General features: G+C 37.6%; 6 protein-coding genes, 1 long non-coding RNA gene and 1 pseudogene across 11 annotated transcripts; 4 read left to right on the forward strand and 4 right to left on the reverse strand.

Moving 5' to 3' along the window:
- Nucleotides 1-29,750: 29,750 nt before the first annotated feature.
- Nucleotides 29,751-49,163, reverse strand: SLC40A1 (solute carrier family 40 member 1). The gene is made up of 8 exons (XM_036747977.1): nt 48,788-49,163; nt 47,940-48,007; nt 42,088-42,247; nt 39,851-39,966; nt 38,750-38,876; nt 34,789-35,034; nt 33,062-33,715; nt 29,751-31,420 (listed from the first exon to the last, which is right to left on the reverse strand). Exons 1-8 carry the CDS (start codon nt 48,828-48,830, stop codon nt 31,107-31,109), a joined length of 1,728 nt encoding a protein of 575 aa, XP_036603872.1. The 5' UTR covers nt 48,831-49,163; the 3' UTR covers nt 29,751-31,106.
- Nucleotides 49,164-162,707: 113,544 nt separating this feature from the next.
- Nucleotides 162,708-172,893, forward strand: ASNSD1 (asparagine synthetase domain containing 1). Of its 4 annotated transcripts, none has more exons than XM_036747615.1 (6): nt 162,708-163,014; nt 165,999-166,052; nt 167,976-168,051; nt 168,469-170,022; nt 170,588-170,769; nt 172,536-172,893. In XM_036747615.1, the coding sequence occupies exons 4-6, from the start codon at nt 168,559-168,561 to the stop codon at nt 172,789-172,791; spliced, it is 1,902 nt and encodes a 633-aa protein (XP_036603510.1). In that variant the 5' UTR covers nt 162,708-163,014; nt 165,999-166,052; nt 167,976-168,051; nt 168,469-168,558; the 3' UTR covers nt 172,792-172,893. The 4 variants fall into 4 exon arrangements, with proteins under 4 accessions (XP_036603510.1, XP_036603513.1, XP_036603512.1 ...); XM_036747618.1 differs by having other exon boundaries at nt 162,738-163,014; nt 172,601-172,728; XM_036747616.1 differs by lacking the exon at nt 162,708-163,014 and adding an exon at nt 163,082-163,256 and having other exon boundaries at nt 172,536-172,870.
- Nucleotides 172,894-183,146: 10,253 nt separating this feature from the next.
- On the forward strand, nt 183,147-279,048 carry ANKAR (ankyrin and armadillo repeat containing). The gene is made up of 22 exons (XM_036742439.1): nt 183,147-183,744; nt 192,060-192,497; nt 194,498-194,661; nt 199,103-199,203; nt 200,618-200,798; nt 205,181-205,400; nt 215,758-215,959; nt 231,185-231,393; nt 234,089-234,193; nt 246,862-247,106; nt 248,050-248,218; nt 250,831-251,072; nt 251,440-251,593; nt 253,039-253,200; nt 260,273-260,379; nt 264,301-264,423; nt 270,474-270,632; nt 271,413-271,530; nt 272,235-272,344; nt 273,330-273,526; nt 275,735-275,781; nt 278,131-279,048. The coding sequence occupies exons 1-22, from the start codon at nt 183,147-183,149 to the stop codon at nt 278,394-278,396; spliced, it is 4,317 nt and encodes a 1,438-aa protein (XP_036598334.1). The 3' UTR covers nt 278,397-279,048.
- Nucleotides 197,972-198,279, reverse strand: LOC118835244 (annotated as a pseudogene).
- Nucleotides 279,049-279,455: 407 nt separating the features above from the next.
- OSGEPL1 (O-sialoglycoprotein endopeptidase like 1) lies at nt 279,456-300,106 on the reverse strand. 2 transcript variants are annotated; one of them, XM_036742797.1, is made up of 8 exons: nt 300,025-300,106; nt 290,180-290,419; nt 287,824-288,206; nt 283,853-284,057; nt 283,622-283,770; nt 282,945-283,075; nt 281,565-281,636; nt 279,456-279,665 (listed from the first exon to the last, which is right to left on the reverse strand). In XM_036742797.1, the coding sequence occupies exons 3-8, from the start codon at nt 287,989-287,991 to the stop codon at nt 279,593-279,595; spliced, it is 798 nt and encodes a 265-aa protein (XP_036598692.1). In that variant the 5' UTR covers nt 287,992-288,206; nt 290,180-290,419; nt 300,025-300,106; the 3' UTR covers nt 279,456-279,592. The 2 variants fall into 2 exon arrangements, with proteins under 2 accessions (XP_036598692.1, XP_036598691.1); XM_036742796.1 differs by having other exon boundaries at nt 287,824-288,211; nt 299,970-300,097.
- Nucleotides 300,107-300,177: 71 nt separating this feature from the next.
- Nucleotides 300,178-302,910, forward strand: LOC118838309. Its single transcript, XR_005009593.1, has 3 exons — nt 300,178-300,228; nt 300,327-300,426; nt 302,281-302,910. It is a non-coding gene; the product is annotated as an uncharacterized LOC118838309 (long non-coding RNA).
- Nucleotides 302,911-307,167: 4,257 nt separating this feature from the next.
- Nucleotides 307,168-319,340, reverse strand: ORMDL1 (ORMDL sphingolipid biosynthesis regulator 1). Its single transcript, XM_036746601.1, is given in 6 exon segments — nt 307,168-308,839; nt 314,673-314,824; nt 317,526-317,548; nt 317,551-317,620; nt 317,622-317,706; nt 319,193-319,340. Coding segments are annotated over 5 exon segments (459 nt in total). The 5' UTR covers nt 317,700-317,706; nt 319,193-319,340; the 3' UTR covers nt 307,168-308,703.
- An 87-nt stretch (nt 319,341-319,427) lies between these two features.
- Nucleotides 319,428-464,865, forward strand: PMS1 (PMS1 homolog 1, mismatch repair system component). Its single transcript, XM_036747585.1, has 13 exons — nt 319,428-319,626; nt 324,700-324,848; nt 331,229-331,411; nt 344,188-344,290; nt 370,545-370,708; nt 413,330-413,446; nt 441,731-441,853; nt 442,219-442,362; nt 443,157-444,055; nt 456,217-456,708; nt 458,833-458,963; nt 463,042-463,202; nt 464,510-464,865. Exons 2-13 carry the CDS (start codon nt 324,717-324,719, stop codon nt 464,672-464,674), a joined length of 2,814 nt encoding a protein of 937 aa, XP_036603480.1. The 5' UTR covers nt 319,428-319,626; nt 324,700-324,716; the 3' UTR covers nt 464,675-464,865.
- The last annotated feature ends 111,851 nt before the right edge of the window (nt 464,866-576,716 follow it).

A 576,716-nucleotide genomic window follows, 5' to 3' on the forward strand; every position in this document is an offset into this window, starting at 1 on the left:
CATTTCTAAACCTAATGATTTTACAGCTAATCAGACCAAGGCTCAGAGAGATTAAGCAACTTTCTCCTGGTTGTATGGCTAGGAAGTGATGAGAGTTGAGGCTCAGACCTAGGTATTACAGGACTTGGTACCTTTCTCCTATACCACTGTGCTACTCCAAAGTTAGCCTGAAACAGAAATTCCATTAAACAGGATGTGCCTCTGAATGCAAATTAAATCATACTTTTAAATTTTCTTTATTTTTCTCCTTTTTCTCTTTTTCTTTTGCAACATAGTTAATATGGAAACATATTTTGCATGACTTCACATGTATAAGCAATGTCAAATTGTTTGCCTTCTCAAGAAGGGGGGGGAGAATTTGCAATGCAAAAATTTTTTAAATGAATGTTTAAAAAAAGTTTTGCATATAATTAGGAAATATTTACCAAAATAAAGATATATTAAAAAGAAAAAAAATGAAATGTTCCCTTATTCAAGTGTTTTGGTTTTACTTGTCATGTCAAAAAGAAATGCTGATCCAGTAAATTGTTTATGAGCTCCAGCCACAAGGATATAGGTTTTTATTTTCTTTCTCCATATGCCTGCGAAAATGTCTCTTTTCAAAGGGAAACCCTGTAGCTTAATCCAGATTTAAAGAAAGAAGCTCTTCAACTAATGCCCTTGGCAGAACTGGCATCTGTGGTTGGATAAAAATACACAGTGCTTGCCAATAAAGAGAGGGAGGCAACAAGTTGAACTTTGCCTTACATTTCAGTCTAGGAATTTGCAAGACTTCTAAGGTTTTGATGTTATATATTTTCATTCCTTCTGACCCACAAAAGGCACCAAGTTTATGGAGGCCTGAGAGAGTAAGTTTCCTCACTGAATAGTCTTATTGCCTGGAGAAAAACAAGTATTATTGTGTGGCTACAAAGAGACTTTGCTTCTTTTGGTTCCCCTATTTAAAAATCAATTCCTTTATTATAAATGAATAATATTCTCCAACAGCCATCTAGCACTTTATGGCTTACAAAGGGCTTTCACTTCCATTCTCTCATGTGATCCTCACAATTACCCTGTGAGATGGGAACTATTATTATTCTAATTTTTTGTTGCTGTTGTTTCTTATTTTATCTTTTTCTCAATTACATTTAAAATTTTTTTTAACATTTTTTTAAAAATTTTGAGTTCCAAATTCTCTCCCTCCTTCTCCTCCCCCATTCTTGAGAAAGCAAGGAATTTGATATGGATTATACACACGAAATAATGCAAAACATATTTCCATTTTAGCCATATTGCCAAAGAAAACATAGATAGGAAAGAAAGAGAGAGAGGAAGGCAGGAAGGAAAGAAGGAAGGAAGGAAGAAAGAAAGAAAGAAAGAAAGAAAGAAAGAAAGAAAGAAAGAAAGAAAGAAAGAAAGAAAGAAAGAAAGGAAGGAAGGAAGGAAGAAAGAAAGAAAGAAAGGGAGGAAGAAAGAAAGAAAGGGAGGGAGGGAGGAAGGAAGAAAAACAAATAAAAATTTAAAGTATGCTTCAATCTGCACTGATGAACATAATACAGATTGAAACATACTTCTTTTACTTTCTTTGTTTTTATTTTTTGTCTCTGTTTTCTTTTGCAACAGGGCTAATACGGAAATATGTTTTGCATGATTTCACATGTATAATCAATAGCCAATTGCTTGCCTTCTCAAGGAGAGGGGAGGGAGAGATTTTGGAACTCATTTTTTAAAATCAATGTATCAGAGATGGGGGTGAGGAGAGAGAACATTCCAGGCATGAGAGCATAGATGCTGGCTTCTAGGGATCTGATGTTTAATATGCATGGTTAAGGCATAAAATATTTCTCTATACTGGTCATTTCTGAACTCATTCAGTATGCCCTAGAACAGAAAAAAATGGTAATTAGATAACATGTACAAGTTGAACCCTTAACCTGAACTCTTAGTATACTCCTGACTTCTAAAAGGCATGAGATTAGTTAGACACATCCAGACTCCTAAACATTTTGTCCTATCTCTCTCTGACTTCACCACTGTCCTAGAAAAACTATTCATATGATTGCAGTGATATCTTACAGACACACTAAAAGTGCTGAGTCACAATGATATGATGTTGTCATGCAATGCTCTCCTTAGGGAATGAAGGAATTGGCTATGATGAAAGCTAAGAGACGCTTAACTAAGTAATGACCAATAATAGAACTTGATAACAGTCTACTAATGGTGAATGGCTATTCCACCCAACACTCGATTTGGGCTCTACTGGCTTACCTCAGCTTCCAGTGTGACATACTAGAAATCTATTCATTAAACATCTCTCTCTCTCTCTCTCTCTCACTCTCTCTCTCTCTGTCTCTCTCTCTCTCTCTCTCTTGTTGGCTGAGGATACGGTTCAAATCCAATCCAAAAAGCATTTACTATATGCAAGGTACGGTACTAAAGATACTTTGACAAAATGAAAAAATAGTTCCTTTTTATGTAAAATAGTTCTTATTTCTATGTAAAATAGTGCTAAATTCCCCAGAGAACTTATATTCTATTTGAGAAGATACACTATATAAAAAAGATAATAATTTGAGGAGTATTGTCTAACAACTAGGGAGACCATGAAGAAAGCAGGGGGTTCTAAAAATGAAGAGAGAAGAGGGGATGCGTACTCCAACTGGAACCATGCTGTCTCCAAAACAGTATAGGCTCACCTCCCACAAACCAATAGTATTCACCTTTTCAGCTACCTGAAGAAGTCCTCTGAATAATGGTACTGGAATAACTAATAACTCCTCCTAGGAGATTTTTTAAACTGAAAACAGCCATTGACTATTTCTTATTTTACATAGGAAGCCTAATTATAACATACTATATATCTGGAAATTTTCTTTTCAAATAAGATTTGAGAGAATTGTTCAGGTTCATAGGATCCTACTGTAATGAAGTAGGACAAAAACTACTGTGAGCTGCCTACCTTCACCTGATACCATCTGTCTGTGAACACATGGAACCTCATTTTCTTTTGTCTCTTTTTTTTTCATTTTTTCTTATTATAGGTGGATGACTAGCCTGAGATTTTAGTGCCCAGGTGACTGGTGAGAGAGGAAGTATACACCAAAGTCATCCAAGGTCACACTGACAATTGGAGCCCTGGAGGTAGTGGTAGCAGTACCTGGTAAGAAACTAGCCCTTAAATGTGACCTGTTTGACCCAGCCCAGAAAAGAGCCAGCCCATCTCAGTAAGAGAGCAAATTGTCCATCAGCTAGACCATATCCTGAAGCGAACTTCAGGAGGAAGAAAAGGACTCATAGGGTTTAGAAGGACCACCCAGCTTTGCAGGGGAGAATGTTTCAAACAAACTACTTAAGTTGGAGCTCACTCTTCCCAAGCACTGAATGGGTAAAAAGGGGTAAATGTGCCTCCCTCTTTGGGGGGATATTTTTGTATGTCCTAATTTTTGTTCTATTTTCTCAAATCTAATTAAAATCAACTGGTTAGTCAGTATTAGGGAAGTCAACTGGATGGGGGCATGTAAGCGGTACTTTTAGAAACTCCAATTAACCAGCAACACTGGGGTATGAAGCAGTCAGCCCCGACTGTGTGGACACAAGCAGCCCATGCCAATGACAGTCAGAGGGTAGTCCTGGAGGGGATATGACACTAGTAAAGAGAGTTGGGAAGGGCCTCAGATGTAGCCTAATCCAACCTCTTTATTTTATAGGTATGGAAACTGAGACCCAGAGACAGTTAAGTAACCTGCCTCAGGTCACTCAGGTATTCAGCAGAAGAGGCAGGTGTTCTGTTTCCATAGCCCAAGCTTCCTCTTCTACACCAGAGGGGTCAAACTCACAGAACCAGATGAAAATATAATTGAGAAATGTCTATCAAAATAAATGAAAATGCAGTACAACCTAGATAATGTTAATTCATGGTTTTCTAAGGCAATATGCTGCCTGCAGGGATTCATTTTTATTTTAGTTTGATACCACTGCAATACACACATGATACTGCTTCTACAGTTGTAGAGCTCTATCTAATAACTCATTTATGTGAGCAAGAAATAATGTTTCTTCATAAGAGATCATTCTTTGGAAAAACAAGGGGGGAAGTAAAGCCAACTTCTTTTTTTTTTTCCAGAGGGGGGAAGGCAGGGCAATTGGCGTTAAGTGACTTGCCTAAAGTCACACAGCTAGTAAGTGTGCCAAGTGTCTGAGGCCAGATTTGAACTCAGGTCTTCCTGCCTCTAGGGCTGGTGCTCCACTCACTGTGCCACCTAGCTGCCCTGGTAAAGTCAGCTTCTTAATAGTGAGATACAGCTCTCCAGTACATCAGAATTTTTTTTAAATGGAAAATAGTGATGCACCATTGTTTAGAACCAGTTGTTGACTGGAAGTATTTCAGTTAGATGCTTCAGTTGGAAGGCAAAAAGAAGTGACAGGTGAAAATTAGTCAGAGAGAAAAGCAATGCATGGAAAAGAATATAGAAAAAGAGTTTGAGAATGGAGATAAAGAAACAATGCATTTCAGAAATAAAAATGAGGAATGAGAGATAAGTAGCACACAAAAGAACAAGTTTATTTAACTCAATTCAACAAACATTTATTAAACAGCTACCATATGCAAAGCACTGTGCTAGGTGCTAGAGTATAAAGGTGAAAAAGTCAAGGAAGGGGTGCAGTTGAAATCATTCAAAAAATAAAGTAGGAGAGATCACTTTCCACTGAGATAATTGGGAAAGGCTTCAAGGAGAAGCCTTGGTGATTGAGCTGGACCTTAAAGGAAAAGAAGGACATCATGGGGCAATAGGATCATATAGCTGTAGAGCTGGAAGGAATTGCAGAGGTCACTGAGTCCAATCCCCTCATTCAATAGATGAGAAAGATGAGACACAGAAAGGTGAAATGACGGGTCCAAGGTCACATAACTAGAAGCAGAAGAGCCAGGATCTTGGAATCACAGCTTTACGGCTAGAAGGGACCACAGCGATCATCTAGTCCAAGCCCCTCCATTTTACAGATGAGGAAATTGAAACCAGACAGGTAAATTAATTTGTTCAAGATCATACGGCAGAACTTGGATTCAAACTCAGGTCCACTGACTTTAATTTCCAGGCTGAGATTGGGAGGACAGCTATCTTAGGCATGCGTCTGTATAAAGATCCAGGGACTGAGACTGGTAGCATTAGTGGTCCAGGGGTGTCATGTAAAATAAAGGTGGAAAGGTAGGTTAGAGCCAGATTATATAGGGTGCTAGGAATGACTATAAAAGAAAGATAAGATTTCTTTCTCCCACTTTTCTATTTCCATTCATAACCATTCCTACTCTTCCCCCTCCCCTACCTCAGGGGGCTGGGTGGTTATGCCACAGGAAGTTTTCTTACAAAGCAGTAGTGGCTTTTTAGTAGGACACAGCTGGATCAGGAAGCAGCAGCAGCAGCAGTCAGGAAGTGCACTATGCCTTCTTTTGGGTCAGTACTTCCTGTCCTGCTGATATCTGGGGGCAGGAAAGTAGTACATAGAAATGAGAGAAGGGGAGCTGTTTTCCCAATATGTCTGGTGGGATCCCTTTTTAGTATCCCTAAAATTCCTATGGCTTCCCTGGGTAGGGGCAAGAGCCAGGTACAGCCATACCTGAGAAATTTCCTCTGTTATGGGGCCATGTCTACATTTAAAATATCTGAAACTACACTGAGTCAAAACATATTAGAAATATGGTATTATGGCATACTTAGTCTCCTATTTCTAATTTGAAATATCATCTTAATGAGCCCTTAAGACAGCATTTCATGACCTTAATCTGCCTTAGAGTCACAAATTACAAGTTATTCCCATTTACTCTTCCCAACTGCATTCCTGCCTGGCCAGGGTTCTTAGTAGACAATTCTAAAAGAAAGACATTTCCTTCCAGCCCTTTCATCTAATATCCCTTGTTTAGAATCGTTGTGTTTAGATTTCTTAAAGGTAGCTGTTTGACACTGGGATCTAACCCAGGCTATGTGACCTTGTGTTCTCAGTAACTACTGTCCAGTGTTTGCCCTTTATAAAATGAGGGTGTGAATATAAATATTATTCAGAGGACTGCTTTGAAATAACAGCTATATTCCTTCTATTAATGTCCTTGGTAGGCTGAGACCTAAGACCCACTTGTTTCTTGATTTGATACTTGAATAAATTCAACAAATTTCCCTTTCAGAACAGAGCAAAATTAATTTGCAAGCAGGAAATCTGGTAGGTAGGTTGGCTTTAACTGGGCTTCCATCTCTTGAAGATGGCTGTTTCTTTTCCAAGATTGTTTTAGAATAGTCGGTCTTAGTATGTTGTAATAGCAGTAATCACATTTCATCTTGACATTCCCAGGAGGGAGAAATTTACATGTTCAAGATACATCCTCTTCAACAGTTCAAACTGAATGGGCAGCAGGACAGTACACATTCTGTGTTTCCAGGCTCCTCCAACCCACCATATTTCCAGTTCAAAATCTTGATAGATCTCTTAATTTTGTTTGAGAATCGAGAAAAACATGAGACAGACATATTTCGAGCTAAGTAGACTCCATTCTCCCTACCCCTCCCTCTGCTTGGTTTAAATAGGGGAACTAAAATTTCAGAGACATGAAACTGCCAGTATGGGGGAAGACCCAAAAACAGGGTAGTCATCAAGAATAAATGGGAATAAAGGGTTACCATCTTCTGATTATTCAGAGTTCAGAATGTTAACAAAGAAAATTGGATGAAGACTTTCTCTCCCTCTTACACATACACACAAACACAAACACACGCACACAACCCAAGTCAGTCCACATTTATTAAGCACCTACTATGTGCCAGGCACTGTACTAAGTACTAGGAATACAAATGAAAAGGAATACATATGAAAAAGAAAGGTAGTCCCTGACTTCAAGGAGCTTACAGTCTAATGAAGGAAAACAACACGCAAAAGGAAGCTGAAAGGGAGGCACGGAAGCTTTGAAGGTACAAGCTTCTAGGAATGACCAAGAAGTCCAAAGGGAGCAGCTACGTGGGAAGTGAAGAGATGGCTAGCTGGGTGCCTAGCCCAAATGAAAGCTATGGGAGGAGCTCTCCACCCTCTAATCAGAGGAGCCCCCAAGATCAGAAGCTCCTGCTGAGAGGTGAGTTCCAAGACTGACATAATCTTGCACATCAAAAGGGACCCTCGAGGTCACTGAGTCTAACCCTCTCATTTTCCAGATAAAGTTGTTGAGTTTTAGAGTGATTAAGTTTACCCAAGTTCAAGTCCTCTAACTCCAGATCCCCTGTGCATTCTACTTCCCCATATTTTCATAGTTGCAAACCATATAATATAGCCCTAATTTCTAATGGGACTAGAAGAGGCCCTCAGAGAAATTGCCAGAAGTAGAAGCCACCACCACAACTATTTAAGCAACTTCTGTGACCCCTGCTCAGGCAATTAATCTAGAGAGACTAGAAAATCTGGTAAGGGGGTAACATTCTGCATTCCAATCTCTCTAGATTTCATATCCCAAGCTGTCCTGGTAAATCCTGAACAAGCGTCATAGGACTTTTCAATAGTTCAAAGGTCAATGGTGTGATTGTTGGACCCAGTGGAACCTTCAGTAAATGAGGACAGACCATGTGATATAATTGAGGTGAGCGGCACAGTGGTGACTAGAGGAACAATGAATGCAACAGAGGGCAAGAGGGCTAAAACTGGGAGCAGGAGGAGGCAGAAAAGGCTTTGCCAACTGATGAGTCATCTTCTTGAGCACAAGGAAAACTGTGCTTTATTTTTCAGCCTGCCATAATGAGCTTTCTGTGTAATCATTAACAGCTGCATCCTGAACATTATTTTAAGCCAATTCCAAAACAGAGAGGAGAGAGACAGAGATAGAGATAGATAGAGAGAGACACAGAGAGAGGGGAAGACAGAGAGGGAGGGGGAGACAGAGAGAGAGAAAGAGAGAGAGATAGAGAGAGAGAGAGAGAGAGAGAGAGAGAGAGAGAGAGAGAGAGAGGAAGAGAGGGAGAGGGAGAGAGGGGGAAGAGGGAGAGAGAGAGAGAAAGACAGACAGAGAGAGAAAGAGACAGAGAGACATAGAAACAGAGGGAGTCAGACAGAGAGACAGAGACAGAGGGAAACAGAGAAAGGGAGAGACAGACAGAAACAGAGGGACAAAGACAGAAACAGAGAGAGTGTGTGTGACCGAATATATTCTTCAATTTCATAACCTCTAAGGAAGAGAGATTTCTTGATATAACTAGGAAACCTTCCGCGTAATCTTCACATGCTTGTGTATACTCTCCTTTCTTAACGGAAATAGGGTCTTGAGAACTGTTTCATTGTAACTTCTACTCCCAAAATCTAATTACTGAGGCATATACATTCAATGATCCACTTACTTTCTCCTGAAATACTGAGATAGGAGCAGAAGGCAGAAGAGGAATCAAGACTATTTTTATCAATAACTTCCTCCAAAATCTTGAAGTTTGCAAAACTTTCAGTCTGGTATGTTACCGAAGTCTTACCATCTCTTTATCCTGTGATATCAGAGTCTATATTCCTTCTGCTCCCTCTTATCACTAAACTAGGAAGATGTATTTTCCTGCAGCAAAGCAAAAGTAGGGAGTCCATCAGAATCATCCTCATAATCTCCATCATCATCATCCTCCTCCCATCTTTAAATACTGTTTTGCACTTGCCAGGTGTTGTATATACTTTATCTCATTTGAGGATCTCAACAATCCCTGAACATGGGTAATATTGGTATTACATCCATATTTTTCAGATGTAGAAGTTGAGGCTCAATAAAGTCAAATGATTTTGCCAAAGTCCCACAGTTAGTAAATAGTACAACAGGACTTACTTGAGCTCAGGTATTCTGACTCAAATCCTTTGTTTTTTCTGCCAGATCATCCTGTTTTTGATCTTATATGCCACTAAGTGAATTATTGGATGCTTACTATGTGCCAAACACTGTGTTAAGTACTGAAGATATAAATAGGAAAGAGAGAGTCCCTGCTCTTAAGGAGCTCACATTCTCTTTAGGGGAGACAACACATATGTGAAGGTCCAATTGCAGGGTGGATGGAAAGGCCAATAAATCCTGCAAGTTGTGGGCATATGGCAAGGCTCAGGCATCCCTAGGTACATTAACATAGGAGATGGCAGTGCCCAGGGGTCTGGATGGTGCAGGGGCAGTATAGATGGCGAGGTCTGAAGGACCTTAGTATTCTATGGGAGGAAAGATGGCAAGGCCTAATAGTCCTCCATCTTGCTGAAAGGATTGCAGTCTGTACCTCCCAGCTCAGGTAAGCAAGCAGGTGGGAGGAGTCACATCTACACTGAAGGGGGTGACCCATCTACCACCACTGGGAAATAAGGAGAGGTCCCAAGGAAGTGGGTAGAATGAGAATTCTGGGTTTCTTTTCACAGAGGTGGGAATGGGGAGTTCACTGTGCAGCTAAGAATGGAAAACAAGATATTTTTAGGAGAGCTGAGGGAGGAGGGCTGTTACCAGCATCTGTTCCCACCTGGTGCCCTGGGTCAAGAAAGGAGAAAGAAGCAGCAATAGGGGAAGGAAAAAAGTGATAACCCTTAAATGGCACTGTTCCCCACCTGTGCTCCCAAATGGGGCCTGGCTGACCTGAGTCAAGGAAGCTAGGAGGGTGGTAGAGACATTTAATTCCATGAGAATGAGGAATCTTTGAGAGCTGGAACAGTATTTTTTCCCCTCATTGACTAATTGGCATTATTTAAGTAATATCTGAAGACAGAATTTCTCACCATTGAGTGGTGGCAACAGGTGTAGCTTAAGGAATAAATTGTAGTAAATAAACTTGTAGGATAAACTGAATCAGACTGTCATTTAGGAACAAATGAGGCCCTTATTGCAACTTATTCACTAGTCTAAGCTATTGGGATACCATTTGTAGACCAAGGGAAAAATTTAGGGACCTGGGCACCTTCACAAATACTTAACCAGCCACCCAGGAGTGGTACAAAACCATAGCATCACAGAATCTCCGAAATGTAAGGGATCTCAGTGGCAATTTGGTCGAACCTGTACCTGAGCAAGACTCCCCTGTAGCATATACCCATATGAGCATCCAGCTTTTGCTTGAAAACCTCCACTGAGGAGCATCCTACTTCCTCCCAAAGCTACCCATTCGATGTTTAGATGGCCCTTACTGCTTTTACTTAACTCAAGATGAAACAAATCTTTGTAGCTTCTATCTGTCTGTCCTAGTTCTGTTCTCTGGGGTTAAATGGGACAATTTCAACTTCCATGTGAAAGCACTTCCAGTCCTAGAAGAGAGCTTCCAGTCCTATTCTTCTCACTTGCACTTCCCACACACCCTCCAAAAATCCAGGTGTTCTCTTCTCCAGGCTAAATATCCCAGTTCTTTCAATGGATCTGGGGATGCACTCCTCTGGAAGCATTTTGCTTTTTAAAAATCTGACATAAAATTTGACTCCCAGAACTGATGTAGAATAACATGAAAGCAGCCTGGAAAGTTGGCTTCAGTTTGTAAAGGGCCTTAAATGCCAAGTTAGGGAGTCTGAATGTTTTCCTGGACAACAAGGAACCACTGGAGATTTTTGAGCAGAGATTTATACCTTAGGAAGATTATTTTGGGCTTTTCATATAGTCCATACTTATTAGGACTATAAGAATTTTGAAAATTGGTATTGGCTCTTCAGGATGGCTGCCTCTCCCTATGATCAATGAGTTACCTTAGTTCCCTTTCAAAGATATGAGGGCTGCCTAAATCAGTATCTTAAACTTTGATTTTTAAAAAGGTAATGATACTAGATTATATAATGACTTATAGATATAAATCATTTTTACACACTTTATCTTACTGAATCTTTACATTATCACCACCACCACTACCACTACCACTACCACCTTTCGATAATTTAGCTACCTTACAGACAGCTAGGTGGCACAATGAAGAGAGCATTGGGCTTGAAGTCAGGAAACACAAGTTCAAAGCTAGCCTCAGACATCTAATAGCAGTGCGACTGTGATCACAACACTTTAACCACTGTCTGCCTCAGTTTCCTCAACTGTAAAATGGGATTAAAAACAGCACCTATCTCCCATGGTTATTTTGAGGATTAAATGAGATAATATTTATAAAGCATAATGTCTGGCACATAGTAGGTGCCTAATAAATGCTTGTTTCCTTCTTTTTCCCCCTTCCTACAATGCAAGTAAGGCAAGAACCATTATTCCCATTTTAAAGATAAGGAAACTAAAACTCAAGAAACACTTGCCCAAGGTCACCCAGTAAGTAGAATAATTGAGATTCTAATCCAGGTCTGTTAATGGTCCCCCGAAAGATTATTTTTAAAGTCTTCATTTTTTCATATGTAGGTACAGTGTCAGGTATCAGGAAGACTCTGGTTTGTTTGAGAGATTTTGTTTTCTCCTTCAAGTCTGTGATTTCATAAGTTTAGGGAGGTTCTTAGTGGGGAAATTCCCTCCATGAATGAAGATCGCAACTTCTCCTTGGGTGGTTTGTTTTTTTAAAAAGGAGAAATGCCTGAGGGTTCTAAGAGGTCAATGACTTCCCTGAATCACACAGACAGTACTCGCTAAGGCAGAACTTACAACTAGGTCTTGTTCCTTATGCCGGCTCTCTATCCACGATCCCACATTACCTTTCACGTCAAGAGGAGAGCTATCTCTATAATTCCTACTTTTATGAATATTAGCAAATATAATCAAGTAAGCAGAGCTCCCTCCAAAACCACAGAGAGCTGAATTGAAATGGACATTTATTACCAAACCATTGTCTGTCTGTGTACTTACCAGGGTGTCCAAGTGCCTTAGGCACCCAAGACAATGAGGCACCTCTTGACTTGCCAGGACATTTCCTAGGGCTTGAACTCTGAATTCAATAAAACATTGATAGGAAAAATGCAGGGACCACGTGAGAAAATACAAGTTTTGCTACTTTCTGATTTCTCCCAGTGCTGTAGGCCAACTTAGGAAAGCTGGCTAGATTCAAATGATGGGAACCAAAAGCATTATTTTGGACACACAGCACCCAAATGATCTGCACACGCACTTTGCCAATAATGGAAGGTACAAACTTATCTCTAACCTTGTGTCCGGCACCTGTTCTCAAAAAACCATTCATTTTATCCCCACCTTTAATTTCAGGCAAGAGTAGATATTCCAATGTTTACCAAGAGATCAGAACCGGAAAATCCATTTCTAATGATTTTGTGCCTAGTCAGATGATCGATGGAAGAGTAAAAAGGTCTTTAAGGAATCTTTGTTCTTAATCTTGCGTAGAAATGGTTTTTAAAGGCTGTTAGTTATAATTTTTTTGCTGCTATTAGTAAAAGGAATTTTAGAAGACAAATATTAGGCTCTAACCAATTTCTTTCCCAATTACAGGATGGGTTCCTGCATTTGAATATATAAATAGCTTATTTTTAGAGTAGTGCTTTATAGATACGGTGTGCTTCACGGGCATCTTTTTCTTTATCCTCACAAGAATTCTAGTGTGGTAGGTAGTACAGGTATTACTATCTCCATTTTACTCAAAGAGGAAACGGAGTTTCAGAGAACTTGTTTGTACCACATCCCATAGTTACACTGTCACTCTCTTCTCTTTGATACTGTCTTCTCTCTAGGTTTCTTTGACCCTTCTCTACTACTCCTATCTTGATTCTCTTCTTACATGTCTGACCACGCATTTTAATCTCCTTTGCAGAATGGTTCCAGGTCACCCTTGCTAACAGCAGGTATCCTCCAGGGTTTTGCCCTGGGCTCTCTTCTCTTCTCCCTCTATACTATTTCACTTGGTGATTTCATCAGCTGTATTATCCTATCTATGCTGATAATTCTCAGATCTATCTATCATGCCCTGACCTCTCTGCTGACCTTCTGATGCACTTCTCCACCTGTCCATTTGACCTCTCAACTAGATGGCCCATCTAAACATCTTAAACTCCATATGTCCAAAAGAGAATGCATTATCTTTCTCCCAAAATACTTCCCCCATCCAAAGCTCCTTATTACTGTAGAGGACATCAAGTTCCTCCCTGTCACTCAGGAAAACAACCTAGGTCCTCAACTCCTCCCTCTCTCTCCCAATGACCCCATTTCCAATCTGTTGCCAAGTCCTGTCAATTCCACCTTTATAATATCTCTAGTATATACTCCTTTCTCTCCTGTGACACTGCCACCACCCTGGTGCAGGTCCTCAGCACCTTGTGTATAGCCTGCTGATTCTTCCTGCCACAAGTCTTTCCCCACTCCAATTTATTATCTATCCAGCTTTCAAACTAATCTTCCTAAAACATAGATTTAAGCACGTCACTGCTCTCCCTCTCCCAATTCAATAAATTCCAGTGACTCCCAATCATTTCCAGAATTAACTGTAAAATCCTCTGCGTGGCATTAAAGATCTTTACAACCTAGACACTTCCTACCTTTCCAGTTTTCCTTCAGCTTAATTCCCTTTGATGTAATCTCTTATCTGATGACCCTGGTCACCTTGCTGTTCCTCAAACAAAACATCTCCAGATTCTAAGCATTTTTACTTGCTGTTCCTAATACCTGGAATTCTCTCTCCTTCCACATTTCTACCTCCTGGCTTCTTGCAAGTCCCATCTAAAATCTGACTTTCCATGAGAAAACTTTCTTGATCTTCCGCCATTAATTATTTCCAATTTATCCTGTATGTAGCTTGTTCATACATAACTTCTGCATGATATCTCCCCCATGAGACTATAAGCTCCTTGAAAATAGAGACTTTTTGCCTTTTTAAAAAAATATCCTCAGTCTGGTATATAGTAGGTGCTTAATAAATGTTTGTTGACTGTTAAGTGCCAGAGACCAGATGACTCAAACCAAGATCTCATGACCTCAAGTTTAATATGCTATCCAAAGATCTTTTGTTGTGCTTCAGTTGGGAGGAGGAAGCAATGGGGGAAATTTATATTTTGGGTGTGACTTTAATTAGCAATATAGAGCTGTTTGCTGAAGTAGAAATGACAGGAATCCTAGAAGGAAATGCCCATTACTCATTTCAATTGGTGATAGGTACTCTGATAGTTCAAAACACTTTGCTGATCTTCATGATTTTATCAATGAGGGCATTCCTTTTTTAGGGGCAGATCAAAATCCATCCATGACTTCTCACTTTTTGTGGTTTTTGTCCATGCTCTTCAGTAGATCCTCCACAAGGGATTCATCCAACTTTCTGAAGCCTTTCCAAAGTCCTTTGACATTTCAGAGAAAACTGGACAAAGTCTAAGGAGCACCCTAGATTTGGGGAGGGACAATTTCAACATTCAGATAAAGGATAGTTAGGATATCATGCTCTAAAATTCTACATGCGAAGCTGATCCAGGGGAAGGCAAGCTTTCAGGAATCAGCCCCAAACAATTCCAAGCAAGAAGACAGAAAGGACCTACCTAAAGAGACTCAGGTGGGATTTTCAGAGAACTTAATGACCAACTTAAATTTTAAAAAGATGGAAACAAGGACAAATAACTGAGCATTTCACATTCTGAAAAAAATGCTATGTGAAATAGCAACATGGTCCTGTAAGAATTGAGGTTCGAAGGTCAAAAATGAGCTAATGCTGGAGGTGAATGCTAATGATTGAAAAAGGAGGCCTTTTAGCCATGTAGAGGGGTGGAAAGAACAAAGACCACCACTACTTGGGATATGTAGTTAAATACTAGGTGCAATGGATTACTATTCAACCCAGATTCTGCTTCTGTTTCTCTATTAAGAAAACCAATCTCTGGTGTTTAGTAGGATAGAACAAGAATCATTAACAGCACATTTAAACCAAAGATAAGAGCAAAGATGGGAAGATCACACCCCTGGCTGCCCTCAGTACATGTAAATCACTATATCTAAAAAACTACATCTCAGGGCACCAAAGGAGCTAGCAGTTGTGATTGCTGAGCTACTGTTGCTGAACTCTGAAAAATCATGGCAGATAGGAGAGTTGCGCCAGGAGTGAAGAGTGGCAAATATTTTCCCAGTTAAAAAAAAATAAAAGGAAAAAGTTATTCTTTAGACTATAGATGACAAATTTGTTTTGGATTCATGGCAAAAAATCTAGAAAGAATTGTCGAAAGGATAGCATGTGAACATTTATTTAGAAATAAAAACGCTGCTCAGTAAGTGCCAGTATGGCTTCATCAAAAACAAGTAATACCAGACTAACCCCATTGTTTTTGCCAGGGTTTACTAGACTGATAGATCAGGGAAATGTCAGGCAAAATACGCCTGAGTTTCAGCAAAGTTTGTTCTTTTTTTGGTTTGTTCTGCAAATTCTCCCAAGTAGCTAGTTCTCATCTATATGATAGACGATTGAATCTGGGAGGAGAAGTGAAGGGAGGATTTATTTTTTTTCTGAGTAGCCAAGAAAGGACATGCTAACTACTTCCAGATCACCATGGAGGATGGAATCAAATGGAATGAAAATGAAGGCTTGGGTTTTTTCACCTAATAATCACAGGATTCTTAATTATTTCTTTTATGAAATTAATGTAGAGTTCATGAACTGAAGAAAATATGGGTTAGCTGTGACAGAGTCACTGTAAAACTCAAGTCAAATTAAAATGGAATAGGTCTGAGTTCTACTTCAAACAAAAGGTATGTTTTGTCAACTTTATGGGATGATTAATGTGTCAGGTTGAATTTTGATTTTTTTTTGGAGATGATAAGACTGTATCTGTTTTGTTTTCCATGAATTTGCCTTAGGAGAAGGAAGAGGGAAGTTAGCTAAATCTTACGAAGTAATATGGGTAGGGAACCACAAGATCATCATGTTATCCAGAGACTTCATGAATGGCCTAGCCTGCTATTTGAAAATAGACCAATTATTTTGATCCAGACAGCCTACATGAACAAATTCCAAAATTGGCTTGGAAATGTTGTAGAGATATCATTCCTATCTAGGAAGGCAGTGTGTTCTGGTGGTAAGAACAGTGATTCTTATATTCAAATCCTTTCAGGCTTACTAGTTGTATGACTTTGGCCAAGTCATTTAACCATTATGTGTCTCAGTTTCCTCCTCTGTAAAATGAAGGCTTTGGATTAAAAGGCCTCTCTCTGAGGTCTGTTCCAGCTATGAGACCAGGAGAGGAACTGATTCTGTGGTCTTCTCCCAAAATAGATAAGGTCATAATATTTGGAATTAGAAGGGTTCTTTGAGATGATCTTATTTAATATGAGTAATTTATATAAATATTATAATACTCATTTATACCAATATCAATTTATGTGAGTAATTAAGTGTCAGAAATGTGAAAGAATTTGCTCAAATTCACATAGATAAGTGGCAGAGCTATGATCTAAATTTAGGTTCAAAAAATTCAGAGCTGGAAGGAATCTCAGAAATCATCAAAACCCATTATTTTAGAGATGAGGAAATTAAAAATAGAGAAGATAAATGACTTGCCCAAGGTCATAGAGATGGTAGGTAGCAGAGCAGAGATCTGAATTTCAAATACATTGTTTTGCCACCTACTTTATGATGTCCCATTTCTAAACCAAAGTTGCTAAGCTAGGATAAGAACCTAGAAAAGTCAAGCAGATGTTGGCCTCTAACTAGAATTTAGGGACCAAGGAAGTTTAGGGAGGAGGGAGAGATGAAAGTCTGGAAGGCAGGAGTTAGGGCCCAATAAAAGCTGATTTAGGGTCACTAGGTCCTAAGGAACATGAGTAGATCCTTCATTCTTCACACTGCCAACTCAGACCAAATTCATGTCCCAACAGTACAATATTTACTTAAGTTTCATCAGCTTTGTAATTAGTTTGGCTGAGTTGTATGATCTTTTTGTCCATCATAATTAGATAAATCTGGAAGTAAATATTTAGACTTGCTTTCAACAAACTTTTATTTCAACCAAAAATAAACTAGAGTATATGACCATAACAATATTGCTCAGTGGAAGACCCTGATCCTTCCTTCAAAATATTCCATCCAAATATTTCTGATTGATTCATTGTGTTTTAGCCCAAGGATATTTAATTGGAGGTGATTAAGGGTAGCCCTCCTCCCCATACTATGCTACCCTTTGTGCCCATGGATATTTGACCCATCAATGTTGAATCATTGATCCTTAATCTGAAGTAGTCTGAAGCACCTCCTCTGGTTTCAAGAAAGGCTGTTAAAGATAAGAAAGGGTGGTAATTGCCATAGTTCTGTATTTAATCAGTACAAATTTAAGAGGTTTATTACTTTGCGAGGTATTCATTGCAATGCAGGAATATGAAATGCTACCATGTAGTTAGAAATACCTGTTTGAGGCTTTGTTCAAGTTGAAATTTCCCAGGAATGAAACTCCCCAAATCCTTCAAAGTTTATCCAAATCCTTTGAAAACCCAAACCACCCAATATATCTAATCTCTTTTTGACTAGGCCAACATATCGCCAAATGAGGAAAGTAAGCCTCACAGAGGTTAATCAAGTTGTGCTATATCACCTACGCGGCTCAGTTCTAATCCTTTATACAACAGGTAACAGCTAGTTTGTGGCACATGGGAGCAGCTATATATTATGAGGTGAGGAAAGATGCATAGGAAAAAGGCTGAACACTAAACTGACTAGCAGAAAAAAATAAAGCAGCAGACATAGCATGAATGCAAAGGTTCAAATTGGGCCATGAACATTTCAGTTACTGATTTTAAGGAAGTGACATAGACCACACGCATGCACTGCCACCAATTTATCTGCATCAAAACTTACTTAATATCAAAAGGATATTGCCAAAAAATATGTGCCTGTCAGCTCCTCCCCGCACCTCGCGCCCCACCCCCAGTCTCAATTTCATCCTGGTCTTGGAACATATCACAGCACACAACTCTGGGCATTAACTAGTTCTGTCCAGAATTGAAATCAGGTTTCCAGTGAATTAGTAACAAAGGCGATGGCACTGTTTTCAGAAGTAGACAAAAGATGCTGCTACCCATTCCAAATGCACCATTCTGAGCTAAGGAAATCTCAAGCGCATAAGAGTTTACCAACCAAAGGCAAGTCAGAGAATTAGGAACACCTGGTCAAATGTCTTTGGTACCTGATGTCTACACTTTACCTGGCATCTTAAGCTATTCTGCTATGAAGTAAAAGGAAAGGCTCAACCTGACTAGCTTGGATTTCAGTTTCCTCTTTTTTTAAAAATGGGGGAGAGGGATTAGATGTTCTCTGAGTTCCTCTCCAGTTCTAGACCTAGGATCCTATTATCCATGTCCTGAAATTAATCCACTCCTTAAATGGTGACATTCATAGGTGGAATCATTAAGGCTCCCCTTGAATTTGTATATGACTAGAACACAGTACAACAGAGGGACAGCCTGAGGGTTGCACTGGTATTCACAAATTCTTAAAGGACTCAGAGGTACATATGAAACACATTGGGTAGATCTCTTATGGATAATTTATAGGAGGGTATGGAATGACGATTACATAGGATGAGAATGTATGAATAGATTATATTATGCAGAAGAGGGACCCACAATGATGAGAACTATTGAAGTGTCAAAGTATAACTTAATGTTAAAAATGCTTTTGGAAGCATCCAATGCAAATAGTCAGTGGAATTGATTATGATTTCCTTCCAATAAAATAGTGCTCAAAGAGGGTGACAACTACTTCAATTTTTTAATATATTTTATATGTAACTACTTAGCTACATGGCTGTGTACATGCACATAAAGATATCTCTATGCATATGTGCATCAACAAGGACAGCCTGTGTACATTTAATACCTGTGAAAAAGTAGTGGAAAGTAGCGTGTTTGCCAGCAGACAAGAAAAGACCAGTCAGGCTAGTTTACTCATCTGCTCACAGAATGAGCTTCAACATTGGCCAGAACAGATCATAATAAATGGAGGTTCAATGATGGTGCCCATTCTGCCTTTGCCAGTTCCACTAGAGATGCCAACAAAGCTGAACAAGAAACTGGTGGCCAACTAGTTTTTGGAACAACTAATGTCACAAATGCTGAGCCAGATTTTCCCAGTATCTATCCTGCTGTTTAGGAGAAAGGTGGGCACCTTTTAAAGCTCTATTTATAGCAGTTTATAAAATATTAAATGCAACATAGGGATGCTGCCACAAAATAATTGTTTATCATGTCTTCATTAAAAAAGAGGAAGTGGTAAGTGAAAAAACTTAGTTTGGCTGGCTATTTGGGAGAAAGGAAAAGCTAGTAGCTGCGTACTATCAACTTGGTTACACTAGGATCTAGATCTTATTAAAAGGAACCTAGAAATGAGCAGATAGAAGTTTTTTTCATTTTAACAAATATTTTTTGAGTGAGTCCCTAATCTGTGTGAGACATTGTGCTTATTAGATATGGAAAGAAGCATTGGAGGGAGGGGAGAAGGAAGTCGTTTTCTTTTTAAAGGGAGAGAATAAAATTGGAAGGAGCCACAGTAAGAAGCCAAAATCCCCTTTCAAATAATAGCTACTTTATCTTAATCTATCAAATTAAACCAGTAGCAGGGTAATTAAAAGTAATAAATAGGAGCTAAGAGTGAACTGAAATATTCTATCTGGAGGTAAAGTTAAAGTCGAGTGCCAGTTGAAAACAGTTGTAGCTAGTAATGTACTAATGGGTGAAGGGAGGACAGAGAAAGAGAGAGAGAGAGAGAACCATATACTGAATTACATCTTTGTAATAATTGTCTGATGATCTTGTTATGCTGTCCTGTAAAAGTCATGTTCTAAGTGAAATGGGTGACTGTCATTCCACTAAGAATCTATGATTTTCTTCCTATCAGGAAGGATAAATAAGATACAACTACAGTGTGATCTGTTGCAATTGGTGGCTTCTAAAATGCTTTGTAAATAATAATGCATACTTCTGAATGCATTTGAAAGCTGCCCAAAATAAAGCACTTGGGCCATGGAGTACCTTGACTACCAAAAAAAATATTTCTATTCAGCAGTCCTCTTGCCAAATATGATCCCACCGTAAGTGTTTAACTTCCAATGTTGGATTTTTTAAAGGTTATTTTATAATCTTTCAGTTTATATTTTTTACCAGCAGCAGTAAAGACTAAAGGCAGTACCAAAGCTTACTGTCCAGTCATAATATCTCCTGTTCAAAGCACCCATTCAGTTGCTGGTGGACAACTCCACCTGACTTTATTTTTATAACATCTTAAGTAGTGTGTCTGCCTGGCAGGGCCAGCAAAGGGGCCAATTCGGTTAATAGATCACCAGAGAAAGGAAAGCAATGGCTAACAGTGGTGAAGGTTTCTTCTCTAGAGTCCGTAGTTCCTTTCCAATGTAAACTCTGCAGTCAAAGAACTGCTGTCTCTGTGGAATGAAGTCAATCTGGAAACTGAAACGACTTCTAACCACAAATGCCAACAAATCCCTGGAAGAGGCCAAAAACTCTCCCTGTGTTTTGTGAAATATGTGCATAACATATTTCATCTAAATTTACAATCACCTTGGAAAAATATACATTATTTTGCTCCTTTTGTTCTGACCAAAGCCATATTTTCTACCAGTGGTTCATCTTCTAAAACAAAACAAATTAAAAAACAGCCTAAGGGAACAAAAGAGAAGTTTTTGTGGCTTCCTTTTTTTTTCTCTTTCTTCCCCTTACTATTATGCAATGTTTATACCATTCAGTCTGCCCTCAATTGGAGAGATGACCCCTACAGCTATGTGCTGTAGACCTTCTCCTGAAAAGCTAAAAGTTATAAGGAAACATGTGATCAACTTTCAGACTCTGTAGTTCTGTTTAGCCTGGCCCCTGATCTTCCAAGGCTTGAAGTCAAAATGGTCAAGTCGGGCTTTTATCTGCAGAGCTCTTATCCCCAAATGATGGCCCTTCAACTGAAGCATTAGAAGTTATTTTTCAGGCTAGAGATGACCTTTAGAGGCAGACTGTTTTCCAGATGGCTGCTCAAACTAGCTTTGGAAAATTACTTGGAAAAGTAAAGAAATTTATCTCCCTAAGTCTGGAAGAACATATTTAGATTTTCCCTTATCCTTACACTCTTAACTGCTAGTCTAACTTTCAGTGAATCACAAGAATACCTATTCATTCTCTTCATCTTTACCTACTCAATATTATTCTCAGCTGGCAGCAAAGGGATCAGAAGTGGAAGGAAGAGCAGCTGTGAAACAGGGTGAACAGGAATTGCTCCACTTGTATCCACTTCTTTTATGATAGTGGAGGGGAGGGTAGGTTTGGAGATGTTCTTTTCTTCTACAAGAGCAAATGACATAAAAAGAGAAATATTACATGAAATAAGAATGAAATTCATTTTCCCATTATTATTACATCTCCCACCTCCATGTCTTTGAAGGAACTATACTCTATGCCCAAAAGTGTTACCCACTTACCACTACCTCACAGAATCCCTAGCTTCCTTGAGGACTCGGCTTAAGAGCCACCTCCTTCAAGAGGCCATTCCTGATACCCCTGGTTGTTAGTATCTCCACTCTGAATTTATTTTCTATTTACTTAGTATGTCTATTTACTTTACATAGACTTTTTATATTTTACTTTTGACACATATCTATGCATATGCTCATTCCCCACGGAATAAATTCTGCTTTGGAACAAAAAGTGCTTTGCACATAGTAGTAGCCCCATAAATAAATACTTGTTGAATTGGACTGAATTATTAATTCTGCAAATCTAGTCTAATAAACAACTATAAATAACTATCTGGTTAATGCACTTTCCAGAGTTTTTAAGTCCTTTAAGGTTGTCTTTTGCAGCATGGCAATTATTGTATATCTTTTTCTGCTTGCTTCATTCCTCATCTGTTCATACAATTCTTTCCAGGTTTTTCTAAATTCATCCTTTCCATCATTTGTAATGGTGGATTGGACCATCATAATCACACATGGAGAGTTCACCCTTCCCTAACTGTTCTGAAGGATACCGATATCTTCCTTTTAAAAAGTTCTATTGCTGTCAAAATCTGCTCCTCAGTATTCTCTGTTTTAATATGGATAAGTCAGATTTCCCTAAGTAGATGGTACCAGAATTGAGAGCATAAGCTACGTATGAAATGTCTGTCATTTTCCATCTTAATCTTCTTTTGGTCAAGCACTGGATCCTATGCATAATTATCATATAATAAAAGAATTGAATTGAAATGAACTGCTTTATAGATCATGATGAAGCCTCCCCTTTGTCTCTGGACAGGCAGAGATAGACAGCTTTAATATAAGTTGATGGTTAAGTCTAGGACTATTAGTCCATGGGGATATTACTCCTTTTTACTTCTCTCTATTATGAGGTTCATTCCTTTAGAACAAATACTCAGAACACAGTAACCATCAGTTTACCTTTATTTAGAGACAAACCCTCTTGTAAAAGTATAAGGGCAAAGTTTAAGAGAGCATGCCAATTCTCCAGCAAGTGATGAGACAGAGATGGGGAGGAAGTAAAGAAGAGATGAATTCATCAAGTCTCAGTAGCACCAATAGTCAAGGAAGATGCAAAATTCTGCCCAGACAGATTGCTCCCTAAGTGAGTCAGTGAGCCAAACAGGATTTTAGGTGTTCGTGATTATATTCAGGTTGGAGTTGTGCTCTTCACTTACAATACGCTGGCTACTGCTACTGGTGCTTGTCTGCCCTTTTCTCACTCTCATCTTTCCTCAGGGGGCTTCTCCCGTCCATCATGACTTCTGCCTCCCATTATCCTTTGTTCTCTTGTTCTTGCTGGGAAATCTGTATTTTTCATCAGTCCCTTTCCTTATACATTCAACCCTTGCAGGGGAAGACCTGTGTCTTTTTTTTCCATCTCTCACAATTAAACTAGCACATTGGTGGGCCTATACCAGGTGCTCAAACAATATTGTAGATTTGGTTTAACCTATGCCTTCATTACCTCTACTTTGAAGCGTTGTGGCAAAGCATTTCTAACAGGGTCCACAGAAGTCAAGATGGCTGGTGGAGTTATAAGAGAAAAATTGAAAAGGAAGGCAGAAAGATGTTTTGGTATTCTTCTCCCAGAATTAAAGGGGAGCAGACCTACACTTTATCTCAAAAAGCAGTAAAGTGGTTTAGTAGATAGAATATGGGGATTAGAGTTAGCAACATTGATTGTATACAAATTGTTTATACCTGATTCTATCAATTTATCACTCTCTATCAGGAGATGGATGGTATATCATCATTAGACCCTTGGAAATATGGATGGTCAGTGTACAATATTGTTTGAGCACCTGGCATAGGCCCACCAATGTGCTAATTGTCACAGCTTTCAAAGGCACTTGTCGTTACAGTGTTATTATTATTTAATTATTCTGGTTATGTTCAAGTTATTCTTCATCAGTTTGTAAAAGTCTTCAAATTGTTCATTTTTGTAATACTGATGTTATAGTAAGAATTATCCTTTTGGTTCTGCTTACTTCACCCTTCATCAGTTGATACGTCTTTCCATATCTTTTTTGAAATAATCTATTTCCTCATTTCTTACAGCCCAACTCCATTATATTCACATACTACAATTTGTTTATCTGTTTCCTGGAAGGAGGGCACTCTCCCTGCCCCTACCTTAGTTTTTAATTTTTAGCTACCATAGGAGTTGATTGATTTGGTGGGTGGGAGGGGTAATAGGCTGAGCAGTGGTATAACTAAGTCAAAGGGTATGCACAGCTGAGTGACTTTGGGTGCACAATTCCAAATAGCTTTTCAGATGGCTAGATTAAATCACATCTCCACCAATGCTGCACTAGGGAATGTTTTTCTGCAGTCCCTCCAACAATTGTCATTTTCCTCTCTTGTCATCTTTGCCAGTCTTTATGGGCATGAACTTCAGAGTTACTTTAATTTGCATTTCTCTAATTATTAGCTATGTGGAGCATATTTTCACACGGCTAATGATAGTTTAGATTTCTTCTCCTGAATACATTTTGGGAAATGGCTCTTAGTCTTATAAATTTGAATAAGTTCTTTATATTAGATACAAAATTGTTGTCAGAGAAACTTGTTGTATTGATTTTTTTCCAGTTACTTGTTTCCCTTCCAATTTTTACTATATTAAATATTTTGTACAAAAACTTTTAAAATTTTATATAATCAAAATTGTCCATTTTATCTTGTGTGAGCTTCCCTTTTCAGATATCTTGCTCATCTAATTTGTTTATTATTTGACCTTTTCTATCCAGGCCACACATCTATTTGGAGTTTATCTTGGTATATGATATGAGGTGTTGGTCTAAATCTAATTTTCCCCAGACTTCTGTAGAGCTTTCCTGGCAGTTTTTGTCAGTGTGTCCTTCCCCTAGTAACTAAGGTCTTTGAATTTCTCTTTCAGTCTTTGGTTTTTCAGCTACTGTGTTTGTTTCTTTCTCCATGTACTGTACCTAATCTGTTATGCTGATTGACCTCTCTTTTTTAAACCAGCATCAAGTCATTTTAAGGATCACCGCTTTGTGATAAAGTTTGAGAGCTTGTACTGATAGACACCGTTTCTTCCCATTTCTTTCATTATTATCCTTGAGATTCTTGGCCATTTGTTCTTCCATATGGATTTTGTTATTTTTTTCTAGCTCTATGAAATATTCCTTTGGTAATTTGATTAATAAAGCCTTGGTTAAATAAATTAATTTAGGTGTTATTATCACTTATGTTGGCTTGACCTACCCGACAGTAATTAATGTTTCACCGATGGTTTAGGTGTCTGTTTTTACGTAGTGTTTTGTAGTCGGATTCATACAGTTACTGGGTGTATTTTCATAGATATATTCCTAAATATTGTATAGCTTCTGTAGTTTTCAATGAAATTTATCTTTTTAGCTATTCTTGCTTTGGTTTTTGTAAAACACAAGAATGCTAATCATATATGTGAATTTATTTTATATCGAGTTTTTTAAATTCATTTTAGTTGATTCTAAGGTTCTCTAAATATACCATCCTATGATAATAATAATTATTATAATTATAACAATAATAATCATAGCTAGAATTTACATAGTACTTTAAGGTTTACAAAGCACTTTTAAAAGCATTTATTTTTAATATCTTTCTAAAATTTTGAGTTTCAAATTCTCTTCATCCCTCCCATGCCTCCCTCACCCACTGAGAAAGCAAGCAAAAGTATATCAATTATACATGAGAAAGCATGTAAAATACATTTCCATGTTAGCTATATCACAAAAAAGCAAGAACTAGAAAGTGAGAAAATCATTCTTTAATTTGCATTCGGAATTCATCAGTTCTTTCTTTAGAGGTTGTTTCATTCATTTAACAAGGTGGATAGCATTTTTCATCATGAGTCCTTTAGAATTTTCTTGGACCATTTGAGTAGCTAAGTCTATCACAGTTGATCATCATTACGATATTTTTGTAACTATGTACAATGTTCTCCTGGTTCTGTTCACTTCACTTTGTATCAGTTCATATAGGTCTTCCCATGTCTTTTTCTGAAACCACTCCCCTTGTCATTTCTTATAGCACAATAGTACTCTATCACAGTCATATCCCACAAGTTTTTCAGCTAGTCCCTGATTGACAGACATCCCCTCAATGTCCAATTCCTTGCCACAACAAAAAGTTGCTATTAACATTTTTTTACATATAGGCCATTTACCTTTTCCTTTGATCTATTTGGGGTACAGACCTAGTAGTGTTACTGCTGGGTCAAAAGGTATGCACAATTTTATCATCCTTTGGGCATAGTTTCAAATTGTTCTCCAGAATGGTTGAACCTGTTCACAACTCCACCAACAATTCATTAGAGTATTTTCCCTCAAACCTTCCAGCATTTGTCATTTCTGATAGGTATGAGGTGGTACCTCAGAGTTGTTTTAATTTGTTTTTCTCCAATCAATAGTGATTTAGAGCTATGTGACTATTGATAGCTTTGATTTCTTCTTACAGCACTTTTCAAATATATCTTATTTTATCCTCATAATAACTCTGAGTGGTAGGTACCATTATTATTCCCACTTTATAGACAAGGAAACTAGAGGTTACTGGAGCTTAAGTGATTTGCTTAGTATCACATAGTATCTGAGGCAGGATCAGCACTCTATCCACTGCCTTCTAGCTGCCTGCAAACAGTGATATTTCTGTTTCCTCTTTGCCTTTTCTTATACCTTCAACTTCTTTTCCTTGTAATTGCTATAGTTAGTGTTTCTAGCACTATGAAATATAGTAGTGGTGATGATGGGAATTCTTCCTTTACTCCAGATCTCATCTTGTTTTCATTAAGCTCTATCCTGGATCCTATTAGTAGGTATAACCTGGATGAAGATTCAGCCAAGGAGAGTGAAGAGTAGTCAGATAAAGAGGAGAACTAAGAAAGAGTAGTGCCATAAAACCTAGAAATCTAAGAGTATCAAATGCCAAAGGCTTCCGAGAGGTGAAGAAGGACAAGAACTGAGAAAAGGCCATCAGATTTGGCAATTAAGAGATAGTAACTTTCTGTTCAGAAGCCAGACTCCAGAGAGTTAAGAAAAGAGTGAAAGGAAAGGAAGTAGAGACACCTATTATAGCCTACTCAAGCAATTTAGCCTCAAAGGAGAGGAGAGATATAGGTCTATTGGTAGTAGGGCTCAATGGATCAAGGAGGGATTTTATTGAGGATGAGAAAGACATGGGCAAGTTTGTAGGCAGTAGGGAAGCAGCCAGTAGACAAAGAGAGATTGAAGAGAAGTGAGAGAGGAGAGATAATAGAAGGGGCAATATGCTGGAGAAGATGAAATAGAATGGGATCCCTTGTGCCTGTGGAGAGGTCATCTTTGCAAGGAGTTAGACCACTTCCTTACGTGATACAGGAGAAAATAGTAGCAGAAGATATCTGATTGATGTGAAATGAGGTGAGAGGAGATACCTCTTGATGAGTGGTCTCATTTTTTTTTCAATAAAATATGAGGCAAAGTTTTAAGCTAAGAGAGTGGGAGGAGGGGAAGCCATGGGAAGTTTGAGATGGGATAAAAAGAATTGAAGAACCACTGTGGTAAGTGGGACAGTAAGTTAATTAGGGAGGTGTAAAAAGATTGCCTTGCCATAATGAGAGCCTAGTTGAGATTATGAAACATAAATTGCAGGAGATCCAGCATGATTTTGAGACTTTCCCCAGCTTTGTTCAGCATGTGTGTGAGAGAGAAGGCAGCAGAATGTTGAAATGAGCCAAGATTGTTACTTTGCAGGTCAAATTTGCTGATATGAGAAGGGGGTAAGGGATTTAAAAGAAGACCCTACAGAGTTAAACTGGTTCACCAACATGTCAAGATGGGGAAGGGAGGAGAGTAAAGCTAGTACAGGGGTGATGGCCTGGCAACCTTACCTAACTACCTGAAGTTTAACAAACCTGGACTTATTTTGTCTAGCTGAACACCACAGACACTTTCGAATTGTGGTGCTGGTGGAGACTTTTGAGAGTCCCTTGATCAGCAAGGAGGTCAAATCAGTCAATACTTAAAGAAATTAATTCAGGCTATTCACTTCAAAATCAAATACTGAAGCTGAAGCTTAAACACTTTGGCCACATAATGAGAATATGGTACTCACTGGAAAAGATCTTGATGTTGGGAAAGATGGAAGGCCAAAAGAAAAGAGATGGCAGAAGATGAGATGGATAGATAGTGTCATGGAAACAATGAATATGAACTTGGAGAGACTTTGAAAGATAGTGAAGGATGGAAGGGTGTGCTACGGTACATGAGGTCACAGAGTCAGATGCAACTGAATGACTGAACGACAACATACTTACACATTGCTTCTCCAGACTGAATGCAAGCTCTTTGAAAGAGCTTTTCACTTCAACAGAGAGCGACAGAGATTACAACCTTGGTTAAAAGCTTTTTTATAAGTAAATGTATAGAAATCCATTAAATGAAAATAGGCTGACCAAAAAAAAAACACTACTGACTTTAAAAGAAATTTGAAACTAAATTAACATTTTTTCCTAGACTGGCTTGTATGTGTATGTGGATATATAAACAAGTGACTAATTTAAGCAATTAACTAGGTAATTCAAACCAGCAAAATTGTCTCACCTACAGCATATGAATATAACAGATGAAATAACTTAGGATGAAAATGGATAATTTACTCACTTCTACTGTGTGTTTAAAAAAAAAACCTCAGAGAATTTTGCTGGTTTGAAGTACCTAGTTTTCTTTAAAACATGCATAAGATTTCCCCTTGTTCTTGCAACTTTATTTTATGTGCATTGTCCTCCTAAATTATAATTTAATGCCAAAGTAAAAACTATCTCCCAATATCCCAAACCTACTTCCCCCACATCAGCCCCTGTCCAATCTACATAAAAGACAGAATAGCAAGGATTTTCTGGGTGCACAGTGGTTTTCCTCCACTTCTATCCTCCTTCCTTGTTTGTAGACTAGGAAGAAGTTCCACATGTGATAAAATATGGACAGGACACCAGATTTGGAGTCAGGAAGACCTGGATGTCAATCCCACTTCTGACATTCAGCAACTCCACTACTTGTTTATAGTTGTGAGTTTCCAAAAAGATAATAAACCTCAAATTATTATATAGCTATCAACTTTTCTCACTATGCCCACCACTCTCCTACCTCCCTAATTTAGATCAGGATGTCCAGTTCTGGAAAGAACCTTAAAGGTCTAATCCCGTCATTTTAAAGATTATCTCTGAGTTTCAGTTATCTGCCCATGCAAGTATCATTGCTGGGATTCAAATCCATGCCTTCTAAGCTTGTACTCGATTACATTATATTGCTACTATTTCCAAGGACAAAACCCACTAAAATATGAACTAGGTTCATAATAATTACTTGCAAAACTACCCTAATGTAACTTTCTCAATTTCATGGGACCAAGCAAGTGTCTGCCAGGTGTAATTTACTTCCAGCAAATTTAACTAGCAAATTTAACAAGGCATTGTAAAGCATACTAGGTTGAGAGAACATAGAAATCAAGTCCTTTTAGGAGGAGGACCAGGAGTGTCATGGAAATCTAGACAGAAAAGGGGTGTCCCAAAAGAGAAGAGGGTGATACAGTGTCAAAAGCTGCAAGAAAGGTCAAGATGGATGAGGACTGAGAAAAAGCCTTTAGACTTGGCAATTAAGAAATAAGTTTCAGTTGAAGAGGTTGTAAGCCAGACTACAGTTAAGAAGAAAGTAAGAAGGAACTGGAGGCACCAACTGTTGACATTCTCCCCAAAGGAGTTTAGCCACAAAAGGGAAAAGCTATGAGACCGGGGAGGTAGCAAGGATGGATGAGTCAAGAGAGGGTTTTTATTGTTTTGTTTTTTAAGATGGGGCAGACATGGGCATATTTTTTAGGCAGAGGGGAAGTAGCCAATGGAGAGAAATTGAAGATTAGTGACAGTAGGGATGATAGAGGGAACAATCTGCTGGAGAAGTTGAGATGGAATTGGATCGCTTGTGTATGTAGAGGTTTGCCTTGGTGAGAAAGGCCACTTCTTCATGAAGAAGGGTGAAGGAGATAGTGGCAGAAGGCATCCGAGTGACACAAGGAGGAAGTAACAGGAGGAAGTTCTTGGCAAATGGTCTCAAATTCTTTAGTGAAATGAGGCAAAGTTCTTATAAGTCACTTGCTAAGGGATAATGACAAAAGATCATACCCTCTGAGTTTTATCACACTAGCCTGGACAATCAACCATTTCCTCACCACCGAGGCTCCATCTAAGTTTGTCTGAGTGACCTCTGTGTGTCCATGTATGTGAACATAAAGAGGGTGAAAAAAGAACTATCCCACTAAAGTTAAGTCTTATTATAAAATTGTAGCTTTAAAAGTTCCTTCTGTGAAAAATCTGTTGAAACAAAGCTATAGCAAACAACCCATCAAAGTGCTTAAGGAAAAGCATTCTGGAAACATTTTTATATAGAAATATTTATTACAAAGATTTTTTTTACAACAAAGTAAATCACATGGTCATATTGTAGGAAAAATGAAAAAGGAAGAAGGAAAAGATTAAACATTAAAACACACAAAAAAAGAAGAAAGTGCTCATAGCAACATATTGTGGTCTCCATGAAAGTGCATCAATGGCTAATGCCAAAGTACCAACTTGGTGGTGGCATACTCAATAAGGACCGGTAAACCTTAGAAATCAAAACGCAAAAGTTCTTTATTTTTTTCTAAAGACATTTAGATGGAACACATTTATGAACCTATTCTGACTATACAACTATTTAAAAATAGTTTCTGGCTACAAAAGGGTACAGATACAATTACTTTACCAAACGTCTGCTTAAAAGCAAGTCAGATGGTTTATAAAACAAAAACTTTGCCAGTTGACTCTTCATATACTACATTGAACTCACCAAGTTTAAGACTCTCATAATCCAAGATTACCAAGCTGATTTAATTCAGGAGCAGGAGTAAAATTCAGGTATGTCCCTCTCATGTTCTTTTCTAGCTCCTAGGTTACATTATTGCCATATGAGGACTACTTTCAGCAAGTCTTGCGTCTTTGTGTAAAGATGGTTATAATGCTATGTTATAACTACATCTGCGGCTTATATGCTAGTTTGTTATATGAAGTGCTACATATGTGTAATATATTTTGCTCTATTCTATACCATGTGGTTATATAAAAATAAATGTGCTCTCCCAAATTCAACCAAAATATTCATGGCAAGAAAGTACTAGATGAGTATCAAAACTTTCCACATATTTCTCAAACCCTCACCATCAATAGGATAATACTGAGACCAGGTTAACAAACTCCAATTTTCATGGTTGGAAGAGAAATTATTTTAATAACTATATTTAAATGATGGGGATAAGATATAAGGAACATGAGGCCAGTCTTACTCAAAACAAATGAGTACAACTACCATTTTAGGGGGCAAGCAATGCATCTGAATTCTAGAGCACATAGATGGATAGACAATGAACATCTATCAAAGAGCAACCATATTAAAGCATAAACATCACTTTTCTGTTCTACGTTGTCTTTACCCCAGGGCAAAAGGGGAAGATCAGCATTACCAATATGTTCCCCATATTTCAGTTAATGGGGTATTTTTCCTAGTCCTTTAATCCCTAGATATGAAGGGGACTCCTTAACTCATATTTACATATTTTTAGTTTCTCTGAAGCTTGCCCCTTAAGGCATAACTGTAATAAACTCAAAAGAAACATCTTGACCATTTATGGGTGCCCTAAAGTAAGGACTGGTGCTACAATTCAGTAACAGGGATAGCAACAATTAACTAACCGTGTTACACAACAGACACATTACTTTCTGCTTCACTGGAGACTGTTTTTGTATTAGGACAACAAACAAAGAGCTGATTTCCAAGAGTTTTCTGGGCATATCGGAAATACATCATGTGACCCATTACCACAAAAGAGACTGAAATCAACACAAGTAAACCAAAAGCTTCAGGATTGGGCGCCAAAATGACCATGATGAAATGCACAAGATCTAGAAGATAGTTCATAGAGTTCTGTACACCATTTATAATGCCTCGTTCCGACTCTATTACATTTTCTTGTAGTAACTGCGTCACAGTCAAATCAAAGGCCCAAAGACCTGTAATGATAGTAACAAAAAAAAATACAAAATGCTTTCATTTTTCCATGTTTGATGCATGATCACATTTTCAGATTTCTAATATAACACCCTACTATATTTGTAAAATAAAGATTTAAAGATCTGACACTATTGCCTTCAGTTTATTATATGTAAAAGATGGAAATAAGAATGCTTTCACCACTTATCTCACAGGATTTCTTATAAGGAAAAACTTTCAAAGTTTTTAAATGTTATATAAATTAAGTACTTCTTAGAGGATCATGGATTTAGAGCCAAAACAGAGGTCAAAGGACATTGGAGACCCCTTCATTGTTGGTAAGAACGGAAGTCCATAAAGGTTTCCAGAGATGTTCAGTGACTTGCTCAAGATTACACAGGTTGCAGAGTTAGGGTACATGCTTAGATTCTTTGATCTGATACCAATTGTCTCATATGGTGTAGTAGGAAGAACAATGAATTTGTTTTCAGATGACCCATGTTAAAATCTCAGATCTGCTATTTACCACCAGTGTAATCTTGGGTGAGTCAAAAAGTCTCTGGGCCAATTTCCTTATCTATAAAGTGTGGGTGTAGGATTAAAAGATCTATGCTCCTCTCCAATTCCCAATCCAATGTTACTATTTCCCAGAAAGGCCTACCATGGTATTTGCTAATGACTTAATTCCTTAAGTTATTCAAAACAACTCCAATAATGAGTTAAAGAAGAACCAAGTGCCATCATAACTTTATTCTGCTGCTTATTTATCAAGCATAACACGCAACATGGAAGGAAGCCTTTGAAATCCAATCTGTGACATCATATGTAAAGAAGACTAGAAATAATATTTTTAAATAATGAACTAAATGGCACTTATATATTCATGATAAAGGGCTTAAGTTCCCTTTTACAACATAATTAGCAAACTGTCTACCTCTATGCTTGATTCTTTACAATCAATCTGTCTTGGCTGAATACTGATATGTTTGATAAATCAGTGCACTCATTGCAAGCTACAAGATGAATGCAATTTCATTTCAAGGAGGAAGTCCAGAAGTAACGTGCTAGCATTCTATTAATTTTTACCTAAATTTGCTCTGTAAGTAATTCTTACATTGTGAACCAATATTTCCTTTTAGAGCTACCAAAACTAAACTAAAACAAACAACAAAAAAAGATAGCTATTCTCATCTATTGTTTTTCTGTATAACCTCCAAAACACTGCCTTATTCTCATGGAACTATGCTGTGACACATACGTAAATAAAAAAAAATCTGTGACTCCTGTGGTACAGCTACGAAAGTTGTGAATTATCAAATAAAAGTGTAATGAAGCAGTCAACAGCCTACTCCTCTTTCCCAATCATTAAGCTCTCTTAAGGAATTAATTCCAGTGGAACAATATAAGGAATGCTAGAGGTGAGGAAAGGACTTGTAAATATTAGTTTGATTATAAATTTGTTGCTACCTGAATTAAGGTATCAGAATTAAGAATATTTAGAAATATCCTTAAACCTTAAGCATCTAGTTATGCTTAGTGAGAATTAAGCTCTACTTAAATTCTACTTCAAAAAGTATTCAAAGGAGCAAATATCTTTATTCTTCTACCTCTGAATTGTCTTTCTTAAGTGACTGATAGATTAAAAAAAAAAACTTTCTTACCAATTCTAGCAGCAATGACCCCTGCAAACAGCAGACTGACAGAGATTAAAGGTACAGGCTTTGGACTCATCTCTGCATATCCCTTAGTAGGATAAGACTCATTTAGTAAATTGTACATTCCAGTTGTGAAGGAAATTTCAGGTCCTTTGGTAGGTACTAGTGGGGACAATTCCTTACTTTGAATAAATCTTGAACGGATGTCTTCAAAGGGAGAAACTGATAAGTCCAAAGGACTTCCAGGCATGAAAACTGAGATCACACAGAGGATCAAACAGGCTATCTGTGCTATTCCAGAGATCAGACCTGTTCGAACCAGTCCACACTTTTCTCGTAGTCTGGTAAAAGCCACTGTTCCCATAATACCAGTGATAGCTGAGGCTGCCATGAGAAGACTGAGCACTGAGCCACTCAGACCCTGAGTGTAGGCATAGCCAGTAGTGATACAGTCAAACCCCAGGACAGTCATATAGAGGAAAGAAAGACCCATGCCAGCAAGAAACACTGGTTGGTTGTAATACGAGATCCATCCGTCACGGAAAGTACGGAAAGGCTCCGCTATCTGGGAAGCACAGCCAGGCTCTGGTTCATTCTCATACTCATACTTCATAGAATTTTCACCCATCAGATGGGATCCTTCCTGGGCTTTCTCAATATCTGTTAATTTTAAAAAAAAAGCATTGATCCTTAAGCATTTGAATTATGAGAACACCACAAGCCATTCAGCAGTTAGTTACCTTATCACTATACTTAAAAACCTTATAGTTTTTTTTCTACTTCCCCAAATGCAATGCGGTATTATTTTATTAGAATAATCTATTATCTATGTTCTTTTATTATTTTATTTGAATAATTTGCTTCAATAATAATTTGAGTATTCTGGTCAAAAAGCAACCCACATAATGTGAACTTCTAGAGAATTTTCTTTAAAAAAAAAGCTGCCACACCCACATTTTAATGACATCCTTTATACAATGATCACACTTGTTCCTTCTTTCCTTTTTCTTTTTGCATGTTGTCACCCTCATTAGAATGTAATATCTTTGAGGGTAGGCACTATCTTTTGTCTTTCTCTGCAACCTCGGTATTTAGCATAGTACCTCCCACATAGTAGGTGCTTGACAGCTGACTAATTTCATGAAATTGCTCTTTTATCATGCCTTCATTTTATTCTGTCTGTTCTTATGTCAACTTCCCTATAACTCCTCCTTAATATGTCTCAATAATCATACCCTATTCTATTTCCCATACCTCATGTGTTTCCCAATGGGTCATCTCCATCAAGCCTCCTTTCCTTAGCAGCCCCATGTTTATAGCACCAGGTAACTAAGCCAGACAAGATCCACATAGATTAAAGAAAGCCTAGGGCTTTCCTCACTAATTAGGGCTGGGGCTTTGATGGGGGATAAAGATAGGGACAGGATGACTTCATTAGCATAGAGAATTCCTGAGCAAGGAAACTCCCTCTACTAAAGCAGGTCTGCACCTTCTCTTACAATCTTACAAAGCTTCCTGGAAGGTTGATATGTTAAATGATTTGCCCTGAGGTCACTAGGCCACCAGGGATCAGATGTGGGGCTTGGATCCAGGATTTCCTGTTTTTGTCAGCTCTCTACCTACAACAAACTACCTCTTTGGAGGCCTTGAATACTTATGAAATTCTGATTATGTTCAAAGTCATTTGGTTTGACTATCAGGACACAAGGTCTGATCATCTTTTTTGAGAATACCTTTCTGTAAATTCAGTTGTTTCAGTTCTGTTTCATTTGCTTTTGGACAAGCTTTCAAAGCCAGAGCTGGGGTTTTCTGGTAAACTTTCCAGAGTAAGAAGTACTCTACACACATGGACACCAAATTCCATCCAGAAATGAACCCACAGCCAATCACTGGAGAGCCAAATGTCATTATCTGACCAACAGCCATGGGGGCCAGAATATTAGTTAACTGGTCAATTCTTCGTATTGTTGCATTCATATCTGTGGAAAAATCAATGAATAATAGACATTTGTTTAAAAAAAATCTCTAAGAGAAATAGAAAAAAATCATACAAATGATATCAAGACATAGACCTAATCTCCAAAAGCTTTTTTAAAAAAAAGTGCATATTGCTTTGGCAGAAATATTTATTGTTTTTATCAAGTTATAATGAAAGTCTGTCAAATTTTTCATATATTTGGAAATTGTTACATTTCAAAACTGAAAGATTTTGTTTCATAAAAAAGTCCTTCTATAAGAAAGAAATCTTAGGCCTGAAGCCTATCTTGTCATTTCCTACATTGCAGAGAATTAACAAGATCCTGTGTGTTTTTTAAAGCACCTTGAGAGAAAGGTGACTACTAAGCATGTGGTTAGAAAAAACTGCCTTTAATAATTTTTCTAATTCCTTCTGGTAATTACTTACCTTCTAGTTGGTCCCATTAGACTGATGAATATACAATGCCTATTGATAACAGAAGAACTTTGACATGTTTCCTAGTTTCTCTAGAGAAGCAAGGGTAATATTGATTTTTAAATGAGGCTATTTTTGCAGTGACTTAATTGCCTGAAACATAGTAGTCACTTCTCAAATTAATATTGAATTGAGATTCCGGCTCCTATACTTTTTTTGTGCAGATACAACACACATAGCCAGGAAAGAAGTGCCAAATTAAAACAAATAACTGGATAATTTGGGTCAAAAAATGCTTTCATCTGAAAGATCAAGAGAAATGGGACTAATTTTAATTCAACAGATAAGGTCATATAAACTCTTTGCCCCTTTTTGTAGCTATAAATAATTTTCAGTTTCATTACTATTGTGTGCTGATTGTTTCCTGCACAACTATTAACTACCAAATTCGTATTTTCTATCAAATAGAAAAAAAGGTTGTATCAATTAACATCCAAATTTCATTTTTCGAGGTTTGTATTATATATTTGTAATAGCTAATTGATGAAACTAAGTAACTGACGACAATTAAAGAGAAAGACAAGTAAAATGAGAATTTTAAACAGCAAGGATTAACTGAATAAGTAGCACATAGTACAAACTACTATTTGAATGTAAAATCATTTTTAACTAATGATAGTGGACAAATCAAACTAGGTATTAGACTGATTTCTAGAACAAGCAGGATAGGCAAGGAAAAAACCCTTTAAAATTATGCTTTGGAAAAGTAGGAAAAAATAAAATATGCCAAGATTTTAGCTAACAACTCAATTCACATGAAAGCAAATGGTTTTAAAAGGTTTTTTTTCTTTGACATATTTACAGATGCTTTTATTAAGAGACATGGAAAATGCACACACACACACATATATATATGTGTATATACACACACACACACACACACACACACACACACATATAGACCCCCCCCCCCCAAAAAAAAGATGCACTGATGATCAGCTATTCTAAGTTGGGCATGCAATAAAGAATCATTTGAGCATTTTTAAAATTATTCACTGCCTAAAAGGAACTAGCCTACCAAAAATACACACACACACACACACACACACAGCAGGAGAGACAGACAGAGACTGAGAGACAGAGAGAAATAAGTATGATGGGGACTTTAGGAGAAAAAAAGCTCAAAATGAGTCATACCTATTAGATGCCTGCATTCCAGAAGGGACAGGCCTTATCTTAGAGTTCAATACGTAAAATAGATATGATATGCTAAGTATTAACATCTGGTCACAGGAAGAAAGGTTAATGAGAAAATTAGAATCATTACTTTAGCTCCAGGTGGTACACAGGTAAAAGTCTTCTGAACTGCATTCTCCTGCACTAAATTGTTAATAGGTTTACACAGGTTGTTAAAGGCACTGTGGCAATACCATTCAAATTATTATACTGCCACTACAAAACACTCCCTTCCTCAAGAAACTGCAATGGCTCCCTACTACACCAAATCCAAACTCTTCTTTTAGCCTTTAAGGTCTTCCACTAACTTTGGTCCAACTTTCACAGTCTCATCCATTGTTATGAACTAACATGAATTTACTGTGTGTATTCTGGAGAAGTGTTGTTCAGCACATCCCATGCCAACAACTTGCGTGGTCCAACTTATGTACCCTTGAATTTTCCAGACCTACCTATTTCCTCCTACAAAACCCTAGTCAAAACTAAAATCTTCCAGAAAGCTTTTCCTGAGTAAAGGAAAGATCTAAGTAGAATGGATGACTTTAAGCCTCATTAATACGGATGTTTAACAGCCTCACTTTTCCCTACAATGATTTTTTTTAACTCTTCTTTAAGTCTTGATCTACATTGCTCTGAATACATGGAACACTCCTAAAGGGAGGGACCTTTGAAAGGAAAAAGAAAACACTACATAGTATGTTTTATGCTAAAATAGAACATGGATTACAGGACACTCAGTTTGGGGAGGGTGGCATTGAGGAATACATTGTATATAGCAACAAATATTATTTTTCATATCTACAATTAGTAATTCAAGCTTCTGCAGGCAGAGATTATATAGTGTCTATTTAGTATTTAGTATCTCAAATGTCTGCTAATATTACTGTCTACATATAGTGGGTTCCCAGTAAAAAGCTGTTTTTTTACCTTAATACCACAGTAAAAGTTTTCTGGTGTTAAGTAGAAATATCTTTTTTTTTTCTTCAGTCTTTGAGGAAAATGTGATATCCTTGATAATGACTAGTAAATATTATTCATCTCTTTTTCAAGCTTTTACTATTTTAAGTCAACTGGTGTGTAAATGCCTTCCACACACAAATGGCAACCAATCTATAACAGCAGATTAATCTCAGGCAGTTAGTTTGCCTAAAGCTCAAAAAGGTATGAAGTCAGGGTCCAACAACTAATAAGAGTGAAAGATGGGCTTTGAACTCAGGTCCTCCTGATTCTAAGTCCAGCACGCTAGCCTGGACTAGTGTGCAACCCTGCCTCTCATATTCTAAAGATTAGAAATCTAGAGATTTCTAGACCTATGTGATTTTATTGGGACAGGGAACAACCACCTGAGGAACTCCATCTACCAATGCACGTTGGCACCTTCCTTCCAATTTACTGTAATCCTAAAGAGTTGTTTAGAGTAGAGGGGTCAAACATCCAGATGGGATACACGCTACCCACAATACCCCTGTACCGCCAGAAACAGATTAAAGTGTAATGGGGGAACAATTACCAACATAAATAAGAATAGAAAATAGAAAAAATGAACAGAGATAATGTTAATATGTGGTTTTCCAGTCAACGTGCAGCCTGCAGGGATAGTGACCCAATTTCTATTTCAGTTTGACACCACTGATGTAGAGCTATGAAAGGTCAAAGGGCTTTCCCAGGGTCACAACAGCCAGGAGGGGTCAGATGGTAGACTTAAAGCCAGGTTCTCAGTAATGAGAAAAAAACAACCACCCAATTAACAGACTCAAGAGAGCAAAAAAGAGATGTCCCTCTCGTCTCTTTTTAAATATAATATTAAGAATTATTTGTAAACTTATCATTATAACACAAACCAATTTTGTTATTGTTGTCTGGGTTTGGGTCCTGATATTAGGCATATGACTACAAAAGTACTGTGCTTTCCAACTATTAATGTTAGAGAGTTTTTCTAAACATAAAAAAAAAAGCTTCCTTGTCAACACTGACTTAAGCATTTTTCCTTAAATAACCAAGTCAGTTAAAAGAGGAGAGGAGGAAGGGGCGTGGGGGGAAAGCAAACAAAGGCTACTGAATCTTACCTGCTAATTTGCTTCTGTCATCCCCTGCAACAACAACAATCCAGTCTCTCTGAATTGTGATCCCAGTTGCAGTGCTGGCCAAATTTGCAATATTTGCAATAGTGATGATCAGGATATAACAGGAAGTCTAAGGAATCACAAAGTGGGAAATCAAGTTTAAAATTCTAATCCTAAAGAATTTCCTTCACAACTTTCCATGTTATTCTTTGGTAACATAATTAAGTGATTCAAATTTTAACCTTCATGTGTAAGGAACAATTTTATTTTCAATATACATTAGTAAAATGTGTTAGAGGTCCCCTAAGGTTAAAAAGAACTTTTATGTATTTTCTTCATCTTAGGTCATTTGTTTTACAGAAACTAAGTAAATGTTGAAATGTTCATAAAGACGATTTAAGGCAAAATGGCTGAAAATATGTTTGTGGGGTATGCCCTCCCTAGACGTAGTTGAGGCAACAAGACCATTAAGTGGGTAGAGCCCTGGACCTAGAATCTGGAAGACCCGAGTTCAAATTTGGCTTCAGATACTTAGAAGCTCTGTGATCCTGGGCAAGTCATTTAAACTGTCTGCCTCCGTTTTGTCAAATATAAAATGGGGATAATAAAAGCACCTGTTTGACAGGGTTGAAAGGATCAAGTCAAGTAATTTTTGCAAAACTGCTTAGCCTAATGCCTAGCGAGATATCAATACTTATTCTCTTCCCCAACTCTTCCCTCAGACACATCTGCCCACAGAAACATATAGAATATCTGTTCTTTCCTCATAGCCCAATTTCATTAAGTGACACTAAGCCCTTTGTTTTTCATAATGCTCTATTTCTCTTTTCTTGATGGAGCCACCACCACTGAATCACAGTATTAAAGACTGTTAAGAAGTCATTTAAGTCAGTCTCCAAATCATCATAGCATGTGTATCTAAGGGCTATAGTACTGGTTAATCTCAGTATCATTGTAGTTCCTCACAAACAATAGACAAGTCTCAAGCTAATAACAATGTGCAGAAACCTTACGAACGGAATTAAAAGAAGAAACCATGCTTAAATCTTTTACAACTAGCACCTGTTAATATCTTCTCATTAAAGTATTTAATTGAGAACTTACAAGAACCCATCCATCGTACATGGTCAGAAGAGCAACTTTATGCAAGAAGACCACCATTAGGATGATACCACACACGATGACTGAAACATTCTGTACGATCAAAGAAGTCTGGGCCACTATAGCAAGGAAGGAAAAAACAATTGCTTATAATACACAAAAGTACTGGGTGAGCCAATACTCGCTTTCACTTCAGTGTTAGAACTGCTTGAAGATATAAGTGCAGTAAGTAGCATACACCTACATACACACACAAAATAACTTTCCTGATTCACTGAATTAAATCGTCTCTCAGCTATTCCCTTACACCTCCCCCAATCACACTCCAAATCAAACAAGAATAACTGAAACACAAAATAAGGTGTACCCAACACAAGTGACTATATTCACTCATGAGCAATTCCTAAAGTATCATGTAAAAATTGTTTATTTCATTTTTGGTTTGGGTTGTTTTTTTCTTTTAAACTACTCTGATTCAAGGAGGAATCAAATCCTCACTGGTACTATTACAAAGAAACGACACAGCTCTTAATTTCTGCTTAAGATTCATAGATAAGATATGAAAACTGTCTATACTACAGCTAGAATTAGTAATCTACTACATGGTCAATTGTAACCTACAAGACAAAGTAGTACATAAGAGAAGTTTGCCGAGAATACGGAAACAGTTTATACTTTTATCACCATAAAATATATTGTTGCCACCAAATCATTAGTTACCTTCTCCTCAATTTTAGCATTCCTACAGTAAAGAGGAGAGCAGGTGATGGTGGAAAGAATTAGAAATCTAGAATTAGCTTAGACTTAGAGAATCTTAGAAGTCTACAATTAGAGTCAGAAAACCTGGGTTCAAGTCAATCAATAAACATTTCAATCAATAAATAAACATTTATTAAGTGCCTACTATGGCCAAACACTGTGCTAAGTGCTGGAGATATAAAAGGAGGTAAAAGACAGTCCTTGGCCTCCAGAAGCTTACAAGCTAGTGGAAGTTCCAAATTTTCCCCTGGCTTCTTATGTGACCTTTGGCCACTCCCTTAATCTTTCTGTGCCTCAGGATTCTGGTCTGAAGAATGGAGAGAATGCCTGCCCTGCACACCTCACAGGGCTATTGTGAAGGAGTAATGTTCTATCATCTCTGAAAACATTCAGAAAGTAATATATTGTTATATAAGTAAAAAATGATTTTTAAAAACCTCTTTTATCCTACTCCTCAATTTTTAATCACTACAAAAAGACTAAAGTTCACCAGTGTTAAAATTATGAGTTAACCAAAAAATCAGCATGCCTTCCCTACCTTGTAACATTCAAAAGAACTAGGGGAAAAAAGAGAACACAGAACTGTCCTTCAGGGAATTGGTTTGGAGACCAGAGAAGTTAAATAACTTTGCATTTCCCCAGGACCTCTAAGAATCTTGTCAGGCCTTCTTGGTTACAATTAAGTGGGTAATTCAGGAAATTTTTGCCTGAATTATCTGCTTTGGCCATCTATATTGCCCTAAGTCAGTAGACAACTGAAACTGTTCAATCTTTTGACTAAATTTCTTGGCTGTGTGGAACTGGCTTCTCCAATTGTGCTGTTTAGAGAAAAGTATGAAAGAAGCAACAATATCTAATGAAAATAACATTCCAACATAATATGGCCAACATAAAAGTCCCGTTTTGGCACTTTTGGATTTCAAATTCTCTAAAACACCACTATGTGAAAGCCCCATTTAAATATTTTCTAGCAGTAGTCTTATAAAGGGATTCCATTGGATTTCCAAGACAAATCAAGCCAGAGTTAAGCCAGCTTTTAATGCTTAACATGGTCCTCAGAAAAGTGTCACTTGATGTTAATTATTAACATTTGGACTTTATCAGGAGCTACAGGTATTTTTAAAAGTCCTTTATTTATTCCCTCAGCACAAATGTGACCGGTATTCCTACATGGTCCAGGATCTAGATCCTCCACCCCCAATAGAAAATGGGACATCGAGGTAGGTATTTAATAAATATTTGGTGGGCTGAAGCGCTTCTTCATCTATTCATTATTAATTTGATCATAGCTACCATTGCAGGAGGAACAGTTCAAGGCTTTGCAGAAGGAAAGCATAGCTCTTTTCCTAACACAATATTTCTCATCATTAATTAGGAAATTCACTGACTGTTTCTTTTTTCTTCCCCTATACCCTTTTAAATATAGATCAGACAAATGTCCTTCCCCTTGAATTGAAGAGGGTTAGTTCAAAGAATACCACCTTTAAGCCTTGGATTCTTATCTACCCAATCTCCAATGATGGCTCCCAGGATCAGAACAGAGCCTGCCACCACCAGCCCGTAGACAGCAGTTAAGAGCAGGCTGTTTCCATAGAGCTCAACCAGAAACAGAGATACTGCAAAATGCCACATCCGATCTCCCTTGAATAAAAAAAAATGGAAGAAATGAAAGAGTTCATTAGTATTTTTACTTTATAGACAATTATACACAGAAAGCTACTTTCTTATTGGAAGAGCCCCTCCAGCTAAGGATCCCAAGTGAGACATTAGCTGCTTACATATCAGTGTCAGAGTAGCTAGAACCAGATACAAAGAAAGATAGATAGTCCCTGCTCTCAAGGAGCTTACAGTCTAATGGGAGAGACAATATTCAACAACTATGTACAAACAAGCTATATGTAGGATAAATAGGAAATAAGGAAATAATTAAAAGAGAGAAGGCACTAGAATTAAGGGGGACTGGGAAAGGCTTCCTTGTAAAGGGTGGCATTTTAGTGGATACTGGAAAGAAGTCAGAAGGCAGAAATGAGGAAGGAGGAGTACTATGTATTTAATATAAATGAGAGGTAATCTTAGTGGGAAGACACTTGGGAGTGGGGGCAGGAGTGGGTGGGTCGAGAACTGGGAAAGGACTCACTAAAACAAAAACAAAAAACAAAAAACCCAACTCTTCAGATACACATTCTAGTCTCCCAAAATCAACAGCCACTTGATAGTACAACCATCGGAAGTTAAAAGTGGCAACCCTGGTAGGACACAGAAGGCATTTTAACCCCAGTAGCTGAGTTCACAATGAAATACTTGGACACAGAAGGAAAAAAAAAACACACTCACTCATCAGTCTAAAGAAAAGGATAGACTTAATGAGCAACTCTTTTCCCCTCATTCCATCCTTTATTTCTACTGGGCAACTTAAGTCAGTGGCCTCATACTTTTGGATTCACCAAAACTGATTGAAGTAGAACTACAGCAACCTTGGATAAAATCAGACACACCTTTGGTCAAATAGTTACCATGCTGAAGAGGTATAGTTAAATTGGAAGAAAGAACAGTGTTTTATTGAAACTGAGCACACATCCCCCAGTGTATGATCCACAGTGATTTGCACATAGTAGGCATTTTGATATAAGTGAAGTTATTTTTTTTAAGGGTTCAATGAAAAAACATCAGTCAGGAAAAGGCCAGTTTCCTCATATGTAAGATTAAAGGGTTGTGCTTGGTGATGTTAAGGTCCTTCCCAACTCTGAAATCCTATGATATGATTTGTTCCCTGTGGTAATTTTACAAAAGAAAAAAAAATATTTAACAGGAAAAGCAGCTCGATGCAGAAAGATAAGGTTAACAAGCGCCAATTCTGACATTAAATAGACAGAGTTAGTAAAGGGCTTAAGTTTATACACAAACATATATTTCATGCATGCGAGCTTTTAAAACACAAACTATTTTAGTAATAAAAGCTTGTTGAAGAATAAGTGATTAAAACATTCAAGGGATGAGAATTTTACTTTTTTAAAGCACTGATCCCTACAACTGAGTAGATAAAATGCTCATAGACTTCAAATGTATTTGTAAACTGAAAATAGATTCTAAAAAAGAATTTAGATAAATTCATAGATGATTCATCCAGGAATGGGTTATTCAAGGGAACAAGGATCTTCTGAGATATCTTTGATATTAAGCTCAGAGGGTAGGAAAGACAACCATGGTCTTTCACCACATATACCTTGTCAGAGATGGAATACTGGATGAATCAATCACAGGTCTTACCCACTCTGAAGACATGTTAGCATGCTCCTAATACACTGATAAAAATACTTAACTTTCTTAGAACATCAAGAATTAAAATTAAAATAAAACCAAAGTAATAAATGACAGGATTCATTGAAATTACGATCTGCTGTGTTAGAAATCCTTTGTGATAAACTTCTATCTGTATCACAATGCTTATTTAGGCACCCCCTCCCAAAAAAAATAACATATACCCAGGTCTGAGCAGGGGGAGATCTCAACCTATGACACTTTTTCATTACGGCAAAAAAAATCATACTAATTGAACCTTAGTTGTGAAACTGGTAAGGACAGGTTATAGAGCAATTAGCAAAGGTGAACAAAACAAGAACAATGATTTATCAACTTATTCTATCAGGCTGTAATGGATTTATATTCTGAATTTAACAGAACTTTGAAGAGAAGTAATCATAGTACTGAATTATTTGATCGTGAAAATGTGTAAAGTTTTTTGGAAACCAGATTTATAAAGCAAAATATACAGGGTGCAGGGCGGTGAGTTTCAACTGAGAAATAAGAAATAGGAAGTTTATTTTGCTTAAAAATTAACCAAGAATTGACTATGCTAAAAAATTACCACATGCTACAATTAAAACAGGAAGCTTTCAAAATCAATGAAAGTATATAATGTAAACAAACTACATTTCAGTAATGTGTGTTTTTTATAGTTAACATTATGTACAAACAAAAATATATGCATATATATGCAAAAATTCCATTGATTGAGGGTAGAATTACGTTTGGATAGAGAACAGAGAGGGGAAGATTTTCCTGTAGCCATCTGTAGTTCTCTCTACAAAAGTCAGTATAAGTGCAAACATTATGAAGTTGCATCAGCAAATGAAATTCTTTCTGCCTAACCTGAAGATTAGGAAATACAATTTTAATTTTTTGGTTTTTTTTCCTTATACTTCTTCCAAAAAACTTGGTTTTGGAATCATCTTAAGGAGGTACACCAGTGGGAAGCCCGCTTTATTAAATTTGCTTTCCTTCTTACTCTTTCCTCCCCTCCCTTCCTTGTCACATCCCCAACCCCTCCTCCATACCACTGCTGTAGCCATGATGGGGAAGGAAGGCAATTGTTCCAGTTACCTGAACTTCCAACAGAACTAGAAAGTCAGTCTTATAAGGCATTTCAGATTCTACTCTATTTAAATAAAAGTCCAAGAATGGGACAGCAGTGATGGCAAAGTAGCATGAAAGGTAGTTCCTGATGCCCTGATGTCAGGTTTTTAGGAAGATATTCCAAAAAGAAGCCTCGGTTTCCATATTGTCGCAGAGAATAATGATATATATTTGTATACCAGACAGTGTGGTCTTGATACAAGAAAAAAAACAACCCTGGACTGGAGTCAGAGTATGGGGGTTTGAGACCCACTTCTGCTACTTTGCTATCTGTGACTCTGGCAAGGCGCATTCACCCTCAGTGTCTTCATTTCTTAAATGGGGGTAGGGGAGAGATGCTCAACAAAATTACTTAAGTTCTTTCGCTTTAAACATCCTATAAAAATGAAACCACCAACCTGAATGTTACTAAGGTGGCAGCCAACAAAGTTGTTTTTTCTAGAAATAGGGACTGATTTTGTCAACTCTTTTACACAGTCTGCCCCTTGTTAACTATAACATCTCTTTGCCTTTGTTCAAAGGGGCAAGTTTCCCTACAACTGAAATGTCTTCTCTTTTCCTCCTTCCATTAACCTCCAATCTCAAGTAGTGGAAATCCTCCTCATACTTTATAACCTAGCTCAAATACCTTTTCCACAAAGCCTCCCCAGATCGTCCCAGTCAGCATTCTTCCTCTTGACTCAGACCTCACACAACCCACATTTTACATAATGGCACCATTCTCCATTATATTTATCTATATATGTATCCCATGTTCCTTCTAGATTGTGAACTTCAGGGGGACAGGGACCATAGACTGTCTATACGTTCCTCAGGAGGAGTTCAACAATGAGAAGTTGAAGGCAGGAGCACCAATTTCTGATGAACTGGACAAACGACCAGTTTAGATATAAAAAGTGGAGACTTACTAAAGGTGACTAGATGTCCTTACTTTTAAAATTTTCTCCCCTTTGTCCCAAGGAGACTTTTAAAATGATGAATTTGTTCCTTCATCTTTTTACCGTGTATTTGTCCATTATCTTTTCATAGATATCAAGTCTAAGAGAATTAAATGACTGGAGAACACAGGCCTCTTTGCATCACTCACAGTAATTAGCACAGGAAAGATGCTCTCAGTAATTATTTTTTGATTGGCCCTCACTATCAAATAAAAAGGCATTCATTCCTAACCTCTAGGGTTTGTCCAAGCAAACACATGTGAAGACAATCTTTCCACCCTGAGTTCTCACAAATGGTAGGAAGAAATCTTTTATGGAAAATGTTTTTTCTAGAATTTAAAACTAGGAAGAAAACTACAGAATCTTTTAATATTCTTTGCTTCAAAATGAGAGGGGGAGAAGCTAAATTTAGGAGTATTTTCAGTTTAATTTTCCCTTTGCCTGGGTTGCTTTGGGATTATATTAACTGGTCATCACTTTGTGGGAGGAGGGGTGATTTTTCAAGTGATTCTGAAAAATCCTGGAGTAGCAGTTTGTCTCCCTTTTAGACAATCTAACCCATCCCCCCCCAAACCGATTAACCAAAGCTCAAAGAAATAAACCCTAAACTTGGCAAATATTTGGAAATGAAGCACCTTCTGACTGCATGGACTAAGTCCTGTGAATAAACCAAGAATGACAAATACTGTGTTTCTACTGCCATTTATTGATCTGCTGGGCTTATGTTTGATTATAAAAAAACAAGTTTCAGGCTTAACTTTACCAAGGGCAATTTCCCAAGAGAAACAGAGAGGAAGACAGAGAATGCAAGAAGACGGGCAGAGAATCTGCTGTATGGACAGTAACCAACTAACATTAACCACACTTTGTTTACAATTTATTTGCAGAGTCACTCTCATCTGCCCAACCTGATTTATGAGACGTGTGCCTGCCTTTTTAAAACAGCTACCAATAAACTGCTGTTAGATGTTAGAGAGATTAAAGAAACTATTAAACTATATTACATAAAAACACAGGGCATAGGTTTTTCCCATTTCATTAATGGGTCAAAAGTGATCATATAAAACTTTAGAATTTTTAAAAATCCTAAAATCATTCTTGGTTTCTTTCTCAAAATTCTCATATCATTTTTAATATAACATGATGCATGAGTGCAATGCACTCTGCTTATTTTTTAAAGGAGGAAGCGTTTATTAATGAAGAGATTTTTAAACCAATAATTAAGGACTGACCTATCTCACCTGTGAAGTTGGCCAGTATAACTATTCTCATTTTGCTGATGACAGAACCAAGGCATATAATTTTAATGTAGCATACATGGCAAATCGGTGGCATAATTTCTACAAAGTTTTTGATGTTCAAGCATGTTAGTTCATTGAACCACAAAATAGTTTGCTTCATAAATAGCTAACAGCTAATAACATATAAGACCAGCCTTTTCAACCACCTAAATATTCATTCTCATTGATTCTATTACTTGCACATATAACTGTTAATTCTGGCAACCATTGAATGCCTTCTGCACAGTCCCTAGGAGTCCATACTGGAAGCAAACTTCCTCCCCCCAAAAATGATCTTTTTCAAATAGTTTGAGAGAAACGTTACATGCAGTCCTCACTTCTTTTTAAAGGTAAAACCACCATTACTCTTTATGCCAATCTAGTAATGAGACACACAACATATTAAATGACTCAAAGATTTTTGTCATTTTGGCTTTGCATTTTGGACACCCCTATCCTATTTTAATGTAATTCTATATAAAGATGATATCACAGACATCAAATGGAAAATGTGAAGGTAAGAATGTGAATGATAAGAAAATGTGTTTTAAGAATGCTAGTAAAAACATAAATGCTTATTAAGTGATTCAGCACTCTGATAGCACCACAAGTCAACTGGAAGTCGAGTCAATGGTCACATGTCAGAAAGAAAGGTAAATTGTATAACTTATGTAGCAAATGCTACAGTACATTTTTACTTACCCAAGTGGATAGAGCATGACCAATGTAGAGAAGAAATTTTGCGGAGGTAACATAGTCTTTAAAGGATTCTGCAATGGAGACAAAGGCAGAAAAGGGTGCATTCAGTCTTTGTGAAAAAGATATTCTTTTTAATTGTACTACCAAATCTCTCTAGTCTTCATCAATTTCTTTCTTTTAAAACTGATTTTGATTAAGTCACTTCATGAAGTAAGTCCTATGACTCTCACGAGGTCCCTGAAATAAAAGAGACATCTTGTTTTCTTGACTATGAAGCCATTTAATTTGAGTACATCTAGCACATAAAATAAAGATAGATATCCCTTCAGTCTACTTCCCTTCGCCTTTTACCCAGGGCCACACCCACTCTTCTCCACTCTACCCCTATCCCATACTTCATTATCTATACATGGGTATAGGAAATAGGTTTATGATTCCATGGCTATAAGGAACTCTTAGGTGAGGAAAGTCCCTCTACAACTCAGGCAACTCTCTGCAACTTTTTTTTTTTTTTTGCAGACCACCAGAGCACCGAGAGCTTAAGTGACTTGCCTAGGGTCACACAGCAGGTTTGTGTCAGAGGAAGGCAGTGATTGGGATCCTCCTGGCATCCAGAGCATTGCCCAAGCGCTGCCTCTCTGGCACGGTTATACAGTACACAAATGATCCCTCTTAGCTCACTTTTAAACTACGGAATCCATAAATTCCTCTGCTCCTCATTTTTCACCAAAATACAAGATTGCTATCAAAAATCCTGGCAGCTAATGGTTGCATCTTTACCCAACCTGCTTACCACATATACCTATTAGGTTAACTCACAAAAGAACAGAGCTGCTCATGGCCCCACTCACCACAGCATCCTCCACGAGGGTTTTGGTCATTTTCACGGGTCATGACAACAGGCGCTCCTTGTTGACTTTTCTTTGTCCTCTGCTGTTGCTGCTGCTACTGATGTTTTTATGTTTTTGTCATTCACCGGAGTGCAAATAACTGCAGACAGCACCACCAAAAATCAAGGAAACAAAAACAACACGCTAGAAAACTTTTAAAAATTTTTAAAAAATAAAAGGCAACCCGGGATATCTCTTTGTTTTCTTTCCAAACTTAGCTATCACTGTAGCTGAAGTTGGAAAGCGATAGCCTTATGGCTAGGGGAGAAGGGCAAACAGGCTTCGGAGGGCTGTTGGGGGGCCTCAACAGAGGCTCCCAGCTGCCGAGGCTGTCACCAAGGCCCTGGCCTCCACCCGAACTCTTATACCGGGCCTGGGGGTGGAGCTCGGGCGGGCACCTGGCCAGCGCCCGCCCCACGTGAGCTCACCCCGCGAGTGCGGGGCGCTGACCGGCGATCTGCGGTGCATCCCTCCACGCCCTCTGCAAGAGTCGCCTCCGTAGAGGCAGAACCTTCGCTCTGAGCAATAAAAAGCTGCCCCGAGACTCCAGGACTTGCACCTCCGCGCACGGGACGTGGGAAGCCTGGGAGCATTTTCATGCGTGGGAATTCCAGTTGTCCGGGTTTTCTTCTGTGCTGAGGAGGAAGGCGAAGAGAAGAACCTGTGGGGGAGAGGTGGGAGGCGAGCCTGGAAAGAAGGGGGCGGAGATGTGGGAGGGAGGGAGGGGATATGCTCAGCCTTGACCGCCGGAGGGGCTCTGGTGAGAACTTGTTTGCGCATACTCGTTCCTGGCACTAGAGGGTGGGGGGAGAGCAGGTAGTATAGCAGTTTGCGAAAATCTCTAGCCATCAACGTGGGTTTTTCCAGTGAAAGAGAATCTCTTGAGGAGTCCATTACACGAAAATAACCTCACTGGGCATTCCCTGTCCTTCAGCTTTCTGAGGGCCTTGATGCATACATTGCGTTTAGCGAATACTGTGATTGTAAGGGGAAAGGACTAGGTTCAAGTCCCAAGCTCTGCTACTATGTAGCCTTGGACAAGTTGCGGTTCCTTAGCTTAGTTACCCAAACAGGAGGCCTGTATTTGTCTTTTCTCCTCTTCTTCCTTCCTTCTTTTCCCTTCCTCTTCTGTGTCTTTGTTTTTGTCTCTTTCTTCCTCCCCCTCCACGTTCACAAACTTTCTATCTCTGACATCCATTACTTCAAGTACCACTCTTCTACATTAAGCCTTTTCTTATCCCCCTAGTACCTTCACTCTCTTACTACCTTGCATTTATATTATATTTATTCTGTATGTGTTTATAGAAGTAAATGTTGTCTCCCCTGGTAACGTGAGCTGCTTGAGTTTCATTTTTTTTTATCTTTTTATCTCCAGAGCTGTTTATTTACAAACAGTAAGCTATATAGTAGGGCTAGGGAATGTGATTTCGTTGGTATAGATGATGGGGTATAGGCTCTGAGAACCTCCTTGAGCTCTCCCTGAATCTTCCCACTTGATCTGTTACCCTTAACCTAGCCTAGCCCTCCATTATCTGTTATCCCCAGGTAGCCTTCAGCTACTTCCCATTCTTAATTCCATTCTCTTGGTTCCTGGAGTCTGATCTCACCCCAGTGCCCCCAGTACCACCAAGATCCTCCCTAAACTCCTCTCATCACCCCAGACTACTTGAACACCTCTAGATCCCTCCCAGTCTTTTTGTATATACCAGCCATCTTGCCTCCCTGAAGGTGCTTCAGATTCAAGCTACCTCAGATTCAATCTGGCTCCCTTGTCAATACAAGCATCACAAAAGCTCAGATTCCTTTAGAATCTAGCCAGTTGTGAGATTTCTTAAGAGTCTATCCACTACAACAAATCTTTAATAAACTTTGTTTTTGTTTGGTTGAAAGAAGGCTTAGTTGGAATTCATTTGGGCAGGACCTGATGTGTCAGAATTTCAGAGTCTTGAGCACCCCTAAACCTCAACATAGGGAACCCGTATATGAATGCATTCCATCTTCCAAAGCAAGTCAACACCTGCTCTGCAACATAAGTGGCCTAAAAAGTCAGAGTTGTGTAGAAAACTGAGAGGTTAAGTGATGTGCCTAGGATCATGCAGCCAATATGTGTTAGGGGCAGAGCTGACTTCCAAGACCTTGGTATCTAAGTGTCAGAGTAGGTGCTTCATAAAAGTGTCTTGATTGATTGCTGGCCAAATGAGAGGAATGGACTAGAACAGTGGTGACAAACTACCTCTTTCTATAGGAAACCTTCGGAACTCCTCTTAATTCCAGTGCCTTCCCTCTGTTGATTTCCTATTTGTCTTGTATATAGCTTGTTTTGTATATATTTGTTTACACTTTGTCTGCCCAATTAAATTATAAGCTCCTAAATTCGTTGAGGGCAGGGAATGCCATCTGTTTCTTTTTATATCCCCAGAGTTTAGCACTGTGCCTGACATTTTGTTGTCATTTATTGATTTTTTTCAATCCAACTATTTATGACCCCATTTGGGGTTTTCTTAGCAAACACACAAGTGGTTTGCCATTTCCTTCTCCAGCTCATTTTACAGATAAGGAAACTGAGACCCACAGAGTTAAGTGACTTGCCCAGGATGTCTAAGGTCAGATTTGAACTCAGGAAGGTGAATCTTCCTGACTGTAGACCTGACATTCTATCCACTTTGCCACCTGGCACCTGTGCCACCTAGCTGCCTGGCACTTAGTAGATGCTTAATAAATGTTGACTGATTGACTGAAATGGAAATGAGGGCCATTACTTGGCACAGAAGAATCCCTGAGGGCCACCTACAGACTTAGTTTTAAAAAGTAATATTACCTAGATTTCATCCTATTTTATTTCTTTTTAAAATATTTCCCAGTTACTTTTCAGTCTGTTGTGAGGAAGGGGGTTGTGAGCTGCATGTGGCAGCCTGTTTGACACCTCTAAACTGCAAGACCTCTCAGGTCCTTTCTAGCTCTTAGGTCTTATTCTAGAGGGGGCACTCTGATGGTTGTCTCAAATCATCTTGGAATACCTTTTGAGAGGAGGGGAAAAAGGGGACATAAGCACTTTTCTCATCATCCTACTCTTCACAAGCTCTTCCCTCTGCCCTTTTCAGTCCCCAGCTTTCCCTGCATCTCCTTGTCCCTTGTGTCAGTCTGCAGTCCTCATTTTTACAGATTCTTTCCCTAAGACCAAAACCCTTCAGCCCGTGGAGGAAGTCCTGTCCATCTTTTTTTTTCCTACTCGGTCACAATAAAACCTGGAAAATGGATTCTTCATATTGGCCCTTGGAACGGAAGTGAACTGAATAGCTAGTTAATTGTGGAGGGGAGGACTAGGAAGAACTTATGTAGTAGAGTAGCAGTCTCACTGAGCTAGATGTGTACTGCTACAGGGTATAAGGGTGGGGCACAGTTGGATTCAGTTAGGATGTGGTCTGCAGGGTAGAGATAGGAGATTTACAGTTTAGTTACTTTTTTACTTAACTGCTGTTTTCCTTTCCAAGCCCCCTTTCTCCTTTCTTTATTCCCAAGACTGTCCTGTCTTCTCACTCCAAAAGAGATTTCCTTCTTTGACTCCTGAAGGTGTAGAATTATAGTGATTTTGCTTTAAGGTTTTCATAGCTAACTTGACAGATATATTTTATACTCAGTCAATAGGCATTTTATTGCTAAGCCTATTGGTGCTAAGCCTAGAGGACAGTAAGGCAAAAACCAATCCATACCCTCAAGGAACTCATGCTCTAATGAAGAAAACAAACATAAAAAATAACTAAGTGCCTACAACATATATGCAGAATAGATGGAAGGTACTCTCAATGGGGAAGGCACTAGTTGATAGGGGACTGGGACAGGGATTTCTGGAAAAGTTGGGATTAGATTTGAGCAGAGTCTTCAAGAGAACCAGGGAACTAGAAGGAAGAGGGAAGAGCATTCCCAAAGTGGTCGGGATAGCCAGTGCAAAGACATGGGAAGGCAAATGGAGTGTCCTGCATCTCACTCATATGATTTCATTTGAGAACAGGTTATTGTTTCATTATCTCTTTAAAGAAACAGAAAACATGCTCACTTGCCTGGGGAAACTACTCAAAGGAGGACAACTAAGGTCCTTCCGTGATTAAAAAAGATAGACCATTATTGCAGTAGGACTCAGAGCAAAGAGCATAATAATACTTTGTTGGTGACAGCGTCTTTCTATTTCAAGAACCTCAAAGGATTTCATAAACATTAATTAATTCTTGCCATTATTATACTTCTCAGGAAATAGTTTACTCGCGTAGTACTGTACTCAACTTATAGGTGGTTGTGTTGAAGTTAAATGCCTTACATCAGGTGATCACAGTGAGAAAAGTTAGAAGTAGTTCCCCTCAAAGGGTGAACTCAGAGGTAGGGGAGTGAATCCCTTGTTTTATTTTCATTGCAATAGGGTCTTCGGGAGCAAAACTTGAGGGAGGTAAAGCAGGGAGCAGAGCATAAGACTAGAGTTTATGCTGCAGTTAGGTGGGAAAAAATATTCTGGAAAAAAAGGAACCAGAGCTATAAGGTCAAATCCTGGGGAGTTGAAGCTTCACAATAGAAAAGTGGGTATCCTAGGTATAAATAAGTGGGGGGAGGGGGAATCACACCCCAATTGTGGTGCATAAAGAGGAAGGGTCATGGAGATAAAAATTATAAGTGAGTTCCCTAAATTTGGTTAGATTACAAATGGCAGAAAACTCTAGATAGAACTAGGAGTTCTAGACTCCAAGATCTTGCTTTAATCCTCAAGACCAAGCTATGTCTCTCACAAATAGATGATGTGAATAGTTGAAAAATAGAACTTCTGTTTTCATTTTTTAAAAAAGCAGGTCTTTAAAATTAAGGAAATGGATTTGATAATCAATAAGATCGCTTCTAGTTGTAAAATTCTATGATTTTCTGATTATTTACATTTTATCCAGAAAGCAAGGAATACTATTTTTTTTTCTGTATTTGTTGATTACTACTTCAACTTACTACTGGAATGAAAATTAGACAGCCAAAAGAACTTTTTTTCATTTAATTTTCTAGATTTAAAAAAAGTTTGCAAATAGATTAACTTCTTTTAAATCCTAGGAAGACACTAAAATATGTAATCTAATTTAAAAATCTTAACAAATACAACCCCATTTGGGAAAGAAAAGAGGTTTGGTTTTTTTTTTTTTACTTACCCCCCAAAGTAACTCTGAGTTTCCTCTGCTACATCCAGTGGTCTCACTAGCACGGAAAGTAGTGCAAAGAATGCTCCTCAGCACATTGCTTTGAAGAGAAATAATATAGTTGTCATCATTTATTACAGGAAAAACTCAGATTCTAGAACTGTGATCTTTTCGGATGAAAAGGCTTTCAACCTACCTTTGAATTTTAAAGCCATGTTATAGGCCTATCCTCTCCATGTTACAGGCATATTTCAAGCATCACTTGACATTTTCTATAATCTATGGATTTTGAATTGTCCTCTTGTGAAATGTTAAGTAGCAAGCACTAATTTTCTAGAAAGATGTATAGATGTATATACCCTTTCTCCACTAATCATGTTCTCTGACCTCCAAACATACCCCGTGCTGAAAGGCGTCTGCATGTATCTAGATAGACACATACACATAAGCACATACAGACTTTATAGATAAGCTACTGTTTCCTGTTTGAAACTAAAAAAAGAGCTGTATCCAGAAACTTCCAAGAGTCTAGGATGCATCACGTGGCATTTTTCAGTAGTTATGTTTGTTGGGCCAAGGGCTGCTCCAATAATGGATTCATAAGGGCTAGAAGATAACTAAAGGTTATCTAGTCCATCCGTATTCTGCTTGACATGAAAACATCCAAGGAAATAGTCTCATTTTCTTTTAATATTTTCAAAAAGGAAATGCACACAATCACCTTAAATAATTTATCCCTGTTTCTCAGAACTCTAAAATCAGAAAGTGTTGCTTGTTTTGTTGTATCTAACCTAGCTCTCTCATGCTGCAGTTAAAACCTATTTATTACCTTTTCATCTGCCTCCACCGAGGCAGGAGGACGTTGCTTATAATGTGAGTCAATCTGCCTTCTTCTCAAATCTCCAGTAGGCCTTCTCTTCCTCACGACACATAAACACAGTGGCTTTAGACTGTCATCACTCACTGGTCTATTCCCAAGTATTCAATCATTTTTATTGCTCTTTTCTGAATACTTCCCAACTTCATAGTTCTCCTACAAGGCCCCAAATGAATATGATACTTCAGAAAAACCCAAGTAATGAGGTACAATTACCTTGGTACAGCCATATTTGTTCTGCCTCTCACTTGCTTTTTCAGCAGTACTCTATTGATAACATTGTCAGCTTTCAGTTGGTCCATTTTATGGTATATATTTACCTTTTTGGACCCTCCTCTGAGGAAACATTTCAGAAATAGTTTCACATTGTTTTTTAATTAGAATATCTACATTCCAGTAGTGAGGGGCTTCATGTTTTTGAGGCATTCTCCTCACCTCAAATGCAAAGAATGTTTGGATAATATGGTCAATATGACCAAGGACTTGTGATTTCCTTAGTATGGGAACTCCTTCCATCAACACATAAATATAATACAAAATATAATTTGTAGTCTTACAGAATTACCTAACCCCCAGAAAGATTCATAGGACCATAGATCTAGAGCTTCAGTGAGCTGTCTAACTGAAGTTTCTCCCCCCACCCCAATGCCAAACCCATGTTATAAATGAAGGAATAAAGGCCCAGGGAGGTTATGACTTGCCCAAGATCACAAAGGTAATAAATATGAGAGATAAGATTAGAACTCAGAACCTCTGACTCCAGAGTCCATGGTCTTTCCACTGTACCATCTGGAGTGATTTATCCATGGAAAGAGGCAGAACATGATCTCAAGTCTTCCTGACTCTTAAGTCTAACACATACCACTACACAAAACTGCTTTGGGTAATATGGTATTCATACATTACTGTGGCCTTGTAGGCACTTAATGTTTCTTTCCTTCCTACCCCTGGCTGGTCTCCTTCCCCACTCCAATCCATCCTCCACACAACTAACTTTTATTAAACATATAAATGACTATGTGAACCTCCCCCTGCCCCCCAGAAGCCTATTCAGACTTCAGTGGCTCCCTGTTATCTGTAGTATCAAATAAAAGTTTCTCTTTTAATGCATTAAAATCCCCCACAAAATGGTCCAAGATACCTTTCTTACTAGTTACACATTATTCATCTTTACATACAGTATGATCCAACCAAACTGACTTTCTCATTCTTCCCGACACAGAGATGCTTCTTTTCTTGTCTCGGTGCTTTTGCATTGACTGCCCCCCCACACCTCACCTCCACCTCATAAAATCCTTGGGTTCTTTCAAGGCTCAGCTCAAGAGCCATGCTTTCATGTACACCTTTCCTGATTCCTCTAGTCTAAATCCCCCAAACTATTCTGTATCAGTTCTGTATATGCAGGAAGTTAAGCCTCAACATCTTAAAACTACAATAAGATTTTTAAGACACTATTATGTGTACAGCTATACATGTATATTATCTTCCCTGTCTGTATTTTTAGACTCATCAAGGGCAGGAGCTATCTTTGTATCCCTTTTGTCTAGGATGGTGCCTGGCATATAGTAGGTGCTTAATAACTGCTTACTGATTGAAGTAGACACAATTATATATAAAGTTAATACAAAGTAATCTGGGGGGTGGGGTGGGATAGCAAAGCAATGGGAAAGGAAATCATTAGCAGCTAGGAAGATCGGGAAAGGCCTCCTGGAGGAAGTAGTGTTTGAGCTGAGCCTTGAAGGAACCAAAGAATTACATAAGGGGTACAGAAGAGAAGATGGAATGCATTCCAGCATGGGGAACAGCATGTAGTCCACTTTGGCTTAACCAGAAAGTAAAGGAAGAGAAGTAGCATGTCACATCTGAAAAAATAAGCTATAGCCAGAGCAAGGAGGGCTTTAAATATTAAACCAACCAAGTTTATATTTGATCCTAGCAGGAATCTGTAGCCAATGGAGATTCTTTAGCAGGGAAGTAACATAGTCAGTCCTTTGCCTTAGAATTATCACATAAATGACTGTGTGAAGTATGGATTAGAGATGGAAGAGTCTGGAGGCAGTGAAACCCAAGTAGGAGGCTATTGTTATAGCCCAGGAACCAGATGATAGCAAGAGCCTGAAACAAGGGTGGTGGCCATATGAATGGAGAGAATGGGACATATATGAGATAATTTGTGGAGGTAGAAGTGACAAGACTTGGAAATCAATTTTGTTCTTGGATTTATTATTACATGCATTGAATAAGAAGTCAGTGTTATTGGAAAGGACCTTCAAACAAATCCTGGAATAGCCCTAACCCAATGATGAAATGAAAAAGGCATTAACTAGAATTAGTCATCACAAAAAACAAAACAAATACATCTGACCTTTTGATAAAATCAAGAATACAGTTTTAGAAGTCCCCTCCCAAGGATAGATGACCCCCAAAATGGTTTTTTTTTAATTGCAGTATCACAATGAGTCATCAAACCAATAAGTACTCCCCATAGCTGGGAAACAACAAAACATAGCTAGGATATTGCTTATGTTTAGTTTGTGCCCTTAAACCTGCAAGTGGCTCTCAGAGGCTGTCCTAATATTGGGCACAGCATAAGCCATGGGAATCTGCCATGAGCTGGGGTGGTACCCCAAAGCCCAACAATACCCATAGGAATCAGTGATTTGAGCACAACATCTAAGAGGCCCTCTGTATTTTTGGGATGAGGCAACTGCCATAGGTTTAGGGGCCTTGTTATACCCTGGAGGGGGCTGGACAGTGCTAGAAATAATGGGATGACATGTTATATGGGCTATTGAGAGGTTAAATTTTGCTGTTTAAAGTGTATCAAGATGTGTGTGACAGAAGGAGACAGGGGTAAAGTGTTTTGGAAATTTTCATTTTATTTCCTTTGGGCCACATACAGGTGAATTATCTGAAATATTTTGCAATTAGTATATTTAATGGAGTTTAAGACTTTTTTTGAGCCTCAAAAATGTCCAAATTAATTTCTTCTATATAATCCCATAATTTCTTGCCTTATATGACAGTATAGAAAGAGATAAGATGAAGGTAGTGGTTAGAAGTAATGTCATTTCAAAGAGTTAGCATGTCATAGCAGATATAAAGCTAAATTTGGATTCTGGAAGACATGGGTTCAAATACCAGCTCTGATACAGACTAGCTGTGTGATCCTGGGCAAGTCATCTAACCTTAGGTTACTCTAAAACTCTGAATTGCCAAGCAGCTGCCAGTATGCACTGGTACACTGAATTTCCTCCTCTGAAGTTCCCTAGACCAATGAAATCACAAAGTCTGGTTAAAAAATTCTACCTTCTACAAGGTTTGTAAGAAAATGAAAATTTTCTGGTCTGATGCCTAAAATAATTACATGTAATGCTGAATTAGATACAAATTGAGGATTATAAACTGTAAAGCAAATGCCAATCTGCATTGGTAGGGTTTTCTCATCAGAAGTTTCCTTTACTACCAGTGAAATCAGAGGTCTAACAAAAAAAATTGCCCTAGACACCTCAGAATACTGTTTTTAAATTAATAAACTGATACGTGTGTACACACACACACACACACACACACACATATATATACACATACATATATGTAATTTAAGCAAAAAGATGGAAGATGTTTCCACAGTCAGATTTTTGTTTACATTTGATTACGTTATTTCACTCCTGGAAAAAAATGAAATGTTTGTTTTTGCAACATATGCTCTCTATTTGCTTTCAGAGTGCTTTATCTGTTTCCTGCCTACAAACTTATACAACCTGGAAAAACATCGACAAGTAACTTAGGTTGGGGCATTTGGCTTATTAATTACTCTGATGCTTCCGCACTTGAATTAATTGTTTTTTTAATGATGAAGGGCTTTTATTCCAGCTATTATCACAGTTGCAGTAGTGAATATTTGAAGTTTCGCTTCCTGAAGACCTTTTCACTTACGTAGGAAGAATTGATTTTCACTGTGTTCCTTTAAGCATTACCAAAGATAATCACATCCAAGTTTGCAACTATAAATTGGTCAGGGAAAAAATGGGTTATGGTTACCTATCCCCAACACTGTTTTCTCCAGCTTTAGGGATGCAACCAGTTGGGTAAGTCCAATGTTCCAGGATGCCGTTCTTTCTCTATCTGCAAATAATATTTTATAGTATAAAACTGAACTTTATTTTGAAGTTAAGCACACATCCCATCTCTGTCATTAACCAGCTCTGTGACCTGAGCAAATAACTTCACCTGTCTGGGTCTCAGTTTCCCATTAAGTTATTTCTAAATTTCCTTCTGGCTGTAATGGCTATATAATTCTCCCTTCATCCCTACCCCTAGTTTTCCCATTTTCATTTGTTGCCAGTTAGCAAGGTATATCTTCAGAAAGAGGTGAATCAACTAGATTATTAGCAGGATCAGTGGTTTGCTGTGCTGTGGCAAATACAGGAACACATAATTTTTTGTGGTCACAAGGTGTTTGTTTTTTTTTCCTTTTCATCAGCACATGCAAGTTTTCCTTTGCATTAGAAGGGTTTAGGCCTTTAAAAAAATAATAACGCAGTAGTGGGCATTGGCATTAGAAAACATTAATGTGTTGACTAATTTTAAATTGCAATTGAAAAACACGTGGTCTACAATTACCATTTTTATGAGCATGTAAGGTGTCATTAAATGAGTTTAATAGTATCTTCTTGGTGTCAATTAACTTGGAGACATACCTGATTTGTCTCTCACTGAATATGTGCAATATATTGTCTTTTAAATTAAATGTCTGATGTTCATAATTAATTTCTTCCTACCCTTCCATGGGGAAGACCCTCAAAGCTGTAGCTAATGTCAAAGAAAGACTGCTTTAGGAAATAGCTTATAACTTTTTACAATAGTTAGTTCTCAAATGTTTTTTTAATTGTCCTTTTTATAAGCATTTGACCTGCAAAAACAAGCTCATGATGATAAATTTTAAATAAATTCCATTGGTCAAGCTATTGTAAGAGTAAACTGAGCTAATGATTAGATATTCACAAGATAATTTCTCAATGAAGTAGCATGAATTTATTAACCTGCCATCACTGCAGCTATACGTGATGGTGCAACCTGTCACATAGGAAACACAGATTTTCTCATTTCAAACTAATTACAGAAGAACAGCTTCTAGAAAAGTATACTTCTCATGACTTTTGGCTTGCTCATATATTTTGACTTGTACATGTCACTCGTTCCCAAACTGCTTTGCAAGCCACATTGGGCAGTATCAGCAAGCACTGTGGCCTGAACATCCCAGAAGTACTCCAACTATAGCTTTTTGCCAAATGAATTGTCTGTTATGTAACCCTTGCAAAAGGGGTATTAAGACTTCATTTGTCTTTAGCTGTCTCACTGGAAATCTCTTCCCTGGACAGGGCTGTTAAGCCTGGCTTCAACTCCCTACTTGCCAACATGTTGGCAATATTATATCAGAGGAGGATTTTATTAAAAGAAACATCAATATACAGTATACATACATATATCTATGTTGTACATATATACATACATACAGCATATATAACATACACATATATACATACATATATACACACATATAGATACTCAGCATTAGATATTATGACCAGCCCAAGTCCCAAAGATCCTACATGAGAATTTTTCAGTGTTACTTACAGTCCAGCACCAAGAGCCTTCTCATACTGCCAAGGTTTACCGACTCTCTGCTGGTGTTTATCACTTGGTCACTGCTTAGTTTTCTTACCTTGTTACCACACCCAGGGCGTAGAAGGTCACAGGAAGCAGGATGGTACTCCTCAAAAGGATTTTGTCCATTTATGAAGGGCCTCTTGACCTTTTCCTTTCTAGATTTGTCTCTTGTCAACCTCTGAATAAGGAATCACAGACACCAACCCTATTTTGTTAGGGTAACCTGATGTCTTACCCCACCACTATGATCCTTCTCATTCTAGTCTAATGAAGCTGACATTCTATTCTCCAAAGAACTACAATTTGGTTTTCTAAGGACTGCTCCTTGATCTTATTTAGTGCTCAGTTTGCACCCATGATATACTAGAGTACATTATAGAACCCCTAACAAAAACCATGGGGTTTTATATTTATGTGGAGGAGTGGTCAGAATAATTGATACTTCCAGATCTTTAACAAGGATACCATTGTGTAAATTGACTATGACAGATCTGTTCAACTGAAAATTAAAGTCTAAAGCAAGTATAAATAGGGACAAGTCTATGTGTAAGAGAGGTAGCCACCAACACAGGATGAGTTAAAGGACAATAAAAGCCCCCTCAACCAAAAATAACTTACTGGACTACTTACCATGTGTATTTCTCTTACTAAAATAACACCTTTGAGATGATCTGAAGAAACGTACAAATAATTGGTTTAAATTTCTCTGGACAACTTGTTCACATGATACAGTACATTCAAAAGATTTATGATGAGCATAGAAGGTGGGCCAATCATGTAGCAAGAATGAGTGATAACACATGGGTGACTACCAAAGATAATGCCTCAGTAGGAAGGACTGAAGTTAGCTGAAAGTATAATGCCTCAGGTGATAGTGTAACACCTTAGTCATCGGAGTTATTCAGGCAGAGGCTGGATGATCACACATAAAGGATGTTCTAGAGGTATTGGTCCAGGGGGTAGAAATGGATAGTTTTTAAGGTCTCTTCAAACTCCAAGATTCCACTTTCTATAGTAACCTAAGTGGTACATTGGCACCTTGAGATACTAAAAGAGAAAGATATCCATTGCATTGAGTAAGAGCTGAGTAGTTTTCAGAGTAACTAGCTAACAAATTACTGTGAATCAGTTTTAATGAGCAAGATCAAAGAAGGGAAAATGTCCTGATTTTTTAAGAAAGGAAAAGAAAAAAGCTTTGTGAACTTATAAGCCAGATAATTTGACTTCTATTCCCAGCAAAATCCTAGAACAGATCATTAAAGAGAGAATTGATGGACATCTAGAAAGGAGAACAATAGTTACAAAGAGCCAACACAGATTCATGAAAAATGGGTCATACCATAGTAACCTTATTTCCTTTTATGACAGACTTTCTAAACGGGTAGATCAAAGTAATGCTTTAGATATACTTTACCTAAATTTTAGCTAAGTATTTATAAAGTATCTTATGTAATTCTTTTGAAGACAATAGAGAGATGCAGAATATGCAATAATGCAATAGATTCAGAATTGGTTGGATCACTGAAAAAAATAATAATAACTAGCATTTAGATAACACTTGAAGATTCACAAAGGGCCTTATATATCATCTTATTCATTTCCTCACAATCCTGTGAGGTAGGTGCTACAATTATCCTTAGTCTATGAAGAAAATACAGCTGAAAGAGATTGAGTGACTTCCCCAAGATCACAAAGCTCAGACATAAGGCAGGATTTGGACTCAGGTTTTCCTGACTCTAAGTCCAGTGCTATGTGCACTGATGATTCAATGTCAAAGTGACAGGAGATCTCCAACAGAACTCCCCTGTATCTATTCTTGTGATAAGGGCTTCATATTTTGTTTTTGTTTTTTAATCAGTAATTAAGAGCAACAAATTCATTGCCATTCTAGTGAAAACCCTCATCACCTCACACCTCCAACAGCCAGGGCTGCCTGCCTCAAGTCTCTCCCCACTCCAATCCACCTATTATTCAGCCACTAAAGTGATTTTCCTAAAATTCAGGTCTGATTATGTCATACACATATACTCTTCTGCCCTACCACCCCACCCCACTCAATGAACTCCAGCAGCTCCCTGTTACCTCCAGGAGCAAATACAAAATGCACTGTTTGGCATTCAAAGCCCTTCATAACCTAGCCCTCTCCTACCTTTCCAGCCTTCCTTCACCTTACTTCTTAACACATACTCTTCCATCCAGTGACACTGGCCTCCTGGCTGTACCATGAACAAGACACTCCATCTCTTGGCTCCAGCCTTTTGCTCTGGCTGTCCCCCATGCCTGGAATGCTCTCGCTCCTCTGCTTAGACTGGTGACCTCCCTGGCTTATTTTAAGTGCCAATTAAAATCCCTCCTTCTACAAGAAGCTTAATTCCCAGTGCTTCCCTCTGTTAATTATTTCCCATTTATCTGGTATATAACTTGTTTTGTATATTTTTATTTGTATCTTGTCTGCCTCCATTTGATTTTAAGCTCCTTGAGGGCAGGGTTTGTCTTTTGGCTCTTTTTTGTATCCCCAAAACTTAGTACAGTGCCTGGCACATAGTAGGTACTTACTAAATATTGATTGGTTGACTGATTGAGAGGACATGAAGCTGGGAGGCATAATTAACACTAGATGATAGTGTCAGGACCCAAAAAGATCTTGGCAGGTTAGGGCATTGGTTGGAATATAATAAGCTTCAATATAATGGAGATAAATGTAGAGCATTGTTTTTGGAGTTAAAAAGTGACTTCATAAACACAAGCAAGGTTAGACAGTATTTCATCTGAAAAAAAGATTTGAGTGTTTTACTGGGCTGAAAATTCCCCATGAGTGAACAGCAGAACATGGCAACCAAAAAAGCTGATGTGATCTTGGGCTGCATTAAGAGAGACATGGCTTCCAGGAGTAAGGAGATGACAGTCCCTCTGTTCTCCGCCATTATTAGGCCTCATCCGAAGTATCATGTTTGGTTCTGGGTGCCATGATATAAGAAGTACACTGACAGACTGGAGAATATCCACAGGAAGCAATGAAGATGGTGAACAGCCTTACATTTTTTGTCAAATGAGTATGGATTGAAGGAACTGAGGGTGATTAGCCCGGAGAAGAAGAAACTAAGAGAAGAACATGATAGCTGTCTTCATGTATTTGAAAGGCTGCCATGTGGAAGAAAGGGTAGATCTGTTGTTTGGCCCTGGAGGATTAGACCAAGAATAACGAGTAGAAGCTGTAAAAAGGCAAATCTTAGGCTTGATGTCAGGAAAAACTTCCTAAAAATTAGAGTTTTTCAAAAGTGGAATGGGCTGCCTCAGAAGGTCTTCTAATGGAGATTAGATGAACCTTTGTCAGCTAAATTATAATTGGGATTCCTTTCAGGAATAACAGCTGCTGAAGTCCCTTCCAAGTCTATACTTTTATGAGTTAACCCAATGACCACCCATTATCAGTGAGCAGAGAACAGGTCTCAGAGCACAGTGGAACATAGAACAGGTAAATTGTGCTTGATGCAGTGAGGTAAAGAAGCTGGAGAATACCTATGCCTAGTAACATGGAGCATTGAATTTGAGAGCACAGGAAGGCTTCTGTGGAAGAAATTCATCTACTTCACAATTTTGCTTCAGGCTGGTTTCTGTGGGGGGGAAAAGATCTACAGTCTTATTTTGTTTGTTTTTTTTTAATTTCCATATTAGTCACGTAGTAGGGGGAAAAAAGACCCACAAAAATAAAAGAAAAGAAAAATAAAGAATGTTTTAAAAAGAACACATTATGCTTTAATCTGCATTCGGATTCCATCATTTCTTTTTCTGGAGGTGAATAGGATTTTTCATCATAAGTCCTTCAGTATTGTCTTGGATCTTTGTATTGCTGAGAATAGCTAAGTCATTCACAGTTGATCATTGTACAATATTGCTGTTACTGTGTACAATATTCTCTGGTTCTGCTCATTTCACTTTGCATCAGTTCACATATATGTCTTTCCAGGTTTTTCAGAAAGCATTCTGCTCATCATTGCTTATAGCACAATAGTATTACATCAAAATCATATACCACAACTTGTTCCAACATTTCCCAATTGATGGGCATCTCCTCAATGTCCAATTCTTTACCACTACAAAGAGAGCTAATGTAAATATTGTTGTACACATAGGTCTTACTTTTTTAAAAAAATCTTTTTGGGGTACAAACCTAGTAGTGATATTGTTGGGTCAAAGGGTATGCATAGTTTTACAGCCCTTTGGGCATACTTCCAAATTGCTCTCTGAAATGGTTAGATCAGTTCACAATTCCACCAACGCTGCATCAGAGTCCCAATTTTCCCACATCTTCTCCAACATTTGTCATTTTCCTTTTCTGTCATATTAGCCAATCTGATGGGTATGGAGTGGTCCCTCAGAGTTGTTTTAATTTGTATTTCTCTAATCAGTAGTTATTTAGAGCATTTTTCATATGACTATAGATAGATTTGGTTTCTTCATCTGAAAACTACCTGTCATATCCTTTGTCTATTTATCAACTGGGCAATGAATGAAATTCTTATAAATTTGACTAAATTCTCTAAATATTTGAGAGATGATGCCTTTATCAGTGAAACTTGGTATAAAAAATTTTCTCTAATTTTCTGCTCTCTTTCTAATCTTAACTATATTGGTTTTGTTTGTGCAAACCCTTTTTAATGTAATATAATCAAAGTTACCTATTTTATGTCCCACATTTCTTGTTTGGTAATAATTTCTTCCCTTATACATAGATCTGACCAGTAAACTTATTCTACACTCCCCTAATTTGCTTATGTATCATCCTTAATGTCTAAAGCATGTACCCATTTTAACCTTATTTTGCTATAGAGTGTGTGGTGTTGGTTTCTGCCAAACTACTTCGCAAATAGTGAGTTTTTGTCCCCAAAGTTTGGATCTTTGTGTTTATCAAATGTACAAGACTACTGTGTCTTGTGTACCTAATCTGCTCCACTGATCCACCATCCTATTTCTTAGCCAGTACCAGATTGTTTTGATGATTGCCACTTCATAATACGTCTTGAGATCTGGTACAGGTAGGTCGCCTTTCTTCCTTGATATTCTTGACTTTTTGTTCTTCCATATGAATTTTGTTATTATTTTTTCTAGCTCTATAAAATAATTTTTGGTAGTTTGATTGGTATGGCGCTGAATAAGTAGATTGATTTAGGTAGAATTGTCATTTTTATTATATTGGTTCAGCCTACCCATGAGCAGTTAATATTCTTCCGGTTGTTTAGATCTGCCTTTATTTGTGTGAAGAGTGTTTTGTAATTGTGTTTTTATAATTCCTGGGTTTGTCTTGGCAGGTAGATTCCCAAGTATTTTACATTGTCTATAGTAATTTTAAATGGAATTTCTCTTTCTGTCATTTGGTGCTGGACGATGTTATATAGAAATGCTGATGGTTTATGTGGATTTATTTAGTTTTATTGTAAGATCAATATAGCTTATGTCTGCCATATTTTAGGAGTATGGGAAAGGATAGCTAATGACTTTTCCATGATCTCTTCTGGGTCTAAAATTATGTAATTTTATTTACCACTTCTATGACCTTGGGCAAATCACTTTATATCATTGCAGATCACCTTTCCTACCTATAAAATGAAGGCATTAGACTAGATAGATGAAATCCAAGGTCTCTTCCTGCTCTGCAGACTCTTAATCCTATTACTAACTTCCCCTATTTAAGAAAAAATAATTCTAGTCAGACTTGTTTATGTGTGAAAGCCCCAATTTCAAGACACTGTTTAGGGCTAGAGAATGTGAGCTTGTAAGAGATTAGCCAATGCTTTAACAACAACTTTAATAAAGCCTTCATAGTTACCATTCAGAACTATTCCTAATGTGACGTACCTTCAAGTCTTAAAGTTGACCTTAGCATTTACATATATTTTAGACAAGCAGTTTAAATGATTGGCAGTTGAATTCTAAAATGACATTAAATTTTACTTATATCCTTAAGAAAAATTTTGAGTGTTGATTCCTCCAATGAAAGCACCTAGTTCATCCATCTATGCCAATATTAAATAAATGGTTAAATATAGATATGGTGAATATGGATGTGAAACCAAAAATATTTCCTCTCTCCTAAATACAGATGAGAACATGTCAAAAATGCCTTTTTGATTGCTAGGTCCCCAACATGTTGAGTACTTTTATAGAGGATTTGTGGGAATACATGGAGAATAGGATGAGAAGGCTTGGAAGGGCCAGGATCTGCTTGGGTAGAAGGAATATCCACACTGATGAAATTGTGGATTTAGTAAGGCCAAAGTACCAGAATATAGAAGTTCTAGAGTACCTTTGTATTGACATCTTTTGGACAATAATAAAATGAATTCTTTAAGCAAAACACTGACTCAGTTTTTTATGCTAGGTACCGTATACTATGATGAAAGGTCATTTGCCTTTAACATTGACATGTTGTAAGAGATTCAATCTAATAGTCATTCACTGCTGGGTCTTCTTTGGGGCAAGAGGCTCTCACTGTTTTTCAGTTTATCTGCTAAGTAAGCCTGAGTTGATGATGTTAAAACCTTAATCACACTTCAAGTTCTTTTAGTGCTCCTAATTTAAAACAAAATTAAATACATTTTTAGATATGAAAACATTACTTACAGGATGTGAGATTTTTCCTGGTTAAATTGGAACAGTTTCACAGAACTCAGGATGGGTGGCAACCCTATCACTTCCTAAAAGGGAGATTATATACAATCTGTCTTTCTTTTCCGTGTTCTTGCTCTCTTCTTTCTTTTTTAAAACTTGTTTTTTGGCAATATAACCCATGGAGTGACAGAATTTTCAGTTTGTGTGTGACCTTTTTTAATCAAAATTATAATTCTATTGGGCAAACTAATTGGCATTATTAAGTATCCTCAATCAATTCACCTTCTATTAGAAATCCTATTCTAAGACTAATAATAAATATGCCAGATAAAATGAGAATGGTGATAGCAACCTGCTTAAAATCAATTCAATTTTTATTTTTACCCTCAAATATGCTTAATGCCATATTAAGCTTTTTCCTCTACCTGATATCAGAAAGGAAAAAAAATATGACCTCTTAAATGATAAGGAAAAAGTCAAGCCATATAAGCTTTAAAAAGTGGAGCTTTTGAGTACTTTTTTATCAATAACAATAGACAAAATAGGTGAAATCAAGAAGCTGCTAAAATCTGAAGAGAAAAAAGTTGAAGACCTTGAGATCATTAAAAATCTTCATTTGATACCTAATAATGAACAGACAAAAACAGCACCAATGTCTCAAATTATTTTTAAAAGGCAAAGAGCATACTTAGACTGGAATTTTAAATATCCTCTTTTCAGTTTGATAGCATGAATCCAGTTAAGTAGATTAAGTATACCAAGAGTTTTAAAAAGCTGGTATGTTATGACTGTCATTAATTTTTTCCCACGATATTTGAAAGAAAGTAGGCAATCATTTCAGGACCTGCACACAGGAGGATGTGTGGCAGCTGTGGCTATAATAAGAATCCATAGATTCTTAGGTGGAACTATCGAGGAAGACTATCCCTAAGGACAGGAATGAGAGACCACCAGAGCAAAAGCTACTTGAAGATCTGTGCATACACCAATATCTGACTTGTTCACATAGTAGAAAAATTGAATACCATATCTATATCCCAGTGAAAGGCAATTACAACAACCAAAAATAGGTAGAAAGAAAAACAAAGCATATCGGAATTTCTAGATTCCCTTAATCAACAACTAAAAGCAAATATCAAAAATATTAAAGCAATACAGCAGCACAAAGAGCACCATAAATCAATAATAAAAATTAATTAAAAACTTCATTATAGAGGCTTGAGAAGTAAAGAAATCAAGAGTGAGAGAGAACTCCCCCCAAAAGATAAGGAAAATTCCTATTATCTGCGTGTTTGCAAGAAATCCAATACATCAAAAATACAAATGTGATCAAATGAGAAACAGAAAGCCTGTATACAGTTAATATAATGAAAGATAACAGTTACATAAAGGGAAGTGACTGCAACTCTGGCTTCTATGAAAAAAAATGGAAAGAAGAGCCAGAGAAGATGAAAAATCTCCAACACTTCACAATGGCACATGAATTACTAATGACTCAATGAAAAATCATTTATTAAGCATTTACTATGTGCAAAGCACTGTACTAAGTGCTAGGGATACAAATAGGAATGTAACACCATCCCTACTCATGTTCCAATAGAGGAGATGACACACAGGGGAGCTATCAGCTGTAAGTCAGATGAAAAGGTCCCATTGTCTTTGTGGTACGGGGGCAAAGCAGAAGGTAACACATCTTATTTAAGGTCATTTCTATTGATAAAATAATATCTTTGATTTTTATTCCATTTGACAGTGCTAGACTTTGGTGGTAAGAACTTTGTTTTCTGAGCCTTTATAGCTATGGCTGCTGAGGATGAAGGGGCTATAGATGCCAGGTAATATATCCATGGGCATTACTTCCAGGGTTGATGATTATGGGGGCCATTTATGGAAACCAAGAGGTCCCAGAGAGCAACTTAATATGGGTTCAGTAACACTGAACCAAAAGCCCAAATGTGCCACAACATTTATATTGCCTTCGTTGATTATCTCAAAGCCTTTGACTCAATTCCACACTCATGGCTTGCTGATGTATTGTAAATGTGTAAAATAGACCAAATTGTGTTGAATATATTGGAGTACATCATATGAAAAACCATTCTCTATTTAAAAATAAACCAACTCAGTCATACAAAGAAAATTCATATAAAATGGGACATTTTTTAGGGAGACTTTTAAAGGCATTATGATTCTGCCTAACATTAAATCCATTATAATCACTTCTTAGTAGAACTAAGTATAGTTTCCAAATATAAAGAGAATCAAACCAAGACATCTTATTAATCTCTTGATACACATGGATGATATTAAGTTATTATATATGGCTCCACCAAGAATATTGAAAACATCTTAAGGGATATTTCTCCATTGATACCAAAACATCATCTGGACTATGTGGTCAAGTTATTACTGTACACCAAAGAAAAATAGAAACTGAAAGCTTCAAGCTTGAATTTGGAGGTTGCATTGAATCAATGGGTGAAGATGACACCTATAGATACCTAATCTCCTAAATGAAGACACACTGAACATGAAGGTACCATAAAAAGAGAAAGCTGTGGCTGATATAACAGACTTACAGTCATCCTAAAATCAAAGTTATATGGAAGAACATGTTTAAGGCAATTAACAGCTACACATTACCATTGAGTGTACACTTCTGGAACTATAAAGTGGACCATAAGAAACTTGAAAAGTATCCAACAAAAACCTATACAATATTAACAAAGCACAGGGCCAGTCAACCTAAGATAACTGCAGAAAGGTGAACACTTCCTTATTAGAGAAGAGGAAGAGAATTGATAGACATTTTTAGGGTAAATGTTGAGCAGGTCAAAAACCTTTTTATAAAAAGCTTACACAAGGTTACTTAGGTTCAAGGTCATCAAGGTCCAAAATCACCCAACTAAAATGAACGTGTCAGAGCTAGGATTCAAACCCATGTATCCTATTTACAGAAGAAATTTTGTTTATACTACATTAATTTTCGGATGTGGAAAGGAAAAGTTCTTACTTCCATTGAGATGCACAAACATAATTTACTTTTAATGAGGAAGGAGGGATGAAGAAATACATATTCGTTTAATTTAAAATACCTAAGCTGGCTATACTTTCCCCTTTCACATAAATTCAAGGAAGGCATCCTGTGGAAACATAACAGACTGTTTTCTTCAACACAGACTGGGGGATCAGACAAAAAGTAGAATAAGGTGCAGGTGGTCAACTGAAAGAAAGAAACAAAGATTTATTAAGTACCTACTATGTGCCAGGCATTGTGCTAAGCACTTTCCAGATGTTATTTCATTTGATCATCCTAACAACCCTGTGATATAAGTACTATTATTATCATCCCCTTTTTTCATTTGAGAAAAGTAAGGTAGACAGAGGTTAAATGCATTGCCCAGGATTACACAGCTAATAAGTATCTGAAATCGAAGACTCGGTTTTTTCTTAGGTGCTATGGAATGGGTGGGCACTTTGACCCAGTCTCCTGTACTGCCATGTCAATAACTCAAGTCTTCTTTATTGAAGTCCCCATGTTCTATCTACTGTGCCACCTAGCTGCCTAGGACATAGGCTGTACCTGACTCCAAGCTAGAAAAATGACAAGACCTTGGGGTCAGGAAGTGACTACTCTAACTAAAGCTAACAAGAATCATGGATAGGATTGGACTCTGAAGTTGTTTATCAGAAAACTTCCCAGAAGGAACACAAACTTGCTTTGGAGATAATTTCCTTGATTAGATTAAGGTGCCTCCCTACATGTCACCAGTAAATAGTGCACCCTAACATTTAGAAAAAATTGCAGATACAGATTTTAATGTATGTTGAAGTGATGACATAGAATTTCATAATAACCAAAGGCAAACAAAAGGATAAGGGTGGTTTTCATGGAGTCTTAATAAAAGAGAGTCTTTAAAACAGCTTACATTTAATTAAGTTTTGCATGCATTTATTAAGCACCTACCATGTGTATGGTACTCTGCTAGGTGTTCAGGATTCAAAAACCAAATATTCTTGGCCCTCCAGAGGTTTAGAGGGAGGTGTAGTGTCAAGGGAGATAGGGAATACATGTACAAACAAGTTAAGTAAATACATGGTAATTTGAGAGGGGAGAAAGCACTAACAGCTGTGGGAATTGGTAAAGGCTTCAAAGAGGAGGAAGCATTTGAATTGAGCCTTAGAAGAGAAGGATTCAAAGAAGCAGATATAAGGAGGCTACAGGCATGGGGTTGGATAATATGAATTCTTGGAGATTGGAGATAGCATGTTGAGTTTGGTAAATGGCTAGCCATACAGGTGGCCAGCACACAGAGTATGTGAATGGGGGGGTAATATGAAATGAAACTGGAAAAGTAGATATTGGATAGATAGTTGAGGGCCTTAAGATCTAGAATGAACAGTTTGTTTGTTTTATCCTAGAGGTAGTAGGGAGCTATTGAAGGTTTTTGGATAAGGGGGGAAACATGGTCATATTTGTTCCTTAAACAGATTTATTTTGGCAATTATGTGGAGGACGGTGACTTGGAGAAGGATGATACTAGGTATAGGGAGCCCCAGTAGGCTATTAAAACATTATAGGCAAGGGCCTGGTGAAGAGTGATGATGTTTGTGTGGATGGAGGAACAAGGTATAGATGCAAGGGATCTTGTGGAGACAGAATTAAGACTTGGCAATTGACTGAATATGGGGAGAGGGGGTGGGAGAGAAGGAAATAAAAGATGATTTTGAGGCAATAAATATGAATGATTGGGAGGATAGTGGAGCTCTCAACAAAAATAGAGAAGTTTGGTGGAGGGAACAATTTAAGGATATGTTTGGACATGTTGATTTTGAAATGCTAATGGGCTATCCAGGTGGAGATGTCCAATAGGCTGCTGGTGATGTGGGACCAGAGATCAAAATGGAGATTAGGGCTAAATAGATGGTAGAGATGATAATCCTGCCTATAGGAATAGATGAAATCACCAAGAGAGCCTGAAAGGAGAAGAGTGAAGAGGATTCATTTATAAAGCACTATACAGACATTATTTCATTTGATCCTTACTTTGAGTGTAAGTATTACTATCTCCATTTTATAGAAGAGAAAACTGAGACTCAAGAGAAATTAATCAAGCTCTGCTATACCTTTGGTACAGACATGGCTCCTGAGTGGAAGGACCAGAAAACAAATGACATGCTTCTAACTCCATATGTGGGCCTTTCCTCACTATATCACGGTATTTCCCTGTGAGACTTTGTTAGTGTTTATCTAGCAGGCAAAGTATTTCACTTACCTAGGAAAGTTGTTACAGTTGAGTAAGAAGAGCTTGTTATATTAAATGTATGTTAGATACGCTAGGTATTTCTTAGATGTTTCTAGGTTATCAGTTTGCTTGGACAAAAGAAGGCAGTGTAGTATATTGGGGAGCGGGGAAGGAATTGGATTTAGCATCAGAGGACCTGGGCTCAGATACCTGTATGATCTGTGAGATTCAGTTTCCAAACATGTAAAATGATGAGATTTGACTAGACGACCTCTTTGCTCTCTCCCTTTCCAGCTCTAAATCTATGAGCCTATAAAGAATGCCTTGAGACTATCCCTTTGTTTCCTTTCCATGTTCTCCAATCAATTTTCTGGTTCTTAATTTGTTCTCCAGGTGACTTAACACTGGAAAATGAGTACCTTGGATAAGAGGCTGCTAGGAGGGTATAGACGCCACTGCAAATTTAAAAAGAATTTTTTAAAAAATTTGTTAATTTCAACAAACATTTATTATCTCTCCTCACTTCCTCTATTGAACAATTTAAAAAATAAAATAAAATCCTCATTACATATATGAGTAGTCCAGCAAAGTAAATTCTATATCGGTCATGTTCACATCTGCTTTTAAGCCCATCACCTCTATGGCAGGAGGTAGGTAGTATATTAGTACCATCATAAATTCATGAATTGGGTTTTTGTCAGGTTTGAAGCAAACTATCTTTTTACATTCTATAAGCATATAACACAATATATAGTTCAGTGGTAAACATCTGGAAGAAGTAAAATGTGAAGGGAATTCAAGATGGAATCTCCTGAATCTTTTTAAACAACTATTTATGCAACCACGGATGCAATATGTTGCAAGATGTCCTTACCAGTTCTCCAGAAACCTTCCAGTCTTGTAAAATATTACTGCTGTGACTGGTTTGGTTGGCCATAGCACATATGCATTATTGCATTACCATTTGCATGAATGCATTAATCCATTATTAGTGGACATATTAAAAGTTGGAAGGACCCTTAGAGACCATCTGGTTCAACACCTTAACTTTAAGGATATGAAAACTGAAGACAAGAAGAGTGAGGCTATCTGTCTAAGGTCACAAAAATAGGAAGTAGCAAAGCTGAAATGTGAACCCCACTCCTCTGCCTTCAATCCAGCATTCTTTCCATTTACATTAAGAACTAAATTCTAAGGAGCAAATTTTTCTTTTTTAATATTTTCTTTTTTTGTTAATGAAGCATTTGATCTTTAGGCTAACAATAAGTATAAAGGAGCATTTCATAATAAAGCAAGCCCTTTGAACTTCTGAAAATACCATCCAATAGACTGGCAACTTTGAAGCACAATCCTCTCTTCTTTAATTTTCCAAATATGAAAAAATGGTATTCACCTTATGATAGTTTCCTAAGACTAACTTTTGTCCTAGATCAACAAATCTTCTTATTCTTTAACATTAGGTCTTCTATACAAATTATGGTTATTTTCTTTTTAAAGATATTCACCAATGGAAATGTAGAAAAGCTCAACCTTTAATGCTATATTTTATATTATAAACAACATTAAAGAAATAGACACATCACTTAAAACAGAAAGTAAAGAATATGAAAGGAAATCAAAAATAAAGAACAGGATGTTTTCGGGTCAGGACTAGCCAATCCTTTTACAAGGAGAAACTACTCTTTTTTTCTTTCCTTAAGAACATTAGAGGGAGTGGGACAAAGGTGAAAAGATAATAGGTGTGGTGTTGACAGTGGAATCCACACAGAAAAGGTGTGGATAATGGAAAGGCAGAAAGGAAGTTTTAAATAAGTACCTAAACAAGGCAGGAAAGGGGGGCACTGATTGATGGTGATAATGATAATGATAGGACCATATGCTCTCAGGAACAAAGAGAACTTAAAGTTTTCTGAGTGAAATAAAGGGAGTTGTATCCTGCCTCCTCCCTCTCCCCATCCCCCATGAAAAGAATGCTCAGTTTTGTATCAGAAGACTGGGGTTCAACTCTTAAATCTGTTATTTACTGCCTCTGGAAGTTGCTTAAAAAATCTGCATGCCTCAGTTTCCTCATCTGTATTATGAGGAAGTCAGCCTAAAAAAAATGATCTCTGTGGTACCCACGTGCTGTAAATCTGTGATCCTGTGGCCCTGTAATCTGTAAAAGAGTTTAGGTAACAAAACACCTAATTCCAATGAAAAAATACGAATCATTGAAGGAAAAAAAATGTTTTGGATTGTTCAGTCTTTTCAGTCATATCCAACTCTTTATGATCCCATTTTGGGGTTTTTGTGCCAAAGATACTGGAGTGGTTTGCCATTTCTTTCTTCAGCTGGGGCAAACAGGGTTAAGTGACTTGGCCAAGGTCACATAGCTAGTTATCATCTGAGACCAAATTGGAACTCACAAAGATGAATCTTCCTGACTCCAGACCCAGCATTCTATCCACTGTGCCACCTAGCTGCCCCTTTGGATGATTATTAGCTTTATCATCAATCATTAAGAATAATTCTATAGTGATTTATCTATGTTGCTTTTATATAGCAAATTTTCCTTGTGATATCAACTCTTCTGCTTAATTCCTTTACAAACATTATCACCTTCTCTATTTACTGTTTCTTCAGAAACTAGAAATATATTTTATTACAATTAAGTGTAAAGCACTTCATTACCTTCTCATTGTCAAGGAAAGCATGAACCAATAGCAATCAAACTTAGAAAGAACAGCTCTGCTTAGACTGTTCATTCAAAACATGTCATGAAGGCTAAGGAGGACGAGATGTGGAAAATGGACCATTTTCTGGCTTCTTCTGAGTCAAAACTCTATAGGATACTTTCATTATTTTACTTGGTGTGTTTTTAAATTCTTAGCATATTACACACTCTTATTAAAATGTAAATTAAAATATATTCCAACTCCACATATTAATATCCAACCATACCTCAGTTATGAGGGAAAACAGTTGCAAAAATAACCCAAAATATAATGTAATTTTAAAAATCTAACCTTTGTTATGTAGTGTAAAATTAACAGGTAATAATTACTGCTAAATAGAGAAAGGCTTGATGCCAACTAACCTGATTCTTTATAGCTGCCTGAGACATCTCCATAGATTCCTAAATCAGCAGGAGAGAGATGAGGTACAGTAGAATGACAATTAGCTATGGAATCAAAGGACCTGCATCCACATCTTGCCTCTGACACTTGATATGTGTGACCTTGAAGAAGTGCCCAACTTTTCAGTCTCAGTTTCCTCTTCTATAAAATGAGTGGGTTAGATTAGATGGTCTCTGAAGTCCCTTGCAGACCTAGATCTGTGATCCCATCATCATCCCATCCTCTAGGGAATTAGATTTATTAAGCACTTACTATGAGCAAAGCTCTGGATTAAAGTATTGAAGCTTAAAAAACAAAAAAGGCAACCAACACAGTCAGAGCTTTATAAAATTTTGTAACATAAGGACTGGGAAGCAATAAAGATAATAGGACAAATAACATTTGTTGCCCATTTTTCTTCCAAAGGGAAGTGTTTTTAAATACTTTAGCTAAAAACCATCAAAGTCAGAAAGGAGACAGCAAAATGTTAACTCTCAAATACATTCTTGCTAAGAAGCCAAACTTCAGAGTACACTGGGTAGTAGGAATATTCCAGGCACTAGCTGTACAGTGGAGGATCACCTAATGTTCTATTGAAGACAGAAGAGTAATAAAAGGGAAAAAATGTGTTCACATTTTATTTTCAACCATTCATTCAATAGTTTTATTGATCCTGAAATATGTAAGAAGTAGTGGACCAGGTACTGTAATTTATCTCAAGTAACTTACAAGTTACTCTTTTCTCAATAAAAGAATATGTGCGAACTTTAAGACCATCACTTCAGCAAATGAACATCAAAGTAGTAATATTCCTATTTACAACTTTTACACCAGAGATTCCCAAACTTATTTGACCTACTGCCCCCTTTAAAGAAAATTACTCAGTGCCCCCTGGAAATATTTCTTTAATTTTTTTTAAATTTGCGTCATTTCAAAAAAATAAAATTTTTTAAAATGACACCTCAAATTTAATAATTTATTATAAATTTGTGGGGTTTTTCCTGCATTTAAATTTTGATGACATAATATTGCATCATGTAACTATATAATATCATATTGTAAACAAGTCATTATAAGCACATATTACTGCCGATGCATGCTGGACTCCCCAAAAATGCGCCGACATGCTTGTGTGCCAACACTTGCTTATTAAGACCTGTTGGTGGATTTAACCACTGATAGGTTATAACTTGCATTTTGTGTGTTTATTTGGAAAATAACGTAATCGCTATGACTTTAGCTTTGTTACACAACAGAAGAAGCATGTACAAACGGTTTTTCAAAATTTCCTTCTCTTCTTTCCTTATGCATCCACTACCCACTTATTTTTATTCAATAACCCCTAATTTCACCCGAAGTGACTACCAATACCTCCCCTCCTCCTCCCATTCTCCTCCCATCATTCCAGTTCTCCCCAGAAGGAAGTATTACCCACTGTGGGAACCTCTGTAACATATCTGGGAATATTAAGAACCTTAAACCGGAAGGACAAATCATCTACCTTTGCCACAAAGAAAGGCATTTAAATTCCCTAATAACACAGAGTGTGATTGTAAAGAAATGCTGATATAATTGGTCTTTGCAAATTCCCCAGTTAAAGCCAGGGCATAACCATGTGAGCCTCAGCCATTTCCTAGTAACCAATTGAGTGACAGAAAGAAACCTGGTTAGTACTGCCCAGAGGCATCAACATTAACGTCTGTGCTGAGAACAAGAGGCTAGATTCAGATTCCAATTCTGCTATTGACTTGTTTGTGACCTTGTAAAAAGCCATTTTCCATTTGTTTGGTCATCTGTAAAACAGGGATATTATTATACACATTTTATAAACATTTATTCACATATTATAAACATTTACCTTATATGAGTTTCCGTGATACTTTAATGAGTACGTTTCTAATGTTCTTTGAGATCCTCACATAAAACTGCCAAATTATAATTGTCATTACCTGAAAAATTCACTGTGCAGCCATTAATAATAATAATAACTATTTGTCTTTACCCAGGTGTCTTTCATCTCAAGAGCTAGAAGAGCTTGCTATTTTGGCTAATTGTTAGCCAGTGTCTACACACCTGAAAAAAATTTTAATGGGAGAGAATAACTAATTCCAAGTACTATTAGTAGCTATGGATTTTTTCAAATCATTCTTGCCCTCTCACCTTTTTTTAGGTGAGTAAAGTTGACTTACTTTAGTAAACTTGACCTCATAATAACTAACATTTGTTGGAGGAGAGGGCCATGAAATTTTAGACCTTGCTGTACCCCTAACAGTACTATAAGGATTGGACAGCACCAAACAAAAAATGAAATGTCAGGCAAGTTAGTCCAATAGTCCTTCATTTCACTTCATGTCCAAAGTCAATCCCATTGTTTGCTTCATATTCTAAGAGATAAGGTCCAGCCTTCAAGAAATGCAAAAAAAAAAAAAATAAAAATGACCAGTATAGGTCATGGACCTCTGTCGAAAACAAGAAGTTATTAAGCTTGGAAATGGTTTTCTGATGTGGATTGATTTTCCCATTAATTCACCAAATGTCATTAGACCTGAATCAATTACATTTAAAACATTAATGCAAGATTGTTGTGGGGATCGAATGAGATAATATTTGTAAAGTGTCTAGCACATAGTTGGCATTTATATGTGCACTGTTCCTTTCCTAATACCAATGGTATAAGGAATTTCACTTGAAAAGATACAGTTTTACGTGAAAATTAGAATGATACTGGAGTTGCCATTTCCTTCTCCAGCTCATTTTACAGATGAGGAAACTGAGTTAAGTGACTTGCCCAGGGTCACCCAGCTAGTAAGTGTCTGAGGCTATATTTGAACTCAGGAAGAAGGGTCTCCCTGACTCCAGGCCCAGCACTCTATCTACTGTGCCACCTAGCTGCCCTCAAACATAGTATCACCCTCTAGAGTACTCCTATTTTACAAATAAAATCACTAATAGTGGCCAAAGATCCATTATAGTATGAACTTAAACATTACTCATATATTTAAAACAAACAAAAACACACCTAATGCTATAAAAAGGCAACTTGTCACTACACTGTCGATTGTTATAACTACAGTGCTGTACAAGTATGCATGTGGCCAAAGGATTAAATGGTGCTCTTATCCAGAGCAAAATATCTGACCAGGACAGAGCATGTCTTGGGCTGGGGGGGGAGGTTTAGGGGGGGAAATCCTACTCAGTGCAGGGGAATGTATAAGACCTATTCCTTATTAAACTAAAATATCTTTGCTTAGCAAAGACAGGTCTAGAAAAAGATACTAGTGAAAAATCATATTCAATTCTGAATATGGGAGTTCTCCCAGTATCGTCAAAGGGTAGAGACAACCAGCTTTGTTATTTCACTAGATGACTTATCTTAAAGAGTATTTGTAGTAGCTCTTCCCCTTTACATTGCAGAATTTCTTTATTTTCTCTGAAGCCAGCCCTAAATGGATAGTTTAGTACATTTAAGGGTCTTTCAATAGTATATCTAGGTCTATGATTATAAGAATCATTTCTGCTTTAGACCAGGAACCCAAATAAAAAGACAAATATGTTTTGCCTTGAATTTTTCAAAACAAATTGGGCATTGCTATGAGTTATTAGAGGATAATAATATATTCCACCTTGTATCTGCTGCCCTGCCTGATTTCACCTTCCTGGAACAAGATGCCCTTCCCAGGATGAGTTTATCACTTCTAAACTCACCACCATGCTGCTGACTCAAGCCTTGATTGATACCACCCTCTTAGCCTTCTTCCCCCCCTGACTGGAGGGAGGAGTACCAAACTCCTTCCATTGCTTTCCTTTATAGAGGGCAGAAACTGGATTCAGCTCACTCCCCTTTGCATCTGCTGCCCTGCTTGATTTCAACTTCACAGAACAGGATGCCCCATGCCAGGCACCCCATGGTGTCCTGTTCACTCCCCCCTTTCCTGCCTTTCCTGTGTGGTCTCCTCCTTTAGATTGTAAACTCCTTGAGGGCAGGGACTGCCTTTCTTTTTATTAATTGTATCCCCAGCACTTAACATAGTACCTGGTACATAGTAGACACACTTAATAAATTTTTATTGGATTGGATAATGTTAAATTATGTATATACCAAAACTAAACTCATTATCTTACCTTCTGAAACTACTCCTGTTCCCAACCTCCTTCAGAGACTGGAGGCTAGGGTGAGGGGGACCCTTGCCTATGCCTCTTTTCCCCCCCAGCTATTGTACTGGCTTTTCTCTCCTCAGAGGCAGGGTTAGACATAGACTAGATGTTTTCTCTAATCCTTACGGCCTATCAAAACTGCCTTGTCCATAATAAGAATTATATGCAAAGAATTAATTACAGCTATTTCCTTGGCCTAAGACATCTAGAACCTGATGAGCCAACAAGAGAGAAGGCTAAAGCTTAATCCCTAACTCATTCACTTAGTAAGTGTTGTCCTTCCTCCACCAGGCCCGTACTCTAATAAGGTTGTACAACAAGACCCATAGATGTGCTCTTGGATCCCCTCAGCAATTCTTTTGCTGCTGCTGAAGATTCTGTCAGCACAACCCCTGTCTCTGCCCTCATTCCACAATTTTGAGGCAAGAACTCAACTCTGCTCCCCTAGGGAATCTTGGCTTTGATTCTGAAAGCTGGAGAGGCCATATGTAGCATTCATACTCATATGCAGAATGAAATTGGCACATTGAGAGTTGTATAAATATTCAAAGGGACAGATAAAAAAGACCCATACTGAAATGTGACCATGTATGTCCATGTGAAGTGGTTAAATGTGGACTCAATTTATAGCATAATAATTTCAATTGCAATCATTTCTGGGACTGATTTCAGATGATACAGTTATCCCTTCCACATCATGACTTTCCCCATCGTGGTTTCAATATATCACAGATCAGCATAATAAATTAAATGGAAATTTTAAGAGAGTTTTGTGGAAGCTGCAGAGGATATGCAAAGGCCAGCAGATGACAGAAAAAGTTTAGAAACTCAGAAATGCATAAAATATACATATAGTATTATATAATATAAACCCGAATTTTACAATAAAGTACTGTAAACACTCCATAAAAGAAAAAGAAAAAATTCAGACTTCTTCTCTGGTACAAAGGGAAGGCCAAAAAATTTTATGCAGATTTTCCAAATCGAAGAGGCGCCATGTCCCTAAACCCTGCAATGTGGAAAGGATTAACTGTATTAACCAGGCTGACTGTATGATCTCTAGGTAAGCTCCTAGTCTCTGACTTATACTGCATATATCATTTGCCTGTTCTTCTTTCCTTGTGTCTATGCCATCCATTTCAGATTTACAAAGTGAATGGCACATATTTTCATTTGTGCCCACTGTGAGGGAGGTTCTACAAGTATCTCCATTTTACAGATGAAGTAACTAAGGCTCAGTTAAATAAATTGCTGGGTCTTAATGGTACCAAGACCAGGACTCTGTCTACTACAGCCTATAGTGATGTCATTTTGGTCCTCTTTGAGCACGAAGGACAACATCCAATCTACTGTGGCCTACCAACCCTGATGTAGACCAAGCAAGGGAAAGAACCCAAGCAAAGGACATAGGACATAGGAGTAGCAATCTGGCCATCAGCCAAGAAACTTTTTTAGGACTAGAAGGATTTGTTTACATTTACATAAATGGATAGTTTTCATTAAAATTTCTCCATATAGTCACACAATTTATTAAACCTTTCAAAAATTTAATTTGCCATGTAAGGAAATAGAGAAGCTCTCCAAGGATCCTTCCAGCTCTAATCTTATGTTCCTATAAGCTTTGACTTCCACAACTGAGATTAACTAGTCACTAGTCCTGTCCATCCAGTCTCTTACAATGAGGATAGAAATGATAACAAATATAGAAATGGTAACAAACTCCCACTTGTTTTGCAATGCAGTACAATTAAAGTCTTTTGTTTTTGTCCTTGGGCTGTTCTAGGATCATGTCTTTACTAATGAGTACTGAGTCTTTTTTCATTTTCCATTGCACAGTCACAGCATATTGCTAATTCCTTTCCAGGATTCTGCTGTTAGACTAGTATCGTCATCTCCACCATCTCCCCCTCCACCAGCCATTATCCAAAATGGTGACCCAACAATGGTTGTCAGGAAGGGCCCCTGCAAAGATAAGCATAGATACCCCTAGCCTACATATGTGTTAAAGTGAGAAGAGATATGGAAGGCAGGAAAACAATTTTGAATCAGTTTGGGGTAGCAGAGAGAGCACAATCAGAACTACTGATTCTGCCTCATATTAACAGTGTGAGCAAGTTATGTTATTCCTCTGAGCCCTGTTTCCTTGCCCTAGAAGTTTGGTAAAGAGGGAGATTGGTGGTGTTTGTACAGAGTCTGGCTGATAGCAGGCATTTAGTAAGTGTTTATTGACTGACTAACCGGTATTAACTGAGCTCATCTCTAAAATCCTTTCCATCTCTAGATCTAATGATCCTATACATGAGGTTCCGTCAGTGTTCCATGCAATGTGCTGGCACAAAGCCCTGTCTGAGGAACTCCTAAAAGACCCAAGATAAATATCCCTCTGCAAAAATTCTCTAAAGAGTATTCATTAAAAAAAAGAGGGTTCATTAGCTCCTCCATACCACTGTACCTTAAAACAATAACAACAATATCTCATCATAAGAATAGATCTATCTGATTGCTTGTTCAATTGCTGCCACGATGGTTCTCCAAATTTGGTGACTCAGAGCCCTTGTACAGGCATAAAAATTACTGAGGACCCCAAAGAACTTTTATTTATTTTCTCTATCGGCTTTCCACCTCTTCCTCTACCTTCCCATAACAAATCCTATTAACCCTTACACTACAACCTCTAATCCCTTGACCCCTCAGTTCTCTTCTGGATTATCACCACTGCACTAGCCACTCTCAGTTCCTTTCCCCATCTTGACCTTTTGGTGAACCTGTTCAATTCTACACTGTCCACTTGATTCCCTTACCCCCTCGTCCCCTCGTCACATCACCAATTGTGCACTGCCATCCTTCAGCCATCCTTCCCACTGCTGATTGGTCTGCCTGCTTCAGGTCTCTCCACTCCAATGAATCCTTCATTCAGCTAGCAAAGAGATTTTTTTTAAAGCACTGGTCTGACCATGTCACACTCACACTTAATAAAATCTAGTGATTCCCTATCACCTCCAGGATCAAATTTCCAAAAATCCTCCATTTGGCATTCAAAGTCCTTCATAACCTACCCTTGGCAACACCACCACCACTTCCTTTCCAGTCTTCTTATACCATATATTACCACCACCCACATACTCCTTGATCCAGCGACACTGGCCTCCTTGCTATTCCGTGAACAAGATACTCCATCTTTCAGCTCCAGGCTCTCTCTCATGTCAAGAATGTTTCTCCTTCTCGTTTCTGCCTCCTAGCTTCCCTGTCTTCCTTCAAGTCCCAGCTAAAATATCACCTTTTATGGGAAGCCTTTTCCAATCCCTTTTAATTCTGGTACCTTTCTTCTGTTAATTATTTTGTATTTTTGGAAATAGCTTATTTGCACGTTTGTTTGTTTCCCCCATTAGATTGTGAGCTCCTTGAGGGCAAGGATTATCTTTTGCCCTTCTTTGTATCCCCAGTGCTTAGCACGATGGATGCCTGATGCATAGAAGATGCTTAACAAATGCTTACTGACTATGTTATATCTAGTAGTGTGCTGGTAAATGTCTAACAACTGGCTTTCCAGTAGAAAAAATATATATATTCACAACACATTTTTAAGTTTATCTGCTTTTCTAATGTTTTCTCCATCACTTTCTTATATCTAGACAATTAAAAAAAACCCAATAAATCAAACCAAGATTTGTAGCTTTCCTTATTTCCAAGGTGTAAATGCTCACACTGAAAATTTAACAATTGGCTCTCAAGATATATTGAGATGGTTCCAAAGCACCCTGATATGCCTATCGATATTTACCATATTAGAAATTAAAACAGATAATTTTAAATTTTATTTATCAATTTAAAATATTAATGATAAATCCATTACATTTTAACATAAATATTTTTATGAAAAAAAATGACTTTTCCAAAAAAATTCATGAGAAGAGTATCATTGTTTTACATATTTTTGCAAATCTCTTTAATCTCTAATTTAATAGAAGACTAAATTCTCTTACCTGCTTCTGCATTCATTCTATCATATATTCTTTTGATTGAAGTATGTGAAGAAAATCCAGCCTTACACAAGTACGTAACTGAAAAAAAGAGCAATATTTTAATAGGTAAATAACATTATAGTAGTATTATGAAAATAGTTTTGACCTGGCAAATCCCCTGAAAGGTCTCAGGGACCTCCAAAACTACTGCTCTAATGCATTTGGAGAACATAAGATGAGAACAAGAAAATGCTTTTCTTCTCTACATTTTAAGGGTGTTTAACTAGCACCTTCCAGGATATAAAAAGGAGGAACCCATCATTTGACAGACTGTGGGTTTACAGACTAAAGAGAAAGCACTCGGGTTAACAGGAATTAAAAAAAATACTTAACTTATCCATGAGGCAGTTGAGAAGCAGCATCATGGAAAGAACATGGGACTGGGCCTCAGGAGACCCAAGTTTTAGTCACTGGCAAGTCATTTCACTGTGAACCTCAGTTTCTCTGTATAAAATAAGGGAGTTGGAGCAGAGCAGAAGCTCTTAACCTGTTCTGTGCTTATGGATGCCTTCTCAGAATAATGTTTGGCGCCAATATTCGTAATTGAAGAAAATACCATGTTTCACTTAAAGGTAGTAAAAATCAAGATATAATTTTTTCCCATCCAATTTCATAGACACCTGAAACAGGTCCATGGACACTGGGTTAAGAATTCCTAGACTAGACTCTTTAATATTCCTTTGAGTTCTGTCTATGGCTCTATTACTGAAATAGCTGGATTATGTATTACCACTTTTCAGGCTTATGTAGAATTTTATTTAGAATTTGTACATTACTTGTTTCATTTGTCTTTTCTTTTGGTAAACCCTATGGTTTACAGTGGATAGGGTAGGATAGGTACCATTAGCCCTATTTTATAGATGAGAAAACTAACACTCAAATAAACTAAGTGGCTTTCCAAGGTCATTTTTAGGAGGCAGAAGCACTGAGAATAGAAACAAGATCTCTTGACTCCCAGTACAAAACTTTTTCCCCACTGTACCACACATAGAAATGCACATGTGAATTCAGAGTGGAATTGCTGACATGACAATTCTGACCATTAGGATGCACCACCACCAATGTATCACATGTCCTTCTCATTAGAAACTCAATAGTACAATCATTCTCATTTCTATTGAGCAATTGTTATAGGAGGCTCTGCATGAAGAAAGTAGAACCCTGTAATTGGGCGCGTATGGATGAGAGGCAAGTGTCCCTTTGCCACATTAATCTTGGCATTTGTCCATATAAAGGGGGCAAAAAAAAGACTGTGATGGGCATTCTTCCACAGTCATCTAGATCCCAAATCTCCAATAAAAGGCTGGAAAATTATAGTGCTGAAGTGATCTTACAGGTAATTCACTTCGGGTCACCTAGTAGACAAGGAAATCATAGGATTTAGACCTAGAGAAGACCTTAGAGAAGGTAAAGGAAGACAAATGATCTTTTGAATTTATCAGGTAATTAATGGAATAGGAGGAGATTTAGAGTTAAGGTTATAGAAATTAATTGGCAGATGTTTTTCTCAACCTTTCAATTTCAAAGTCATTGTTCCTCTTCTAGGTGATAAGAAGAAGTTTGTCACAGCAAAAAAAAAAAGTATTAACTTTTGAGTCAGAAGACAAGAGAATAAATCCTGAGTCTTGCATTTATTAGCTGGATGAACTTGGACAAGTTATTTGACCTTTCTAAGCCTCATTTAATATGTCTGTAAAATGGAGATAATCCTTATATTACTTTAAAAATGTGAGCTATTATTATAGGAGGTTCTTCTAGGAATCCAAATCATCATTTGGCAAATTACTTAATCCAGCTCACTGAAAAGCTTCTTGAGAACTTTAATTCATCAATCAATAAACAAACATTTATTAAGGGCCTACTATGTACCAATCATGGTACTAAGTTCTAGAGATATAAAATGAAAAATGAGACTGTCCCTGCCCTCAAAGGGCCTACATTCTACCCGAGATACAACAGATTCACAGATGAGTAAATACAGAACATATACAAAACAAATGCAAAGGTCCTGGCAAAGCGGAATAATACTTTGGTGAATCAGGAAAAGCCTCTTAAAGGAGATTTCATGCTATTTGAGTCTTGAATGAAGCTAGAGTTTCCAAGGGGGAGCTGTGAGGAGGGAGAGCATTCCAGACATTGGGTAACAACCTCTGCAAAATCATGGAGGTACAAGCTAGAATGTCCAGTATGGAGAACAGCAAGCAGACCAGTTTTTCCTAGATCATAGAGTTTGTGAGGAGTACTTTACTCTGAGTAAAGTTTGAGTTTTACTCAAAGGCTACATGGCAGATCCTGCTTGATCTTAATAATTGGCTCCATCTGCAAAAGCAATCCAGGCAAAACAGCAGGCATTTTGATCTGCAGAAGTAATGTTATAAACAGTGGGATCTGGCTATAATGTATTAACGAAGCTCTTAGTAAGCAGATTTACTTATATCTTAAACTTGGAACTTTCATATCTTCAGACTCTCATTCAACTAAAAATATCTCAGATTTTGAGGAGGAACCTGCTATTAAAGGGCTGGGTTGGAAACCCTGATGATTCCAGAACATTCAATTGGATTATATTCTGGTTTCCTTAACGTGGGCTTTGTCATGTTAGATCTAGAAAATTCAAAATAATTTCATGGTGACCTTGGAATCATCTTTGTCTCTTCCTTCTCTCAGCCCACCCCACATTCAACCAGTTGCCAAATCCTGTCAGTTCCACTTTCACAATATCGCTGGTATCTGTAACTTTCTCTCTATTCACAGTGCCACTACCCTGGCCTGGTTCCTCATCCCTGCTCACCTAGATTTGCCTAATAGCCTCTGGCTTTGTCTCTCTGGCCTAACCTTCTCTCCAATCTATCCTCCATACAACTGCCAAGATAATCATCCACAGGTCCAACTACGTCACTTTCCATTTCCAAAACCTTTATAATTTATTTTTGTGCTTGAATAGGATAGAGAGAGAGAGAGAAAGGGGGGGGAGAGAGAGAGAGAGAGAGAGAGAGAGAGAGAGAGAGAGAGAGAGAGAGAGAGAGAGAGAAACTTATTAAGCACTTACTATCTGCCAGTTGGTAAGTTAAATCCTTGGGCTACAAATAAGAAAAAAAAAGTTCCTATTCTCAAAGAGTTTATTTTGTAATGGGAGGAAACACTTTAAGGGGAGCTAAAAAGGGGAAAGGAGGTACAGGAATAGTGTGGTATGGCCTGGAGAGGTTTTTTGGAAGCCTTGGCCCAAGGGTGTGCTGGTGCCACCTCTAATGGCAGAGTTGATTGTTAAATCAATGGAGAGTTAATTGTTAAATTTCAATGTGAGCATTTACAGCTTGGAAATCAGCAAACACTTATAAGCATGTCCTGGGTATAATTTTTCCCCAGGTAATATTGTTAAATATTTACCAGCATACTACTCTCTGAGTCCCTGCAAGAAAAGGCAAAAGGTCACTTATTAGAACCCTAGAACCTAAGGACAGTGTTCAGGTTGCCTTTGGGGAGGAGGTAAATGTAAGGTCAGTAGAAAAGGCATGGTGTATTGGTGAAATGGCATTCTCTATGTTGCAAAGATAAAGACCCTTGGATTAAATATGAACTCTTTAACCTGGCATTTAAGCCACACACATACCACCCCCCCAACCCCTCACCCCTCCCACACACACAATTCAGCTTCAGTCTATTGAATTGCAAAAAGGGTGGGATTTAATGTTAGAGCATATGGGTTCAAATTCTATATTCTGCTGCTTACTACTTATGTGATCTTTAGTGTCTCTGGGCCTCAGCTACTTTATCTGTAAAATGAAGAGAGTAGACAGAAATCAGCATGTAATTTCTAAAGTCTCTTTGAGCTCAATCTTACGACTTTTGTCTCTACCTCTCTGCTCCTCCATATGGTGACCACTTGCCTTGGACCATCACATCATGAAATGCTAAGGTTTTTCTCCCAGCTCCACTACTGATTTTGAGTTTTTCTACCTTGACCCCTACTGAACTCCTTTTAAAATATAACTCCTTGGGGGTAAGGACTGTCATTTTTTTCTGGTACTTAGCATAGTGCCTGGCACATAGTAAACACTTAATAAATGTGTCAGTCTATCTATCTATCTATCTCTCTATCTCTCTATCTATCTATCTGTCTATCTGTCTGTCTATCTATCTATCTATCTATCTATCTATCTATCTATCTATCTATCTATCTACCTGTCTATCTAAATGTTCCAGCCTGGATTCCATACTGCTGCACTTCATACACTCTATGTTCTAGCCAAACTGGACTTCTAGCTATTCCTGGACCAAATCCTGTACTCTCCTGACTCAAGTTCACTTCTTCCTCCTGTAGAAAACCTCTTCCTTCCTGGTCCAACTCAGTTGCCATCTTCTCCATAAAACTTTCCTTCATCCCAGGATTTAGACTTTGCAGGTCACTCCCCACTTTCCACCTGTATCTCTCCCCCAATAGATTGTAAGTGCCTTTTTTCTTTTTTTGTATCTCAAACACTTAGCATAGTGCCTAGCACATAGCAGGTACTTAATAACTGTTTATTAAATTGAATTGAATTAGTGACTGAAAAGATTAATGGAGTGAGGAGAGATTTGAGGCAGACAGAACCACCAGCAGGCTATTTTAATATAAGTTTAAGCATGAGATAATGAGATCCTGCCCCAGAGTGGTGGGCAGTGTCAGAGGAGAGAAAAAATCATATGTGAGAGATGTAGAAGAGAAATAGGGAGGCCTTGGCAACAGATTGGATGGGGAGGGGGGCACTCGGGGTGAGAGATTAGTGAGGAGTAAAAGATAAGTCCTATATTGCAAACGTGGTGTTGTCCTTTACAGTGATAGGGAAAGTAGATAGGAGGGAGCATTTGGGGGAAAGATAATGAGCTATGTTTTGGACATGTTTAGTTCAAGATATATACTACACATTCATTTTGAGATGTCTGAAAGGCAGTTGGAGATGCAAGAGTGGCTGGAGCAGGATAGGTAGATTTGAGAATCATCAACATACAGATGGTAATTAAATCCACAGGAACTGCTGAAATCACCAAGTGAAGTAGTACAGAGGAAGAATAGAAGAGGGCACAGGACAGAACCTTAAAGCACACTTACAATTATAGGGCATGATCTGGATGAGGATCAATCAAACAAGGAGACTAAGAAGGAACAGTCATATAGATAGGAGCAGAACCAGGAGAGGTTAATGTCCTGAAAACCTAGAGAAAAGAGCATTGAAGAGGAGGGATCGACAATGTCAAAGGCTACAGAAAGGTCAAGGAGAATGAGGACCGAGAAAAGTCCATTGGATTTTATAACTAAGAGATCATTGGTAACTTTGGAGAGTGCGGGTTCGGTGAAATGATAAGGTCAAAGCCAGATTCTAAAGGATTAAGAAGAGAGTGAGAGGAGAGAAAGTGCAGGCAGCTACCCGTTGCAGACTGCCTTTTCAAGGAATTTATCCACAAAGGGCAGAAGAGATATAGAATAATAGTTAGCAGGAATGGAAGGAATCAAGTGAGGGGTTTTTTTCTGGATAGGGGAGACCTCAATATGTTTGTAGGAAGTAGGGAATGAGCCACTAGACAGGAGGAGATTGAAAAAATAAGTGAGTGTGGAGGACAGAAGAAGCAATCTGTTGAAGGAGATGGGATGGAATGAGACCACTTGAACAGGTAGAGAGGTTATCTTTAGTAAGGAGTAAGACCACTTCCTGATGAGACAGGGATGAAGGTGGAGATAGTGGCAGAAGGCATCTAAGTGACAGGAAATAAGGAAGAGGGGAGAAGAGGAAGCTGTCAGCAAATGGCCTCAATTTCTTATATAAAATATGAGACAAGGATCTCAGCTGAGAGGGTGGAGGGAAGAGGAGCCATGGAAGACTTAAGAAGGGATGAAAAAGTTTGGAAGAGTTACTATGGAGAGTGGGATAGTGAATTGATAAGGGATATATAGAAGGATTGCCTAGCAACAGTAAGAACCCAGTTAACATAAATTTGTAGCCAACCTAGTTAGAACAGTTGCATGATTTTTTCTACCTTCGTTCAATAACATCTCTCTCCTTATTCCTTCCTCTCCCTTACTTGACCCCCGATGTTTTATATAGCTGAAATAAAGGTAAAATACACAGCTAGGGCCGGTGAGAAATTGTGTGGAGGAAGAGAAAAAGTCCCATTTTTTTGCCTTGGGAACAATGTGAACTTCTGTTTCTATAACTGAGTCCCAGGTGGGGGACTTTAGCAGTAGCTAGTAGAATTATTTGCTTCTTCCATAGTTGCTGCCTCATTAAATCACTGGACAAGACAGCTAGGTAATAAAATGGAGTGAGCTTGGGGCCAGGAAGACATGAGTTTAAATCCTGCCTCAGTCATTTATTTCTGGTGTGACTCTGGTAAAAATCACGTAGCCTTCTCGGCTTTGGTTTCTTTATCTCTAAAATGAGGTAGGATGGAGGGAGGTTAGACTCAGCTTCTAGGAGCTTTTTGAGCTTTGACTCTATGATCCTATAATAACTTTATCAGCAAAGCTCTTTCTTTGCCCACCAAAGCAGAGGACCCTGGTCACCACTGATTATACTTTAGATATGGTTAAAAATTTTCTGCATAAACTCCAATTCTTCCTTTAATTAAATTAAAATTCAGGCAAAAGTAGATATTTTAAAACTTAGATTGCCTTAATATCCATAAAAGTATCTGGATAATTGTGGTTATGTAGAGCTGACTTTAGCATAGAAGAGCCATTATCTATGAATTACTTGCATTGTTTGTCCCAAGAAAAAAAATTGCTGTTTACAGCTTTATCAAATCCCATAAAATTCTAAAAGTATTTTTATTGAATGGTGTACATAATAAATATGTTAGTTTAGCAGAATTTCATGTTATCTGCAAGCCTTATGCATCATCATTTTCATTTCTAATACTTCAAGCAGGGAAATAAGATATAAATATTCATTTAAAATACAGATCCTTCCATATGTACAATTAATTCTACCTAAGTACATCAACCATTGTAACTATAGGAAAATGGGCTATGTTTTAGAAGAATACCAAAGTATAAACCCTGGTGATGAATATTTCACCTCTCTTGATGTCTGGAGGTGCATGGCTTATTTTCAAGTATGAGGAAGAACAACTTGCAGGAAGCTTATCTGAGAAACTGTTATAACTGTCTTCTAAAGTCTAATCAGAGATGAAGTCACAGGAGGATGCCAGCTCTCAGGTCTATATGATAGGGTGAGTTGGGTTTTTGTTTGTTTTTAAAGCTTGGCATATTTTTGTTGTGGCTTTAAAAGCAGGTGTATCAGGAGCTCTCAAAGTACTGAAAAACAATATTAACTTATTAGTACTTCATAATTCTGGTGCTGCCTTTCACCAAATTCAACTGAATAATTGATCTAACATTTATTAATTGTCTAATATAGAATACTAGATTATGATAAGACATGACGCCAACTTTGATAAGATACATGGATATAGATTTGGTAGAGATAGACAGTGATTCATGAATGTTTACATACACACATGCATATATATGTCATGTATAAATGTCAAGTATTATGAATTATTATTTTAGTGAGATATGTTAGTATAATAGAGGGATGACCAAAGCAGAATGATCTGGATTCAAATCCTGCCTCAGGCTCATACTGGTTGTGTGACCATGGGCAAGTCATTTAACTAGGCCCTCCCTCAGGACCCTAGTTAATTCTCTAAGAATGTAAGTTAAAGAATATTTACTAATTTGAAATGGTAGAGAGAATTCTGTCTACCAATGAAATCACAGATTAGGAAAAAAAATTACAGTCTAGTGTGGGAAAAAAGAAACATGCAGGCAATCATAATTCATATAGGCATTTTAAGACTTACAAGATGCTTTTTCCTACAACATTTCTTTGAGGTAAGTAGATATAATACAAACATGTTCATTTATATTTAAATAATGCTTTACAATAATGTGTAAATGCATGAGAGAAATGCAAAGCATCAAAAAATTAATAGCCCTGTATTGATAGGATTCAGAAACTTTTTTTTAAATTAGACTTTCAGAACCTTGGACTGGGGATCAAAAGTCTCAGTTCAACTTCCAGTTGCCTAGCTTAACAGCTATATGATGTCAAGTAAACCACTCAGTCACCTAGTTTCTGTAAAAAAAAACTAGTTTCTTAGTAAAATGGGAATAATGACACTTTCCCTGCTTACTTCGGAAGAGTCAAATAAGATGTCTTTTCTCATGCTGAACACTCATGGATTTACATTTAAGCAGTAATAATTAGAATTCCCAGATAAAATTATTCCTGTTCCCACAGCTGCAAATAAAATTGTATCAAATAAATCAGAGCACAAATCAGTTCCTACTAAACTTTGGAGCAATGAAACTTTGCCCTGATTTTCTCTGGTCCAAACCCCCTCTTCCCTCACCCCACCCAATAAAGAGGCAGTCAGTTCCCCACTCTGTCATCTCAACTCCAGGAAGTTTGTTGGGTTTGAGTACTAGCCCAGCAAGAGTTTCATCTTCCTAGACACACTTTGGAGCTGAGGAAGCTCTACATATCATTTCTTCATCCTCTGATGTCTTGAGGAGGGTAGAGTTGGGCTGAGAGGCTCTCTCCCTCTGGCCTCTTCTCCTTCAACCTGTAGTCTGTTGGTTCCATTTAGGTCCATGGTAGGGGTTGAGATCCCCATTGTCTATTCATTTATTTCCAGTTCCCTCAGAGAGCTTCACCTACTAATTTGGCATAAGGGAATGACTGACCACCAAAGCTAACATCACACATGCCAAAAATAACACTGAAATACAAACCTCCTCCTAGTTATTGTTTTGTTACCTTCAAATATTCAGAAGTCTAATTCCAAAAGTGAAATACTATCAATTTATTAGACATCTATTTTGATATTGTGACTTTAGTCATATTTGTCTGCTCCCAAAGACATACCATAAAATAAAATACATAATGCTTGCCTCTCCAAAACAAACAAAAAGACAACCAGCAATAATATTCAACAGAATAAAAAAATATACCACAAAAAATTCCTTGATTTTAAATTTAGGGACTTAAATAATTGATTCCTTAATACCTACTTTCTACCGGTTACTGTCCTACAGAGCCCTAAACCAACAAATGATTAATAGTATTTGTATGTAGCAATCTTTACATGTGAAATGAAATAGTAGGTTATACTAAAACTAATTGGAGTATTTTAATCACTTTTATAATTAGACTTACTTGGATCCAATTTAAGTATGTGAAAATACATATATAAGACTAGAATAGAATAGCTCTAGAGAGGACCTTAGACATCAAACAAAAAAAATCTCATTTTACAGGTTTGGAAACTGAAGCCTAGAAAGTGGAAGTGACATGCCCAAAGTGACTCAATTTATTAATGGAGTGGGGAGAGAGAATAAGTATTTATACGGTGCCTACTATGTGCCAAGAACTATGCTAAATGCTTTACAAATATTCTCTTCCTCCAACGGTGGGGTGGGACACAGTAGCACCAAGATGGCTGGGGGAGGAAGAAGGCAGTGACTCACCTGAGCTCTCCTCTAAACCCCTCTGAACACCTTTAATTAATACCATAAAACAATTCCTGGATCAACAGAACCTAAAAAAAGGATGGAGTGAAATAATTTTCCAGCAAAAGACAACTTAGAAAGTCAGCAGAAAAGGTCTGAGTAAGAGTGGAGCACACTCCACCACAGGCCGCACCATCACAGACTGGGTCCCAGCAAAGCAGGAGAAGCAATGGCTGCTTCCAGAACTCTCAACCTACAGACAGTAAGGAAGTCAAACAACTGGTCAGAAGGAGATTACAGGGCTAGCACTGAGGCAGACGCCTGTAGTTTTGCCTATACTTAGATACAGGTAGCAGTCCTGGGTGGCAGTCCTAGGATGAGGAGGAGCACTAGCACACCAGAGCTTGTAGCTGCAGTGGAGTGGGGATGCTCTTCACAGTTTTAGGGTAGAAAAGCATGCTTTTGGTCACTGATCACAGACCAGAGCAGAGGCCAGGAGAGTAGTAAACACACCTCTCCTTAGACCATACCACCTTGGAAAAACTGAAAACTTATAGGTCTTTAAAAGTATTTCTGAAAAGAGGTGCACAAAACCTCTGAAGCTCAGGACAGTGTGCCCTCTGCCTGGAAGCAGAGCCCTACTTTAACAAAGAGTTAAAAGTCAAGAAACAGACTGGGGAAATGAGCAAACAACAGGAAAAAAATCTGACCATAGAAAGTGACTATGGCAACAAGGAAGATTAAAACACACACTTAGAAGGAGATGACAAAGTCAAAGCCCCTACACCCTAAGCCTCCAAGAAAAATATGAATTGGTCTCAGGCCCTGGAAGAGCTCAAAAAAGATTTTGAAAACCAAGTAAAAGAGGTAGAGGAAAAGAAATCAGAGTAAAGCTAGAAAATCATGAAAAATAAGTTAACAGCTTGGTAAAGGAGACGCAAAAAAATACTGAAGAAAATAACACCTCAAAAAAAGAGACTAGGCCAAATGGTAGAAAAGGTACAAAAAAACCAATGAGGACAAGAATGCTTTAAAAAGCAGAATTGTCCAAATGGAAAAAGAGGTACAAAAATTCACTGAAGGAAAAAACTCCTTAAAAAATAGAATTGGCCAAATGGAAAAGGAGGTACAAAAGCTCTTGAAGAAAATAATTTCTTAAAAATTAGAATTGAGCAAATGAAAGCTAATGACTTTATGAGAAATCAAGAAACAATAAAACAAAGCCAAAAGAATGAAAAAATAGAAGACAATGTGAAATATCTCACCAGAAAAGCAACTGACTTATAAAATAAATCCAGGAGAGATAATTTAAAAATTATTGGAATACCTGAAAGCCATGATCAAAAGAGCCTAGACAATTAGTGAGGAAAATTGCCCTGATATTCTAGAAGCAGAAGGTAAAATAGAAATGGAAAGAATCCATCTATCTCCTCTTGAAAGATACCCCAAAAGGAAAACTCCCAGGAATATCATAGCCAAATTCCAGTGCTCTCAGGTCAAGAAGAAAATATTGCAAACAGCCAGAAAGGAACGATTTAAGCATCATAGAGCCACAGTCAGCATAACATAAGATTTAGCAGCTTCTGCATTACAAGATTGGACAGCTTGGAATATGATATTCTTGAGGGGAAAGGAGATAGGATTACAGCCAAGGATCATCTACCTAGCAAAACTTATATGGTCCTTTGGGAAGAAAATGGACATTCAATAAAATAGAGGACTTTCAAGCACTCTTCATGAAAAGGCCAGAGCTGAATAGAAAATTTGACCTTCAAATACAAAACTCAAGAGAAGCATAAAAAGGTAAACAGGAAAGGGAAATCATAAGGGATTTAATAAAGTTAAACTGTTTACATTCCTACCTGGCAAGATTATTCTTGTAACTCATAAGAACTTTCTCATTATTAGGACAGTTCAAAGACAGAAGGCATGGGTGTGAGTCGAGTATAAAGGGATAATATCTGAAAAAATAAAATTAAGGGGTCTGAGAGGAATGTAATGGGAGAAAGGGAATGGGAGAGGTAGAATGGGGTACATTATCTCACATAAAAGAGGCAAGAAAAACTTTTACAGTGGAGGGGAAGGGGACAGAGGTGAGGGGGAATGAGTGAATCCTACTCTCATCAGAATTGGCTCAAAGAGGGAATAACATACACATTCAATTGGGTATAGAAATCTGTCTTACCCTACAGGAAAGTAGGGAAAGAAGGGGATAAAAGGGGGGAAGGTGTAACAGAAAGGAGGGCAGGTTGGAGGAGGGGGAGTCAGAAGCAAAATACTTTTCAGGAGGGACAGGGTGAAAGGAGAGAGAAAATAGGATGGAGAGAAATATAGTTATCAATAGTAACTGGCAAAAAATTTCAAAGCAAATTTCTCTGATAAATGCCTCATTTCTTAAACATATAGAGAACTGAGTCAAATTTATAAAAATGAAAGTCATTTGCTAATTGATAAATGATCAAAAGATATGAATGGGTTTCTTATGAAGTGATCAAAGCTAGATAGCCATATGAAAAAATGCTCTAATTCACTGTTGATTGGAGAAATGCAAGTTAAAACAATTCTGAGGTACTACCTCATACCTATTAGATTGGCTAATAGGGCAGAAATGGAAAATGACAAATGGTAGAGGGGATATGGGAAAAATGAGACATTAATGTACTGTTGGTGGAGTTGTGAACTGATTCAACCACTCTGTAGAGCAGTTTGGAACTGTGCCCAAAGGACTGTAAAACCATTCATATGCTTTGACCTAGCAACACCACTACTAGGTCTGTATCCAAAAAGAGACAGAAAAGGAAATGTAAACAGGCCTATGTGTACAAAAAATATTTATAGCAGCTCTTTTCTGGTGGTAAAGAATTGGAAATTGAGGGGATACCCATCAATTGAGAAATGGCTGAACAAATTGTGGTATGTGATTGTGATGGAATACTATTGTGCTATAAGAAATTATAAGCAGGATGCTCTCAAAAAAAACCTGGAAAGACTTATATGAGCTGAGGCAAAGTGAAATGTGCTGTGTTCAAAGTAACAGCAATATTGTAAGATGATTGACTGTGAATGAGTTAGCTATTCCTAGCAATACAATGATCCAAGACAACTCTGAGGGATATGATGAAAAATGCTGTCCATCCCTAGACAAAAAATTGATGGTGTCTGAATACAGATTAAAGCACACTATTTTTACTTTTTTTTTTTAAGTTTTGCTTTGGGCCTATTTTTCTCATAACATGACTAATATGGAAATATTTTGCATGGCTACACATGTATAACCTCTATAAAATTGCTTACCTTCTCAATGATGGGGATGGGGAGGGAGGAAGGAAGAGAGTTTGGAACTCAAAGTTTTCAAAATGAATGTTAAAAATTGTTTTTTACATGTAACTGGGGGAAAATAAAATACTAAATAAATTTCAAACAAAAATCCAAATATTCTCTTCCTAGTTCCAGGTCCAGTGTTCTATCCACTGCACCATCACCTGGCTATCTATAGTGCCTGGACTAGAAGCCAGGTTTTTTTTTTTTTCATTTCAGCATAAGCAGTTTTTAATCTTCAAATTTATGAAAAAAAATTTTAGTATAATGAATTGGTTTAGTTACTTGGATAAAGGGCAGCTAGGTGGCACATTGGATAGAAAGCCAGCCCTAGAGTCAGGAAGACCTGTGTTCAAATCCAGCCTTAGACATTTACTAACTGTGTTAGCAATCCTGGCCAAGTTACTTAGCCCTGTTTGCCTCAGCTCCTTATTTGTAAAATGAGAAAAAGGAAGGAGAAGAGAAGGAAATGGCAAATCACTCCAGTATCTTTGCCAAGAAAACCCCAAATGGGGTCATGAAGAGTCAGACACTACAGAACAACAACAATGAATATTTATTCTTTCTCCTTATGTGAGGTCTAAATGTCAGTTTCATGTTTCTCAATACCTCAGGCATTAAGAAATTGCTTAAACTACTGGTTTTTAATAGTGAGAAAAATATGTTCTAACTCATTTAAAGACTTTTAAATTGTCCATTTATTAAAATCCATACCTCTAATTTCCAGCTGACATGCATTATATGATAGGGGAGTTGTTGACAAGCTTCCCACAATTGGCTCAACCTCAGAATAACTAGGTCAGAACACCCTCCTGCTTTGAGAAGCCATTTGTGAACTTAGTTCCTTCAGTATAAATCTTCTGTCTTCCTTAAGAATGCTCAACCGGTTTGAACCAGTATTAGTCAATGACAGGCAGGTTCATCAAGCTCTTCTGCCCCTCCCTTCTACATGCCTGTATCATTCAAGACAGAATTGAAAGAAACCAGTTATAATTGGCTCAACATATATCTTTCCTTTCACAAGCAGCCTTAAAGGTCAAGGGTTTAGAGCGTACTATAGAAACCAAGATCACTACCCAGTAAGATTTTGGCTAGACTACCCATAGGACTCATCTATTCACCAGAATTTCACTCATTTCTGAAATTATCTTCCCCTTCATGAAACTAATCAATCAACAAATCTTTATTAAGGACTTTCTATGTGCCAGGCACTGGTTAGTTACTAAGAATACAAAAACTAAAAACAGACTGTGCATTAAAAGAATTTACAGTCTAGCTGGGGGAAACAAAATGTACTTTGATAGGTAAACAAAAATAGATACAAGGAGATGGAGTGAGGGGAGTAAAGGGCACTAGCAGCTGGGGGATCTGGAAAGGTTTCATGTAGAGGGTTTTCTGGATGAAGGATGAATTTGATGAAAATTAAGGATTCTGAGAGAGGGGGAGTAAAGAGAAAGTGCATTCCAGGCAAAATGCAAAAGCACAGATACCCGAGTCTCTTAGACACCTGTGGAACAAAAATACATGTAGTACTACTACTCAAGTTGCCCAACTTTCACCCTTACCTTTGCCTTTGTGAAAAGCCCTTTTAATCAGCCCATCTTCTTTTCCTATCATGCATTTTTCTAACTATATTTCCCACATGATGTATATGTTGTCCAGATTATGACATGAATGTGAATGGATAACCAGTGGAGCTTATCTATCAGTGTGTATGTACACATATGCACATGTGTGTTTATGTATACATGTATATGCACATATATACATATGTATTTTATGAATATGCATAAGAAGACAATAGCACTTATAGATAAGTTGATTCCAGATTAACTGGAGGAGAAAGGGATAGATGGTTTTTGTGACTATAGGCAAGTATTTGATCTTCATGAACTGTTTCTTCATCTGTAAAATGAGGGAATTGGACTAGTGGGCCCCTAAAGTCCTTCCTCCTTCTAAATCTATGATCCTATAATGATCCCACATTCCTTCTAGAAACAAAGACCCCATAGTTTTAATACCAATTTCTTCCAGGGTTGCTTAGGATTGAGAAATACAACAATCTCAGAAGAACTGAAAATATACAAAAGGAAATGTACAGGCACATGGTGAGAGGTGTTGGGAAGGAGATGTGAGCAGACTGCAATGTATAACCAAAGAGGAATTTTGAAGAATAAGAGTAAGAAGATTTAGCCAAGTGAAAGAGGGAAAGGTATGTATGACTTAGAAAACACAAATTTTTTCCAGAAAAATATATGTAGCTAATATTTGTGAAATATGCTCTTTATTGATTATAGAAAATAAACAAAATTCCATTATATTTAAGTATCTGATACTTTGAGAGGATATTTGAGGTTGATTAGTCTACATAAGTTTAGTTTTGCCAATATTTTCTAGCAATTCAGAATAGACTGCTATGGAGCGAAAAGCGCTGTATTTAAGACCTGGGTTAAAGAGTTATCTCTGACACTTATTAGCAAGATGCTTACCCTCTTTCATTTATAAAAGGAAGGTAATAATACTTATGCCAGCAACCTCACAGAGTTGTTGTAAGGAACATACATTGTCAACTTAAAAGTGTTAAAGAAATATAAGCTATAGAAGCTTTCTTCCAGTCCCAGCATATATACCTGCCTGGTGTGTAGTTCACACCAGTCTTGTAGGTAGTTCCTTCCAATGATGAGCAAAGGTATGTGATCACAGGGGATTCACACTCTCTCCTTGTACCACAGAAGCATCAAAATGGGAAAGGTTTTGCATTGGTCCTTGGATAATCATGGAATCTTGAGTATTTTGAGATGAAAGAGACCTTGAAATTATCTAGTTCTTCCCAGGCAGAATAGTGATTTACCCAAGATCATACAACGAATTACTTCCAAAATCACTATGAAACCTTCTAATTATAACACCAATGCTCTTTCCACTCTTCCACAGCCTCTACAAATGAGAATGAGAAAGATAATTAAAAGGCATTGCAGAAAGAGAATGCTTTTCTGAGAGAAAAGAGTGGACCTTAAGACAGAAATGGGCTTTATAAGCAAAATCTGTGCCTTAGAAAAATATGTTTTTAATTATATTTTCTGCATGAGTGAAGGGATAAACCCAGTGGTTTAAGAAGACTTATCCATCTTTAGTGTCTATAAATACTACCTAAAAAATAGTGTCAGCAAAAAATAAAAAGTAAACTATATTTTTCCCTCTGCACTAATAACAGCTGAGTCAGCTGTTCCAACGTGTATGCTTATATTGAAAGTAGAGACAAGTGTGTGGGAGGGAAGGTGTGGCATCAAGATGATTTTCCATGCCTTTAGTCTCTGCCATCCTGGGCTTCCTGTAAATGAATACATATTACTGATTAATTAAATTTAGTTTTTCCATTCAGTTTCAGTTCAACAAGCATTTATTAAGTATCTGCTATATCTGTGGCTCCCATCTTATCCAAATGGTGTGATCAAATCATGTCAGTTTCCAGTGGTTGATGGGATCTGGATGGCCCAATGGTCAAGAGAAGGGACCCCTTATGGTAGGTTTAATGTTAAAAAATAGCTTCCTGGCCCAGAAATAAGGCCATTTGTGATATAGGAAACTTTCCAACTCTATATACCCAAACAAAATCTCAAATTTGGTCAATTTCTCAACTTTCCAACAGCAAGTATCTGCTATATCTTCAGTCCCATGCTACTTTTAAAGAATAGCATTATCCTTTTAAAATGTTTAGTTTTATTCTAATGACCAAGCTTGGCCCAAGAGAATGAACCTTCCTCTGTTCTTGGTAAAAGTAGGAAGTAGTAGCAAAGCAAATGATAAGGCATGGTATTCCTCCATCTCACCAGAAGAATTAGAGTTGGTGGCTCCCATCTTATCCAAGTGGTGTGATCAAGTCATGTCAGTTTTCCTACCCAGTGGCTGATGGGATCTGGATGGCCAGATGGTCAAGAGAGGGGACCCCTTATGGCAGGTTTAATGTTAAAAAGTAGTTTCCTGGACTAGAAATAAGGCCATTTGCTGTATAGAAAACTTGCCAACTCCATGTACCCAAACAAAATCTCAAATTTGATCAATTTCTCAACTTCCCGACAGCAAAGATAGACCCACCTAGATAAAAGATGTAGCTTACTGTCCAACAAGAAGAGAAATAATAACCAGAGCTAGACCTAGTCATAATTATAAAGCAGGAAATGCTTATTTTTCAATCTTCTGGCCTCCCATTTCTGTACTTTCCATCCCTCCCAGGGGCCCCATCTCCTTAACCTGTCCACTTTAGTCTTTAGTGTTCACCTGCTTTCTTCCATTCTCCACCCCTCCCTTTCCACTCCATCCTTCCTCACCATTGAACCCAATCATCAGAAAAGATTCTGCTGTCAATCAAAATCACATCTTAGTATGAATTTGTCAATAATATTACCTCTTTTAGAAGTATTTACTTTTTAGATCTGATTTCTAGTTACATAATAAAAGGCCTTGTCCATTTGTCTAGTTGAAGAAATTTGAGTCCTTAGTAAGACAATCCATGAAGTTCTGTGTGAGGGTTGGTTTTTGTTGTTGTTGTTGTTGTTGTTGGGGGGGTACCCTGGAAACCATACAGTTTAATCAATTGACTTTAATACCTATGCACAAAGCCAGCTCTGACAATAACTGTGACCCATGTGCTCTTAATAATTCTGAGTGCAATTAATTAAAATCTTACCCTTTTGATAGGATATTACATGGTTTTATGGGGCTTGGCTTTTGCTTCCCAAGACCTACTTTATGGTAAGGAGATAATAGCTATGCAATCCTTTTATGGGTGATGATAGGCAAGTGGGAATGTAGAAAATGGAATTGTTAGCAGTCAACTCCTAGAGACTGATAATAGGGAAATGCCCCTAAGACTCTGGGATGCAATTACCTGGCAAGAAGAAAACAAAGACACAAGCATTGGGCAAAAGTCACACCCACCAGAGATAACAGCCTCTTGGCTAATACTGAGATCACAATTCCTCTCCCACTTCCCCAACCCATCCCTTCAGCACAGAGGGATCCTAATAAACATACCCTCAGTTAATCTGTTGAGAGTGTTTATCAGAAGCTGTCACTTTAGCAGTCTGACGAGCTTAGGTCAGTTGTCAATCTGGCCATTATCCATAGATAAATACAGAATAATGGAGTGTCTTTTAAGGGTATTTAAGAAAGGATCTTTACCATCCTGGGAAAACAAGGACGTAACAGGATTCCTTCTGCCAGTCCTAAGTGAGCTGATGCAGAAGACAGACTTACACAACAAGTTTGTTGAAGGAAAGATCAACAACACTGAAACGGGAATTTTCAGGTTCATATGATTCTTTATGAAATTATAAGTAGTAAAATTACATGGTCATCCTGCCCTGCAATAACTCATCTCAGAAAAGCTGAAAAGGGTGGTCAGTTAGATCAGGAGAGTCAGTCTTCTCAAACTCTGGTTCCTATCAGTTTAGGGAAGCTATTTCCTCTGGTGACAGCATATTATAAAAGCACATCCACTTGTGCCACCATGTTGATATTACCCTGATACACCCCTGCACTTCCAAGTTCCCTCGTCTCTTCACAGCGAGGAGTGCTGATGTTGCCTGAAATTGCATGATGGGTCTAGTTTTCCTGGAGTACACTTAAGTTTGTTCATTTTCTCCTGGGCATCTCCATCCTGGATACTCAAATGGTGTTCCAGGTGCCAAGATTGAGTTGATCACAAAAATAATTACAGTAACTATCACTGCTCTTTCCAGTGTAATTTATCTTTTGACTTTGGGGTTAAGCCTAAGTGTAAAATGAGAAGCATACAGAATGTTAATTAAGTTGAACATTCATCTAACTTTCCTTACCTTTGTTATAAATGTTAGCAATAATTACAAAATACCTCTTGGGTCTTCCCAATACTTTAAAATAGATATTGGTACAAATCAATTCAAAGACACAGAAACTCAGAGTTAGATGAGATCTCTGCAGAAGCCTTCTAATTAAACCCATAACAGAACAAGAATGGTCTCTTCAGTTTTCCCACCAAGGCGTCATATAGTCTTTGCTCAAAGACCTCCAAAGGGTAGGTACCTACTACCTCTAGAGGCAGCCCCTTTCACTTCTAGGCAGCTCCAATTGGCAAAGTGATATGCATTTATTAAGCACTCGCTATGTAATAGGCATTGTGCTAAACACTGGGGATACAGATACAAGTACAAAGAAAGAGAGTGATGAGCTTGATGAGCTTAAAATCTAACACAGGAAGACAACACACAAAAGGAAGCTGTAAGGAGGATGGATTGGTCGTGGCAGTATGTTGGAGTATGCTACTGAAGTCAGAAACACAGATAAGAGGAGAATTGAGGTCAGTAAGTCTGGCTCCCTTTTCAAAATTAAGCCCCCCCCCCCCGTCCCCACCAAGATGAACTCAGCAGTAAGAAAGGGAGCCAATTTAGCAGAGGGAAGTTACAGGGTGAGAAGATCACTGGAACTGATGGACGTTCCAGTGTGAGACTTCAGATGAGGCATGATGTTGAAGCATGGAGAGTTATAAGCATGATGTGAGGGGAGTGACTTGTCTGGGACCCTTCTCCAAACAGAGACCCCAGGAGGAACTCACCAATGGGAGAAGAGAGCTGGCATTAGCAAAGGAATAAAAAGTCCACAGGGAATGATCCTGACTATATAAGGGGATCAAGGAGATGGAGATTAGACAGAAGGCCTTAATGAAGCCCGGAACCAGTATGATCTGTCTGGGGCCTACCAGGACTACAGCAAAGTCAAATCCAGTTGGTGACTATGCAAGGAGAAGATGTCAGAGATTGGACCAAGGAATTCTCCTACACTTAGCCATCCCAAGAGAGAAACAGAAGCCAAGGGTTGAGGAAGAGGATAGCCAGCTCTTATCTATGGACCCAGTTCCCTGAAAATTAAAAAAATAAAAACTCAGAAGTTCTATATATTTGTCCCTTCTTCTGTCCTCTGGGGTCAAGAAGAATAAATCTGATATCTCTTCTGGAGGATACCTTTCAAATACTTAAAGAAAAACTTCTTTGGAGGCATTTTTTTTAAATCAAGATGAAGCATCACTTGTACCTTCAATAATCCACATAAGATATGAACTTAAGGCCCTTCGCTATCCTGAATGATCCTCTTATGAATAGTCTCTGGCTTATCAATGTCGTTCCTAAATGTGATGACCAGTAATGAACACAATATTCCTGCTGAGGACTGCATTGTACAAAGTTCGAGAGGACACCAGTCTTAGGAGGCACGTAATTGCCAGAATTATTTGGTAGAAGGGAAACTTCAGATATTTGGTATAATGATGATAGCTTGAATAGATGTATATATAAATATGTACATAATACATACATGTATATATATGCTCATATACATTGTACATATATGTGTGTGTGTGTGTATATATATATATATATATATATATATATATATATATATATATATAAATATTTAAAATCAATAGGTATGATGTCATGAGTCACATTCAGGATTTCCAATTCCTCTTTCAAGATAACTAGGTAGTATAGTGCCGGGCCTTGGGTCAGGAAGACTTGAGTTCAAACTTGACTTCAGACATTTACTAACTGTGTGATCCTGAGCAAGTCACTTGATCTATCTCATTTTCTTCTACTCTAAAATGGAGATCGATCATAATAGTGCCTAATTTCCAGGGTTGTCATGAGGATCAAATGAGATAATTGTAAAATGCTTAGCATGATGCCTGGCAAATGGTAAGTACCATATAAATATTATTGAATTTATTAGCTATTGTTATTAGTATTTGACTAAGGAAATTGTCTAAATTTAAAATGTAATTCTTGAATTTTTAGGTTGCATAGGTACCTCTGTGTATTTCAAAACAACACTGTAATTATTGAAATTGGAGAGAAATGAAACCAGCGAAACTAGTTCTTCTCACAAGAGGATGAAAACCCCCAAAAGGTTTTAAGAGCAACCAGGCCCTATGGCTGTGCTTTCCTAAAGAACACTCAGGCCAAATCACCCAGATCTAGAAATGCTGGCAATTCTATAACACAGCTGATGTTATTGTTGCTGACCACAGACTTGTTCATTCACTAAGGCTAAAAACTAAAAATAGTTTACTTTTTTTTTCTCTTAGCTAGGATTATTTTCTGGAAAATAACCTTGAGATAAGTGAGGGGAGTAGTAACTAGCTAAGGAAATGAGGGGAAAACAAATGTTTTCAAACAATAGTCACTTTGGGGAAGTGGGAAAGTTGGAGTAAAGAGAATGCAAACTTCTGCATGGCTTAAGTCTTAGCCTTGCTGACTTTGGGTGCTGTAGTTATATCCTTAATAGTTTAAGAAATATAGATTACAAGGGTATAGCCTGAAAAGATAAATGCTTCCTTTCTCTGAAGTTCAAGTATGAGACTGGAATCTAATAGAATCACTATGTTATGGCACCTTGGTTTCAGAAAAACAAAAACCATTATAATCATATAAATTTCGAGCTGAAAGGGATTCCAGAGGTTATTTAGTCCGAAGTATAAATCTCCTTTACCCCTTACAGGTATGTAGCACCATCTCCAGGGCTAACTCCTAACTCGTATTTCCAGGTTGAATGCCCAAGGTGGTTAAGCGTGTTCAAATTCAAAGTACTTTATGGGTCTGAATTACTAAAAACAGCTTATAAGCCCCAAATTAGAAATTGAGGGAGAGGGATGACTGTTTATTGGGAAATGGCTAAACAAATTGTGATATGTGAATATAAGGAAATGTTATTGCATCATAAGAAATGACTAAATGGACAATTTCAGGAAAAAATTGGACGACTTCTGTGGAATGAAGTGAAAAGAATGATAACAATTTGTATAATGACAATATCATTAATGAGAAATGTAGCTTTGAAAGACTGGGGAACAAAATTGACTAAAATACCCACACCTTTAATCTAAAGATCCCACAACTGGGCATAGACCAGAAGGAAGCCAAAGATGGAAAGAAAGTCCTCACATGCCTCCAAAATTTTTATAGCAGCACTTTTTTTGTAGTAGCAAAGAACTGGAAACAAAGTAGGTGCTCATCAGTTGGGTAATGGCTGAACAAATTATGGCACATTAGTGGAATATAACTGAGATATAAGAAACATTGACTATGAAGAATACATAGAAGCATTAGAAGACTATATTAACTGATACAAAGTGAAATAAGAAGAACTGAAATAACATATGTATATATGGTGTTATATATGTTACAATATATAATATTCCATGTTTTATATGTGTGTGTGTAATAACTATAATAATTTAATGGGAACAACAAACAAAAAGAATATATGTAATTATAATAACCAAAATTAACCTGAAAGAAGAGATGAAATAATGTTACCTCCATAACTTCTCTGCAAAACTGAGGCACTATCGGTGTGAAACACTGTATACACTGTCAATCTTAGTTGATGTATATTGGTTAATTTTGCTGAACAATTTTTTCTTTTTTATTCTTTGTCATATGAGATGGCATTTTGGGTAGTGTAGGGTCAGAGATATGTGGAAGTAAAGATGATATAAAAACAAAATATATAAATAAAAATAAATAAAAGATCCCAGCATCACTTCTACACTATGATGAGGCATATAATAGGATGTTGTAAAGGAAGAGAAAGGGACAAAGAAAGTCAGAAGAATGTTGAAAATAATCTTTAACAACCTTCACTGTTTTGCCTGGGACTGGCTCTGGTCAAGTAAAAATTTTGCTACTTTCTAGAAAATGACTGAAGATTTTAGCGTGGCATACTGAAAAATGTATATATTTTCATGTATCAGTCCTTTGGAGAAATTTTCTTGGGCTGTAGCAACTCTCCTGAGAACCCCAGATAATTCAATAAGAGCTCCTTTTTCCCCTAAAGAACTCCCATTCTCTTCATCTCAAAACCTTGTGACATAATTTGTCACTCTTCCTTTCTTTCCCTAAATCTATGATGAGTCTTTGACCTCTCCCTATCTACTGGTTCCTTTTCTACTGTCTTCAATTATACCCAAATCTCCTTCATCCTTAAAAATTTTCATTAGGCCATACTATTCCCTCAAGTAATTGACTTCTATCTCTTTTTTCCTTTAGCCACGAAAGTCCTTGAAAAAGCTGAATATCCTGTCTCAACTAAATCTCCTCTTATTTATTAATCATTCTCAATCTGGTTTCTGATCTTATTAATCAACTGTAACTGTTCTCTCTAAAGTTACCGAAGATCTCATCATTTCCAAATCTGATGGCCTTTTTTCAATCTTCATCCTTCTACACCTAGCTGCTGCATTTGACACACATTGACAACCTTCTGCTTTCTGGGTTTTTGTGACATTACACTTTCTTGATTATCCTTCTAGCTGTCTAATGGCTTCTCATCTCCATTTTCTGGTTTATCCTCCCCACAAGATTCTATCCTAGGCCTTCTTCTCTTCTCCCTCTATATTTTCTTGGTAACCTCATCAGCTCCCATGGGTTTAAATATCATCTCTACATTGGACTCACAAATCATACATCCAGCCCAAGGGTCTGAACTTCACTCCTTGATAACCAACTGCCACTTTGACATTTCAAATTAAATATCAAAGAGCCATCTCAAACCCAACATGTTCAAAAGTGACCTCATTATTATCCCCTAAAATCCCTACCCCCTTAAAAAATTACCTGTTTCTGTTGAAGGCACCAACAATACTTTTAATATCACAGATTCTTAACCTGAGAATTGTCCTCAACTCCTCACTCTCCATCACCCCACACACCAAATCAATCACCAAATCTTACCATTTCTACATCTACAATATCTTTCATATGCAACCCTTTCTCTCCATTCATTGCCTTAGTTCTGGACCTCATCACCTCTTCCTTAAATTATTGCAGAGCCCCTCCCCCCATTAGTCTCTCTGCCTTGAGTCCCTTTCCACTCCAATCCATCGTATATACTGCTGCCAAAGTAAGTTTCCTTAAATGCAAATCTAACCCTGTGACTTTGTTAGACAATTAATTTCAATGGGTTCCTATTGCCCCTAGGATAAAATATAAACCCCTCCATTTAACTCCCTTCACAGCTGGACCCCAATCCATCTATCCAGTCTCATTTTATGTTATTCTCTTTCCTCACTCCCTCTGCAGTCCAGCCAAACTGGTCTTCTGCCAGTTCTCACCCAAAATACTCCATCTGCCATATCAGACCTTTTTTCACTGGCCATCCCATGAGACTGGCTTGCACTCCTTCCTTACTTCCAACTCATAGTCCCTCTCTCTCTTTTTTTTTTGGATGCAAGCTTAAGCACCATTTTCTGCATGAAACCTGTCCTAATGCCCCCAACTAGTTGTGTTGTCCCTCCCACACACTACCTGATATTTATTTTGTATCTATTTGTATTTATTCACTTTGTATTCTTGCTGTACATACTCATACATGTACTTATCATGTTCTCCATTACAATGTAAACTCTTCGAAAGTTGTCATTGTTTCATTCTTAGTACTTGTATCCCAGTGCCAACAATGGTGCCTGGAACATTGTAGGTGCTTAAAGAACATTTGCTAACTAACTTATTTAGTGGACACAAATCACTGTCACAGTGGCTGACTGCCTAACACATTCAAGCAATAAATATGTATTAAGCCTTTACTCTGCACCAGGCACTGTGATAAGTGTGGCGGATACAAAAAGAGGCAAAAGACTGTCCCTGCCCTTATTAAGGAGCTTACAATCTAATAATCCTTCTCAAATCTTTCCCCTATGAGAAAAAAGGTGAACTGAGTGACAAAGTTGAAGGTGTTTATGAATGACTGGAATATTTGGCTTTATCTTTTGCTGATGATGAATATTGTTATGGTTTTTTGTTTGTTTTTCCCAGCAAGGAGGATAGCATATATGGGAGCATAACTCCATCTTGCTAACACATTGAACCTCATATTCACATTCAATAAGAGGATTTGGGGTGCACGATAAGTTGAGAGCATTGCAATAGAATGAATCAGGGAAATACATTCCAATTAGACAGCAGTCTAGTCTCCTTACAGAAACTTGATTACTATTTAAGGCTTCCAAAACAAACATGGGGTCTTTGGAATCTATTAATTGGGAAAGGATCAATTTTAATTTTGGAGAATGAGCCATGTTATGCCTTACTGGCTTTAAAATTTTTTTTCTGAAAAGGAACTTGAAAAGGATCCAAAAATTTTAACATGCTTAACATGCTGGAATACATGCAGCAAAACAGCAGCAAGGGTAAAAGGTCACAGAGGAAGCGAAAGGGGAGGAGGAGGAGAGAACAGTACAAGCAAACTGGAAGAAACAATATTGTGAAACACATTCCCAAAGAAATTCCTCTAAAGAGTCAACAGGGACATTTGGCAAATACGTTGACTTTAAGAAAAGCAAAAAAAGAAAATATAAAAATACAAATATGATGTTTCTTAAGGATTTTTTCCTAATGTTTATGGTGATTTCACAGGTAACCAAAACACACTCACATACCTATAAGATATAAAAGTCAGGAAAGAAATTGGCTAATAAGCATCATTTGTCTATAAATTCCTTTCTATACCTTTTCTAGTATGTGATTATCTTTTATGAAATACAAAACTGACTGAAATCTTCCAGGTTATTTGGAAAGAGGAGGTTATCTCCAAGAAGATCAAGAATGCCTCCATTGTTCATCTCTATGAAGGAAAAGAAAATAGATTGCTCTGTGACAATCACTGGGGGAGAGGAGGAAATCTCTTTCTTAGTCATCGCCAGCAAGATTCCTGCCAGAGTCCTCCTCAATTGGCTGATCCTTCACCTGAAATACAGTCATCCACCCAAGAGCCAGTGTGGCTTCAGAAAGAGCCCACAACAGTCAACATGGTATTTGTTGCCCAACAACTCCAGGAGAAACAGCAGGAGTAAGCAGAACAGTGGTCTGGACACAATGTTCATTTATCTGACCAAGGCCTTTGATATTGTCAGTCATGGGGGCTTGTGGATGATCATGGCAAAATTTGGTTGCCTGAAGAAGTTCATCAGTATTGTATGCTAGTTTCACAACAGCATGCTTGCACAGGTTCTAGATAATGGACAATGCTCTCATGCTTTCTCAGTCACTAAAGGAGTGAACCAAGGCTGTGTGCCTGCTCCCATGCTTTTTAGCATGATGTTTTCAGCAGTGATATCAGATGCCTTCAATGAGGACAAAAATGGCATCAAAGTCAATTACCACATTGATGAAAAATTATTTAACTTAAAAAGACTACAAGCCAAGCAGTGCTGGGATTCAAATAAATTCACAACCGGTTCTCCACAGAACCGAACCAAGGCCCTGCCCCTGCTAACAACCGGATTGCCAAACTCAGCCTAAAATTAGGTACCGCTTCTATCAAACCTGTGCGAACAGGCTGAATCCCACCACTGAAGCCAAGACTAAAGTGGAAGGAGAGTTGGTGCATGCCTTTTTATTCATAGATGATTGTGCAGTCAATGCAGCCTCTAAGGCTGAGAGACCACGAAGAACGGATCAATTCTCTGCCACTTGTGCTAATTTTGGCCTGACAATTGACACCTAAAAGCAGAAGCTCTCCATAAGCCAGCACCATACCATCCATACATGTAACCATTGGTGACAGCAAATGGAGACATTTTGAAAGCTATGGATCAGTTCGCTTGCCTAGGCAGTATAGTTTCTAGGGATAGCCACATAGATGATGAAGTTGATGCACTCATTGCCAGAGCTAGCTTAGTGTTTAGGAGGCACTGAAAGAAAGCATGAGAAAGAAGAGGTATTAGGCCGCCTACCAAAATGAAGGTTTACAGAGCTATTGTGCTGACCTCATTGTGCTAAGACTGTGAAACCTAGACAGTCTACCAGCATCATGCCAGAAAATTGAACCCTTTTCATTTGAACTATCTTGGGAAGATTCTGAAGATCACCTGGCAAGAGAAAGTATTGGACAGAGGTCCTTTCTCAAGCTGAACTGCCAAGCATTCAAACTCTCCTGCAGAGAGTATGACTCCAATGGGCTAGCCATGTTGTTCAAATGCCGAACATATGTTTGCCTAAAACACAAATTATGAACTCACACAAGGCAAGCATTCACATGGAGGTCAGAAGAAGCAATACAAGGACTCACTCAAGGTGTCTCTGAACAACTCTGGTATTAATTGTAAAACATGGGAGACACTGCAGGACTGACCATCATGGTATGACGACATCAAAGAAGGCACTGTGCTCTATAAGCAAAGCAGAATTGCAGTAGCTCAAAAAAAATGAGATTCACAAATTGAAGGACATTGCCATTCTAAATGTTTATATGGAGTATTTGTGCCTGACCTGTGATAGAGCCTTCTGAGCTCATATTGGTCTGATTAGCCACAGTCGAACACACTGCACATGGACCCCGACTTCATGATGTCATTTTGGTCCTCTTTGAGTACAAAGGACAACAATTACAGCAACAATGAGTCCTGTATTACCAATTGCCTTTTGATAATCTCAAACCAGGATACCCCACAGGCATCTCAAATTCACCACGTCTGAAAGAGAATTCATTATCTCTCCCTGAAAACTTTCCCTTTTTTGAACTTACTGTCAAAAGTACCATCATCCTCCCAATCACCTAGACTCACAACCTCAGGATCATCCACCAGCCATTCTCAAGGCCTTTCCCCTCGTCTCATAGGCTACTGTGCAACAGTGACAGTGAGGACTGAAGTAGTGTCTTATTTACAGTGGACAGCAGATCCCAAGTGAACATTCAACTGCAGTATTTTGTGAGGAAAACTTAAAGCCAACTTAATACCACTACAATCTATGCAAGGGATGGGTTTCTATGGTCTGCGGTATTGCCAAAATTTGGGCTGTGTGGTAGTGGGTTTAGATACTCAGAAAAGTCAAAGGTGCCAATGGGAGGGTAGGTAGGCATCACGGCATTGATAAGCTGTATGTCATACATAGCAGGGCATCCAAGTTGATAAAGACTCATCACTTCATGTCCTATAAATATCAGTTGAAGGAATTGAGGACCTTCTACCAGTATAAGAAAGGACTTAGCAAGGGAAATAACTCTTGTCAAGTATTTAAAGGGCTATTACTTTAGAAAGGGATTACACTGGTGGTTCTTGTCCCCAGAGGACAGAAATAGAAGCACTGCTAGAAGCTGGAAAATGGCAAATTTCAACTTGATGTAAGAAAAATATTTCTACCAGTTAGAGCTGTCCAAAAATGGAATGGACTGTCTCGGAAGACAGAAGATTCTGCTGATTATAGGTGATCAGATAAAAACTGGATGACTACCTGTTGGGTGCAATGAACCAAGGGATTCTTGTTTACATATAGGTTGGAATCAGGAGCATCTGAGATCCTTTCAATCTCTGAAATCCTGTGATTTTATGGCAAGTTGGAGATGAGACCATTAACATAATAAAGCATAGGTGAGAGTTTGGGACTTCTTCCAGAGACAATGCCAATAGAGGTAGTAAATGTAACAGCTTTGAACTGGTTCTCCTCCTATCCGGAATTACCATGAATCAATGCCAGAGGGAGAGGAGAAATCCTCAAAGAGGCAAAAGCAACAGTACTATAATCAAGTTCACTGTTGGGAATTCCAACTATTGTGCAGGCTCCTGTCATGAAGTCTTGTCCTGCAAAACCTGAGATGATGTTCTAGTGGAGAGCCATCCTATATCAAATAATGGGAAGAAGAGGTAATCTACCAGTCTACTGAATAATGCTAAAGAATAGTTGGTGTCCCATCACAGTCATTAGTTAGAGGCCCAAGCAAATAAGAGGGACAGAGAGAGGAAGAGTCAAAGAATCAAGCCCCAAGAATGGTCTATCCACTCTGAAATATAGGTTACTTAGGTGGGGAGGGCTTATGCAGAAAACTTGGTGGTAGATGTTTTTTCTTTTGGTGGAGGCAGGAGGTTATTACCTCCCATCTAGAGAGAGTAGTCCATATGGGCAGGATATAGGTCAAAATCTGGATTAGGAAGATATGCCAATACTGTCCTAATTCAAAAAAAAGGCTCTCCCAGTTCAAGAAATGCCAAAGGTTCTGCATTTCTGCCTAATACTCTGACTGTTGGAGCTCCAGTTAAATAGAGATGATTTGCAAGATGCAATGAGGGGTTAGAACCATACCATACACTCTGGGAATTTTTTAGCTTAGAACTAGGATTGTGTCAATTAATCAATAAGCATTTATTAAGCACCTACAATGTACCAGGAACTATTCTAGAGACTAGGTGTTGCAAATACAACAAATGGAATGATCTCCACTCACAAGCACTTTACACTCCAATGTCAGAGATAACAAATGCATATATTAAGTATATATGGAATAAGTATAAGAAAACCCCAAAACAAATAAGTACCAAAAAAGTTATCTATAATTAACTTAGATCAGGAAAGGCTTTGTGTTAAGCCAGTGGGCCTGAGAATACCAGCTTGCCTGGTGAGGAGGAGGATAGAAATGTGACCATGAGTAATTGGAAAAGTACCCTAAATATGTCGCCTGTGCCAAAGTTAGCACATGATGTCCTTGGTGAGTAATGGTCAAGAATGCTACTCACATAGACTGGTGCTCTGTGCTAGCCCAAGACCATGAGCTACCTTCTGGGCAGTATGATAACTTGGATAATCAAGAATATGTAAGTGTATGGTATGAAACCCTAATATGTGATATCATATAGCATGTACCTTATGTGATGTTATATAGTATGTACCTACATGTGAAGTTATTTAATTTGTACCTGCAAGGGAACTATATGTTTGGTCTCTCCATATTCTGAAAGCTCACCCTACCCCTGCACTTCACATACTGGAAGCGCCCTCCTCCTCTGTGCCTCTCCCTCTGATTCACTGGTTCCTACTAGAATCTCCATTTTAGGGAATACGTCCAGGCCAAACGCGTCTTCATTCCTCACCAGGATGTACTCCTGACTCTCTAGATTTTCTCTATCATTCCCCATCACCACCCCCTACTTACCTCTACTTCCTTTTCACCTTCCTTTTATGCGTTGTCTTCCCCAACTAGAACATAAGATCCTTGAAGGCAGGGACTGTCTTTCTGACACATAGTAAGCACTTAATAAATCCTTGAGTTTGATTTTTTGGGGGTTTGCCTAATCCAAATCTACTATATGTATACTGTGTATATCTACAGATAGCACATATGCAATTTATATAACTTATAATAACTTAAAATTTGTTAAAAGCACAAATTTCTCCTCAGGCCAGGAGTATGTAGGCATTGATTAAAAGTGAGTGGAGGCTTCAGGGAAGAAAAGAAGAAAAGGAAGAAGGGATAGAAGAACCACAAGGAAAAGGAGTTAAAAGGGGACTTCTATACAATGAAATCATCCTGGAAGATACAAAGGCCACACTGAGGTTGGGGCTATGGAGCTATATAAATACAGGGAGTAGCAGCAACAACAGTAGTAGCAGCAGATGGAAGCTATGGAGAAAGTGCTCAAGTCCAGGAACCACTGAAAGAGATGATGGGAGTTAAAGTGGCAGTGAATAGGTGGACCATCTGGCAGAAATGGATGTAGAATCTATTCTTGGGAAAAGATATAGCAAACACATTCACTCGGGCTGTTGGGACTTCTCTACGTACAGGATCAACTTTCCTATATGCCAAATGGTCTACCTGTTAACTGCTGTTGCCATTTTGGCTGCCACCCACCCATCTCTTTCAATGGCTCCTGGACTCCCTACGAGTGGCATTTGTCTTTGCGACTAGAATCATCTGAGTTTCATGTATATCTTTATGTTTTTGTAATGTTTATGTTTACGTAAAAGGAAATGCTTATTGTCCTTCTTGCTACCAGACGAAGTAATTCAAAAGTCCCAGAAGTTTGCCAAATATTGATGGCCCCAAGAAAAACCCTGAATGGGAACAAATACAAGCCAAGTTCTGATTACAAGACAACTAGGTGGCACAATGGATAGAATAATAGACTTGGAGTGAGGAAGACTTCAGCTCGAATTCTCTCTTAGACATTTATTAGTTGTATAACCCTAAGCAGGTCACTTAACCTTTGTCAAGCACGGTTCCTACATCTGTTAAGTAGGGATAATAATAGCACCTACCTCAGTGAGATAACATTTGTAAAGCATCTTGAAAATATTACAATGCTATATACATGCAAGCTATTGTTATTATTAATATTATTATTCTATGATTATTACTTGCTCCTCGAACCCAAATTGGAGATACAAGCTAGAAAGACATGTTATAATGAATAGACCTTCAAGATTGAACTCATTGGTGAGTGCTGGCACATCATTTTTCATCTCTATAAAATCTTTATGACAGTAAGAACATATGGAACTAGGATACATTTGAAAATAATTTTGAGGAAAAAAATTGGAAAAGAAAAGGAAGGTTTTTGTAGAAAATTTTCTATAGTACATCACATTTTCACAATTTCACAGTTGACTAAAAGGTGCAGAAAATACAAGATACCACTGTATTTTTTTGTTTGTTAATTCTAAAAAGGCATCTAATGAAGCCCACCAAATTGTAACCCTAAATGCTCTCTTTCCATATGGGGTCTCCAATGTATATGTGAAGATTATACAAGATTCCTTAATAAATTCAACAGGAAAATGAACTTTGCTCAGGAGTCCTCTGATTATCACTCTAAAACAAAGCATAAAAAAGGAGATATATGCTCACCAAAGGAACTTGTCACTATCATGAAGAATGCTCAGTTCAGATTCCAAGAGGACAAGGGATCCCCTGCAAATGATGTTACCTAGATGCTTCTTTTTGCAGGAGACATTCTACTGGCTGCATCAAGCTCTAGAACACCACAGACCCTCCTTAATGAGATCACAGAAACACTCAAAAGAATTTGGCCTAACAATTCACATGGGAAAAAACAAGTGGTCAAAGGATGCAAGTCATCCGGACTATGACGTATATAATTGGATGGAAGTCACACTGAACTGGTTCATCAGCATATCTTGGGTAGATGTTATAGCTAGACAATAAGCTGGAATCAAACAAGAGCAAGAAATCAAACTCAATTTTAGTTGGGAAGTTACAATATTGTTTTGATGATCCCTGAAACAAAAGTCCATGGTTTGGTTTTTAGATTTTTTTTTTCACAGCAGTATCCTTCTGATGATAACATAGGGCTACAAATCATAGAACAGCACAATCTCCAAAAAATCTATATTGTGTGAGCCACAGGAAAATGTAGAGATGTATAGTAGATTTAAACTGGATGCAAGATATTACCTACATTTCTAATGCACACTGTAGTGTAAACTATATTATCCATTCCATGTATGATTAGAAAAGGATGCATCTCACAGCAAGGAATAACAGATGAACAAGGGAAATTTGCATTGATGTCCATCTACTGTTAAAAGACTGAGGGAAAGGTATCCAGTATTTGGGGCAGATCCTTTATGGAAAACTTAAAGGAAGACATAACCAAGAGTCACACAGGAAAAAAAAAGGCATCGAAGGGTTGTGTTCTGTGCCCTTGAAGCAAGTATCTACATCAATGAGGTAACAGATGCATTTATTTTTTCCTAAGAAGGGATCTTCATTAAGTCATTTTATCTCTTGGGATACTGGTTTTCTTAACCATCAAGGAAGGACACTGAACTAGTAGATCTCTAAGAATCTTTCTAGCCTAATGACAGGATTTTATTCTATGATATATGACAGGAAAAGGTAGGAAGATCAGGTAGTGACAGATTGTGAAGGGCCTTCAATCTAAGACAAAAGGTCTTAAACTTTATTTGGTAGGTAATAATGACCCACTAAAGAGTTCTGAGAAAAGGGATGATATGCCCAGATAAATGAGGAGACTGGACTACATGAGTTATAAGGTAGATTCAAACTCTAAATTTATAATCCTATACTCTTGTACTCTATGCATCATGCAATAGCTTGAAAGAAAGATTGGAGTGGGAAAAGGCTGAAGGTGGGAAGACCCTCTAGGTTCCTATCTGAATAATGTAGTTAGTTTGTTTCTCCAAACGAATTATGTTATTATTTTTTTCTAATTCAGTAAAATGTTTTTTGGTAATTTAATTGAGATTATGTTGACTATATAAATTAGCTTAGGGTAAAATTGTTATTTTTATTATATTGGCCCTGTCTATCCATGAACAATTAATATTTCTCCAACTATTTAAATCTGATTTTATTTGTATAAAAAGATGTTTATAATTTTGTTTATATAAAGGAACTAATAAAAAAAATTAAGGAAAGAGGTTTAGAAGCACCAGATCATAAACTATATTACAAGATGGTAATTATCAAAACTATTTGGTACTGGCTAAGAAATAGAAAGGTAGATCAATGGAACAGAGTAGATATACAATATATAGCAGCAAATAAATATAACAACCTTGTATTTGACAAGTGTAAAGACTTAGGATTATGATAAGAATTTATTATTTGGTAAAAAAATAAATTATTGGAAAAACCAGAAAGCAGTATGGCAGAAACTGAGCATAACCCAATATCCTACACCATTTACCAAGATAAAGTCAAAATGGATACACAACCTAGATATAGAGATATTAGAGAGAAAAATTAGAGGAATATGGGACATATTTATACGACTTATGGATAGGTGAGCAATTCGTGAATAAATAAGAGATAGAGAGCAAAATTAGGTATAAAATGAATAATTTCCATTACATTAAATTAAAAAGATTTTGTACAAATAAAACAAATGTGGCTAAGATCGGAAGGAAAGCAGAAAATTGGTGGGAGTGTGGGGGTGGCAGGGTAAGATTTTACAGACAGTTTCTCAGATAAAGATCTCATATCTCAAATATGTAAAAACTTTGTCAAATCCATAAGGATATGAATCATTCTCCAATTGATAAATGGTAAAAGGATATGAACATTCAGTTTTTCAATGAGGAAATCAAAACAATTTATAGTCATATTAAAAAATACTCTAAATCATTATTGATTAGAGAAATGCAAATTAAAACAACCTTAAGATATCGTTTTACACTTACCAGATTGGCTAAAATGATTAAACAGAGAAACGACAAATGTTGGAGGAAATGTGGAAAAATTGGGACACTAATTCATTGTTGCTGGAATTGTGAACTGATTCAGTCATTTTGGAGAACAATCTGGAATTATACCGAAACAGTTACTAAACTAGCCATACCCTTTGACCCAGAAATGCCACTACTAGATCTGTCTCCAAAGATGATGTTTTAATAATGTTTATAGCAGGTCTCTTTATAGCTCCAGTTATAGCAACTGGAAATTGCAGGGATGCCCATCAATTGGGGAATGGCTGAACAAGTTGTGGTGCATGATTGTGATAGAATACTACTGTGCTGTAAGAAATAATTAGTTTGATGATCATAGAAAGACATGGGTAGACATGCACAAAAAAAGAAGAGTGAAATGAGCAGAACCAAGAAAATGTTGTATGCAGTAACAGCAATATCATTTTAAGAACAACTGTGAGTTAATAAGTCATTTTGACTGTTATAAATGCCCAAATTAACTACAAAGGACCTACGAAGGAAGACGCTATCAGCATTCAGGGAGAGAAGTGATAAATAGAAGTATGTATAGAATGGTTTTACATATATAGACATATTTGTATCTAATGGTAGCCATTTCTAGGGTGGTGGGGGGAGATGGAAGGGGAAAAAAGAGAAAAGAAGAAAAAATAAATTTACATGTTAACTTTATTATATATTCAAAAGGAATAGCAATAGATTTACAGTTTCATGTGCAGTCAGATTTTTTAATTATACTATGCTATGGGAATGCTTATTTTATTCCATAAATTAAAAATAAAATAAAATTTTTAAAAAATCTAAGCAGGTGAAAATTAGGGCTTGTACTAGGGTGATGACAGGGGGAATGGAGAAGAGGGGACACATATGAAAGAAATATTTCAGAGATAGAAATGAGAGGACCTGATAACTGGCTAGATGTGAGAGATGAAGAAAAGTGAAGAGTCATAGTTAATGCCAAGGTTTTCAAACATGGGAGATTGGGTGAATGATGGTACTATGGAAAACAATGAAGTCAGACAAAGAAGTAGGGTTAGGGGAAAAGATAACGAACTCACTTTTAAACAATTTGAGTTTGAGTTTCCAGTGAGACATTTGAGAGGAAGTGTACTGTGGGCAGTTTGGGAAGTAGGGAACTTAGAAGAAAAGACAAATCAAGATATTTGAATTTGAGAATCATCTGCATAGTAAAGGTAGTTGAAGTCATGAAATACTGACAAGGGCCATCTATAAGAACACTACTGTTATACCTTTCACATTGTGACTTTGCCCGTCATGGTTTTGATATATTGTGGGTTGGCATAAGATATTAAAAGAGAATTTGGAGGGAGTTTGTGTAAACTGAAGACAACACAGAAAAAGTTTAGAAATTCAAAAATGTATTATATATATATATATACATATATCAACATATTTTACCTTTTAATACCATAATAGACTTCTTTTTGGCATGAAGGGAGGGCCAAAAAATTTTATGCCGATTTTCCCAATTATGGAGGTGCCATGCCCCTAACCCCTAGAAGAGATAACTGTATTTGGAAATGCTCTTTGAAAAATATTGTGTAACTGTCATGTTTCTTTGGCCTAGAACTCTGGTGACTTTCCTACAACAAATGAGCCCCGTGCTGCTGATTCTTTATTATCAAGTCTTTTTACTCCCATACTCTGGGGCTCTTTTCATACTCTTTTCTCATTGTTGTTTATCCTTTAATTTCAAAGAGGATCAATGACATCATGGGTGATCACTTGACTTGAGCGTTAATTGGATTTAAATGAGGCAGAACTGCGCAAAGTCATCAGCCTCACTCTCTCTTCCTGAATCATCAAAGTCCAGTGGCAGGACAAAAGTCATGGTAATGGCCTGGGATACAGTGGATAACCTTAGCATCTTTAATATCTGAGCAAGCTCTAAGCACACTACAGTGCCTGCGTCAGCCACCTTCATGGCCATCAGAACACACCGTTCTCACCCACCCATTCTTCTGGGAAAAATCTTCACTTCTGGAGTGGACATCCCCCTAATTCACCAACAGTTTTGAAGCCTGTTGGCTACCCTCAACCTCATTTTTAGTCTGTCTGCCGAGATGGTTTTACCGGGGTGTGGCTGCTGTGCATGCTATAGCTTCTTGAAATCACAGGTAAGAATTGAGTGAGTCAGGTGTACACCAAAGGTAGATAAGCAGCCCTGAAAAGGGTTTAGCAAGCCCTCCCAGCAGAGGTGCTAGTCCTCTTGAACACCCCCCACACTCCACTCTTCTCATAAATTTTACTTGAATTTATTTTACATCATTTTTTCTGTCTCCTCCACTATATGCTTTTAATTTTCATTTCCTTGAGTTTACTGATGATCCCTACAACAGAAATAAAGAATTTTGAAGGAAGGGTAAGTTTAGGGGGCAAAATGAAAAGTTCCCTATTAGACATGTTGAGTATGAGATGTCTATGGAACATTCAATTAGAGATGTCCAGCAGTCAATCAGTGATGTAAGACTCTACTTCAGGAGAGAGGCTGGGCCTAGAGTTATTTGCATAGAGATGATGAAATTATTACAAGAGACAGAATAAAGTAAGGAGAGAAAAGAGTCCAGAACAAAACCTAGTGGGACACTCGGTTATAATATCAATGACATCTTTTGTTTTTTAAACTGAAATAAGAACACTAGGGGAAAAGAATGGAAAAGAAATGAGAACTATGGAAGAAATAATTGAAAATTAATTAACACCTTGGCACAAGAGGTACAAAATCTTGGAGAAGCAGCAAACTCCTTGAAAATTACAGTAGAGAAAATAGAAGCTAATGACTCCATTATACAATAAGAAATATTAAAACAAAATTAACAGACTGAAAAAAATAAAAGTATAAGTAAGGTATCTCATGGCAAAAGCAATTGAACAATGGAAAAGAGATCAAGGAGAAAAAAATTAAGAGCCCTGAAATCATATTTCAAGAAATCTTAAAATAAAACATAATAAATCTCTTAGAACCAGAGAAGAAAGTGGAAATAGAAAAAAAACCCACTGGTCACCTAATGAAAGAAATTCCCATATGACAGCTCCTAGGTACATGATAGCCAAAATGAAGAACTTTCAGGTCAAAGAAAAAATGCTATAAGCAATCAGAAAGAACTCAAATACCAAGTAGCCACAGTCCAGATCATGATTTAGCAGCCACCACTATAAAGGATACACACACACACACACACACACACACACACACACACACACACGCACGCACTTTATTAAAGGTTCGTTTCCCCCCCCCCCCCCCATAGGATTATACTCAGTTTTGCTGGGTAAGTTATTCTTGGCTATTAACCTATATCCTTTGCCATCTGGAATATTGCACACATCATCTTGGGTCACAGAGGGAGTCTAATTAGACAGAAGGCCTGGAAGTGGTCCTGTTATGTCTTGATGATCTTGAAAAAAGAATGGAAAGGTGGGGATGAATGGGAGAAGATGTTTAGAGCAAAATTATCTCATATCATCAGAATATACCAGTCAATAAGAAAAAGGAGGAAAGAGTGAGGGGAGTGGCTGGTATTTGAGCCCTACTCTCATCTGAATTGGTCAAAGGAGGAAGGAATACACCCACACATACACATACACACAGTTAGGTACAAAAATGTATCTCACTAAACAGGGAAATATAAGGGAGAGAGGAGAAGGAAGAATTAGAGGGAGTGTAGATTAAGGGAGGTGTTGTGTTTATTCTTCAGTCATTCAGTCATGTCTGAAGGGAAGTATTAGTTCTAAGCAAAACAAACTCTTAAGGATGTACAAAAATGTTCATGGTTCTTTAAAAATTTTTTTCCATGTGGGGCAGCTAGGTGGCGCAGTGAGTAGAGCACCAACCCTGGAGTCAGGAGGACCTGAGTTCAAATCTGATCTCAGACACTTGACTAGCTATGTGACCTTGGGCTAGTCACTTAACCCCAATTGCCCCCCCCCCTCAAAAAAACCCCAAATTTTTTTCCTAAATTTATTTATCTAAGTATACATTATGTAGATATGCATGTGTAGCTATAAATGTAAAAAGGATTGATGAGCTCTATAGGTGTCCCATCAAACTGTGCATCATAATTTGGACGAAAGACATTCTGTATCCACTTGGTTTTTCTGGGGTATGAATGGTTATGGATCTCTTCCAGAAGGCTTTGCACTTTATGCTCTTGATGCAATCAGTGCTTTGTCATTTGCAAATAGGTACATCTGTAGGATCTCATCATTCATAGGAAATCCTCCTTCAACTTGGATTTTGTGGTGGAGTCATGGTTCTTTTTGGAGCGGCAAAGAATTGGAAGCTGAAGGTGTTCACTTCAATTAAGGAATGGCTGAGCAATTATAGTATATAAATGAGATGGAATGCTACTGTGCTATATAAGCAATGAGAAAGGGGATGATTTCTGAGAAACCTGGGAAGACTTGTAAGAACTGACGCAGAGTGAAGTGAGCAGAACCAGGAGAACAATTTATGGAATGATAATAATTTTGTAAAGGCAAACAATGACTGGCTAACTTAAGAACTCTGATCAAGGTAATGACCAACCATGATTCCAGAGTATGTATGATAAAACATGCTACCTATTTCCTCATAGAGAAGTGAAGGCCACAGAGTGCAGGATAAGACATTTTTGTGGGGAGCGGACATGAACAATTCAGAAATTTCTTTTGCTTGACTATACATGTTTGTAACAAGAGTTTTATTTTTCTTCCTTTTTTCAAGTGGGGTAGAGGAAGGCAAATGGAAAGCAATTTAAAAAATTAATTTAGAAAAATTTTTAACTTAAAAAAAATCTAGTGTAAAATCTAGTACAATCCTTAATTTTACACTTGGGAAAACTAAGGCCCAGAAAAGTTAAATGACTTGCCCAATGTGACAGCTAATTAACAAGTTCTAGACTGAAACCTAGGTCACCTACCTCCTTGTCCAGTGCTCTTCTTACTGCATTATAGTAATAATAGCTCCTATTTTTATAGCAATCTTGTGAGGTAAGTAGCACAAGTGTTATTATCTTAATTTTTTAGATGTGAAAATTGAGGCTTATGAACATTAAATGACTTGTCCGAGGTCATATAGCTATTTAGTGTGAGTCAAGATTTGAACCTGGGACAAAGTTAAAAAGTGCACAGCAGAGGACAAAAGAAAACACAAGGAAGCAAAGATGGACCATTCTCAACACAAGGTATATTATTTATCACACAGGCTTTCTTGAAGTGAAAATTTATTGTTACATATTTTGAACTGTCTCTTATGTTCTGCTATGCATGATGTGCTTTTTTTTCTTTCTTACTTTGTATTTAAGTTTATGATATGTTTTTGTTTCTTTTCTCTATTCTGTATTTGTATTCTGGTAAAACAAATTTAAAAAAAAAAGAAAAAGGAAAAAAAAAGATTTGAACCTGGGTCTCTCCTGACTCCATGTCTAGTGTCTATTCTAATAGATGATGTCATTACTCTCTCTACCTCTCTCCTGATATGTATTGTACAATACTAAATAGAATAATAAAACTAACTAGGGACTTCTCTCCACTGAATTCTAGTATTCTGCACTATAATTAATTGGCTAGAATGCTCAGTTTCATGAGGCATTACAGATTAAAATTTGTTTTAAAAATATAGGAAATTATCCAAGTGAATGTTAACTGGGATAAGACTTTTACTTAAGGAAACTTTGCTTTTATAAACTATTCAGTCAAAAGACATTACCTCCTTTTGAGCAGAGCCAAGCGATTCACTAGATTTAGCTATTTGGAATATGCAACTTCTAAAAAGGATTTGCAATGTACTGTACTCTGACCTAAAGGAAATAGCCACATCTAAAGGGGAAAAGGATTAGATTTTCTAGTTCATTGGTTAATCACTGGAAATTTGAACTCTTATCAAAACAATTTTATGACCAATACCATTCTCATTCACCAAAACATTTTCAGTGAGCTATTAACAAGTACTAATTATATTATAGTTCTTGTTGGAAAAGAATAATCTCTTTGGAATCCATTACTCGACTCCTGAGCTAGGAAAATGTCAACCTTTGTAACTTTTCTAAAAATATATAAATGACTAAAGTGATTTGAAAGTCAAGAAATAATTACATGAAACTTCAAAGTGAAATTAGAAGATTAGAAAGCTCATTAAATAATTGTGCCAAGGTTTTGACAGTAATTGAGGCTCCAGGATTAAGTTAAGAAGATGACGTGCAACAAGATGCAGTAGTCAGTGACTATAGTAATCTACTCTTTGATAAACCCAGAGAGTCCAGCTTCTGGGATAAGAACTCACTATTTCACAAAAACTGCTGGAACAACTGGAAAATAGTATGGCAGAAACTGGGCATAGACCAATATCTTACACTGTATACCAAAATAAAGTCAAAATGGGTTCACTATTTAGACATAAAGGCTGATACCATAAGCAATTTGGGAGAGCAAGGAAGAGTTTACCTGTCAGATTTATGGAGAAGGGAAGAGTTTCTGACCAAACAAGAGATAGAGAACATTATGAAATGCAAAGTGGATAATTTTAATTATGTTAAATTGAAAAGTTTTTGTGCAAAGCCAATGCAACAAAGATTAGGAGGAAAGCAGAAAATTGAGAAAGAATTTTTATAACCAGGGTCTCTGATAAAGACCTCATCTCTAAAATATACAGGGGACTGAGCCAAATTTATAGGAATACAAATCATTCCCCAACTGATAAATGGTCAAAGGATATAAAAAGGCAGTTTTCGGAGGAAGAAATTAAAGATATCTATAGACATTGGAAAAAATGCTCTAAATCACTATTGATTAGAGAAATGCAAATGAAACAACTCTTAAGTACCACATCTCTCCTGTCAGATTGGCTAACATGACCAAACAGGAAAATCATAAATGCTGGAGGAGATGTGGGAAAATAGGAACACTGTTACATTTTTGGTGGCGTTGTGAACTGATCCAACCATTCTGGAGAGCAATTTGGAACTATGCCCAAAAGGTTATAAAAATGTGCATACCCTTTGACCCAGCAATACCACTTCTATGGCTATATTCCAAAGAGATCATACAATTGGGAAAAGGACCTGTATGTACAAAAAATATTTATAGCACCACTTTTTGTGGTGGCAAAGAATTGGAAATCAAGGGGATGCCCATCAATTGGGGAATGGCTAAACAAGTTGTGGTATATGAATGTAATGGAATACTATTGTGCTATAAGAAATGAGAAGCAGACAGACTTCATTATAACTTGGAAAGACTAATATGAATTGATGCTGAGTGAGGGGAGCAGAACCAAGAGAACATTATACGTGATTAGAAACACACAGTTATCTGTGAGGACTAACTTTGATAGACTTGGCTCTTCTCAACAATACAAGGTTCTAAGATAGCTCCAAAAGATTCATGATGGAAAAAACTATCTACATCCAGAAAAAGAACTATGGAGTCTGAATACAGATTGAGGCAAACTATTTGCTCTCCTTTTTTCTTCCTTTTTGGTTTTATTTCTTCTTTCTCATGGTTCATTCCATTGGTTATAATTCCTCTTTACAACTTGACTATTGTGTAAAGTTTAATGTGAAGGTATATGTAGAACCTATACTGGATTACATGCCATCTTGGTGGCAGGGGGGAGGAGAGGAAGGGGGAGAAAATTTGGAACTCAAAAACTTGTGGAACTGAGTGTTGTAAACTAAACATAAAAAATAAATTTTTTAAAAAGATACTAATGACCCCTAACTTTGAATTACATTTACAAACTATTAATGCACTGAGAAAATTTAAACCTCCATCTCTGAGTATTCTTTCTTTTTCTGTAATCTCATTTTTCTAACTGCCAATAGAATTTCTCTCTTTGTATGTCCCTTTAATACACTCATTTAAGCTTATCATCTAACCCTCCGATACTGATGATTCTTTCCACCACCCTCATATACCACTTTAGGAGATCTCCTAGGTTCCAAAATGATGTCACTTTTTACTTTTATCTCTCCGTCAATTTCAACTGCCTATTCACCCTATCCAATATCTTTTGGATTTGTTCCTTCCTTCTTCATTTCATAAATACATAGAATTTGAAAGCTGGAAGGGACCTTAGAAACTGTCTAGGCCAAATCCGTGACTTTATAGATGAGGAAAATAAAGTCTAAGGATATTAAATGACTAAAGTTACAGAGCTAGTTAGTGACAGAGCCAGGATTAAAACCTAGGTTGTCTAATTCATTTAGTTGGTCTTTCCCTCTGTATTCCTACTCCTTGTTCTCCATTTTCGCCACCATTACTTTAATCCTCACCCTAATCATTCTATGTCCAGACTATAATAACAATACAATAATAAGATATTCTTCCTGTCTGTAATCTCTTGCTGCTCCAATCTCATCTATACACAACTCAGAAGAAGAATCAAATAGATTTTCATCATATTTCCCTACTGAAGTAGTTTCCTTTTGTCTGTAGTCTCAAATCCAAACTCTTCCATCTAACACACAAAATTCTTCATTTATCTCCTTTATCAATGGCCTCTTCACCTCCTCATACCACCCCACCTCCCCACATACCCTTTCAAATTCATTTCTCTTTGTTCTCCGAAACTGACCTGCTTTTTTCCAACCAGACTAATAAGGCTAGCTAATCCCTAGAATTTGTGAGATCCTATTCTTTGACTCATATCTTTTCCCTCATCTGCAATACTCCAGTCTGTGTTCTTCAAGACCCAAGTCAAAATTCACATACTCCAAGAACCCTCTTCCAGTTAATCTGTTCTCCCAGTCTGAACACTCCCTTGAACCACATCATCATATCATCTAAGTATTTAGTCCTTAACACTGTTGTTGTTGTTCAGTTTTTTTTAGTCATGTCTGACTCTTTATGACCCTTTTTGAGGGTGTTTTATTGGCAAAGATATTAGAGTGGTTTGCCGTTTCCTTCTCCAGTTCATTTTGTAGACGAGGAAACTGAGGTAAATAGGGTTGAGTAACTTGCCCAGAAACTTTTGTCAAAAATATTGTGTCCAAGGACAGAATTGAACTCAGGTCTTTCTGATTCCAGGCCTGGCACTATATCTACCGCACCACCTGGCTACCGCTTAACATACTAATAAGTAAATGTTGATAAGTTTCTTTGCAATTGATATCAGGTTGCATCACATCAGAATAAGAATGTGACAGACCACAGAGGAAAGAGCATTGGCTTTATAGTCAGAGGCTACATGTTCAAATCCTACCTCTGTCAATTGCTACTTCTATGACCTTGGGCAAATTACTTGAATTCTCTTAATTTCTTCATCTACAAAATAAGGAGATTGCTTTAGATGGCCTCTGAAATCCCTTCTAGCTCTAAACTGATGATGCAATTACCTTATGAAACTTCCTTTATCTACTATTCCTAATTCAATGGAAAGAACAATACACAGAATCTTCTTGCATGGTCACATGACAAGTGAACAGCTAACTCTGTAGAAGGTGAGAATGGACATATCATGCAAGAATGATGGAGCATCTAACTATAGAACAGGTCCCAGGAGATATAAAATTCAGTGTGTAGTGGCCTCAAGAATAATAGGAAAGTTTAGAGTAGGGTTGGGTTTGGGGGAAAAGACAATATAATGAAATGTATATCTCTCCATGTTTGCATATCTTGGGAGACTCACTCTGTCCCATCCAAACCAAAATGAAAAGGTGCTAGGCAAGGCTATTACCCTGAGGTCACTGTACTAGAACATCCATCGTCCAAGAGGTGCCTGCCACAATCACGAAGAGTTCTGGGGGTCAGAGGAAGATAGATACACTGAGAGGCTGAAAGGTGGAATTTTCCCAATGGATGCTTGGGTATGACTTGGATTATAATTACCCTAAAGGGGTAAGGCCTTGTTCAGAAAGAAGAGGTTTGGAATTTGCACAGTAGAGGAAGAAGACAGAATTAAGGAGTGCTTAAGGGTAATGGTAGGTGTGGTGGCATTAGAGACAAGGCCCACAATTGACTATCAGAGGGAAGGTGGAATACAACCCATCTTCCCACCCTCCATTGGTTGATATATGCCCCTTGGGGTCAGGCCATGGCTTCCATGAAACTTTAAGACCCTCTGTAATTTGGCCCCACATTGCCTGCATAACCATAATTCCTACTACTCCTCACCATATTTCCTCATAGACTCATGGAATTTTAGAGCCAGAAGGAACTTCTTTAGGGGTCACCTAAGTCCACCTCCCCATGTTAAGTTCTGTCTCCATGATTTTATTCATGTTGTTCCCTTTGCCTGAAATGTCCTCCTTTTGCTTTCTCCTATCCAATACTACCCATTCTTTAGGATTTAGCACAGGCTTAAGTTCTCTTAAACCTAAACCCTCTAAAACTTTTCAAACCACTTTTACTACCAACTTGTCATTACATCATATAGATTTTGTATCATTTGCAGTTTTTTCATGTGTATTAGTTTTATCCTATCCTATCCTATATGTTTGCTGAGGCACAAAGGCCATGTAGTAAAGTGTAAAAGTTCCTTGCTGGGAGGTTCTAGTCTTGAACCTGTCACTGATTTTGTGGAAGATCTTGCATAAGTCACACTCTCTCTGAGCCTCTGTTTCCTCAGGTATCGGATGATGGGGTTGAATCAGATTATTTTTGCTATACTTTTCAGCTGTAACATTATACTTCCATGTGCCATGTTTTATGATATGTATGTATGTAAGTATGTATGACACTGACATAGAAATACATCCCCAAGAAGGTAACCAGGATGGAGAGAGGCTGATGGAACTGAAATAGAAAGAGAAAATAGGGGTCCATACTAGTAATCTTCCAATACTTAGAATGTGACATGGAAAAAAAGATTAAACTTGCTCTTCCTGGGCCCAGAGAGAAAAACTAGGTGTATGGGAAGTATAGTATAGAGTATAAGGTATAGGATATGGGGTTAAAAGATATATGTGCAAATCCTCCTTCTCCTGCTTGCTACTTTGTGTCCAACTCTTCATGACCCTATTTGGAATTTTTGTGGCAAAGATACAGGAGTGGTTTGCCATTTCCTTCTCCAGCTCATTTTACAGATGAGGAAACTGAGGCAAACAGGGTTAAGTGACTGCCCAGGGGCTCATAGTTAGCATCTGAGGTTGAATTTGAACTCAGGTCTTCCTGACTCCAGGCCTGGTGCTCTATCCACTTTGATAGCTGCCCAGGCAATTGATTACCTCTCACTAAAAGTTTACAAGTGAAGTCTGGATGATGATTTTTCAACTAAGTTATAAAAGAGGTTCCTTTTAAAGCACAAGTTAAACTAGATGACCTTTAAAGTTTCTTCCAACTCTGGAATCCTGTGATAATGTGATTCTGGCAATGCTAAGAACAGTATTTCTCTTTCAATAAATAGTTGTTCTTTGACTGATTCATTGATTCTTTGGTGGAATATAATTGAAAAAGAAACCCATCCCCAGAACACACATGAGCACATAGCACAATGGATTAATTCATGACAGTGAACCACCTTTTGCTTTGCCATATGGCTAATATTCTACCAAATGCTAAAAGGCAGCATGTGGAGTTTATGACACCTACTTGTTACCAAGTTGTCCCTTGTGGTAGGTACTGATAAGCTGTTTGATTTATGGTCAGGCTTTCTATTGTCTGTTTCTTATTAGAATCTCTTGATTTCCTGTGACATTAGGATCTCAGCCACTGACCTTTTTTTCCCTTTGGAATATACCTGAGCTCCTTCTCTGAAGTTGGTCCTTTGCATTTTATTTTCTCATATTGAATATTGGTACTTCTCTGTATAGTGCCAGAAATGTACATCATCAAATCACCCCAGTTCCATAGTTATGTTTTACTAACTGATCTAACAGAGAGTAGCAATAACCCACAAGATTGTCTTTGTCTAACTTTCTAGAAGTAGCCAGCCCATGAAAGGAAATTTTTGATTAATAATAGTGGTAGCCAGTATTTGTGCAGTTACCCCTCTAGGTTCACTTTCTCAACTCCCTCTTCATTGGTAGGTTGGCTCCCTAGAGGCAATGACTACTATTTCCCTCAGAGTTCTAACAGTAACCCAGAAGGATCAGAGTTTCTAGTACTATCATTCACAAATCCTCCCCCAATGTGTTCTCCATTATCAACAAACCAATAGAACTCTATTAGCTTTTATAGTTACATACTTTATTATATGCTTTAAATCCATTTATAAGCTTTACAAATATTATGACTATTGGTTCCTCACAACAATCCTTTGAAGTATATGGTACAAGTATTAATATTCCAATTTTATAAATAATCTGTAGCTCAGAGAGGTTAAGTGATTTATTCAAGGTCACATAGCTTATAAATGGTTGAATCAGCACTCAAATCTAATTCTTAGCTTCAGTTTTTATACCCACTCCAGGTAACACAGCAGTCTTATTTATATTACTGTTCTATGATTCCCATTTTTCCAAATACTATAAATCTGGACCCATCCCTCAGAGACCATTAACACTAAGCTTATGAGGCAGTACAATTTACTGAATGCAACATTAGAATAGGAAAAAAATTTTTAAAGCTCTTTCATTTTTTCTTTTGCAAACTGTGTGCCACAATTACCTTCATCAGTAAGTCAAGGACCTATGACTTTATTGGAATGGAGATTCATTTAAATGATGCAGATTACAACCCTCCTACCCCTTTGTAGATTATTTCTGTAAGTCGTTATAGTTAAAAGATACATCATCTGGTTACCCATCAACCCTGTAGTGATAAGTTTCTCCATATACACTTGAATCCAAATAGCCAACTCATTGCCAATGATGTTTCTACCACTACGCTATCCCTTAGATCCTACCCCTTCTTGCTCCCCACATAGCCACTACCCTTTAGTTTCTCCTGAAACCTAGCCTACTACAGTGGCTTCCTAAGTGGTTTCCTTGCCTCAGGTCTCTTCCTGTTCCAATTCATCTTCCACGTAGCAACCAAAGTGATTTCCTTGAGTGTAGATTTGATCATTTCACCCTCTATTCAATAAATTGCAGCTGCTCCATGCTGTTTTTAGGATCAAATAAAAATTCCTGTTTGATTTTCAAATCCCTTCACTACTTAGCCCCAATCTGTCTTTTCAACCTCATTATGTTACTCCCCTTTATGCACTTTATAGTCCAGTCAAAGAATTTCTTTCCATTCCTCAGTCACAGGACTCCATCTCCTGTCTCTTTGTGTTGGCATTGGCCATCCATCCACCTTACATGGAATGACCTCCCTCATCACTGCTGCCTCACAGAATCTTTCATTCCCTTCAAGATGCAGCTCAAACACTACCTTCTCCATGAAATCTTTCCTGACCCTCCCAATTATTAGTGCCTTCTCTCTCTAACTACGTTGTATTTATTTTATCTATCTATCTATCTATCTCTTTATTCTGTGTATATTTGTATATGTTCATGTTGTTTCTGTAGAAGAATCTAAGCTCCATGAGAGCAAAGATTGTTCCTTTTTTTGGTCTTCATATACCCTATACCCAGCACAGTGCCTAGTATATGGTAGGCATTTAGTAAATGTAGATTAATTGATTGATTGGCTAATCTGACCCTCAGGTGACAGATTCCATAAGCACATACTCCATGCATTTCCAGTTTGGAAGGATCTACTTACTCTTTATTGATGTAGCCTTTGAAAATCTAGTGTCATCTCCATTATCTCCATAGCACAATGTAAGACCAGGGTACACCTTTACTGGCAGGGACCTTGGATTGGTTTCACCATCTGTGAAATGAGCATTTACATTTTGATCCTACATGTTGTAAGCCTTTACAATTGACATCTTTGTGAAGCATTTGAAATCCATGCATCAAAAAGGCTAAATAAGTACAAACTATTAATACAGAAAATTATTATTACAATGCAGAAATGTAAATTGAATAAAACATCAAAGAATAGACATGAGGATGTATACAGTAACAGTCCAGCTACAGAATAAATTATATGTAGAGTGTATCTGCATTGTAAATATCTATCTGCCTGATACAATATGGTTCTTAGCAGGAAGCCCAACGTGGCCATGTTTAGCTAAAAGCTGAACTTAATTTAATTTGCCATGTATACAATCTTTGAAAACTTATGTTACCTGTCACACTGAATATAGAACATTAACATTTTCCCTCTTTAACATTGATCCTCCTAATTCATCTCACAATGAAGAACTCATTATGTTTCCAGAAGATAAATTTTATCAGAGACCATTTTGACCAATTTATGTTGAAGTTGTCTTGAAAACTATGTGACATACTTTTTAAGCTTTAAAAAGTAATTTAAAATATGAAACATATTTGCATCAGTGTATTAGTCCCTTTAAAGTATTATATTGGGAGAGTCTAAGAATGAGCAATATAAGCATTATACTGGGTAATTTTCATAGTGGTTTGAACTTTAAAATGTACAGGGTTATGATCACGTAGAACAAGGTTTATAAGTTCTGTGACACATGTAAATAAGTCCACAGTCTAATAGATTCTTACTACATTGTTCCATTTTTACAATGTACTTTGTAGTTAAGAGAGCACTATACTCACCTGTTGAGTTCAGTGTTTAAAAGTTCACAGGGTGAGAAGCACTTGGTACTATGAATACCATTGGTAAGCTTAGTGGAGAATTACATTTCTGATATAGGAGCTTTCTTCCATTATTCACTAAATCTTTATTGTTATGAGACATAGAATGTTAGAGTTGGAAGGTTCTCATTTTACAGAGAGGACCCATATTTACTCAATGTGGTATAAGTTAGTGGTGAATAAGTGCTAGAACCCAAGACTTTTGAATTACTGGTTCTTATAGTATGAGAGGTGAAGCAATAAAATTATACTCTGGTTTTTAAATTACTGAAAAAAGTTGCAAATGTATATGTATTATATATATATGTGTGTGTATACATATACATATATATAATACATAATATATATAATATACATATAATAAATAAAGCATTTAACCTAAAAATTTCAGATTTAACCTATGACACCTCAAATAGGATTTTGATAGGCATCACATCAATTTGAAGACTGATTTATTCTTTCTTTGGTTTTCAGTCATATTTTGGTAACTACAGAAAAGCTATGGGCAGCAACAGTACTTCAATGAATCTATGATTTCCCTGATGTGGGTACTCTGACTAATAGAGCAAGTAGCAACCCATCCACCCCTTTTCATTCTTGCTCATGTCCTTGTAAATATTGTACAGCAGTGGTGTCAAACTCAAATAGAAACAGGGCCACATACATAAGGATCCCTGTAGGCTGCATATTGATTTAGAAAAGCCACATATTAACAATATATTTGTTTAATTGTATTTTTATTCATTTTACTAAATATTTCTCAATTACATTTCAATCTGTTTCCTGTGAATTTAAGGCAGTTCCAACACCTATACCCTACAGAATAGCAACTTAATAAGACGGAGGCCTTACTAGTGTTATTCTTTTTTTTTAACCAATTTATGGGTACCCATGTAGCAATCAGGTCCTCCATAAGCTTTTCTTAACTGTTGCTACATGATTGGCTACTTCCCTTTTTTTTAACCATTTCCTGGATGATATAACTTATTCCACTTTTGTACACAAATTATCACTGGTAATATTCTGCATCCTATTATTTAGCCCTTCGGCTTACCTAAAGTTTTGAAGCTTTAAAGATTGTCCCAAGAACATTTGTAGAGGAAATTTGAAAGAGGATAACAAAAAGCATGAAATAAAATGGGTTTGCCAGGATTTCCATAGTCTTTAGTGATCTCATTTCAACTTCATTGATGGCAAAGCAACCACATTTGGACTCTAATACCTGTGCTACATAGGAAGTAGAAATAGCACTTAAGAAGAGGAAAAGAGAAATTTAATCCAAAAAAAATTAATGCTGCAGACAACACAATCTTTAAAGCATTGAGAGATCATTTTTCAGGACATCTCAGAGGGAAATGATTTGAACCCATCTCTTACTTTTGCATTGCTAAAAATGTCTTTGAAAAATTGGTCAAGGTTATATTTGATGAAATTATGAAAAGAGAAAAGGCTGCCTTTCATAGAAGATTTTCTATAATAAGCTATATATTTCTAAATAGGCTATACATGTATAAGTTTATATATGTATACATATATATGTATCAATATAATATATATACATATGTATATATGTATAAATAAATAATAACCTGAAAAAACAGAAAAAAACAAATTCCCACTACGTTTATTTTTTGTTGGTTATTTTTTAAATGCTTTCCTCCTATATACTATGTATCCCATAAACTAAGGCAATCTTTTAAATAGTTCAGGAAAAACCAATGGAAGAGTTTGTATTCTTAATAAAAGAAATGTACTAGAAACCAAAGGAGGACTAAAATTTGTCATTGATGTCTCAAGCTGACATCACAGTTTTTCCCCCAATTAGAATTTTTTTTCAAAACCATTGCTACCTTAATAGTAACTTTTCCAAAGGACAGTAATATCTTCTAACTATTAACCAACAGGTCATGCTGCTAACCACTGACTTAATCTTTTTCAACAGGATTAGGATGTGGAAAGTCTGATATACACCGCAGTAGTCACTCACTCCACCTTGTGGAGCAGGCATATTGGGGAAGTGTTAAGCAATGAGTTGATAGCCTTTTGTTCCTCGTCTCTTCCTTCCCCTGGGCAGCTGCTGCTGTCCTGTCCAAGAGAGAGGGTGTGCCTAATGTGGAGTCACCTAATCCGGTAAACTCTGAGCCACCCCCTACTACTGACCTTGCCTTGCTTTTTTCCTCATCTTGTTATATTTCACTAACTTCTAGTAATGGGATCCTGTCACATACTTCAGTCACCTCCCTCCAGGAACAGACAGACCTTCACTCTATATAATATAATATTCTTTGCAGAGAATAAAAACAAAAAACAACAAAACAATATATAATGTAGTATATAAAATACATAACACATGGCCATGTACCCATAGCATGTTCTGGATCCAGGCATCCCCCAGAGAGTACACAGCCTGCTATACTAGCAACATAGTTTGGTTTGCTTTATTATTTTCCATTGATGCTCTTTCTATAAGCAGAATATATAGAGTATAGGACTTGAAATCAGAAACACAATCTCCCTTTGCCTAGACAGCTTGGTGGTACAGTGGATAGAGCACTGAGTTTCAAGTTATGAAGATTTGAGTTCAAATTTTGCTTCAGATACCTGTTGGCTATATGATTGTGGGGAAGTCACTTAACATCTCAGCCTCAATTTCCTCATCTGTAAAGTGGAAATATTAATAGCATATTAATAAATAATTTTACATATTTAAACTAATTTAAATGAACTTTAACTATAATTAGATTTAAATAATTAATAATTAATGAATGCATTAAATGCCAATAGATAATGGGAATAATAATAATACCTCATGAGGTCGTTGGGAGGACAAAATGAGATAACAAATCTAAAGAGCTTTCCAAATCTTAAACTGCTATACAAATGCTAGTTATTATTAACTATTACAGGGAAAGGAGTATAGGAAAAACAATACAGATCCCAACCAAGGTGCAATTCATATTTCCAGTAGGGCCAGTATTTAGATGAAAATTCAAGAACTCTGGATGTCTCAGGTTCTCCTCACAGAGTGATTTGATCCTGACACTTAAAACTGTTTCCTCACGACCAGTGATTTTCCATTCAATGCCCTTTGTTGGCAAATGATCTCTAACTCCTTCTTGTGCCTAGCAAGGTAAATTGTAGAATAAAGAAAGGGTCTCAATAGCAGGGAAATCTGCCATAATTATTCTGCATAGCCTCTGACCTTGATCCCTTGGGTTCATGTTTCTATTGGCCAAGGTATGTCACATTCCTCTCTCTCTAAACCCTAGAAAATCTTAGACCTGCCAATCTACTCTGGTTTGGTAGACTTCACTTGATGCTCAGTATAACCTAGTAAATATTAATAGGCAGTAGATCGTTCAATTCAAAAATTGTGTTCAGAAATATTAATAGATAACTTAGGAAGTAAGTTTACTCTTTATTTCCAACTATTTGGCATAGCAAAGCTAAAATATGAAAAGTACATGACATTAAGGGATTTAGAGCTAGAAGGAACCTTCAAGATTCAATTCTTCTTTACAGATAAGGAAATTGAGGCCCAGGAAAATATCTTGCCCAAGGGTACTTCAGCAGTAGAGCTAGGATTTGAATGAATCCATGTCTCCTGACTTCAGATCAATTGCTGCAGACTATTTGAAAAACATTGCATATATTTTTTCGAGGAAAAACAACTCACACATGGCTTTGGAATTTTCGATTTTATTTTGGAGTCATTGTTGAAAAATCTAGGGAAAAAATATTTTCTTGAATTCTAAATGAGAGAATAAAATTGCAATATAACAAAATCACATTTTTCCAAATTAACATATATTATCACACACAAATGCCATAATTTTTTCTATTTTCAAGTTTAGAATTTCTGTACTGAATAGTTGGCTAATGCAGCAATTAGAAAGTCTTGAAATATAACTGCATGTTAATAATGGAAAACATTGCTTCAATTCTTCCAGGATCTGCATTTTCATCATTTTGAATACTTGCTTCACCACTAGAAATAATGATCCCTCAAAGGTTTAATGGGTGGTCTTGGGGGAATTGCTGAGGCAGAAAAATTCCTCAGCCTGTGGTCAACCTGTAAAAAATCTCCAAATAACTTAGGCAGGTCCTTGGATGACAGACATATAATTTATCATCGGGTAGATATTTGAAGCTTCTCCTCCCTGGTATGATGAGACTCAAGTTGTGCTTTGTTAATATTGTTTTAAGGAACCCAAAATCACATTCATGCCACACTGGAAAATAATAATATTAATAATAAAGAATAATAAGGCAAATAATGAAGATATAGCATGGTATAGTGCATGAACCCTTGATTTGGAATCAGAGAACTTTCACTCAAATCCTGCCTTTGTTACGCACTGATTTATGACAGTAGAAAAATAATTTAATCTCATTTAATCTTACTTTTCTCACCTGTAAAATGAGGTTAGAGAAAATAATTTTCAAAGTCCCTCCTACCAAAAAAATTAGTTTAGGCTTTTGAAAGTACAAAGTAAAACACATGACATTTTTCCTAGCTAGGTTCTTGCTGTCCTTGATTAAAATAATTTGTTAATAATTTGGAACTGAAATTTGTTTTCTCTCTAGACACTGAGTCAGATTCAGAAATCCATTACTGTCATATTGTCACATGACATGTAAGTGTGGGTCCATTTGCTTGCTACTGAGCATCACCTTTTTTGTTTCCTACTATGGATAAGTCCTCACGATTATCCATAGAAGAATTACATGAATTGCAATTTGTCAACGACAATTTTTTGAAGTTTATTGAAATTACCTCCTTAGTTACTTACTTAGTTGCTGATATTCTTTCTTGTTTTAATTTGGTAGATTATTGCAATGTTTACCCTCAAAATTACAAAAAGTAGAGGCAAGTTGTTTTTAAACTTTATTTTGATGGAATCTGGTTAATGGAATCTGGTTAATTTCTTTGTTTCTTAACAACATGGCTCTCAGTGTTCTACATGCAACTTGAAGAAAGCTACAGGAAAATGAAGCCCTTAACCACCTTCTCTGTCCCAGGGAAGATCTGAGAAAAGATAGTGTTACCAGTCTAGGAGTTCAAGCTGCCTTATTCAGAAAACAGTATAGACTGGGTTTCTAGTAGTTGAGTAGAGGAACTCAATTTTTTAAATTTCAGGTTGGATCTTTACAGAGTTGGGTTTATTGGGGTTTTTTTAGGTAAGTTCCTGGGACATAGAATTTACCCATATTCAAATGTAAGTATAAAATCACATTCTAAATCTTTAACACATTCCAAATCTTTAATGCTCTAAATGAATTATTCAATTTAAGGCCTTTCCTCTTTTCTGTTGCAGTTAATAGAAAATTGTACTTATTAAGTGTTATATCTTGGTGACTAAGAGAAAATTATCACTAAAAATATTATTTCCCAATGGCTCCATTTGGAAACAACAATAGATTATAACAAACCACAGGTATAAATAAAATTTACTACATATTTTTCCTACTTCAATTGCCACCTTTCCATTTGTTGCACCACTTAATTGTAAGTTAAGAAACCAATAATTATGAAGAATAATAAAAACAGCTGACAGTACTATAGGAGCTTACCTCCTCTGAATTAAGAAAAGCCCTTGAAAGCTAAGCACAGAGGATTCTTGATGGTGTAGTACAGATGACCCAATGGCTTTCTACAATCCCAACTATAATCCAGAAACAGAAACTACAAATGTGTTTTGATAACAAAACCGAAGAACAAATTCCTTAGTCATGCTTCATTCCTTCCACTTCCAATTTTACTTGAATAAGATAACTATATCAGCATTCAGTGTCTATAAAAAATAGTCAAGTTATAATTATGTTTTGCTAGAAGCCCTTCCATAGAGGGAATTCCTGCTTCAGTTCAACAAAATAATGTGGGCTTCAGATTTTTTTTTTAATCTATAAAATGAGGTTTGGTGATTCCATTTATTGTTATTGGTTAAGTGATTAATAATGCATCCTACTAGCCTTCCTTCAATGGCTTACTTCAAGATTGGAAAATTAGATACACGCATACTATATACACACATATATAGGATGAAATGTGTATTCATTTAGCTATCCATTCATCTATTTATTTACTTATTTAATTATATTTCTCTCTTCCTTCTGAACCTCCTCCCTTCCACTTTGCATTGTTCCAGCATTACGTATTTTCTGTGAGATAAAGAAATACAAAAGAAATGGCTTAGAAGGTCTCACAACAGCCAGAGCTGGGAACAGAGCCACCATTCAAAAAAAAACAAAAACCAAAAGGCTTGTCAACAGCATCCCACACTTCTCAGCTGTAGTCACACCTGCAGATCACCTGTTACTCTTGCCCAAACACCAAGGCAGCCACTACCTTGGCACAATTAACTGTGAATGTTTCCTTCCTATCTTTGTTGGGAAGTTGTTGCTGAGTATCTGAGTAGATTGAGAGTTTCATCTCTGCATGGATGATACCAGAGAGCTTGTTCAGGGACTGTGTGCCCAAGGAATTGCACATTTGCCATGCCTATGGGACCAAGAGTAGTGGCCAAGGGTATGCTACCTTGGTGCCCAGTTCCATCCCCTAGTCTCTTTCACCTCACTTTTGCTCCCCCTTCTCTGGCTTCGGTTTCTTTATTTGTAAGAAGGGGGATTATAAGACTTGCACTATCCACCTCACAGGATCAAATGAAGATCAAATGAAATAATAGATATAAATCTCATTGTAAGCCATAAAGCACTATAGAGATGTTGTTTATTGCTGTTGATGTCATTTTTGTGTGTGTGATGATTAACCCAACAACACTCTTGTGTTGTGAATTGTGTTTATTTCCCTCTGCGCTAGGGGAATCACAGGAACTTTCTTGGACTTGAACTTCAGATATTTGGGTTTGGTTCTCAATTCTGATAAACTGTCATCTGGGGCAAATTATTTAACCTGACTAACCCATGGGTGCTGATGAGATCATTAAGTGAGAGATTATGAAAAGAAGAGAACCCAGGACAGTCTTGAGGGACATCCACAGTCAACATGAAATGGATGAAGATCTAGCAAAAAAAGACTAAGATGGAGTAGTTAGGCAGGTGGAGGAGGGGTGTGAAGAGAGACACAGACAGAGAGATGAGGGGAAGAGGAGAGGGGAAAAATAACATTTGTATTGTGCTTAATGATTTACAAAATAGTTTATTTTCAACAAAGCTGTGACATGGGTAATTCATTTATATCCCTCCATTTTACAAATGAGGAAATTAAGGTTAGTCACTATCATTCATTCAACTAAGAGCAGGAGTACACACAGGAATGAGCTTTGGTCTGACCTAGTGTCCATAGTAGTAATGCTTAAAAGACTGCTATTCAGGTAAAAGGAGAAGTACAGCTGCTGGGGAGACTGGGATCTACCAATAGGCTGGGAAATTAGAAACCCAAAGCATGGAAAGCTAAGAGGGTTACAGAGACAGCTCAAATTGGCTTGGGAGAGTTGATAGATAAATTTTCACTGTGATCTTTTACACATTGGAAATCAGCAATCACTACAAATCAGGACTTTATTGTTTTATTGATTTCTAGACTTAATAAAATGATAGATAAAATGTTAATAATACAGACTTAAATTAAAATTGTGTCATACTTTTTTTTCAGAGAGCTAGTTGTTAAATATTTACCAGGACACCCTTAGTCTCAACCCTTCCTAGAGGAACATCATTTTCCTAAAGAGAGATGAGGTAGAAGTGGAGTGTTTTCAAGCCTTCATTCAGCTATCTTTTCTAAATAATCTATCTCTTGTTATTCCTACTCTTCACCTTGCTCTTCATTCTCGTTATATATTTTCAAATCTTCCTTTGTTCACCTAATACAACTATGAGTATCTTGACCCTAAACTCTTTATCCCTTTTATTGATGATTTGATGCCTAGGTCACAATTCTTCTATACTCATCACGAGACATGTCTTCCAGTACTGAAGCTTCTCAAATTTTCTTATCCATTTCCCAAGAGCTCTTCTTCCCTCATCTTATATCACTCCTATATCAGATGAAGAAGTGGCCTTTCTCCCTGCCAAGACCAAGCCTTCTATATATACTTGACCCCATCCTTTCTAGTCTTCTCTAGTATCTTACTCTCTTTGATTTTAAATTTGTCTTTACCTACTACCTCCTTCCTTGCTGCTTATAAGTAGTACCATAAACCTCACTTGATCCAACTATTTCCATTAGCTCTCATCTTATATCTCTTCTTTTTCCTCTCGTCAACTCCCTGAAAAGTCCCCTCCCTTCTCTCCTTTCACTCTCTTTTTAATTCTCTGCAAACTCTTTAATATCATCATTGAACTGAAACTGCCATCTCTAATCTTCCTAGTGGCATCTTATTGCTGAATCCAATAACCTCCTCTCAGTTGTCATCCTTCTTGATCTGGTTGAAGCATTTGACATTGCTCACATCTTTCAAAGCATCCTGGATACTCTCACCTCTAGGAATTTTCATGACACTGCTTTACCCTGGATGTCTTGTTCACTGTCTCATCCCTCCTAAGACTCCTTTGCTAAATCTTCATTCATGTCACACCTACTAACTTGGGGTATTACCCAAGATTCTGTCTCAGGTCCTTTATCTTCTCCCTTTATACTCTCATGATTAATATTCTCACCATAGGTTCAATTATCATCTCTATTTAGATGATTCCTAGATCTATATATCCAGTCAATTTTTAAGGACCCACCCCAAAGGGCTTTTGTTTATGTGGATTATATCTATCAATATTTAGCATATTAGAAATTAAAATGTATTATTTCATTTTACCCTTATAATAACCCTGGGAGGGAGGTTCTGTTATTATTACCACTTTATGGTTGTGGGAACTGAGGCACACAGGGTTAAGTGAATTGTCTAGTGTCACAAACCTAGATAACATTACCTTCCTCATTGTTTTCCTTTGTGGTATCATATAATTCTGAGGAACATGGAAAATCCTGAGGGAAAAAGATGGCAAGAAAGGTTAGGAGTAGAACATGAACCTGCCACTTAGAAGGCCACAGTTCTGAACCTTGACCTTCACTATTAAAAAAAAAGATTGAGAAAGATTTGGCTGAGCCAGATGTTTGCCTTTAATGTCAGCGACTCTTGCTTGTTCCTGCCTACACAAAGGGTTGATTTAATGCATTTTTTTCTTTACCAAAGAACAGAGGAAGAACTTACTATGAATGAACCTATGAAAGTAATGATGCAATTGCACATGAACCATAAAAGCGTACTGTTGTACTCCCCATTCCCTACCTTCCTGCTGAACTAAATTTGTCCTGAGTGCCAGAATTCCAAGTCACAACTCTGATAATCAATTACTAGTCTGGGATGGCAACCTGGCAGTCATGCCTTGTTTTAAATGTACACAGAACCTACAACACAAACACAAACATTATTACTGAAATAACATCCTGTTACCTGAATAGAGTTCTACTAAGACAACAAGTTCCTCCTCAGTAATGTGCACAAGAAAGATTATTTCCTCTCTTCCTTTTCCTTCCCTTTTCCTAGATTCCTATAGAATTCATTAAAGAGTAAGGATTCATTCATATATGGCTAGAATTTGAGGGTTTCTTTCCTAGACTATCAGTCCTTAGCCTCTGTATTTATTAGTTATCATAACTATATCATATCACTTTTGCATCATATCTAAATTTCTAGTCTCATTAAATTCATAAAATATTTTTTCCTCTAAGATAACAAATGTAATTACAAAAAAACTACTCATGAAATAAATAGGAAAAATTACTTGGGGCATACAAAAACTGAAATTTCCACTGCTATGCATTCCTGATAAACATGTAGTAAATGAAAAATTTGTATTAAAAACCAAATGTTAAAGTATTTACATGAAATTAGCTATGCAAAAAAGTACTCAGAAGATTAGAAACAGCTGGTATCATGAATACATATGTGGTAGACACAATACAAAATAGAACTATTATTTTTCTATGCCTAAGTACCTTTGCTTAATATTGCTACCTTCTCACTAAAAGCAAAAAAAAAAAAAAAAGGAAACAAAAAACACCATTACCTGAGTAAAATCATAATTGCTAATTATTAGTTTCAATGATATAAATTCAATGTCTAGGTATTCAGTAAAAATTTGCAAAAAAATCATCCCACTTAAGGCCACTATATTTCTACTTCTACCGCCCCGTGTGTTCTGGAAAGTTTGCTGCCTCCTTTTGTAGACCCTCAGCCCAATTTGCACAAGTTGCTTAAGTGGCAGCTACACCTCTGATGACTGAATGTGAGCCTTTACTCACACAGAGCTTAATTCTCATCCTCCCACATCCAACTTCCTCCCTCTTAAATCATTGGGAGATGCATGTACTCATCTATGATCATGATGTTTTTAATAGAGATAATATCATAACCACAGCATAGCAAAACCTGTAAAAATAAAACAATAACAAAACCCACTAGCAAACAACTGTGCCCTGAACTGACCTACTTGTCTGTACTCTGATGTTATGGATGGTCTTTTTCAGGCTCTTGCTTCATAAAGCCAGAAAAATTAGTACGACATAAGTATATATAGTATAAACAATATACATTACTTCCCTAGAGGGGAAATGAAATGAACGTCTTAAAACTGCACTATTGATAACAAGTTAGAATGGACATAATTAGGGGAAAAAAGAGTATTATGTTATATTTCAAAGCTTCTTGAGAAAAAGAAACATTATACAAATATGCAAATATTTGTTCTGGCATGCAGTGTTTGTGTCTTATTGATCCTTGATGGTTTACTCAGGGAGAAATATTTTATTTAAATCTAATTTGGTTGGTGAGTTCCCTGTCCATATATATTGACTTTTTCAAATAGCTCCTGTTTCTTTTCTCATCACTAGAAATTTTATTCTTTGTGTCTTCAGAATTTTATTCCTGAGAGGTTCCCATCCTTCCTGAGCTGACTTCTCTGGTAGAACATTAGTCCATGTGATACTATCTAATCTTCCTTTGAATCCTTTGAAATCTACTTTCTCAAAATGTAAAGTATATGTCGGATTATGACTAGTTTTTTTTTTCCATAACAGACTTTAGGAGGGAGTGGTTACTTTCTTCCTTTTATTTTTTCATCTGCCACCCTCTCTCCTCTTATGGCTATCAATTTTCCATCTTTTCTTTCCTACTCCATGTATTAAGAAATCATCTGCCATAAGGCACAAAATTATCCCCAACCCTCTCCATCTCCTGTTCTCTCGTCCTCATTCTCCTCAACTCTGCCCTAACCACGATCCACTCCAACCCTACCCATCCCTTCCACTGTTCCCTCCAAAATGCATGTTCCATAGTGAACTAAATTCCCTTCATCTTGGAATTCTTGATCTTACAAACTTTCCAACTATTAGCCCTCACTGAGACTCAGCTTCCCACTGATAACACTATATGCTTAGCCATCCTCAGGACTAGACTAGTTCACCCACCATGACAAACTGTTCTTGGAGGGGAACTCATAATACCTTTTGTTCCTCACTTTCTCTTTCAGGCTCTCCCCTTACCACCATCACTCAGTAACTTCTACCCCTTTGAAGTTTACAGTATCAAAATTTTCCACCCAATCAAGATTATGGTGGTCATTTTTCCTTCTTTCTCAAGGAGTTCAATACCTTGTTCACCATTTTCCTCTCCTTTGCAACCCCTGCCCTTGTGCTAGTGGATTTTAGCTCCCACAACTCTTTATCCTCCTAACTACTCAATAAAACCACTTGAATAATATGACCCATTCTTTACCTCAGCCACACATAGGGATGGTCACACATTCTATCTCATCATTATCTATGTATTCCACTTACCCAATTAAAAACTCTGATATGCCTCTAACAAAACCCTTCTACCATTCATTCCAACTCTCCCTGTGTCTCCTATGTGTTAACAATGGGTATCTGATATCTTTCCTTAAAAAAAATATTGGCTATAGTTTAGTAGTTAATTCAAAGTTCTCTGAAGTCTGGAATTTCTGGGGTGTCTGTTTCAATCAACCTTAGTATCAGTGTGGCATCTTTTTATTAATTTTTTTTAAAAAATAAGTTCTATTAAAATCAATTTCTTATTTTAAAAAGCCACATTATTCATCATTAAGACCTCCAGTCATTGACCCCTCAGTACTTCATCAACCCCTTGACATCACCCCCCCTTCTCTTCCTTTCTCCCAGTCTGTCAAAATGAGATGGCCTTTCTCCTTTCCAAGGCCAACCCCTCTACATGTTCCCTTTATCCCACTTTCTCCTATCTTTTTTTGCTGAACTCAACTTCAACTATATTGCTTTCTCTAATATCCAGCCTCTCCTCTCTACTGGTTCCTCTCTACGGTGTTCAAACATCCTTAAGTAACCCTTCTATACTTAAAAAAATTCATTAATCCTACCATCCCCTCAAGTTATTGTCCTATATTTCTCCTACCTTTCTCCACAAAATCCTAGAAAGGCTTGTTTCTTTCCACTGCCTCTACTTCCTTACCTCTCACTCACTCCTTAACCCTATGCAATCTGGCTTCTGACCATAGCCCTCAAATGAGTATTGTCCAAAGTCACCAGTGATCTCTTAATTGCCAAATTTAATGATCTTTTCTCAGTCATCTTTTATGACCATCAGCTGGATTTAAAACTGCTGCCCACCCTCTCCTAGTTATTCTTTTGTCTCTGGTCTTTAACGACACTGCCCTCTTGCTTCTTCTACCTGTGTAGCTCTATCTCAGTCTCTTTTGCTGTTTCATTATCCATTTCACCCCCTAACTCTTGCTGTTCCCCAAGAATTTATCCTAGGCTCCCTATTTTTTCTCTTTACACTCTCTCTTGGTGACCTCATTAGTTTCTTGTATTCAATTATCTATGAGCTATCACTCTTTGCAGATGATATACTTAGAGAGTATATCTTAGTAATGATATACTTAGAGAGTCCTAGAGAATCAAGTAAAAAACTACTTGAAATAATTAATAACTAGCAAAGTTGCAGGATATAAAATAAACCCACATAAGTCCTCAGCATTTCTATATATTACAAACAAAGCCCAACAGAGATAGAAAGAGAAATTCCATTTAAAGTTACTATAGACATTATAAAATATTTGGGAGTCTACCTGCCAAAACAAATCAAGGAACTATATGAACACAATTACAAACACTTTTCAAACAAATAAAGTCAGATCTAAATAATTGGAAAAACATCGGTTGCCCATGCCGAGCTAATATAATAAAAACGACAATTCTACCTAAATTAATTTACTTATTCAGTGCCATTCCAATGAAACTACCAAAAATTATTTTATAGAGCTAGAAAAAATAATAACAAAATTCATCTGGAAGAACAAAAGGTCCAGAATATCAAGGGAATTAATGAAAAGAAATGCTAGGGAAGGTGGCCTAGCTACACCAGATCTTAAATTGCATTATAAAGCAGCAATCATCAAAACTACTTGGTACTGGCTAAGGAATAGAGTGTGGATTCCTGGAATAGATTAGGTACACAAGACATAGTAGTCAATGACTATAGTAATCTACTGTTTGATAAACCCAAAGATAACTTAAAAACTGCTGGGAAAACTGGAAAATAGTATGGCAGAAACTGGACATAGACCAGTATCTTACACCATATACCAAAATAAAGTCCAAATGGGTACACAATTTAAATATAAAGTCTGAGACTACAATTATCTATGCATCTGGCTCATATACCCAGCTCCAGTCTCTCCTGAGTTTTAATCCTTACATACCAGTTAGCTATTGGACATGTCAAACTGGGTGTCCTAAAGAAATCTGATACTTAACATATCCAAAGGAGAATTCATTAACTTCCATCCACCCAAACCACCTCCCTTCCAAACTTCTCTTTCTATCAAAAGAGGATTCTTTACCATTCTTACAATCTCCCAGGTTCATAAACTTGGCATTACCCTTGACTCCTCATTCTCCTTCATCCCACATATCTAATCAGTTGCCACCATATCTCTCACATCTGACCTCTTCTTTACACGAATACTACCTTAGTTCTGTCTCTTATCTTTCACCTAGATTACTGCAACAACCTTCTAATTGTTATCCCTATTTCAAGTCTCTCCCCATTCCAATTCATCTGATACACTACTGCCAAAGTGATTTTCTTTAAACACAGGTATGACCACATCATTACTCAGTAAAACTTCAGTGGCTCTAGCATAAAATATATACTCTTCTGTTTAGCTTTTAAAGCTAAACCTGGCTTGTGGTACATGACTCCACCTCTACCATTCTGCAATCCAGCCAAACTAGCCTTCTCTCCATTCTTCCCACGTAGCACTACATCTCTTATTTCTGTGTTTTAACAATGGCTGTCCCCATGTTTGGAATACACTTCCTTTTTCCCTGTGCCTCAAAGAATCCCCAGTCTTCCTTCAAGATACAATTCAAGCACTAACTATTTAAAAAAGCCTTTCCTGATACCTTCCATGGCTGATGCTCTCTGTCTGAAACTACTTTGTATTTATTCTTTTTATACTTATTCTGTATATGCTTATGTGTGTTATGTGTAACTTGTTCTCTCCCCCATTAGAATGTAAGCTCCTTCCAAATAGTTATTGTTTCATTCATGGTATTTGTATCCCTAGTGGATGGTGCTTGATGCATCCTTCAGTCATGTTTAAGTCTGTGACCCGATTATGGAGTTTTCTTGGCAAAGATTCTGGATTGCCATTTCCTTCTCCAAGGTGACACATAGTAATTGCTTAATAAATATTTGTCAAGTGAACAATTCATAAGTGTTCCTGTCATATATTTGTCGGTTCTTCCCTGTGTAGAATTTCTCCTTATTATTTTCTCTACTTTTTGAAGGATGAACTTTCATTAAAGCAAGTCAATGCATTACTAGTGACTCTACCTTTGGATATAGCAAATGTCCAGATAATTAAAGTCTCTTATATTACTATATAGGCTCTGGGCCAGGCTTCTCAGGTTTCCTAAACACCTCATCTGTTTCTTATTTCTTTCCCAGTGGTCAGTGATACACTTTGATGAAAAAACGGCTTCTGTTTCTCCCTCCACCAATCTCCATCCAAATACTCTTCACCATATCCCTCCTTCTTATTTCTTAATTTCTTCACATTAGTATGCCTTCTTGGTATACAATGCTGTATGACTTGTATACTTGGTATACAATGCTACCTGACTCCCAATCCCATTCCCTTTAAACTATCTTGTTTCTTGTGAATAAGGTAAATCCATGTGAACCATATCCCAATCATCAGTTTCATCCCTCCAAGTCTCACTGATACCTTTGTGGTCAAACCTGTCTTCTTGAATTAAGATTTTAAATTTTGCTTATTTGTTCCCTCAACTTTGGGTATTTCTGCATAAACATTTGAAGCTATTGGTTTTACTACTAGATTGTTTCTTCGAATGTTTCCTTTGAACTTCGAAGTATCTCAACTTCATTCATCATTGCTATTTTTCGGAGTATCTACTTTGATGGATGCACAATTCCTACTCTCTCATACTATTTAGGTTAAAGCTTTTTGATTAAGAGATCCTAGGATCAAAAGGCCAGATAGTCCAACTAAGAAATATGAGGCCCAGTAGGTAAAGTGACTTCAAGCTCATATGGGTAGATTATATTTACCAGAAATCTTGAAAAAACATTCTTAGCACCCTTTGTTAAATGAGAACTTCATCCCTGCCTAGGAGTCTGTCATTCCTTTATTTTAAGCCATGATTTAGACATCTAAATTCCATTCTCAGATACCATCTTCTTAGCTAGCTAGTCACTTCTAGAATCAGTTTTTCTTTTCTGTATCTATTGTCTTTACTGCTGCCCTCTGGACTCCTTACTTCCTCAAGTAGTCAGGATACCTTGACCTTATCACACTATATAGGACAATAAAGTTCCCCTATAAGTGGCATTATCAGTGGTGGCATAGAATAACATTCACACTACCCTCAGCATGACACTAATTTGTATTTCTTTATAACCCCTGTGTCAGAGATAACCATGATACAGAGTCCAGGTGACCTTCCAAATGTATTGCTCTTCACTTGAGCTCTTCCTAAATCTAGGAAGCATGCTCACACACAGGACTTTTTTGGACATCCTTGTATAGATTGCTGCCAATTCTCCCATTTGCAAGCATTCATCGGCATGCCAATAAAGAAACAAACAAAGATAATAAACAAACAGGCAAAATTGCAATAGTTCAAAGTCCCACAATGTCCTACAGAATAATCCAGTTCAAGGGGTCAGCCATACGTAATGGATCCCTTTAAGTTTCCCACTCCCATATGACTGCAAGCTAGTGCCAAAGATCTCCCATATGGTCCATTAGAAGCAGGACGGTAACATCTGGGCATACTTTTTGGAAGAGGTTAGGGGTAGCACTATACATACAGCCTTTAGCTATGAACCAGTGTGGCTGTGCCATTCAAAAGTACCTCCTGCTATAACCAGAACCTATACTAATAGATCTGCTTCAATAATGTCTATAACACGTTATTTACTGTCTATTTACCATCTTTGGTACAATATGTCTAGTCCTAAATCTCTCCATGGGTTATTGCTTAGTCTACACCTACTTGAAACATATAACTATAGACACTTAATGTCCATCTCCTGGCCCAGTGAAATCTCTTATTTCTGTGCCCACAGCTTTACATAGGAACTACTTAGCATTTATAGGAAGGTTTAGCATAGCTCTACAAAATTTCAACTTTTATTCTGTGACAGGAAAAGAGGATTTTCTTACTCTTAAGGGAAAGAGTATCGAACTTGAGGGTCAGAAGGCTTAGGTTCAACTGATAGGACTTCTATTTACATTTATGACCATGGACAAATCATTTAATGTCTCTATGCCTCAATTTCCTCATTTGTAAAATGTGGAGATTGGACCACTAGATGATCTCTAAGGTTCATTCCAATTCAAAATATTATGATCCTTTGTCATACCTGACTGTAGATCCATTATCTCAGTATATATGGCTCACACCCAAAGCTCAAAAGCCTTAGGAACAATTTCGCTGTGATTTAGGAGCATAAATTTCAGATCTCAATGGTGAAGGGCCTTGAGTCCATGCTATATCAGTATTGATTAAAGGAACATGGAGCACTTAGCTTGTTGAACAGAAGACTCAAGGAGAAATGATAGATAGCTTCAAGGATCTAAAGGTCCATCATACAGAAAAGGGATAAGACTTGTTTTGTTAGGCCAAAGAGTAAAAAACTAGGAACAATGGGTAGAAGGTACAAAGAAGTGAATTTAAGTTTGACATTAGGAAAAACTTCTTAATGTTTAGATCTGTCCCAAAATGGAATGGACTGCCATGAGAGGTAGTGGGTTCCTCATCTTTCAAGAATTTCAAACAGGGCTAGAATTCAAGAGGAACCTTCTACCTCATTTTGGAGTTCTTTGGTGGGAATTCCATTCCAGTTCACTATCTTTTGGGTGTGGCAAGCTCCTTGAAACTATAGATACCACCAGTCACTTCGATAATTTCTTTAGCCACATTCCCCTAGCACTGCATGTCATTCAATAGTAGAAGACCTAATTAGAATATATGCTCATCATAGTTCTTAATATAAATGAAACTGCCCACACTTAAAATCCTATGAATATGTTTTGCCTGGTTAAAACTCTTGAATTTTGTACCCCGTTGACTTTTTAATTGATTTTATCTCAGCTATAAAGTGTTCTTAAACATTTTTTAAAGATTTATTTGGTCATTTCAGGTTTTAGTGTATTTTATATCTCAAATTCCCTATCCTTCTCAATTTGAGGCAGAAGCTAGAAGACTAGAAGATCTCTACATGTTAAACGAACTGCCTGGTTTCAATTATTTTAACAACATATTATGCAAAGTGCATTCAAGAGTCTCTATAGCTCATTTCTTGGTCTCAGATAAGCTTTCTAACAAAGGCTGATTACTATTATTATAGTACGTTGAGTTATATATCATATATAGAAACTGTAACTATTGAATCACACAATATTAGAGCTTAAAAGGGTCTTAGGGGCTCAGTTACCATCACTGGGGTATCTAGTCCAATCCCCTCATTTTACAGGTGAGAAAACTGAAGTCCAAACCATTCTAAGGAGTCACAGGAAATCATAGAATTTTAGAGTTGGAAGGAATCTCAGTGACAAGCAAGTCCAACCTAGAACTGAAAAAGAAGGCCCATCACAATTGATCTGACAAGTGGTCATCTAGCCTTTGCTTAAGGCCCTCCACTCAGGGAGAGTTCCGCTACCTTCTGAGGTAACCCATTCCCACTTTTATGAAGCTTTGTAAGGAAGCCTTTGTGGATAACAAGCCTTAATTTGCATCATTGTAACTTCTTCCTATTGTACCTGGTTATGCCATTGGAGTCCAAACAGAAAGAGACTAAGTAAATACTGTGAAGTCCTTTTTGGCTCTAAAACTAGTATCATATGCTCCAATGACCCTAAATGTATTCCCTCTTCCACATGATAGTGCTTCAAATACTTAGTGACTACTATCATGTACCCCCATTCATTTTCCATTTTTGAAAATCAGAACATTCATCCTTTTCCAGTCTTGAGTATCTCTCTTGTTTTCCATAATTGTTCAGATGTCACAGTCACTTGGCAATCATATTTGTCTTTTAGGATCTGAGTATTTACTTTATCTGAACCAGGTGATTTGAATTCATCAAAGGCAACTAGTTGCTTTCCTACTCTTTCTTTCCTCATCTTCTATGCAACCATTGTTGTCCTGTCATTCCCAGTGTAAAAGGTCACTCTCCTTGAGCTTTACAAGGGGGGATAAAGAAGAATAATAGAGCAGTTTTTTTTATTTCTGTTCACCATTATCATCATCCTTCCTACTCCAAGAAATGGTCCCATACCTTTTTGGTCTTCCTCTTTCCTTTACTATAACCAACAAACACAAACAAAGCCCTTTTTGTGGTCCTTAGGTGTCCTCTCCAAGCACAACTCATTCTGAATTTTAGAATTCCTAATACTATTTTATAAGACAAGATGTACTCTTAAATTTTCTCTTTTAGCTGCCCCAGCTTTCTCACTTCTGTATATTTTTTAAAATAATAAATAGGCTATTGAGTTCTTTGTGCATGCACATCAGCCTTTATTTTTTCTCATGAATTCATTAGATTTGTCCTTTTTTGGTTTTTATTTTCTTAAGCTAGTTATTTGTATTTGGAAAAATAATCATGTTGAAATAGCAACTTATCTTATTTGTCTTATTTCAAGTGCAATAACCTGGTCAAATTATTTTATTTGTTGTGGACTTGCGGGTCATATTTGCTTACTTTACAAACAGAAAGATAAATCAAAATGCCTCACAAAATGGCCAAGATTAAAATAACAAATCTCTTTGTGAAATGGTTAGAATGATTTTTAAATGGCTATTTCACCCATATTCTATCTTATTTTATTACATTATTACAACATGCCTGGTGATAGCTTCCAAATCTAAAGTCCGTCTTTTAAAACTTGGTGGTTGGTAATCACGGAAAAGTTTGAAACAAGCATTTTTCATTTGTATATATGGATGGTGGTGAGACACAAAATGGAAATGGTAACCTGAAGCTACATTTGTTATGCCAAAAAACAAACCATGGGAATGTGCTGGTTTCTCTAATTATTACCATGGATTTCCCATGGATCTTTATGGTCTCAAGTGTATTGATTAAATTGAATCTGTTGTGACTTTGCTGCTCAGCATGTTTTCATTTTCCCATCTTTCTGTCTTTCATAGTAAATTCCAAAGGAGTTGATGGATTTGGATAAAATTTGATACGCTACAAAAGATAACAAGATACAACATAAGTTTGGTATGCAGTACAACTTGAAAAAAAGTAGTGCTTGATAACTGTTTACATTGTCCTTTTAAAGCTTTTGATTAAATCTGGCACATCAGGAAAAGTCACAGAACCATGCAGTTACAATGAGTAAAGTCGATGGTTCACAACCACAAGTTATCCTTTTCTCACTGTTTACTTTTCCCAACCAGGTTACTGTATTTGAAAAAATAAACCTGGACCGATATATGAATTTGCTATGTATTCTTGGGTCATATTTACTGGCTTTACTAATAAAAATAAGTTTAGCTATTAATATACTGCATATGCATGGAAGAGTTAGATTGTATCCTATTGCATGTTCCATATTGTGAGCACAGTTGCCAATAAAGTTACAAATATAGATGAGATACTCCAAAATTCCAGGAGAGAAAATAGACAATTTTGTTTTACAAAATTGAAAGAGTTTTGCACAAACAAAATCAATGCAGTTAAAATGAGAAGGAAAACAGTTAAGTGGGAAAAGTCTTTGAAAAGATATTCTCTAGTAAAGGTTTGATATCCCAGACATGTAAGAAATTAAGTCAACTCTACGGAAATAGGAGCTATTCTCCAATAGATAAATGATCAACAGATATTAACAAATAGTTCTCAAAAGAACTGAAACAACAACACAGAAAATGTTCCCAAAAAACGAATAAGAAGAATTCAAAATAAAACAACTCAGATTCTATCCCACATCTATCAGATTAGAAAATATGGCAACAAAAGAAAATTATGATTGTTGTAGGTATTTTGAGAGAACAATAAGACTAATGAACTGTTGTTGGAGCCATGAATTAGTGCAATCATTCTGGAAAACAAATTGGAATTGTTTCCCAAAAAGGCACTAAAACTCTGTATCTTTTTGGCCCAATAATACATTTATGATGCCTATCTGCCGAAGAGATCAAAGAAAGACGAAAAGGACATGTATGTATTAGAAAAATTATAATAGCACTTTTTGTCATACCAAAGAACTGGAAACAAAGAAGAGCCTCATCAATAAGAAAACAGATATGTAGTCAAATTATGGCATGTAGATGTAATTAAACATTATTGTTCCCTAAAAAATAACAAATATTCGGTGAAGCCTGGAAAGATTTATATGAATTGATAAAAGACTGAAGTAAGCAGAATCGTGAAAATAATTTATACAATGCCTACATTGCAAAATAAAACAACTTTATAAGACTCAAAAGCTATGATCAATTTAATGATCAACCACAACTCCAGAAGACTGGTGATAGAGAAATTATATTTCTCACTTCTCGACAGAGAGATGGTGTACTAAAGATATAGAATGAGATATTCATCTTTATACACACACAATGTGTGAATCTGTTTTGATTGATGATACTAAAGGGAGTAGATGGAGTACTGATAAGGAAGCGAAGCAAAGAACATCAATGAAACATTTATTAAATACACAAAAGAGAACAGAAGAGAGTACAAAAAGAGAAATTATCAAGACAGTATTGGAACCATGGTTACATATTTATTATATACATATCAGGAAAAGTGCTGCACATAACAGAGATTCACACAGGCAGAGAGGCGGCAGAGAGGTTGGAATACTGGGCCTGAAGTCAGCAAATCGTGAGTTCAAATCTGAGCTCAGACACATAGTAGTTATATGACCCTAAGCAAGACACTTAACCTCTGTTTGCCTCAGTTTCCTCAACTGCAAAATGAAGATAATAATAGCACCTTACCCCCAGGATTATAGTGAGGATCAAATGAGATATTTGTAAAGCTAATAGCACAGCATCTAATGCCTAGTAGGTGGTATATAAATACTAGCTATTATTATTTCATACACGATTCTTTCTTCCTATTCTTTATATATGGAAATGATCTTGTTTCTTGATGTTTTGCAAGTTCACAATAATATTTTTAAAAGAACAGATCATATACTAATCCTGTTTCCTTTTTGGAGAGGATTATTTGCAGATAAGGGGAATATTTTAGATATAGTTTACTTAAGCATCAGTATCACACTTAAAGTACCTCATGCTAGTTATATGGACAAGTTGGAACAACATGGGATAGATGACATTTCTGTTAGATGGATCTCTGATTGGATGATACAATCCAAAAAGTAGTTACATTAATGAGTTTATGCTGGCTTAGAAGGACCTATCAAAGGGAATGCCACTGGAATATGTCATTTTTCTCAATGGCATGGAAGAGTTCCATAAAAGGCATGTTTGCCAAATTTGCTAATGATACAAAGCTAGAAAGGGTATCTAATATGTTAAATAGCAGTAGAGAGCCAAAAAGATCTCAAGAGCTTAGGAAAATTGAGCAAGTCAAATAGTAAATTAGAGAAAATTTAAAATTTGAGTTTTAAAAAATCAATTTCATATATAGAGAATGTAAGAGGAGTGGTTAGCCAATAATTCCTGTAGGAAAAACTAGAAATTTTACCTGACTACGAGGTCAATATGAGTCCACAGTATGACATGACAGTCAACAAAAAATTAATGCTATCGTCTGCACTAAAAGAGGCATACCGTATAGAAAAAGGGAAGTGATGTAGTATACTCTACCCTGATCAGACTACATCTGGAGCACAGTGGCCAAGTCTGGGAATAAAATTTTCAGAAGGACCTAAGTAGGAACATGTCCTAATAAGGCAAGCAGGCTAGCAAGGACTGAAGACCATAGCATGTAAACTAGGGATGTTTAGCCTGAAGAAAGGGAAATTTAAAAAGGTCATAATAGCTGTCTACAAATATTTGAAGGTCAGTTGTATGAAAAAGGAGTTAGACTTGTTCTGCTTGCCCTGAGGGGGAAACATTAGAAGCAACGAATATAGTTGCAAAGTGATGAGTTTAGGCTTGACATAGAGAAAAATTTGCTAAGAATTAGAGATCCAAAAGGAAAGGATAGGGACTTGAAGAGAACCCATGCTTCACATTGCTAAATGTCCTCTGTCTTGGAAGTTTGGTGGAAACATGGGTGTTTCAGGAGGTTGTTGAAGGTTGTCATTGGGGAAAGAACCTAAAGATAAAACAGCAGGAATACTCTGAAAAGTGGGGAAACCACTACAGATTTTTTTTTTGTAGGACAGGGATCTTTCTACAACATTATGGCCTCAACCTTGAGGGTCAATACTGACTTCCCATTTGGGGTAGCATTAGTCTCAGGAACTCATATTATTACAGATTTCAAGCTATACGGGACCAAAAAGATCACCTAGTCTGGTCTTACAATTTCACAGATGAGGAAATTGAGGCCCAGAGAGGTTAAGTGATTTGCCCAAGATCATATAAGTGTCAGAGCCAGGTTTCGAACACAGGCCTTTGAGTTAAAATTTATTCTGCTGGACTCTTTCTCAAATTGGTGCTTTTCCAAATTACAAAATATCTTATATTAATACGGGAGCTGGAGAATGACTCAGACCAGTGTAATGTGCTAGATGGAGTCCTAGACCAAGATGAAAATAAAATCAAGACAAACTCTCCTTCCCATGAACTATTCAAAAGGTCTTAAAATACTGACTGTTGAAAAATTGTGGGTCATTGTACAACTCAAACGGTATAATGTATTATTCATACAGACAATAAGTCTAAAAAGCCATCTTCTGTTCCTTGCTCTTTTGAATCTGAATTAGAGTGTATGTTCCCCAGAAGTCTAAGTTCATAAATGTGGCCAACTGGTCCATCAGTTTGGGTATCAACAGTAGTAGATAACCTATTATCTCCTAGAGCTGGAGAGTAGGGGCTGCTTGTGGCTTTCCAGTTATGGTAGAGTCTCAGCTCCCCATTCTTCTGGAACATGTTTCTGGGATAAAAAGAGGCAAGTCAGTATACCTTATATAGGATAATTCTTACTAAATGGCTAAGATGAAACCTTCCAGAAACTGATCTGCTAGAATCCATGCCAAGTTCTGACTCAGGGTACAGAAGTAGCTGGTATTGTGATCCTTTTTCCCCTTTCGGTATCTGCAGATTTGCCTAGTTTGCCAGATCAGCCTTTTGGCGGGGAGGGGGACACGGGGGCAATCACAGTATAGAGGTCCCCTCAGGAATCCTCTCTACACCATCCATTGGGGGAGCTATTACCCTTGAGTTAGGTAATGTCCAGTGGGCAGCCTGCCCTGCTAGGAATGCCTTAAAGGTCACCTTTAGCAAGCTATCAGGAATCTCTGGGAGATTCAGGAGCTACATAAACAGCTTCGGTAGGGTCAGAGACACGGTCCCTGCATAGCAAAAAACAAACAAACAAATAAATAAATAAATGTGGGGAACTTTATGTGCCATCGGTGGCCCAGGCCACTGCTTCAGTCTGGAATTCGCATTTTTCAGTCTCTCAAATTCTCCCCCTAGGGTTTTGTTTTGTTTCAGTGTAAAGTCTGGGTTAACAATTGTTTACAGGTCCGTGGTCTCTGCAGCCCCCTGCTGGGAAAAAAGCAAAACAGCAGGTGATTCCACCATTGCTGCTGTAATCAGTCTCCAGGGTGGGAAGGAAGGGAAAAAGGAGAAGGAAGGAAAGAAGGAATAGAAGGGGAGGAAGGGAAAAAGTGAGGGTGGGAGGAAAAGGAGGGAGAGAGGAAGGAAATGAGCATTTATTAAATACTATGTGCAATGCACTAAGCACTTGGGATATAAATATACACTTGGGATCCCAAGTATACACTCCCATACGACACATCAATTGCATTTCCAGATCATATAAAAATTATTGATAGAAAGATAGGCTGTCTTACCAAGCGCAGACACGACTGGCTGGCTCCTGGGAAGTACTTCCAGGCTTTCGGCCCCAGGGGCCCAGGGCCATTATCAGTGAGGCCCTCACAGTGGCTGATGCCCTTTCTCCCTCCCTCCTCTCATCAGGTGGGAGAAAGTGAATTGCAGGTGGGGGTGGGGGAAGGGTGAAACTTTCTTTTCCTAATCTGATCTGGGATGAGAGGAGTTAATAGAAAAACTCCAGGGCTGTATGCAGTTGTATTGCGGTACCCTCTTGACTCAAGGGAAGGGAGTGACCCGGGTTGTCTGGAAGGGTTTCAGAACTTCAAGATCAATCGAAAATCTATTAAAGTGTTTTTTAGCCATTCTATCTTTTCACTTCTATGCCCATGCCTTAAAAATCTCCTGTGGGACATCGAACCTTTCAGACCGACATTCAAGAGGCTAGCGCCCTTTCTTAGCATACCTGAAGCATGAACCAATGACTGTTTCTCTGAAAGCACCTATTTAAGGCTGATGTAAGTACACAACAAACCTAAGATTGAAACTGAGAAAATTCACAGTAGTTTTAAATATAATTGTTATCAATATAGTAGGCCTTTAAAATCACACAAAAAGATTTTGCAAAACATTTCTTTGTAAAAAAGTATTTCCCCTTCAAAAAAAAAAAAAAGCTTACAATTTACCCTGATGTTAAAAGGAATAATTACTTAAACTTTCATAAAATAAATTAGCTGGAAACCTTAAAGATTGGGATTTATCAAAACCAAGTTGGTGTAAAGTGTCTTTTAAGTATCACAAATCCCCAAAGTACCATAAAACCAAAATTTTGAATAATCACAAATCCCTAAGTACCAAAAGGAAAAAAACCTTGGGGAGGAAGTTCAGGTTTTTTCCTAAATCAAGAACATACCCAATTAAACTAGCCTTATCACAATAACAAAGTTTACCAGGCCTTTAAAAACTTACTCAGTAGGAATTCCACTACACAGAAAACTTTACACAGGGTTGATAAGAATTTATGATTAGATGGTTCCAAAAATTCTTGTTTTAGTTAACAACCTCAATTTTTAATCAAGTACAATTCTTAATCCAACAACATCTAGATTATAAGAGGAATTGCTTTTCTAACAACATAGGTAAAATACAATGTTAGCAAAATTGCATAATATAAGAAAATTTAGAAATATAACCACACCACAAGCAATTATCATGTATTTAAAACTTGAAACAAGACCAATTAATTACCAATCAGGTGATTGTAACTTAGTTGGATGAGCAAATCAAATCTGGATGCATAATCACTAACGGTAACATGTTAATTTCTAAGGCCCAATACTCTTATCACTTTAAAAGATTATTATACATAAAATCACATTTTTTGAAGACATGTGGTGACAATTCCAAGTTCTAAATAACCTTTTACTTTCTTGGGCTGGGGTTCCCTATCCCCTCACTTAGCAGATAAAGAACATGCAGCTCTCCATTCCCATCCTCCCAGGAATTTGGAGCTGCATGTACTAGAAAATGCATTATAGAGACCTAGAAACCAGGGTGCAGGGACTCCCAAAGAAAACCAGGCGCAGAGGCCCACCTCCCTCCTCCCCACCAATGTCCCATGGGGGAAGGGAAGGAACAAAACAAGGTAAACCAGGGTGCAAGGGGAACAAGACAGGGTTAAAAAGTCTGCTCAAGCAGAGCAAGGTGCCTTTTCTTTACGTTTGGGAGACCAAATTTCTTACTAAGCTTGTTTTTTTTAGAAATCCCCTTCACAAATCACTTTTCCAGATTATATTGAGGTCAGGCTGTGTTACAATGGAACACTTAGGCATTTTTCTTTAAAGATCTCCTTCCCGAATTTCCCTCCTAGTAGTCTCCTAGCAGCCTCTCACCATTTGTCCCAGCGTCCTGGGACACAGGGGAGAAAGAAAATGACCGACCCAAGGCAAGAGCCTCCCTTTACACCAGTTATACCAGGGTCCACAGTCCCACTGACCACCCAGAAGTTAGTGGAGCTTCAGATGCCGCTGGCAGTGTCTGGGCACTCCAGAGGTCTCACTGCTAGGGAGACAGCGGGAGCAGAAAAGTCTGGGGAAGAGAACCAAGAAAAGGGTGCTTGCCTGTTATCCCAGTGGCTAGGAGAAGATCATTGGAGTCCAATTAATATTGGACTCCCGGTTTCAGTACCAAAATAATGATGAGGTTAGAGTCGGGAGAGCTGGTTCATCAAATGTGAAAGAATTCAATTAGACCTTCTCTGTAGCCATTGGGAGCTTTATTGATGCAAAAGCAGCAGGCCTAAGATTTAGCAAGGAGCTAAACAAAGGCACTGATGTAGGGAAGGGACCAGACTTGTATGCCTGTAGGATGATTTTAGGGTTTCTTATGGGGGTTGGAGATTTAGGGATAAGTCTTACAAGAGTCTTACACAGGTAGAAGACAACAAATGACACAAGATAAGGGAGAACGGAAATTTTAAGACCCAGGGTGGGGCAGGAGACAAGGAATTCCATGGTCCAGGATAAAGGGGAAGTTATGTGGTAACTCAAGATGAGGGGAGATACTCTAGGATCCCCTCAGGCTCAGGAGGGGCCTCACAAGGTACTGAAAAAGCAACTCTTAATATTATTTTTAATCCTTAAGGATCCACATCAGTAACACTCAAGCTGCTTCCCAAAAATTAAGTTTTTTTTAATCCAGAAGGATGGAAGACCTATCATGGCTGACACTGATATCCCTACACAGTCCAAAGTGAGTGCCAGAACCTCCTGAACAAAACCTTAGAGTGATGTTAGTTATTATCACTATTTAACTCATTATTAATTAATCTAGGCCCTCATCACATCATTCCTACATGTATTCAGTCATTCAACAGAAATAGACTATGTGCCTATTCTGAACAAGGTAGTGGGTTAGATGCTGGGGATAACTGGCATTTATGATTTATGTAGTGCTTTAAAGCTCACAAGGCATTTTAAATCCATTACCAGGTTTGAACCTCACAACAACCCTGTAGAGTACGTACTAAAAATAGTATTATCCTCATTTTATAGATAAAGAAAAACAGGCCAAGAGTTAAGCAACTCCCTCATCCATTATCATATACCTAGTAAGTTATCATAAGTGGTTTTCAGATCTAGGTCTTCCTAAATTCAAGCCCAGTATTCTAACCACTCTAGCATACTGATATAGAACTATGGTATTATACCTATGGATTTGATTTTTTTAAAATATTCTGAAATTATTTAGAGTCAAATCTGGTGAATAAGGTAGGTCACTAAGCTAGATGATGTTATTCTCAGTTTTATAAAACTAGATGTGACTATAAGAAAAGTTGAGAATGATTTGTGTGGTACAATAAAAGTCGTGATTCTCATTACTTTTTAGTTATACTTCAAGTATGGTATTCAATCAAAACTATTTTATAGCAGAGCAGTCAGTGGCCCCAGCCTCAATTCTGAGAGGCAACCAGCTGGGCTTCTTTTCATTTGATGGGTAGAAGTGAAAAGAGAGAGCAAGGCAGAAAAAAAGTATCTTATTACCCTAAAGAAAAGGGAGATTAGGAGTGAAAATGATTTGTGAATACGATTGAGTACGTATGGCTAGACATTTGACCAAAGATTTCAGCGGATGACAGAGGCCAGGGTACATTATATCAAGTCCCCACTTAGCAACCTGAGTAACTGGTAAGTAAGAGGTACTAATCTAGCAGGCTGGCAACATTTTCTCGTTTGCAAGCATATGTTGTTGTTGTTTAGTCATTTCAGTCTAACTCTTTGTGACCCCATTTGGGTTTTTTGTTTTGTTTTGGCAAAGATACTAGAATGGTTTGCCATTTCCTTCTCTAGATCATTTTACAGATAAGGAAACTGAGTCAAACAGGGTTAAGTGACTTGCAAAGAGTCACACAGCTAATAAATGTCTGAGGTCATATTTGAACTCAAGTCATCTTGAATCCAGGCCCAGCACTCTACCCACTTCACCACCTAGCAGCCCTTTGTAAGCATACAGGACAGGATATATATACTCCAAGGAGCTTTGTTTTTGTTTTTTAACAGATTTCGAACCTCTGTGGTATCTTTTTTTGTCACATTAATACATATTTATGGAGTAAAACAAGCATTTCCATAATACAGAATAATAAAAAGATGATCGTACATCACCAAACTGCAAATCTACCATTTAACCTTGCTATTCCTTTCAAATATACAACAAAATTATCATGTAAATTTTTTTCTCCTTTATTTTCTCCACTTCCCCCACCCTGCCCTAGATGTCTACCATCAGACACAAATAGAGGTGTGTGTGTGTATATACATATACACACACACATACATGTATATATACACACATACATGTATCCATATATGTATATATATATTATTCTATACATACTTCTATTTATCAGTTCTTTCTCTGGATGCAGATAGCATCATTCTTCACATGTCCTTTATAGTTATTTTGGGCATTTATAATAGTCAAAACAACTTATTCACTCAAAGTTGCTCTTAAAACAATATTGCTGTTGCTATTACTGTATACAGTGTTCTCTTGGTTCTGCTCATTTCACTCTTCATTATTTCATATATGCCTTTCCATGTTTTTCTAAGATCATTAGCTTATCCTTTCTTATAGTACTCCATCACCATCATATACCACAACTTGTTCAGCCATTCTCCAATTGATGGGCATCCCTGAAACTTCCAGTTCTTTGCCATCACAAAGAGAGCGGCTATAAACATTTTAGAACATATGGGTTCTTTTCCTTTTCCCCTAATCATCTTTGGAAATAGACCTAGTAGTGGTATTGTTGGTTCAAAGGGTAGAACTCTTCGGGCATAATTCCAAATTGCTCTCCAAAATGGCTGAATCAGTTCACCACTCTACCAATGATGAATTAGTGTCCCAATTAGAGCTTTGTTAACAATTAGTTGAGGTTGAAGCTTGTAAATAAGCAGTTTTCAAAAGGCAGAAATCCATTCTGTCAACAACTACACATACAAAAAGTACCCCAACCATCGGAACAGGTAAAATGACAAAAATGATGATTGTTTGAAGGACTGCAGCAAAACAAGCACACTGATTCACTGGAACTAAGAATTGGTCTAGCTATTCTAGAAATTGGAAACTATGCTCCAAGTCACTAAACTGTGCTTACTCTTTGATCCAGTGTGATACCATCAGGCCTATACCCAAAGGGACTGAAGAGGAAAAGTACAAAATGTACAAAGAATATCTAAAGAGCTCGTTGTGTAGTAGCAAAAAATTAGAATTAAGTGTGACTATCTTCTGGGATTAGCTATGGTACATAAATACAGTAGAATGTTATCGCTGTACAAGAAACAAGGAAATGGATAGTTTCAGAGAAAACTGGGAAGATCTGTATGAACTGATTGAGAGTGCAATGAGCAAAACCAGAACAGTTACACAATTTGTACATAATTAAAAAGACCGCTTTGAAAGACTTGAGAACTGATCAATGCAATGACAAACCACGACAGAGATGGATATGCAAAAAGAAATATGCATTTTTGGAGGATATGGCCAATGAGGGGATTTACTTTGCTTGGCTACGCATATTTTTTACAAGGTTTTCTTTTTCATCGGTGGACGGAAGAAATGGAGAGAAAAAAATAAAAGCTTGCTAATTAAAAAAATTAATTAAAATTTAGTTATAACTATAAATAATATAGGAGATTTACAGGAAGTGTGCTGTAATGGATAGATCTGGTCTCAAGCCCAGATAGGTAGGTTGAAGTCCCGGCTGACACCTAGTGGCTGTGTGATCTTGGGTAAATCACTTAACCTTTTAGTGCTCTAGGCAACTCTTCAAGATTATAAATTACAGGAAAAGGTACCGAACCGCCCCCTTCCCCATTTCCTAGTTTATTTGTGTCTCCAAGCCGGTGAAATCTCTAGGCAAAGGACCCTTCAAGAGCAAAGGAGGACGAAAACCCGAGGATTGTTTGTACTTGTATCCCCAGCGCTTCGGCCGATGCCGGGCACGAGGTAAGAGCTTAATAAATGCTTAATTCCAAATAACCATAAACTTAAAAGGTCTGCATTTTTTCAACAGAGAAAGGCAACGTACTATAAATAGAAGGCTGCGGGGGTGGGGAGGAAAGAGAGGCAGAGACAAGCATTAATCCTAGCGTACAGCCCGATACTTTTGAGAACCCGGAGCCGGGGTTAGGAGCCTGCGCACGCGCAGACTCGGGGGGAAGTAGCGGCTGCGCACGCGCGGAGACGCCGGAACCGCTAGGGGCCCCGATCACTGCCCAGAGCGAACGAAATTGGTTACGCGCTCGAACTCCTTCTGGAGGGGAAAGAAAAAGAGCAAGAAGGGAGGGGGAAGTGCGCCGAAGTTCTGAGGCGGTGCTTGCGAGCAGCCACTTCAGGTTGAGTCGCCCCCGTCCCGTGCATCTTCTCACTGTGGCATTGGGGCAAGGATGCCAGGCAGGGGAACGCGCCGGGAGGATAGAACCGAGCCCACCACTTCCGCTAAACTGCCCCTAAACAAGGAGGAACTCAACTCGAAGGTAAGATTGGGAACATCACAGTGGAGGTGCCCCCTGCGTTCCTTTCCCAGGATCCCCTGCGCCTCCCGCGCGGAAGGAAGCTGTCTCCGGGGTGCCGGAAGTGCCTCGTGCGCCTCCTAAGATGCCAGTAGTTAGTGCAGGCGACACGCTTACCCCGAGGCTTCTTCCCCACTGTTGCCTCACCGAACTTGACCGTGTGTGGAGAAGCAGCAGCAGTCCACGAGAATACTACTCCGCTACCCGTGAGGGACTGCGGGTTATTTCTCTTTTCCCTCCCCTCCCCCCGCCGGTCCTTTTCAAACTCTAGTAAATCCTTTTGGGTCCAGGTGCCTGGGGAGTTGTGGGCAAGAGCCGGAGTGACTGGTAAGGGGCACGAGGTGGCGATTTGAACTAGGCGTCACGATGTATGCCACGATTCTAGTTCTGGGTCGTGGACTTGCCCTGAATGTGTCGTGCGTAGTGAGGGAGATTACAATCCGCCACCGTTAGTAGAGACAAGGCCGCCTCCTGGGGCCTGGGGACTGGGGACCAGAGTGGAGAGAAACTAAGGTGTTACTGTCAGGGTCACCTTACGCAGGTTCCTTAGGCCCGCAGTGACACCTTCTCCCCCTCTGAACTACAAGGGTCACATCGTTTCAAGCTAAAAAAGTGTATGGAAAAGAATTCTGTGCCTTAGGAAATGTTTAAGGAAAAGAGCACAGATTTTCTATCCTAGTTGGGTTCTTAGTATTTACAGCTATAAAGTGCCTCGAAGATCAACTTGTCCAGTACCCTTATTTTCTAGGGCAACTGGGTGGTTCAGTGGATAGAACGCTGGACCTGGAGTTAGGAAGATCCGAGTACAAATCCAGCTTCGGACACTTAATGGCTTAACAGTATGACCTTGAGCAAGTCACTCAATCTGTTTCCCTTAGTTTCCTCATATTTAAAAATAGGGATAATAATAACACCCACTTCCCAGGATTGTTGTGAGGATCAAATGTAATACAGTTGTAAAGTGCTTTGCACAGTGCCTAGCACGTAGTAAGTGCTATATAGATGGTGTTGTTATTAGATCTGAGGAATTTGAAGCCCAGCCTGTTAAAGTGATTTGGCCATGATCGCAGAATTGGAATTTAGACATCTGGCCCCTGACTCTAAATAACACTCTGACAGGTTCATCTAGGTCTGAATTTTGGATCTGAAAGCAGTTTCATAGGGGTATTGCTGGACTTAGATTGTGTGTGTGTTCTTCGTTCTGGAAGACGACCATGACATCAGGGAAATGATGACATGACTTGCAGTTGACTTTGATTTGTGTGAGGGAGGGCTGGGCAAGGTCACCAGCCTCACTTTCTCCTCCAGAGCCACCTGGGTCCAGTGGCCTGATGATATTCACCAGGATGACTGGAGATGGCCCAAGATGCATTGGGAGACCCTGGCCCTTTCAGGCTAAGGTCTTTAGCCATTAATCAGTAAATAGAAAATACTTACTATGTACCAGGCCCCATGTTAAACTCTGGGGATGCAAAAAGAGGCAAAAGATACTCCCTGTCATTAAGGAGCTTACAATCAATGGACTTAGACAAAGACCAGGATTTGAATTCCTGACTCAGAAATTCTTTGACCCTGGGCAAATCACTTAATTTCTGAACTGAACATAACTCATCTATGATAAAGAAGGAATAATAGTATCCATCCCATGAGGTTATTGGAAAGATCAAATTTAATACCATATACAAAGTGTTCACAAATCTTTTTAAAGTATTTTATCATGTTAGCTATCATTATCCTGGGCAATTTGATTCCCTGCTGGTGGCTATTACCACACCCCGGTCTCCACTACTGATGAGAGTCTGCTGGCCAGCTTGTAGGGATTCACATACAGTCATAACTACACATCCACTGTACCACCTCCACACTTCATTAAGGTGTTCAGCTCTCCCCATTCTGTCCAACATCAAGAGGCAAGAAATTAGAACCTTAAGTTACTACCTTTTTTATCTGTGTTTAAGAAAGTTTATATTTGGGGCAGCTAGGTGGCGCAGTCAGTAGAGCACCGGCCCTGGAGTCAGGAGGACCTGAGTTCAAATCCAGCCTCAGACACTTGACACAAGTACTAGCTGTGTGACCTTGGGCAAGTCACTTAACCCCAATTGCCCTGCCAAAAAGCAAAAAAAAAAAAAGTTTATATTAAAAACTAATTTTATATGTGCAAGTCTCTTCTGAGCTACTTATTGTGGTGGGGGAGGTGATCCTGGGCTGTGCCAGCAGAATGCAAGCTCTGGTAATCCTGTCAAGCTAAAAGTTTTTCAGAATGGGTCCAGTGATCTCTAAGTCCGTCCTCATACCAAACTGGAGAAACATGTCTTTGGGTTGGCTGCAAGGTGATGAAATTTTCAGCCACAAGAACTTTCAAGGACCATCTAGTATTACATTCTCCACTGATGGAGAAAGGTGGTCCTCTGGTGGACAACATCACAAATCCATGAACTATTGAAACATATACAATACCAATTTATACTATTATACCTTCTGATTCTTATAAGTTTACATTTACATATGTATGCAGCACTCTGTTCTGCTTTTTTCATTCTCCACTATTTTTTATATTTATGTGCATCCTTTGTTTTATTTGTTATCATCATTATTTATGGTGGTATAATATGCTCTGCTGCATTGATGTGCCAGTCTATTTAGGCATGTGTTTTTCTTTTGTGTAGTTTAGTGATAAGCATCATTTACAAATGCTTCTTTTTAATTATTTCCTTGGTATATATTTATAGTAGCAAATGACTGAGTCAAAGGACCTTATTGAGTATTTTCAGCTTGTTTTCCAGAAAAGTTACATGAGTTCTTAGCATACTACTTTTTAGATATTATCAACCTCTGTTACAGACATTTTCATGTGTTCCTAATGTTAAGATGAAGTCATCCACCTTGTCACATAGAAAATCCCGTCAAAAGACACTTGAGAACATCTGTTTCAATCTTATTTTTAATAGATTAAAGAACAAAAAGTTGTCGTGGATGAGCTTTCCAACTTGAAGAAAAACAGAGTAAGTAATTACCAAATTAATTTTGCACAGTAGGGCATATGATAATAATTGACATAATACTTTTGACATTTGAAGAGCAATCTTCTGCATCTCTTTTAAGCTTTACAACCTTATGGAGTAGGTGCAGGTATTATTCCCATTTTACATATGAGGAAACTGAGACTCGAGTTAAATGAATGACCTATTGTCACAACTGTTAAATGGCAAAGACAGAATTCAGACCCAGATTTTCCTGACTTCAAGTCTACTATGCCACAAAATTTCATTATATGTTTATAATTGAAGAACTAAGTAATTCAGAACCTAGATACTTTCTTTAAAAGTTTCCTAGAATTTTAATTACCTACTTCAGTAAATGATTTACCAGCACCATGGTTCTTTGTATATTTTTGCCACCTGTCCGCTTCTCACACCTATTGGGATTACAGGAAAGGAGAATGATTAGGACTTTTAGTGATGGGCTTCCACTCTAGAAATTATCCTAGAGGATGGTAACAAGTTGTTAGTCTTCTTCAGTGATGATAAAGTAGTGGGAAGTGAACTTAAACTAAGCGCAAAAGAGTTTTAGGTTAAGATAATTTGACCATGAGTTTTAAAGTGATGAAGTGTGCTACTAAACAAGGTTGTGGAAATTCTTCACATGGAATAGAATCTAATCCATCCTCCTACAAACAAACCTTAACCCCATCTCTTTGGGCATGATAGTATTTATTTAATAAACCTGTCAGGTAAGTGATCCAGATAACCTTTAGCAGATGCATCTAGCCCTCTGATTCACTGTGTAAAACCAGTAGCCATTTTCTTCCAAATGCCTCTTTTAGTGCTCCAGCCTTGACCCGGTGGGTCCACTGTGGAAGTGTAAAGATCTTAAAGACATTGCTCTAGTCCCATAAGGCAAACATTGCCATGTTATCATAATAGAACCTGGCTTGGATCTGAGAAGTACAAGGTTTCTATTCCTTTTTAGTTCATATATTACCAAAACCACAGCTATATCTATGATACACAAAAGTCATTATTGCGGCCTTTTAATTATTTTTGTAGTTTTTAGTGCCTTTCCATTGATCAGTTCTACTTTCTTATCTTTTATATTCTTAAGTAATAAGTTCCTGTTTTATATCTGAGTAATTTAGGATCATTGATTTATAGTTGAAAAGGACTCCAGAGACCATATAATCCACCCCCTTATTTTAAGGTTGAGGAAATTGAGACCTTGGAAGGAAAAATGACCAAGGTCATATAGTTATATGCATCAGAGGAAGAATTTGAAGCTAGATCCTCTGACTTAAGAGCCCATACCTTTTCTTCTTAATCATATTGTCTTTAGTATCTTTCTTCAAAAGTACAGTATGACTTCATTTTAAATTAGATTGAGAACAGATAGAAATACTTATTTAAGTGAAATGGGTATGGTTGGTGAATAAAAAAAGGATAAATTGCATGACACAAAACAGTCCTTATAAATCTTTCACAAGCTTCATTTATCCATTTGGTGCAGTCAGTAAACTTGTTAATAGTTTTGGCAAAATAATACATTTGAATATTTTAAAAACCATGCAAGTCAGTGTTGCATAGTGGATAGAGAGCTAGTCTCTGAGTTAGAAAGGCCTGAATTCAAATCCTGACCAACACATACTGGCTGTATTGCACTAAGCAAGGCACTTATATAAATTTCCCAAGCAACTTTCTAAGACTTAAATTGCTGAGCAGGAGCTTCCTACACCAATGAAATAATAGATTCAGACAAAACAGAAACATTTTAAAGATTATTAATTGCTGGTAGTTGAGAACTGCCAATACAACCTTGTATGGTTAGTTTGTAAATAGATATTAGAAGTTGAGTCAGTCAGTGATTGTAAATTTTTTCAAAGATTTGTTACATAACGAATCAAAACTTAATATAAACCTAAAATTTTTTTGCAGAAAGTTTATAAACAGCAACCAAACAGCAACATATTCTTCCTTGCAGACAGAACAGAGATGCTCTCTGAAAGTAAAAGTGAGTTTTTTTCTGTTACATATTTATTGTCCATATTTGTGTAGAGTTCCATGAAAAAAGAGGATAGTTGATTTTTTTTGCTAACATGTTAAAAAAAGTCATATTAGATATGCTGCTGACAAACTATGTATTAGTAAAGAATTAGTCATTTACATTTCAGTTAAATGAGGTTGTTTAATCTTTGAATTAAACCTTCAGAAATATGGAAGACCACAAAATTAATACTAGCCTGCCTTCTACCCAGGAAGTCTATCCTGTACTTTAAACATAATAAAACAAATAAAATGATTTGTATCCTTCTGTACTAACAGGGTATATCTCATTCTGTAGAACTGGTTCAGTTGGATTACCTGTATTATAAATTAATAGGTCTCTAAAAGATTTACTTAATTTAATATTTCCTATTTCTTTCCACAGACACATTAGATGAGTTGAAAAAAATCCACCAGGAAATAGAAAATACAGAAAAAAATAAAATCAAGAAATAAGTTTGCAGAATTGCACATAATGTGTGGCATTTGTTGTTCAGTCACTTTCTCCATTGGACATGGGGGGTATGATTTTTTGCACAGGAACCTACTCCATAATCTTAAACGACGGGGACCCGACAGTAGTCAACAGGTGTTAAAGAATGATAATGATTATCACTGTTTGTTTTCTGGTCATGTCCTTCACTTAAGAGGCCTTTTGACTCCCCAGCCTATTGAAGATGAAAAAGGCAATGTATTCCTTTGGAACGGAGAAATCTTTAGTGGAATATATGTAGGAACTGAAGAGAATGATACTCAAATTATGTTTAATCATCTTTCTTCATATAATAATGAATCTGAAATCATGTCACTTTTTTCAAGCATCCGTGGTCCATGGGCTTTTATTTATTACCAGGCCTCTAGTCATTGTGTGTGGTTTGGTAGGGATTATTTTGGTCGTCGCAGCTTACTTTGGCATTTTAGTAATACTGGGAAGGGTTTCTGCCTTGCCTCAGTGGGTACTGAAGCTGCTGGAATAGTAAACCAGTGGCAGGAAGTTCCAGCATGTGGAATTTTCAGAATTGATCTTAAATCCTCTGCCATTTCCAAACACATAATTTTAAAATTGTATCCTTGGAAATATATTTCTGAAGAGAATACAGTAGAGGAAGTTGACAAGAGTCTTAATCAGATTTTAGATGATTTGCCAAAATTTGTATCCGTTGAGATAAATGAAGGCAGACTTTGTCTTAAGACACCTGTTGCTCCATTAAATACAGAGTTGCCACAAGGTTCATTTGAATCTGATCATAGTTCCCATATCCCAGCTACTATAGAAAATCTTCAAGTTTTTCTGAAACATGAGCACATGAAGAAAGCAGTTCATCGGTTAATTGATGTCTTAAGTGAAGCAGTAAAGAAACGAGTTTTATGTTTATCTAGGACTGAAAGTCTATTCCTAAATGATGACCTTTCTAAAGCCTCTGCTAAGGAGGCAAATATTGCAATACTTTTTTCTGGTGGCATTGATTCCATGGTTATTGCAAGCCTTGCTGATCGACATGTTCCTTTTGATGAACCAATTGATCTTCTTAATGTTGCTTTCATGACTAAAGAACGGACTGGGCATACTACTTTCACCAAAAAAAGTGGTAAACTGAAAAAAAGTCTTGAAACATCTTCTGAGGAAAGCAGTAAAGGACTTGCTACCACAGCTGATAATATTCAGGACCAGAATTTTAATGTGCCAGACCGACTCACTGGCAGAGCAGGACTAAAGGAATTGAAAGCTATAAATCCTTTAAGAATTTGGAATTTTGTTGAAATTAATGTTTCCCTGGAAGAACTACAGAGAATGAGACAACACCGGATAAGCCAATTAGTTCAACCGTTGAATACAGTTTTGGATGACAGCATTGGTGGTGCAGTCTGGTTTGCATCTAGAGGAGCTGGCTGTGCTATGAAAGAAGATGAAATGAAACCATACCAAAGTTCTGCAAAGGTATGGTATGGTTTTCTTAAATCATAATAATTTATTAATCTTACTACACCTAACAGGTTAGTAAATGGTGAGCAGATTATTATCAAATTGTTAGAGAAATAACTTATATAAATCTTTGGCTGACATATTTAGTGCCAGTGAATGATAGCCAATTTGTGTAATGGAGAAGCTCTGATACTCTGCTCCGTAAAACACATATTTCCTCTAAAAGTTTTATAAAGGGGGAACTTTATTTCTAAATCATTAATATTGTCAAGGCTAGAAATGTATATATAGGACATACAAGAAATGCTTATTGAAGATTCAATTCACTTACTAGCTTATTTTGGAACAGCTTTTTCCCTAATATTTTAACAAGAAATAAAAACAGTAGTATACTCAAATTGTAGATCAGCATAATACATAAGTCTTATTTAATATATCCAAGTTTTTTATACCTTTGTGTTTTATGAATTGTTTTATTTAGGAATGTTTTCCTTTCTGCCATAGTTTTATTTTGGCTTTCCTTTATAGTCTTATTTTACTTATTTAAAAAAACTCATTAAATTTATTCAAACTTCTACAGGTAGTTCTTACTGGGATTGGTGCTGATGAACAGCTTGCAGGATATTCTCGTCATCGTGTTCGCTTCAAGACACATGGTCTAGAGGGATTAAATAAAGAACTGGAAATGGAACTGGGTCGAATTTCTTCTAGAAATCTTGGCCGTGATGACAGGGTTATTGGCGATCATGGAAAAGAAGCAAGGTAATCCAAATGATATGGTTTTGGTGAGGAAAAGGTTAGAAAAGGAGTCTCAATTATAAACTGTGAAAGATAATATAATCTACTTTTCTCTTATAGATGAACAAAGCCTAGAGAAGTAATGGCTTAAGTTCACACAGCAAGTTAGTAAGAGTATGTGGTTTACCAAGTTCCAGTCCAGAGCACTTTACACTAATCTAAGCTGGGCCTTTTGGGGGGGCGGGGAGCAGCGCAAGGCAATTGGGGTTAAGTGACTTGCTCAGGGTCACACAGCTAGTAACTGTCAAGTGTGTGAGGCCGGATTTGAACTCAGGTCCTCCAGACTCCAGGGCCGGTGCTCTAGTCACTGTGCCACCTAGCTGCCCCCAAGGTTCCTTCTTTTTTTTTTTAAGTGTGATAACTTAAATAGAAACATCAATGATACTACCTTGGACTTACATTACAAATAACCTCCAAAGAGCACAAAATGTTTTTAAATCTATAATTTTAAACCTGCTGTAAGGTTCTTTTATGTATAACTATTTCTGGAGGCATCATGTGAAGGTACAGACAATGAAATAGTCTCTAAAATAGTTAAATGTGCATATTATATCGCTCATCTTGGCCTGTTATTTTGACCAGTTATTTATTACATATATTTAAAATTTACAAAGTAAAATTTCAAAGCCTGTATTATTAACAACTTTTCTTTTTCATTGAGATTCTATGAATTTATATCCTAAACGTTCCTGTTTAGGGAGAGGGAAATTATTTCCTTTAGTTTAAAAAAAATTTTAAATACCTGAATTATTATATATAAAAACATTATTTTACCTCAGAAAAAATACATTAGGAAAGTTCCTAGGAATTATACTATTTTTTCATTATACAGATCTTAATCCTGTTAATAAATGCTGTTACATGTTAATTAATATAAGTTAAGAGGCTAGTTTACTATATGTCTTGGTAATTGAACCGCAGTAAAAGTGTTTTACGGATATTTACATTTCTTCAAATAAAAAAATGCTGTGTTATATCTTTTTTTGCCAGCTTTTGTTAATGAGGAATCACTCTATAATATATGACAGAAACATTATTTGGCATTTATCATTTGTGTTGTAGTAATATTTGTTTTTGAGGGGTGATAAGGATTGGTCAGTAGTACTTTTATGTAGTACAGAGGCTAACAGTTATTGGTAAATAAAAGATTACCATTGCCAGAAAAGGAAGAAGTGAAAACAGTGGAGTCAAGTCTGAAGTCAGAGATTATTGTTAATGTTATTAATAACTTAATACTTGACCCTCAAAATAATATTTGACTTATCGTACTATCTCAGTGACTCTTAAAATTTGAATATAATTAAATATGATGACTTTTCAAGTTAACCCTATACTTTGAAACATAAAGGATTTGCCACCTTGATACTTTATTTTTCATGCCCCATAACTTTTATTTCTGTGATTTAGAAATGATGGAAAAGACAAAAATATTTGTAATGTTCATATTTCTTCAAGTAAATCCTAGAGATGTTTATTTGACCATCTGAAGCTATTCCTTATTTGGCAAATATTGAGAAATACCTCTTTTTTGCCTTGATTAACTTCTGTTTTGTATTAATTCATTTATTCCATAACTAGAGGAGTTTTCATAATTATGTTGCTAGAAGTAGTACCTTCAAAGTTCAATTTTCAACTAAAATTATGTGTGTTAAATTGTATTAAAACAGTAACGAACACAGATGAGCTTTGTTTTTCAACCTCTTTTCATAAAAATTTTATTTTCAATTTAGGTTTCCTTTCCTTGATGAAAATGTCGTCTCCTTTCTAAATTCTCTCTCTATTTTGGAAAAAGCAGACTTGACTTTGCCCCGTGGAGTTGGTGAGAAATTGATTCTGCGCCTTGCAGCACTAGAACTTGGTCTTACAGCTTCCACTGTTCTGCCAAAAAGAGCCATGCAGTTTGGATCTAAAATTGCAAAAATGGAAAATAATAATGAAAAGGCCTCTGATAAATGTAATCGACTCCAAGTGTTATCCTCAGAGTAACACCTTGTTGAATAGGCTTTTCAGTGTTAACGAGTGTACATGTTGCAACATTTATTGGATTATTACATAAAATAAAATATTTTTCTATTGTGTATTGTACTTAATAAATTTAAAACTCATTAGACTAATTTTTCCTTAACTTACAAACAATTGCCTAATACCAACAGAAATTGCTACCTTTTTTTAATGCATTTAAAACTACAACTTTAATATTTTAAACTGATAGCGATATTAACTTCTTTTGAACCCATATTTGCTGCATCGATTGAAACATAGGATGACATAATGTGCATCTTGAAACACTTAAGTGCATCCTAAAAACCTCACTTGTGATTTAAGGTATTTAAATTGATACCTTAGGCATTTGCTTAAAAATCAGAGTTGTAACTAAGAATTTTGTGCCTGGATTGAGTTGTGCACAAAATACTGTCAGAGATTTGGGGAGGAATATGTCATCTGGTAGCTTCCTGTTTCTAACTAGGTGCCAAGCTAAGTTCAGGCTGTTGACTGACTGAAAGTGTTCACAGATTTTTAATGCCCCAGGAACAAAACCCCAGTTACTTTGAGGAAGTTATATCTCTGATTAAGGTTAAATTCTAGGTCTCTTAAAAAGTGTAAGGAGCATTTCAGAAAACAGTATATAAACTGGGTTTAAATCCTGCCTTGCCACATAGTGGCTACTCAATCTCAGGTGAGACACCTAACTTCTCAGTGTTCCGCGAAATCACAGGACCAGTCTGTAGGTAGTAGGAGCTTAATAAAGATTTGGCTTGAGTAAATACTACCCTCTTTCAGTACAAGGTCTACTCACAAACTGTTTGGGTAAAAGCAAAGGACTAAGCTGGTTCAAGTTCTCACATTGCCTGGTTGCCTTTAATCTCTAAAATAATTAATCTTCAGCAGCCAGTGCTTAATTTGGTTTCAAGAGTCTAGGTTCTCTGGACAAGTTAAGTGGAGGTGTTAGTGACTCTACCAAATATGGTGAAAGAATCTCAAAACGATTCCAAATTTGCAAAAAGTTTTCAGGCCCGTGAGTTTCCGTAAGGCAGGGCATATACTTGTTCAGGCATTTCTGACTCTTTGTGACCCCATTTGGGGTTTTCTTGGAAAAGACACCGAAGTGGTTTGTCATTTTCTTCTCCAGCTCCTTTTACAGATGAGGAAACTGAGGCAAATAGGGTTAAATGATTTGCTCGGTCACACAACTGGTGTCTGAGGTCGGATTTGAACTCAGGTATTGCTGACACCAGGCCCTGAATTCTATCCACTGTGCCACCTAGTTGCCTTTCCCTAAAACAAGGCATTTACGTGTAGTAGTAATTACTATACCTTAGTTAGACCACTTTGTTTGAATTGCCCTTCCATTGTGTATGTATGGAAGGTGAGGCAAAATCTTTTGACTGGGCAACTCATAAAAACAAGGAATCCCTTCTAACATTTTTAATTTGGCAATTGGAATTAATCTTTTTTAGTTAGTAAAAATGGAGGATGATGTGATTTAAGCTTAGGACATGTAATATTACCTCTCTTCCATTGTTCTCCACAGTTTTAAAACTAATTGCGTCTATAGGGGATAGGAGAGGAGTCACTATGTTGCCTAGGTCCATTATGGGTCACCCTTAAAAACAACTCAAGGTGTCTTGGCAGTTAAAAAAGTTCAAGAGATGTAGTTTCTGGGTAATTTAATTATTTTATTAATAAGGCCAGTATGTTATTAATTGAAGGATGGTCATTTGGCCATCTCTCTTAGACCAAAAGACTATCATGGTGGTGGGCTCACAGTTTACATATGCTTCAAAGAGCAGAGAGTGACATCATGTTACCCTTGGGATACCCAGACCACTCCCAGCCTTGGGCAGTCTATTCAAAGAATGAATACCCTATCCAAGCCTGAGCAGTGCACAATGACTACTACACTTTGGTGGGGTCTGAAACTAGAAAATTAGTCCAGTCTCATCAGCAATGCCCTTCAAGACACTGAAGTTTTTAAAATCAGGATTTTATAAAAAAGGGGAGAACTCTGGATATCCCCAAATCTGGTTAATAATTTCACTGTGCTTCTGAGAAATATGACACCTACAATTCTAAGATCTGAGGAACTTACCCACATTTTACAGTCAGCCTTAAACTGAGCCATCAGATACGTTTACACGCAAGTTCTAGGTAGCACAATGAATAGAGGGCCAGGCCTAAAGTCAGGAAGACATCTTCCTGAGTTCAAATCTAGCCTCATGCATTAGTTGTGTGACCCTGGGCAAGTCACCTAACCCTGTTTGCCTCAGCTTATCATCTGTAAAATGAGCTGGAGAAGAAAATGGCAAATCATTGCAGCATCTTTGCCAAGAAAATGCCAAATGAGGTCACGAACAGTCAGACATGCCTGAACAACAAAATTCAACAAATTGTCGTATTTTACTTTGTAAACAAGGTCTTGACTGTTTTTTTTTAAATTTCCACTTTCCTATCTCATTCTCTACAATCATGTCTACCTCATTTTTCTTTTGTTCTGCTTTTTTCCATTGCTTTCTTTCCTCTTCTCATTATCTTAGTGAAGTCTGTAATACACGTTTCCAAGAAAAACCAAAATCTATAGACCTTCCCCACAATCCCCCTTCCACACATCAATTTCAATTTTGTTCCTGTAGGGATTCCCTCAGTCTACAGGCTAAATGGGAAACTTAGACATCTATATTGCAATGAAATAAGTTATGAAACACAGGCTGATCAGTATAGGGAGGCTATTTTATGATCTTTAGTAACTATAACATGGCAGATTGTTTTTAGGGAAAAGTTATGATTCTAATATTAGCACAAGTTATTACAGCAAAATTCCTTTGGGATATATTGGAAGTACTGGATAACAAGAATGGCAAGGTATCTGATTCAACACCTTTGAATGAATGTGTAGGAATTTGCATCATCTTTGTAATGTATCTAAAGGAGTTTCTTCTAAATACCACAAAGATGATGTTAGAACAAACTTTGATCTCTTCTATCCATGCCAAAGTATTATCTTTGGAATGCAGCTGTCTACTTTATAGCCACTTTAATCTCTTTGAAATTGTGGTGTTCCAAGATTGCCAACAATATTGGTGTTGAATAATTGATGTTGAAAAGATGGGCCTTTGTACTAGGAAGTACTTTGGGATACTTAAGAATGCTATGCAGTTTCTCAAAGGAAATCTACCTTGTTCTCTATCTTGCCTATAATATGAAATATCTGTCCCACATGGTGTGTAGTAATGTACTAACAGTAGACTTAATCATCCAGCTATATCATAATCTGGACAATGGGCATTTTTCATCCATTTAATTTTTCCTTTGAATTTATTGGCAAATCACAAATCTCTTGAATAATCTTAATTTTCTGGAACTCAGTGCTAATGTCTGCAAATGAGCGTGTGTAGGAATAGTAGGAAATCTTCCATTCAGACCTTAAAAGACTTCTGCCATTAGAATGGCAAATACCTTTGGCTCCTGTTTTGTGCTTTGCTTCACAGATGACAGGATCAATGAACAGAGTTCTTTGAGTGCCTTTGTTAAGAAATCTTAGATGATTTTGACATTCAAAAGAGATTCCTTGTTGGAGGAGAGCCTTTAATCACACATGATAATGCATTTTTTCAGTTCTATGACCAAGAAAAATCCTAATGTAGAGACTCATCTTTGAGTCTCTTTGAAAACCTACCTTTCTCTTCTGTTTTCATTGGAGACCCCCTCAATATACATGTAAATTATTCTCAAGTGGTTTTTTAAAAGATTAGAAAGTAGTTTTGGGGAATTCGTGGTCACCAATGTTCTCTCAGTAGCTGTTTTTAGTTATTATCCATGATTTTTTCCCAGGTATCTTTCCCTTCCCAAAGACCACTTATAAAGTGGTTCCTCATTTCCCTTCAGCTATCTAGACAGAATGCTAAGAATATGAACTCTTAATTTTACTAAATTATGAAATATTTAAAATGAAGATTCCCTGGGGTGCAAACTAAGAAATTATTACTGTTTTATGAAATTGATGAAATTCAGGAATCTACCACCCATATCATATCAGCAAGCTGTTTCAATTCTTCATAATGTTTCTTGTAGCTTTCTTTATTACTACAAGTACCTACTTCACAAGATAGTTGGGAGGAAAGCACATGGTTAAACTGTAAGGTATCTTATCTACTTGTGAACTATTACTAATGCCTTGCTCAGGCCCTATTCACTGTATATTGATGGCTGCATTAGTTTCCTACCTAGGCTCATTGCCTTCAATTTCTTGATTGTAGTCCATGCTGACCAGTACTCTTAATCTTTCCCCTCCCAAAATTCATCACTACTCCCCTAACTCAACAATCGTTGAGTAGGTCTCCTGCCTAATGTTACTTGTGAGAATTTACAATTTTATTGGTGTGGTTCCTTCTACTGAGAGAGAGTAATGCAGTCATCATGTATTCATGTCTGTGTCTTGTTTTTTCAGGATCTTGGGGGTTTTCCACTAAAGCTCTTGGTAGGGAGTACCTCATTCTGTTGATCTATATTTTTCATGCTTTTAATTCCACTTCTAATGCCCATCATTGGTCGTTTACTACAGCTTTCTTAAGCCCACCATACATGTTTCTGTTTGCTCTTAATGTTTTTTGCAGTTTTCCCATTCATGGCCAAAAAGAATCACCAGGAGAATTCTTGGTAAGTACTTGAGGTCACAAGTAGTTTGAGATGATTCAAAGCATTACACAAATTACAAAATGTTCTCCAGCCCACAGGAAAAAGTACCAAATATGATAATATATTTGTTAATTGCCTTTACCTCCTAATACCTTAGCATTCAAGACAATATAATTTAGCATATACCTACCTTCAATCTAATTCAACCATCATTGCTGCTATTAATGGTTCCTATCAAGTAATTATGTACTATCAATCATTGCTACTACTACATGCAATTCATTTTGCTTAGTGCCCAGAATACAAAGAAAAAAATTAGAGGAGTCCTTGCCCTTAAAGACCTTTTATTTTATCCAGATAATATGACAGGCATGTAGATCAGTGTGATACATGGAAGGGACTTAAGAGAACAGAAGTAAAATAATAGAGCTCTGGGAATATTTGAGAAGTGAAAATGCATTGGCTGGAGTATTTTTCAAACTATCCCCCACTCTTCCCCTATGAACTATGCTCCAGCCAAAGCAGTCTAACAACAGTCCCTGCAAAGTTTCTTGTATTCCCTCACTTTGGTCCTCTCTCTCCTATCCAATTCATACCCATCCTTCAAGGCCCAAATCAAGTCTCAATTCAGAACACCTGTGGTACATACAATCTATAGCATTCATGTGGCGTTGGCAGTATACTGCTTTGCACTGTATTTGTTGTATAGCTACATGTGTATGTGTATTATGTGTTTTTATATATACATACATGTAGATAGGTCTTTAAAATTTGCAAATTTCTCACTACACAGTTTTGTGTTTGTATATATTTACCTATATACATCATTCCCCCTACTCATTTGTTAAACAGAACAAGGATTGTACCTTACAGTTCTATTTGTAATCCACACCTCCACTGAGCCTTGCACATGATATTCTTCGAATATTAGTCACTAAGTGATCCATTTTTTTTTTCCAAACCAGACCTTTGATTTCAATAGTATAGGGAGTCCCAGTGAGGAAATTCCCTTCACCAATGAAGTTTCAAAACCATAGCAAAACTGGGCCCTGTGCCCTTTGGGACCACCCGGGGAACTCAGAGATGACTAGATCGTTGCCTCCCTCCGCCCCTCCCCCACAAGAGTCCCCGAACGGCTTCGAACTCCCCGCCCGCCCTTCGTCCCGGCGAGCCTGGGTTGAGGCCCAGATCCACCAGCCCCGGGAACCTGGGAAGCGCAAGTCCTCCCTCCACCCCCTTTCCCGGCCACAGACGTAGCTGAAGCCAACAAGGAAAAGCTGATGTGGGAAGGAGTGGGCTGGCCCTGACCAGGTCCATCTCCGGGTTCTCTTTAGACTCGATCCGCCCCGCCCTTCGCACTTGGGGATCCTTTAGCCTGGCTTCTTCCCCGATCTACGCACACCGGGATCTCTTAGACTGGCTCCCCCCAACCTGCGCACCCGGGAATCCCTTACACTGTCCCCTGCAACCTACGCTCCCGGGGATCCCTTACACTGACTCTCCACGCCCACCTACGCAGCCAGGGATCCCCTACACCGGCTCCCCCCCCCGCCCCCGCACCCGGGGATCCCTTACACTGCCCGCTCCCACGCACCCGGGGAATCCCTTACGCTGGGTCCTCCCCCACGTAGTGAAGTATATATTTACCTTTGTTAGGTGCTTAAGCTGGCAGCCGCTCCAGGGGATCCAAGAGCCAGCAGCCAGCGCAGAGGGCTGGAAGACCTGGATTCAAGCGCTGCTTTAATACACACTGGATGCCTGTGGGCAAGTGTCTTAACCTGTCAGTGGCACTGGCGAAGAAGAAAAAGAATTTATATAGCCCTTCAAGGTTTGCAAAAGTACTTTACTGATATTATCTCAGAACAACCCAGTGAAGTAGGTGCTAATATTATCCCCCTTTTGACAGAAAGGAAAATGAAGCCGAGCCAGGTTAAGTCACTTGTCTAGGGTCACACAGCTGACTAGATTACGAAAGAGCTGCTGGATTTGTTTCTGTGAAGGGAATTTCATGGGAAGTTTCCTACACATGATACAGGGCAGGATCAAAAAAAAAAATTAGGTGACACAAAGTTTAAATAGTTGTTCAGACGTTTCTCAGTGGCGTCCGACTCTTCGTGACCCCATTTGGAGTTTTCTGGCCAAAGATACTGAAGTGGTTTGTGCACATGAAGTACAGGGAAGTATCCTGAAACAAGGCTGAAAAGACAGTCTAAAACTAGACTGTTAACGTCAGGCCAAGTAGCTGCAATTCACCAATTTAGTTAACCGAACAACAAGCGTTTATTTGTTGTTATTCAGTTGTGTCCAGACTCTTTGTGACCCCTTGGACCATAGCAAGCCAGACCCTCCTCCACTACAGTCTGTCCTTGTTTCCATACTATCTATCCACCTCATCCTCTCCTGTCTCCTTTTCCTTTTGCTTTTAATCCCGACATCGGGGTGTTTTCCACGAGTCCCATCTTCTCACTATGTTCCAAAGTATTTAAGCTTCAGCTTCAGTATTTGATCTTCAAGTGAATAGGTCTGAATTAATTTCTTTTGATTTCCTTCCTGTCCCAGGGACTCTCAAGGCCTCTCCAGCACAACAATTAGAGAGGAGAGTCTTTGAAACAAAGCTAGATTGAATAGATAGAGGATAGAGAGGGGGAAATAATCAATGGAATAAGGCCTCAAAGAAGTCCTTTATGAAGGCTTTGTGCTAGGTGCCTAAGAGGACACAAAGAAATACATGACTTAGGAGGAGTCAAGAAGCTTGTAATCTAGTTGGAAAGTTAAAATTTATTCCTTGGCCCAGAAATGCTACTATCAATTGATAAACATTTACTAAAACCCTACTTTGTGCCAGACGCTATACTAAACACTGGGGATACAAAAAGAAACAAAAGAAAGTCCCTGCCTTCAAAGAGCCTACAATCTAATGGAGGAGACAACTTGCAAAGAATATATACAAAGCAAGTACAAATATATACAGGATAAATAGGAAGTAATAAACAGAAGGAAGGCACTAGAATTAAGAGGGGTTGCAGCAGGTATCCAGTAAAAGATGGAATTTTAGTTGGGACTGAAAGGAAGCCAGGGGAGGTCAGCAGCAGAGCAAGGAGGGAGAGTGTCCCTGGAAGCTGAGAGAGGGAAGGTCTGGTTCATGAAACATCCAGAAGACCAGTGTCATTGAATCAAAGAATTTGTGTCAGGGAGTAAAGTGTTAAGAGTACTGGGGGTGGGGGGAAGGGTGCTAAGTTATGAAGGGCTTTCCATCACAAACAGAGCATTTCGCATTTGTTACTGGAGACAACAGGGAGCCACTGGAGTTGGGGGTGGGAGGGGCAGGAGTTGTGGTGGGGAGGTTTGACGTGATCAGACCAACACTTTAGGAAAATCACTTTAGTTGCTAAATGTATCTTAGGAGGATGTATTGGAGTGGGGAGAGACTTGAGGCAGGCAGATCCACCAGCAGGCTTTTGCAGTAATCCAGGTGTGAGGTGATAAGGGTCTGCACTAGAGGGTGGCTAGTATCAGAGGAGAGAAGAGAACTTATTGGAGAGCTGTTGCAAAGGGAAATCAAGAAATCAACAGGCCTTGACAAGAGACTGAGTAAGGTGGTTGGGGGGTGAGAAATGGTGAGGAATCCAGGATGACTCCTAGGTTTTGAGCTTGAGGGACTGAGAGAATTGTGTTGCCTTCTATGTAAAAGGGAAGGTTCGTAAGTCCTTCCTAGTTGCTCTCCAAAATGGGTGGATCAGTTCATAATTCCACCAACAGTGTATCAGTGTCCCAATTTTTCCACATTATCTCCAGGATTTGCCATTTTCTCCTATCATTTTAGCCAATCTGATAGATTTGAGATGTAGTTTTTAAAATAGTTTTATTGTAACCATCCCAGACACATACTACTCCAAGAATGGAGATGCTTCCTGTTACCTTTGTTGTACAGAAGTTGAAAACTGAGCTTGAGTTTTCCAACTGAAATGCAAAAATAAAAATAAACTAAATATATGATGGTGCAACAAGGCATATCATATAGAAGAATAGCCAAAGGATGCATTTCATTTCTAATTTTTTTTTCCAGCTTGGAATGTATGTTTTTACATTTATAGAAAGCATAAAGCAATTACAGCTAAGGATATTTAAAGGATAAAGAATCTTCCTTTCTATTGATGTAGGCATTTTTTTTCACACATTAAGCATTTTAGTCTGAAAGTGATGAAGTCACAAAAATAGATACAGTAGAATGGAATATTTAGAATAGAAAAACTTTTTGTGCTGGCCAGCCTCAAATACTTTCACTGTAAAGTTATCATAAATAGATATTCAGTCAGCATGGCCCTGTACCTTACAACTGAACTATATTCACCCTTCCCACCTAATGGAAATGCACATCACAATTTATGAGCATAAATAGGGACTGGTGTCCAGTCAGTTGATATCAATTTTACAAACTATTTATACACCCCAGGAAACAAGTGTTACAGTACATCCAAAACAATCCTCACATTTATAAAAGAGAAGAGAAAGATTTCATCATGAAGAAATGGCGAAAGAGATGCTAATTGTATGTTCAAAATGATGATCTCTTGCATAGAGAAGCCTCTTTTCAAAGACTATGTTAAAAGTGCACCTGAAAGGTGTCACCTTCAATATAAAGGATCCTAGTTATCTACATGGACACTGCTATCAAAGACACATCTGTATTGCCTGACAGTCTGCAGTACAAACTACTAAGGAGAATAAACATTGTAGAGTTAGCAAGTGGGCATTCAAATATTTCATCTAAACCACTAAAGTATTAATTAAGGCACTTAGAAGTTATTGCTTTGAGTGGAAGAATCTAAGTGGGTCGTGTTTTGAAATGATGTGGTTTGTTGTTAGGCATCTACACTGAAGAATATCAGCATGGTAGCCTACAAATAAGTTCACCTCTCCTGCTTAAAATAGTGGGGTTGTAAATCTTTATATATTTAAATTATCCAAGTCATTGTTTTGAATTAGGGTGCCCTCTCTGTTCTGAGAAATTATTTTAATGATAGCTATCCTCTGTGATTTTGATTCACTTTTTTTCCTTCGTTGGGGTCCTATGATGTTGAATCCATCCCATAAAAACATAATGCTCATTTCCTTCCAAGAGAAGAAAACCCAGATAAACTAATTGTTATTCACAACTAGATTCTAATTATCAAAGTCAGTTGTTTCTTCACACTTGGCATTCAAAAAGTCTGATGGGGAAGGGAAATGGAGAAAATAGAAGTGGACTGGTATCCCATATAGCAAACATACTTTTGGAGAAGGGAGGGAAAAAGTACTTAAAACCACCATCTCCCTCTCCCCATCAATCATCTCTGAAACTTACAGTCTTAGAGGGTTGCCTAGAGCCTCAGGAGGTTAATGTTGCTCGCCTAAGAAGGCACGTGTTGAAGACAGTACTTGAACCCAAGCTTTCCTGGTTTCAAGTCCTGGATCTTGTTTTGCTTTGCCAACTATTAACTACCATATTTGATTAATCCCTTATTTTTGTTGCACTGAAATTTTGACATTTGATAATTCATTATTTAAAAGTAACTTTTAAAAAATTGAATGAGTACTTGCATGATAGATTTCATATTTGTTTCTTATGAAATCCAGATTTATAACAATGCTGAACTTTGTCACCTTTGTGGTGGTGGCTGGTTGTTTGTTTCTAATTCTAGGAACTTCAAAAAGAAACTTTTCAGAAAATGTTAAGGTATCCAAAAAAAGGATTAGTTAGATTTGACCAAGTAGATGAAAACACCTATCTGTCTAATTTGGCGGTGAAGAGAAATGCCAGTGCCTTTTTTGAAAAATATGACCGAAGTGAGGTTCAAGACTTACTTACTACTGCGATTGTCAGTTGGCTCTCTGGAAAAGACGATGTACACAGCCACATAGAACTCCCTGATGGACTTATGAGTCAACTGAAAAATGTAGGCTTCTCCACTGCAATCCTGCTAGCACCAGTGGATCCAAATGCAAACCTGGATTATAGAGAAGTCCATCAGATCATAAGAGAGTTGTCTGTTGGAATTTATTGTTTGAATCAGATTCCTTCCATCAGTTTAGAAACTAATTATGATCAAAGCTCATCCTGCCAGCTGCCTCCTGCTTATTTTGACACTCGAATTGGACAAATTCTGATTAATGTTGACTACATGATAAAATCACTCTGGCATGGAATATATATGCCAAAAGAAAAAAGGGTGAGGTTCTCTGAAATGTGGCGTTCTCTTATGGATGTTGATGTTGAAGGGAAGCCTCAAACAGATAAAGATATCTTTGCAGAGTTTAGTGCAGCAGGTAAGCATATACTCTTTTCAAATCATATTTTTCACAGTTGTGTTTGAAATCATCTCTTCCCCCATACACAAAGAGTGCTTCCAAAAGTTAATAAGTAAATGCTTTGAGGTTTTTAAGGCTGATTCTATACATAGTCATTATAAAAATAATGATCAGTTTATATGCGTAACTATTCATGAATTTGCAGCCCAGTTTTGTGTTGTATCCTACACTGTAACATGCCTGTATTTTTTTTTTTATCATGGCTTTTTGGTCAAAGATTTTTACTGTGAGCCAGAACTTGTAACTAGGAATTTATGCATGTGGGGGCAAATACTATGAAACACTTCCAGGGCAAGTGACACTAAAGACATCTTCAGTTGGAAGTGGGGAGGGAGCAGCTAGGTGGTGCAGTGAGTAGAGCATCCGCCCTAGAGTCAGGAGGACCTGAGTTCAAATCTGGCCTCTTGACACACTTTCTAGCTGTGTGACCTTGGGGAAGTCACTTAACCCCAATTGCCCTGCCTTCCCCCCTCAAAAAAAAGTAAGTGGGGAGACAGCAGTGGGGTGGATACTACTCTGTGGAGAGAGAGAGACAGAGACAGAGAAACAGAGACAGAGACCACTCCAGGAATTCAGGCCATTTGGTAGTTTCCCATTTAAACTAATTGTTATTCATAACTAGTTTCTAATTATCAAGGTCAGTTGTTTCTTCACACTTGGCATTCAAAAAGTCTGATGGGGAAGAGGAATGGAGAAAATAAAAGTGGACTGGTATCCCATATAGCAAACATACTTTTGGAGAAGGGAGGGAAAGAGGACTTAAAACCATCATTTCCCCCTCCCCATCAAACTGTAACAAAACAAAACAAATATCTTGTTAGAATTGAAAGGAAACTCAAGCATCACCTGTTAAATAGTGTTCAGTTCCTTGATTTTTATAGAGAAGGCATTAAAAGGAAAATTCTTCATTTGGGCTTTTCACACTGAATAACAAGGCGAAATTTAGGACAAAGAGAATTAAAATTATAAGTACATCAATGTAGCAACATATAGACAAGCTGATCACTGAAGATCCATGATGGCTTCAAGATGGGGCCAGTGTTTATAGGTAACTTAAGACAATTCAGAGATGTCCACTTAAGCAGAAGAGGTTGGGTCCTTGCATCTCACTTCTTCCCCAAGGTAGCAAGAATGTGACAATTTGCAGGTAAGGGTACAAAGGTCACAGGTAGGGAATGACTTGGCTAGGTGACCAATATCAGGGGACTAGGTGATCAATATCGGGTGACTGGTGACACCTCCCTCCACCACTGATTGACAAGCAGGACTGGAATCATGGGATACTGAGTCAACATAATTTTCACTAGAGGAAGGTGAGCCTCCTCCCCCACTCTCAAGCAGTGAAGTGACTTACCCAAGTGGGGTCACAGAGAAAGGTTAGTCAAACTCTAACTGAAAATGAGGCAGAACTGAGGTGGAATCAAATGTCCAAATATTATAAATTATCTGACTGATAGATCTGGAAAGGATCTTAAAGACCATCTTGTCCAACTACCTCAATTACAGGAGAAGAAACAGACCAGGGACTAGAACACAGCTTTCTAATTTACAATCTAGTGAGTTCAGGCAGGTCATTGAAATTTGGCTTGTTTTAGGGGAACAACAGTGGACCATCCCTTCCGGAGAAGCAGTCCTTGTCTTACAACATAGGACAAGTAGCTATGCAGTCCTTCTCTTCAGCCCTTCTATGCCATCTTGGTACCCTTTTCTTTCTCTGGGAAAGTTTAAGCAACCAAAGGAAACTTTCTTTCCTTTGAAAGAAATATCGAAAGATCGGGAGCCTTGAGGGGCTGGCTATCCCCCAACTGAATTGCTCTCTCCATCCTGTCTATTTCTCTGTCTGTCTCTGTCCTTTTGTCATAGTATCTGTCTCTGTGTTTCTTTCTCTCTCCCTGAATAACTTCTCCCCCCCGCCCCACAGGGTTGTGAGAAACAGAGGAAGGAGTTCTGTTTCCACAGAAGTGACATGTACACACACTCCCAGCCTCAGGTCGTAAGTCAGAAGTAACTAGTTCAAACCAGAGCTGTGGCTTGGTAGAACCAGGCTTCTGATGGGGTAAGAGGTCAGAAGCTTATAGGCATGCTTAATGAGCTGTTTAATTATAACCAACGCAGCCCCCAGGGTGGAGCAAGCTAATTTGAATGCACTTTCAATGCATGACAAGGGAGGGGGAACACATCTAGGAGAAAAACATGGAATAGGCAGTTCAGGAAGTTGTATCCAAGGGGAACAGGGGAGGGACTTTGAGGTTAAGAATGGGAATTAAAAGTTGGCTTTGGCCAGCACTTGGGCCAACCTATGCATAGGATGCCTACTCTTGCAAGAGTGTAATAAACTTCTTCCCTGGCTTCATCACTTAAGGCCTTATTCCTTTGGGAGCCTGTTTCTCACAGGGTCCAGGATCTCTGCAGAACCTTCCCCTTTTTCTTCATGTGGTGGCTAGCTCCACTTTCAGGTTGGCTCCGGTGATCAACCTTGGCTACAGGCCTCCCAAGTCCTAGAGAATCCTGCAAGGATGTGGGTGGCTCCACCTCACCCTCCCCAACCCCCAGGCAGAAGCTGCTCAGCCTCTACTCTATCTAGTCATAGGCCCTGCCTGGTGACAGCTCTACTACCTACCCACTTCAGGTTCTGCACCATCCTTCCCTAGAAGCAGCCTGTTGTCTTTTAAATCATCAGCCCTGAGGCAAATTACCCAACCTGTAGCATTAGGGACCATCCTGCAGGGGGCTGGGGGGGCGGGGCGAGGGGTGTGGGTAGACAGGATATGTGATTCAAACATGCCTTGTAGCTGCTTTTTTACTTGGCTTCCTGAGTAACCATACAGATGTATTTAGGAATTAGGGTTCAAATCCTGCCTCTGGCACTTACTAGCTATGTGACCTCAGTCCAGTTACAACCTTTCTGAGCCTCAGTTTCCTCATTTGTAAAATAGGGATAATAATCCCTACAGCATGTACCTGAGAAGACCCTAATCAGAAAGCGTTTTATAAACTTTAAAGTACTACACCAATTCAGTTATCTTTATCTTTTGATAGGAAGCCATTTTAAAATGACTGTAATGGGTACCATTAATCCATTTACTATTCCTTTGTCTCTACTAACATTACTGAAAATTAAGGTTATTTATTACCTTGTGAAGCCTAGTGAAAAAAAAAAACAGTTGTCACTGGAGTTATCTGTGTAATTGTGTGTATTGGGGATCCTTGAAGAGTTTGGCTTTTGTTTCCTTTGATTAATTCAGTGTATTTCATTGAGTCTTACTAGGTGCTAAGCCCCAGGCCAAACCCCTATTAGGTGCTAAACCTATGTGGGTGTGAATTGGTAACTGAGGTGGGGCTAACTAAGGGAGGCCTGATTAGATCTTTGCCCCTAAGTTTGCCCCAAACCCCTAATTACTAGGTGCTAAGCCTATGTGGGTGTGAAGCTCCCAGGGTACTAAGGGGAGGTGCTAACTCAAGAGCCAATCATAGGAGCCTAAATTCTGGTCTCTCAGATGATGTCTGAAACTGTATAAAAAAGGGAAGACAGAGCCATTTGCTCAGGGCTCTCACTCTTGGTGGTGTGCTGATGCAAAGACTCCCAGGCAGCTGTAGCTAAGAGCCCTCCAGCTCATAAACCTGGATGCTGGGACTTTGTTAAACTCTGGTAACCATGTATTGGGATTTGAATCAGACAAGGTCCATCTGTCGATGCTTATACTTTGTTTGTATTTGCTCTCAAGTTCAGGGTGCTAGCTTTTTCCCCTGAACTAAGTGAATGATGTATGTATGCTGGATTAAAGTAAACTTGTCAACCCCTTAATGTTGCTTTCCTTAGTAAAGCAGATCAAAAGAGCCTATGCTGGCTGCATTCTTGTTGTTGGGCTTGTGTTGGTTTTTCATCCGCACAGCAGCTGCTAGCCAGATTGTTGAAACACAGTGGAAAATGGACTTTTAAAACTCATGTAATCTAGCATTTTCTTTTTTCCTTCATTTTTGGCCTCTAAAAATCAATAGAGATTGTTAGAGGATTTGGATTATAATATCAGGTTTATTATTGATTTGTTCTGTGACCTTGGGCCTTGGTTTTGTTATCTGTAACATGAATTGGTAGGAATAGATGATCTCTAAGGGTTTTTGCAACTGTAACATTGAGTGATTTCCAGTTCTGTGTTGCTTAGATATTACTTCATAGGCCAAGAATGAGCAGGCCTTCACAGGATAGCCCTTTTGTTACTACAAAACCACGGGGGTTAAAACACTCTGCCCAAGAAGTCCTTGTACCATACATGAACTTGAAGAGAACAAAATACTTCATAAGGACTCAAATCGGTAAAACTCTTAATGTTGCACCAACACACATAAAACTCCTCCTTAGCTAATAATCTTTTAAGCATGCAGGGCATATACCTTTTGTGTGAGGCTTTCTCTGTGCTATTTTAGTGAGTGCCCACTTGAACAACTACTGTATAGTGTGACCAGAGAGTAATTATTGCTTCCTTCACTTTGTGGTTCTTGTGAATCTCTGAGAGGTATAGCTAAAAATCCGTTGTCAGAGGTCTCAAAATAAGATGCTTTAAATGTTTTATCACGGTGAAGTCACCACGAGATAAATGCTCTTGAAGGTGAACAACATGGCCACCCTACTCAATCATCCGTTTTCCTTCTCGTACCATACAGGCCTAAAGTCAGTTATAACAGCAGAAACCCACTGTGGCCCAGTTCTAGTTTCTAGCAAACACAGAGGAAGAAAAGGAAAGACCTACTCTTGGCCTTCTTGCCCTTAAGGAGCCTAGAGACAGATAGAATCTCTGCATTAGGACTACAGACGTTCTCAGGATGAAGACAGGCTCTTCACAAGCTTTGGCAGTGCCTTGACTATTGAACTAGGGACCATTCTACCATAGGATACTGTAGGAGAAATGGAAGAAGTGGTCACCATACAGCTGAGTGATGCTGATTATGACAGGATAGGTAATGTGTGGTGTGTCTTGTGCGTAACTGATACACATTATTATGTGTTACCTATAATTTATGCGTTTGACATATATTGCTGTGTTAAGCGTCATTGGTTGTTGTGCTTTTCACAATGTGTTGCACATGCCACAGCAGCAGTGCAAAGTTGCATGTTTCTGCATGTGATCTATTTGGTCACCTAATGCAACTGTCATGTAATACTATATGTTTTGCACTGCTTTGAGACTTGTGTCCTTTGTTTAGTAAATGCTATTTTGTCACGTAAACTTTTGATTATATAGTGTGTGTTATGCTACTTACATGCATTAAAGTTAGCTGCGTAGGGTGATGTCATACGTGTCTATGTTTGCATTGTATTATGTAGTTGGATGTTATCTCTCAATTTATATTGCTTATGATGTTTACAGATTTTCATATGTACCCAGGTAAATTCATTGCTGGGGGTGAGAGGGAGAATGTAGGGAGACTGAGGTTTTTGTTGGGCAAAATGAAGCCCCCCAAACAGCCAGGCTTTGCAGCTGACAGGTAGGTATAATAAAGACAGGAATATGGGCTAGGTGGATGCAGAGCCCTAACCTTGCCTCTTTAGGTTACTTTTGGATCTGACTCAAATTCATCTGAATTCTAAATTAGAAAGGCTCTTGGGAGGATAGCTAGATAAGAATCTTCAAAGGAAGGTTTTGCTTTCTACCTTGATTTAGGAGACTGAAAAGAAATGCCTACTTTGAGCCTGGGGCTACTCTGCCCGCCTTTTGTTATTTAGGTATGGTGGCTAAAACCAAAGAAGTGTACATTTGCTGCTACCTGGAAGAGATTCTAGACACTTTACCCTGAGTGACTGAAACTGAGATAGCTTTGGTGACACCAAAGTACTGAGCTCTGAAGATTGAATCAAGAAGCAATGAATAGCTACCAAGTCCACACTCACCTTAAATCTCTGGGACCATTAGGGCAATAGCCCCATTGGGAGCATTCAACTGAGACTAGGGGACCAACAGAATAACATACCCAACAAAAATGCCATAACACTAGTAGAAGAATGTGCTGCAAATTCAAAATCAGCAGAGTAGTGGAGACTAGCAGCATAGCAGTCACCACAGACCATAATTGAGATGATTTATTGCCAACTGGACAGTTCCTGGCCTTCTAACTGATTCTGAGGCAGCCTTTCTCTTGAGGAAGTTGTTTATTCTACTGAATTTGTACCACCCAACCTTCCATTAGCAAAGAGTGTGTTGGTATAAGCCTCTACAGCCTGACAAGGCATTAATGTCTTTGCCAGTCTTCAGTAGTAATGGAGTGTTTCCCTGATACTCTTGGCAAGGCCCATCACTATGTGTAATGGATAGCACATATTAGAAGTTGTTCCTTTATCTTCTGATGTATAGAGGTGCAACTTCATTGTCAGGAATCTTGAATTTGATGACAACAAATGTCAAATTTGGGTTTATCAGAAAGAGTCTTTGAAGGCTTCTATTGGGTTCTTAGTCACATTGAAGTGAGCAAGCTATATATTTCCCAACCTCTCCTTTGTCCAAGAAAATATGCCAGCGTGCAGGCCTATTAGGCCAGTAACCAAACTTACATATAACACTTTAGGAGAAATAGAAGAAGTCGTTCCCCATATTGCTGGAAGCATCCCAAAGATGGGGTTGGGCTTAATAGTCCCCAAAGAAAACCCTAACTGCCATTAAATTTCTGGTCTCTTCTTGTCAGAGAGCTTCACTGTGTTGGTCTTTGGAACAACAATTATCCCACTTCTGGTTAAAAGTTCATTAGGATGAGCTCATGGTTTCCCTCATAGGGCAAATTCCTTGTAAGGAAGTCACAAATGGAATAGTATAGTCATTTCAACTTCAGGATAAGGATCTGTCCTAAAAAATAGGCAGTTCTTCTAAAGGATAAAGTTGCTCTCAAGAAGTCACTGCATGGGTGCTGGCAGCTCTCCCCCACACCACTACCGATTCTGCCCTAGAGTTGGTTCATCAAAGACCGTACATACATACATATAGTTCCCTCCAGAACAGGGGAAGGACTGCCTGTTTTGAGGTAACAGTCATGGAGTTGGTGGCATATTTGGCACAAGTATGTTTATGTACCACAGTGCAGGTCACGTCAATTGTTTGCCAAGAGTCCTGGAGAGCTGAATAACACTACTTGTGGCTATCTTGCCACAGCAGTATCTTGCCTTCTCTGCTAGAAAAGGGCCTCGGATTAGATCTAGAGCTTACAGGGACCTTAGAAGCCATATAGATCGACTCCTGTATTTGACAGATGGAAAAAGTGAGGCCTAGAGAGGAGGTGGCACACAAAGGCACACATTATGTGGCAGAGCTGGGAAATAAACTCAAGTCTTTTGCCTCCAAATCCAACACTCTTTTCCCTTGAGTTTCAGTAAGCATGTAAGGAATAAGATTTTCTATGACTGCCCTTTTATTGCTGCACAACTAGTCTCGGTAAAACAAATCTCAGAGATCACTAGCAGACAGTCAGAATCGAATGAGCATGGGGTGAAGAGGACTTTGCTCCAGGGTTCCTAGAACTAATAAGAAAGGGATACATTTTATCCCTGGGAACGGAAGCTTCCTCCCTGTGACAACAGCCATGAAACTTATTTGGGGTCCTCAGCCAAACCAGGCCAACCCTGCATGACACAAGTGTCCCCCCAGCCAGCCTGGGGTACAGGAATGCTGGGAGAGGAAGCAGTCTGGCTCTTGGCCCACAGGGTTGGGAAAAGGACTGCCATCTCCACAGGGTCTTATTGCTTCCCAGGTGTCTGCCTCCTCCCTTTCACAGTGAGAAAACCGAACTGCTCCTACAATCATCTTGTCCTCTGTGTCTGTCATCCCCACCCCCAGCCGTTTTTGCCCCCGGTGAAAACATTTCTGGTTATAGCTCTGCTCGTATTTGCATCAGCAAAAAAGCCACAAAACAATACTAGGCTCTCAAAGGAATACAAACATCACATTGTATGACAGTGATTCCTGGCAGGCAAACTTTACACTATCTATTTTTAAAGAGAATTTTGATGAAGTTGGCAAGGCAATTTTGATGAATTGCCTTAATCAGCATTTTTGGTCTCATATCTTGTTGCCTTTCAATGCCAAGGGAGACCTAAATAAAAAAAAAAGCATTCTATAAAGTGTGTCTAGAAGGTGTATTTTTAAGATTTTGATTTAATTAATTGACAGATACATTTTCCCCCTACAAAAGATGTTTATCAGTTTGGGGGAAATGGTATAAAACATTTCAAATAATTTTGCTTTCAAAATACAAAGTTTTTACTATATGAAAATTTCCTTTTTGCTCTAAAGGTCTCCTTGATCTTACAAAGGATCCGGATTATGATGGAATATATGATGAAGATATGAATGAAGACCCAACCTATGATCCTAATAGCCCTGAAGAAAAATCTATATTCATGAAATATGTTGAAAATATAAGGCTCAAGCTGACATTTAGCAACACACTAGTTCAGCAATATGATAACGTCTTCCTATTTGAAGCAGCCTATTGGCTTACTAATGTGATAAAGTATACTGATGACTATCTTGATATTTGTACCTACCAGAGATTACAGCAAAGATTAGCTCTTCAGAAAAAACTTATAGAGAAACACCTTGAGAAGAAATCTGAAATGCGGCAAAATATGGCATATCTAAGGTTAATATGCTTTATGATTCCATTCTTGCTTGGCTTAAAAAAGAAGATGAAAGTTCCAAACTTAAGTACGCTGCTTCCACCATTTTCAGGTAAGAATAGTTATCACTAAAAGGCCAACTTTTTTTCACTCAAAAAAAATTATATCTTTTTCCAAGTAGAGGACTCTAAGTGTGAGCTCTGAGAATATGCCCCAAATGCTTGCATATTGAGATATAGTCAGGCAGGGAGTAAGAGATAGGGAAGAAGACGAAGAAAATCAGTTTACACTATTTAAAGAGATTTCAGATGTTACTGGGAGTACTAAGTAGTTGTTTCTGCACATGTATCATTCCTACTAACTAGAGCCCTATGTGTGGTCTAGAGTTGCTTCTGCACAAATTGAAGCAGTATAAATCATGCAGCTCGTGCAAAAGTGTCTCTCCCTCCTGCTCAATGAGGTTCTCCTTCCGGCTGTGACCTCTGATCCTGATACGTGTTTATTAATTGACTGATCCCCTAGCATTTTGTAAGATGGTGAGAAGTTTAAAAAAGCAACCGGTGATCAGACTTTTTATAGCAATTGATATACCCTCAGTGGAGAATTGTGTCTGCTGGGACAGGGTTGGGAGTGAGACTATGGAAATTGAAGTCATTTTCCTCTATAATATTTTCCTTCTAACCTTGAATGTCTGCTTCCCATCTCTTCTCCTTCACTCCTTGCCTGAAGCTTGGGATGGGAACTGGACAAAGGAACAGAAGGGGGAATAGAAGGGAAAGGAGGAAGACAATAGAGGGGTAAGGGAAGGGAGTAAGTATTTATAAAGTACCAACTCTATGCCAGGCATGGTGCTATACTTTACAAATAGTATCTCATTTGATCCTCACAGCAGTTCTGGGAGGTAGGTACTATTATTTTGCTCTTGTTATAGTTGCAAAAACTAAGACAGAGAGGGTAAATGACTTGCCCAGGGTCACACAGTTATTAAGTGTCTGAGGCTGGATTTGAATACAAGTCAGCCATTAAAAGTTTCAGAAAATATCTAAGAAAATCAGTGGCTTTTGTTGCTGCAGGAATGAAGTTAGATTCAATTGGAAAAAGAGAAGCACCTAGAAGACTATTGCAGAAGTTCAGATATGAAATGACAATGAACTTGAGCCTTAAGAGTAGGAACTGAAAAGAGATATAGGAGTCATTACAAGAAGGATTATTAGAAGTTAATGAATGGATAAAGGAAGTGATGGATGAAGAGAAATAAGGTCCTTTATGATGAGTACATAAGTGCTAACAAATTCCTATTTAGAGCTTAGAGATGTGGAGAGAATGGGACAGCTCCCAGCCAATATTACACTTTTCCTGTGGTTTGTGCAGACAGGACTCCTATTTGGCTGTCTAAGCTCTTAATCAGAATTTCAAACTAAGGAGGAAGGTGGAATAGACCTGGATAGGCTGGTGCTGGGAAACATCTGGGAACAAAAAGCATCTTTGGATGCATTATAACTAGGTAATCCATAATGACATATGATGAATCCATCTCACTAATTATTTGGTCCTTAACCTTTTAACATTTTTTTTAGCTGAATCCTCAATTTAAAAAAAAAGTAAGCTATTTTAAGAGTCCTGAAAATAGCCACATCGTTTATGCTCACCAAGGGCTTTACAAACACTTTCTCATTTGATCCTCACAGCAACCCTATTTGTTGGGTGCCTCATATACATTGTATTCACATGTAAGTTTTCTCAAAAGGTCGCAAAGTAGTAAAATCAACAGAATTCCTTCAAAACTGGCTTTCACAGGGCAGCTAGATGGCACAGTGAGTAGCGCACCAGCCCTGGAGTCAGGAGGACCTGAGTTCAAATCTGGTCTCATACACTTGATACACTTACTAGCTGTGTGACCTTGGGCAAGTCACTTAACCCCAGTTGCCCTGCCTTCCCCCCTCCAAAAAAAAACCTAGACTATAAAAAGAAATCGCTTTCGGATAAGAAGTGTTCGTGTCCCTTTTACACATAGGAAGGAAAATTTGCACCCCTCCCGCTCTGATTCCTCAAAAATATATTTGCTTATATGCTATTTTCTTTTTAAATAAAACTGTGTTTTTGCTTTTGAAGATGATAAAGTAAAGACAGAACGTGAATTGCCACCATTTCTTCGTGGACCGAATTTTAAATGCCAGCATTTTCATTACGCGGAGAATCAGTATTTTCATGTTCATGGAGGAGTTGAATTTGACATTGGCACACCTCCAGTTGAGGAGATTTCAGAAGCCTTTCAGGTTTAATAAGATTTAGTTTTCCTGATATAGTATAAGGCCATGCTCATAATTTGTTTTCTCTGCAGGCAAGGCAAAAAGGGGTAGTGGCTATGGAAATAGAAAAAAAAGGTTCTTTAATGCTATATTTCCTCACTGATCTTCTGTATTGTTTATAACTGTACAGCATGTCCATGGCATAGAATTCTGCTTAATACATAATTTATTTAATGCCCATCTCTTGTTGATTATATAATGGGCCCTATTTTTATAGTAACAATCCCCTAGGATCGATACCATATGATTCTTTAGTGACTCTCAAAGATTAGCATTAGAACTAACAGCCCCATAGACTGTTCCATAGAATACTGAGAATAGAGGTGATTCTGTCCTCTAAGCATGGGAATCAGGCCCATTTATTATTGTTTTGCATAATAAAAAATTTATGTAATCAGGGATCTGACAGCCATTTTGGGGGACTCGGGCATGAAAAGTAGATTCCAGGGGCAGGATTTCAAACCCTGAGATAACTGGGTAGAAGGAGGCAGAATTCTCATCTTGGAGGAACTAGGGTATGAGGAAAGGAACCAAAACGAAGACTCAAGCATATAGGAGCACCTAGTGGCCTCCAGATTGTAGGATCATAATTTTAGAGCTAGAAGGAACCTCAGAGACCATTTCATTTTACAGATGAAGAACTGAGGCCCAGAGAGGCGAGGGCCTGGCTCAAGATCACACAGGTAATAAGAACTAGGATTTAGAAATAGGTCCTCCCAATGCTGTGCTCTTTCTACTTCACTAGGTTGCTCCCGCTAGTCACTGGAAATAAGGTGTACGGCTGGGGCTTAGCCAGAGGGAATAAAGCAAAATTCTTGATATTGGATCCAGGTTACAAGGTGAGAGAAGGACCAGCAGTAAAACTTATTATGCTGAACGGCTAAATTATAGATCTATACGTATCCATGTTCTCCCTGACTAGGGCTCAAATTGGTCCTAGAGCCTGAACCTGAAGGTGGGTTTTAAGTAGCCCCAGTCATATAGAACTAAAGGCATTTTAGGAAAGAGTGCCAGCCTGGTCCTTATAGGAGACTTTAATATTTTGCTTGATCTATGGTCTCATTGGTGTGGGAATTCTCTCATAACCCATCCATACCTTATTCTTTGTGATTCATGCCCATGTCTTCACATACATCCTCTTGGAGTTTTTTTTCAGGCCTTTCAGCATTCCAAGAGTTCCAGTGCTGCACTCTGTGATTGGCCCATGTCTTTTTCCAACTGTATGTCTCTTGGATGATATATTTTGTGCAAAGTCATTGATATTATGCTGTCAAGTCCACCATACATCTCTCCCCATGGCCTTTTGGGTCACCCACCATTTGATACTTCAGATATCATAAAGTACCTTGATTCACAGCCACAGACCTAACAAGAAGAATATTGGTGTACGAAAGATGGGTGGTTGTTTCAGGGAACAGCATCATCGAAAGAGCTATGCAGTTCCCAACATCAATACAACCCATTTTCTTCCTCCTATTGAGTTATTTTCCCAATGCATTGTCTTTTCTCACCCTGCCTAAGATATATGTGCTGATGGGCTGGCTGAGTGGGCATTCCATTCAACTGCAAATCATAGTCCAGGAGTGGGGAACCTTTGGCCTCAAGGCCACATGTGGCCTTCTAGGTCCTTGAGTGTGGCCTTTTGACTGAGTCCAAGTTTTACAGAACAAATCCTTTTATTAAGGGGATTTGTTCTGTGAAGTTTGGATTCCATCAAAGGGCCGCACTTAAGGACCTGTAGAGCCAGCCACATATGGCCTTGAAGCCGCAGGTTCCCCACCAATGTTAGTCTAAAGAAGTCTTTATCAGCTTGTTTTTTCCTGTATGAATTTTTAAGCCAATTTCTGGTTGGTTGTGGACATCTTTTAAGAGGCTTTGAAATATTCTATAATTTAATGCAATCAGCACAATGTCATTTGCTAACAAGAATATCTAGAGGACCTTACCATGCATAGCAAAGATTCTTAACTTGGGGTCCAAGAACTTTTTTAAAATATATTTTGATAACTATTTCAATATGAATGGTTTCTTTTATAATATCATGTTTTATTTTATGCATTAAAATATTATTTTGAGAAGGAATCCACATACATCACCAGAGTGCCAGAGGTCTATAATTCACAAAAAAGGTTAAGAACCCCTGATCTATAAGGAATCTTTCTTCCATTTGAACTCTGCATTGGACATTCTCCATTACATTGGTAAAGAGCTTTGGCAAGACAATGTCTCACTTTTTTCCCATTTTGCCTGAAACAGGTCATCAAATAAAATTGTCTATGTTGTTATCTCTATTAAAGACATCATATGATTTTTATCTATCAAAGACATGATAAGAACTTAACATATACATGGGAGACATGATGTTGGAGGGGAGCCTTTAAAGTTACAGTTGGCAGTATTGAATCAAGTGCTTTTAAAAAAATCCAATGGGGCGGCTAGGTAGTGCAGTGAGTAGAGCACTGGCCCTGGAATCAGGAGGACCTGAGTTCAAATGTGGCCTCAGACACTTGACACACTCACTAGCTGTGTGACCTTGGGCAAGTCACTTAACCCCAATTGCCTTGCCTTTCCCCCTCAAAAAAAAGTTTAAAAAATCAAATAGAATCTTGTATTTTCCATATTTTTTAATCAATTGAGTGATTGTAAAGATGATGTTGGTTATAGAATATATCATTCATGGAAACATGTCTGTGCTGTTCTCATATTTTCATCAAAGATTGCCTTAATATGTGTCTTAATATGTGGATAGATCATTCTGATATTTTATAAAGATGAGAAAGTTAACATGTGAGTCGATAGTTACTTACAGTCTTTTGATTTCCTTTGGCGGGGGAATAATACCATCCATAACTGTCCCATTTATTTGGCATCTTCCCTTCTTTCATACATCTTTAGAGACAACTCTTGAATGTACTCATTATATGTCATCTCACCACAAATTTCTTAGGAGTTGGACTGGACCAGCTGTTCTTTCAGTTTCTAATTCCTCATAAAGCATATCAGGGACGAGATAATAGAATCCAAATGTGGTGGGTCTGTATGCTAACTTAGTTGTGATTGGAATTATAACAAAAAGAAAAAAGATAATCATACTAATTTAAGCACAAGCCTGCTTAATCTACATAGTTACTCTATTCGAAATTCTGAAAAAATATTTAATAGTGATTCATGATGAAAGTTCTTAGGTTGAGTTGATGAAACCAATTTAAATAGAATTATGGTACATGTTAAAAAAACTTCATTATGAGATATCTTTTTGTATGGCAGCAGTAAACTATTATTTGTTGGTAGCTTTCTTGATATGTGCTATTGAGTCTGCCCTTTCTCCTTTGTTCTTATTATCAGTAAAGATCATTTTTGCTCCAGGGATACACTTCTTGGGGTTTACCAAGTATTATGAGTATACTCTTCCCAGACAATGCCTTTGCTTTTGTTTCCATCTGTGTAAGAGAATTTTGGAGCCTAACCAGTCTTTTATCCAAAGAGTCCACTCAAATTAGTGTTGTACTTGCCTCCCTTTTCAGCTGTGATGCATTGTGCACAGTTCTTAACAAAGATCTTCTTACCTTTCTTAGTATCACTCATTGTGAATTTGGTTTTGTCTTGATAAACCCAGTCCATACCTTCTACTTGTCCAATTCTGTGTTAGAGTCAATGATCTTGAGGGTTCTATCTTTCCCCTCCCCTTGCCCCATCCTTTTAAGTAACAGATCAGTTTTGAATCAAGCAGGTCTAGCTTTGCTAGGAAAAGAGAGCCACCTCTTCAATCCAGGCACATGGTCCACTAATGAGATCATTCACTCAGGGTAACAGGATATGCACTTTTCTGAGACCTGGCAGAAGCCATTCTTTTGGCTTCCTTCCAAATAGGTGAAAGGTAAGAAAATATCAAATTAAATATTAGGAGACACTAAATAGAGTGATTCTTTAATAAAAATTAAGATAGCTATGAATAACATATATTTTAATGTAATGGAGATATCCTTTCCACTGTGTGTTCTTTATATAAATTTTATTGCATTAGAGACTTTCAAAAAATTGAATTCCTTCTTGTGTTATGAATTTGTAAGAAATTCATTCTATGGATATTAGGGATATTAGCCACTTCGGGATTCTTGCTGTAACTTGTAGATAAAAATGCCTTAGGGCTAAATATTTTTTAATCGAATTGACAACTTTGTCAATTACAGTCATCGTTATTCTTTTCGATGTATCTTTTTATCCTTTTATTTTTCCCCTACTACATAAAGGTTATCATCTATTTGTGAGGTGAAATTATGTGTAACTTTGACAGAATTTTAGTCATTCAAAACATTTTTTTAAATTGTTACCAAAAGAAGTCTTGAAAGATTTATTTCAATTAGTTTGAAGGTGAGTACTTAGTAACATAGCAACTTTCATCTTTTAGGAACTTTATGAAAAATTGCAAGACTGTGCTTCTCAATCATTTTCAGATTTAGGATACAAAGAATTCTACCCCATACCAGTCATGGAATATAATGGAAAAAGGTAAGGAATATTCAGAATATATTCCCTATGGCCACAGGTTACTTTCTTTCCACAAGAAGCAACAGAGTGAAGGGGGATTTAGAAAATGGTGCTGAGATAAAGGCATTACACAATGTCAAAAGGGCACCTCAGGAAAAATGTAGAAACTGTATGTAACAAGAGAGGTAGTATTCCAGGACAAAATGGGTTTCCCAAAGTTTGGTATATGTACATCATCTCCCAGGAGCTCAAGGTGATTTCCTGTTTCTGGTAGTTAGGTCTCAGGGTTAAAATAAACAGGAAGATTCCTGAACAAAAATGGTATCAAAAGATAATGGCTTAATCAGACATATGCTGGTCAGGAGATGCAGTGTGGCCTTGACTATTCCAGGCCTATGTCAGTCCCAGGGGCACTGAACCGGTGGCGCATTTGTCCTGAACCTTATGTCACTTGACTTTTAAGCCACAGTCACAAGAGTCAGAAGCCTCCTGGATATGGCTCGCTATCCAGCTCTTTGGACTTGAGCCGTAAGATCCCTAAGTTCTTTATTTATACCTAAGCCTGTCTTCACACACCACCTCTCTTTTTCTCCCCTGGCACCCCCACCCCCCACTTTTTGTTCTCTCACAAGTCAGAAGGATTTTCCCAAGAACTGAGGCCTGCTCTGTTGTAGCCTAATAATAATCTTTCCTCAATACATAGTCCTGTAACATATAGCTTATGTTCCTTTTCCCATTGTCCATCTGTTCTACCACTAACCTTCAAAAGAATAAATATTTCAGGAATATACCAAATTGAACAGTCTCTTATGGAATCATTCAATAATGCATCCCAGATATTTATAATATAAATTCTTGGCTATAGAACCTGTTGAAAAATCCGTAGGTATTCAAATATTTTTTTAAATACAGTTTCTAACTATAATTTTTAATTAGAGTTTTTTTTCCTAAAACTATGGTTGCTGATTTTAAATTACTTTGTAAATTATTTTATGTGCTAAGGGTTGGTTAATGATGCATAACTAGTTAAAATGAATAACTGGACTAAATTCAAGTGTACTAATACATTACTGAACTTGGACTGGCAACAGATTTGTGCTAGCTCGCAAATGAAAATAGTGGGATGGAGAAGAGCATAAGACAGAGATTTTGTAATGTAATCAAGGGAAAGAGAACACATATATAAATTTGTTATGTTCTTTACTTTGAAAGGACAAAACATAATACATGAACAGATGTGTAAATTTTGATAAAAAAGAGCCATTGTGCTTCAGTTGTTTGTCTATATGTTACTGGAGTTTACTAGCTAAATTTAAAAAAAATTGTAATAGAAGATCAGATATCTTTACACAAAAATATAAAATCAAGTGAAACGATCACTTGGAAGTTGGAAAATGTTTCTTTTATTCTTATTCTGCCCTTTTTTTTTTAACAGCTACTATGTAATCTATTTTGAACTTGAAATTTTCTATCAGCAGTTATATAAGACCCAGTGGTGGGGAGCCATAAATGACATTATGAATAGCCTTAGACCCAAAAGACTTCCACTGTCGGATATTCAAATACATGAGCAATTCAAGAAAAAATTTGGCTTCAAAAAAGCTATGAAGTGCAAGGTATCTCATGGACTGTTACATTGCAAATTGGGTGCTAGTATCTATAAATAAGATTTTGGTTAAAGAGCTAAATGTTACATAAAACCATGTGTCTTGGAGAAAATATCTTCTTAGAGATTTGAATAACATTGTGTTTACCTTCACTATTAGACTAAAATACATTTTAGTAGGTAAAAATCCATGAAACAAAACAATTTACCCTTTACTGAACTGAACTTAGTTGAGAATCGATCTCAGCCTCGTATCTGGTATAAGTTCTGCCAGATAGACATACCTACTTTTCCTTGGTCACACCCGTTTGTTTGTCTACCATGGGCATTTTAGTTCAATAAACTATTAAGCAATTATTGAGCACCTGCTACGTGTTGAGAAAGGCTAAAGGCAGTTCCAGATCTCAAGGAGTTCACAATCTAATGAGGAAGACAACACACAAACAACTACATGCAAACAAGATATACACAGGATAAAATGGAAATAATCAACTGAAGGAAGACACTAGATATAACAGGTTTTGGGAAAGACTTTCTATAAAAGATGAGATTTTACTTGGGACTTAAGGAAAGTCAGGAGGCATAGATGAAGAGGGAGACCATTCTAGGCCTGGGGGACAACCAGAGAAAATGCCTGAGTGTCTCGTTTGAGGAACAGCCAATAGGCCACTGTCGCCAGGTCAAAGAGTATGTGAGGAGGGGGGAATATAAGATGTAACAAGACTGGAAAGGTATATATGGGGGGGGGCGGTGAAGGGGACTTAGGCTATGAAAGGCTTTGAATGACAGCATTTTGTATTTCATCTTGGGAAGCCACTGGGAATTTTTGAGTAGGGGAGGATGTGGTCAAATCAGCACTTTAGGAAAATCACTTTGGTGGCTGAATGGAGGAAGAACTGAAGTGAGGAGAGACTTGTGGCAGGCAGATCAATCACCAGCTACTGTAATAGTCCAGGCATGAAGAGATGAGGGCCTACGCTGGGGGTGGGGTGGCAGTATTAGAAGAGAGATGGGAATGGATCAGTGAAGTGTTGCAAAGGTTAATTCGACAAGTCTTGGTGACAGATTGGACATGGGGGATGAATGACAGTGGGGAGTCAAGGATGGCACCTAGTTGTAGGCCTGGGGGACTGGGAAGATGGTGGTGCCCTTGGTATTTAATAAGTACGTACTACATTTGATGCATTTTGCTAGCTGCTAGAGATACAGATGAAACAAGACATGGTCCCTGACTTCAAGGAGCTTAAGACAAATATACAAATAACTATATGCAAGTTATACTATGACTAATGCATAAGAGGGATCCAATCCCAATGGTGTGAAAGAACTGAGAAAAAAGAGATCATTTATAGGTAGGGGCCTCAAGGAGAGCTTAGAGGATGAAGTTAGAGCTGAAGGAAGGGAAGAGAGAGCTCTCACAATCTCACCATTCTATTGCAACTTTTCTTTCTAGAGTCACTGACTTCCTTATTGATACATCCATTGGCATTTTTCAGTCTTCACCTTCCTTCACCTTTTAAACATATTTCACACTTTGATCACATCCTCTTTTTTTGGTGCTCTGTGGTCCTTTGGATTTCATTCCAAATGAAATCCAATCTTAAACAGAGAGAAAGAGATGTAGATGTATACAAAGGTAAGAAAGAACAGATGGAAATTGGGGAACAGAGAATGATCAATTTGGCTGAAATATTGCAATGTGTGTGACAAAGAAAAAAAAAGACTGGGGTCTGATTTTTGAGGACCTTTAATGTTAATAATTGTTAATTCTTTCTACAGGATGTAATAGGAACTACTGTTGAGTAGAGAAGTAATGGTATCAGACCTTTATATTAGTATTATGCCACAGTATTATGAGAGGAGAGACTAGACATATGGAAACTAGTCTAAAAGGCATTAAAATAGTATAGGTGAGCTTCAATTAAAGTAGTAGCATTGAGAGTTGAAAGTCAGGGCCAGATATGAGAGAGACCATGGAAGTAGAAGCAAATGATTATATATTAAAAGTGAGGGAGGGGAAAGAACCAAAGGCAATTCTGAAGTATCAAACTGGGTGCCTGAAAGAATAGCAGAAGGGGAGGTTTTGTGCGGAGGACGATGAGTTCAGTTTTGGTCCTGTTGAGTTTGAATTGCCATTATATCTATCCATAAGATAACTGGAAATGTAGAATGAGAGACATAAATTTGGGTGTCATCTGCATAGAGGTGATAGTCAAAGTTATGGGAGGGGATAAAGCTAACAAGTGAGTAGGTATAACAAAAAAAAGATGGAGGGGGTAAAGGCAGAACCTTAGGAAATACTCACATTTAAGTATAGAGGAAGGAAGAGGTGCCAGGTAAGAAGACAGAAAAGAAGGGATGAGAAAGGTGGGGAGGAATCAAAAAAATAATGTAGGGGAATGAAAATCCAAAGGACCACGGAGCAGCAAAAAAAGAGGATGTGATCAAAGTATGAAATATGTTTAAAAGGTGAAGGAAGGTGAAGACTGAAAAATGCCAATGGATGTATCAATAAGGAAGTCAGAGACTCTAGAGAGAAAAGTTGCAATAGAATGGTGAGACTGCAAGAGCTTGAATGAGTTCATTGTGAGTAGGGGTGTCCTTAAGTTTATAAGGGGCTCTTGACGCAAAGTGGTCATTTTTTGTTCACGGCCCAAACTTCTGACAACTCTTAACTGAAGAACCAGTCTCCAAGACTTTAGAAATTGCTATAGGTTCAGCAAATAGGTTAGCATTGACTTAGGGATTTTTGTTCATGTATTGGTGTGTCTTGTGTCTATGAGATGAACTAGTAGTCAATCACTAGGAGTGAGAATGGGCACTAAAAGAGCATGTTTAAAGGAATGGAAGAAACTAGTACATTGAGAGATTAAAAGTGGAAGGGAATGGGAATTATTGAAAAATATAAGGAAGGGTTGGAAGAGACCATGGGTGCAGGTAGAGAGGTTAGCTTTGGAAAGGAGTAAGACCACCTTTCCTTTTGAGGCAGAAGAGAAGAGAAGAGAAGAGATGAAATTTTTAAGGTCTGGAGGAAGGGAATTGCCTCAATAACTCAGTTCCCTTGATTGTACAATTCATGAAAGAACATGGATAGGAATCTCTCAAAACAAGATATGGATGGGTTGTGATTTGCATCATTGGAAGGTGTACTAATCCAATGAAGCACTGACATATGCACATAAACAAAAATGTAAGTGAATTTTTATTTTAGTTCAAAAGTATTTCTAAGGACTTGGCAACTGATTGCGTGTCTAGATAAGTGAACAGAGCGAAAGAGACCTAATGTAGAAAATAGTCAAGTTGTGTAATATATTTATTATTTCAAGGTCAAGCTTTTTTATTGAGCATCTTCCTAAGTCACAAGCAAGGAATCTTAATGGTGGTCCATTGTCTGACTTTTGGATGGGAATGAATTTGAAATTTTTCAAAAAGATATTAACTGCCCTATTTTAAAATGTCCATGACTACTTCCACAGTTATTTTTTTTAAACAAAAAGACCTGAGAAAATAATAATAACTAGCATTCATATAGTGCTTTAAAGTTTGCAAGATTCTCTACATACATTATCTCACTTGATCCTCAAAATAACCCTGTGGGGTAGGTGGTATTATCTCCATTTTATAGATGAGAAAACTGAGGCTGACAGACATTAAGTGACTCACTCTGGGTCACATCTTGAAGCTAAAACACAACTTCAGAGATTGTTTAGTCCAATTCCTTTCTTTTACAAATGTGGAAATTGAGGCCCAAAGAGAGTATGATTTATCCACCCTCTCCCAGGATGTTAGTGGTAGAATCATAACTAGAACATAATTATCCTGACCCTTAGGCCAGTGGTCAAGAGCTGCCTCCCTTTTACCCTTCTATAAATAAAAAAAATTTCCACAATGGTTTCCAAGAGGTTTCATATTTATATTAGTTGGACTAAACAACTTTTAGTTATTGCCTCAATAAGCCTAAATTCTGCTTAGTATGAGCACATTTATGGATCCTTCTTTAACAGTGGTAGCTAAGTGGCAGAGCAGATAGAGCGCTGGGCCTGGAATTAGGAAATCTTGAGTGCAAATCTGGCCTCAGATACTTACTAGCTGTGTGACCCTGGGCAAGTCACTTAACCCTGTTTGCCTCAGTTTTCTCATATATAAAATGGAGATGACAGTAATAGTACCTATCTCTCTGGTTGTTGTAATAATTCTAAAGCTCTTAGCACAGTGTATTCATAGTAAGCATTACATGTGTTAACTATCATTATTATCATTATTATTATTATTATTATTATTAAAGTTATGTTTGAATCCCTTGGGTCCCAATAATGTTATAATACAAAAATATTATTTGTTCTTTTTGATAAAATGAGGAAAACTAATTCTGACCCATTTGCATGATTTTAGAGTTTGCCCTATGGTATGAGGTGTGCTGTTGAAAGAGGATTATCTGCTGTCTTCCATACATTCTGTCGAAAAACCTCATCCTCCACCATCAGTGTTACAGATGAATTGGGTTATTCTATTCTCCATTATGCGGCTCTATACAACAGAGTGCCAATTATATGCCAGCTGTGTACTGCTAATGTGAATGTTAACCAGAGAAAATTTGTGATGAGCAACCTAGGTACCAGTATGCTTTAAAAACTAAAATTACATTGTGTCTGTCTTGTTAATTTCTTCTTTTACTTTGAGAACTCCTGGACTCCAAATAATATAATATCATCTCCTTGTTTTCATTGCTTCTTTGGATAGTTATTTAAATCTGATAGTGACATAAATTTTAATGACTTAGATTCCTGATCAATGCTTAAGTTCTTAGTTCAACTGATTATTCAACAAGCATTATTAAATGCTTACTATGAAGCAGGCACCATGTTAGGCACTGAGGTTACAGAGACAAAAGTGAAACAGTCCGTACCCTTGAGGATCTTACATTTTACCCAGGAGAGGCAACATGTACATTTTTAGGTATAAACAAATATACTCAAAATACATAAAAAGTGATTTGGGAGATGGTGAGCTACAAGCAACTGGGAGCATCAAGAAAGGCTTCGTGTAGAAAGTAGTGCTTAAAGGTGAGTCCTGAAGGAAAGGAGGGATTTTAAGAGCTATGTGTGGAAGGAGAGATTGAGAGACCAGGGTGAGAGAGAAATGCATTCCAGCCACAAGGAACAACCAGTGCAAATGCACCAGATCAGGAGATGGAGTGCCATATGTAAAGAACAATAAAAAGGTGAGTTGGGCTGCACCACAGTGTGAAAGGAACTTAACATGTAGTAAATAATTTCAAATAGAGGAGTTTATGTTTGATCCCAGTTACCTCTAAGATAAAACTCAAACTCTGTTTGGCACAATCTGGCTCCAGCCTGCTTTTCCATACTTACTGCGCACTTTCACCCTTCACACACTCTATGGTCCTGCCAAACTTGACTTCTTACTGTTCCTCACACATGACATTTCATTTTCTATTGCCATGACTCTGTACAAACTGCTTCCCATGTCTGTATGTGATCCTCCCTTACCTCTACCAAGCCTTAGCTTCCTTCAAAGCTCAGCTTAAGAACAAATTCCTACAAGAGACCTTTCCTGATCCTTCTGCCCCTAGAATGGAATTTATTGAGTACCCTCAGTGCGTATCACGGGATTTAACGTATAGTATAAACCTTTAGAATGTTTGTTGAATGACTAACTAATTTAGTTAGTCTAACTAACTAATTTAGTCCAGGATTTCATAGTCCTGAGGGAGCTTTTTTTAGGTTTCTTTTGGTCATTCACTCCAATGTGAATCACCAGAAGTGGGTAGCGATGGGGCAAGTTTCACTATCATGTACGGAATCCACATTGCAGGAATATATTCAGGATTAGGCAACATACACTGCACAGTCTGCAGACCCTTCTATAGTCCTCAGCAGGAGTCGTCAGCTGCCTCTACATTTCTTTTCCTCCTGGGTCCATCAGCCAGTTTTTTTTGTTTTTGTTTTTTTAATTCCTCATGGTAATTGCCATTCCTCCTTGTTTCATGGAACCTGAAGTGTTGGTGTTTCCCTCTCTGGGAAGGGTCTCATAGGTGTTGCACAGCTTCAGTGACTCAATTTCTTTTTCCTTTTGTTTTATGTCACATTCTTGTGTTCTCTATCCTCTTGACCTTTGCTTCAGTTTCTGTGTATTTCCATTCAGTCTTTGCCTTTCTTTTTTTTCGTCTTAGACTACGTCTTCTGCCGAGTCAGGGAGCTGTTGATTTTAGCTGATACTCCAAACTAGGAAGGTTCAAATGAGATTTTAAATATAAAGCACTTTGCGAACCTTAAAGTGCTACATAAGTGGTAGCTTTTATTATTACTGCTACTATCATCATCATTGTTTTCATTTTTAGCCTCCAGTCATCAAGCCTTCAATCTGGTGATGATTTTATTCCCTAAATCTTCGACTACACTTCTGTTGAGCTGAGACAGTGTTTATAGAGCAATTAAGAGTTGTGCTGGTGAATGGTTAACAACTAGGCTCTCTGGAAAAAAAAAATGTACATGCACATTTAAAGTTTAATCTGCATTATTAACACTTTCTTAAGTCTAGACAATCAACAAAAACAATAAATTGAGCCCTGATTTGTAGCTCCAATTTCTGAGGTGTAAATGCTTATGTGGAAAATTTAACAATCTCCTCTTAGAGCTGATTCCAGCGAGTCAGGAAGATCTGGGTTCAGCTTTTGCCTCAGACACCAGGTGCGTGAGCCTGGGCAAATCACAATAATCTCTCAACATCAGTTTTCTCATCTATGGAATGGGGATAAGAAGAGCACCTACATATACCACAGGGTTGTTGGGAGGATTAAATGAGATACCATACTATAAGGCAGTTTGAAAACCTAAAAGGGTCATATAGGTGCAAACCATTATTATTTGATACAGAGATGGCTGGAGATTTTCTTCAATAAGAAGACAAATAACAGAATCCCTACGAAAAATATTACCTGTACTTTCAAAGTTTCTGGTATGAAATGGATTAGGGTTTCTATTCTTAGTTGTTTTCTCTGAAAACTTCCACTGTCAGCTCCCACTGCAGACTGCTTCCTTTCTGTGCTCATTTGATGCACTGCTGAGTTCTGAGGCTATTCTCGCAGTTTTGTTTTTGCTCATGTAAGCATATCTTCAGATGACTTCCCTTAAGTATGAGTTTTATATTGTGAATAAATTAGTTAATTGTAAAGTGATGGTTAATCAAACTCTTTTGTTCATTCCTGTTTAGGAAAAGAGTCTGCCAAAGCAGAAATGAAAAAGGACAAGAATGGTAAGACATAAGTGAAATATTAATAAAGTTTCCTTTTTGAAATTTGTCATAAATGCTAAAAAAAGGTTCATTCCTTTTATTACTGTGTAAATATTTTACCTACAAAAGGATCTATAAAGACTACAGGTCATAGTAATGGTCCTTTGTTAAGGTTGTTCTGTTTTCCCCCAAATTGTGACATTTGATCTTACTAATTTTCCAGCTTCAGTTCTCAAAGAGATTTTGTTTTTTCTCTTCAAAAGCTGACCCAGAATTTAAGTATTGCGTATGATCTGAACAAACTAATATAAGATATTAGCATTACCATTTCCTTAATGGTCAAAAATATATCTCATAGCATTCTAGATTTAGAGCTGGAAGGGACCTTAAAGGTCAACTAGTCTAACTCAATTCTTATTTTACAGATGAGGAAACTGAGGCACATAAAAGTTTAATGACTTGTCCAAGGTCTCAGAGCTAATAAATGTCTGAGGTAGAACTGGAAATTTGGTTTTCCAGATTCCATGTCAGGTGTTCTATCCATTACACCATGGAGTTAAATCAAACAAATGTCCCTAGATCTAAAGATGAATGGCTTCAAAGTTCAATGCCTCAGACCTCTAAGCAACAATTAAGAATCTTTCCTTCTACTCTCAGTTGTTATTTTTCCATTAAATATTACTGAATAATGAGTATTATGTGCATGGCTTTGTGTTAGGGACTGAAGGAGATACTTAAGAAAGGTAAAGGACAATCTTTACCCTCTAGGAAATTACAGTATGGTTGAGAAGATAAGATATACTCTCAAAAAACATTAAGTAGAAATCCAATTTAATTCAGCAAACATTTATTAAGCAACTGATGTGTCATGTAATGTGTTGGGTACTAGGAGTACAAAGATGAAACTAAACAGAAAGGAGCTTACAAACTCGTAGGGGAGATGAGACAAACATAAAAATGACTGCATCATCAGTTGTATTATGATAAGTACAAGGTAGAAGTCCAAACAGAGAGATATGAGAGAGAGTCAGGGAGGCTAAAGGAAGGTTTAATAGAGAAGGTGGCATCTGAGCTAGGCCTTGAAAGCAGGGAAGGATATCGGTAGGCAGACATATAAAGAAAGACCATTTTATACATAAGAAGTAGCATGCATGAAAGTTACAGATATATTGGAAAGGGAAGAAGAGGATTAGGGGGTGGTGAATAGTCCAGTTTGGCTGGAACATAGAATATAAGAAAGGAAAAATAGCATGTTATAAGGCTGGAAAGGTAGTTTGGATCCAGAGTTGGGGAGGCCTTTTATACCATATTATGAAGTTTACATTTTATTTAGTACACAGTGAAGAGCCAATGAAAGTTTCTCAGTAGAGAAGGAAATGGGCAAACCTGTGCATTAGGAAGATTATTCTGACAGTAGTATAAAAGACTAGAAGTATAGAAAAAAATTATCCAAGCAAGAGGTAGTGAGGGCCTGCTAAAATAATTGCAATGGGACTGGAGAGAACATAAATGATATTTGCAATGCAGTCTATAATTAAATGTCAGAATGACTGAAAATGTTATAGACAGAGAAGAGGAAGATGACTGTGCACCAGAATTGTTAGGAAAGGCCCAATGGAGGATGTAGATAGGACTTGAATGGCAGCCCAGGAGACGTACTGAGTTTGAACAGTCAAACTCTTTAGTTTTTCCTAAAAATGTTTCTGCCATTCATACCCTCGGTAGAAAGTAAGGTACTTGAGATTAGAGACTTTCTTTGTGTCCCTAGTGCTTAGCATAGTATCCGTCTTCAGTAGCTAGGTAATAAGTGTATGATGAATAAGTGAGTGAATGAATAGATCTCTCTTTCCATTAAAGCTGCTCACTTTCTCAAGCTTCCACTACTGCAACAGCCTCCTAGCCAATCTCTCTGGCAGTCTCTTCTCCTTCCAACCCACCTTCCAAAAAGTCTCTAGACTTATTTTCCTAAAACACTGCTGTTAACACATCACTCTTTGACTCAAAAACACCAGTGGATCCCCCTTGGCCACAAAATGAAGTCTAAACTCCTCTGCTTGACATTTAGGATTCTCCATGATTTGGAGCCAGTGTATCTATTCCATGTTATCTTCCTAGTTTTTAGGGGAAAAGTTCAGTTTTAGACCTGTTGAGTTAGAGATGACAGTAGGAAGTCCAATTGAAAATGGGCATATGTGGCCCATGCTCCACCTCTGCCCCTGGGCTGACTGGGCACAGGGCAGCACCAAGTTGGCAGTGGCCAAGTTTGCTTCTGGCGCAGGGATGCCGAGAAAGGTCATTGGGCCAGGCAGGACTTGTGTTGTGACCCTCAATGTGTGTCTTGGGGGGAAGCCAGGTATGAGGAAATTTATGTGGATTTGTGGAGGCCCATAGGCACCCTCAAGGGAAAAGGCCAGAATAAGGAGCCAGTGAAACCACTTCTTCCCGCTGGACCTGTGGCAGTTGATCAGAGTGGTTCCATCCCAATAGCCGTTCATGCCAACCTGGCTCCAAACAAAATGCCATAACAGATATGACAACTGAGAATGTAAGTGTAGCTATTGCTGCACCTCCCTCAGAAGGGGAGGTTAATGCAGAACTACGTCGGTATCTTTCCAAGGTCCTGGAACTTAGGAGGAGTGATGTTATCTTAGATAAGGGTGGTAAATCTCATGAAAAAGTGCTAAAGATTTTGGCATCCACAACTCCACAAGAGATTTCGGAGAAATTGAAAAGGTAAGCAGAAGCTCCCTAAAACAAACCAAAAAAGCCAGAGATGAACATTATCTTTTGTGGAACTTTTTTTTAAATACTAAAGTAAATTCATAAGGAGAAGCTAGATGATACTTGAAAGATAGTGCTTTGCAGAAAAACAGGTCTCTGAAAATACTCTCCATAGAATGTTGGAAATATCAAAATATCACATAACGAATACGGCAAAGTATACTGCAGCCAAACTTCAGTTACTACTGGAAGTACTCAAACCATTATGGTCCAATTCTTAAAATTTAGAACTGGTTTGTTAATACTACATACCTGCCCTAAAGCTTATTTTATGGACTGTTACTTAAATTTTATGGAACCATACACTTTAAAGAGTTGAGAGAGACCTTAGAGATTACTTACTTTACCCGTCTTATTTTTACAGATGAACAAAGTGTCAGAGAGGCTGAGAGGCTTGTCTGAGGTCACACAAGTAATCAGCATCATTGAGACTTCACTCTAGTGACAGTGTCCTGTATATACCGCACTAGTGCCTTGACTGTTATGTATTCAGAGACATAAATGTATAGAAGCAGCTTGGCCTAGTAGAGCCCTAGACTTCTCAGAGCTTTAGGAAAGTCTCTAAGGCTCTAGATTAGAGATAGGTTGAAATGTGGGCTGGTGGACAAAATCATAGGTCCTTGACTTATTTCTGTAAGGAAAATGTGTTGGATTTGTTGTATTGTAATTGGGTAATAATACTTTAAAATGTATTTTAAAAAGAAAAAAAATGGGCGTAGACTGTTGAAAATATGGAACTAGAGCTCAGGTCAGATCTGGAGATATAAGGGAGATTCTTTAAAAAAGAGGTGATAGTTGAACCTGTAAGACGGGATCAGAATAAAATAGAGAGAAAACCAGGAAGATAGGAAAAGAACATAGTAGAACTACCGTAGTCCAAGAGTAGGTGAGGCTTGAGTGAGCCTCATTTTACAGAAGAGAAAATAGAGCCCCAGAGTAGTTAAGTAGTTTACTCAAGGTCATACAGGTAGGAAGAGCCTGAGCCAGAATTCAAACCCAGGTTCTCAGACTCCAAAGTCAGTTCTCTTTCTGTTCTGCCACGAGAAGTCAGCAAAGGAGACAAATGGAAAGATCAGAGAGGTGGGAATAGAATTCAGAAAGTTCAGAGGTACAGGAGATACCTAATCCTTATCCTAATCATAATCATATTACAATCTTTGAGTAGAATGTTCATTTTCATTACTTTACTAAATACATGAGCCTTTGATGTTTCATCAGCCCTGATGGTAGTGGGCACTAGCTTTGATGCTCTGTTGTCTCTAGTCCTTAATTGAGGTTACTCAGAACTTTGGTTAATTTGCGTGGCTTGGTTCTAGCCACAAGGGGTGGGAGATCTCAATAGGTGTTAATGATGGGAATTGGGGAACTCAAATGGAAAGGAAAGCAAGTAGTTGTTCTCAGCTGTAAAAAGTCTCAATAGAAGATTTCAGTTATGTGTTGTGGGGTGTTCTGCCTGCACTGTAGGGTAGGGAAGAGCTGAGTAGAAGTCAGTCACCCTAACTCATCTAGGAATGAGGGAATAAAATTGAGACGGCTCCACCAAGAGAGCTTCACAGCCATTTAAGGCATCTTTTTGTGTGCCAGCTAGGCAGGGTTTAGAGGCCTAACAAAAGAGCCAAAAAAGTGTTAACTATTTTAGAGATATTTGGGGCCTGGGTTTCACACTAGGAGTGTTATAATACTTCTTGAATTAGATAGAAAGGGGTAAATGGATGGGAGCTACAGAGGCAGCAAAGGCAGTGATAGTGTAGCAAGACAGTGGAGTTTCAAAGTCTCAACAGAAATGAGAGACCAGGGCATTAATGAGCCACGCAGAGCTGGCAGCATCTGAGGGACAGAGTACTAAAAGGAGAAAAAGAGGTTGCTTTGGCAAAGAACCTTGGACCACAGGACTTGCTGGAACCAAAGGGCAAAGGTGTAGAGAACGATGATGAGGAAAAGGAACGACCCCAGACTTCGCCCTTTGCTAGTACTATGAGTCATGTGAACTGCGCAAGTCTGGGAAGGAATTCTGATGTTCTCGAGGGGACCTTGGGTGGAAACAAAACGAGCCACAAAAAATAATCATTATGGAGAAGCCTTTAAGATTGAACCCAGTCTTTGTGAGCACAGTGCTGATTCATCCTGTATAACGCAACTTGGAGCTATACCCATTTATCACCAACCTTTAGGCTTACAAAGTGTGAAAGACTTTTCTATGATTTCCCTAATTTTTCCTTGCTTTCTTCATTCAGTTGTTTCTTTGTACTCTTGATTTCTGTTGTTCCAGTTTCTCCCTCTCTTTTTCTTATTAGTAGAAGAACTGCCAAGAAGGAAAAAAAAAAAGATACAGTTTTTCATGTATCTCTTTTCCTTGTTTTCTTTTACTTCTCCCTCTTGCCATAAGAAAAGCTGAAAGAGTGAAACGGGTAAAAAAAATCCTCAGAAATGGCCAAGTGGGTCTCCTGCTATCTAAGTAGATAAATAAAATAGCTTTCTTTTTTTTCTTCTCCAATTAGCAGTGGTTTTATATACACAAGTAAAGTTTACTGATTAAACTTTTCTCAGTAACAGAGGAATGGGTTTTTGTTTTGAGTCACTTAAAAAAAAAAGACTAGATTCCTTACTTCAGAACATCATATTTGAACAAAATTAGAAAGATATTTAAATAAGATTCATTGCTTTAGTATATCTATGCATCCTAACCTTAAAATAATCAAATTCTGTTTTTCAATGTGATTTCTTCTACTTTGTCATTATTTATCTTTCGTTCTCATACTTCCAAAGTAAAACAAATAACACATATAGAATTTTCTAAATCCAATCCAAGAGACTCTTTATATATTGTTGGAGTTGGGGAGAACAGGAGGTACAATATAAACTATTATATATATATATAAAAAGTATATTTATTATTTACTATATTATATATTAAATATATATTTATATATTATATATTTATATATACACATAGAGAGGATTCTGTTTAGGGGGATATAGTGATCCATATATGTTAGGAAGGCAGAATTTATAATTTCAAAGAGAATCTCATATGTGCCTGAAAGGTTCGGAACCACAGGATATAAGCAGGCAGTCAGGTTTGGTCTGGGCTGAGTTGGAATGCACTCTTGGCTTATTTGGTCTCCTGTTGCTCCTAGCCACATTAATAGAAAAGTTCTCATCTGAGTCAGTGGGTTCTTGAGCAGCAGTTTGTTCTCTTGCTATCTGAGATTCCCCTTCTTGCTGAGAGGTAGGAGTGCCCCCATCTCTTTCACTTAATCTCAATCTTTCATATACTAGCCGGTAGGCTGATAACACTATCCAGCTTTGCCTAGATAGTGATGCCCCTGACTGAATCCCAACCTCTTGTAAACACCTTTCCAAATCCTTAGGATCTCCTCTCTGTAGCCTTGGTTCCCAGTTCTCACAGGGTCCGGCTTTTTTAGCCAATTCCTTTGCTAGGGAGGAATAAAATGGATCCTCCCACCCTGGGATATTCATCTCTTCCTCTGAAGTTCTTCTGCTTCTGAACAGAGATCTTATACCTAGCGATCCCATCCACCTCGTTGCCAAATATATTAGGAAGGCAGAATTTATGATTTCAAAGAGAATCTCATATGTGCCTGAAAGATTCAGAACCGCAGGATATAAGGAATTCTCTAGGCAGAAGGCAGGAGAACTAAAGCATGTATTTACACTCCACAGTAACAGGCCCACAAACCAGCATCCCCATTTTGATATTTTGATCAAAAGCTTCCAGGCCCAATAAGTCCGCCTCACAAGGGTAACCAGGAGGCCACAGAGAAGTGAGATAGTATACGGCAAAATCATATACATGCTTCCCCTCTACGGTAAGATTACCCACTGGTCTCCAGTCCTTGGTCAGCACTCCTGGCTCCAGGTGGGTCAGCTCTGCTACCGGCAGCTCAGCTTCGGCTGTAGGCATCTCTGGCTCCAACCGGAAAAGGAAAAGGGGTCTTCAAGCTGTCCTCTCCCCTCTTATAGAGTTTTTGACATCATCAAGCGCCGCCTGAATGACCAGAGCTGATTGGTTCTTGAGCTGGCCCCTCCCCTTAGCGCAGACCAGGTTAACACCCAACAGGGCATGGCTCTGGAGTTAACACCTCCCCTCAGCCAGCCCCATGACTCATCACACAGGAAGTTCTCTGCTCGAAGGCCATGAGTCTCTGGACTTCCTGCCCTGGAAGAGGTCACACAGGAAGTTCTCTGCTCCCAGGTATGGCCCAGTGAGGCTCAATGAGGTAAGCTGAGTCACTCAAAGAAAACAAAGGCCACTCTGGCCACACCATAGTATTTCTAAATACAAATAATGACAAGCTAGGCCCTAATACAGTTCTACTACATTAAATTATTTAGCGGTTTATTTTTCAGAAAATTTTTAACATTGCATATTGAAAATGGCCTGGACCACTTAAGCAGTTGAACAGATCTCAAGTCACTCTGCTTGTTTATTCATTCACTAATTAATACTCATAATAACATTAATACTCATAAGATTAAAATTAATAAATCCCACTTGTTAAAAATGTGTTGCATGAAGAGCTGAACTTAAGAGCATTGTTTAATGTGCAAAACAAAGCATAATACCCTTTTTTTGAAATTTTAGGTCCTGGTGTAGTTTAGTGGAATGAGTGACCTGGAGTCAGAAGAAACCTCAGTTCATATTCTACCCCTAGCACGTACTAGTTGTACTACCTTGAAGAAGTCATTTAACTGCTCTGAGCCTTAGTTTCCTTATCTGTAAAATGGGCATAGCAATAGCTATGAATTTTTCTCATAAAGCTGTTAGACGCATCAAATGAATTAATGTATGTTTTAAAACATTTTATAAGCATTGAAGCATTGTATAATTATATGTTAGCAATATATTATTATATAGAAATATTATAAATATCAGCTGTTCTAACTCTATTTAAATTGTTTGTTTATTTTAGGCCCAACACCCCTACACCTTGCAGCTCAGACTGGCTCATTAGAAGCAACTACCTGTCTACTAGGTCACAAAGCAGATTATACCCTATATGAAAAAAGAGGATGGCTGCCTATACATGTTGCTGCTTTCTATGACAACATTTGCATCATCATTGTTCTCTGTAGGAAGGATCCTAGTTTGCTAGAAGCTGAGACAGCTACTGAGTAAGTCACTAAAGCAGGTTTGTCCAAGAATCATAGAATCTTAAGTGGGAAGACAACTTAGAGAAACATACATATAGGCCAATCACTAGCCAGTTTAGTATAATATTATGGTAATTTGACTTCTTGAAATTTTTCACTTAATTTTGCTTTGAATTATAAATTATAATTTTTATGTTAAAGACTGTATTATCATAGAATTTTAGAATTGGAAGGGATCTCAGAGATCATCTTGTCTTCACTCCCAAATGAGGAAGAAATTCCTTATGTAATGTTCCTGAAGATGATCATCCCACCTCTCCTTGAACACAATGATATAGCTTATTCCATGTTTAGACAGTTTGATTACCAAGTTCTTTTTTATTTTGGGCCAAAATCTTAATGTGTCCCAGCATTTCCCCCAGTTGTATCTCTGGAGCTACACAGAGTAAGTCTAATACTTCTTCTAGGTAATAGTCCTTTTAAATACAATGTAATGGATGAGGATGCCCCTGTTTTCAGAGGACATTGTAATGATTGCAATTGAGACTCAGGACCCCATACATAGGGTGACCTCAGTGAGATCTGTGGAAACTCAAGAGCAAGCAGCCTAGCAATCCACAGAGGAAAAACCAAGTGGATGAAGAATGCATATTGCCCCAATTGTGACAACATGCAGTTGGAAAGAACGCATTGAGTTTGTATCAATGCATAGATCTTGGAGAGGTACTACAAACAGACAGAAAGTTGGACTCAGAATTTAGATTTCATATTTGTAAAATTATGTAGTGCTGTCAGTGATACCAAGCTTCTCCTTGGTGCCAAAGATGATCTCTGTTTTTTAAATATAGATTTTGCTTTGACTTCTGTAGGCAACTACAAATAAGCAATCAACAAATACAAAATAAGAGATTGTAAACGAGTATGCATTTGTCTGTAACTTTATTTACCATTATGACTCTTCTCCAAAAGTTCTGTATACTGATTTGAATATAGCAGTGCCCATATTGCCTGCTTTTTTCTTTTACCTTCTTTACTATGTGTATAATATGAAATTAGTTATAATTGTTTTGAGCTTATGAAGTGTAGTTTATGGCTGTATCATTCTTTTGGTCCTGTTTTCTTCATCCTACATAACTTAATTTTCCCCATATTTCTTTGGATTTTTAATTTTCATCATTTCTTCTGGTTCAGGAACATCCTATTATATCTGTATGCTATAATTTTCTGTATATATCTTGATAGGTTAATTCTCAGATATTTGGTACACATTGTCATTATTTTAAATAGCACTTTTTTCTCATTTTTATTGATGAAATATAGAAATGTTGGTGGTTTTTGTGAGTTTATCTTTCTTGTCTATTATTTCAATTAACATTTTTATTCATGCTCTAAAATTTTCTGAATAAAACTGTAAAATAAATATATTTGTGTATACATATGTATATACACACATGCATATATATCACCTGCAAATACAGATACTTCTATTCACCAGTGCTTTTTACTTTTCCTTCCTTCCTTCTTTTCTTCTTTCCTTTCTCCCTCCCTCCTTCTCTTCCTTCCTCCTTCCTTCCCATCTTTCTTCCTTTCTCTTTTTTCTCTCTATTTTCTTCCTTCCTTCCTTCTTTTCTTCTTTCTTTTCTCCCTCCCTCCTTATCTTCCTCCCTCCCTCCTTCCCATCTTTCTTTCTTCTTCTCTTTTTTCTCTTTCTTTTTTTCTTCCTTCCTTCCTTCCTTTCTTCTTTCCTTTCTCCCTCCCTCTTTCTCTTCCTCCCTCCCTCCTTCCCATCTTTCTTTCTTCCTTTCTTTCTTTCTCTCTTTCTCTTTTTTTTTCTTCCTTCCTTCCTTCCTTTCTTTTTCTTTCTTTTTCCTTATTGCTTAGGGCTAGCGTTCATGGAACTGTTAAATATATCTGTATAATCATATTTTTTTCTTATTTTAATTGCTAATATGGCAATGTGACAATGCACAATGTGCTGGTGGTAGTGTCAGGAAGAATTTCAAATCTTGCTTCTAATACCTATTAGTTTTATGATCCTAAGCAAATCACTATATGCCTCAGGCAACTCCCCAGGACAAGTATAATAAATCATAGAGAGGTTTTAATCTGTTCTTTTGGAGGAAGTACCCATACCAGATGTTCTTTATGCTGACCATAGCACAATCCCTCTGCATATGATTTATTATGCTAATTGTATCCCTAATATTGAGCCACCTTTAAAATATAAATCCCACTTGATCATAATGAATTTTTTTAAATGGATGAGTTTATATAAGACTGGCATTATTTGTTCTTTGATTGTAGTTTGAGTTGACTTGTGGATCCATCTGGCCTGATTTTTTTTTTAATGCAGCAGCTTATTAATAGCATGTTCAATTTGTTTTCTAAAATTGGTTTCTTCAGATCATTCTTTTTTGGTCAGTGTAGCTGTTTCATATTTTAAAAGGTACTAATCCATTTTGTTTATATTCTGAGTTTTATTGGCAAATAATTTCATGTTATATTCCCTTTTTTTTTTGAAAAAATTTTTTGAGGGGGGAGGGCAGGGCAATTGGGGTTAAGTGACTTGCCCAAGGTCACACAGCTAGTAAGTGTCAAGTGTCTGAGGCCAGATTTGAACTCATGTTCTCCTGACTCCAGGGCCAGTGCTCCACTCTCTGTGCCACGTAGCTGCTCCATATTCTCTAATAATTTCATTCCTTTGGCATTTATTGTGGTTTTCCTCTTCTAATTTTTTTTATTTTGGCATTAAGCTTTCCATTCCCTTTGTTTTGCTTAATTTAGCAAATGATTAACTTAGTTTATCTACCTTTTGAAAAACTATGTGTTGAATTTAATAATAGCTAGCATTTACATAGCATTTCAATGTTTGTAAAGTACTTTACATAAATTATTTATGAATTCAATTATTCACTTTAAATTCTGCTAATTTCTTATTTAATCTTAATGAATTCTATTATGCTTTTTTGGATATATTTGCTGATTTTCTAATTTTTTTGTAATCATAAACAACTCTTTCTTTTTTGTTTAATATAACAATAGTAATAATTAGCATTTATATGCCTGCCATGTTCTAGGAACTGTACTATGCACTTTACAAATATCTCACTTGATCCTCACAAGTCATTATTATTATCCCCATTTTATAATTGAGGAAGAGAGGCAAACACAGGTTAAGTAACTTGTCCAGAGTCGCAAAGCTGGATTCAAATGCTGGTCTTCCTTATTCTAAGCCCAGTGCTACATCACCTAAATGTATTCAGTCAAGTAAATCTGGATTTAAGAACTGGTTTAACAACATCTATCCCATAATTTTCCTATGTTGCATTATTACTGTCATTATCTTTGATATAATTTCTTGTTATTTCTATAATTTGGTCTTTGACTCAATTATTCATAATAAATTTTTTTGGTCTTTAGGCAGGCATCTTTGATCATATTTTCCTTACTGATTACTGTTCTAATTGAATGATGGTCTGTAATAATTGTATTTAAAATAATTGCTTTTATGCATTTATGTTATTTATGGCTGAGAGTATGATCAGTTTTTTGCATGCACATTTGAATAAAAATAAAATTGTCTAATGAATCTATTCAATTTTATTAATGTCATTTAAATATATTTTCATCATTTATTCAATTTTGTAACTTGTTTCTTTTTCTCTCTCAGTTTGACTTATCATATACTAAAAACGGGATGTTGATATCTCCTGCTATTAATGTTTTTTTCTCTCAATTCTTTTGTAATTCAGTTTAATTTTCCCTTAAAATGTAACTGCAATACTACCACATGCATATATTATCTAATACTGGTATTCTCTTGCTGTCAATTTTTCCCTTCATCATGATATAGTTACTTTGTTTATCATACTTAATGCTTTCTAATTTAGAATTAATTTTATTGGAATCATGATTGCTAATCCTGATATTTTGGAGTCAACTGACTCCAAATTTCCAAATTCTAATTTTAACCTTATAAGTGTCTTTCTGCCTCAAATATTTTTTCTTTAGAGAACATGTTGTGACTTGTCTTTTTTTTAATACTATAACCTATTTTATAGATGAATTCAATCCATTAACATTCAAAATTGTAATTGTTATTTTTTCCCTCTATCTTGCTCAGCTATAATTTTTTTCTTTGAAGATCTAAATTATGTTCCCTCAACTAGTTCAATATTAGACATTTACTTTGACTACTACATAGATATAATTCATGTCCCACTCCTTACAGAAACGACCATTTAGTTGACAACCATATTTTCAATCCCAGTTTCTAGATCAGTATTTTTTTTCCTTTTAAATTATAACCCCTTTTCTTCCCTTTTGTCTTTCCCAAATAGGACGGCTTATTTTAAAATCTCCCAATCTCATTTCATCTCCACTTTGATTGTTCAATATTTGCAGGCCCCACAATCAAATGATTCCTTTTCTTGAACTTTCCTTTTCTTTTAAAAACTAGCTACACAAATGTTATATGTTTGGTAATATATTGGTCTCTTTTCTACTCCCTTCTACTCCCATTTTTGAACTTCAGTTATTGGTCAAAATGACCTTCCATTTTGTTATTTTTAAAATGAGTTAAAAATTGTTGTTGCTTTGATGTTCTGCTTTGATATATATTTGAATGTTAAGCACAGTAGTAGCACAATATGCTGCTATATGAGAAGCACTAAGCATATTGTAAACTCAGTTTATGTACCTAATTTATTCACCTCACATTTATTAAAGATATTAAACATTAAACACAATCAAGAATATTATAAAATATCACATTATAAATCTACAACAATGGACAGAATAAATTACAATTATGAATACACCAGTACCTTCCATCACTAGATATTGCTTCAGATTGCAACAACTCCTCTGGGTTTTTGTTGTTTCTGATTAAATTCATGCTATTCTCCCACCCACTACTTTTCCCTTCTTCCTTGGGGCATTTTCAGGTTTTATAGCACTCTTGGCTATTATTTTACTTGCTATGTACAACTTTTATGTAGATTTAATTTCTCTTGATTTAGTGATTCAAAGTTCTACCTGATATTTTCCCTTATTTTTGTTTTAAATTTCCTGGAGTATAGTGTTCTCTACAAGAATTGCCTGGAGGTTTGTTCTTGGTCTGATTTACATATTCAATGCCTTGGTCAGGTTTTCTTGTAAAAATTCTAAGATAAGCTGTGGGGAATTTAAAATGTACATATTTTTAAACTTCACATGTCACTGCTTCCTTGTCAGACTCTTAAGGACCCCATTTGGGGTTTTCTTGGCAAAAATACAAGAGTGGTTTGCCATTTCCTTCTCCAGCTTATTTTACAGATGAGGAAACTGAGGTAAACAGAATTAAGTGACTTGCCCAGGGTCACACAGTTGATAAGTGAACTTAGAAATTAGGAAGATGAGTCTTCCTGACTCCAGACCAGTCACTCTATCCACTGTGCCACCTAGCTGACTCTCATATATTATTACTAAGTTAGATGGATACATGATTCTAGGGAGAGGTACAATTTCTCTAAATCATGTTCTAGCTTTTTCTTTGTTTTGTTGTGAAGGGTGAATTATCCTTACAATTTGAACTTGGTACCTTGATAGGTGATTGCTTTTCTTTTCAGTACTTTTTTTTTTGTCCTCTCAATTTCTTTTTTTTTTTTGAGATTTTTTATTTTTAGTTTACAACACTCGGTTCTACATAATTTTGAGTTCCAGATTTTCTTCCTCTCCCCACCCCTCCCCAAGATGGCATGGAATCTGATATATCTTCTACATGTAACTTCACATTGAACTTATTTACACAGTAGTCAAGTTGTAAAGAAGAATTATGACCAATGGAATGAAACATGAGAAAGAAAAAACAGAACCAAAACCAAAACAAAAACAAAAGAGAAAAAAAAAACAAAGGGAAAAAAAGGTGAGCATAAAGTGTGCCTCAATCTGCATTCAGACTCCACAGTTCTTTCTCTGGATGTAGATAGCAATCTCCATCTTGAGTCCTTTGGAGTTGTCTTTGCACCTTGTGTTGCTGAGAGGAGCAAAGTCTATCAGGGTTAGTCCTCACAGAATCCATATATCTGTGATAGTGTATAATGTTCTCCTGGTTTTGCTCCACTCGCTCAGCATTATATCGTGTAGGTTTTTCCAGGTTATTATGAAGTCCGTATCGTCCCCATTTCTTATAGCACAATAGTATTCCATTACCTGCATATACCACAACTTGTTCAGCCATTCCCCAATTGATGGGCATCCCTTTGATTTCCAAATCTTTGCTTCTACAAAAATAGCCACTATAAATATTTTTGTACATATGGGTCCTTTTCCCACTTGTGTGATCTCTTTGGGATACAGCCCTAGAAGTGGTATTGCTGGGTCAAAGGGTATGAACATTTTTATAGCCCTTGGGGCATGGTTCCAAATTGCTCTCCAGAATGGCTGGATCAGTTCACAACTCCACCAGCAATGTAACAATGTTCCAATTTTCCCACATCCTTTCCAGCATTTATAATTTTCCTGTTTCGTCATTTTAGCCAATCTGACAGGAGAGATATGGTACCTAAGAGTTGTTTTGATTTGCATTTCTCTAATTTTTTCTGCATTTTTTCATATGCCTATAGATATCTTTAATTTCTTCTTCTGAAAACTGCCTGTTCGTATCTTTTGACCATTTCTCAATTGGGGAATGATTTGTATTCCTATATATTCTGCTCACTTCCCTGTATATTTTAGAGATGAGGCCTTTATCAGAGATACTGGTTGTAAAGATTTTCTCCCAATTTTCTGCTTCCCTCCTAATCTTTGTTGCATTGGCTTTTTTTTATACAAAAACATTTCAATTTAATATAACCAAAATTATCTATTTTGCATTTTGTAATGCTATCTCTTGTTGTGTCATGAATTCTTTTCTTTTCCATAAATCTGATAGGTAAACTATTCCTTGCTCTTCCAAATTGCTTATAGGATCAGCCTTTCTTCCTAAATTATGAACCCATTTTGACTTTATTTTGGTATATGGTGTAAGATATTGGTCTATGCCCAGTTTCTGCCCTACCATTTTCCAATTTTCCCAGCAGCTTAGCCCAGAAGCTGGATTCTTTGGGTTTATCAAAGAGTAGATTGCTCTTTTCAGTACTTCTAAGATCCTTTCCTTCTCAATGAAGATTTGTAATATGATGACAATGTGTTAGATGAATTGAAACTGATTTTTTTTTCCTCTCAAAGCCTTGCACATATTCTATTAATCTGTAATCTGTCACAGATTGTGGAAAATTATCTTAAGCAATTTCCTGAAAATAGTGATTATATTTTTCTTTCTGTTTTTTTAAATTTTTTGATTTATTTTATTTTATTTTATTATTTTTTTTCTTTGTGTTTTACCTAACAGGCTTAAAGCAGGGACACCAAAGGAGAGACTGTCTAGTAGTCTAGATAATACAAGATGAATCAGATCATGGATTGCAAAATTGTTTACATTTTATCTTGTAGCCCATGGGGAAGCTATTTTTTTTAGCATGTTTAAAGTGATATCCCTTGGAACAGTTAGGTGGTACAATGGTTAGAGCACTGGACCTGAGTTTCAAATCTAGCCTCAGACAATTGACACTTACTAGCTGTGTGACCCTGGGCAAGTCACTTAGCCCCAATTGCCTTGCCAAAATAAATAATTAAGTAAAGTAATATCCTAGTAAGATTATGTAAGCAGCAGAATATAAGATGTAACTTCAATTTCTTCTTTGTTTTGTAGATTAGTCATGTCTGATTTTCCATGACTCCAGTTGGGGTTTTCTTGGCAAAGTGGTTTGCCATTTCCTTCTCTAGCTCATTTTACAGATGAGGAAACTGAGTCAACCAGAGTTAAGTGCCTTGGCCAGGGTCACACAGCTAGAAAGTATCTGAAGTCGAATTTGAACTCAGGTCCTCCTGATTCCAGGACCTGAACTCTATCCACTATGCCACCTAGCTGCCCTCAATTTTAAATCATGGCATACTATAAAACAACTTTCTAATTTTCAATATAAGAAATACTTCTCTAACAGAATAAGAAATCCTTATTAAACCTATTTATTTATATAGCACTTTGAGATGTGCAAAGTGCTTTCTTCAAAATCTTGAGAGGTAGGTGTTATGATCTCTATTTTATAGAAGAGGAAAATGACACTTTGAGAGATTTATGACTTGATGACACAGCTGGTAAGTGTCTAAGATGGGATTCAAACCCAGGCTTCCTGACTCCAAGTCCACTGTTCTAGCTACCATCATATACTGTATTGAAAACAAATGGAGCTTGGTAACCATATACTTCACTTTAGAGAGATTCATTATGTACACTGTGTAGACCAAAATATCCACATAGAATAGTAAATCAAAGTTTCTGAGAGCTGTTCTCAGAGCTTTGTACATGCTGGGAAAAGGATCCATTTATTATTTATTCAACAAATAGAAGACATAAGAGTCAAACTAAATGGATTGAATTATATTAAAATGAAGTAGTCAGGATAAAAAGAAAGTTAAACTATTTGCTACACATATTTCTGATTTTTTAAAAAGAAATGATAACATTTCTAACAAAATGACACAAGTTATGAATAGAATTTATTTCCCAGTGTTGAACAGACACTTTTTAAATAAGTTAATTTATTTATTTTTAATTTTCAACATTCACTTTCATAAGTTTTAAATTTTCTCCCCCTTCTTTTCCTCCTCCCTCCCCAAGAAGGCATGCAATCTGATATGGGCTCTACACATACATCCCTATTGAGCATATTTTCACATTAGTCATGTTGTATAGAAGAATTATAACGAATGGGAGAAACCATGAGAAAGAAAACAAAACAAGACAAAAAAAGAAAATAGTCTGCTTCACTCTGTATTCTGACTCCATAGTTCTTTCTCTAGATATGGATGGATGCTGGATAAAGGAAGTGAAAAATTCACTTGTTGCTCCCCAAAACTGGTGTACACAAGTTTCCATTTTAGAAAGATTTGTTGACCCACTAATTGAAAGATTAGTCAATCATTCAAGTAACTAATATTTTTTTTTTAAGTAACTAATATTTTTGAGTACCTGGTAATGAAGCACTGTGCCATGAAGTGAGGGAAATACAGAAGAAACTACACAGGATCAGTTTCTTGCTCTCTAGAAAGCTTGTTAGGGAACATGAACAAGTTAAGTAACAAAGAAAAGGTTTATGCAAAATAATGTAATCACAACCTATTTCATTTTGCAAAAACTTAATTGATTACAAATTCTATTGTGATATTGCTAAAAAGTCATGCAATAATGTTCAGATTTATCTGAGATGCAGATTAAATGGTCACAAATAGGATAATAACTCTGGATTTTGAAGGACCCCCAAAGGTACTTAGTCCAACCCCGCTCATAAAGAAACTAAGACCAAAGGAAGTGAAGTGATTTGCTTAAGGTCACACATATTATGAGTATTAGAGGCAGGATTTGAATCTACATCCTAAAGTCAGAACTCAGTCTGCTTACAGTTCCATTTATAACATTTCCCCTACGGGATTAACCACAGAATCATTTTGTTTTATACCATGTTTTCATAGAATCCATTCATGGAGAAGGTTGGGTATGCATACATAAAACTGATTTCCCAAAGTCTAGACATAAACAATAAATGTGATAGTGATTCAGAAAGGGAGAGATCTGTATAAGTTGGGGTTGTAAGGAAATGCATCTTGGAGGAAGTGGGTTTTGAGTTGGGCTTTTCAGATGCACAGGATTCAGCTAAGCAGAGGAAAGATAAAGCCGAAAAGGTTGAATGTTAAGATTGCTCCTGCCTGTGGGCAATCGGGAGCCACCAGGGGCTTCCAAACAGGGGAGTGAAATTATAAAAGAGATGCTTTAAGGTTACTCTGGCAACATGTGCAGGATGCATTGGAGTAAGAAGAAAGTGGGGGCAGGGATATGAGTTAGCAGACTACCCCAGTAGTTCAGCCAAGAGGTAATAAGAGAGAGAGGGGGAGACATTACAAAGAAATCAGACTTATGACTAATGATAGGAAAAAAGGGGAAAAGGAAGAGTCAGATATCTAAATATTTCTTTTTTTTCATCCTGAAGTTAATAACTATCAATAAAAACTAATATTCAAATGTTCAAAAATTTAAAATTATAATAAAACTATAAATTCTCTTATTTGCAATTTGTATGTGACAAAAACTTTAAGAAAAACACTCCAAAATATCCTGTTTGCTTCCACATCCTTTTCTAATCTTTTCCTTTTGTGTATTGTTCCATTTATTATTACTACCTTTTTATGCATTCGTGGGCAGTATGTATATTGTCCTGACTCTTATTTCTTTACTTTGCATCACTTCATGTCTTCCCATATTTCTTTGTATTGTTCATATTTTGTCATTTATTATGACAAACTGAAACATGTTTACATACTAGAATTTCTTCGGTATTTCTCCAGTAACTGCTTCCTACGTTGCTTCCTGTAGTTTGCTATTTTAAACAAAGTTGGCATGAATCTTCTTGGTACAATTAATTTTTTTTTTGCTTTCAATAATATTTTAAAATTATAGCTCTTATGTACTGGGATCATTGTATCAAGAAGTATGAACAATTACATATCTTTTAGTATGTTTTATCATATTGCTTTCCAAAAAGATTGTATCAATTCACATTTCCATTATTAATTGTATAATTATATGCCTATTTTTCATATTTTTATAGACACTGAATTTTATAATTTTTAACTATCTTTACTAATTTGGTTGATGTTAATATTGCATTTCGGGGTTGTTTACATTTACATTTCTCTGATTAACTAAAGAGTATAAATAAACTTTCAGGTGATTATAAATAACTTGTGATTCTTCTTTCAAGATGTGCCTGTTCAGTTTTCAGAGGAAGAAATTAAAGCTATCTATAGTCATATGAAAAAATGCTCTAAATCACTACTGATTAGAGAAATGCAGATCAAAACAATTCTGAGGTACCATACCTATCAGATTGGAGAAGATGTGGGAAAATTGGAACACTAATTCATTGTTGGTGGAGTTGTGAACTGACCCAACCATTCTGGAGAACAAGTTGGAACTATGCCCAAAGGGCTATAAAAATGTGCATACCCTTTGACCCAGCAATACCACTTCTAGGACTATATCCCAAAAAGATCATAAAAATAGGAAAAGGACCCACATGTACAAAAAATATTTATAGCAGCCCTTTTTGTGGTGGCCAAGAACTGGAAATTGAGGGGATCCCCATTAATCAATAGGGAATGGCTGAACAAGTTGTGGTATATGAATGTAATAGAATGCTATTGTGCTATAAGAAATGATGAACAGGCGGACTTCAGAAAAACCTGGAAAGACTTATAAGAACTGATACTGAGTGAAGTGAACAGAACCAGAACATTGTACACAGTAACAGCCACAGTGTGTGATGACTGACTTTGGTAGACTTAGCCTTTCTCAGTAATGCAAGGACCTAAAACAATTCCAACTCATGATGGAAAATGCCATCCATATCCAGAGTAAGAACTATGGAGTCAGAATACAGAGTGAAGCAGACTATTTTCTTTTTTTGTCTTGTTTTGTTTTCTTTCTCATGGTTTCTCCCATTCGTTATAATTCTTCTATACAACATGACTAATGTGAAAATATGCTCAATAGGGATGTATGTGTAGAGCCCATATCAGATTGCATGCCTTCTTGGGGAGGGAGGAGGGAAAGAAGGGGGAGAAAATTTAAAACTTATGAAAGTGAATGTTGAAAATTAAAAATAAATAAATTAACTTGTTAAAAAAGTGCCTGTTCAACACTGGGAAATAAATTTTATTCATAACTTGTGTCATTTTGTTAGAAATGTTATCATTTCTTTTTAAAAAATCAGAAATGTGTGTAGCAAATAGTTTAACTTTCTTTTTATCCTGACTACTTCATTTTAATATAATTCAATCCATTTAGTTTGACTCTTATGTCTTCTATTTGTTGAATAAATAATAAATTTCCTCCTTTCCACAATGGTGATATCATACAATATTCTTCTAAATTTTTCTAATTAGAAAAATAGATCACTGGCTCACTTGGAATTTCAATATACAGAGTGAGATGAAGATTTAATACTACTTTTAATCATAATGCTGCTTTAAAAAAGTTTTATTGAATACTGTTTTGTGGTTTGGGATTTATCCAACTCAAGTCTATTGCATGTATTTGGGTCTCCTGAATTAATCATTTGGTTCAATTGATCTATTTTCTATTTTTCAGCCAGTAGAAGATAATTTTAATAATTACCTCTTTAAAATACAATTTGAGATCTGGTAGTACAGGTTCACCTTTTTCCTTTTGAAATTTTTTTAAAAAATCCCTTAGCTATTATTTTCTGTTTGTTCCCTAAATCTGGTCAACTCTTTATTTGCTTCTATGAGCATCCCATTAGTGTTTTGACTGTTTCTACACTGAATCTATAAATTTATTTGGGTAATATCACCATTTTTATATACTTGCTCAGACTGGCCATGTTCTAGGGACATGACTCAAAATTTTTCAGACTGGGTAACTGGGAGAATTAGCAAAAAAGTCAAGAAGGAGATAATTTTGGTGGAAAGGTGATACTTTCTGTTTTAGAGTTTTTAAGTGTGAGATGATAGCAAGATATCCCAATGGAAAGGATCAACAGGTACCAAAAATGCAGAAATAAAAGTTGGGTGAGAGATCAGGGCTAACAATACAGACTTAAGTCTTAACATTTGTAAACATTTGTTAGTTGAAGCTATGTGAATGAATAAAATCTCCAAGAAAGAGAATGTAATGATTAAAGGGTAGAAGGCAAATGACTGATCCTTAGGGAATTCCTACATTTAAAGGACATGAGCAGGAGGAAAAGCCAGTGAGGGAACCACTGCAGTGGTGATAAAACTAACTGAAATAACCATTCTAGTATGATGGAAGTAGAGAATTTCTAGAAGTAGGGCATACCTAACAGTATCCAGTGCTGCAAAGAGATCAATCAGAAGGAAAAATGAAAGAAAGTAATCATTGGAGATCATTACGAAAAGCACTGGGAATTGAAGTTAGCTAGCAGTACAGCCAGCAAGTGTAAACCAATCATTGGAGAAATTTGGCAGTGAAAAGGAGAAAATCAGATTATAGCTCATTAGAGTGGCAGGACCAGGGGAAAGTTTTGGGGTTTTTTGTTAGTAACTTCTTGAGAGTTTGAGAGGGGAAAGAAAAAGCTAATTCGGATGGAAAAATTAAAGATCAGCCTTTTTTGTACATACTTCAAACTTTCCCACCCCATGCCTTGGTTCATGTCATTCCCTTCACCTTCATTCCAAATGTAGGAAATTCCTGCACAGAACAAAGACACTGAGGTAAGAAATGGTGGGATGAATTCCCATGGCAGAAGCCATTCAAATGTCTCCTCAGATTTAAACATTTGTTAGTTTGTTAGTGACCACTAACCAGAAGTTCTCTCTTCTGCTTTTAAACTGTTGTTTCCTGCAAGAGACAGGTATGGATTAACAGCAGAATAGAAGGAGAAAGAGAAGGGCAAGTTTGGCTCAGGATTGAGGGAGATAATAGTGGCAGAATGAAGAAGAGTTATGGGTAGGTAAGATCTACTTATTTGAAGAAGTTAGAATAGATTAAGCAGAAGAAAAAAATATTCATGTCGGGTGCCATAATTTAAACAATAGGTAGAACTAATCAAAATAACATCATTTGTGTGTGCATTTTATCTCCTTTAAAAGACTGTAAGGGTATTCAAGGCAGTACCATGTCTAAACCATACACACATACACACACACACACACCCCTACCTCACAGCATTTAGTACAGCACCGTTTAAATAATAAAAGGTAATTTGTTTGATGAATAAAATGGAGAAGTTAAATAACCAACAAGAAATGGATCTAAGATTACAGAGCAATCATGAGAGCCCAGTTCATATTAGATACCATGACTTTATAGTGGGCCAAGTTGGCATATCTCCTTGACTTAATATATCAACACAGCTGTGTTCCTAGAAATAGATACGAAAAAAATGAACAGTAGGGGAGATACAGGGTTTGGCATTGGGATATTGCAGAAATTTAAGGGTGCAGGGGTTAAGAGAGCCTAGTGTATTGAAATTAGTGTTGAAATTGCTGACTGTAACATATAGTTACTTGTGGTTATAAGAACTAGATATAATTAAGAGACTAAATAAATAGGAAAGTTTAAGTAATTGGAGGTCAAAGGTGACGGTAAAAAGCTAGTTTAATGTATCTCAGCTAGTTGGAGAGATGTTGGTGTTGTGGTAGAAAAGAGGAATTATCAAATTTGAGATATGAGGAACAGAACACTGAGGTCAAAGGCATTTTCCTTGCTGGTATGTTTTTGATGTGGGGAATTGCAGATGGAACCAAGGAGGTTAAGAAACAGCAAGGGTGTCAAATCATTAATGTGAATATAGTAATTTTCTAAGCATGATAATGAGATGGAATGGAACAATATAAATAAACACCTTAAGTCAGGTCCTAAAGTCACTGAAGAATGTAGAAGAGGGTAGTAGAAGGTAGTACATGATGACAGTAGTAGAGGATTTGGAGAAAGTGGTATAACTGATTGATAGGGGCTTCAAATGAGGAAAGGAGGGATAATAGAGATAGAATGATCAGTGGTGTAAAAAGAACTTGGTAATACAAAGAATACAAACAATACAGATACAAACAATCTGTCTTCCTTTAGCACTGAATTATGGGGAAAAGGAAAAGGTTAAGTGTCCACAGAAGTCAGTTAGAGGAGGTAGACGTAGGAGATGAGATGGACTCAAAAGCATTTCCCAGAACAGAATAGAATTTCTATATGGCATAGGAGGTGATTGAGAGGCAAATTCAAGGAGAATAGAAGTGGGCAGAGGTGCAGTAGAAGTGCAATGAAGTGACAGGTCGGGGTAAATAGGAAGAGTAGAGGCAAGAGAGTTATAAATAAAGAGAAAGAAGGAAAGAACATGTTTGTAGACAGAAGAACATATTCATAGAAGACTGAGGGAGATTTCTATGCTGGCAGGATACAATTGCTTAAGGAAGTTGGAAGGAGAAGAATAGGGCTTAGGCATTGTGAAGAACACACAATACTATACTACAGACAATATCTAAAACTATTTGAACTAACGTTTTGATCACTTTCATTTTATATAAATACCACTTTGAATCAGATTACTTAAGTGAAAAAGCAAATGTGATTAACATTCTGTACCCTAATTATTGTGCCATGTTCTTGCAGTGTGTTCCTGTGTTTTTCAGGAATCAGTGTACCCCACTACTACTTGCTGCCACATCTGGAGCGTTGGACACTGTCCATTATTTGTTTTCTCACGGGGCTAATTGGAAAAAAACAGACAGCAAAGGAAATAATATAATTCATTTGTCAGTGCTAAATTTTCACACAGAAGTTTTGAAGCATATTATAGAATTAAATGTCCCTGAACTCCCAGTATGGAAAACGTTGGTAGGTAAGTAGAAACATTTTCTTTTCAAATAAATTTTGAAATTGTTACTCACTTTAATGATTAGCACTCACTCTGAAGTAGGGCCCACAAATAAACTGCATGTTATTTAACATTTAAAAAAATTAATATATGTTTTTATATAACTCATTTCTCTGTACATACAAGTATATATTTGCACACATATATTTATGTATTTTTTAAACCATTTACCTCCTTGGGGCATGTGCCTAGAAGTGGTATATCTGGGTCAAAGCCTGTGGACATTTTAGTTACTTTCTTAGAATGATTGCAAATTGCTTTCCAGTATGAATGGACAAATCCATAGCTCCAATATTTGTGTACCTGTTTCCTTCAGCCTCTCTATCATTGACAATTCCCATCTTAGGCATTCTTTGCTAGTTTGTCAGATGCAAGAGGAAATCTCAGAGTTGTCTTGACTTGCAATTCTTTTATTATTAGTGATTTAGAACAATGTTTCGTATGGTTCTTAATAGTTTAGGATTCTTTTGAGAACTATTTGTTTGTATCCTTTGTTCACATAAACATTGGGGAAAGGCTTTTGGTACATATTTATGATACATCCCTGTATCTCCTGGATAACAGATCCTTATCAGAGATAGTAGATGCAAAGTGAATGTGTTATTTTTTAAATAGCCTTTTAGCAAAATAAAACTTTTACCAATAAGGCAAAATGCAACATAATTGTGTTGGGTTTTGCTTTTTATTGGTGATTTAATTCAACTCCACATTTATTAAGCACCTGCTCTTGGTATGGTATCATGACAGCCACTGGGAAACACTGACAAAACAGTCTCTGGCCTTAAGGACATTGTATCATACTTAGTGGAGATGACATAGGATCTATACATAGATAGATAAGTATAAATGAAGTGTATACGAAATAAAACAATGTTATTTCAAAAAATGTAAAGCCTTAATAACTGGGGTATTCAGGATAGACCTCACCTAGGAGGTGACGTGAATTGTGGCTTGATTCTGAGTCAGAGGAGAGGAGAAAGTGCATTCTAGACCTAAAGGACGATCTGTGCAAAGGTAAAGAGGGAGGAAATTAATTATAGCATATAGGAAATAGTCATCAAGTCAGTATGACTAGAAAGGAAAATTCAAGAAAAGGAATATTATAAAATAAGACTTGGAAGGTACAAGAAAGTCAGATTGTAGAAGGCTTTACATATCAGGATAAGGACTTTACATTTTAGCCTGGAAATGAGGGAATTACTTATTTCTGAATAGAAAAATGAAATATTTATATCTGTATCTTAGTAATAGCAGTTTGGAAGCTATATGGAAATGGACTAGAGAGAAGAGAGATTGGAATATGGGAGACCAATTAGAAGGCAATTACAATAGTCCAGGTGAGATGTGATGAGGAACTGAGTTAAGGCGATAGCCATAAGAGTGGAGAGAAGGGGCCCAGATATGAGAGCTGTGGAGATATGATTGACAAGACTTGGCAACTGCTTAGATATGGAGAGTAAAGGAGAGAGAAATATCAAGGTTACTTGAAGTTGCAAACTTGTGTATCTGGCAGTATGGTGGTTTCTTAATAGAAACAGGGATATTTGTAAGAGGGATGATTTGGGGAAGAAATATAATGAGTTGCATTTGAGATATATTGAGCTTGAGATGCCTGCCAATGTCTACCACCATAGAATCATAGAAATGGGTCTGAAAGGGACCTTAGAGATAATCTAGTCTTGTAAGAAAAAGGAACAGAGAATGGACAAAAAGTGACAATCCAGGTTTCACAATTGCCTAAGGCCTGCTACTACTGGAACAGCCCTAAAGGCTTTCTACTCCTTGTGAGTGAATACTCACAGCCAACAGTGATGGAGTTAGGGATGGCTTCCAGGAGAAGCTGGGTTTTAATGGAGTCAGATGGTTTTGGAGGAGTCAGACATGGATTCATTAAAGAAGTGTGAGGGTGAAGATTGGTGGGGATGTAGGAAGAAAAGGGAAATCATGCTGCTATATCATTGCTCTCACTTTAAGAACTGATTAGAAATATATCTTTTTGTACATTATTTTCATTTTTGGATCATGAGTTTCTTAAGGGCAGAAAAAGTATCTTATCAACAACAGACAACAAATCCCAAGCACAGTGAACAAAATTCATTGACAATAATATAGTTGTGGGGGGGCGGGGTGTACAACTAGGTGGTACAGTGAATAGAGCAGGCCCTGGAGTCAGGAGGACCTGAGTTCAAATCTGGCCCCAGACACTTGACATGCACTAGCTGTGTGACCTTGGGCAAGTCACTTAACCCCAATTGCCTGGCCCTCCCCCCGCTGAAAAAAATATAGTTTGGGCCATTCATTGAACTTTATCTTAACAAATAAATTGGAGAGGTGAATGGTGTTCTTATGAATTTGAGTCATTTGGAAAATCAATCTAGATGACAGACCAAAGAAAATGCTAATTTCCTGAATAGCAAGGCCACTTTCCCCCTTCTTTTTGAATTATTAAATAACTTAGACCTTAGAGATCAGACACCATGTCAGTCTATTCATCATCTTGTACAGGGCCATGCACAGGTAAGAGCTTCATTGATTTTTGGAGCTGGTGAGTATGACCCCAATTTCCTGCTTCATTTTGTCCGTGTAGAGGAAGCCTTAATCACACAGTCGTATCTTATGGAATCATATTTTTATAATTTTTCTGTTGAACTCCCATCAGAAATGTTGCAATCTGAAAGTTATAAACGGAAGATGATGGCGATCATGTCCTTGGAAGTAATTTGCTTGGCAAGTGAAAACTACTGGAGGTGTATTTTAAATGCAGGTAATATGAAAAGAGACAAACTGGTAATTCATTTTTACTTATTCTACTATTTACTAATTTACATGGTGGCACTTTATAGCTAAGTTGACTTCATTAAAATAGCTTCATTGTTGCCTAATTATTTGGTTACGGAAGAAGAGAATACTTAAAGTAAATTTTATCTTCTTTTCACCTTGGAAGAAGTGTAACCTCTTGGAATAATACCGATTCAATTTCTGTGGAATTCCACGTTTTTTCAACACATAAAATTGGCTCATTACTTCATATATTTTAATGCAACAAATTAATTTCAACAAATGTTTCTTTAACACCTATGTCCCAACATGTTTCTGTTCTATTTCTAGGCTCATTTATTAGCATAAAACCTTACTTTGGGAAGGGAATTGTAATTTTCCACGTGTCTCAACTGTAATAATATTGGTATATTGTACATAATAATTTGTCTAGTATTTCTACAGCACTCACTATGCACCAGGCACTGTGCTACGTACTTCACAATTACTATTTCATTCAATCTTCACCATGCCAGGAAGGTTAATTGCTATTATTATTATTTTTCCCATTCTATTGATGAGGAAGCATGCAGAGGTTAAGCGACTTGCCCAAGGTCACACAGCTAACAAGTGTCTGAGGTTGGATTTTAATTTGGGTCTTCTTGATTCCAAGGCTGGTGCTCTATCCACTGCACCACCTAGCTGCCCAACTCTCTGCCTAATTTAGGAACTACTTCTATCACATTCATACTAAATGAGTATCCAGCCTCTGTTTGAGCATTTCCAGTTACTGGACAGTTATTGCACCATCAACAAGTGGTACATGAGATGAAATGATGCAGACTAGCCAACAGTACAATTAAATGGATTCGGAACTCGTTAAATTGCCAGACCCAAAGAACTGGCATTAACTGGTAGATATCAGTTTGTTGGGAAGTCTCTAGTGATATGCCTCAAGGATCTGTCCTTGGCCATGGGCTGTTCAACATTTTAAACAATAGAGTGGCAGATTTTTAGAAGATTTGAAACTGGGAGGGATAGCTAAGACACAGGATGAGACAGGATCCAAAAATATCTAGATGGGCTAAAATGATGGACTGAAGATAAATTTTATATAGATAAATGTAAAGTCATGCACTTGGAATCAAGGAACCAGTTTCACAAGGATAGGATGGGGATAAACTGTATGAAAATGATTTGGGGTTTTACTGGATTGTGAACTGTGGACTTAGGGCTACATTAAGAAAGGTATACTGTCCAAAACAAGGGGTTGATAGTCTCACTGCATTTTGTGCTAGATAGATCATATCAGGAATATTGCATTCAATTCTGAATATCACAATTAATAGAGTATTGATAAACTGAAGGGCACACAGATAGAGGTGGGTGACCAGGATGATGAATGAATATCATGACATAAAATGATTGATTCAAGGAAGTTAAATAGGCTTAGCCTGGTGAAGAGAAAGCTTATGAGGAAAATGAGAGTAGTCTTCAAGCATCTGGATAAATGTCTTGAAAAAGAGGGGTTTAACTTCATCTATTTGGCCCTAAAGGGCAGAACTAGGAGTAAGGGGAGGAAGCTACAGAAAGATAGTTTAGATTTGACTTGAGAATAATGGGCAGAGGTTGGGGTATGGGAAGAGGCTGAGGAGCCTGCTTGTGGAAAGTCATTATATTGTGTAATGGAAGTATCCTGCTCCCCAGTTTGGAGCATGTGCAGATATTCTGTAACTAGTTCCAGTCTACTAACCACACGATCAAGAGATGGACTGCTGATTAGCTGCATAGCTGGAAGAGGAATACATCCAAAAGGCATTTGATAGCCAAGGCAAAAATTCTTGGTTCTAGCTTTTCCAAGCCTGGCTGGCCCTAGAGGAGGAGGATGAACTGCTGTGGTCCTCTGAGTAAGTGAAGAGCCTTGCGCCATCTCTCACCTGGCACTGGCATGAAACCAAGAATGCATAACTCAGCTCTGGTTTCTATTTCTGTTGTTTATTGTTTTCATGTTTTTAGGTGAAGGGCATTAGAGATGGCTATGATCTTGTGAGCTTTGAATGGTCAGCAAGGTGAGTCACCAAAATTCCAAGAGCTGGAATACATGCTGGTATTTGTCAGAAACCTGACAGTGAGGAGCAAAGTCCTGAGAGATTGGCTTAATTCAATCTAGCGGTAGCAGAGGTTCAGACTTATCATTCATCAGCCATTCCACATTGGGAAATGAACTTCACGGGATGAACGATATTTGGAACTGCATTAATTTTAAGCCTACTCTTGTCAAAGTCTGAGGTGGCAGAAGGGAGAGTTTTCTCCCAGGTTTTAGGAGGAAATGGTTACAAACTTCTGTTCTTATACCCTCAGAATAAATATCTCTTTTTAAAAGTTAACTAATTAACTTAAAAGTTATGATTAAATACAAGTGGGGCATTAATTAGTGGTGGCTAACAGTGGAGGTCACGTCAGATTGGGAGTTCGGGCTGATAGCATTAGAGAAGAATCACTCCCAAATTCTACAGGTTAACTCTTAAAACTATGAGGACGTAGCTAGGCTTGTTCTGGAAGATGGGGGTCAGAACATTGCTACATGAGGAAGAATTTCTTAATGATTAGAACTGCCTGAAAGTGGAATAGGCTACCTTGGGAGGAGGTAGTATGATCCCTCCTCACTGGAGGTCATCAAGAAAAGTCTGGATGACCACTTAGTGAAGACACAGAGAGAATTCCTGTTGGGCCTGAAATTGAAAAGAAGAGTAAGTTGGTGGCTCTGGAAGTCCTAAAGTCCTTTCCTGTTTGTCTTGGAAAACTTACCTAGTGGTACAGGAACCCTTTGGTTTGATTGGTTCTAAAATTCCCTGGTCCCACTTCCGAAGTGGACCAAAATTCTCAAGATGGCTCTAGAAAGGCCAACCTTCATCTTCCAAACTTAATTGCATTACTGAAGCAGGTCCGGATTTAACCTTGTATCTAGCATATTTAGAATTGTTTAGTACATATGTGCTAAATTTGTGGCTATCTTCCTGCCTTTTTAGTAGACAGAAAATTACAATACTGGAAAATGCCCACATTACTTGAATTTTTCAGGCAATGTAAAAAATTATATAAGAAGTTATAAAAAAAAGCAGGAAGTATGTGGGTTAGGTAAAAATAAAAGGTTTCATTTATGACTATTACAGACAAATAAGAGATTTAAAATAAGATTACATTGGAAAAGTATCATTTTGAGAATAATATAATGCTGGCCCTACAAATAAACATTTTTGCTTGAAAATCTCATCTCATAACCAATACATTTTGAATACTTTAGTACAGAAATACTCCACTTATCCAGAGGTCACACCTCTGTCAAGATCAGCCATTCAGAACACAGGAAGCTAGAAGTAATTGAAGTAGAGGGGGAGGAAAGTGAGAGGCAATGGGATTTAGATTTCTGGATACAGGCTTAAAATATGGGAAAGATGGTTTCTTGGTCATGATGGCATGCACCTAACAAGGGTGAGTAAAATATGTATATATATATATATATATATATATATATATATATATATATATATATGTATAATGTGAATTCTTTCTAACCCAATTCATATGGTCTAAAAGTCAAAATGGAAGATAACAGAAAACTGCTTACAAATATCCATAAAACGTAACATCATAGAGAGTAGCAGGTACAACATAAAGGGAGAAATTTCAGAAGAGAAGACAAATAATTCACAAGGACAATATCTAAGAAAGGGAATAGTATTTACGTCTAAATACAAATGAGGTGGGGTGGAGCCAAGATGGCGGCTGGAAAGCAGGGACTTGCATGAGCTCCCCACCAGGTCCCTCCAAAAACCTATAAAAATGGCTCTGAAATAATTCTAGAACTGCAGAACCCACAAAATAGCAGAGGAAAGCAGGGATCCAGCCCAGGACAGCCTGGATGGTCACTGGATGAGGTCTATCGCACACGGAGCAGAGGGGAGCAGAGCCCGGAGGGAAGTGGGACCCAGTGTGGGCCGCGGCAGGACCAACCAGACCAGGAGCGGGGCGGAACAGGCCCTAGCACCCTGAATCAGTGAGCTATGGCAGTTACCAGACTTCTCAACCCACAAACACCAAAGACAACAGAGAAGGTTAGTGGGAAAAGCTGCAGGGGACAGAGTGAAAAGAGTTCTCGGTTCAGCCACCACCCTGGGGGCAGCGGAGGTGGTACAGCTACAGAACTACAGCTGCAGTTGCTTCCGGCCCCAGGCCCACCTGGTGGGAGGAATTAAGTGGCGGATCAGAGCAGGAGTGCAGAGCCTGCTTAAGATTTTCATCAGGTGCCGGTTGATGGTTTTTGGGGAAGGAGGAGTGCTGGTGTGGCAGAGCTGGCTGTATAGAAATAGCTCTGAAATCAATGGCACATCCCCTCAAGCTTGGAACAAAGTACTCTTTACTCTACAAGCAGTAATACCCCGCTGAAAAACTCAAGGGTCAAGTAAGTTGGCTGGGAACGTGGCCAGGCAGTGAAAACATACTCAGATTCAGTCTCAGACTTTGGAATCTTTCTTTGGTGACAAAGAAGACCAAAACATACAGCCAGAAGAAGTCAACAAAGTCAAATAGCCGACATCAAAAGCCTCCAAGAAAAACATGAACTGGTCTCAGGCTATGGAAGAGCTCAAAAAGGATTTGGAAAAGCAAGTTAGAGAAGTAGAGGAAAAATTGGGATGAGAAATGAGAATGATGCAAGAAAACCATGAAAAACAAGTCAATGAATTGCTAAAGGAGACCCAAAAAAAATACTGAAAAAAATATTGAAGAAAACAACACCTTAAAAAATAGACTAACTCAAATGGCAAAAGAGCTCCAAAAAGCCAATGAGGAGAAGAATGCCTTGAAAGGCAGAATTAGCCAAATGGAAAAGGAGGTCCAAAAGACCACTGAAGAAAATACTACCTTAAAAATTAGATTGGAGCAAGTGGAAGCTAGTGACTTGATGAGAAATCAAGATATTATCAAACAGAAACAAAGGAATGAAAAAATGGAAGACAATGTGAAATATCTCCTTGGAAAAACCACTGACCTGGAAAATAGATCCAGGAGAGATAATTTAAAAATTATTGGACTACCTGAAAGCCACGATCAAAAAAAGAGCCTAGATATCATCTTTCAAGAAATTATCAAGAAGAACTGCCCTGATATTCTAGAGCCACAGGGCAAAATAGAAATTGAAAGAATCCACCGATTGCCTCCTCAAAAAGATCCCAAAAAGAAATCTCCTAGGAATATTGTCGCCAAATTCCAGAGCTCCCAGATCAAGAAGAAAATACTGCAAGCAGCCAGAAAGAAACAATTTGAGTATTGTGGAAACCCAATGAGAATAACCCAAGATCTGGCAGCTTCTACATTAAGAGATTGAAGGGCTTGGAATACGATATTCCGGAGGTCAATGGAGCTAGGATTAAAACCTAGAATCACCTACCCAGCCAAACTGAGTATCATGCTCCAAGGCAAAATATGGATTTTCAATAAAATAGAGGACTTTCAAGCTTTCTCAGTGAAAAGACCAAAGCTGAATAGAAAATTTGACTTTCAAACACAAGAATCAAGAGAAGCATGAAAAGGTAAACAAGAAAGGGAAATCATAAGGGACTTACTAAAGTTGAACTGTTTTGTTTACATTCCTACATGGAAAGATGATGTGTATGATTCATGAGACCTCAATATCATAGTAGCTGAAAGGAATATGCATATATATACATGTTTATGTATATATATATATATGTATATATGTGAATGTGCATGTATGTATATATGTATGTGTATATATATATATAAAGAGAGAGAGAGAGAGAGCGGCCACAGGATAAGTTGAAGATGAAGGGAAGATATCTAAAAGAAATAAAATAAAATTAAAGGATGAGAGAGGAATATATTGAGAGAGGGAGATAGGGAGAGATAGAATGGGGTGGATTATCTCACATAAAGTTGGCAAGAGGAAGCATTTCTGGGGGAGGAGGGGAGAGGGCAGGTGAGGGGGGAATGAGTGGATCTTGCTCTCATCAAATTTGGCCTGAGGAGGGAGTACGATACATACTCAATTGGGTATCTTACCCCACAGGAAAGAAGAGGGAAGAAGATAAAAAAAGGGGGCGGGATGATGGAGGGCAGGGCAGATGGGGGTGGAGGTAATCAAAAACAAACACTTTGGAAAGGGGAAAGGGTCAAGGGAGAAAATTCAATAAAGGGGGATGGGTTGAGAAGGAGCAAAATATAGTTAGTCTTTCACAATATGAGTATTGTGGAAGGGTTATAATAATGATACATATGTGGCCTATGTTGAATTGCTTGACTTCATAGGGAGGGTGGATGGGAAGGGAAGAGGGGAGAGAATTTGGAACTCAAAGTTTTAAAAACAGATGTTCAAAAACAAAAAAAAAGTTTTTGCATGCAACTAGAAAATAAGATACACAGGCAATGGGGCATACAAATTTTTCTTGCCCTACAAGAAAGGAAGGGAAAAGAGGATGGGAGGGGAGTGGGGTGACAGAAGGGAGGGCTGAATGGGGAACAGGGCAACCAGAATATACGTCATCTTGGAGTTGGGGGGAGGGTAGAAATGGGCAGAAAATTTGTAATTCAAACTGTTGTGAAAATCAATGCTGAAAACTAAATATGTTAAATAAATAAATTTAAAAAAATAAAAAAAAATGAAAAAAAGAAGTGGGTATTTAGGAATAAGGAAATTAGAGGGGGAAATAGCCAATAAAAAAAAATAACTAGCTCTAAGTTCATAAAGAGACTTTTCAATTATATTGAGGAGAAACCATATTTTCCTATATGTTTATTGATTTGGTTATGCTCAATTTATTTTCAAATGTTTTATCAAAGTCTATCCACATAATTGTGAACTTTTTATTATTTTGTTATTAATAATGTAAAGTTATACAAAAGTGGTTATTTCTCTGATCAACTAAGTGAATTTACCAATGAGCTAGATGAGTTTGAGGGATATTAAAATATTTAATTCATTTTTTATAATTGTTAATGAACTCCTATAAATATTTCAAAAGTAAAAAAAAAAAAGAAATTTATCTTGCCCTACAAGAGAAGAAGGGAAAGGGGGATGGGAGGGGAGTGGGGTGGAAGAAGGGAGGGCTGAGTGGGGAATGGGCCAACCAGAATATACACCATCTTGGAGTGGGTGGGAGGGTAGAAATGGGGAGAAAGTTTGTAATTCAAATTCTTGTGAAAATCAATGCTGAAAACTAAATATATTAAATAAATTAAAAGAAACTAAAAAAAAAATACAAATGAGAAGGATAGAAAAGAAATAGATGGAGAAATTTTGAGTGAATAGATATCATCAAGACATGTTGGATGGGACTCATGACTGGACAATGACTTCGGAGAAGTATATGCTATTCAAAAGGAATGGGATATGTATACCAAAAAAAGGATGAGGTAGAGGTAGAGGTGGTGGTGGCAGTAGAGTAGAACTATATATGAAGAAAATAAATGCATGTGAACAAACCCAGGAACTGAAATGGGAAAGCACAGTGGAAAGCATTTTGTTGAAGGAAAAAATAGAAAATATTTTCATGGGAGTGTACTTCAGACCTTTTGACATAAGGACCAGGATATACAAGCTGGGAACCAAACCTGATGTGGATTCATAATACAGTATTAATGGGGACTTCAAGTATCTAGACACCTGTTGAAACTGCCTCTTTGGTGAAAGCCATTCTGGAACTGATTCTAACTAACAAGGAGGAACTGGTTGCCCAACTGGTTACCATATTATGGTAACTTTGGGGACAAGTGAACACTCCATCTTAGAATTTGTGGTAGAAGACAATTAAGTGAGATTTTTCTGATAGGAATCTTCAATTTTGGAAAAGCGTATTTCCAAGAGTTCAGAGAAAGCACAGAAAAGAACACATGGAATAAAATTCCATGGGTACATAAGCTCAAGAAGAAAGTGAAGTACTCAAGAATGAAGTTTTGAAGACATAGAGAAAAATTCTGACAAAGAAAATGGGGAGCTATCTACAGGAGCTAATGTGGCATTCACAGAAAATTCACTGAACAGTTGAGACTCTTAAAAGACACATAGAAGGTGAAAGCAAGAACAGAGGATGGATATAAAAGAACAGCCCTTTCTGGGAAGGATAATCTTAGTAGCATGAAAACACAGAATGAGTTGAGGTTTGCCTTTTAATTTATGTTGGGCATAAGGAAGGGCAGAAGGCAATAAGGCTTTTGAGTGAGATGGATGGGATGACCAAACATGGAAAAGAAGAGAGAATTGTAGGCTAAGCTGAGTGAGAGGAAGGGAAGAAAGAACTAGAGGCACTCAAAAAGTTCAAATCAACAGACCCCAAAGAAGTATAAATTAGGGTATGAAAACTAGGAAGTGGAAATGCTTATTGAGCCACTTTTGGTGATCTTTGAAAGGTCATGAAAAATGAGAGAGATGCTATAGAACTGAAGAAGAGAAAATGTTCAAAATTTTTTTTAAAGAAAGAGGGTGGAGTCTATAAACTATAGGCCAATGAATTTAATGTCAATTTCTAGCAAAATTCTAGAATTGATCATAAAAAATTGTTTTGTGCACAATGAGAAAGGGGAGTAATGATCACTAAGAATCAGCATGGCTACATGAGGAACAGGTCATGTCAGACTAACTTCCTATCCTCTTTTGACAGTTTTACTAAACTGGTAGATTAGGGAGAAAACTACAGACGTAGCATACTTAGATTTCAAGAACTCATTTGACAAAACACTCTCATACTATCCTTGTGTACAAGGAGAAGAGATACAAGTAAGCTAAAAGCATATTCAGATTCAGAACTGATTCAATGACTAATCCCAAAGAATAGTCATTAATGTCATTTGTTGGGAGATGTCTAGTACTATGTTTCAGGAATCTGTCCTTGTTCCTATACTATACACATTTTAATAAATGAATTTATTGAAGGAATAGATGGCATGCTAGATAGAGTTGGATATGACATGAAACTGGTAAATCAGATGACAGTGGATGAATTAGGATCCTAAAAAGATCTTGATAGGTTAGAAGGATAGGTTAAATCTATTTAAGGTGAACTTTAATGGAGATAAATATAAAGTTCCACATGGGTTTAAAAAATCAATTTCAGAAGTACAGAGTGGAATGTCTTGAACAGAAAATTGGTTGAGTAATAAAAGAAAGATCTGCGGGTTCTATAAGACTGAAAATATCAAAACAAATGATCAGAACTATAAAGCAACCAAACAGCTGATAATATCCTTGGCTACACTAAGCCACAATTGACCAGAAAAAAGATGACAGTACCAGTGTATTCTGCTCTGATGAGACCACATGGACAGTATTATATTTAGTTCTGGTGCCACATTTCAAGAAAGATAACATACCCTATCCAAAGAAGGGTGACCAGAATAGTGAGGGAAATGGCGACCATGCCATACGAAGATCCATTGAGAAAACTAGGGATGTTTAGCCCAGTGAAGTGAAGATTTGGAGAGTATATCATAGAAATGTCTTCAGGTATTTGATGGAAGAGGGACTGAATTTGTTTTGTTTTCATCCAGAGGTCAGAACAAGAAGCAAAAAGTAGAAGTTACAGAAAGGTTAATTCTGGCTCAATATAAGGAAAGTTTTTGTAACAATAACGACTTTTGAAAGCAGAAAACTGGGAAAAAAATTTTTACAGCAAGTATCTCTGATAAAGACCTTATTTCTCAAATATATAGAGAACTGAGTCAAATTTATAAGAATATAAGTCATTCCCCAAATGATAAATAGTAAAAAGATATGAACAAGCATTTCAGATATGAAGAGACAAAGAAATCAAAGCTATCTATAGTCATATCAAAAAATGCTCTAAATCACTATTAATTAGAGAATGCAAATTAAAACAACCTCACACCTATGAGAGTGGCTAATATGGCAGAAAAGGAAAATCATAAATGTTGGAGGGAATGTGGGAAAATTGGGACACTAATGTACTGATGGTGGAATTGTGGACTGATTCAACTATTCTGGAGAGCAATTTGGAACTATGCCCAAAGGGGTATAAAACCATGCATGCCCTTTGACCCAGCAATACCAATACTAGGTCTGTATCCCAAAGAGATTTAAAAAAAAAGAAAAAGGACCTATATGTAAAAAAATATCTATATCAGCTCTTTTTGGGTTGGCAAAGAACAAGAAATTGAGGGGATTACCACCAACTGGGGAATGCCTGAACAAGTTGTAGTATATGATTGTAATGGAATATTATTGTGCTATAAGAAATGACAAGCAAGAAGATTTCAGAAAAACCTGGAAAGACTTAAATGAACTGATGCAAAGTGAAGTGAGCAGAACCAGGGGAACATTGGACACAGTAACAATAATATTTTATGATAAACAACTGTGAATGACTTAGCTATTCTCAGTATTACAATGATACAAGACAATCCCAAAGGACTCATGATGAATATGCTTTTTGCGTCCAGAGAAAGAACTGATGATGTCTGAATACAGACTGAAACATAGTATTTTTTTCTCTTTATTGTTTGAGTTTTCTTGCACAAAATAACTAATATGGAAATGTTTCACATGATCACCCATGTTTAACCTATATCAGATTACTTATTGTCTCAGAAAGGGGTTAGGGGAGGAAAGGATAGAATTTGGAACTCAAAACTTAAAAAAACAGAACAACAAATGTTAAAAATTATTTTTACATGTAATTGAGAGAAAAGTAAAATGTTATTAACACACAATTACAACTTTCCAAATGTTGAATGGACTACATTATAAGAGTGGCCTCTTACAAACTAGAAATTGTCAGGCATAGGCTGGATAATCATTTGTCACAAATATTATCGGAGCTATTGGTTGGGCTAGGAGCCCTTTGTGGTATTTTGTTTGACTGCGTGCTCTCCAAGGTTTCTTTTAACTCTAAAATTCTGTGAGTCTGAAAAAAATTTCTGAGCCATCAAAGTATTTGTCATAAAGATTATGAATTCATTCTCATTCTATAGTCAGTTTATCTTTCCCAGCTTCATCTCTTCTCTGTAAGAGAAGTCCTCAAACTCTAACACATAATCCTTTCACTTAAATCAGTATCCAATGTTACACGCAATTCTAGCAAATCTTGGGCAAAACATTTCACTACTCTGGGACTAATTTCCCTAAATTCCTGTATACAATGAAGGAGTTGGACTTAGATGACTCTTGAAAGTTCCTTCCATCTCAAAAGATTCTGTTATTCTGTTGCTTACGCGAATCACTTTGGGGTTTGTTTTTGTTTTGTGTGTGTGTGAGTGTGCGTGTGTGTGTAGGTTTCAGGTTTTTTTCCCTTAGAAAATGAGAGTCTCGGGTGAGATGGTCTCTAAGATCCTTTCTAGCACCAACCTTCTGAGATAACCTGGTTTTCTAGCTACAGCTGATCAGGCGTAGGAATGGAGATAAACACAGCGGAAGGCATCATAAAAGCAGTAGGAAAAGACAGTTTACAAGCTTGACAATGAGAGAAGGAGGCAAATGAATTACCAAAAGCAGATACAAGAATTATTCAAGCATGTCAGCACTGAATCCTGGAATGTGCGGGTTGGAAGGAACCCCCAGGGGCTCGTTTAGTCCAACTTCTAGTCAAGTGGTGAGTTATCATGAATAGCTGCAGGACTTAGCAAATGAAGTCAAGACCAGGTACCAGATAAGGTCACTGAGGGGGAGCATGTAGTGTAGAGCAAAAGAAATATCATGGGGTCGTTGATTTAGAGCTGGAAGGGACCATCTAACTGACACCAAACTGAAGAGAAAGGGCAAAAAGTGAGCGCTATTCTAGATGAGTGTTCTTGTCTAGAGATTCAGACTTTACAGGAAGACAGAAGTAGGAATACTCTCCAAGTAAGAGGAGTCAGGAAACAGGAAGAAATAAAAGTCTAGATATTAGGGGATCCAGTATGGACAGAAAAGTTCACAGCATTGCATAACTGGAATATGCCTGTGGATGCTTGGAAAAAGTCTATTTACTCTCTATCTTCATTTTAAGCAAACTCCTTGGTATGGATGTACAGAAACTTCCATACACGGACATTATGCTCCAAGGGAAGACAGAGCATTTGTGTGATAGTGACAATGACATGGGCTAAAATGTAGTTCCTCTGAGAAGCCTGGGCCCATTTTGTAGAGGGGCAACTAGTCAGCCCTGTATTCTTCAACAACTTCTGAGGGCATAACAATATTACATATACAACAATGATAGCACATCCTCAAGGAAAGTTTAAATTATAATCAGTATATTTAGTTTTAAAAGGCAGAAGTATGTAATATGTCTTAAGAAAGATTTCTATCAAAAATAGTTAAAATGTTTAAAAGTTTTGGCGTATAAGGAGGTAAGCTTCAATTATCTGAAAAATTTCTTTATGTGGAACTGCAAATTCCCTCTCAGCGATGGCTGAATGAGATTTTACTGTGCTATGATTATAAATCAGCTTTATGTCATCTCTAATAGCTTGTATTTATTTTCTTTATTTTGCAGTGCTCACATTCATGGTTTATAATATTACAATGCCAGGAAAATGGACTTTGAATTCCTAGGAACAATTTGAGTTTCATCTTGATTTCTTCATAATAATAAATCACGTTTACATAGCCCTTCAAGGTTTGCAAAATGCTTTACATGTAACCATCTCATTTTTGACTCCTCCCAGGAACCATTTCTGCCTTAATCCAGTTGCTAAAAAGTAACAAAATACAATTGAAGTGTAAAACCGCAGGGCTGCTGAGCAACATCTCTACCCACAAGTCTATTTGCCACGCGTTGGTAGAGGCAGGAGGCATTCCAGTGCTCATCAACTTGCTGCTTTCGGATGAGCCTGAGCTGCAATCACGCTGTGCCGTTATTCTCTATGATGTTGCTCAGCTTGATAACAACAAGGATATAATTGCCAAACATGTAAGTTTATTTCCTGATGCCAAATTTAAGCTGACAACATTTCTGGGAGAGGAATTCCAGAAGGCTGCATCAGGGGGTTTGCTTTGTTGTAGTCAAGAGGGTAAAGACTCAGTTTAGGTGATAAGGGGTTCTTAAGGGATAGGGACTGGACCTGGGATTTCAATGGGAAAGGCCACTCATGGATGCAAAACCTTTGCCAAATGCAAGTCAGCACCTTAACCCGTAGTTTATAATCTTGGAGAGATGCTTCCCTTAAAAATTTATAATTTTTCTTTGTTCATTCATATTTTGTCATTGGTCTAATCAGGTCAGTCCATTCATTAAAAAAAAATATATTGAATTCATGACGTTTTGTGTTGCAGAGACATTATAGTTGTAGTTACTATAAATGAGCCAGTGTCTCCACTGGCAGGTATTTGTAAATGTAGTACTTCATTCTGTTGGTCTTTCATAATAATATTAGCTATAGTGCTTGAAGGTTTACTTTTCATACTTTCCCTCACTTGAACCTGACAATAACTCCACCATAGATACTATCATCTCCATTTTACAGATTGGAAATTGAGGCTCAGAGGAATTAAGTGACTTACCTATAGTCACATAGCCAGCAAGTAGGATTTGAACTCAGGTCTCTTCTGACCATATTCATGCACACTCTTTCCTTTTTGCCATGATGCCTTCTACATTTTTGCTTCCCTTTTGAAGAACCCTTAAGCCAAAGTGTGAAACTTTTCTTAACTGAATAAAGATTAGCCTGAAATGAAACATTCTCCACAATATAGGAACACTTATATATAAGAAATAATATATTTCATTCCCTGGTTAGTAGGTCCATACACATAATTAGTTAATAAGCAGCATGAGAAAATATAAATCTAATCCCAAATGAAAAATTTACAATTAAAATATAATTGGTAACTATGGGCCCTTTGTTTTGTTTTAGAATGGAATGGCTGCTCTGATAAGTCTCTTGAATTCAGACAATGAGAAGCTCCTGGTGAATGTAATGAACTGTATGCGAGTATTATGTATAGGACATGTGGAAAATCAGAGAGCTGTGAAAGAACACAAAGGCATCGCATATCTTGTTTCCTTTCTGAGTTCAGAATCAGGTAAGTTTTCATTTCTGTGTAATAAAGGGATCAGATATTGTCCTCTAGATAGTATAATTCTGACTTGGGACTACTTGTCCTCTCTGGGCAGGTGTCTTGCATTTGCCTTATAATAGAATGTCTGGTTACCTTAAAATACATATCTGGATCTTGACAGCTGCTGAATTTCTAGGATAACTTTGGTGACAACATGCTCAACCATCCCAGGAAGGAGGAGGCCTCAAGTCACTGGGTTCTTTGAAGGCCTTTGAAGGTTTCCAAAGCCCTGGTTGTATATCTGGGAATTGGTCATATAATATATGCCTATACCTTTATTATAGTACTTTTCATAGTGATGATACCCTGTTGTTGCATTTGAAAATTAAGGTAACCTGAGAGACAAGGTTCCAAGTATGGCCACTTTGTTAGTTAGACTAGCAGTAACCAATAATTGGGTCAATGGCCTCTCTCAATGACCAAAGACCTCAAGGCAGGGCTTATTAGCCTTCATATAGTTTTGGGAAGCACAAGAGAATAAAGAACCGAGTTGGGTAGGTGGGGAAGACATGTGATTGGTTACAGGGTAGACAGCACCATGGGGGTGGGGACAACATGATTGGTTACATCAAAGAAAGTGGGCTAGATCCACATGGGGATGGTAACCACCCCTCCCTGACAATTAAGGAATCTTAATTGTTTTATGGGATCCATCTACATCTTGTAATCTTTACCAGGAGATCAAAACTACCAGACTTGCTACTCCTTGAAAAAGATAAAAACTCCCCTGATTGCACAAGGACAGGCAGGGCCAGATGATGTATCTTTTGGGGATGGTAGCAAATTAACTTGTGGGCCTTAAAGATAACAAGCATGGTACAGAATCAATTACAATATGAAATAAATACAGTATACAATCAATTACAAAGTAGAATTAATTTGAATGTCTGTCCTGTTGATCTCATCATCTCCCATGGGTTCAATTATCATCTCTTTGCAGATGACACTGACATCTACATAATCTAGCCCTCGTCACTCTCCTAAACTGCAAGCCCACATCACCAATTTCTTGTTAAACATTTCTACCTGGATGTGTTTCAAACTCATTATGTCCAAAAATCTTCCCTTCTAAACTTTCCCCTTGACCAAAAGTCCCTATCTGATGGTGACTTAACCATCTTTCTAATTATCTCATTTGACAACCCTTCCCTCTCCCTCATCCCCATGTCCAAGTCTCACGAAGTCTTGTTACAACGCTGCTCCACAGAAAGGATTTCTAGAAACATTATTAACTAGATATCTCCTGAAGGGAAGAATTTTTATTACTTTTCAATTTATTAAAAAATAATTCAATTTATAATTTTAACAGTGCAGAATGTAAATGAGTTTATAGAATAATATTCTACAAATTGTACATTCTACTGAAAGCTGATGCCTATCAATTGGGTAACTAGTTGTGTTACACAAATGTAATTGAATATTACTGTGCTGTAAGAAATGAAGAAAATAAGGAATACAGAGAAGCATGTGAAGACCTATATGAACAGATCCCTGGTACAATGTTATGTACCAGTCAATTTCCATAATATCTCCTGTATCTATTCCCTCCTCTCCTCTCGCTGGACCACTATCCTAGTTTAGGTTTTCAGTACCACTCATGTACACTATTACAATAACCTATTGATTTCCAGGCCACCAGCCTTTTGTCTCTAATCCATCCTCTACACAAGCTGCCAGAATACATTTCCTAAAGTACCACATCATTTTCATGTTTAACTACTTATTATAAGGTAATAAATTCAGACCTGGAAGGGAACTTAGAGGCTGTGTAGTTCAACTCTTTTCTTTTGCCAAGGGAAAAACCAAAGCTTAAAGGGATCAACTGACTAGTCTAAGGTCACACAAGTAGCATGGCAAGAATTTGAACCCCGCTTCTTCTGCCTCTACATCCATTGCTATTTCCACTGCACTGAGCCACATCTCCCCATTGCCTGGAGGATGAAATACAAATTCCCTGACTTGGCAATAGAAAGCCTTGAATAAACTGGCTAGAGCCTACTTTCCCATATTACTTAACATTATTTATTTTCTATGTTCCAGCCAAACTAGTCTCTTTGTTCTCCAAGTTCAGCGTTCCATCTTATGCTCCCATGCCTTTGAGCTGACTTTCCTTTCACCTTTGAGAGTTAACTGCCTTCAAGGCACAGCTCTGATGCCACTTCCTATGGGAAGACTTTCCAGATCCTCCTAGTCCTTAGTGCTTTCTCCCTTTTCTAATTTTCTTATACTTACATATCAGTTTACGTGCAAACTATCAAATGTAACCCTAGCGGAATGTAAGCTCCTTGAGGGCAAGGGTTGCTTTTCATTTTTGTCATGTTATCTCTATCATTGGCACAATGCTTTCCTTGCAGTATGTGCTTAATATATTCAGATTTAATTGAACTGAATAGATGTGTGTGTGTGTGTGTGTGTGTATGTGTGTGTAGGTAAACACCTACTTATAAGATGAATTCAACTCATGTTAAAGTATATCCAAAGAGGAAATATATTTAAAGAGGAAGTGATATATTTTGATATGTCTTAATTTTAAAAAATATAAATATATTTTGGTGAGCTCCTTTGTTCCCTTAAAGATGTGCTGCAGGCTGTATCTTCAGCTGCAATTGCTGAAATCGCTCGTGGAAACACAGATGTGCAGGATGCTATGGCCAAGGAAGGTGCAATACTTCCTCTTGTAAAACTTTTTAAAGGAAAACAAATCAGTGTTCAAGTGAAAGGAGCTATGGCTGTAGAATCACTGGCAAGTCATAATTCTGCGATACAAAAAGGATTTCTAGAAAAATCATTAACCAGATACCTCTTAAAACTCTTGAAGGTAAAGAATTTTATTACTTTTCAATTTATCCAGAAAATAATTCCATTCTTTTAATTTTCATAATTTAGTGTGGAATCTGAGCTTATAGAGTAAACATTTTTATAAATTCTAAATTCTACCGGACACAAAGTAGATGCTTATCATTTGGGGAATGGCTCAACAATTTTGTGTTACATGAATATAATGGAATATTACTGTGCCATAAGAAACAAGAAAATAATGAATACAGAGAAGCATGTGAAGATTTATATGAATAGATACCTGGTACAATGGTATGTACAACATAGGTTACTCAATATGTTCTTGTTCAATGAATAAATAAAAATACTCTCCTCCTGCTTCCCCCACCCTCCCCACCCATTTTCAGGCATTTCAACTAAATGTTAAGGAACAAGGGGCTTCGGCATTATGGGCCTTGGCAGGGCAAACTCTGAAACAACAGAAATTTATGGCAGAACAGATTGGGTACAATTTTATAATCAACATGCTTTTGTCACCATCAGCTAAAATGCAGTATGTTGGTAAGTAATGTTTTTTTTTTTGGGGGGGGGTACGTTTCAGTACTTATAGATCTATGATTTCATTAGGGTAGGTACTCCCTCTATCAATTCAGATCATAATCCTTCCATTAGTTAGTGAATGGGTTAAATTGCTGGGGCTAAAAGAATACCCCAGTCTCTCTGAAATTAGCTAAACTAAAACATACACTTTGTTGTGAGGGCCCAACATGAAGCTTTTTCAACTTGATGAAGTCGGTCAATGCTTGTTCTAGACTAGATGATCTCATAAATTCCTGTGGAATCAATTATAATCTCTCTGATAATTACCAGATCTATAAATTCAGATCTAAAACTCTCCTGAGCTCCGTCCCCTCATGACCAATTGACTTTTGGCCATCTTGAACTAGATGTCCCATAGGCATCTAAAACTCAATGTGTCCCAAATCCGAACAAATTTTTCCCCTGTGCCCCACCCCAAATCCTTCCCTCTTCCTAACTTCTCTATTACTGTGGAGGGCACCTCCACCTCCCAGTCACCCAATGTCACCCTCAACTACACTTGCACATTTGCTTCACATAACCAATCTGTTGCTAAGTCTGGTTGGTTCTACCTCTACAACATCTCTCCTAAATGTCCACTGTTCTCCACTCACATAGAGGCCATCTGGTATAGGCCCCCATCCCCTCATGCATGGGTTACTGTAACAGCTTTCCAATTGGTCTACCTGTCATATTTCAACACTCCAATCCATCCTCCACTCATCTGCCAAAGTGATTTTCCTAAAGCATAAGTCTGACAATGTTGCCCCCTCTACTCGGTAAGCTTCACTAGTTCCTTATTACCACCTGGATCAAATATGAAATCCTCTGTTTGGCTTTTAAAACTCTTAACAATTTGACACAATTTGGCTTCTTTTAAACAATCCAGTTTTTTTATGCTTTACTCCCCTCCATGGTCAGTGATCCAGTGACTTTGGCCTTCTTGCTGTTCCTGCACATGACACTCTATCTCCAGACTTTATGCCTTTTCAATGGCTGTCTCTCCATGCCTGGAATGCTCTACCTCTTCACCTCCACCTCCTGGCTTCTTTTAAGATTCAACTTAAATGATACTTTCTCAGATCCCCCTCCCAACTTCTAGTGCTTTCTTTTAAACATTATCTTCAATTTGCACATTATATATCTTGTATATACAGGTATTTGAATGTTGTCTTTTTCATTAGAATCTGAGCTCAACAGTGGAAAGTGTGTTCCTGCCTTTCTTAACATCCCTAGTATGTAGCACAATGCTTCACACATAGGAAACAATAAATGTTTGGTGACTGACTCTGCTCTGCTGGAAAAAACCTTTGAGAATCTGTGATTAACTACATGCCACAATGATGTATCACTTTTTAAAAAATATATAAATTTGCAAAATATTCACCAGTACTTAAGAGATAATCCTTTTTCCTTTGTTCTACAAGGAGGTGAAGCAGTTATAGCTCTGAGTAAAGACAGTAAATTGCACCAAAACCAAATATGTGAAGGAAATGGTATTGCACCTTTGGTTCGACTACTAAGAATTAGCAAGATAGCTGTGGGTACACTTTTGAGTGTTATCAGAGCCGTGGGAACCATATGTATAGGTTTGTACAATCTTGTACTTCTTAAAGATATGTAATTTTTAATAGAAATAGAAAGTAATCTTTTGTCCTCTAGTCTCATTTACATAGCACCTGGCCATCTTCGGTGTTAAGTAGACTAATAATCTCCTGCTTCTCCAAAGATCATGTTAAACCATGACTTCCACATATCTCCAGTTACTGGAGTACTAATGGGCACCTAAGCCTGACTGCTTAGCATTCCATTTTCTCAATGATTCCCACATAAATATGAGAGAACACAGAATTGCTATTTTGAATTTAATTTGTGGACTTCCTTTTGTGGTCCATTTATATCAAGGTATAACTGTAACTGCATTTTCTCTTACAAATAGTTTTGTAAAGTTATAAGCTCCTTTTCCATGCTTTGTAGTTTCTTTTTAGAGAATTCGATGAACACTACTTAATGATCTTGAAACAAATTGGTATAAAATTAAAATAGATTGAAAAAACAGATAATTTATTGCTAATCCTTCATTCTTTTACCTTTATCCTTTACCAGGTTTTGGTGGATGTTATCAAACATGTCATTTGTTGAAGGTCATAGGTGTAAGTCAGCAGCATATTGTTATTAATAATGCTGGGTCACGGAGGAACACCAAGGAGAGGACTTGTTATTTAAGTGGGACATGAAGGCAGGGATAGGAGTACATGATGCAAGGCGATGAACTACAGGGTAAATTATAATGTGACAGTCCTGGAGGCCTATCAGAATGAGGTTAAAGCCTTCTTGATCTTTTTCTGGCTTCTTCTTATGTTTAAAGCATGAGACATACTTGATATCCTAGATACATGGCCAGTATGTTATTACAGTAAATATGCCGGTGTTAACATTTGTAGTGGATAAATAACAATTAATTCAATTTTGTGCTCCACTAGTGGAGAGCAAAACTCTCAGAACCTGCAAAAAAAAGCACTCCATGAGTTTACAAGAGATGGGAAATTTGTATCTCATATTCCCATGTTGCCAAATCAACTGAGATCTGTTTGGGAACTTTAGTTTGGATTACCACCATACTGGGTTTGGGAAGGGTGAAGTTACAATGATTATACCAATAAACTAAATGGCTTCCCATCTCCTTTACCCACTCCACTGTGTCCCTTTTCTATGTGCCAACTTTTGAGTTTATGGAAAAATCTCTGTTTAGTCACTGTGAACTGGGAGAGTTTCTATGTTGTCAGTCAGGCAATTCTCTAGAGAATTGGGCACATTCAATATGATTTTCTTCCCCCTTGGAAATGAGGGAGTAGATTCACATAAACAGGCAAGGAGACTGAAAACTCAGAGCCATACAAATATTCCTAATTGTTGTTAGAGCCCTCTAAGGCATGAAAGGAGGATGCTATATTGGAAACAAAGATTGTAATATACATTATTATTTATTGTTGTCATATGCATCTCTTTGTGTTATGCCTGGCTTGAAGTTAATAATCTGAGGTCACTGAATAGAGCTCTGATTGTATTTATCAAGGAATTTCATTTGATATTAACATATGCACAAAAGACCATGCTTGCCAACAATATTTGTCACTGTCATGGAGATTATTTTACACATGATCTAAATAGAAGACACTTTACACATACATCGTGAGGTCCTCTAAAGTTAGTATGCAGATGATAGCATGCTACCTGCTACTGTGACAAGATCCATAATTATTTAAAAGAGATGGGCTTATCAGAAGATTCATATGAACTGATGCAGAATAAAGGAAGTAGAACTGGGAAAACAATACATACAGTCTACAACAATGTAAATCAGTCAGTCAGTCAGTCAATTAGCATTTATTAAGTGACTACTATGTGCCAGAGACCGTACTAAGCACAAGGAATACAAAGAAAAGCAAAAGATAGCCCCTGCTTTCAAGAAACTCACAATCTAATAGGGGAGACAGCAAGCAAACAAATGTGTACAAACAAGCTATGTACAGGATAAATAGGAAATAATTAGCAGAGGGAAGGCACTAGGATTAAGAGGGATTGGGAGGGTTTTCCTGAGGAAGGTGAGATTTTACTTGTGACTTGAAGGAAGCCAGGTAAGCCAGGAGGCAGAGATGAAGAGGGACAGCCATTCCAGGCATGGAAATCAGCCAGAGAAAATGCCCAGAACTGAGAGATATAGTGTCTTGCTCATGGAGTTCAGTGTCACTGGATTGAGGAGGGGTGTGTGTGTGTGTGTGTGTGTGTGTGTGTGTGTGTGTGTGTGTTTAGGTGTAAGAAGACTGAAAAGTAGGGAGAGAGAAATTACAATACGAAGCGCTTTGAACATCAAACGCAGGATTTTTTATTTGATTATGCAGGAGATTAATAGGAGTTAATTGGAGTTAATTGAGTTAGGGGGTGACAATAACAAGACCTAAATGCAAGAATAACAAAAAGAAACTGAATGTTATATAATTATAATAACCAAGCTCAGGTCTAGAGAATAGTGGAAAAAATGTGCCTCCCTCCATTCTTTACAGAAGTGAGGGACTATGGACATGGAACACTGCATATATCATCAGAGATGGTTGATTTATTGGCTGGTTGTGTGGAATGGCTCCCCCCACCCCCAGCCCCTTTGTTTTGTTCATTGTTACAAGGGATAGCTTGCTGGATAAAGGAGGGAGAAATATATTCAGAAATAAAGATGATGTAAACCTAAAAGTTTTATTAAAGCTTTAAAGCCTAAAAATCCACAAAAACTAGAGACAAATGAAAAATGCTTATTGTCCAAACTATGACGGTTGGATAGCTAATACACTCAACTGTTGATATCAAAATTGTAACAAGGAAAGGAGGGAATGTATTGCATTCGAGAAAGAGTAAAGTGCTTTTAAGAATCCCAAACAACAAAACTTAGCAGGAAGAGATATAGAGAGAAATTCCACTCAAAATAAATTTAGAATGTATAAAATATTTAGGAGTCCACTTATCTAGATTCACAGGAACTATATGAATACAACTACTAAATACTCTTTACAGAAATAAAGTTAGAATTAAAAAGTAGAGAGATATTCATTGCTAAGCCATGGCACTATAATAAAAATGACAATGCTGCCTAAATTAACTTGCTTATTCAGTGCTAGATCAACAAAATTACTAAAAGATTACTTCTGAGAGAGAGCTAGAAAAAAATAACAAAATTCATCTGGAGAAACAAAAGATCAAGGGTCCAAGGGAAAAAATATTAAAAAATGAGAAGGTTGAGAGCCAAGCACTGTCATATCTCAAACTATATTACAAAACAGTAATCAGGAAACAATTTACATCTGCAGATTATGTACTCGACAGGCAAAAAGTACAAAAGCTAATGAACACAGTAGCATTGTGTTTAGTAAATCAAAGTACTACAATTGCAGAGGTAAAGACACATTGTTAGAAAATGAGCAAACAACAAAAACTGCTAGGAAAACTAGAAAATAGTCTGGCATATAACAATACAACTTTTAAATAGATACATGGGTGAGCTAGGTGGTGTAGTGGATAGAGTGGCCCTACAGTCAAGAGGACCTGAGACACTTTTTAGCTGTATGACCCTGGGCAAGTCACTTACCCCTGTTTGTCTCCAAAAAACAAAACAAAACAAAAACCAAAAAGATACATGACCTAGATATAAAAAGCCATATCATAAACAATTTAGAGGAGCAAAGAAGAAAATACTTTTTACAACTATGGATAGGAAAAGAGCTCATAGGCACAAAAATCATAGAAAGAACCATTTATACAAGATAAAATGGTCAGTTTTGAGTATGTAAAATTTTTTAAATTTTGTACAAACAAAATCAATGCAGGTAAAATTAGAAGGGAATCAGTTAACTAGGGAAAACTCTGTAGCAAGTTTATCTGATAAAGGTCTCATTTCCAAGATCTATAAAGAGCTGATAAAAATATATTATAAGAATTACAGCCATTCTCTAACAGGTCAGCAAATATGGACAACAATTTTCTAAGTAAGAAAACCAAGCTATCATCAGCCATATGGAAAAAAATCACTATTAATAAGAGAAATGTAAATTAATACAATACAACTCCAAGGTTCTATTTCATAGTTATCATGCTGGCACAGATCATACTGGCACAACAACAAAAAGAAATGATAATTGGTGGAATAGCTGCAGAATGATAAATAGACTGGTGCATTGTCAGTGGAGCTGTTAATTGGTTGACCCATTCTGAAAAGCATTTTAGAACCATGTCCCAAATGTCACCAAACTGTGCATACCCTGTGACCTACCATAAACAAATTTATAGCCCAAAGAGATCAAAGAAAGCAGAAAGTTACACATATGTGCAAAAATATTTATAGTAGTTATTTTTCTTTTAGCAAAATGCTGGAAACATCAATTAGGGAATGATTGAAAAAAATCATGGTATATGAATATAAAAGAATATTATTTCATTGTAAGAAATGACAAAAGAGATTGTTTTAGGGAAGTGTGGGAAAATTTGAGTAAAAGGATACAGACTGAAGAGAGTAGAACTAGGAGAACAATTGATGTAGCAACAATATTCTATTTTTTAAAAAAACTTGGAAAGATTAAGAACTTTAATCAATGCAATGACCAACAAGAACCAATGATAAAGGCTGTTCCTGACAGAAGGGTGATAGACCAAGATGCAAAATGATACATACAGTTTTGAATATTTGCAAATGTGTAGGACTTGTTTTGACTATGTTTATTTCCACAATTCTATTTTTCCCTTTTTATTTGTGGTAGGAGTAAATCAACTAGTGACAGCATTGCAAAAAAAGATAAAGAAATAAAAGAGGATTGTTGAATCATCTTAAAAAGTACATAGAAGAGAAAAGATGGAAGTTCAAAGGGAAACACAGACAAGCAGGACTTTGAAAATAACATTAAATTTATTATATGCTTTAAAAAAAAGCAAGCTGTACATAATAGAGATTTATGGTTTTAAATATCAAAAAATAGATGCTCAGAGAGAAAAGAGTCATTCTAGAGAAAAATAAAAACAATTTCAAGCTCTTCCATGATGCAAAGACCCATCTTTTCAACAGTTCTCCCAGATATGTTGTATGTACAGGTGTGCTGGTGTCAGCTCCAACCTCCTTAGCTGACTGTTAAATTTTCAGTGTAACACCGAAATTTCAGTGAAACTGACAATTCCTAAACATCAAGATTTGACTCATTGTTTTGAAGATTGTTTAGACTTAAAGAAAATGTTAATAATACAAATCAAACTTAAAAGTGGGTGTGCATACTTTCCACCGCCCCCACCCCAGATAGCCCTGTTGATAAACATTTACTAGTATAAATATTGCTTAAGCTCAGCAGGACAAGAGAAGATTCAGGGAATGAGGTTGTCATCAGACTGGAGGCCTGGTGACTGTGGGCTAACAATAATAATAGCAACGATGATGATGATGATGATGATTGGCATTTATATAGTGCTTTAAATTTTGTAAATTTAAAGCACTATATAAATATCCGTTATCTCATTTGAGCCTCACAACATCCCTTTGAAAGTCGATTTAAGGAATCACAACTTTCAATAAAGAAGAGGGCAACGCATAGTGGGCATAGGCAGACAGAAACATTTTAAAGATGAAGCATATTAGAGAAGTGGCTTAGGGAATAGGAGTATCCTGAAGGAAATGTATGTTCAGAAAAGGAGGGAGACCAGTTATGTGCTGAGAGAAAGGGGTCAGAAATGGATAGGCTGAATGCTCCACTGGTACTCACAAAATATAAAAAGACCTAGAGGAAAGTACATTGGGTTGATCATATGAGAAAAAATCATACAGGATAAGAGGGCATGTAGTGTGTACCAATAGAGGGATTTTCCAAATGGATAAGATCAGAGACTCACTAAAGCACTGGTGTATAAACTGACAAATACTCTTCAGAAAAAAAAAAAACACCAAGGGAAAAACAGTATCAATGTATATTGTGACTATTACCATCAGAGTGTTTCTCAGTTGAATTTTGGTGGCTTCTTTTAAATTAGTCATCAGGATTTAATTATAGGGAGATGTAGAACTCTTATGACAAATCTACCATTTCTACATTCATCTTTTAAAAATGTATATGATAGAAAAGACTAAGAAATATGTGTGCAAAGTAATCACTATTCTGTAAAAACAATGCTTCATTTAACTGTATTTAAGCTTGTGGCTTTTGCCAGTGACTAGTATATACTGTTTTGCACATACATTATAGTAGATACAGTAACCAATATTGTTGATTCGACTTTGTCAGCTTTTGTAATCATGAAAAAAATTTTCCTGATAATTTTTCAATATTTAAAAATTCTTCAAGCCCACAAGTGCCTATAATTTAGCAAGGAGAATTGCTTCCATTAGGCTTTCTGTCATATAGAGAGTGCTGTTCTTCTGGAATGAATGGTTAGGATTTCATTACCTTGGTGAAGGCATATCCAAAGAGTGAGCCAATCTTTCATAAAGATAAGGTTTCCTAAAGAGTTTGCATTCTTTGAAGAGAAAAGGACCATGAAATAGGTAACTAAACAATGAGGGGAGAGTAACTAGTACATAAAATGGAGGATGGAGGCAACAATGTTGAAGGAAAAAAAATCAAGAGTTGAGAGGAAGGCATAAGGATGGAGAAAAACACAAGTTCCTCATCCTTGGGGGTCTTCAAAACCTGGATTACCACTTTTCAGATATGTTAGAGTGGGGATTCCTTTTGCATATAGTTTGAAACTAGTGACCTTGGAGGTTTCTCTCAATTCCCAAATTCTGTGATTCTTCAACATAATCAAAACTTGGTAAACATTATGAACCACAACTTTTGTTCTTCCCTCCTCCCCAACCCCCAATCTTCCAGTGTTTCTGTTATCTTTTTTTTTTTTTTTTTGGTCTGTGACCAATTGAAAATGAAATGGCTTTCACAGAGACACATCTAAGACCAACGTCAAATTAGTGATTTTTGGCAATTTCTTTTGTATGGAACTTGTCTTTTCACAATGAAATCAACTGAAATTATCTACCACTATCTAATGCAACAAGTGACAAGACAGGGATTTTGGTTTCTTTTTAGTATTTTTATACATTGGGAGGAACAGAATATCCCTTTGACATGTGGATTTTTACAGGTGTAGCCCACATGAGCAATACTACTAGTCAGCAATATATTGTAGATGAACAAGCCTTCCCTGTACTTATTAACCTCCTGAGACATCATCCATCTCTTCAGATTAAGGTTTGTATAAAGGATTTTAACATTTTCTTCTGATGTCATAAAAAACATCTGGAATAGTATCTTCTGAGAATCTTTTTGTTTATGCAATTATAAAATCTAAAAATTCGACCACTTAATGATGCTTCTGGGGTTCTGATTGTGTGCACTAAACAATGCTTCTACTAGGTCAAATTTTTATTAAAATTTAATTTACTTTTCTGAAAAAAATTTTAGTCATGATCAGAAATACTGTATTTATTCACAAATTTCCCTTTCTGTTTTGCACTTATTTTACTACTAAAACAGGGGAGTAGGGAGGAAGGTGGAGCTTATGTGGTGACATTGCTTATACACTGGCAAATTCTGGCAGATTTTCAACATTATTTTCTGCTTCCTGGGCTGCCATTGCTAGCAATCTCTAGCAGTGCAGTTTCAGAGTGACGCATCTGAAGGAATAGTATAAGTAGTGAAAGAGCTATAGTTGATTTTTCCATTTATTTTCATCAAATAACCTTTAATTAACACTGTAGCAAGCCTTTAGAAAATCAAGACTAATTCTATGAACAATTTTATTCAAGGAAGAAATTATACAAAGGGGAAAAATATTTTCCTAAAACCGCAAGTGAGGAAATGATTATTTGTTGGGAGTTGAGGGGAAACATGAGTAAATATGGTACTGCTTCATTTTGATAAACTGTACTTGGGGCGGAGCCAAGATGGCGGCTGGTAAGCACGGACTAGAGTGAGCTCCGTACCAAAGTCCCTCCAAAGACCTATGAAAATGGCTCTGAACCAATTCTAGAACGGCAGAACCCACGGAACAGCAGAGGGAAGCAGGGCTCCAGCCCAGGACAGCCCGGATGGTCTCTGGGTGAGCTCTATTCCACACGGAGCTGGGAGCTGGGAGCTGGGAGCTGGGAACGGAGTGGAGCAGAGCCCAGCCTGAGCGGCGTGGACGATCCAGACCAGAAGCTGGGTGGAGGGGGCCCTAGCGCCCTGAATATGTGAGCTGCGGCAGTTACCAGACCCCTCGACCCACAAACACCAAAGACTGCGGAGAAGGTTAGTGGGAAAAGCTGCGGGAGTGGAAGGAGTTCGCGGTTCGGCTTCCAGCCCCGGGGGCAGCGGAGGTGGGGCAGCTACAGCTGTTGTTACTTCCAGCTCCAGGCCCACCTGGTGGGAGGAATTAGGTGGCGGATCACAGCAGGGATGCACAGCCTGCCGAAGATCTGAGCCCAGTCTGGACTGGGGGTCCTTGGGGAAGGAGGAGTGCGGCTCTGACAGAGCTGGCACCTTCCCCCCAAACGTAGAACATAGAACTCTGTAATCTACAAGCAGTCATACCCCACTGGAAAACTCAAGGGTCAAGTTAGTTGGTTGGGAATATGGCCAGGCAGCGAAAACGTGCCCAGATTCAGTCTCAGACTTTGGATTCTTTCTTTGGTGACAAAGAAGACCAAAACATACAGCCTAAAGAGGACAACAAAGTCATAGAGCCTACAACCAAAGCCTCCAAGAAAAACATGAACTGGCCCCAGACCATAGAAGAACTCAAAAAGGATTTGGAAAAGCAAGTTAGAGAAGTAGAGGAAAAATTGGGAAGAGAAATAAGAAGGATGCGAGAAAACCATGAAAAACAAGTCAATGACTTGCTAAAGGAGACCCAAAAAAATACTGAAAAATACACTGAAGAAAACAACACCTTGATAAACTGTACTTGTTATCAGAGGGGGTATAATTATAGACTATGGAGCAATTTTAGTGAGGGAGATGTGAGTTGATCTAGAAAACTTTCCAAGATGTCATTTTTCTTATTATTTTTGTCATATTAATTACAGTTAGTAAATTATTAGGGTCTTGCTAACCTTTTTCAAAGCACATGCAAAAACTCCATAAGAATATGAAAAATGTACAAGAGAAATATTTTCTCATTTTAGATTAGAAAACTCCTATTTCAGAGGAAATATTAAGTTGCACTTACATACAAATGTATTTTAGTGATGTAGAATTTGCAATTTTTTATTTTTGTTTTTGCCAAAAAGGGGAAAAACAAAACAGTTACAATAAAAAATATTTTCACAAAATAAAAAATAAATAATTCATCTTGGATACAACATAGATACCAATACAGCACAGGTTTAAGATGCAATAATTTTAAAATGAAATCTTTTTTTAAACTAATTTTTTTTTTTACATTTTAAGTTCTAAACTGTTTCCCTCCTTCCCTATCCTGCACTAGAGAAGGCCACCACTTGACATAGATATATACACGAATATATGTATATTACATATATATTATACATATATTATCTATTATATATCCATTATATATGTATACACACATACACATATTTATATATGTATATATACACATATTTATATATGTATATATATACACATATATATGAAACCAAACTATGGATACTTCTATTTATTAGTTCTAAGATAAAATCTTTCAAAGCACATGCAAAAACCCATAAGAATATGAAAAACGTATAAGAGATATTTTCTCACTTTAAATGAGAAGACTTATTTCAGAGGAAATATTAAACTACACTTACCTACGTACAAATCTATTTTAGTGATGTAGAATTAGCAATTTTTCATTTTATTTTTGCCAAAAGGGGGACAAACTAAACAGTTACAACAAAAAATAAGTATTTTGCAAATAATTCATTTTGGATGCAATACAGATGTACCAATAAGTACAGATTTAAGATGCAATAATTTTAAAACAAAATCTTTCAAAGAAATGCAGCATAATGATATCATACTTATTTGTACCTGTCTTCCATGGGAAACATTCTAATTTGGTGTTAGAGCCTTTTGGCTCTAGTTTGAGTTTATGTATTCAATGGCACTCCCTTCCCTCCTCTACCTGCAAGGGCAAGAAAACTTTTATCTCCGTATCATTCCTAGTTCTCTACCTAAATATTTGCTCTTCCAGAGCTTAGAAGCTAGTTGCTCCAACTGCCAGATAACAGATTCCAAAAGAACTTCTGGGTCCCTCAGGAAGTTGTCTGACAAGATGCAGAATAGTTCTAGCTCAAATAGTTCACTTGAGCAAACATTCATTTGCACGTGTTGCTGTCCCCAGCTGATGGGGCAAGACATCTGTATTGGTGTTTCATTAGTGCAAAATTTAATGGCATTGTGTACGAGCACAGGGGAGAGCAAACATTTCCATCTATTCATCTTTTTAAAAGAGATCAGGTGCAATGTATAGAGTCCTGGACTTGGAGTCAGGACGATCTGGGCTTTAATTCTGCCATGGACGTTGACTAATTGTGCAAACCTGAGCAAGTCACAACTTCACAAAGCCTCTGTTTCCCTGTTTGTAAGATGCGAATAACAGCACTGAACTCACAGGGTTATTATGTAGTGTTATATACAAATGGGCTATCATTGTAACTGCTTAGAAAATGGACTAGTGGGTATTATATTTAGAATAGGTAAAAAATGATGATGACAGTAATAATAGCTAACATTTATATAGTGCTTCCCATGTACCAGGAGCTTTAAAATTATTGTCTCATTTGATCCTCACAACAACCCTGGGAGGTAAGGGCTGTTATTATCCCCATTTTAGAGATGAAGAAATTAAGGCAAACAGAAGTTAAGTGCATTGCCCAGGGTCACACAGCTATTAAGTATCTGAGGCTGGATTTGAACTTGGGTCTTACTGACTTCAGGCCCAGTGCTCTATCCACTGTGCCACCTAGCTGCCCCTTGACTGATGATGATGGTGATGATGATATTTATGTAGCTCTTTAGGATTTACAAAGTGCTTTAAACACAGTAGCTCATTTAATATAGATAATATTATTTTATTGTGCCTTACAGACAATGGGCATCTTATAAATATTTTGACTGATTCACTTAATTCTTTGGATAAATTATTAGTAATTAATAACATGAATTTTTTTAAAACAACATATTCAGGTTGAAGTGGCATGTGCATTGGCTTGCATTGTCCTGAAGAATGATAAATTGCAAGATATATTGCAAGAAGAAGAAGGTTTTAAGTATGATGATGTCCTTTATCTTCTTCATTCACCAGATAAGGTACTTCAAAGACACTATTTATTTTTGTTTTTATTAATTAATTTTTAGTTTTCAACATTCACTTCCATAAGACTTTGACCTCTAAATTTTCTCCCCTTCCCTTCCCTCCCCTCTCCCCAAGACGGAATGCAATCTGATATAGGCTCTACATATACATTCATATTAAACGTATTTTCACATTAGTCCTGTTGTAAAGAAGAATTAGAACCAATCAGAAGAACCATAAGAAAGAAGCAAAAAAAAAAAAGAGTAAATAGTATGCTTTGATCTGCATTCAGACCTTACAGTTCTTTTTCTGGATGTGGACAGCATTTTCCATTGTGGGTCTTTTGGAGTTGTTGAGAAGAGCTAAGTCCATCAGTCAGTCATCACACAATGTTGCTGTTTCTGTGTACAATGTTCTCCTGGTTCTGCTCACTTCACTCAGCATCAGTTCATATACATCTTTCAGGTTTTTCTGAAATCTGTCTGCTCCTCATTTCTTATAGCACAATAGTATTCCATTACATTCATATACCACAACTTGTTCAGTCATTCCCCAATTGATGGACATCCCCTCAATTTCAAGTTCTTGGACACCACAAAAAGAGCTGCTATAAATATTTTTGTACATGTGGTTCCTGTCTCCATTTTTATGATCTCTTTGGGAAACAGAACTCGAAGTGGTCCCGTATACTACTGTTATAAAATGTTTATACTATATAATAGCCCCATAAAATAAACTATTACAATTGGAAGGGAACTTACAGACAGTATAGTGCAATCCCCTCATTTTACAGTTGATGTCCCAAAGGGTAAGGCTTGGGTTTCTAAGTTCTAAGGCTCTAGGTTTCCTAAGTTCTGATCCTTTGCTCCTTGAAAAATTTAAATTGTAATTCATTTGTAAAGTACTTTTAAGGTATACAAAGCTTTTCTCACAATAATTTTTAGAGTTAGGCTGTACAAGTATTGTTCCCATTTCACAGATGATAAAACTGAGAAACAGGGAGGCTAAATGGCTTGTCCAGAGTTACACAGTTAGAAAGGACTTTAGAATATAATTCCAGTGCTAAGTCTCTGATGCAAAAGTAATTCTCAGTAATTTTCCATGGACGTTGGGTAATAACTATAATATAAATTTACCATGAAAGTTTCTTTAATAACACTTAAGGTCACCTTCCCATCCCCCCAAACTGTAAACCCATCAAATAATCCTGAGTTAAGTTTATCAGAACTTGTGGTAGTTCAGATTTATAATCATCATCAATTTCCTTAGTGAGATCAATTTGTAACCCCTCTACATCTTAGTAAGAAGTTTCCTGAGTTGCTGGGGCCCCCCAAAATTGATACTCAGTTTTTCAAATTGTTGGCTTGGTGGCTAACTACCAGTGACTTGGTAGCTCATCTGAAGATAGGCCTCCGTGACCTTGGCTAGGCTGGTCAAAAGATGATTATCAGGAGACTTGAAGCCTTTCCAGTTTCTGGGGACCAGCTAGAACTTACTGACACAACCTTTACGACCTCAGAGTCACCTCTATAAGATGAGGCACTGGAATAAGCCTTTAGTAGAGGATGATGTAAAAGTCTCCATGTGTTACCTCTGGCCTTGAAATTTGGAGAAGGGGCAAAATAAGTATTAAAAGTAAAATTTCCACTGAATGATTTATTTATTTTAATTTTATTTTTTTTTTGCAGGGGGGAAGGCAGGGCAATTGGGGTTAAGTGACTTGCCCAAGGTCCAGCTAGCAAGTGTGTAAAGTGTCTGAGGCCGCATTAGAACTCAGGTCCTCCGCTCTACTCACTGCTCCACCTAGCTGCCCGGAATGATTTATTTTTGTAAAACCTTTGCCACACCACAATACCTAATAATGGGAATAATTTCTAGAACCCCTTCTGTCATCATCAGATTCATCCTAGTGGTGCTAGTCAGCAAGACCCTAACTATGCCTGGTCTTATTTTGGGAGATTTTATTGTGAGCATTTCGGTCTTTACCCCAACTTGTATATAGTAATGCAATAATTCTTTTCACACAAACCACACACACACACACACACACACACACACACACACACACACACACCTCCCAAATTTAGACTTGGAATAGTTATTCGAATTCTTCCTGAACCACCAGAGTAAGTCTGGAGATCACAGGGACTCTGGAGTAGTTTCTGTGGTGGTTGTGGGTTAACAAAGTAAACAATTTAGCTCTATAACATAACCTAATGGATAAAAATGTCAACAATTCCATAATAATTTATTAAGCCTTTACTTAGGCACTGTGTTAAGTCCTAGAAATACAAATACAAGCTAAAGGAGAGTCCCTGCCCTTGAGAAGCCCACTTTCTAATGGGAGAAGATAACACAAAAAAGCAACATGAAAAGTGTGAGGGGTGTGGGGGGAAGAAGGAAAAAGAAGTACCTGCTTGTGGGGTATGATGGAGGAAATCTGGAAAGTGAGTCAGGAGCAGAAACGAGTGAACATGACTAACTTGGGCACAGTGCTTAAAATGGAGGTTCTGAGTGGAACCAATCAATTATATGAAGGGAGCACAGTGAACTTCTGGGCTGAGAAGCCTGCTCTGGCATAGCAGGGAAAGTCTGTAGAGTCAGAAGCAGAACTCAGAAAGGAGTGAAGGAATGTCCAAATAAATTGCAATGGTAGCAATTAATCAATAAGCATTTATAAAGTGCCTACTATGTGCTGGGCACTAAGCTAAGCCCTGGGGATTCAAAGAGAGGCATAAGATAGTCCCTGCCCTCAAGGAACTTACAATCTGGGGAGACAAGCAAACAATTATGTACAAACTATATACAAGATAAATGAGAAATAATTATCAGAAGTAGTGGTCTCAACACTGCTGCTCATAAAAGGGCAAGGGATTCAGAACAGAGAGGCAGATTTGAAGTGAACAACTGCTTAAGCTTGTATCTGGGACTGGATTTGAATTTCTAAACCACAGCTCAAAATATCCTGGCCAGTGATGGAAGGCAACTAGTAAAAACCAGTGAGAAGTTATTTATCTAGAGACTTGAAAATCAAATCAAAAGTTTAAACTTAAAAGAGGAAGTGAGAGAATATTGTCTATACATATCCACCAAGAAGGATAAAAAGAGTTCCAATGTTGGAAGAAGAGCAAGATGGGCACACTGAAGATCATAGGAGACAATATTTTAAAAAGGAATCAACAGTAGAACCCATGGCCTCATATTTATATATGCAGATACACAAAGTATGGGTAAATAAGCAAGAGGAACTAGAGATCCTAATTCGAGGAGGCAAATCTGACCTTACAGATAATTGTTGAGGCTGGTGAGACATGGTGACTGGTATATGACTTTGGAAGGGTTTTTATCTTATTCACAATAAAAAGAATAAAGATTTTGTGGAGGTGGAGTGGGAAGGGCAGGAAAGGAGGAAGGAGTACTATTGTACAATAAATAAGTAATATTTCTTCATGTGAGGACATCAAGGAATCAGAGGAGGAAGAATGTTTGGATAAAGATCAACAGAGGCAAAAACAGAAACAAAATTTTCATTGGGGTAGACTATAAAACAGTTGGACAGAAAGGGAAAATAGATGAAGAATTTAGGAAACATCACAAGCTTGGTACAAAGGCATGAGACAGTAGTGATGGGGGACTTCAATGACTCAGACACCTACTTGAGTTGCTGAGTGGAAATAACAGGACCCTTGGAGAAGATGAAAGCTTCCTCTTAGAATTTGTGATGAAGGAGAGGAAAGTTGGGCATAGAGTATAGCATGCACAGCAGATTTGCAGAGAGTAGATTTCAAAGGGTTCAAAAGGAAGGATAAGTCGTGACTGATGGACTAAAATTCTATGGGGGTAGTCAGGCCAGGATAGATAGGAGGTTTTTGAGAATGAAATTCAGAAGACACAAAGAAAAACAATTTCATTTGAGAGGAAAAAGGGAATTGTCTGAAGGGATTGATGTAGAAACACAGGTAAGGCAGTTGTTCAACTGTTATTTTGCTTATATTCTTTCAAGGAGAAAGATTTTGGACTGGAAAGAACAGAACAAAAATGATTATATCAGCTAAGACACAAGATAAGTGGGCAAGAGGCCACCAGCTGTCCTTGACAAGTTCAAGCCATTGACCCAGCTGTTCAGTATTGAGTGCCTATCAGATCCTTGAAGGATCATGGCAAAGAGGAGAAGTCCTAGAGCAGGGGTTCTTAACCATTTTTTTGTGTCATGGACCCTTTGGAAGTCTGGTGAAGCTGATGGACCCCTTTCCAGAATATTGTTTTTTAATGCATATAATAAAATACATGAATTATAAAGTAAACCAATTATACTGAAATATAGTTATCAAAGTTTTTCTTAAAAACACATGTTCGTGTATGCCAGGTTAGGAACACCTACACTAGAGGATTGGGAAAGGGTCAATATTATCCTGATTTCAAAAAAAGTGAAGAGAACAGAAACTGAAAACTAGGGGCCAGTGAGCTGAATTTGTTTTTGGAAAAATCCTAGAACATAATGTTACAGGGAGCAGCCCATGCCAAATTAATCTATGTTCCTTTTTAGACAGGATTACTAGATTTTAAGATGTCCAATGAAAACCAAATATTTAGAAATATTTCTGACATCAGTTCAAAGGAATACTGTAGACAGTTCAATAAGATTTTAGCAAAGGAGTCTCATGTTATTTATGTTGAAAAGATGACGAGACGTGGGCTAGTTAAGAGTTCACCTAGGTAGATTTGGGACTGATGTAACGATCAGACTCAAAGAGCCATCATAAATGTCAACTTAGCAGAAGTCTCCCATGGCATGCCGCTGGAAACTGTGCTTGGTAACCCCATGCTGCTTAACACTTGAATCAATAACTTGAAAATAAAGGCATGAATAAGATGCTTATCAGACTTGCAGATGGCACAAAACTGAGAGGCACAGATAATATAATGTAACATTAGACTAAATTGAATAAGAAAATTTAACAGGGAGAAATACAAAGTCTTAAATGTCTTCAAAAAGTGGATTTCACAAATCTAAGATTTGGCCAGAGGGATAAGGGGGTAAGATAGGAACAAACAGTCACACATCTCAAAAAAAGATCTCAAGGTTTTAGTGGGCACCAAGTTTAACACGAATCAACAGCATGTTATATCAGCCAAGAAAGTTAAGGCAATAGTCAGCTTGAGAGAGGCATTAGCCCAGGACCAGCCTGCCCTCCTCAGGTGACATTTCGAGTATTGTGCTGACTTCTGGGTTCCACATTATTAGAAAGACCACTGATAGGTTGAAGAGATTCCAAAGGAGGGTGACCAAGGGGGTGAGAAGGCTCAAGTTCATGCCATATGATGACTGGTTGAAGAAACTGAAGATGATTAGGGCCATCAAGTTGAAGAATATTAGAGTATCAATAAATCAAATGTTAAGCACCTACCACGGCACTGTATTAAATACTAAGAATTAGACAAAGTCCAAAGTAAAAAGGGGTGACTCCAAAGGTGTTGGGTTGCCCCTCCCTGGAAGTCTTTAAGCAATGGCTGGATATCCACTTGTAAGGTATGTCATAGAGGGGATTCTTGGTCACAGACGGAAAAGGTGTTGGAAGAGAACTGTGATATCTCTGCCAAGTTTGGTTTTCTGCTTTCGTTAAGGCCTATCTTTTGTACTCTTTCTATACCAACTGGGTTTCAATAACATAAAAGGATTCTGGTGTGGGAATTCCCCGCACCAATGTAGATTGCAACCTGTCTAACTTTGCAACACACTGTAATGGATAGAGAGTTGTTCTGAGAGCCAGGAGAAGACCTGGGTTCAAGTCCCACACTTGATAGACACTGGTTAGATAACCCTGGGCAAGTCATAGCCTCTCAGTGCTCTAGGAAACTCTATAAGGCTGTAAGTTGCAGAGAAGATGACGACCTGTATTGGTAGAAGGAATTTCTTCATACAGAACTTCCATATATCAGTGAAATCCTAAATCCAATCTCTATCCCTTAGTCTAGTTTATGAATTAAATGTTGCATATTTTACTAATTCACTAATTTGTGGATATGATAAAAATGACCTAAAATATGTTTTTCTTGTTTCTAGGATATCTGCTTAAGAGCAGGCTATGCAATAGCACTTTTTGCATTCAATAATCGCTATCAACAGTACCTAATACTGGAAAGTGGGGCAATTACAATATCTATTTTTGAACCTTTTCTAAAATCGGATATTGAGACTGAAAGGGCCATGGCAGCATTTCAGGTATAGAAGTAGATTATAGTTCCTAAATCCTAAATTTAGCACAATATTGCAAATAATTTGAAAAACCTTCCCCCAAATTTTGATGTGTTAAATTTGTATTTGCCTTGTCCATTAATCTTTGTTTCCCCCTAAAATCCCATGTCCCAAATAGATGGATTAATTTGCTAGCAGCAAATTAAGCATAGTTAAAAAATTATACAACACATGCAGGATATTAATACAAAACCAATAAAAATTCTAAGAGGAATAAAAGATAAAAGAACATGCATCAGTTATTATATATATCACTGAACACAATATAACTTCATGCAAAGCACACAGTGCATGGGTGCTAAGCACTGGTGTTACTGTCTATTTACATGTGTAACATTTATCTCCAGTTTCACTGGGGTCATGTCAAATTAGTCTGATCATTAGCCAGATAGCCCTGCTCTTCTATGACTTGCTAACCTATCTATCCCTAAACTCTTCTCATTATCTTTTATTCCATGCCCTATGGGAAATAACTGTGGCCACAACAACTGTTTCTACTTCCTCTCCAAGTTCCACATAATTTTCAAGATTGCACGCATTGTGAGAAGGAATAGATTTAATCTTGCAGAGGTAGCCTTGACCCCAAGATGAACAGAGGATCTAGTTACTGCAACCTCCAATTTTTTTCCTTGCACTCTCCTACCTGGTAGGAGAAGATAAAGTCTAAAAGAAGAAACATTTTAGTTCCAAATGTTTCCTGTGGTTCCTACTCCAGAGAACAAATCTGACGTCTTGCTTTATTTTCAGATAATTGTGTTAGCCAAAGTCATTGTAGATGTGGATCATATTACTTTGTCTGCAAGAGGCATTACTATTTTAGTTGATCTTCTGTATTCATCTAAGACAGCTACTCTGGTCTTAACAGGTAAGAAATTAATAAAAGTACTATGTAAAACTATTTTTGCTAATTATTTTACAGTAATAGGTGTTAATAACTCAAGTGATAATGATCAATTCTCTGAACAATGGTTTGGGGCTTAAGTTCCTGTGAACCTGTCTCCTCCATTGGACTGTGAGCTCCTTGAGAGCTGGGACTATCCTTTCTTTTCTTTGTACCCCCAGAGTTTACCATAGCACCTAGCACAGAGTAGGTGCTTAATAAATATTTTATGATTGACTGACCTGTGGGGGGATGCCTTGCAGAGACTTCCAGTACTAGGAGAATTCTGGAAAAACACAAGCAATAAATATAACCATTCTTACTTTGTTTCAATTCTTTTCCTAGGATACAGATTCATATGTTTTTTCCCTTAAACAAGATGACAGTACTCTCTACCATTAGGAGAACAAGAACTTTGTGTTTTTTCCAGTTGGGGTGGCCAGATTTGCACCAAGACCCATTTTCAACAATACACATGTATGAGTCATCTGGTCACATTTAATAGTTTATTCCACGGCCACAAAGCTTTCTTCAATACTTTCTAGCTGAAAGTAAATTCTCCCTACTCTGATCTTTCAAAGGATTTCATTTACACTGCTTTATTAAAATTTACATTTGATTTTGTTTTATGTAAAAAATAATACTTTTACATATCCTTTTGTGTAACAATTTTGTCTATTGATTTATAGGAAATTTGATAGCTAGCTTGACTCATACCAGAGCTGGTATTACAGAAGCCTTTACCACACTAAGGACAATTCAAAGGCTCTGCTACCACTTGTATTCAGAAAAAGAAGAGGTAAAATAGAAAACTTCACCCTGCCTAAGTAATATAAGAAAGGTGTAATTTTTCCTTTTCTCATTTCCCTGTTAGTAGCTTCATAATTTTGGTTCATAAATCATAAACTTTGATTCATGGTAACAACTTAAAGATGGGAGGATTTTTTTTAGCACTATTTATTTCTCATCTTTTATTCCTACCACCCATGATCATTTATATATTCACCTAGAAGTTAGCAGCCATCAACTTAATTTTTAAATCAAAGCACAACTCTAGAATTAATAGAACTGATTAGGAAGAAATTGGTTATTCTTTAATTTTTTTTTTAGATTTTATTTTTCCTTCTTACCACCTTTGGTAAAAAGGACAAAAAAATTCTAATAAATTCAGTCATTTTTAGCAGTCATGCATAAGGCATAAGTAAAATGATTTATTTGGGTTGGATGACCATAAGCCCAAATAAGTACCATAAACTAACAGAACCAGAAGATGGCTACTGGAGTACATGGAAGGGGTGGTATGCCAGCTAGGATACTGGTTTTGTGCTAAATGCTCCTCCACAACCCTCTTGTGAGTAAGAGCAATAGAGATTCTGTTAGAAATAGTGGTTATTATACCAGCCTGGAATGAACTCCTGTGCAAGGTCCTGAAACATATATATGCTAAGCTCTGCTTCATACTCAGTGTGGCTGATTTTTACATACAATTACTGGATCTTCTTCCATGACTTCCTAACCTATCTATCCCTGTATTCTTCTGCTGACCTTTGGGAAATACTGTAAGCACCACCGTAATGTGTGAAATATATTGCCCTCTCTACACACTGCAATGGTGCTTGCAGACATCATTCTTTTTGTGATTCTGTTGTACGAAGACACATATTAAAAAAATCTATTGGGTTAATTCCTATTAAATATTTGATGAGAGACACAGAAAATTTGAAATTAAAAAAAAAAAAAAAGGAAATCAGCAACCAAAAAAGAAATGTTTCTGTTTCATTTAGGTTCGTATATCTTGTGCCTGTGCTCTTGGCTACTTAACTTACAATGCAAATGCTTACCGACACCTGTTAAAGGAATGCAGGAATAAGCCTAATCAGTTCATTCGTTTAATGAATAACATCAGCAAAGATGCAAGTATTAGCCCGGATTTTGTAAAGGAATTTCAAATGCAAAAAAAAGTTGGGCTGCCTTCTATAAGGTACCATGCATTTATCTGAAATTATGGTAATGAAGTTATATTTAGGTGGCGTCTTTTTAGAGTTAGATTTACATAGCATCCATATCCAATGAAAATCAGATATTCAGAAATATTTCTGACAGACACAATGGCAGGTGGTGAATCTGAAAGCCTATCTTTGGGGGCCTATCATTATAAATATTAATTTTCAGTGAACTAGTGATGCATGTATTCAATAGAGATTTTTGGATGAAGAAATGCTAGATAAGCACAATTCACCGTATAAGGTTATTATTGCTAGTTGCATATGCCACCAAACTCCACTAATTGGTTCTATGAAAGACTATTATGCAACAAATAGCGTTTAAGTCATGAGTTCCATAGGAATATTACCAATGACATTCATTTCTGGGTAGCTAAAAGTCGGATTATAAAAGCTTAAATTAGGTTTTCACAGAAACCTTAAATTTTAGCTTTAAAACAGTAATACCAAATACCCCTCCCCCCCACTTATTCCTTCCCTTCCCCTAAAAATCCTGGAAGTTACTCACCTGGTGTGTGGGGCATGGGTGAGTTGCTCTACATATGCCCCTACATATAGTAGGTCTTCATGTTAAGGGGGTGGAAGTAGGCTCTCAAGTTCTCCTACAATCTTTTCATATCTCCACAAGTTCATAATTTCCTCCTCCACCTCATGATCAATCAACTAACCAACAGCCATTTATTAAGAGCCTACTACGTGCCAGGCACCGTGCTAAAGCCCTGAGGCACTGTTTGCCTTAACCTAAGACCAAGCAGCAACAAAGATTAAAAAAACCTATTCTCTCCAGTTTTAGTTTCTCTGGAAATGTAAATAGCACAGGCCCATTTGGGGTTAGACAGGGCAGGAAGTATGGAGGTGAGGGACCTCCTAGTGACTTATCAGGTTGCCTTGGCACTATTCAGTAACACTTTCCTAACTGGACTTCATTTTAAAAGGCCCACAGGCACATTATTCCTCCATCTCAACCAGCAGGAAAACAGACTTAATACCGTGTTTCCCCACGTATAAGACACACCCTTTTCCGAAAAATTTGGGGTCTAAAAACTAGGTGCATCTTATACAGTGGTTGTAAATTTTTTTACTTGCATTTCCCACTTTTTTGCGCTTGTTTTTGCGCTCATTGTTGTAGGTTTTTTTACTTGCCTTTCCTGCTTTTTCACACTTGTTGTCTTTGCGCTCATTGTTTCGCATTTGTTACTGGTATATTAGGTTACGTTTTGCAACATTCTGCTCAGAAAAGATTTTCGTACAGTGCTGAATTCAAGTTAAAAGTGATCCAGTTTGCAAAAGTGAATGGAAATTGTGAAGCTGAACGTAAGCTTGGTCCTCCTCCAACTGAGAAAACAACCTGAGACTGGAGAAACCCTACTGAAAATGCCACGGCAAAAGACGACCATGAGAGGCAAGAGTGAAGAAACCAACTATAGGAGAAGTTTGTACCTGGGTGAAAAGATCCTGGGATAATATCAAGATTGAGATCATTGTCAAGTCATTTAAGAAGTGTGGCATTTCAAATGCTATAGATGAAACTGAGGATGAGGCAACAAATGAAGATAGTGATTCGTCATCAAACACAGATGAGGACAAGCTAACGGATGGGAGTTTTGACAGTGATGAGGAGTTGTATGAATTTTATGATTAATAAAACTTGAGTGCCATAATTTTATGTAATACATTTTTTTTTAAAATTTCAGGCCCCAAAATTAAGGGTGCGTCTTATACATAGGAGTATCTTATACGTGGGGAAATACGGTATCTCTAGGGATTAGTCACTATCACTGGGCAAAAGAGAGGTGCTATGTTGTGGTGGAACTTAGTTATAATTCATCAGTGATGTTAACATGTGTAGATATAACTGTACAACTCAGTAGCGTCAAAAGCAAGCTAAATCTGGAAGGGTGACTTAAAGCTTTAGTGACCAAATGTGGAATATAAGTGATCTTAAAAAAACAAATAAACTTTAAAGTATAAGTATTTATGATAGTTCTACGGATCAACTCACCATCCCTGCAGCTTCCCAGACATTTTTGTCCCTGTCCCTCCCATATATATATATATACTGATTTCCTCCATTAGAATATAAATTTTTTGAGGGCAGCAACCGTCCCTGTATTTGTATTCTCAGTGTTCAACACAAAATAAGCACGTAATAAATATATTCTAACTGTTTTTTATTTCCTTTTCAGTCTAGAGATAAATGGAGGCCCATCCATAATTCCTGTCTTTAAAAAAGGTAATGTTTTTTCTTCTGATGAAATTTTTGGCTAGTTAAAACTGGATTAATTGTTCTCTTTGTGGACATGAAGGTATTAAAAACCATAACTAACTCTTTGCCCTTGTGTATTCTCCACTTCAGTCAAATATGTCCTTGGTATAAAAGTATGATTTGTCCCTTAGGTACCACTAATCTATTGAAGATTTTGACTGGGGAAGATTCATGTGATGTTAGAACACTAAATGATTTTTTTTTTCCAGGGGTGAGGTGGTAGTGGGGAGAATCAATGTGATTATCTTCTATTTCATAAGAGGTAGCATAATACCACTGAATCAACCTTGGCACTAGTCCTGAGTCTGCCACTAACTAGCTATGTGGACTTGGGCAAACTACTTAATCTCTCTGAGATTTAGTTTTTTATTTAGAAAAGTTGGACCAGATCATGCCGAAGCTCCTTTCCAAAAATTCTCTACCCCATCTAAAAGTTTCAAATGTACTCCTTCTGCCTAAAATGCAGCCTTGTCACCTCCCCTCTCCCACACAAGACTCACAACCACCAACAAACCTCTCATTCATCTTGATTTAGTCAATGATTTTATTCCACAGCAATTTCACTTATACTTCGTGCTCACTCTGGACTTGTAAGAGAAGTATTAGTAAAGTAATGAGAGAACTTACAAGTCACTGGCAAAAATCAGACTCATTACTATATTATCACATTTTGTGTATTTAGATTATATTATCATGTACTTGCTATCATTTTCTCTAACCTGTACTGAAGTCTGCTGTTTTTTCTTACTTTTTAGTATATTCATTAAATTTTAGTAATGTTATACAAATAGTAAGTAGCCAACAGATCCTTTTGTGGTTAGAGTTGAGTAGTCTAATCCTGAAGAGGCATGCTTAATGCCTCATTCCTATTTAACTTTCAAACTGGAAGAACAGTAAACTTTCCTTTGTACTATGAAACTTGTATGATTCTACTCACTATATCCTAATATATACATATTAGTCTCCTTTTACATAAGGTAATATATTGCTTACTTGCAGAATTTATTGCTTGTCCCTATGTGTCCTTAGTGCTAGGGAAGAGACTAAAAAACACCTTTACTTAGGACTTAAGCCTCATATCAGAAATAAAGGGTGAAACCAGTTATAAGATAGGATTGGTAACCACAGAAATCTCCAAACTTTACAATTAGAAAAGTATTTACAAGAAGATATAGGTAAGAGAATGGTGTTCTTATCAACTCTTTTCAGATCAAGTAGGATTGCAATGCCGGCTGACTTAACTTTGAGTTCCCTGGAAAGAGGGTAAAAGATCTTGTCTATCAGAGAGCTAGGTACAATGTATTTAGTAGTGGTTTGTTGAGGGGGAAAAACCCAGGGATTCAGGGATTCCCAAACCAAAGTTCCCTGGGTGAGGCTGCCTGGATTGAATTTGCAGACCCAAGCATTCTTTAAGTCAAGGAAGCAAAGATTTATTACACTTTACAGTGGGCAAGAGTTCTTAGGGAACCTGCAACCATAAAGAGGTGTGGGGGGAATTTTTATAGAAGCTTTTAGAGGATTAAAGGGGAGAAACACATGAGTTAGGTGTTTTGGGGTGGGATTAGGGAGTGGTTAAGGAGTGGTTGGTTCTTAAAGGAACATGCACATTTAGTATCTACTGAGCAGGCTTATTACCCAGAGTTCTCTAGGAAACAGCCCACAGGGGGGTTGCTAGGGGTGTGGTTTTTACTGTGAAACATCACTGAGTTCACCATTGGTCGGGGCTAAAGGGGAATCGCTATATATTTTCTCATCTAGTGTCTTGTTAGACAAAATACTATGTCTGAGATACATGTTAGAAAGGTCAGTAAATAGTAAATATGGTTATGACTCAGTGTACAGTCAATTATCAGTATCTGGAAATCAATCTATAATTAGGCATAGCTGCTTACTAAGGAAGAAGCAGAGATAAGTTGGGGGCATGCTACCCTTTAGCTAGAGAGCCTGGGACAGAATATGTTTTGAGAACTGGATGTGTTTTGGAATTGGGATTCTGACACAGGCACCCAAGCAGAGGCTGTTAGAATTAGGGTTCAAGCACAAGCACCCCATCAGGTTGACCAGAAGTTTACAGGGTAGCAATCTGACAATATTTGAGAGAGCTACTTGGCCTAGTTCTGGGCTGAGACAACCTCCCAGATAGGAGGTGGAAGGCATATTTTTGTGCCTACGAAGTATAATAGTCAAGAACATGAATTGAATTTTGAAATGGGAAAATCAAATTAATTTCATGTTTACTCCACTTTAGGAAAATGATTCATTAATGTGACGAAAATCTGAGAATAACAGTTGCAATCCTGGTTCTCTAATTTCTAGGTAAAGAACACAGAAGAAAAGCAAAAGCTAAAATTCAGCCTAAAGACTCTTTGCTTATAATACCTCGTACAGGCAACTTAATGGGAAGACTCAAAGCAACAAGGTTCACTACTTCTCGTAGAATTTTTTCTTTTTCAACTTCAGCTTCATCAGATATTATAGAAGTCTCAAGGCCAAGAATAGTGAATTTGAGTCTACTAAAGGAAACTAAACAGAAGAAAGCCTCCACTGATGCTCAGGAAAATGCTCAAACCACTTCAATATAAAAACATTCTTAGCTAGAGAGCCTGGTAACATTTTAAAAGAGGAATTTCCAAATACCGATACTGAAAAATATGCTTCAGTGAATAAAACTTTCAGAAGTAAATTAGAATAACTGTGCTCAAACCTAATAAAATTTCATAATGGACACAATGGCAACAAATGAATATTTATGTCATAAGCAGCATTTCAAAACAAGTATGTGAGGATAAAGAGGATTGGCTGGAGCAGATTGATCCTCTTAGGTTATAACTCCCCAAATACCCCTCAGCCTTCAAATAAAGGCAGGAGACAAGAAAGAATCCTGATCAGCTGATGACCCTGAATGACTGTGCTGTATGGGAGACAAAGGGAGTATGCAGGGTGTGGTTTTCAATAGACCCAAAGCAGTGATTAGAGAAAAGTGCCTTCCAAGCACATGTGTTGTATATATGTACTATAGTAATATAAAATGATATCTCTTTATCCAATCATTGGTCCTCATGGGTTTGAGAGCTTAGAATACTAGTTTTTTATAGCCCTGTCAGAGTTTTACCTTGTCTACTGTTGCTATTTTTTTAGTTTGTCATAGGATATGCAATAATATATCACATGAAATTATGTAATGTAGCCATCCAAAATATGAATAAAGTTGCTTTTAAATGTCATAAAATAACAGCATTTAAATAAAGCATGAAAGTTTGCAAAGAATTATACAAATGTTATCTAATCCTCATAACAACCCTGGAAGGTAGGTACTACTATTATCCTCATTTTACAATTAAGGAAACTGAAGCAGAGAGAGGTTAAATGACTTGCTCAAGGTCACACAGTTAATATGTATCTGAGGTAGAATCTGAACACAGGATTTCCTGACTCTAAGTCTGGAACTCAATTCACTATGCTACCTAGGTGCTTATATACATATATATATACTGTAGCAAGTCTACAACCCACATTATTGTTTGCTATTGTCTCTCTGGTTGTATTTACACTTTACTTACTTCGTTTGCTTTTTGTTATCAAAATTTTGACCCCCTAAAGTCCTATTTGACCTGGCAAACATAGGAGCATAACAAGGAAAGTGTGGAAATACTTAAAAAGAGCTTTAATGGATATTTACAATTTCATATCTTTTTGAATAGAGCATATAAAAATCCAGGATCTGGTACTAACATTGAGTTAATACCTTTAGAGAATTCTTCTTAAAGAAAACCAAGGATCAAATCTTTAAGCTTGGTACTTTTATGGCAGCTTCTCCAACTTGTTTTGATATATCTACTCCAAGAGGACATCTGTATTATAAAAAAATGCAATGTATTACTATTTAACTTTGATAAGTTCAGAGATTCATATAGGCTAGGTTAATATTTGCACTGGTGAAGAGAAGATCCACAACGATGATCACAGAACATGATAAATATATATGGAAGTGTTTTTGTCTTTGGCGGGGAGAGGTCAGTGGGAAGAAAGTAAATATATCTTTCATCAATGGGGAACAGCTCCCAGAAAACTCTGGCAGTGAGGCAGTCTTGGACAAAGAAGCAAAGACCTGGCCTTTTGAATCCTGCTAGGTTACAGATCTCGAAGTCTTCAGAGAGACCACATTAATCATCTTCCTGTTCCTCCTAGTCTCCTGTTGCCCAAATGATTCCAAGAAATACTCCTCCTATTTTAGTTCATTATAGTCTCACTACTGCCATCCAAGAAAGAGTAGAAGGCTTGAATGTAAGGTTACAGGCTTTGATTTCCTAGATGTTAGTACCTTTAAGAAACCTGGGGGGCAGGGAGGGGTTCTCTTAATCTTTCTGGACCTCAGTTTTTTATAATATTCAAGAGCTGAACTAGACAATCTCTGGAGGCACCTCCAGAGATCTAAATCTATGGTCCTTTGTTCTCCTGGGTAAGATGTTGGTCCTGGGTTTCTGTTTTCCTAAGGCGAAGCTTGGACCAGAAGCAAACCCTGGTATAAAAAAGCAAGCAGTCATATTACATGAGGTGGGACAGAACTTTATTCAGGATCCAAGCTTTACCTTCTTATGTGACAACAGGTCACTTTTATACAGTTCTTCAGAGTTATAGTTTCATTACAGCAACTCTGTGAAGAACTTCTAACCTGTTTCTTACTATCCAAGTACATTAGAGGTAGAAATGATGAATGGAGAGAGCAGCTGCTAATAGACAACTTGTTACACATGCCACTATGTTTGAGGATTCCATCTGTTGTATCCTCTCGCTACGTTCTAGGGAAGGGCTGTCCAACCTTAGATTTTTATTGAAACAATAGACAATACATTTTGATTTGCCATTTTAGTGAGAGCTCTATGGGTAGCTCGGCTTCGTTTACTAAAGCATTTATGTAAATTTCTACACTTATAGGCGGGCTGCATTTTGGACAGCTCTGTTCTAGGGATTGACCTTTAACTGGGAAAGTTATGATATGTCTTTGTTCAAAATGTCCATCAATAGTTTAGGGCAGGTGGGATGGAGGATGAGGTACCGAAAACAGAACTTACACTTGTGGACCCAGCTTCTGAAGGGCTGCTCCTGCTCTTTCATGGCATGTGAAATTGCTCCACACCTCCCAAGGAACAGCCCAGTATGTGTACAACAAGCTCAGAGTAACCTAGGCCTGGGATTACTCCTACTATAGAGATAAAGCAGCAAGGTCCCCTTACCATGGCTTAGCAAGCCTAAGCACTGTCCTGCGTGGATACCATTGGACCAAAGAGCTTACTTAGCCAGGGGGCTGGGCTGCCAACATATCTGACTCAACAGAACCACTTCTTGTTGTTGTTCAGTCATTTCAGTTGTATCCTATCATGGCTACCTGTTCACAGCTTTAAAAAACTGAAACACTGTTCACAGCAGGTCTAAATTATATTATCATTAATAAGTCTTTAAATAGTCAAGAATTGTTATCCTGGCTCCAATATATGAACTCTGTCTAGTTTGTAACTCATAATCTCTTTAACTTTTATGACTTGATATCTTAGACAGTCATAGGCAAATACTTCTTAGAAGGGTGCCGCCTTCATACAGAAGCTAACAAAAGGAATTATGTGTGGCTTCCCTGCATATCTAAACTAACATTAATTATTAATAGAATTTCAGTGGAAACTTGAGATCACAGGTTTAAATTAGTGCAGTGACTTTTGGAAGATAGCTTGAAGAAACAGGAAATAGGAACTTACTTTGGTTCATATCGGATACCTTCTGTGTTGTGTAATATGCCCAGTCCTGCACGCAATCTCTCCATACCATTCCTAAAGAAGATATACAGAAATAAATGAAATACTTCAAAGATTTAAAGAAAGGGGCAGCTAGGTGGTGCAGTGAGTAGAGCACCGGTTCTAGAGTCAGGAGGACCTGAGTTCAAATCCAACCTCAGACACTTGACACGCTTACTAGCTGTGTGACCTTGGTCAAGTCACTTAACCCCAATTGCCCTGCTTTTCCCCCTCCCCCAAAAAAAGATTTAAAGAAAAAAACAATTTGTGTTCTAGAATTGTGAATTCATCAGTGTGGGAAACTGCCTGTGTAGAAACTTCCTTCACTGATGTTAATTTATTTACAGTTTTTGATAGCAGCCTGGGGCACAGAGGGGTTGAATGACTTATCCATGGTCACAAAGCTCATCTATGTCCAAAGTGGAACTTGAATCCAGATTTTCCTGACTGAATCCTGTCTCAGTATCTTACTGTGTTACAAGCAGTTTAACCTCTCTAGACTCAGTCAGTCAAAAAGCATCCACTATATACCAGGTACTGAGCTTGACTCTTGGGACACAAAGAAAGGCAACAAATAAGCTCTACTCTCAAAGAGCTTACATTCTAATGGGGGAGATAATGAACACGTATGTACAAATATGTACAAACAAGCTACATGCAGAATAAACAGGAAATAACCAGTAGAGAGGAGGCCCCAGAATTAACAGGGATGGGGAAAGGCTTCCTGTAGAAGGTAGGATGTTAGCTGGAACTTGAAGGAAGCCAGAGAAGCCAAGAAATCTGCTGAGATGGTCATAAGTGACGAGAGGATTGCCACAGAATACCATCAGGAGTGGTGGCAACAGCAGAGAGAGAAGGGGGCAGGGATATGTTTGAGAGATGTTGTTAACCTGAGAAATTGACAGGCCTTGGCAACACATCTGATATGGGGGGGGGGTGACAGATGGTGAGCTTGGGGGCCTGGAGGATGGTGCTGCCCTGGACAGTAATATGGAAGTTTGGAAAGGGGGGCATGGACATTTTTATAGGTAATAGGGAAGCAGGGGGAGATTAAGTGAGGAAGTGGGGAAGACTGAGGGAGCAATCTCCTGGGAGAGACAGGATGGAAAGGTATCACTTATTCTGGTAGACAGATTTGCCCTGGCAAAGAGTAGGGCCACCTTATCTGTATTATGAATGGAGGTCTATAATGTTCCTTCCAATTTTAACTCTTTCATCTTAGAATGTCTCTACTACAAAGAATTCCCTCTTATCAGCTTAATATAAGTAGATGTAATAAGATGTTTCCACAGAACTAAAATTATGGTTTAAGGCTAATATAAAAATACATATCATTTTACTCACCACGCAATCATAATTCCATTGTCTGTGCAAAGTTTGAGAGGAGGACATAATAGCATACAATTTGTTACTTTTGCTACAACTTCCAAAGTTCTTCGAATATATAAGTTACTTGCAACACCACCAGATACAACCTGAAAGAATTAAAAAGACTGAAATTAGCCACCACAAAAATATAAGTATGAACTAGCATTTTTCAAACTGTATTATGTGAAGGTATTACATGTACTGTGAATAACAATTCCATGACAACATTCTGATGTTAGTAGTATTTTGCACTGCTAAAATATTACATATTAAATTGTATACATCAAAAATACTCATCAATCACTTGCAGCAATTTTTTGTTATAAAAATAGGCTTAATTTCCTTTATTCTGCTCCAAAATTTCCACAAATCACCTTCAATCCCTGGAATATTACATACCCCAGAACAATAATTAAGGGTCTCTGGGGGCTTTTCAGCCTGTATTAAGGCCCAATAAAGCTGCAATGCTCTTGCAGGCAGGACACGCTGTGGTTTCTTCTTCACCTCACATAATCACATACTTACAAGACTAATATGTGGGGTTACAAAGACCTTTTCTTCTTCACATGTATTCCAAGAAAATCTGGCTCTTTGCTATACATCAAAATAAAGTGTTACTAGTACTGTTTATAAGAAAGGCTGTAAAAATTTACCAATATTGCATTAGAAGGCGTTAGGAAACCTCTTTGCTGGCAAAATAGAATAGCACGATGTGTTCGTTTAGCAATGTGGCTTGCTACTGTGTGCTGTACAGCAGCAGCAATATCAGCAGCACAGGACAAGATGTGTCCCTTCTCAATACCTGAAAAAATAATGTTTAGTGATTTTTAAATGTTTATTTCATGTGATATATTCAACTTTGTTAAATATACACATACACACACCTTCCTCTTTTTCCTTTTGTGTTATTATTTTATCAACAGCAGTCTGAAGTCCAGAAAAAGAAAAATCACAATTTCTACAGTAATGCAGGGGATGTTGAAGATCAAAATGTAATCTATTTCCTTGTTTGGCCAAATGTTCTATAGCCTTTCCACCACTCATGGTGGAGTACGCTGGGTGTTTTCTTAAAGAAAGTCTTCTTGCTACCTAGCAAAGAAAAAAAAATGCTTTGTAAGACATGTTATTATAATTGGCTCACATTTTTCAAGCTAGATGCAAAAAACCAAAATTCTATTACCAAATGGTATATTACAAAAATATAATGTCTTTAAAAGTAAGATTGTGACTAGTAACCACTAAAGGTACAATTCATAGTAGTGGGCTGGCTTGTAATAGATGGAGGCTGCTGCATCTTAGAATCAAAGAAAATATATTCCTCAGATTCACTGCCCTCATTCTACTCTTCTACTTTGTTGGGGGGTGGGAGAGGGAAGGAGCTAGTCAGTTTTAAATTAATGAAAACACTCCCATTTTTTCCAGGGGATTTTAGAAAGAGAAGTTCACAATCTGCTTCTCTCCTCTTTGTTTTCAATTGTAGTGGAGATGGAAGTGATGGATCACTGTTTCCCTAACCCTGAGAAACAGCAGTGGGGTTACCATCCACCATTCTCTTTTGCCATGATTAACAGTGCTCTACAGGAGAGAAAGAAATCTGCAACTTTCTAATGCCAATATTTATCCAGTTTAATCAAAGAACTTTATAATAGCAGACTTTTATATGGTGCTTTGAACTTTATATAATGTTTTATATATATTATCTTATTTGAGTCTCACAACAATCCTGTGAGGCTGGTACTATGAGTATTTTTAATCTCTATTTTACATATAAGTAAACTGAGGCACAGAGAGGTTAACTGCCTTGCCTGTGGCTAGTTAATTCATGTCAGAAGTAGGACCTGAACCCTAGGTCTTCTTGACTCCAAATCCAACATTGTGCCATTAGACTGGTATCAAATCCAGTCCAACATATACTTTTAAAAACACTATGTGCAAGCCACTGTACTTGGCCCTGGGCATATACATAAGTATATGCATGATAACTTGAAAATACAAATAATTATAGGGATCACGGAAGGCACTGTAAGTGGTATACTAGCTGAGACTTGACTAAAACAAGGGATTCTATGAGATAAGGGAGGGGTACTGTATCAGTAAGGCAATAAACACAACATCAACGATAATCGTGAATATGCCTATGTAGTTCTATACAGCAAAGTATGAGAGACTCTCCATAAGGAAGGTAGAAAAAGCATAACATTTATTCAGACACCAGAGAACCATATCCCATAACCAAATGTTCATCTCCCATAGCCAGTTAGCCCACTTTATCATAACAGCAAGGAACTTAAAACACTATAACATAACAAGGAGCCTTGCCATCGCAAAAACTCTCCGACACCCTGCTGGGGTATTCCCCAAAACAAACTCACAGTACAGCTAAGTCAGCCTGTTCAGTTCTAACAATTACAAGGGGGGCCATTAGCAGCCATGACTGCTTGTTCTCTCTTTCTCTCAGTATTTCCTGTGACATAACTTTCTTTTCCTGTCCAGAAGCTCCTCCCACCACATGTAACTTAGGTTTCCTGTGACATAAGCAGGTCACATGGCCTCTTAATGGGTGGGAAAGATCTTCAAATCTAAATTGTTACTACAGGTACCTTAAGGTATAAAGGACAGCTTGGCTAAAGGGAGGGAGGGGAAAGAATGAAATGCTAAGTCTGGGAACAGCAAGGAAGTGTTTGGTAAGAACACAGTGAAATAAATCCAGAAAGGCAAGCTGGAAGCAGATTATACATGGCTTTAGATGTAAAGCTGAGGAGTTTGTTTTGTATCCTAGAGTGAGCCACTGAAGGTTCCTAGATGGAAGAAAGAAAGAAGGGAAGGGAATAAGTATTTTTAAGCACATACTATGTGCCAGGCACTCTTCTAATTGCTTTACAAGTATTATCTCATTTGATCCTCATAACAACCCTGGAAGGGAGGTGTTATTTCTATTTTACAGTTGGGAAACCTATTAAGATGGAGGTCAAGTGACTTGCCCAAGGGTGCACAACTAGTAAATAAGTGCCTGAAGCCATATTTGAACTCAGACCTTTCTCACTCCAGGTCCAGTGCTCTATCTACTGAACCACCTAGCTGGAAGAGTCTTGAGAGGTCATGGAGTCCAAAGGTCACTTAGGTAATAAATAAGCATGAAAGGCAAGATATGAACTCCTGTGACCCCAGAACCAAGGCCTGTTCCACTTTACCACATCTATAAAGCAACGAGAACAAAATCCACAGGAACTAGTAAGATCACATCATAGAAAAAGAACAGGGTCTAGAAAAGAACCTTTATGCATACCCATTTTTAAGGGCCAGAACATCAATAATAACCCAGCAAATGAGACTAAGGAATAGTTAGACAAGTAATTAAACATGAATGCACTTAATAAATGCTTATTCTATGCCAAACATTATGCTAGTGCTGGTAATAATAATGTAGAAGTGAGACAGTCTCTCCTTCAAAGAGCTTAACCTTCTCATAGATAGAGGCAACACACACATTGGAGGGGTGGCCAAGGAAGGAAGTATCTTGGGCTTCACAGAAATGTGGAGTTGAGCAGTCGATAGATGCTCCCCTTCCAAGAGTATATTACTAACTGGAGATGGGTGGTGGTAGTGGTCAAGTCACCAGGACAAAAAGATAGTCAACAGTTGTCAGAAATTCAAGACGTTAAAAAGGATAACGACTAAGAAAAGGTCATCAGATTTATCAGTTGAGATCATTAGCAGTTTCAGTTGTCTGATGACCTGGGAAATTGGAAAGCAAAAGGCCAAGAACTAAAGTGGAAAGGGACTGTAAGCAACAAGCAACAGTAGTTTTTCTAGGAGTTTGGCTATGAAGAAAGAAGCTATAGGACAAGAGCATGAGGGATGACAGGATGAAATGAAAGCGGTTTGCTTTTTGTTCTTGGGTTTTTTTAGGAGAGGGAATACTTGGGCCTGCTATAACAGAAAGAACTGGGGACTCAAAGGACTTAGGTTCAAATCCCGGCTTTGCTGTTCCCTACCCATGACCTTGGATAAATCACTTTCTCTCTGAGCCTTGGATTCTTCACCTGTAAAATGGCAGGTGGTGGCATTTCATGGCCTCTGAAACTCCTCTCACCTCTCAATCTAGGATTCTATGACATCTTCTTTAATAATCAGACAGAAGGAAATCAGTTTCTGCAACCACCAATAACAGGTCTTTAGGAGTGAAGCCTACTAAGAAGGGTATTTTGAAATATTTTTGAAATTTCCAAGCTTCATCTCAAAATATACCTTCAAATCGTAGAGGTTTTGAAAACTCTTTTAAAACTAGAGTGATACATAAAAGAAAAAAATATCTATTTTAAATTCATAGAAACTGTACTAAAAAAAATTTTAGCACACTACAAAGTTCCATCAATTTTCAATTTGGTCTCTCACTGTAGATAAAAGTCTTTATCAACAATACTACCTAATTCAGGTTATTAAAAATATTGAATTGAATGATAGTTACTTTATCTATAATTGAAACTGACAGGTACTGAAATACTGTCGACTGACATGCATTTATGAAATACTTACTATGTGCCACACTGGAAACACACACATAATAATAGCTAACATTTATACAGCATTTACTAAGTGCCATTTACTAAGGCACTGTGCTAAGCACCTTACAATTATTATTTCTTTTGATTCTCATAACAACTCTGGGAGGTATGTGCTATCATTATCCCTATTTTACAGTTGAGGAAAACAGAGATTAAGTTAATTGCTCAGAGGCACACAGTTATTAAGTATCTGAGTCTACATTTGAACTCTGGTCTTCCTGACTTCTCTACACCGCACCATCTAGCTGCCCCCAAAACAAAAAGAAATGAATTCTTAAATTAACTCTTACCTTGTCAAGCATGTCACCTGGTGCTATATCTAATGATTTTCCAAGCAGAAGAAAATCTGAAATACCTTGAACTATGGCCAGTAAACAGTGACCACCAGAGACCAAAAGAACTAAGAAAGGAAAATCCACTTTATTAGTTATTCTAATAGTAAGTGCATGTGCTTCCATGTGATGAATAGGAATGAAAGGCTTCTTATGTTGGTTTACCAGTTGTAAGCTATACTCCAAGCCTACTCCCAGGCTTAAAGCAAGTCCTGGTTTTACAGTAGTTGCAATTGCTGAGAGTTCATCTGGTGTGACTCCACTGGCAGAAAGAGTTTCTTTCACTATTTGTTCAATGTTTTCTCTGTGAAGTTGCTGTGCAACTGAAGGAATAATCCCACCTGTTCTGAGAGAAAAATGGTCATGAGTTTATCATATCAAGTTGTAAGACCTCAAAACTGAAACCTTGTAGTGAAATGAAGCAGCCATCCTGGGAAACAACTTGGAACTATGTTAAAGGGGCAACCAAACTGTGTATACCCTTTGATTCAGCAATGCCACTACTAGGTCTATATCCCAAAGAGATCATAAAAAAGGGAAAAGGACCTACACATGCAAAAATATTTATAGAAGCCCTGTTCATGGTGGTAAAATATTGAATGTAGAGTGGCTGAACAAGCTGTGGTACATATGAATGTACTAGAATATGATTGTGCAATAAGAAATGGTGTACAGGCAGATTTCAGAAAATCCTGGAAAGACTTGTACGAACTGATGCAAAGTGAAATGAACAGAACCAGGAAAATATTACACACAGCATCAGTAACACTGTGTGATGATCAACTGAATGACTCAGCTCTTCTCAGCAAAACAATGATTCATGACAGTGCAAGGGACTCATGAAGAAAAATGGTACCCAGATAAAGAACTGATGGACTCTGAATTGAAGTTTGAAGCATTTTTTTTTTACTTACTTTACTCTTCCTCTTGGTTTTTTTCCTTTTACTGTTTCTTCTCTCACAAGTGTGACTAATATGGAAATATTTTTACATGATAGCACATGCATAAATCATATCAAACTGCCTACCATTTTCAGGAGAGGGAAGGTGAGGGAAAGTGAAAAATTTAGAACTCAAAATCTTGTAAAAAGGAATGCTTTACCTTCTCTCCTAGTACAAGAAGTAGTTTTGAAAGTATGTTTTTCAAACTAAATAGTTTAAAACCTTTAGAAAAAAATCTCAGAAAGGAGCATTCTAACAAAGGCTGGTAAAAATGTATTTATCTGATATCCTGCAAACCTAATCAAAAGCGCTCTAAAAATAAAAAAGATACATGAGGGAGAAAACTGCCTCCCAGAATTTCTATTTTGAGGAACTTTTCAGGCCTGTTAACCTTCATCCCTCTACTGGTTCTGTTCCTCACTCTCCTCATTTTGCCACCACACCCCTACATGGGTATCCTCCCTTCTTTTTCAGCTGTCTTTTATATACTGTCTTCCTCTACTATAATGTAAGCTCCTTGAGGGAAGGGAATGTCTTTTACTTGTATTTGTATTCTCAGCACTAAGCACAGTGCATGGCACTTAGTAAGCGCTTAATAATACTTATTGACTTGTTCTTGAATGTGGAGCAGAGTAGTTCAGATAGATCCTGAAATTAATGAGTAAGGCCTGCCCCTTCTCTTGATGGAGACCAGGAAGTAGGTTTGTAACTACTACTAAGCTAACAAATAAGAAACCTTACTAACACTGAAAGGACCAATCATAATAGGTTGTGAATTTCTTCATTCACTATTTCATTTATTAAGCTCCTTCTGTTTTTTGCTGATTAACTTTGTAACAGTGCAAGGCAGTATAACATTAAGGGACATAATAAGTGATATGAGTTCTCAGGGGATGGGGAAATCAGGGTGGGCTTAAAAAGCCAAGGAAGGTTTCAAGGAGGAAGACAGGATCTAAGTAGTCGCTTGAAATACTGAGGACCATTTAAAAAGGTGGAAAAAAGGTTCTCAAAGAAGGTATATTTTCTCATCTCTTCTTTGTGGCCAACTGGGTCATTATAAATATCTGGTGTTAAGAGAAACTTAGCTTTGAAGAGTACTAGACATGGGTCTGAGACCTGACCTTGAGTCCTAGCTCTACTTACTATGTGATCTTGACTGGGCAAATCCCTTCACTTCTCTATATCTGAACTTCCTTATTACTACTTTCAAGGATTACTGGGAAGATCAAATATGATCGTCAATAGAAGCAAGAGTGTTTAATGATAAAGTCTGACACAAATTAATGCTATTGTTACCATATAACAAATATACAAGGATTATTTTCATTAATTCATGTTTTGACAGTAAAGCGATCATAATAATGGCTACTTACTTTAGGTGAACTTCAGTTTGGGAATGTATTGCTTCTCCTAGAATTTTGCCAGTTTCATCCACCACAGCAGCTGCTGTATCATCACAACTGGTTTCAATTCCTAATACTAGTTTATGAGGAAACTGTTTCCCAGTATGAAAAGTAAAACTTCTTAAAAATCCATGTACTTGCCATTTGGGCAATCTACAAAGAACCCCAAATGTCTTATTCAGTGTCAGCATATTGAATCTATAAATATGCCTAGAAAAGAACCACATGGAGAAACATGTATTAAGATGTGAATTTTATGCACAGCAAAGGCATAAGACTCAGAAATCTAATGCAATAATGAGAGGCTTGAAAGCTATTTACATTCTCCTTCAGTTTTAAATTACAGAGAAGCTCAAAGAAACTAGCAGTAATTTCTTTTTTAAAATACCACATAAATAGAACCCTGTTATTTGAAGGGGGGAAAGGAATACAAATAGGATTTAGGATTTTATAGTAGTAATTTTATAAACAGGGCTTGTCAACCATTTACTTCTTTATGAAATACTTAACATAAAAAAATACTCAAGTATCACACTATATTTGTTTAGTGAGGGATTTCTCCTCTTCCTAGGTAACAACTATCTGCCCGGGTTCAGGAGCCATTAGATCTAGAGCCTGACCCTTTTGGGGATCTTGGAGAAGTAGCTTAGGTAATTTAAATAACTCGACCCAGCTGCTCCAGAGGAAGATGAAACACAAACAAACAACAAGAGGACCTTTTGGAATCCCTCAAAGCTCTGTGACAAGTGCTGATGTGGGCAGGAGGTATAGTGCCTACAAGACGGATGTCAGAATAGACAAGGGGCTGAGCCGACCTGAAGAGCAAAACAAAATTCTGCATGAGCAATCCAAGAAGAGACACTCCTAGAGCAACATGAAGAGACTCTGTATGGAAGGAGAGGGAAGGGGATTAGGAATCAAGTATAAAGCAAAAGATTATGGGGTCTTTGGATCCAGAGGCATTCTAGGAAGGGACTCCTTTAATGTAACCACTCTGTAGCCTATTAAAGATAGCTCAATAGGGCTGAAGTAACCAGCTAAAGAGCTTAACAGCAAGGAACAGCAAACAGGACTGAGGACAGTAATAATCAATCAATAAACAATTATTAAGTAGCTCCTGTGTTACAGGCTCTGCATTAAGCTGGAGACTGGGGGAGGAGATACAAAAAGAGGCAAAAGGCAGTACCTACCCTTAAGGAGCTTTCAACTTAAGAGGGAAGACAACATGCAAATAAACATATTCGAAGCAAGCTACCTACAGGAGAAATAGGAAATAACAGAAGGAAGGCACTAAAACTGGGGGATGGGTAGGAGGAGAGAGTGACGTCCTGAAAAAAGTATCAAGAAGGAAAGAGTGATTAACAGTGTCAAAGGATGCAGAAGGGTCAAGATGGATGAGGACTGAGAAAAGGCCACTGGATTTGGCAACTAAGTGGTCATTAATAACTTTGGAGAGCAGTTTCTGTGAAATGATAACGTAGGAAGCTGGACTGTAAGGTGTTAAGAAGAGAGTGAGAGGAGAGAAAGTGGAGGCACCTATTGTGGATGGCTTTTTCAAGTTTAGCCACTAACGTCTGAAGAGGGTTGATAGTAGGGAAGGAAGGCAGTAGAGAATGAGCCGGAAGACAGGAAAAGATTAAAATAAGTGAAAGAGTGGGCATGACAGAGAAGGAAACCTGTTGGAGGAGACAGGATAGAATGGGATTGCTTGAGCTGGGAGAAGTGTTAGTTTTGGCGAGGAATAAGGCCACTTGATTATGTGAGATAGGTGAGAAGATAAGGCAGAAGGCATCGGAATGACAGATGAAGATGAGGAGTAGGAGAGAAGAGGGAGCTCATAGCAAATGGCTTCAATTTTTTTCTGTAGAAAATGAGGAGAGATTCTCAGCTGAGGGTGAGAGGAGGGATGAAAAGGTTTGGAAGAGTCATTGTGGAGAATGAGACTGTAAGTTGATAAGGGAGATACAGTAGGTAGGAATAAATGGATTTATAGACATTACTATGACCAGAGGTAGTGATAGTGAAGTGGGAGCACCATTGGGAACAGTGCCCAGGGAAGACTTTCTCATAAAAGAATAACAAAGTACAAGAGAGCACTGATTTGGAGGAATAACCCCAATCACTTTGCTTGTTCAGGCTTTAGAAGTATAAGTCCCAGAGACCATATAGTTCCAGGGGGAGGATGGCTCTTTAGAAGAGAATGGTCCGTATTGTAGTAATAGTCTGTTGATTCTCTATGAGTTTGGATGTGTGTCACCTCTGCATCTTGCACTATGTAAATAAAAGTTTTATGCTTAGAAGACTTGTGAGTCTGAGTGTTTTAAAGGGAAGTTAGTAGGGTAATGCCAAAAAGCACAGCTCCCAGTGTACCTACTTGGGTGCTGGCACAGAGAGTGTACCTGATTTATTTGTGCTAGGAAGGAGCCTTTGACAAAAGTGTGACATTTGCTGTTGCTGCTGTTGTTTGTCCTTAGTTCTCGAAGAGGACTATGACATCAGGGAGGTGATGCCATAACATGTAAGTGAATTGGATTTAAGTGAGGGAGGGCTATGCAAAGTTGCTAGCCTCACTTTCTCTTCTGGAGCCATTCGGATCCAGTGGCCAGATCAGGACAACTGGAGATGGACCAAAATGCAGTGGAGGACCTTGGTCTTTTGAAGCTAAGATCTTTAACTGGTCTCAGGTTGACTGAGGTAGTACCCACTCAGTGATTATTAAGGCTTAATAAAACAAAAAAAAAGGGAAAGAATGGCCTCTTTAAAAAAAAAATAGATCTGGGAGGAGAGGACCCTCAGGGTTTCTGGCCAAAACAGAAACAATTGTTATTTATATTCATTCTGAGCCAATCAGGCCTCCAACAGTGACCAAGTAGGGCTTGGTCTGGGAAGAGAGTGATTTGGGGTTGAGGCTGTTCAGGGACTCAGAAAAACCCAATTCCTTCTCCCCACTCTCCTTGAGCAAAGGCTTTCTGCACTAGAAATGGCCAAATTAATACAACACCAACACCCTTGCAAGCATTGTAAAATAATGCTATTGTGTATCTATCGAAAGGATACACCCAAATGAGACTGATAGTATTCTGTTAGTACTGTAAGACAGATATCATTAGCCTTCCAGAAGCTGAAAGCCACAGAGCTGGTGTTGGGAAACATTGGTGGGGCCTGGCCCCTAAAAATTATCCCCTGCCTCAGCCATCTCTGGATTCATTCTACCTAGACTTAAAGAACACTGTGTGACAGTAAGAAGAGAGATCCAATTGTGCTAGAGTCAAGATATTCCTGGGTCCTTTTCCCTTTTCAGAAGGTGGCACAAACTACTTAGAAGTACTGATGAGGTAGATGATTTAATTGGGGGGGGGAAGAGAAGATATTAGATATTATAAATATGAAATTACTCAAGATATGAGATTGGTCGGAGACTGCTAGTCTAAAGCTGTCATTTGCCAAGTGCCATGTTTCCAAGCCTCTGTCCAACATTCATGTACACAAAACATAGAAGCACCCCTTATCTGGCAACATCCAAAAATTATCATGAACTGACAGTACTTCTAGGATTCCAAGGCTACTGTTAAGAGTTTGTGAAAAATGACACATTAGTACAGAGCTCATCAACGACCTCAACTGTAAATATATTGTTGGGAGGAACCTGAAGCAGGACAGAAAGTTCAGAGACAGGAAACAGCATCCTGAAGAAGTGGCCTAGGATGGATCTCTTGGAGCTTTAAGGAAACTAGTAGGACGAGAAATACAGTAAGGCCTTCAAGAACCCGATTAGCTACCTCACACAGCTTTTCTTGATCTTTGTGTTACACAATGATGTAAGCATAAATGGCTTGGGGGTTAGTCTTATACTACCAGAAGTCTACTATAGGGGGGAAGGGATGATGTTATCTTATTTACAAGCTATTCTTGACCCTGAAAAGTTTCAATACTACATGTACGGAGCTTGTTTTTAGCATGAATGGAAAACTTGTTGACCAGCATTTTGACAAGCATTAAGTCAGATGGCACCATCTAAAAATAGAAGGCTGCCTTTACCAACTATCATTTCAGTATATGAAAAGCAACTTTGGATAGGTGCTCTATTCCAAAGGTCTGATGCATCAGGGGCCATGATGAATTACAAGGTTTGGGTGAAGGTAATCTTTGATACAAAAGAAGTAAGCACCATATTAAGGCTTCAAACCAAGGAAACCATGTCAAAGAATCTGGAACTGTTTTTTTTAAAGGGTGTGCCACCTGAACTGGCAGAAAAAATACATAGGTCTGAAGCTAATCTTGATTACCCAGTTTGAACAGCGATGAGGGTCTCCAAGTTGTGATACTGGCCATGAAGAAGGGATATAATGCTTAAGGGATTAAGCTAAAGGCAAATTACTGTTGAGGGAGAGACAAAAGTTGGAATTATAATGGAGTAAAGGACTTTAAAGAAGGGGAATATGGGAGCCAGCTAGACCAGTCATGAAAGTCAACTGTTAAATTTTCAACGTTAAATTTTCAATTTACATTTTGGAAATTGGCAACCACTATGAATCAGGGATTGATTTGCTGTTTTATTATCTATACTTGAGAACCAACAATAATACAGATTAAATTTTTAGGGTGTCATACATTCTCCCCAATCTTCTTGCAGATCTTATTATTAAACATTTACCGGTAAATTCCTGGCTATAAGAGATCTTCCAAGGTGAAAGAAGGTAATTACTGTTAAAGCTTAGTAACTTATGGCTAGGAAAGTCCTCAGTTCTATACAGCGGAAAGAGTGTTAGACTTGACGTTAGAGGACCTATGTTCAAATCTTGGCTCTGCTACTTATTACCTATATCTAAACCTATGATCTTAGGATCACAGGCAAGAGAAAAGTCTATATCTTGTGGAAAACAGGTTTTACAAGATCAAAAAGACAGTGTATCTAGAGCAGTGGTCACTAAAATGGGTACAAGTACCCTAGGTAGTAACCAGGAAAATTCAGTGAGGAGCATGAAGAAAATATGAGAACTAAATATAGACCAACATCTCACAGTATGTACCATGACAAGTTCCAAATGGATACATGACTTAGATATAAAAAATGATATCATAAACAAATTAGAGGAGCAAGGAAGAAAGTGCTTTCTAGAGCTATGGATAGGGGAATAGTTTGTGACCAAACAAAGGATAGAGAGGCTCACAGAAGACAAAATGGACAATTTCGATTACATAATTTTTTTTTGGTTCAAACAAATGCCCCTAAAATTAGAAGGGAAACAGGTTAATTGGGGAAAATCTTTGTAGTAACTTTCTCTGATAAGGATATAATTTCTGAGATATATAATGAAATGATTCAAAAGTACAATAGCCATTTCTTAACTGATAAGTTGTCAAAGACCATGAACAAATAATTTGAAGAGGAAAAAAATACAAGCTGTCAATATCTATATGAAAAAATATTCCAAACCACTAATGGAGAAAAGCAAATTAAAGCAGTTCATGTTCTACCTCCTACCCATCAGATTCACAAAGTTAACAAAAAAAACATGTCATACTGGAAGGACTTTAGGAAAATAGGCATATTAAGGCATTGATGGTGGTATTCTGAAATGATCCAGGCACTCTGGAAAGCAATTTAGAACTATGTCCCCAAAGTTACAAAATGTGAATACCCTCTGACCCCGCAACACCAATACTATGTCTATACCTGAAAAAGATCAAGAAAGAGAAAAAGGATCAATATATACAAAAATACTGATAGCAGATCTTTTTGTGGTGGTAAAAAACTGGAAACTAAGGGGGCACCCATAAGTTGGGTAATGAATGAAAAAAAATATGGTATTTGAATAACAGAATATGATCTGCCAAAATGATGAAAATCAAAATTCCAGAGAAATCTAGAATGACTTGCATGAACTAATGCAAAGTAAAGTGAGAGGAAGCAGAATAATTTATAATATGATAACAGATTGTAAAGATGAACAACTTTGAAACACTTGAGAACTCCAAGCAACGCAATAGCTAACCATGATTTCAGGATCGATGATAAAGCATGCTATGTACCTCCTGACCTAGAGGTGATGGACTCAGGGTACAGAAGGAAACATAACTTTTGGACATGGGAATTTGTTTTACTTTTTTTTTTATTTTTTTTTTTATTTTTTTTTTTAATTTAGGAATTTGTTTTACTTGACCGTACATAATTGTTACAAGGGTTTTGCTCTTTTCCAAAGGCAGATGGGAAGTAGAGAAAACAGACATATTAAATGAAAAAAAAATTAAAAATAATAGAACTATTTGTAAATAAACTGTTTACCATGTTTGCAGCTGTTAGCTGCCTTTACTGCTCTCCTTCCTCCAGCCAAACAAGACAGTCATCCATGGGAACTCCGGAAAACATTTGGCTTGTCACCTAGCCAGGGAACCAACAGTCCTGCTAACCCAGAGGCATGGGCCCTTCTAGGGCTTTAAGTTTGGGGGATGAAGACCACTGATCTAAGGAACATAAAAATGAGTGAACCCTTGGAGCTTGTGTGAAGACTTCTTGTCTCTGAAAGGGAGTGAGCAACATTCTAGTTGTGGTGAATGATTTGAAGTGTTATATATAGGTCTTTACAACCAGCAACCAGATGGCATCTATAGTGGCCAACATATTTTGGGGGAAGCATTCTTGGCATAAAGCTTCAAAGCCAGAATTCATTCAGAATAAGGTTGAAGTTTTAAGAGTAAGTGACTCAAGGGGGTATTTGATCCTGCAAGAATTAAGAAATATGGAACTATGCTGTAACATTATCAAGGAGACTCATAGTTGGAATGTTTTAATTGTACTCTACTAAACATTTTGGAGTCACTGAAGCCCAAGAAATAAGCCTGAGGCCAAATAGGATGGTACATTTTTGTTATGCACCTATGAGGCCACTGGCAATGATTCTACAGCTTTACTCTGTACATGCTGATGTTTGGGTGAGAGCCACACGGGAGCCACTGCCCTGTGCTTTGGAGTTTCAGAGGATGGGAAAGATCTTGAGACTTATGACCAATTTGTGTTCTACTAAGAAATCTGCTAAGAGAGCCATGACTTCATAGCTTCAGCCCAAAAGAGCACTGAGAGCAGAAACAGTAGCAGTATAATTCTTAATTTTCCTCTCCAGGATTGCAGTTGGGAAATAGAGTCTTCCTGTGAAAACTTGGTGTCCCTGGAAAAACACAAAATAAGGGAATAGTGGAGAGTCACCCCATACCAAGAAGATGAAAAACTAGTCAGCTCCAAAGAACACCAAGGACTCCCACAAAGAAAATTCATTACTACCACTTGTTGCTCACAGAAAACTAGTTGGACTTTGCAGAAAATAGGAGGGCCGGAGTATGGGCCAGTTAAGGAATTGGGACCTACATATCAATCAACAAGCATTTATGAAGTGTCTACTGCATGTCAGGCTAAGGATACAAAGGATTTTTATGTGCTAAGGATTAAAAAAACAAAAATGAAACCATTATCTGTCCTCAAGTAGCTTGTAATACATTGAAGAAAATGACATATATGTACAGAAGCCTATACAAAATAAATACAAGGTAGTTGGCAGGAGTTGGGGTGGGCAATAACTGTTACAAGAATAAGGAATGGATTCATGAAGGTGGTATTTATGAAAGTGAACTTTTTTTTTTTTCCCAAAGTAATGGATTTTATATAAAGGGCAGATGAGAAGGGAATGCATTCCAGGAATGGTGAATATCCAGTGCAAAGTTCTGGAGATGAGAGTGCCACGTGGGAGAAACAGAGAGGTGGTTAGCTTGGCTGGATCAGAGTATATTTGGAGGAATAATGTACAACGAGCCTGGAAAAATAGGGTTCAGATTCTGAAGGGCCTTGAAAGGCAAAAAGAGGAGTTCATAGTATACCCTTGAGGCAACAGGGAGATGTTAGAGTTTATTTAAAGAGAGTGACATGATCAGATCTATGCTTGAGGAAAATTAAAGGCTGAATTAAGGATGAAAAAATTTGGGACACCTGAAGGATGGTGGCACCCCTGACAGATGAAAGTATGGAAGAGAGGTGAGTTTTGGGGAAAAGATAATGACCTGTGTTTTGGACATGCTGTGTTTGAGGTCTTGAGGATATCTACTTAGAAATATCCAACAGGCAACTGGTGATTTGGGACAAAAGGTCAGAAGAGAGGTAAGTGGATACATAATTCTGTCCGTTGTCTGCATGAAGATGATAAGAGTGGATTATACCACAAAGCAGAGAAAGAGGAGAAGATTCATGATAGAAACTTGGGGTAAATGCACAATTAATGGACATAATATGGATGACAAGCTAGAAAAGGATGCTGATGAGAAGTGGCAAGACAGGCTGGAGAACTACAAAGGCACCATTAGCCAATTTGCAGCTTGATCACTAGATGGCCCAGATTGAGAGATCCTGGTTAAGATCTAGATCAAGAAAATAACCAGAATACTGCCAGGGCTGATTTGTCTATAGCACACATCTGCACAGATGGGGAGAGGGAATGAATTTAAAGGCAGTTGTGCTTTTTGACTGCTACTCCATCACTGGTAATACCAAAGAGACAGATGCCACCCAGGGAAACTAATATCTCAAGGGCAAGAGATAGCTCCATTCACCATATGTCATCCAAAGGTCCCTAACTAGAGTACGCCTGATGACATTTGTTTCTCCATGGCAGAATAATTAACAGTGGAGTACCAAGGGGGAGCCCACATAGAAAGATGGGAAAAGAGTAAAGTAGCAGAGATCATCAGTGTGAAGGGAATGAAATCTGGCCTCTGCCCTTTCTGAGGAGATACCTAGGACAGTTCTATAAGTTACCTGGCACAAGAGAAGGGTGGCACAATGGAGAAAATGGAGGGGATATGTATGTGAATCTTTTCAGGATACTTTACTAGGTAAATGTGGCTGATTTATTTTTTAAGTCTGAGTACTTATAAAGGGAGATAGTTACTACCTTTAGGAGAGTTCTAGATATTTATGTTCCCACGTTCTCCCTGGGAAAGGGCAAAGTATAGCTGAGTTCTTTATGTCAGGAGGACTGCTTTGACACAGTTTGTATTTTAACATATTTGGGGGGGGGAAGGGGGGAGCGGTAAAGGGGAAGGGACCAGACTATGATTTCATTGATACAGGGAGCACCTGTGAAGAACTTCTACCAGCATATCAGAACCTTCCCTACTCATGGAATACTAAAAGGTTAAGTGATTTGCCAAGAGCTAGGAAGGCAGTATATGTCAGAGGAAGGAATATGTCTTCCTGACTCCAAGGCTAGTTTTCAGTCCCCTACCACACCAAGGCTTCCCATTTCATAGACTCAAGTAAGACGAGTCCTAAATTCAGAATAGAGATTTCAAATGGTTATATCTTTGTTCCCCAAATGGTTCAGCATTTCCAGATTTTTTTTTCCTTTTTACGAATCACAAAGCTCACACGTTGGGCATTCGTTCAAACACAAAATAGATTTTTTTATTCATACTATACATGGGATTTTCCTTTGAAAAACCCTAGTGCTTCACTATAAAAATAAACCGCAAATCACGGGGAAAACAGTGATCTTGTCAGGACTCGGTGTTAGCTGGGGTGGGCTTCAGAGACTGAGGCTGTGGCAATTTTCGTTGACTTTAAGTAGCAGGTGGGGATAGAATTGTCGGATTTCGGCTTAGTCCCCCAGCATCGGGGGCTCACAGACCTCCGCCCCACGTAGTCACGTGTCAAATGAGACTAGATTTGTAATCACAGGAATAACTTTCGCTCGAGTAATGGGGGCCAGGAACTGACCTTTGGGGAGACCGTGAAGCCTGAAATCGCAGGGGGCGACAGTCTGCTCACTTACTTTCTTGCCAGAAGGACCGTGGGAGGCGTCTCCTTGGGTTCCTACCTGCCCGGCCACAGCAGCCCTTTTCTGAAAGAACTACAGGTCCGGCAGCGCGTGCGCAAGGAGGAATGCCTCGGTTCAATACGAGGCTCAGGGAGATGACGCAACCAGGTTTGAGGGAAGGTCACGTGAGAACAAAGAGGCCTCAGAGCCCGAAGGCTGGTAAGTTCCCTGCGCAGCTTGTGGTATAATCGAGGTGCTGGGCAGTGGGGTGCTCCGTTATAGGGGGTATAAGTGACGCTCTCAAACTTTTCTCCTAGGGAAATGTGGTGAGGTCGCAGCAGGGACCTCCGCGCTTCTAGACTATCCGGGAAAGAAGTGCCGCCGGCAGGACTCGCCCTCCTAACCTACCGCCCCTGGGTAAGTGGGGGTGGGGGTGGGGGTGGGGGTGCGCCAGTGGGGCGGGGGCGATTGGGCGGAGGTTGGACCTTTCGGGGTAAGTCGGCCTCTAGTTGCAGGGATGGAGGGTGGGGTCGGCGCCTGAGAGCCGAAATTGACAAAGGCTGTATAAAAAACCGAGGCCTCTAAATTAGTTTTGTTGATTTTCTAAGAAAGCAGTGGGGGGAGGGGAGGAAAGGTAATGTAGATTAATATGCGTCATCTACATCTGTGGGGTTTTTTTTCGCCCTGACTGCCCCAGGGGAAGAGATTGCTTCTTTTATTTGTGTTCCTGAACCCATTCCTTCCCCTTGCCCTTGTTTCCAGGCCCGTTGCACTCAGTTCTCTTTGGACTATTTTAGACCAATTCCTCTTAGAGGTGTGAACAAGCCTCCTTTCCCTTTCTTATTTCACTTTGTTGACAGACTTTTTGAGGTATCATTGCCTTCATTTCCTCCCTTGCCACAAAATGTGTAGCTGTCATCCAACTGACTGAAACTACTCCTGAGAGCAAAACGATCTTTGGGGGCAAAGGTCACCAGTCACTACCTAACGACCAAGTTCTGGCCCTCTCAATTCTCAATCGGTGACATTTAAGTAGCATTTGACATTAACAATCTCCTCTAGTGATGTGTGACCCTGCACTATCCTGGCCTTGCTGTCTCTTCAATTCTAGGTATTCCCAAAGGCTTTTAAGGCTACTCTTTTTACTTCTCCCTTTTCAAGAAATCATTTGTTACCAGTTTTTAACCTCATCAAAATAATTTGATGATTTCAAAATCTCTAGCCCTGGTGTTTTCACTTTGACTCTCAGTCTTTTATTCCAATCTGCCCTGACCAGCCTTCAATTCCTTCAGTTTACCTCTAACAAAGTAGTCTCCTTAAAACTAGTGCTTCTTAACTTTCCCACAGTTTCTATTAACAATACCATTATTCTGTTCAAAAAGACCTCTGGGCAGTGGTTTTTGTAAGTACATAGAGCCTATAACTGCACCAGGCATAAGCAGGTGTCAGTATTTTTTCATGCAGGGTTATATGTGGATTGGGAGAATTTCTCCAGAATTCTGGAGTATAACTTATCTGACAGGACAGTTTATAATTTCCTTTTATATCGCTTCATTGTGAATAGCATCAAAATTTGCAGATTGGTTGTTTTATTATTTTTTTACTACTCTTTGGCAGATCAAAACGATAGGCATTAGGCTTACTAGTTATTTCAAATTCAGTGCAATTATTATGAAAACATACTTCATCTTCTTTCTGTCTTTATTCCTTTAGAAAATTAACCTTCCATTTCTCACATTCCCAAAGATGTGAAGTGTAGAAATTGGATCCCATATTAGGACTCAAAAGAAAATAGGTGAAATACCAACAACATGGTTACACACAGCTATGTCTGTCTTTCAATAATATGCCCCTCTACACCTTTTCAGTCCAGACATGCAGGGTCAGCATTTTTACATGCTAAAGTTAGCCATTGCTCCAAGAATGTAACAACACCTAGATGATTATTTTTGGACTGAACTATAGAATACACCAGAAAGTACCTTCATTTTTTCATTGGGGATGGTAAGTGAAGGATTTGGGAGTCAAGGTTACACCCTCTATCCTTGACAAAAGTAACTTCACACTTGTAGAAGGGATGCAGGCTCACTAATGCACCATTTTAATAAAAGAGCGTGTCCACCAAAAATAGTTCTTTACACAGCTATTTAAATGTAGCTAGTGAAACATTAATTAGGTCTAAATGAGTATTGGAGGCTTAATCTTACTGCCATTGCCTACTTAGATTTGTTAGTAGAATGTACTATAAATTGGATTATTCTGATTTTGTAGATGGAAAACGGAAACAAAGAAGTTAAATAATTTACTTGGGCCTAGCATATGAGGGGAAAAAAGCCTATGCTGGTCTGCAACACTTTACTAACCTGATACAAATTGGAGGAGAGTGAGGCTGTCGACTTCTGCAACCTGCCTAGGGTGACTGAATCAGTGGCAGCAGTGGCGGTTTCCAGACCTTTCGGCCTGCAGATGGTAAGGGGATCTGACAACGGGTCAGAAGGAGATTTACAGGGGTCCCTTTGCTGGCACCAGGGGCAGGACTCTGTTGCATAGCCTATAGTTGGATCTGGGTAACAATCCTGGGTCTTAGTCCCAGTGCAAGGAAGAACACTAGCACAGCAGAACTTGTGGCCACAGGGGAGCAGGGATTCCGATCACAGTTCAAGGGCTGAAAAGTGTGTTTGGGTCATTTACAAACCAGTGCACAATACAGGAGAGTAATAAACACACCTCTCCCTAGATCATAACCACCTTGGAAGAGCCAAAAACTTACAGGTCTCCAGAATTACTTCTGAAAACAGCTGCACAAAAAACCTGAAGCTTGGAACAGTGCCCTCCCCATTTGGGAAGAAAGCCCCACTTTAGCATAGAGTTAAAAGTCAAGAAATAAAATTCCTGCATCCAGAACCTCCAAGAAAGATATGAATTGGTCTCAGGCCATGGAAGAATTCAGAAAAGATTTAAAAAATCAAATAAGAGAGGTAGAGGAAAGGTTGAGCAGAGAAATGAGAGTGATGCAAGAAAATCATGAAAAAAGAGTCAACAGCTTGGTAAAGGAGGTACAAAAAAATGCTGAAGAAAATAACATCTTAAAAAACACAATACGCCAAATGGCAAAAGAGGCACAAAAATACAGTGAAGAGAAGAATGCCTTAAAAAGCAGAATTGACCAACTGGAAAAGGAAGTACAAAAACTCACTGAAGAAATTAATTCCTTAAAGGTTAGAATTGGGCAAGTGGAAGCTAATGAATTCATGAGACATCAAGAAACAATCAAACAAAAGAATGAAAAAAATAAGAAAATGTGAAATATCTCATTGGAAAAACAACTGACCTGGAAAATAGATCCAGGAAAGACAAATTTAAGAATTATTGATCTACTTGAACTTCATAATCAAAAAAAGAGCCTAGACATTATCTTATAAGAAATTATCAAAGGAAAACTGCCCTGATATTCTAGAACCAGAGGGTAAAATAGAAATTGAAAGAATCTACCCATCACCTCCTGAAAGAGATCCCAAAATTAAAACTCCCAGGACTATTATAGCCAAATTCCAGACTTTTTAGATCAAAGAGAAAATGCTGCAAGCAGACAAAAAGAAACAATTCGAACATTGTGCAGTCATAATCAGGATAATACAAGATTTAGCAGCTTTTACATTAAAGGATTAGAGGGCTTGAAATATGATATTCTGGAGGGCAAAAGAGCTAGGATTACAACCAAGAATCACCTACCTAGTGAAACTAAGTATAATCCTTCAGGGGGCAAAATGGACATTCATGAGATAGAGGACTTCTAAGCATTTTTTGATGAAAAGACCAGAGCTGAATAGAAAATTTGACTTTCAAATAAAAGATGCAAAAGAAGCATATAAAGGCAACAGGGACTTCTCAAGGAGAGTGGGTGGGAAGGGAAGAAGGGAGAGAATTTGGAATCAAAGCTCTAAAAACATGTTAAAAAATTTGTTTTTGCATGCAACTAGGAAATAGGATATATAGGTAATGGGGTATAGAAAGCTATCTTGTCTTACAATAAAGTAAGGGGAAAAGGGATGGGAGCGGGAGTGGGGTAATGGAAGGGAGGGCAGACTGGGGAAAGGGGCAATGAGCAATACATGACATCTTGGGTGGGGTGGGGGGGAGGTTAGAGATGAGAAAATTTGTAACTCAAAATCTTGTGGAAATGAATGTTGAAAACTAAAAATAAATTAAAAAATAAAAATAAACATTGAAAAGTATCTTTACATGTAATTGGAAAAAACAAAATACCATTTACAAAAAAAAGTAAACAGGAAAGAGAAATCAAGGGATTTGACATGGTTAAACTGTTTCCTACATGGGAGTTTTTTTTTTTATTTTCTTTCTTTTATTAGAATTTTTTTTTCATGTTTTCCCCAAAGTTTTTATATAAAAACAAACAAAAAAAAAGAAAACCAGAAAAAAATCACCAGAAACTTCAAAGAATCTGGGGGAGGAAATTGGATCAAAGGTTGTCCTCTTTGCCCCCTGACCTCAGCCTAGGACAGAACACAGGATGGGAGAGGCTTCTCTGCTTTCCCACTGTCCTCTGAGATCCTAGGGAGGAGATGGGGAAATAGCCCCCACCTTGCGAGACCCTGTCCTGCAGATGGTGGCAACAGGAACAGCAAGGGACAGTCACAGTGGTCCAAAGGATGTTGAAGCTGGGGAGGAGTAAAGGTCAGGAGTGGGAGGGGATTAGGTGGGGTCACAGGAAGTAGTCAGCCACTGGCTTCTTGGAAGGGATTCCCCAGGTGTCCTGGGGTACACCTTCAAAGATGAAGTCTTTCTGGAGGTGCTCATCCAGCTCCAAGATGGCTGCCACATTTCTGCAGCGGTAGCAGTAGTTGGGTGCTGACCACACAGTGAACACAGTTTCACTGAAGTGCCACTTGTAGCCTTCCATCACAAGCTGGTGAGCCCAGAATATCATGTCAGTGTCATTGGCTGCACTGAACTGGGCCACCACATCACTGCCAAACAGGTAGGCAGCTCCTCGGGAATTCACACCCCAGTCTGTCGTGTCTTCAGGGAAAATATTTATAACTCCTAAAAATTTAAGGAGTATACATAGATAGAAAGCAGAGGTGAGTGTTGAATGTGAAGGTATGATTATCTTAAGTAGAGATTAGAAAGAAAAATGCACTGGGAGAAGGAGAAAGGGAGAGGTAGAATGGGATAAATTATCTGACATAAGAGAGGCCTGAGATTTTACAGTGGAGGGCAAAATAGGGGAAGTGGGGAGGGGAGCACACGAAGAATCTTACTCAGGTTTTTGGCTTAAAGAGTGAATAATATGCAGTTAAGTGTAGAAATCTCTCTTACCATACAGGAAAGTAGTGGGGGAAGAGGATAGGAGGGGTGTGTGTGTGTGTGTGTGTGTGTGTGAGAGAGAGAGAGAGAGAGAAAGAAAGAGATAGCTCACTGGAGAGCTGATAGGAGGGCAGTTTGGGGAAGGTAAAAGTCAGAAGCAAAACACTTGAGAATGGACAGAGTGAAAGGAGAGAGGAGTAGGATAAACAGGGGAAACAGGCTGGGATCACTACATAATTGGTAGTTTACTGTGAAAAAAACTTAGTTTCTCTGATAAAAACTTCACTTTTCAAACAAAGAAAACTGAGGTCAAATTATAGAAATAAGAAGCAATTCCTCAACTGATAATGGTCAAAGGATAGGAACAAGCAGTTTTCAGAGGTAACCAAACCTGTCTATAGTCATATGAAAAAAATGTTCTGAATGACTATTGATGAGAGAAATGCAAATTAAAACAACTCTGAGCTAGTGCCTCACAATTGTTGGCCTCACATAAGAGGAAAACGACAAATGTTGGAGGAGATGTGGAACCAACAATTGGTGACCAGTCTGGAACCTTGACTGAACAATACCACTAATTCTGTATCCCAAAGAGATACAAAGCAAAAAGGAAAAGGACTTAGATATACAAAAATACAGCAGCTCTTTCTGTGATGGCAAAGAATTGGAAATTGAGGGGATATCCATTAATTGAGGAATGGTTGAACAAGTTGTATATGATTGTGATGGAATATTATTGTACTTTAAGAAATGATGAGCAGGATGTGCTTAGAAAAACATGAAAAGATTTACATGAACTGATACAAAGTGAAATGAGCAGAACCAGGACAACACTGTACACAGTAACAGTGATATTGTATGATGATCTACTATGAATAACTTAGCTATTCTCAGCAATAATGATCCAAGACGATTCTGTAGGACTTATGCTGTCCATCTGCAGAGAAAGAACTGGTAGAACTTTAATACAGATCAGATACTTTTTCTGTGTGTGTGTGTGTTTTCTTTTACAGATTGACTTACATGGAAATTTATTTTACATGACTACACATGTATAACCCATGTCAAACTGTGTGTGTTCTCAATGAGGTGGGGTGGGGAGGGAGAGAGAACTTGGAACTCAAAATTTGAAAAAAAAAAAAAGTTAAAATTGTTTTTATGTGTAATTTGGAAAAAGCAAAATATTAAATAAGATTTAAAAAAAAAAGTGTCACAAATGACAAAGCAGCGAATCCACATCCAAAATTGGGTTGTAAACAAAAGTAGTTAATAATAGACCCATAACAAGTAATTTTAAAACACATTCCTAAGCTTTGAGAGCAAAATAAGAGACCTATTATGTGACATTTCATTAACTATGATTGTACAGCTCAGAAAACCTTTACCATGACTCGATATCGTACACTTTTATTTTAGGTAATTTAAAGTGATGGGTAATCCTTGCTGCTACTCCCCTTCACTGGCACAGATGAAGGACATAGACATCTAAAACTATCTTCTTGCCTACAGTTCCATCAATAGACACCCAATCCATTATTAATCTTTTGCCATTTCATTTGAACATTGTTTGCAAGTGTAAAATGAGGACAACTTTAAAGTGACTCTCTGACTCTAAAACTCTGTGATGTCTATGAATTTTTTTAGCATGCACTGTGTAGCAGACCTTTCTGTCTTTAATGCCATGTACTACATCTTGGCCATATGGTACATAAAGGCTATGAAGGTGGGTAAGGAGATTTTCTAAGTAAGACATACTTTTTGAAAGAAATTCCCTAAGGAAGGTAAGAAAGATTCTGATATAAATTGTATGACTCAAAATCATAAAACTGATTTAAAATAAACTAGGAGAGACTACCATAAGGGTTATTTTAGGAAAAGTTGACAATTTTTACATCTTTTGAAATAATCTTACATTCTTTTTTTTAAAAAAAATCTATTTATTGAAGAAAAACACCCATTTTCTTAGTGTTTTGAAATGTGGGAAAAAGACAAAAACATATAAAGTCAATTACACAATTGATTTCCATACTCAAGACTATCAATGTAAAACAATGATCTCCCCAAAACGACAGTTTGAAGATAGTATGGCTTTATTAGAATAAACTGATTTTTAAGTAGTCTGAAACTACTTTATATAATTAATTTTAGTTTATTTCCCCAAAACCATTGAATTTTGGAATGTTTAATTTTTCAATAATTCATTTTCTGATGTTCATAATAGCTAATTATCGTTAACAAAAAAGTGTTGAGGAAACCTAAATTAAGGAATTATGTGTATCAATTAGGGCCAGGAACTACAAACTCCTAATTCAAAGAACAGTCTAGCAATTGACTTAAAATGACAACTTTAAGTTTACTTCTTTGAACACTTAAATTGATACCCATCTTGAATGTAGTTAATAGATAAAGTGGAGATGGAGAAAAGAACTATAAAGGGAAAGTATACTCCTTTACTGCAAAGCTACAAAAAAAGAGACCCAGTGTTTAGTAGCTTACTTTGTACCATGGCTGAAGTAAGTTATCTTTTTACTAGACAACTAATTTCCTTATATTTATAGCTGTCTAATATTTAACTTTCCTTTTCCAGATAAGAGAGTTTAACCATTAAATGGTTCAACTTGATAATCAGAGAATTACACATTATGCTTCAGACTGCCTGGAATCAAATTAGTTTTTTCCAAAAATGATCAGCAGCCCTCTAAGAAACAAAAAATCCCAGCAGAACTTTGCTTTGCCCAAAATTAATGTCTGAAGACTCACTAGAAAGCTGTAGGAAGCCACACTGACACCTATTAATGAGGCTTGAAAGTACATCACCAGGACACATCTGTCCCCTGATACATCCAGAATTGACCAGGTCTAGACATAAGACAGTAAACCAGCACAAACAAAGCATACATTTATACAACAAAAAAAGAGCTGGCTGTCTTAGGAATAGGACATTTGACCTTTGTACAAGATGATTCTGCTCCACATATAAATGTACTTCAACTTGACTGTGTCTGACTGGATAATTCTTCCTACAGTGCCCTTTCATTAAACTAAGCTACTCCTATCCTCAAGACTCCTGTGTCAATGTGCAGAGCTTTTTCTGCTCTCACCACACTGTCAATCATTTGTGAGCGGGGCCTGCCCTGCTCTCCTGGAAAACTTCTGCAGAAATTTAGCAGACATGTTAAATACTTAGAGGCATCTCTTAAAAATCTGCTTTTCCAAATAGCATACAAATAAGTATTAGACCTTGAATGTAAAAACTTCCCATTGCACATTACAATGTAAATGGCATAGCATGCTACCTATTCCTTCCTCATAGAAAAAGCAGTAGCCACAAAGTTTTGGTCAGAATGGTTGTTTCACATTTTCAGTTTAGTACTTATTAATACCAAAGATCCGAACACCATGCAGTTGTGGCATTTTGGGAATTAGCACACTCAGGAGAGAAGCTGTGTTTAAGATGAAGTGTGTAGGATCATACTTGGTGTAGAAACTTGCCAGAAAATATCTGTGGAAACAAAAACAGGTAAGGGCTTTTTAAAAAAATAAGTTATTTACAAGGTTTTTTAACATGCAAAATAGAGGAAACTGCACTGAAATAAAGTTTTTAAAAGTATTTATGTTCAAGTAAAGCGCAGGTACTTTCCTAGAACAAAAGAAGAAAACAGTAAGATAAAAGAATACTTTAGCAAAGTTTTGATGATTTAGATGAAAAATGTAACTTCTAGATTTAATATATTCAGTGGTTACAAACAACATTTGTTTAGCTAAGTTATGTTAATGGATGTTTACAGTGTCTTAAAAGAAAACAAAAACATTGCTTTTTGGATGTTCCCATCTGACGACTGGTATCGTAGCCAAACGAGTTCATAACCAGTTAAAACAGGAAAACTGGAAAACACTTACAAATTCCAGCTGTTTTGCTTAAATCTAAACATTTGGATTCAAATGACAAACCTTGGTTTTTGTGAAATTAAAAAAAAAATGCTGCTAATACCACCTACTACTAGGTACATATGTTAGAATGGAAGCCTAACTGGCTGCAAAAAGTGTTCGGACACAAAAAAGGCAGAAAATAACATGTTCTGTCCCCCTGCAATTATAACTGGGAAGGTAGCTTCTTGTGTGGATAGATAATTTCTTATCTATTCAGGGGGGTAAACACAAAATGTATTGTTAACATCCTTCTCTCTAACCCACTGCCCTCATTCTTAAATTCTGCCTTAGGAACTAGTCTTGAAAGCAAATAAGTATCCAAGTACACAGCTATAGCTAAGCAATCACTCAGTTTGCTATCCACAGTATTTTTAGAACTATCTGGATGAAAGAAAGTAGACAGTTAATTGATGCAAGCAATTATTTACATACATGATACAATGCAACAAGAACAGTAGAACACACCACAAAAGACACTGAGGTGAAGATATTTAAGAATATTATAGAAGAGAATGCCAAAAATCTGTGTCATGATTGATGAAGCATCTATAATTTCTAAGAAAGGACTATAGTGACTTCTCTCCAGTGCACAGTTCAATCAGCTCCTAGAAAGGTAGTATTATTTGTTGCTTTAAGATAACTGTTGTCAACCACAGCAGAGTTTGTTTTCGGTACATTACTGTCTACACATTAAATAATTGTGTTTTAAATAATGAATATTTAAAAGCAAATTTAAACTTGCATTTTGTTCTGATGTTAAAGACTAGAATAACTATAAAGCTGTTAGAAAATTTTCCTAAAATTTATCATTTGGCACTGTTTAAATCAACAGTACTTTTATCACTTGATGATTCAATATCTGAAACACAACAAATTAATCATTTAAAAATATTTCTGGATAAAACTTACTCTACTTATCACAAATCTAACAAAGAAAATCAGACCAAGTTAGCAACTATAGGTAAAGAACTTGAACTTATTAAAATTGGTTATTAGTACTGGAAATACTATGTGATTTTACAAGATGATACTGCTGGATAACGAATGCACCCATCCTTTGAAGGTTACATATGCATATTTTGTTTTTCTTATTCTGGTTTGGTAAAGGGACTAATGTTAACTTCTTGCAAGACCTTGCTTTAATGATTGATAGTCTTAAAGAATTTTCATTACTTTCAACTGCACTGCAGTCAAGATCAATTAACATTCAGAAAACACAAAAATTAAACAACATGAGAGCTTTGGAAAACTTAAAGATTGGAATTGGAAAGCATTAATCTCCAGTTAAAAATCTGATTAAGTCAGATCAGTTTAAAGACATTCTATTTAATAAAAATAATTTTAATGCTCTTCCTCAGAGTAGTTACCGAAAAATATCATTGAACACATGAACTTACATATTTTATCGGAGAGGAACAATGAAAGCATTTTAATTTATTGGAGCCATATAGTTGGCCTTATGAAGAAGGGGAATAGACATGTTTTTAAAAACTACAGCATTTAAATAAAAATTTGTAACATGAAATTGATTTACAATTTTTGTAAATAATGTAGATCAAACAATGTTCTAAATTCCTGTAAGTATATAAAAAGCAAAAAAGATACATATAACACTGTTGAAATCAGGAGTGCTAAAGCTGAAAGAGGTTTCAGGTTAATGAATATAATTTATATGAGGGTGAGAAAATAGTTTAATAGTAGATCACATATCAGATTAAATGACAACAAATTCCTTAGGAAAAGAGTGGATTGGAATGCAAATCCTTAAGTCAAATCATGGTTAAACTACAACCTTAGATTGGCTATGAATAAGAGTTTGGCAAGAGTCTATGAAAGTATTCAGGAATCAATTGACTATATGGAATTTATAATAAAGAGTACTATATATTATTTAAAAGTTGGATACTACACATCCTTTGTATCAGTACAATCTGTAATACCTTACATAGGCATATCTATATTATTTGTAATACTTTACATACACACTTTTCTAGAGAGCTAGCTGTTAAACCCTTACTAGTACACCACCTCTCATTCTGCAATTTAAACCCATTCTTCTCACTTGATACCTTCCTATACAAGAAGACCATTATTTTTGTTCCTCCTCTTGCCCTTCTTTCATGCTATACAAAACAGGACACTATTTATATTTGTGTTAACAATACTTCTGTGCATATGATAATCTTATACATCAGTAGTTATTAATCTTTTTGGAGCGCTAACATTCTGTCATTTCACATTGTATTTTTGAAAGGTGTTAGCCTGCTAATATAGAAAACTGTAAAAACCTGGGGCAATGTAAAAAAAAGTGACAAATCCTACTGCCTCACATGGAAAGCACTATGGTATGACAGAAAAGGTGATGGACTGGGAATCAAAAACCTTAGGCTCACTACTAATTAGCTGTAATACTCTAGACAAGTCTCAATTTCCCTGACCCTCAAATTTCTTCATGTAGAAAATGTGGAAGAAACGCTTTGGAAAATGTAATGAACAGTAATAATAATAATAATAATATATGATAAAAATAAAAAAGATGGTTTCACAATAGATTTTATTATTTTTTTTTGGAGGGGGGAAGGCAGGGCAATTGGGGTTAAGTGACTTGCCCAAAGTCACACAGCTCGTACGTGTGTCAAGTGTCTGAGGCCGCATTTGAACTCCGGTCCTCCTGACTCAAGGGCCGATGCTCTACTCACTGCGCCACCTAGCTGCCCCTAAACACTTATAGCACAAATAAATTTTTAAAAATTTTGGGGTTTTGTATATTATTAGAACATAGGTATGCAATCCTTGCCTTATTGTTGTGTGCATCCATACAATATTAAGGTCATTATTTCCTTGAGGGAAAATATCAGAGAAGACTAAAAGTAACAATTTTCTTTTTGTACAAAGCACTATGATATATATATCTTAGGTAGAAAGGGAGCTATATAATAGGAATGTGTTCCCACAAATCATGAAGCGTTACTTTCTGGTCTCCAAATCCTAACCATTTTGGGGGTCCAAGTTCAAGCCTTGTCTCCTAAATGAAGCCTTACTCTCAACTAATCTAGCTCACAATTATCTTTCTTCTAATTTCATACTTAAAGACAACACAGACCATACCATTTGGTAATGTTATCATTAACATTTACCGAAAGCCTACTAAGTATTAGGCCATATGGTACAACAGAAATGCAAAGAGGATGTAAAAGGTATGGCTTCAAGGGATTTAGAATCAAGTTGGGGAAAAAAGATACGGTACAAAACCCACAATGCAGCAAAGGCTCAAGAAGAAAACCAAACTAATGAGATCAAAAATCTCCAGTACTGAAGAAGCCAGTGCACATTGTTGAACGATATAGGAAGGTGTAATAGTAAGTTAGAAGAGAGTGTAACCACTGAACGCTGAGCTCGTAGAATCATGCCTTTAGCACTGTCAGGAACCTCAGAAGTCAAGAGTACAACTCCCTCATTTTACAGATAAAGAAACTGAGGTACAGGGAGGTTAGACAACTTGCCCAGGGTCACTGAGTATATGAAGGAGGAGGCCAAAGTTTAATCTACTATACCACCTATGTATTAGCAAAGGCAAGGCCTTAAAGGAAGCATATATTTTACATATGTAAAGAAAAGAACTCATTCTCTCTTTCCTTTGAGTTCTCCTAGGCATATCTCCTAGATATTTTGGGTTCAGTTCCAGACCACCACGATAAAGTGAATAGTGCAATAAAGTGAGCCACATGAATATTCTGGTTTCCCAGTGCATATAAAAGCTATTTACACTATACTGTAGTTTATTAAGTGTGCAGTAGTAGTATGTCTAAAAATGTACATATTTTAATTAAAAAATATTTTACTGCTAAATATGCTATCATTTGAGCCTTCATTGAGTTGTAATCTTTTTGCTGGTGGAAGGTTTTGCCTCAATGTTGATGACTGCTGACTGAGCCGGGTAGTGATTGATGAAGATTGAGGTGGCTGTGGCAACTTCTTAAATTAAAACAATGAAGCTTGCCCACTTGAACACTTAAGAGGCCCTTGTAGGATTATTAACTGGCCTAATTTCAACACTGTTGCGTGTCAGGGAATAAAGGAGGCCAAAGGAGGAGAGAAACAGGAAACAGGATATCTGTGGAACCGTCAGAATACACTCAACATTTATTGATTAAGTTTGCCAACTTAGATGAGTGCAGTTCATGGTGGCCCAAACCAATTACAACAATAACATCAAGGATCACATATCACCATAACTGATAAAACAATAACGAAAAAGTTTGAAAAATAACCAAAATGTGAAACAAAGACACATTGTGAGTGCATGTTGTTGGAAAAATGGTGCCAACAGACTTGGCTCAATGTAGGGCTGACACAAATCTTCAATTTGTAAAAAAAAAAAAACAAAAAACAAAAAACAAAACCAAAATATATCTTCAAAGTGCAGTAAAGTGAAACACAGTAAAATGAGGTATGCCTGTACGCATTTTTGTATACTTGAGGAAACATGAAAGCAAATTCTAGTAGAAAAAATACCACACTTGGAATCGGGAGGTCTGAACTGCAAACTCTCCCTCTAACCTTTACTAGCTGTGTGGTCATAAACCAATCATTTCACCTCTGAGCTGATTTCTCGTCTATAAGATGGATGTAATATACTGGTATACCTCAAAGAGTTCTAATGGAGAGAGTGCCCTGTAAACATGAAAAAACTAGAATAATTGTTCTATGTCCTACTTCCCTAACCCTATTGGGGGCCTCCTGAGGGCAGACACCACGTTTTATATCTCTGATACCCCAAAGAGGCTAGCAATGTGCCCTCAATAAGGTAGATGCTCAAAAAAAAAAGATGCTGGTTCAATTTCACACAGGATGAATGGCATGGAAAAAAAAGAATAGAGAAAACATGATGAAAAAATGCCAAGTTCACCAATTTGGCTAGAGCAGAGATTTTGTGAAGAGGAGCAATAGCGTGACAAGGTAAAAGAGGAGTCCGTTGTGGAGGACCTTACATGTCAAGCTAAAGAGCACAGATTCTATTTCATAAAAAATGAATCTGTGCCTCAAGGCATTGCCAGTTTCTAATCAGTGGTGGATAAAAGCAAACAAATATTTTAGGAAGATTAATGGGAGGCAGGATGTGGGATATTCCCACTGTCTTATATTTGTATATTTCCTGTGTATTTGTTCTGACCCCTCTCTTCAAACGAGAACATGTCTTACACTTTTCTCATATCCCTTCCAGTGCTTGGCACTGTTCTCCTAGGATGCTCTCTCAATGCTTGCTACTATAGAATGGTATCATCACCCACCTATTGAAATAAAGGTTCTTATAATATTCCCATACCTACAATACTTCAAAAAACAATTTTAGAATAATTCTTCCCTATTCACATTTTCCTAAACCCTGAGTTATTCCTACTCACAGAATTATTGGAGAAATTGTGAAGAACTTCCGTGAAGAAGTAAACTGCACTCCATAGTCCAGTTGTTCCCAGTGAGTTAGCAGTCTGGCTTTACCCTGGTCAGGGGTTTCAAAAGGTGTTCCTTTTACGGCATGTAAAAATACATACATTCCCTAGAAAATAAAAAAGATGTATCACCAAAAAACAACTTAATATTTGTACTTATTAGCTTGAAAGAATGCAAAGAGTCTGTATACATGCCTGTGTATTAACAATTTGAATTTTAAACTTTCATTATTATTGGAATGTCAAGGCCAATCTGATGATAAGCCATCAGTGATGCAAAAATAGTACCAAGAAAAAAACCATTACCTGTTTCCTCTTCTGTTGTTGAACCAATTATCAATCAACAAAATTTATCATGTACCTATTAGTACTAGGCACTGTGGTGAAGATATCAAGATAAAAGGCCCATGAAGCTTATACTCTACAACTAAAATATTAAAGCTTGGAGTAGAATACACAGAATTTCTAACTTCTTTCCACATTTGGTATGCAGGTAGTAAGAAATGTAAGAATGCATTTTTAGCGATTGACTTTCCACCAAAGTACCAGATTTGAAGAACTGATGGTGTTTTTATGCTGAGCCAAATTTTTCTTTAAAAATATTTTTTCCTAGTTACATGTAAAGATAATTTTTACATTCATTTTTAACAAATTCTGAATTCCAAATGTTTTTTCTCCCTCTTTCACCTCCCCCCTCCCTGAGAAAGTAAGCAATTTGTAGGTTACACATGTTCAATCATGCAATACATATTACCTTATTAGTCGTGTTGTGAAAGACAGACCCAAATGAAAAAAAAAAAAAACCCGAAGTGAAAAACAGTATGCTTTGATCTGTATTCAGACTCCATTAGTTCTTTCTCTGGGGGTAGATAGAATTTTTTTATCCTGAGTCCTTTGGAATTGTCTTGAGCTAAATTTATTCTTAAAAAAATAAGTTGCATGTACAAATCTCCAATGTAAAAACAAAACAAAAAGGTTCAAATGCTTTTAAGAGAGACTTCTTTTAGGCTAAGTTGAAATACCCTCCTCTAAAACAAAAATAAATAGCCAGAGGTAATGTCATGTTTTTTTCTTCATAACATTACACCATCACATGTTTTTCCAACTAAAAACTTCAGTAATCAAGATTGTTTGGGGTTAAATTAATTATAAATTAGTTTTTGCAAAAAGTTAATTTACTATGTTTCAATAATATCTGGATCTCATACTATATAGCTAATATTGACTTTACCACAAAACTATTTCACAATTATATAATGCTTCATAGTTAGGAAGTGCTTGCTTTACATACATCATTTCATTTGATCCTTGACTTCTAACCCTATGACATTAGTAGTTTAATCTTATGGCCTATTCCCATTTTAGAGATGAGATGACTGAGTAGCTAGCACTGAATAAAATTTTCTGGTTGCAAGTCTGACACATACTTTGCTTACAAATACATTGGTAAAAGGACTTTAAATGACAGAGAAACTACCTCTTCTTTTACTTAGTTTTGAGAAAATAAAAAAAATTCAGTTTGAGGTAAGTTAGTATGCCTGTTTATGTACTTTTTTTAAATATGTGCCAGCAAAACACGCTAAAAAACTTAAACTAAATAACAGCCTTTACCTCCAAAAAGCAATTCCAATTTTTGCTTATGCTGATTAAGCAATTCAAAGGGACTTGATGTCCAGCTGAGACTAAAGGAACAACTTCATGACTCATTTTAAACAGTGGTTAGTAGGTGTGGTCTTGAAGAAACTGGCAAAAAGACAGAAGCTGTCTCAGAATGAGTGATATGTACTTTTTCTGGAAGCCCTCTGTTTGCTGCAATTAACTTTTCAAAACTCCTTTACATTGCATTCTAAACACAAAGACACAACTGTACCTGAAGATTATGTTATATACACAAGTATAAAGTGTTTCATTAGTGTAAACCTTTAAGAGTATTTATATTAACTCTATTATTTACCCAAGTCCCCTACTTGAAGACATTGATTCATAATTACTTAAAAACGAATAGGACAAGTACATTCCACAGCTCTAGTAACAGAGACCTTGGGTACCAAAGGAACAAATGGCAGAATATGAGGTACACTGTATTAAGGTTCAGTAAGTAATGATTACATTTACTCTTTGAGCTAAGCTAATTCATTTGTATTGATGATTCTAATAGTAAGCTTTAATACTGAATAAAAAAATAATTGCTGGAAATTTGCAGTGTATGGTATGAAGATTCAAACTGAACTAAAAAATAAAGGTAAAAAACAGTGCCAGTTCCCCTATGTTTAAGAAATTGAGTACACTCTGGCTTAAATGTGTATAATTGGTTTAAAAGTCTTTAGAAGTAAACTTTAATCTACAAATTGGTTGGCCTGGGATCACTATGCCAGAGGCAGGTTAGAAGTGTCTTGTTATAAGGCCATTATCATAGGTTAGATGCAAATTCAGTTAATTTACCTTGCTGCATTGTCAAACTGTGTTCCTCACCTACGTTAGCCACATTACATATGAGGGCTGCGGGTTGCAAGAGGGACCGGGTTACAGTGTATAAAACGATCAGCACAAATCCATTACCATTACATTTGCCACTGGGCTTTCATTTATGAAAGATTATACAACAGTTTATTTTTGACTGTTATTTTTCTAGCTTATTCTTAAATTTTACTACTCCAAATTCTCTATATGAATAGCTTACACCAGTATAATTTATAAAATACAAATATTTTCAAGTTTCCTGATTACTTTAAACTTCACTTTTGTTTTTACCCTCTAATATAAGCCCTTATTTAGCAAAATATTTTATAATCACGCAAAGTTTCTTACCAGATTATGTATAATATTTGTTAAGTCCAAGCAACAGGAACACTGAAGAAGGGAATGCTGAGTAAGACAATATGAAGCAACCAACTCCCAATGCACTATTGTCAGCCACATACCGCGACTGTTCATTACCCTGGTGTTTGGATTCACCTCACTGTGAGCAACTCCAACATTCATTTTTGCTCTGCAGGGAAGCAAAGAAATGAAACAAAACTGATGTCATTGAAAAGATGAAGAAATTCTTTAAAAATAACCCTATTGAAAAACTAGGAAAGAAATGAAGTTACTGCCAATTAATCTGTTGTTTCAAAGTAGGGGGAAAATAGCAGAAAATACTTAGCATATGCAGATACTGATAATTTCTGTAGAGAACCTTTTAAAGTCTCCAAACTCAAATCCTTCTGAAAGCCTCCTCCCAAGATTTCTTAGATGACAATTAGAATAGAAAATGTGGATGAATTTTCCTGATGTGCCAAATGGAGAAAAATGTTTTCAAAATAAGAAATAACAGTGGGCAAATTACATTTTTCAAAGTGTTTAAGTCTTGAAACACCAATGCTATTCAGAAAAGTTTCACCAAAAAAATCAGAAGACAGGGAGGGAAAATTTTTGTTAGTTTTGTGGTAAAGTCAAATTTACTTGAAAAACATAAGTTCCTGCATCCCACAAATATTTACTGCTTCTAAATATTTAGTAAGGTCAAAAAAACATGTCCTTCTTTTGTTCTCTCAGGGAGAGGGGAAGGGGGGAAATAAAGGAATAAATGATCACCTTTCTCAGAATGCCTGTTTTTAAAAACAAGAAAAAAAAACATCCTTTGGTACTGGTTAACAGGAATACCTCATTTATAACCTGAATAGTCTTTCAGTAGTCCAAGAATGGAAAGAATAAAAAAAAGGAGAGTAGGGCTGATTTAACAAGACAACATCTTTGCTACAGTGTTGACACACACATTTCCTATTATCCCAGCGCTTTGAAAAATTGGTTAACTTACTGAATCATAGAATCTCAGAGTGAGAAGGGACCCAGAAGGCACATAGTCCAACCTGTATCTGACCAGGACACCTCTACAACATATTCAAGTGGTCATGCAGCCTTTGCCTGAAGAACCTCCAGAAGGGAGTTATCTCCTGACGGGAAGACGTCAGCAACATGCATCTTGATATTGTTGCGGCTAAAGGTAGTTTACAAAGGGAGTAAGGGACATTCCCTGCAACCCAACTATTGGAAATCTTGCCCTCCCTAAATGCCATCCTGTAAAATCTGCACTTTTCACTCCTACCAGGATGAGAAAACCTCCCCGAAAGCCCAGAAAAGGAAATCTCTCGCGTTACTCCGGTCAGCCTGAGGGCTACGCAGGGAAAAAGATTAAAGGTCAAGGGTCGAAGGGCCCCCAGCGGGTCTCCGGAGAGCCTCGAGGAACTGGTCCTGCGGGAAGTGGGAGCTGGGGTGCGGGGGAGGGATCGTGAGGTCCATGGAAGCCCGGTCCAGGGAGGATCCTTTCCTCTCCCAGCCTGCGATACCCTCAGTGTCCAGGGACCAGCGCGGGGACGCGGCTCGAGACCGTCACGGAGGGCGGCGGGGCTCCGGGGCCTGTCTAGAGCTTCCCCCGCCCCAGGCTGGATGTCTTCCTGGCCCACCTCCTCCCAACCCGGCCCGTGAGAACGTACCTCAAAACGGGCACCAAGCGGGGGGAGGAAACAGTGAGCTGCACCCGTCGTTCGGGAACCCACCGAAGCACTCCGGCCCCGGCCAGACGCCGGCTGGCTCCCGGAGCCAGAGCCCTGCTTTTCCCTCCGGCTAGAGCGTCCCCTGCGGAAGCCCTAGGAGCGGAACGCCACGGCGTCCCTACTGACAGGCAGGCCCGCCAATCAGATCCTGCCTGGGCGCGCCGGAGGCGGGGTTAGCCGCCCTCGGCTTCCCATCTGCCTCTGGGCTCCCGGCCTTCCAGGAGGCCAGCACCGCCCCTCGGGGCTGAGCGTGGAGCCCGGCAGCCTAAGACCCGCGTCGGGGGCGGTCCTGGGGGAGGCGGAGGCTGAGATCTGGGGCAACCGAGGAAGTAGAGCTTTGCCGCCACACGTTTGTAGCCTGGCCCCAAGGAAAGGTATCATGTGACTAACGGGCATTTTTATTTTCTCGTCTGTGCTGGCCTCCTCTCTCCTATAGCCTCCTGTGAGTAAGCGCGCACCTGGGGGGCTCGTAGCTAGAGAGAGGCCTCACTCTGCACCCGTAGGCCCCAGGAAGCCATTGAAGCCCAGGCGCCGTGTGTGTGTGTGTGTGTGTGTGTGTGTGTGTGTTAGTGTAACACGAATGCGCGCGCGTGTTTAAGTGTGTGAGAATGTGTGCGTGCACAGAACTTGGAAAAGCAGGATAAATGGGGTATTGAACATAGGTGTTTTGTTTTGCTATTTTTACTTTGTGGAAGGAATTTTGCATTATGATGCTTTTCGTTCTTCTGTCCTTCTTGAACCTGTGAATTCTACATGCTGGGGAGCTACAGTGTATCCAACGGAAACCTAGTTCACAACTATAGCCCCACCTTGTTCTTCGGATGTGTGGTATTTTGACCCAAGTGCCAAAGTGGTGCATGTGGAGTTTTTTGTATTCAGACAGGTACACAGAATTTTTGTCCTCTGTAATCTGAGATATTTGGTGTTTGGACTAAATAACTTCCAAGGACCCTTCCATGTCTAAATCAGTGATCATGTGTTATTGTTGGTACATACTGATAAGTACACTGAGAAAGGTATTATTTTTTGAGTAAACTAAACTTTGAGTGCTTCTCTGTTTTGGCTTTTTCAGTTTATGGGTGAAAAAAAAATCTTGAAGTCCATAAAAGACTTAACATTTGTATTGCTGAGGTTTAGCCGGATCCTACCCCCTTCCCCAACTAACTTATGTTCTTTTAAAGGTACAAAAAAGTACAGATAGCAAAGGACAATTAACTCATTTTTAACAAATAATATTTTAAGGGCCTGCTTACTTGTAAGGTACTTTTAGGTATTCTGGGGAAGATAATGGTGAGTAAGAAAGTCTTGGCCCGAAACGAGTGTGTTACCTGTATGGAAGATGTACCCTAAAAGAAGGTACATTTGAGGTTCAGAGGAGGGAGAGATCTAATCCAGTAAAAGGATATAGTAATAGAGTTGCAGGCACTTTGCAATCATTTTCTCAATTGATTTTCAACAGCTTTGGGAGGTAGGTACCGTGATTACCCCCATTTTACACATGAGGAAACTGAGGCAATAGAGTGACTTGCCCAGGGTCACACACCTAGTATTAAAGGTGTTGAAGTTGAAGAATGTGTTGACAGAGAGATATGCCAGGAAGTCAAAATATTTGTATCATAAAAGCTTTCCAAGTGAAAAGACCAGCATAAATAAATGACATGGAGGCAGGAAGGTGGACAATATGTAGAGAAGAGGGAATAAGTTATTTTATCTAGAACACTACATACAGGTAAAGTTATGGTGGGTTTGGAAATCTAATTTAAACTCCTTGAGGTCAGAGACTGTCTCATTTTTCTGTTTATATCCCCAGTGCTCATAATGCCGACATATAGCAGCAGCAATCTGTGAAAAATACTCATTGGTTAATTGATAAAGAGCCAGATTAAGAAACTTAGATTTTATTCAGTAGGTAGTGGGGAGCTACTGTAAATATGTGAAAACTAGGATAATATAATCAGAACTAAGAAAGGAAAATTAATCTGACATTGTATTATATATTAAAAGGGGAGTAGAAACTGAAGATGGAGATACTACTTGAGGATAGTGACTGTTTTGATTTTCTAAGTGTTCTGCGGGAATCCAAACTGTCCCTGCTGTTTTTTGAAACATCGAGATTTATGGGGAAGTTTGTTTTTTAGCCATGGTTCTTTTTATAGAGCTCATTTAAATTTCAGTATTTTTCTCTTGATTTATGCTCCTTTTATCTGTCAACTCTTCCCTCCCTTACTGTGAATTGATGATGACCAGGAGATGATGCAGTTATAGAAATAATTTTGGATTTGGAGTCAAGGGACCTGTAGAAAATATAAAGAGGGGAGGGAATAAGCATTTACATAGGGCCTACTTTTTGTCAGGCATTGTCCTAAGTGCTTCACAAATACTGTCTCATTTGATTCTCTTAACAACCCTGGCAGGTAGATGGGGTTATCCTCATTTTACAGATGAGGAAGCTCATACAAATAGAAGTTGTTACTTTCCCAGGGTCCCACAACTAGTAAGTGTTTAAGGCTGGATTTGAACTCAAGTCTTCTTGATTCCAGGCCCATTTAGCTGCCTAAGGCAGAAGTGTATAAACTAGGAAGAAGTATGATATAAATATCAACGAGTAGTATAAAATGAATGATATAAGACTGAAGAGAAAGGGAGAGATCACTTCTAGTGGGGGTGTTCTGGGAAAACAGAGGAGGTGGTGTTTAATTGTGTTTGAAAAGAATAAGATTTTAACAAGTGGAGATGAGCAAGCAAGAGAGAGAATATATTGAGCTGAAAGTACGGAGGTAGGTGAGTGCAATGGGGAGAAAAGGCATGTTTAGGAAAGCATTAGTAGCCTAGATAGTCCGGATAAGGAAAATGAAGGCTTTAAAGGTAGTTAGAGTGCACAGGGAGTCAGGAAGACCTGAGTTCAAATTCACCCTTAGATACTTACTAGCCATATAACCCTGGGCAGGACACTTAACCCCAGTCTGCCTCAGGTTCCTCAGCTGTAATATGGGAATAGTAATAGCATCTGCCACCCAGGGTTGTCGTGAGGATCAGATGAGGTAATAGTTGTAAAATGATGAGCACAGTGCCTGGCACATGATCGGCCTTAGTGTCCTTCCTTCCTTTGGGTCACACAGCTAGTCAGGAAAGGAAACCAGGAGTAGGGTAAGCACTAAGGTCCAGAGGGAAGAAGGGACTCCTCCACTTCCCTTTTTTGGTTCCCCTCCTGTTTGAATGACCGTTCCTCCTTGGTCTCTTTTGCAGGATCCTCATCGATACCGTGCTGCTTTTCTGTAGTTGTATCTTGTTTTGTCCTAGGCTCTCTTCTCTCTCCCCAGTCTCATCGGCTGTATCCATTTCCATGAATTATCTCTATGCAGATGACTCCCAAATCTGTAAATCAGGTGTCTTGCTCAAGGTCCAGTTCCACACCAGTAGGACATTTTAAACTGGATCTCAAACTCAGTATGTCCAAAACGTAACTTACTATCTTTCCAGTAAAATCCATCCCTGTCTCTTTTGAGAGTACTACTGTCCTTCTAGTCACCTGGGTTCACAGCCTATCAGTCTTCAAATCATCACGTTCCCTCATAAGTCATGGTGATTTTACCTCTATCTTATCTCTTGCACCTGTAACCCTTCATCATCTCTCACCTAGACTATTTCAAGCCTCCTGATTGATCTCTCCTCAAGTCTCCTCCCGAACCAATCTCCACATACCTGCCAAAATGATTTTCCTTAAGCAAAGGTATGACCGTGTCATTCCCCTGTTACATAAACTCCAGTGGCTTCCTGTTACCTGTAGGATCAAGGTGTTCAAGGAAGACCAGCACCTCTGGTGTGAAGGCTTGCTGAGCCTTTTTCAGGGCTGCTTATCTACCTTTGGTATTCACCTGGCACTCAACTCTCACCTGTAGCTCCAGGAAACTGTAGCATGCACAGCGGGCACACCCCAGTAAACCATCTTAGCAGATGGTTGGAGAATAACCGACTAGTCACAAACCTGTTGGTGACTTGGTGGATATATATCCTAAGCATGTGAAGACTTCCTCTGGTGCAATGGACAGATGAGAACAGTTTGTCCCAGTGGACATGAAGGCGGTTGAAGCAGGCACGGTGGAGACCTAAGAGTTTGGTCAGATATTGAAGACACCAAGAGCATTCACTGCATCTTCGGCCGTCGCCGGTTGTCGTGACGTTTGTCTTGCCACTGGACTTCGGTGACTCTGGAAAAGAGAGTGTGGCTCATGACTTTATGCAACTCTACCTCATTTAAATCCAGTTCATTCACAAGTCAAGTCACCTTGTGATGTCGTTGATTCTCTTTGGGAAAAAAAAAACCCAAAACAAAGGACAAATAACAATGGCGTTGTCCCTCAAATTTAAAAACTTAAGCACAAAGCACTACTCTTGGTGGTGATGGTGGTGGTGTGTGTATACATATTTATATGAAGATATGTTCTTATTCTGATGGAGTCTGCAATCTATTTGGGGAAATAGATAGTATGTACCAAAAAAGTGATAGAGAGGATATGTGCTATAGAGGTGAGGAGACATTTGCATTTAAGATAAAGCTTGAAGTGAATTTTGGTAGGTTAGTCAGAGTGAGAAATGACTGAAGGAGAATTCACAAGCTATGTTCCAAGGCACAATAGGAGGTGATAAGAAGGTTTGATTAGAGGCAGCTAGGTGACTCAGAGGGTAGAAAGCTGGGCCTGGAGTCAGGAAGAGCTAAGTTCAAATGTAGCCTCAGACACTTACTAGCTGTGTGACCTTAGGTAAGTCACTTAACCTATATTTGCCTTACTTCACTGGAGAAGGAAATGGCAAAACACTCAGGTGTCATTTGCCAAGAAAATCCCATGGATAGTATTGATGTGTCCATGAGGTCAGGAAGAGTCAAATGTGACTGAATGGTTTGATTGGAACCAAGGATATGGTACAAGTAGTAGGAATTTAGGTTGAGGCTAGATTGAAAAGCCTTATAGGAAGATTACTCGTGGTGATGTATATTACAGAAACAAGGAGACTAGGTGGGAAGCTTGTGCTATAGACTGGGTGAGTACTTGGAAAGTGGTCTGGTATGGTATGTGGTATGATAGCAGTAGGAATAGGAAGAGAGAGAGATGTGAAGGAAGAATCATCAAGATTTGAAGACTTTCTGAGATATGGGAGGAAGCTGATTAGATATGGGGAGGAAGACCTGGGGAAGAGGGAAGAATGAAAGATAATTGAGTGCCAGAGAAAACTGTGGTACTATTAAAGAAAATGGGAAAGTAAGACAGGTAGTTATTGGGGGGCGGGGGAGAGGGCAGGAAGGTCAATGTGGGTCTAATTATTTTAGACTTTAAGAGTTCAAGACATAGAAATCTACATATCTAAAAAAGAAGTTGGACATGTTTTAGAAACTCCATTTTTTGTGACATGTTATACTCTCACTATTTCCTATGTTTTCTCCAAAACAGCTCTACTTTTAAGAAGAATGAAGCAGTTGCCTGCAGCGACTGTTCGTCTCCTTTCAAGTTCTCAGGTGATCACTTCTGTGATCAGTGTTGTAAAAGAGCTAATAGAAAATTCATTGGATGCTGGTGCCACAAATATAGATGTTAAGTTGGTGAGTTTTCTTAACAATTAAAATAAGGCAGTGAAAGGCCAGAGCAATTAGGAGATTTTCTTTTTGCATGCTAACGAATTGTTATTTGCACTCAAAAATCTGTCTCATTTAAGGTAGTGGATAGAATTCTAGACCTGCAGATCAGAAGACCTGGATTCAATTTCCCATTCAGCATCAATTTAGCTGTGTGACTAAGCAAATCACTTAACCTGTCATTCAATCATTCATTCATTAAGCATTTATCAAGCATGTCTTATTCTCCAGAGATTGCCATAGGTTCTAGGGATGCAAAGACAAAAATGAAACAGTCCCTACCCTCAAGGAACGTCCATTCTATTCATTGGGTAGAAAACAATGTGATCCATCACCCAGGCCTCCCCAAGGGACTCTAGGTCCATACAAATTAGGTCTGAAACTTAAGATTTCCCCAGAAGGTTAGTTTCTCTCCTTGGCTCATGCCCCTATCTGTACTACTCCAGAAAAACTTCTAAATAAACTCTCTGCATAGCTCATGTCTAGGTTTGTCCAGATGTGGATAACAAGATCTTCAACACCTGTACATTCACCGTACAACACAGATACTGGTTGTGGGACATCCTTTATTCACCCACCACAGAAAATGCATAGGATGCAAAGAACTCATAGGAACATATAAACAAATACAGAAACATAAAATATTCGTATAACCAATGAGACTCTCCCAGGATAGGAAAGATACTTTGCAGAGATGCTGAGCAGTCAATTCCACATTCACTCTGGACCTGTAGTGTCTGAGCAGTATTAGTAATAGTGACAATTATTATTATCATTATAATGATAGCTAGCATTTATATATAGCAACTGCTACGTGCCAGGCATTGTGCTAAGCTCTACATATATCTTATTTTTATCCTCACACCAGCTTTGGGGGGAGGTAGGTTCTATTACTATTGCCATTTTACAGTTGAGGAAACTGAGTCAAGCCAGGTTAAGTGACTTGTCCAGGGTTACACAGCTAGTAAGTGTCTGAGGCCATATTTGGCTTCAGGTTCTCCTGACTCCAGGCCCAGCATCCTATCCACTGTACCACCTAATTGCTACCTAGCAACTTGTGCAATCACTTGGAGGGTTGGGAAAGGCTAGTCTTTTGGACCCCCATGATATAGTGTCATGGTATAGGTATAGGTACCACATTAGTGGTTCTCTTCCTTTCTAACTAGTATGCTGTTGAGTTAATCTACCTCTTAGCAGTTCAGGGCCTTGCCACTTGAACTCAAGTTTACTCAAACTTGGAAATTTTTTGAATGCAAGATTGATTATTCATAGAGTAATCCCCTAAAATTGGAAAAGTCCACTCTCAAGAACTCTAGTCTATGACTTCTAGAAAATTAAGTAGGATGGACAGAAGGTGACCAGGAACTGGAAGTCCAGGAATACTCTTCAGGCTAGCTATGTTCTTGTGAAAATTACCATTTTCTGCTCCTGTTGGGACATGAATAAGGAAGAAATTCCCTATACCTTCCCTTCCGCTAAGTTCCTTTTAGTATACTCTGGCCTAGAAGTGTAGGGGACAGAAAACTAATGAAAAAGGGGCTGAACCATTTTCAAAACTCAATCCTCAGTCATCAGTCATTTTGGCTGCTGTTCCCAGTCATTGGGAATCAGTTAAAGGAGTTCCCTGTTTCCTTTCAAAAAGATGCCAAGTCTCATGGCTGCCTTTTAAAGAAATATTCTTTGAATAAACTAATGTCCCATAATCTTTTTTTTTTTGGATTAATATTTTTTTAGTTTTCAACATTCATTTCCATAAGATCTTGAGTTAAAAATTTTCTCCCCATCTCTTCCCTCCCCTACCCCAAGATGTCATATATTCTGATTGCTCCTTTCCACAGAATGTCCTCCCTTCCATCACCCCACTCCCCACCCCATGCCCCTTTCCCTTACTTTCTTGTATGGCAAGATAGATTTCTATACCCCATTGTCTGTATATCTTATTTCCTAGTTGCATCGAGAAGGCAAGCAATTCAATATAGGTTATACATGTATCATTGTGCAAAACGCTTCCATAATAGTCACGTTGCTAAAGACTAACTTTATTTCCCTCCATTCTATCCCATCCCCCATTTCTTCAATTTTCTCCTTTGACCCTTTTCAAAAGTATTTGCTTCTGACTACCCCCTCCCCTAATCTGTCCTCCCTTCTATCATCTCCCCACCTTACCCCCACTTTCCTAGAGCGTAAGATACCCAATTGAGTGTGTATGGTATTCCCTCCTTAAGCCAAATCTGATGAGAGTAAGGTTCACTCATTCCCTTTCACCTCCTCTACCTCCCTTCCATTATAACAGCTTTTTCTGGCTTCTTTTATGTGAGATAATTTACCCTATTCTGTCTCTCCCTTTCTCCTCCCAATATATTCCTCTCTCACCCCTTAATTTAATTTTTTAGATATCATCCCTTCATATTCAACTCACCCTGTACGCTCTGTCTTACTCCCTTCAATACCCTAGTAGTGAGAAAGGACTCATGAGTTACAAATATCATCTTTCCATGTAGGAATGTAAACAGTTCAACTTTAATAAGTCCCTTATGATTTCTCTTTCCTATTTACCTTTTCATGCTTCTCTTGATTCTTGTATTTGAAAACCAGACTTTCTATTCAGCTCTGGTCTTTTCATCAAGAATACTTAAAAGTCCTCTATTTCATTGAAAGCCCATTTTTCCCCCTGAAATGTTATACTCAGTATTGCTGGGTAGGTGATTATGGGTTTTAATCCTAGCTCCTTTGACTTCTGGAGTATCATATTCCAAGCCCTTCAATCTCTTAATGTAGAAGCTGCTAGATCTTGTGTTATACTCAAATTGTTTTTTTCTAGCTGCTAGCAATATTTTCTCCTTGACCTGGGAACTCTGGAATTTGGCTACAATATTCCTAGGAGTTTTCCTTTTGAGATCTTTTTCAAGAGGCGATTGGTGGATTCTTTCCTATTCTATTTTACCCTCTGGTTCTAGAATATCAGGGCAGCTTCCCTTGATAATTTCTTGAAAGATGATGTCTAGGCCTTTTTTTTTGATCATGGCTTTCAGGTAGTCTGATAATTTTTAAATTATCTCTCCTGGATCTATTTTCCAGGTCAGTGGTTTTTCCAGTGAGATATTTCACATTGTGTTCTATTTTTTCACTCCTTTGGTTCTGTTTTATAATTTCTTGATTTTTCATAAAGTCATTAGCTTCCATTTGCTCCATTCTAATTTTTAAGGAATTATTTTCTTCAGTGAGCTTTTGGATCTCCTTTTCCATTTGGCTGGTTCTGCTTTTTAAGGCATTCTTCTCCTCATTGGCTTTTTGGACTTCTTTTGCCATTTGGGTTAGTCTACTTTTTAAGGGGTTATTTTCTTCAGTATTTCTTTGGGTCTTTGTTCGCAAGCTATTGGCTCATTTTCATGATTTTCTTGCATTCCTCATTTCTTTTCCAAATTTTTCCTCTACTTCTCTTACTTGATTTTATAAACCCTTTTTGAGTTCTCTCATGGCCTGCAACCAATTCATATTTTTCTTGGAGGCTTTTGATGTAGGATCTTTGATTTTGTTGTCTTCTTCAGGTTGTATGTTTTGATCTTCTTTGTCATCAAAGTAAGATTCTATGGTCTGAGTTTTTTTACACTGTCTGCTCATTTTCCTAGCCAGTTATTTGACTTTTGAGTTCTTTGTCAAGGTATGACTGCTTCCAGAGTGGAGGGTGCTCTGACCCATGCTTCTGGGGTTGTGCACAGCTGTTTTCTGAGCTCCTTGTAGGCACTTGCAAATTTTCAATTCTTCTGAGGTGGTATGATCCAAGGGGAGATGTTTACTCCTCTACTGGCCTGTGCTCTGGTCTGTTATTGACCTTAAATACTCCTGCCTTGAAACTGCTAGGAGGACTCCCTCTCTACAGCCACCACAAGCTCTGCCACGGGAGTGCTCCTCCTCACCTCAGGACTACCAACCAGGACCCAGATCCAAGCAGGGCAAAGCAAGAGAATCCTGCCTCAGCCCCAGCAGAGAGATCCCTGCACTTCCTCTCTTATCAGCAGCTTGATTCCCCCCACCATCTGTGGGCTTGGAACTTCGGAAGTAGCCGCTATTGCTGCTGCTGCCACCGCCACCATATAACCAACTCCACTGCCTTGAGGCTGGGCCCTAACCGTGCCCTTCTCTCACTCAGGTCCAACAGTTTTCCCGCTGACCTGCTCAGTTGTCTTTGGCATTTGTGGGTTGAGAAGTTTGGAAACTACCACAGCTCAGTGATTCAGTGCTCTGAGGCCTGCTCTGGCCAGGTCTGTGCCTGTATGACCCATGCTGGACTGTACTCCACTCCCAGCACAGTGCAATAGACCCTTCCCAGCTACCCTTCCAAGCCATCTTGGGCTGGAGATTTGTTTCACTCTGTCATTTCATGGGTTCTGTAGCTCTGGAATTCATTTAGAGTCATTTTTTACAGGTGTTTGGAGGGATTTGGGGGAGAGCTCAAGCAGGTCCCTGCTTTTATTCCGCTATCTTGGCTCTGCCCCCTTCATGTCCTATATTCTTATTAAATTGTGATTGATCTTTTTCTGATTGGAGGACCCATCATATTTATTTGGGTCTCCTAATCAACCAGCTGTCCCAGCAAATCAGATTAGGGTGCTTTGGGATTTTGTTGTTGTTTAGTTGTTTCAGTTATATCTGACTCTTTATTAACCCTGTTTGGGGTTTTCTTGGCAAAGGTACTGGAGTAGTTTGCCATTTCCTTCTCCAGCTCATTTAACAGATGATGAAACAGGCAAACAGGTTAAGTGACTTACCCAGGGTCACACAGCTAGTAAGTGTCTGAGGCCAGATTTGAACTGAGGAAGAGGAGTCTTTCCAACTCAAGACCAGTACACTATCCACTTTACCACCTTGGTGCCACTCTGGGCTCTGGAACACATTAGTCCATATCTTCCATTCTATAGATTTCTCTAGGGACCCTGAGAGCTGAGGCATTGTCCTCTTCTTAGTTGCCTCCCCCAGTGCTTTACACTAAGAACAATGTCTGTGTGGCACAGTTCTCAGATACTCACTTTTGTAGGGCTGAGACTTCATAACTAATAATAGTTATCAGCCTTTCTTCACCCAAATCAAATTCAAGTGCAAGGCATGTCATTTCCGTGATATCATGGTCCTCTTTGAGAACGAAGGACAAACACAATAATAGTTATAATAATGGTGAACATTTACGTTGCCCTTACTATGTGCCAGGTGCTGTGCTAAGCACTTTACAGTTTTTATCTCATTGGATCCTCACAACAACTTTGGGAGGTAGGTGCTATTATTATCTCCATTTTGCAGTTGAGGAAACTGAGGCAAACAGTTTAAGTGACTTGCCCAGGACCACAGCTAAGAAATGTATGAGATAATACTTGAACTTAGGGCTTCCTGATTCCACATAATCTATTCACTGTGCCACTAGCTTCCCCTAACTCGTGTCCTCAAAGATTATACTTCCTGCCCAGATACCTAGTTATACAAATTTAATAAGGAAACAACATTTCACAATTTCTATAAGATACCACTTGCCTGGTCATTTTAAGGATCTGTCCTCATTCTAAATTAGGAAAGAAAAGGAAAACCATTTATAAAAGTAAAATAAACATCTATAGTAGCAAAATAGATAAAAGAAAATAAATAAGCTCTCTGAATCTGAGTTTCTCTATTTAAAAAGATAGGGACAGTAGTATCCTTAATATTTACTGTACTTGGATCAGTTTGAATATCAAATGACATTGTCTTTCAAATTAGTAATTTGTTAATAGTTTCAAATTCAAATTCTGCTACTTAGAATATTATATGAATACAGTTTGATTTTGCTTCATGGGAAATTTATAAATTTTTTTTTTTTGGCAAGGCAATTGGGGTTAAGTAACTTGCCCAAGGTCACACAGCTAGTACACGTGTCAAGTGTCTGAGACTGGATTTGAACTCAGGTCCTCCTGACTCCAGGGCCAGTGCTCTACTCACTGTGCCACCTAGCTGCCCCAAACTTATAAAATTTTAAGACCATGATAATGATTTCCAAAAAGGGTACTTTGGAGGGAAGATGATTATTAAAATTGCACTGAATACAGTTACTTGAAAGATGATATGAGAATAATTTGTGTTTAGAAACTTGAAGTACTAGGAACTTGCTATATGTATAAGGTGATTCAAAAGACATTTCCTTTAGTATGGTTTATAACCAGAGATAAAATACCTGAAAACCAGAAACTTGTTATTTGTTATTTGATTTCCTCACACTTTTACCTGTAAAAATGTGCCATTATTCAGTTATGTCTGCTGTGCTTGCTGAATTAGAAACTTGGTAATCAGTTAAGTAGTTTTTCATAACTTTTTATCCTTTGTAGGAAAATTATGGATTTGATAAGATAGAAGTTCGAGACAATGGTGATGGGATCAAAGCTATTGATGCACCTGTGATGGCAGTAAAGCACTACACCTCAAAAATAAACAGTCATGAAGACCTTGAAAACTTGACAACTTATGGTTTTCGTGGGGAAGCCTTAGGGTCAATTTGTTGTATAGCTGAGGTAAGATAAGATATTTCATTAATGTTTTTACTTTAATCCTTTATATCTATATCCAGAAATGCGTATTTCTTATTTGTGAACTTGAATCTCTTTTTCTTAGCATTTGTTTAAAGTTCACAAATGATCTTTTACCTTTGGGTTTGGTGTTGACAGAATGTTAGAAAAGGCAAAATTTGTTCTTTTTCTGTATGATATTCCAGTTAAGTCTGTATTCACTTTCAGAGCTGCCACAGAGTAATTAACAAGTTTGCTTGCTAGATGGCAGCACTGTACTTGGTCTTTTTTACTTTAGGGGTATAGAAGCAATGTGACGTTTCCAACTATGGTTGTAATTTCTGTGTAATGAGTTTTCTTCTTATAATAACTGCCTTGTTTTTTTTTTTCTATTTAAGCCTATAAGATTCTAATTTAATTTAATTAAGCCTATAAGGTTTAGTTTAATTAAGCCTATAAGTTTACTTTTACATTTATTTCAGGAAACTTGGAATGACTAAATGACTAAAGTTAAGTTTACTATTCAGAATTAAGAAATGAGAAAAAGACCATCCATTAATCGTTTTAATAAAAAAAAACTTTGATATTTTCTTGTAATTAACTATGGTTTGTACAATGTATTATTAAACTAATTAAAATATTCTGGAGTGTATTAGAAAATTCTGGAACATCTTTCCTGAAAATTTTTAGGAATAACACAGAACTTTTCATTGTACCACAGTGCCTTATCCTGGTTTATTATTGTTTTTAAGAAAGCATCAATTACTAATAAAATAGCAGCTTTGATATTTAAAATCAACCTTTCAGAAAAAAATTACTTCTTAGATAGTCAACAAATATTTGTTGAATGCCTGCAATATGCAAGGTAGTACTTAAATCTTTTTATTTCTAAGGTTGTATTACTATTAACAAAGAAGAAAATGGAATGAGAAAATTGTGACCTGTTCAAGAATGTATATTCTTGTGTCTTTGTTAAAGGGGGTGGGAAGGGAACAAGCATTTATTAACTGCCTATTGTGTGTCAGACACTATGCAAAGTGCTTTACAGATATTATCTCATTTGATTCTCATAACAACCTGGGAGGTAGGTAGTATTGTTAGCCCCATTTTACACTTGAGAAAACTGAGGCAGACAGCTTAAGTGACTTGCTCAGGGTCATGCAGCTAGTAAGTGTCTGAACTCAGGTCTTTTTTCATATCCCCAGCTTATCACGTTACCTGAAACAGAGTAAGTGCTTAATAAATGTTTATTGACTAAATAACTTATAGTGGTGAAAATGGATATCCTTGCTTTTGAATAAATGGGTGAATGAAAAAGCATTTATTAAATACTTATGAGCAAAGCACTGTACTAAGCACTGAAGCTATAAATAGGAAAACAAGGTGTTCTTTGCTGTTGAGAAGCTCACATTCTAACTGGGGGAGACAATGCATTTAGGAGGTTTTAGATAGGCAGTTAAGTGGCACAATGGATAGAGCACTGGGCCTGCGGTCGGAAAGGCTCATCTTCCTGAGTTCAAATTTGGCCTCAGATACTTACTAGCAGTGTGACTCTGGGTGAGTCACTTAACTTGGTTTGCCTTAGTTTCTTGACCTATAAAATGAGCACCAGGCTTGGAGGCAGGAAGCAATGTGTTCAGATCTGGCCTCAGTTACTTGTTAGCTGTGTTACCCTAGGCAAGTCACTTAACCCTGTTTGTCTCAGTTTTCTCATCTGTAAAATGAACTAGAGAAGGAAATGACAAACTACTCTAGTACTGGCAACTAGGCAGCACAGTGGATAGAGCCCTGAGCTTGGAATCAGGAAGACTTATCCTCATGAGCTTAAATCTGGCCTTGGACACTCACTAGCAGTGTGACCCTGCGTAAGTTACTTAACTCCGTTTGCTTCAGTTTCCTTATCTGTAAACTGAATTGGAGAAGGAAATGGCAAACCACTCCAGTACCTTTACCAGGAAAACTCCAAATAGAGTCACAAAGAGTCAGATACAACTGAATAACAACAACAAAAATAAGTTGCAAATCAGATGGAAATGCAAGGGGGCGACTTCTGGTCAAGATAGCGGAGGTAACAGAGTAGCCCAGTTACCATACATATTGAGCAAAGACTAAAAAAGAGCATCAGATCAAATAACAATTAAGAAATTGGGTGGGGAGGGGGGGAGAGGAACTGTACTGAGTATCTTCATCTAACCCATAATGGCATGGAGCAGCACTCTAAAGATTGCAGAAAATAGAGTGTGGGTCTAACTAGAGGTGCTGGGGAGAGAACAGTGCTTGGAGGCTTTTCAGGGGGCTTCAGAGAAGCTGCAAGCTTATAAGCAGCATTGTGTAACAGGAACAAGAGAACTTGATTCCTTACTGTAGAATGCTACAGTAAAGAAACCCCTGGAATAAGCTCCCTTGAAGGCTCTGACTCCCATGTATCAGGAGTCAGAATACAGGGTGATAGAACCTCTAGCATTATCACCTGTCCACAGATAATCATAGCTCTAATGAGGAAGTTCCTTAGGAGCAGGAAGACCTGAGAGCTTCAGAAAAGAAGTCCCATGGCAGTCAAATACCAGCAGGGTTCTGAACCTAGTAGCGAGATCTGAAACTGCTAAATTACGTATCAAGAAGGCAGTGATGAGTCTGCATCCCCAGGAGCTCTGAAAGTTTTGTACCACACTTACTAGACACTTTTACGTCCTTGAAGAGCTCAACTCTCTGTAGCTAGAAGATTCAAGGCAAGTTTGAGACCTCTAAGACTTTGTTCACTAACACCAATAGATGTAAAGACCAGCAGGAACAATATAGTTTGGAGACATACATACCCATCATTATGGTAGTGGATGCCATGTTACATCCAAGATCAGTCAAAGCCAGGCTCTAACCGAAAGTGCCGATCAGTAAAGCTGGTAATATGAATAAGAACACACTGATGATAAAGCAGCTTCATTTATCTAAGACATAGACCAAGAAGAAGAAAATAACTTCATAGCAACTGCACATAGAACCTCAGATAAAGAAAGGTATGGCTTAGGAGCAAGTACTATTAGAATTCCTGGAAAGGATAAGAAAGATTTTTTAAGAGATGTTATGAAGTAAATGGGAGCTCTAGAAGAAAGAATTAGAAAGAATAAAAAACTTTCTTCCTGGTACAAAGCTTTACAAAAATAGCTGACTTCCGAAAATTAGAGTGGACCAAAGAGAGATCATTGACTCCTTGAGGCAACAGAAATACAAGAACAAAACCAAAAGAGAAGGAAAAAAAAGGGAAGAATATGTAAGATATCTCTTTTCAAAAAACAGCGATGCTAAAAAACAGGTCAAGGAGAGAGATCTAAAAATTGTCTAATCAAAAATCATTATACAAAATCCTAGACACCATATTTCGAGAAATCTTGAAAGAAGAAAACAACTTAGATATATCAGAATCAAAATGTAGAAGAAAAATAGAATCCACTGGTTACCTCCTGAAAGAATTCCCAAAATGAAAATTCCCACAGACATCATAAGCAGAGTCCAGAGCTTCCACGTCAAATACTTCCAGCAGACAGAAAGAAAGAGTTCAAGTACTACATAACCTTAGTCAGGATTACACAAAACTTTGCTGCTATCATCATCAAGGAGAGGAGAATGAACAGATGAAACAGATATTTGAAAGGGCAAAAGACAAAGGTCAAGAATAACATACTCAGTAAAACTTGAGGGAGAAAATCCTTCAGGGAGGAAAAAAAGAGAACCTTTAATGAAAGTCCCTAATGAAAATACCAGAGTTGAACAGAAACTTTGAAATTCAAACATGGAGTTAAGAGAATACTAGAAAGGTATATTGATTTGAATATTTGGAAGGAAATGTACAGTGAGGACCAGAGGCAGCTAGATGGCTCAGTAGATAGAATGCTGGGCCTGGAGTCAGGAAGGCCTGAGTTCAAATCCAGCCTTCCATATTTACTAGCTGTATGACCTTGGGCAAGTCACTTAACCCCTGTTTTTCTTAATCTACTGGAATAATAAATGGCAACTCAAGCATTTTGCCAGGAAAAACTCCATGGATAGTATTGGCATGCTATGGTCCATAGGGTCCTGAAGAGTCAGACGTGACTGAACGATAATACAATGAGGAAGTATCTGCATGACAGAAGACAGCACAACAAATGGGAGCTGAAGAGCCTGGGGAGGAAGGTACTTGGCACAGGTCCATAGGTTTTGAAATACAGCAGTAGAACCAGGAGAACATGGAAGCTCCCAGAGGAATGCATCAATGAATGAAGGGGAATGGACCTGGCAAAGGAGTATTTCACAGGGTATACAGGCTTTTTTTTCCCTCCTTCAGAAATAAAGGTCCATCTTTTTTATACTCCTTTTTTACACTACTGATAATGTCTTGTGGCCTTGAGTCAAGTCACAGTACAGACTTTAAAATTAAAAATTAATATTACTTGGAGGAACATAGAGGGGTGGATGGCAAGCATGAGCAGACTATAACGGATAACTAGGAAAGGAACCATAGTAAAAGTGATCCATCATTTGAGAAATACATGGTTGTGTAGCAAGAGGAAGAAGGTAAGAGAGATGACTACATGTGGGCTCTACTAGTATCCTCTGTATGTGAGGGGAAAGTTAGGAAGGCTTCTAGTATGTTAAGTAGACTTCTCATGGAAAGCCTATAAGGACATGAACAAGAGTTGCACAGGACAGGCAGGCATGGATGGGTTGTATTTTTATTTGTAGAGATAATATACAAATCAATGAAATCCCATATCTATTTGAGTAAAAATATGCTGTTTTTAAAAATACATATTTAATAGTTTGTTTTTCCCCAATTAACGTATAAAAGTAATTTTTAACATTTATTTTTACATTTTTTTAAAATTTTTGAGTCTCAAATTATCTTCCTCCTTCACCTTCCACCCTCATTGAGAAGGTGAGCAGTTTGATATAGGTTATACATGTGCAGTCATGCAAAACATTTCCATATTAGGTTGTGAAAGAAAACACAGACAAAAAATACCAAGAAAAAAAAAAGTATGCTTTGATCTGTGTTCAGACTCTATCCATCAGTTCTTTCTCTGGAGATGGATATCATTTTTCATCCTTAGTCCTTCAGAATTGTCTTGGATCAGGGTGAAGCCAAGATGGCAGAGTAAGGCAGGGACTCGCCTGAGCTCTCCTCCAAAATCCTCCAGATACTTTAAAAAAATGACTAAACAAATTCTAGAGCAGAACCCATAAAAAGGCAGAGTGAAACAAATTTCCAGACCAAGACAACTTACAAGGTTGGCAAAAAAGGTCTGTTGCACTAGCCTGAGAGAGGAGTGCAGTCTAGCACAGGTGGAGACTGGTCTCCAGCAAACCCAGAGCAGACCTGGGGTGACTGAATTGCTGGCAGCTATGGCAGTTTCTGGACCTCTTGGCGCACAGACACCAGGGACAACTTAGAAGGTCAGCAGGAAGGATCTGTTGGGCCAGAGTAGGAGTGGAGTGCAGTCCAGTGCATGCCCTGCCAGCACAGCTTGGCCCCAGCAGACCAGGAGCAGTCCTTGAGGGTGACTGAATTAGCAGCAGGAGCCGCAGCCGCAACTGCTACCACTTCCGGGGCTCCTACAGATAGTAAGGGGGTTGAACAACTGGTCAGAAGGAGATTATAGGGGTCTCTTTGCTAGCACTGAGGTAGGACTCTGTTGCTTTGCCAACACTTGGATCTGGGTCCCAGTCCTGGGAGGCAGTTCTAGGGCAAGGAGGAGCACTAGCATAGCAGAACTTGCGGCAGCAGTGGAGGGGGGACCCTCCTCCTAGTTCCAGGACAGAAAAGAGGGCTTGTGGTACCTCATAGACCAGAGCACAGGCCAGTAGAATAGAAAACACCTCTCCTTAGATCATATCACCTTGGAAAAACTGAGAACTTGCAGGTCCCTACTGAAAACAGCTGCACAGAACCTCTGAAGCTTGCTACAGTGCGCCCTGCAGCCTGTAAGCAGAACCCTACTTTAACAAAGTTAAAAGTGAACCAATAGTCTGGGGAGATGAGCAAACAATGGAAAAAAACTGTGACTATAGAAAGTTGTTATGGTGACAAGGAAGATCAAAATACACACTCAGAAGAAGAGAGCATAGTCAAAGCTCCTACATCCAAAGCCTCCAAAAATATGAATTGATCTCAGGTCATGGAAGAGCTCAAAAAAGATTTTGAAAACCAAGTAGGAGAAATAGAGGGAAAATTGGGAAGAGAAATGAGAGATGCAGAATTGTCTTGGATCATTGTATTCCTGAGAATAACTAAGTCATTCATAGTTGATTATCATACAATATTGCTGTTACTGTGTACGTTGTCCTTGATTCTACTCAGTTTCACTTTGCCTCAGTTCATATCTATCTTTCTAGATTGTTCCGAGAACATCCTGCTTGTCATTTCTTATAGCACAACAGTATTCCATCACAATTGTATACCACAATTTGTTCAGCCACTCCCCTGTTGATGGGCATGCCTTCAATTTCCAATTCTTTTGCCACCACAAAAAGAGCTGCTATAAATATTTTTGTGTATATATATATATATATATATATATATATATATATATATATCCTTTTCCTTTTTTTTTTTTAACTCTTTGGGATACAGACCTAATAGTATTGTTTGGTCAAAGAGTATGCATAGCTATAAAGCCCTTTGAGTATAGTTCCAAATTGTTCTCCTCAATGGTTGAATCAGTTTACAACTCCACTGACAATACGTTAGTGTCCCAATTTTCCTACATCCCCTCCAACGTTTGTCATTTTCCATTTCACTCATATTAGCCAATATGATAGATGTGGTGTGGTAACTCAGTTATTTTCTTTTGCATTTCTGTACTCAGTAGTGATTCAAGCACTTTTTTCATACCTATAATAGCTTTGATTACTTTGTCTGAAAACTGCCTGTTCTTGTCCTTTGACCATTTATCAATTGGGGAATGGCTCTTATTTTTATAAATCTGACTCAGTTCTCTATATATTTGAGAAGTGAGGCCTTTATCAGAAACTTACTATAAGAATTTCTTCACAGTTAAGATTGCTGTGTATTTCCCTCCATCCTACTAACCCCTCCCCATTTATCCTACTATCTCTCTCTCCCTTTCCAGTCTGTCCATCCTCAAAAGTGTTTTGCTTCTGACTACTGCCTCCCCCAATCTACCCTCCCTTCTGTCAGCCCCCTCTCTTCCATTATCCCCTTCCCCTCCTACTTTTCTGTAAGATAAGTTGATTTCTATACCCAACTGAGTATGTATGTTATTAGTTTTTTGAACCAGTTCTGATGGGAATAAGATTCAAGCACTCTTTCCCGCATATTATCTTCCTTTCCACTGTAAAAGCTTGTTCACACCTCTTTTGTGTAAGATAATTTACTGATTTCTACTTTTCCCTTTCCCCTACTCCCAGTGTATTCCTCTTTCTCAAACTCATTAATTTTATTTTTTTTAGATATCACCCCACCATTTTCAACTGATACCTGTGCCCTTTGTCTATGTATCTTCTTCTAACTGCCCTAATAATGAAAAAGTCCATAGGAGTTACAAGTGTCGTCTTTCTTGGTTGTGGGTAACCTACAGGCTTCAAACCTGTAAGCAAGTTAGGAGGATGTCTACCCCAAGCATTTGATGACTTTCCCTGGTAGAATGGGCAGATGAGAACAACTTTTCCAATGCCATGAAGGCAGCTGAAACATACTATGGAGCATTTACAGCTTGATTATACCTATGGGATGCCAAAGTCATTCACTGCATTCCAGGCCATCACCAGTCATCTTGACTTTTATCTTGCAACTGGAATTTAATGACTGTAGAAGAGAGAGTGAGGCTGATGACTTTGCGCAGCTTTTCCTCACTTAAATCCAATTCATATGCAAGTTAAGACATCATTCTGTGAGGTCATTGGTCCTCTCTGAAAATGAAGGGCAAACAATAACAATTGTCTTCCCATGTAGGAATGTAAACAGTTCCGCCTCATTGAATCCCTTATGATTTTTCTTTCCTCTTTACTTTTCTGTGCTTCTTTTGAGTTATATTTGAAAGTCAAATTTTCTATTCAGCTCTGGGCTTTTCATCAAAAACGCTTGAAAGTTCTCTACTTCATTGAATATCCATATTCCCCTTAAAGGATTGTGCTCCATTTTGCTGGCTAGGTGATTTCTTGGTTGTAATGCTAGCTCCTTTGCCCTCCAGAATGTCATGTTCTAAGCACTCTGATCTTTTAATGTAGAAGCTACTAAATCTTGTGTTATCTTAACTGTGGCTCCATGATATTTGAATTATTTCTTTCTGGTTGCTTGTAATATTTTCACCTTTACCTGGGAGCTCTGGAATTTGCTGTATTATTCTTGAGAGTTTTCATCTTGGGATCTCTTTCAGGCGATAATTGGTAGATTCTTTCCCTTTTTGTTTTATCCCCTGGCTCTAAAATATTGGGATAGTTTTTCTTGATAAATTCTTGAAAGATGATGTGTAGGTTCTTTTTTTTGATCATGGCTTTCAGTTAGTCTAATAATTCTTAAATTACCTCTTCTTGATCTGTTTTCCCAATCAGTTGTTTTTCTAATGAGGTATTTTACATTTTCTCGTATATTTTTCATTTTGTTTTATTGTTTCTTGATGTCTCATGGGCAGTTACAGGGTGCAATGAATAGAGCACTCAGCTTGGAATCAGGAATACCTGAGTTCAAATCCAGCCTCAGACATTTCCTAGCTGTGTGACTTTGGACAAGTAAGTCACTTAACCATGTTTGCCTCTGTTCCTCATCTATAAATAAGCTAGAGAAGGAAATGGCAAACTACTCCTTTATCTTTGCCAAGAAAATCCCAAATGGAGTCACAAAAAGTTGGACACAAGTGAAGTGACTCAAAAACATCAACAACGGACATGACTAAAATGACTCAGCAAGTATAGCAACAGTGATGTCTCATGAAGTGATTAGCTTCCACTTGCCTAATTCTAATTTTTAAGGAGTTGAAATTAAGGAATTTCTTCAATGAGTTTTTTTCCCCTCTTTTTCCATTTGGCCAATTCTACTTTTTAAGGAGTTCTTTTTTTTTTTCCAGTGAGTTTTTGTACATCTTTTTCTGTTTGGCCAATTCTACTATTTAAGGCATTTTTCATTGAATTTTTGTGCTTTTTTTTTTTTTTTTTTTTTTTGCTATTTGGACTATTCTGTTTTTTAAGGTGTTATTTCTTTCACTTTTTTTGTGCTTCCTTTACCAAGCTGTTAACTCTTTTTTCATGATTTTCTTGTATCACTCTCATTTCTTTTTCCAGTTTTTCCTCTGCCTCTCTTATTTGATTTTTAATATTGTTTTTGAGCTCTTCCAGGAATTCTTTTTGGGTCTGAGGCCAATTCATGTTTTTCTTGAAGCTTTGGGTGTAGCAATAATATTGTCTTCTTCTGAATTTGTCTTTTGATCTTCCCTGTCACCATAGTGACTTTCTTTGGTCAGTTTCTTTTATTGTTGTTTGCTCATTTTTCCAGCCTATTTCTTGACTTTCAATTTTATGTTAAATTTGAGCTCTGTTCCTAGGGTGGCGGGAGCATTGTTCCAAGCTTCAGCTTTTTTGTGAAGCTGTTTTCAGAGTTCTTGGGGTTTGTAAGTTTTCAGGTCTTCCAAGGTGGTATGATCTAAGGAGATATGTGTTTACTGCTCTCCTGGCCTATGCTGTAGTCTGAGTGACCAAAATCAATCTTTTCCACCCTTGAACTACTACCAGCATTCCTGTGCTAGTGTTCCTCCCCACCCTGGGACTGCCATCCGGGACTGTGACCCACACCTCTGTATGGGCAGTGCAACAGAGCCATGCTCCCATTGCTAGCAAATAGGGATCCCTGTGATCTCCATCTGACTAGGTGCACACACACACACACACACACACACACACACACACACACCCCTTACAATCTGTGGGCTGAGAACTTCAGAAGCCACTGCTGCAGCTGATTTAGTTACCCCCAAGGCCTTTTGCTGGTTTGCTGGGGTAAGGCCTCCACTGGTATGGCCTCTGCTTGACTTTGCTCTGGAGATTCTCACCCCACTACAGACCTTCACTGGTGACCTTCTAAGTTGTCTTGAGCTAGAAAATTGTTTCACACCAGCCCTTTATGGGTTCTGCTGCTCCAAAATTTGTTTTGAGGCATTATTTAAACTTGTTTGGAGGGGAATTTGGGAGAGCTCATGTGAGACTCTGCCTTTTCTCTGCCATCCTGGCTCTGCCACCACCTCTTTTGTTACTATTTAACTTGAGTGTGCCTGTTATAAGATTGTGTCTTGTCTTTCTTTGTATACCCAGGCCATGTATAGTCTGACTTGGGGTTATTACTGAGGCAGAAACCCTATTCCTTTACCCCACAGGCTGCCCAAATATCCTTGATTTAAAAGAATTCTCCATTCCTGAAGGCTGTTCCTTCCCAGTATTTCATTACTTTTGTATTGCTTCAGGTTGCCTTTACAGGAATAGTCTCATGAAAGTAAATACCTGAATATTATAGGAATTCTCTTTTTGTCCACTTTAAGGAAATCTCTCTGTATAATAAAATCATAGAAAATAAACAGAAAGGATGTTAGATGTCATCTAGGTATTGAATTATTTTGCTCCATAATTGTGTGTGTGTGTGTGTGTATGTGTGTGTGTGTGTGTATGTGTGTGTGTGTGTGTGTGTGTGTGTGTGTGTGTTCTAGACAATAAACTTACAGGAAAGCCAGCACTGTATTATCTAAACTTTGTATCTCTTCCTGACCTCCTCTACCAAGTCCCTAGCACAATGCACATTAGGCAGACTTACCAAATACTTATAAAATTAAATCTTGACTAGCCCTCTTCTATCATCTCCCATTTTTCAAAGGGCCAAAGAGGTTAAAGGGATTTGTTCAAGATATTCCAGCTAATTAAGTTGTAGAACCAAGACTCGGACTCATGTCTTTTCATCCTCAATTCACCAAAGTATGATTTTGGGAATCATTTCTATGCTGTCATTAAGGGTAGAAATATTCTCCTAATGGCTTATAATATTAATAAATTTGGACAATAAGTCCACAATTTGATTTTTTATTGTATTAAAACAGTTAATTTAAACTCTGTATTCTTGAAATTTGTGACAGTGTGACTTAGTAATTTATAAATTATAAAAATAGTCCCATGCATGTCTTTATGACTGTGACTCACAGATCATTTCCCATGTATCTCAATTCTTATGACACCATACAAATTTTAATTTTTATATTTTTTATATTTATTAGGTTCTGTTCTTTGTTCCTGCATTAATTGATTTGAGACCATTGAAAACCCACTCTACTTTTTGGCATTTCACACCATCTAGAGTAGAAAATATTTGCTATTCACTAGTGTGTTTAAAGGATGAATGAGTTAAGATCTATAAAATGTTTTGAACTTATTAAACCAAAGACACTATGTAACCTTGCAAAGTATTAGCATCATCTTCATCTTATCATCACTCTCCTCTTACAGATGATAGTGTAATCATTTATTCAGAACCATCTAGCAAGCCACTGGCAGAGTTAGTATTAGAACTCAGTTCCAGGCCATCCTTTGCTTATGACACCAACTTGGGTCAGGTGGCTAGCTCTTTGGAGAGTAGAAATAGAATTCAGTTGACCTTGGCATTTTGGAGAAGAGAGTGTATAAATACAGGGTGACTTTTAAAGGTACAATCATAGGATAATTCATTTGGAAAAAATAAAATGCCTCCAGGAAATTATAAGTAAGAATTAATCTATTCTCTTTGAGAGTGGGGAATCTGTTAGTAGGTATTTGGCTTGAATTGTATTAAGTGCAATTTAAGTTAATTTTAGAAAAAAATTTTTGGTTATGAGTGGTAAGATACTAGAAAGTAGTTTGGGAAAGGGCTTGGAGAATTACTTAAATATACAGAGGCAGGTAGTTGTATAGTTTGGGTATGTAATCCTGCCTGATGATAAGTGTCATGTGCAAGGAACAGCAAGAAAGCCAGTGTCACTAAATTGATGAAACTGACATGTTAGGAATTAGGAATTTCCACCCCCTAACTGATCCTCATTATCACATTTGATCATTTTCTTCCCTTTCAATTTCTCTAAAAGAGAATGAGTGAGGAAAAAATTGGTATTATAAATTATCATATGGCCTCTGCTGTGTTGGAAGTTATATTTCTATGGCCAGAAATAGCAATTTAGGAATCCTTTTCATTCTGGAATAGATGGTTTCTTTAGTTTTTTTTTCCCTTGGTCTTATTCATAAATGGTGTTTAGGCCAAGTTTATCTTGAATATTAGAAATTCTTTCCATGGTATGTACAGAAGCCATGGGGTTCAAAGTATAAGTGAATGTATGTATATATACAGCCTGTTCTTAAAAACTCAATAAAATCTACTTTGTATATAAAATGAAAATGGGAAAAAAAATTGATTTTTCAATTAATTCAATTAATTTTCAAGTAATGTGATTCTATCTAAAAGCAAACTCGACAGTGCATTTAAATCTGTTTTACAAAAAAAAAAAAATTGATGAACAGAACTTAAGTAGGAAGTAAGTCCAAGCACAACTTTCTATTTATGCCACAATGAAAATATAGTCTACAAAACTCAACATGAGTAATTTTCAATATAAGACATTGTTATTTTTTCAGTCCTGCTTTAATTTGGAAAATAATGAAAGTTGTCATAGAAGTTAAAATTTCTGGTTTAAGTAGAGTTATGAATAAGAATTATTTGATATCTAAGTTTAGCTTACGGGGCCCCTTTAAACATTTAAAAATCACTTTATTTGAATTTTTTTTTCCAGGTTTTAATTACAACAAAGACAGCTGCTGACAACTTTAGCACCCAGTATGTTTTAGATAGCAGTGGTCATATAGTTTCCCAAAAGCCTTCTCATCTTGGACAAGGTAAGGAAAGAAATTTTGCAATGTTGTTTTCTCTTTCTCATCACCATTTCATTCAGCAAATTTCAAAATCTCATATAAATTTTATACCCATCCTTATTATCAAAACCTTGTTTCTCCTGGACATTTAGCTGGAACTGCCAAGGCCATTTGCTTGAAGACTTTAATTCTCAATCCATATCCCAACCAACCATATCAGAAATGCTTGTAATTGTTTACAAGGGTAATATGCCAAGAGAATATGAATGGATGAAGTAACATGCTCTTGATCTACAACAGCATGTTATATTAAAACACTAAAAGTAAAAATATTTGACTGGTATCAGTGTCACAGATGAAATTCATTCATTCAACAAACTGTTATTTCACATGCCTACTATATGTAAAGCATTGTGCAAGGTGCTGGACAATTTAAAGGCAAAACTGAAACAGTCCCTCCTCTCAAAGAGTTTACACTCTTTTAGGGGAAGAACATGTACCCAGAAGTATATAGAAAGTTATTTCAGGAGGAGAGAGCTCTAAGAAGTGGGGAATAGCAAAACATTTATGGTGCCTGAGAGAAGCCTCTGAGGAAGAGTCTCAAGAGGCACAGGTGAGGAAGGGCTACATTCCAGACATTTTTGCTGGTAGTAGTAACCCAGTTTTTTGTGCTTTACACATATGCTCATTTATTTTTAATTATAAGTGATATCTTGCCTATTTATACAAACCCTTTATACGTTTTCACTTCTCAATTGTAAGGATAAAATCTCTAAACTAGAATTTCTTATTCTTTAATTTTTTTTTCCTTTTTCCTGCTGATTCTTTTTATTTTAATTGAATGTTTTCGAAGTGAAAAAGAATTGAAAGCATTATATAGAAAGCATTGTGGTAGGCACTGGGGAATATATAAAGATTGTTATATACCCTTGGTCTACATAAAATTTACAACATAATAAGGGAATGTAACACATATATGTAACTGTAGTATAAAATAGATCATGATAAGTGTGTGTACTTAAAATATATACCTCTGCTAATAAGAACAGTGATGTTGTGAGAGTATTATAGATGGGAACTCATTAAATTTGTAGTCAAAGGAATTGCTTTGAAATGGAATGTTTCCCGTTTTTTCTTCCAAATCGTCTTGTAAATTGATATTTAATTTTACAATTTCTTATTTTTCAGAGGAGCATGTTTTTCTAAATCCTTCCTGCCTTTAAATATAGTTAGGAGTACTTTTCCAAAGACCTTTTTGTTTTATAATTTTCCTAATTGAAATTTGATTCTTTTCATTGTACCGCTATTACTCAATACTTTTTGGTGTGGGGCTAAGAAAAGTGCTATAAGGGGAAACATTGTTTGTGTCTTTAAAATCCTTACATTACTTATTGGTAGCCATTCCATTATTGGTATATTTGCATCTTGACTGGATAAATGAAGGAAAAATCAGTGACACAGGCAATCAGAAAATTGTGGGCTTTTTTAACCTTACAAAAATGAATTAAATTCTAAAAACTACTCAACATACATAGTAATAGTAATTTTAAATTCTAAGAAATACCAAGTTTATTAAATTCTTTACTAATGTGTGTAAAATCTGAGTCTTTACCTTGTTTCAAACATCAAGACTGAAAGAAAGGCTGTTTTGAGTAAAAGGGTCCTCTAGAATGCCTTCTCTCCACTCCTTGGGAGGTCAAATTAGGAAACTATTAGGAAAAGTTTAAGTGGCTTTCCAAAGGAGACTCCAGTAGAGTGCCTTGCACTAATCCAGTCACCTTATAAAACTTAAATGTATTTATTTTTATCTTTGTAGTAGGCAGTCTAATCTGGATAGCTGGTGGTTCTGCATCACTCATACTTCTCATGCCTCTCTGTGTTCATCTCCATGGGAACTGTGAAATAACAAACCTTAAGCATTGAGTCCACCTGATCTTTGCCCTTTTGCTGGTTGATTTTTCTCTTCCTAATTACCTTTGCCCTTCTTATACTTGCCCCTGTTAGCAAATGTGAGCCAGGTATGTTTGTGAGCAAGTGCTGGGACAGCTTCTTAGTCATTTATGTACGCTTTATTCTTTAATGTATTAGTGTTTTCTTAAGCAGTATACATTAAAAGATTGGTGTAAAACTATTAACTCTGTGATTCAGTTTTTCTCTTCAAGTATAATTGATTGAATGGGGAAACAAACTAATGCTCTAGAAAATCTCAGCTTGTCCTTTGAAGATATATTACAGAAATTTGGAAACACATGTAGAAGTTTTTTTGTTTTTATAAAGCCTTAGCTATGATATTTATTTGAGTGATTGAATCACAGACTCACATTTCAGCAGCTGTCATTCAGCCTCCATTTAAATATTTTCAGTGTAAGATAAAACTAGTACTGCCATCCCAGTTTATACCTGTGCCTTTAAGGTTCCTGTAGGTTAATATTTGCAGTGGAGTGAATTTCTCTGTTTTAGCGTTACTTTTCACATCATCAAATTGGAAGATGCTTATAGAAAGCTAGCTATAGACACAAATGATGACTTAAGGCTGTAATGCAGTGAAACTCTTTTTTTAAAATGAATTTTAAAACCTTTTATAAGTCACTTTCCAGGAATACTGATAGATTTAGCTCTAATTTTTCAAGATAAAGATTATGTGCTGTTGAAAAGAACTAACAAAACCCCAAAGAATTTTATATATATATTTAGCATGTTACACAAATGTGATTTAATGTTTTCTTTGGATATTTAATCCATATTTGTTAAATAGCCTTATGTTAAATTTATAGATAATTCACTTTTATTTTAAACAGAAGCTAGTAAGATTTATTTAAACTTTTAAAACCCATTTACCAAAAAATCTGACTTAATTTTTTTCCATCTCCTGCTTCTATCACTGCCTCAATTAATTCCTTTGAATCAGTTTGTCAGTATTTTAAAGCTACCTTTATGGCTTTACCCTTGCAGATGAACTCTCTTAACACTTATTGCTACATCGGTGAGAACTTCTCAGATATTGAAAGTAACACACTTAGAGTACTTTACTTGAGACATTTCATTTCCCTACCCTGTTATTTAAAGTAGAGCATCATGTTCTTTTTAAATTCTTGCAGTGCAAATGAGCATGTATTGAAAGATCTTTTTAGCTTAATTTAGGAACAGAGGCTTTCTGTAAACATTTAAAAACATTGCTGATACACTAATAGCCATACTTTTTTATAGTATGATAATAAATACTTGCCTTATTAATTATATGATTATATAGCCCATTTGGCAAATTATATAGCCTATTTAGCAAAGGCTAGTTTAATTACAGTCTCTAGAATATACTGAAGTCAGAGTTGAGCAGTTAAATCATAAGAATTCTCTTATAAAATATGATAGTGGATAGTGACCTCTCAATTTGGAAGCATCAACTTATTCCCTTTTAAAGGAGCAAACTTTTTATGGATGGATCCTGTTTAATCACTAAGGCCTAATAAATTTTCATGTCTGTAATACATATCATTAAGGACACTGGAAAAGGAAATAGACATGGTGGAATAGACAGCCTTAGTGCTACAGTAGTATTCACAAGATATGAAAAGTATCAGAAGAAAGCTTCCATCATTTTGAGTAGATTCCCAATGGAGGATTTGTGGAAAAGGCACTAATAAGAATTACAGAGGCTAAGAAATCTCAGATGAGTTAAAATCTATGCTGAAGCATATAGTCATATCACTGAGTCATGAATCTATTGAATGATGTATATTTCATATATAAAAAGGCCTTTTTGAGTAAGCCCCAATGTAACCTGAGAGATTATTTCTAACTGATGGAGAAGAAAGATCTATAGATTTTTCTTTCTTATTTTGTCATATATTCTAAATCGGGGATACTTTGATGATATATGAAGTATAACTATTTGTACTAAGATTTTGAGATTATAAAGTCCAGGATAGGAAACTAAAGACCTTAGCAACATGGGTAGTTTTGTCACTATTTATTATTAAAGGCAAGGGTTTCATAAAAGTATGATGATGGAAGGGAAAGCAAAAGGAAGGGAATAAACTTATATAGTACCTATTTTGTGCCAGGCATTTTGCTAAGCACTTTAAAAAATATTAACTTGATTGATTCATGGAAAGTGAAGAGCTAATTAAGAATATAGTCCTGTTTTATAGGAGATGGTTATCCAGGTATGAGTTGGATTCAGTGGCCTCTCAGGTCCCTTCTAGCTATGGAATTTTTTGTTTCTAGATTAGAGAATGGAATCTGAACTTCTGTACCAGAGCTTAAGATAATAGCAACAGTAAGCTCTTGGATAGAGACAAAGTACAGCTATTGAAGACTGGAAATGATATTTGTCTGAAGACTTGCAGATATGATCAAGTGATCTTGAAACTGAAAATGGAGAGGAAAAAGTTATCCCAGTGAATAAAATGTATGACTCAGGGTGAGTAACAGCAATGGAGAGACCCAGGAAGTCTCAGTATCCAGGAAGAAGTAAAGTAATGATATTCATGGATCTACATAGTTATATACAAAGGCACAAAATATGAGTTATCAAGTATGCTGGAGATAGCTAGACAGAGAAACAGAGTCAACATCATGAGTAACACTGAGACATGATGGGTTCTTATAGGACTGAAATATGGTAGTGGAAAGGGCATGCCTAATTTATGCTTGTGAATATTCAAAAGGAACAGAGCAGTTAAAAGGTAGAAAAGGGAATGCTAAGAAGATCAAGAAGATGATCAAAGGAAAGCTTCCAGTGCATTGAGTGACTCTTCTGTTCTTGCCTTCCAGTGTACCTGACAGTTGACTCAGGCATGACATTATGACACTGATAGGAAGATGGGAAATCCAGGATATTATCGTTTCTGTTTATTTATTTATTTTTATTTCATTAGTTCATTTATTAAGATGAGAAAAAGAAAAGCCACTGTGTCATACAAATTAATTTGAGAGAATGACCACTATTAAAAAAATTTTGTGCAGTTTTTAACAATATACATTTTTCACTAGCGGTTTGCCTTCTGAAATTAGTCTATTTTCTTGTTGCTTCATTATTAAATTTTTTTTAAGTCTTTCAAAGTTTATTATCTTTACAACACTGCTGTAACTGTATACAATGTTCTCCTGGTTCGGCTCTATTCGCTTTATGTCAGTTCATATAAGTCTTCCCAGGTTTTTTCTTTCTTTTTTAATTTATAAATTTAAATTTATTTATTTAACATATTTAGTTTTCAGCATTGATTTTCACAAGAGTTTGAATTACAAATTTTCTCCCCATTTCTACCCTCCCCCCCACTCCAAGATGGCATATATTCTGGTTGCCCTGTTCCCCAGGCAGCCCTCCCCTCTATCACCCCACTCCTCTCCCATCCCCTTTTCCCTTCCTTTCTTGTAGGGCAAGATAAATTTCTACGCCCCATTGCCTGTGTATCTTATTTTCTAGTTGCATGCAAAACCTTTTTTTTGTTTGTTTTTGAACATCTGTTTTTAAAACTTTGAGTTCCAAATTCTCTCCCCTCTTCCCTTCCCACCCACCCTCCCTAAGAAGTCAAGCAATTCAACATAGGCCACATGTGTATCATTATGTATAACCCTTCCACAATACTCATGTTGTGAGAGACTAACTATATTTTGCTCCTTCCCAACCCATCCTGCTTTATTGAATTTTCTCCCTTGACCCTGTCCCCATTTGACAGTGTTTGTTTTTGATTACCTCCACCCCCATCTGCCCTCCCCTCCATCATCCCCCCCCCCTTTTTTATCTTCCTCCCTCTTCTTTCCTGTGGGGTAAGATACCCGATTGGGTATATATGGTATTCCCTCCTCAGGCCAAATCTGATGAGAGCAAGGTTCACTCATTCCCCCCTCACCTGCCCTCTCCCCTCCTCCCACAGAACTGCTTCCTCTTGCCTCCTTTATGTGAGATAATCCACCCCATTCTATCTCTCCCTATCTCCCTCTCTCAGTGTGTTCCTCTCTCATCCCTTAATTTGATTTTATTTCTTTTAGATATCTTCCCTTCATCTTCAACTCACCCTGTGTCTGCTCTCTCTCTTTTATTTATATATATATATATGTATATGTATATACATACACATACATACATAGATATATACATACATACACATTCACTTATATATATACATAAACATACATATATACATAAACATACATACATACATACATATATATATATATGCATATTCCCTTCAGCTACCCTAATACTGAGGTCTCATGAATCATTCATGTCATCTTTCCATGTAGGAATGTAAACAAAACAGTTCAACTTTAGTAAGTCCCTTGCAATTTCTGTTTCTTGATTACCTTTTCATGCTTCTCTTGATTCTTGTGTTTGAAAGTCACATTTTCTATTCAGTTCTGGTCTTTTCACTGAGAAAGCTTGAAAGTCCTCTATTTTATTGAAAATCCATATTTTGCCTTGGAGCATGATACTCAGTTTTGCTGGGTAGGTGATTCTAGGTTTTAATCCTAGCTCCATTGACCTCCGGAATATCGTATTCCAAGCCCTTCGATCTCTTAATGTAGAAGCTGCCAGATCTTGGGTTATTCAAATTGTTTCTTTCTGGCTGCTTGCAGTATTTTCTCCTTGATCTGGGAGCTCTGGAATTTGGCGACAATATTCCTAGGAGATTTTTTTTTGGGATCTATTTGAGGAGGCGATCGATGGATTCTTTCAATTTCTATTTTGCCCTGTGGCTCTAGAATATCAGGGCAGTTCTCCTTGATAATTTCTTGCAAGATGATATCTAGGCTCTTTTTTTGGTCATGGCTTTCAGGTAATCCACTAATTTTTAAATTATCTCTCCTGGATCTATTTTCCAGGTCAGTGGTTTTTCCAAGGAGATATTTGACATTGTCTTCCATTTTTTCATTCCTTTGTTTCTGTTTGATAATATCTTGATTTCTCATCAAGTCACTAGCTTCCACTTGCTCCAATCTAATTTTTAAGGTAGTATTTTCTTCAGTGGTCTTTTGGACCTCCTTTTCCATTTGGCTAATTCTGCCTTTCAAGACATTCTTCTCCTCATTGGCTTTTTGGAGCTCATTTGCCATTTGAGTTAGTCTATTTTTTAAGGTGTTGTTTTCTTCAGTGTATTTTTCAGTATTTTTTTGGGTCTCCTTTAACAAGTCATTGACTTGTTTTTCATGGTTTTCTCGCATCCTTCTCATTTCTCTTCCCAGTTTTTCCTCTACTTCTCTAACTTGCTTTTCCAAATCCTTTTTGAGCTCTTCCGTGGCCTGAGACCAGTTCATGTTTTTCTTGGAGGTTTCTGTTGTAGGCTCTTTGACTTTGTTAACTTTTTCTGGCTGTATGTTTTGGTCTTCTTTGTCACCAAAGAAAGAATCCAAAGTCTGAGACTGAATCTGGGTGTGTTTTCGCTGCCTGGCCATATTCCCAACCAGCTAACTTGACCCTTGAGTTTTTCAGTGGGGTATGACTGCTTGTAGACTAAAGAGTTCTATGTTCCATGTTTGTGGGGGAGGTGCCAGCTCTGTCACACCAGCACTACTCCTTCCCTAAGAACCCCCAACCCGGACTGGGCTTAGATCTTCAGCAGGCTGTGTACTCCTCCTCTGATCTGCCACTTAATTCCTCCCACCAGGTGAGCCTAGGGCCAGAAGCAACAGCAGCTGTAGCTGCCCCACCTCTGCTGCTCCAGGGCTGGAAGCTGAACCGCGAACTCCTTCCATTCCCGCAGCTTTTCCCACTAACCTTCTCCACTGTCTTTGGTGTTTGTGGGTTGAGAAGTCTGGTGACTGTTGCAGCTCACTGATTCAGGGTGGTAGGGCACATTCCACCGAGCTCCTGGTCTGATTGGTCCGCGCCACTCACTGGGCTCTGCTCAGCTCCGCTCCCAGCTCCCAGCTCCCAGCTCCGTGTGGGATAGACCTCACCCAGAGACCATCCAGGCTGTCCTGGGCTGGAGCCCAGCTTCCCTCTGCTGTTTTGTGGGTTCTGCAGTTCTAGAATTGGTTCAGAGCCATTTTTTATGGGTTTTTGGAGGGACTCGGGCGGGAGCTCACGCTGGTCTCTGCTTTCCAGCTGCCATCTTGGCTCCGCCTCCTGGATATTATCGTTTCTATAGAGCTCACAAAGCTTTCCTTTGACCAAAGTGGGAAAGGGGAAAGGAAGACCTGGCCAAAGCCATCTCCTCAGTGAGATGGGTCCTCCTCAGTGGTATGCTGGATGGCCAAATTTTCTCTAATTTCTGGAATCTAATCCCTTCTCAACTTGTTTGATACATTATAGATGATTCCTAGGACATAGCCAAGTTTGCATAGGCTATCTAAACACAATTCTTGTGCAATGTCATTCCAGTTGAAAGGCCTTTTAACACTTAGTCTAAGGCCTGTGAGTGACTAAGCCACTTTGACGTAGTTAGTGTCAAGACTAAAAGGAGAAAACGGTAGCTCCTACCCTTACAAAAACAATTAACAGCTATGTAAAAAAGAATTTTGGGGATGAAGTTAAAGTCATCAGCAGATACATTACACCTCTGAAAATACATTATCAAAATGAAAGAGGGTTAATAAACTGAATATGCAATTTTTAAAAACTAAAAAACTCACAAGTTCAAAATAAGAAATCTTTAAATTAGAGAAGAAATAGATGAAAAGCAAACAGACTATAGAAATAATAAAATTTAAAGTTGGATCTTTGAAGATAATAACAAAATCAATAAACCTTAATCTTATAAAAAAGAAATAAGACAATGAAATTACCAAAATAAAAAAAATTAACAAGGTAAATTCATAACTAATAAAAGAAATAAAATGATTGTCAAAACCTTCTGTATGCAATCACATGTTAGCCAAATAGAATTTAGAGTATATAGATAATTATCACATATGTTTGTGAAGTACCCAAATTAACAGAACAGGAAATAGAGCTCTTAATCTAATTTCAGAAAGTAAAACTGAAGAAGTCTTAAAGGAACTATCACAGGAAGAAACTCCAGATGGATTTCCAGGTAAATTTATCAAATGCTAAAAGAGCAACTAACACCTGTTTCTATAGAATTTATTCTCAGTATGGAATAACACAAGTTATTCTCTCTAAATTTACAAGGTGGAATTCTACTGAACAGTTTTTACCAGATAAACATAGTGTCTATACCTAAAGTAGGGAAGGATTTTTTAAAAAGAGAAATAGAAATTAATCTCATTAATGAATATTGATTCAAATTTTTTAGATAAAATGTTAGCAAAAAAGATAATATATCCAAAAAATTATTTGCTATAATCAAATTGGATTTATGTCACAAATGCAAGGATGGTTTATTATTATAAAAATTAGCATAATTCATAATAAAAACAAAAACAGTGCAAACTATATAACCAGAAGATCTTTAACAAAATACGGTTCTAGGTTATATAATTAAAAAAAATAAACCATAACAGCATGGGCATAGAAGGACTAAGTTCTAATATGATAAAATATATTTATCTACAATACAAAGTTAACATCATTTACATTGGAAAAATAGGAGAAGCTTTCCTACTAAATATGATGGTAACGCAAGATTCTTTCTCATACCACTATTAGTTGATGCAGTTGTAGAAATTATGGAATTTGCAGTAAGACAAGACAAAAATTAAAGGAAGATGAGCATCAACAAAAAGAAGATATCATTATGACTATTTGTAGAAGATATGGTACTTTGTTTGAAACTCCTGGAGAATCAGCAGGAAAAACTGAGACAGTATTTTCATTAAAGCAGGAGAATACGAAATAAATCCATAAATGTTGTCATTTCTGTATAGCAGTAACAAAAAGACAGGAGGAAAAAAAAGGAAAGAGAAATTTCAATTAAAATAACTTAAAAGTGCATCAACTCTCTGTGAGTTAGTCTATCAAGACATTAAAATATTATACTGCTTGATTTGATTTGCATATTTAGTGCTATGCTAACCAACCTATTAAGGAGTTTCTCTTTAGAGCTAGAGAAAACAATAACAAAATTCATTTGGTAATACAAAATATCTAGCATCCCAAGGGAAATGCTGGGAAATGTTAAGAAGGAATATGGAATTGTACTTGCAGACCTCCAGGTAGTAGAAAAACTATTATCATCAAAACTTTTTGGTACTGGTTTAAAAAAGTAGATTAGCAGAGCAGATTAGATTAGATTAGGAAAAATCAGAAACAATTGAATCTAGTAACCCAATATTCAATATACCCAAGAAAATAAACTACTTAGTAAAGACCTGTTTGATGCAAACTTCTGGGAAAGCTGTAGAGCAAGTAGCAAAAAATAAGTTTGGACAAGCATATTACATCATATGCCACAATCTATCCTAAATGTGTCCGTGACCTTTATATAAAAGGACTCATCATAAAAAAAAAAAACCAAAAGTATACAAGATGGAAATACCTTTCTCAACTATATCCTTGGGATATATTTTTAATAATACAAGGGAGATGAGGGGATCACCCAGGAAAAAGACAGTTTTGATTACTTGAAATTGAAAACCCTTTCCAGAACAAAATCATTGTAGCTACAGTAAGAAGGGATACTTGATTGGGAAAATTTTATAGTGGTTATCTCTGATGAAAGTCTAATAGTAAGATATATAAGGAATAAAAACAATATACAATAATAGCTGTTAGATAAGTGGTCAAAGGAAGTGGGCAGACTTTTCAAAAGATAAATTGCAAACTTAACCATAATCAAGAATGATTCAGATTATCACTAATAAGAGAAATATGATATAAAACAACGTTGAGTTTTTTACCTCACACCCAGAAAATTGGCAAAGTCTTCTTGACTCCAAGGCCAGTTCTCTACCATATACTGCTACCTTCCACCTATTTCTATACACACACACACACACACACACACACACACACACACGCACACACTCACACATGTATATTCAGGTATATCAGTATACATACTATTTACATATGTACACACACATATATTCAAGTATAATCAGTAGGTTGTCCACGTGGCATCAGTGACTTGCATGTAAGGGTCATTAATAACATCCAGCTAGGTGGATAGAGTGCTATGCCTGGAGTTAGGAAGACTTACCTTCCTGAGTTCAAATCTGGTCTCACTACTAGTGGTATGATCCTGGGCAAGTCACTTAACCCTGTTTGCCTTAGTTTCTTCATCTGTAAAATGAACTGGAGAAGGAAATGGTAAACCACTCCAGTATCTTTGCCAAGAAAACTCCAAATGGGATTGCAGAGAGTTGGACACGACTGAAACAATGCAAGAGCAATAAATAAATGAGCAGAAAAGGAGAGGAACCACCCATGGCAAAACTGAAAAATGTCAGATTTACAGCCTGAGAAATGTCCCAATCTGCATTTTTGTTATTATTATTTGGTCCTGTTGTTTCATTGGTGTAGGGAAGTGGTGCCAAACTCAGATGGAAAAAAGGGCCACTAAACTACATAAGGATTTTGGTGGGGATGTATGTGTGTCACATGTTGACTTAGATAACCATATATTAATATTATCTATGTTTTATTGTATGTATTAATATTATTTATGTTTTGTTATATTTTTATTTGTTTCATTATTTCCCTATTACATTTTAATGTGATTTGAATGGTGTTTGGGGGTGTAGTGGGCCACAAGCAGCATTTGACATCTCTGATGTAGAGAATTTTTGGAAAGGAAATTCTTTCTACCTTGTAGGCAGGTAACTGTTCTGGAATTTACAGTTTTAGAGGTTTGGGGACATTGAGTGCTTAAGGTACCTGACCAGAGTTACATAATTGGTAAGTATCAGAGATAGGACTTGAACCCAGGTCTTCCGTATTCCTAGGTTAGCTCTCTGTACACTATACCATCCTGTTTTCCAGGCTGCCCTATTCCCCATCAAATATTTTTTAAAAAGAGGATGTCCTTAGGAGCACTGGCCAGTTGCTCTTTGCTAGATTCACAGAAAGGCACAGACAAGAATTGCCCCAGGATGAGACTGATCAGAGGCCCCTTGATAGAGAGATAGAAGGGTCATCAGAAGTAGAGTCCCCTCATTGGACATATGATGAAACTGAGGATCAGGGATGCCAGTGACTTGTCCAAGGTCATGTATGTAATAAACTTTAGAGGGAGAGATTTGAACCCCAGGTCCTCTGACTCTGGAGAAGGTATGTAGGCAGGGGTGTGCTGGTAAATGTTCAACAACCAGCTCTTCAGAAGTGAAAGACACACTTTTAAGTTTAATCTGAATTATTAACATTTTCTCCATTACTTTATTAAGTCTAAACAGTCAGCAGAATAATAAATCAAGCCCTGATTTGTAGTTTTGTGGTTTTCAAGGTGTAAATGCTCACATTGAAAATATAACAAACTGGCAAACCGGAAAGCCAGTAGGAGTCAACTCCAACACACCCTTTCAGGGAGTGTAGTGTGTATTCCTAGAGCAGGGATACTTCACTGATGAAATCACAAAAATAACTAGCATTTATGTAGTGCTTTAAGGTTTGCAAAATACTTTGTCTTATGTACTCTCATTATGTTGGGGCTTCACAACAACTCTGGGAAAGCAGGACTATTATTATTCCCTTTGCAGAGGAAAAAACTGAGGTATGGAGGTTAATTGAATTGTCCAGCATCACAAAGCTAGTGAATGTTTAAGGCAGAATGTTAACTCATGACCCCAAGTCTAGAGCTGTTTACTGAACCACCTAGCTTCCTTTAACTATACCAGTAATAGAATTTGTAATTACACAAGTAATAGAACTTGATGAATTCTAAGGTCCCCTTGAGCTCCAAATATTATTATAATGTTAAGTATAAGCCAGTGTGGATTAGAAAATCTCCTTCCTTTATCTGTCTGTTTTGCTAACTGGGTCTGTGAAGTGAGAGCTACATCAATTAGAGTGCTCCTATGTAACTCCTTTCTCTTTCTCTCTCTTTTTTTTATTTAATAGCATTTTTTTTTATTTTTAGTTTACAACAGATGGTTCCACATAATTTTGAGTTCCAGATTTTCTCCCCTCCCTTCCCCCTCCCTCCCAAAGACGGCATGGAATCCCATATAGCTTCCACGTATAACTTCGCATTGAATTAATTTACCCACTAGTCAAGTTATGGAGAAGAACTGTGATCAATGAAATGAATCATGCGAAAGAAGAAACAGGACTAAAAAAAATAATAAACCAGCCCAAAAACAAAAACAAAGGAGAGAAAAAGAAAAAAAAGGGGGAGAAGGCTAGCATGAAGTGTGCCTCAATCTGCATTTATACTTCATAGTTCTTTCTCTGGATGTAGATAGCATTCTCCATCGTGAGTCCTTTGGAGTTGTCTTTGTACCTTGTGTTGCTGAGAAGAGCGAAGTCTGTCAGTGTTGGTCCTCACAGAATCCATATATCTGTGGTTGTGTATAATGTTCTCCTTGCTCTGCTCCGCTCACTCAGCATTATGTCGTGTAGCTTTTTCCAGGCTGTTATGAAGTCCGTATCATCCCCATTTCTTATAGCACAATAGTGTTCCATTATCTTCATATACCACAGCTTGTTCAGCCATTCCCCAATTGATGGGCATCCCTTTGATTTCCAATTCTTAGCTACTACAAAAAGAGCCACTATAAATATTTTTGGACATATGGGTCCTTTTCCCGCTTGTGTGTTTTCTTTGGGATACAACCCTAGAAGTGGTATTGCTGGGCCAAAGGGTATGAACATTTTTATAGCCCTTTGGGCCTAGTTCCAAATTGCTCTCCAAAATGGCTGGATCAGTTCACAACTCCACCAGCAATGTAACAACGTTCCAATTTTCCCACATCCTCTCCAGCATTTATCGTTTTCCTGTTTTGTTATTTTAGCCAATCTGACAGGAGAGATGTGGTATCTAAGAGTTGTTTTGATTTGCATTTCTCTAATCAGTAGTGATTTAGAGCATTTTTTCATATGCCTATAGATATCTTTAATTTCTTCCTCTGAAAACTGCCTGTTCATATTCTTTGACCATTTCTCAATTGGGGAATGACTTGTATTCCTATATATTTGGCTCAGTTCCCTGTTGTAACTCCTTTCTCCTGAGCATGTGAGAAGTGGTAACAAGTTAAAGTCTTCCTTACTGGCCTTTTGAAAGGACAAAGATAGATCAGTCAGTATATTTGCCTTGTGTTACAACTCCTTGGGACTACTGAAGTCGTTTGCTTTTTGGCAGTGGCCACTTGATGGGTAGCAAAGACAGCTCATTTATTTGGCAGTGGTGTAAATACAGGAATACAAAGGGATGGATGAATGGACACACACACACACACACACACACACACACACACACACACCCCTCCTGCCTCAAATGACATAAAAAGAAACAGCAGCAATCAAAATTTGAGACCAGGCCAAGATGAAATAAAGATGATTAAAATAGATAAATGCCATAGATGCTGTAATATCAATATTTAGATGCTATACCATTTAGTGGATATATACTGAGAAATGAAAGGGAAAAATAGACCGCAAAAATATAATGATTGGAGATCCCAATATGCCTTTTTTTATAATTAGACAAATCTAACAGATAAATAAGAAAAGAAGAGCTGAGAGTGGAACCAAGATGGTGGCTTAGGAACAGGGACTCGCTTAAGCTCTCCCCCAAATCCCTCCAAATACCTGTAAAAAATGACTCTAAACAAATTCTAGAGCTACAGAACCCATGAAATAGTGGAGGGAAACAAGTCTTCAGCCCAAGACAGCCTGCATGATTGCTGGGAAGGGTCTATTGCACCATATTGGGAGTGGAGTGCAGGACAGACTGGGCCAGAGTAGACCCACCGGAGCAGGCCCCAGGGCCCTGAATCAATGAACTGTGGCAGTTACCAGACTTATCAGCCCACAAACACCAAAGACAATTTAGCAGGTCAGTAGGAAAACTTCTGGATCTGGGTGAGGGAAGTGTGTGGTCTGGCCGCAGCTCTAGGGCTGCAGAGGTGGCTGTAGCAGTGGCAACAGCAGCTGTGGCAGTGGCTGCTTCCTTCCCCAGGCCCACATGGTGAGGGGAATCAAGAGGCTGATCAGAGAGGGAGTACAGACATCACTTTGCTGGTGCTAAGGCAAGGTTTTCTTGCTCTGCCCTGCTTGGATCTGGGTTGTGGTCCTGGTTGGTGGTTCTTGGGGATGGAGGAGTGCTGGTGTGGCACGGCTTTGTGGTGGCTGTGGAGAGGGTGTCCTCCTGGTGGTTGCATGGCAGAAAGGAGTGCCTGCAATCACAGACCAGAGGACAGGCCAGGAGAGGAGCATCATACCACCTTGGAATAGAAGTGGCTCTGAAAACAGCAGCACAAAACCCCTGAAGCTTGGGACAAAACACTCTCCAATCTGAAAGCAGTCATACCCTGACAAAAAGCTCAAGGGTCAAGTAGTTGGCTGGGAACATGGCCAAGCAGTGAAAACAGTCTCAGACTATAAAATTTGTTTTTGGTGACAAAGAAGACCAAAACATACAGCCAGAGGAAGCCAACAAAGTCAAAGAGCCTACATCAAAAGTCTCCAAGAAAAATATGAACTGGTCTCAGGCCATGGAACAGCTCACAAAGGATTTGGAAAAGCAAGTAAGAGAAATACAGGGAAAATTGGGAAGAGAAATGAGAGTGATGTAAGAAAATCATGAAAAACGAATGACTTGCTAAAGGAGAGCCCCCAAAAAACTGAAGAAAATAACGCCTTAAAAAATAGACTAAACGAAGTGACAAAAGAGGTCCAAAAAGCCAATGAGGAAAAGAATGCCTTAAAAAGCAGAATTAGCCAAATGGAAAAGGATGTCCAAAAGACCACTGAAGAAAATACCACCTTAAAAATTAGAATGGAGCAAGTTGAAGCTAATGACTTTATGAGAAATCAAGAAATTAAAAAGAAGAATCAAAAGAATGAAAAAATGTAAGACAATGTGAAATATCTTTTTTTTCTTTTCCTTTGTATTTATTTATTTAATGTTTTAGTTTGCAACATTGATTTTCACAAGAGTTTGAATTACAAATGTTGTCCCCATGTCTACTCTCCCCCTCACTCCAAGATTGCATATATTCTGGTTTCCCTGTTCCGCAGTCAGCCCTCCCTTCTGTCACCCAACTCCCCCCATCCCCTTTTCCCTTACTTTCTTGTAGGGCAAGATAGTTTTCTATGCCCCATTGCTTGTATATCTTATTTCCTAGTTGCATGCAAAAACTTTTTTTTTTGAACATCTGTTTTTTAAAACTTTGAGTTCCAAATTCTCTCTCCTCTTCCCTCCCCTCCCATCCTCCCTAAGGAGGCAAGCAATTCAACATAGGCCACATGCGTATCATTATGTAAAACACTTCCACAATACTCATGTTGTGAAAGACCTACTATATTTTGCTCCTTCCTACCCTATCCCCCTTTGTTCAATTGTCTCCCTTGACCCTGTCCCTTTTTGAAAGTGTCTGCTTTTGATAACTTCCTCCCCCTATCTGCCCTGCCTTCTGTCATCCCCCCTTTTTTATCTCCTTCTTTCTTGTGGGGTAAGATACCCAATTGAGTGTGTATGTTATTCTCTCCTCAGGTCATAGCTTATCAGAGCAAGATTCACTCATTCCCCCTCACCTGCCCCCTCTTCCCTTCCTGCTGAACTGCTTTTTCTTGCCACTTTTATGCAAGATAATTTACCCCATTCTACCTCTCTCTTTCCCCCTCTGTCAATGTATTCCTCTCTCATCCTTTAATTTGGTTTTATTTTTTTATTTACCATCCCTTCATATTCAGCTCACCCTGTGCCCTCTGTCCATGTGTGTGTGTGTATATATATCTATATCTATCTATCTATCTATCTATCTATCTATCTATATATGTATATTCCATTCAGCTACCCTAATACTGAGATCTCATGAATTATACATATCACCTTTCCATGTAGGAATGCAAACAAAACAATTCAACTTTAGTAAGTCCCTTATGATTTGTCTTTCTTGTTTACCTTTTCATGCTTCTCTTGATTCTTGTATTTGAAAGTCAGATTTTCTATTCAGCTCTGGTCTTTTTACTAAGAAAGCTTGAAAGTCCTTTATTATATTGAAATTCGATATTTTGCCTTGGCACATTATACTCAGTTTTGCTGGGTAGGTGATTCTTGGTTTTAATCCTGGCTCCATTGACCTCTGGAATATCATATTCCAAGCCCTTCGGTCTCTTAATGTAGAAGCTGCTAGATCTTGTGTTATCCTGATTGTGTTTCCACAATACTCAAATTGTTTCTTTCTGGCTGCTTGTAGTATTTTCTCCTTGATCTGGGAACTCTGGAATTTGGCAACAATATTCCTAGGAGTTTTCTTTTTGGGATCTTTTTCAGGAGGCTATCGGTGGATTCTTTCAATTTCTATTTTGCCCTGTGGCTCTAGAATATCAGGGCAGTTCTCCTTGATAATTTCTTGAAAGATGATATCTAGGCTCTTTTTTTGATCATGGCTTTCAGGTAATCCAATAATTTTTAAATTATCGCTCCTGGATCTATTTTCCAGGTCAGGAGTTTTTCCAAGGAGATATTTGACATTGTCTTCTGTTTTTTCATTCCTTTGGTTCTGTTTTATAGTATCTTGATTTCTCATAAAGTCACTAGCTTCCACTTGCTCCAGTCTAATTTTTAAGGTAGTATTTTCTTCAGTAGTCTTTTGGACCTCCTTTTCCATTTGGCTAATTCTGCCTTTCAAGGCATTCTTTTCCTCATTGGCTTTTTGGAGCTCTTTTGGCATTTGAGTTAGTCTATTTTTTAAGGTGTTATTTTCTTCAGTGTATTTTTCAGTATTTTGGGGGGTTTCCTTTAGCAAGTCATTGACTTGTTTTTCATGGTTTTCTCGCATCCTTCTCATTTCTCTTCCCAGTTTTTCCTCTACTTCTCTAACTTGCTTTTCCAAATACTTTTTGAGCTCTTCCGTGGCCTGAGACCAGTTCATGTTTTTCTTGGAGGCTTTTGACGTCGGCTCTTTGACTTTGTTGACTTCTTCTGGCTGTATGTTTTGGTCTTCTTTGTCACCAAAGAAGGATTCTAAAGTCTGAGTCTGAATCTGAGTCAGTTTTCACTGCCTGGCCATGTTCCCGGCCAACTTACTTGACCCTTGAGTTTTTCATCGGGATATGACTGCTTGTAGAGTAGAGTACTTTGTCACAGACTTGAGAGGCTACACTGTTATTTTCAGAGCTATTTCTACACAGCAAGCTCTGCCACACCAGCACTCCTCCTGCCCCACGAACCGCCAACCTGGACTGGATTCAGATCTAAGCTGGCTTTGCACTCCTGCTCAAATCTGCCACTTAATTCCTCCCACCAGGTGGGCCTGGGGCCGGAAGCAACTGCAGCTGTAGTTCTGTAGCTGCACCACCTCAGCTACCAGCTCCGTGCGATAGACCTTACCCCGCGACCATCCAGGCTGTCCTGGGCTGGAGCCCTGCTTCCCTCTGCTATTTTGTGGGTTCTGCAGTTCTAGAATTTGTTCAGAGCCATTTTTATAGGTGTTTAGAGGGATGGGGGTGGGGTGGGGAGGAGCTCAAGCAAGTCACTGCTTTCCAGCTGCCATCTTGGCTCCACCCCACAATGTGAAATATCTCATTAGAAAAACCACTGACCTGGAGAATAGATCCAGGAGAGATAATTTTAAAATTATTGGACTACCTGAGAGCCATGATAAAAAAAAAGAGCCTAGACATCATCTTTCAAGAAATTATGAAATAAAACTGCCCTGATATTCTAGAACCAGAGGGTAAACTAGAAATTGAAAGAATCCACCAGTCGCCTCTTGAAAAAAGATCCCAAAAAGAAAACTTCTAGGATTATTGTAGCCAAATTCCAGGGTTCCCAGGTCAAGGAGAAAATATTGCAAGCACCCAGAAAGTAACAATTTGAGTATTGTGGAAACACAATCAGGATAAAACAAGATCTAGCAGCTTCTACATTAAAGGTGTAGAGGCCATGGAATATGATATTCTGGAGGTTAAAGGAGGTTGGATTAAAACCCAAGAATCACCTACCCAGCAAGACTGAGTATAATACTCCAGGGCAAAATATGCACTTTCAAGAAAGGAGGAGCTGAATAAAACTTACAAAAGTTAGATATGATAAATCTCTTGCTTACTGAGTTGGAATTATCAAGAGTATACTTTTTCTCATTTGTTCGTGGACATTTATAGAAACTAACCACTTATTTATAGATTGTGAGCTCCTCGAGGCCCGGGACTGTCTTTTGCCTCCTTTTGTGTCCCCAGAGTTTGGCACAGTTCCTGGCACATTGAAATGTTTATTGATTGCTAAGGTGTGAAAAACTCATAAACAAATTCATAAGAGCAATAATACTAAACACATCCTTTACAAACTACGAGTGATAAAAATTAAAATTAATAAAGGCGTTTGAGGAAATGATTGATTAAATGGAGACTAATATAATCCTACAAAAGATGTTGGTCAAAGAAAACATGGAAATGATTGATAATTTCAACAAAAATATGACATGGAAACAAATCCCAAAATTTAGAGATGTAGCTTAAAGCAGTCATTAGGTGAAAATAAATATCTCTAAATCCTTTCACAAACAAAAAAAGAGGAACAACAGTTGAGTAAATTGGGCATACAAGTAAAAAAAAAAAGCAGGAAAGCAAATAGAAAAACACACCTAAACATAAAAATTAGCTTTTGTCAAAAAAGAGATTAAAGAAAAAGTTAAATTGATGAATAACACTAGAAACTTCAATAAATTAACATACTAGACAAACTGTTGGTTAATTTTTTAAAACAAGGTAACCAAATTACCATACTCAAGCCAAAAAGAAAATAGTTCGTAATAGATGAAGAGAAAATCATTAGAAGCTATTTTGTCCAGGTATGTGCCCCAAAAAACTCATTACTGAAATGGAGGAATATTTTTTAAAATATACTTATTAACAGAACTTGAAATAGGGAACTTGAATAATCTGATCTTAGTAAAAGAAATAGAACTCCTAAAGAAAAAATAATCTTTGGGCCTGGATCAATTTACAGATAACTAAAATCAAACATTCCATGAAAATTGAACTTTATTGTTACTTAAATTATTTAAAAAAGAAATAATAATCAATGAAAGAAAACCTGTTTCCTTGCTTCAGTGAAGCAAGTATATTCATAATACCTAAACCAGGGACAGAAAATGCAAGTAAGAAATCTACAGACCAATATCACTAATGAATATTAATTCACAATATTGAATAAAATATTAGCAGAGATTACAACAGCATATTAAAAATGCTATAAGCTATAACCAGGTTAGATTTATACCAGGAATGCAAGGTTTGTTCAATAATAGCAAAGAATCATATAGGTCCTCTTTATAACGAAAACAGTAAAAATCGTGATAGTCAGTGCAGCAAAAGCTTTTGACAATACAGCACCCATTTATGTTCAAAAAATATTAAAAAGCATAGGGCGAAATAGACTTTTCTCTAATACGGTAAATAATACCTGTTTAAGAGCTAACATTATCCAAGTTGGAAAAATGCTAGATCCCTTTCCAATAACATCTGGGGTAAAATACTGTTACCACATATTTAATGTGGTTCTGGAAATGCTAACTATTGCAACCCCCCTCCCCCCGGCCAAGGATACTAAAGGAATGTTAACAGTCAAAAAAAGAATTGCTTTTTTTTTTTTTCAGGTGCTATATTGGTTTACTTAGAACAAGGGTGGGGAACAGTAGGTCCTTGGATGCAGCCTTTTGACTGAGTCCATGTTTTATGGAACAAATCCTTTTGTTAAGGGGATTTGTTCTGTGAAGTTTAGATTCAGTCAAAGGGCCACAGTTGAGGATCTATAGGGCCATATGTGGCCTTGAAGCTGCAGGTCCACCCCCCTTTCAACCCTCCCCCCACACACTTAGAGAATCCTAGAGATACAACCAGAAATTGAAACTAACCTTAGATAAGTAGCAGGATATAAAGTAAGCCCACAGAAATTCTTAACTTTTCTATATATTACTGAGGAAGAAAAGATAGAAAAAAGAAAGTTGATTCAGAATAACTGCAGAATGAATAAATGTCTGGAAGCATACATAACAAATGATACATAGGAACTCGATAAATGCTACTACAAAACACTGTATTGATATAGACTGAAGTATTGGAGAGTAATTAATTGTTCATGATTAGCCTATGCTATTATAGTAAAGATGGTAATACTTCCTAAAAAGATTTACAGAAAAAATGCTATACCCTAGTCAGATTAGTAAAGGGTTTCTTTATGGCACTAGACAAAAATAACAAAATTGGAGGAATAAATAATCAAGAATCCCAAGAGAAATACTATTTTTTCTTTTAAGTTGGAAGAGGATCTAGTAGTAACATGTCTAAAACTATAAGGTAGCAGATATCAAGAAACTATTCATTATTTCTTGAAAATAAAAATTGATCAGTAGAACAGATTAGGTCAATAAGATCCAGGAGGAATGCTGTATAGTAGCATAGCATTCAGCAAACCATAGGATATGAATTCTTTGAGTGAGAACTCCCTAGTTCACAGTTCTAGACTGCTAGAAGTATGGACCAAGGATCCTGAGACTGTTTTAGTGAGATCCAAACTATTCTCATAATTGCTCTTTGAGAGGGCCTCAATAATTTTTAAGAGTGAGAAGAAGACCTGAGAATAAACCCTTTGAGAACCACTGTCCTACTTGAAAAAAAAACTGGAAAGCAATCCGATAAAAACCAATCTTAGAGCAACATCTTAAAGTATATACCACAACGGGCTCCAAATGGATACAGGAAACCAAAATGGAAAAGCCATTTGATAGAGATGTTGAAGAAGATAGCTTTCACAGTTATGGTTAAAAATATTGAGTATGTTTTGATAAGTCATCTCCCAAATATTTTATTCATTTTGTAGTGATTTTGAATGGGACTTCTTTTTTATTATTGCCTCTGGATTGTGCTATTACATAGTAATTCTTTGAATTTTTGTGGATTATTTTTGTAGCCTGCAACTTTGCTAAAGATACTGTCTCAATTAGTTTCTATGCTGATTTCCTAGGATTTTCTAAGGAAAATATCGTATCAACAAATAGGGATAGTTTTGTTTTCATTATTCTCTTCTCTTCTTGCTATTAATAGCATTTTTGGAATTATATAAAATAATAGTCGATGAAGGCACGTCCTTACTTTACTCCTGTATTTGTTGGGAAAGCATGCATTCTTTTTTTCCCTCTTTATTTCTTTATTTAATATTTTTAGTTTTCAACATTGATTTACACAAGATTTTGAGTTACAAATTTTCTCCCCATTTCTACCCTCTGCCTACCCCAAGATGGCATATATTCTGATTGCCCCTTTCCCCAGTCTGCCCTCCCTTCTGTCACCTCACTCCCCTGCCTCCTTATCCCATTTCCCCTTACTTTCTTGTAGAGCAGGCTAGATTTCCATACCCCGTTGCTTGTATATCTTATTTCCCAGTGGCATGTAAAAAACAACTTTTCTTTTTGAGCATTTGTTTTTAGAACTTTAAGTTCCAAATTTTCTCCCTTCTTCTCTCCCCACCCACCTTCCGTGAGAAGGTAAGCAATTCAACATAGGCCACACATGTATCATTATGCAAAATAATTCCATAACAGTCATGTTGTGAAAGACTGTATTTCCCTCCATCCTGTCCTGTCCCCCTTTATTCAGTTTTGTCCTCTTCACCTTGGCCCTTTTCAAAAGTGTTTGTTTTTGATTACCTCCTCCCCTATCTGCCCTCCCTTCTATCATCTCTCTCTTACCCTCTTCCCCCCTACTTTCCTGTAGGGTAAGATACCCAATTGAGTGTGTATATTATTCTCTCCTTAAGTCTGATGAGAGCAAGATTCATTCATTCCCTTTCACCTGCCCCCTCTTCCCTTCCAATATAACTGCTTTTTCTTGCCCCTTTTATGTGAGATAATTTACCCCATTCTATCTCTACCTTTCTCCTCCCAATATATTTCTCTCTCACCCCTTAATTATGTTTATTTATTTTTAAATGTTTTAGTTACATTCCTACATGGAAAGATGTAGGAATGTAACCAAAACAGTTCAGCTTTAGTAAGTCCCTTATGATTTGTCTTTCTTGTTTACCTTTTCATGTTTCTCTTGATTCTTATAATTGAAAGTTAAATTGTCTCTTCAGCACTGGTCTTTTCTTTTTCAAGAATGCTTGAAAGTCCTCTGTCTTACTGAAAATTCATATTTTGTCCTGGAGTATTATCCTCAGTTTTGCTGGGTAGGTGATTCTGGGTTTTAATCCTAGCTCCTTTGACCTCCGGAATATCACATTCCAAGCCCTTCTATCCCTTAATGTAGAAGCTGCTAGATCTCGTTTTATCCTGACTGTGTTTCCACATTACTCAAATTGTTTCTTTCTGACTGCTTGCAATATTTTCTCCTTGACCTGGGAACTCTGGAATTTGGCAACAATATTCCTAGGAGTTTTCTTTTTGGGATCTTTTTCAAGAGGCAATTGGTGGATTCTTTCAATTTCTATTTTACCCCCTGATTCTAGAATATCAGGGCAGTTCTCCTTGATAATTTCTTGAAAGATAATGTCTGGGCTCATTTTTTGATCAGGGCTCTCAGATAATTTTTAAATTATCTCTCCTGGATCTATTCTGCAGGTTAGTGGTTTTTCCAATGAGATATTTCACATTGTCTTCCATTTTTTCATTCCTTTGGTTCTGTTTTATAATTTCTTGATTTCTCATAAAGTCACTAGCTTCTACTTGCTCCAATCTAATTTTTAAGGTGGTATTTTCTTCAGTGATCTTTTGGACATCCTTTTCCATTTGGCTAATTCAGCCTTTTAAGGCATCCTTCTCCTCATTGGCTTTTTGGACCTCTTTTGTCATTTGAGTTAGTCTATTTTTTAAGGTATTATTTTCTTCAGTATTTTTGGGGGTCTCCTTTAGCAAGTCATTGACATGTTTTTCATGATTTTCTTGCATCACTCTCATTTCTCTTCCCAATTTTTCCTCTACTTCCCTTACTTGCTTTTCCTTTTTGAGCTCTTCCATGGCCTGAGACCAATTCATATTTTTCTTGGAGGCTTTTGATGTAAGCTCTTTGACTTTGTTGGCTTCCTCTGGCTGTATGTTTTGATCTTCTTTGTCACCAAAAATGGATTTTATAGTCTGAGTCCATTTTCACTGCCTGGCCATGTTCCCAGCCAACTACTTGACCCTTGAGCTTTTTGTCAGGGTATGACTGCTTGTAGAGTAGAGAGTGCTTTGTCCCAAGCTTCAGGGATTTTATGCTGCTGTTTTCAGAGCTACTTCTACTCCATTGTCACCGCAAACTCCGCCACAGCAGCACTTGTCTGCCCCCAAGACCCGCCAAGCAGGGCAGAGCAAGAGAACCCCGCCTCTGCACCAGCAAAGCACTTCCTGCACTCCTGCTCTGACCTGTGCTTGATTCCTCCCATTTGGTGGGCCTGGGGCTGGAAGCAACCGCTGTTGGAGCTCTGGAAGCATCCGCAGGAGCTTTCTTCTGCTGCAGCCACAGCGCCACACCACGTCCACACCCCCAGGGCTGGCGCTGACCATGCACTCCAGCATTCAGCAGTTTTCCCACTGACCTGCTAATTTGTCTTTGGCATTTGTGCATTGAGAAGTCTGGTAGCTGCCACAGCTCAGTGATTCAGTGCCCTAAGGCTTGCTCTGCCTGATCTCCTTAGCGCCTGGTCTGTCCTGGTGCGGCCCACACTGGTCTGCGCTTTGCTCCCAGTATGGTGCTATGAACACTTCCCAGCAACCATCCAGGCCATCTTGGGCTGGAGACCTGCCTCCCTCTGTTATTTCGTGGGTTCTGTAGCTCTAGAATTTGTTCAGTCATTCTTTGCAGGTGTTTGCAGGGATTTGGGGGAGAGCTTAAGTGAGTCCCTGTTTTGCTGCTGCCATCTTGGCTCCACACCCAGAAAGCATGTATTCTTAACCTTATTTGTGTCATGAACCATTGTGAGAGTATGATGACATCTCTTGTCCTTTTCTTAGAATAAGGTTTTTAAATGGATTAATAAAATGTATAAGATTAAAAAAGAAATGTTATATCAAAATGCGGATATCATACTCCAAAAAAAGCACATGTTCACAGACCCCAAGTTAAAAACTCTTTTATCTTCTGTACTTTCATTGCTTGTAGTATTTGATTTTGGTTTTAAGTAGGTATTTATTGCATAAATGAGTAGTGTCTTTCATTAAAGTTGTTTTCTGCTCTTTGGAGAGAATCGTGTGGTTTTCGATTCTTTTTTTAAAATATAATTGTGTTGATTGTTTTTTTTTAACGTTGAACTGTTTTAACATCCCTGGTATAAAATCCTGTTTGATCATAACGAATGATTTCTTGGATAAATTGTTGTAGTCTTTTTTTTAGGATTAATTATTTTTAGTAAACATTCATTAATTATATTGTTCTAAAGTTTCCTTTTTTAAATCCTTCCTTGGTGTAGGTATTAGAGTTATATTTGTCTTATTGAAAAAAAATGAGTTTTATAAATTATTTTCTCAATCTTTGAGAATCATTCATTTAGTTATAGGCATTAATTTTTCTTTGAAAGTTTGATAGAATTCTCCTGTAAATTCTTTAGGACTAGGAGGTTTGTGGGAATTTTTGTTTGTTTTCTTAATTCCTTTGCAACTGGTTCTATTACCATTCCTAACATTGGGTCTGTTACTTGGTATAATCTGTTTTTCTTCTGTTCAGATATGAGGAATGGGGTACATATAACTGCATAATGGGTTCTAGTAGTTCTTTTTATTCTGCTTCTATTGTGATTTTACTTAATTCATGTTATATTTTGTTGATTTGTTTTTCTGCCCTCTTTCGAATCAGGTTGACTAAAGATTTTTTAGTTTTGCTGGTCTTTTCAAAGAATTAGCTTTTAGTTTTGTTTATCAGCTTTATAGGCTTTTTGATTTCCAGTTGAACTACTCCACTGATTTTTGAGAAGTTTGCTTTTTTATTTATCTTGGGTTTATTTCTTGGCATCCTAATTTTTTAATGATTATTTTTCTCTTTTTCCATTTTGATAGTATTTGTTTTTAGGGAAGAAACTTTTTTTCTGAGTATTATTTAGCTTTGTCCCAGAAATTTTGGCATGTTGTTTGACCATTATGACTGTCTCTTAATTGTTAATTGTTTTTATGATTTGTTCTTTACGTTATTTAGAATTTCATTATTAACTCTCCAGATTTAATTTAAATCTCTAGAGATCTGGCCTAAGGAAATTCTTCAGGGCACCTATTCTGTGAAATTGTTTCTTCAATAGAATGCAATTAAAATTTACCTTTTGTTAGCAGTTTTGGGGGAGAGTTGATATTTTTTGTATTTTGCTTATAGGTACAACTGTAACTGCATTGAAACTATTTAAGAATCTTCCTGTAAGAAAACAGTTTTACTCAACAGCTAAAAAATGTAAGGATGAATTAAAAAAAATTCAAGACCTCCTTGTAGCCTATGCCATTCTCAAACCTGAATTAAGGATTATTTTTACACATAACAAGGTAAGATTTTAGCTTTTTGTAAAATAACTTATGAAATGTGGTTTTTAGGGGGGGGCAGATAGTTCCTCATTTATGCTTGTTTTGTTGTACCAGAAGCAAGCGAGACACACCACAGAGTGTAAGTTTTAAGTGGAGAATTTATTAGCCGGCGGCCATTGGGGTACGGCACCACAAATCAATGGCAAATGTGTTGGGATGATGGCTTGGCTTATATAGGATATGGGGGTACAGAGTGGGGGGAAAACAGGAACAAAGGTCCTGGCTGATCAAAAGATTCAGTCAGGTTATTGTACTAGTGGGGTAATCTCATTTACATTCCTTGGTGGAGTCACGGAGCCCCAGGGATATCTGCTAGACAGGGTCTGCCAGGTTATCCTTCAGTGGGATGGTCCTATCTACTGACATTCCTTGGTGGAGTCATGGAGTCCCAGGGGGTTTGCTAAATGCCAAAGATATCTGAGTCCATTCTTTCTGGGGGTGCTTGTCAGTAGCTAAGGGTTACTCAGGGGTTCCTAATTTTTCTTGTATTACAGTTTCATTTATAGAAATTTCTCCCTAGGAAAATTAATAGTACAATTTTTTTAAAAAGCATTTATTCCATGTCAGCGGACACTGGCAAAAAAAAAGAGCGGTTTACTAGGGTTTTTTATGACACATACATAAATAAGTAAATGCAAGTTAATTTGAGGAAGGACAATATAATTTGGATAATGAGGTCAGGGAAGGCTTCAGTGAAGAAATGGTGACTCATCTAATAATTTAACCTGTTGAAGCTTATCAGTCTTCAAGCATTTGTTAAGCTCCTAATATGTTCTAGGCACTATGCTTGTCACTGGGGATCCAAAGACAAAAATGAAACAGTCCCTCCCCTCAGAAAGTTTAGATTCTATCAGGGAGACAACATGGACATATGAAAGTATATACAAAATAGGGGCAGCTAGGTGGTGCAGTGAGTACAGCACCAGCGCAGCAGTCAGGAGGACCTGAGTTCAAATGTGGCCTCAGACACTTGACACATTTACTAGCTGTGTGACCTTAGGTAAGTCACTTAACCCCAATTGCCCTGACTTCCGCCCTCCAAAAAAAAATTAAAAGAAAATATATACAAAATAATTGAAAAGGGTGGCATGAGCAGCCAAGGAATCAGGAAAGACTTCATGTGTCATTTGAACTCAGTTCTGAAGGAAACTAGGCATTCTGTGAGATACAGGAGAGGAGAGAATACATTCCAAGAATGGAGGGGGATAGGCACAATGAAAGGAGATGTGTTATTATGTGTGAGCAGAGCTAAGGCCAATTTTGCTAAATCATAGAATTTGTTAATTAGAGTAATATACAATAAAACTGGGAACATAGGTTGGGGCCAGAGTATAAAAGATTTTAAATGCCAAACAGAATAGTTTGTATTTCATCCTAAAAGTAAGAGGGAACCACTAGAGTTTATTGAGTAGAAGAGTGACATAGTCAAATGAATACATTAAGAAAATAATTTTACCAGCTGCATGGCAGGTAGCTTGGAGAAAGGAGAGACCCGAGTCAGGGAGTCAGTTGAGGAGCTATTGCAAGGCTTGGTTGTATGAGCAGCAGGACATTTTTGCCAATCCTTATGGCCTCTCAAACCTATCCAAAACAATTATGCACCAAAAATAAAGTAACTTGAGCTGTTTTCATGGTCTAGGACACCCAGAATCCTAAAGAAAATTAAAATTAAAAAACCAAACCTAGGAACTCACGCTTACTGACTCTGAGCTCACTCAGCACCCTTTCTTTCCCCTTCTCCTATGCTGCTGGCAACAAGGTCCCTACTAGCAGAACATGACACAGCCTTATATCAAAACTCACCCCTGAACCCTCTTCCCCCTTCCCTCTTTCCATTGCTGTAGAGACCCCCAGAGCTCCAGGCTATGGAAGTTTTCTCAGGCCTCAACAGTCAGGTTGGCCACAACCTTTCAGGAGTTTAAGCCTGCTAGGCACTGAAACCTGGAAGCACCAGTGCTAGAAAACTTTGAACCGTCAGTGCCAGGGAAAGCAAGATCTGAACTGCTGGTGCTGAGACAGAGAACTAAGAAACCAAGGGATTGGGACAGGTCATCAGGACAGGACACCATGCTTTTGGGGGCTGTGCAACATTCCACCAAACCTAAGGGAAGAGCACAGCATCCAGGTGGGACCAATTCTGACAACCTAAAAGCTAGTTGGGAGAAAGACTGGTGAATCATGAATTGCTCAATGTGGGAGGAGGGTGAAATGCTTTGAGATCCAAAGAGACCATAATTGGAAGGTAGAGAGTCAGAAAGCAGACCATTAGGAAAATAAAGAGGGAAAAAGAATTGAAAGTACCAAATATTCCAGGAAGAAGAATTGCAAAGTCCTTGAACATAAACTGAGGAATCAACAGGAAAAAGTAGTAACAGAAGGAAATATGGCCTAGTAAACAAGTATCTAGTAAACAAGTTCAGGCATCTATGAATAATACTACAAAATGAAGGAAAATAGTCAAACACTTGATGAGGCAGAGTATCTTATGACATTTGAGGAGCACATGGAACCATAGCACGTTGTTCCTGAGCGATTCAAAAGGGAAAGAATTATGGGAGTAGAGTTGGTATACTGCACAGCCAAAATAATTAGCAAAGTAGAAAAATGAATCTTTAATGCCAAGCTTCACCAAAGAAACCCTAGAGAGTGCAATAGTTTGGGAATGCAAATACCCAGAAGAGAAGCAAACAAGAACGCTAAAAGAAAATATGCTCACTATTAGCAGAACATACAGATCTAAAGGACAGTTTGAATAAGGATCTTAGGTCTTCCAGAAAAACACAGTAGGACAAAAAAAAAAAACCCTTTAATGATATAATGAAGGAAATCATAGAAGAGAACTACCTAGGACTTTGGAACATAAAAAATGAAATTGCAATCAAAAGAATTCACAGATTGTCTCCAGGAGGGAAAAAAACAATAGCCACCAAAGGCTGTGAACTTTAAGACACATGGCTGAATCAGCAATTCAGTTTGGAAACAAGTTTTGCAAGCCATCAAAAGAGACCTTCAGATACAAAAGAAAGGACATCTGATTACCTCAAGACCATTCCGGATCTACTAGAAAAAGAAGGAGGGAATAGAATAATATGTTACGAAGAGCATTGGAGCTCAGGATGCAGCCGAAGATGACTTACCTTGTGAATCTGAGCTGAACCATACAAGATAGAAGATTCATGTTCAGTAATAAAGAAGAGTTTATGACATTTTTAGAAAGAAAAACCCGAACTGAAGAGATTATTTGTTTCTTGAACATGCCAAACAACAGAAATGTAGAGGATTGAATAAATACAGACAGCAACAGAATAACAAGAAAAAGACCAGTAAGAAACTTCCTTCTAAGTGTGTACAAAGAGGCAGGGGGTAAAGGTGGAAATCTTGTAAAGGTACCAGTGAAGAGGCTGACATGGGTATTATGGGTAGAACCTGACAGCACCCACCTATGGATGAATGCGTCTTTGTGGGACTACGTTACAACATGGGAGGGTACATGAAAGAAGATGACAGGAGAAAGAGAATAAAAAGTAGTGAGTGATACACTGCATCAAATCAAGAACTAGCAATGAGGGGAAGGTCTTAGAAAGAAAAGAGCCTATAGGGGAACGGGTGAGGAGGAAGGGGAAAATATTGAAGAGGGGAAGAAAGGAAGAGGTCCTTACTTTGGAGTGAGAGGGGTTTCACTGGTGAATATTCCTGTGGGTCAAGGGAGATGAGAACTTTACACTGGATGAGGTTCAGGGAATTTGGTGCCTTAAAAGGTCTTGTCCTGGGACAGGGTATTTGCAACCCGTGGGAGCAACTGGTACTTGGAAGAACAGGAATGCATTGACACACGGAGATTTCCAGGCAAATTTAGGGGAAAAAAGGTCAATAAGAGAGAGTATGGATCAAGTGAGGGGGACATGAATGGGGGGGGTGACCTACCATGGAATATTGTACTCTCACCTCCAATAATTGGCATTGTTCTCAGAGTGAGGCACAATGGCTGTGGCAAAAAGTGCCCAGAAGGCAGAGCCTAGAATGGATACCTTGGTTACTTTGATTATATGATGAATACAGAGAAAAGAGAGACCAGATGATTATAGGGGTCATGAATCAGAGAATGAGAGATAGAGTGAACAGAAAGAGGAGATACATAATGAAGGGAATGAAAAATCTTTTTCTGGAAAGGGGCACAAAAAATATGAAATAAAACAAACCAGTGAACAAGAAAGGCTAATGGGGAATCTATGTGATTGAAAGGAAAAATCAAGAGGAAGAAATATATAACTAGATAAAAGCAGGAGAGAAGAACTAATATACAAATCCCCAAAGGAAAAGGTGTAACAAATGAGAAGGGATCAGAGGTGAGGGGCTCAGGTTTTTTGTACAGTTCTTTTCAGAGGTAATTCTTGGGACCTGTAAGTTTTTGGCTCTGCCAAGGTTGTGTGATCTAGGGAGAGGTGTATTTACTGTTCTCCTGTACTTGGCAATGGTTTGTGAATGACCCACGTACTCTTTTCAACCCTGGGACTATGACCAGGGTTCCTGCTCCCCTGTGGCCACAAGCTCTGCTGTGCTAGTGCCACTCCTTTCACTGGGACTGAGACCCAGGACTGCAACCCAGATCCAGGTATAAGCAATGCAACAAAGTCCTGCTTCTGGTGCCAGCAAAGGGACCCTTGTAAATCTCCTTCTGACTCACTGTCTGATTCCCTTTCCATCTGTGAGCTGAGAGGTCTGGAAACCACCCTTGCTGCCATTTTAAAAATAGGAAACAAGTAAACAAATCTAAAATAAACCCAAAAGAAGGGATATTAAAAATAAGGAAAAATAGAAAAATTAGAAACAAAAAATAATAAAAGTGAAAGCTAGTTCTTTGTAAAGATTAATAAAATTGATAAACCTTTAACTAATCTGATTAAAAAGAAATGAGTAGAAAGTCAATAAAATAGCAAATGAGCAAGGTGAAGTTATAGCAAAACCAGAAGAAATAAAAAGAATAATTAGAACATATTATGTACAGTTAAATGCTAATAAAACTGACAACACAAAAGAAATGGAGGAATATCTTCAAAAATACAAAACACCCAAACTATCAGAAGACCAGATCTTAAATAATCCAATCTCAGAAAAGGAAATAGATTTATCGCTATAAAAGAACTACCAAAAAAAAATTCCTGGACATCATGGATTTATAGGAGAATTCTTTTAAACTTTTAAAGAACAGTTAGTATCCATACTTCCCAAATTATTCTCAAAAATTTAAAAAGAAAAAACTTAACTGGAATCCTTTATGAGGCAGATATTATTTAGATACCTAAACTAGAGAAGGATAAAGCACAGAAGGAACACCATAAGCCAGTATCATTAATGAACATCGGCTCAAAGTTTTTTTAGTTTTTTTTTTTTTTGGCTCAAAGTTTTTAAACAAAATCCTACTAAAAAGATTACAGTGATTTGTCTAAAAATTCTTTCATTATAAACAAATGAGATTTATACCAGGGATGCAAGGATGGTTCCACATTAGGAAAGCAATCAACATAATTAAGCATATTAAAAACCAAAATATAATACTCTTTTACACTAAATACTTTACAAAGTATAGGCCTAGAGGGACCTTTTTAAAAAATATCATAATAATTATCTATCTTAAAGCAAAAGCAGGCATCTTACGCAATAGAGATACACTTGAACCTTTTCAATTAAATATGGCAATGGGACAAAGCTTCCCACTCTCCCCACTGTTATTTGATTTATTTCTGTAAATGCTAGCAGTAGCAATAAGACAAGAGAAAAGAATTAAAAGAACAAAGGTATGTAAAGAAGAGGAAAATATGGCAGTAGTAGAGGATATGGCTGATGGAACCTGTATTAGGATGGTTGCCATGTGAATAAAGAGAAAGGGACTAAAACTCAAACCTTATTTTTTCTTCAGTACTTTCTCCAGTATAGCATGCTCTGTCTTGACTGTTGAGATAATAAAACATGAGCATGAACTATGAGTAAATTCTACAGACTCTGTCCTTCATTTTCTTTATTTTGTCAGAGAGATGAATGAAAGGATAATCCCAAAGGTGCCTTTGTACTCACTGTTCAATGATCCTTTAAGGTACTGGTGACTAGAGATCTATCTTGCTAAAATAAATAACCTTATAACATCTTGCTTGAATATAATCAGTAATTAAAATCTGAATGTCTAAAAGGGAGGTAGAGAAAATGGATCAAGCACAATAAAAATATAATCAGTAAAGTGAAAGAAAAAGTATCATAAGAATGGAATTCTTACATAGGTAGAATAGTAATAAAATCCCATTTATAGAATGACTTCTAAGAAGAGACGGAGTGGGAGAAGAAAAGATTTAAGATGAAGAGAAGTTTGTTGTTTCTGGAAAGGGTATTCCAGAGGGCACAGTGGAAGGGCTAGATGGAGTTAGGATAAAACTATGGGGTGGGAGAGTTGAGGGGAATGGGAATCAGGAATCGGGGGTAGGGTTAGAAAATGGGGTTCAGATGATGGTCTATAGAAGTTCAAAGTCATTGGGATGTGAAGGGAATGGTGTGAAAATGTTCATCATTGAGTGTAGTGTGCTGCTCCTCAAAGGACTGGCAGAGCAGGAGATGGGAGACCGGAAGTCAAAGGAAGGGTTGCTTTTCTTTGCACTGAAGGTTCTCCGCAGCTCATTTGGGAGATTCGGCTGGAGCGGGAGGTGGAAGATGCTTTGTGCTGGCATGGATAAAAGTGATTCCTTTGAGGGAGATGGGAAAGGCCTGCCCCTGCCCCTGCCCCTGAAAGCCTTTCCTCAGGGAACATGCTGCATCCAGGAGGAGATGGAAGGCTCAAGGTACTAGCAAATCGTGTAGGTTGTGGTCTTCTTACTTCAGAAGGCTGTCTATGAAATGGCAGCAGGAAGTGGAGGACTTACTGCACAGAAGGAAGACTTCCAGCTTGGCTCTAGCAGCCTTTCTTTAGGGGACGTGCTGTGTCTCTCGAGGTATGTTGGCATTACATGAATACTAATAGGGTATGCAGACTGTTCATCATTTATGTTTTTGCCACATGACTGGTCCATTTCCTTTTTTGGTCATGTATCTCTCAGATGTCACTCTTCATTTGACTCCTTGGAGTCAAACCTCTCCTGAAACGATTCAACAACAACATGCCCAATTCTTCATTAATGGTATTTTACATCTTACAGCTCACTAACACTTAGTATGTGCCTCTCCATTTCTTTTTTGGCGATCTGTAACTTGAATTCTTAAGAGACTGTGATATTCCATGATGTGAAGCTATATTCCTCTTCTTCCATTACTGGAAGAACATTAAAATCACTAAGAGGAGTTAAAATTCATAAGCCTTTGAAATATATCACTTCATATAGCAATAAGAAGTAATGGAAGGAATATAAGAATATAGAAAGGAGGGAGACACTTGTAGTCACTAAAAGTACTTGACAGTTTCTTAAAGATTACCGAGACCCCTCTCTTCCTTGTGGCCTGGCTTACTGACCATACCTGTTATCTTTTAAAGATATATGTATTGATGGACCAGCTTGCCATATGGGAACAATTAATGTTGGTGGGGCTGTGGGAAAATAGACATGCACAAATACGCTATTGGAGGAGCTGTGAAGTAGTCTGAACATTCTACATATCAGTTTTGAATTATATAAGAAAAGTGACTAAATTGTTCATGCCGTTTGACCCAGCATTTCTACTGAGCATATACCTTAAGCAAATCAAAGGCATAAACAAAGACCTAATATATACCAAAATACTCAGACTAGGAGTTGTTTATGGTAACAGAGAACTGGAAACAAAATAGCTGCTCATTGATTAAGGATTGGCTGAACAAACTATTGTATATGAGTGTAACGGAATATTATTATGCTATTATAAATGATTATAATTTCAGAGAAACCTGGAAATATTTGTATGTTATAGTGCAAAGTAGAACAAACAGAACCAGTAGAACAGTATACATAGTGTCCACAGTGTAAATAAAAAGGTCACTAAAAGGAAATCAGGTAGCTGAAAAACCAGAAACGGTGCCAGAAATGTCCCCTCTCACCAAGGAACTGCTAGAACAAAATGTTGTATGTCTTGTCTGATATACCAAATCAAATGTTTTTTTTAGCTGTTCTATCAGTTGGCCAAAAAACATTTATTAAGGGCTAAACATAAGTTGGGGATACACATATAAAGAATGAAACAGTCCTACTTTCAAAGATTTTACATTCTGAGATGAGAACATATATATGTACTTGGAATAAATATAAAGAGAATAAATAGAAGGTAAATAGAGAGGGATAGCTCAGTGGTACAGTGGATAGAGTGATGGTCCTTGAGTCAAAAAGACTCATGTTCCCGTGTTCAAATTTGGCTTCAGAGACTTACTAGCTGTGTGACCCTGGGCAAGTCATTTAACCCTGTTTGCCTCAGTTCCTCTTCTGTAAAATGATCTGGAGAAGGAAATGGCAAACCACTTCAGTATCTTTGTCAAGAAAACCCAAAATGGGGTCATGAAGAGTCAGACATGACTGAAAATGATTGAACAACAGTTAGGGAGGTGAAGGTTGGGGAGTGACTCAGGAAAAAACTTTTATGTAGTAAGTGATACTTGAGCCAAGTTTTGAGGGAAAAGAGAGATTCTATGACAGAGTGTAGGAAAGAGTCCATTTCTGCCATGTAGGATGGCTATTGCAAAGGTATGAGGACAGGAGATGGGAATATTAAGTGTTAGTAGCAGAGAAATAGCCAGTTTGACTAGGTCATAGAGCATGGGTGGGGAGTAATGTATAAATGAGGCTGAAAAGATTGGGGCTTGGTTGTGAGGGGCTTAAAGGCCAAACAAAGAAGTTTCTGTTTTATCTTGCAGGCAATAGAGAGCCCCTGGAGTCTGTTGAGCAATGAAGTAAAATTGTTAGATCTATACTTAAATCACTTTGTCATCTGTGTAAAGGATAGCCTGGAATGACAAGGGTGGGGAGAAACGTGAGGCAGGGGGTAAAAATTAGAAAGCTGTTTGAATAATCTGGGTGAAAGGTGATAGAGGTCCTGAACTAAGATCATGGCTATGTGAAGAGAGAGATGTGGGTTATAAGAAATGTTCCCTATTACAAGGGAGGAAATAGTGGAGATATTTCCAGAAAAGACTAAAATTTAATTATAAATGGTATTAAGAAAACCTGTTGAGAAGCTGAAGGAGAAAAGAAAGATGACAGATCAGAACAGAAGAGGGGCCACAGGTATGGAGAATAACTATGACAATTTTTTAAAAATGGAAGATAACAGAATCTGCAGACACTAGGCCGGGAAGCTTAGCTTCAATTCCTGACAAAATTTTGGGAAATATTTCTAACAGGATCATGGGCAAACATTTTAAAAAGAAGCATGGTCACAAAGAGTCAGGAGTACTTCATAACCTAGCCCCTTATTACCTGTCTAGTCTTCTTACGCTTTGCCCTCCTCCACACACTCAGTGGTCCAGTTACACCGGCCTCCTTACTGTTCCCCAAACAAGACATTCTATATACCATCTCCACGCCTTTGTCCTGGCCTGGAATTCTCTGCTTCTCACTTCCAGTTCTTAGGTACCATACTTTCCTTCAACTCAGATTTCGCCTTCTGCAGGAGGCCTTCCCCAGTTGTAATGGCAATTTGGATCTGAAGATCTTTCCCACGCATTAATAGGCCATGTGACCTGCTTATGTCACAGGAAGCCCAAGTTACATGTGGTGGGATGAGCTTCTGGACAGGAAAAGGAAGTTATGTCACAGGAAATGCTGAGAGAGAAAGAGAGAGAGAGAGAGAGAGAGAATGCCAGCAGGTATGGCTGGTAATGGCCACCCTCATGATGGTTCGAGCAGAACAGACTGACGTAGCTGTACTGTGAGTTTGTTTTGGGGAAGACCCCAGCCGGGGGATCTGCAAGGTTCTGGGATGGCGAGTCTCCAAGTTGTTATATTGTATGTGGAGTGTTTTGGGTTCCTTGCTGCTATGATGAAACGGACTGACTAGATAAATGGCTTGTGGGATATGGTTCTCTGGTATCTGAATAAATGGTTTATCTCTTCTACCTTCTATGTGGAGAGTCTTGTATACTTTGTGATACAGAACCACATAGGCATTTTGACAGTTATCATCTACATTGTTATTATGGCCTTACTGTTTCACCAGTCCCCTCAGCTGTTAGTGCCTTTCATCTCAAATTTCCTTGCACTTACTCATTCTATTTCTTAAATCTACTTAGTTATTTACCTGTTTCCTCATTAGAATGTAAACTTCTTGATTGGGTTTCCACAATACTCAAATTGTTTCTTTCTGGCTGCTTGCAGTATTTTCTCCTTGATCTGGGAGCTCTGGAATTTGGCGACAATATTCCTAGGAGTTTTCTTTCTGGGATCTTTTTTAGGAGGCGATCGGTGGATTCTTTCAATTTCTGTTTTACCCTCTGGCTCTACAATATCAGGGCAGTCCTCCTTGATAATTTCTTGAAAGATGATATCTAGGGTCTTTTTTTGATCATGGCTTTCAGGTAGTCCAGTAATTTTTAGATTATCTCTCCTGGATCTGTTGTCCAGGTCAGTGGTTTTTCCAGTGAGATATTTGACATTGTCTTCCATTTTTTCATTCCTTTGCTTCTGTTTTATAATATCTTGATTTCTCGTAAAGTCACTAGCCTCCGCTTGCTCCAGTCTAATTTTTAAGGTAGTATTTTCTTCAGTGGTCTTTTGGACCTCCTTTTCCATTTGGGTAATTCTGCCTTTCAAGGCATTCTTCTCCTCATTGGCTTTTGGACCTCTTTTGTCATTTGGGTTAGTCTATTTTTTAAGGTGTTATTTTCTTCAGTATTTTTTTGGGTCTCCTTTAGCAAGTCATTGACTTGTTTTTCATGATTTTCTCGCATCCTCATTTCTCTTCCCAATTTTTCCTCTACTTCTCTAACTTGCTTTTCCAAATCCTTTTTGAGCTGTTCCATGGCCTGAGACCAGTTTGTGTTTTTCTTGGACGCTTTTGTTGTAGGCTTTTTGACTTTTGTTGTAGGCTTTTTGACTTTGTTGACTTCTTCTGGCTGTATGTTTTGGTCTTCTTTGTCACCAAAGTAAGATTCCAAAGTCCGAGTCTGAATCTGAGACTGTTTTTGCTGCCTGTTCATGTTCCCAGACAACTGCTTGACCCTTGAGCTTTTCGTTGTGCTATGACTGCTTGTAGAGTAGAGTACTTTGTCGCAAGCTTGAGGGGTTGCACTGCTGTTTTCAGAGCTATTTCTACACAGCAAGCTTTGCCACTCCAGTGCTCCTCCTCCCCCAAGAACCGCCAACCCCGGACCGTGACTCAGATCCAAGCAGGCTCTGCACTCCTGCTCTGATCTGCCACTTAATTCCTCCCACCAGGTGGGCTTGCGGCCAGAAGCAACTGCAGCTGTAGCTCTGGAAGCAGCCTCAAAGCTGCACCACCTCCGCTGCCCCCAAGCCAGTGACTGAGCACAAAGTTCTTTCACTCTGTCCCAGAAGTTTTTCCCCCACTAACCTGCTCTGTTGTCTTTGGCATTTGTGGGTTAGAAGTCTGGTAACGGCCACAGCTCACTGATTCAGGGCGCTATGGCCTATTCCGCCCAGCTCCCGATCTGATTGGTCCAGGCGCAGCCCACACTGGGCTCTGCTCTGCTCCAAGCTCCGTGCAATAGAACTTACCCTGTGACCATCCAGGCTGTCCTGGGCTGGAGCCCTGCTTCCCTCAGCTATTTCGTGGGTTCTGCAGTTCTAGCATTTGTTCAGATCCATTTTTATAGGTCTTTGCAGGGACCTGGGGGAGAGCTTTAGGCAAGTCCCTGCTTTCTAGCTGCCATCTTGGCTCTGTCCCCCAAGTCCATTATTTTTTGAAGAATTTAGTAACCTTTCAGATATTTTGAGAACCAGTTTTTCATAGCTGCATTATGTCCACCCTGTACCACCTTGGTTCAGCTATTCTTCCTCTGTTTTTTTTCTTTAGTGATATTTTCTATTTTCTGATACAGGCTATTGGGGATTAGGATGCTATAGTACAAAATTGGTGGCTTCAGTGTCTTTGGTGGTAAAATTTACTATCGAAGTCTTCACAGAGTTTTTCCATTTTTGTCGGTTTTATTATCTTCTGTCTAGTTTCATCCTTAAAATTTCTCAAGATGATTGAGGTAATTGTTTCTTATGCCAAATTTTTGGTATAATTCTTTATATCCTACTGCTTCTCACTATTTTATGAAGTTATATTCTTCATAATATTCTTCCATCCTCCATCAAATTTTACATATGAAGTTGTGTTCTAAACTGTTACGCTTAGCTGCCATTTCCTGCTCTTTAGAAGATTATTCAAGTATTTACTGGTTATGAGGGTTTCTAGGCTTTTTTGTCTTCTCGGGGCAATTGATTTACATTAATTAAACTTCCTTAGAAAATAATTATGGTCTATTGATATCTATTCTGTTTTCCATTGCCTATTTGGGAACATCAAGAGCTTATTTAATTAGGTTATGTTGGAGTTTCCTCAATTGCCTGCTGCATCTTGTTATTTTTATTCTGCTAGTTTTGTATTGGTTTTAATCTTTGCTATAATAAGTTTATGATCAGAATGTATATAGATAGCTGATTTGAAAATAACTTCTAGGGGGCAGAGCCAATATGGCGGAGTAGAAGCAGGAACCTGATTAAACTATCTCCCCAGACCCCTCGAAATAACTGTAAAAAATGACTCTAAACAAATTCTAGAGCAGCAGAAGCCACAGAGTGACAGAGTGAAGCAGATTTCCAGCCCAAGACAATCTGGAAGGCCAACAGGCAGGGTCTATTGCACTAGGCTCAGAGCGGAGCTCAGCCCAGTGTGGGCTGTGCTGGCACTGACAAAACTGGAGTAGGCCTCAGAGCCCTGAATTGCTGGCAGCTGCAGCAGTTTCCAGAATTCTCAACCCACAAATGCCAAAGACAGCTTTGAAGGTCAGTGGGAAAGGTCTCTCACCTGGGTAAGAGGGGAGCATGGTCTGGCCCCAGCCCCAGGGCAGCCGCAGCCACTGCCACAGCTGTGGCTACTTCTGGAGCTCTCGTCCTACAGACAGTGGGGGAATCAAATGTCTGATCTGGGTCACAGTCCTGCGTGGCAGTCCTTGGGCGAGGAAGAGCACTGGCATGGTGGAGCTTGTGGCGGCTGTGGAGAGGGAGTCCTCCTTGCAGTTCCAAGGCAGAAAGGAGTGCTTATGGTTGTTCACAGACCAGAATGTAGGCCAGGAGAAGAGTGGACAGCTCTCCTTTGATCATACCATTTTGGACGAACTGAAAATTTACAGGTCCTTAGAAATATTTCTGAGGACAGCTGCACAAAACCCCTGAAGCTTAGGGCAGTACACCCTCCACTTAACAAAGAACTCAGGTGTCAAGTAACTTGCTAGGAAAATGAGGAAACAAAGGAGAAAAAATAAGACTATAGAAGGTTACTTTCTCGGTGGAAAGGTATATTCTTATGTCCCTAGTGATGAGGAAGATCGAGGCATGCAGCCAGAGGAAGACAAAAAGGTCAAGAGTCCTACATCCGAAACCTCCAAGAAAAATATGAAATCGTCTTAGGCCATGGAAGAGCTCAAAAAAGATTTTGAAAATCAAGTAAGAGAAGTAGAGGAAAAATTGGGAAGAGAGATGAGAGTGATGCAAGAAAATCATGAAAAGAGGCCTGGGGCTGAATTGCCGGCTGTAGTGTCGATCTCCAGGCCTTTCAGCCCAGGGCCCCAGAAGCAGAGATCCACTTTAAAAGCCAGGAAAAAGGCAACCACCACGAAGAAACAATGCAGAAAAACGAGGACCATTGATTCTTACCATGGAGACAGGGAAGATCAAAATACCAACTCAGAAGAGGACACTATACCCACATCGGAAACCTCAAAAGGGAATATAAACTGGTCTCAAGCCCAAAAAGCATTCCTGCTAGAGCTCAAAGAGGATTTTAAAAGCCAACTTAGAGAGGTAAAAGAAAAAAAATGGAAAAAAATTCACTAATGAGAACAAATCTTTAAAAAGTAAAATTGGCAAAATGGTTAAGGGGGTACAGAACCTAATTGGAGAAAATAACTTCTTGAAAAGTAAAATTGACCAAATGGAAGAGAACATACAGAAGCTAAATGAAGAAAATAATTCGTTAAAAATTAGAATTGGGCAAGTAGAAGCTAGCAACTTTATGTGGCATCAAGAATCAGCCAAACAAAATCTAAAGAATGAAAAAATAGAAGAAAATGTGAAATATCTCATTGGAAAAACAACTGACCTGGAAAATAGATCCAGGAGAGACAGTCTAAGGATTATTGGTCTACTGGAAAGCTATGGTTAAAAAAAGAGCCTGGACAGTATCTTCCAAGAAATCATCAAGGAAAACTTCCTTGAGGTCCTAAAACCAGAGGGTAAAGTAGTCATCAAAAGAGTTCACCAGTCACCCCCTGAAAGAGATCCCAAATTGAAAACTCCAAGGACTGTTATAGCCAAATTCCAGAATTATCAGGTCAAGGAGAAAATGCTGCAAGTAGCCAGAAAGAAACAATTCAGATATCGTGGAACTACAGTCAGGCTTACACAGGACCTTGTAGCTTCTACATTAAAAGATCAGAGGAATTGGGATATGATATTGCAAAAGGCAAAGGAGCTTGAACTATAACCAAGGATCAACTACCCAGCAAAATTGAGCATAATTTTTCAGGCAAGGAGATGGACATTCAATAAAATAAGGGACGTCCAAACCTTTCTGATGAAAAGGCCTGAGCTCAGTGGAAAATTTGATCTTCAAATACAAAACTCAAGAGAGACATAAAAAGCTAAACAGGGAGGAAAAAAAAGAACCTCGTTATTCAATAAGGGCAAATTATTTACATCCTTATATAGGATTATATTGTTTTATGTACGTTAATTTTAAGAATGGTATCGTTATTACGACAATTAAAAGGGATATTCATAGACAGAGGATGTGAGTATAAATTAACTGATGTGATGATATAAAAATAATTAAGGGGTGCAAAAGGATTGTTTTGGGAGAAGAGGTAAGGAGGATGTAGAAAAGGGTAAATTACATCACATGAAGAGGAGGAAAAATATTATAGTAGAGGGAAAGAGGGGAGGGAGAAGAGCAGTATTTGAGCTTTTCTCATTGGATTTGGTTCAAGGAGGGAATAACATACCCTGATAAGTATAGAAATCGAATTTGTCCTACAGGCAGTAGGAAGGGAAAGGGTAAAGAAGGGGGGGTGATTAGAAGGGAGGGAAGAAGTAGTAAGGGAAAAGGGTAGGATAAGGGGCGGGGATGATAGGGAGGGAAAATTGAGGGAGGCAGTGGTCAAAAGAAAATCATGAAAAATGAGTCAATAGATTGCTAAAGGAGACCCCAAAAAATACTGAAGAAAATAACACCTTTAAAAAGAGACTAACCCAAATGGCAAAAGAGGTCCAAAAAGGCAATGAGGAGGAGAATGCCTTAAAAAACAGAATTGGCCAAATGGAAAAGGAGGTCCAAAAGCTCACTGAAGAAAATAATTCCTTAAAAATTAGTATGGAATCAATGGAAGCTAATGATTTTATGAGAAATCAAGAAATTATAAAACAAAACCAAAAGAAAGAGAAAAGAGAAGATAATGTGAAATATCTCATTGGAAAAACCACTGACCTGGAAAATAGATCCAGGAGAGATATTTTTAAAATTTGGGCTACCTGAAAACCATGATCAAAAAAAAGAGCCCAGATGTCATCTTTCAAGAAATTAACAAGGAAAACTGCCCTGATATTCTAGAACCAGAGGGTAAAATAGAAATTGGAAAGAATTCACCGATTGCCTCTTGAAAAAGATCCCAAAATCAAAACTCGTAGGAATATTGTAGCCAAATTCCTGGGTTCCCAAGTCAAGGAGAAAATATTGCAGGCAGCCAGAAAGAAGTAATTCGAGTATTGTGGAAACGCAATTGGGATAACACAAGATCTAGCAGTTTCCATATTAAAGGAATAGAGGGCTTGGAATATGATATTCTGGAGGTCAAAGGAGGTTGGATTAAAACCAAGAATCACCTACCCAGCAAAACTGAGTATAATATTTTAGGGGGAAAAATGGAATTTCAATGAAATAGAGGACTTCCTAGCATTCTTGTTGAAAAGACCAGAGCTGAATAGAAAATTTGACTTTCAAATACAAGAATTAAGAGAAGCATGAAAAGGTAAACAGGAAAGAGAAGCCATAAGGGACTTATTAAAGTTGAACTGTTTACATTCCTTTTTTTTTTTTGGAGGGTGTAAGGCAGGGCAGTTGGGGTTAAATGACTTGCCCAAGATCACACAGCTAGTGAGTGTGTTAAGTGTCTGAGGCCAGATTTGAACTCGGGTCCTCTGACTCCAGGGTTGTTGCTCTACTCACTGCACTACCTAGCTGCCCCGAATGTTTACATTCCTACATGGAAAGGTGATATTTGTAACTGGAGACCTTTCTCAGCATTAAGGTGGTTAGAGGAAGCATAAATAAATGTATGTGTGTATATGTATATATATGTGTGTGTATGTATATCTGTGTATATACATACACACACACGTGTGTGTGTGTGTGCGTGTGTGTGTGTGTGTGTAGACAGATGGCATAGGGTGAGCTGAATATGAAGGGATGATACACAAAAAATAAAATTAAGTATTGAGAGGAATGTAGTTGGAGAAAGAGAAAGGGAGTAGAATGTAGTAAATCATCTTATATAAAAGACACTAGAAAGAGCTTTTACAATGGAGGGGGAGCTGGGGGGGGAATAAGTTAGCATTATTCTCATTGGATTTGGCTTAAGTAGGGAGTAACATACATACTCAGTTGGGTGTGGAAATCTATCTTACCCTACAGGAAAGCAGGAGGTAGAGGATAAGAGAGGGGGCATAATAGAAGGGACAGCAGATTGGGGGAAGGGGTAATAGAAGCAAACACTTTTGTGGAGGGACATGTCAAAGGAGAGAATAGAATAAATGGAGGGGGGACTGGATAAAGGGTAATATAGTGTTTCACAGGATGACTGTTAGGGAAGTGTTTTGCATGACTACACATGTATAATATATCGAATTGCATACTTTCTCAATGAGGGTGGGTGGGGAGGGAGGAAGGGAGAGAGTGTGGAACTCAAAGCTTTACAAATGAATGTTAAACCTTGTTTTTGCATGCAACTGGGAAATAAGATACACAGGCAGTGGGGTATAGAAATCTATCTTGCCCTATAGGAAAATAGAAAGGAAGGGGATAAAAGAAGGGTGGGGGGTGGGTAATAGGAGGCAGGGCATATTAGAGGAAGGGGTAATCAAAATGCATGCTGTCCTGGGGTAGGGGGAATGGAGAGATGGGGAGAAAATTTGGAATTTAAAATCTTGTGGAAGTGAATGCTGAAAACTGAAAATAAATAAAAAGAAAAAAGAAAATAACTTCTACATGTAGTAAACAAGTGTTTACTGTCTTTTAAAATAAAATCAGTTTAATTTTTTATTATATTGATTTGATGCTTGCTATGTCCAGCTCATCATGATTTTCTTTTTGAAGAAAGTATTCATGAGTTTTATAGGTTTGAGGCTTCTGTATAGTCATTAGGTTTTTGGCTTTTCTCTTTTTTGTTCCTTAACTAGATCTTCCAAAACCAAAAATTTTTGCCGTTTTCCCCTAACTTGTCCTTTTCGTTGAAATAATAAACTATAAAATATATCTTCATACAATTTGGAAGATCTTACCAAGTTCTTCAGAAGATTCTCTACCTCTTCTTTCTCTGCTTTCAGATGTTGGCAAATTAGCTATCATGAACCTGTGAGCATTTAGCTATACCTTCCTTTTGTCTTCTGGTTTCATTTATACAGAACGTGAACATTTATTTTCTGTGTCTTCAGTAGCAGCTCCATTTGTTGATCATTGCACAAGGTTTTCACATTGAGTACTTAGAATTAATATTTTTAAGTGGGCTAAAAATTGTGATTCTTAGCTCTTGTCTCTTCTTCACCACTCTTCTGCTATCACTGCAGAAATTAAAGGGGACTATATAAGATTGAAGGTAAAGGTTATTTTGTATTTTTATTCATTCTGTAGACTGCCACTACCAAAGAATTCATTCAAGCTGATCCTTGGGAAGGAGATATATTTTGTTACTGAAATTATACTTGAAGCCTTTCCCAGTGTAGCAGAACCTTTTAGCATTTGTATTTTGCTGGTATAGTCTTGGAGAGCATAGGTTCACCTCTACATTGAACAAATCGCATGATGTCACTGACATTTAGTACAGCCAAAATAAAGCCTGGATGGCATATTTAGAATACCACACTTACTTAAGAGTGAGTACCTTGCCAATGACCATGGTAGAAACTACTATAGTTTGAAAAGAACAATTGGCTGAAGTTTTAACTGCTAAATGGTAAAATTAAATTTTAGAAGTGATTTGTAGAATAATGCATAAAACTCATGAAAGCAATGCACTCTCAAGCCTTTTTTTCCTAAACGTGGGTTTCCTTTGATATCTCCAAAATAAGAATTAATATTTGAATTAAATGTTTGAATATTGAGTCATAAATAACTTGCCCTTTCCTAACCTTTTTCCCTTAAAAAATAGAATTTTAATATTCTTGATAGAATTTGTCTAAAGTATTTTTTTCCATAGTAGAATTTTCTAGATGACAGCATTGATGTCTTTCCTTTCTTTTCAACTTTTTTTTTCCTGCACTGGTAATAAACATTTATACTCCACATAATACGAGAAGTACTATTGCTATTTTGACAACTTGGATTAGATAGTGTTCCTTCTTTTTATGAAGGTTTATCCTGCCAAGACATTCTTTGAATACTGATAATGTTGATCCTCCTGCCAGTATGGTTATGTTAGAAAGAGGTATTTTTCTTCTTTCATCACCATGTTCCTTGAAAGCATATTGAATAATGAGACAGCCAAAGGGAAATGATTTTCAAGTGGTTTCAGTAAGTTTATTTAAAGTAGACATTATTTAGAGAAATGTTAGAGCCATTCCATACTTAGCCACTGCTAATTAATCAGTGCTAGTGATTTCAGCTTTAGATGTTATGATTAAACCACCTGTAGGATCCTGCTATGTATACTTTTATTCTGTAAAGATGGCTATTTCCAAGAATTAGATGTTTTTCTTGTCAATTATAGCCAAACTCAGTTTAACATTTTAACCATTTCACATATCAGGAAAAATTTTCCAGAACAATTACTCTTTAAAAAGTTCTAAGCTATATTTTTAAAGGGAGGTGGATTTTGAAAAATGAAAATTTATATTTTAGAGCACTAATTCCCAACCTTTTCAGAAATGTTTTAGCCTTTCCTTTATTGATTTTGTGAAACGCCCTCATTCTTTCTTTAAATGTACATATATATATATGTATATATATGTATGTTTTAAAATGAATTTTATTTAATTTCTTGATAGTTAAGTACACACTGGGTTACTTTAAGAACTTGGTTTGAAGTCATTCATCTGGGAACCTCTAAAATATTACAAAAGTAATATTGTAAGGGTATGTGCTTAAAATTTCAGACCATTTTAGACTGTCTCTTGGGATGATTGTAACTCATTCATTTCAATTCAACGGACATTTATTAAAAATACCTGCTATATACAAGGCACTGCCCTATGTTTTTTTTCCTCCTTTTCCTTCTTTTCCTACATCTTTAGTAGTGATTACTTTAAAGTAGTTTTAATATTTTCCTGACTTATTTTAATAATTTATTTTACTTCTTATGTACATATTTGATGGTGTTGAAAAGTTCAAAGATAATTTATGCAACACATTTAACCATATCAATTGAAGAATATTAAAGTATATAGCTCATGTTGAGATTAAATGGTTTATGTTTTATCTTGTTGCAAAACACCAAATAAAGGAGAGCTGCTTTCTCTTGTATCTTTCCTGGAATATGGTTTAAATCTGAAAGTACAGTATGTTATAGTGATAGAATTAGAATCAGAGGACTTGTCTTCTAAGTCTTACCTCCCTTTTGTGACCTTGTGGCAAATCACTTAACCTCTCTGAGCCTCAGTTTCTCTTTCTGTAAAATGGGGACATACTTATCATACCTACTTTCATAGAGTGGTTGTGATGCTCAAATGAGATGTATTTAAAGTTCTTTGTAAACTTTAAAACACTATAAAAATGTAAGTTACTACTACTATTATTATTGTTAATCTTCTAGCATCAACACTTGAATTTCATTCTCCTTAATACAGGCCAAATGAAAGCAACAGAGACAAATGGAAGAGTTCTTGAACCCAGCCTTTACACAAACTGCCTTGAGCAAGTCACTTTCAACATATATAGGCCTCAGTTTCCTTACAAAATGAAAGAGTTGGACCATACTTCTAAAGTGCCTTTAGGCTTTCAAATTATATGATTATAAAATGTATTAAAGTAGACGCATGTTCGAAACCCTAAGTAATCAACCCTTTTCACAGCATAAAGATTTCAAAGTTTATAAACTTTAGTACTTCTTGCATAGAAACCTTAATATAAAATCCAGTCATGGAATATGGGAAGAATTTTGGTATAAGAGCTAAAAGGCACATCAAAAGTATGGAAGATACAGAGCATAAGGTACCGTCCCTATGTTCAAGGAGTTTGCAATCTAGTGGAAGAAGCAAAACATAAACCATGTGCAGAGTTAAAGAACAAGATAACTGTTTTCACTACATTAATAGAAGAGTAATCACAAGGTATTACATGATTAATTGACAAACCAGTTACATAAACAGTATATGATTTAGTATTTTGGAAGAGAGCAGTGTCATTTCAGCCACAGGTAATGAAGAAAGGCTTTATGAAGGATACAGAAGTTTTGTTGTGTTTTGAAAGAAGGGCAAGATTTGGAAAAGTAAAGAGAAAGGAGAACATAAGTAAGGGCAAGGGAATTGTGAGCAAAAACAGGCTAGATAAGGCTAAAGTACCTTTCTACTCTCAGATTCTTTGTGAAGTCAAGATAACATAAAGCATGTTCAAGGGCCAGTGGGTAACGAGATTGAAATAGGAGGTTTATGATTAGAGTAGTTGAGAGATTAGGGTGAAAGAAAGGCTGTATTGTGGAGGACCCTGTATGTGAGGCCAAAGATTGAATTGTTGTCTGTGGGCATTGGGGAACATTTAAAGTTTTGTGAATACCCAGATTGTGGCATCATAGTGGGTGTTTTAGGAAGATTAAGCTAACATGGGTGTACAGGATAGATGGTGGAAGGAGAACCTAGAAGTTGAGAAACCAGTCAGATTATTACAACAGTCTAGGTGTGAGGGGATAAGATTTTGAACTAAGGTGTAGGCAATAGTACTAAAAGCACAAAGGAGCTGCAAGAGACTTTGAAAATTACTTACCAGTGTATGTTTTAGGGAGTGGAGGGTGATGAGATTCCAGAAGGGTAATTCAGAAATTATACTAGAGTCTTTGAGGCTGGGGGACTAGAGAAATAATATTCTCACTGTTAGTTATGCCTCCATGTATATTATCTGCAACAATTTCTAATTCTTTTTGATGTCACCTACTCTATACAATTCTTATATCCCCAGAACCTAGCACAGTGCCCACACAGTAGTCTCTTTAATAAACGCTTCTTGATTAATTGTGTTTTTCCTATTAAAGTGCTTTTGTCAAACAAAATTTTGGTTTAGCACAATGGTGTTTAAATTTTTTTTAAAAAAGTCTAAGCCAGATTGCTTTGTTTTTTTCTTCGTTATAGAGATTATGTGAGCCAGTAAGTATAGAGAAAGAAGCTAGCTTTGTATCTTACTGTGATATGATGACCTATTCAGAAGCCTTAGAAGTAGCAAAAGAAGGAACCACACTTAGGAGTGGTTACCAACTAATGAAGGGTTTTCACTATCAAAGGTTTGGTCTTGATCTGGAAAATAACTGGTGAATTTCTGCAGAGTTTTAAGGATCTTGGTGAGCTAGTCAAAAGTAACAGTTTTAGAAAATGGTTCGAGTAGCTATATTTAAGATGAATTGCTGGAAGCATAGGAGATAGTCCTTAGAAGAACAGATTATATTACTAATGATTTGAGTAAGCATCATAGCAGTTAAGATAAAGAGGAAGGAACCAGATTCAAGGATTATTTTATTAGAAATAGCAGTGTGATATGAAAAGTAGATTCTCCGTTAGGCAAGAAAAAGGGAGCAAATAAAAGGAAATAAATGAAACAAAAGTAAAATTAAAAAAATAAAATAAAAGCAAAATTTTAAAAAATTTTAAAAAAGTAATTCATATTGTCAGGACTTGGAGGAAAAGAGGTATTGGCATCATGATGGAAAAAATAGGGGTATGGAGATGAAATGTGGCTTTATATATACACACACACACACACATACGTACACATATGTAGTAGTAGGACATTCTTTTACCTATCTTTAAAGCTGCTTGAAAGAATGATTATCAGGTACAGAATTTAATCTACTCATATGTAATGTGTTTTTCAAATGGTCTCCTGATCCTAAAATATGTATCAGTTATTCTAAGTGGGAGCTGTAGTACTGATAAAATTCTGTTGAGCAATTTTTTGAATGACAGTACTGGGTTGTCAGGATAAACTTTCTTTCTGCCTGCTGTATTTATAAATAGGGAAAAGATGTTTTAAATTCAAGTAATATGTTCCCTAGAATGGTGTAGTTGACCTTGAAAGTCTTAAGTTGCATGTTATGTTTATATACTAAGAGGGTGAAGCAATAATAGAATTAATCTCTAAAATTAAAAAATTTATAGTGTCTTCTCCCTCCTTCCCTATTTTACATAAGCAAGTTTATTGTTAGGCACAACTAATACTGCAACATAAAATTGCTTCTTTATTTCAGTCTTTTTTTTAGGCAGCTTTCTTCCCTATTGCCCCTGTTTTCACTCTTCACTGGTCTACCTGAATGGACAGCTTCAGGAGCATACTGACAATAGCAATATCTTTTAAATCTTAAAGTTTTATAACTAGATAACGACTTTTAAAAATGATCTAGTATATCAGCTGATATGTTAGCTCTTCATAGCAATATGACATCTTTTTTTAAAAAAAAAATCTACAGTAGCAGCAAAAACCTCACCACTACCACCAACAGACAGAACTGTGTGGAAAGATGTATTTAGAAAATAAGAACTCAAAAGTGACTATTTTTAGCAAATTAATTTTCCTATCTCATTCTCAACTACTTTAACTTCACAGTGACCTACAACAACAGAGCTCCAGAAATTATTTTCCCCTCGTCAATCAATTTTCCACCCAAGTATGGTTTTCTTTGTGGTTTTATCATCTACCTATCTATCTATTCATCTCTCCAACTATCTTATCTATTGATACAGTGGGTGCAGGTGCAGTCTATTCTCAGATTATTCCAAGAAGGAAGATTACAGGTAACAAATAACCACCCAAGATTATGGAGTTTCCCTTCCTGGAAATATTTAAGAGTAGATTATGTAAATAATGAAAAATAAAGCCAAGAGGTTTTCAGTAAAAATATATAATGAGCATAAACATTATTGGAATCTATAGACTTCTAAAATATGTGTATGTCATTACTTATAACATATTGTAAAAGTAATAAAACATGTTATTTTGTTCTAAAAATGGCATAATATTATTGATAGGATACATCATATCATCTGTAATGCAAAAACTTGAGACCTCAATATATCATTATGCACATTCCTTATAAAGAGAGGTCTTACAGTAAGTTGTTCCAGCCATTATTTTATTATCATTATGCTATATACATTATTCTAATTTTACTATTATTATATGTTAGTATACATAAATTATAACATATTGTAAAGATTAATATGCAATATGTATATAGTATATAATATATAATGTATTGGGATACATCACATAGAATATATTACATATGTCTTAGTCTTTCTTACAGAAAAACAATGATTTTTGTTAGTCTTGCATACTTTTCATTTTCTGAGCAAGACATTATATCATTAGGGGTGGCAAGAAGTAATAAGAGAATAGATATTGAGACAAGCTATATTAATTTCACTAAGCCCCAGAAATCAATGTAGGAAACTGCAAATTCAAACAAAATAGGAAATGGAATTTTATAAGTTTTTGGATGAATCATAGACAAATAAGCATTTCTTGTAGATGAGACAGTATCACTTGCACAAGCTTAATATGGCATTTTCTGATTAAATTTGCATTAGGAGGTATTTGGGATGTTTTCCCCCATTTATCACATATTTCAGTTTCTGTATTAAGAGACTTAAATAAGCAGAATTTACACATATATGATCTAAGTATTAGATACTGGCTATGGCTACATGACTACTCTATTTTTTGTAGTGTCTGTCAATGAAATAGGTAATGGAGAGAAGATATATTTGGCTAACTCTAATCAAACCTAAGATGCTCTGTGTGTAATAATATATTTTTGATTGGGTTGTTTTTGCACTGTCATCATACTGACTAGAGTCAGATTCTTACTTGGCACATCCAGATGCTCCAAATTTGTTTGACCTAGATAGAAAACATATGGGGGTATGTGTTGGAGTATTTATAGCACAAGTTCAGCCTGCATCCAAACTACAAAAAATATATAGATATGGAAAATTGCAAGAAATCAACTGTGTATCTACCTGATTTTGAAAGTAAGGTTGTTTCTATGATGCTGTTTCCCCCTTTCTTTCATTTAATCATGTCTATTTCCTGAGGATAATTAAATTCAGTTTCTCCGTGGTACCCAATTGTTAAGTATCAAATTTTGTTATTTAGTAATGTTTCCAATCTTGAAAGTAAAACCTTAATTACCTGAGTAATAGAATAAGTGTTAACTGGTTGGCAGATGTAGTCAATATTTGTTACAAATTGAAGTATAATAATATAAGGAGACTACGCTGACCTAATCTGATGCAATAATTTGCCTGTGTGGAATAATATCCCCCAATTGCTAGCTGTGTCAACTTTTTAAAGTCTGCATTTAATAGTTCTCATGTTTCATAGCTTTTCCAAAACCCATTTACTGAGTGATCTTTTTACAGTTATGTATACTAGCTATTCAGCAGGTCAGGCAGTGTAATAACATCCTTGCATTAATCAGCAGCTAAGATTTATATCTGTACCTGTGGCATCATACTAATATAAACAAAAATAAACAGTGTGATGGTTATATTAGTTGTGTCACAAGCATTATACTGATCGAAGAAATTTTAAAATACTAATTTGTTTGGGAGGATTTTTTTGTTCTTTTATTTTAAAGTTCAACATTGAAGCAGTATATATTAGTTGGAATTAGCTTAGTTAAACTACACTATAAGGCTAAATTATAGTGCAACAGTGATCACTCTGAATATTCTAATCGTGAATATTTATTATAGAAAAGTGGTAAAGAATGCCGATTTTATTTTATTATTTATGGAAAGGGTAGACTGACTTTAGAAAATGTAAGTTGTAATACTTATCTAAAAATGACCAAAGCTGCTCTATTTCTAGTGATTTTATGCTATTATCTATACTTGAGAGCATTATAATACATTTTTGCCAATATAGTATCTCCATTTCTTGTTTTAAAGGGATAGGCATCTCATGAAAATTAAGTAAATAGCCAAATTACAGGACTGGTTAATGTCTTTAGTGCCACAAGTATTATGTTTATAATGTTTTTATTTTACCAGTGTTCTTTTATTATATGAAAAATCACTATAATACAGTTTAAAAAGCATGTGGCAAGTGCATTATGCCTTACCTGAAACTTCAGTTATACGGTCTTGGGAACCTTTTATGCCATTTTTATCTGGTAGTAGCATCATTTTAAATATAGACTTTCCAGTGGCCTGATGTAATTTGACTAACATCAGCTAAAGTAACTTATAAAACTCCTTTCTTTTGTAGAGGTAATTTTTCTTTTTCAGTCAGAATTATATAGAACAATACTTATTCTATGGGATGAGTGCTGTGTTTCTCATTCCGTTGACCAAAGCCTCATATTCTATTGAAGAAGATTATCCTGTTGGACCAAGTGGACATCTTCATAAGAGATGTATATGAGGAACTGAAAGGAGGAAAGAGACACCTCTGTCCATCCAGATGGACTAATCAACTTTGGTGATCATTCAGATAATGAGTATTATGGCCAAATGACCTTTATGCTTGAGGAGTAGATCTCATCTTAATTTCTTGCCTAGAACTTTCAACCCAGTAATTTGGAAACTTTTTCTTCAAGAAATACAATATGTTACATAATTGAAAAAGAATATCTAAGAATCAGCTGGAAAGAGGAAAAAAAGAAATGGACAAACTGCCCCTAATGCCAAGAAACAGAAACTGGAAGTTGAACCACCGATAGCCTTTAATCTCTTTACTGGAAATCTGAACTTTAACCAAAGCTCTTCTGAAATAAGAACTGGTATCGTTAACTTCTTTGCAAAAAAATGATCTTACAAGTGTAAATGTCCAAATTGGCTCATGAAGATGTTAGCTGTTTGGAATTTGAATTTCCTGAAGATTTGGAAAAAAACTGGAACTCAGTAGCTCAAAAGTCTCTGATAGTAAACTGAAAAATCAAAGTAGAACAAGAAAGATTGAGATGCAGAAACACTCTAGGTCAAGAACCGGCCTTATGAATATTCTTAGGAGGAACTAAAGGAAATGTTTGGAGATGCTTTTGAAGTTAGGTAAGTTAGTATTAAGGATGGAATCTTAAAAGGAATCACCTAAGTTGAATTTAAGTTTGAATAGCTTCCCTACCCTGAATTCTCTTGTCATTTAAGTCATCCACAGAGCCTTCTGAGGAAATCCCAAGAAATGTTTATTTATATTATTTATATGAAGCTCGTGCTAGACAAAGATATGTTTAATAGGATATATTTCTCTTTGTTTTATTTGAGTTTTTAAAAATATTGAACTTTGAATGATAGGGACATCAGAGAACATCAGTGGTCTAAAGAATCTAAGTAAAAATATAATAGGAAAAATCAGGATTCAGTTAGTTAGAGGAAATAATATTTCAGAGGAAAAATTAAAAACCTTATTCCTTCACTAATAAGTCTGCATTATAGTTAGAGAATAATATAGTAGAATATCTCTTACTTAGGCAGAGAAGAGGGTAAAAATGGGGGCCCTATATAATAGCTGTTCAGAAGAGGTAGGTGCAGTACTTTCAGTTTCTCCCCCATCTCTTCAGGCAAGGAAGAGAGTTAGGATAGAAAATTGGGAGGCTGATGATAGAGTAGAAAATGGAAGTTGGAGGAGGAGCAGAGCCAACAAAAGGACTAGGTAAAACAGGTTTCCACCCCATAATAGCTTAGAAGATCAGCAGGAAAGGTCTGTCTCAGGTAAAAGGGTAACGCAGTCCAGTGCATTTGGCATCTGGGCAAGCCAGCAGTAGGCCACACCCTCAATAAGTCACCAGGGAGGCCCCAGGCCCCAGCGCATGCAATTGGGGAGGCCCCAGAGAAAGTCAGGGGTGAGGCCCTGGTCCCTAGCGCAGCAGACCATCAGTGAACTCCCCTAGCCTCCAGTGCAGCAGGCCAGCTATGAGGCCCTCTGCCCTGGTATAAGAATTTTAAGACAGTGCCTCCTCCACCCCAGGAGCAGAGCCCAACTTTAACATAAAATTAAAAGCATAGGCTGGAAAAGTGATCAAACAACAAAAAAAGAATCTGACCATAGAAAGTTACTTTGGTGACAGAGAAGATGAAAACACGAACTCAGAAAAGGATAACATTGTAAAAATGACTACATGCAAAGCCTCAAAGGAAAATGAGATTTGGTCTTAGCCACCCAAAAAAGAACTCCTAGAAGATCCCAAAAAAGATTTTAAAATTCAGATAAGAGAAGTAGAAGAAAAATTGAGAAAAGAAATTAGAGTGATGCATGAGAATCATTTAAAAAAAGAGTCAAGGGCTTAATAAAAAAAGCACAAAAAATGGAAAAAGATATACAAAAGTTCATTGAAGAAAACAACTCTAATGCTGTAAAAATTAGAATTGACCAAATGGAAAAGGAGGTAAAAAAGTTCACTGAAGAAAATATTTCTTTAAAAATTAGAATTGGACAAGTGGAAGCTAATGATGCCCTGAGACATCAAGAAACAATCAAAAAATCAAAATTTAAAAAAAAGAAGAAAAGGCGAAATATCTCATTGGAAAAACAACTGACCTGGAAAATAAATCCAGGAGAGATAATTTAAGAATTATTGGATTACCTGAAAGTCATGATAAATAAGGGGGAGAGGGGCTGGATATCATCTTTCAAGAAATTATCAAGAAAAACTGTTCTGATATTCTGGAACCAGAAATTGAAAGAATCTACTGAACTACCTCCTGAAAGAGATCCCAAAATGAAAACTCCCCAAAATATTATAGCCAAATTTCATAACTCCCAGGTCAAGGAGAAGATATTGCAAGCAGCTGGAAAAAAAGTTCAAATATCATGGAGCCACAGTCAAGATTTCACAAGATTTTAGCAGTTTCTATGTTAAAGAAATGGAGAGCTTAAAGTATGATATCCTGGAGGGCAAAGGAGCTAGGATTACGACCAAGAATCCTCTACCCAGAGGAACTGAGTATAATCCTTCAGGGAGAAAAATAGGTAATGAATAAAATAAGGAATTTCGAACATTCCTGATAAAAAGACCAGAGCTGAACCAAAATTTAATTTTCAAATACAACTCAAGGAGAAGCATAAAAAGGTAAACCAGGAAGGAGAAAACATAAGGGGTTCAATGGGGTTAAATTGTTTACATTACTATATGTGGAAATGATACTTTTAACTCTTCAGAATTTTATCACTATTAGGGGAGTTAGAATGAGCATACAAAGATGGGGGCACAGTTATAAGTTGACTTTGATGGAATGATATTCTCGCCCCCAAAATAATTAAAGGGCGAGATTCACTGAGAGAAGAGGGAGGGGGGAAGTACAATGGAGTAAATTATCTCACATGAAGAGATGTGAAAGACATACAATAGAGGAAAGGTATGGCCATTGCTTTCATCTTTTATCAGAACTGGCTCAAGAAGGGAATAAGCACATACTCATTTGGGCATGGAAATCTATTTTACCCTATAGTGAAGTAGGAGGGAAAGCAGATGGGAGAAGGGGGAAGGAACTGATAGAGGGGAGAGTTGATTGGGGGAGGCAGTGCTCAGAAGCAAAACACTGGTGAGTAGGGAGAGGGTGGAGAGAGAGAGAGAGAGAGAGAGAGAGAGAGAGAGAAAGAGAGAAAGTATAAATGGGAAAATAGGATGGAGGGAAATACACAGTAATCTTAACTGGGAATGAGAAAATGGAATCAGAGTGGATTAAAAAATCAAAATCCTGTAATATGTTGTTTACAAGAAACACATTTGAAGCAGAAACATGGAGTAAAGGTAGAAGACTGGAGCAGAATCTAAAGGAAGGGGCAGCTATCAAACTCAGAGCAAAAACAGGAATAGATCTCATTTTAAAAGTTGGAAGAAACTACATCTTGCTAAAAGGTAACAGACAATGAATAAACATATATGTGTGTGTGTGTATATATATATATACACACACACACACCAAATGGTATAGCATTCAGATTTTTAAAGAAGTTAAATGAGCTACAGGAAGGAATAGTAAAACTATACTAGTGGGAGACTTTAACTTTCCCTTCTCAGAACTAGTTAAATCTAACAACAAAAAAAGCCAAGAAAGAAATTAAGGAGGTGAGTAGAATTAGGAAAGTTAGATTTGATAGGCCTCTGGAGATATCTGAATGGGAATAGAAAGGAATATACCTTTTTCTCAGTAATATATGGCACCACACAAAAATTGACCTTGTATCGGGGCATTAAAACTTAATAACTAAATGCAGAAAAGCAGAAGTATTAAATACATCCCTTTCAGATCAAAATGCAATAAAAATTACATTCAAGAAAGGGATATAGAAAGATAGATTTAAATTTATTTGGAAACTAAGTAACCTAATCCTAAAGAATAAGTGGGTCAAAGGACAAATCATGGGGACAAATCAATAATTTCATTAAAGAATTACAATAATGAGACAACATACCAAAATTTGTGAAACGCAGCCAAAGCAGTACTTAGAGGAAAATTTATATATCTAAACACATATATCAATAAAATAGAAAAAGAGCAGATCAATGAATTGAGCATGCAACCAAAAAAAGGTAGAACAAATTAAAAATACCCAATTAAATGCCAAATTGGAAATCCTGAAAATGAAAGGAGAGATTAATAAAACTGAAGTAAGAAAACCATTGAATGAATAAATAAAGCTAAAAGCTGGTTTTATGAAGAAATAAAATAGATAAACCATTGGTTAAATTGATTTAAAAAAGAAACCAAATTACTAGGATCAAAAATGAAAGGATAAATTCACCAGCAATTAAGAGGAAATTAAAGCAATTATTAGTAATTATATGTTAATAAAACTGCCAATCTAAGTGAAACATATAAATATAAATGACTTGGAAAATAGGTGGAGTTCTACCAAATTCTTTTTATGACACAAATATAGTGCTAATACCTAAACCAGGAAGAACTGAAACAGAGAAAGAAATATATAGACCAATTTCCCTAGCAAGTATTGATTCAAAAAACATTAAATAATGCTAACAAAGTGATTACAGCTTTAACATTATGACCAGGTGATATTTATACCAGGCATGCAGGACTAGTTCAGTATTAGGAAAACTATCAGCATAATTGTTCATATCAGTAACAAAGCCAGTAGAAATCATGATTATTTCAATAGATGCAGAAAAAGCCTTTGACAAAATACAACATCCATTCCTATTAACAACTAGAGAACATAGGAACCAATGGAGCTTTCCTTAAATGATAAGAAGTATCTAAAACTATCTGCAAGCATCTTCTGTAATGGGGATAAGCTAGAAGCTTTCCCAGTAAGATCAGGGCTGAAGCAAGGATGCCCAGTATCACCACTATTATTCAGTACTGTACTAGAAATGTTAGCTATAGCAATAAGAGAAGAAAAGGAAATTTAAGGAATTAGAATTGTCAGTGAGGAAACAGAACTATTACTCTTTGCAGATGATATGATGGTATACTTAGAGAATCAACTGAAAAACTAGTTGAAATAATTAACAATGTTAACAAAGTTAGAGGATATAAAGTGAACTCACATAAATCATCAGCATTTCTATGCATTATCAGTGAAGTCCTGCAGCAAGAAATACAGAAATTTTATTTAAAATAACAGTAGACAACATAAAATACATGAGAGCTTACCTGTCAAGATAAACTCAGAAGCTATATAAATGCAATTGAAAAACACTTTTCACACAAATAAAGTCAGATCTAAGCATTAGAAAAATATCAGTTGCTCATAGGTAGACCAAGCCAATATAATAAAAATGGTAATTCTACCCAATCTACTTATTTAGTTCCATGCCAAACTACCAAAAAATTAGAGCTAGAAAAAGTAATAACAATCTAGAACAGGTGAGGAACCTGTGGCCTCAAGGCCATATGTGGCCCTTTAAATTCAAACTTCACAGAACAAATCTTTTTATTAAGGGGATTTGTTCTGTGAAGTTTAGATTCAGTCAAAGGGCTGCACTTGAGGATCTAGAGAGCCACATGTGACCTTGAGGCTGCAGGTTCTCCACCCCGATCTAGAAGAACATACGGTCAAGAATATCAAGGGAATCAATGAAAAAAAAATGAAGGAAGGTGGCCTCGCTGTACCAGATCTAATACTGTATGATAAAGTAATAATCATCAAAACAATCTTGGTATTGGCTAAGAAATGGTGGTAGATTAGGTATATTAGGTACACAATACATATTACTGACTATTGTAATTCAGTGTTTGATAAACCCAAAGATTCAACCTTTTGGGACAAGAAATCACTATCTGACAAAAATTGTTTGGAAAGTAGTGTAGCAGAAACTAGGTACAGACCAACATTTTATATCACATACCAAGATAAGATCAAAATGGGTACATGATTCAGACATAAAGGGTGCTAACGTAAGCAAATTGGGGGAGCATGAAATAGATTACCTGTCAGATCTATGGATAAGGAAAGAATTTAGGACCAAACAAGAGATAAAGAGTGTTATGGGAAGAAAAATGGATAATTTTTATTATATTGAATTAAAAAGGTTTTGCACAAATAAAAGGCAGTCAAGATTAGAAGGAGAGCAGAAAGCTTGGGGAAAATTTTTACAGGCAGGTATGTCTGCTAAAGGTCTCATATCTCAAATATATAAAGAACTGAGTCACATTTGTAAGAATACAAGTTATTCTCCAATTGATAAATTGTTAAAGAATATGAACAGGCAGTTTTTAGACAAAGCTAAAAATATCATTTGAAAAAATGAATCACTATTAATTAGAGAAATACAAATTGAAACAACTCTGAGGTTCCTCCCTACATCTATCAGATTGGCTAATATGACAGAAAAGGGAAATGATAAATGTTGGAGGGGATGTGGGAAAATTGGGACACTAAAGCACTGTTGGTGAAGTTTTGAACTGATCCAGCCCTTCTAGAGAACAATTTGAAACTATGCCTAAAGGTCTATAAAACTCTGCATGTCAGGATCATACAGCTACTAGATCTGTATCCCAAAGACATTTAAAAGGGAGGAGGGATGAGAGAAGGACCTATTTGTACAGAAGTATTTATAGCACCTTTTTTTGTGGTGGCTAAGAATTGGAAATTGAGGGGATGCCCACCAATTGGGAGAATGGCTGAACAAGTTGTATGATTGTAATGGAATACCATTGTGCTGTAAGAAATGATGATCAGGATGATTTCAGAAAAACCTGGAAAGACTTACATGAACTGATGCAGAGTGAAGTGAGCAGAACTAGGAGAACATTGTACACAGTAACAGCAATAATTTATGATGAACAACTGTGAATGACGACTATTTTCACTAATACGGTGATCTAGGACAATCCCAAAGGACTCATGATGAAAAATGCTGTCTGCCTCCAGAGAAAGAACTGGAGTCTGAAGGCAGACTGAAACATACTGTTTTTCACTTAATTTGGTGGGGGGGGGGGGGGGGGAGGAGATGAGATGTTCAAGATTTCTTCCATAAAATGACTAATATGGAAATATTTCACATGATTATACACGTATAACCTATATCAAATTGTTTTCTGTCTCGGGGTTGGAAGGGAGGGAAAGAATTTTGAACTCAAAATTTAAAAAATAAAAACAAATGTTGAAATTTTTTACATGTAATTGGGGGAAAGTGAAATATTTAAAACTAAAAAAATAAAATGGGAGTTAGATATACCCTTCAGAAAGTAAATAATCCATCAGAAGCATAAAAACAATAGTCAATAAACATTTATTAAGAGCTTACTGTGTGCAGGCACTGTGTTAAGTACTGGGATACAAATAAGAAAAAGACAGTCCCTGCCCCAGGAGTTTACAGTCTCTTGTGGGAAGACAGTTCCCTAAAAGGATGCTGAAAAGCTGAGAGTGTTAGGTGGGGAAGCATGGTGCACTTAGAATCCCACACAGCAGCTGATGAGAAATGAAGAAATGGCTAGATAATTCTGAGTCCTATATAAAGAGAAGCTTTGACAGGAATTTATTACTTGCCCTTCAACCCTCCCATTAGAAGGGAGAAGCCATTGAGAGTATAAGGCAGTGTTGAGGATCCTAGCTGAAGCAGTCTTTATAACGATGAGACTTCTGGTGATGAGCTTATTCCTGGGGAGGCTTGTTCTTGGAGTTGAAACCAAGAAGAGAAGTTGATGGGAGATGAAGAGGAAATGAAAACAGCTCCCTAAAAGTGGGAGAAAATGACACTAGTCTCTTGACGTAGAGCATTCTGGAGATGGACACTTAGGATATCAGCTTCTGCAAGGTGGGTTCATGCATCTTGTTAACTCTCACTAGGAGGAAAAAATGGTTTGGATATCTTGGAAGGCAAGCTTGTGAGTGGCAGAACCAGGAGTTCATAGGTTGAAATGGAGATAAACAATGAGCGAAAAGATAAAGATTCCTTCTCATGTATTCCTAATGCACGGATATGAAATACTTTCCATTAGCTTTCATTGCCTCCATTAAAAATGAACATTGCCAGGAATAAATTCTAGAGAATCCTTGAAGGGATGAGAAGTAACAAAGGCATAAAAGAAAGCACTTCTTGAAAAGAGGCATTATTAATAAATAACCCTGAAATAGAAAATTAGATGACTGACATGTTGGGCAGGAGAGATTAGGTTCTATTCTGTGAACTGGGGTAAAGAAGAAATAGACAATAGAGAAATAGAAATAAAAACAAAATCCAAGGAGTTTGGGATTAGCCAGTGTAATAGGGGTACATTTTGGGGTAGCAGTAGGAGAGAGACCAGGTTCAGTCTGGTGTATGCAAAACAAATGGCATGTTGGCACTTTCTCATTAACTTAAAGTCTGTGAAAGTTGCATGGAACTTTGAGAGTTTAAGTGACTTACCTAATGTCACACAGCCAGTATATGTCAAAAGCAGCACTTGAATCCAGGATCTTTCTGGCTCTGAGGCCAACTCTATTCATTATACTACTCTAAGAGAAATGAAAATTAAAACAATGGAGATTCCACCTTATTCTATGAAATTTGGCAATGGGAAAAAGGAATCTTTATCTTTTCCCTCATTGTTTATCTCTTTTGCTGTCTTGAACCCACCTTGTAGAAGCTGATGTCCTAATGTGTCCATCTCCAGAATGCTCTACTTCAAGAGCCTAGTCAATCCCTAATGAACCCTCCTATCTTCTGACAAAGAACAGAATTAAGCAGACATCCAATACAGAGACTAAGTCTAACAATGCATACAATCTTCAATCAGTCAACAAATATTTTATCAAGTGCCTTTTATGCACCAGACACTGTATTGTGCTAGGTGCTAAGGATTCAAAGACAGAAAGGAAACTGCTCCTAATCTCAAGAGGTGAGTTGTGGGGTGGGGGAGGAGAGTGGGAAGAAGGAGACAACATATGTAGAAGGTCATACTTGAACAGAGTCGAGGTAAGTAGGAGATTCTGCTAGTCAGAAATGAAGAGAAAATCCATTACATGAATTGAAGATCTTTAGTAATAAAGGGGAGATGGGATATGGGAGATGAGAGTATTGTATGCAAGGAAGACCAGTTTGGCTGGATTATAGAGTATGGTAAGAGAAGTAAGATATGAGAAGCCTGGAAATCTAAGTTAGGGTTGTAAAGGGCTTTAAAAGTCAGATAGCCCTAAATGCACACCCTCACAATCTGGAAAATTCACATAAAATTCTTTGGCCCTCTCTTCATACTAGAGAAGTCTAAATTTTTTCTTTATGGGGTGTTTACAGTATCTTACTGTAAAATTTGTGTTAATATTATATAATACTATACATATGTTTTATGAATTTCTGAGTTTCTAAACTTCTCTTTTGTCTGCTGGCTTTCATCTGAGGCTCTTGCAAAACTCCCCCCAAATTCCCATTTAATTTCTTGTGGCAACCCACAATATATCAAAACCATAATGGGGAAAGTCGCAATGTGGGAGGGATAACTATTCATTTACATTTCTTGAATTTCTGTTGTTTGGAATGTTGGCAAAGGAAATAATCTGCTTTTTTTTTATTGAATGTCCTGTTTTCATTGATGATTGCACTTGGCTTTGCAGAGTGTGTTATCTTGGGCTGTACCTTGGGCTCCTTTGATCTTCAGAGAAAACATTCCGTTTTCCCTCCTTTGGTTTCTGATTGGTACAGAAATCTTTTTTCCCCCCAATTTTATTTTCAGGTTGGAATTCTCTCTTTTCATCTCCCCCTACTCTCTCCCTCTCAACCTCCCCACTGTCAAAGAGCTTACAAAGTAATGGAGAGAGACAATATGCAAAAGAAGGCAGGAAACTAAGGAGAGTAAAGGTTGGGGGGAACACCAAGGACATCTTGTTCTATGCTGTCGAAACCAGGCAGAGCAGCTGAGGCAAAATGGAATCAAACAGATCCCTGTATTAGCCATGTGCAAAAAAAAAAAAATGACTCAGTCCGCACACTGAGTCCATCACATATCTATCTAAAGTTGGGAAGCATACTTCATCAACACAAATTCCCTGGAATTGTGATTGGTCTGTATCAATCAGAGTTTCCAAGTCTTTCAAAGTTGTTTGTCTTTACAGTTATTGTTATTGTATAAATTGTGTTCCTGGCTCTGCTCACTTAACTTTGTATCAGTTCATACAAGTCTTCTCAGGTTTCTCTGAAATCATCCCCATCATCATTAATAGCACAATAATATTTTATCACATTCATATACCATAACTTGCCCTGGATCTGGGACTGGGGACTCGGTAGTGAGTGACAGATGTGCCCGATGGCACTTGTTCCTATCTGCCTTCATTAGTTCAGGGACTGCCTGGGATGTCTTCCTGTTCTGGTGCATTGCCTCAGTCTTCCAATCTGCACTAGAGCACTAGAATGCTCCACTTAGTGCACTCTTGGCCATATCCCATCGTTTAATTCATTAAGTTGTTGTCTTATTAAGGTTCTTTAGATCTTAGACCATGGAGACAGTTGCAGTTGCCTTACTTCGTACACGTAATTCTTTGAAGAATTTTGAGAGAGCATGAAGATCAGAGAAAATATCTAGTCTTATCGGTCATGTAATCTGAAAGTCAAACTTAGGTATTAATGATTTCAAGTTGAGTATTCTTTTTTTTTCCCACATTTTTTTTATTTAATATATTTAGTTTTCAGCATTAATTTTCGCAAGAGTTTGAATTACAAATTTTCTCCCCATTTCTACCCTCCCCCCCACTCCAAGATGGCATATATTCTGGTTGCCCTGTTCCCCAATCAGCCCTCCGTTCTGTCACCCCACTCCCCTCCCATCCCCTTTTCCCTGTGTATCTTATTTTCTAGTTGCATGCAAAAACTTTTTTTGTTGTTTTTGAACATGTTTTTAAAACTTTGAATTCCAAATTCTCTCCCCTCTTCCCTTCTTACCCACCCTCCCTAAGAAGTCAAGCAATTCAACATAGGCCACATGCGTATCATTATGTATAACCCTTCCACAATACTCATGTTGTGAAAGACTCACTATATTTGCTCCTTCCTAACCTATCCCCCTTTATCCAGTTTTCTCCCTTGACCCTGTCCTCTTTTGAAAGTGTTTGTTTTTGATTACCTCCAACCCATCTGCCCTCCCTTCTATCATCCCCCCCTTTTTTATCTTCTTCTTCTTCCTTTTTTCCTGTGGGGTAAATTACCCAATTGAGTATGTATGGTATACCCTCCTCAGGTCAAATCTGATGAGAGCAATATTCAGTCATTCCCCCTCACCTGACTTCCCTTCCTGTAGAACTGCTTTTTCTTGCCACTTTTGTGCGAGATAATTTACCCCATTCTATCTCTCCCTATCTCCCTCTCTCAATATATTCCTCTCTCATCCCTTAATTTTATTTTATTTCTTTTAGATACCTTCCCTTCATCTTCAGCTCACCCTGTGCCCGCTCTCTCTCTCTCTTTCTCTCTCTCTCTCTCTCTCTCTCTATCTATCTATCTATCTATCTATATATATATATATATATATACACACACACACACATATATATACATACATACACACTCACATATACATACACACACACACACACATATATATATATACATATATATATGAATATTCCCTTCACCTACCCTAATACTGAGGTCTCATGAATCATACGCATCATCTTTCCATGTAGGAATGTAAACAAAACAGTTCAACTTTAGTAAGTCCCTTGCAATTTCTTTTTCTTGATTACCTTTTCATGCTTCTCTTGATTCTTGTGTTTGAAAGTCAAATTTTCTATTCAACTCTTGTCTTTTCACCGAGAAAGCTTGAAAGTCCTCTATTTTATTGAAAGTCCATATTTTGCCTTGGAGCATGATACTCAGTTTTGCTGGGTGGGTGATTCTTGGTTTTAATCCTAGCTCCATTGACCTCCGGAATATCGTATTCCAAGCCCTTCGATCTCTTAATGTAAAAGCTGCTAGATCTTGGGTTATTCTGATTGTGTTTCCACAATACTCAAATTGTTTCTTTCTGGCTGCTTGCAGTATTTTCTCCTTGATCTGGGAGCTCTGAAATTTGGCAACAGTATTCCTAGGAGATTTCTTTTGGGGATCTATTTGAGGAGGCGATCGGTGGATTCCTTCAATTTCTATTTTGCCCTGTGGCTCTAGAATATCAGGGCAGTTCTCCTTGATAATTTCTTGAAAGATGATATCTAGGCTCTTTTTTTGGTCATGGCTTTCAGGTAGTCCACTAATTTTTAAATTATCTCTCCTGGATCTGTTTTCCAGGTCAGTGGTTTTTCCAGTGAGATATTTGACATTGTCTTCCATTTTTTCATTCCTTTGGTTCTGTTTAATAATATCTTGATTTCTCATCAAGTCACTAGCTTCCACTTGCTCCAATCTAATTTTTAAGGTAGTATTTTCTTCAGTGGTCTTTTGGACCTCCTTTTCCATTTGGGTAATTCTACCTTTGAAGGCATTCTTCTCCTCATTGGCTTTTTGGAGCTCATTTGCCATTTGAGTTAGTCTGTTTTTTAAGGTGTTGTTTTCTTCAGTGTATTTTTCAGCATTTTTTTGGGGTCTCCTTTAGCAAGTCATTGACTTGTTTTTCATGGTTTTCTTGCATCCTTCTCATTTCTCTTCCCAATTTTTCCTCTACTTCTCTAACTTGCTTTTCCAAATCCTTTTTGAGCTGTTCCATGGCCTGAGACCAGTTCGTGTTTTTCTTGGAGGCTTTTGTTGTAGGCTCTTTGACTTTGTTGACTTCTTCTGGCTGTATGTTTTGGTCTTCTTTGTCACCAAAGTAAGATTCCAAAGTCTGAGACTGAATCTGGGTGCGTTTTCACTGCCTGGCCATATTCCCAACAAACTAATTTGACCCTTGAGTTTTTCAGTGGGGTATGACTGCTTGTAGACTAAAGAGTTCTATGTTCCATTTGTGGGGGAGGTGCCAGCTCTGCCACACCTGCACTCCTCCTTCCCTAAGAGCCCCCAACCCAGACTGGACTTAGATCTTCATCAGGCTCTGCACTCCTGCTCTGATCCACCACTTAATTCCTCCCACCAGGTGGGCCTGGGGTCAGAAGCAGCTGCAGGTATAGTTCTGTAGCTGCCCCACCTCTGCTGCCCCCAGGGTGGTAGCCAAACTGGGAACTCCTTCCATTCCTGCAGCTTTTCCCACTAACCTTCTCTGTTGTCTTTGGTGTTTGTGGGTTGAGAAGTCTGGTAACTGCTGCAGCTCACTGATTCAGGGCACTAGGGTACGCTCTGCCCGGCTCCTGGTCTGGTTGGTCCACGCTGCCCCGCTGGGCTGTGCTCCGCTCCCAGCTCCATGTGGGATAGACCTCACCCAGAGACCATCCAGGCTGTCCTGGGCTAGAGCCCTGCTTCCCTCTGCTATTTTGTGGGATCTGCTGTTCTAGAATTGGTTCAGAGCCATTTTTTATAGGTTTTTGGAGGGACTCGGCGGAGAGGTCATGCTAGTCCCTGCTTTCCAGCCACCATCTTGGCTCCACCCCCCAAGTTCAGTATTCTGAACCCCTGCCCCACCTTAACCCCTGCAACCACTACAAAAATGTAAATGAAAATATCAATAAAAAGAAGTCCAAGTCTGAGTGTTGGAAAAACCCATAGATCTGGGAGAAAACGTAATGAAATATGAGGAAAGCAGCCTGGTAAAATCCAAAGAGCACTGAATTGAGAGTCACATTGTCTCAGTCTGACTCCATACCCTGCGCCTTATCACCTATGAATCACTCATTCTCTCTTGGCCTCATTTTTTCTCATTTCTAAAATAAGAAAGTTGGACTAAATAATCTCTTAAGGTTCCTCCAGCTCTTGATCTATAATCCCATGACTTTCTCCCTCATGACAGAAACATGGGAAATTTTTCTGTCGAGGTTACCAACAACCTTAAGATTTCCTAGTTATAACTTCATTGTTATCCTCTGTATCTGTGTTCTTGCTGTCCCCTAGCCTCATGCTGCATCCTCCAGACTATGACATTTACAGAGGCTATGTTGTGGGCAAGCTACCCCTCTCAGATCTGGAACTTAAGTGAATTGGCCCCAGTAATGTTTCACATTTTATTCTGGCTATCTCCTCTGCCACCACATGTATAATCCTTCCTCTGTCCATATCTAGAATCTTAATAAAATCAATTCTTCTACTGCTGTTGGAAGAAGGTTTTTCCTACTTCTGTATTTATAACCCTGGTACTTTAGTCACAGTGTTTGGCACAGTAGACACTTAATAAACATTTTATCATTAGTTCATTGATTTTTGGTTCTCTTTCTTCCCCCCACATAATATGTTCACTTACCCAATCTTGCTATTTCTTCCTCCATAACATCTCATATCATTATTCAGATGATTTGCATGTCCACCACTTAGATCAGATTCTCTTCACCTCTACCTTAAGCACTGTAGTGACTTCTCTTTCTTAAAAGTGTCCAAATTGGTCTCCCTGCTTCAAATATATCTCGGCTCCCTTTATTAGAATATGAACAACTTAAAGGCAGGTACTATATTGCTTGTTTATTTGTATTCTCAGCACTTAACACTATGATTTGCACATAAGGAACCTTCATTAAGTGCTTTTTTATTCATTTATTTAATCATTCACTTTATTCCATCATCCATTTGGCTACCAAAGAGATTTTACTTAAAAACAGATCTGACCATGTTTCTCTCCCTTACTTTGTAAAACAATGGCTTCTCATTGCCACCAAGATAATATATAAATTCCCCTATCTGACTTTTAAAGCCCTTTACAATCCTAACTTAGATTTCCAGGCTTCTCATATCTTACTTCTCTTCCCATACTCTATAATCCAGCCAAACTGGTCTTCCTTGCATACAATACTCTCATCTCCCATATCCCATCTCCCCTTTATTACTGAAGATCTTCAATTCATGTAATGGATTTTCTCTTCATTTCTGACTAGCAGAATCCCTTACTTACCTCGACTCTATTCAAGTATGACCTTCTACATATGTTGTCTCCTTCTTCCCATCCTCCTCCCCCACCCTACAACTCACCTTTTGAGATTAGGAGCAGTTTCCTTTCTGTCTTTGAATCCTTAGCACCTAGCACAATACAGTGTCTGGTGCATAAAAGGCACTTGATAAAATATTTGTTGACTAATTGAAGATTGTATGCATTGTTAGACTTAGTCTCTGTATTGGATATCTTTCCCTAACTCTGTTCTTTGTCAGAAGGCAGGAGGGTTCATTAAGGAGGTGTTGGGGTTGGAAATGACTGATAAAAAGACAAAGGGAATCAATAAAATACAATTTTTATTTCAATATATTTTTATTTGTTTCATTAAATATTTACCAATTACATGTAAAAATGTTTAACATTCTTTTTTTTAAATTTTGAGTTCCAAGTTCTCTCCCTCACTCCTGTCCCTCCTCCATCCATTGCAGAGGTAATCAATAGGATATCAATGACGTGTGAAGTCATACAAAACATTTCTATATTAGCTGTACTACAAAAGAAAGCACACAGGAAACCCCAAGAAAAGTAAAGAAAGTTAAAAAAGAACTATGCTCCAGTCTACACTCAGAGTTCATCAGTTCTCCCTCTGGAAATAAATAGCAGTTTTTACCATGTATCATTTGGAATTGTCTTGGATCATTGTAGCTAAGTCTTTCATAGCTGATCATCCTTAAAATATTGCTGTTACTCTGTACAATATTCTCCTGGTTCTTCTCACTTCACTTTGCATCAGTTCATATAAGTCTTCCCATGTTTTTCTTAATCCTGCTCATCATTTCTTATGGCACAACATTATTCTGTCATAATCATATACCACAACTTGTTCAGACATTCCCTAATTTTTGGGTCTCCCCTTAATTTCCATGTTGTTGCCAACACAGAAGAGCTGTTATAAATATTTTTGTTCAGATAGGTCCTTTCCCCTTTTCTTCGATGTCTTTGATACAGACCTAGTAGTGGGTATTGCTGGGTCAAAATCTATGCACAATTTTATAGCCCTTTGGGCATAGTTCCAAATTGTTCTCCAGAACAGTTAGGCTAGTTCACAATTTCATTAACAGTGTATCAGTGTCCCTATTAAAATAGAATTTTTAAAATCAGGTTTTTAAAAAAATGTAAGTTCATAGAAAATTAGGTCTATCATTACTAATGTATTTCCCCACATGGTTGGCATCAAAGAGCAGAACTGGCAGCTCTTCACCTCTATAGTTATTATCTACATCCATCATTGATTTCAGTATCGACATAAATCAAACTAGACCTTAATTAGCTGAAGAGAATCTAAATATTTACATCCTAAGGCCAGTTTCCTTAAACTACCTTTTTACTTAATGGTTGCTAATTTTCATATCAGTTAGGTTGTTTATAGAAGTGCTGCAGTGTATTTCCTGGTCATCAGTAAAATATTAGTACTTTACTTGGAGCCAGTTTTTAAGGGTGATCTGAGCTGAATTACTGTAGCTTCTAGGTGATATTCAAGGCATCATTTGAGGATGGAATTTTAATATAAGAATACATATAAATATATATATATATGAGTTCATAATGTGATACATTTATTGTTTTAAGTATTTTGAGCTTTATAAATTTAAATTCAGTATTATAAGATTTGACTGACATTTTGTTTCAGGTAATTATTTGGCAGAAAAGCAGAGTTTCAGATCACAAAACAGCTTTAATGGCAGTCTTGGGAACTACCATGATGAACAATATGGCAGCCTTTCAGCATCACTCTGAAGAATCTCAGGTAACCAAAGGATGATGGAATTTAAAATGTTCTTTATTTATTTTGTATACCACCTTTACCCTTCGTAGCAAACAAAAAGTATTGAGATGTGAATAAAAAAATCATAATAATGCCAAATATAGTTAATCAGGTAGACAGTATACCTGATATTATTCCCATTTATGGTGAGGTTCAGATGAAATATGATATGTGTGTATATACATATATATTGCAACCACAAAGTACTGTATGTATATCAGTTGTTTAATATTATTATATTTAGAAAAGTTAAGTATAATGAAGTCACTTTCATTGTTAAGGAATACTCCCCTTCACTTGTAATATAATAAGATCAAAATTTCCTCAGAGACCTGATTCCATCAACTATTTCCTTTCACATTTAAAAAAATGATATTTTGTTACCTATTCAAGTCATTCTCCTGTTTCTTGCTTTTCACTGTTAAACTTCTATAAAGATAGTCTGTAGTTATAGGTTGCTTGTTTTGTTCTTTGGTTGTATTTTGCTCTTAATTTTATGTATTTTAACTTGAGTATTTTGAGTTGTTGATAATTAGATACTTTACATTGCCACGAGTACCTCAGTTATCAGTACAGAATGAAAGGTCTCAAATCTTTCCTATCTAGTGCAGTTTTTCTTCAAGTCCATCTGTAAATCTTCCATAAAGATCTACCTAGTAGTCCAAAGGTGTCCCTCTGGATCTCCATCATTATCAATATACCACTTAGGCTCTCCATTTATTGTCTCTTATTCTCAATAAATGACCAGTCCACCTTCATTTCCAGTCATGTATTATCATCACTGGTTTCATTTTTAGCATCAGTGTCAATGTGTTCAGTCTCTCCAGTTCTGTAGCAATTAGAACATTATATCAATTCTTGTAAATGGTCTGAAAATTCTGATTCTCAGTACCTTACTTCTTCCCTGTTAAAAGAAAAAGTTTGATGTCTTTATTTTTTAATATCAGTCATTTACTGATAACTTTCCTTCTCTTACAGTCCAGCATCCTCCTTTATGATAAAGAATATATCTAAGTTCAGCAGCCTTTTTTGTTATGTCATTTACATTATTACAATCATTATTTATGTTCTCTTAGTGTGCTTCTATTTTTTTCAGTCTATATAAGTTCATATAAGTCTTTTTTTTTTTAAGAATCTCTCAGGGTCATCTTTTTTTTTAATGGCACACTGAAATCCCTTTCTATACACATCACACAGTTTGTTTAGCCACTTTCCAATTTATATTTATCCATTTTGTTTTCTTTGAATTTTTTTCTACCACAAAAAATGTTGCTATGAATGTTCTCTCTTTCTGTCTTTGGTCCCCTTGAGGTGCTTATTAGCAGACTCTCTGCTGTTCAATGTTTTGGTGTATATGAACCCTTTGTTTATGACTTTGACCTCTGTGCAGTATATTTGTACATATATATACTTGTTTATACTAATCCTGTATTCAAATATTTTCTGACTTAGTATATCCTGGCTGAGCTTCTGTTCTTCTGATATACCACATTTCCCTGTGTATAAGACATACCCCTTTTTGAAAAATTTGGGGTCTAAAAACTGGGTGCATCTTATACAGTGGTTGTAGATTTTTTTTTTTGCTTGCATTTCCCGCTTTTTTGCGCTTGTTTTTGCTCTCATTGTTGTAGGTTTTTTTTACTTACATTTCCCCCTTTTTCGCTCTTGTTGTCTTTGCACTTGTTGTTTCGCATTCGTTACTGGTATATTAGGTTATGTTTTGCAACGTTCTGCCCAGAAATAGCTTAGAAAAGATTTTCGTACAGTGCTGAATTCAAGTTAAAAGTGATCCAGCTTGCAAAAGTGAATGGAAATCATGCTGCTGAACATAAGTTTGGTCTCCTGGCTACGGGAAGAAGAAATACTATTGAAAATGCCATGGCAGAAGAAGGCCATGAGAGGCAAGAGTGAAGAAACCAACTATAAAAGTTGGTACCTGGGTGGAAAGATCCTGGGATAATATCAAGATTGAGATTGTTGTCAAGTCATTTAAGAAGTGTGTCATTTCAAATGCCATAGATGGAACTGAGGATGAGGAAATATACGAAGACAGTGATTCGTCATCAAGCACAGATGAGGACAAGCTAATGGATGGGAGTTTTGACAGTGTGAGGAGTTGTATGAATTTTATGATGAATAAAACTTGAGTTCAATAACTTTATATAATACTTTGTTTTTGAAATTTCAGGCCCCCAAAATAAGATGTGTCTTATACATGGGGAAATACAGTAGTCTCTGAAAGCCTCACCTCTTCCATAAGGCAGAAGTATATTTTATTAATTTATTTTTTATATTTTATTATATTTATATTTATTTATATTTATTATATTTATATCATATTTTTATATTAATTTATTTATTTTTTACAGAGGAAATGTGTTACAAGTTTTATAATGAAAATCAGTTGAAGATAGGATTTAATATATAAAGTTTGTTTTTTAGCCAAATTTGGAGAACTTAATTATTTTCTATGTTGAAAGATACATGTATCCTTCAGCTTTCCAAGGATCAAATATCCTATTGTCATGGGTAATTTTTTCACTTTTACATTCAATTCCATCTCTTCAGATCTTCTGTAATACCTTGTCCTCTTGACCATTTTCTCTTCTCATCCTTACTTCATTATTTCTGTTATTCTTTCTCTCCCTTCCTCCCTCTTCTCCTTTTCTTTCTCTCCTCTGCCTATAAACATAATTAGATCTCCCCTGTTCTCAAGAAATTTCCCCAGACCCTTCAAACTGTTTTCTAATCTTTTCCCTTTTCATTCAGTGTAAAGCTAGAAGAAATAGTCTGTAATCTCTACCTCTTTTTCCTTACTACCCTCAACCCCTTGGTCATAAATGACCTTTAATTACCAGATCCAGTAAGTGGCCTTTTTTTAAAGTTCTCATCATCCTTAACCTTTCTGCATCATTCAACACTGTTGATGACCCTCTTAATATTCTCTGCTCCCAAACCAGAAAAACATTTTATATGAGAATATCATAAGGAAAAATAATTTTGAAAATCTTAAGAACTCTGATCAGGGCAGTGGCCAACCACAGTTCTAGAAATCTAATAATGGTGCAAGCTCCTAGCATCTGGAAGAGTAGTGACAGATTCAAGCTTCAAAAAAGAAACATTTTCAGACACAGTCATTGGGTGGGTTGACAATGTTTATGTGTTATAAAGATTTTGGTTTTCATTTTTTGCAGTTGAATGAAGGAGGTGAAGAAGGGGGCATGCAATAGTGTTACCTGCAAAAAAGAGAGTCATTGAAATATGTAAAAGAATTTGTACGGAAGAGGACAAAAGGAGATTCAGAAAAAAATAAGACAGGGAAGACAGCTTTGGAAGTAAATGTTAAATTTGTTGTGCTTTTATATTTTGTACTTTTTATATACTTTGTACATACATATATAGGTATACATATATAAATATATACCAACATATATACTTTGTATGTACTTTTTAGAAGCAAGCTAAGTTGTAGATAATTGGTTTCCTATAGTCTTTTTTTGTTCTACTTGTATGTGTGTAAATGCCCTTTTTTTTTTTGGTGTTAATTGCTTAATTTTTTAAAATTAAGAAAAAAAATATTCTTCTCTTGTCTTTGATGTCATTCTTCTTTCCTGGTTCTACACCCATCCCACCCCTGACCACTTCCTTTTGGTCTCTCGCTGATTTCTACTTTCTTTCTCCTGCTTCTACCCCTCTACAGGTGAGATCCTGTCCTTGATGATCTTTTCTATGTATACTCACATACTTGGCATTTTCATCAATTCCTTCCCATCATTTCATTTATCATCCCTATTAAGGCTTACACTCTTTTCTTTGAAGGCGCTAATCAAGTTTTATCTCCCCAGTGAAGGCTTCTCTAGCATCTCTCCTTCCCTCCCTCCACCTCCTCCATCAGTTGAAAGTTATCTCTAAGGAGCATTTCGCCTCCATTCTTATCTCGATCTTCATCACTTTCTAGCTCATATTGTAACATATTTATTTGTATGCATTTCTCATGACTGACATTTATATAGCACTAAAGTCTGTCAGGTGCTTTGTAAGCATTATCTGATTTTATCCCCATTACAACTCTGTGAAATAAGCAGTGCAATTAGAATTATTCCTATTTTACAGTTGAGAAAACTGTAACTCGGAGGTCAGGTGACTTGCTCATAGTCATACAGTTAGTCAATATAGGAAGCATAATTCACATTCAGGCCTTCCTAATTCCAAATCTACTCCTTAACTGCCGTACTATGCTATGCCTCTGTCATTCTCTAGCACTACACCATGCTGCCTCTATAAAAACTTGAGTTTATAGATAGACCTCTTTTTCTTTGACCTTTCTCTTCCAGGTTTGGTGGGGTATTTGGATCGTATTTTTCTCATTTGATAAGGTTCCTGCTAAGTCTGTTTTTACAAATAATTTATTCCTTCCCTATAAATGTTCGATAGAATTAGCTTGGAAGCCTATCTGGACCCAGAGATTTTTTTCTTACACCTTGTTCAGTTTCTGAGAATTAGGCATTTAGGTTCTTTTCTTATTGTCCTGTTGATTTATGTATTTATTTTATTGTTCTATAAACATTCATCCATTTTGTTTCTTTTCAGTTTTGTTGGCACATAACTGAGTATAATAGTTTATGATAATTTCTTTTATTTGGTCTTTATTTTGAATTTCCTTTTTCATTTTTAAAATTTGATTTTCCTCTCCTTTAAAAAAATCCAAGTAGCTAATGTCTTGTCCATTTAATTGATCTTTTAAAAAAAGCCTCATAGTTGTTATCATATCAGTAGTTTTTGGTATCAGATTTGTCTCTTTTCTTTGATTTTCAGAATTCATTTTTGTATTTATTTAGGGGTAAATTCCTTGAGGTTTTTTATGTATAAGATATTTTTAATTCATTAATCTCTTATTTCTCTATTTTGCTAATATGTTTAGAGATATACATTTTCCTCTAAGGACTGCTTTTGCTGCATCCCATAAGTCTTTATTATAATTTGGTTTCACAAAATTTTTATCGTATTTATAATTTGTTCTTTGACCTACTCCTTTTTTGCTTTATTCTGATAGTTAACTTTTCTTTTTTTTAAGATTTTGAGTTCTGAGCAGAACCAGGAGAAGATTATACGCAACCACAGATATATGGATTCTGTGATGACTAACCCTGATAGACTTTGCTCTTCTCAGCAATACAAGGTGCAAAGACAACTCAAAAGGACTCACGATAGAGAATGCTATCTACATCCAGAGAAATAACTATGGAGTCTGAATGCAGATTGAGGCACACCTTATGCTCGCCTTTTTTTTTTCCCTTTTTTTTTTTTTTCCTCTTTTTGTTTTTGGTTTTTTTTTTTTTTTTGTTCTGTTTCTTCTTTCTCATGATTCATTCCATTGGTCATAATTCTTCTTTACAACTTGACTATTGTGTAAATAAGTTCAACGCGAAGTTATATGTAGAAGACATATCAGATTCCATGTTGTCTTGGGGAGGGAGGCAGGAGGAAGAAAATCTGGAACTCAAAATTATGTAGAACCGAGTGTTGTAAACTAAAAATAAAAAATCTCAAAACAAACAAACAAAAAAAGATTTTGAGTTCCAAATTTTCTCTCTCTCCCTCACCTCCCTCTACCCCAAGATGGCCTGCAGTCTAATATAGGCTCTACATATAAATTTGTATTAAACATATTTTCACATTAATCATGTTGTGAAGAAGAATTAGAGCCAATGGTAAGAACCACAAGAAAGATGAAACAAACAAAAAAGAGCAAATAGTATGCTTCGATCTGCATTCAGACTCCATAGTTCTTTTTGTGAATGTGGAAAGCATTTTCCATCATGAGTGTTTTGGAATTGTCTTAGATACCTGCATTGCTGAGAGGAGCTAAGACTAACTAAAGTTAGTCATCACACAACGTTGCTTTTACTGTGTACAGTGTTCCCCTGGTTCTACTGACTTCACTCACCATGAGGTCCTGTAAGACTTTCCAGGTTTTCCTGAAGTCGGCCTGCTCTTTGTTTCTTATGGAACAATAGTATTCCATTACGTATACCACAGCTTGTTCAGCCATTCCCCATTTGATAAGCATCCTCTCAATTTCCATTCTTAGCCACCACAAAAAAGAGCTGCTATGATTATTTTTATATCCGGGTCCTTTTCCTCTTTTTTATGATCTCTTTGGAATACAGACCTCGAAGTGGTATTGCTGGGTCAAAGAGTATGCACATTTTTATAGTCCTTTGAACATAGTTCCAAATTGCTCTCCAGAATGGCTATATTCTTTCACAACTCTACCTACAATGCATTAATGTTTCAGTTTTCCCACGTCTTCTCCAACATTTATCATTTTCCTCTTTTGTCATGTCAGCCAATCTGATAGTGGTACCTATATATTACTAACAAAGTGGTACCTCAGAGTTGTTTTGATTTGCATTTCTCTAATCAATAGTGATTTAGAGTATTTTTTCATATGACTATAGCTAGCTTTAATTTCTTCATCTGAAAACTTCCTGTTCATATCCTTTGACCGTTTATTAATTGGGGAATGACTTGTATTCTTATAAATTTGAATCAGTTCTCTATATATTTTAGAAATGAGTCCTTTATCAGAGATGCTGGTTGTAAAAATCTTTTTCCAGCTTTTTGCTTCCCTTCTAATCTTGGTTGGCTTTGTGCAAAAACTTTTCAATTTAATGTAATCAAAATGATCCATTTTTTATTTCATAATGTTCTCTATATCTTGTTTGATCATAAATTCTTCCATTCTCCACAAATCTGACAGGTAAACTATTTCTTGCCCTCCCGCTTTGCTTTTAGTATCAGCTTTGATATCTAAATCATGTGCCCATTTTGACTTTATCTTCATATATGGTGTAAGATGTTGGTCTATGCCTAGTTTCTGCCATACTGTTTTCTAGTTTTCTCAGGAGTTTTTGTTAAATAGTAATTTCTTATCCCAGAATCTGGAGTCTTTGGGTTTATCAAGCAGTATATCACTATAGTCACTGACTACTGTGTCTTGTATACCTAACCTGTTCTAATCCACCACTCTATTTCTTAGCTAGTGCCAGGTAGTTTTAATAATTGCTGCTTTATTATATAATTTAAGATCTGGTATGGCTAAGCAACTTTCTCTTGCATTTCTTTTCATTAATTCCGTTGGTATTCTGGACTATTTATTCTTCAGGTGAATTTTATTATTATTTTTTCTAGTTCTATAAAATAATTTTTTTGTTAGTGTGATTGGTATGGCACTGAATAACTAAATTAATTTAGGTAGAATTGTTACTTTTATTATATTAGCTCGGCCTACCTGTGAGAAACTGAGATTTTTCCAATTATTTAGCTCTGACTTTATTTGTGTGAAAAGTGTTTTGTAACTGCATTCATATTGTTCCTGGGTTTGTCTTTGCAGGTAGCCTCCCAAATATTTTATAATGTCTACAATAACTTTACATAGAATTTCTCTTTCTATCTCTTGCTATTGGGCTTTGTTAGTAATATATAGAAATGCCTGTGATTTATGTGGGTTTATTTTATATCTTACAATTTTGCTGAAGTTGTTTATTAAATAATAACTACTGAAATCAAGTCATTTTTTTCTTGATTCTCTAGGATTCTCTAAGAATGCCATCATATGTAACATCAATTAAGTTGGGACTTTTTTTTACTGTTTTAGAATGATAGATTAATTGTCTTTGTTTGAACCTCACTAGGTGCAAAGCCCCAGGCCCAAACCTCTGTCTACTAGGTGCTAAGCCTATGTGGGTGGGAAGCCAGGGTCCTAAGGGGAGTTGCTAAGACCAGAGCCAATAGTAGGAGCCTGAGTTCTGGTCGCTCAGATGACATTTGATGATGGCTAAAGAGTATATAAAAAAGAGAGAACAGAGCTATTTGCTTGGGGCTCTCATTCCTGGAGGTGTGTTGATGTGGAGACTCTGGGCAGCTGTAGTTAGGAGCCCTCCAGCTTGTAAACCTGGATGTTGGGACTTTGTTAAACCCTGATAACTATGCATTGAGATTTGAATCAGACAGGGTCTGTCTGTTGATATTTGTAATTTGTTTGTATTTTCTCTGAAGTTCGGGGTGCTGGCTTTTCCCCCTGAACTAAGTGAATGATGTTTGTATGTTGGATTGAAATAAGATTGTTAACCTCTTAACGTTGCTTTCCTTAGCAAAGCAAATCAAAAGCACCTGTGCTGGCAGCATCCTTGTTGGGCTTGTGTTGATCTTTCACCCCCACAGCAACTGCTAGCTGAATTGTTGCAACATCATGTCATCTGCAGAGAGTGATAGCTTTGCCTATTCTAATTCCTTCAGTTACTTTTTCTTCTCTTACTGCTGAAGCTAACATTTCTAGTACAATATTGAACAACAGTAGTGATGATGGACATCCTTGTTTCACTCCTGATCTTATTGGAAATGCTTTTAGATTATCCAATTACATATAATCCTTGCTGATGGTTTTAGATAGATGCTACTTATCATTTTAAGGAAGACTCCATTGATTCCTGTACTCTTTCATATTTTTAATAGGAAGCGGTATTGTATTTTGTCAAAAAGCTTTTTCTGCGTCTACTGAGATAAAAATATGATTTCTGTTAGTTTTGTTGTTGATATCTTCAATTATGCTGATAGTTTTACTAATATTGAACCAGCCCTGCATTCCTGGCATAAATCCTACCTGGTCATAGTGTATTATCCTCCTGATAAGTTTCTGTCATCTCTTTGCTAATATTTCATTTAAAATTTTTGCATCTATATTCATTAGGGAAATTGGCCTATAATTTTCTTTCTCTTTTGGCTCTTCCTAGTTTAGGTATCAACACCGTATTTATATCATAAAAAGAATTTTGTAGGACTACTTCTTTTCCTTTTTTTCCCAAATAGTTCATGTAGTATTTGAATTCATGTATGATAGAATTCACTTATAAATTCATCTGGGCCTGGGGATTTTTTCTTAGGGAATTCATTGATGGCTTGTTCAGTTTCTTTTTCTGAAATGGGGTTGTTTAAGTATTTTATTTCCTCTTTTATTAATGTGGGCAATTAATATTTTCATAAATAATCTCTCCTCTGGTTTTCAGAATTTCTACTTTGGTATTTAATTGAGTATTTTTAATTTGTTCTTTTTTGAGCTTTTTTAGTTGCATGCCCTATTTATTGATCTCCTTTCTCTATTTTATTCATGTAAGCATTTAAAGATATGAAATTTCCCCTAAGAATTGCTTTCCCTGCATCTCATAAGTTTTGGCATCTTGTCTCATTATTGTCATTCTCTTGGATAAAGTTATTATTTGTTTCTGTAATTTGTTGTTTGACCCACTCATTCTTTAGGATTAGATTATTTAGTTTCCAATTAATTTTTAGTCTATCTTTCCATGGCCCTTTATTGCATGTAATTTTTATTTCATCATGATTTGAAAAGGATGCATTTACTATTTCTGCCTTTCTGCATTGTATTGTGTGGTTTTTATGCTGTAATATATGGTCAGTTTTTGTGTAGGTGCCATTTACCACTGATAAAAAGGTATATTCCTTTCTGTCCCCATTCAGTTTTCTCCAGATGTCTACCATATCTAACTTTTCTAAAATTCTATTCACCTTCCTGACTCCTGTCTTGTTTATTTTGTAGTTAGAGAGGGAGGTTGAAGCTCCCACTATTTCTTCCTGTAACTCCCTTAACTTCTTCTCTAAGAATTTGGATGCTATACCACTTTGTGTAAATATGTTTATTAATGATATTACTTAATTGGTTTTGGTACCTTTTGTCGGGATAAAGTTTCCTTCCTTAGATCTTTTAATTAGATCTGTTTTTGCTTTTGCTTTGTCTCAGATCAGGGTTGCTACTCCTTTTTTTACTTAAGCTGAAGCATAATATATTCTGGTCCAGCCTTTTACCTTTACTCTTTGTGTATCCTTCTCCTTCAAATGTGTTTCTTGTAAACAACATATTGTAGGATTATGGTTTTTAATCCACTCTGCTATCTGCTTCTATTTTATGGGAGAGGTCATCCCATTTACATTCACAGTTATAGTTGCTAACTGTATCTTTCTCTCCATCCTAATTTCCCCTCTATGCTTTTCTCTCTTCTTTCTCCCTTTCCCTTCTCACTAGTGTTTTGCTTCTGACCACCACCTCCCTCAGTCTGTACTCCCTTCTATCAGTTTCGTCTCTCTTCTTTCCCTTTTCCCCTACTACTTCTTCCCTCCCTTCTATCCACCCCCTCCCTTTTCTTTCCCCTTTCCCCTTCTGCTTCCTATAGAGTAAGTTAGATTTCTATTCCAACTGTTATTCCCACTTTGAACCAAATCCAGTGAACATGAGGTTCAAACAATGCTCATTTCCCTCTTTCCTTTCCCTCTACTGTAATAGGTCTTTGCACCTTCTTCATGTGTTGTAATTTACCCTTTTCTCTCTTCTCCTTTCCTCTTCTCCCAGTACAATCCCTTTTCACCTTTAAGTAGGTTTTTATCATCACATCAAAGTCAACTTATACCTACGCCCTCTGTCTGTGTATACCCCTTCTAAATGTTGTAATAAAGATACAGTTCTCAAGTTACCAGTATCATCTTCCCATACAGGGCTGTAAACATTTTGCCCTTATTGAATAACATGTTTTTTTTTCCTTTCCTGTTTACCTCTTTATGTATCTCTTGATTCTTGTATTTGAAGATCAAATTTTCTGTTGAGCTCTGGTTTTTTCATCAGAAAGATTTGGACGTCCCTTATTTCATTGAATGTCCGTCTCCTCCACTGAAAGATTATACTCAGTTTTGCTGGGTAGTTGATCCTTGGTTGTAATCCAAGCTCCTTTGTCTCATTCCAAGACCTCCAGTCTTTTAATGTAGAACCTGCAAAGGTCCTGTGTAATCCTGACTGTGGTCCCATGATATTTGAATTGTTTCTTTCTGGCTGCTTGCAATATTTTCTCCTTGACCTGATAATTCTGGAATTTGGCTATAATATTCCTTGGAGTTTTCATTTGGGATCTCTTTCAGGAGGTGATTGGTGGATTCTTTTGACAACTATTTTACCCTCTGGTTCTAGGACCTCAAGGCAGTTTTCCTTGATAATTTCTTGATAGATGCTGTCCAGGCTCTTTTTTTTTTTGGTCATGGCTTTCAGGTAGACCAGTAAGTCTCAGATTATCTCCCTTGGATCCATTTTCTATATCCATGTTTTTTTTAATGAGTTATTTTACATTTTCCTCTATTTTTTCGTTCTTTTGATTTTGTTTGACTGATTCTTAATGTCTCATAGAGTCATTAGCCTCCACTTGCCCAATTCTAATTTTAAATGAGTTGTTTTCTTCTCTTAGCTTTTGTACCTCCTTTTCCATTTGGCTAATTCTACTTTTTAAGAAGTTCTTCCCTTAAGTGATTTTTTTTTTGTGCCTCCTTTCCCATTTCGCCAATTCTACTTTTTAAGGAGCTGTTTTCTTCAATGTACTTTTTTTCATTTGGCCAATTATATATTTTAAGGAATTGTTTTCTACGCTCAATTTTTATCCTTCCTTTTTCTAAATTATTGACTCTTTCTTGCATACTTCTCATTTCTTTTCCCAATTTTTCTTTTGCCTCTTTTATTTGACTTTTAAAATCCTTCTTGAGCTCTTCCAAGAAGGATTTTTGGGCTTCAGACCAGTTCATATTCCCCTTTGAAGTTTTTGATATGAGTATATTGACAATGTTGTCCTCTTCTGAATTTGCGTTTTGATCTTCCCTGTCCCCATAGAGTCTATGGTTATTATCTGTTTCTGGTTTTTGCTCATGACGTTTGCCTATTTCCTGGCTTCTAAAATTGAGGTCTCCTGCTGGAGCATGTGGGGTACTGTCCTAAGCTTCTTGTGCTGGGGGCCAGGGTCCTGGTCACTGGCTTTGTGTTCCTGGGCCTCAGGTGCTGGCAGCTGGAGGCTGTAGGGGTCTGGCACCTTACCTAGTGCTGAGCTGGGGTTCTATGGTGGTATCTGGTATGCCGTGAGACTAGGTGGGGTTTTTCTGTGTTTCCCCAGGGCTGCACTGAAGCTTAGGGTTAGAGTGGGAAAGTCTGGCCCCTAGATGATGCCTGCTCACCTGGGCTGCACTGAAGCACAGGGAGGTTTGGCTCCTGGAGGATACTTGACTGCTGGCCTATTTGGTGGTTCTCTGAGCTAGAGTCTGCTGGTTCCCCTGGCTGTGCCAAGGCACACGGGGAGAGGAAGGGGGGGGGTGTCCTGATGTTGCCACTTGCTTGCTCCACCACCTTGGGGCTCAGGATCTCCTGTTGCTTTGCTGAGGTGGGGCTTGTTGCTGGCTTGCTGGGATACCTCCTGTTTTATACTGCTCCCCTTCTGCTAGAGTTAGAGGGACCTTGCCCATTAATCCCCCAAGCCTCCTGGGCACCCCATCTTTTTGCTGGCTCCACTGTTCCAGGATTTTTCCTGGGGTTTTCTGGGTTTTTAGAGGTCAGTGAGGGAGAGTGAGAACAATTTGCTGCTTACTCTGCCATGTTGGCTCCTGGAAGTACTGACTTGTTGGTTTTTAACATTATATTATTTAGTCTCCATGTAAGCCTAAATTCTTCCTTCACATATCCCTATTGATTTTAATTGTTATTGCATTTTACTCTGTATTGGATGTGTTTAATATTTCTGATTTCCAGCATTTGATTATGAGTTCCTTATACCCTAGGCTAGACCATAATCACTTTCTGTAAAGCTGCCATTCACAGCTGAAAAATAATCACTCCTTACAGTTCATACTCAGTAGTCTCCAAAGTCCTTCATAATATTTTTTAAACTGTTGATATCATTAAATTCTTTCTTGTATTTGTATCTAAAAGATTCACATAAAAGACCCCAGTGATTTCTGTTTTCTCTTTAATTCTCCCCATAGTTTGATTAGCTTTTCCCTTAAGAACTTAGATGTATAATGAGGCAGGTAATTCATATACATTGAATATTCTTATTTTTCCATTGAGAAGTAGTACAGCGTAGTGGATAGAGCTCTAATCCTTAGAGGAATTATGACTTGGGTTCAAGGCTTGCCTGATTTTGACTCATATTGGCCATTTGATCTTGGGCTAGTCACTTAACCTCTCAATGTCCTGGGGAACTCTTTAAAATTGTAATTTTCACAACAGCCAATCTGCATTGATTATACCTTGATGTAAGGTATTTCCTGACTGGCACCTTTGTACACCAATGAAGTCATAAGTTGATAAAAAAAAGTTTTAAAAGTTTTATGATCTATTGTGCTTTGATGTACAATTTACTTCTCTTACTTTTGTCTATAGCAACCCATCCAGGCTTCTCTCCCAACTCACATTGGGTCACCAGAAGAAAAGCTATCTCAGTTTCAAGGTACTCTGTGAGTACATACTTCTAAAATTATAGTTTATGAACTGGCACATACCTCTAGTAGCCAATAGACACAGCTAAAGAAAAATCATTTGTTAAGATGACATCAGTCAGTTAATTAAACATTTATTCAGTACCTACTATGTCCTGGACACTATGTTAGGTGCTGGGGATACAAATATAAAAAAGAAAGGCAGGCCTTACCCATACAGTCTAATTAAGAGAGACTATGAACAAAAGGAAGCCAAAAAGTGGGGGTGGGGGATGGGGAGATAATGGCTCAGGGTTATGATGGAGAAGTCCAGATAGGAAGTTGTAAGAATATTTTAAGAACAGTAGTTGCAAAACATTTCTCAACATCAGCCCAGGCCATTCCCACAGACAGTCATTTGGAAAAGTGGGTACATATGTAGAATATGCTGGGAGTGCATGCGGGGAACTCACATGACCAAGACAGTTCACAGCACTACCACTGTAGAGCCTGAATATCCTTTCTCTGCTCATGGTATCTTCATGCTAACCTCCCTTGTAGGTGGAGCATCCTGCTAGGCAAGTCTTTCATCTGGGCTCCTGGGACCTGTTTGCTTATCTCAAATCCCAACTATCACCATGTTTTCTCTAGACTTTACATCTGGCTCTCTTCTCTCTTGCCCAGGATCACAGGAGAGGGAATAGAGAAATCCATTCCATACTGCCCTGTAATAGAGGTGAAAGGGAAACGATAAATAATGATCCCCTCTCAAGAACTAGGTTCTTCCAGAAGTGGTTCTCTGCTGCCAGATATCACATCTTCACAGCAATTTCTTGCTTTAATTTTCTCCAAGTCAAGTCAACTTGCATTTATTAAACACCTACTGTGTGCTAGGCACTATGATAAACACTGAGGTTACAAAAAAAGACAAGGAGCTCACAAGAACCAGGAAAGCCTCCTTGCAAAAGATGGGATTTTAGCTGAAACTTGAAGAAAGCCAGGAGGCAGAGGCAAGATGGGAGAGAATTCCAGGCATGAGAACAGCCAGTGAAAATGAACAGTGTTGGGAGATGGAGTGATTTGTGCAAGGAACAGCAAGGAAGGATCTTCTTATAAAGAGCCTTAAATGCCAAATAGATTTTATATTTGATCCTGGAGGTAATATGGAGCCACTAGAATTTTTCAGACCTACACTTTAGGAAGATCATTTTGATAGTGGAGGATGGACTAGAGTAGGGAGAGGCTTGAGCCAGGGGTACTTCTCAACAGGCTACTGCAATAGTCCAGCTATTGAGGGCCTGCAGCAGAGTGGTGGTAGCAGTCAGAGGAGAGAAGTGGACAAGAGATTAGACAAGGGAGATGGAAAGAGAAAGTAAAGAAGCAAGGATGACACCTAGGTTTCAGGTCTGGGTTACTGGGAGTATGGTGGTACCCTAAAAATTAAAGCAACTAGGAGGCAGGGAGGGTTTGAGTAGAAAGATAATGACAAATTTGAGTTTAAGATACGAATGGACATACAGTTAGAGCTATCTAATAGCTATATGGAGGTGCAAGACTGGAGAACAGGAGAGAGGTTACAATTGGATAAGTAGATAGTAGAATCATCTGCATGGAGAACATAATTGAATCCAGTGGAGCTCATGATATCAGGCACAATATTATAGGCAAAGAAGAGGTCCTATACCCACATTTAGTGCTAGGTATATTCCTTTTTATTCTTATTCAGTACTCTCCAGAGGTCTAACTTTTTAAAAATTCTATTTAGGACCTTCATTTCTCTTCTCTTTTTTGGTTAGATTTATATAGGTCTGAGAGGGATAAATTGAAGTCTCCCACTACTAAGGTTTTACTGTCAGTTCATTTAATTTTTCCTTTAAGAATTTAGATGCTATACCATTTGGCATATAGATGTTTAATATTGATATTATTTCATTGTCAGTGGAACCTTTTAACACAATTTTTTACCTTTCTATCTCTTTTAGTTAGGTCTGTTTTTGCTATTGTTTTTTTGCGGGGATCGTGATTGTTACCCTTGCCTTTTTTACTTGAGCCGAAGCAAAATAGATTCTGCTCCTAACCTTTGTTTTAATTGTGTGTATTTTTCAGTTTCAAGTGTGTTTCTTTTTTTTTATTAATTTATTTTTTATTTCCAGTTTACAACACTCAATTCCACAAGTTTTTGAGTTCCAAATTTTCTCTCCCTCCTTCTCCTCCTCCCTCCCCCCCAGATGGCATATAATCCAATATAGATTCTAAATATACCTTTACATTGAACGTATTTACATAATAGTCCAGTTGTAAAGAATAATTATAATCAATGGAATAAATCATAAGAAAAAAAGAAACAAAATCAAAAAAGGAGAAAAAAAAAAGAGAGCAAGTAGTTTATGTCAATCTGCATTCAGACTCCCTAATTCTTTGTCTGGATATGCATAGCTTTTTCCATCATGAGTCTTTTGGAGTTGTCTTTGAACCTTGTTTTGCTGAGAAAAGCCAAGTCTATCAAAGTTAGTCATTACAGATACCGTGTGTCTTTAATCGTGTATAATGTTCTCCTGCTTCTGCTCCCTTCGCTCAGCATTGGTTCGTATTAGTCTTTCCAAGTTATAATGAAGTCTGTCTGCTCCTCATTTCTTATAGCACAGTAGTATTGCATTACATTCATATACCAAAACTTGTTCAGCCATTCCCCAATTGATGGGCATCTCCTTGATTTCCAATTCTTTGCTATCACAAAAAGAGCTGCTATGAATATTTTTGTACATACAGGTCCCTTTCCCACTTGTGTGATCTCTTTGGGATATTGCCCTACAAGTGGTATTGCTGGGTCAAAGGGTATGCCCATTTTTCTAGCCCTTTGGGCGTAGTTCCAAATTGCTCTCCAGAATGGCTGGATCAGTTCACAACTCCACCAATGATGTAACAATGTTCCAGTTTTCCCACATCCTCTCCAGCATTTATCATTTTCCTGTTTTGTCATGTTAACCAATCTGAGAGGAGAGATGTGGTACCTAAGAATTGTTTTGATTCGCATTTCTCTAATCAATAGTGATTTAGAGCAATTTTTCATATGACTATAGATATCTTTTAATTTCTTCCTCTGAAAACTGCCTGTTCATACCCTTTGACCATTTTTCAATTGGGGAATGATCAAGTGTGTTTCTTGTAAGCAACATACTTTTGGATTCCAGTTTGGATTTTAGTTTCTAATTCATTTTTCCTTTTCCATTTTGTAGCCAACTACATCTTATTCTCTTCTTTCTTTTATCCATCCTCTTTAGATTATTTTGCATCTGTGTAACACGGGGTGGAGAGTCGGCGGCCTTAAGGCCACATGTGGCCCTCTAGGTCAAATGCAGCCCTTTGACTGAATCCAGACTTCACAGAACAAATTCCCTTAATAAAAGGATTTGTTCTATAAAACTTGGACTTAGTCAAAAGTCCACACCCAAGGACCTAGAAAGCCACATGTGGCCTCGAGGCCACAGGTTCCCTTTTCTCGTATTCCCTCCTATTTCCCCTAATCCCTTTCCCATCTGTTTCCCTGTCAGCTTAAATGTATTTCTGTATTCAGCTGTGTGTGTATGTTTATATGTATGTATTCTTACCTCCTTTGAGTAATTTAGATGAGAGTTAGTTTCAAGTGTCACCTCCCCCCACCCATTTCTACTGGTTATTGTATACTCTTGTACTTGCACACTTCATGTATATGACATAATTTTTCTCCCTTCCTCCACCTCCCAGCGTATTCTTCTTCTCCATCCTTTCCATTCTTTTTTTTTAAATTAGTCAAAACATAACAGGTTTACTTCTACTCTGTCAAATTAAATTCCCTCTATGACCACTGATAATTACAAAGTTCTGAGAGGCTACATGTATGATCTCCCTATTTAACAATGTAAACAGTTTAGCCTTGTTTGGTGCCTTATGATTGCATGCCCATGTTTACCTTTCTTTGCTTCTCCTCAGTCCTGTGCTTACGTGTCTGATTTTCTGCTCAGCTCTGGCCTTTTCCTCACAAAATTCTTGGAAGTCCTCTATTTCATTAAAGGTTCATTCCCCTACCCCCCACCACTCCTAGGATTATACTCAGTTTTGTCAGGGAACAGAGTCTTAGTCATAAGCCTATATCCTTTATCTTCTGGAAGATCATTGCAAGTTCTCTGCTACTTTGGTGGCTGCTACATCTTATATGATCCTGAATATACCTCTTTGATATTTGAATTCTTTCTTTCTGGCTGCTTGTATTTTTTCTCTGACCTGGAAGCTCTCAATTTTGCTGTGATATTTATAGGAATTTTCATTTTGAGTTTCTTTCAAGAAGTAAATGGTGGATTCTTTCTATTTCTACTTTGCCCTCTCGTTCTAAGATAGCCAATCAGTTTTCTTTAATGATTTCATGAAATATGATATCTAGACTTTTGTTATGGTTTCGGGTAGTCCAGTGATTCTTGAATTATCCCTCTTTGATATGTTTTCCAAGTCATTTTTTTCCTGTGAGCTACCTCACATTTTCTTGTGGTTTTTTTTTAACTCTTTTGATTTTGTTTTGATTTTTCTTAATATCTCATGGAATTATTAGCTTCTCTTCGATCAATTCTAACTTTCAGGGAATTAGTTTCTTAGGTAAGGTTTTGTACCAGGAATGCAGAGCTGGTTTGGTATTAGGAAAAGTATAAACATAATTGGCCATATAAATAACAAAAACAACAAAAATCATATAATTATATCAGTAGATAGAAAAAGCCATTGACAACACACAAGACCATTTCCTGATATAAATGCTAGAAAACATAGGAATAAGTGAGACTTTTCCTAAAATGATAAATCGTATCTATCTAAAACCAAGAACCAGCATTATCTGTAATGGAGGTTAGCTACAGGCCTTTCCAATAAGATTAGGGGTAAAGTAAGGATATGCATTATTACCATTACTATTCAGGATAGTGCTAGAAATACCAGCTAAAGCAGTAAGACAAGAAAAAGACATTGAAGTAACAAGCACATGTAAAGAGGAAACAAAATTATAACTTTTTTATAACTTTTTGCTGATTTTAAGATGATTTACTTAGAAAACCCTAGAATTTGAACTAGAAGACTAATTATAATAACTAACACCTTAGGCAAAGTTGTTGGATATAAAATCAATTCGCATAAATCTTCTGCATTTCTGTATATTACTAACAAAGACCAGCCAGAAAGAAAGAGAAATTCCTTTAAATAGCTAATGACAGTATAAAGTATCTGAGAGTCTCTCTGTCAAGACGTACACAGAACTATATGAACATAATTATAAAACACACTTTACACAAATAAAGACATCTAAATAATTGCTCATGAGTAGGCCAGGCCAATATAAGTGACAACAGTTCCTAAAATCATACCATTCAAACTACCAAAGGCTTACTTTGGAGATTTAGAAAAAATAATAACAAAATTCATCTGAAAGAACAAAAGACTGAGAATATTTCAAGGTAATTGATGGAAAGAGAAAGTGAGAAGAAAGTGGCCTGGCACTAATAGGTTTCAGACTATACTAAGAAAGCCATAATTGTTTTAAAAAATAATTTAGTACTGGGTAAGAAATAAAGAGATTGATTAGTAGAACAGTAGGTATACAATATGCAGAAGCAAGTGAATACAGTACCTACTAAACCCAAATATTGTCGATAAACCCAAATATCCCAGCTATTGGAGTAAGAACTCATTCTTTGACAAAAACTCTTGGGAAAACTGGAAAGCAGTCTGGAAAAAACTAGGTATAGATCCTGTCTCAAATTTTTTTTACCAAGACAAGCTCCAAATGGGTACATTATTTAGACATAAAAACTGATATCATAAATGAATTAAAGCATAGAAGAAAGTACCTGTCAAATCTATGGAGGACCATACCTGACCACATGAGATAGAGATGGTCACAAGAGGTAGAATGGATAATTTTGATTATATAAAGTTAAGGAGTTTTTACACAAACAAAGCCATTATAGCTTAGACCAGAAGCAAGAAATTAGAGGGGAAAAATTGTTGCAGAAGATTTCTCTGATAAAGGTTACATTTCTAAGCTAAAGGGAACTGATTCAAATTTATGAGAATGAGTCACTCCCCATTTGATAAATGGTCAAAGGATATGAATAGATAGTTTTTAGAGGAGGAAACATAAGCTATCGGCCTCAGACACTTGACACACTTAATAGCTGTGTGACCTTGGGCAAGTCACTTAACCCCAATTGCCCTGCCTTCCCCCCTGCAAAAAAAAAAAAAAAGAATTTGAAAAAATTAAAAATGAGAAAAAATAGATCATTGTTAACTTTGGGGAAAATAGTGATGTTGGAAGGCAGGTTGCGAAGAGTTGAGTAGTGAACGATAATAGCAAATGCAAAGACATGGAATATGGATAGTTTTTTTTCCAAGAAGTTGTCCTGAGAAAAGTTAGAGATATAGAGGATAATACCTTGAAGTGGTAATAGAGTAAAGGGAAGATTTTTTAAAGGGTGGGGGAAATTTGAACATGTTTAAAGGCAATGGAGAAGAAACCTATAGATAGAGGGGATAATTGAGAATACATTCTGAAGACAGAAGGGATAGGATCAAGTGTCCAAATAGAGGTGTTGGCCTCAGCAAGCCAAAGGGTCATCTCTCTGTCAGAGACTAAGGGAAAGGAAGAGAGTGGGAGAGATGACATCAAGGGATTTTGAGATGAAGAGAATTGAGTAAGAGTTCATGTCAAATGGGCTCAGTTTTCTCAGCCAAGTAAAAAGCAAGGTCATCATATAAAAGAGGAGAGGAAGAGCCATCCTTGTGCCTCATCCCTACCTTGTTTCCTGGACAGAAAGTCTGTTGCAATTCAGGAGAGGGAGGAGATCCATCACCATAGATACCCTTTTCCCCTCACCCCAGCTCCACTTCCCCTCAGTAGTGTAGGACCTGAGCCATCCCACCCTGTTGTGAGTTATCCTTTGAGGGACCAGGGTGAGCTTGCAGCCTGGGAGCAGCAACAGCAGCAGCAGCAGTGGATACCTACTTATTAACTGCTTTGCCTCCAGGCTAAATTGACCAGCAGGAGATGCCAATTCCAGGCCATCCCTTGGTTTTCACATCCTAGTGGGAATGAGAAGTCTGGCTTGAATGTTCTTTGTTTCTGCTAATTTTAAAGGATATAACTTAGGAGAGATTTTTCAATAATTGAGTTATAAGGAATGTCTCTTAGTACCTAAGTGACTTTTGTCTTCAACAAGTCATAATTATATTCACATCTTCCCATCAAGAAGTAGTGGGCTCCCCCTTTCGGAGGGTTATTTAACACAAAGGCTGGATAACTACTTGCCAGGTATGTGGTTAAGGTGTCCTGGTCAGATAACAGATTGGATCTGAGGTCCCTTCTAATGCAGTTTTTTTGATAGATTCTTTAATATTAGTATCTCTTGTCAGACAGTTTAAATATTATAAACTTTTTTCCCTGGTTGCCTTCTCAGGTTAAGCTGACAGACTAGTCTACAATTTACAAGTTACTTATACTGCAGTACTTCAAGGATGTGTAAATTTATCAGTGTGGGCACTCCCTCTATCGACAGAGATTGCAATCCCTCTGTAACTTAGTATGTAGTCTTCAAGAATTTCTCTAACCAAAAAACTCATCATTCCCTGGTCCAACCAACTGCTGAGCCTCTCTAAAATTAGAAGGGCAGGTCCTCCAATAAGGTATAGTCCGTCCATCACAAGGACTATACTTGAAGTCTTTCCAGCTTTGTAGAACTTGCCAGACTGTGCTTGCTGGCATAGCCTTCAAGAACTGGGTGGAGGTGGGGGGGGGGGATCAATTCATTACAATAGTGAGGCAGTAGAACAGGACCTTATTGGAAGAGTTTTTAAAATTAATCTTTCAGATATGAGCAGAATATTTGAACTTTTACAATTGTAGAGTATTTCTAGTAATCATTGAGTCTTGTAATTTTTTTTTCACTTTTTATATAAATTTATTTATTTAACATATTTGGTTTTCAGCATTGATTTTCACAACAGTTTGAATTACAAATTTTCTCCCCATTTCTACCCTCCCCCACTCCAAGATGGCATATATTCTGGTTGCCCTGTTCCCCAGTCAGCCCTCCCCTCTATCACCCCCCTCCCCTCTCATCCCCTTTTCCCTTCCTTTCTTGTAGGGCAAGAGAAATTTCTACGCCCCATTGCCTGTGTATCTTATTTTTTAGTTGCATGCAAAAACTTTTTTTTTTGAACATCTGATTTTAAAACTTTGAGTTCCAAATTCTCTCCCCTCTTCCCTTCCCACCCACCCTCCCTAAGAAGTTGAGCAATTCAACCTAGGCCACACATGTATCATTATGTATAACCTTTCCACAATACTCATGTTGTGAAAGGCTAACTACATTTTGCTCCTTTTCAACCCATCCCGCTTTATTGAATTTTCTCCCTTGACCCTGTCCCCTTTCCAGAGTGTTTGTTTTGATTACCTCCACCCCCATCTGCCCTCCCCTCCATCATCCCCCCCCCCTTTTATTTTATTTTATTTTTTTATCTTCCTCCCTCTTCTTTCCTGTGGGGTAAGATTCCAAACTGAGTATGTATGGTATTCCCCCTCAGGCCAAATCTGATGAGAGCAAGGTTCACTCATTCCCGCCTCACCTGCCCTCTCCCCTCCTCCCACAGAACTGCTTCCTCTTGCCACCTTTACGCGAGATGATCCACCCCATTCTATCTCTCCCTATCTCCCTCTCTCAGTATGTTGTTCTCTCATCCCTTAATTTCATTTTATTTCTTTTTGATATCTTCCCTTCATCTTCAACTCACCCTGTGTCTGCTCTCTCTCTTTTACATATATATACACACACACACACACACACACACACACACACACACACACACACACATACACATACATACATATACACATAGATATATACATACATACACATTCACTTATATATATACATAAACATATACATATATATATGCATATTCCCTTCAACTACCCTAATACTGAGGTCTCATGAATCATACACATCATCTTTCCATGCAGGAATGTAAACAAAACAGTTCAACTTTAGTAAGTCCCTTGCAATTTCCGTTTCTTGATTACCTTTTCATGCTTCTCTTGATTCTTGTGTTTGAAAGTCTAATTTTCTATTCAGTTCTGGTCTTTTCACTGAGAAAGCTTGAAAGTCCTCTATTTTATTGAAAGTCCATATTTTGCCTTGGAACATGATACTCAGTTTTGCTGGGTAGGTGATTCTAGGTTTTAATCCTGGCTCCATTGACCTTCGGAATATCGCATTCCAAGCCCTTCGATGTCTTAATGTAGAAGCTGCCAGATCTTGGGTTATTTTGACTGGGTTTCCACAATACTCAAATTGTTTCTTTCTGGCTGCTTGCAGTATTTTCTCCTTGATCTGGGAGCTCTGGAATTTGGCAACAATATTCCTGGGAGATTTCTTTTTGGGATCTATTTGAGGAGGCGATCGATGGATTCTTTCAATTTCTATTTTGCGCTGTGGCTCTAGAATATCAGGGCAGTTCTCCTTGATAATTTCTTGAAAGATGGTATCTAGGCTCTTTTTTTGATCATGGCTTTCAGGTAGTCCACTAATTTTTAAATTATCTCTCCTGGATCTATTTTCCAGGTCAGTGGTTTTTCCAAGGAGATATTTGACATTGTCTTCCATTTTTTCATTCCTTTGGTTCTGTTTTATAATATCCTGATTTCTCATAAAGTCACTAGCTTCCACTTGCTCCAATCTAATTTTTACAGTAGTATTTTCTTCAGTGGTCTTTTGGACCTCCTTTTCCATTTGGCTAATTCTGCCTTTCAAGGCATTCTTCTCCTCATTGTCTTTTTGGAGCTCTTTTGCCATTTGAGTTAGTCTATTTTTTAAGGTGTTGTTTTCTTCAGTGTATTTTTCAGTATTTTTTTGGGTCTCCTTTAGCAAGTCATTGACTTGTTTTTCATGGTTTTCTTGCATCCTTCTCATTTCTCTTCCCAATTTTTCCTCTACTTCTCTAACTTGCTTTTCCAAATCCTTTTTGAGTTCTTCTATGGCCTGGGGCCAGTTCATGCTTTTCTTGGAGGCTTTTGTTGTAGGCTCTATGACTTTGTTGTCTTCTTTAGGCTGTATGTTTTGGTCTTCTTTGTCACCAAAGAAAGAATCCAAAGTCTGAGACTGAATCTGGGCGCGTTTTCGCTGCCTGGCCATATTCCCAACCAACTAACTTGACCCTTGAGTTTTTCAGTGGGGTATGACTGCTTGTAGACTAACGAGTTCTATGTTCCACGTTTGTGGGGGAGGTGCCAGCTCTGTCAGACCCGCACTGCTCCTTCCCCAAGAACCCCCAACCCGAACTGGGCTTAGATCTTCGGCAGGCTGTGCACCCCTGCTCTGATCTGCCACTTAATTCCTCCCACCAGGTGGGCCTGGAGCCGGAAGTAACAACAGCTGTAGCTGCCCCACCTCCGCTGCCCCCAGGGCTGGAAGATGAACCGTGAACTCCTTCTACTCCAGCAGCTTTTCCCACTAACCTTCTCCGCAGTCTTTGGTGTTTGTGGGTTGAGGAGTCTGGTAACTGCCGCAGCTCACATATTCAGGGCTCTAGGGGCCCCATCCGCCCGACTCCAAGTTTGGTTGTTCCACGCCGCTCAGGCTGGGCTCTGCTCCACTCCGTTCCCAGCTCCCAGCTCCGTGTGGGATAGACCTCACCCCGAGACCATCCAGGCTGTCCTGGGCTGGAGCCCTGCTTCCCTCTGCTGTTCTGTGGGTTCTGCTGTTCTAGAATTGGTTCAGAGCCATTTTTTATAGGTGTTTGGAGGGACTCGGTAACGGAGCTCACTCTAGTCCCTGCTTACCAGCCGCCATCTTCGAGTCTTGTAATTTTTACCAGTCCCTTAACACAAATTTTGCCACTTGTCCTGAACTCTGATAACTTGAACACCTCGGGATTTTAAAATGGTATGCAATTATTTAACTTTACACTCAGGCACAATAGGAGTTACTCTGATCATAGATAGTTAACACATTAAGAGCTTGTCTGCCCTTCTATGTCTCTTATAATCAAGTTTTTCTTCATAACAAACAATAAAAAATTTTGCTCTGATTTACTCTTTGTTAATGAATAATTATTTAATAAAACAATATATTGTCTTTTATGTCTCTAGCAGACTATATCTTATTTTGGTCCTATTTTTTTTTTCTTACCTGATGTTTCTTTTTCTCCTTTGTGACCCAGACTGATTTTCACTTTATATGTTGTTTGAATTTGCCTTTTTAAGACCCTCCATGTTTAACTGAAAGTTGCTGCATTTCCTTTTCTTTTTACACAGAGATACAGTTTGCAAGTCCTGCGTACATCACACAGCATGGATTGTTTCTGGTTTAAATTTCCCCTATATGCAGCAAGATCACTTCAGCCTGCTTGTTCATAGGCAGAGAACCCAGAGTCATGCTAATTTGCTTTAAAATCTTTTTTAAAATTAGAAACATACATTCCTTGAAATTTCCTTACTGTAGGTATTTTTACAAAAATTAGTGTATTTTCTTAATGACGAATTGCAAACCATAAAGTGAACATATTTCAGCCAGCCATTTAAAATTTTCTTCTCCAAAGATATTTTGATTTAATAGTTGCTTCAATTTATTTTCCATGCCTCTTTATTTTCCATTTTATTTTGATTTCACCTTTTATATAACTTCAGTAATATGAGCTAAATATTATGTTAAGATTAGTCTCAGCCATATAAGTTTGTCCCATGCTTAAAGTTAATTATAATTTTTTCAGTTAATTAGACAAAAGCAAGAAAATGAAACACTAGGAGTATTTTTTAATTTACTTATTATCCTTTCAGAGTCAGAGTCTTTTTTGGAAATTCATAAACCCTGTAAATCTTTCAAAGACCCAGCAGCCTCACCCTACTGCTCAGCAGGTGCTACAGAGATATCTCATGTTACCTTATAAATTAAACTACCATTTATAAGTACTGTGAAATTTTACAATGAATTAAGTAGTATCATTTGTAATGGATGATGCGGATTTATTTATTTATTTTCACTAATTGGTAAAATTTGGCACTGAAACAATAATGCACTTAGTGGTCTAAAAGAAGTAATGCGTAATGCAGATCCCTAAACACTTAAACTTATTTGCAACCTCAGGGACAACCTTATACTTAGGTGGCAGCCCACACAGTGTGTCTTGTAAGGTACCCAAGGTCCTTCTGCGTATCCAAAAACAGCTTCTTTGCTAAGCTACCATTCTACAGTCAGGAATTTTACAGTTAATGTCAGGAGAATATTTTTGAGAAGACAAAGTTAAAATTCACTTGTTACTTGGGGAGAGGAAGAAGGGGATACTCTCTGCCCAAGTCTTCCTCCATTAGTGCCTATTAAGTTATTTATTAGGTTGTCTTGCTGCTACAAGCTTGTCAGCATGGAAGGCAGAGACAAAATAAGGCTGATTTTTTAATGTGAACATACAGGTGAGAGAGACCATCAAGTCAGTCACCAAGAACTCATGAAGCACTTACTATATCCCAGACACTGTGTTGGAAATACAAAAGAAAAATTGAAAGTTTAACCCGCCCTCAGGGAACTTACTTGGGTAGCATGGAGGCAGGTCTGATCAGATATGAAAGTAGAAGACTGTTGGGTTTCCAGGGACAGCCAGAGTGAAGAATTAGCAAGATAATATTGGCAGAGATGGGTACGATGAGTGTGGCTACTCTAGAAACAGAGCCTCCCACCCAGGGGACTAAATTGAACTGAATGGATAGAGCAAGGGGTTTTTCCATGCTGCTTCTTGCTTTTCTTCTCTGTGGTCATCTTTCCCTGGAGTTTCCTGTTACTTTAAACCTATAGGTACTCTGGAAGTATTAAAAACAAAAATGCAAACATGAATATGAGTTATATTAATGGAATATCTAACTTGTTAATTTAATGTAAAAGTTAAAGTTAACCATGGTTAATTTTAAAAGTTCCAAGAAACCCTAAAAATTAAACACAAATCAAGAAAGATTATTTTACAAGTTGGCTATTGCCTTACAGGTCCTCAGAATTCAAATGAGACATAACAAATGTGGAAATTAGCTTTGCATTTTTTCTGAATATTCCCACATTCTGTGTATAGATTGGGAGGGTGACAAGGAAACTTTTGAAGGAGGCATGAGATTTTATTTAAGAGTGATAATTCATAAATGTATATGTTTGGGATTTTTAACTTTTTAATTTCATAACCAAGAAGATCTTTAGAAAAGAATATGTTCATACTTAGGGAAATTAATGAGTGCTTTTTCATTCATTCATTCATTCATTCATCATTCATGTTTAACATAATGCTTAATATTGCTCTTGGTCTTCCTTCTCCTCTCTGTCAGCAAGCCTTCTGTTTTTCATCAAGAGAGAGAGAGAGAGAGAGAAAGAGAGAGAGAGAGAGAGAGAAGAGGTTATAGGTTAAGAGAAGAAGGGCAAAGATGGTAATGAAAAGGAATGATATAAGGGAAAGAAAACATGAAATTAAATAGTATTGAACTCTGTAATCAAAAGTTATGTCATGCTCCTAGTCATGAAAATATTGAAACTAACGCTATAAATGAAGCTGTTGTGTTTTGGTTTTGTAGGGTGGGTAGTTTGTGTGTGTCTGTCTGTGTATGTGTATATTGTTGTAGCAGCAAGCACCCTGACACACCCAGGCCTGCTAGCACACATTCTTTGATCTGCTTTTCTTAAAGGAAAGGCAACTTTAAGAGGATCAACAATCTTACTTTAATCAAACATATATAAATCATTCACTAGTTCAGGGGAAAGGTCGGCACCCTGAATGTGGAGAAAATACAAGCAGAGAAATTAGCACAGAGATTCAATAGACAGGGTTCCAACTGTCTGAACAAAGTAATAAAACCATCTGCATACACCACCAGATCAGGGAGCTCTTAACAAATGGCTACTCAGAGTCCCATCCAGGGAATCAAAAGGTCCTTCTCATGAATGATCCCCCAAAGCAGAATGTCACCTCAGAATATATATACACTTTTGGCTCATAGGCTCACAGCCAGAAGGCATCACAATCCTGGTGACTCAGTGCCTAATTAGCTTAGTACCAAAAGGTGTGAAAGCCTTCCTACCAGCAGGCCTCCCCGTAAGCAAACCTCCCCCTAAGCAAACTCGTCCTTAGGCAAGTTCCTCCCTCAATAGGCTCTATATGACTCAGGATGTATCACAGCTAGACTGGAGTGCAAAGCAGCAAGACATCCATGATTAAACATATGTGGTCACATAGGTCTATCAGTGGACAGGGAAGATCTTCCTACTCCATTAACATTACAGTTGTATGCATAGTTATATGTGTGCATAATTATGTATATTTAACTATGTAGTTAACTAGTTTCATAAAATATATACACATATAAAATTATGTTATTAACTACCCACTTGTATTCATTTATATAATAAAACTGAGGAAAAAGGCTAACTCTAAAAGGCTGTTAAAAGGCTAGTTCTCTCTAAGGGCCTAAATGGGAAAGGGAGAAGCAGAGAAGTATATAGTCCCTTGTTTCTCAACTGTTATTTCAAATTTGCTTCTATTTTTGGTCCATATTTAGCAAATCAGTAATTAACCTATGGTCAAAAAAATTTTGTGATAGCTGTGTTTCAATATAATTGGCTTCCTTTGTAATCTTAATGTTATTTTGTGCATTTAAAAACATTCTGAGAAAGGGTTCAAAGGCTTCACCAGACTACCAAAGGAATCCATGATACAAAAAAGGCTAAGAATCCCTGTAAGACTAGAAGTTGCAGGGAAAGTGCCATCTTGCGATTTTACAGGGTGCTTCTTCATCTGGGAGTTACTTATACTGAAGAAATCGCAGGTCTAGTCCACACCCAAATCCTTATCACATTTCATAGAAGTCATCTTTATTAACAAAATTGCATCTGAATTATTGTTAAATTAATATTTCACTTTTTCTTAAAATTTTAGATTCATTTGAGTGGATTTCTTCCAAAGCTTGACTCTGATCATTCCTTGACAAGTCTTTCAACCCCAGAAAGGAGTTTTATTTTTATAAATGATCGACCAGTACATCAAAAAGACATCTTAAAGGTAACCATATTTTGGAAAATTAAAAAATAATCTGGTACAAGAATCAAAACTAGATACATTTTCATTTACAGAGACTGAATCTTTATTTTGTGGGGACTAGAATTCTTTAAAAAAAACTTCCTTTGAATCATGGAACTAGTGGCTTTGGGACGTTGGCTTTTCTCTGATCATATTTGTTTGTTTAAATTTTCAGAAACAATGTAAAGTCTCTAAAGAAACTTTAGGATAGAAATTGTCCCTTTATGTTTTATCTGCCATCATTTCACTTTCTTTGATAAATATCTTCCTGTGCTCATTATTTTTAAATTGGTGCCACCTCTGTATTCCAGTTAACTCTAACTCAAATTTACTACATACATTTGTAGTTAATTCGACACTACTACAGTGAGAAATGCCTGAAAGAGTCAACTCGTTCTTATCCAGTCTTCTTCATGAAAATTGTTGTGCCTGCCGCTGATGTGGACGTAAATTTAACACCTGATAAAAGTCAAGTATTATTACAAGATAAGGTAACATAATTTCATATACATTTTTCATGCTAATTTATGTTAACTCTTGGCTGTGGAAAGATAAAATGTGAGTCAGAACTTGATTGAAGTTTATAAACTTTTGAAAGGCATGACTACAATGATCCCACAAGATCCTGGACTTAGAGAAATTGAGGCCAAATTTGACCTCCTTCACATAATTTCACAGAACTTTCATTTACCCCCTTCTTCCTCTGTGCCTGCAAACCTTTCTGTACTCCATATCAGGAAAGGGAAGGAAGAAAGGTAAAAGATGATAAAGGAGAGAAGGAGAAGATAAGGAAAAGAAATGACATGGGGAAGAAGGTATCCTTTGAAGTTTGAAAAAGATAGTTTTAGTATAAATAAAAGAAAGTACAGATTCAAGAAGACTTTTGTAAAATTCGTTGATTCATAACAGGTTATTAGAGAACTTTAGGATGGCTGCTGAACTAAATTCTTAACCTTTTCTGTAGATGTTATGATGAGCAATAATGGCCTTACACAAAATATCCTTTAGTATGATTATCAAAAACAAAATATTGGGCTACATGGTCTGTGAAACTGACCTACTAATTTATGTTTGTATTGTTCGGTATGCCTAAATGCATCTAATGTATAAGTTGAAAGGTAAGAGATTGCAAAACTGACAGGTCTTATGAAAATGGGGTTTGTACAATCATTCTATAACTGCAGGTTTGTACACAAATGTTTTCTTATTTTTGTCATATTTCCTACACATATATTAATTATTTTATACATGATTTATTCTAACATTTTATGACTTTTGTTTTTAGGAATCTGTTTTAATTGCTGTTGAAAATGTGTTGACATCATGGTATGGACCACTACCTAGTACAAATTCTCATGAAAATAATAAAGCAGATGTTTCCTCAGTTGACATGGCTGTTAACAGAACAGCACTAACAGATGTGCATGTTAATGAAATGGAATCATCTGGAAATAGTTATCCAAATGTTGATATTTCAACCCTTTCATTCCAACATGACATGCAAAATTGTGAATCAGGAAACAACACTGAGGTCTGCTTAAAGCATCAGATAATTTGTCATGATAATTCTCATGGTTTTGACGGTGAAATTTCTAGCACTGATAAGGCAAATCAAGATACACATCAAGACATCTTCATAAATAATTTTTCATCATGTAAGGATAACCAGGGCCAACATGGTGAAACGTCTAATCTAGATGCTCTAAAGCACATTCAGTCTATGAATGGCAATGGAGACAGTCCCATTAATGAGATAGAAACAAATGAGGAAGCCACAGTGTCTGAAACATCTTTTGAAATCTGCGCAGATGACTGGAGTAAGGGAACTGCACTTAAAAATTCAGTAGGAAAGAACATTGAACCTGTGAAAATTTTTGTGCCACCAGCAAAAGGTTTAACATCTGATGTAAATATAAGTAATAATCAACAAAATCCTGAACAGAAGAGTCCTAGTAAAAGCCCCAATAAAAAGAAATCAAATGTGATAGATGACAAGTATGGGCAGCTTACAGCCTATGATTTAATTAGCAACCGAACAATTAAGAAACCTATTTCAGCAAGAGCCCTTTTTACTCAAGATCAGCGTTCAAAATTTCTCAGTGAAAATTCAAAGACCCTTGTAGAGGATATGACAGTACAAATTGAAGAACTGTGGAAGACATTGAGTGAAGAGGAAAGAATGAAGTAAGTTTCCAGATTTTACATGTGACTAGAATATTTAGTTGTTTCCATTCTATATGACTCATTAGGTGAAAAAATAAAATAAATATTAATTACTTATGAAAAAATAAAATGGAAAATGATTTTCTGGCACGTCTAGAGTCCCTTCCTGGCATTACTTTGTTTCTAGTTTTCATTTTTTATTTGGTGCAGGCCCTTTCTGTTTTCTGATTTAAGTTTGATGGTAGAGATTTTCCATTCTGCTTTTCAATTTAAAAGCATCGTTTTCTTTATTATTTGTTTTACTTAAATGATATATCATTCCACTAGAACTAGATGTGACACTAATCTAGACAAAAGAGTTAATTTCCCAATATTCTATGTAATTGCATGATGTAATTCTGGCTTAGTTATATTTCATATCATCAAAATTAGAAACTTTTAAAACTATAAATCAATAGTTCTATTTATCTCTGTCTCTGCATAGTAGCTGCCCATTATGACTGAGCACAGAAATCACCATTTTTAAATTACAAGACCAGACCAAATATTTAAAAAATAAAATGGCATGGTGTTCTTACTTGATTTAGAACAGAAGTTCTTAACCTTTTCTGTGACAAAGTTCACATCAGTACTACCAGTGTCTGGACAGATGGCAAGAATGAGACAAAGCTAAGGGATAAGAGACTGGACCTAACAATGTTAACCCGACAAACTGATATATTTACAGAAAATGATACAGAACTGTCAGAAAAAGGAGCAAGCTGGACAGTGGACAGAATTCCAGTCCCAGAATCAGGAAGGCCTGAGTTCAAATCCAGCTTCAAACAATTACTAGCTGAGTCACTTAGCTTCCTAGTTGTTGTGAGGGTAAAATGCAGTAATATTGGTGAAGTACTTAGCATGGTGCCTGGCACATAATAAGTACTACATAAATGTTTATTCCCTACTCTACCCACAGACAAAGTAGAAAACTGATCATTTAGATAAACCAAATAATTCCAGAGAGATACGTTAACTCATATGCAATCAGAATTATTTGCCTTTTCTTCTATTTCCTCTCCTAGTCAGTTCTAGTATTCCAGCAACACGACAGTGTGATAAATAGTTGAGCTTTTGTATACATAGATCTCTTTTATATAGAAAAAAAATTTTTCCTGGAAAGTAAATTAAATCAGATTATAAAACTATAGAAGATACAGGTGAATTTTTGTTCTTTCTCTTTCCTTTCTATTCACCACTACTGCTGTCTCTAGGTGGCCTGATTTATTATTTTTCTCAAGTGTGTCTACACTGACTAAAACCTTTAATTAAAAGGTTAACATTTACACTTCTAGAATTTCCATTTTAGAGAAGATTTTACTTAAAAGTTTTTTGGAGATGTTTCTTCTTTTTAATCAGGTAAACAAAATGTTTAGATCTGCAATTTAGGAAATATGTCTTTTTGGCAGTCTGGTGAAGCCTATATACTCCTCAAAATAATGTTTTTAAATGCATATATTAAATTCAGGATTACAAGGGAAACCAATTGTAATGAAATACAGTTATTAGAATATTTTTTAAAAGTTCATAGACTCCAAGAACCTCTGATTAAAATAGGCTTAGCATATTTTGCATAATGCAACACAACAGAAAATGAATACTTCAGTTGTGTTTATTAGACTTGCCTTTCTAATATCAAGATGTTCACATATTGTCAGATAATTGGAGATAAAATGGTGGCTTAAAGTACATGCATATACAAATATTTGTATGTGTATATGCATGTGTACATATATGTATATATACATTTGTGTATACATCTACATAAACATATATATGGTATATTCTAAATTTTTATTATAAATAAAATTCACAGAAAAAAATCCAAACAAACCCTAGTATTAAAAGACAGTCACTATTTTACTCATTCTCCATTTTCTATATTTCAGTGTTTTAAGAAATCCCTTTTCTTTATGGACATATAAATATTTGTGGGAATGAAGAACTCCACTATATCCTATCTTTTCTTTGTGTAGCAGTCAATAGCATCTAATATTTTAGTAAAAAATTACTAGAATCCAATAAATATTTCCTTTTAAGTTTATACCCATTTGTTAAAGTGTCCCAAGACATCTCAGTGATAATAGGGAAGTTTTTTTTATATCCTGTGATCTCTTTTTATGCAAGCCCTGGCATGGAGAATCCTCCTAGATCATTGGCTAGCCAAACTCCTAAAGTGGAAAGCTGACTTTTCTTATAAATAAGTTCTGTAAAATCAGAACAGGGTACCAAAGTGAGAGAAAAAGTTGTTTTCCTTTAGAGCCAACCTGCATCTTGTCAGCTTCTGTCTTGTATAATATAAATTTTAACTTAACCTTCTTTCATTCCTTCTTCCTCCTGTCTACAGTTATTCCTGCTTAATAAGCTAGGTAGGGAGGAAAATTGAAAGTTTTTGTTGTTTTGTTTTTCCCCTTAAGGCATGTGATATGGTGCTTTAACATTTCAGAATGCGTATGTTCTTTTCGAGGGGATAAAATCTCTTATAATAAGTTTTAATTTAGTGTTTCAAGGTGTTTTCCTTTGTATCAACTACCAAAGGACAAGTAAGTTTTCAACTAATGTAATTCTTCTATGGAACTACTATATAAGGTCAGCTGAAATTGCTCCTTAGCTATATATACATACTTGGACCATTAGAAACTTTGTGAGTTTTTCTTTATAGAATTAAAATTTTCTAAATTACAAAGTAATGAACTACTACAGAATTATTAGTTTACCAGAAAGCAATGTGGAAATTTCATAAATCTCCCAAAGAATCAGTAGTTGCTTTAAAGCCTAAGTGAGTAAGTGGAAGGAAGGAACATTTATTATATACCAGGCTCTGTGCTAATCACTAGGGATACAAAGTAAAAACAATCCAGGACCTGTCCTGTAGAAGATTGCATTTTAATTGAGGAAGTTGGCAGAAATAAAGAAGTGTGGTGTTCAGGATGGGGGATATTGTGGTTTAGAAAATCGTAGGGATTATTAGGGGAGTAAATTGACACACTCTTTCTAGTAGCAATGGCAGTATTGATTCCAGATGAGGGAGATTGGGGGGAGGGAAGAATCAGAGGGTACATGGGGCAGTAAGTTGGCAGGTGAGATGGCTGTAGAGTAAATATGGCCAGAGCTGGCCGTGATGTACTGGGTCATGTGAAGCACTCAACAGCAAGGATGGTGGGATTTCAGGATCAAAGTTCTAACAGTATCTTAGCTTGAAAGGTTTTATTCAAGGTGACTCAAGATGATTCAAGAGGCAGGACAGAAAGCAAAAAGACATATTTCCTAAATTGCAGATCTAAACATTTTGTTTACCTGATTAAAAAGAAGAAACATCTCCAAAAAACTTTTAAGTAAAATCTTCTCTAAAATGGAAATTCTAGAAATGTAAATGTTAACCTTTTAATTAAAGGTTTTAGTCAGTGTAGACACACTTGAGAAAAATAATAAATCAGGCCACCTAGAGATAGCAATAGTGGTGAATAGAAAGGAAAGAGAAAGAACAAAAATTCACCTGTATCTTCTATAGTTTTATAATCTGATTTAATTTACTTTCCAGGAAAAATTTTTTTTCTATATAAAAGAGATCTATGTATACAAAAGCTCAACTATTTATCACACTGTCGTGTTGCTGGAATACTAGAACTGACTAGGAGAGAAAATAGAAGAAAAGGCAAATAATTCTGATTGCATATGAGTTAATGTATCTCTCTGGAATTATTTGGTTTATCTAAATGATCAGTTTTCTACTTTGTCTGTGGGTAGAGTAGGGAATAAACATTTATGTAGTACTTATTATGTGCCAGGCACCATGCTAAGTACTTTACCAATATTACTGCATTTTACCCTCACAACAACTAGGAAGCTAAGTGACACAGCTAGTAATTGTTTGAAGCTGGATTTGAACCCAGGCCTTCCTGATTCTGGGACTGGAACTCTGTCCACTTTCCAGCTTGCTCCTTTTTCTGACAATTCTGTATCATCTTCTGTAAATATATCAGTTTGTCGGGTTAACATTGTTAGGTCCAGTCTCTTATCCCTTAGCTTTGTCTCATTCTTGCCATCTGTCCAGACACTGGTAGTACTGATGTGAACTTTGTCACAATTTTTATCATCCATGTGGTGTACAAGTCCCTTAGATTGAATAATCCAATATATACTTGAGTCCAACATACTGTTGATTGAGGGTTCTATAACATTAAATGCTACCCACAAACATGCAGTTACCACCTCTTCCTTTCCTTTGTCCACTCCCTTTTCTCCTCTGCATCTTCCTAATTGCCGTTTAATGTGATTACTTTTAAGGGTGGAGATCCCCTCCTTTATCTTGGCCCATTTATCTCAATTGAAACTCATCCAGTTTCAGGTTCTAAGTGTACTTGAAATAAAGTTTTATTGTGAGCATGAAGTTCTCCGCCAGTTATCTCATACTACTAGTAGATCTTTGATGCTATTGATCTCTAATCCCATGTAGCAGCTCCTGATGGTTCCAGCCTCATCCCAACAAACGCAAACAGAATAGTACTCTGTTTCAGTTTCCTTAAGAAGTAAGTTATTTTTTGGAGTGAGCAGTTATCTATACCAAATCCAGTGGCTTTTATTTACCCTCATCCTCTGACCTCTGCAGCATTTGACATTGGTCACTAGTAACTGTTTTTGAAATTCATACCTTCATGCTACTGATTCTCTACCTTCCTGGTCACTCTTTTTATGTTTCTTTTTCCTCCATTTCCCTGGTGTAGATGTTCCCCCAAGATCTTATTCTTGAACTTCCTTTTTCCATCTCCCTGGGCTTTTATCCACTTCCACAGCTACAACTACCACATCTCTATCTTAGTCCTGACTCCCTTCATGTCTTCGTTTCCAGTTAACTTAGGGACATTTTCTTGGTGTCCTATTGTACCTCAAGCTCATCATCAATAAAGCCCAACTCATTTTTTAAAAAATGAAACAACAAAAATGCTCTTTATTCCAGGTTCTCTATTTCTGTTGATGGCAGCATAAATCACTAAGTTTGGAAAACTTAAAATCAATTTAGATTTCTTCCTTTCCCACTCTACCAAGTTCTGTCGGTTGCCAAATTCTCTTTATTCTAACTTCATAAGAAATATCACTCGACCTTCTTTACATCCCAGGGCCAACTCTAATTAGGCCCTGATTGCACTTCACCTAGACTATTGCAGTAGCCTTCTCGTGATCCCTCCAACCTTCAGTCTCATCCTCTCCGATTGTTTTCTCTACATTTCTGTCAGCGATCCTGCTAAATTCATTTTTCATCTCCTTAAAAACAATTGTCACTGATTCCCTGCTACTTATCAAATAAAATCCAGCCAGGCAAGTCTTTTAAGCTCTCTGTAATCTGTTTCAACTCTGTGTTTCCATCCTCATCTTCCCTACTCTCACAGGCTTTTTGTTCTAGCTGAATTGATCTTACTGTGTCCTGAAGTAATCTTTTTGTTTCTCATCTATACACCTTCATTCTTATCCCAAAAGTTGAGAAGCACTTCTCCAACCTTCTGTTGAAATTCTTCTTGTCCTTCCCAGTTTAGTTACCAACTTCTTCCATTAATTCTCCCCACTCAGAAGGAATCTCTTATATTTGTATATTACCAAAAAAAACCAAAAACTCTTTACGTTCTGCCTCATTTAAAATATTCTCATTTGCATGCGTTTGTTATGTGTCTTGCTAGACTATCAGCAGCTTGAGGACAAGCATTGTCTTATCTAAGTTTTTCCCATAGTCCCTAGCAGAGTACCTTGATATGAGAATCACTTAATAAGTTTCAGTTTGAATGTATTGTTACATTGGATACCCCCGGGATGCTTTTAAAATAATTATCTCATTTGATCCTCAAAACAACTTTTTGAGGTAGGCGCTGTTATTATACCCATTTTATAGTTAAGGAAACTGAAGTTAAGTGACTTGCCCAGGGTCATAAAGCTATTAAATGTCTGAGACTAGATTTAAACTCAGGTCTTCCTTTCTTCAGGCCCAGTGCTTTATCCAGTGCACCACCACGGGATGCACCACAAGGTGGTAAATCTACCATAAGAATTCTTCTAGAAATAGAATTGCCAGTTTAACCCCACAATTTAACTCCACAGTGACAAATGTTCCATCTGTCTGTAAAGGAAACTTGGACATTTTCTCTCCCTTTTTCCCTTCTGATCCAAGCAAATTCTCCATCACTTTCTGCAGCTCTAGAATTAGGACTTCTACATTTTTTTGGATATTATTAGAATTACCCAGGGAGATGTCAACAAAAATTACAGTGTAAAAAGATACAGATAGGTTATAATCTGCATTAAAGTAAGGAGTATTGGTATTTCATCTAAACATGGAATAATGGGGAAAAAAATCTCTTTGAGTGGTGACTTTGCTTTTTATCTTCTATATTAAGGTTAAATTTATTTTGGAGGATATGTATAGAAACATGAAGAAATGATTTGCAGCTTGGAATTAAAGACTTTACTATGGAAAATAAAGGGAAATTTTTAAAATTGCTGTCTGAAAAAGGTAGGGGGTAATGATTCCAGAATTATTGAGGCTATTCTTTTGCAGGCTACATGAAACTATTTAGGTTTTGCTGGTTCCTACCTGTAAACCACTGCATCCTGACAGCATTCTAAAGACTTTGGAAACATAGTAGAAATGCCTCTGTCACTGTAGAGAAAATATAAGGTTCTTTGATATAGATTTAAGAGGTGTATGGGGTATCTAAACCCCCATACTAAGTTCTCGTACCTGGGCAAATGGACACTTACTTTTTGGACTGGATGGCTCCCTCCAACATGCTCTTATAACTTACCTAGATCTAGGCTCCTAGAGAAGGACTACTGCTATGAAGTTACACATGTGATTGTATCAGGGATCTAGGGGCAACCCTGTTAAGGGGGAAGTACATTCTCCCTCCTATCCACTTTAGCTCTTGATCTCCACTGGTGTACTTCCATTTACACAAATCAGCTACTCACAATGATGATACTTTGATATCTTAAACATAACCATTTACTTAGCACAAAGCAAAAGAAATAATATCACAGGTACTATTCATATTAAACAAATGCAGAAATACTAAATATATCACAATCCACATATAAACTGAAGTTTCACAAGAGGAAGGAAAACTCGTGTGTTCAGGGTGACTTATAACTCTGGACTATAGAATTTTATATCATTCAGAAACATCTACATCACACAAAACCACTCTGTTAACTGCTTGTCTGCTGGTCTCTCTACCCGCCAGCTAGGCAACTCTTCTCTTTCGTACTTGAAACTGAGTTCAAATTAGCCTCAGACACCTAGGAGTTCTGTGACCCTGGACAAGTTGCTTACCTTCTATTTGCCTCAGTCTCCTCAACTGTAAAATGAGGATGATAATAATAGCACCTACCTTAACAGGGTTGTGGTGAAGATCAAATCAGTTAATATTTGTTTTTTTAAAAAGTGTTTAGCACAGTGCTTGGCTCATAGTGGGTGCTGTATTCTGTCCCTCTCTGTCTCCAGCGTAGCATTTACAAACTCATTCAGTTTATATTCACCATTACAAGAGCATTTGAAAAGTGTTATATTTTTGAATTGGCCGGCAATTCCCTCTAAGCCAGAGAACTGCAAATATCATCCTACGGGTTATCTCTGAGCAATACAGACCAGACCACCTGGCTATTTACTGCACTATCCAGTCACAACAGAACTCAAAACAGCCCAGCTTTTCTCTCTAGGCAAGGTCAACCAACCTCACCAACTCTCCACTCGCCAGGATCCTGAGTCATTATTAGCTCTCCTATATAGCAAGGCAGATGTGAAATTTCCTTCCCCTTTCTGCTTTACCCTCTTGAACCAGAGAGGGTAGCAAAGAGCAACACTTATTTCAGTTTTCTTAAGCTCCAGGTATTAGAGTAAAGGAGTTTGGAATTAGGCTTTATTCAGTTAATAAAAATAAATAAGTAGCAGCCTAAGCCTTCTTGTCAGCTGACTGCTCTTGCTGCTGATTTCTTCAAAGAGCTCCCGAAAAACTATTTTTTAACCCCCTGTTGAGTCTTTCCTCTTCTGACAAATCCTTCATCCTCTTCCCTTTACCATCTTAGCCTCTCCAACTTTTTGGAGGCTTTCACTTAGGAGGTCCATATTTAATCATCCTCCCCAGCCCCCACCAAACTTTGCCATTTTCCTAACTTTCTATTCCTTTTGAGGGTCCCACTCTACACCCTCTTTCCTACTACTCAAATAAAATCTGTTGCCGATTATGGTTGATTCTACCATTATAACATTTCTTACTAATGCCCCCTTCTCTTCTCTGACACAGCCACCATTCTAGTATAGACTCTCATTACTTCACCTTTTTTTGTTTCTCTGTCTAAAATCTCTCCCCATTCCAGTCCATCTTCCCACTCAGCTGTCAAATTTCTAAAGCACAGGTCTGATCATGTCATATACATCTTGTCCCCCCACTCCCATTTGACAAATTCTAATGGCTTACCCTTATCTCTGTGATCAAATATAAAATCCTCTGTTTGGCATTCAGTGTCCTTCATAATCTGGATTCCCACCTTTTGGTCTTAAACCTTACTCACCTCTAACTGTTCTTCATTCCAGTGACAGTGGCCTCCTTGCTGTTCCTCAAACAAGACATTCTGTCTTCCAACTTCATGCATTTTCATAGGCTGTCCCACATGCCTGGAATTCTCTCCTTACCCATTTCCACCTCTTGGCATTTCTGGCTTCCTTCAAGTTCCAGCTAAAATCCCACTTTATACAAGAAGCCTTGCCTGATCCTTTTTAATGGTAGTGCCTTCCCGCCATTGTTTTTCTCCACTCTGTCCTGTATATAGCATGTTTGTACCTAGTGGTTTACATGTTGTCTTCCCGATTAGATTGTGAGCTCTTTCAGAGCAGCTCCTATTTTTTGCCTTTCTTTGTATCCCCATCACTTAGCGCAGTGCCAAGCACATAGTAGGTGCTTAATAAATATTTGTTGACTTGACTTGGAATAGTACCTTATACAGGAATAGGATAGGATCAGGGCTTCCGAGCTGCTTGCTGATATTCTATTTTTAAAGGGTAACAGGACTGGGATTTCTTGCCTATTTGCCCTTCTTCAGCAGATTAGAATCTAAATCCAGGCAATGTGCCATAGATTCCCTCTGCCACTGGGAATTTCAGTCAAATGAATGGTAATTTGGAGATTCATTTGGAGGAGCCATATCATTAACTCATTTCTACTGTTAATTTGGTATTTTAGACACCAGAGTCTATTAAAATTTAGTAAGTCAAAGCTATCTAATTAAATGTTGTCTTTATTCCAAAAACATCCTTTAAATAGCTTGCTTATTGGTAAGATCAAAACCACAATAGTGTTAAGGATTAACTTTTTCCATTCAGGTTAATAAATCCCTTAACTACATTAACTACATAGGTAGCAGCTGTTTTTTATCTCAACATTTACTTAATATTTTCTTGGACATAGCGTACTGTTCATCCCAAGGAACTAATTAAATTGACTACTTGAGTAAACCTAAGATTGATACCATATGTGAAAGTTTGAACATTATAATTAATTACAAATGGTGACCTTTTTTGTTGGACTAATTTTCCACCATACAGGAAAAATCCTGAATTTTAATGTTCCAACAACTAAAAATACTTATTTCTATTGTTACTAAAATGTTCTATATTGAAAATCAAGTGGATTTTATATTGCTGCCCAGATCCGGTTTAAGTAAAAGGAGGAAACTAAAAAATTTGCAGATGTGGAATGATAAGCTGCCTAAAACATTTTTTATCTTCTTTATAGTGAAACAGTGCTCTTTGACCCTGAGAACTCTGTTATCCTCTCTAGGTACCTTTCAGAGATGTATATTTAACTATAGTTTTCATAGCAATTTCATTTCCTAACACATTTCATGTACTTTTCCACTTGAAGAAATTATGTAAGAAAAATGTTACCGGAGACCACACTTTTTCCTTTCTCAAAATTACTAAGATTTAAAAAACTGTATACATTTATAAATGCTCTGACATTTAATACATCTTTGGTTTACCTAAAAAATATGTTTGAGAAATGTACTGTGTAAAACATATGGTGGACTGATCATATTATAAAAATGAGATCCAGTAAATGGACAGCCTGAATGATTATCTTGGTATTTCTAAGATACCAAAAAAACAGAAGGAAGATTTCCATTTTGTTGAGTAGATCTTCCATAGAGAATTTGTGGGAAAACAGGTTATTGTAATAGCCTCCTTATTGGTCTTTTTGCCTCCTGTGTCTATTCCCTTTCCAATCAAAGTAATACATGACTCTGAAAATATCACCGCTTGAATCAAACACAACATATATGCAGATAAATAAATATAAAATACATGTAAAATAAATACAAAGTAATTTTAAAGTCTAGGAGGTGCTTGGAAGGCTAACAGTGGGGGAAGAAAAGGCTTCTATAGATGATACTTCCACTAACCATGAAAGAATCTAGAATATAAACTCCAAATAGTGGAATTTACTGCATTTCAGTCTGACTGCAGTCAGCCTTGTCTCATAGTACTCCTATATATTCCACATTCCAAATACACTTGACTATTCTCTTACCTATTTTTGTTTTACCCTCTCATATCTTTATACCTTTACTCATACTATCATCCATTCCTACAATAGGCTTGCCCTTCTTAGGCTTTTCTCTTAAAATCTGTTGAAATCCTTCCCTTCCCTAAAACAAGTTCCACCCTCTTCCATGACCAGGTGAAAGTGATATTCTTAAATCTGTCATAGTATCTTGCCCAATCTCAAATCACTTTTCCTTATATTGATTATTTATGTGCATGTCTTGCTATCCTTATTAAAAGGTAAGTTTGATGAAAGCAGGAGTCCAAGAACCACGTGCAACACCTTGCACATGATAGGTGCTTTAATGTTTCTTGAATTGTCGAAGTAAGGACTAGCATTGCACAAGATGAGAAGGTATAGAGAGGTTACTTTTTGTGTCAATGGAAGGAATACCCATACTGGTGATGATAATTCACATTCATATTTAAAAGTTACTAAGTGCCCAACAACCAGGCAAGATAATTAATCATTTTATTAGATGATGATGATGATGATGATGATGATGATGATGATGTTTTGCCAGTGAGGAAAGTGAGAATTCATAGGGTTGAAGTGATTTATCTAAAGAATAGTCAGCTGGTGAATTTAATGGTTGGAATTCAAACGTGGACCTCCTTACTCTAGATACAACTCTTCATGAAATAACAAATTCTCAAAAGCATCATAATAAAAGTATAATTTCAAAATCGGGGTGTTATGGACTTTTCAAGATAAATAGAATTAGAAGCACTTGCCTTTGAGTCAATAATTTTGTTACTTGCAACCTCAAAAGAAGCAAACAGCAAGTAAGAACTTTGAACATAGCTGTAGAAACTAGTGAAATTCTTGGAAATACATTCAATGTATATAAAAACTGCTATCCTCACCCTGAGAGGTAGATAGAGATCTGTCTTTGATGTCAGGGAGATCCTAATTCCATTCCTGCCTCTTGCACATGCTAGCTGTGTGACTTTGAGCAAGTCATTTAACCTCTCAGTGCCCCCAGGCAGATAAATAAGACTCTAGAGCAGGTGCCAATGTACAATGATAGAGTAGGTTTCCTCATTTGCACTGGGAGTTCCCATTGTTGATAAAGTCACAGGTACAGACCTTCCCTAATTCCCTTCTCCCAATTCCTATCCCCAGTACTTCCACCCCCACAAAAAAATTTCATTCTAAGTTTTGCTTTTACTAAAATTTGGAAAAGAGTTTAAATTTACCATGTTACTTTTTAATATTTAGTTTTAGTGATTCCAAAAGAAAAAGTGAAAACATAGTACTGTCATTAGAAAAACGTGTTTACGAACTTTTGTTGTTGTTGTTAAGGAGATATCTAAAGGAATTGTAGGTGTACTGATTACTGATTTGCTTAATTAACTCTGTGGAATTGAAAACACTAATAGAGAACTTGAATGCTAGTAGAAGACATTGTAGTTTCTACACAAAAAATAAACCATTAATATTAATTACCTCCAGCTGCATTGTATTTGTCATTCCTTTATATTTTCTATGTTCTATCAATTAAGACTATATCTGATTATATTCTTATTGGCTGCGTTTTTTCTCTCCTTGTTTTAGATATGAAGAAAAAGCTGCTAAAGATCTAGAGCGCTATAATAACCAAATCAAGAAGGCTACTGAGCAGGGGCTACAAAGAACACCAAAAGACAATGGAAAAAGATTAAAAATAACAGCAGCACAGAATCTGGCACAGAAACACAAGCTGAAAACTTCATTTTCTAATCAGCCAAAACTTGATGAGCTTTTTCAGCCTCAGAGTGAGAAAAGGAAAAATAAGACACAAAATACAAAAATCGTACAGGTTCCTTTTTCCATGAAAACCTTAAAACTTAAGTATGGGAAGTATATGAAGGGTGACTTGCTACATAAAGAAGAACTTTGCTTGATCCACCATTTAAGTTTTCCTGATGCATGGATAATTGCTTCCAAAACAGAGATTATGTTGCTGAACCCATACAGAGTGGAAGAAGCTTTACTATTTAAAAGACTTCTTGAGAATCATAAGCTTCCTGCAGAGCCATTGGAGAAGCCAGTAATATTAACAGAGAGGTAAGTTGTAAAAATATAAATATGCTGGGGTTTTTTAATATTTATTATGAATTTTTAAAACTGAAGTTGTATATACTTAAAGAATATTTTGAATTCTAAGCTTTAAAAAACATTTATTTATGGTAATTGCCTTAAAAATTCTATAGATGGGATGATTTGTAGAACATTTTATAAAGTACACTTATGCATCAAGCTCATTTATCCCAATTCATTAAGTGACTCTACTAGGGTAATTGTAACATACAATGTCCTGCTACCCCAAATTCACCACTGGGAAGTAATTTGGGCATCTTAAGGGAACAATGGGAATTGATTTCTCTAAGCATGAATTACTGATAGCTGGTATCTCAACATATTCCAGTGATTTTTTGTGAAAAACCCCACTATGACACAAAAGTTATGATCTATGTCTTCTAGCACTATTACAGGTCTCTGTTATATAGTACATATTTCTTTTAGAGAGCTAGAATGACTTGGCATGTTATTTGTATATTTATGTATTTTTCAAAATACTGCATGAAATATTGTGTAGCAGTAGATATTCCCATTTTTGGAATGGGCAAAATAAAAGCATTGAGAACTTGAGCGATATTCTAAAGGTCAGTCAGTGTGACCAATGTAAAGTGAGGTCAGCACGTATCTCCTGATTGCAGCCAAGTATTTTTTTCAGGCTATGGTGTCTCTTCTCTAGCCCATATGTTAGTAAGGTCTTCATTTATTCCCTATATTGAGGGGGACTTGGGGATTGGTATGAGAGCACCCCTTTCTGAGAATAATAGGATGGCAGACACACAGAAATCAGCAATACCCCCAACCCAGGAAGCTGTTGCATGATGCAGTCTAGCCAAGATTGACATTGGTTGGCTAAGTGCCAAAGACGAACTTTGGCTACTTCACAGTTTCACAGAGGGCCAACCCAGGCCACACCACTCAAATTCAGCTCGTGACCATCCTTGGCACAAGTGCCACAGGCTGCTGACCTCTACTCTAAACTATGCAGGAAGCTTTCCCTGACTATTAGAGTTATTAGCTATTGGAACAAGCTACTAAGAAAAGTTATGGAATCTACTTCCCTAGAAGTTCTTAAGAATAAGAAGGATACTGTCTCACTTTAATCATTTTGAAAGCCCTGCCCAGAGATTGGAAGTTAAGCAAGATGATGTCTTAAATGGCTACATTATTAATATATTACTGTATCCATTTAAAAAGTACAATGTCACAGGTTTATAAAAGATTTATATATTATATATGAAGAGCATTTTGTCCAGACTTACAAATTTGATTTCAGCGTAGTAGATATAGGCTGCCTTTTATTCCTTTTTAATTCTTTGTAGTGTTTAAGGCATGCTTTCAATATTGTGAGTCCTTGAGAACTGTTACTGAAAATTTGAGTGCTTGTTATGTCCAAGGCCCCATGATAGCAAAATTCACCCATTTAGTACCTCTACATACCTGAGGGCCAGCATAGAAAAGTAGAAAGAACACTGAACTTAGCATCAGAAGACAGAAATTCAAGGCTTGATTCAATCACTTCTGTCTCTGTGACATTGGACAAATCATCTAAATTCTCTGGCCCCATTTCATCATCTGTAAAATCAAAATACTAATACTAACAACTTAAGGGTGTTGTGAGGCCGTTGTACTTTGTAAACCTTAAATAAAGCACTACATAATTGTGACCAGTAATTATTAGAATGTTCTACAGCTTACATACTGATTTTTTTTCACAATGACCCTATGAGATAGATGGTGCAAGTATTAGCCTCATTTTTCAGATGAGGAAGCTGAGTCTTAGAGAAGTGAAGAGCCTGAAATAACACCAGCTAATATCAGAACTCAGCCTCAAAACTATTACTCTTTACCTTACCATACTGCCTCTTTATATAAATAAGACATTGATAGTTTTCCCATAACCAAACAGTACCTTGTATGTATTACAATTACTTAATAAATGTATTGTTGAATTACATTTCTTTTTTACAGTGAGATTCATTCACAAAGATACTTTTAAAATGGACCTTGAGTTATCTTCTAAGGGAGTTGTGGGCAAAATGTTTCATTTTTTTTGGCTTAATTTTACCATATATAATGTGATAAATTAAAAGGCCGTGATTTCTTTTTCAGTCTTTTCAATGGATCTCATTATTTAGAGGTCCTAAATAAAATGACAACAGATGATCAAGACTTCAGTGGTTCAACCTACTTGTCTGATCCACGTCTTACAGCAAATGGATTCAGGATAAAACTGATACCAGGTGTGATGGCATGTTTGCTATTTATTTAGTTTGAAAAAATGAATTCAAATGCTTTCTTTTATAAGCTCCCTTTTGCATTTTATAATTTGAATTATTAATTTCCTTAAATTGCTTTCTACAGTTTTAATGTATTAGCTTTCTTCTCAACGTGTGAAATAGTAGCTATGTAAAAACTTTTCTTAGTCTCATTTTATAAAGGCCATCATACACTCTACAGGTAAGAAAGCATTAATTCCTACTTAGTGTAAATGGATTTGAAACAGTTTGCCTTGTATTCATTTTGTTTTAACTAATCAGATAGTTTTATAATAATCTTTATCATCCTTTTAACATACAGTGGGCCTATTTGTTTCACTTAATGATTAGGGGAAATACTGGCTGAAGAAACAGGATAGACAAAGAAAAATGTACATTTTCTTTTCTTTTTTTAAGTGATTAAGATCCCTCAGTTTGGCCATTACAAACATGTAACCACAGATGAAATTGGCTTACACAATTTATTGAACTTCTAGCCCCTAGTTCTTTCACCTTTCCATGGTCCTATTTGGGAAGAATGAAGTTTCTATTCTTAAATGGATTTAGGTTGGCACTTCTTTCTGGAATGGTGAGGTATTTAGTCCCTTCTAAGATGTTTTTCCTAATCTTATCTCCAGGCTGAATCCTTCAGCTCATCTCCTAATTCTGGACCATACTGTATTGCTTTGCAGCCATTCTTTGCGTCTGCTTAAGGTCTTTCCCTGCTAGATGAGGAAAATACTTTAATGAGCTTTTGTCGTTGAGCTTTAGGATCTTCTATATTGACTCAAGGCCATCCTACAGCTTTCTTCTTTGTCCCTTCAGTTCTATGGTTCAGAGCTCTTTGGAGTCCTACCCTTTCCTTGATCCATTTTTTTCCTATCCTATATGATTTGTTTGAATCATTCAGTAGTGATTTGTTCGAATTTGTCTTAGCCTTTGTTGAAATGAGATTCTTCACCTTTTGTTCTAAGCTAACATCTCAACTTGGTCTCAGTAGCCATGTGGTCTTGATGGTAGATTCCTTCTTTTTCTGGAACTTATTTGTAGACCTTCAGTCCCCTCCAACATCCAGAAACAGACTTCTTTGTTTCTTATGTTCTCAAAGTCAGAATTTCCTTTCTTCTTTTGTTTTTGTTCTTGTTTTCTCTCTAAGAGATAACGTGAGCCCTGTGCTTAATTGTAGAACAGAGATAATTGATGTACTGAACCACTGGAATAATTAAGTAATTAATAATTCTGCTTATTTTCTTTAATTTTCTTCGATACTTGTCACTCAGGTTTCCCAAGGTAGCAGTTCTCTAGAATCTGGTTGTTACAGGTGGTTTAAAGTATCACAGGGTCATAAATGTAGAGCTGAAAGAGAGACCTCAAAGGCTTCTATTCCAAGCCCCTCATTTTTATAAATTAGGAAACTGAGGCTCAGAGAGGCTAAGTAACTTGCCCCAGGTCAAACAGGAGGTAATTATCAGAGGCAGAATTTGAACCTTGGTCTTCTGAGCCTCCAAACAATATATCACATGATTGGCATAATTAACACTAAGAAAATTATCTCCCATATTCCCCTCTTGTATTCCTGTATTCTAATTAATATGGCCTGACTACCATTCTCTGAATTCTCCATCACTCTTGCTGGTGCCTTCTCCTGGAGAATTCCTTGTATATCCTCATTTTCTTCTGTGACAGTTCTCCCTATCATTAGTGGCCCAAATGTCATCCTCTTTCATGAATATTTCCCTGATTCTCAAGACGGAAGCAATCTTTTTCTTGTGTTCTCATAGCACTTTGTATCTCTCCTCTGACTGTTTTCATATCCATTCTCATGTTAATTGCAGTTATTCCAGTACTAGTCTTAACTCTTCTATTATATGTCATATATAATTAATTATATATGTATATATAATTAATTTCAAGAAGGTAACACTAAAAACTGGGGATATGGGGAATGAGCTCTTGTAGAAGATGTAGAAGTTCTGTGCTTCAGAGGAAACTTAAGGATTCTATAACTTACATCAGAGGAACTGCCTGTGTGAAGGAATGGTTGGTAAGAGATGAAATGTCATATATAGAGAGCAAACAGTAGGCCAAATTGATAGTAGTAGAAGAGTACAGGACAGGGAATAATATGAACAAGACTAGAAAATGGATGGGAACTCTGTTTTGGAAAAATGGAAGGATTTAAATGTTAGGCTAAGGATTTTGTATTTCCTCCCAAAGACAATATGAGGGTATTTGAGATTTTTAAGTGGGGTAACAGACAGATTTCCATGTTAGAAATATCAGTTTGGTAGCTGTATAGACAACTGATTGGAAAGGGGAGATTCTAGAGACAGAAAGACCAGTTTCATCATCCAGACAAGAGGTAATGAGATCTTTAACTCAGTTTGGGTGAGTAGAGAGAAGGGGATAGACATGAAAGATGTTGTGGATTTGGTACAGAACTTGGAAACCAGTTGGACATGGGGAATGAGGAAGAGTGGACCCTATCTTTATCATACAATTGCCTGAAAAGTAAAGATAGTACAAGACCCCATTATGTGTATTGCTTTTTTAAATATCAAAAAAGCATTTGATTTGGTAGAGCAAAATGATACCTTAGAAGATATCAACAAGGTATCTCATATCAAAACATCAAAGTCATTCACAGTTCCTTAAATGATAATAACAACAAAAATAACCTTGTTCAAATGCTCTCATTACAAACATACCAGGTAAGGCATAAAACAAGAGATTTATGGCCTCCAGTGGGGTTCACCACTGTATGGAGGAAATCCAACATAGAGTCCAAGTTGAAGAAGAGTTTTCTATGGATGGTGAGGTCCTCTAGATGCTTTTGTTTATGGATGGCATCGTGCTGATTGCTTCCAATGTTTGGAATATTGCAAAATCTTTTTGAAGGGATCTGTAACTGTTCAACATAATTTAACCTGATCATCTGCACAAGAAAAACCAAATAGATAAAGAATATGTATTAGCCAGTTTATAGCATTCACTTTCTATGAACAATCTGTACATCTTGTCCATCAGTCCCTCTGTGACAAATACCACATATAGACAATAAGATGGACCCAAAATTAAGTAGGAGTGTAAAACTGTTTTAATGACCCCAAACTTCTTTCAGAAACAAAGACCCATCTAATTAATACTAGTATTCTACTGGTGGTGTTACATAGTTTTGAGTCGTGAAATACAGTAGACTGAAATACTGACAATGAGTATCATTTGGAAGACAATGGAGAGATCATGATAGGTGTGTTCAAGCTGCAACATGTAACAAATAGGAACTTTCCCTTAAAGAAGAACAGGAGTAAAGGATGTTATCTGGGAAATGTATTATTCAAAAAGATGAATTAGTCATATAGTAAGGGATAACAGTGCTCCGCTGGTACCCTTGTGATGTCAGGAGAAAGTGAAGAAAGTCTCTAGCATGTTGGATGGCTCTTGTATGGTGGATATATGCGAGGACATAGGCAAGATTCACACAGGATATACATATATGGATGACTTATAATCTGCATAATTGGAGGGAACATACATATTGGTGAGAGCACAAATTCATTTGAGTATTTGAGATAGATACTTGGATCTGGGAATTATCTTTTTTAGAGATGATAATTGAACTTATGTCAGCTGATGAATTTGCAGAGGGAGAGAGTGAAGAGAGAAAAGATAGAGCCCAGAACAGTCTTGGTTAGGAACTTGAATAGCAGTTGGTAAAACGCTTAAAGTCACTTTTATTTTAATAAATATCATGGGACTTCATTTTCTCTCCAAAGAAAGAAATGTTCTAAGCAAATAGAATTAGCAAAACAGCAATAACTTAGATGAAATTACATTACTTGAGGCACATGTGGAGTGTCAGTGGGCACCACCTATTAATGTGGAGTCCTGTGGGAAATTATGTGGTCTCTAAGTAAGGGAAAAAAAGAAACGTTTTTCCGAATTGAATTCTAATCAAAGTTCACTAAATGTTTTAACATTGATTTTGTTTTTAATGGACATGTTTTGGAATGTAATTCAGAATTGATGTAAGATTTTATTTATATTTTTTTCTTTATTCCAGGAACTTCAGTTACTGAAAACCATCTGGAAATAGAAGGAATGGCTAATTGTCTCCCATTCTATGGAATATTGGACTTAAAAGAAATCCTTAATGCGGTGCTAAATAAAAATGCAAAGGAAGTTTATGAATGTAGACCTCGTAAAGTAATAAGTTATTTAGAGGTGAATACTAGCATTTATAAGTTGGCAGGTTTTTAGATGGTGAAAGATTTTTTGTTCTGAATTGGAATATTAAGCCATTTGTTTATTAATTGAATGTAAGATTCAATTAGGGGAGAATCTCAGCATTTTAGAACACTTAGTTTATCTACACTAAAGCCTTACTATCATGCTATTCTTAGGTCCATTATATTTGTTTTTTGTTTTAATGGTTTTATTATCCTTGTTAGCTTTTTCTCTTTTTTTTATTCCCTTTGGAGGAGGGAGGCTAGAACTATGATTTTTTTTTAACGTTTAAAATTTTTAATTTCAAATTCTCTCCTACTCTTCCCCTACCCATTAAGAAGGCAAGCAAGATGATACCCATCATACATGTGAAAAAACATATTTCTATATTAGCCCTGTTGGACAAAAGAAGAAAGAAAGAAAAAGAAAGTGGGAAAAAATATATGCTTCAGTCTGTACTCAGAGTTTATCTGTTTTCTCCCTGGAGGTAGATAGCATTTTTTATCATGAGCCCTTTTGAATTGTCATGAATCTTTATACTGATCAGAGTAACTAAGTCTTTCACAGTTGATTATCATCACAATATTGCTCTTACTGTGTGCATTGTTCTCCTGGTTCTGATCACTTCACTTTGTATCAGTTCATATAAGTCTTCCCAGGTTTTTCTGAAACCATCCCCTTCATCATTTCTTATAACACAATAGTATTCTATTACAATTACATACCACAATTTGTTCAGCTGTTTCCAAATTGATGGGCATTCTATGAGGAACAGTGTTATAGACAAAACACCTAGTAATAAAATGCTTTGGAAATTTTGGTAACTAATACCCCTCAGAAGGGACTCAGTAAATGATCTGTCTGTTTTATACTAAATACTATTCACTAGGCAGTAGTGTTAGGGTGAAGTGTACTAGCTAACCTCCAACATTTGTCTCTCTTTACAGATCCATATTTTTTTTTAATAAATGGAAATTTGATGCCTTATTGTGTCATATAAAATGCCGGGGAAAGTATCTTAAGAGTTGTAAGATTAGGATAAAACCAATTTCCTGCTCTGAAAGTAGGTAGGAAAAGGAAATAAAAATATCACTTTGCAGTTGCATAGTGTTTTCCTCCCTAAAAGGAATCATATTAAGTAGTATCTTTTGAAAGTATCTGTTTTTCATCTAAAATACTATGTTAATATAATTAAAAGATAAAAATTGAATGTGTATCCAACGTTTTTTCACCAAATCTGCCAAAATTATGAGTGTATTTCTTTCAAGATACTAATGATACCCTTATGGCTTTTTTCCTTATAGGGAGAAGCAGTACGTCTCTCCCGACAGCTACCTTTGTATTTATCAAAAGAGGATGTACAAGATACTATCTATAGGATGAAGCTACAGCTTGGAAGTGAAATTAAGGGATGTGTTCATGGTCGCCCATTTTTTTATCATTTAGCGTACCTTCCAAAAACTATATGATACTTATAAATTATTTAATAAAACAGAATATTTTGTTTCTTTTTTCCCTTCAGTTAAAAAATATTTTCTGCTTTAAAACTTTATAATCATGTCTTAAGCATTTTTGCATCTTGTGTTATAAATAATTGTTTTTTAATGAAGAGTCACCATTTTGTAAACTGAAATAAATTACACATATGTATAAAAAGTCCAACCTAGATTGATTGGTTCTTAATGTATATAGTAGGATAATTTTTTAATTAACTCTATCATTTATTCATTTTTATTCATTCAGCAAATTAAGTAAATATTTCTTAACCTTTTTGTATAATTTACTCTGTAAGGTATAATCCTAAACATCAAGGGTAACATAAAATATTTGTCATTTTTACTAAATATGATTACAGTAAACTTCATATTGAAAGAAACAGTTTTTACAATATACTAGATCAGCATTGTTCAGTTGCACACCATATCAGTCAGCATCTGCTAGACATAGTTCCAGTACCTAGGGCGGGGTCCAAAAACATCTTTTACAAACTCCAACCTTATCCCTTGAGGCATATTTTTTAACAATGATGAAGAGCTTCATATGAAACAATAGAACCAAAGGAAAACACCACTGAGCTTTTCTATTCCATCATGGATAGCACAAGGAAACAAGACCTGAAGCAAGGGTCCTGTTCCTGGTCCCTTTCAGAGGTTGAGACCCCCAGCTAGGCAGTGGCAAAAGGGAAAAAGACCCAAGTCCAAAGCAACTTGAGGAATCTGACTATACATTAGGAGATCAGCCTAAACCCAATGCCATCTCATGGGGTGTTCTATGAACATGGAGTTGCAGACATCTGGGTAGGTGGCCACCTAGGAAAAGGGTAATATCAACACAACTTGAATCCTAAAGCCAATGCTAACTGGGTCAGACTTAGAAGCAGACCAAAGAGTGGGGCTTGATATCAATGCCTTGTGGTCCAGTTCCCAATCCAGACTGTAGTGAAAGTAGGACTTTACCTATGTATAGCACTATCCTAAACCAAAACTACAATGGGAGACCAGATCTGAGCTTAACTACCCCTATCCAGCAGTGAGAGAGAGTAGTTCTGTCTGCGGCACAAAGCCCTAAGCCAAGAACTAAAGCAGGGGACATAGATGAGGAACTGGAGGAACTGACATCTTGGAGAATAACAGAATGAAGCAAACAACTTAGTGATTCAACAAAGCAACAAGAAATACAACAGTATCATGAAATGAAAAATTAGGACAAGTGAAATATATCTGTATGTCTACAGGTGTAGACATATATACTATCAAAAACAACTGACCTGGAAAACCAGACAAGGGAATTTAGGAATCATTATACTTACACCCTGAAAACCATGACTAAACCCCCTCCCCGCCCCTGCAAAAAAAAAAGAAAAAGAATTGGGCTACAACATTTTGAATTATGAAAGAAAAAATTCCAGAATTATTAGAGCAAGGTGAAAATAAAAAGATTCCTCCTGAAAGAAACCAGATTGAACCCACCACCCAGAAATGTCATGGCCAAAATCCGGTTTTCCATTTAAATAAAGAAAAAGGTACTGCTTGCAGCCAGAAAGAAAGGAATCAGGAACCAAAGATCCCAGTCAGAATCAGACAATATTTATGAGGAAATGTGAGGAGAAAACACACCTAAAAATGATAATTGAATCAAATGAATTTACCCATTAAATAGAGAATGGCAGAAAAGATTAGAAAGGATAAAACGGTATTGTTTACAAGGAACATGTCAAACATAAAACTTTACAGTTGAGTTGAAGGACTGGTGTAGAAGCTATGCTTCAGATTAATGCAAGAAAAGCAAGGGTAGTAACAAGGCCATAGTCAAAGACACTTAAAAATAGATAAGCGGAGAAACTACAATATACTTAAATGTGCCTTGAATAATGAAATAATATTGCTATTCTGCATCAAATATGCATCAAATGGCATAGCATCTAAAAACTTTGAACTACAGGAAGATAAATAATGGAAAATAAAGGGACCTTAATATAAGCCTTTCAAATTTAGAAAATTCTAACAAAATAAAACTCTAAAAAGTTTCAGGAAAGTTAGCTATGGTAGATCTCTAATGACTACTAAATGGAAATTGGAGAGGGAAGAAAAGTATACCTAGTTCTCAGCTTTGGTGTCTTTACAAAAATTGACCATGTTCTTGGACATAAAAAAATTCACAAACTCCAACCTACAGAATCAGTTCTCTGATCTTTTGTTTAACTAAATGATTTTTTTTTTTTGTCTAGCTCTACAAAGCTAACCCTTAATAGTTTGGTAAGGCATTAAAATCTTAAAAATTACTTTTGGTATCATTCTTCTTTGCTATATTGGCATGGCCCAACTAATGAATACCCTTCCCCCTCCCCCAGTTATTCAAGTTATTTTTTAATTGTTTTGTAATTGTATTCATGTAAGTCAGCAAATTGGCTCTCGGATATTTTATGCACTTTATAGATATTTTGAATGCAATTTCCACTAATACTATTTTCTCCTTTGTTTTGTTTTTGCTGCATTAAAATACTGTTGATTTTTGTATCAATAGATTTCTTAGAGAAGAGGAAGTTGGGATCAAATGGAGAGAGGTGCATAATGGGAAATAGATGGAGTGGAACAATGGGAAATATATTTAGAAAATTCATGAAATAGAGAGTCATGTTTTAGAAAAGCCATGCTGTTATCATACTGTTTTACACAAATGTGGTTATCTTATCAGAAAAGTCAGATGACACTATGCAGGTACACACTGCAACTATTTCAATACATGAAGATACACTTCTACAAAAGAATTTAGGGAGTATTTGAAAAAAAAATTGCCACAGGATTCCTATTACTCCACTAGAGCATTCAAAATAGTAGTTTGTATAATTTTTTTAGAAATACATTGATTGTTTAAAATAAAATATACTGATTTGGTACTGGCCAAGAAATACAGAAGATGATCAGTTGAACTGATTAGTTATATGATATACGGAAGCAAATGAGTACAGTAATCTAATTTGATAAGCCCAGAAAGATCCCAGCTATTGTATTGAATACTTACTATTCGGCAAAAATTGCTGTGAAAACTGGAGAGCAGTCTGGCAGAAAGTTGGCATAGACTAACGTCTCACACTGCAAATACCAAGATAGCTCCAAATGCATACATGCCTTAGACATAAAGTGTGACATCTTGAACAAATTAGAGGAGCAAGGAAGGAATTATTTGGATCTATGGATGAGGAAGAATTAATAAGCAAACAGAAGAGAAAGGATCATAAAAAGTAAAATAGACAATTTCGATTATATAAAATTTATAAGTCTTTGTACAAATACCCAATGCAGCCAAAATTAAAAAAGCAGGAAAATGGGCAGTAAGGATAGCAATCTTTGCATCAAATTTCTATGGTTAAAATCTTATTTGTAACATGTATAGGGAACTTTTTCAAATGTATAAGAATAAAAACTTTCCCAATTGATACATGGTCAATGGTTATGAATGGGCAGTTTCCAGAGGAAGAAATACATCAATAGCAATCAATAGCAATATTAAAAAATGCTCAAAATCAGTAATAATTATAGAGAAATTAAAACAACTTTTAGGTTCTGCTTCACTCACACTCAACAGATTGACCAAATTGACCAAAAAAGAAAGTGTCATGCTAAAAAAGCTGCGGGAAAATAGGTATATTAATGCACACTAATGGTGGAGTTGGGAATTGGTTCAACCATTCTGGAAAGCAATTAGGTGGGAGCATAGGCACTGATGATGGTGGTGTGATGTTTTCCTGCAAGTGACAATAGCATTGTCATGAGCCTATCATTCATTCCTTTTGGCAGGCATACAGGTTCATTGACTAGATTAGTTTTGATTGCAAAACCTATGCCAGCTTCACGTCACTCCCCTTCACTGGCCACTCCAGAAAAACTCGTATCCAGCTTAGACTTCAGTAAGCTGGCCTTCATTTGCCAGTCTTGTTTCACTCAGGGCTGCTATTTGGATGCGATGCCTACTGAGTTCTCTTGCAACAAGAGCTGTTCACCTTTCAGGTCTACTGGATTTTGTGTTGTCTATAAGTACATGCACATTCCATATGCCAATGGTGAGTGGAATTGTCTTTGCAGACATTTTTGTATATTTCTTTGTATTTTGACCACAGAGTGGGATTCCCTGCCTGCCCCGGTAATCAGGCCAGGGCTGGGTAAGCAGACAATTTTTAGGGCACCTTTTCGAGCCCTTTCTTCACACCAGAAGATGAGCAGTAGATCCTTAAAAGGCTGCTCAGACACCCAGGGGGCTGCTGAATCCCACTGCAGCTTCCAGTGAGAAATGACCATATGGCCTGGGCTGCCTGTGTGCAGGATTGTGACTACAGCTCCCAGTGCATCTGCACCTGCTGCTTCATCACCTGCTTGTCGCCATAGGACTTTGAGATAGGTATAATGGTAAAATGGTATGAGTGATGTCTTTTGATTCATGTGTAAATTGGACTTAAGTGAGGCAGAGTTGCATGAAGTTGTTGGCCTCACTTTCTCCTCCAGAGTCATCACAGTCCAGTGGCAGGACAGAATCAAGACAACTGGTAATGGCTCAAGATGCAGTGGATGACCTTGGTGTCTTTGATGTCTAACCAAGCTCTAAGCACTCCACAATGCCTGCTTCAGCTGCCTTCATGGCCATTGGAATAAATTGTTCTCATCTGCCCATTCCACCAGGGGAAGTCCTCACATGCTTGGGGTAGTCACCCCTCCCCCCCACTCACCAAAGGTTTGAGACCCCTTGGTTACCCTCAACCTGGTTCAGCCCTTCTGCCAAAATGGTTTACTGAAGTGTGGCCACTTGCACATGCCACAGCTGCTTGAAGCCACAGGTGAAAGTTGGGTGGAAAGCAGCTAGGTACTATGCCCCCAAATTTATTAAACTATGTGTACTCTTTAACCTAGTCAAAGGTTGGAGTCTTTGAATTTTTTATATCCATGTATGAATTTTTATGCCAACATATTCCAAGAGATATTTCTACTAGGTCTATGTCCCCAAAAAGATAAAAAAAAAAAGAAGAGAAAAAGGACCCATGTGTCCAAAAACTATTTATAGCAGTTGTTTTTGTAATGACAAAGAATTGGAAATTGAGGGGGGTACCCATCCATTGGGTGACAGATGAGCAACTCATAGTATGTGAATGGGATGGAATACTACTGTGCTACCAATGAGAAGGGGAATTCTTCAGTAAGACTTCTATAGCAGAACCAGAACAAGTTATACAATAAAAATCTTACAAAAACAAATTTGAAAGAATTACGAATTCCAGTGAATGCAATGATCAATCGCAATTCCAAAAAATTCATGACAAACATGGTACTCACACCAAGGGATAATACAGGGTGTTCCTAAAGTCTGGACACATAGGCAAAAATGCCTATTTTCAAGAAATTAAATGAATGAAATTTTCAACAACAGTTTATTTAATTGAAATATTAACAAATAACATCTTCAATATGATTTCCATCATTTGTGATGCAAAAGTTGATGCGCTTTGCAAGATTCACTTGAACTTGATGCAATAACTCCACATTGCCATCAATTTTAGCACATTCACTCTTTATACATTCAATCAAGTGTGTTGCATCTGTGATTTTCATTGCTTACACCTTCTCTTTTAGCATACCCCAGAAAAAGAAGTCAAGGGGGCTAAGATCTGTAATATTCCAAATATTTCAAAATAGGCATTTTGCCTATGTGTCCAGACTTTAGGGACACCCTGTACTTGAGACTAGTGCTCAATGGTCAGTAGACGCAGCAGAGAGCAGCTCCCAGCAGGAATAACATGATGATATTAAGCAGAGGATAGCTGTACTACATCATCTGAGGCCTGAGTTGCCCTTCCATATTTGTGCCATTGTCACGCATGTTCCCTACATGTGTATCCCTCATTCATTATCCATATGCATTATTGCTACTTTTTCTGATGGCTACTTTGTTAAATATCATTATTTTTTACTAACTGTGTACTCTGATTCACTAGTAAAAGTGAACATACTGTAGAGGGCTCCTGAGTTATGGTTTTGAATGGCTATAGACCCACTGAGTACCTTTTAGTCAGGATAGCTTTTGGGGCACCCACATATGAGAGGGAAGTATTTCAGGTGCTATATTTTGATATAATGAATATTTATTGAATATCTACTTTGCTGAAGTACATGGTCAAGTGCTGTTAAGGAATACCAAAGATAAATAAGGTATATCTCTTATCTTTTAAGACTTCTAAGACAGTTTAGTAGATGATATAATATAAATAGATACATAGTATACAGGGTATGGTTAAGTGCCCTGTTAAGAGACTATTTTTAAGTGCCAGGAGTAAATACAGAGGAGAGGAGGAATACCTCTATAAATGTGTAACTACAGTGCTACTTGCTGCTACTGTGGCTGTGTAAGGCCAATAATACCAGCACACAGGAGAGCTACTAGCACAGGTTCTTTGATCTGCTTTTCTAAGGAAAGCATCTTTAAGGAGTTAACAATCTTACTTAATTAACCATACATATATCATTCACTTAGTTCAAGGGGAAAAGTCAGCACCCTGAACTTCAGAGAAAACACAAACAGAAATCACAAGCAGAAATTATATAAACAGAGCAAAATAACACAAATCAATGACAGGCTTCTAGCCATCTCACTAAGACATTACATAAATAGTTACAGAGAGAGAAGCCTCAACATCTGGATTTTTAAAGCCAGAGGAGGAGGGTTCCAATGGCTACCCAGAGTCTTGTCCTGCCAAATCACCAACACACTTCCAATGACTGTGCCCCCAAAAGCAAAATGCCAACCTCAGAGCATATATACCCTGTTTAGGGCCCTGGGGCTTAACACCTACTTAGCAAAAGGATGTGGGAAAGATCTTTAATCACTAGGACCACATCATATACATATATACTGTTTCCAATCAATGACTCGATTCAAACAAAGGCAAGACGCAAAGACATTTGATTGCCTTAGTGCTGAGAAGCACTCCAAAACAAAAGACAACAAAAGGTCCCACTTTACTTGCTATTACATTTACAAAGGCAAGACTCAAAGGCACTTGATTACCTTAGTGTTGAGAAGCACTCCAAAACAAAAGACAACAAAAAAAGTCCCACCCCACTTGCCATTACAAAAGGGAGGACAAGGAAGCATTCCTGGAGGCATAGTATTTGAACTAGGCCTTAGTGAGTGAATCAGGTCACAAATAGGAGAAAAGCAAAATAATATTCTAGACATGTGAAGCAGCATGAATAAAGACATGGAGGCAAGAAAATATAAAATGTGTTCTATAATGATGAGTGATCTAGCTTAGCTGAAGAAAAGGGAGGTAGGTATATGAAGGTCTTAGAACCAGATTATAAAATGCTCTGAAATGCCTATTAAGGAGTTTGGATTCTTGTTAGCAGGCAATGAGGAATCATATATGTTTTTGAACAAGGGGAATGAATAACATGATGAGAGCTGTGCAATCATTCCTCTATCCTCATGAAGGCCAACCCCTCTACATGTACCTGTATATATGAGAGATATTGTGAAGATAGAAATGATAGAACTTGACAACTAATTGGATATGGGGGGTATTGTGGGAGTGAGGAATCAAGGTTAATCTAAGGTTACAAGCCTAGGTGACTGGGTACCCTCAATAGTAATGGGGCAGTTAGGAATAGAGGTGGATTTGGAAGGGATGGATAGGGAGTTCAGTTTTGAACATGTTGATTTAAGATATCTGCCTATCTGACTTTTGGTTCTAGATGTCTAATAGGCAACTGGAGATGTAAAACTAGAGGTCGGAAGAGAGGACAGAGCTGGACAAACAGATCTGAAAATAATCTGCATAGAGACGATAGTTGAATCCATGGGAGCTGATGAGATCACAAGTGAAAAATATAAAGGGAAATGAGCACTCTGGAGGGAGCCTTGGAGGCACACATGGGTTGGTGAATCTGCTCCCCTAGCATGTGTATTGGAGGGATCTGTTCTGTACTTCACGGTATATGTAATGGAGCTGTGTCTATTTCTGGTCTATTAACCATGTGATGAAGAAATAGCCTTTTGACTGCTAAGCTGGAACTGAGAGTTTATTCAAAAGCAAAGCAAGGTTTTCTCTTTATTTCTTGCCTAGATGTATTCAAGTGAGAGGGCAAAGACTACTATAAGAGCCCAGGTGGGGAGAATAGTGCCCAGGTGGGTACAAATAGTCCACGTGAACATTTGGAGTGGAGATTTCTCTAAATTTTCTCATCTCATGTTTCTTTTGAGTTACTGCAATTCTGTGTCACTCATAGAGCATAGCAACCTTCTTTGTTGTGGGCATAAAATGCTGGGTGTTCCTTTGCCAGTGTCTCCCATGTCACACAATTGATTCCAAAGTTCTTCAGAGAGACCTTGAGAGTGTCCTTGTCTTGCTTCTGATCTCCATGTGAGCACTTGTCTTGTATCAGTTCTCTATAAATTAAGTCTTTTAGGCAAACTTGCATTTTGTCTTCGAATCCCTTTATATCCTTTTGTTCTTCTAGATGAATTTTCTTCTTATTTTTTCTAGCTCTATAAAATATATTTTTTTGGAAATTCAATTCGCATGGCACTGAATAAGTAATTTAACTCAGGTAGAATTGTCATTTTTAATATATTGACTTGGCCTATCCATGAGCCAACCCTATTGCTCTCTGCAATAGTTTGAATGGTTGGCAGTTAAGTTTGATAAAGGAACTCAGTGTCTGTTATCTTACCTTGGTAAGTGACCTTCAGAATCTTCCCAAGACAATTCAAATGGAAGTGATTCCATTTCCTGGCATGGGGCTGGTAGATTGTCCAGGTTTCCCATGCATATAACAATAAGGTCAGCACAATGGCTCTGCAGTCCTTCAGTTTGGTAGGCAGTCTAATACCTCTTCTCTTCCACACTTTCCTTCAGAACCTCCCAAACACCGAACTATGGTAATGTGTGCATCAACCTCTTCATCTATGTGTACATCCCTGGAAAGTGTGCTGCAAAGGTAAGGGAACTTATCTACAGCATTCAATATTTCTCCATTTTCTATAACTGATGGTTCCACATAGAGATGGTATGGTTCTAGCTAGTGGAGAACTTGTGTTTGCTTGGTGTTAATTTTTAGGCCAAAATTGGTGCAAGAAGCATAGAATCAATTCATGCTTTGCTGCATCTCAGCCTTAGAGGTTGCATTGAGTGTACAATCATCTATGAACAAAAAATCATGCACCAACTCTCCTTTCTCTTTAGTCTTGACTTGTTGCCTTTTCAAGTTAAATAATTTACTGTCAGTGTGGTAGCTGACCTTGATGCTATTTCATCCTCACTGAAGGCATCTGACATCATCACAGAAAACATCAGACTAAAAAGCATAGAGCAAGCACACAACCCTGCTTTACTCCATTGGTGACTGGGAAAGCACAAGAGCATTGTCCATTATCCAGAACCCATGTAAGCATGTCATCATGAAAATGACATACAATAATGATAAGCTTCTCTGAGTAACCAAATTTTGCCATAATTTCCCATAAGCCCTTGCTACTGACAGTATCATTGGCCTTGGTTAGATCGATGAACATTGTATACAGACCTCTGTTGTGCTCCTTGTATTTTTCCTGGAGTTTTCAGGCAGTGAACACCATATCAACTCTTTCTCAGCCTTTTCTGAAACCACAGTGGCTCTCAGGTAGATGACCATCTTCCAAGTGAAGGATCAAGCTATTAAGGAGTACTCTAGCAAGAATCTTGCCAGCAATGGCTAAGAGAGAAGACCGCCCACCCCCACCCCCAATCCCATGATTGTTGCAGGACAATATATTTCTTTTTCCTTAATAGAGATGGACAATGGAGGCATCCTTGAATTTCTGAGGGATAACCTCCTCTTGCCTTATAACCTGGAAAATTTCAGCCAGTTTTTGTAGGAGCAGTAGACCCCCTACCTTTTAAGTCTCAGCTGGAATAGATTCAGCACCAGGTGCTTTGCCACATGAGAAGAGCCAATTGGCATTCAAAACTCTTCTTTAGCTGAAAGTTCAGCTAGAGGGGGATTGACTTCAATCTAAGGTAAATGGTAGATGGCTTCAGCATTGATTAATGACAGTGATGCAGTGGAAGTGTTTGGCCCATCTCTCCAGGATCGTGTTCTTATCACTAATCAATGAGGCTCCATCAGCACTGAGTGGTTGGGATTCACTAAAGGTCTTTGACCCATAAATAGCCCTCAGGGCATCATAAAAGCCCTTTGGATTGTTACTATCAGTATAAAACTGAATTTCATCTCCCTTCTTACTGAGCCAAGAATCCTGCATCTCTGTAAGCTTTGCTTGTACTTTAGTTTTGATAGAATTAAATGCTGCCTTCTTAGAAACAAATGAATTATCCTGCTGGTAAACCCTGTAGAGTTCTCATTTTTCATTTAGCAGCTTCTGAATTTCCCCATCTTTTCATCAAACCAGTCTTGATATTTGCAAGTATTCTGGCCCAGATGAGTAAATACAGTGCTATATACCAAATATCTGAAAGCTGTCCACTCCTTTTCTGCTCCACTGTTGCCAACCATGTCAGCTTTCCCTCCAAGTTAGCAATGAACTTTTCCTGCTAAGAGAAGCCCTCTAATCTGTTGACATTATGTTTCCCGGTAGTCTTGCCTTGGAGCTATTGCTTTTGTTCAATATGAATATTCACTTGGAGAGATTAAGTCTATCATAAGTTCAATACTTGGCACCATACATCACCTTTGTCACTCTCACATCCTGTCTGTCTCCTTTCCTTACAATGAGAGAGTCTATTAAATGCCAATGTTTTCTGGAAGTGTGTGTCCATGAAGTTTTATTGTATTTAGGTAAATGGAAGACAAGTGTCGGTGATGAGAAGGTCATGAGATGCACAACTCTTGGTAGTAAGAGACAGTTGCTGTTGTTTTTTCTGATTCTATTCCTTCCAAAGATTCCCTGCCATATCTGGTTGTCTGCATCTATTCTTACATTAAAGTCACCCAGAAATACAAGCTTCTCTTCTTTCAGTACATTGATGATGAAGGTCTCCATATCTTCATAATATTTTTCTTTTACCTCATCAAAGTTCATCATGGTGGCATGGCACTTTCCTGCAAGTGGCAATTGGATTATCATGAGCCTCTACCTCCCCCTCTCTTCAGGAAGAGCCTCAATCTGTTTTTAATCTCTAACTGCACAGTTGTCCTTTTTCTCACTTCCTCCCCTGTGTAATGTTTACATTCTTTAAAATCTTGACAAGTGTCAAGTCTTCCCCTCCTCCAACTCTGTTCTCTTTTTCCCCTTCAAAGCCTTGCTTCTGTTTCCTTTAGGAGCACTTCATTCTCCTCAAGAACTTGGAATGTGGAGAGGCACGCTTTTTTAGGTCCCTTCACCTTCTCTTCCAGAAGGAAAATTAGGTAACAGGTACTTTGCTTGGCGGAAATGCAAACAACACACACTTGATGAAATACACTGCCAAATCTTCTTTATCCTCCATAGTGGTTGAGATTTTCTGCAGTTTTCTTTAAGTAGTTGCGAGTATTAACCCCTTAAAACTAAGCACTTGGTTAAAACTTTTATAGGCAAGTGTCACCTCTTAATAACCTGACAACCCTACTCAACTTTTCTTTAGTCTAAAATACAACTGCACAACCCCACCAGCTTCCTCTTCAGCCTTGCACCAACCCCTACTCTGTTTCAACAATTTGTTTTCCCCTTCAATCATCTTAGCCAATCTGATAGGTGTAAAATGATATCTCAAGGTTGTTTTAATTTGTCTTTCTCTAATTAATAATGATTTAGAGGATTTTTTCATATAAGTTATTTTGATTTCTTTACCTGTTCATATCCTTTCACCATTTATCAATTGGGGAATGACTCATATTCTTACAGATTTCACAAAGTTCTTTGTATATTTGAGATTTGAGACCTTATCGGAGAAATTGTCTATAAAAAATTTTCCCAACAATTTGCCCCACTTGTTAAGCCACTACATCAATTTCCTCTAATGTTCCACTTACCTTTTTCTACTTGCCTTGTCTTGCAAACTATGTCTTTTTACTTATTGAGGGTCTAATTTCCTCTTCAGATTTTACTCCGAGATCTTTCTTTATCCTTTTCTTTAATCCTATCTTCATTTTCTTGATTCTGCTTCTCTGTCAACCTGAAGGTAGAATCTGGATCAGTACCTGGGCCTCAGGATTATTCCTCCTTCGTTTTCTTCAATTTTTCCTGGATGTAACCAAATTTCTGACAACTTCAGGAGACAAAACCCCTACAAGTTACCTGTGTGGTTTCCTTTTCCTTCCTCCCTGACTGAAGTCCTTTGCTGTCTCCCCCAGAGACGATAAGGGGGGAAAGAGACTATGTGAGGGAAGAGACTTACATTTTTGCTATTGCCTCACCATGGCCTAGCACCATGCCTGGGACATAGTAGGCGTTCTACTGATACCACATCAATTTTTTTGGTATATAGGTTGTATTATTTTTTAAGTTTTTCTAAAGTTTAGCTATCCCTGTATATCAGGTATAAATCCAGCCTGGTGTTGATTCCATTTAACAAGATTTATTAAGCCTCTACTATATGCAAGTCACTGTGCCATTTGTTAGGGATGCAAAAACAGAATATTAAATAGTCCCTGCCTTTAAAGAGCTATTCTATTGGAGGAAATCTTGATTTTAAAAACGAATTGTGTTTCTATAAGTGAATTTTTATTATTTTTGTAGCTCTACTGTCTATAGTCTTTATTTTATATATAATGTATATCTATATGTGTATATGAGTACATATGTGTATATATAGAGAAATATGTGTGTGTATGTATGCGTGTGTATGTGTGTGTGTGTGTGTGTGTACACTTCCTCACCACTTAGTTACCTCGGTTTCTGATGACAAGGTAGTTGTCCCTTCTTTTTGCAAAGACCAATTTCTCTATATGTGCCCTTGATCTAATCCTTGACTATCTTTATCTGGCAGATTACTCTATTATTCCCATTGTCTTTTTTATTCTCTCTATAATGTTCATTCTCTTCCTATATACTGGTTCCTTCCCTGCTGTCCCCAAGCATTCCCAAATTTTCAAGAAACAAACAAAAACCTTCACTAGATCCTCCTATGCCCACTATCTTATATCTCTCCTACCTTTCTCAGCTAAACTTGAAAAAGCAATCTAAACTCAGTGTCTTCACCTCCTTTCCTCTCACTCTCATAGTGTGACAGAATTAAAGCTTTCAAGATGAAAGCAACCTTCAAGGCCATCTAATCCAAGCCCCTTATTTTATGGGCGAAGAAAGAAGCTAAGTGATCTGTTCAGGTTCACATAGCTAGTACATTTCTCAGAGAGGATTTGAACCCAGATTTTCCTGTCTCCAAGTCCACAGCTCTGTCCACTACTCCAGGCTACTTCTCTTCACAGCCTTTTTGCATTCTGGAAAGGAAGGAGAGAATAGGCATTAATATAGTGCCTCCTCTGTGCTAGGCACTACTCTAAGTTCTCTTTACAAATATTAGCTCATTTGATCCTCACAACAACTCTGTGAGGTAAGGCCTATTATTTATACGCATTTACAATTGAGGAAACTGAAGCAAACAGAAGTTAAGTGACTTATCCAGACACATACATGTAGTATGTGTCTGAAGCTGTATTTGAACTCAGATTTTCTTGACTACAGGCCTAGTGCCCTATCCTTGGCGTTCTGACTTTTTAACCTTATAATTAAACTGAAGCTTCACCATTCAGCCTTACCAGTGATCTCTTAAATCTAGTGGGCTTTTCTCAATCTTTATCTTTCATGACCCAGAGACATCTCAAACTCAACATGTCCAAAACTGTTCCTTGAGAGCAGTGACTGTCTTTTGCCTTTCTTTGTATCCCTAGCACTTAGCACATAGTAGGTGCTTAATAAATGCTTTTTTTGACTGATTGATTGACAAAACTGAGCTCATCATCTTTTTCTCCATGCCTTCTTGTCTTTCAAGCCTGCCTATTTTTGCTGAAGACATCGTCTTCCTTTTAGTCTCTTGGATTTGTAACCTTGGCATTATTCTTGACTCCTCACTCTCCCTCACGCAGCATATTCAATCAGTTGCCAAATCCTGCATTTCTTTATCCATAGCATTTCTCATATCTGGCCCATTCTCTTTACTACCGGGCCTTTAGTACCTCTCATCTAGATTTTTATTATAGCTTCCTCATGTGTTCCCTGCCTCAAGTCCCTCTCTACTCCAGCCAATCCTACACACTGTTGCCAAAGTAATTTTCCTTAAATGCAAATCTGACCACATCTCACCCCTACTCTATCAACTCTCTTTGGCCACTAGGATAAAATGTAAACTCCTTTGTTTAATTGTGGGCCTTTTACAGCCTGGCCCAAAATGATTTTTTTTAGCCCCATTGGACATTGCTCACCTTTCCTTACACCACACTACATCTCCTATCTATATGCTTTTGCACTGGCCACACTTCTCCTCCTGCCTCCCCTCACCCCATTGTGCCTGGCATGTACCGTTTTCCAGCACTTCCACCTTGCAAAATCCTTCTCTTCCTTTAAGTACTGCCTTCTATATTAAGCCTTATCTGATTCCTTCACAACTGCTAGTGCCCTCCATCCCAAACCACCTTGTATTTGACTATGGGGTATTTATTTGAATTCATTTTCCCTAAAACCTACCATACCCCTCTTCTGAACTTCCTTATTACTGTCATGGGTACCACCATCTTTCTGTCTACTGGGTACATGACTCTGGTGCCATCATGGATTATTCGCTTACCACTCATATGCAATCAGTTGCCAATCTTGTCATTTCTATCTTGCTGTTCATCCCACATGACATGCTATATCTCCATGCCTTTGAACTGGCTGTCCCCCATGCCTGGAATATTCTTTCCCTCCTCACCTCCACCTCTTAGAATCCTTGCTTTCCTTTAAGACAGCTCAAATGGAACTTGTCTGCAGGAAACCTCTCCTAAAATGCTCCCAGCTGCTAGTTCCTTCCCCTCTAAAGCTACTTTTCTATTACTCTGTAGTCGGCTTGTACATATTTTAAATAGGTAAGATATGCATTCATGTATCTTGTCTATATGTACATCTACACATCTTAAGATGTGTGTATATGTGTGTGTCTACCCCATTAAAATGTATGGTCCTGGATGGCAGAGACTCGCTGGACTTTTATTAAAATTTACTCAGTACCCGACCCATGGGGCAGCTTGGTGGCACAGCAGGTAGAGCTCTAGACTTGGAGTCAGGAAGAACTGAATTGAATCCAGCCTCAGACACTTATTCTCTATATAACTGGGCAAGTCACTAAACGTCTGTTTGCCCCAGTTTCCTCATCTGTAAAATGGGGAAAATAATAGCACCTTATCTCCTTGATCTCCTTGCTGTCCAAGGGACCCTCAAAAGTGTTCTCTAGCGCCACAGTTTGAAAGCATTAATTCTGCTGTGCTCAGCTTTCCTTCCAGACCAGCTCTCACAGCCATATATTGCTACTGGAAAAACTATAGTTTTGACCATATGGACCTTTGCCAGCAAGGTGATGTTTCTTTTTTTTAGTATGCTGTCCAGATTTGCTTTCCTTCCAAAGAGCAAGGGTCTTTAATTTCATGGCTGCAGTTGCCATCTGCAGGGATCTTTGAATCCAAGAATATAAAATCTGATACTGCTTCTATTTCTTCTCCCTCTATTTGCCAGGAAGTGATAGGACCAGATGCCAAGATCTTAGTTTTGTTCTGTTTTTTTTTTTTAAATAAACTTTAAGCCAGCTTTTACACTCTCCTCTTTCACTCTCATTAAGAGGCTTTTTAATTCCACTTCACTTCCTGCCATCAGAGTGGTATCATCTGCATGTCTCAGATTGTTGATATTTCTTCTGGCAACCTTAATTCCAGCTTTTGATTCATCTAGTCTGGCACTTTTGTATGACGTATAAAATGATAATATACAGCTTTGTCAAATTCCATTTCCAATCTCAACCCAATCAGTTGTTCCATGTTTGATTTTAACTGTTGCTTCTTGGCCTGAATATAGGTTCCTCAGGAGACAAGTTCTAAGATGATCTGGCATTCTCATCTCTTTGAGGACTTGCCACATTTTGTTATGATCCACATAGTCTAAGGTTTTAGTCATAGTCTATAAATTGCAGAAGTAGATGTTTTCCTGGAATTCCCTTGCTTTCTCCATAATCCAATAATAAGGGCTTTATAACTGCTTAATTATCATAGTAACTGCTTTATAAATGCTTGCTGATTATTTTTGCCAGAGATTAAAAAAAAGGAAAAACTAAAGTTGGGATGTTGAAACCTGGTTCTAGGCCTAACTGCTCTGTCAGGCCCCAGTGTAGCCTGTCCCTAGACAGTGCTCTAACGTTCCTCCCTCTGCACAAGGCCCAAGGCCCTGCCCCACTCAGGTGCCCCGTCCTGCTGTGCACGTGCCTTGGAGCCCAGGGCGCAGGCGCGGCTGAAGAGACACGCGCCCCCACCCCCCTTCGTGTAGGTCCCAGACCACAGGGTCACGTGCAGCCCTCAGTTACTTCCGGTTGGGCTGCCCTAAAGCTCTGGGTGAAGGCCGGCCGACTGGACTTCATAACAAGGCGCCGAGGGTCACCCACCCACTGCCCCCAAGCCTCTGAGCCTAGGCTGGCAGGCGACAGGCCGGCCCACTCCTGAACCAACCACCAGGATCTGTCCTTGCGGAGAAATGGCGGGAGCGGGAGGCAGCGATGGAGGAGCTCCGACCCTGAGGGTGGAGGTAATGGCCTGAGGGAAGCAAGGAGGGGCGCTGAGCCTCCTGCTTCGGGGTGGAGGGGGGGGGGCTTCGATTTCCTCAGGGACTGGGGGGGCATTTGGGCAGCTGTTAGTGGAGGGAGATGGGGCAGGGGATGGGGTGGGCGGTTAAGAGTCCTGTGAGGGGCATCCTCCCAGCGGGAAATGAATTTCCGCCCACGTCCCTTATGACGGGCGCCCTGGAGCCCAAGTAATTAGGCTAAAATGGCAGAGCAAATAATTCAGATGAGATGCCTCCTCACAAGCCTAACTTCAGCCCTTCAGCTCAAGTCAAAGCTGTGCATTCACGTTGCTGTTCCTGAAGATGCTCCTGGGGGGGTGGGGGTGAAGGTGGGGGGGCAGGCTGGGGAGTGGGGAGGCCAGCCGGCTGGGTGGGGGCAGAGGGCTGGGGAGGGGGGTGCGGGCAGGCCGAAAAGCCCCGTGACTGTGGCGAGGTTGACACAGCGTCTGTTGAACCTCTATCCAAGCTTCGCCCCTTCCCAACACCTTTCTCCCCTTCCCAGTTTATTTGGAAAGACCCAGTGGAAGATGGTTTGGGAACAGGAACCTGAACTTACTTTGCCTTTCTTGTGCCACAGTTCTTCCAGAATGTGTGTGAATTGAGTTTCATCGTGTTGTCATCACTTCCCCTGGCATTTTAGGGCAAAAACAGCAAAAAAAAAAAAAATCTGTTTGGATTACAGTAAAATTAAAAACATACACAAATGTATCAATAAGACAAGATTCATGACCTTGAGGATGACCATGAACATACCTGTATGGTTGGGAATCACAAAGTATGAAAAACTCCATGTAGAAGGCAGAGGAAGTATAACATTTATTTAGGCACTAGAGTATCAAATCCCAAGACCAATAACTCCAGTTTGATAGAGCAGTAATTGTATTCCAAAACTAGTAAGCGCACCTCAGTGTAACAGCAAGGAAATTATAACACAGCATTACAGCAAGGAACCAAGTCATCCTGTAACCTTCTACCCTGCTGGGACCTCCCAGTAAACACTGAGGAAGCCTAATTGTCTGATTACCTAATCACTGATTCTAAAAAGTAGACATCCTTGTTCCCAAGCAGCTTACATTAGAGGTCTCAAGTATATCTATAGGTATATAAAAAGACATAAAAAATAAATGCAAAGTATTTGGGAGAGGGGCAGAAGGCACTAGCAACAGGAGAGATCAGGAAAGACATTGTAGAATATTGTTCTTGGGTTGGATCTTAAAGGAAACTAGGGATTCAAAAAGGTAGTAATGAAGAAGGAATACATTCCACATATGATGGATGCCCAGTGCAAAGGCCTGAAGATGAAGTGCCTGTCCTTTGTGAGGAAGAGAGAGAAAGCAAATTTGGCTGGATTGTAGAGTTCAGGAAGGGGAGTAATTTATGAAAAGGCTGGATGGATAGATTGGGGTCAAGGATTTGAGGGATTTTTAACTGCTAAACACAGTTTTTGGCTGATAGTAGAAGTAATAGGGAGCCACTGGAGGTTAGTAGGGGGTGACGTGGTTAGATCTGTGCTTTTAGAATCTCATCTTTGCAGCTGTTTGGAGGATAGATTGGAGAGAGGAGAGACTTGAAGCAGAAACAAACAAACAAACAAACAAAAAAACGAATTAGGAGGCTAGTGCAATGGTTCAGAGAAAAGGTGGTAAGAGCCTGAACTAGAGTAGAAGCTATAGGCACTGAGATAAGGGACAGATGTAAGAAATGTGCTGGTATTGATAAGTTTTGGCAACTGACTGGATATGGGGAAGCTACATGTATAAATGAGACCAGTTTCAGTTAAACCGTTGGGGTCCAGGCTAAGATGAGCTCAGTGTTTCTGTTTCATTAAAAAACATATTCTGAACTTAATAAACAGAAAAAAATGGGCATTTCTACATACAAAGTACAACACAAAAAAGGATTGTGAATCTCTTTCATACTGCTTGTTTTTAAAAACAATATTAATAAATTCAACTTATTCTTTTCAAGGTTGTCCTGCTGGCTTGTGCTCACTACTGTTATCTCCTTTTATAGTTTTAAAAATGTTTCAATGGGCTTCCTCTTTTTTTGGGGGGGACATCACCATTGATAACTACTCTGTTCCCCTCATGTCCCTCCAAACTAAAAACAATCAGAAAAAAAAACCCTTTGTCACAAATAAGCATAGGCATGCAAAATAAATCCACATAGTGGTCACATCCAAAAATACCTATGGCTCCTTCTGCTCCATGAATCAGTTTCTGTCAGGAGGTGGAGGATATGCCTCAACATGTTCTCTGGAAACGTGATTGATCATTGATCAGAGAGGTCTTTGAAAGTTGTTTTCCCTTAAAATATTGCTATATAAATTTTTCTGGTTCTGACCAATTAACTCTTCATTTGTTCTTATTTTTCAAGAATCTCTGAAATAATTTTTTTGTAATTTCTTATATGAAATAATATTCCATTACATTCATATATCCAATTTGTTCAGTCATTTCCTCAATTTATAGGCATCTCCTTTCCTTTTCCTTTCCTTTTTCTCTGACAGAAGCAGGAAGTTGTTTGGCTTATGACTACCCTGTCCTGGCAATATTCTTCCTCTTTATCTGTTTCCTTGTTGAATTGGATGTATCTCTGCCCTGGACTCTGTGTTCCAGCCTCCTTTGTTCAGATAGTGTGATTCATCTGATGTTTGTTCTCCCACTTCTTCCTCTGTACTTATATACTCTTCTTCTTACCTCAATTATGAGAAATAGTAAATTCCATCTCCTTTTTCCTCCTTTCTATACTAATGTATTTGTTTTATCTTCCCTTCTCTTTTCCCTCATGGAACTCTCAAAACAGAACCAGTGCGCCCCAGGTCCTCTCTTTGTCTTACTTAGTTTCCTCAATTCCTTTTGAAGATATGGTTCTGAAGAGACACTTGTTTCTGTTCCTTCTTTTAGAATGTTAGGACTTTGCCATCATATAGCCCTGTTCAATTACTCAAATCACTTTGCTTTTCTAGATTTCACATAACTTTTGTTTGTATTTCAGAAGTCATACTTATTTCTATTCTTTTCATCAGAAATGTTTGAGAAGTTCTCTTACTACATTAAAAGGTTTTTTTCTTCCTTTCAGGTTATAATCTGTGGATTCTTCCTATTTTCACTTTGCCTTCCTCATCTACTGTATATGGATGGTTTTCATTTACAATTTCTTAAAATGGAGTTTTTAGCCTTTTTTATTTTGGGATCATGATTTTAAGGAGTCCAATGATTCTTAAGATATCTTTTCCTTGGCATGTTTTCCAGGTCATTTATTTTTGATAGCAAATACTTTACATTTTCTTTTATTTTTTTCAGTCCTTTGAGTTTTGTTCTAATCTTTCTTGCTGTCTTGTGGAGGCATTGATTTGTTTGGTCTGTTTTAATTTTCAAGGTGTCAGTTACTTGAGAAGGGTTTTGTACATTATGTTTACTCTCCTCTAGAGCTTTTATTTACTTTTTTTAGTCTCTTGATTCATTTCTTCAAGGTACTTATCTAGTCCTTGTGGAAAATCCTATTTTTCTTTATGTCTCTGCTTAAATTTAGTGTAGAGTTACTCTTTTCTTCTGGTTTCAATTTGGGGCATTTCTTGATCTGTTATAATTCTTTACAGTGCCTTGTATATCTTGTATTTACTTATCTCTCTAATCTTAATGTGGCTTCAAGTTAGGGCAAAGCTCTACCTCCTGGTGCTTTTGGTTGAAGTGGTCTTCTCTGCTTGTTTTTGCTTTGATTCATCTGGGTTCCTGTACTGAATTTTGCTTGCTGCAATTAGGCCCTTCCTAGGTTTTTGAGGTTCAGAATTTGAGGTTGAGAACATGGATCTTCAGGGCCCTCTATAGTTTCTCAGGAGAGTGCTGGAAACCTCCGAGCTCCTGGGCCTGGCTTAACCTGGTGTGAGCACTGCTGCCCAAATTAGTCTCTACAAACCCTAATCACTTACCAGGCCCATGTTGTGGGTTTCTGACCATTGGTGCTTTTTAAAGGCCTTTTGTTTTCATTGCCTCTGATTAGCATTGTAGGCTAGGCTATAGGTGTCTCAGGGTTGAATCTGGTTGATGCCAACTTTGCCTGCAGCCCCCTTTACTACTGTCTGTGGTATTCTGGCTATTTTTTTTGTGCCATTTGGGGTGGAAGAATTCACTTGCTGTAGTTCCTTGTTAGAGTTCTTTGAAAAATTATTTTTTAATAATTTTTTTCTTTTATATATTGCTTAAATTTTCCCCATGTTCTTCTCCATCCCTGCCAGAGATCCTTCCTTTATAATAAAGAATTTAGAAGAGAGACAAAGAGAGAAAAATTCAGCAAGGATGATTGACAGAGTGAAAAAATCTGATGTTATTTGCAGTTTTTCAAACCCTTTTCATCAGATTTTGTGATCATTCTTTAGTCTGGTGTGATTTTGAGGTTTTTTCTGGTTCAGGTGTGGATGAAATAGGCTTCCTGACTCAATCTAGGCAGACATCCTGGTCAGAAGTCTATCAGCTTCATTTTGTAGTGATCCCAAAGTTTAAAACTTGATTTAACCCTACCTCAAAGAATGAGATCCTTCATGAACCAATTTGGGGTTTAGATATGTAAATATTTTATTTAAGAAAGGATTGATACATTTAAAAATTATAATCATGTTAGGAGAAATGCCAGTTCTGAATGTTTTATAAGATATAGCCAGAAATTAAAAACTGGCTGCTTAGTCTTATCTTTTCTGAGGTTGATATGAATTTTTTTGTGTAAGTATTTGTGTTATAATGGACAGAATATTGGATCAGGAGTCAGGGTACCATCTGGCTGGGTCTATTTCCTCATCTGTAAAATGAGGGTTGGTGAAGACAAGATAATCCTGAAAGATTCTCTGATTCTGTTTTTAATTTAGATGATAGAAGTGAATGAAGAGTTGAGAAGAAACAGACGAGAAGTTGTGACTGGATTCAACATGTTTTTGGAAGAAAATGGTATGTTTTCTTAAGTTCATTTGTTATTAGTATTTAAGAAAGATAGACTTTGTTTTTAAAGTTGCTTTCATTATAACTAAATGAATTGATGGAACAAGATCATAGAGGGAGGCAGGAAAGGATTAAGATCAAGAATTAGGTGGAATGATTAATCTTTAAGCACACTTCCTTAAAAATAGGATAGAAGAAAGATTGGGTGAAAATACAGATAACCTTTGAGGTGGAAAATAACAATTTTGAGGGAAATATCAGCCACAATCTTCTCAGAAAAGGGGGAAACCAAGGTTACTTGTTGAAAGTAAGAGAATTTGGAGGAAGGTTGGAAGCCTGAAGAAAGTGGAAATTGGTTGGCACTGCTGTTGTTTGAAATGTGATGAGGATTCAAGACAAGAAGAACAAAAGTATTGGTCAGTGGCAGTAATGGCCAAACTATATTCAGTGAGTATAGTTTGGTTTTCCACAGAAATTCTTGACAGTTCAGGATTAGACATGGACTCTGTAGACATTAAAAATTACTCAGGGGTAGGTATTGGCAACTTAGGAATAGCCAAGGGCTAAAGTGAAAGAATCTCAGATGCTAGTGAAAGTATCATTAATTTTATTTATTTATTTTTGGTTTTTGGAGTGGGGAAGGCAGGGCAATTGGGGTTAAGTGACTTGCCCAAGGTCACACAGCTAGTAAATGTGTCAGGTCCTGGATTTGAACTCAGGTCCTCCTGACTCCAGAGCCAATGCTGTACTCACTGTGCCACCCAGCTGCCCCATTATTTTTATTTATTTATTGTTGGAGAAAGTATCATTAAAATGATAGACCATGATGTCCCAGGCTTAGTAGGGAGACATAGGAGTCTTTTATGACTAGAACAATAAAGAATGACTGAGGAACTGGGGAATGACAATGAGGATGATGAGGAGATTTAATAGGACTGAGGAAATGGGAAGTTAAAAAGGTAGTAATAGGGAACTTTGAAACCTGAGGTCTCAGAAGGTTTGGGAATTATGACAGAATTTGGTTATTTCAGTGGACACCTGAAGTACAGTGGAGATGAAAGGTCATTGGTGTTTATTAAATGCTAGAAATATGGGCTCAAGGTGTTAGTTAATTAGCAGTATTGAAATTGCCGAGGATATTGGAAGCAGCGTGGGAAGGAGAAGACTATTGAGAGCCAAGTGTTGAAATCATTTTAAAAGATGGGAAAATATTCTTAAAGGAGAAAAAGTTATTGATTCAAGCTTCCAATGTGCATCCTTCTCCCTCTGAGTATTAACACAAATTATACTTTCTATTTTTATAGATCTCAGTGACTGGGTGTTTCTCATCTATATATTTCCTTTACCATAGTCACAACAACTAGGATGTATATACATTTATATATATATTTTACATCTTCAGCTGTTGCTCACCTTCTCTTCTCTAGGTTTTTGTGCCACTACTCTCTTCTGGGTCTTCTGTTTGTCTGTCTGTTCTTTTTTAATCTCCTTTGCTGGTTCTTCATTGGTGTCATGCCCACTACTAATGTCTTCCTGTGCTCGCCCCCATCACCTCCCCCCAACAATCACCTTGCATCTATTTTGTGTATTTCTGTGTATGTATATCTTGTCTGTCTTGGCTAGACTGTAAACTTCTTGAGGGTGGAGGCTTTTCAGTTTTGTCTTTGTATCCCCGGGGACTGACATACTGTCTAGTATACGTTAGATACTAAATAAATGTGTATTGTTTGGTTGACATATATATGTATATACATATGTATATACACACATATATATGTATATTCCTTTGTAAACTGCAGACTATGTAATTATCCTAATGATCTTCACAAACACCTTCTGACATAAGTAGTGAAGATATTGTCATTCACTTTATAGATATGGAAACTGAGGCTCATGGGTTTAAGTGACTGTGTCAGAGTCACTTGTAAGGAAGTGATGTAACTTGAGCTTGAACTTTAGAATTCCAACTCCAAATGCTCTTTCTGCTATACTGTATTACCACCACTATCCAACATCTCATTTCCTCCTGCCTTTATGGCTTTTGCAACCTAGAGAGCAAATAAGAAATGTGAAATGGTCTTTAGTGCCTTATGGGCCTCCTTGCACTTCTGTGACTGTCAGAACTAGAAGCAGTAGGTTGAAGTTTTAGGCAGGCAAATTTTGATTTAATAAAAGGAAATATTTCCTAATGATCAGTAGTGTGCCAATATAAAATAGGCTATGTTGTGAAGAGTGGTCTTTTCCTTGCAAAGGCTTGATGACCATTCAGTATCTCAACTGGGTATGTTGTAAGGGGGACAAATTATTGTTCAGATGACACCATCCTTTTGTGGGACTGTATATGCTTGTGACCTTGTAGCTTTTTCCCTTTTTAAAAAATGTTAAGTTGTAGTTAGTATTATATTGTTTCTGTGGGGCAATATGTTTGGAGTTCCAGACGACAAATTTAGCTTTTAGAATATAATTGAGGTAATTTTGAGGTTCTCTGTGTAGTTTATATGTGAGAGACAGAAATGATACAGTGGAAAGAGCACTGGATTTTATAAGTATCATTCACAACATGGTAATAATTATTCATATAATTAAATGTGTCAGATTAACTTTATTTGATTATAATATTAAACTCAAAACACGTATATAAATCTACATAGCAACATGCTCATGTAGCATGATCTGCTCATGCTTTTAAAATATTAAAGGCAACATTGCTTAGCACTCTCTGTCTTAGAATTTGACTTGGAATGGACCTCTGAGGTCTCCTGGTCTAAAATTTGCTTAGTTTTTATAACATCCTTAACAAATATCATCCAGCTTCTATTTGAGCATCTCCAGTGGTGGGGAACTCATTACTTTTCGAGGCAGTTCCTTTTTGGAAGAGCACTAATTTATAAGGGGAAAACTTCCTAATATAATGCAAAGTTAGACCGTTCTGTAACTTCCACTCAATGTTCCAAGTTATTCTGGGGCCAAACAAAATAAGGTTAATCATTCTTCCATGTGACAGCTACTCAAGTACTTGAAGATCATGAGCTTGACTCCCTCTTTCCAGTTCACTTTAGCTAATGTTTATTCTCTGCCTACTTTGTGCAGAGGGTAGTGCTAGGCCCTGAGCTTCAGAGAATCAAAAAGCACCTTTCCTTAGGGAGCTGCATTCTTTTGGGAAGATATGATATTTACCAATATAAATATGATGCAAAATGGAATGTGATAGAAGTAAAGAAGAGCTCCAAGCACTGTACTCCAGGGAAATGTTAAGGATGATGAGATAATTTAACTTACATATAAGATCCTTATATAATTTACCTCTTTCTTTAACAGATGTTACTACAGTGTCTCCTTTGTTGTGCTCTTCACCAATTTATCAGTAAATTCCTATTCCATTTCTTTTTTATATTTATTTATTTTCACTTTTTAACATTTACTTCCCTAAGTTTTAAATTTTTTCCCCCTCCCTTCCCCCTCCCTCCTTAAGATGGCATGCAATCCAATATGGGCTCTACACATACATTCCTATTAAACACATTTTCACATTAGTTGTGTTGCATAGAAGAATTATAACTCTATTCCATTTCTGATGAGAGTTATTCTAACCTCAGTTGTCAAACTAAAGGATTCTAAAGTTGTGGGCAAGAAACCAAAGACCTTAGGGGCAAAGGTGGTGTTTTCTTCATCGCTGTTTATTGAAGGCAAAGTCTTCAGAAGATGATGACACATTTGGAAAGTGAACAGCAAATAAAGAAGATAGTGTCTGAGATGGGCTTAGATTTCTGAACCATAGTTTCAAATATAGGAGTGATAAACTAAATATAATATGTATATCTATCAAGGACTACTTTTTAAAAATTGCAAACCTAATAAAGAGGATTTTGAATTGAAAAAGGAGGCGGAGAAAACTGCCTATGTATAATGATCAAGTAAAATACCATTGGTAGATTTAGGCTTAATGTGAAAAATGTACAAATAATTAGAGCTGCTTAAAAGGGAATGGCCTCTTCCTCTACTTCATAGTAATGGTTTCTCCAGCATTGTTGATCTTCAAATACAGATGAGATGATCGTTTGTTAAGATTGTAGATTTTTGTCCATGTATTGGTTGAACTATATCTTTGGTCTTTTCCAACTCTGAGATTCTATTATATGGGTACTTCACTGAAAATTTGCTTCGAAGATGAAACTACCTGTTTTCCCTCTGCAGTATTCCCCCATGCCTAATTTTCTGTCCAAAATAGCAATTGTAGATATTTCCCACATCTTATGTTAGAAACGTAGAGTTGTGTGCATCTTGAAATTATAAAATATCATGAATATATTATGTCTCTACAGAATATTATGAAGCCTTACCAAAAGCCTGTTTTATCTCTGTAGTTGCCCTGCAGCAATCTACTCATCTCTAGAAACAAAATACTCTAGTACAGTATGAAGAGCCAATCTCCTTCGTAACAATTCTAACCACTCACTGCCCTGTTAACCCAGGAACAAGACTTATACATTCTGCCTTTCTTTAAACAGCTCTGAAATACCTACCAAGTAAACTTTATACCCGTTTTGGTTCAATTTACTTAAATTCAATATTTACTAAGCCTGTAATATATGCAGAGTACTAATTAAGGTCCCTGGTGAGGTGCAGGGGATAATCAGACATGCATGTTCTATTCCCTGATAGACCTTACTCTAGTCCTTTTTTTTTTAAGATTACCTCTTTCACCTGAAATATCCTGTTTTCAATGTTGCTAGATTCTTTCCATTTCATATTTTAAATAACACCTCAAAGTCTACATCTCCCATGAACATTTTCTAATTTTTGAGAACTTTCTTTTCTGTTCAGGGTCAGTGATCCACAGGCCAAAAAAAATGTTGGCTAAATTTTAAAAGTAGCCTGAAATTTAATGTAATGGATAAGTGGTTTTATCCATCCATATGTGCTACTTCCTTCCCCACTGCCTTTTTAAACATGTGCAGATCCACCCTAGCCTTAAAAAACTTGAACTTGATACTACTTTTAGCTACCTACCTTCCTTTATCTTTCTTCTCTTTTACTGCCAATCAGTAAGTATTGATTAAGGGCTTACTGTGTACCAGGCCCTGTGCTAAGCACTGAGGACACAAGAAAGACCGAACATAGGCCCTGCTCTTGAGGAGTTCACAGTGTAATGGGTAGACAACATGCAAACAACTATGTAAAAACTATGTACAGGATAAATTGGAGATAATCAACAGGGAAGTCATAAGAATTAAGAGGTATGGACAAAGGCTTCCTCTAGAAGGTAAGATTTTAGCTGGGTCTTGAAGGAAGTCAAGAGATAGAAATGAAGAGGGAGAGAATTCCAGGCATAGGGGATTGACTACTGGTGACAATGCCTGGAGTGGAGAGTTAAAGTGTGTTGTGTGAAGAAGAGCAAGGAGCAGTGTCACTGGATCAAAGAGTACCTTGGGGAAAGTGGTGGTGGGGTGTAAGGTAAGAAAGAAGATTGAAAAGGTGTGTTTGCGTGTGTGTGTGAGAGAGAGGGGCCAATATTGGTTAAACTAGATGTTAGGTTTTTTCCAACTCTTAGATTCTGCTTCAGTGAAAATTTGTGTCAAAGGTGAAGCTGCTAGTTTGCCCTCTGCATTGCTACCCATGCCTAATTTTCTGTCTAAAATGTATTGTATTTGTTGTAGAGCCATTGGAATTGATCAAACATGGGGGTGGCTTGGTCAGACCTGCACTTTAGGAAGATGACTTTGACAGCTGACTTGACGATGTACTAAAATAGGGAGAGCCTTGAGGTAGGGAGGCCTACCAGAAGGCTACTGAAATAGTCCAGGCATGAGGTGATAAGGGCCTGCCAAACTCTTAGAATACCTAAACTCTTTTGGTCTGTTTGCTCCCACCAACTCACATCTGGTTTCTGACCCCATGTCTCTGTTACAGCTACTGTCTCAAAGGCTGTATGTGATCTATTAACTGGTAAATCTGATGGCCTTTTATCTAGCCTCCCCTTACTGTCTTGGAAAAATGAAGCTTCTGGGCAAGTTCCATTGATCCAGGGTAGCTGAGGCATAATGGGAGTTGAAAGGAATTTGCTTACTCCAACTCAAATATGAAGCTGGTATGTGGAATTTTCTCTACTAAGAGAAGTGGATCCTCTTGAGAGAGGCATACCTGTCACAGGGGGTCTGATGACCATGGATCAAAATTGGAGGATAAACTAAAAAGAAATACATATGCTAGCGTTCTAAGGAAACTGCAGATAGCAACTTTAACCTTCTAGGGTGCTGGTTTAGTTTTTATAACTTTTTAGGCTTTCCTAGAGTACACAGCCAATTAGCAGCATTTTGTGGCAACTTGGTATAGATAAACAACTTTCACAGGAGAAGGATGGATAGAGAAAGGGGAAATCTTAAAAGGGAGAAAGAGGTAAGGGATGTAGGTAGGGAGGGGCATGGCTTGGGGGGAATATTTGCCAAGTAGCTGGACGGGTTTGTTATCTCAATGAGATGTTCCTTGTTCAAGAGCAGGAGACAAGGGGAGGTGACCATTACTTTTAAGTCTGTGAAAAGTGTCCCTTTAGATAAAACTTCTAGGTTGAAGTAACCTTTAAGTCCAGACTGTAAGTGGATCAAATCATCTGCTTTTTACTATGTCCTTACATAATTTATATTATTTGTTTTCTGGAGTACTGGTTGGAGACTTTCAATTATTAGACCATCAGATAATTGGGGTAGGGGATCCCTATATTATTGGCTCATCAAAATGCTGCAAAATGTTTGTGGTTTCTATTTTTTTCCTCATTAGTTTAAGGGAATTTCTGTTTGGGATGAGTGAGTAGCAAAATGAATTAAAAAGACAGATTTGACCTAAGAGACTTTCTGGGTTGCCTAGATGCAAGCCTGGGTCTGTTGTACACAAGAGCTAAAACAGACCTAAGGCTGTGGGCATTCTCCCAAAAGAACTGTCTTTATTTCTTGAAGAAGAGGCCTAATAGTAGTTTCAATTCAGTAAATCAGTGGATGGCAATAAGTAGTTCACTGAAGAATCAGCATGTGACAGCATACTGAAGAAAAGAGACTAGCAAATGATTTTAGCAGCTTTCAGCGCAAACAACAGTTGTCATTTTAGTGGACATAGAATGGTTCCTGCTAGGCTGCCTCGGTAGTGTTAGTGGTTTGATTTACTTGTGTTCCTTCTCCCAGAAAATTATGTGATAAAGTAAGGCCTGGTATAGGGTAGGTAGGGGAGGGAATGGGCAATATCCTTATTATTTACCTCATTTAAAAATTTTTGATTCCTTTCCTTTGCCTTAACGTGGTCTCTGATTTATCCAGTAAAAAGAACCATCATATGATGGCTTGTTAGCTGTAGTGTATAGAAACAGATTGAAAGCATGCTTTGAATATGGGTGTAGCTTTTAGTAACCCATAATTGAGGATGCCTTAAGATACATACTCCCCTTCATATTACTCCATGTTCCAGCCAAACTGAACTACTTGCTATTCCTCAGTCTAGACTTTCCACCACCAGCTTCTGTATATTTGTACAAACTAATCCTAATGGCTATAATATAGGCCTTCCTCATCTCCTCCATGAGACATCTTTATGTTCCTTAAATTAAGGAAGGTAGCTGAATTAAGTTCAGCCATCACCTTTGTTTAGTTGAAAATTGATGCTGAATTTGGCATCATAGTCCCTGGGTTCAAATTCTACTATTACTACTACTTCAAATCCTACTATTTTGGGCAAATCATTTTATTACTGTGAGTTTAGTTTCCTCATTTAAAATTAATTCCCATAGGAATCAGACTTAACATATTTAAACAATTACTCCATCCTCTGGATGATAGGCAGCCTGTTGTCTTATTCTCATCACTGTCAACATCTTTAAGGAATTTGGCAATCTCTGTCTTGTCTGCTCTTTCTTCTCTTAGAATGCTGTCTCAAAGAGAAATACTAATTCAAAAAGTTTAAGATGTTGGGATTTGGCCTTAGAGTCAGGGCTCTTTTTATAGAGATAAATTTATTCGTTGATTGCTTTGGAGATTTTGGGAGTAGAAAGTGGTGTTGGAAGCATTAAAAGATCTTATTTGTGAAAACTTGTCCCGGGCCACGTGAAATTAATCATGGACTTAAAGTTACTCAGTTCCACCCTGCAACTTTACCCTGAGCCTTCCTTCCAAGACACATCCTTCATTGTCCTTTTACCATTGCTTACTTGTTACTTAAATGCCTTCAATTTTAAATGAATTTGTCAATATGGTTTTCTGTCTCAATTTTGCCATTTGACAGTTCTCCATAATATTGTCTGGGTTGGACTATAAAACTCTTATACGTCAAGGACCTTATCTTATTTGCTTTGTACAGAGTTCTATCACTCTTGTCTTTTATTACAGAATACTGCGGAAAATACAATGTTGAGTAAGTTTCTTTGCCTGTAAAATGAGCAATTTGAGCTAATTGATCTCTTAAGGTCCCTTCTAGATCCTTGATTCCTATACTTCTTAATTTGTTGAATCAATTACAAGTGCTGAAATTATTGTTTAATACCTTATTTAGTATATAGTCTAATGTCAATGTACATAAGTTTTCTTATATGCATTCAACCTAGGAGAAGATGGTATTAGTTTGGAAGAACTTGAGGAAGAAGAATTTGACATACTTGAGGTATGCAAAATTTTTTTTGTTAATTTTTAACTATTTTTTGACAGTTTATATATTTATTGGACTGTGCCCCAGGTTTATGGGGCAACATTTCTTATTTATTTAATATTTTAGTTTTCTTTTTTTTTAATATTTTAGTTTTCAACATTGATTTCCATAAGATTTTGAGTTACAAATTTTTTCCCTATTTCTACCTTCCCCCACACTCCAAGATGGCATATATTCTGATTGCCCTGTTCCCCAGTCAGCCTTCCCTTCTGTCACCCTATTCTGCCCACATCCCCTTCCCCTTACTTTCTTGTAGGGCAGGATAGATTTCTGTGTCCCATTCCCTATATATCTTATTTCTCAGTTGCATGCAAAAACACCTTTTTCTTTTGAGCATCTGCTTTTAAAACTTGAGTTCCAAATTCTCTCCCCTCTTCCCTTCCCACCCACCCTCCCTAGGAAGGCAAGCAATTCAACATAGGGCACGTATGTATCATTATGTAAAACACTTACACAATACTCATGTTGTGAAAGACTATATTTCCCTCCATCCTATCCTGTCACCCTTTATTCAGTTTTCTCCCTTGACCCTGTCCCTTTTCCAAAGTTTTTGCTTTTGATTACCACCTTTCCCCATCTGCCCTCCCTTCTATCATCTCCTCCTTTTTTATCCCCTTCCCCCTACTTTCCTGTGGGTTAAGATACCCAAATGAGTGTATATGTTATTCCCTCCTCAAGTCAAAACCGATGAGAGCAAGATTCATTCATTCCCCCTCACCTGGCCCTTCCTCCCTTCCCACAGAACTACTTTTTCTTGCCACTTTTACATGAGGTAATTTGCCCCATTGTATCTCTCCCTTTCTCCCTCTCTCAATATATTCCTCTCTCATCCCTTAATTTTATTTTATTTTAAAAATATTATCCCTTCATATTCAACTCACCCTGTACCCTCTGTCTATATATATATGTATGTATGTATGTTCCCTTCAACCACCCTAATACTGAGAAAGGTCTCATGAATTACACACATCATCTTTCCATGTAGGAATGTAAACAAAAAAGTTCAACTTTAGTAAGTCCCTTATGAGTTCTCTTTCTTGTTTACCTTTTCATGCTTCTCTTGATTCTTGTGTTTGAAAGTCAGATTTTCTATTCAGCTCTGGTCTTTTCACTGAGAAAGCTTGAAAGTCCTCTATTTTATTAAAACTCCATATTTTGCCTTGGAGCATGATACTCAGTTTTGCTGGGTAGGTGCTTCTGGGTTTTAATCCTAACTCCATTGACCTCCGGAATATCGTATTCCAAGCCCTTCAGTCTCTTAATGTAGAAGCTGCTAGATCTTTGGTTATTCTGATTGTGTTTCCACAATACTCAAATTGTTTCTTTCTGGCTGCTTGCAGTATTTTCTCCTTGATCTGGGAGCTCTGGAATTTGGCGACAATATTCCTAGGAGATTTCTTTTTGGGATCTTTTTGAGGAGGCGATTGGTGGATTCCTTCAATTTCTATTTTTCCCTGTGGCTCTATAATATCAGGGCAGTTCTCCTTGATAATTTCTTGAAAGATGATATCTAGGCTCTTTTTTTGGTCATGGCTTTCAGGTAGTCCAATAATTTTTAAATTATCTCTCCTGGATCTATTTTCCAGGTCAGTGGTTTTTCCAATGAGATATTTGACATTGTCTTCCATTTTTTCATTCCTTTGGTTCTGTTTTATAATATCTTGATTTCTTATAAAGTCACTAGCTTCCACTTGCTCCAATCTAATTTTTAAGGTAGTGTTTTCTTCAATGGTCTTTTGGACCTCCTTTTCCATTTGGCTGATTCTGCCTTTCAAGGCATTCTTCTCCTCATTGGCTTTTTGGAGCTCTTGTGCCATTTGAGTTAGTCTGTTTTTTAAGGTGTTGTTTTCTTCAGTGTATTTTTCATTATTTTTTGGGTCTCCTTTAGCAAGTCATTGACTTGTTTTTCATGGTTTTCTCGCATCCTTCTCATTTCTCTTCCCAATTTTTCCTCTACTTCTCTAACTTGCTTTTCTAAATCCTTTTTGAGCTCTTCCATGGCCTGAGACCAGTTCATGTTTTTCTTGGAGGCTTTTGTTGTAGGCTCTTTGACTTTGTTGACTTCTTTAGGTTGTATGTTTTGGTCTTCTTTGTCACCAAAGAAAGAATCCAAAGTCTGAGACTGAATCTGGGTGCGTTTTCGCTGCCTGGCCATGTTGCCAGCCAACTTACTTGACCCTTGAGTTTTTCAGCGGGGTATGACTGCTTGTAGAGTTAAGAGAACTATGTTCCACATTTGGGGGGGATGTGCCAGCTCTGCCACACCAGCACTCCCCCTTCCTCAAGAACCCCCAACCCGGACTGGACTTAGATCTTCAGCAGGCTCTTCACTCCTGCTGTGATCCGCCCCTTAATTCCTCCCACCAGGTGGGCCAGGAGTCGGAGGCAACTGCAGGTATAGTTCTGTAGCTGCCCTACCTCTGCTGCCCCTGGGGCGGTAGCTGAACCAGGAACTCCTTCTTTCACTCTGTCTCCAGCAGCTTTTCCCACTAACCATCTCTGTTGTCTTTGGTGTTTGTGGGTTGAGAAGTCTGGTAACTGCTGCTGCTCACTGATTCAGGGCGCTAGGGCACGCTCCGTCCGGCTCCTGGTCTGGTTGGTCCGTGCCGCCCATGCTGGACTCTGCTCCACTCCATTACGCTCCGCTCCCAGCTTCATGAGGGATAGACCTTACACAGAGACCATCCAGGCTGTGCTGGGCCAGAGCCCTGTTTCCCTCCGCTATTTTGTGGGTTCTACAGTTCTTCTCTGTTGTCTCTGGTGTTTGTGGGTTAAGAAGTCTGGCAACTGCCACAGTGCACTGATTCAGGGCGCTAGGGCACGCTCCGCCTGCCTCCTGGTCTGGTTGGTCCGCACGGCCCACGCTGGGCTCTGCTCCGCTCCCAGCTCCGTGCATGAAAGACCTCACCCAGTAACCATCCAGGCTGTCCTGGGCTGGAGCCCTGATTCCCTCTGCTATTTTGTGGGTTCTGCAGTTCTAGAATTGGTTCAGAGCCATTTTTTATAGGTTTTTGGAGGGACTTGGTGGGGAGCTCGCGCTAGCCCCTTCTTTCCAGCTGCCATCTTCTACAAGTTTCCTTTCTGAGATCTTTTGCAGGAGGTGATCAGTGGATTCTTTCAATTACTATTTTACCCTCTGGCTCTAGACTGTCAGGGCAGTTCTTGATAATTTCTTGAAAGATGATGCCTAGGCTCTTTTTTTGATCATGGCTTTCAGGTAGTCCAGTAATTTTAAAATTATCTCTCCTAGGTCTATTCTCTAGGTCAGTGGTTTTTCCAATGAGACATTTCACATTGTCTTCCATTTTTTCATTCCTTTGGTTCTGTTTTATAGTATCTTGATTTCTCATAAAGTCACTAGCTTCCACTTGCTCCAATCTAATTTTTAAGGTGGTATTTTCTTCAGTGGTCTTTTGGACCTCCTTTTCCATTTGGCTAATTCTGCCTTTCAAGGCATTCTTCTCCTCATTGGCTTTTTGGAGCTCTTTTGCCATTTGGATTAGTCTATTTTTTTTGTTTTCGTTTTTTTTGTTTTGGAGGGGGGAAGGCAGGGCAATTGGGGCTAAGTGACTTGCCCAGGGTCATGCAGCTAGTATGTTTGTCAAGTGTCTGAGACTGGATTTGAACTCAGGTCCTCCTGACTCCAGGACCAGTGCTCTACTCACTGCTCCACCTAGCTGCCCCCGGGTTAGTCTATTTTTTAAGGTGTTATTTTCTTCAGGATTTTTTTGGGTGTCCTTTAGCAAATTGTTGACTTTTTTTTATGGTTTCTTGTGTCTCTCTCATTTCTCTTCCCAATTTTTCCTCTACTTCTCTTTCTTGCTTTTCCAAATCCTTTTTGAGCTCTTCCATGGCCTGAGGGCAATTCATATTTTTCTTGGAGGCTTTTGATGTAGGCTCTTTGACTTTGTTGACTTCTTGTGGCTGTATGTTTTGATCTTCTTCGTCACCAAAAAAAGATTCTAGATTCAGAGTCTGAGTCTGAGTCTGCATCCTTTTTCGCTGCCTGGCCATGTTCCCAGCCAGCTAGTTGACCCTTGAGCTTTTTGTCAGGGTATGACTGCTTATAGAATATAGAGTGCTTTGTCCCAAGCTTTAGGGATTGCTCTCCTGTTTTCAGAGCTACTTCTACTCCACCGTCATCACAAGCTTTGCCACACCAGGGCTCCTCCTCCCCCAAGAACCACCAACCAGGATTGTGACCCAAATCCAAGTAGGACAAAGCAAGCCCTGCACTCCTGCTCTGGTCTGCCTCTTGATTCTTCCCACTGTGTGATCCAGGGACTCCGGAAGTAGCTGACACTGGAGCTCTGGAAGTAGCTGTAGGAGCTTCCTGCTGCTGCTGCCACCACTGTCGCACCACCTCCGCCACTCCCAGGGCTGGTGGCTGGACCACTTTCTAATCCAATCTAGCAGTTTTCCCATTAACCTGCTCTGTGGTCTTTGGTGTTTGTGGGTTGAGAAGTCTTGTAACTGCCACAGCTCAATGATTCATGGCCCTAAGGCCTGCTCCGGGCCGACTCCCGATCTGGTCTGGCGCAGCCCATGCTGGGCTGTGCTTTCCTCCCAGTACCATGCGATAGACCCTTCCTAGTGACCATCCAGGCTATCCTGGGCTGGAGACCTGCTTCCCTCTGCTATTTCGTGGGTTCTGCAGCTCTAGAATTTGTTCCGAGCCATTTTTTACCTGTGTTTGGAGGCATTTGGGGGAGAGCTTAAGTAAGTCTCTGCTTTCCAGCTGCCATCTTGGCTCCGCCCCTGAGGTATGCAAAATTTTTAAAAACTTTGAGTGTGCATAAGATTATTCACCAGCATATTTTTCTGTCATATTAAGTAACAGCAGATTGTCAGTGGCATGTCAAGTAGTGATTTGAAAGAAATTGTGCTTAACAAAATAGTTCTTGAATTCCTGTGTCCTTTGATAAAATGATGCATTTAATTTACATTAATTTAAAATTTTATCAGCTATTCTCAAGAGAGCAAATATTCTTTCAAATTTTTATCTTCTAAGTGAAATTTAGTAATTAGAATGACTGGATTTATATTCTGTATTTGGTACTGCACAGATCTGGTCCTGGACAAAATTCCAAAGTAGAGGAAGTTTTTCTTAGTTATACATCTGTGTCTCTTTTTAACCACTTCTTGGTTTTCCAATTCAGTAGACCCGTGGTACACTCATTTTGTTCTCTGGCTGTTTAGCCCCTCTACCTTACCATGCTACCCATGTCTTCTCTTTCTGGGCTACAAAGTTCTTTGCTGCCTCCTACTACCTCAGACTCCTCCTTCTCTTGTGCCCTACCTCTTCGTTACGAATAATGGAAAGCCCTCTAAGCATTCCAGCATTATCTGCATTTTAAAAGAAAAAGTTCCTTAACCCTGAGGAATCTTTAGTTGGCCAAAGGTCATGCAGAATGAAGGTAATATTTGAAGAAAAGGGCCATGTAGCTCTTAAAATAAAACTGTGATGCACCTACACATTAGACCCTAATTTTAATATTTTTCTTTTCAAAGGAAGAAGAAACAGAAACTATAAGTCAAGATGATAGTTCAAAAGAAGCACATAATATGTAAGTAAATTATAAGTATCTTTCAAATTCATGACATCTAGTTATAAAGCATAATAGGATTCATGATTTAATGGGAATATCTTTTTTCTATAATTAAATTTCTTTGAAAGCAATTGAAAAATTAGTTTCATTATCAATTACAGCAAATGTAAGTGTTATCCATTCATATCATTTTGGATTATTCTTATGTCATGTCATGATATGTTGATGATTTATCACAAATCTGTAATTTATTTTGTTATGTTAGTGTTTATGCTAATGTAAAGGAGCTGGGGCGATCTGACTAACAAGAATTCATTTTTGTTTTGAATTGGGCTTTTGGTTATGGATTCCCTGTATTAACTTAAAATAGTGTAATAAAACCACATTATAAAGGAAACCCTGGAAAGTTTGTATAGTTTCCCTGTCATTTTTCAGCTGACAAAGTCGAGGCCTCTAATACCTTCACCTAAAACAAAAGAACAAATCTGGCTCGTAAAGGGCTGAAGCCCATATTCATGAGGTCTCAAGGGAGGAAGAGAACCCAAGGCCTTCCCCCTTATACCATCATCCCTTTCTGGACACCATCACTGAAGGAGTCAATCCAAAAGCAGAGAATGCTGAGAAGAATATGTAAATATTCTCTCTAAAAGTGAAGTGTGATACGCCAAAGCACAACAGTGGAGGCTTGTGATCAACATTATTAGAAAGCCTAGATCTTTCAGGTTACTTATTTAACTATGAGGAGAGAAATAGTCAACCATTGTCTAGGAACCTGGTTGGCCAATGCTGGTAGAAATTGCGGAAGTAGCCTCTAGGGAGGGCTTTGCAAACCAAACCCTAAAGCATCATATAAATGTTAGTTATCATGTGATTTTCTTTCTTTCTTCCTTTCTTTCTTTCTAGAACAGAATTTGGAAAGGAAAATAGGACCCTTTTCATGATAGGCAGGCAGGGGTCTTAAGCAAGTATGAAGATTTGGGTAAATAGATAGATGTCTGTAGCAAAAGAAAGGCTGCCAGATGGCAAAGCTTGCTAGGAGGGTTTCTGTACGATGCTTGGACATGAAGAAATGTACAGAAGAATGTCTACCTACTAAAGCCTTGGGGGAAACCAGGGTTAAACTGAACAATGATTGAAAATTAATGAAAGGTTTCTAAGTGAGGTGCTTAACTGTATCAGTGTTTATGTATCTTTAAATCTTGGTTTGGTTTTTGTAAATATCATAAACATTATAGTAATGACATTGGCATTTTAATAAAACATTCTGTTTTTAGAAAAAAAATTGAATAAAAAAGCCAATTTTATATAATTTAAACAATCATATCAGAAGCATAGCAGTTTTAGAAGGATCCATAAGTTAATAAGTAACTGTATTTAGGAGGTATGATATTAAAGGCACTATGCTAGGCATCATAGAAGATTTGAAGAATAAGTTCTTTGCCTAAAAGAAATTTATGGTCTAGTTAGGAATATGGTGTTTCTATACATGAAAAATTAGATAACAATGTGTTAGCTTACAGTGGAGTAAATGAAATATCATGAAGTAATATATAATTTGCTGTTAAATGTTGAGTAGGCATGACATGCTGTAGTAATTTAAGACTGATTATAATAGTTGCATTGTAGTTGTCTGATAAAGGCTTCTTGGGAAAGAAGGAATATGAGTTGGGTATTGAAAGATACACAAGATTTGTTTAGTCAGAGAATAGAGAGGAGGGCATTTCAGTAGAGGGAAATGGTAGAAGCATGAAAAAAAAGGACTGTTGGAGAGGGAATTACTGAGTTTTAGTAGGAATTTTTAAAAGGTAATTGGAAACAAGGCTGAAAAAGTACATTGGGGCAGAGCCAAGATGGTGGAATAGCAGGAAGTAATACAGCAAACTCCCTCCCAAAACTCTACCAAAAAGTTCTGCAAAATGTACTACTTGGAATCCTGATGGAGCAATCCAAGAAAAAGCACAGTGAGTCCTTTTTCCTTCTTAGCTTGGCATAAGGAGACAGTTCTTTGGACACTGAGGACAGAGTCTGAACACTGGGGACAGAGTCTGGCTAAGAAATCGCTGAGCATGGAGCACTCTAAAGAAGGAGAAAGGCTACGCACTAGGGCAAGAACAGCAACCACACCTATACCATGGCACCCATCTCCTCCAGACCCATATTGGGACCTGCCATGCAGGGAACAGGTGCCAGCTGGCAGCTTTGTTATCTATTATCCATGTCCATGTGTTTCAACAATTTTGCTAGCAGCTGCTGTGGGAGTGTAAGATCCACCAACAACCAGCACCCAGAAAACTGCCAACACAGGTTCTTTTGATCTGCTTTACTAAGGAAAGCAACGTTAAGGGGTTAACAAGCTTACTTTAATTTAGCATACAAATATCATTCACTTAGTTCAGGGGAAAAAAGCCAGCACACTGAACTTCAGAGCAAATACACACAAATTACAAACATCAACAGACAGGCCAAATATAATTCATAGTTACCGGCATCTAAGTTCAGCCCAGGAGCTCATAACAAGGGATCGCCCAGAGTCATGCGCCACCACTGCTGTGGGTCAGAGCTCTGAAAAAGAGAAAGCCAACCCCTGGTTTTATATCTTTTTCAGGGTCAAAGGTGAGTCACACATGCAACTCACCCACGTGACCTAAAATCATCACAAAGAGGCGACTTAAACCCACATAGTCTGAAAGTCTATGATGTCCCAAACATGCCACTCAAACCCATGTATAAACTAGGCCCTCCCCTGAGGCAAGGAGGTCACCAAGGACTCCCAATCTAATCAAGGAAACAAAGGTCCAACTCTTCAAGGGCACTTGGTTGAACTGAGTGCTAAGAGCCCATTTTGATTGCCACCATACTATGTAACAATTAACCTTATAGTTTAAGCTCACAGATCTAGGGCAGACTGAGGAAAGGACTTGTACCTAGGGGTGTGGCAGTCCAGGGTAAGGAGCAATAGTGGACCTTTTCACTCTGACAGGTGTACCAATAGAGAAGCAAGTTCTGAAACCAATAAGAGCTATGTGGCTCTGACCCCAGGAGTAGAATGGGATCTCAGTTCCAGCTTCTAATTCTCTTTGAAGCCTGTAGAAGAATAACAAAGGCAGGAACAAGGGAGCCTGAAGATCTGTTGCTATAAACCAGCAGAACTTCCCAGTTGGCTGATTGTGGCTAAGTCCAGAATCCTGAACCCAAGAACCTTGGGAATACAGCACACCCCAAATCACTGGCTTTCCTTCCAGCCCAGCCCTGGGAGCCATTCATTCAGGGAAACAGTGGCTGAATGGAGAATGGATTGGAGTGGGAAGATAACTGAGGCAGACAGACCCACCATTAAGCTATTGCAGTAATCAAGGCAAGTAAGGGCTTGCATTATGGTAGCAATGTTGGAGGAGATAAGGGGGCATATTTCAAAGATGCTTCAAAGATGAAATCAACAAATCTTTGCAGCAGATTGGATATAGGGGGTAAGAGATTGGGAAGATGATGTTGCCCTTGATAGACATAAAGAAGATGGGGGGGGGGGCGGGATTTGGGGAAGAGATAACGACTTCTCTTTTAGAGATACTGAGTTTAAGATGTTTACCGGACATCCAGTTTGAGATGTCTAAAAGACAGTTGGAAATGTAGGATAGGATATCAGTAGAAAGATTGTGGTAAGAAAGGTAGATTTGAGAATCATCAGCATAAAGTCAATAGTTAAATACATGGGAGCTGGATCAAATGAAGTACTATCAAGGGAGAAGAGAAGAGGGCCAGGACAGAACATTGTGGGGCACCTGTGGTTAGAGGGCATGATCTGGAACAGAATCCAGCAAAGAAGATGGAGTAGTCAGATATGTAAGAGGAGAACCAGGAGAGAATGTTGTCCCAAAAACCTAGAGAGAAGAGAGAAGGTGATCAACGGTATCAAGGGCTGTGGTGGGGTTAAGGAGAAGGAGAATTGAGAAAAAAACCATTGGATTTAGCAACTAAAAGATCATTAGTAACTTTGGAGGTAGAATTATTAAGTTTGGTGGAATGATAGGATCCAAAGCCATATTGTAAGGTGTTAAGAAAGTGAAATTAGGGAAAGTGGAGGCACCTAGTATAGACAAACTTTTCAAGGAGTTTAGCTACAAAGGGCAGGGAAGAGAACAAGAGTTAGCAGGGATGGAAGGATCAAGTGAGGGTTTTTTCTACAATAGGGGAGACATGGGCATGTTTACAGGTATTAGGAAATGAGCCAATAGACAGGAAAAGCTTGAAAATCAGTAAGAGTACAGATGACAGAGGGAGCGTTCTGTTGGAGGAGACGGTATAGAATGAAATCACTGGAACAAGGAGAGGGGTTGGCCTTGGTAAGGAGGAAGGCTACTTCATCATATGAGACAAGGATGAAGTAGGAGAAAGTGGAAGAAGACATCTGAGTGATAGAAGATGAAGAAAAGAGGAAGTTCACAGTGAATGACCTCATTTTTTTTTCAGTAAAATATGAAGTAATGTTCTCAGTCGAGTAGGGTAAGGGGAGCCTTGGGAGGTTTGAGGATGGACAAAAAGGTTTGGAAGAGCTGCTATGGAGAGTGGTATAGTGGGTTGATAAGAGAAGTAAAATAGTGTTGCCTAGCAGTGCCAAGGGCCCAGCTGAGGTTGTGTAACAGAAATTTATAGTAGATCTAGTCAGAACAGTTAATGTGATTTTCTCCACCTTTGTTCAGCAGCATGAGTGTAGGAGTGATGAATGATGGGAATGATCCAAGGCTGAGGCTTCGCTGAGTATAACTGTGATTTGACAGGGGGTCTAGGGATTCAAATTGATTCACCAGGGAGTTAAGATGGGGAAGGGAGGAAAAAGTGGCTAGTGCAAGGGAGATGACATCAGAGAAAATTGAGAGGCCAAGAAGTTTGAGGTCATGATGCAGACAGAGTAGGATTTTGTAAGGGAAGACATAAGGAGAGGTGAAAAGCCAGTGTTCTGGAACACAACAGGTGGTACATTTGTGAGTACTGGTGAGATTAAGGGTATGATCAGTTTTGTATGTGGCTGATTGTAGTGCCAAAGCGACAGTCACAGCACCTGCAGCAGCTATGAATATGCCAGCATAGTTCTGAATCTCAAAGTATATTAGACTCTCCACATGGAAGACAGAACCAAAACATTTATTCAAACACCACAAAGCCAAATCCAGCATAGCAACAAAAAATTTATACACATGAACAATGCAGGAGGCATCGCCATTCCCAAGCCGGCTCTATGGGGCCTTCCCACAACAAGGGCAAAATCACTGTCTCTCTCTCACTCAGCCTAGCTCCTGTGCCTGTTATCTTTCCCCCAGCTCTGACTGCTCTGTCTCACTTCCTGTCAGCTCTGCTCCACTCCTCCTGCTCTACCTGTTCAGCAAGCTCCTCCCACCACAGGCTTCATGTGACTTAGGCTTCCGTGTGACTTAAGCAGGTCACATGGGCCTATTAATGGATGGGAAAGATCTTCCCATTGCATTAACAGTACATTAACAATACATTCAGTACATTAACAATGCACTGATGTGGGGTAGAGGTAAGTTGAGGAACTGGTTAAGGTATTTGAGGGAGAATCAATATGTATGTTGAGGTCCCCTAGTATGAGGGCAGGAGTTAGGGAAGAGAAAAAATATTGTGAACTAGATATCAAACTAATTAAGGAATAAAGAGGAATGACCTGGAGGTCTGTAGACAACAGCTGCCAAGATTTTGATTGGGTGATAGATATGAATAGCATGAATCTCAAAGGAAGAGAGGTCACTTGAATGATGGAGGAAGGGAGAGAAAACCTGGAAGTGGCAGTGGGGAGTAAGGAGTATTCCAATTCTCCCACCTTGACTAATGAGCCAAGGAGAATGAATGAAGGTACAACCAGTACTGGAAAGGGTGACCAGGGAGGCTGTGTCATCGGGGAAGGTCAAATTTCAAGAAGAGTTGGTAGTTGGAAAGAATTGGAGAGGAAAAGATTTACGGTGAAGGGAAATTTATTACCTATGGAAAAGGCATTCCTACAGAAGAATGTGAAAAGGCAAACAAGAGAATTGATAGTTTGAAACAGATGATGGATGATGTGTGTTTTTTGTGTGTATATTTTTATTTCATTATTTCCCAATTGCAATTTAAATTTTTTTTAACATTCTTTTCCTCTCTCCTACCCTTCCCCCACCCTTTTAAGAAGGCAAGCAATATGATAGCAATTATGCATGCAAAGTGATGCAAAGCACATTTCCTTATTAGCCATGTTGCAAAAGAAACCCTCCCCCCAAAAACCCCAAGAAAAATAAAGTGAAAAAATGTGCTTCAATCTACATACAATTCATCAGTTCCCTCTGGAGGTGGATAACACTTTTCATCATGGGTCCTTTGTAAATGCCTTGGATCATTGTTTTGACCAGAGGAGCTAAGTCTTTCATAGTTGATCCTCACTACAATATTGCTATTATTGTATTCAGTTTTCTCCTGTTTACTTCACTTTGTGATGATGGAAAATCTTAAATCATAACATATCCTGAAAAAGAAAATAGCTAAGACAAAACTAAAAAAATACAGAAATGGAACAAGTTATCAGAACAAACTCAAGACAGCAAAATTGGAATCATAACTGACTTTGAAGACAGAACCTAGTGATAACTGAGAATTATTGTAATTCCCTAAAAATACAATGAAACAAAGATCCTGAATGCCATAGATATATATAGCGAGGTGCCTGGAAGAATTGGAAAGGAGAGTAAAATACATATTGATTGAATTCATTAGATGCTATCAGGCAGGAACCCCAAATTTAACTCATTCGTAAATAAAGGCATTCTAGAAGATCTATACTGAAGAGGGATTCTTATAGACACACTCAGGACGAGATAGTTTGCATATTAGAGAACACTAGTTTATATTATTCAAAACTACTCATTAACAATCTGTAATTTAAAGAAATCCTGCAATATGAAAAACTTAAAGGCAAAGGAAATTAATTTAGACCCCAAAATAACATATCATCTGAATCTTAGCATTCTTCTTCTTGGAAATTTTGCCTTTTCCGGTCACCAATTATTATTCATTCTTTCAAAGAAAACCAGAGATGAAAAGGAGACATGTAATCAATATACATTTTATAAGTGCCTATTATGTGTATAATAATGTGCTATTATACTGTGCTAAATTACTCTGGACTGAATCCTGCAGACATATAGAACTGTGCCTACCCTCAAGGAGCTCACAATCTGATGGGAGAAGACAACACGTAAAAAGAAGCTGAAAAGCAGGTTGTTGGGGAAGAAAGGAGGACACTGGGGCAGGGGACATGATGACATCCATGAGTGTAGCCACTGTTGCAAGGGGAATGATGGGATGGCTGTGCTCAGGAAAAAAAAAACAATAAAGGGAAAAACTTCCTCGTAGCTTGAAAAAACTAAGTGATCAGTTAGTCTTCAAATACTATGGGACAAGAATACTTTCTTTTGGAAGTCTCATGTTGTCTGAGAAACAATAAGGGAGAAAAAGAAGATTTATGGAGAGTACACAAATATCCTAGAAGAAAAAAAGAGGATGGGGATAAAAGTGAATTAATATTTCTTAGACTCCAGTGGTCCACAAGTGATCATAAGAATATGATGAGGGTAAAGAATAATAGGGCATACTTCCTAAATAATTCTCTTATCTGACTTGAGCAAAGCAAATGTAAAAAAGATATTTTTAAAAAGTAGAATCAAAGGGCATGGGTTTTCATGTAATTGTGGAGAATGGAATTCTTCAGGTAAAACATATCCAGAGTCTTGCTCCATCAGTTAGCAGCACTAAAAACAACAATAAAGTACTAAAAAACTTAAGTCACACAACAGATAATATTGGTACTATCTTTTTTTAATTTGAGAACAACCCCTTTTCTCTTAACAACTGATAACTGTGAAAATGGGAAATGGGATGTACTTTCAGTTGAAACCATTCTATTTGTTAGTTTAGCTTGACTGTTTTTGGAAAATATACTTTATTGGGAAGGGGAATTCTTCAGGTTTTCTCTCTCCCTTCCTTACCTTGTCCCTCCCTGAAATAGTAAGGAATTTGATATGGGTTAAACATGTTCAATCATGTAAAACATATTACCACATTAGTTACGTTGTGAAAGAAGACACAGACCAAAGAGGTAAAAAGAGGTAAAAAAACACACAAAAATACAGAAAGTGAAAAATACTATGCTTCAATCTGCATTCAGACTCCATCAGTTCTTTCTCTGGAGGTGGATAGTATTTTTCATCATGAGCGCTTCGGAATTGTCTTGAATCATTGTATTGCTGAGAATAGCTAAGTCATTCACAATTGATCATTGTACAATATTTCTGTTTCTGTGTATGATATTCTCCTGGTTCTATTCATTTCACTTTGCATCAGTTCATAAGTCTTTCCAGGTTTTTCTCAAATCTACTTTCTCATTATTTCTTATAGCACAGTAATATTCCATTACAATCATATACCATAACTTGTTCACTGGATTCCCCAACAGGTGGGCATACCCTCCATTTCCAATTCTTTGCACCACAAAAAAAGCTGCTGTAAATATTTTTGTACATATTGGTCCTCCCTCCCCCTTGTTAAATCTCTTTGGGATATAGACCTAGGAGTGTTATTGGGGATCAAAGGATACACACGGTTTTATAGTCCTTTGGGTATAGTTCCAAATTAATCTCCAGAATGGTTAAATCAGTTCACAACTTCACCAACAACGTATTATTGTCCCAATTTTTCTACATCCCCTGCAACGTTGATTATTTTCCTTTTCTGTCCTATTAGCATATTTGATTGGTGTGATGTGGTACCTCAGAGTTGTTTTAATTTGCATTTCTCTAATCAGTAGTGATTTAGAGCCTTTTTATGGTCTTTGTTTTCAAGCAACTTTTGATTTAGTAGGGGAGCTAAGACATATAAACAAATAACTATGCTGTCAGTCAACAAAAGCGGTTATTAAGCACCTGTCAGTCTCTAAACTAGCCCCTGGGAATGCAAAACCGAAAAAATAAAACTACTCTGACAGAGCTTACGTGTTATCTGAGGAGAAAACATGTACATATAAGTATACAAGAATTCATTCAATATAAATACAAGATAATACAAAATTAAATATAATAGACACTATTAGAGATGCAGAGAAAGTGTAGTGGGACTTTAGAGGATAGAGAGATTATGTCTCAGGAGATCACGTAAGAGGTAGTGTTTGAATTGTGCTTTAAAGAATAGGCAGGATTTCTGTAGAGGGAGGTGAGAGAGAAGTGCACTCAGGTAGAATGAACAACATCAAACCCTAAAAGGGAGGGGAATGTATGGGGCATGTTTTGGAAATGGTAAACTTTCAAGTCTGGCTTGTAGCACAGAGTTTTTGCTGATTTGCTGATGTGGAATAGAGTGCCCAAGAAAGTAGAATTAAATAGAATGAGAAAATATGGGGATAGGATTTCAGTTATCATTATGGGCATGAAAGCCAAGCTTAGTAAGGGACACTGTCACTGAATTCATTAACTAGCTGTGTGACCTCAGGAAAATGATTTAACTGCTGGACTTCAGTGTCCTCATTTGTAAATGATGGAGTTGGTCTAGACAATTAGCTTCCAGATCTAAAATTCTATGATAATTCAAACTAGGACTCCTCATAGGAATTAAGTTACCTAAGAGAAATAGTTAAACTTATAGAAGTATGAGCTCTAAATAGTCATATTCATTCAACATTTTTGACAAAGCTTCCAAAAGAAATTAACTAGTTATGTGGAACACAAGTTTAGTTAAAAGATGTATGTAACTATATTCTTCAGGAGGCAGCAGGGTATAGTGGTTAAAGAATCAGCCTTAGGAAGACCTGCATGCAAGTTCTGCTTCCAACTCATATTAGAGGTATGGCTATGGACAAATCACTTAACTTAGTTCTCCAAGCAGTTCTCTAGAACTACAAGTTCCAGAAGAATTGCTGATATGCATTGGTGGGAACTTTCCTATGCTGGTGAAATGAAAGGTCCAGATAGACCAAAAAAAAACCCAGCCCAAATCTTTGATTTCCTATGAATTACACTGAGTCTTCATGCAAAAAGCAAAATTTCACATGACCAGAATATGTCGGTACCCTGATTCATCACAGCCATATCTTCTATTATGATGGTATTAATCTCTGGTACTGCTTCCTGATCTCTAGTCATTTGAACACACATAATATTTTGGTTATGTCTAATCCCACTACATGTATGTAAGGCTAAACTGAGATGTATGTTTAAAAAATTGTTACTACATAGGGAATGGATGATTTTTCAAATAAAAAATGCCAGTGATTGACTTGATTGACTTAAACTTGAGAATTTAGAACATAGCCCCATAGAACATAGCTCGAGGCTGAGCTACCCAGGCAGAAGGATAGACAAAAGGTATCCAATTCTAGGTTGAATTTAGAGACAAACTGATTAGAGTTTGAGTTCGAGTAATAGTAGGAGGAGCAGAGAAGGAGCTAACAGGCAATACTGTTCCTGCCTGTGCACATTTAAACACACACACACACACACACGCACGCACGTGCACACACATACATGCCTTTACTGATAACTCTTTTTCTTATACACACCTATACATTCTATCTCTGTCTTCTATCTAATACATTCCTCCTTTTACATATGCCTCTGTATCAGTAAGGCAAGATTCATGACCTCAAAGATGACCATGAACATGCCTGTATAGTTCGGAATAGCAAAATATAAGAGATTCTCTGGGTAGAAGGCAGGTGAAGTATAACATTTATTTAGACACCAGAGGATTAAATCCCAAAACTGATAACTCCAACCCAACCTAGCAACAATTGCGTCCCAAAGCCAGTAAGTCACTTCAATATAACAACAAGGAAATTATAACACAGTATTACAGCAAAGAACCAAGTCATCCTGTAACCTTCCCCCCTGCTAGAGCCTTCCAGTAAATACTCACAAATCCCACCTGTCTGCTTGCCTGCGTTCTCTCTCTGCTCACTTCTCTGGTCTCCGCAGCAGTCTGGTCTGCACTCTCCTCTCTGTGCTCTCTCTGTAGCTTGCTAGTCTGCAGATTCTCAGATCTGTTGTTTTGGAGTTCTTACTTCTTCTCCTTGGGCTGAATTCTGACGTTAATGGCTACCTTCTGGGTATATACACTCTTCTTAGGGCCAAGGGCCTCGTGCCCAGTCAGCAAAAGGGTGTAGTCCTGGGGCTTAGCACTTAGTAAGTAAAGGGTGTAGGCCTGCCTCAAATCAATGGGTGGGGAAAGATCTTTAATCGCTGATTGGCATCACAGCCTCCCGATGCACAGAATAAGATTCCTTTAGATTGTAAGCTCTTTGAGGGCAGGAATTATCTTTTGCCTCTTTTTGTATTCCTCAGTGCTTAGCACAGTGCCTGTGGAAAATAGTAGGTGCTTAATAAACATTTATTGATTGATTGGAAATATCCCAAATATATTTCTGTGTACAGAATATACATTTATGAATGAATCAGTTCATATTTCCTTGTTAGTCAATGTGTGATATTTGCTTGTATTTTAAAATTTAATATTAATATTTTATTTTCCATTTTGGACAGCACCAGAACACCTCGAAAAGTATCCTTGAGAAGTATCTCAGCCATGACAGATAAAGAGGTTAGTATTAAATTAATGACTTGGTTTATGATAATCTTTGTAAGGTATAATAATTGTGTTAAAACTTCACTTTATGCATTTGCTTCTTTGTTTAATTTTTGTGGTTTAAGTATTTGTGAGCAAAAGGCTTTTTACACATCAAAAAATGAGATCACTCTTAAGGTATATTTATTTACTACTATAACTGTAAGATTTCTAGGAAATGCTAGGAACTGAACTTTGGACATAGCTGTAGGTAATGTTGTTGTTGTTGTTTAGTCATTTCAGTCATGTCCAACTCTTTATGACTCCATTTGGGGTTTTCTTGGCAATGATAATAGTGGAGTGGTTTGCCATTTCCTTCTCCAGCTCATTTTACAGATGAAGTGAAGGCAAACAGAGTTAAGTGACTTGCCCAGAGTCACATGGTTAGTAAGTGTCTGCGGCTGGTTTTGAAGTCAGGTCTTTCTGACTCCAGGCCCAATACTCTACCCACTGTGTCACCTAGCTGCCCCCTAAGTAGCATTAGTGTTCTCTTACCCCCATCCAATTACTTTTTATTTACATGTTGTTTATTATTCCCAGTAGTATATACAAACTCCATGAGGGCAAGAGGTGTTTTGTTTTTATCTTTGATCCTCGTCATCTGTCACAGTGTCTGACACATAATAGGTTCTTAACAAATATTTGTGTAAATGAATTGAATTCCTGAGAATTTCTGCATCTCATCCACTATGTATTTTCTATAATTTTCTGGTGTCCTACAAAGTACCCAATTGTACAATTACATTTAGGCATTTTTCTCCTCATCTTTAAACATCAGTTTAAAGTGCTCTTGATCAAGTCAGCAAGTATCTCACCAAACACATTCTTACCAGTTCTCATAAATCTATCCTTCTATTGTTCTGTTGTTATAAGGCATGATCCAAAACAAATCTTGTTCTTCCACATTATATAAACAACTGTTTACTCTTTACATCTTTTTTCCCCTCTTCAAAGACACAACCTTCTACTGGAATAAGAGATGAACATACAACTTGTGCCCCCAAGTGCTTCATTTTTCTGTCCAAAAATTCAAGGTCATTAAAGATACATTCTAGGTTTCTTCTGGCCTGTGTCATTCATTCCCACAAATCAAAAGTGGGTAACAGTTGCTAGGTTTGATAAGTTTTGGCAGGCTTCAGATACACAAGCCAGGAAACCAGCATGCTTCCTGATTAGCTAAGTCATGTCAACATATGGTCACTTCGTTACCCCTCAGCAAGAGTACTAAACCATACATCTGGAGGACAGCAAGGTAATACTCTGTTACTATTCACAGGATAATAGAGTTTTGGAACTAGAAAAGGTTTTAGACATAATCTAGTTTGACCCTTTCATTTTCTAAATGATGAAAGTGAAACTCAAGAGTAGTACAATGACTTGTTCAAGGACATATAGGAAACAAATATCAGAATTTCTTATAATTGTCATTGGTTGTTAATCTTTGTACAATTATATAGTTTTATTAGTGCAGAGTTTCTTCTCTTCTTTTCCCTTTGTGTCATACTTGTTTATATGTTGACTTCTTAACACCAATTTTGATTCCCCTGTACCTCCTTAAAATCTTTTTGTATTCGTTGCTACCTGGCTAGCCTAAGAGTCAGAGCCTTCTGGCCAGGGCCTAAGGGACTGTGTTTCTTCTGAGGGAGAGGGCATGACCCTGACAAAATAATCAGAGGAGCTGAGACAAAAGGATTTTCAGCACATGGAATCAAGACAGATCAAAACAGCCAATAATCAACTGTTTTCCTCAGGGGACAAGATAGAAGTTTATTCTCTTATGTAGAAAGTTTAATCAAACTGCAAACAACGTTAGAGAAATGTTTAAGATAACTCAGGATCCAGGTGCAAAATAATGTCAATCAAATGGCAACTCAGAGAGTCTAATCACAGGGCAGATATCAATAGGGTAATCTGGGGTGAGGAATGAAAGAGAACACAGGTGCTTGTGGGACATTCTTCTGGGTTGTTCCTCACTATTCCAGCCACCCTGAAGGAAATAACTTATCTGAGTGATTGCTAATTGTATGAACATTTATGCTAGGTCATTTAAGGAAGCTAGATGATGGAAAGGTCACTGGATTAAATCAGACTATATGTGTGAGAAAGAATTTGGTGAGAGTAAAGTTAGTATTGTAGAAAAACCATTTGAGGGAGGGAGACATGATACATCTGTGGCACATGCAGTGTTTGTTCCTTTCCCTTGTATCATCATGGTAATATGTAATATGTAATATAATTATATTGAGATTGCTGCATGTGCTAGAAGGCATCAGAATTATAGAAAAGTAAACGATGAGGAGAGCTCTAGTGATGTCTACATAGTGAATTGTACCAGCTAAGCTTACTCTTGATTGGCCATCTCTAGAAAATGATGCCTAGCAGTATACATCAAATATGTACCAATTAAAAAATCAACAAGCATTTATTAGGTACCTACTGATTATGAGGCATTATGCTAGGTTCTAGGATTGTAGATTATAGAATGAAATAATCCTTGCCATCAAGGGGATTTCTCTTTGGGGAATGGGAGGACACAACAATAAGGATTACCATATTCAGCAGGCATAGGCTCTATGCTGTATTCATTTGCTATTAGTTATACATTGATTATCTCCAGTTCATCTTTTATATATGTTATTTGCATATAGTTGTTTGCATGTTATCTCCATTAGACTGTGAGGTCTTTGAGAGCAGGCACTACCTTCTTTTCTTTCTTTCTATCCTTAGCAGTTAGCACAGCGCCTGGCACTACGTGTTTAATAAAAGCTTATTGAGTGAGTGACTGGCAGGGCTACGACTCATATTCTCAGCAGTGTGGGGTAGTATATGGAATCTAGTCTGAGCAGAGGGCAGTAATGTGAGGAAGACCTGACAGATGGATAGTTACTGTCAGGGAGTTCCATCATTAGATGACTTGGATGTTTTAGCAGGCAGTTCAGGGGAAGACTGGGGGAGACGGGGTTGAAGTGGGGGGGGGCAAGCTCTTCCTTCAAGAATTAGAAAGCTACATATGGAAACCAAGATAGGGATACTATTTTTAGAAGGTCAAAATGGGAGAGGCTGAAAGGCTGACTTGACACTGAGGTGCCAAGCTAAGCACTCGAGTCCTTACTTTTCCATTGCCAAGGGACTGAATTAATCCCAGAACCTGAAGAGCCTGTAGATAGGGGTTGAGTAGCCCTATTTATGGGATCTGGACAGCCTAATAATTAATCTCAGATCTTAATTGTTTCGTATCTGAACTCTATAATCAGCTTCCTTCCCCAAAGTAGAAACTTTTCTTGGTAAATAGTCATTCTTTAGCTTCTCTTAGGCCTTCTTCCTGAATCTCCTTAGATGATTGTTGCAACCCCTCTCCATGATGTTTGTTTTATATGATTCCCTTGGTTAGAAGATCCTTTATTTGAAAAAAATAATCACTTTTAATGAACTTAAAAACACCAACCAAACCTGTGATCTCATGTACATGGTAGGATAGAAAAAAAAGATTGTACATGGAGTTGAAGATCTCTGTTATGTGCATCTTGCTTTTTAAGTATATGATATATTTAACTTGTAGTTTTCAAAGCTATCCTATTTGTATGGCCTTTCTATTCTCTTCTTTGTATTTTTAAAAAGTATGCTTCAATGACCTTCTTTTCTTTTCATTTTTTTGTACCCTGTCCTTTCCTCTCTCACCCTTCCCCTGTGCAGGAGAAAAATGAAATAGCCCTTGTAACAAATATGCTTAATAAAGCAAAGCAAATTCCCACATTGACTATATCTGAAAATGTCTGTCTTATTTATGCATTTTGAGTCCATTACCTTTCTGTCAAGAGGTGGGTAACATACTTTATTATCAGTTCACTGCAGTCCTATTTGCCTTTTTACTGTAGCCCCAACTGAGTCTTCACAGTCTTGTTTTAACCTCTTAGACCTTAGGCCTCCTTCAAGTTTCAAGAAGGGGTTTCAATAGATTATCTGATCAAAATGGGCAGAAAATGTTAGATTCATGCCCATGGCTTAAATTCATATCTCTGCCCTTGACTAGTAACAAGAGATGGAGTGTAAAGTTCCAAGCATCCCCAAAGAAGCCAGTGCCTTTGACCAAGATATATGCTTATTTTTATGCTTATTTTGTGACTCCACATTTTTTGGGGGGGGGAGGTTGAGTGGCATTTGTCAGAACCTGAACAATTCCCTGAGATAAAAACATTTCCATTGATTTGGTACAGAGGAAGTGCTAAAGGGGTTGTGAGTGGGAAAAGTTTGAGAAGTCCTGGTCTAGACCATTCTCCTTAGTAGGAGGAAGCCCTTTTTTGTACGTAGCCTCTCTGTCCTGTAACTGATGCCAGGTGAAGTTAAATCTTATCATGGTTACCCCTTTTAATTTTGGCATATCATTTAGAGATTCCTCAAATTCGAATTCACTGACATTAGATCAGGGGAAAGAAAGATAATATTTTCTTTGCATCCATTTTGTATCAGTTATGTGCCAAGTGTATACAGGATGAATACTGTAATCAAGAATAATTTCTAAATTAACAGCTAGGCAATCTTAAAATATATTGCTTTGTGATCCCTGCTTCCTTTTTGGATATTTGCTGTATCTTTAATCATGCATTCTTGAATTTGGCTAGAGGTTTTGGTACAGATTACTAGCCTATAGTTTTGGTTTTTTTTTTTTGGAGGGGGGAATGCAGGGCAATTGGGATTAAGTGACTTGCCCAGGGTCACATAGCTATTAAGTATCTGTGGCTGGATTTAAACTCAAGTCCTCCTGACTCCAGGGTGAGTGCTCTATTCACTATGCCACCTAGCTGCCCCTGGTCTATAGTTTTTAACCTCAACAATTTTCCAGTTTTGAAAATCAGGACATTGCTTTTTCCCATTCCCATGGAACCTCTTTTATTCTCCATAATATTTCAGAGATCGTTCAGGCTCAAGCAATTACATATGCCAGTTTGTTTAGTGCTTCCGACCCTGGTGACTCAAACTAATTAAAGATAGCACTCATCTTTACTTAATTTGAGTTTCAGCTCTCTTTTAGTTCTTTGTCCTTCACAGTCTCGAGCAGGCCTTCACACAACCTGAGGCTTGCCAAAGGATTTCGAATAGCCTACGAAAACCTCAGGCCACCCAAAATCCTTTGGCAGGCCATAGGTTGTGCAGCCCTGGTCTAGAAATTGCTTTTCTTGGAAAAAATCGAAGCAGAATAAAAGTTGAGTAAATCTGTTGCTTCTCCATTGCCCATTGTGAGACCTATAATTTATTTTCTCCAATGTAGCTTAAAAACCCCTGAACCTTTTTTTATTGGCCTTAGTATTCATTGCCAACCTGAGTTTATTGTGAACTTTAGCATTCTTGATGTTATTATATGCCATGTTTTTTGTATTTCTGCTAGGTGTCACAGTGGATAGTGCACCAGGTGTGGGGTCAGGAAGACCTTCATTCAAATCAGGTCTCAGACACTAGCTGTGTGACCCTGGGCAAATTACTTAAACATCTGTCTGCCTCAGTTTCCTGAACTGTAAAATGGAGATCATAATTGCACCTACCTCACAGTTATTGTGAGGATCAAACGCAATATTTGTTAAGGGCTTAGCACATGGACTGGCATGTAGTAGGAGCTAAATAAATGCTCATTTCCTTCCCTTGTTCCCATGTTTTGTATATGGCTTCTTAATGTAATTTTTTTTTCAATTAATGAAAGTCTACTTTCTCTCATTCTAACCTTTTCCTCTCCCAGGGGAAAAAAGCCTTTGAAGGAAATCTGCATAGTCAAACAAAACAAATGAATGCATTGACCATACTGCAATATCTCTCAATCTACACTCTTTTCTACTGACCTTCTGTCTCTCACCTCCACTTGCCCATTGGACATTTTGAATGAGATTTCCCATGAAAATTTAAATTCATCATGTCTAAAACGAAACTCATTATCTTTCCCTCCAAATCTTTCACCCTTCCAAAATTTGCTATTACTCTTCAGGGTACCATTATCCTCCCAGACTTGCAACCTTAGTTTCACTCTTGTCTCCTCACTCTCAATCCTGTTGCCCCACTTCAGCCATATCCAATCTGTTGCCAGGGCCTTCCAGTTTTTACTTTTGTAACATCTCTCACATATATACTCTCCTTTCCTCTGATGCCGTCGTCACCCCTCATTACTTTATGCCTGGATGTTTGCAGTAGCTCTGGCCACCTTGCTGTTCCTCAAATAAGACATTTCACCTCCCTGCTCCAGACATCTGCACTAGCAGTTCTCTGAAAGTGTCTGGAACACTCTCTCTGTCTTCTGGTTTCCTTCATGCTCCAGCTAAAATCTTGCCTTCTACAGCAAGAGATAAACAGGAAAATCATATTTTGCTGAAAGATAACAAAGAAAATAAATTAATATCAGAAGTGTTTCTCCATGTCGTTCAGATTCTAACTCTAGAGAAGTTTCCATTCTTCTTGAATTGAATTCTTATGGAGTTATTTGGCCTAGCCTTTTTCTTAATACTTTCAAATTTTCTCCCTGTGCATGGCAGACTATGCCTGAGTTTCTTTTTCACAAACTTAGTCATATAGTGTTTACTTGCTCTCGAGTTTACTTGCTCTTAAGCAGTTTCTTCTTGTTGGTGAGAATCGGGTTTAGAATAGCAGTTTTTCTTACTTTTACCAACCTAAAAAATTGAACTATTTAATTTCAGTTTTTTATGTACATGTACATGATAAACACTAGAATTTATTTTCTCTAATACTGAATAGGAAGTTTTGTTGAAGCTCAGGTGGCATGGATAGCAAAAAAGTTTGGGAACTCCTGATATAGTCACAACCTGCTCATTTTCTAGATAAGAAAACTGAGGTCAAGGAAAATGCAATGACAGCCCAGGTCACAGAGCTAGCAGCTAGTAGCAGAAGTGAGATTTGAACCTAGGTCCTCTTACAGCAAATTCTATGCTCTTTTCCACTATTCTACCGTTATCTCTTGTATCGTATTCACTCATTGGACCATCCACGATAAGGGGGAAAAAGCTCTCTTTATTTTCTTTTATGTCATATTCTTTCAACTTTGGAAAGATATAATTATTATTAAGGTAAGTCAAGAAATTCCTAGCTGTTCTGCTTTTGGCAGTGTCAGGTCCAACAAATATTTACATAGTCAATAATTGCTGACATTTTTATAAACCTTTAAAGTTTGCATTTTTTTTCATTGGACCCTCAGAGTAACCTTATGAATTAGGTACTACAGGTTACATCTAGATTTTATAGATTAGCAGACCGAGGCTCAGAGAGCTTGCTCATGCTAACATAGCTGTTAAGTGTTGGAGTTGGCGTTTGAACTCAGATCTTCTTGACTTCAACTTTAGCACTCTTCTTTACCATTCCCAAGCTGCCTCCAATTGAAGTTGCCCATCACAGCCTGACATAGTGGATAGAATACTGGTCTTGGAATCAGGAAGACCTGGGTTTAAATGCCCCTCTGTGCCCTGTCTTAGCTATGATACCATGGGAAAGTCATTTAACCTCTCAGAGCCTTATCTGCAAAACAGGAATAATAATACCTATAGTATCTACCTCACACAGTTGGAAGTTCAAATGTGATAACTATTGTAAATCATTTAATAAATATTAAAGTTCTTTATGTCAGTTATTACTAATTTTCACCATGATTTCCAGTTCTTTCTTCTCAGTGCTCAGCAGGCCAACATCCCTTTTCAAGCTTAACTTTCCTGCCTTCCTAACTTAGTTCAAGCCTTTTCCCAGTCCCTCTAGCTGCTTGTGCCTTAACCTCTCAAACTTTCTTCCATCTACTCTGTTATCTTGTATGTACCTAATTATTTAAATGTTTTCTCTCCATTAGCATATAAGCCATTTGAGGATAGAGGAAGGGCTGTTTTTGCCTTTCTTATATCCCCAGCACATCACAGTGCCTGTGCACATAAGTACTTTATAAATGCTTGATGATTTGTTTACTTGGTCCTAGAGTTAACAGTTCAGCTCAACACTTTTCTTTCAGATCCCTCACTGCCTTTGACATATTGCTCATGCTTTCTAAAACTCTAAGCCTTAATTACTCCCATTTTCTGTCTCCTTAGGTCATACTCACATATTGCTGAATAGTACTATAGTAAGTCACAAGACTGTGTGTGTAGGAATAGTTGGTCAAAACACCTCCAATAGTTATTCTTACCACTACACCAACACGGTTTATGAAATCACAGAAAAGGCAGGTAATAGAGACATGTTATTAATGCCTTGAGTGAAGTAAAAGAAGACTTTCCCCTTTGTTTCTTTCCTTTTCTTTCTGTCTTTGTGTTTCTTCCTTCCTTCCTTCCTTCCCTCCTTCCCTCCCTCTCTCCCCCCTCTTTCTTTCTTTCCTTCTTTGTTTCTTTGTTTCTCTTTCTTTCTTTCTTTCTTTCTTTCTTTCTTTCTTTCTTTCTTTCTTTCTTTCTTTCTTTCTTTCTTTCTTTCTGTTTTTGCAAATAAGTTCTTTTTAATGGAATTAGAAGGGCCACTGAACATACTTTCAGGAAAACTAGGGCATGGAAATCCAGGTCTCTAGTGCAATGAGGAAGAAGCTGGTCCAGATGAGGAAGAGTAAGTTTGTTGTGGCAGGCAGACAGGAATATGGTAAAATGGCCTGGCTAGATGGCTAGATAAAGCTGAAGGGCCAGCAAGTAGATATAGTGGGCTAGTTTGCACGTACTCAGTCTACTTTAGTTGGGCAGGATCTCCAAAGGTGAGTACATTAATTTCCCTAGGGACTAGGGTATGGATTCAGGAATACCTGGTATATATGATTGCTTATATATTAATATTTGTTGTATTATTGTGGCCAGTATGAGTATGGAATCTGATATGATTAGAATGAATTCAGTCAGTCAATAAACATTTATTAAACTCCTACTGTGTGCTGTGTACTGCTGAGTGCTGGGAATACAAAAAGACATAAAAAATGTTTCCCCTCAGGGAGCTCATAATCTAACGGGGGAAACAACAAGCAAGCAAATATGTATAAACAAGCTACAGGATACATAGAAAATAATCAACAAAGGGAAGGCTGGAATTAAGAGGAGTTTGGAAAGGCTTCCTATAGAATATAGAATTTTAGTTGGCACTTAAAGAAAGACAGGGAAGGCAGTAGGCTGAGATGAGAAGAGAGAGCATTCCAGGCGTTGAGGATAGTCAGCAAAAATGCCCGGAGCTGAGATAGGTAGTGTCTTGTTTGTGGAACAGCAAGGAGGCCAGTGTCATTAGATAGAAGAGTATGTAGTGGGGAGTAAAGTGTAAGAATACTTGAAAGGAAGGGATAGGCTAGATTATGAAGAACTTTGAATGCCAAACAGATCTTGTATTTGATTTTGGAGGCAATAGGGAGCTATTGTAATTTATTGAGTCAGTGGTAGGGGGTACTTCTGAATTCCACATTTTCTCTCTCCCTCTCCCCTGCTGAGAAAAATGATAGCAATTATGCATGTGAAATCATGCAAAACATGTTTCCATGTTAGCCATATCACAAAAAAGCAAGAAAAAATTTTTAAAAATGAGAAAATTATACTTCATTTTGCACTCAGACTTCATCATTTCTCTCTCTGGAGGTGTATAACTTTTTTTTTTATCATGAGTCCTTTGTAATTGTCTTGGATCATTGTATTAATCAGAGTAGCCAAGTCTTTCAAAGTTGATCAGCATTATAATATTTCTGGTACTATGTATAATGATCTGCTTCTGCTCACTTCATTTTGCATCAGTTCATATCTTCCCAGGTTTTTTTCTAAACCATTGTGCTCATCACTTTTTGTAGCACAATGGTATTCCCTTACAATCATATACCACAGTTTGTTCAGCCATTCCCAATTAATGGGCATCCCCTCAATATTCAGTTCTTTGCCACCATAAAAAAAGCTGTCATAAACATTTTTGTATATATTGGTCCTTTTCCTTTGTCTTTGGAGTATAGATGTAGTAGTGGTATTGGCTAGGTCAAAAGGGTACATGCACAGTTTTATAGCCCTCTGGGCATAGTTCCAAATTTTTATCCAGAATGGTTGGACCAAGTCCAAGGAAATCCGCCTGTTCATCATTTCTTCATTTTGGTCAAAAAGTGAGTTCTTATCCCAGAAGCTAGAGTCTTTGGATTTATCAAACAGTAGAGTACTGTAGTCATTGACTGTTGTGTCTTGCATGCCTAACCTATTCCGCTGATCCACCACTCAGTTTCTTAGCCAGTGCCAAGTAGTTTTGATGACTGATGCTTTATAATAAAGTTTTAGATCTGGTACAGCTAGGCCACCTTCCCTTGTATTTCTTTTCATTAATTCCTTTGACATTCTGAACCTTTTGTTCCTCCAGAAGAATGTTCTTATTATTTTTTCTAGTTCTATAAAACATTTTTTGGTAGTTTGGTATGGCACTGAATAGTTAAATTAATTTAGGTAGAATTGTCATTTTTATTATATTAGCTTGGCCTACTCATGAGCAACTTATATTTTTCCAATTATTTAGATCTGACTTTATTTGTGCAAAAAGTGTTTTGTAATCATGTTCATATTAGTTTCTAGGTTTGTCTTGGCAAGTAGACTCCAAATATTTTATATTGTCTACAGTTACTTTAAATGGAATTTCTCTTTCTGTCTCTTGCTGCTGGGCTTTGTTGGTAGTATATAGAAATGCCGATGATTTATACGGGTTAATTTTATATTCTGCAACTTTGCTAAAGTTGTTAATTATTTTGAGTAGTATTTTAGTTTATTCTCTAGGATTCTCTAAATATACCATATCGTCTGCAAAGAGTGATAGCTTTGTTTCTTCATTACCTGTTCTGATTTCTTCAATTTATTTTTCTTCTCTTATTGCTAAAGCTAACATTTTAGTACAATATTGAATAATAGTGGTATTTCACCCCTATCTTATTGGAAATGCTTCTAGCTTATCCCCATTACATATAATGCTTGCTTATTGTTTTAGATAGAGGTTACTTATATTTTAAGGAAAATTCCAAAACTCTCTAGTGTCTTTAGAAGGAATGTATGTTGCATTTTGTCAAAAGCTTTTTTCCACATCTATTGAGATAATCATATGATTTCTGTTAATCTTGTTATTAATATGGTCAATTATGCTGATAGTTTTCCTAATATTGAACCAGCCCTGTATTGCTGGTATAAATCTCAACTGGTCATAGTACATTATCATCATATTTTACTTAAAATTTTTGCCTCTGTATTCATTAGGGAAATTGGTCTATAATTATCTTTCCCTGTTTTGACTCTTTATGATTTAGGTATCAGCACCACATTTGTATCACAAAAAGAATCTGGTAGGACTCCTTCTTTGCCCATTTTCCCAAATAGTTTTTATAGTATTGGAATTAATTGTCCTTTAAATGATTGGTAAAATTCACTTGTATATCCATCTGGCCCTGGAGATTTTTTCTTAGGGAGTTCATTGATGAAGCCTTCAGTTTCTTTTTCTGAAATGGGGTTATTTTAAGTATTTTATTTCCTCTTCTGTTAATCTGGGCAATTGTATTTTTGTTAATATTCATCCATTTCACTTAGATTGTTAGATTTATTGGCATAAAGTTGGGAAAAATAGCTCCTAATTATTGTTTTAAATTTTTCTTCATTGGTGGTGAATTCACCCTTTTCATTTTTTATACTGGTAATTTGGTTTTCTTTCTTTTTTTGAATTAAATTAGTCAAAGGTTTATTTATTTTATTGGTTTTTTCATAAAACCAGCTCTTAGTTTTATTGATTAGTTCAGTAGTATTCTTGATTTCAGTTTTATTAATCTTTCTTTTGATTTTTAGAATTCCTACTTTGGAATTTAATTGAGGATTTTTAATTTCTTTTTCTAGCTTTTTTTAATTGCATGCCCAATTCATTGAACTCCTCTTTCTCTATTTTATTTATGCAAGCATTTAGAGATATAAAATTTCCCCTAAGAACTGCTTTGGCTTTGTCTCATAGGTTTTGGTATTTTGTTTCATAATTGTCATTCTCTTGGATGAAGTTATTAATTGTTTCTCTGATTTGTTGTTTGACCCACTCATTCTTTAGGATTAGATTATTTAATTTCCAATTAATTTTTAGTCTATCTTTCCATGGCCCATTATTACATGTAATTTTTATTTCATCATGATCTGAAAGGATGCATTTAATATTTTTGCCTTTGATGGATTGTGAGGGTTTTTTTGCCCTAGTAACATGGTCAGTTTTTGTGTAGGCACCTTGTACTGCCAAGAAAAAGGTATATTCCTTTCTCCCCATTCAGCTTTCTCCAGAGATCTACTATATCTAACTTTTCTAAAATTCTGTTCACCTTCTTAACTTCTTTCTTATTTATTTTGTGGTTAGATTTATCTAGTTCTGAGAGGGGGATGTTGAAGTTCCTCACTAGTATAGCTTTGCTCTCTGTTTCTTCCTTTAACTTCTCCTCTAAGAATTTGGATGCTATACCAGTTGGTGCATATATGTTTAGTATTGATAATACTTCATTTCATTGTCTATGGTTCATTTTAGCAGGATGTAGTTTCCTTCCTTATCTCTTTTGTTTTTGCTTTGTCTGCTTTTTTTTTTTACTTCAGCTGAAGCATAATATGTTCCGGTCCTGTCTTTTACCTTTATTCTGTGTGTATCTCTCTGCTTCAAATGTGATTCTTATAAACAACATATTGTAGGATTATGGTTGATAATCTACTCTGCTATCTGCTTCTGTTTTATGGGAGAGTTCATCCCATTCACATTTACAGTTATGATTACTGTCTTTCTTTCCATCCTATTTTCCCCTCTTGTTTATGCTTTTTATTTCTCCTTTTTCCCTTTTCCTCCTCACCAGTGTTTTACTTCTGACTACCACCTCCCACAGTCTGCCCTTCCTTCTATCAGCTCCCTCTCTTTCCCCTTTCTCCTACTACTACTTCTTTCCCTTCCGCCCTCAACTTCTGTCCACCCCGTCCCTTTTCTTTCTCCCTTTCCCTCCTATTTCCTATAGGGTAAGATAGATTTTCTGTACCCAATTGAGTATGTATTTTATTCCCTCTTTGAGCCAAATCCAATGAAAGTAAGGTTCAAACAATGCTCACCTCTCTTCTTTCCCTCTGCTGTAATAGGTCTTTACACCACTTCATGTGATGTAATTTACCTTTTTCTGCCTCTTCCTTTCCTCTTCTCCCAGCACAATCCTTTTTTCACCCCTTAATTTTTTATCATCACATCAAAGTCAGCTTATACCCACAAACTCTCTACATATACCCCTTCTAAATATAATAGAGATATAGTTCTCAAGAGTTACAAGTATCATCTTCCCATGTAGGGATGTAAACAGTTTAACCTTATTGAATAACATGGTTTTTTTTCTTTCCTTTTTACCTTTTTATGCATTTCTTGAGTCTTGTGTTTGAAGATTGAATTTTCTGTTCAGCTCTGGTTTTTTTCATCAGGAAAGTTTGGAAGTCCCCTATTTTATTGAATGTCCATCTCCTCCCCTGAAAGATTATGCTTAATTTTGTTGGGTAGTTGATTCTTGTTTGTGATCCAAACTCCTTTGCCTTCTGGAATATCATATTCTAAGCCCTCTGATCCTTTAATGTAGAAGCTGCTAGGTCCTGTGAAATCCTGACTGTGGTTCCATGATATTTAAGTTGTTTCTTTATGGCGGCTTGCAGTATTTTTTCCTTGACCTGATAATTTTGTAATTTGACTACAATAGTCCTTGGGGTTTTTTATTTTGGGATCTCTTTCAGGAGGTGATTGGTAGATTCTTTCAATGACTGTTTTACTTCTGGTTCTAGAAGGATATCAGGGAAGTTTTCCTTGATAATTTCTTGAAAGATATTGTCCAGGATCTTTTTTGATCATGGCTTTCAGGTAGACCAGTAATTCTTAAATAATCTTGCCTGGATCTGTTTTCCAGGTCAGTTGTTTTTCCAATGATGTATTTCACATTTTCTTCTGTTTTTTCATTCTTTTGATTTTGTTTGACTAATTCTTGATGTCTCACAGAGTCATTAGTTCCCACTTACTCAGTTCCAATTTTTAACAAATTGTTTTCTTCAGTTAGCTTTTGTACCTCCTTTTCCATTTGGTCATTTCTACTTTTTAAGGAGTTGTTTTCTTTACTGTACTTTTTTCCATTTGGCCAATTATACTTTTTAAGGAATTATTTTCTACAGTCAATTTTTGTCCTTCGTATTCCAAGAAGTTGACTCTCTTGCATACCTCTCATTTCCCAGTTTTTCTTCTACCTCTTTTGACTTTTAAAATCCTTCTTGAGCTCTTCTAAAAAGGCTTTTTGGGCTTGAGACCAGTTCATATTCCCCTTTGAGGTTTTAGATGTGGGTATATTGACAATGTTGTCCTCTTCTGAATTTGTGTTTTGATCTTCCCTGTCCCCATAGAATCTATGGTCATTGTCTGTTTCTGCTTTTTGCTCATGATGTTTGCCTATTTCCTGGCTTTTAAAATTGAGGTCTCCTGCTGGAGCACGTGGGGCACCGTCCCAAGCTTCTTGTGCTGAGGGCCAGGGGCCTGGTCACTGGCTTTGTGTTCCTGGGCCTCAGGTACTGGCAGCTGGAGGCTGTAGGGTTCTGGCAGCTCACTTAGTGCTAAGCTGGGGTCATAGTGGTGGTGTCTGGTGTGTGCTGAGGCCAGGTAGGGTTTTTCTGTATTTCCCCTGGGCTATGCTGAAGCACATGGGAGTCTGGCTACTGGAGCATGCCTGCCCACCTAGGGCTGCTGGCTACTGGAGCATGCCTGCCCACCCAGGGCTGTGCTGAAGCATGGGGAAGTCTGACTGCTGGAGGATGCCTGCCTTCCTGGGGCTGCAGTGAAGCATTTACCTGCTCTACCACCTTGGGGCTCAGGATCTCCTGCTGGTTTGCCAAGGTGGGGCTTGCCACTGGCTTGCTGAGATGCTTGCTGTCTTGGAATGTACTCCCTTTTCAGATGAATGAAATGGACCTTTCTTGTCGATCTTCCAAATTTCCTGGGCTACAAGACTGTTCCATCCCATCTGTCTACTGTTCCAGGATTTTTCCTGGGGTACTATTTTGCTTTCTCTGCCATCTTGGCTCCCAGAAGTCCCTGCCAATTTTTCCCTCTTTGAACCATTTAGATGAGTGAGATTTCAGCATTGCCCACTAGCCCCACTCCACTCTGTTGATGAAATCACAGAAGGGACAAATAACATATATAGCAAGGTGTTCATCTATTAAATAAAGTATAAAGAAGGCATTTCATTTTGTCACCTGTATTATTATATATGAAGAAGTTCCTCCCTGATGGAATTAGAAAGCGAGCTTGACGTTGTTTGGCTAAAAATTGACCATTCTTCTGATGGCTTATAAAAAGCAAGCTTGCTGCCAGCTCTGGGACATAGAAAGCAGTTACAAGGAATGTGACCCCTGGTAATATAGAGGAGAGGACCATTTATGCAGGGAAAACCCAATTCTAAGAGGGAATCCCTCTTCACCTGTTAAAGACGGGAAGGGATTTTTTTCTTTTCCTTGCAGTCCATTGACCTGAATCATATAACATCTTGCAGTGGGAGCTTTTCTCGCAGTTAAAGGTGCCGCACCCAACATAGAATGGATACAGTAAGCAAAGATAGCTCCAAAGAGTTTTACTGATGGTAGCAGAGAAGAAAGACAGCTATGGATTCAAGAGAAATTAGTCCTGACCATCAGGAGTTGAGCTGCAAAGTGGAGTAGACCCAAGAAGCCCATTGAAGTAGCTTTCCCAGCACAGACACTCTAACCAGGAGGAAAACATTAGGAGGTCACCAGTGGGAAGAGAAGGACATCAGGTCCCGGCATTGTTGGAGGCATGAGTTGCTTGTAATGTTCACTACATATGTGCCTCAGTACCAGTGAACATTATATACATGTCCATCCCCCAATTAATACTGTGTGTATTTATGGGTTGGATGTTTGTAGCTGCAGTTCTTAATATGCAATCTTTATAAATGACTGCTTTGAACTGATTTTGTCTGCTGGTGCTCTGTTAAAGGTGAACATACTTGTAGGGGCTCATGAGCTGTACAACCACAGAGTGCCTAGAACCTGGGGGACCCAACAAGTGGATGTAAATCAAAGTTGTGAGGGTAGTCTCAGAACTATGACCTTATGGGTCTCCTATTTCCAGAAGGCTACCCTTTTACTCTTTTTTAATTGACTCTTTATTACATTCCTCATAGCAGCTTTACTGGAAATATACTTAATTTTGCTGGTTGGTTAATTTAGGGGTAAAATCTAATTTCCTTTGGGGTGCAAACCTAATGATATCACCACATATAGTTTTGGCCAGAAGTCTAAAAAAAGTTTTTCAAAAAATTTGTCGAGTTTTTTTAATGTACACAGTTTCATAGAATGAAATATTCATCATATTATTTAATGTATCTAGTGACAATATCATCTATAGATAGGTCCCAATTAGTGTGAATAATTAATCTTTGTGCACTTGAATTTGCACTATTTGGAGTCATAATTATGTAAAATATAGTCATGGTTTCTAGCCCAATGGAAATATGTAATGCAAATTTGAATAATACAACCACTAGACAGGATTCATTTTCCCCACTAATCTTAATTGGTACCTATTAGAGATGGTAGTTATAGTATCAGAAGGCAGCTTCATCATTTCACTTGTAAAGATGTTACCCATCTGCATTTTTAGTGAGACCTTCTTCCAAAACCTTAAGGATTGCTATGATCACAGGACAAGAGAGTAGACTTCTACGGCAAGTTGACACACGTTTCACTTTCCAAGAAAGATTATATCAGGTCAGATATTTTCATGGTCAACAGCCAGATATCTTCTAGTTCCAACTATCTTCCAGTTCTGACTAATCCCTTCTATATTTCATTAGCAATGAACAGAACCTGGGGCTTAGTTCAGAGATCTTTCACTCCTCTTAGGTAGTCTGGATCAGAAAAAGTGCCAGCTTCAGAAACCTCACTTGGCTGTACCTTAAGAGCTGCGAAATTTAGATTCTGAAATAACATTTTCAAAAGTAGTAAGGAATGGTATTATTTCAAAACCCAGATAAATGGTCCAAAGCTTTTGTAACTCATTTGGTCTGTGGAGTTGTAGATGGCACATAACATTCTACACTCAAAGTTTACAGCTATAAAAATAATCTTTGCTTTGATTTCTGAAAATTTTTATACATTTACAAATGCTATATGCTTATTTTTCAGCTAATTTATAGGAAGCTTTCTGAGCCTTCACTCTTGTGTTCATAGGAAAGAACTTTGTTATATTGAAAAATTCATGGTAAAGTGGAAAGAATGCTGAACTTGGAGTCAAAGAACCTGGATCTAAATCCCACATCTGCTACTTCCTACCTATATAACCTAAAGCAAGTCATTTAATATCTCTGAGTCTTAGATCTCCTTTCTATTGCTGAATCTATTATCCTATGAAATAATAAATCTAAATTTGTTATCAAATGAAATGTTGTATGTCAAAGACTTTGCAAAAAACTTAAAGCACGTCATAGATGTTATTATTGATCCCTCTATCCCTGTTCTCATACTGTATCTATCCTCACTTTCTGAGCTAAACTCCTTGAGAAGGTAGTTTGCAATTAGTACTTTCACTTGTTTTCTTCTCAATCTCTTCTTAATTCTCTGTGGTCCAGCTTCTGACTTCAAATGAGATAATATTTGTAAATTGCCTAGAAATGTGCCTGGTATGTAGTAAGTGCTGTATAAATACTTATTCAGCTGAAACTGCCCTCTCCAAAGTAACAAATGATTTCTTAATTGCCAAATCTAATAACCTTTTTTTCAGTCCTCATTCTCCTTGACCTTTCTGTAGCCTTAGACATCCTTTTTCTTGATATTCACCTCTGTAAGTTTTTGTGACACTGCTCTTTCATGGTTCTCCTCCTGCCTGTAGGCAGCTATGTAATGAAGTAGATAGAGTTTTAGATCTGGAGCCAGGAAGATCTGAGTTCAAAGCCAGTCTCACCTACTAATTGTGTGACCCTGGAAAAGTCACTTAACCTCTTTCTAAAGTAGTTTCCTTAGCTGTAAAATATGAATAATAATAACACCAGCCTCCCAGGTTTATTGTGAGGAAAAAATAGGATAATAGTTGCAAAGCATTATGCACTTTTAAAGTGTTATATAAATGATCCCAGTTACTGTCATCATCATCATCATCATCATCAATAGCATTCTCAGTTCTCCTGCTTCTTTTCAGTTTATTTTGCTGGATCTTCACAACCCAGGTTCAGTCGCTCATCACATACCTGGACCATCATTATAGCCTTTTCGTTGGTCTTCCTGCCTCAATTTTGTTCTCTAACCTATTTTATTGTGAAATGGATTTTCCTGTTTTGCAGTTCTGACTATGCCACTCTCCTCTTCAGTAAATTCCATTGGCTCCTTATCACCTCAAAGATCAAATATAAAAGACTTTGTTTGGTTCATGAACTGATTCCTTCCTACCTTTACCGTTTGCTTACACCTTATGTCCCTTCATGTACTCTGCAGTCCAGTGACAGTGGCCAGTGACACTGCAATCCAGTGACACTTTCTTTTCTTCAAACAAGGCACTCTATCTCCCAAATTAGGGCATTTCCAAAGGCTGTCCCCCATGCCTGAAGCAGACAGAAATTAAATCACTTGCCCATGATCTGGCCAAGCTACCCATCTATGCCTTTGAAAAATTATTTGGTTGGTTGTTGTCCTTTGGTCTCAAAGAGAACCAAAATGGCATCACTATATTGGAGTTAAGGTACAGTGTGTCTGACTGTGGCCGGTCAGACCAACATGAGCTCAAAGGCCAGATGCAAATAATCCACATGAACATCTGGAATGGAGGTGTCTCTGCGTTTTCACATCTCATTTTTGTTTTGAGCTACTATAATTCTGCTTCACTCATAGATCACAGCACAGTCTTTGATGGAGGCACACCATGCTGGGTGGTCATTTGCCAGTGTCTCCTATGTCATACAATCAATTTCAAAGTTCTTTAGAGAGACCTTGGGAGTACGTACCATTTCTTCTAACCTCCATGAAAGTGCTTGCTTTGTGTGATACTGTAGCCAGAATGGACTTTGTTTTCTTTGAATGACTCAGCTTGCCTCGTTGAGCTTCCCTGGACGCTGGGGCTTGCTCTTCCGGGGCAGGACCAGAGCTTCCTGTGTGATGAGTCGTGGGGCTGGCTGAGGGGAAGTGTGTTAATGTGGTCTACGCTAGGGGGAAGGGCCAAGTCAAGAACCAATCAGCCCTGGTCGTTCAGGCGGCACTTGATGATGTCAAAAACTCTATAAGAGGGGAGAGGACAGCTTGAAGATCCTCCTTTCCTTTTCCGGTTGGAGCCAGAGACACCTACAGCCGAAGCTGAGCTGCCGGTAGCAGAGCTGACTAGAGGCTAGTAGGTAATCTTCTTACCGTAGAGGGGAAGCATGTATACGATTTTGCCTTATACCATCTCGCTTCTCTGTGGCCTCCTGGTTACCCTTATAAGGCGGACTTATTGGGCCTGGAAGCTTTTGATGAAAATATCAAAATGGGGATGCTGGTTTGTGGGCTTGTTATTGTGGAGTGTAAATACATGCTTTAGTTCTCCTGCCTTCTGCCTAGAGAATTCCTTATATCCTGCGGTTCTGGACCTTTTAGGCACATATGAGATTCTCTTTGAAATCATAAATTCTGCCTTCCTAATATAGAAACCCTTGAGAGGTGTGAAGCCTTCAAGTGGTGTGAAACCCTCGAGAGGTGTGAAGCACTCAGGCCCTGAAAAAGGGCGTATATACCCAGAGGATAGCCATTGAACTCAGAATTGAGAATAGAGAACTCTCAGAGCTGCAGGAGGAGAGGTTTTGCTTTGGGGCTCACTCATTGGAAGAATGTTGGTAAGGAAACTCTGGGTAGCTGTTAAGGAGCCCCCCGGCTTTGAAAAACCCAGATATTGGTGCTTCTCTCTCTGGTAACTACGTATGTAATGTCTTGGACAGACAGCTAGAAGCCCTGTCTTCTGATTTGTGTCATTTTGCTCTGTTTATATAATTTATGCTTGTAATTTCTGTTTGTGTTTTCTCTGAAGTTCAGGGTGCTGACTTTTTCTCCTAAACAAAGTGAATGATATATGTATGTTTAATTAAAGTGAAATTTTAAACCCCTTAAAGTTTCTTTCCTTAGAAAAGTAGATCAAAGAGCCTGTGCTAGCAGCCCTCCTGTGTGCCGGTGTTATTGGTGTTACACCTGCACAGCAGCTGCTAGTCCCTTTGTTGTTACAGGGACCAGCAGACTATTGGATTGAGGATCTAGCTCGGTGATTTTACTCTCTTCAGAAGAGAAGAGCTCTCAGAATGATGGCAGCAAATGGAGGATTTGGGAGTAATAGTGTCAGAGGATAAGAAATATGCCAACTTCTCCTGACTCAGTGGGATACCCGAGACATTGTGAAATTATTACTAGAGTGACTAGAAATGTGACCTTTTTGAGAAAGTTCAGTTTCCAAGAGCACAAGAAATGGAAAGAGATCTAAAATTGAAAGAGAAAAGGAAGAGCAGAGTATTAGGAAGTGGGGAAGAGTATGAATGAACTGGATAAGGATGAAGGTATGGGCAGAGATAATAGAGAAACAGATTTTTTTTTGCCTTGACAGATGATAACTAGATTAGTGAAACAGCCATAAGATAGGTGAAGTATCAGTTGAATGGTGCTCCCCAGGAGTCTATGACAATGAGCTGTGGGCTTATGGGGAAACAGCATCTGTACAAAATGTGTTCGATCTCCAAACACAGGACAGAGGCACTAATGGCATGGGTGTTTTCAGTACCTGATGATCAGGTCTCCAGTGGCTAATTTGGTCCAAGATAACTCTGAACCAGCAAACTCTAACCTAGGCCCAACAGTTTTAGATTGAATCTTTCATATCCAGGTCAAGTGAATCAGGTCCAGTTTGGAAGGTTCTGAACTGGTCCAGGTAACTCAGATCCTTTGTGTTCATGTGAGGAGGGAGAACAGAGTAACAGCAGGGTTACTGTATGTGTTAATGGCTACTTGTAGGACTTTGTAGCCATGTAGGAAGGGATCATAATGTAATAGATTTAGATCTGGAGGAGACCTCAGAGGCCTTTGAGCTATAAAGGACCTTAGAGCATAGAACAGGAACAGAGTCCCCAAAATGTCAATGATAGCCTGAAAGACTTAAGGTGAAGGAATTCTTTAATCCCAGGAAACATGCATCTGTGCTTTTCTCACATTTCAGTGAATATGGCCCTTACCTTTTTGATCACGTGGTGAATCCATCTCTATGCCCAGGCCAACAGTCTCTGGCATGTTCCACACAGAATTTGTAATCAGAAGACCTATGTTAGAATCCAAGCTCTACTTTTATGATATTAGGCAAAGATACTTTGTCTTTTTGGATCTTAGTTTCTCCTTCTGTAAAATAAATGGAATTAGAATAGATAATTTCTCAGGTACATTCATTTGGCACATTTGGTACAAAATCCTATGATCATATTATCCTGTCATTCTTGGGCTTAGGTCAGGCTGTTTCTTTCTTTTCAGTAAAATTCAGCTCCTTCATCTTACTCCCTCTCCACATACTCCTAATTGGCTCTACCTTTAAAGCCCTGGTGGTATCTCTTTACCTTTTTCCTTCTGTATGCACTAAGAACAGTTTAAAAACAATGTATCTGGGTCAGATCAATCTATGATCTGTTCTTGTTGGTATCTTTTGAACTTTTTTGAGCTTTGGTATTTTCTTTGATTTCAGTAATTCTGGAGAATTTTCTTGTGAAATTTACTGAAGTATGGTGGCCATCCACTTTCTTAATTTTTTCATGTAGTTCAATAACTCTTAAATTGTCTATTCAAGCTTCGTCTAATAGATCAGTAACTTCTAAGTTTCCAAGTATTCTCATAACTGGGATTTTTAGGTTTTTCTTTCTATCACTGTTTCTAGTGTTTTTCTTTCTAGTGTTTTGCCTTCTGAGAAGGCAATTATGTTTCCTAGTGAATTCATGGTTTTGTTCATACTTTCTATGAATACTTATAATTGTTTAGTTTTGTTATACTTTTTCTCTACTCCTTTACTACTGTAAATTCTTCCCTTTTTTACTTAACTGTGTTTATTATATCCATACAAAATGTTGCATGACAGTTCTAGCTTCATTTCTGTGTACCACTGTCGATCTTTAATCATCATCTTTTTCCTTCTAATGTCTTCTCTTTGATTTCTTTCACTTCATGCTCTGAATTTTTGGTTTTTTTCCTCTGAACTTTAATATTTTTCTGTAAAAACTTTAATATTTTTCTGTAAAATAGTTTTTTTTCTTTTTTAAGTTTTTGAGTTAGCTAGAAATCTCAGAGAGCTGGTATTTCTTACATCTTACTCTGTTTTCTCAGAAGAATCAAAATAAACATTTTCACTATAATATTTGATTTAGTGGCAAATTCTTTTTTTTTTTACATAGTGATTTTTTATTGTTTTGCTCTGAATCATTAGTTGTATTTTAAAGGTTTAAAAAGTTTTAAAATTATTTATGCTCAAGTTAATTGTTATTTAGCAGTCTGAAATGCATTTTTTAGAGCTAGGTTTCCACTTGCAAAAGGATACAACTCTTTTTCCAATTGAATAACATTTTGTCGATGTGATGAGGTGGCTCCAAACACATCTCATCTTAAAACTTAGAAATTCCCTTAGAAATGGGATGAGCAGTTGCTCAGTTTGCACAGTCACATGATTTGGGTGGCCACCAAAATGTCTTGGGATCTTTAAACACAAATGTATTAAAGAATTTTACAACTGATAGAGGATGCATGTTTCTCCAGTGCTATCAAGCCATGAGCATTGTAGTTCAATTTGTATCTTGGAGTGGGACATGCCATTATCATCTTTTTTGACCCTTTACACTGAAGTAGAAGTATGCCTCTTCTATTCCAAGTAAAATATAAAGGCCTTTTCCTAGTCCTCATTCTCCCTGACCTCCCTGCGGCCTTTGGCACTGTTGATCACCTCTCTTCCTCGATCCTGTCTTATCTCTAGGTTTTTGGGATGGCAGTTTGTCCTGGTTCTCCCCTGCCTATCTGCCTGCTCCTTCTCTGTCTCCTTTGCTGGATCCTCCTCCAGATCACAGACACTTTAACTGTGGATGTCCTTCAGGGTATGTCCTGGGCCATCTTTTCTTTTCCCTCTATACTACTTCACTTAGTGATCTCATCAGCTCCCATGGTTTTAATTACCATCTTTATGCTGGTGGTTTGCAAATCTACCTATTCTGCCCCAATCTCTCTGCCCACCCCTATTTCATATCTCCAGCTGCCTTTCAAACATCTCAGACTGGGTGTCCAGTAGACATCCTAAACTCAATATGTCCAAAACAGAACTCATTATCTTTCCTCCAAACCCTCCCCATCTCATAACTTTTCTGTTACTGTAGAGAGTGATACCATCCCCTCAGTCCCTTATGCTCACAGCCTAGGTCTGGACTCCACTGTCTCTCACCCCGCCACATCCAAGCTATTGCCAAGACCTGTCAGTTTCATCTTTGCAACATGAGTACATCCCCTTCTCTTCTCTGACACTGCCACCACCTGGATGTAGGCCCTTGTCACTTCACGCCTCGACTGTTGCAATAGGCTGCTGGTGGGTCTGCTGGTCTCAAGCCTGTCTGCGCTCCCGTCCACTAAAGTGATTTTCCTAAAGTGCAGGTCTGACTATGTCACCTTGTACTCAATAAACTCCAGCAGCCTCCTCTCATCTCCAGGAGTAAATGTGGAATCCTCTTCATAACCGAGCCCCATCCTATCTTGCCAGACTTCTTAGACGTTCCTCCATGTCACATACTCTTCAGTCCAATGAAACTGGCCTCCTGGCTATTCCATGAGCCATCTCTTGGTTCCAGCTATTTTTTCTGGCTGCCCCCCGTGCCTGGAACACTCTTTCTCCTCTGTTCTGGTTACTGACCTTCCTGACTTTCTTTAAGTTCCAGCTAAAATCCCACCTTCTATAAGAAGCCCTATCCCACTCAATTCCAGTGCCTTCCCTCTGCCAAGTGTTTGCTATTTTTATCTTGTATATAGCTTCGTGTGTGTATGTATTTGCATGTTGTTTCTCCCATTAGATAGTAAGCTTCTTCCTCTTCTGTATCCCCAGCACTTAGAGAATGCCTGGCAAATAGTAGGTGTTTGATAAATGTTTATTGAGTGATTACTGATTAATTGATCAAAATGGCTACCCACGTCAGTTCTCATGGGGCGGAATTTGCTTGGTGTCTGTCAAAGCATGATTTTCTTAAACCCAAAACTTTATTGGCTCTTTTGACTAGTGAAAACTGACCTAAAGTTTTTTTTTAATTTAATTTAAATTTATTTATTTAACATATTTGGTTTTCAGCATTGATTTTCACAACAGTTTGAATTACAAATTTTCTCCCCATTTCTACCCTCCCCCCCACTCCAAGATGGCTTATATTCTGGTTGCCCTGTTCTCCAGTCAGCCCTCCCCTCTATCACCCCCCTCCCATCTCATCCCCTTTTCCCTTCTTTTCTTGTAGGGCAAGAGAAATTTCTACACCCCATTGCCTGTGTATCTTATTTTTTAGTTGCATGAAAAAACTTTTTTTTTTGAACATCTGATTTTAAAACTTTGAGTTCCAAATTCTCTCCCCTCTTCCCTTCCTACCCACCCTCCCTAAGAAGTCGAGCAATTCAACCTAGGCCACACATGTATCATTATGTATAACCCTTCCACAATACTCATGTTGTGAAAGGCTATCTACATTTTGCTCCTTTTCAACCCATCCCGCTTTATTGAATTTTCTCCCTTGACCCTGTCCCCTTTCCAAAGTGTTTGTTTTGATTACCTCCACCCCCATCTGCCCTCCCCTCCATCATCCCCCCCCTTTTGTTTTTTTTTATCTTCCTCCCTCTTCTTTCCTGTGGGGTAAGATACCCAACTGAGTATGTATGGTATTCCCCCTCAGGCCAAATCTGATGAGAGCAAGGTTCACTCATTCCCCCCTCACCTGCCCTCTCCCCTCCTCCCACAGAACTGCTTCCTCTTGCCACCTTTACGTGAGATAATCCACCCCATTCTATCTCTCCCTATCTCCCTCTCTCAGTATGTTGCTCTCTCATCCCTTAATTTCATTTTATTTCTTTTAGATATCTTCCCTTCATCTTCAACTCACCCTGTGTCTGCTCTCTCTCTTTTACATATATATATATATATATATACACACACACACACACATATATATACATATATAAACAGACATATATATATATACACATACATACATACATATACACATAGATATATACATACATACACATTCTCCTATATACATACATAAACATATACATATATATGCATACTTCCTTCAACTACCCTAATACTGAGGTCTCATGAATCATACACATCATCTTTCCATGTAGGAATGTAAACAAAACAGTTCAACTTTAGTAAGTCCCTTGCAATTTCCGTTTCTTGATTACCTTTTCATGCTTCTCTTGATTCTTGTGTTTGAAAGTCTGATTTTCTATTCAGTTCTGGTCTTTTCATTGAGAAAGCTTGAAAGTCCTCTATTTTATTGAAAGTCCATATTTTGCCTTGGAACATGATACTCAGTTTTGCTGGGTAGGTGATTCTAGGTTTTAATCCTAGCTCCATTGACCTTCGGAATATCGCATTCCAAGCCCTTCGATCTCTTAATGTAGAAGCTGCCAGGTCTTGGGTTATTCTGATTGGGTTTCCACAATACTCAAATTGTTTCTTTCTGGCTGCTTGCAGTATTTTCTCCTTGATCTGGGAGCTCTGGAATTTGGCAACAATATTCCTGGGAGATTTCTTTTTGGGATCTATTTGAGGAGGCGATCGATGGATTCTTTCAATTTCTATTTTGCCCTGTGGCTCTAGAATATCAGGGCAGTTCTCCTTGATAATTTCTTGAAAGATGGTATCTAGGCTCTTTTTTTGATCATGGCTTTCAGGTAGTCCACTAATTTTTAAATTATCTCTCCTGGATCTATTTTCCAGGTCAGTGGTTTTTCCAAGGAGATATTTGACATTGTCTTCCATTTTTTCATTCCTTTGGTTCTGTTTTATAATATCCTGATTTCTCATAAAGTCACTAGCTTCCACTTGCTCCAGTCTAATTTTTACAGTAGTATTTTCTTCAGTGGTCTTTTGGACCTCCTTTTCCATTTGGCTAATTCTGCCTTTCAAGGCATTCTTCTCCTCATTGGCTTTTTGGAGCTCATTTGCCATTTGAGTTAGTCTGTTTTTTAAGGTGTTGTTTTCTTCAGTGTATTTTTCAGTATTTTTTTGGGTCTCCTTTAGCAAGTCATTGACTTGTTTTTCATGGTTTTCTTGCATCCTTCTCATTTCTCTTCCCAATTTTTCCTCTACTTCTCTAACTTGCTTTTCCAAATCCTTTTTGAGTTCTTCTATGGCCTGGGGCCAGTTCATGCTTTTCTTGGAGGCTTTTGTTGTAGGCTCTATGACTTTGTTGTCTTCTTTAGGCTGTATGTTTTGGTCTTCTTTGTCACCAAAGAAAGAATCCAAAGTCTGAGACTGAATCTGGGCGCGTTTTCGCTGCCTGGCCATATTCCCAACCAACTAACTTGACCCTTGAGTTTTTCAGTGGGGTATGACTGCTTGTAGACTAACGAGTTCTATGTTCCACGTTTGTGGGGGAGGTGCCAGCTCTGTCAGACCCGCACTGCTCCTTCCCCAAGAACCCCCAACCCGAACTGGGCTTAGATCTTCGGCAGGCTGTGCACCCCTGCTCTGATCTGCCACTTAATTCCTCCCACCAGGTGGGCCTGGAGCCGGAAGTAACAACAGCTGTAGCTGCCCCACCTCCGCTGCCCCCAGGGCTGGAAGCCGAACCGCGAACTCCTTCCACTCCTGCAGCTTTTCCCACTAACCTTGTCCGCAGTCTTTGGTGTTTGTGGGTTGAGAAGTCTCGTAACTGCCGCAGCTCACTGATTCAGGGCGCTAGGGCCCCATCCGCCCGACTCCAAGTTTGGTTGTTCCACGCCGCTGAGGCTGGGCTCTGCTCCACTCCGTTCCCAGCTCCCAGCTCCGTGTGGAATAGACCTCACCCAGAGACCATCCCGGCTGTCCTGGGCTGGAGCCCTGCTTCCCTCTGCTGTTCTGTGGGTTCTGCCATTCTAGAATTGGTTCAGAGCCATTTTTTATAGGTGTTTGGAGGGACTCGGTAACGGAGCTCACTCTAGTCCCTGCTTACCAGCCGCCATCTTGGCTCCGCCCCCCCCAGTGGCAAATTCTAACATTAATCATTATTACAATACTCAGATCTTTGAATGCATGATACTTTTTAAATTAAAAAAATCCAGAATCTCTTTACCTTGTAACATATGTAGATGTTTTAAATTTCCTTTAGTGATTTCATTATTAATGTACCTGTAAAATTACTCATAGTAAAATCGCATATAAGAAAAGCTTTCTAACATATAGAGTTCAGTTACTTAACAGATATTTGTAAAGAGCCTGTCTTGTACAGAGCACTGTGATCGTTTTAGTGGCTGCAGTATCCGTATTGTAGAGAACACAATTCCTGTCCTCATAAATCTTATAGAGTCAAGTAGAAGGATTAAGTTATAGGCACAGATGTCTAAAATGCACACCATTAAACAAGAAGCACATTCAAGATTTGTAAAATAAAATGCCATGCAAGGTCAGGAGAAAAATTGTTAGTAATAAGAGGGATCAAGGAAGGCTTCAAGAAGTAAATGGCGTTAATTTGAACCAAGAGAGGATATAGTAGCAAAATCACTAATTTGGAACAATTTGAAAAGGTCAATCTTTGTAAAAAGCTTTAATTTAGAATCAACCCAAGAAAAACTTAAATTCTAACAAAGTATTTTTAAATAGAGATTCTGGAGATGTACTTCAGTGCTTCAGCGATCATTTATAAATAGCAACATCTATGCAAATCTAAACTATAAATATTTTAAAGTCTCTAAAAACAGGTATCTCAAGTTGTTTAAAATGTGCACCCTGCAATCTTATTATACTTAGAATTTGCTTAACAAAACCTTTATTCATAGATAATTCAAAAGTAAATTTCAGCCTACTTCAGGTTGAATCTTCATATATTTGAGTTGATAGAATTCAAATCAAAAGTTTTTCTATCTTATTCTTAATATAATTCTGTGACAATCCTAGTAATGTAGTCTCTTAATGTTTTAAAACATTTATCTTGGTTCTGTGTTTTCAGAGGCTTATGATGAGAATTAAGAAGTTTGGAATAATTTCAAATGATGAATTTAGGCAATCACCAGCAGCTAAACGGTAATCCTTTTATATATATATATATATATACACATATGTACATACATACATACATACATACATACATATCTCTACACATATACATATTTTCAAGCTTATAATGCATAATTAAAAATTTCTCATACTGTGTTTTTTTTCTTTTTAATAAAGCTTTGGATTCAGTATGGCAGCAGGTATGTATTACTACTGAAAATATTGCAGGTATAATTACAGGTAATAGACATAATCAGTACAAAAATACAGATAATATGTACTCTATACAAGAATTGAAAACGCTTTTTCAAAGAGATATTCCATACTGAAAGTCATATATTCTAATGCCTCATTTTTGATACCCCAATCTAACCTTAAGGTTTTCCTTAGTTAAATATAGAGTGAAAAGAGATAATCAAGGGAAAAAATGGCAATTTCATTATAGAAGTTTCTTTGCTGATTGTTTATTTAGTTGAGGACAGGGCTGTCAAAAGGGGAAGAAAATAGATTCCTGTATCATAAGGAAGGAAGAATAGAAAAAAAATTTGATGGCTGAAATGGGCATTAATTTAGTGTTTAAGTATAAGGAAAGAAGATAGCTCTTGGGACCAGAGGATATTAAGAATATCTTAACTCTTTAGGGATAAAGAAATTGATGGATTGAGATTACATGAGCGATATCTTTATTTTTTTTAATAGCATTTTTTTCCCCAATTGCATGTCAAGACAACTTTTAACATTTGTTTTTACAAGATTTTGAGTTACAAAGTTTTTTCTTCCCTCCTTCCGCTCCCCTCTTTTTTTTCTTTTTTTAAAAGATTAATTTATTTTTAGTTTTTAACATTCATTTTCCACAAGATTTTGAGTTACAAATTTTCTCCCCATTGCTCCCCTCCCGCCACCCCAAGATGGCATGTATTCTGATCGCCCCTTTCCCCAGTCTGCCCTCCCTTCTATCACCCCACTACCTCCCTTTATCCTTTTCCCCCTTATTTTCTTACAGGGCAAGATAGATTTCTACACCCCATTGCCTGTGTATCTTATTTCCCAGTTGCCTGTAAAAACAGTTTTTAACATTTGTCTTTGGAACTTTGAGTTCCACATTCTTTCCCTTCTTCCCTTGAGAAGGCAAGCAGTTCAATATAGGTTATACATGTATCATTATGCAAAACACTCCCATAACAGTCATGTTGTGAAAGACTAACTATATTTCCCTCCATCCTATCTTGTCCCCCATTTATTGAATTTTCTTCTTTGACCCTGTCCCTTTTCAGAAGTGTTTGCTTCTGACTACCTCCGCCCCCAATCTGTCCTCCTTTCTATCATCCCCTCCCCCAGTTCTACCCTTCCCCCCTACTTTCCTGTAGGGTAAGATACCCAATTGAGTGTGTATGTTACTCCTTCCTTAAGCCAAATCTGATGAGATGAAGTTTCACTCATTCCCTTTCACCTCCACCCTCTTCCCTTCCATTATAACAGCTTTTTCTTGCCTCTTTTATGTGAGATAATTTATCCCATTCTCTCTCTCCCTTTCTCCTTCTCCCTATATATTCCTCTCTCACCCCTTAATTTTATTTTTTAGATATCATCCCTTCATGTTCAACTCACTCTGTGCCCTCTCTATATATATGTATATTCCCTTCAACTACCCTAATAGTGAGAAAGGTCTCATGAGTTGTGAATAACATCTTTCCATGTAAAAATGTAAATACAGTTCAACTGTAATAGGTCCCTTATAATTTCTCTTTCCTGTTTACCTTTTCATGCTTCTCTTGATTCTTTTATTTTAAAGTCAAATTTTCAATTCAGCTCTGGTCTTTTCATCAAGAATGCTTGAAAGTCCATTATTTCATTTAAATACATTTTTCCCCTGAAGTATTAGACTCAGTTTTGCTGGGTAGGTGATTCTTGGTTTTACTTCTAGCTCCTTTGACCCCTGGAATACTGTATTCCAAACCCTGATCCTTAATGTAGAAGCTGCTAGATCTTGTATTATCCTGATTGTGTTTCCACAATACTCAAATTATTTCTTTCTGGCTGCTTGCAGTATTTTCTCCTTGACTTGGGACCTCTGGAATTTGGCTACAATATTCCTAGGAGTTTTCCTTTTGGGACCTTTTTCAAGGGGCGATCAGTGGATTGTTTCCATTTGTATTTCACCCTCTGGTTCTAGAATATCAGGGCAGTTTTCCTTGATAATTTCTTGAAAGATGATGTCTAGGCTCTTTTTTTTTATCATGGCTTTCATGTGGTCCAATAATTCTTAAATTATCTCTCCTGGATCTGTTTTCCAGGTCAGTGGTTTTTCCAATAACACATTTCACATTGTCTTCTATTTTTTCATTCTTTTGGTTCTGTTTTATAATTTCTTGATTTCTCATAAAGTCATTAGCTTTCATTTGCTCCATTCTAATTTTTTTTAATTAAATTTTATTTTAGACTCAAGGGCCAGAACATAAGTACAGACTAGAGAAAAGAAACAAAACATATCATAAACTTAAATATTGAAACTTAAATACAAAGTAAGAAAGAAAAAAAAAGCATGTCGTGTACATAGCAGAATGTAAGAGAGGATTCAAAATATGTAACAATAGATTTTCATTTCAAGAAAGCCTATATGATAAATAATACATGTTGTGTTGAGAATTGTCCATCTTTGCTTCCTTGTGAGTTTTCTTTTGTTCTCTGCTGTTCACTTCTTTACTTTGTTTTTTTCTCCTGTTGCCTCCCCAAGTTAACAATAAAGTTTATGTATGTTTCTCTGTAGCTATAAGTATATATATACACATACACATATATACATATATATATAGACATATACTTTCCCAAACATACTCTACTCCTGATCTTTGTTTTTGTGCATATCTCTTGTTTCCTAGCTCTCCTGATTCCCCTACTTTATTTCTGTGGACTACCTTGGCCCTGCCTACCCCCCTCTAAGGATCCCTCCCCTGTCCTCCCATTCCCATGAATCTAAACACCCTTCTATACCCCTCTTTTACCTCTTCCCTCATTCTCCCCTCTGAAAATCCCTCCCTTGTCCTCTCCCCCCATACTCCTACCATTTTATTTCTTCTAAATTTAGAAGACTTTTATACTCTTCTAAATATATATGTATTATTCCCTCTTAAACCCATTCTTGATGAAAGTAGGTTACCAGAACTACCAGCCCTCCTCCCCCATCTAATTCCTCTGTGTCCTTTCTTCCTCTTGCATCTCATTTGTATAAAATAGTTTACTCTTTTTAGCTGTTTCTAAATGGTTTTACTTTTTAAATTCATATCATAGTCAGGCTTGCCCCCCCTCTTTCTTTTGAGCTCACCAGTTATTAATAAGAATCTTAGACATATATTTTACATTTTACATTATATAAAAGATAAACAGTCTGTCCTTAGGAATCCTTTATAGTCAGTCTTTGGTATGTACCTTATGTTTCTTTTGGTTCTTGTATGTCAAATCTATTGAGTTCAGAATTTTTTTTAACAAAGTCTTGAAAGTGTGAGAGTTTATCAAATATACATTTTTTTTCATTCAAGATAATACTTAAATTTGCAGGGTATAATATTTTTGGCCAGAACCTCAGGTCTTTTGCTCTTCAATATATTGTGTTCCAAGACCTGCAGTCCTTTAATGTCTCTCCTGCTAGGTCTTGTGTAATTCTAATCATGGCACCATCATACTTAAATTGTTTTAATCTCGATGCTTTTAACGTTTTGTCCTTGAGCTGGGCGTTTAAGAATTTGACTATGATATTCCTATGAGTTTTCCTCATAGGATCTCTTTTAAGTGGTGTGTGATGGATTTTTTCTGTTTCTACTTCCCTGCCTTGTTCTAATGCTTCAGGACAATTTTCTTTAATTATTTCTTGTATTACCGTATCAGGATTTTTTTTTGGTCATCACTTTCAGTTAGTCTGATTATTTTTATATTTTCTCTTCTTGATCTATTCTCCAAATCTGTTGTTTCTTTTATAAGATGTTTCACTTTCTCTTCTATTTTTTCATTGTTCATGTTTTAATTATTTCTTAATCTCTTATAATTTCACTTTGCCCAATTCTAATTTTCAATGTGTCATTTTCCTCTTTAAGATTCTGGATCTCATTTTCTAATTGGTTGACTTTGTTTTCATAATCTTCTTGTTTTTCTTGGATTATTTTTTAGTTTTAGTTTTACTCCATCTTTGTCATTTGATTTTTAAAGTATTTTTTAAGATCTTCTATAAATTCTTTTTGGGCAGGTAACCATTTGATGCTACTCTTCGAGGGTTTCTTTACTTCAGTATCCTCCTCTGAAGATGAACCCTGGTCATCTCTATTCCTGTAATAGCTTTCTATGGTTGGATTCTTTCTCCCTTGCCTCTGCATTTTTGGTGATAATAGCTTAATTTTTGTAACCAGCTCTAGCCCTGGGATATGGGAAATGATGCCTCTTGCCCCAGATCTTCAGTTCTGCCTTCTGTCCTGGAACCAAAGCCAAACCCCCAACCTGCTGTAAGTGTCCACAGCCAGCCACTTTCTGCCCCACTGCTTCTGCACTCACAGGACCTTCTTGCCCTCACTGCTCTTTGCTCTTCACAGCACAGCTGGGTCTGATGTTCCTTATCAGCAGAGGTTCCCTCAGTCTTTCTAGGCTCAAACACCCAACTCCCCTCACTATCTCAGGGTGAAAAGTTCCTGTGGCTGGGGCCTAGGTACCCTCTTGAACCAATTAACCCGAGGACTTCCTGCTAGTTGTTTAATTGTCTTGAAGCTTGTTGTTAAAAGGGAACCTAGCCTGGTTTACTCTTAGCAGGGACTAAACCTTGTCCTGGGATTTTTCTTCAGATCTTCTCAAATTGTCCCCAGTAAGATCCCAGTTGTGCCCGTTTTCTTCTTTGTCTCCACCCACACTGTGTTCCCCCTAAGGTGCTATATTTTAACTCTTTTGTGGGGGGAAATCTTGAGAGTTTGGAATCTTCTGACCTACTCCTCCATCTTTCCAGAATCCTCTCCTCCATTCTAATTTTTAAGGAATTATTTTCTTCAGTGAGCTTTTAGACCTCTTTTTCCATTTGGCCAGTTCTGTTTTTTAAGGCATCCTTTTCCTCATTGGTTTTTTGGACCTCTTTTGCCATTTGGGTTAGTCTATTTTTTAAGGTGTTATTTTCTTCTGTGTTTTGGGAGGTCTCCTTTAGCAAGCTGTTGACTCACTTGTCATGATTTTCTTGCATCCCTCTCATTTCATTTCCCAATTTTCCCTCTAATTCTCTTACTTGATTTTCAAAATCTTTCTTGAGCTCTTCCATGGCCTGTGACCAATTCATATTTTTCGTGGAGGCTTTTGATGTAGGATCTTTGACTTTGTTGTCTTCTTCTGCTTATATGTTTTGATCTTGTTTGTCACCAAAGTAAAATTCTATAGTCAGGTTTTTTATGCTGTGTGCTAATTTTCCCAGCCAATTACTTAACTTTTGAGCTCTTTGTCAAGGTATGACTCTGCTTCCAGAGAGGAGAATGTTCTGTCCCAGCTTCAGGGGTTTTGCACTGCTGTTTTTAGAGCTACTTGTAGGCACCTGTAAATTTTCAGTTCTTCTGAGGTGTTATGATCCAAAGAGAGGTGTTTACTCCTCTGCTGGCCTATGCTCTGGTCTGTGAGTGACCTCAACCATTCTTTTCTGCCTTGGAACTGCTAGGAGGACTCCCTCTCCACAGCCACCGCAAGCTCTGTCCCCCCAGCACTCCTCCTTACTTCAGGACCCCCAACGAGGACTTCAACCTAGATTCAAGAAGGGCAAAGCAAGAGAATTCTGCCTCAAAGCCAGCAACAAGATCCCTGCACTTCTGCTCTGATCAGCCTCTTCGCTCGCCCCGAAGTCTGTGGTCCTGGAGCTCTGCCAGCAGAAGCTGCTGCTGCGGCTGCTGCTGTTGCTGCCACTGCTGCTGCCACTGCTGCTGCTGCTGCTGCTGCTGCTGCTGCTCTGGCTGCCACTTCTGATGTCCTGGGGCTGGGGTTGGATCCTGTCCTTCTCCCACCCAGGTCCAACAGAGTTTTCCCACTGACCTGCTAAATTGTCTTTGGTGTTTGTGGGTTGAGAAGCCATCTTAGGCTGGAGACTTGTTTCACTGTGTCATTTTGTGGGTTCTCTACCTCTAGAATTTGTTTAGTTATTTTTTAAAGGTGTGTGGGAGGACTTGGGGGAGAGCTCAAGCAAGTACCTGATTTTTCTCCGACATCTTGGCTCTACCTCTCCCTCCTCCTTCCTAAAATGGTAGGCAATTTGATATATGTTGTACATGTGCTGTTGTGTAAAATTATTTCCAAAGTAGTCAAAGTTGTGAAAGACTAAACAGATCAAAAGGAAAAAAAATCCAAAAAAGAATAAAGTGAAAAAAAATGCTTCAGTCTGCATTCAGTATTGATCTTTATCTGGATGTGGTTAGCATTGTCCTTCATGAGTCCTTTGTACTTGTCTTAGATCACTGTGTGCCTGAGAAGAGTTGAGTCATTCATAGTTGATCATCACACAATGTTCTTGATACTGTGTACACAATGTTTTCCTGGTTCTGCTCCTTTCATTTTGCATCATTTTATACAATTCTTTCCAGGTTTTTTCTGAAATCCTCATTTCTTATTGTACAATGGTATTCTATTACATTCATATACCACAGCTTGTTTAGCCATCGCTCAATTGATGAGCATCCCCTCAATTTCCAGTTCTTTGCCACCACAGAAAGGGCTGCTGTATTTTTGCACATGTAGGTCCTTTTCCCTTTTTTATGATCTCTTTGGGATACAGATCTGGTAGTGATATTGCTGGGTCAAAGGGTATACACAATTTGTTTGTCATTTCTGTGCAGTGTATTAGTGTCCCAGTTTTTCCATAATCTCTCCAACACTTATCATGTTCTTTTTTTTAATCATATTAGTGAATCTGATATGTGTAAGGTGGTACCTCTGGTTGCTTTAATTTGTATTTTTCTAATCAAAAACAATTTAGAGCACTTCACATACCTGTATGTAGCTTTGATTTCTTCATTTGAAAACTGCCTGTTCATATCCTTTGACCACTTATAAATTGGGGAATGACTTGTATTGTAAATTTGACTCAGTTCTCTGTATATTTGAGAAATAAGGCCTTTATCAGAGACACTTGCTGTAAAGATTGCTTCTCAGCTTTCTGCTTTCCTTCTAATCTTTGTTGCATTGGTTTTGTTTGTGCAAAAGCTTTTTAATTTAATATAATTGAAACTATATTTTACATTCCATAATGCTCTATATCCCTTGTTTGGTCATGAATTCTCCCCTTTCTCGTAGATATTACAGGTAGACTATTCCTTGCTCTTCTAATTTGCTTATGGTGTCATGTTTTATGTCTAGAGCAGTATCTTTAAATAGAAAGCTTGAGGACAAAACTTGGAGAGGATGAAGATCTTGTTTTATGTTAATTTGAACACAATTAAAAGAATTCTTTCTTTGAAAAATTTGGAAATTTGATGATTTGGTGTTTTATTTTGAATACATTTTTATTTTCTTAGGTTTTATTTTAAATTTTAAATAAAATAATGCAAATTAGTGCAGCTATATGTAATTTATCACGAGCATGTGGTTTTATTATGATTTAACTGTAATTAAGCATAGGTTTTTATGTATATAGTAAATTCCTGTTTATCCAGAATCCAAAAATTTTAAAACTCGGATAGCCAGAATGGTTTTAAAGCTCTGCAAGATATTTTCAGAAATATCCAAGAAAGATAACATTTATTTTGTTAGGTATAGTTTATTTATAGTCAAGTTTATTTTGGTATTCTAATATTTTTAAAATGAGTAATCTACACATGCTGTCACCATCAGCAAACATTGACATCTGAAAAACACTGTTAACTTGAACATTCAATAAAGTAGGACACCCCATTTCACATAAGTAGGAGATTATTACATAGCTTCATTATATATTTCAAATGATTGAATTAACTGATTTATATACAATTTTCAGTAATCTATATTGTGCTTTAATAAAGATTGTTTAATAAAGTAATTAATAATAGATACATGTTATAGCTAAAAACTAAATATTAATTGATATTCATAGAAAGGAAGAACAAAAAACAGATTTGTGAATTGAGGTCCCATGCACACTTTTATTAGAGATTGTTTCTTTGAGTGAGTTTGCATATCCTAATTAAAGGTGAAAATGTTGACTAAACATAGCTCCTTGATGTATAAGGTAAGACTTGTGTACTACAAAAGTAATTTTATTTTCCAGAAGCTAACTGGGCACATTCAAGGCAGAAATTTAATTACACACACAAGCTTTAGTTTTGGATTGAGTAGTTGTATCAGGAGGGCCGAGTTTATAATCTCAAAGAGGATCATAAACATGTCTGAAAGGTTCGGAATCGCCGGATAGAAGAAACTCTCAAAGTAGAAGGCAGAAGAATCAAAACATTTATTTAGGCTCAACAGTAACCAACCCATGAACCAGCAACCCCATTTTGATATGTTGGTCATAATCTTCCAGGCCCAATAAGTACGCCTTGAAAGAGTAACCAGGAGGCTACAGAGAAACATGATTGCGTAAAGCAAAATCATGTTTCCCCCTTGATGGTAATAAGATTACCCACTGGACTGAAGTCTTTGTTCAGCTTCCTCCCGTAGATCAGCTCTGCTGCTGGCAGCTCCTGCCTCAGCTGTGTCTGTTTCTGAAACTGAAGCTGCAACTGTAACTGACGATGTAACTGTCGTAACTGCCTCTGGCTCCAACCGGAAAAGGAAAGAGAGAGAGAACTCTCCGAGCTGTCCTCTCCCCTCTTATAGGGTCTCTGACATCATCAAGCTCCGCCCAAATGACCAGGGCCGATTGGTTCTTGAGTTGGCCCCTCCCCCTAGCATAGACATCAACACCTCCCCTCAGCCAGCCCCATGACTCCTCACACAGGAAGCTGTCTGCTTCCCGGCATGCTCCCCGGGCCTCCTGCCCCGGAAGAGCAAGCCACAGTGTCCAGAGGCTCAATGAGGCAAGCTGAGCCATTCAAAGAAAACAAAAGCCATTATGGCTACATTCCACCCCTTGTTATAGGATACATAATCTAATCAGCCATGTATCCTAGAACATACATTGTGATTCAATTACAAAGGAAACTAAAACATATCATTCATTATAAAGCAAAACATATCATTTGGTGACATTCCTAAACATTGGTTTAACGATTCAAATGCGATCCACCCCTAGGTCCCAGCAAGATAATCTCTTCAATCAATCATCCCCAAAATAATTATTAATAATTCAAATGTCCACCCCTAAATCCTTGTATCCATTACATAGGATCAATAATATCATAACAATAAAACAACACAGCAAGGATAACACAAAATAAGTAAACAGAACACTATCATCATTTCCACCCCCCTTGAACGATTGGGGCTCAAAATCTTGGGGTGAGGGGTGAAGGTCTCATTTTCCATAGCTTCTTCATGCTGAAATTGGATGTAGAGATGGCCCTGCCCCCAAAAAGTCCCATTCCAGAGGTCATTTCTTTAACGAGCTGGCAGGAATTCCAAGAATGCTACATGCTTAGGCAGTCACCGGAAAGTGCAGGGTGCTTAAGCCTGAAGGAAACAAAACTAGCAACAAGGTTAGCCAAAACAAAGGACAAAAAGAATAGACAAGTATGGACTATAATTCTTCAAATAAAATCATCTCAAGTTTGGTTGAGATTTTAGTTATGCAAAGATCCAACATCAGAGCCAAACTCAGGTGGGAAATGTTTCTTTTCAAAAGGAACATAATGAGGAAGCCAAGAGGATCCCACCCTAGATATAGACTAAGATTGTCCTCCCAGCCTTTCCCCAAATGTACAAGTTTTCATCCGTTAATCACACAAGGTCACCTTCACTCTGAGTGGCTTGTGGGCTTGCAGGAGCAGTTCTTATTTCCCTATTTCTCGTGTTATCAAGTCCTCTATACATTCTGTATAATTCATTGGTTGGAATTCCATCTATCATTTCAAAACCTACCCCTGCTCTCAATAAAGTAGTAAACATTTCTTTCCTTGTTACTCTCCTTTGGCGCCAAGTTTGCTGGTTATTCACCCTTCTCTCTTGAGGAGATCTATCCCTTCCCCAGTCACCTAAGTCATATAACTGTAAAATCTTATTTATCACTGTTATAAGACGGCTCCCTACTTCTCCAAGTAATAAATTCAAAATTAGTTGTTTATAAGCAGGGGGAGCTGTCCTAATTATTAAATTCCTATGAGACAGTCCCATTGGATCATTGTAATATTTGTCTGCAGTTCCTATCATAATGGCAGTCTTCATTACCTCCTCCTTTAGTCTCATGATACAATCTCTAAGTGAATACCAGGGTCTGTGCTCAGTGGGCCACATAGAATCAGTATCATATCTCTTATTGCATCCCACAGCGGCTAATGCCAACAGAGTAGTCTTGCTATCACCATCTCCTTGCTGATGATGTTCCCTAAAAGCTTGTTGAACTAGAGGATCATGGCTGATACCTATGAATCTCATGCAGTCTGTCCCATCTACTGATATTCCACCGGCCCCTTGATCACTGAGTCTTACCATCCAAGATATCAATGGTTCTCCTATTCTTTGGCTGAATCTACTCAAAATATCTGTGACCTCTTGCGGTGAGAAATCTTCCTGAATTTCCCTTGTAACTGAATCTTCACCTCGGGTTTCTGTCTTCCTCCTTTGTATGGGTCGAGCCCTTGTCTGATCATTTAACCATCTCCTATTCTCTGTGTGAGGCACATCCTGAACCCCAGTAGTGTTTTGTGCCTCAGCCGGCTCTTTCTGGGCTGGGTTGAAATGCACTCTGGGCTTTTTTGGTCTCCTGTTGCTCTTAGCCACATTAATAGAAAAGTTCTCATTTGAGTCAGTTTGGTCTCCTGCTATCTGAGATTCCTCTTCTTCCTGTGGGGTAGGAGTGCCCCTATGTCTTTCACTTAATCTCAATCTTTCGTATACTAGCCGGTAGGCAGATAACACTATCCAGCTTTGCCTAGATAGTGATGCCCCTGACTGAATCCCAACTTCTCGTAAACACTTTTCTAAATCCCTAGGATCTCCTCTCCGTAGCCTTGGTTCCCAGTTTTCACAGGGTCCAGCTTTTTTAGCCAATTCTTTTGCTAGGGAGGAATAAAATGGATCCTCCCATCCTGGGATATTTATCTCTTCCTCTGAAATTGTTCTGCTTCTAAATAGAGATCTTATACCTAGCGATCCTGTTCGTGACGCCAAATGTATCAGGAGGGCCGAGTTTATAATCTCAAAGAGGATCATAAACATGTCTGAAAGGTTCGGAATCGCCGGATAGAAGAAACTCTCAAAGTAGAAGGCAGAAGAATCAAAACATTTATTTAGGCTCAACAGTAACCAACCCATGAACCAGCAACCCCATTTTGATATGTTGGTCATAATCTTCCAGGCCCAATAAGTACGCCTTGAAAGAGTAACCAGGAGGCTACAGAGAAACATGATTGCGTAAAGCAAAATCATGTTTCCCCCTTGATGGTAATAAGATTACCCACTGGACTGAAGTCTTTGTTCAGCTTCCTCCCGTAGATCAGCTCTGCTGCTGGCAGCTCCTGCCTCAGCTGTGTCTGTTTCTGAAACTGAAGCTGCAACTGTAACTGATGATGTAACTGTCGTAACTGCCTCTGGCTCCAACCGGAAAAGGAAAGAGAGAGAGAACTCTCCGAGCTGTCCTCTCCCCTCTTATAGGGTCTCTGACATCATCAAGCTCCGCCCAAATGACCAGGGCCGATTGGTTCTTGAGTTGGCCCCTCCCCCTAGCATAGACATCAACACCTCCCCTCAGCCAGCCCCATGACTCCTCACACAGGAAGCTGTCTGCTTCCCGGCATGCTCCCCGGGCCTCCTGCCCCGGAAGAGCAAGCCACAGTGTCCAGAGGCTCAATGAGGCAAGCTGAGCCATTCAAAGAAAACAAAAGCCATTATGGCTACAGTAGTTTAAGAAGAAACACAACGAATTTGTTAATCGTTCTTTTAACTTTGGTTATTAAAAGCTTCAGTCTTCTGTTTTCACACATATATGCAGGTACAAATGAAAAAAATATCTGAATGTTTTCCATCATTCAATCAGGTGGGATTAGATTTTTCTAAATTCAAGCTTCTCTGTCAAGTAATCATTAAAAGCAGTAGGGAAGCTCCAACCTAAAGGAGGCAATTGGTGAATCTCATTGTTATGAGAATGTTTTTCATGCAAATAATCTCCTAATTTATTTGCTTTGTAAATTTGGATATTTGCTAGTATTTTCTTAAAATAGAGATCATCTATAGTTATGTTTCTAAATTACTGCTTTAATTCAAAACACTATCTTTTATTTGGTAACAAAGTACTTTCACATTTATCTAAATTTGTTTATTTAAATGTTTATGACATTAACAGTTCAGTGGGGAGAGGGATACATTTTACAAAACAGGCCAGGGGACCAGATATTGAAATAATGTTTGGGGATAGTCTGAGGGTATGGTTCTAAGTGTTAGGAGGCACACAGGTTGTCTATAGGAGACAAGTGTGATGATGATGGGATCCTTTGTGGGGCAGCTGAGACAGAGTGAGGGAATGGCCAAGGCTGGTATATACTGCTGACCAGTGTTAAACCATGAAGCATGAAAAGTCTCCATTTTCTCCAAGTCTGTCCATTAGATTGTTAGCTCCTTGAGGGCAGGGACAATCTTTTGCCTCTTTTTGTGTCCCCAGTGCTTAGCACAGTGCCTGGCACAGAATAGTGCTTAACAAATGTTTATTGATTGAATTCTCTGGAGCAGAGTCCCAGGTTCATTGCTGTAGTTACTACATTGAGAAAGTTGGTTGTAAATTCCAGCTTTTCTTTTCTGACTTGAAAGTTGTATAAGACCAGGCAGTTTTTTTGTTGACTAGCTAAATGAAGGTCATAAATGAAAGTGATGTGAAAGTGATGTGGTTAGAGCTTGACCTTGGCTTACAGTCTGAACCTGATAATGGTGCAAACATTATGGAGCATTCATTCATTCACAGAAATGTTTAGTGCCCACTGTGCCCAAAGAGGCTTTGTTCTCTCATTTGAAAAGAGCTGTTTATCCTCCATCTTCAAGGTCTGCAGCCTGAAAATTACTTTGAATCCATCACTACTCCTGAAATTTTAGGTATTTATAGTCTTTAACAATATATTTTTTTCTAAACGTATGATCAGTTCTGAATTTCCTATGGCCCGATTTAGCTTTCCATTCATGTCAATAGAAGAATTAGGAAGAATTGATCAGTTTCCTTGTTGCCATAAAAATGTCTCACATTTATTTTTGCCAGCTCTTGGGTTGCAGGTGTTAGAAAGGGAAAGAGATTTGCTTATCTCTACCTGAAGTTCAGATTTAGCCATGAGAAAAGGGAATTTAAGACATGCGAGTCTTGAGCATTAGCCAATCACTTCACATTTCTGAGTTTAGTTGGCCTATTTACCAAATGAGGGGATTGGATTAGTGGTTACTACAATTCCTTTCAACTCTAAAACTTTATGATTCTCTGTTTTTTAGGGATAGTAGATAAATTCTATTCATTTAAAATAATTTCTTATTCTACTTGAAATGCTAGCTAGGCTATATTTGGTGTTCATTTGAGAGGTGATATTATTAACCCTCAGTGTAGAATAAGGACCAGGCAAGAGACTGAGTGAAGTTAAAGCATGGATAAGATGAATAGTGTTTTGGGTGTTTCTGAATTACATCTTCACATGGTGACTTGTAAATTTTATTTTAAATGTTATGAATTGCTAGAACATCAAGTATATACTCATTCAAATATAAGCAGAAAAATTCATGTCACTATATAATCGTACTGGAATATTTATCATTTTGGATTTTCTATAAGAATATAGAAGCTAAAGCTGGCTATAGTTTTTGTTGAACTCTGATATTTATGGATAGGAACTCACAGACATTGATCTGAGCAAAGTGAACACGACTAGAATTTTACTCACAGTGCCAAGATCCTGGACTTGTTCACTTTAAACTGTGTCCTTTAAACCTATAATGGGAACATAATGCTTCCCCCTGATCCTCTGGACAGCCTTTCTGGCCTCCTGTCTCCTTGGGGACAGATTCTTGGCCTTCTTCCTGTTTTTTGGACCGATGTCTGCCTTCCTGTCCACTAGAGATTGGATCCCTGACTATCCACCTTATGCACGGATCCATAGGCACCTACATGTCCTTATGTTAATATATATTACAAATCTTCCTGACTGACACCCTTGTTTCTTCTCTCTGACAACTGACCACTTCGAGTGTTTTACCTCAGATGTGTAAAAACAACATATTTCAGTTACTCTGGTATACAATAACATTAATGAATGAAAGGGAGATAATTGCACAGAGAACAGTAAAATAAGGGCTGCAGATTGAGAGAGAGAGAAACATACTAATGATAACAATAGAGCATGAAGCAAGAAAAGTATACATTACTTCAAAGTTATTTTGTCTAAGATACATAGGAAAGGATGAGATAAAGGAGGATATCTAGGGAAATTAAGGAAGGAAGGGGAGGATAAGCTCAATGTAGAAAACTCCCGTGAAATAAATAATTTGAAACAAGACAGCATAATGTGGTGTAATGACCACTGGATAAAGTTAAGAAAATTGAGTTTTAGTATCAGGTTTATCACTTAGCTATGTGACCCAGGATAAATTACTCAACCTCTCAACCTTTTTTTGTCTATCTGTATAATGTGCGTAATATAATAATAGGCTCTCAGATGTCTTCTAGATCAACCTAGTCCTTAATAAGAATTCTCTCTACATTGTACCCAACAAATGGTCATACAGCCTTTCTTGGTGAGGGGAAACCAACAGTCTCCTGAAGCAGCTACTTGTTAAAATCCTACTAATTGTTAAAAATGTATTCCTTATACTAAGGAATTAAGGAAGAAAAGTGACAGGTTCAGAGAGAAAGGAACAGAAGGTGAAGGAATAAAAAGATCCAAGCAAGCCGTAAAGGAGTAATTAAGTTGTTGATTTATTCTGACTGGGAGGAAGAGCTAAAGTTGAGTTAGGTCTCGAAGAATGGGTTGAACTCAAATTGGCAGAGATTGGAGTGGGGGTGGGGGCAAAGGGACAAATTGCCAGCTGTGTGGTATCCCCAGGCTTCAGGTAGTACTAGGAGATGGTTGGAGAGACTGAGAAAAAGGATGTAGGAGATCGTAGATTTAGAGCCTAAAAGAAACACTGGAGTCATTGCCATCGTTTTGCAGATGAAATAAAACCTGAAGAAGCTAATAAACTTGCTAAAGCCATTTAGCTAACTAGTGGCAGATCCAGTATTCAAATATAGGCCCTCTAATTCAAAATGCAGTGCAGTGAGAGTTTGTGTCTAATATTTTCCAGAAATGTAAAGGACAGATAGTTAATTGGGACAAGATAAGGATAAGACAGAGCTGAATAAGAGTGAGAATCCAGCAAAGTATTAACAAAGGAGTAGAGTTTTCTTTTAGGGTTGGTAGTTCAGCTAATAGAGATTTGGGAACCAGGTTGGAGAGACATGCTTAACCACAGGAGATCTAAAGTGATCAGTTCCAAGATTCCAATTATGTTTGTTAAACAGAATGTTGGTTTGTTTGTCTTCATAGTTAGGCATTCCCATATGGTCACTGAGTTCAGCTAATGGTGAGCCCAGTTTCTGGTGGGGGAGAGATGGGGAATGAGCTTGCCTGCATAGTATGTTGTCTCCAGATGGTCACGGAAGGATGCTTATTTAGATATACATGATAACAGATAGGAATATATTTCCGAAATAGGGAAGTAAGTTACTAGAATTGAGAAGATTTCTTTAGAAGAAAGTAGAGGTTGTGATATGGAAAGTGAAAGATACTACCAATTCTGATAATGTAATAGCGATAGCCAAAATTAATATATAAAAAGCTTAGAAATTGGCAGAGATTTCTATTTTTAAAAGAATGGGCAAAACATTGTTAGAAAATCAAGACTAAAAGGAAAAAGTGAGAGTAAGGGCCCCCCCCCCCTTTTCAAAATGCTGGTGATGAGGGATGTTAAAAAATACTGTGAAGAAAACTGAATGGAAAGAGTAAAATAAAACAGTTTTCAAGAGCCTTCTTGTTATATATATATAAATACATATTATATATAATGCATCCATATGATATTTAAAGAATAATAAATAATTAATGAAGAGCATAGCTAGAAAATACCAGGGTAAAGAAACAGAAACAGTAAAAACCAAAGGACACATGAGTGAAAGCATTATAGAAAGGTTCAAAATGATGAGGGAAGAAAAAGATGAAGTGAGTACACCCACACACACACACACGCATACACATATGAATACGCACAAGGTATTCCAAAAGTCTTAGGGCAGTTTAAAACTTTAATAGTGTAGATGTATTATGTGTTATAACAAAGTCTTACGTGTTATAGCATACACATGCTATTAAAGTTTCAAACTGCACTAAGACTTAGGGAACACCCTGTACATATTCATACACACATATGCATGTATGTATCACTATTCTTCGCTTATCATCTTGACTCTTATCTATAATGGTTTTTCTCATGTGTTCTTTGATTTTTACTGTTTCTTTTTCTTCACCTTGATATTTTGTAGCTATGTTGTATATTAATTACTATTACATAAATATTACATATATGTGCACACATATATCCACAAATTGTAAGAAGTAGTGATTACCTTAAAGAGGAAAATGGACAAATTCAGATGTCATTGAAAAACAAACTATGGATAATGAAAGAATTCTTCATGGAACCTATTTCAAGATCTAGAAGAGGTGAGAATAAAGAATTTGATATAATTCTCTTTTAACAGAGGTGACGAGAGGTGATAACCATACATATGCTCTGACCTCTTGTTAAGGGACATATAACATTGCTGGGATGACACAACAATTCTTGATTGGTCCCCAGTGACTGGGGGAATATTTCATGGAAGATGATTGGCAACTGAGCATCTGGTGGGATGAATGTAATGGGCTATTTGAGATATTTCTTCTTTATGTTTTTTGTCTACATCCATGCACGCATGACTGAATTTGCGTATTAAGCATTTTCCATGGTAGAGAAAATTAACAGTTGCCTTACACTGATGGCTATGTTGTATATATACTGTTTACTTTTTCTAGAAAGGACACTGTTTTCCTCATTTTGGGACATGGCTAAGAGATTTTCCTTAGAGATGCCTTAGAGATTTTCTTGGAGTTACTGTAGGGTGGGAGCAGAGCCATAACAATATTAATAGCTAGTATTTATAAAGCCAAAAAAAAGAACTTAAAAAGATAAATCTGGATCCATGTGAGGATAGACCCTTGTTGGGGCCCTCTGGGCCATGGAGTACAATAATTAGCTAATAAAATGTAGCATCTGGACCCCCTAATCAGCCTTCTGCTGCTTCCTTCCAACTTTGTGGTAATCTATAACTCGTGACTCCCATTTCCATTAAATCCTGGCCATGTCCAAATGAATCACGTTACTCCATAGTAAAACAAAGGGCACTTAAAGCAGAAAGCAAGGTAAATAACAGGGAGTTAAATCATGAAGTGAACATTCTTACTACCTATTTCTCAAGACTACCATCTCCCCACCTATGTTTCAGGAAAGTACTAGTCTAAGCTTCCAATAATAGTGCTGTTTTCCACATGTGTTTCCCAGGGATGACTCTCTCTCCTAGTTAATAATATCTGTAGAAAAAAGAAGCATATATCAGGTCATCTATGGCAGTGTTAGACTGGTCTATAGCAACAATATTGGGCGCACAGGGTTTCTTGGCATAAGAACTTCAAAGCATTGCAGAAAGCCTTGTTATTTCCTCTTAGGTGTCAGAAGAGAAGAAAACCTTTTGAAATGGATTCTACCTAGAAGTACTAACACAAATCATCTGCATGCAGCTGAAGGGAAAGTTCCCTCTGATTTTCTTCATCCCACTCTCAATTGCCTCTTTCTTACCCCCCACCCCCCGCAAGATTTTTAACATTCTTTAAAATTATGAATGCTGGAAGCTGCTGAGATTATGCACAGGATTCTGGGTTATGTAGCTCCCAAAGAGAACATGTAATAAATATTCTCCCTACCTTTTCAGAGTATGAAAAAAGAACTGAAAACAACAGGCACGACTACTCAAAAAAAAAAAAAGACCAAGCAGCCCCATCAAGTCATTGAAGAGAAAAAATGCTGTTGGATCTGACCTCATGACTGAGTTCTGCAAGACCTTTGGGGCCTATCCAAATATATCTTTGTCATAGTTTTAAATGGTGTGTGACAAAAGGTGAAATGAACAGTTGTTTACTCATGTTTGACTCTTTGTGACCCCATTTGGGGTTTTCTTGGCAAAGATACTGGAATAGTTTTCCATTTTGTTCTCCAGATCATTTTATAGATGAGGAACTGAGTCAAACAAAGTTAAGTGACTTACCCAGGGTCACACAGCTAGTAAGTATAGAAGCTGGATTTGAACTCATTAAGATGAGTCCTGACTCCAGGCCTGGAACTTTAACCACTGTGCCACCTAGCTGCCCTGAAATGAATATAGATCCAAAGAGTGCTGATTTTTTTTAAAAGGAGAGGGAGCATTTGCAGTATTTTTCACTGGCCTTTAATTTTTATAGGAATCTTTCAACAAAGATGGGCTAGGATAGAAATGAGTATTGGTGGTTGTTCTTCATTCTCAAAGAGAACCAAAATTACATTATACTACGTTGGGGTAAAGGTACAGTGTGTCTGACTGTGACTGATCAGAGCAAAATGAGCTTGGAAGGCTCTACCACAGGTTGGGCATAAATAGTCCATAAGAACATTTGGAGTGGAGATGTCTCTAAATTTGCACATCTCACATTTCCTTTGAGCTACTGAAATTCTGCTGTGCTCTCAGCACATGCTTTGACAGAGGCCCTCCATGCTGAGCAGCCCTGTGCCAGTCTCCCTTGTCTCACAATTGATTCAACAGTTCTTCAGAGACCTTGAGAACATATTTGTGTCACTTCCTGTGACCTCCATGTGAGCCCATGTGTGTGTTCTTTGTAAAATAGTTTTTTAGGCAAATGTACATTTGGCATTCGAACAACATGACCAGCTCTTCAGAGTGCACTCTCTGCAGTAGAATAAGGACTTCAGTGTCTGGTGGTATCTTGCCAAGTGATCTTCAGAATCTTTTCAAGGCAATTAAAATAAAAATGATTCAGTTTCCTATCATGGAGTTGGTAGATTGTCCAGGTTTCAGAGGCATACAATAATGAGGTCAGCACAACATCTCTGTAGACCTCCAGTTTGGTAGGCAGTCTAATATCTCTTCTTTCACACACTTTCCTTTGGAGCCTCCCAAACACTGAGCTAGCTCTGGCAGTGCTAGCATCAACCTCATCATTTATGTGGAAATCCTTGGAAAGTGTGGAAAGCCAAGGTAAGTAAACTTATCCACAGCATTCAAAATTTCTCCATCTGCTGTAACCAGTGGTTCCATGTATAGATGGTGTGGTGCTGGCTGGTAGAGAACCTATATTTTCTTGATGTTAATTTTTAGGCCAAAATTAGCACAAGCAGCAGAGAATTGATCCATACTTTATTGCATCTCAGCCTCAGAGGTGGCATTGAGTGAACAATCATTTGTGTCCAAAAAGGTACACGCCAGCTTTCCCTCCACTGTAGTCTTGGCTTGTGGGCTTTACAAGTTAAATAATTTACTGTCAGTGCAATAGCTGACTTTGGTGCTGTTTTTGTCCTCATCTGACAGCATCACTGAAAATATGCTAAAAAGCACGAGACCAAGCACACAGTTCTGCTTCATTCCATTGGTGACTGGGAAAGTGCAAAAACGTGGTCCATTATCCAGAACCCATGCAAGCATGCTGTCATGAACTTCTCCAGGAAACCAAACTTTGCCATGATTTTCAACAAGAGTAGGTAAAAATGGTAAAATGGTATGGGCGATATCTTTTGACTTGCTCATAAATTGAATTTGTGAGGCAGTTGCATACAATCGTCGACCTCACTCTGTCTTCCAGAACTATTGAAATCCAGTGATAAGACAGAAGTCAAGACAATTGGTGATGGCTTGGGATGCAATGGATGACTTTGGTGTCTTTGATGTCTAACCAAGCTCTGAATGCTTTAGCTGTCTTCAAGGTTGTTGGAACAAATTGTTCTCATTTGCCCATTCCTGGGGGGGTGGGCACCTTCACATGTTTGGGATAAACACCCTCCCTAATTCATTGATAGGTTCAAGATCCTTCAACCTGGTTTAACCTATCTGCACAATGATTTACTGGGATGTGGCTGCTCTGCATGCTATAGCTTCTTTGAACCACAGGTGAGAATATAATGATACAGGTGGACACTAAAGCAGCCCTCACACCAGGGGTGCTAGTCTTCCCTGAACACCTATATCCCCAAAATGAGTATAAAGCGGCTCTGTATCACATGATCAGCAAGATGGAGGACTAGACAGTTCTCTTGAGGGAAGTGAGGGGATTAGGACAAGTGGTTAATTGTGGAAATTGAGTCAAGCACACTGACTCTGTCTTGTGACTCAATTCTGGAGGTAGCTCAGTTCCCTTTCTAGTTGATTATGGATCTATTTAGTCCAACTTCTCTCTTGTGAGAAAATTTTATTCAATTGTGGAAATTGGGAGAAAGCCTTATTGCATTGTTTGGGAAGCAGGACCACCTCTACCTATTGATTAGAGACACCTTAACTAAGGACTTAGGTTATGCTGACCAGAAATCCAGTCCTATCTAAAGATTGATGCAAGGAGTTTTCTTACCGTTGTACATCTCAAGCAACCCATATGTCTAATTCGAAAACTGGCCTTGTACTGACCAATCAGTTATTGTTTCCATGTTCCCTTGATTGTTTACAGACTCTTGTGGGGGAGCAAGTGGGAGTGAGATACCTCTTTTTCTGAGTTCAGGGAATTGTACCTTTTTGCTCTCCTTCCCTACTTGGAAAGTCCCTAATCTTTCCTCCAAGTAGAAATTAAATTTCCTAATGTTGTATTGTTTTCTTTTAATTAATTGGACTTATTTGATTGTTTTTCATGTATAAAAGTCTGCCTCCTCCTGCATTCAGGAACCAGACCTTGTAACAACAATGCTGCTAGCAGCTGCTGTGGAGATGTAAGACCAACGACACCAGCACACAGGAGGGCTACTAGCACAGGTTTTTTGATTTGATTTTCTAAGGAAAGCAACTTTAAGGGGTTTACATTCTCACTTTAATTAAACATACATATATCATTCACTTAGTTCAGGGGAAAAAGTCAGCACCCTGAACTTCAGAGAAAACACGAACAGAAATTACAAGCAGAAATTATATAAACAGAGCAAATAACATAAATCAGCAGACAGAGCTTCTAACTGTCCATAGCAATACATACATACATACATACATACATACATACATACATACGTACGTACGTAGTTACCAGAGACAGAAGCACCAACATCTGGGTTTTCAAAGCCGGGGGGCTTCTTAACAGCTACCCAGAGTCTTGTCTGGTGAAATCACAGGAATGCTTCCAATGAGTGAGCCCCAAAGCAAAATGCTAACCTCAGAGTATATATACATGTCTTCAGGATCAGAGGGCATCACAACCATGTGACTCAAACTCATGCAGATTAGGCTTTCTTGTGACTTAAGTAGGTCATCAAAGACTCTTGATGCAAGCAAAGACTCAAAGGCACTTGATTGCCTTACTGCTGAGAAGCACTCCAAAAGAAAAAACAGTGAAAAGTCTCACTTCACTTGCCATTTCAGACCTAAGCTGAGGGAAAGTCCTGGTCCTGATTTGTTAGGCAATTGGCATGCATTCCTTAATAAATTGTTATCCTCAGAAGCTTGAATCATTGTTTTTTGTCATTCCATCTTTCACCTGCCACACCTTGACCCTCATGACTGCTCAGATCTCTCCAATATAGGAATTATATGTAAGAGAGAAAACAGTTTTACTTTTCTCCATGGTCTAAAACATCAGAAACCGGAAGGCAGAGCCAAGATTGATGAGTAAAGACAGCGACTCACCTGAGCTCTCCCCCAAACCTCTCCAAATACCTTTAAAAATTACTCTAAACAAATTATAGAGCAGCAGAACCCACAAAAAGACAAAGTGAAACAAATTTCCAGCCCAAGACAACTTGGAAAATAAGTAGGAAAGGTCTGTTGCACCAGGGTGAGAGAGGAGTGTAGTCCAGCACAGGCCACTCGAGCACAGCCCCAGCTCCAGCAAACCGGGAACAGGCTTGGGAGTGACTGAATCAGCAGTGGCAGTGGCAGTGGCGGCAGCAGCAGCTGCTTCCTCAGCTCTCAGCCCACAGATGGTAAGATTGTTTAACAACTGGTCAGAAGGAGATTATAGGGGTCTTTTTGTTAGCCCTGAGGCAAAACTCTGTTGCTTTGCTCATACTTGGATCTGGGTCCTGGGTGGCAGTCCCAGGGTGAGAAGGAGCACTAGCATAGCAGAGTACTCGCAGCCACAGCAGAGGGAGGTGGAAAAGAGTGCTTGTGGTTTCTCACAGACCAGAGCACAGGCTAGGAGAGTAGTAAACACCTCTCCTTAGATTATACCACCTTGGAAGAACTGAACACTTGGAGGTCCCTAGATATATCTCTGAAAACAGCTGCACAGAGTCTCTGAAATATGTGACAGTTTGCCCTCCACCCTGAAAACTGAGCCCTACTTTAACAAAGACTTAAACATCAACTAATAAGCTGGGAAAATGAGCAAACAATGGAAAAAACTCTGACTATTGAAAGTTATTATGGTGACAAAGAAGATCAAAACACACACACTTAGAAGAAGACAACAAAGTCAGAGCTCCTATATCTGAAGCCTCCAAGAAAAATATGAATTGGTCTCAGGCCATGGCAGAGCTCAAAAGGGATTTTGAAAATCAAGTAGGGGAGATAGAGGAAAAATTGGGAAGAAAAATGAGAGTGATGCAAGAAAATCATGAAAAACAAGTAAACAGCTTGGTAAAGGAGACACCAAAAATACTGAAGAAAATAATACCTTAAAATACAGACTAGACCAAATGGTAAAAGAGGTACAAAAAGTCAGTGAGAAGAATGCCTTAAAAAGCAGAATTGGCCAAATGGAAAAGGAGGTCCGAAAGCTCACTGAAGAAAATAATTCTTTAAAAATTAGAATGGAGCAAATGGAAGCTAGTGGCTTGATTGGAAATCAAGAAATGATAAAAGCAAAAGAATGGCAAAACAAAAGAACTTGAAATATCTCACTGGATAAACTACTGGCCTGGAAAATAGATCCAAGAGAGATAATTTAAAAATTACTGAACTATCTGAAGGCCATGATCAAAAAAAGAGCTTAGACATGATCTTTCAACAATTTATCAAGGAAAACTGTCCTGATAGTCTAGAAAGAGAGGGTGAAATAGACATTGAAAATAATCCACCGATCACCTCCTGAAAGAGTTCCCAGATCAAGGAGAAAATATTGCAAGCAGCAAGAAAGAAAATTCAAGTATCATGAAGCAACCATCAGGATAACACAGGATTTAGCAGCTTCTACATTAGTATGATATTCCAGAAGGCTATGGAACTAGAATTAAAACCAAGAATCTCCTACCTAGCAAAATTGAGTATAATCCTTCAGGGGGAAAATGGATATTCAATGAGATAGAGGACTTAAAGACTAGAGCTAAATAGAAAATTTGACTTTCAAAATACAAGACTCAAGAGAAGCATAAAAAGGTAAACAGGAAAGGGAAATCATAAGGGACTTAATAAGGTTAAACCGTTTACATTCCTACATGGGAAGATGATATTTGTAATTCATAAGACCAACCTTTCTCGGGGGTGGAGCCAAGATGGCACTGTGAAAGGAAGGAAATACCGGAGGCTCTCTCACAAATTCTGTCAGATACGTCTAAATAAGTGAATATGAGTAGATTTGAGAGAGTTAGAAGCCACTAGTAGACTGAGAGGGGTAGGAGCGCCAGGCACACAGAAGGGCACCAGACTAAACCAACTGGGAACAGCAAAGGAATTCAGCCAGTCTGCGGGTCTGAGAGAGCACTGGGTGAGCAAAATGCCATAGCAGGAACAGGCTCTGGCGGAAGTACCAGCTACAACCGTGATCAAGCCCCAGGCCTCTTGGCCCAGGACAGGAGTCTGTTGGAGCGCAGAGCCTGCGGCTGCAGGAGCAGCTAGCCTGGAGGCCTCCAACCCCCAGTCTAAAAGTTTGAAACTCACCTTCTTAAACTTCCAGGGAACATGATGTGCAGGTAAAACGGCTCTTATCCCTCCCTTGCATAAACCCAGAGAATAATACCTCAGGAGAAAGAGAAGAGCCAGAAGGGGGGCTTCAGTATTGAGAGAAGTGGGGGAGAGGGCCCTTCCTGTGGTGGCAGAAGGAGACTAGTGCAGGAAGAGAGGTGTCCCAGCAGCCCTCACCTCAGCAAAACAATGAGAGTAACTGAGCCCCAGGGGGTAGAGCTGACTAACGTCAATGCCAGGACCCTAGACATGGCTTTGCACAGTTAGAAGTGGTAGACATCAGCACAGACAAGATCTGAGACCACCCATTCTGTAGAACAGTCCTGGGGAAGAGGAGAGCCCCCCAGCAGCCAGACCACCCATCTCCCTAACCTCATGAAAGCAGAGGCCATAGAACATAAAGCCAGTGAGCAGACCCACAGATTCCAACACAAGAAACTTGGGACAGAGCCCCCGGAGCCTCAGAAACAGAGATCCATTTTAGAAGCCAGGAGGAAAAAAAAAACCATGAAAAAACATGCTAAGAAGCCAAAGACTTGATTCATATTATGGAGACAGGGAACAAATATCAAAATACCAATTCAGAAGAGGACTGCATGGACGCTACACCCACATCTGAAACCTCAAAAGGCAAAGTGAACTGGTCTCCAGACAAAAAGCATTCCTGGAAGAACTCAAGGAGGACTTTAAAAACCAAATTAGGGAGGTAAAAGAAAAAATGGAAAAAAATTCAATGAGGAAAACATCTTTAAAAGTTAAAATCAGGGAAATGGTTAAGGAAAATTAGAATATAAATGGAGAAAATGTCTCATTGAAAAGTAAAATCAACCAAATGGAAAAGGAGATAGAGAAGATAAAGGAAGAAAACAAAACGTTAAAAATTAGAATTGGGCAAGTAGAAGCTAATGACTCTCTGAGACATCAAGAATCAGTCAAACAAAATCTAGAGAATGAAAAATTAGAAGAAAACATGAAATATCTGATTGGAAAAACAACTGACCTGGAAAACAGATCCAGGAGAGACAATGTAAGAATTATTGGTCTACCTGAAGGCTATGATGAAAAAAAGAGCCTGGACAGTATCTTCCATGAAATCCTTAAGGAAAATTGCCCAGAGGTCCTAGAACCAGAGGGTAAAATTGTCATTGAAAGAATCCTTCAATCACCCCTGGGAAAAGATCCCAAATTGAAAACTCCAAGAAATATTATAGCCAAATTCCAGAACTACCAGGTCAAGGAGAAAATACCGTAAGCAACTAGAAAGAAAAAATCCAAATGTCATGGAACTACAGTCAGGATCACACAGGATCTTTCAGCTTCTACATTAAATAATGGGAGGAATTGGAATGTGATATTCCAAAAGGCAAAGGAGCTTGGACCAAAACCGAGGATCAACTACCCAGCAAAACTGAGCATAATTTTCCAGACAAGGTGATGGACATTCAATGAAACAAAGGAATTCCAGACCTTCCTGATGAAGAGGCCAGAGCTCAATGGAAAATTTGATCTCCAAATACAAAACTGAAGGGAGAAATAAAAAGGTAAATGGGGGGAAACCCCCTAGTTAATCAATAAGGCTAATTAGTTATATCCTTATATAAGATTATTTTGTTTTATATGTGTTTTAAATATATATATATATATACACACATACACACACATATATGTATAGTGTCAATCTTGAGAATAGTATACTTATGACAATTGAAAGGGATATTCATAGACTGTGGATATCAGTATAAAATAACCAATATAATGATAAAAAAATATATAATTAAGAGATATAAAGGGATGGTTCTGGGAGAAGAGGTAAGGTAGTAGTAGAAAAGGGTAAATTATATCACATGAAGAGGCACCAAAAATATTGTAGTTGAGGGAAAGAAGGGAGGAGGAACAGTATTTGAGCTTTACTCTCATTGGATTTGGTTCAAGAAGGGAATAACATACCCTGATAAGTATAGAAATCTAAGTTGTCCTATAGGCAGTAGGAAGGAAAAGGGGGGAAAAGGGGAGGGTGGTGGTCAGAAGGAAGGGAAGAAGTAGCAAGGGGAAAACGGTAAGACAAGGGAGGGGAATCAAGAGGGAGGGTAAACTGAGGAAGGTGGTGGTCAAAAGCAGAACTCAAGGAGTGGAAGGGGAAAGGGAGAAATAAAAGCATAAATGGGGGAAATAGGATGGAGAAAAAAGACAGATAGTAATCATAACTGTGAATGTGAATGGGATGAACTCTCATAAAATGGAAGCGGATAGCAGAATGGATTAAAAACCATAATCCCATAATATGCTGTTTACAAGAAACACATTTGAAACGGGGGGATACACACAGGGTAAAGGTAAAAGGATGGAGTAGAATATATTGTGTTTCAGCTAAAGTAAAAAAATCAGGGGTAGCAACCCTAATCTCAAACAAAGCAAAACCAAAGATCTAATTAAAAGAGATAAGGAAGGACACTACATCCTGCTAAAAGGCACCATAAACAATGAAGCAATATCATTGTTTAACATATATGCACCAAGTGGTATGGCATGCAGATTCTTAGAGGAGAGGTTAAGGGAGTTACAGGAAGAAATAGACAGCAAAACTGATAATGGGAGACTTCAACCTCCCCCTCTCTGAACATGATAAATCTTACCTCAAAGTAAACAAGAAGTTAAGGAGATGAATAGAATTTTAGTAAAGGCAGATATGATAGACCTCTGGAGAAAACTGAATGGGGATAAAAAGGAATATACTTTTTTCTCAGTGGTACATGGCACATGCTCAAAAATTGACCATGTCCTAGGGCATAAAAACCTCACAATCCAGTGGAGAAGGGCAGAAGTAGTCAAAGCATCCTTTTCAGATCATGATGCAATGAAAATTATTTGTAATAAGACCTTTCTCATTATTAGGGTAGTTAGAAGGAGGATATATAGACAGAGGGCACAGGTGTGAGTTGAATATGGATATCTAAAAAATAAAATTAAGAGGTGAGAGAGGAATCCACTGGGAGAAAGAGAAAGGGAGAGGTAGAATAGAGTAAATTATCTCACATAAAAGAGTTAAGAAAACTTTTGCAGTGGAAGGGAAGAGGGGAGAGGTGAAGGGGAGTGAGTGAACCTTACTCTTATCAGAATTGGCTCAAAGATGGAATAACATACACACTCAATTGGGTATAGAAATTTATCTTACCATACAGCAAGAAAGTAGGAGGGGAAGCGAATAAGAGAAGAGGGGGAGGGGGAGATGTGAAAGAAGGGAGGACAGATTAGGGGAGGGGATAGTCAGAAGCAAAACACTTGAGTGTTTTGAGAGTGAAAGGAGAGAGAATAGAAATGGGGGGAATAGGATGGAGAGAAATACAGTTAGCAATAGTAACTGTGAAAAAAAATTGAAGCAAGTTTCTTTGATAAAGACCTCATACATATAGAGAACTGAGTCAAATTTATAAAACTAAGAGCCATTCCCCAATTGATAAGTGATCAAAAATTATGATCAGTTTTCAGATGAAGTAAAGCTATCTATAGCCATATGAAAAAATACTCTAAGTCACTGTTGATTGGAGGAATGCAAATTCACTTCTGAGGTACTACCTCATACCTATTAGATTAACTAATTGTACAGAAAAGATAAATGATATGTTGGAGGGGATGTGGGAAAAATGAGATATTAATGCATTGTTGGTGGAGTTGTAAACTGATCGAACCATTCTGTAGAACAATTTGAAACTATGCCTAAAGGGTCATAATTCCATGCATACCCTTTGACTAGCAATACCACTACTAGGTCTGTATCCCAAAATAGATCTAAAACAAAAAGGAAAAGAATACAAAAATATTTATAGCAGCAACTTTTTGGGGGTAAAGAATCTGAAATTGAGGGGATGCTCATCAGTTGGGGAATGGCTAAACAAGTTGTGGTATGTGGTTATGATTGAAGGAATATTATTGTGCTGTAAGAAATGATTAGCAGGATGCTCTCAGAAAAACCTGGAAGGATTTGCATGAGCTGGTGCAAAGTGAAATGCACTGTGTACAAAATAATAGCAATATTGAAATATGATTAGCCATGAATGATTTAGTTACTCTCAGCAATAAAATGATCCAAGACAACTCTGACGGACTTATGATGAAAAATGCTGTCCATCCCCAGAGAAAGAACTGTTGGTGTCTGAATAGCGATTAAAGCATACTTTTTTTTAACTTTGTTTTTCTTGAGGATTTTTTCCTCTCTATGTTTCCTTTCACATGACTATTATGAATATGTTTTGCACGACTACACATGTATAACCTATTTGGGATTGCTTGCCTTCTTAATGGGGGTGGGGAGGTGAGGAGGAAGAAAGAAAGAGAATTTGGCACTTACGGTTTTAAAAATGAATGTTGAAAATTGTTTTTACATTTAACTGGGGAGAAATAAAATGCTAAATTAAAGCTTAAAAAAACCACCAGAAACCTAAAAGAGGTTTAAAAAAAATCAATAAACCATCAACAAAAAAACCTAATCCCTAACCTTTAAAACACTTATCACCCCTTTCCCCTCCCCACCCACCAGGCTGCGGGCAGCAGGGCTGCACAAGCTAACCCATATGCTTGCAATAGAACTCAACCCTATCACCCAAACCACTCCATCTCCTTCCTCCCAGTTCCTCCGACATCAGAATGGCAGAAATTTGCTCAGGCTGAAATAGCATCATGTCAGCACTTTGTGCCACAACATGATTGTAGCAACAATCTGCTAGTAGCTACTGTGGCTATGTAAGACCCAACAAGACTAGCAATAAGAGCTGCCAGCACAAGTTCTTTGATCTGCTTTACTAAGGAAAGTAACTTTAAGGAGTTATCAATCTCACTTTAATCAAATATACATATATAACTCACTTAGTTTGGGAGGAAAAGCCAGCACCCTGAACTGCAGAGCAAGTACAAACAAATTCCAAACAGAGACAATATAAACAGACCAAATCACAATTCGCTTACCAGAGAAGAACCAGTGGGTCTGGGTTAGCAAAGCTGGGCTGCAGTTACAATGGCTTGCCCAGAGTCTCAACACTCCTTCCATGAGTGAGCACCAAAAGTTGAATACCAACCTTGGATCTTATATACCCCTCTCAGGGCTCTGGGGCACTTCATTACCTCAGTGCTCAGGGCTCTGGGACACTTGATTACCTCAGTGCTGAGAATCACTCAAACAAAGAACAATGAAAAATCCTATTTTGTTGGCCATTATATGTGAAAGGCAAGACTCATCAAAGGTACTTAATTACCTCAGCATTACAAAGGAGAAGACAACAAAAAGCTCTACCCTGATTACCATTACATTGTCTTAGTGCTCAGAAACACTCCAAGACAAAAAGATCCCATTTTACCTGTCCTTCAAACAAAGGCCAGAATCATTAAAGGCACTTAAGAGAAGAACAGCAAAAAGCACTTCCCTGATTACCACTACAATGATTCAGCCAGAGAATGGAGGAACAGAAAGAACTGGGGCAGAAGATGTGTCTGGACTTGCAACAGGACCAAGTTCTATGCCCCAACCCCTCTCCTCTCAGTGCCATGGAGAAACAAATTCCAAACAGCAGAAATTTGCTCAGACTGTGATAGCAGTTTAGCAGTCCTCTGTTATGCTGGACTGGAGAACTGAGGAACATAGGAAACCGAGGCAGGATATATATGTATGTGGCTGTGTGGCATACCACTAAACCTGAGAAATATTGACTAGCATTCAGCTGGGGCCTGTTCTGTTCCCTCAGAAATCACTTTAGGTAGAGATGTCCTGATGGACTCACAGATTTCTATCCACATGTTAAGGAACAATTAGTACCCATGCTACACATATTATTTTCAAAAATTGAGAAAGCACTTTACCAGAATCTCTTTTGTGAGACAAAAAATAGTCCTAATGCCTGAATCAATGAAAAATAAAACATGGAAGAACTATAGACCAATGTATAGTAATTCAAAAATTTTAAATAAAATCCTATCAGATTGACAATCTGTCATACATTTGATAGTCTTGTCAATCAGCAATTTTCCCAAGACATTTATTTTGACCAAGCTATATTTATACCAGAGATGCAAGAATGATTTAACATGAGGAAAACAATATAATATTTAAAAATACCCCAAATCATATGGTTATCTCAATAGGTGGTGGGGGGAGAAGACTTTCACAAAATAAGACATTCATTTATACTAAAAAAAACCCTATAAAAGTAACTGATACAAGTATAGAGGAATCTCTTTTCAAAATATCATAAAAGATATATCTAAAACCAAAAGCAAGCATCATATGAAATGGCACTATACTAGAATATTTTCTATAAAGGAGTAAAAGAAGATACCCACTCCACTATTGTTTGCTATAGTTCTAGAAATGCGAGCAATAGCAATAAGGCAAGAGAGTAATTTAAGACATAAAGATAAGTAAAGAGATAAAACTATTCCTATGTGCTGATGCTATGTTGACCTCTACAAAAATTGACAAAGATATTGATCAAGACAATAACTTTATCAGAGTTGCAAATGACAAAAGAAAACCTTCAATAATCAATTGCATTTCTATATGATAAAAAAATCCCAGTGACAATATTAGGAAGGGAAATTTTATGTTCATAAAATATCTGGGGAATTAGTCTACCAAAGCACACAAGAGATTTGTAAAAAGTAATTTACCAAGTGTTTCTTAAAGAAAAAAAAACAAAATAGCTGGCAGAGTATTCAATGCTCATGGCTAGTAGTGCTAACATAACTAAAATGAAAATACTACCTAAGTGAATTTACACTTTTAATACTGCGCCAATCAAATGATCAAAGATTGCTTCATAGTATTTGACAAAATGATAATTCTTCTGTAAAAATTAAAAAGGTAAAAAAAATTAAGTGGTTGTCACACCAGAACAAAAGTAGTCAAAATAAAATTAAAAGTCATAAGAATGGGAGGAAAGGGGGAAAATGTTGATTTTGAAGATATAAGTAAAGGGTAGGTTATAAGAATAAATGGCATGAGATGGGAGATGTAAAGGTGAAATTGAGGATCAAAGGAAGAAGAAAAAACATGAACCTAAAGGGAACTAAGATGTTTTTAGAAAACTGGGTAAGACTAGTAAAAAAGTTCCTACTACTAATTTTTCTGCCCAGTAATTCTGTGAGCTCCCACCAACAAGGTGTCTAATTCTGTTTGAGGATGGTAGGCAAGAACATTTTTATGAACCTATGGAACAACAGGGAGAATATTAATCAGTAGACAGATTAGGTGCCTGCCCCTGGAGAAAGGAGGGCCAAGCATGATTTAGAACTGAAAGGGAACTTAGAGATCATGTAGTTCAACACATCCATTTTTACAGATGAGGAAACTGAGGCCAGGTGAGGTTAAGGGAGAAATAGGAGAGAGGAATAGAACAAAAATTTAATTGAGTATGGCATGTTCATATGAAAGTAATGTGTAATCAATTTAATATTTGTGAAAAGTATAAATATCTAAATATCTTTTATAAATAAATAATAAAACACTTAAATTTCAAATATTGTGGATATAAAAGCATTCAAAACTATACAAACATAAGATTTTGTATGAAAAAAAACACCTTTAAGTAACAGTTTAAATATTGGTTGTGGGGATATACTTTCTTCTGAATTTTAATTTTCAGATTGAACATCTTATTTTCCAATTCCATTATTTAAGAGCATCATTTCTCTATTACCTCTTCATTATAAGGAAGGAAGTCACTACAGACATGGTAAGCTATAATTTCAAATTTATTTTCAAATGATTTATTTTTAAGTAATCCTTAGTAAGTAAGGTCTTAGGTTAGTGATTGAATTCTAAAGTAGTTGTGTAATAAAATTTGTATTTAGAGACATGTAGTTCTTAAAAAATACTAAAATTCATAGTGCTGTTAGCAGTTTGTATTAGAGAAGATTAAATACCTCAGAAATTAATCTACTTTGTGTGTAACTGGCAGATGTTGAGGATGCTCTGAGGCTAGATGAAAGAGGAGGAACACCTGTGCTTTAGAGTTACACAGTTACCCATGATTCACTGACTCTATTTAAGAATATCAGTAAAGAGCCTAAGGAATAGTAGTTGGTCTTGAGAGACTTGTCTGACAGTGATAAAGGAAGCAATGTGGCCAGAAGAAAATTAGCATTTTGGTAAAAAAAAGCAGTTAGCTTGATCAAGGAAATGTGGAGAGTGGGTTGATAGTGGAAGTAGGTTCTGAATGAGAGTGACTGACTGAGTCATTTAGTGCTAGGACAGATGTGGAGCTGGTGAGGCCTGAAGCTCAGCTGTGCCATTAAGCTCTGGTCTGAGAGACTGTGTGCTGCATTAAGATCTGTACGTTCTTCTTCCCTCTCTACAACATATATACTTTCATGAGAAAAACAATAAAGAAAGACTTAATAATTCTGTCTTGTACAACATATAATAGTTGTAGTATTTAACATTTATGTAGCACTTAAAGGTTCACAAAACACTTTGAAAGAGATGTTAGAAAAATGAGTTAATTGTTAATTGCATAACTTCCAATGAGTACATTAATGGGTCCATTTTATATGCATAACTCATCTTGGAATAAATTAAAATATTTTCTTGACTTAAGGTAAGTTAATGTTAAAAGGAGTCATCATTGTCTAATATTTTTCTTTCCATACCTCTTCTGCTTATGTTCAGTTAAGCTTTCAGTTCTTTTCAAATTATTCACAAAGAAATCCTACAAGATAATCACCTGAAACACCATCTGTATAGTGGTTAGAAATACTTTAAAACTGCATCAGTTCAGGCCCTACTAATTTGGAATTTATGATAATTTGGATAGGATGAGACTGAGGTTTTGCCCTTGTGCTCTCTCTGGAGAGATTGCAAAGTAAATGCATATTGAAAGCAAGATTAAAGGGGATTAATTCAGTTCAATAACAATGTTAAAGTATCATTTATATAAAATTGATTTGTTAATTGAAAATCATTAACTCTTGAAAGCTTTCTATTAGGCAAGACTTAGACCTAATTGTTATTATTGTATGCTCTTAGAACCAATATAGATTCTGTAAACTGTTCTAATATTATTTCAGATTCACTTTTAGCATGATTTAGTAGGGTTTTAATGTATAGTTACTAGTATGTAACTAGTAAAGTAGTTTTTATTTTACTTGAATTCTTGAAACTAAAGAATGATACTTTTTATTTAATATACGTCAGGAACTGGTAGATAAAAAACATAAAAATTTTAGCATGGAGTCTCCAACTGTATTTAGTTTTTGTTTTAGTGAAAAATAATGATTGAAATACCATCTTTTATTTTCATGTAAAAAGCAATTAATATACAGTCTTATAAAATGTAACTGCCTATATTATCAGTTTTAAACATTGCCTGTTTTCTGACTTCTAGGGTAGATATTCATTCTCATTCAGTCTCACTGTCTTTGCCTTTATTAAAGCATTCTTCCCCCCTCACAGAAAGAGATAGAAGTAATTTCATGGATTAAATTTAGATGTTATAGTAATCTTTCAGAGGAAAGCTCTTTGGGTCCTCTATGCATTTACACAGTGGCAGGAAAATTACTCTGTAGCTGTGAAATCTGGACCATTATTTTAGAAAGAATTTTTTTTTTCCCATCTAGGGAGATGTGTTGCATCCTTTGAAGCAGAAAGGAGAGACCAGACTCATTATCTAAGAGATATACATGGACAATCTAATGAGTAGATCAGAATATGCTTTTTGATCTCCTGTTAACTTTGTGATAATGGACAAGTCTCTTAGTGTCTCATTTTTTCCATCTGTTAATTGAAAAAAATAATGAAAACTTTGTATATAATAGACAATAATTACTTATTTAATCGGTTTTATGTTACAAGCATAAATGTATACTTATATAACACCAAAACATGTAAAATTTGGTGACTATTTTTATTTATATTAATAGTATATCTATACTCTTGTATGTCCTTTTTATTTTATGAAAATAGCTTTCTTTATGTTCACACCCCATAGTACTATGCAAACCTTGAAGGCCCCTAGGTTGTCTTCAGTAACAAAAATAAAACTAGTTTCATCTTGTCTTTTCATTGTATAATATTCTTGTAGTGTGGTAGTTCTGTAAAGACTTTCTTTTTTAGTTTCTTACCCAACCTATTTGATCAAATCTGTAGAATAGTGCCTTCTTGATAAGATAAAATTTTATAACTATAGTGGTCCAAGTGGCATCATGTGTAACATAGTTTAAAAACAAATTACCTAGACAGTACTTTGTGATTGTTCAAGGATAGTCTCACACAGTAGAAAAGGTAGGCTGTGCCACCCCTACCATTTTCTGTAATCCATTTAATTTCATTCTTTGAATACAAAGAATAAATGCATCTTTTTAAAGTATCAATGAGTTTGAAAAAAGTATATTGGAGAATTCTTAGGAGCTTGGGGCACTGTGGGGCTTAGGAAGGGGGAAAAACGGGAAGAAGCATCAAGTTTGTCTCTGGAGGCTGTAAGGGAAAGCTAGTGCCCAAAGTTCCCTGGCCTTATTTATAAGTATTAGAATTAGCCTCAGGACCTGTTTTGGTCATTGATAATTAAGAGATTAACCCAGAAATTGTGAGTGAAGAAACTGAGTTTGGAAGCTTTAACAATTGTGGTAAGAACATGTTCTGCTTTTATATTGAAGCAGGGTTGGAATTTGGAGTTTGAGATTTGAGTAACAGGATCATTTCAGTGGCTGTGTGGCATATTGAGAGAGTGAGTCAGTGGATTCCAGCGCTCTGGAGCTCTGAACTCTGGACTTCTGGTTGTGTGTTGTGGAATTAAGTTTGAAAAAGATTCTATACAGGAGTAGAATTGTGACCTTGTTACTTGTGTCCTCTTCTTGTTCAGTCATGTTCAACTCTTTGTGACCCCTCGGTCCATACTGTCCATGGGGCGTGACCAAGATATGGGAGCGGTTTCCCATTTCCTTCTACAGTGGATTAAGACAAAAAGGGTTAAGTGACTTGCCCAGAGTCACACAGCTAGTAAGTGTCTGAGGACAGATTTGAACGGAGGTCTTTCTGACTCCAGGCCCAGAACTGCTATCCATTGAGCCACCTAGGTACCTCCCATCCTCTTCTGCTATGCAATAGATATCAGATAAATGAACTATATGGTTTTTTTTCTAGATAGATTAGATTCTTTCTCCTATAGTATATCTTCATAGTAAGCTTCTGAACTACTACTTTCAGTTCAGGAGGAGATTGCCCTGATTAGTGATGAGACAGGGTGGAGCACAGAGCTTCCTGTGGCATAGGGTATTGAGATGGTGTGTATCATTTATGACAGCGGCACTCATCTGTAGTGATTTGATATTTACAAACGCTTTCCTCATAACAACTTGGTAAAGTGCAAAGAATGTGGAAAGAAAAGGGGGCATAGTAATAGGTTGATTCTTTGTTGTTGTCCTATACTTTGTGACCCCATTTGGGGCTTTCTTGGCAAAGATGCTGGAATGCCATTTCCTTTTCCAGCTAATTTTATAGATGAGGAAACTGAAGCAAACAGGATTAAGTGATTTATCCAGTTATTAAGTATTTGAGGCCAGATTTGAGCTCAGTTCTTCTTGAGTTCAGTGCACTGAACTCAGGTCCAGTGCACTATCCACTGAGCCACCTAGTTGCCCAGCAGTTGATTCTTACTCAACCTAAAATGTCATCGGTCACAACGATTCATTATTTAGGTGATGCACAGATAGTAGTGGTTGTCCAGTTGTCTGTGAAATTGTGAAGTCCTATTGTGTATGCTAGGAGCTCTGTCTCTACTTTTATGGCAATATTGATATGATTAAAAGTACACAGGAGTTCAATCAAGTAATTCTATACATGACCAAAATGATCATGTGCCATCTGGTGTAGGAAAAAGTAAAGGAACAACATGGTCCATGGCAGTGTCAATTTTACAGTTCTTCTAAGGCTATATCAAGCTTATTATTTTGATTACTTTGGCCAATCTGACTTAAACCCCTAATTTAACTT

This window comes from Trichosurus vulpecula, chromosome 2 (genome assembly GCF_011100635.1).
Source record: "Trichosurus vulpecula isolate mTriVul1 chromosome 2, mTriVul1.pri, whole genome shotgun sequence".
In the NCBI taxonomy this organism is placed as follows: Eukaryota; Metazoa; Chordata; class Mammalia; order Diprotodontia; family Phalangeridae; genus Trichosurus; species Trichosurus vulpecula.

Coding starts and splice junctions, on each gene's coding strand:
- PMS1 (XM_036747585.1), top strand. CDS start 324,717: ATGAAGCAGTTGCCTGCAGCGACTGTTCGTCTCCTTTCAAGTTCTCAG. Junction 344,291..370,544: donor GCCTTCTCATCTTGGACAAG/GTAAGGAAAGAA, acceptor TTTTGCTTATAG/GTACAACTGTAACTGCATTG. Junction 444,056..456,216: donor AGTGAAGAGGAAAGAATGAA/GTAAGTTTCCAG, acceptor TCCTTGTTTTAG/ATATGAAGAAAAAGCTGCTA.
- ANKAR (XM_036742439.1), top strand. CDS start 183,147: ATGTTAAGGTATCCAAAAAAAGGATTAGTTAGATTTGACCAAGTAGAT. Junction 260,380..264,300: donor ATCCATCTCTTCAGATTAAG/GTTTGTATAAAG, acceptor CAACATATTCAG/GTTGAAGTGGCATGTGCATT. Junction 264,424..270,473: donor TTCTTCATTCACCAGATAAG/GTACTTCAAAGA, acceptor TCTTGTTTCTAG/GATATCTGCTTAAGAGCAGG.
- SLC40A1 (XM_036747977.1), bottom strand. CDS start 48,830: ATGACCCGTGAAAATGACCAAAACCCTCGTGGAGGATGCTGTG. Junction 48,008..48,787: donor CCCTCGTGGAGGATGCTGTG/GTGAGTGGGGCC, acceptor TCTCCATTGCAG/AATCCTTTAAAGACTATGTT. Junction 42,248..47,939: donor GTCATGCTCTATCCACTTGG/GTAAGTAAAAAT, acceptor TTTTTATTCAAG/GGAGATCGGATGTGGCATTT.
- ASNSD1 (XM_036747615.1), top strand. CDS start 168,559: ATGTGTGGCATTTGTTGTTCAGTCACTTTCTCCATTGGACATGGGGGG. Junction 170,023..170,587: donor CATACCAAAGTTCTGCAAAG/GTATGGTATGGT, acceptor AAACTTCTACAG/GTAGTTCTTACTGGGATTGG. Junction 170,770..172,535: donor GATCATGGAAAAGAAGCAAG/GTAATCCAAATG, acceptor TTTTCAATTTAG/GTTTCCTTTCCTTGATGAAA.
- OSGEPL1 (XM_036742796.1), bottom strand. CDS start 290,400: ATGCTGACACTGAATAAGACATTTGGGGTTCTTTGTAGATTGCCCAAA. Junction 288,212..290,179: donor CAAACTGAAGTTCACCTAAA/GTAAGTAGCCAT, acceptor TTTTTCTCTCAG/AACAGGTGGGATTATTCCTT. Junction 283,771..283,852: donor ACAAAAGGAAAAAGAGGAAG/GTGTGTGTATGT, acceptor TTATTTTTTCAG/GTATTGAGAAGGGACACATC.